We start from the raw sequence: 561,764 nt of genomic DNA on the forward strand, positions 1-561,764 counted from the left end.
AAGTACAAAAGTTTTGACAGTTTGCTGCTTTCGTTTTTTGTGGTAATTTGCATATACTCTAGAATGTTACGAAGAGTGATCAGATGGATTGCTAAATCCCTCCTTGCCATGCAAAGGAACTTAATCCCAAAAAAAAAAAAAAAAAAATTCCACTTTATTTCAGCCCTGCAACAAAAGGACTTGTTAAGATCAGTTCAGTGATCCTTGAAATTTTGAAAACATTGAAATTTTGGGTCCATGGCAACCTTAGCCCAATTTGGGTCCACCTTAGTCCAATTGAGAAAATTCTCAAGAGGCGGGTTGGCAAACAAAAACCCACAAATTCTGACAAACTCCAAGCACTGATTACAAAGAATGGGATGTTGATTGACAGCATGCCAGGGCAAATTGAAAAACTAGACTAGCTAGTTATTGTAATGGCTTGGTAGGTTAGGATAAGAGTTTAGCGTTGTGTGTGATTCTATGCTGCTCTTGTCTGTCAATATTCCTTTTTTTAGTAACTGCTATTTGTGCATGAGAAAGATAATTATAATAGATGAACAAATAAAAAACAGCGTCGGTGTTGGTCATGTTTGTGACTGATTCTTCTGAGGAAATTTTAATTTGGTGTACGATGGAGCAATAAGTGGAGATCGCAGAATATTATGGAGTCATGGTGTCTAGTCACACCAGGACGCTTAAGGAGTCTTAAGACGGTTGTAGCTGGACTGTTAGAAAAGGGGGTTCTGGTACCCAAGCCAGCTATGTCAGGTTCTTTGGGAACCTTGTCTTCTTCCTCCGCCAGTTTTTGGAAAAGGAGGTGCAAAAGTAAAAGCTGTTGTTGCAGTGCATACTGAGGGGTAAAGCGCAGGTTTAATCTGCCCTTACGGTGGAAGAGGGGTTAGATTATGACACTGTTAAAATTTCCATCTTGCATGCATATGAGCATAGAGACAACACTTTCAAAATTACAGCAAATTGAACAGCAAACTAATGTGGAATTTGCTCGGGAAAGACTTTAATTGGTGGTGTGCGGATAAATTCATGTTGTCACCTCCTCAGCCCGATGTGCCTTCGTTTAACCCAAACAGGATCTGGAGGTGTTCGAGACCAACCTCTGTCGGTGAGTGCTTTTATTGCCATGAGGTAGGTCACCTCATTGCTGTCTGCCTGGTTTTAAGATGGAAGACCTGGTTGCCAAAACAGTTGTCACCTGAAGGTGTAGGGTTCATCCAGACTGGAAGCTCTTATCAGGGTCCAGCTGATTTATTGTATGAACCATTTGTGTTGGAAGGAACTGTTTCTCTTCCAGGCCAGCCAGTTGAAAGCATTCCAGTGACAATTTTGGAAGGAAATCGGGAGGATAAAAGTGATGTGTCCTCTGAAGTCGGATTAATCACTTCAGCAAGAGCGTGCACTTTAACACCAGCTAAATCAATCCCCAAAATGAACGTAACCTCCTTCACTGGCAGTTTAAGACAAACCGCCACTCGCACTAACCCAGAAACTAATTCACTCTGTAGGTGAATGTAATGAAGTGGCACTAATGATTCTCAGATCAATGCATGTAACCAACACATCTACACCACATTACGTATCCCGTAAAATTGTAACTGGAATAACATCTCTTGCACCATCAGGCTGAACACAGGGCCCCCCAGTCTACTGCTGTCTTTTTTTTCAGCTCAATATAATAAATACTGTAGAGGGTTGTGGTCTATAAACACTAAAACCAGAAGTACACTAGAGCCAACATATACTTCAAAATACTGTAATGGCAACAACAAAGCTAACGTCTCGTTCTCAATTGTGCTATAATGTAGTTGGTGTTTTTAATCCTTTTTTTTTTTTTTTTAAATAGCACACAATTGGGTGCACCTGGAGACTCATCTGTCACCAATTTGCATAACAGCAGGGCAGTTATAAGGTGCTTCTGAGCAGCCATTCGGCGCTGCGACATTTTATGTGGACCATGCAACATTTTGAGTTTAGTTGTTTTCAATTCTGGAAATTGCCACACGCCTGCAGGTTTGTTTTTGTTCTCCCCCTTTTTCCCGTTATTGGCCCTCGCGCCTGCTGGTGTTAAAGTGCACGCTCTTGCTGAAGTGATTAATCCGACTTCAGAGGACACGTTTTTCCTGCCTGTGTAGTAATCGGACACAGGCAAAACGAATGTCTGACCGGGTTGATTTGTCTGACTCGTTTCTAAATTCTGATAATTTGTTGGACACTATGGATGCAAAGTCGGCGCTTAACCGGGTGTTTTGTTGTCTGTTGATAAAATTGAGATTTCCTTCGAACAGCCGTACGGCTGTTGTTGATAAAGGTGACATTTCCGCATCTTCCACCACATATTTTTGGGATAACGATGTTTTAATGTGTGAATGGACACCGATGAATTTGATGATGTGGGGTGGAATTCTGTGTATCAGGTGCAGAATCCAAGTAAGCTGTGCTTGCAGGTGTTAAGTATGGCTCATGACCATGATTTTGTGTCATTTAGGTTTAACAAAAACGTACAACTGTGTTCTACTTCTTTTGGCCTGGGCTGAAATCTGACGTGGTGCATTACTGATACCAGTGTCAAATTGATAGAAAGCCAAATCAAACCAATCCCCCTGCACCACTAATTCCAGTTATGAGCGAACCATTTGGCAATCTTATTTTGCATTGTGTTGGGCCATTACCCCAAACTGTGGTCATAAATATTTGCTAACAATGTGGTATGAAGCGACGCATTATCCTGAGGCACTTTAAGGTTGTTAAAAACGAAAGCGATCATCAAAGAACTGATGCACTTTTTTTCTACTTTTGAGCTACCAAACGTAGTGCAAACAGATTAAGGGTCTAATTTTCTCTCTGGTCTTTTTAAGCAAGTGTTGGAGCAGTTCGTTATTAAACGTGTGGCGTCAAGTGCATATCATCCAGAATCTCAGGGAGCTCTGGAGTGATTCCACCAGACACTGAAAGTCTGTCACATTAACATGTTAAAACAATATGTAGCTCACAAGAATGCTGTGTATCTACAATTGGGGTTGTGTCAGTGAGTTCTGTTTCGGCAAATTTGAACTTATATTGCCTGTGGGAAGAGGACTAATTCAGTCTACGTGATGTGCCTGTGACCGGTGCCCTGTTTTACTGACCCTGGACACATACTTGGACACACAACCACAGGGCTCCTTCTGGCTGGCTCCCTGACATCATCCCGCATGGTGGCCTCATTCCCTCCAACCTACAGGGCCGAACCCTCTGGCGGTCATTTACTGCACCCCAGCCCCTTACTAGCCCCTTCTACTGCACGCCCCTGATGCCAGTGTGGGGCTTTTGCGGACCATCAGCTCAGCCCCTTTGTTTGTTGGATCCCAGCTGGATCCTCATGCCATCCAGGGTGCTCTGTGGCACACCTCCCCTCTGGAGGCAGACCCAGGTCCATGCCTGGCCCTCCCTGCTTACCGGCTACCAGAGGACCCAGCACCGTTGCTTATCCACCCACCCTCTCCTCAGGAGGAACCCTCAACCCGATTCTGCATGGTCTTCCTCTGCCTTTTTGCTATGCGCTTCTTTTGGGGGCCGCGAGCTGACGGGGGAGTAAAGCGCAGAGGTGGGACATTCTGGAAACAATGATTTATTAATATAAGGAAACAAAAACCAAAACTGCGCGAGGGCCAATAACAGGGGAAAAAGGGGGAGAACAAAAACAAACCTGCAGGCTAAAACAACTAAACTCATACGTTGCACTGTTCACATAAAATGTCGCAGCGCTGAATGGCTGCTCAGAAGCACCCTTATAACTGCCCTGCTGTTATGCAAATTTGTGCCAGGTGAGTCTCCAGGTGCACCCAATTGTGTGCTATTAAAAAAAAAAAAGTTTTAAAAACACCAACTACATTATAGCACAATTGAGAAAGAGATGTTAACTTTGTTGTTGCCATTAAAGTATTTTGAAGTATATGTTGGCTCTAGTGTACTTCCGGTTTTAGTGTTTGTAGACCACAACCCTCTACAGTATTTATTATATTGAGATGAAAAAAAGACTGTGTCAGCAGTGTGAACGGCAGTAGACTGGGGGGCCCCTGTGTTCAGCCTGGTGCAAGAGATGTTATTCTTGATCTTGACTGACTAAGGTTTCTCATTCAGAAAGTCAATGACCCAGTTGTTCATTGTACACCACCAAAATCCTACAAGGGGCATGTAAGCATTAGAAATTGACCATTGCAGTCGATTGTTGTGACCAAGTATAACCCTTCATGGAAATAACCCTTCATAGCAGTGATGGCAGTAACCTCTTTGACACTGCAAAGAAATTCAAGAATGGCAAAGAGGATTTCTTGTAGAGGCTCTGCAACTGCTGCAGAACAACCACAAATGTGTTATTCACCATTGTTGCATGTACAAAGCATTTGGGGTTATAGGTCAGGTTGGCGATTTGGCTTATAAGTGAGCATTTTCACAAAAAAAGACGCCATGCCACCCACAAAACGTTCTCGTGTGGATGGGACCTGAAATTAATGCTTTAATCAGACGCATATTTCCTGATGGGCTTGATTCTCAGCAATCACATATATTTAGCCTTCTGACACAGATTATGATATCCAAGTTATATGTATTGACAGCTTTATACTTATAATTCACAGGGACCTGCCTTAATAGTTACGTGTAGTATATTAATGTTGTATACATTTACATATGCATACCAAATAAATATTTCATTCTGATTTGTATTTATATTTTCCCTCCACAAAAGTGAGGCAATCATAGTCATGGGAGTATATTTTTTACTACATTTTATGGTCTCATTTTGAGAAAATGTGTCTGAGTGATCTCATCCTTTTTACCCTAGGCAAGGCGAATGTGAGGTTAGCCCTTTAATCTGGTAAAAGCTAATTATAGCAGCAGACTCTGCCATCCTCTCTCTTTCTCCTCTCTCTCTCCCTCCCTTTTCTCCACTGTACCAGAACCAAAATGGGGTTTCCTCATTTTCAAATACTGCATTTTACAGCACTGAATATACAATGACACTTCACTTTGTGAGACGGAAACAAAGCGTTTTAGATGAGCGTTTAGATACACTGCACATAAAGTAATAGATTCATTGCTAAGCTAAATATGCAAATCCCCATGCCATCTAATGCTTGGAAATAACAACAGGAGTTAAGTAGAATGGAGTAAGTGAATATTGTACTCAAAGCAATGCACACAAAGCAATGAGTAACATAATGCAGGTATTGTTTATGGATTATCCAGTTTAACAGGAGCCATGTCACAGAGAAAACAACTATTGTACTAAACATTAAATTCTGATCTCTGAGCAGATATAACAGAACTGTGGCCAATGAACAATAGCTTAAAATACAGATGGTTTTAGTCAAAATACAGATGGTTTTAGTCAAAAATTCTGATTTATTTTTGCCTCAGCCATCTTTGTGTAAAGTATTTACTATTGTGGACCTGTAATTAACAGTTTTGTCATTAGTTTGTGTAACTGATTTTAACAAGATGTGTTTTATAGTGTAATAAGGCTTTCATCTGTGATTTCATTTGTGAAATCTGAAACTAGGTCGTACGAATCCATTTTTAATACACCAAAACAGCAATGGATGTCTTTTTCAGAAACCCTTGTGGCTGAATACCATTATGTGTTTTATGCCAAATGCTGTGGTTCAACTGATGGATAAAAAGACATAGAATGACAGATCTTAAGTGTTTATGAAAATTGTTTTATATTGAGAAAAACCTGCCCCACATCATCAAAGAACCAGCACTATAATTTACAGCTGGAACAAAGTTCTAATTTCCTTTTATTGTGAAACTAATCTTGATAATTACAGGATATGAGTTCTACCTAAACATTGTTAATGTTCAATTACACAGCTTCAGGAAAATGGTATTCCAGTTTCAGTGTAATGTGTTGGCAAAATGTTTGATTTATGGAAGTATCACCTCACAAATCACAGGGGTTGAAGGATATTCTACTGACAGCATTGTACTAGATACAAAGACCTTGAAATTTGGTAACAAAATCTCAATTCAAGTTTGAAACGTGCAGTAACATTATAACCCAAGTCGAAAAGAAATGTACTTCAGTTGTATTTTTTTGCCTTATACTTATTGAACTTTTAGCATGCTGTAGAAGTGCAAACTTAAATGTGCTATTTTGGAACAGCTATTAGTATATTAAGTGCATTTTAAGAAATTCTTAAGCACAACTTAATTTAAAATTAAATACACTACCTTGTGTTAAAATGGAACAACTAATAGTATCTTTATTGCACTAAAATGTAGCCTTTATCATATTTCACTTTAAATACATTTAAAATGACATAAAAAGAAACACATTAGCTCAACTTTAGTATATTTAAGTGTATTTTATAGTGTCTCAAAATATTGCTACAATACACAATTTGTTCACAATCAATCATGTTTTTATCAGCACTTAATGGCAAACTAAATGTTTTAAATAGCATGTTTTAAGTACGTTGATAACTAAACAGAAAAACCTTTAGACTGTTTAAAATGTTCTTAAACTCTTACTTTAGTGTATTCTTTAACAACTGCTAACAAACACAATCAAAATAATCTTACACACTTTCATTGTGACTCTACTGACTAAAGAACAACCACAAATGACAAAAGTGAAAAGTAGGCAAGGCCCATTAGTTGGAAAGTAATGGGCAAACAAAAATATAGATATTTTCAAAAATATATCAAGTTTTTCTTGCTTTCATTGGCGAAATCAAACAATTTCAAACAACTTATTTATTTGTGAGGTAGTAACATGTAACATGCCTAACATGCATGTAAACACTGGTGCACACTGGTCTGGCACACACACACGTGTGTGTGTGTGTGTGTATGTGTGTGTTTGAGGGAAAACAAAACACAATCACAATCTAACCTACATCTTCTTTGAAACAAAATTTTAATTGTTGCACTTTCGTCTTATGACAGCTCTCACTTCAGACACACTTGTTCCTGGGAACTCAGATGTTACTGTATTTGTAGGGAAAAATAAAACACATTTGTATGCCACTTACTTAGACAGAAGCATAGGCAAATGTATTGTTTTAAATTAATGCATTATTTTAACTCACTAGTCAGTTTACACACTCACAATCCTTGAACGTCGGTCATGACAAAGACGTAAAATCCATAGATAATAATGAAATATATGATATATTCAATACATACCAACAAGAGCATTCAACTTTTCAGAATCTAAGGGATCCTTTTCAGTTCCATTGCCTGTAAGGCTTGAGGAAGCTAAAATGTTGCGACCAAAGAGTAGAACAGCTAAATCCTGAGCAAAAAGGGACATCCTTGTTCTGTTCAATCTTTTAAAACATTTTAAAAGTAAAAAAAAGACATCAGCCATAGATATGACAATTTTCTAATTACCAAATACATATATCATGTAATCTAAATTTAACATACACAAATATATAGAACGTTTCTTTTCATTACAGATACCTTTTAATGCATCCATCACTTCCTGGTGCCTGTCTATGTTTTCTAGTGCCTGATTCACTGGGCCACACTCCGTTTCCTGTTGCCTAAAGCAGGGGTCCTGTATAAATTAAAGTTACTTTTTTTTTTTTTTTTACTTTTTGTTACACAAAACAAGAATTTATTGTATTTTCTGTTGCAGAATTCACAGAAACCAGTTCATTTTACCATCACTACAATGCACAAATGGCTAGTGACTGTTGGAATGTTAAATGTTGTCCTATAGGAACATAAAATCCTTTCTTCACAGAACAGGATACACAACAGCTAAATACAATGACAGCCTAACCAAAATTCCAAAACAACAAAATCCAGTTACAGCAATAAACAAGCTGATCATTTCACTGTTTTTTTTTTTTTCAAGCACCTATTTTCATCAGCATTTCAATGAATTAGGCACCCAACATCTCCAAGTGGTATCATGCATTCCAGACAGAGACCTCTCCTTGCTGAAGATGGGTCAGGACACACCTCACCACTAGAGATTACAACAAGTGCACCTCAAAATGTAGTTTGACATGGTTTCACCTATCTTAGTATTAGCTCAGATGAAATCCCCACCAAGCAAATCTGGAAACGCTCCTTTTACCTTCTATAAGGGTACTTTGCCCGAATCAAATAAAACCAATGTGGTCAAGTCACCATCACCAATCTTCACTGGTTTGGTGTGTACCTTCCAATCCTACTCGCTAGCTTCACTTTCACATACTTTAGAAGATTTTTGTCTCTCTCACATAAATTCTGCAGTCCCCATCATTGACATGAATGACAAGGAGTCAACGAAGGACTCTGTAAATGGAATGTAATGCAGGTGGTGTCTAACCTCTAACCTGAAGTTCTCTCTCTACACCATGGAATTCCTCCAGTCATCTACTTCTCTTGCTTTGTTTGAAAGAGTCCATGTTCTACAACTGTCACCCCGCATCCACTCTGTACCTATTCAATATATGCTTATGCAGCTACATGCTATGTGCATGTCTCATGGACTCAACTGCTTCCCTGTTAACATTAATTTCACAACATTACGTTTAGTCATTTAGCAAACACTTTTATCCAAAGGAGGACAGACAGCCCATCACTTCTTTAAAATGCTCTCCGACCCATATTCCTACAGATGTTCCAATTTAGAACCTAGTTTTTACACTTAATGTTTCACCATACATACAAATTAGTCCATATCAACTAAAACCATTCACATCACATTTGTTGGTAATTGATTTTAAATTACACTGAAAGTGTCTGTGCCAACAGAATCATGTTTTCTCTTCCTTAGGTACTATAATTAAAATAATAAATACAATTTTCATAGATATAGCTGTGAACTGCAAAATTAATCTCTTATTTGAAAATGTATATAAGATTTTATCTACATTTTTGAATGTGAAATAGATATTTTAGATATTTAGACATGTCAATAGTTCTGTCTTTATAATTGCATGACAACAAGCTAAATGCATATTCAGCCCCAAATCCATCCACTGGCCCACCAATTTCATTGTATGAATTTTCTGCACACAGTGCTGGGGAACATTGAAAGTACGGGTGAGCAACCTCTGATGTATTTTATTTAACCTTTGGTCCAACATCATGTAAGTTGCTTTGGACCAAACTGTCTACAAAAAAACAAATGTGGTGTCATCCAGCATCACTACCTTTTAAAAACAACAGGTAGGCCTGTTTGTTTCAAATTACCCCCAAAAACTGTATTATTTCCTGTTCCTTGTCAGCCTCTACTTTGTTCTTGGCCTTCACTTTCTCCCACAAATGCTTTCTGTGCAAACTTTGTTGCTGATACACAAGTTCTGAACTAGCAATTTTGACTATGCAAATATTTTGTGTTGTATATAGAATATACTTACAGCTGTTCCAGAAGCTTGGGGTGAATCAAAAAGGTCTAAATTGGTGTCTACATCATCTTCCTCACTTTGTGAGAGGGTGGATGTCCTTGGCCTTTTACTCAGCAGAGAAGACTTAAGCTGCGAAATAACCCTGTCGTTTGCAGCCTTCATCATTTTTGGTTTCTGAAACAAAGACCACAATAAGTAAAATTAAGATATGTACAAACAATATTTCACAAAATTCTTCATATATTTTATATTATTAGCACACAATGTATTGAACTTTCCATAGAAACGGATTTGTGTGCAATTTTCGTACACTCTTTTTTTCCCAATATTAACTCATGTCTTTCAAAACTCACGTTCGTTCCAAAGGCTTGTGCTGTATCTATGTCAGTCTCATCATCGCCTGAAGAAATTATGTGACGACCTGTCACGTGTTTTTTCTTTTTCTGTAGATGGGAGAAAACATATGTAATTGACAATACATAAAGTATCCCACTGATATTTTCCGGTGAAAATCCCCTTAATTCTTTCAAGATAAGAAAAGTATCTGTTATTTAGCATTGTATTTAATACTGATTGATAATTAATCTGGGATGTGTAGATGTCTAGTACTGTGGTGTCCACAACTACATGTTGTAACAGTTTTTATTCAATGTCATATGTCAAAAAAGCAATATCAACCTTCGGTTTGTTTTCATCTTGTGTCACTGTACACTCTGCTGACTTTCTCCTCACAGCTGCTGCGTTGCGGCTGCTGTGCCAAATGTTTTCATTTCTGAGGAAAGCTGTTTTTTTCTCTACAACTTCCTTAAAGTTCTCTGCAAACAAAATGACGAAAATTGTGGACGGGAAGAATGTCATTGTGGATATTTGAACTAAAGATTGTAACTACAAAGAATTTCTAACCTTTACGACTCCCACTCTTACTCCTAAAACATTAGTTAAATAGGATACATATTTTCAAAACAAGACAATGTAAGGATTACTTTGGATCTACAACAATGACCAAAAAGCACACAAGGAGCCATTACTACGACGGCGTTTTAGTGCCACCTTAAAAAAAATCTAAAATTACGAGATTAAACTCGTAATATTTCGAGATTAAACTCGTAATATTTCGAGAATAAAGTCGAAAGCTTACGAGAATAGTCGAAATATTAGATCCGCCACATCCATAGTTTCTCGCAATTCTGTGATTTTTCTCGAAATATTTCCACTTTATTCTCGTAATATTTCGACTTCAGGGTTGCCAACTTTTCCAAAAACCATGGAGTGAGATTTTGAGAGGTACGGACGGACGGACGGACAGGGGGGAGTAGATACCTTTGAGTGAGATGTGCGATATTGGGGTGTGTGTGGCCGATGTCGGGAGCCATGAGCGGCGACGGACGTGTGGGGGTGGGGGTGGAGATAGAACCTTTCTCGCTTTACGTTTTACACGCTTATCATCTAAACTTATCATCTTTGAACCCGGTGCTTTCAGCGAATCATTTTTTTACACGAGTGAAAAAAAACTTAAAACACAGAAAAATGTCAGATTTCGCGTGAGATTTCTTTCTTGAGCGTGAGAGCGTGAGATTGAGGCTGAATGCGTGACTGTCACGCCAAATGCGTGAGAGTTGGCAACCCTGCGACTTTTTTTCTTGTAAGCTTTCTTGTAGTTTCGAGTTTATTCACGAAATATTAAGAATTTTATCTCGTAATCGTCGTTCAACACAGATTGGCTAAAGAGCGGCTAATCTAAACTGAACGACCGACCCCTATACCCCCCCCCCCCCCCCCCCCCCCCCCAACACACACACACACACACACACAGACAGATGGTATTGCATTGGCTATAATGAACTTACCTCCAAGAAAGAGTATTTTTGCCGCCATTCTCTTAACTAGTCTGCTGCGACTAGGCAAACACACTTCAACATAGCCATCTTCACTATCAAGTTGCTGCCGAGAGGTTATCCAATATTCTTCCCGCCTGTGTTCGCATCTTATTATGTTCGTGCTGTCCACTCTCACCAACTTTGTATCGGGGAAATAAAACAGCCCAAATTTGGGAAATACCATTATTTTTTTAGCTTCCTCTCAACAATAGCACACTACACCTATGCTACACACATCAAGAACAGCTCAGAAGCTTGACATTTTAGCATCACCGGAAGATTTTGAATTTGAATATTGCGAAGCTCAACTCTGATTGGTTAAACTGCATTACACTCCGTTGGCGATCTCTGAAGAAGAAACTGACCTGAATAATTATTTGCATTTAAGGTAGGTATTTTTGGTATTTTTAAGTAAATACACTCGGTAGTAGAATATTGTGGCATGAACGATGCATTAACTATATCAGTTATTTATGTTATAATTACAACTAAATTAATCTGCAAAATCCCTTTGTTTTAAATTATTAGCCTATAGGCCTGACAAGTTGATTCTGGCAGATTACCATAACGAAGTGCAATTTTCTCTTTGTCTATGGCTGAACATTACCGAAGATCTCTGAGCATAGTGTGATAAATATTTCGTATAATGGGCAAGCTAATCTGGAGCATTAACAGTTAGCTAACAAGGTAGTGCAAATATGATGACATGCTGTCAAGTAAAGTTTTACATTGCATTGCGAAGATCATAATTACACGAAATAAGGCTTTTTTTTTTCTTGCTGTTAGGCCTGTGCATAGCAGGCAGCACTTGGTAACTTGCAAGTGACCAAATGAAAAAATACAAATCCTATCTACAGGCATCTGAAAACAACATTCCAAGAACCACAGATTACAGGCGAATGAGACTTGCTAGAGATAAAGAGGTAACACTGAATTTCCTCATTTTGTGTTAAGTTCTCATTGGTGACACTCTCCACAGATTGTCAATTTGCCAGAAATCCTATCAGTTTCCTTCTGATGCGGTTATTCTTGTCATCCTGCAACATCTCAGACACCTATGTAATATCCTTATCTCAATCTCTTTGCAGAACTATGGCACAGTAGTTTATAAAGACTTTGTTTCTACCAGCATGGTAGAAACAAAGTGCATACCGGAAAGTGCATACCGGAAAAGGAAAATACAGGTAAAATAAATATTCTGTTACATGGTTATATGCTGTATAGGGTGTAAAGTGGTCGTTGTGGTCATGTGTGTACACAAAATTCAGCTCTATAAAGATTTCCCATTATTGAGCTAAATACAGTCAGTGTCATAAACTACAGTCTAAAACTAAGTCAGGACAATAAGTACACTACATTTAATGCTGCCAAGTATACACAGCAACGTGTGTACCAAGTATTGACATGATGTGCACACCCCTTAGTGTGTGAATTGTTTTCTAAGGAGATCCTTTTAAAAACACCTTGACATAATTTCATATTCTGCTAAGTTCCCTGTTCACTCCAGTGATGATGAGGACACCAGTGTACAAAATTTCCAGTGCCCAGGACCTGCTAAAAGACCCAGAATTAAAAGACAAATGCAAGCAGTGTCTTTCTGGGTATGCAATTTATTATTTATATCAGTTTATATCTGCCATTTGTCACAACACTAAATAATTACTCAAAATAAATATTTAGTCTGTTGCAGATTAACTAAACAGTGATTTCAGGGCACTGCCTCACCTGACAGAGTCACTTGTAACTACTGAGGAAGGTTACAGTGAAGCAACGAGGAACCAGTTACAGGTCATTTTAAAATGGTTTGGAACACATATTCTTGAAAGTTGTTGTTTAAAACACTCATAAGAATTTATTACACAGATATACGATATATTCCATAGATTTACAAAGACCAAAAGGACACCAGAGTACACCAGGAGCATACTGCTAATTTGCAACCAGCACCTGATGTACCTCAACCACCTCAAAGTCCAAACTGTAATCCATTACAGGTACTTTGTGTAATGCAAAACATACACAATGTGGCATTATAAAGGATATGTACACTATATCTTCAGTCATGTTCACGGATATCTAACTTAATGTAAAAGCACTGTAATTATAATCATTTTGGCTCAGGATGTATAAACTGAACACTGCATACTTTGAACAATTTAGTTACACTTTTTAGTTATAAATTTAGTATAGCTGGATATTAAATGCTGACTCTAATTACTGATTTGTTCTCCGAAGGGGATGAGCTCCTCTACCCAGGGGCACCTCTCTCCAAAGGACAGAGTCTGCTTCTTTTGATGGCGTACATTTTGAGACACAACCTGACAGGGATAGCTCTTGAACATCTCAAAATGTTCAATGAACATTTCCCAGGATCAATGCCTGCAACTTTTTACCTGTTCCATAAGGCCTATGGACAGTATGAAGCACATTTTTACTGTTCTGGATGCACAAGCTACATAGGTAATGGTACTGGTCAGACACAATGTACAATATGTCACATGTCATTTGATGCAGACACTAATTTGAGAAATGGGTCATATTCTCGTTTTGAATTTATCCTCCCAAATTAAGGACATTCTTGAAAATCCCCAGACAGATTTGGCAAGGAATATATCACCCAGTGGTGTTTTTAATGATATACATTCAGGAATGCAGTATGAGAAGCTAATCAGGAGTGGTGAAACTGGTTAAGATGACATAAGTCTTTTGTGGAACTGTGATGGTATCCCTGTTTTCAAGAGTTCCAAGTGTCAGCTATGGCCCATTCATTGTCAGATTATTGAACTGAACCCAAAAGATCGGAAAAGTAATGTTTGCATACCATGTATTTGGTGTGGTGAGGTGAAACCCAACATGACAACTCTGTTAACTCCATTTGTTGATCAGCTACAAGAATTGGAGGAAAATGGAATAAAATGGATAGACACACAGAACCAACAGCATTCATCTAAAGTGCATGCCCTGATCTGTAGTTTAGATTCTGTGGCTCGTGCTCAAATTCGTAACACAAAACAGTTCAACGGAGAATATGGCTGTGACTTTTGCTACCATAAAGGTGGTCCATAATCACATATAAGTCCTGAACCTCCTCTCAGATCAGAATCTGAACATTTTGACCCTGCAACTCCTCAGCCACCTGTAATGGGAGTGAAAGGTCCCTCTCCTCTAATGAAGCTTTCAAAGTTTCAGATGGTAAATGGATTTGTGCCAGAATACCAGCACAGCATTTGCCTTGGAGTAACACGGCAGCTAACGACATTATGGCTAGATTCGAGAAATAATGCAAAGCCATGGTATATCGGCACTAAATCTGAAATGATTGATAAGCAGCTGCTAGCCATCAAGCCTCCAGTAGAGTTAACTAGAGTCCCACTTTCAGTAAAGGAACGGAAATATTGGAAAGCCTCAGAATGGAGATCTTTTATTTTGTTCTATGCTTTATTTGTGCTTTCTGGTATTCTTTCAAAGAAGTATTTGAACCATCTTTTCCTCCTTGTTTTTGGTGTCTATACCCTGCTTCAGGAAAACATCCAAATAGTTGATATTGATTATTAAAGGAGTTTGGTCTTTTATCAAACTACTGAGGTGCCTGACACGAGACGTGGCCTGGCTGACGCGCTTGATGTAATTATGCTATACTCTGTTGGTTCTGTTATATGCTACACAATTAAATGAACCTCGATGTCTAATACAAAAATGTCAATTTATTCTAAAGCACTTTGCAGATATGCAGTTGGAGTTGGAGGTACAGCAAACAGTCGGCGTAGCATTCGTGCAAGCGGTCAAAAAACCCTTTGTCCTTCCGGGTCAAACACCTACCAACAACATAGTTTGTGCTACCTTTATACCTGAATACGTGCATGCGCCACCCTGTGTTCCACCTAGGATATTACAACCATTAACCATGCAACATTTGGCGGCTACATTGATAATGCAGAGAAGGCATTGAAAAAAATTGTTATGGAGTTTGAGAAGTTGTACGAACGAGAAAACATGACTTTCAATGTGCACTTGATGACACACATTTCAGCAAGTGTCAGAAACTGGGCTCCCCTGTGGGCCACATCCACATTTTCATTTGAAAGTTTTAATGGCACCCTACTGAAATTCTTTAATGGAACCACATATGTTCAAGATCAGATTGTCAAGAGATTCCTCAAATGGAGAGACCTTTCAAACAAAGCAAACAAACACATGAACAATGCCAAAGACACTGTGAAGGAACTATTCTATGATACGCAAAACAACAAGCAAAAGACAGCTAAATCATCACACCTCTCAGATAATGTTAGGGTATTTGGTAATTCTAATCCAGTGAATGTTCCAGTACGTCACATGCTTGCTATTGAGGAACTTTTTGGTGTCAGGGTAGAGCAGTACCTATATTATGATCGTTTTCTCGTTGACAGTGTTCTCTATCATTCAGAAACTTATACAAGACTTCAGAAAAGAAACAACTCAGTTGTAGAATTAGCTGATGGCACAATTTGCAAGATCCTGAGAATCGTGGCATTTTACACTGCAGGTTGTAATACACAACAGAGTTGTGTTTTGGTCAAGGAGCTTTACAGGTCTAGAAGTCAAATGCATAGGGATGCAGACCTTAAGATTTCTTCTAGGTTTGTGAATGAAGTGACTGAGTCCAACACTATTTATGCAGTGCATCCACAGGCTTTGAAAAGGAAATGAGTCATGATTCATGTCAAACAGAAGGTGTATGCATTGCCCTGCCAAATAATATTGAAAGGGACTGATGTACATAATTGCAACTGCATTGATAAAATGCAAGCAAGTAGAGGGATTATTGAAAATGTTTAACCTTGTGTAACCTCATATTACATATCAGCTTTATAATTGAATGTATGTTGCAATTACGTGTCTTTTTGCTTAGTATCCTTTTGAAATTCTTTTCAAAGTATACCATTGTAACTGCACTGTACTATGTTGAGAATAAATACACTGTAAAGTAGCCAGAAATGTAGTGTTTTTCTATGGAAAGCATACAGGAAAATATTCAAATGATGCTTTGACTTTGTTACATTAGGTAGTATACGGAAGAAGTGCTGAATAAATATGTTACCTTAAGTAAATGCACAGAAATGATAAAAGTATGCCTAAAAAGTTAGCCTATAACATATTTATTGCAGGACACTGAAAAATATACTTTTGTAAAATGAAATGAAGTACAACTTCAAAAAAAGTGTTGAATAAATGGGTTTCAATAAATATGCTGAAATGTAACTGAAAGTATGCTTACATTTTAGCATATTTTTAAAAGACAGAACAAAATATATTTTAATTACACTGTACTGACAGTGTACTTTCTAATACCATACTTAAGTACAGTAAAGGTAGGTACTGAAAAAATACAATGTATTGCAAATGTATTATTTGGATTTCTAACACCTTTTTAGTGCATTTAAGAACACTTCTTTTCGACCTGGGAACAGTTGTGAAATTATTGGATAAATGGTTTATTGGATAAATTGATTATTTTAAAGTGTAGTTGTTCAACTTGTTCTGTGGCACTTGTGTTATGCATTGATTGACTAGTGGGAATCAATTTGCTTTCTTTGTTTACATGTTTCTCTGCCCAAAGTAAAGTGAAAGAAGCAATACAAGATTAGTCTGTTAGAAACTTAAACGGGGAAGTTGTGATTATGTAGTTCAAATGTGGGTGGCTGGGAGTGCCAGTCTCTGGTGATAGGGAGTCGAATAGAAAACACTAAAGCTCTTGAGTTAACTTTGTGTAATGTTGACATCAGCATGAAATAAATAAATAAATTGAACTGACCAAATATTTTGCCTTTTGTTTCCCTTTCAAGTAATTTAATTACATTACAATACCTACTTAGACAAGGTGAGAATCAAATGAATAAGGTGAGGTTCATAGTGCGACTTTTACTATGTCACATTTGGGATATTTGTGAAGGAATTGTGTAGATGTTTTCTAGCCCTTTGTACTTATCATAAAAAAGGATGCCAATAATAGTACACAATACAGTCACACTGCATTGAGAATACTCAGACTGTTTCACTTTCCCATATGTTGTTATGCTTTAGGGTTTGTTGAATTCAGATCATTATATTCAGTTAATTGAATGCAAACTTAAAAAATTCAATATGGAAATCAAAATTTTCAGTTAGTATCAAAACCCTTTCTTGAAACATTCTGTTGGTCAGTTTCACTTGGCACTTGCAGTGATTAAGCTCTGGTCAGTCATGTCAGATTGGAAGTATTTCTGCTTTTTATTTCTGCTTGGGCCCATAAAATAAAGTGTGCAGTTAGGGCTCTCATGTCCAAATTCCAGTCAAATTTTGTCTTGTCTGTCTGCTTAAGGTTAAAGATAAACATTAAGCAGAACTTGTGGTGATGCTGGCTGGGAGATGTGCAGTCTTGGTGTCCTCCATATGTAATTCAGGTAACAGTCATTAAAAAAAGTTTAAAAAAAAAATTGGGCAGTGGTGGCCTAGTGGTTAAGGAAGCGATCCTGTAAACAGAAGGTTGCCAGTTCGAATCCCGATCCGCCAAGGTGCCACTGAGGTCCACTGAGCAAAGTACCGTCCCCACACACTGCTGCCAGGGCGCCTGTCATGGCTTCCCAATGCTCACTAAGGGTGATAGGTTGAAAGCAGAGGACACATTTTGTGGTGTGCACCATGTGCTGTGCTGCAGTGTTTCACAATGACAATCACTTCACTTTCACTTTTCATTCATCCTTATTGGACCCATTCAGAATGGTGATGAATCTGCATACCAACAGGAAGACTCACCTGGAGCTATAAGTGCTCAATTCTGTACCGATGACTGTAGAAATATACACTGCAGCTATTGCGTATGTCCCATGCTCCTCAATCACATCCATTGGAACAGACTGCAAACGACTGTAAGAACATAAAAGAACATAGATGCACCCATGCCTTCCATCCAGGAATCTCTCACATCCTGGTCACAGACATTTTGAATTCTTATTCTGATTAGAAACCAAGGTGGCGCAACGGCCACACCGGGTCCTGACCATAGTGTGACTATATTTGTGATTGGTGTTGTGTTATGACCATCAGAATGAACACACTACATCGTCTACAGCTTCTCAACCTTGGAAATCACCATCTAACTAAGCCGCTGCAGCATCCTTTGGGCTCCAAGCAAGCAGGCCGCAGCTGACCTGCTTACGCGCCGACAGAAATTTCTGATCATCGGCTAAGACGAGAGACTGTGGCCTATGTGTCTACACCACTGACAGCTGGAGCAGGAATGCTGTGATTGTTGGAGCTCGTAGAGGTTTTAGCAGTCAGGTGCTGACCGTTCTGCGTCCATTGGGGTACTGACAATAAACCAATGTTGAATCTTAAACATTAGAGTTGTAGTCAAGACCACCAAGACCAAGACATTGCAGAGACCTGAGGGTATCAAGACACTGCTGAACCTTGAGGGTACCAAGATCGAAACCAAGACCGGAAAAAGACAAGGGCTAAAATCAGTATCACATCAACTGTAGAGGAAAAAGGCATTGCTATGAAGGGCCATTATTCGTTAAATCAAATTAGTGTTATCTTTTCATTTATATTGTCCTTTTGTCTCTCATTTAAAAATCTCCCAGATTTGTCATAGCTACCAAGTCTGATGGAAAGTAATATTCTTAGCAATCTTCTCCTATAACTATTTTATCAGACCTTGTCAAGGGAAAGAGATGGGATGTACCAGAAAGGTTAAGTCACTTATACCAGGAACAGAGAAAAATTTTCAGAGACACTCATGAATACATTTTGGCAGATCAGGATTCAAACCTGCAACCTTCTGATTACGGGGCTGCTTCTTTAACCACCAGGCCACCATTGCCCCTGTGTGCACAAGTTATAATTTCACCTCATGATGTTTTAAGTTTTAATTTAAATGGAATGCCATACAAATTAAGTAAAGTGAAGTGATTGTCACATGTGATACACAGCAGCACAGCACACGGTGCACACAGTGAAATTTGTCCTCTGCATTTAACCATCACCCTGAGTGAGCAGTGGGCAGCCATGACAGGCGCCCGGGGAGCAGTGTGTGGGGACGGTGCTTTGCTCAGTGGCACCTCAGTGGCACCTTGGCGGATCGGGATTCGAACCAGCAACCTTCTGATTACGGGGCCGCTTCCTTAACCGCTAGGCCACCACTGCCCCCACCACTGTTATTGCTGCTCTTGCACGTAGACCGTGTACTTATTTAAAGTGGCTAGGTGAACCCACAATCACCCCCAAATATTACAACAAAACCAAAAACAAACACATACAATCGGGAGAATATATACACAACAGGCGTACACTAATAGGGAAGGGCTTACAATAACAACACAGCACAGACCAAAAACACATACTCTACCACTGCTTCTAGCAACACTACTCTCTCTGCAAATCTCCAAACTCTCAATTCACTGACATTTTCTGAAATGTATCTTGCCAACCTCGCTATGATGTGATGTGTATGATGTGTGTGGACTGTGAAGAGTTGGCAGTGTCCCTTGAGAAAAAGTATTCAATTTATCATTTTTTAAATAGACACATCTGACTGGTTGCATTTGAATTGAGGCGCGTAATAAAAACTATACTATTCTGTGAGGATGCTCTGTTTCTCCCAATCCCATCAAGGCCAGTCTCAAGTACCTAGTAACTAGTCTCAAGGACTAATAAACATGCAGGGAACATTTAAACTGACAAGTTTTACAGTTTGTAACTCAGAAGCTTGTTTGTGATGCCAAGGTGGGGGCATTGCTAGCCCCTTCTGGGTCCGTTGGGACAAGCAGGCCCTCTTCCTGCCTGCCCAAGCTGAATCCTCATGCCTACCAGGGGGTTCTATGGCACACCGCCCCTCTGGAGATGGACCCAGGCCCATGCCTGGCCCGCCCTCCTCACCGGCTACCGGAGGACCCAGCTCCGTTGCTTCACCACCTACCCATTGCCCTTAGGAGGAACCCCCAACCCAAACTGCACCCCCCAAAAAAATGATTTGGGGGAGCACCCCCCCGACTGGACTTAGGGGTACCTTGGGGCTCGTCCACCTTGTTCTGGACCAGTGCAGTCAGGTTAGGAACTCCCTCCCTGGGGTTCGGCTCCGCTGCTGGGTCGCCATCTGGTGGGCATAAAGAGGGGAAGTGGGGGCGACAAACGGACACAAATGCCATGCACACACAGACAGAGACAAACAGAAGAGAGGGTCGTCTGGCTCCCTCTCTGGGCTCTCCAGGACCTCCTCAGGGGGCAGAGCCAGGATCTCGGGAGGCGCAACCTTCTCACCGCCCCTCCAGAGCTGGACCTTCTTGCACCGGATCCTAAATGCCGCTGGATGTGGTTGAGGAGTTTGATTCCTGGCTCAGGCTCTGGCCGATCAGGCTCAGGCTCTGGATCTCCCCTCAATCTCTGCAGGAAGTCCAAAAACTCATTCTGTCTGTCTCTCCCCGCTGCCAGAGGGCTGCGCCCCAGCCCCATGCTGACCCAGTCAGACATGCGAGAATGGTGGTTATGAAAGGGAGGGAAGAGCAGCAAAGTACACACCACAGGATGTTATAAAAGACTGGCATGTACCCACTGAAGGGTCCCAGGACCATGAGTATGTCCCACACGGGGCTGGGAGCGTCAGTGGAGATGGTGGTGGGTGTGTGGTGTAGAGGGGGGTTGATGTTCTCTACAGCAGGCGGGGCGCTGGTGCTGCACTGCCGTTCAGCTGGGGAACATCCGGGCAGAGGGAAGGCGGGTCGGCGACCGGAGCTGGAGAGGCGGATTCCCCGCAAGGTAGTCCCGACAGCGCAGTTGGTGACCTCGCATGGCACTCTTCCTCCAGCTGTCCTCACACTGCTGGGAGGGGCGTGGGTCTCCACGGACCTTGTGACGATCCAGGACGGGCACGCTGGGTGGAGCCCATTTTGAGTATTCGTCACTCTCGTCATCGTTCGTGTCTCCCTCGTCTTCCTCATATCCCCGGAAGTCACGTGGGTCATCACGGACGTCGCGACAATCTCGGATGCGCGCGATGAGCAGAGCCATCCCGGCCCCAACCGGCAAACGAAAATCTACGTCATTGTCGCTTTCGTCATCCGCGTCATTCTCATCCACTCCTTCCACTCCGGGTTTCGCGGATTCTGCAGGGGTCGACGTCATCACGCGGCGCCACGCACCATGGCTCATCGGGGAGAAAGCACTCCACCAGAATGGGTGGCACATGTCTCCGCTGACGTCCACTTTCACCGCGCCCGACTGCGTCTTTCCTTCTATGCCGCTTTCCTCTGCGCTTTTGTGAGGAGCGGCGGCATTCTGTCACGCCGGCGAGCTGATGGGGGAGGCAGGACAATAAAAGAACACAAATAAACAACGGCGCGATGGCCAAAAAGGGAAATAAAGGGGGACAATGTAAAGAAAGCCGCAGGCATGTAGTGATTGCCCGAACTCAAAATACATAAACATACATCATTGCCAGGTCAAGTTCACGAAAATGCCGCCGCTCCCGAAGGGGCGGAAATCCCCGGCTTTTAAATGCTGTCTGGATTGGGCACAGGTGATGAGTCCAGGTGCCGTCAATCCTGAAAGCTTGTGTCTACCACAGCTGAATAAGCCGAGATATCATGTACTCGGGGTGGTTGTAGCCTAGTGGGTAACACACTCACCTATGAACCAGAAGACCCAGGTTCAAATCCCACTTAATACCATTGTGTCCGTGAGCAAGACACTTAACCCTAAGTTGCTCCAGGGGGACTGTCCCTGTAACTACTGATTGTAAGTCGCTCTGGTTAAGGGCGTCTGATAAATGCTGTAAATGTAAAATGTAAATGTACTGCCACTTGAACTTCAGTCTTATGCTAGGGGTGTTGAAATTAATCGTATAATCCATGCATCGCGATGCAGACATGCATCGATAATGCATCAATGCAGTGCAAAAAATAATCAATCATATCATAATGACGTTTCTTAGTGATTTCCTGGTTGTGGTATAAAAATTTCTGGTTAAAAAGTAGTGACTGTGGCGGACTGATCTGAGTATAGCGCTGCTCCGGGTTGCAGTTTCACTGTGCAATGCGGCGTGGCACCCGTTGGCCGTAACCATTTTTTATGAGACAAAATGAATCCAAGCGGGCGAGTTTTCTACTACTTTGAAACACACACTCAGTATTTCTGTTTACTGTTTATACAGTACAGGCCAAAAGTTTGGACACACATCATTCAATGTGTTTTCTTTATTTCCATGACCATTTACATTGGTATATTCTCACTGAAGGCATCAAAACTATGAATGAACACATGTGGAGTTATGTAGACCTGGCCTCCACAGTCACCGGACCTGAAACCAATCAAGAAGGTTCGGGGTGAGCTGGACTGCAGAGTGAAGGCAATAAGTGCTAAACACCTCTGGGAAAACCATTTCAGGTGACTACCTCTTGAAGCTCATCGAGAGAATACCAAGAATGTGCAAAGCATTAATCAGAGCAAAGGGTGGCTATTTTGAAGAATATAAAAAATATATATATAAAAACCTAGAATATAAAACCTTTTTTTCCCATTTTTTGTTAAATACATAATTCCACGTGTGTTCTTGCATAGTTTTGAGGCCTTCAGTGAGAATCTACAAATGTAAATGGTCATGAAATTAAAGAAAACACATTGAATGAGAAGGTGTGTCCAAACTTTTGGCCTGTACTGTATTTGAATAAATGTTTTGACATGCAACTGTTCAGGCAACTGCCTGAATTAATAATAAAAATAATGTTAATAGAAGGTTATTAGACATTAAAATAAATAATTGTTCTATAAATCAGGTCCATAGTTACATCTATAAATACATCAATAAGTGCAATAAGTGCTAAACACCTCTGGGAAAACCATTTCAGGTGACTACCTCTTGAAGCTCATCGAGAGAATACCAAGAATTTCTTGGTATTCTTGGTATATGGGGCAGTGGTGGCCTAGCGGTTAAGGAAGCGGCCCCGTAATCAGAAGGTTGCCGGTTCGAATCCCGATCCGCCAAGGTACCACTGAGGTGCCACTGAGCAAAGCACCGTCCCCACACACTGCTCCCCGGGCGCCGGTCATGGCTGCCCACTGCTCACTCAGGGTGATGGGTTAAATGGACAAATTTCACTGTGTGCACCGTGTGCTGTGCTGCTGTGTATCACATGTGACAATCACTTCACTTTTTTTTTTTTTTTATCAAATTGTTTACAATTACAAATGTTATTTAATTTGGAATCTTTGTATTCTCTTTTAATGTAATTTAAATGATGATAAAACTGGCATTTACTTATTCACTTTTGATTTGTATTACAGTAGAACAATATCAGTTTAATTCTTTACCTTCTGTCACTACATTGAAATTATACATTTGTTTTGAAAAGAGAACAATACAAACCTTTTTCTGCTCAATGCATTAAATCAGGTCTTGTACACTACACAGGTGTACGAGACCTTAACTCTTGTATTTGAAAACATCATGTGACCAAAAGTTATGGCATGCATCGTGATCCATTGATATTGAGGCACTGATAATCGCACTGATAAAATGAGGGGGTAAAATGGTTGTAAATTATAAGAGTTTTGGAATTATTAATCGTACATTGTATGAAGGGTAAAATTATCGTACAAATACAGTAATTATCATATGTCTGGCACATTGCCCAGCTGAGGAATTTGACACCGGCTACTAACAGCCAATGTTTAGCTAAGGAGATGGTGAGTGGGGATCAGCACACTGTACACCTGTACTTATATTTAGTGTTCCCTCATTTGAAAGTAGCATAATTACAATATTGCTGTGACAATAAGCAGCATAATTTCAATATTGCAGCATCAGCAATATTTCAGTTGTATTCACCACAACTGAATACAGTCCAGTCTCTCTGCCTTGCCTCATAATGTAGTCTTTCCTGGATTTAGCGAATCTGATGAAAGTATACGACTCTGTCCTGTTCTATTCCTGCAAATCAATTGGATCTTTAAGAAGATATTATGTGGTGGTTGTAAATGTCATAGTATGCTGTTAAGATGCATTTTTTTCTTTGGTACTGTACCAATACTCTTCTTGAATATATGCAGTTGTCTTATTCTAAATAAGTCATACAGCGCTATCCAATTCCTACACCTGTCATACCGGACTGGCCGTCAAGTGGCATGTGACGGAAATGCAGGTGCTCGAGAGCGTCGTATCAGGTCGGTCGCTCGCTTTTTGTCTCTCTCTCTTTTTCTGTAGCGAGCTCGCGCAAGCTTCCGTTCTCCCCGCCTGCAGCGCGCGGCAGTTTTACAGCAGGTCGGTCTGTCGGCGTCTTTTCAGTTTTCTTCAGCTTTCCTCTCTTTGCTGCCTTCTCTGTCGACATAGGAAAGAGAGCAGGTATCGTCCACCGCAACTCCGACTGTTGTCTTTTTTTATTTCGTATTTTATCTTCAGTCCGGAGATATTGGACTTTTTTTTGTTGGAGAGCTCGGCATGAACGGTACTGACCGGGCTGTCTGATGTCTTCTCTCTTACAGCTCTGTGTGTGGAATAAGAAATCACTCCTGTTTCCGACTGGAGAGAGAAAGATAGGACTCCTCTGGATTTCCGCTGGGTGTCTTTTCTGGACACCTTGGTAAGCAGAGATTTCCTCATAATAATGACAAGGTTAATGTGCATAAAGTGACCTTAGGTGCGCGGCTGATGATCTGTTTTTTGTCTGTTGAATTTCAGTATTCCGAGGCTTTGTGACCAGCTACCAGGATCTATAGTAAGTACGACTCTTTTTGGAGTTGGGCTGATGAGTGGAGATGATGTGTCAGATTTCCGATGAGCAGAGTGAATTCATTCTGTTGAAAACCCAACAGAACTGGACCATAAATCAGTTCTGAGTACGGTACAATGTGTGTGTGCAGAAAAATTGTCAGAAAATGGTGACATTTGATATATGAACTTCTAGAAACAGCTTGAAGTCTGCCTGTGTTTTTCAATGATCGGGGTAATTTAGGTAAATTCACATGTCATGTGAGAAGGTAACAGTACAGGGAGGGTATGTTTTTAAGAAGATGGTGTCTTGACACACCAACAGAGTGTTTGAATGCACACTGGAGCAGGTGGGTGGATGCTTGCAGATTTGTTTTTGGAGAAATTTTCTTGAACTCTCACTGCTTTCACTAATTTTGCTTGTGAATGATTTTATGTCTACCTAGTATAGAAACTTATGTATGAGAACATGAATTTCCAACTGTCCAGAGTTCAGAACCTTCCCCGCACTGTCTGGCAAAGCTGGGCATATCTTGGAATATTTGTGTCCAATCCAACCATGTTTCCCAATTTCTTTAGATTAAATCAGGGCAGTTCTCTGTCGAAGTGGGGCCAACATTAATTAATGAAAATGATGGGTGACAGCTGTTGGACATTTAGGCCTACTTGTTTTCATTTTCACATAAATCCTTTGGATGATTGATGAATGGCATTTAAACAGAATACACAGTGAGAACAGCTAATTTTTTTTTTTGTTATTTGGATCAACAGAATGTGAAGGAAAAGCAACACTGAAGTCAGATCTCTATCTGTAGTCTTTCACACATATCTTGGGGAGGATGGAGATAATATTTCATATTAAACCCTAACTATGAAATTACTGCTTTGAAATTACTGTTTTGGTTTGATCAGAGATCTTGCACATTTTTTGCCAACTTGAAGGGAGTGTCATGAGAATATGTGAATACCATTAGTTAAGTTTTTCACATGGGGAAAGGCTGTTTTGGAAATGAACTATATATAGGTCCAAGAGGACTAATGCAATAGAGCGAAGTTGTGAATTGCTGTTAAAATTTCTTTCTTGTTTCAAGGATCAACCAAATTAAAACCTTACTGTAATTACAGCATTGTAAGATATAATATTTAGCTCCAGAAATATATAAATATCTAAATATTTTTTATGATTATGGGGGATAAACTATTCCATATCTTTTCATTCAAATCTTTTGTTCAAAGTTGTAAATCATCACCATCCCAGAAACACCATGTCATTGCTATCCTGTGATCTTGACCTTGTCAGCTGTGACTAGATTTCATTGGGTTTACTGCGAAGACGGCTGATGTTCTTTCTTATGCATGTTTATCTGAAGTTGCAGTTTTCATTTGGCAAGTTAAAAATGATGTTAAAAACAATGTTAAAAAATACATAAGTGAAAAGGTTCAATTTTGTGCTTTCAAAAAATTATGGAATTAACAACCAGAGTGGCTTGGTCTGCCGAACAGGACATTTGTTCAACATGGATGCCATTTATAGGACAGTTTTGTGATCCTGAGGGGGATTTTTGAACTCTTCTGTCAGTTTATGTGGCTTATACCCAAGCATTTCCTAGCAATTTAAGAGTTTGCCTATTTTGCAAATTGCCACATCCAACAATTTCTGTCCTGTCGATGTTGGGAGTGGTACTGTTAAGTCAATGTGTCTGTTCCACATAAGTTGTTACAGGCATACTTTTAGTAACAGATAGTGATAGAGCAAAATTAGGTGAGTTTGGTGAGGACAGGAAGAGATATTGGACTTCTTCTTGAAAACAGTGCTCCTCTCTCTCGTATTTTCTGTTTCATTCCTCCTCTTTTTCTGCATTGCATTGGATGCAGCACTGAATCGTATAAAAATAAAATACTTGCATAGTATTTTTGGGCACTCTGTTCCAAATGTGTGGTGTGTTCCTTCTCCCTTAATTATCCCTCTCAGACGATATCTCAGCTCGGCTGGTGTCTCCAAAGTGACCTCATTACTTTTACCTGCCCCTTTTCTTCCCGTGAGAGATGGAAGCTCCTTGTAATTGTGGTTTATGAAATACTTTTAGGTGACACAATTGGGACGTAGTTGAGTGATAGCCCAGGACTGTCACAACAGAGGCTCACAAATCGGCATCACAATTTAATTATTGACAGCTTCATATAAACGTGCCATGTGTGGGTTAATTGACTCTGCTTGAGCGATATGAATGTACCAGATTCTTAAGACATTGCCATCTGTGACTCATAGTTGCATTATGCATAAATGACGTCACTTAATATGTGGCAACATTTAGATCAGCATCGGCACAATACCACTTTTTTGTCTAAAAATAAGAGCACTGGAGAAAAAGGGAACTTCTGTAATGATTTATTTGCCTGCAGTGCCTTTTCATTCTGTATGGTGAGCCTTGATTACTGCACAAACCTCATTATAACGGCAGTGTTGTACCTCTACAACACTCCCAAGGGCAGTTTTATAATGAGGAGATAGTGACAGGTAATTAGATACACCTGGACACAGTTGGGAAATTTGGATTCAGCCCTAAATAAAATGTTTCTCTCTGCTAGCATGATAGGAAGTCTACCACATGCCAAAAGAAATGCTTATTTATTTACCTGCATCTCATTTAAGGGGTGCTGCTTCCAATTTATGTGTGTGTGACGTCCAGTGGGTGCGAGACTGGTGGTATTATTTTCTGACAAAATACTGAGCATTTTTGCATCACTTCCCAATCTGTCATCGACCTGCACTCCCACAAACTCCTGCATATTATCTATTGTCTAATTAAAATATATAAATTCCATAACACTGGCAGTTGTCTATACTTACTTTGAGGAATCAAAATTTTGGTCAATTTTAGAATTTTAAGACTACAGAACACCCTCAAATTCTAAAATTGACCTAGATTGTGATCTAAATTGTGATCTAATTGACCTAAATTTTGTATCTAGATACAATAAACAGACCTGTGTATGTATCTCATAGCTTTTTTTTGGTATGACAGATGCACTTATCAATTTGATGTATGCATCTACTCATTGCACCTCCTACACGCTCGCATATTGCAGACGTTTACTGTTCACACGTTTACCCATCCCCATCTCTATTGCTTTACAGGATAAAACGTATTACCTGCATGTCTGCCTAAAGGTTTAATTTGTCTTCAGCACAGCAGCACCTGTATGTTGTGTTGTTTAGCGACTGCTTCTGCAAATTCTGGGTGACACCACTGCCATTAGGGTGTGTATTCAACTTGACCAATGAGAACCTGAGCTCCTTTCATTATTTAATTAAACCTCAGGTGCTTTATGACTCCTCAGTGGCATATAACAGATAAAATTTAAAAGACCCTGGAATTGATTTGGCTGTAGAGATCAGGGAGAAATGTAGTCGATCTGATATACAGCTGATCTGTGGTCTGTGGCCTGTGGCCTTTCACAGCTGAAGCTGAGCATTGTTTTTGGGCAGAAATGTTTTTGTAAACTACATAATAGAGTTTGATGGCAATTGCTTATGGAACAAATTGACATTTTATATGACACAATTTTGAATTATTTTCGTATACTAGACTCCTCAACCAATATAATTAATCTTTTTATTTTTAATTAAAATAAATGTTTTTTTAGAATTCCATTTTGTAAAATCATTTTTTTTTTACATTTAAAGGAATCTGTGTGTGAAATCTTGTCTTTTGCAAACAATAAAAAAAGACCACCACATACTGGCCTCAAGGGGTAATTAATATATCAATATTAGGTGTGTGTATTGGCAAGGATCTCACAGTACAATAAGTATCACAATACACAGTTAACGATACAATTATATCGTGATATATTGTCTTAATGTTCATATTGCAATATGTTTCAGTTCAGTGTAAAAACAGAGCTGAAGTACAAGATTTTATGACATAACAGTAATTCAAAGTACCCAGCTGTGCAGCACCATCTACAGCAGTGGAGGTTGAAGTCGCACACTGAATCTCATCTCAGCTGACCAAAAACACTCAACAGCACCACCCCATGGAGTAAATTTGTATACAAAAATATTGAAAATTGATGTCCATGTATCGATACAATATCACCCCTAAATAACATCAAACCAAAAGTAATGTTATGTCAGCACTGTCAACCAGAAGTAGAGAGCCCATTTTGCAGTGACGTAATTGTGTTTTTACAATACTATTGTAAAAAGGTTAGTGAATTAATTATTTAATTGCACGACTGCTTTCCATGGTTCAACTGGTAAATATATATATATTTTTTATGCTGTTTGATACAGCTGCTTCCTGTTGTTTGACAAGATATCAGGCACAGAAATTGTTTACAGATACAGTTCCTTCTTACATTGTTTCCCACGTTTTCAAGGATGTATCAGGACTGGGTTTCTCAGCACACATATGTTTCATCTGAGTCTAACTGACAAGCCTTTTTTCTTCAGCTGTTTCCTCATTACATCATTTCACTGGGAGGCAAGTGGCTACTGAGTGCAGCCTGCTATCCAGGCTCAGCCAAGTGTGCTGAAATATCCACCTCAGCTCACGCTCCAGGCCAGATTCTTCTCCTCTGCTGTTGGATATTGTTTTTTCCCCAAGAAAACCAGCACTTGTCTTGTGTGGTGGAAAGGGGCTAAGAACAATGTCTTAAAAAAGTAGAGAAGGAGTCTGCCGCTTCTGGCCAAATCTAACAACAAAATATGAGCAAGAGAGAAAGAAAAAAATAGCACTAATTAGTGCTATATGCTGATGTGGTACCGAGTTGCTTCAGTGTGCTGTATGTGACCTTATTTCTTGTCTAAAAATCTGGTGGTGCATCCTTTGTCTCCACACAGTGCACTTTTTATAGTATCAGAAAAATGCAATACATAATCTGCGGGGATATGTGAGGGAGGAATGCAGTGAGAACAACGAAATAAAGAAATAGAACAGGAAATCGGAAAAAGGGACAGGCCCACTCTCTGAAGTCTGATGACAGTACCTCAACTCTTGTGAACAAGAGAAATCAATTAGACGCAAGGATGTATCTCAAGGCGAGCTCACATGGGAGAACAGCAAGTAGCTTTGCCCTCCCCTATAGAGGGGAAAGAAAAAAACAGTAGAGGCAGGAGCTTGGCTCTCCAAACTCTGAGATGTGCCATCTGTCCACCTTCTCTCCTCAGTCTCTCTCCTCGGCTTCCTCACCTCTAAACCACGGCATTCAGTTTCCGCACCTCAGAAAACACTTCTAATTAAACCCCCAAGCTTCTTCCTGTTCTGGCGCTGATGCAGCTGTGCATGATCTCTCTGTCTATTTCTGTGTAGCTTTTGACCTGACTATGTTCTCCATCACAACATCACAACTGACAAATATTTAGAAGGTTGAGGAACACAGTATTTGTAAGTTTTTTAATTAATAGGGATACTTTGCTGAAGTGAGACTGCACTAACAAAGGGCTGGAAAGTGCTACCAAAAAGAAGCAGGATAGCTGAAACTATAAAGAGAGAAAGAAAAACATAATGTACCAGAAAAGTCTTGAATCTGCAAAAAAAAAAACTAGCTCTTCTATGAGGGATCCTCTGATGGACAGAGAGGATCTCCATTTTTCAGTCGATTCAGCTACATCTAATTTGGCACTTAATAGCCATACATTATATATTTTCAGCAGACCTCTCTTAATTGAATGCGAAATTTGAGAGTTATCTGCTAATGAAGTTTAATGTATATTTCATTACAAAGGTCCCAGTTCAGAGCAGGAGTACAGTGCTGCACTCTCTGGTTCCTGTGCCCATGGCCTGAGGCAGCAAGGCAGTTAGCTGGTGCTGACTACAGTAAAGGGTGAGCGGGTGTGATGATACTCGACCCAAGATATTATTAACTACTTAGCCAAACACTGATGAAGACGCTCTCTTGAGATCTGATGTAAGGAGAATAAAGAAGACTGCGGTTTACCAACTCAAGGACCCCTATTTCAATATTGTTCTGTACTGAGTAGCTCAGACTTTAGTTCAAGTTTGAACATTTGACACACAGAGAGAGAGAGCTAGAGACAGAGATATTTTCTCAACTGAGAAAAATATTTCAAAGAACTGTGTGCCTGTTTTTTATTCACATGTGTTTATTTGTACACAGCAATATTAAGTGAAAGTGAAGTTAATTTCCTGCCCGATATGCAAACATCATGAATGAATACCAGTCAGAGCCCCCCACACAATCATCTGCAAGGAGGCCTTAAGCAGTCCTCGGTTTCCTGAGCATTCTGCCTTCTTAAGACCACATACAAAAAGCACCAGGAGAACCACCGAAGTGGATTGCATCAGCCTCAATGTTCTACCCTCTTGCCATGCAGACTGTAGTATTTGTGAATGTGTGTGCATGTTGGTAGATTTCTGCTGCTGAGCGCAAGTGGATTTATTATTTTATACCTTTCCGTGTGACACAGCTCGTCCTCCTCCACTTCCTCCTGTCTGTCTCTTCCTCACACTGCTGCTCATTTTTTATATTTATCCTCCTTGTTTCAGTTTCCACTGTGTGTCTTTCAGCTGTATGACAGGGATCTGTCAAATCCTGCAGTCACCTTTTTAATTATGCTCTGCAGAACACCTACCCAGCTCTAGGAGCACATAGACAGAAATATGAAATGTTGTGGTGAAAGTCCAACATTGATTGCTGTTTTTGGAGATTTGTAATTATTGTATTTCACATTAGCAGAATTTTATGCATTTCTAAATGTGATTGTAAAATATGGCACAAAAGAGAGCAGGCCCACAGTCATCTGTCAGTAGGTGTATTTTTAGAACACCAAAAAAACTGTGGTGTGAAAAACTCTGCATGTGTGCACTAAAGTCCAAACAAGAGGCTTCAAGGCTCACATTGTTTTAAGCAGAGGAATATGGAGTGTGAAGAAAAGGACCATAAAAAGCAGTTTGTGTTCCCTGCTGGATCAACCGAACAGAAATGGGGATGCTGCTGAAAACGTGACCAGAGGACATGCTCGAGGTGATGTCTTAATTGTTGATACATGGTTTAAAATAAATAAATAAAACAACGCACAAAGACACAGGGCCGTTGGGCTTCTCGCTTCTCTGTGACAGGTACCTGTGTTTCAAATGTGCTCAGTACATACTTAATCATTTGACATGATTTTTTTTAATCCTCCATCCTACCAAGCAAAAAATGCATTAGAAATAACATTAGTGTCTGTTAGGCCTGAGCTGAAAAATCAATGTAAGGTGAAAATTTAATTTGTCCATAAAGCCTTTAAGCAAAGTGCTATTTTAAAAACAGATCTCTTATTATCCCAGAAGCTTGAAGTGATGTGGGGAGAAATTGATTCAGGTTTGTTTTCTATGGAGAAGTGAGGGAAAGGAAAGAGAAACATTTGAGGCTGTGCAGGCTAATGCAGCACTCCTTTGATTGCTTAATTCTATTATAGCACACTTCCTTATCAGATAATAAGGAAGGTTAGAGTCTTTCTTTACACTGATCAATCTTTCCATCTGAGTAGAGCTTCTGTGAGAGGGAGATGGTCCAGCTAATGGCTGAAAGAGAAAAGCGATGGCATCCGGTGCAGAGATCGAGCAAGTGAAAAGAAGAAACGAGAAAGCTATTGAGCTGATAAGTGAATGAATGTGATATCATCACATTTAAGGTGTTTAGAGTTAGAGATAAGGTCTGATTGATGCATAGAATGAGTTTCATTTGATGGAATGTCTACCGTTCATCAGTTTTCATGTTAATAAACCTAAATAATCCAGGAAGTGATTGTGATAATTAAACCGGGAAGGGTGGGGGGGTGAGTTGGGGTTGTTGAGACCCTATAAATCTCACATACTTTGTTTCTCAGAAGATTTTTGGTCCTGAGAGCATAATAGTTTATGTCAACTGACTCTAAAAGGTAGGATAATGCAATTGCATGCAACCAGATGCTTTGCCCTGAGGACCTGCCATTTAAAAGCACCTTGATTTGTATATTCATATATTGCTCTACAGGATTTACTAATTTGAACCAACCTTTAGGACAACATAATGGTCTGAAGATGCTCATCAGTAATATTTATACTAGTCTTTTGTAGTTGTAGTTGTAGTTGCTGTTCTGTAGCATTTTAATTTGTGTGCAGTGATCATTAAGAATTTTTACATTTCCTTGTGTCCTTTGCAACAATTGTGTGCCAGTACCAAAGCAGAATGAGGAGATCACAAGAGAACTGGGTAATTAAGTAGTAGAAATAAGGGAAACATTTCCAAAATAAGTAATGAACCTTTTCTGCATCCAAGTCACAGCAGACTATTTCCATGCCAAAGTGGTTTAAATGGATTAAGTTTGTGTATCATTGTGATTACACAGTGCTTGCATGGATTGGAGGGAGATGAATTGTGTTGTATGGTAGTGCAGCTAACTGTTTGATGGCCATTTCCTGCTAAAAGATGAAAACACATACAGGAAAAAGAGACTTAAATGGAAATTGTACTTACTGGGTTTGCACCCCAATCCTGTTAATGTCAATTGATGCAAGCAACTTATTCCTGGCAGCCTTTTTATTTGGCTTATCTCACAATTTCTCCTCAAACAGAGCTTATAGTGTAGGTTAGGGCTGCATGATATTGGGAAAATATGCAATATTGTCATGATCCGGGCCGGCAGGGGTGACTCCGGGTCCGGAGTTCGGACCGGAGTTTCATGTTAGTCTTGTGCAATGTTCCCTGATCGTGTTCACCTGTGCATAGTTATATAATTGTATAAAGCTATCCTGTTCGCGGTCAGGTCATTGCGTGGTGATGTTCCCCTGTCTCGTCTACTATGCATTAAACCCCTGTCCTGTGACGTTGTGCGTATGCGTCCTCCTTCCTGGCCATGTCCAGCCCATCATGACAAATATTGTTGTTGAATATTGTGATAACGATATTTATTGCAATATAACATTTCTCTAGAGAAATGCTTTTTAAATTATTATTATTATTATTATTAGATATTTAAAAAAAATGATCATTCTAAAATAAACATGTAATATATAGTCATCTGATCTAATTAAATCTAATTCAGGCTAAAAAGAAACAATATGTCAAGGAAGTTGCAAATATTTAGACATTATGCTAAAACATTATGAATGATTTAGCAGATATTCTGATTTCTGGTTTGCTGTTACCATAGACCTGCCAACACAATATGAATTGCTTTCAAAGAGTGAATTGCATCAAGAGTGTCTTAAAACAAGAGCATCTTTTAAACAAAATATTTCCTTGCCTTGCCTGTTTTTTTATATATATATATATAAAAATATTATTAAACAAAAATTAAATAAGATAATACTATTAAACAAGGTGTACAGGCCTCAAATAAATTGGTATGTAGTGGAAACACTAACATATTGTCAACATTCGCATAAATAAAATTTAATATTAACATGGCCCGGTCTAGCCAATAGCATTATATCACCTTCTTGGGAGGCAGGTATAAAGATAGTAAGGGCCAATATGATTGGCACATAAATTAATTCTGTGTCCAATCGCGATAACAATGATTTTCCGATATATCGTGCAGCCCTAGTGTAGGTGGTCTCAAAATTGTAGATTTTTGCTATTTAGACCATTGCAAGCCTACAGTGTCTCACATTTTGATAGTGGAGTGATCTAACTGATCTGTGCTGTAGCTGAATTTCGAGAGGGTTGTCTATTCAGGTTTTTGACTGTCTTTTTTTTTTTTTTTTTTTTTTTTTACATTTAGCACCCTGTTTATGGGGAATAAGTTTCTTTAATGTGAATTAAAAAAATTATCCACAATTTTGTCTGAGATAAGGAAATGAACTTTGTCATTCAGCTGCGGCTGTTTGAAATGACCATATAGGCAGATATGTATGAGGATGAAATGAACTCTCTCTTCCACCCTCTGTATCTCTCTCTCTCTCTGTCTCTCTCTCACACACACAGACACACACACACACCTTAAACAAAGAGGATGATTCTGTAAATATGTCTAGAGAACTTGACTGTGATTCTCCAGAGATCCCATTAAAGGCACATCCACTGCAGGGGTTAAACAGTGTGACCTTTCATACCTCATGACTATCTCCATTTACTCCACCTTTTCTCTGGAAAGGTACTTTTTATTCTGTCATTAATAACTCATGCAGTCTTATTCTTCAGAACATTTACTGATTATGGTGCCCAGATTTGTCTGCCCTGACATTTGCTAAACTTCATTAAAAACAAGTTTAGCAAATGTCAGTAACTCAGGGTTGAAATGTCCATAGTTTGCAAATAAATGAACCCTGAAAACATGAAAACTTTTGACCATTAACCATCATAGTGATCTTTTTTCACTTTAGGAGTTATGGAAGATTTTAAGCACAAATATTAAAATATGGCAATTTACAATGCAATATTCAATCAGAGCATGCAATTGTCAATTCCGTTAATGAAAAAACATAATGGTATTTTAATGAGTCAGACATTGTCTGAAATGTGTGGATTATGTGTATGTTTATGTATAAATGCCCTGTGAATTTGTTCTTATAAGAATCTAGATCTAGTTCCTAGCAGCTGTAAGCTACATTAACTCATCATATTTGCACACACCTTTCAATGTAGCAATCAATTAATAAATTCATGATTTTTTCATACAAACATATTTAGCAGTGGTTCTGTGCTCTGTGGTTCAAAAAGAGTCTCTCATTTGTGGCTCACTTTGTGGATTACAGAGTGGGCAGTAAGTACTGAAACATTTTTATTGTTCTCTGTTCTGTGAACATTTGTCTACCAAACAAAAGAAGCAAATATTGTCATCATACTTGGATTTTTTATCCATACCGCTATGGTTTGATGACAAGGTGTCTTCTCACACCTTGTGCTGTTTTAATTGAGTGAAAATGTTGAATGTAGCTTATTTTTAGACAATACCATTATTTTATTTTACCATCTGGAAATATCTTAAATGGATCAAGTAGAGGGGTGGTAAGTCTGGCAATCAAAAGTACTGTACTTTTTCCACTTGGGGCACATGGGAGCAGACAGATTTTTTTAAAGAGGCACTTGTTTTCCATCAACAGGATTGTTTTTTTTATCAGCAGTTCCGATTACAGAGGAACAAGATGAGGTAGTGTATTGGTATTCTGCTGTAAGATGCAGTACAATCTCATTGGAGAACCTCAGCAGAGACACACCGATGTCCAACTTTAACATGTGTACTGACAAATTGCCCAAATGATTCATTGATACTGATACAGCACCAGCCCATCTCTTCCCTATCCTGAGCCTCCCAACCCATTTTACTTTTTCACCTCCTCACAACCTCCCTGGACCATCCTTCATTTCACTCCATTATGCTACACCTCCCTCTTCTGCTTGAACACATGACAAACAGCATATCCAAATGCAGAACGCAACATTAAAACTCCAATCTGCCCCTGCAAGACGATGAATATTTGATAAAGTGTCCCTGGAGGTTTATAAACATATTTTCAATGGAGAGTGAGAATGAGACATAGACAGAGGGGGAAAACAGGCACAATATGTTTCCACACATCTGCTATGTTCTGACATCAGCATGGGCATGGACATATGGGGCCGCATCAGAATCTCGTGGTTGTAAACAACTCACCTCCTAAAATGGTCTCAGCCACTGTGTCCAGCCAGAGCTTCCCTTTATTACCATACTGCCTAGATTGCTGACATAAATATGGAGTGTACCAGATCTTGTGGTGCCATTAGCCACTCTTTTACTGCAAGGGGCAGACATCTCTGTCTCTCTGTGTGCATACACACACACACACACACACACACACACAACGATTTGATTTTGCTTATGTGAAGAACATCTGACAATGCTGGGGTTTGGGAACAGTTTTTTGTTTCAACTTGAGTGATGCAGGGCTAGTTTGTGTTGTGTGAGAAATGTACAGATGATCTATACATCCATGTTTTCCATATATTCTTTTCCCCTTTGTTTCCAAAGAGCAGCTGGTGCTGATGCAGCTTAATTGACAAAAACAGGACTACGGCGGGACAATCTCTCATACCACTGAAGTAATGAACTGCTGTAAAATGAAGCGGCACTCTAGTAACTGACATTTATTTAGTGGAGGAATGTTTTCCTGTTTTAAGTTTATATTCAGCAGCACAAAACACAACACACAATGAAACATCCTGTTTCCTGTAGGAGCATTTCAGGTTTCACTTGGCTGAAACCTACCTGGTAAGTTATACTCTCAGGATTTAATGCATATAGGGCAAACATGGCTTGCAAGCAATTTGCTTAGCTGTGCTATTAGAAAATGTAGAGAAAATTGAGTAAAATACATACCAGGTGGATTATTTGTCATATACCCTCCTCTTTCTTCAAGTGTTATTAAAATATGAAGCGTGCTCAGCAGGACCCCCTGGGACTCTGGAGCTTGGACAATAATTTATGCAGGAAAAGAAATCTATTAGAAACACAACTGGCAGGTGATCAATGCAGCCACTGATTCCTTGTGACAAGACAAAGCTGTAATGCAGTCATTAGCTGTGCAGACCACACTGAAAAAATGGTGGCATCATGTTCCTTCTCCTGGTGCTGCCATTTCTCTTCTCATGGGTTAGTAACGTCTTGTGATTTGGATTTATTTTGTGCTTTATCAGTAACAGATATTATGGACGGAGAAATGGTATATATACACACATATATACACACACACACACACACATATATATATATATATATATATATATATATGTGTGTGTGTGTGTGCACGCGTGTGTCACGTGACCACGAAAATGAGCTCAACACCTGTCGTCGCCTCTCTGTCATTGTTTGGCAATCACCTGTACCTCCAGGCTACGTTCTACAAAACCCACTCATTTTGTCCTAATTCTGCCTCCTTTGTCTTTTTGTGTGTTTCATTGTGCAAGTGTGGTTGTGGCTTTGACCGGTTATCGCTTGTAGAACAAACAGGTAGTGATTCACTTGCCCTTTCCACGTCGCTACCACTTTTTTTGTCTCGAACTACACATAATCTTTCATCTGTCCTTTCCTTATTTGTGACGTGATATTTTTGTTTTTAATTTTGTCTTTAAACAGCTTGTAGTGTAACACATTCTCCTATAAAGACAAAACCCCACTACTGTTGTGTCTCTGAGCAAGACAAAGCAAGAGTTACTCCAGGGGGACAGTCCCTGTAAATACTGATAGTAAATTGCTCTGGAAAAGGGCATCTGCTAAATGCATGCAGGTCTAATTTGTGCTGGCCTTTCCTATATATGTACTACCCACTGCTGAAGTTGTGAAAAGCTCTCAGGTCATCTCCTACATCATCACCATATGCTTGTTTTGTCTAATTACCCTCATGTGTTTACCTTTACATGTAAGTAGGAACCATATTTTTGTTTTATGGGATTAATGAACAAATACAATTTTTTTTATGAGCACCAATTGCCAAGATACTCCATGCATTGTGCCAGCTGAATGTTAGTCTTTTTATACCTCAATATCCACTTTAAATCAGTCTCAGGATGTGCTGCTTCAGAGGGTTTTTTTTTCTCTTTGATGTGCCATCCCGGGGAATTTACAGACATTGGAGGAGAGGCAAATGTATTCTGTGAGCATCCAGCATGTTACCAGCTATCTGCCTCTGGTGTAATGGGCTGCTTTCTCAAATGCTCCTGATGCACCATAATCGTTAACTTGTCTCTTGGCAATATTAATAGGATCTAACTGCATTGCATAGACACCTGGATATCCACTTCTTTTCTCAATGTGAAACGGATGATGGGTAGAGGGAGGTGAGGGTAAATACATATATATGAATTGCTGATAACACACAAACTACATATCCCACAATGCAGTGCTTCAGTTGCCTTGCTGAACACAATCCCATAATTTTTGGCCTGGTGCATGGTGTTGCAATTACAAAACATCAGACTTACAGCCATCAGACTTACAGGATTGAATGGGAGAAAGACCCAGTCTTACTGGGTGGTTAAAGCCTGTAACTAGCCCTAACAGTAATTTGGCTGTTGGCTGTTGCAACATGCAAATGATCATCTGGGCTGTTCTGTGTAGGGACTCAACCTGCACTCCACACAGGTGGAGGCATTGTTCTGCCTAGAGGTTTTGTAGGCAAAAGTGAAGTGATTGTCATTGTGAAACACAGCACAACACAGTGCACACAACGAAATGTGTCCTATGCTTTTAACCAATCACACTTGGTGAGCAGTAGGCAGCCATGAAAGGTGTGGGGACAGTGCTTTGCTCAGTGGCACCTCAGTGGCTTGGATTTGAACTGGCAACCTTCTGATTACGAGAAGGCCACCCGCAAGGCCACCACTAACCCCAAACGTTTTGTAGGCAAAAGTTTCATTATACACTAAAATATACACAATCTATGATAGTATGTGTTATTGAAGCAGATGCTCTGAGCAACGTCAGATTTGAAATTGTGTGTTCATGTTCATTTTTTTCAAACTCTCTTTTTTTTGCTGTTTTACACTGGCCGTCTAAATTAATCATATATCAATTTTGAAAAAAAAAATAAAAAATCAATACTACAGATTTTCTGTCAAACCTTATTGTGTGTGTTTGATTACTTCAGGACATGGAATTTGCCCTTATTATCAGAGAGGTGTGTGTGTCTACGCATCATATAGATAGACCTCATATCACTTGAAGGTTGACGATTACAATAAGACAATACATGCAGTCCTAGCAGTTAGTTCAGACTGAAACAGGTGATTTATGCACTGCAGTGTGCAATAAGTTAAGGAGACTGCTGGGCTCAGGTGGGCAGTCAATGGAATTTGATGGTGTGTTTGAAACACTGAAAGATGAAAGTGGAAGCATTTTGGGGGTTCTTACCAAGGAACATGTAAGAAAAATTAACCATACTTATTGAGACTAAGATTAGTGGCTGCACCAGTAAAAAAAAATAACATACCGCAGAATAATAAGATAAATCTTGTACAATCATTATTGGAACAGGCATTATGGTCTTTCTGGAATTGCTGGCCCAGGCCTCAGTCAGCATTGTAAAAGATACAAAAAGGTCAGCTCTGTGCTATTAGCCATTGTGCAATAAATAAACATATATAAATAAAATAGTCCTGGTACTTAGCGATCTAATGAGACAGCTGTGGCCATCAGTAATCGATGTGCTCGGGAGAGCGTAATCACTAAAGGTTCCTCAACACCGCCTAATTGGATGTCAGTCATTTATGCGAGTGTGAGAAGGAAGTGTTAGCCATCTGGTCATTACCATTGATTTTCTGAGGAGGCCTTCGCAAATGGTTGTAATTTTGCTCTCGCTGTCATTGTCACTACGGCCGAGAGACTGCTTCGTGGCGTGAAACATGGCTACCATCGATCTAGGCATACGGATGGGAAACTGAAGGATGCTCCTGTTGATGCCATAATCCCAGGTAAGTTATGGAGCGAGGAGCCACCAATTAAGGAGTGGGCGGTGCTCACACATCCATTTTAGAGCCCAGCTCTCTGGAGCAAGGATGTTTTTTAGAACCATTAATTGTTTTCTGGTGTGCCAAAATTTCCAAAGGAAACACACTGCTAAAAAAAAGGGAACACAAAAATAAGAAATCATAGATCTGATGAATTAAATATTCTTATTAAATACTTTTTTTCTTTACATAGTTGAATGTGCTGACAATAAAATCAAACAAAAATTGTCAATTGAAATCATATTTATCAAGCCATGGAGGTCTGGATTTGGAGTCACACTCAAAATTAAAGTGAAAAAACACACTGGCTGATGTCCATAAAACAAGTAAAAATGAGGCTCAGTAGTGTGCATGCATAGTGTGTGTCTGGTCTCCACATGCCTATATGACCTCACTCCAACCCATGGGCAGCTCCTGATTAGGTGGCAGACGGTCTTCTAGACCTGGGCTAAAGTTTTTGTCTTTTTATGTGGAGAATGGGGGGGGTCACTGAAGCCATGATTAATTTCCACATAACTCTGAAGATGAAGGCTGTAGATGAATCAGGGTCTTTTTTGGGTTAAATTGCATTTTTTAATATTGAGTTTGTCTACCTCCAAAATTATGCAGTGTATCAAGCCCAAGCAATGGGTCATACCCCATTTCAGCTCATGGTGGATACTCTCTTGTGCATGGGTATATGCGGTTCACCACTCAAACCCCATGTTTTAGAGGCCTGGAGCTGTGCCAGGGCGCTGTGTTTTTGGCAGGTGTGCTCAGTACATCGTGGTCTCTGTGGTCTCTTTTTTTCATCAGCCTTTTTAATATGTGGAGAAAACTAGAACAAATATCACATTTTATCACAGTGTCCAAGGTCCTTCAATGAAAATAATAATTCCAGCCACTGTGGTTTGTAAACTGTATGTTTTGAATATTTTTTTCCACTGATCTATTCATTTATTTACTTATTTACTTGGGGTGGGGTGCAACAGTTTCAGCAGGGTATCCAGTGTCATTACTGGCTGAACTTCTCAGCTTCCACTGCAAGAAAACGTTCAGAATATTATTTTGTTATTTTGCTGTGGGCGCTCATATTGTGTGGTTTATATTGCTTAGACTGTTTCTTTTATATATATATATATATATATATATATATATATATATATATATATATATATATATATATATATTATAAATAAATAAAATAAACAGAGAGAGAGAGAGAGAGGTGGGTTTTATATACATTGGTAGAGCAGTCCCACAGCCCATACAAAAACACCACCCAACATATACACACACACACACACACACACACACATATATTTATAATGTGTGTGTGTGTGTGTGTGTGTGTATATGTTGGGTGGTGTTTTTGTATGGGCTGTGGGACTGCTCTACCAATGTTAATGCTGTCATTCAAGACACTCCCCATCACAATCTGGCAATCAAAGTACTGCTTCACAGTGTCATGACTTAATTAGACATATCTTCTTACATTTAATTACAGTGAGAGTCCGGCACCTCAGCAGAGCTGCTCCTTTCCTCTTCTCTGTCCTGCCCGGTTGACTCCCATAGCCCCTTATTCTCAGCTGTATGGTTGAGAAACTGCTTTACCCCAAAGGGAGTACAGTTAAGACCTGAAGTTTCAGCTCGGCTCTGCACCATCTGCGCTCCTCTGCAAGCTGCCATCGTCTCTTCCAACTGTTACTTGGCCTTCCTCCATTCTCTCATGTTGTCCTGGGCGGATGCCTGGTCGTTAGTGTGTGCCAGCATGTGAAGTGAGCGTCATGTGTCAGCGCATTTCTCTCGACTCATGCAGCACCAGTATACCACTGCTCATCTTTCACCAGCAGATGACAACAGGCTTATGGCATCTGTGGAGCTTCATGGGTGACTGTTCACGACAGGATACACGCACATCCTTCTTAATGATCACTGCTTAACTAAAATTATGCAAACAGCGACTGACCCCACATTATTTATGGAGTTTTTTTAAAGGCTGCTTCTGCAAGACGAGACATAATTTTATAAAATAATTTTATGTAATTGAAAAAGAATTGGTGGATGCAATTTTGGGTTAAGTGTCTTGGGATTTAAGCGGGATTTGAACCTGGGTTTTCTGGTTCATAGGCAAGTGTGTTACCCACTAGGCTACCACTCTGACATCCATTGTACATAGTTCACCCCTACACCAGAAGAAATAGGTAATTGTGATGCAATACTGTATAACAGTCAGGAATATCTTTACTTAACAAAGTATCTGAACGTATCTGCACTAATGATGGACCTGAATGTTTTTTAATCAGATATCTGCACTTTGACTGTCAGGATTGACTGCACCTGGACACATCACCTGTGCCCAATCCTCCACCCCTGTGCCCAATCCTCCACCCTCCACCCCTTGTGCAGCGGTGACATTTTAGTGAACTTGACCTGGCAACTGTTCTTTGTAGTTTTGAGTTCTGGCAATCGCCACATGCCTGTGGGCTAGTTTTTGGTTTCTCCTTGTTATTTCCCGTTTCTATTTTATAATAAATACTTGGTTATATTATATCCCGCCTCTGTGCTTCCTTCCCCCGTCAGCTCGCCGTCGTGACATTGACAGACAGTGATGGTGTGGTGTGGGCTAGATGCCGATATCTCAGTGATGATTCACTGTAGTCTTTTATTTATTCAGTTTTTATATTCTCCGTCTCCTGTCCAGCACACAATTAAAAGCTTGCTACTGCGTGCTGACACAGGGCACAGAGAGATACGGTCCAGAGGGACACCACTCATATCTCATTACCCATCAGGACATGCTGGGACTCCAAATAGGGGCAGGTTAAGGAAACAGCCCTCGTAATCAGAAGGTTGCCGTAGAAGGTACCACTGAGGTGCCACTGAGCAAAGCACCGTCCCCACACACTGCTCCCGGGCGCCTGTCATGGCTGCCCACTGCTCACCAAGGGTGATGGGACAAATTTCACTGTGTGCACCATGTGCTGTGTATCACATGTGACAATCACTTTACAAATATGAATTTTTTAGGAAAAGCTGGAAATTGCGTGATATGTTCTGCACTGTGACACAGACACTGGAATGTATCCTGTCACAGAAGTATCAATAGAGTCTGAATTTGCATGTGCTGTCCAGTATGCTGGAGACACAGGCCGGGAGCAATGTATACTTGTCATCAGCTCTGTATGCTTGAACTGTGCTGTAAGGTATCTTTGTTTTCAAGCAAAAGGCCTGCATGTTTCTGCACTTGTAGCTTCCCACAATTGTCCACAATTAAACAGATTTTTATCAATTGCTTTTCATCCGGGCAAGTGTCCAAGGAATTCTGGGGAGTTTGGGGTCAGGTGTTCTGACAATGAGGGTGGGATTGTACATTGTCTCACCAGTTGACCCCTAGCATAGCTTTGTGTCTTTTAGTCTGACATCATCTGACCAGCACACACACACACACACACACACACACACACACACACACACACACACACACAATTATCATTTAAAGCCAGGGATAATATATGCTGTGAATTGATCGTGCTAAGAATGCACTAGGATAATCCTTTGTTGTGTTATTAAAAGCCTTGTTTCCACTATTCATTTAAATGTTAAATCAGGGTTAGAGCTATGAAAGCACAAAGTAAGATCAGAAAAATAACTTGTTCCTCTTCATTACTAATAAATCCCCCTACCCTACCTACAGATTAGACAAGTGCATGTGACAGCAAGCTGTGCTTGGAGATTGACTTGAACATGGAAATGCAGGAAGTGCAAAAATATGTATGTGTCTGCTTTTTCCTCACTCTCCCAAGCTTGGCTTTGGTGATGTTTTTATATATTAAACTGTACGTATTCCAGTCAGCAATGATAAAAATATGATGGGGATTTTCAGATTTCAAGTTCTAGGAATATGAAATGGATTGTGTCAACCTGTTTTCCCTTCAATGTTGATGCTAAGCAGTTTCATTCTAGAGAGAGGGAGAGAGTGATTATGCCTAATGCTGTGATCTGTCATCTAATTCTGAACAATATGCATTTAATTGAAAGTACCCTGGCTAGCAGCTACCATGAATCCTGGTATGAAGACAGAGATTTAAATAGTCACATTGCTCTATGCACATAAATAAATATATTATTTATAATATGCTGCAAATTATGCTGTGTAATATGTTGAATAAAGGCCTATAAGACACATTTCACAAAATAATAAAACAAGTAGTTATGTGTAACGCACACATTATGGTCTTGCACAGCGGGTGTGGGCTTCTAAGTGAGAATGAAAAAATATTTTTAACACCTCAAGATTGTTCTCTAGTTCTACAGATTAACATTTCTCCCTCATTATCACCAATGAGCATGCACCTCACACTTTATAGCGTGAAAGATTTCATTAGAGTAGCTTCTTAATTATATAGGTGTTGAAATTTAATTAATGAGAAGGAGGACTGTCTTTATTATTCTGGCACAATTAAGACTAGCAGGATAAAAGTGAAAACATGAGGCATCTGATATTTTTTCCTGCCATCTTCTCCCCTACAAGCAATTAAACCTCCACTTTACTATCCATCATGTTGACTGTTGGGTGAAATCTTGAAAGCCTGCTTTTCTTCTTGCAGACCCACACTGCAGTGTCTCTTTTTGTGATGGTTACAGACAGAAATTTGCTGATTTGCTTTTTTTGTTTTGTGAACATATATGGCTCCACTTTCATGTAATAAAACACATTAATGTGCTTATAATGATTTGGTCTTTATCCAAAGCTCAGTGTAAACCCAGCTTCAAGCCTGCATGGTGTTCTCCCACTGATGCTCTGCACAGTCTGCATGCTTTAAACATTTGCTGTGGCAGGTTTCACACGCATTCCTGTCTCCTGCCCACACAAACCATGTCCCAGCCCCTTGCTATTATACAATCTGTGCGATGATCTCAGAGACAGAGAGTCTGCAGAAGTAAAGCAGTGCCAACAAGCTTCCTTTTAATGTTGGAATGTCCAAGTCCCTGTGTGTATGACTGGTGCAGATGTTTTTGTCACTCTATTGTCACAGTTGAGAGGCAGAGCAAACAATAGCTCATGAGTTCTCAAGAGTTAAAAAATTAACCAAATATCATTGTGAAGCACAGCAAGCACAGTGAAATATGACCTCTGTATTTAATCTATCACCTTAGTGAGCAGTGGGTAGCCATGAAAGGTACCTGGAAAGCAGTGTGTGGGGACAGTACTTTGCTCACTTACACCTCAGTGGCACATTGGTGGCTTGGAATTCGAACCAGCAACCTTCTGATTATGGGCCCGCCTCCTAACCCGCTAGGCAACCACTGCGGGTCATGTGTGATTGAGAGTGTTTATGAAAGTGAACGTGAGTGCCCCAACACAGCATAATACCGTCACATTAAAGCAGTTATCATCTTACCTGTAGTTGTTAGATTCTATTGCATTCTAGAATCTGTTCATTTCTGTTACTCCAACTGGAAGCATCCAGCATGTAGCTTCCACCATGTCACACGGAATTCTCACATGCCATGCATTTATTGACTATAAATTTGATTCAGTGCAAATTGCACAGCATACATTACGTAGAGCCGTTATTTTTTAGGTTATGCTGGCAGATGATAAAGGGGATGCTGGCAGATTTGGACACAGTAGTCAGAAGCTTGTCAGACGCAGCGCATATGAACAGCACTGAGGCAGTTATCTTTGTCTCATGACATGACTTCCTTGTCATTTCTATGATGCATGCACAATGTATGTATGCATGTGTGTGCGCATGTATCTCTTGTACCACATCCATACAATGATCTCATAGTCAACTGATTGTAATGTAGTGAAGCTAAATTAACATACCTTATTCATCAGCCAACCTTTTTTTAAAATCACAATCAGTATTTTCTGTGAGAAACTGTCTCTCCGAGCAGTTAGCTTTGACATTTCTGCCGTACCACCATGCATTTTCTAAACAGTACAGTCAATAATACATATAGTAGCTATTTACAATAGCATATTATTTGTATCTGCATATAGCATATCATACAATAGCATATTATTTGTAGCTCTCCTGGTGCTCTGTGGAAAGGGACCTGTTTGCAGTGGGATATGAGTCAGTCTGCTATGGCTTGTAACCACCTGGCCTGCCTTGTTAGGCACTTCCACCCTCCGGAGGTTTATGTTGCAGTGTCTCTAAGATCAGCCAGACCAGTTTTTGGAGAGGTTGAGTTGAGCAGATCCAGATGTAGGGTTGTCAATCACACCTCATCGTAGATACATGTTGCAACAAGATGGACTTTTTAAAATGGTGTTGTCCACAAAGATATTTTCTGATTGTAACTTTCCAGTTGCTGCTGGGTTGCTTCTTGGTTTTGGTATCCTTGAGGAACTGTTGAACTAATTTTTTTCTAATCTTTGGGTCATTGTCTTTTTGGAACCATGTTTAAGAGTGGGATTTAGGTTTCTAGGGTTGAAGACCCTTCACAAAACATGATGGCCCTGAAGCCCACCACAATGAAGAGCCCTCACAACTGTATTCACTGAAACATTGACCCCAGAAGTGCCCAGCAACAATCATCTTGGCAGATGTCCAGGGCTCCTTGCTGATATCTCTGACTATTTTTCTCTCCAGAGTTTTCTTACAGAATTTGTCTTTGTTCTTTGCAATTATGCAATGTGAGACTGAGATGGGTCCAGGTGATGTGAAATTGGAACTTGTGAGGATGCTGGAGTTTCTGAAGGGACTGGAAGAGCAAATGCATGCAGGTCCAGATGTCATAGAGAGGGAAACTTTTTTGAAACTAGTAATCTGTTGAAACCAACAAGAGAGTGGCAATGTGGCAGTATCGGAGGAAGCTGTTAAGGGAGTGCCAGTGCAGCGAGTGTCACTGAGTGTGAGAACTGTTCCACTCTCTTATCCCACCTCTCACTGGACTGTTGTAGCTTCTCCTTGTTAGCCTGGAACATGACTCACAGTTCTTCCAGTTTGCTCTAAAGCTAGGTGATTCTCCGGGGATGTGTGGTTGAAGAGCTGCAATGCGGCAGGTGGTGGAGATCCTAGAACAGGCACTGGGAGTCAGTGGTGTCCGTTTATCGCCACAACTAGTCATTCTTAGTTTTAAGCTTTTCTTCTACCTCCAGACTTCATTACTTTCTGTCCTCCAGTTCCCAGAATTCTTCCAAGGGCTAATTGCACCCCCAGCTAACTTTATGATATTTATCGTCAGAGACTGGAAAGCAGAACAGCTCCATGATTGAGTATTGGGGACTGCACTGGCAAAGAGGATGAACCATCGTCATTTCCTCCCAGAGCTTGGTGTATCACCAAATCAGTAGGGAGATTGGACTCAACCTTTCTTTCTGTCACATCTGAGGGTAGGCACAAGGCACAAAACACATCATGGTGATATTTGAGAAACAAACATGAAGGATACAGGCATGGGAGCCTAAAAACACAGCTTTCAGGCAAGATCTAATCTGAATGGGAACAGTAAAGTGACTTATATACAGGGCTATGCACGTAAAATTAGGAAGAAGAGAGAGAGATGAAAAACTGGGATTGAAATAATAAAACATATTACAGTGTAATGGGATAAACATGAAGATTGTAATTAGGGCAGAGAGCCAAAACAGAGAAATGGCGCCACCTGGTGGGATAGATGTGCCATGATGCAACACTGGTCATTACAACACTGGTCATTAAAACAATGTTTTCTCAACCATCATTGTTTTTGTAATATCATTGTAAGATCATTGCTTTTGTAATATTTATAAAATGTCCTGCACAATAGCAGACCAGTAAGTGTATAGCAGTGCTTGTTTGTGTGTCTGTGTAACATTCTGTGGTGAGCCTTTTTTATCTGTTAGTTATGCATCTGTGTGTTGTGTTTGTGACGTGTCTGAGGATTAAGGGCTGTTTTTGTTTGCAGTTTATTATGTTTCTTGTGTCGGTGACTCCTCTCTGAACATGCCTTAATTGAGAGCCGTAGCCCAGGGGTGACTGGTGTTCCCTGCTGCTCGCTAATAGAGTGTTGCTCACTGAGGTGACAGGGGCCTGTTAGAACCTGCCCACTCAGACATCAACCATGCCGCTATGGAGACCATGATCTCTATTACACACATACACGTTACAGGAAAAAAAAAAATGCTATAGTCTGACATTGCAATGCTTATAATAAACATTATTATATATTTATATCATAAAGTATCAAATTTGTTGAGTTACTGTGCACACAAAAACTTTGGATTGGTCTTTTAATATTTTAGATATTAACATTTTAAACTCTTAACGTGGGAGATGGCATACATAATAATGGATTAATTGTTTCAAGCATTGCCATGTTCAGAACACACAGTTGTGTTCTAAGTGCTCAATATAGCCGTTTTTTGGCAGCCGTTTTAATTTCAGTCTTTGTGTCAAGCTATCATTTTAATCTTTATTAGTCATGTCCATCCACATTTTAGTCTAATCAATATTTTATTTTGTATTTTAGTCATATTTTAGAGTCATATTTTAATCAAAATTATCCATGACTATTTTAGTCTAACTTTAGTATCTCAGTCTAATTTTAGTCAATGGATATTATATTTTAATCCTTTCTTTAGTAATGCAATTATGTTTAACCCAGTCAATTTTGTTCAAGCACATAGTAGAACAAACAAAAACAACATTTTGTAGAATTTAACGTCTCTGGTTACCTAGCAGGAATCAAATAAGGGTTGCCAATGTCTGGCACTTGAAGGTGACAGGCACTTAGATTGCCCCTCTTCTTGAAAGCATGTTCTCCTAATGATTTTGTATGAAAAACAGCCTTTAATTATTTTGTTCTTAAATGCATCAAATTGGAACTGAAACATTTAAAAATGTGGCTGAAATGATGAGAACAGAAATTCACTTTTAAAAATGTAAAATCTTCACAGCACCAACTCAAAAAAAACAAAAAAAGTAATGAAAAACCAAAAAAATTTTAATTTTAAAGTTAATTTTTTACTGTATTTTGCACATTTCCCAAAATGAATAAACTGAAAATTAATCTAATTATTGATAAAGCACCTAATTAATTAATTTAGATATCAGTTTATATCATTCATTCTCATTTCTGTAATTTTGTATATTTTTATGATGTGAATCATTTGACTGAAAAGGTGGTCAGTCTCAGCCAGACACCATCAAGACTCCTTCCTTCGTCTGCTCTCGATCAGCCAGCCTGGCAGTCTGCACAGATGACCTGGTAAAAGATTTACGCTGGATGCCATTCTTGATGCAACCTTTCACATTTTCCCAAGCTTTTGTCCAGCTCAAGTAGACTTTCATGTGCATCATGGCTGGGATCATTTGAATAAGTATTTTGTTTCCTAATGAGACATGCACATTGGTTATCTTATCAGAGCTGTATTCCATTTCTGTGTGTGGGAAGCATATGTGGGAGTAATGTGAGAGGGAACTTTATGAAGTTAGTATTAGTATTTTATTTTTAGTTAGTATTTTTGTTCTTAACCAAAAAAAATGAGTTGAATAAGCAGTCTAAGAGGATTCTCTCTTTCTGTCAGAACCAATTTCCATCTTCTGGTGGTCTCATTGTAGCTCAGTATCAGAATATCATCTCAGAGTAGGGAATATATTACTGTAGGAGCCAGACTTTTTTTGGCATGCTCTATTTCTGTGTTCTGGGGCAGAGTTCCCTGTTCCTTGTGCATGTTCCTAATGCCTTGATTGTGTTCACCTGTTGTCATGTCATGTTAAGCCTGTGTATTTTTGGTATTTTACAGGCCCATGTAGCCTCTTTGACACACACAACCAGATAAAATACAATGTCAATGTGCCATGTTGTGATAAAAACCCCCAGTTCGTGAGTCAAGCAATTACATCCTTTCTTCTTTGTGTTGACAGATCACTGATCCAAATTACCAAAAGAAATTTGCACTGCAACAATGGCAGGAATCTGTCAATTATGGTTGAAATATGATGGTTTGGTGCTTTACTGGTAGCTGTGGTATCCATTTTAAAAAGTTATGGATGGATGGAATTAAAGGATACACTAAGTAGTTTTTAGCATGGGTGACTAAACGGTACTATGCTTTTATGTATAAATGTATTTAAAAAGTAATAAATTACACAAAATAAAAAAATGCATTACACAGTGGTGGCCTAGTGGTCTTTGAACCCATCGGACATTTAACCGATGGGTTCAAATCCCAAGCCACCAAGGTGCCAGTACTGTTTAGCAAGTTACCATCCACACACACTGCTCCCTCAGTGCCTTTCATGGTTGCTTACTAGGGGGCCCACTAAGGGTGATGGGTTAAATGCAGAGGACACATATTGTTCACATGCAGTTCACACTATTCTCACATGCAGTTCACACTATTCACACTATTGTTCACACTATTCTCACATGCAGTGAAATAAAGAACCCTTTTGATGTTTACTTTTAAAACGTGTCCGGATTAAAGTCGTGCAACTTTATTGATGTAGTGTCCAGTCTACTGTAGTAATTTTGAGTTTGTGTTAAAGGTTCCGTGACATGAAAATTTGCTTTTATATAGGTCTTAGTGGTCCCCAAATACTGTATTGAAGGGGTTAGTCTCTTATTTTTGCTCATGAATAATATTTATGAATTAATGTAAAATATTTTGAAACCGGCAAAGATACCAAAAGACCCAATTAAACCCAGTACATTTTGTTTGAATTTGGAACAGAACAAAAGTATATCATCATGTCACGCTGGTTTGAAATGGCGAGGCAGTAGATCTGGAACGATAGTCTAACCAGTCAAATTTTGGACTAGAATAATAAACGCGTTCTGAAAACGTTTTGGGGGAATATTGCGCGACCTGTAAACCACACCGAGTCATATATCTGACCTTGCTGAAAGAAAAGCCCCATGACCTGACATAATCATCCTCAACTTGTGCACAAGCACCTCCGCTTCTGATGCAGTGTCAAATGTGTGTCGTCTTCCTCCAACCTCCAATTCTTTGAACAGCTCATAGTAGGCCATCAAATCACAAGGACAAAGTCCTATTTCATGATGTGGATGGCATTTCATTGGCCTGGGCTAGTTGTATCCACATCGACACTGCTAGCATCACAGCTTACTATTTGTACCGAGGAAGCATTTGTGCAGAGGAAGCACCCGGCGTAGCAAATTTTAATTTTCACAACATTTTAGTTATTGTTTCAGGTCATGTGCAGACATGGCTATTCATTAATTTAAGTCCGTCTGACTGTACATTTCAGAATCTTATATGGGAGAGCTCTGTCATGTGTCCAACTAGCACAACCTCCATAACCAGAAACTGTCACGTCTCCGTGTATAGGGGTCGGAGACAGTGACAAAACAGTGACAGGGTGGTGTTGGACTGCACTAGATCTAGCCCACAGAGAAATATCACAAAGAAAGGTTTACCGTTCAGTATGGTTTTCCCTCTTGCTGGTACCCCGGGATTCTCCTTTGAACGTTTGCGCAGCTCACACAGCCAACCTTTTCTGTAGGCGGGGCCACAATGCTGGAAAGACACATTCTGCATGTGATAGTCCTGCAGACAAACAGAAGACAGACAAGACAGGCTTATTGTATGCCATATATTATATGCCCTAAATCAATGAAGTATCTTGAGGTTCAGTATTTGGAAAGAGGCATTCATGTTTTATTAAGTTGTATTACTGAGTTTTGAAACCAAAAAAAACTAAATATATTATTATCTTCTCATCATCTGGAGCTGGGTAGGCTACTGTTTTTCATTTCTGGCTGCAAATAATCAAATTAAAATATAGTTTTGTAGAAAAATATTATTAATTCCCAAAAAGGCACAAGGTCCAAAATGAAAATTAATTCACTCACATCTTTACTGGGAAAAGCTGGGAAACAATATTTGGGTCAGTGGTTTGATGTTCTCGATGCACTGCTGGCACTTTTCTTATACATTCACACATATTTCTGGACAGACATTACTGACTAAATAGATAAGCACTAATTCAAACAACATAAAATCCCCTCAGTGTGTAAACGCTTATTCAGTGTGTCTTACACCACTACAGAAACACAACTGCTATTTTTAATTCAACTTTTACCATCTTCATCTATGCAATTAACACTAGGAAACTAATGGCCCTTCTCTCGACTAGGATAATCAATAGCCAACACTCTCGCACATGAACCTTGGCCACTGGAGGACTTACCTTGCTGGAATTGACAATGGGAGGCAATTAGGAGCAGTCAGTGGGTTGTGTATTGTGGTCACATACAGAGCCAACACAATGCACACCAACCTCCAGGGTACAGCTTTTGTGCCACACATTATTTTACTGATTTCATAAACTGCACAAGGCTCCATCAAGATTGCAAGATTGTGAATAAAAGAGAAATCTGTACCAAATAACTAACCCCTTCCCTGCCCTACTTATGGTGAGAGAAACTGACATCAATAATTTTTATGCACCCAAAAAACAAATACACCCTTTATGCACTGATGAATGTCATTCATTTTGGCAATGCCATGATTCTCAGGAATTAATTATCAATACGACAAATGAGACAGTGCCAATACAGCAGCTGTAACAACAACAATGGTAACAATTCAACTCGACTAACTCAACTCTAATTGGTCTGCTCAGTGAAATGTGGAATATCAGTAATAATTTTTATAAAAGAAAAAAATATTGCTAAATGGGGAATCTTTGCTGGCTGCTTCATGTTTTATGGTTTCTATTTATGCAATCACTGTGGGTAAGTAGAGAATTTGGCTGGGGCCGTCAGGGGCCGTGACTGCTGGGTGTTGCTGCTTTATTCATATAAACATTGCCTCTGATAATGTATTTTCAAATGGATACGCAGCAGTAGTTCCAGGCACAGACACTAGTCTTCATGCTGACCTCGCATACTAAGTTCTGCCACACTACTTCAGGGGCTTCTGCTGTGAGCTTGCTTCACTTTGTAACAAGCCTACATGCGTTTCATCTCCTGAACGGGGGAAAGGGATCATCCGTTCATCAGCCCCTTTGCCACTTTCTCTGTTTCTTTCCTTGTCATCTTTAATGAAAATGTGGGGAGGGCGTTAAGGTTGACTTGTCCCTTAACTGTTATGGAGTATCAAATCCTATTATGGAGACTGCAATAAGGCAGTATTTCGCCGTTTGTTGATAAAACATTTGTGACAGTTAGCGGTGTATGGTTCAATCCACAATATGCAGGCACAGGCTGACAGACACTTACAAGAGAACCTAAACAGATATTAGGGGACAGAGTTTGAATCATGGGGCAGACCCCTACCCCCTGTTGTGTAGGATGAATCTGTGCCCTTTTTGTGACCCTGCTGAACTTTCTCTATGCCCAAAATTGTCTGCAACAACCATACCGTTAAAAATCTAGTTCTTCTCATTCAGACTTATTCATCAACATTTTAATCAAACAATTCTAAAGAGAAAGATACCAAACATGACCTACTTAGTGTTTCAACATAGCATGGAATATCTTTTACACTAATACACTTCAATAGAACATGGTGGTATATTAATAAAGTCTGAGGTATCAATGCTGATGAGGGTGGAATGATTTGGGGTATTTTTAGAGTTCTTTGCATGTCCTGTTTATCAATCTTTTATCGATCGGTCCAGAAGTGAGCTCTGCTCGTTCTAATATATAACACATCCCTCTTTATCTGTCTGTCTCACTGGTTAGTTTTCAGTGCAGGGATAAACTGATCAGCTCACAATCTAAACACTTAGATTGGAAATAATGACTAAAAAAAGGTAAGCCTTTTTCAAAGAAACTGCTGTAAAATTGCAACAGTGCAGGTTTTATTTTCCTGATAATTGACAGCTGAATTCCTTCCTGATTATGATTTTGCTCCCTGTGCCTCTGGCATGCAATTATGATGAACTGCCAACTTCGAATATAATACTTAGTTTAAACAGGAAGGATCGTTAAGGCATTAAAAATCTGATAGAAACGCACTGGGTTTTCTTAATACCGTTTTGCAGACATCTAAGGAATGTTCCTTTTTGATATGTCCAATTCCCACAATGGCCTACAAAGCCAAACATGGAGTAGTACCATCCCATCACAGCCCTTATTACACCTCGCACTGCACCTCGTATACTCCTAGACTCTTCTCAGTCTTGGCCACTTGGTGGTGGAATGAACTACCCCTTGAGGTCAGAACAGCTCAGTCACTGAGTATTTTCAAATGGCAGCTCAAGACCTTCCTCTTTAGAGAATATTTAGATAAACTTGTAATGTTCTTATTGTCTAACTTATGTACAGAATCTACAACAAGAGTGAATGAATAAAAAGATTGTATTCATAGTTGAAGGTCCTAATGAACTAGAACTGATCACTTCATCGATGGTAACTTGAAATCACGTTGTAAGTCGCTCTGGATAAGGGCCTCTGCCAAATGCCTTAATTATAAGTCATTTATTCATGTCACTCAGTGCACTAATTTTGAAGTGGGTGGATGGGTGTGTGACTTCCAGAAAATGAATCTAGTTTTTAGATGGCTCTGCACTTTTTGAATTATGCAGTTTAAAAGTTCACACTAATTAGCTTTATAGGTCTGTTTTATTTATGTGTTTATTAATTCATTTTTTTCATAGTTACAACAATTTTTTTTACCAACCATAGTTTTGATTCAATAATCAATAATACAAACAGTAATTTAAAGTATATTGATCTGTATTTTATATAAATAGTTTTTAAAACGGGTATATTGTTTTGTATTCTGGTGAAAAATTATGAAGCTATAAATGCAAAAACCCATACAAACACACAACAGCAGCAAATTCTGAAATCAGCACCTCACAGCCAGTCATAACTTTTCAGCTTTAATTTAGTGCAATTCAGACACATAGAGGCAGTCAGGTCCTTGAACTGTCAAAGGCCACTTGGATTGGCTGTCTTTTATGTTGTTTGTAGGCTGAACTCAAACTGCAGGATGGAGTGTACACAGGTTTGCAGGCAACTCTGTCATAGCAGCCAAGGCTGGATGCGCAAGATGTGACACTTACTCAAGCTTTAAACCTCCAGGAACAGGAAGTCTTCCTGAGTTTATTGCTAGATATTAGCACATCTGTACACCTTAATGTCAGGCTAAGGTACTAGAAAAACAAGCATTTAAAAAGTTAAATATTTAGAAGAAAGAATTGAACTAATAATTTTTAGCTAAGAATATAAATGTAAAAAATAAATTAAATGCCTTTCTTTTTCTAATTCACAAGGCATTTCCAGATGTTCTGTATTATCATTATATTATCTGACACTTTCAATATATTAACATTAACATTATTTTGGTGAATTTTAAGGTCATTCATTATGGCAAATGGATGCAGGCTGATATGTAGTTTGAGGGAGGAATTATCTTCATTACGTTTGGCTGTAAATCATGACAGAACAAAAGAGCACTATTGACTTTAAATTAATAGCATTTCCTTAATTCTGCATTAAGTTTCTACATTGTACCTGAGTGATCAATGTACCAGGCATCATTTCTCACAGACATGATGAAGAACGACTGAGGAGACAGTCACCCAGAAACACAAGGAGACAGGGCCATCAGGCAGCATAAGGCGGCAGGGACCATCTTTAGTGGTGCACACTCTTTGTTGAATAATTTTACATAGACGCCAGCCTTATTATTAGGATATTATATTCTAATTTAAGTTATCGACCATAGGCCATGACTATTTTGCCCTATGATATGAATAGATGAAAATCAAATGTGATCAATTAAAGATAATTTGATCTGTAACAAACTATAACACTTAAACATCTAGCAAAAAGGTTATTTAGCAGAATACAAAAAAGTCAATTCTGCATATTTTAATCTCAGAAGAGGGAAGCAGTTTTGTATGCTGCATTCACTCTGGTATCAGCAGTTCTATATTGCTGATTTTGCACTGTGCACATAGTGCAATGCTTCTGTCTTAAGATGTGTATATATATACAAATATACAAAATCCACCTTCCACCTTTCACCCTGTCCTCATACACCTACAACATACAAGGTCATCTATAGGAGTTACGACTTATTACCTATTTACACTGATGCACTCTGATGAAATCATAGCACCCAATGTCTGACAAAGGATAATATATTGCTCTAAACAAGGATAAAGGAGGAGAGAGAATATGACAAATTGGCATTATGAGTGTCTTGGGACTGTTAAATCTGACATATTTGTATTATAATTTTTTATTGTTTGGGTTAGTATCCTGAATTCTGCTAATAGTTAAGTCATATTCACCAATATGTCTTTCATGTTCTTTATGTTCTTTCACATGTTTAGCCTTACTGTCAGTTATTTTAGTGAATGATAAATGTACTGTGTCTGAATTTCACAAGATGGTATTGATGCAATATGTATCTTTCAGTCTTCAGTACATCCAGAGACATAATTCATTGTCAAAGTATTATAATTCTAGAGCTCATATTGGATTCCTGGGCTCCACCCACCTCAAAGGCAACATTTCTTTTTTACCCTTTCCAACAAAAAAGGCCACAGAAAACGGAACAAAGCAGACCCTATTTTTTTTAAGCTGAAAATGGCCTTGTGAGTTTATGAATGAAAGCTAATTGCATTTTATAATCAAGTTATGGTCACCATGCTTTTGTATACCACTTGTTTGCCATCTCCTGCTATTGATTATCAAGAGGAAATTATGTGAGGTATTAGCTATTAGCTCATTTTAACAGCATTTTTCTGCATTCCAGATGGCGCAAATTATCATGCATTTTCAACAATTTAACAATGCATGGCCTGAATAATTTTCTCCAGTTCTGGCTAATGACAGTGCAGATAGTTGCTAAGCATCTACTGTCACTCTGCATCTTAGGTTATGTATGATGCTGCAGTCTGTCTTTTCTAACATTGCCGGAGCCCTATGAGGCTTATTAGGAGGCAGTGGTGGTAGATAAAGGAAGGGTTAATGTGTAATGTGCATGTGCAAATCAACAAACCCTCACTCAACAGAGGTGGAGACCTCAGACACAACCTATCTCCAACCTACTTAGTTGCCCTTTCATCCATCCCCAGAAAAAAACAGGCCCAATTCACACGTTCACCAGGTTGGACACATTTAACGACCCGCTTAATGGGGGTAGGAGAAGCTGCTAGGGCAGGGCTGTCACATCTAAAAAAACTGTCCATGACATAAAATTCCAGACTGAGCTTTTAAGATGCATCCATGGCCTACAGATGTGATGATCAGCTGTGACAGAAGAGAAACAATGGGTAATTCCTAACAAACAACAAATTGTTTGTCAGTGCTGTCAATTTAAACATAATGAAATGCAGACTGCTCACAGAAGCTGCTGCATGTAAGCAACATGAAGAGGATGTGATTGATATTTAATTAGAGACTGTAAAAACTGGATGAAGAGGTAGCAGACTGATGCAAAGACAAGTCACCGGCAGCTGTGCATCTGGAGATCTTGGCAGGTGCATCTCACTAGGGAATGCATGGCTCTGTTCTCTGCAGTAGAACTGCCCCAATTTTCCTTCTCTCTTTCACCCTCTTTCTTTCTTTCTTTCTTTCTTTCTTTTCTCCATGCGCCACATCGTCTGAAACACATACCCTACCTTCATTCAACTGAAACCATTACACATCTTTTGTTTTGCCTTTTCGTCAATTACTTGCTGACAGCGGATAGACAAGCATACAAAAATGCCATCCCCTGCTCTAACTTGCTGTTGCCACAATACAGGCAGCCAATGACGAGCAGACATACCAGAGTAAAAACTGTATTAGTCCTTCCCACGCATTGCCTCCATTTCCCCCACTCTTGCAAAGCTGCTACTAAATGCTTTTGGGTCTCAATTTCAGACTCCTTCTCCTCCTCTGCAATCTGGCTTCAATAAGAGCGTCACAGTGCCCATCCCTGTTCTCCAAGCACTTGCCAATGGCTTGTTAAGGCTGCATTGCTTTAATTAAGAAAAGGATAGACACTCAAAACAGTTCATTAGCAATCTTTTTTCCTTTTTTCCTCTCCCATTCTATCATTATTTCAGATTTAATGCTGTAATTTTTGTTTTAAACTGTTGGTTCCTGCTGATCCTGTGTTTTCAAATAATTTTTGCATATGCCTTGTATCTTTTGACACACACGGATGTGAGTTTAAGCCAAACTCCCACAACAAATGTGCAGATAATTTATCATAATTTATCACCACCCAATGGCAACTGGTTCTTGCATCTCAGTGATCTCATATATCATATGTGACTTTTCTAGGACTCTACTAAGAAGGGCATGGTCCTTACAGCTGATTTAAGTGAAATGTAAAGACATGTCAACACATTTCCAGAAATAGGATTTTTTTATATTGTGTAAAGAAACAGTGGATAATAAGACATTTCTCAGCATCAACAATGCTGCCTGTGCCAGACCTGTAACCCAAACAGTATGAAAAAGCAGTCTTTTTGTAAACATGAAGCAGAGTGGTAACAGTCTAAGCTTGGATCAGGCTCCAGAAACACAGGAGTCTTTAAAAGCATTCCAGCATTGCATCTGTCATAGTGACATGTGAACTGTTTCTATGAAGAAAACCTGAGATCCCTGCTGCTCTGCCTTTTCTCATGCATTGGCTCCAACTCTACTTTTTTTGTCAGAGGTCAGTTTGTGTGTGTGTGTATATAGGTGAGGAAAGGAAGCAAAGAGAATGCATCACCGCAGTCACAGACGCATAGTCAGTGGGGGGATGTGTGTATCCTGCAGGTTGTTGTAGCAGAAAAGATGGCGCTGTCACAGGTATGGCAGACTAAGACCAGTTAGATTAAGGATGTAGCATGAAAAAGCTCCCCATGTGCACATAAAACAGCCTTACCTGCAACGATGAAACCCCCCCCCCAATTGTGCCATGCAGAATCGTAAGTGTCATGTCGGCGAGCTGACGGGGGAAAGAAGCGCAGAGGTGGGACATAATGAAAACAATGATTTATTAAACAATAAAGAAACAGGGCATGATGGCCAAAACAGGGAAATAATGGGGGAACTTAAACTAGCCTGCAGACCTGTGGCTGTGTTGCCAGAACTCAAAACACATCAAACAGTTGCCAGGTCCACAAAGAAGGTCAGGTTCACAAAGAATGTCGCAGCTGCTTCACAGGGCCTCTCTCGCTGCATGTCCCTGCAGACGGTGACACCAGCTTCTCTTCCTGCACCACGCAGGGAGGTGGTCCCGGACCCTCCGGCGACCATTCACCACACCACAGGCTGGTGCCTTCTGGGCACGTGCTGCCCCACCCACTGCACGTCCCTGGTGCCAGTGTGGGGGCTTCGCCAGACCATCCATATGACCCCTTTTGTGTCTGTTGGGACGAGCAGGCCCTCTTCCTGCCTGTCCCAGCTGGATCCTCATGTCTTCCAGGGGGCTCAGTTGTGTTCCACCCCTCTTGGTCTGAGAGGGTGGGAAGAGCAGCAAAGTACACAACACAGGATGTTAGGAGGGCTGGCATGTACTTGCTGCTCTGGAGAAGGGTCCAGGAATCATGGGTATTTCCCACTTGGGGCTGGGGGCGTAGCTGGAGATGGTGGTTGGTGTGTGGCATGGAGGGTGGTGGACGTCCTTTGTAGCAGGTGGGGGCGCTGATGCTGTGCTGGAATTCTGCTGGGGAAAGTCTGGGCAGAGGGAAGATGTGTCCGCGACCAGAGCTGGAGAGGCGGATTCCCTGGAACGCAGTCTCGGCAGCGTGATTGCTGGCTGGCGACTTCCCGTCACCCTCTTCCACCAGCTTACCCCCTGTGTCGCTGTCTTCCACCTTGCTGTCCGTCTCTCCCCCGTCTTCATCACCCCCCAGAAGTCACGTGGGTCGTCACGGACTCTGCAACGATTGCGGACACGCGCAATGGGCGGATCCATCCTGGCCCCGACCACCCACCAATCCACGTCATCCTCGCTGTTGTCATCATCCGTGTCCTCCCACCGGCACTCCCATGGATCGTCCACCCTGCTGATATTCAGGATACAGGGCGTGATTAGCTCCCACGGGCAGCACTCTAGCCATTCCGGCTGGAGCCAGCCCACATCTCCTTCCGGGTTTTGCGAATTACACGGGGATCAGTGTAACACCTCGCCACGTATCAGCCCCCGTAGCGCCGGGAAGAAACCACTCTACCAGTACGTGGGGCTCGTATTACGGTCTTGTCACGTCTCATCGTGGAACTGCCCGACCCCAAGGGCGATCATCCAGCGATCCCCGCTAGCACCCGCACTCACCCTGACTGGCTGAATTTGTCTCTGTTGTTGTCCTCCTGTGCCTTTCCTCTTTGCGCTTCTGATAAATGCTGTAAATGTAATAAGGGCTGCGACATTCTATCACGTCAGCAAGCTGATGGGGAAAGGAAGCACAGAGGCACTGGTGAGTCCCCAGGTGCTGTCAACCCTGACATTAAGAATAAACCATAACACAAATGACAGTAATTAGATGAGTCTCTACAAAGTTGCATAAACAGTCACATGAACCTCCACATACATAAATTTAAAAATACTCAAATTGTTCAAATATTATTTTTATGCATTGTCTTCTGAACAGAAAAGCCTTGTGAAAAGTTTAGATAAATTTAATCAGCAAACACTGGACTAAAGCAAACAAACCAAAAACATTACAGTTATTATAAGTGGGTATTATAAGTGGGTATTATAATAGTACAGGAACACATTTACATTTACAGCATTTATCAGACGCCCTTATCCAGAGCGACTTACAATCAGTTGTTACAGGGACAGTCCCCCTGGAGCAATTTAGAGTTAAGTGTCTTGCTCAGGGACACAATGGTAGTAAGTGGCATTTTAACTGGGTCTTCTAGTAACTGATAGTAACTGGGTCTTCTGGTTCATAGGCGAGTGTGTTACCCACTAGGCTTCTACCACCCATGTTGAAACACCTGCTGAAATAGGGCCTCTGCTACTCATAAAGCTCAGGGCAGAGACCTAAATGGAATTAACCAACATCCCTTTGATAAGCGGTCCACCACCAGAAGAATGGTAGTGTAACCTTTTGAAACTGGCAGATTTGAGACAAAGTTCACCACAATGTGAGACCATGGTGTTGGTAATGGCATTACTTTCCCAGTGGGTAATTCTCGTGAACTCTTTGTTATAGCTCACACTGAGCAGGAGGAGACCATGCTCCTCACATCCCTCTTTAAAGAGAGCCATCCATATTTTTGTGCTACCACCTCCCCCTGTACCCTGGCCCTCCTGACCGATCTCCTCATTAAGATCCCATGTGACGGGGGCGACAATCATTGAGGGGGGCAGAATGGGCTCAGGCTCTCCACTAGCGGAATACCAACGTCATATTATTGGGCCAATATTTGGCTACCAAATATAAAGGGGTGAAAAAAAGCGGAGTTCAATGAGCCTGCTAGATATACTCAAGATTCTTGTGGTTAGTAAGCATCTCGAAAGGATATCAAGCTCCCTCCAGCAGGTGACGCCATTCCCCCAGTGCAGTCCTTACTGCCAAAAATTCCCTGATACACACATCGTAATTTTTCTTGGACTCGTTTTCAGCTTCTCAAAGCTCCCATGACACTGCGCCACCTATCCCCACCTTTGAATCCTTAACCTCCACCACATATGACTTGGTGGGATCAGGCAAAATGGGTGCAGTCATGAACCTATGTTTTAAGGTGCTAAAAGGGATAGTGTACCGTCTCCTCATCACCACGCCTCCACAGTGCTCTAGCTCACTCCAACACTGGTCCTGTGAGTTGCTGAATGACTGTGCTTATCTTTTGCCCACATACCCAACAGGTAAACCGAGCAACCACAGACAAGGAGGTGCCGACAAACCAACTGAAGCTGATTACTCACAGTTGGGGGCAGAGCAGTCACACTGGGCAGAGCGAGCAGCCTACTCACTGCTGTGGCAAGCTGAGTGATCTGGGAGTGCTGTTCCAACATGTCTGATAGGGCGGTGGTGAGCTTTTCCATCTCTGTGGTGAGAGGTGAGGAGTTTTTCAATCGTTGTAGGCGGTGCAGGTGGAAGTGTAATTCCTTTGGGATCCATCTTGAAAGGAGAGTCTTTCTGTCACAAATGGGCTGGAGTGAAGGAGGACAGACACAGAATGAGATCAGAATCTAGATGGCCAACCCATCTCTTCCCCCCCTCCTGTTAGAATGTGTCTACAAGCAAAGCTCACCTATGACCAATCGATAAAATTATTGACAAAACAGCAAAAAAAAAAAAAGATTGAAAAAACAGACCTTACAGTTCAGCAAGGTCACAAAAGGGCACAGACCAATCTCGCACAACAGGGGGTGAAGAGCTGCCCCAGGATTCAAATCTTGTCTCTAAACCTTTTCCTATTGGTCTGCGCCATTACCAAGGCTGGGACCATTACTGAGGATAAAAAGCGCTGACCTTCCAAGTTGTCTTTGTCTTTCACGTGCCAGTCTTTTGCCTGGTCTTTTGCCTGTCTTTCACTCGGTCTCCTAACACTCAACCTGCCTGGTCTCTCGCCTGCATTTTCTTGACCCGACTCCGCTCAGAATTCATTCTCAATGTCCGTGGCTTGGCTCAACTTCGACTTGACTTGTCACATACCGTACGACTTTGTAGCCTATCATCCAGCAACCACCAGCAAAAGGCCTGAGCAAAAAGCATCCGCGACCCACTACAACTCAGTGCAAGAATGCTGCCAGCTGATGTCACAGTCTGTTACTAAAAGTGGGGTAGCCACTCATTGCATCTCGCCTGTCAGCTAAACAAGGGTCTGCGTCACAAAGCGCAAAGTTATCTGCAACACCATTCTGCTCGTACAAGTAACCTGATATCTAGTGAAATGAGATCTACCATCTTATCATTATACTGGTATCATGATTAGGCGTGAATGTGTGAATGAATGAAACCTTGTCATATATGTTTCTATACTCCTATGTTTCATGTGGTTTGTTGTAGCAATAGATTTGTCTGTCTAAAACCCACAAAAGACATTTCTGAAGGGTGTATTGAGTTTTCCTGTGTTAAAATATTATGTCACAACACCTAAAGATCTCACCAGCTCTATATTAGTGAAGTGAAGTGATTGTCATTGTGAAACACTGCAGCACAGCACACAGTGCACACAACAAAATGTGTCCCTTTAACCCATCAGCCATGACAGGCGTCCAGGGAGCAGTGTGTGGGGATGGTGCTTTGCTCAGTGGCACCTTGGCACTTCCTTAACTGCTAGGCCATCACTGCCCCAAGATCTTTTGTTAGTAATCATGAATAATTCTTAGAAGCCTACTTTACTCCCATCTTACTAAGGTCAGTATATTATTAAATTTACCACAAGATTTTCTCAACGGACGAGGTGTGAAATACATGGAATAATACAATAATAACTGAAATCACATGCTTATGAATTAAATCATAACCACGCATTTCGGCATAATTTACCCTACAGTGTGACTAGGATCTAGAGGATGGACACGAGGGAAATCACAGTAACCTTCCAATAGTACACGGATAGCACACACCTCGGTCTTGACGTGTCCCTTGACATTAATTTTTTTTGGTTTTATATAGGTCCTAGTGGTCCCCTAATGTATCTGAAGTCTCTTTCCAAAATTCAGCCTTGGTGCAGAATAACAGCCACTTTGTCCCACAATGAGACATGCCGTTTTTGTGTCTGTACAAGGCAGCCTATAGAAGTGAGGGTGCATTAATGGAAATTACCTCATCAACACCCTTCACCAACCACAATGTTTGGCGCAGACAGGGAGAAAAGCTAAAATTAACCCGCTGGATCTTCAGAGGCTCACATGACAGAACTGAAAAAAATACATGTGTTCTTATTTTTTCCATCCAGTTATCAAGCAACTGCAATGATTCACATGTTTGCAAGCCATGATGGCCAGTGGAGCTACATGGGGCAGTGGTGGCCTAGTGGTTAAGGAAGAGGCCCCGTAATCAGAAGGTTGCCGGTTCGAATCCCGAGCCGCCAAGGTGCCACTGAGGTGTCACTGAGCAAAAGCACCGTCCCCACACACTGCTCCCCGGGCGCTTGTCATGGCTGCCCACTGCTCACTCAGGGTGATGGGTTAAATGCAGAGGACAAATTTCACTGTGTGTCAGGCGTGACGGCCCCGGTCCCTCGGCCTGGCTCCCCGGCGTGGTCCCGCATAGCGGCCCCGGACTCCCGTACCTGCACACAATAATCAGGGCCGATCCATCTGGGTACGTGTGGGCCCTGTCTCCACACGTCCCCTCAGACACGTCTTGTGTCACCCCCTGCACCGCGCAGGGAGATTGTCCCAGAGCCTCCGCCGACTGTTCCATGCACCCCAGGCTGGTGCCTTCTGGGACTATGCAGCCCCTCTCGCTGGACGGCCCTGGTGCCAAGGGGGGGGCATTGCCAGACCATCCGGCTAGCCCCTTCTGCGTCCGTTGGGACAAGCAGGCCCTCTTCCTGCCTGTCCCAGCTGGGTCCTCATGCCTACCAGGGGGCTCTATGGCGCTCCACCCTTCTGGAGGCGGACACAGACCCATGTCTGGCCCACCCTCCTCACCGGCTACCGGAGGACCCTGCTCAATCGCTTCCCCACCTACCCTCCCCTCAGGAGGAGTCCCCAACCCGAACTGCACCCCCCCAAAAAATTCTTTGGGGGAGCACCCCCCCCCCCCCCCCCCCCCCCCCCCCCCGGCTGGACCAGCACATTCGGGTCAGGAACCTCCTCCCTGGGGTTCGGCTCCACGGCTGGGTCGCCATCTGGTGGACACAAAGAGGGGAAGTGGGGGCGACATACGGACACAGATGCCACGCACACACACACAGACAGAGTCAGACAGAATAGAGGGTTGTCTGGCTCCCTCTCTGGGCTCTCCGGGACCTCCTCAGGGGGCACAGCCAGGATCTCGGGAGGTGCGACCTTCTCGTCGCCCGCCAGTGCTTGGTCTTCTTGCCCCGGATCCTGACTGGTACTGGATGTGGTGGAGGGGCAGAGTTCGATCCCTGGCTCAGGCTCTTGCCGATCAAACTCTGCCCTCAGTCTCTGCTGGAAGTCCCGAAAACTCCTGTCGGTCTCTCCCTGCTGCCAGAGGGCTGTGCTCCAGCCCCATGCTGATCCAGTCAGACACGTGAGGATGGTAGTGATCTCATCCGTGTCTGCTGCCCCACTGAAGGGTCCTGGGACCATTTGGCTGTCCCACACGAGGCTTGGCACATCGCTGGAGATGGTGGTGGGCGTGTGGCGTGGGGGGTGGTGGACGTCTTCTCCAGCATGCGGGGGCGCTGTTGATGCGCTGCCGTTCAGCTGGGGAACGTCCGAGCAGAGGGAAGGCGGGTCGGCGACTGGAGCTGGGAGGGCATCTTCCCTGTGAGGCAGTTCCGGCAGTGCAGTTGCTGGCTGGCGACCTCCTGTCGCCCTGTTCCACCAGCTTACCCCCGCATCGCTGTCCTCCTCCTCACTGTTGTCGCACCTCTGGGACTGACGTGGGTTTCCACGGACCTCGCAACGATCATGGACGGGCACGATGGGCGGAGCCATCCCGGCACCGACTGCCCAATCAGCGTCATCCTCGTCATAGTCCGTGTCAACCTCATACCCTCGGAAGTCACGTGGATCTTCACGGATGTCGCGACAATCTCGGACGCGCACGCTGGGCAGAGCCATCCCGGCCCCGACTGCCCAACGAAAATCCACGTCATTGTCGCTCTCATCATCCGTGTCCTCCCACCTGTGACTCCGAGGGTCGTCCACCCTGCGGACATCCTGGACCCAGGGTGCGATCAACTCCCAGGGACAGTACTCTGGCCATTCGGGCTGGAGCCTGCCATCCTCCTCGCTGGAGGGACGTCGCCGTTGTCGCTTCTCACCCCCCTGGAAGTGAGGTGGGTCCCCACGGACCTTGCGACGATCGCAGACTGGCGCGATGGGCGGAGCCCAACTCTCGTCTCCCATGCTCTCGTCGTCGTCCGTGTCGTCCCAGTCCACGGGGAGCCTTGCCAGCAGAGCGCAGAGTTCCTGGCTCGACATGGCGAAGATCAGGGGGGTCGCATCTTCTGCGCTCGCTGCCCACGTCACTTCCTCGCTGCTGCCGATGCCAACGTCCTCGCTCCGCCTACTCACCCGCCGACGTTGTCGCTTCCGGGTTTCCCGGGGGTGACATCACGCGGCGCCGCGTACCACGGCTTCTCTGGGAGAAATCGCTCCACCAGAACGGGTGTCGCATCTCTCCCCTAGCGTCCACGTTCGCCGCGCCGGGCTGCGTCCTTCGCGGCGTTTCTTCTCCTCTGTTTTTTACCTTTGCGCTTTTGGGTAGGTCTCCGGCATTCTGTCACGACTACGGACTTACGGGGGAAGGAAGCGCAGAGGTCTGACATACTGGGAACGGGGTTTTATTATACAATAAACAATAAACACAAATAAAGACTGGCGCGGTGGCCGAAAAAGATTTAACTTAAATGAAAAACTAAAACTAACCCATAGGCGTGTGGCGATTGCCAGAACTCAAATTACAAACACTGTTACCAACTGAAGTTCACGAAAATGCCGGAGACCTAGAAGGGGCGGAAACATCCGGCATTTATGGGGCGTCAGGATTGGAGTCAGGTGTGGAGCCCAGCTGCAGGCAATCATGACAACACTGAGCTTTTTATCAAATTGCAAACATGTTTATATCTGCAGGCATGCATGTATGTGTGTTGCCATATCACAGGACTGTGACTCTTAATGGAGCTGTGTCCAGAGAGTCTTGGATAAAGAAATGAAATACTCTGAGTGTGGTTACAAATCACAACACAAACACAAGATGAGTTTGATGTCTTAGATGTCTCAATTAAATTTTGAATAATTTCATACTGGTTCTTCCCAAGTGCAAATCTATAAGATAACCTTTTGAGACATCTTTTCAAAACAAATGCCTTTGTCAATCCAAAAAGATTTGGTATCAAACACATGAATGTCATCTTCTTAATTGGGCTGTGAAATTATTCACTGTGGGCTGTCTTCATCCTGATACTAAGCAGCTATTTAATAGCAGGAGCATTGACTGAAAATTAACTGTGTGGCAGTCACACAGAACGAGATTTGTTTGGGCTGTGTTGATTGCCACCTTTAAATACAGTCATAAAAAAACATGGATTATTAAAAAAAAAGTTCCCTGATATTACTAACAATGTATAAGAAGAATATAAGAACCAGTGTAATATTTATTACCCCAAAAATGTAGACAATAACAGGGAGAGCCCCAAATAACAAAAAATGAAAATGCCAGCAGCAGGTGTTTCCACAGCTTGACAACAACATCATGAGGCTACTGAAGGGCATGAGACATTGCTATGTGTCACGCCTACGGACTTACTGGGAAAGGAAGCGCAGAGGTTTGACATGCTGGGAATGGGTTTTATTAACAAATAAACAATAAAAATAATAAACAGCGACGCGGTGGCCAAAACGGGAACTAAAGGGGAATAAACTTAAACAAACCCGCAGGCATGTGGCGATTGCCAGAACTCACAACATAACACATAGAGTCTAGTTCGTGTAGAGTCCACGAAAATGTCGTCCCTTTCGAAGGGGCGGAAATCTAGGGTATATAAGCGCTGTCAGGATTGGCCACCGGTGATTAGCACAGCTGCAGTCAATCCTGACATTATGAGACAATGCGTTCCACTTTTCCGCAAGTGCTACACACAGTTCTGCCAGGTCACGTGAGGTATGATCATTCAGTCTCTGCTTCAAGTGGTCCCAGACATGCTCTATGGGGTTCAGGTCAGGGGACATTTGGCCATACCATATGACGCACTCCAACTTCTTGAAGTCAACGTGGTGGAACATTATCATCCATGAACAGAAATTTGGGGGAGTGCTGATGGAATTGGGGGATGATGGGTTCTATGATGTCTCCATGCTGACCTCAGTGCATCACTCACCTTGCCTTTGCAAGGTGACCCGACACTGCTGCATTGTCAAGGTCACATTGTCTTGTGCCCACTGTAAACGTTCACGGCAGTGTCTTGGTGTCAGTAGAGTTACCTGCAACGATTGTCTGGCATTCTAGCCCTGCTCATCATTGCGGTCTGTCACTCGTTGAGCTCCACTCCTGGGTCTGTCATCATTGCGGTCTGTCACTCATTGAGCTCCACACCTGTGTCTGTCATGAACTCTGCCAGTAGTTCTGTGTCTTGATGCAAGTCTGCTGATGACACTTTGAGACACACCAAGTTCAAAAGCAACATCTGACTGCCTACCATTGACCTGATGCATGCCATGGCCAGGTGACCCTGCTCGTCTGTTAAGTGACGTTGTGTGTTCATGGCTGTTTGAATGATGAACTTGGAATGACTTACTGACAATACCAGCTTTTAAACCCACAGAATTTTGAAATTGATGCCACATTGAGAAAGTTTGTCTCTTTGTATTGGCCTCAATATAATGCAGACTTAGACCATTACATGGAAAACACAAAATGAGGTGTGTCTTTTACCCCAATAAATTTGCCTCCCTAAATGTCTGAAGTGAAACAAACACCGTATGTATGATATCCACTAAGTCTCTTACAATATAATATTATAATATAATATTATTGTGAGTAGTGTGTGTGTATATATACAAACCAGATTCCTAAAAACTGAATGCAATGATGTGGAGATAGCAAATGTCAATATTTTATTTGTTATAGAATGTAGATGACAGATCAAAGATTAATTCAGAGTAATTGTATCATTTTAAAGGAAAAATATGATGATTCAAAATTTCACGGTGTCAACAAATCCCAAAAACGTTGGGACAAGTAGCAATAAGAGGCTGCAAAAAGTACATTTGAGCATAATGAAGAGCTGGAAGACCATTTAAAGAGCTTCTCAGAGTGGCAGTGTCTCTCAGAAGCCAAGGATCACCAATTCCCACAATGTTGCACAGAAAGCTATTGGAACTTATCAGAAAGGTGTTACCCAGCGAGACTTTGTATCTATCATCATCAACTGTGCATAACATCATCCGAAGATTCAGAGAATCTGGAAGGGTCAAGGCCGTAAAACCATACTGGATGCCAGAGATATCTGGGACCTTAAACGACACTACACCACAACCAGGAATGCTACTGTAAAGGTAAATCACAGAAGGGTCTCAGGAATACTTCCAGAAACCATTGTCAGTGAACACAATCCACCGTGCCATCCGCCATTGCCAGCTGAAACTGTACAATGCAAAGAAGAAGACATTTCTAAGCAAGATCCACAAGCTCAGGCGTTTTCACTGGGCCAGGGATCATTTAAAATGGAGTGTGGCAAAATGGAAGACTGTTCTGTGGTCAGACGAGTCACAATTCGAAGTTCTTTTTGGAAATCTGGGACGTCATGTAATCCAGACCAAAGAGGACAAGGACAACCCAAGTTATCAACGCTCAGTTCAGAAGCCTGCATCTCTGATGGTATGGGGTTGCATGAGTGTGTCTGGCATGGGCAGCTTGCATGTCTGGAAAGGCACCATCAATGCAGAAAAATATATTCAGGTTTTAGAACAACATATGCTCCCATCCAGACGTCATTTCTTTTAGGGAAGACCCTGCATTTTTCAACAAGATAATGCCAGACCACATTCTGCATCAATCACAACATCATGGCTGCGTAGGAAAAGGATCCGAGTACTGAAATGGCCAGTCTGCAGTCCAGATCTTTCACCTATAGAGAACATTTGCCGCATCATAAAGAGGAAAGTGCGACAAAGAAGGCCCAAGATGACTGAACAGTTAGAGGCCTGTATTAGACAATTTTTTCTAAACTTGAGAAACTGGTCTCCCTAGACGTCTGTTGAGTGTTGTAAGAAGAAGGGGAGATGCCACACAGTGGGGAAAATTGCCTTGTCCCATTGGGATTTGTTGACACCATGAAATTCAGAATCAACATATTTTCCCTTAAAATGATACATTTTCTCAGTTTAAACTTTCAGTGGTTTATGTTCTATTCTGAATAAAATATTAGAAGTTGGCACCTCCACATCATTGCATTCAGTTTTTATTCACAATTTGTATAGTGTCCCAACTTTTTTGGAATCCGGTTTGTACATTATTATTGTTTATATTCAGATTCATGCATATATTGTTTCCTTTTTGCTTAAAAATTCACTTTATGCAAGTTTGTTTAACAGGGTAGGCCCTTCTTCTTGTCCAATATTGAGGCAGCCTTTGCCTGAAAGGTTTCGGAGTCTAGTCACAGTGACAAGTGTGGCTGCTCCAAATAGACTGCACAGAGTCCTTCCATTAAAACCTTTTAAAACCAAGATCATAGATCCATTGAAAATAGATTATTCATTTGTCTGGTTTAATCATTATACATGTAATGATGCATATATAATATATATGTATGAATACTTATAATATTTTTACAGCTGGACTCTAATACTAGTAATGCGCACATGCATTTACACAGTCCCAGCATATATTAGTAGATTTATTATTTTTCAATTAATAGGAGAGCCATGACTTTTCTCTTCTCATTGTGCGTGTCTAGATTTCAAAACACTTGCAACTTTTGCTTGAAAAAGCAGTGTCTACCCATTGATAGCCATTGATAAAACTCAGCGAATGTCATTAGCTATGATGCCTTCGCTGTTTAGACCATATAGGTGTATGGTTGGTGAAAAGTTAAGTGGCTTTATTGCGACTGGTTTTCCAGTGCTATGAAAGAGCTTAATGTCAAGGGGATACATTACTCTTCTCTCTTGAAAGCTGAACACGATTCATGCAGGACTGGCCATTGATTGATTACATAAATGTAGATTAATGTTTTTTAATTTTTACAGCATTTATCAGACACCCTTATCCAGAGCGAGAATTTTAATATCTCACTTTGCACAGGGGACTTAAATTAACTGCCATCTGTTTTACAAGTGTAATTTGGTTCTTAATATAATTAACTGGGTTAAAGGGAAAGCAACTTGGCTTTCTTCTGGGTTAAATTAAATTGGGTTAATTAAGCACGTTCAATGGAAATAATACATAAATACAACCTTTAAGCTCAATCATACATACCTATACAAGCGTGTAAACTCATTTTAAGAATGGATAGATGTGTAAACAGTAATGTTTTCATACAACACTCTAATCACACTTTACATTAATTTCTTCTGGGATAGCTCCTGATAGTACAGAATCTTTGTACTGGACACCTATTCAGGCATTTTGCATTTTATATAAAATTTTGCATAATTAAAGTAAATTGGTTTTCTGACCATTCAGTGTGGCAAAAAAAATCTCTGGCAAATAAATACTGGCTTTGCAGCTTAAGAATAACTTAAGCCATCTTTCAATATACTAACATTGCCATATTTTAAAACATATATTTTTAGGGCTATTTAAAGCGGTGTGTGATTTGGACATTTGGTTCCACGTCTCCTCTGACATTCGCGTCACACCACAGCCCCGAGACAAATTTAGAGAAATTGAACATTTACATTTACAGCATTTACCAGACGCCCTTATCCAGAGCGACTTACAATCAGTAGTTACAGGTAACAGGGACAGTCACCCTGGAGCAACTCAGGGCTAAGTGTTTTGCTCAAGGACACAATGGTAGTAAGTGGGATTTGAACCTGGGTCTTCTGGTTCATAGGCGAGTGTGTTACCCACTAGGCTACTAACCCTGCACATTGTTTATCTATACTTATCGACCTATATACATTCATACGTATATTCATATTCAGTATATATATTTATAAACAGAATAAACATATTCTACAACTTGTACAAATAACACTCACACACATTCTTACACATTGTTGTTGTTTTTTGAGCAATGCATGTGACTTGTAGGGGGCGCTTGAAGCTGTCATCACCAACAAAAGCTTTTGTATGAAGTATTTAATACATTTCAGAAAGCATATTTGTTACTTTTTCTTTGTGGCATTCCATGTTATTAAACATCATTTGTGTACATCTACAGTTTGGTTTCTTTGCATGGATTGGTTGTTACCAATATCTGGTAAATATCACCTTTTGAAACATACTTACTGAGGAAATTAGTGACGTTCAGCCCTTTTTTTACCTGCTGTAAATGCACATACAATGTAATACTGATCATTTATGTGCCTTAGATTATTGTGTGCTTACAATTATGCATTCATCTACATGCTTATTAAACCTCCACGTGGCACGCAGGAGTAGCAGTTGTGTGTGGAATCATCCTCGTCCCCCTAGTCAGTCCTGGAGAAAGTCACCACCAGATGAGCCTTAATCAGGGACTAGGAGAATAAGAGACCAAAAGAACACCCCCATGGTGACAGGGTCCCCATGTGGAAGTACACAGAGGCCCCATCAAACAGTAGGATTTGTGGGCCCCATTGGAAACCAATTAATGTAGACTTTGACTGTGAAAGGCCGGGGGCATATCACATATGAGAAAAAATTCTGCCAGAAGTCTGTAATATTGGGGTTTGAATTTGAAATGACTGTAATAATAAAATACAGAAATTAATAACACTTTCATTACCAATGACATAACAAAATATTTTCAATGACTGGACTGCTTTCAGTTTTCAGTCTAGCTTTTCTAAGAAAATACATAAATAATTAAACTCACAGCTGATATCTTTCATTGCACACAATGCTTGTGAGAACTGTCAGCGCCTAGTTTGTAGCCCACATAACCAGTTGCTGTCTTTTTTTAGTAACAAATTTTTACTTTATTAACCCTTTTTTCTACTTTTCCCACATACTTTCTTTACGCTTACGCTTTAGTAATCCTTCCTTCTTCACAGTGTGATGGATACTTGTGCATGCTGAGACTGGGTTCTAAGCTCATTCAAACATACTTCTCTGATGGTACAAGCAAAAAATTCCAGACTTTTAGGCCCTATACGGCTATAATAACAAGTGAATGATGAATCAATGCATACAATTTCATCCATAATATTTTATTTTATCATCTGGTATTTTATTAAATTTTGCGTTCGACAAATAACGTTAATGTCATGATCCGGTCCGGCAGGGGTTACTCTGGGTCCGGAGTTTGGACCTGAGTTTCATGTAGTCTTGTGTTATTATGTTTCCTGATTGTTATCACCTGTGTAATTGTATAAAGCCAACATCAAAATGTTTACCAGACTGTTGTATGTGTTCCGTTTCTTATGACGGTGGTAAAACTGTCTGAGGTGCCTCCCCGCATCCTGGCGAACCTCCCGGAGAACTGAAACTCCGTGGAGTACCGCAGATCATGGGTCGACCCGGTACGGACAGCCAGTTCCAGCTCCAGCCAGTCACGTTCCTCCCGATTGTGCTCATGCTGAAACTCGCAAACACACTTGTTTTCCCGTGCTTCCTGTTTTTAAATCCAGATCCCGCTGTATTTACAATTGCCTTAATTGAATTTCTTTCTCCATTTCCTCTTTCTTAAACACTCAACTGTCCCGGTCGCTGCTTTGAATTGGAGTATACATTCCTGTAAGGAATACTTGCGGATTATAAACTCGTCTCGGTGTCACTCGAGGCCGAGGTGTGACATGAGACAGGATCATCCGACGACGCAGCAAAACCACGTTTCTCAACTAGACCCGTTTTCATAGCACGAAACAAGGTCTCTTCCAGCTTCCTATTGTCGCTGGAAAAAGCAATGGAGAAATAGGCCGCAATCTGGAGCAACTGTTTTTTAGTACAGTGTGACAATGGAGCCTCCGACGGCTACCTTCCATACCAAATTACAGTACACAGCTCACCCATCTAGTCACACAAAGCACAAGCTTCACACTACCTCACACCCCCAAAACATCCAGTTCTTACTTATCTAACAAAACCCTCTTACTCACCTAGTCTTCAAAGCTTACCAGTTGCAGGCAACTTTAAACGCACAACATCAGCCCTGCGTACTTCAGACAGACCTACTCCCGGTGTCACTTCAAAAACAGTTCACGAAGGAAGGTCTGCAAGCAAACCAGCTGCAGCACTCTACCGTCTGGAGTTTGGGCTACCGGACCGCCAGACAACATTGTGTCCCTTAGCAAGACACTTAACCCTAAGTTGCTCCAGGGGGGTACTGTCCCCCCTACTGATTGTAAGTCGCTCTGGATAAGGGCGTCTGATAAATGTTGTAAATTTAAATGTAAATGATTTTTCAAATCAGAAACATATCTACTGAGAAACATATTTACTGAGGAAATTGGTGATGATCAGCACTTATTTTACTGGAGCACTTGTTTTCCTAGAGTTTTGGGCTACCACTTTACATAAACTGTCACTCTGGCGAGCTGACAGGGGAAGGAAGCGCAGAGGCAGGACATAAGGGAAACAATGATTTATTAATAATAATAAATACAAATAAACAAGAGCAGCACGATGGCTGAAAACAGGAATAAAAGGGAGAACATAAACGAGCCTGCAGGCGTGTGGCGGTTGCCAGAAGTCAAAAGGATTGTCAGGTACATAATCACAGAAGTTCACCCCAGAGTCCACTAAAATGTCGCTGCTGCAGAAGGGGTTAGGAGTTACCACATTTAAATGCGGTCAGAGTTGGCTTCAGCTGTAGCAATCACCTGGAGCCAATCCTGACATCAACAAACACCACCATGGGGGCAGAAACAGACCGCCAGCCAACACCAAAAAATTAAGAGTTGCGCCGACCCTGGGAAGAGCCCCCATTTGTCATGGCCCCGTCTAAGGTTTGAGAAACCTGACAACAAAGGAGAGGGATGAGTGAGGCTGGAATACACAAGTACCAGGCCAAAGTGAAATATTGTGCTTTTATTTACAGTAAGAAGTGTTCAACCAACCAAAACCTAGAGTGCTGTAAATAACAACAACCAACAGGAAGAACAACCATAAAAGGGGCATTGGTGGCCTAGCGGTTAAAGAATGCCTAGCGTAATCAGAAGGTTGCTGGTTCGAATCCCGGTCTGCCAAGGTACCATTGAGGTGCAACTGAGTAAAGCACTGTCTCCATACACTGCTCCCTGGGCACCTGTCATGGCTGGCCACTGCTTACTAAGGGTGATGGGTTAAAAGCAGAGGAGACATATCGTTGTGTGTATCACAATGGCAATCACTTTCACTTAAAAGGAGAGACTATACAGTTTACTCAACTAACACTGACCACGAGAAGATGACGTCACCCCAGGGAAACTCCGCGAAACCCGGAAGCGACAACGTCGGCGGGTGAGTGGGCGGAGCGAGGACGTTGGCGTCGGCAGCAGCGAGGAAGTGACGTGGGCAGCGAGCGCAGAAGATGCGACCCCCACGATCTTCGGCATGTCGAGCCAAGAACTCTGCGCTCTGCTGGCAAGGCTCCCCATGGACTGGGACGACACGGACGACGACGAGAGCACGGGAGACGAGAGTTGGGCTCCGCCCATCGCGCCAGTCTGCGATCGTCGCAAGGTCCATGGGGAACCACGTCACTTCCAGGGGGGTGAGAAGCGGCAACAACGCCGGCATCCCTCCAGCGAGGAGGTGGGCAACCTCCAGCCCGAATGGCCAGAGTACTGCCCATGGGAGCTTATCGCGCCATGGGTCCAGGATGTCCGCAGGGTGGACGACCCTCGGAGTCACGGGTGGGAGGACACGGATGACGAAAGCAATGATGACGTGGATTTTCGGTGGGCGGTCGTTGCCGGGATGGCTCCGCCCAGCGTGCGCGTCCGAGATCATCGCGGCGTCCGTGATGACCCATGTGACTTCCGGGGGTACGAGGTTGACACGGACGACGACCAGGATGACGCCGTTTGGGCAGTCGGTGCCGGGATGGCTCCGCCCATCGCGCCCATCCAGGATCGTCACGAGGTCCGTGGAGACCCACGTCCCTCCCAGCAGTGTGAGGAAAGCTGGTGGAAGAGGGCGACGGGAGGTCGCCAGCCAGCAACTGCGCTGCCGGGACTGCCTCGCAGGGAATCCTCCATTCCTGCTCCAGTCGCCGACCCGCCTTCCCTCTGCCCGGACGTTCCCCAGCGAAATGGCAGCGCAGCACCAGCGCCCACACCTGCTGGAGAAGACGTCCACCCCCCTCCACACCACACGCCCATCTCCAGCGACGTGCTCAGCCCGTGTGGGACAGCCGAATGGTCCCAGGACCCTTCAGTGGGGCAGCAGACACAGATGAGATCACTACCATCCTCACGTGTCTGACTGGATCAGCATGGGGCTGGAGCACAGCCATCTGGCAGCAGGGAGAGACTGACAGGAGTTTTCGGGACTTCCAGCAGAGACTGAGGGCGGAGTTTGATCAGCCAGGGATCAAACTCTGCCCCTCCACCACATCCAGTACCAGTCAGGATCCGGGGCAAGAAGACCAAGCACTGGTGGGCGACGAGAAGGTCGCACCTCCCGAGATCCTGGCTGTGCCCCCTGAGGAGGTCCCGGAGAGCCCAGAGAGGGTGCCAGACGACCCTCTCTTCTGTCTGTCTCTGTCTGTTTGTGTGTGCGTGGCATATGTGTCCGTATGTCGCCCCCACTTCCCCTCTTTGTGTCCACCAGATGGCAACCCAGCCACGGAGCCAAACCCCAGGGAGGAGGTTCCTGACCCGAATGTGCTGGTCCAAGGCGAGGTGGACAAGCCCCTAGGTACCCCTAAGTCCAGCCGGGGGGGGTGCTCCCCCAAAGAATTTTTTGGGGGGGTGCAGTTTGGGTTGGGGACTCCTCCTGAGGAGAGGGTAGGTGGGGAAGCGATTGAGCTGGGTCCTCCGGTAGCCGGTGAGGAGGGTGGGCCAGGCATGGGTCTGTGTCCGCCTCCAGAGGGGTGGAGCGCCATAGAGCCCCCTGGTAGGCATGAGGACCCAGCTGGGACAGGCAGGAAGAGGGCCTGCTTGTCCCAACGGACGCAGAAGGGGCTAGCCGGATGGTCTGGCACCAGGGCCGTGCAGTGAGAGGGGATGCATAGTCCCAGAAGGCACCAGCCTGGGGTGCCTGGAATAGTCGCCGGAGGCTCTGGAACAATCTCCCTGCGCGGTGCAGGGGGTGACACAAGACGTGTCAGAGGGGACGTGTGGAGACAGGGCCCACACGTACCCAGATGGATCGGCCCTGATTATTGTGTGCAGGTACGGGAGTCCGGGGCCGCCAGGCGGGACCACGTAGGGGAGCCAGGCCGAGGGTCCGGGGCCGCCACGCCTGACCACGCCGGGGAGCCAGCCCGAGGGACCGGGGCCGCCACGCCTGACCACGCCGGGGAGCCAGCCCGAGGAACCGGGTCCGCCACGCCTGACCACGCCGGGGAGCCAGCCCAAGGGACCGGGGCCGCCACGTCTGACCACGCCGGGGAGCCAGCCCGATGGACCGGGTCCTCCAAGGGGAGGATACAGCAGGGCAGGAGCCCTGTGGTTGCCGCCGTCCGCCCCGCCGCCTCCACTGATGGTACTGTTGGGGCTCCGAGGACGTAGCCCTTGGAGGGGGGGCTCTGTCAGGATTGCCTGCAGCTGGGCTCCACACCTGACTCCAATCCTGACGCCCCATAAATGCCGGATGTTTCCGCCCCTTCTAGGGCTCCGGCATTTTCGTGAACTTCAGTTGGTAACAGTGTATGTGTTTTGAGTTCTGGCAATCGCCACACGCCTACGGGTTAGTTTGTGTTTTTTATTTAAGTTAAATCGTTTTCGGCCACCGCGCCAGTCTTTATTTGAGTTTATTGTTTGTTTATTAATAAAACCCCTTCCCAACATGTCAAACCTCTGCGCTTCCTTCCCCCGTAAGTCCGTAGTCGTGACAAACATCATCATTAAGGCTAGGGTCGCTGGAACATGTCCTCAGGAAATTAGAGAATTCGACTCTTAGTACTTAGATTAGAGCAGAACAAAACCCAATCTATTTTTTATTAGAATAAAATAACTCTTGTGTAAGAACTTATGTGACGACCACTTCAATTACAAATCTATACATAATGCCTCTGTTTATGGACCTACCCTGCTTATCGTTATTTTTTTCCAAATAAGATGTTCATCTTTCATATTAAAGTATTTTCATAGTGACATGCCTTTTCTTAAGCCAAATGTTGACAGGCTGGTTTTATCACCAAAATCTGAAAGCCTTGTTCACTTACTGTTTGTTTATGATAGAAAGTGCAATAAAAGCCAAGGAGAAAAAAATGTGTTTTAAGGGACCTCTTAAAAGCAGGAAGGGAGTTGGCCTGCTTGATGTCCAAGAGCATTTCGTTCCATAATTTTGGAGCAGTGACTGAAAAGGTCCTGTCACCCCTAAGTTTCCTCTTTGTCTTAGGGACAACTAACAATGAATGATCTGCCACCCTGAGTGAACGTGGAGGAGTGTACAACTGAAGCTGTCAAATACTGTGGGGCAAGGCCATGAAGACATGAAGACGAACTAACGTCGGGAGCCAACGTATTGATGCTAGAACTGAAATAATGTGCTTGTGTTTTTTTGTACCAGTTAAATGCCAAGCAGCAGCACTTTAGACCGGCTGAAGTTGATCAAGTGACGCTTGGGTTAAACCCAACATAAAGTGTGTTGCAATAGTCCAGACGAGTCCTAATAAAAGCATGGATTAAAAGTGATGCCGGAGAGAAAAGTGGCTTGACTCTGGACAGTTGTCTTAAGTGAAAAAAGTTGGTTTTGACCACTGAGCTAAGTCAATTTTAACTCTATCACCTCTGTCTTTTTTTTCATTAAAATGTAAAACATTTAAATGACATCTTTGCAACACACTCCAGTAATGAATCTGTTGAATATGCATTTTCTTGTTTTAGTAACATATTGATTTGACTCGGTGTAGAAATGGAACGCAATGCTGTATTTTTGAAGAATTGAACTAAGAGGAAGTAAGTACAAGCTTGAGAATAGAATCTTAAGGCACTCTACATATGAGAGGCGTGGAGGAGACTCAGTGGCGCCCAAACAGAAAAAAATTCACTCAGTTTGGTACGACCTAAACCACTCTAAAACACTACCCTGAATGCCCACCAGTTGCGCAAATGAGACAGGAGCACCTTATGGTTCACTGTGTCAAAGGCAGCTGTTAGGTTCAAGAGTACCAAAACACTGTGGCCAGAATCTGTGACTAAAAGAATGTCATTTAAAACTATTATAAATGCATATTCAGTGCTGTTATTGATTTTGAACCCAGATTGAAACCCTTCAAGAATGGTAGTAAACTATTTTCTCCAAGACTTTTAAGAGGAAAGGGTGCTTAGAGATTGGCCTAAAATTTGAAAGTACAGAGTCAAGGCTAGGCTTTTTAATAAGTGGTGTATGATTGTGGTTTCATGCATGTGTATGTGGATGGTTTTACATATGTATATGCATGGTAATTCTGAATAAAATCCTTAATTGCCCCTCATGACTGTAAAGTTGACTTCCAGAGACATCCCTCAAAACTACTTCCCCTTACCAAGTCAGTCAGACTCCTTTTTCAGAAAGAACGAGCAGAGGATGTACTTCCTGAGGCAACTGAGGAAATGCATTCTTCCACAGGAGCTGCTGATCCAGTTCTACACCGAGTCTATCCTGTGCTCCTCCATCACTGAGAAGAGACGATCAAAATGATCATTTGTGACCCCCTGCCCTCCAATTTGATAGTGTAACTATCAAATACCAGGAAAAAGGCAGGGGAAATATTCACAGATCCCTCACGCACTGGACACAGACTTTTTGACCTATAGCCCTCTGGCAGACAATATAGAAGTCAGCAGACCAGGACAAGCCTACACAAGAACAGTTTCTTTCCCCTCACCATCACCCTCCTAAACAGCTGAACTGTCAGACTGTTAAACACCTACAGCATTACAACTGCACTTTATGTACACTGGCAAAATTTCTTATATGTGTTTACTCAAATTCTTGGCCAATAAACATGATTCTGATTCTGATAGTTAAACTATTGCTGCCCTTCTGAGGAGTAGTAGAATCTCATTTACTTCTAACTTTAAACTGCACTTCCATTCTCATGACATTCAGAACTGCATTGCACAAAAAGAAACACAGACACATTCTTTGCATCTCTGACCACTGACAGGCATTGTGTGGATATCCAAACACCACAGCACCCAAGTATACCTTTGATATGATTTCCCAGCGCGTGGAGCCTCTCTCGCTGGGGAAATATAAGTTGAGCGTCTATTACATTACAGTTTCCAAGCTGCACATTAGGAGGATAATCAGATTCCTGGCAATGTGTGGCAGGGATGGGGGATGAAATGGGAGAGCAAGTCAGTTGGTTTGTGGGTGGGGTGAGCAAAGCAATTTACTCTGTGGTGTTAGGAACAGGAAAACGGCTACCTCGGGAGTTCAGTGGTTGAAAAAAGGAAAGAAATAAGGAGAGCGAGAGGCCAAAGACATTTTATATAGTGAGATACACAGTCAAATGGAGCTTTCTGGAGAAAGCATTAAAACTGTAGTTTGACCTAGTTCATGACGTACATTTTTAAATGCGTAATTGAAGTTTTAATAGTTAAGAACCTTTGTTAAAAGTTAAGAACATTTAGTGCTGATGTATTTAGGGGAGTAATGTCTGAACACAATGTATTTGTCACAGTGTTCACCTTGTGTGTCATCAACTGAAGTAAGCATAATTAAAGCAATGCTGGTGGTATGAATGTTTCTGCTCTGTTTAATTTAGTTCTAAATCATTACACGTAAGCAGCTCTGTGTGTTTCAGTGACAGTCTTTTTTATTAACACTGTTTTTATGTTGTCTCTAAAATAATTCAGAGGGCTTTCCAATGAAGTGATGAGTCAGTAAGGACGATGTAGTGCACATCATGCTGGGCTGAGTAGAAATGGCCCCATGCTGTTCATTCAATTAAAACACACGATTGCAGTGGGAGTTGATACCCAGTCAGTTTTGCAGGTACTTATACTTATACAGTTTTACAAGTCACCTCAGCACCTTGCTGCCAGCCAGATCTGTGTACAAACAATTGCAACAAAACAAAACAATTAAACAAAAGAGCGTCTCTGAATCCTGTGTGTAGGGCTTACTACAGCGGGAACAACAACAAACACATGAATGTTTACTTTTTAAATAAATAAAGAATATTTTTAGAATAGTCAGAATACCATATAAAACAACAAATGAATGGATACATATATGAATAAACTTTTAAAATGAATAAAAATAAATGAATAAAAATACATAACAAATTATATTAGGCAAGAATGGAACTAAGTTCTTTGGGGCAGTGGTGGCCTAGCAGTTTAGGAATCAGAATCAGAAGGTTGCCGGTTCAAATCCTGGTCCAGAACTGCATTGCACAGACTGCTACACACTGTGACAACACAATTTCTTTCAACACTCATAACCCTTTATCTTTAAACGGTTTTGAAAAAAAGGGGAAATTCTACATCGTTTGTAATCTGTATTCCATTGTGAATTAAATATTAGTTCACTAGTTTTGTAAGGGTTTTTTTTTTTTTTTTTTTCAAAAGAATATCCCACCTTTTCTGGAAATCGTTTTTGTGCGTTACCCACCATTGTACAAGTTACTTCCTTAAGCTACTCTAATCAATGCACTGACTGCACTGTAGAGGTTCTGCAGGGAAAGTGATGGTGATGTTGCTGTGCTTCTACAGCACTGAGCCTAAAATGACTGGGCTGGGCAAAGAGAGTTGGCACAATAACAGCTGAGTAAGTGACAACCCCTACTGAAAATAAGATTACACTAGCCTGCCACTGCGGGACATTGGTATAGAAGCACTGTGGCATTTCCTTTAAAAATATTTTTTGCACTTTAGAATGTTTTTTCCACGTATCCAAAAAGCAATAATGGTCAGTTAACTCTATCCCAGACCCATCGATTAAACATTCATCAGGGACACAACCATTAGATGTACTGCTTCATGTGCTGTCTCACAAAAGCAGCATTCACTTTTTTTGGAAATAGACTCCTGATTATCTGGCGAAGAGAAAAAGAGAATGAGAGAAATAGAAAGAAAGAAGGAGAGAGGGAGAGAGATGTCCGGCATCATTGCCAAGTTGATCTCATGCCAGGGTATTCCTCTGGTGCCTGTGGATGGGATGCTCTGCCAGTTTCCTGATTACCATGATCTCAGTGTGCATGAGAATTACACAGCCACCTGGAGTGACTGGAACACCTGGAGTGCGTATCACCAGCACTTGGCCAGAGTAAAGATTCTGTCCTTCCCTCCTCCATCAGCAATGCCCAGCAGAGAACCATGATGTTTCAGAGAAATCCTGTAGAGGTGGACATGATTACTGAACTGGTGAATGGTCGAAGTCTGAGCGAAGTGGGGTATTGTATTAAAAACACAGTCCAAAAATTACATTCAAATCTGTTACTACAACAAATTGCATTGTACAGTGTATACAGATATACAGATGTACAACTACCTCAGACCTGTTTGAAATTTGTCACCTGTCGTGAGGTTTGTCCTCACTGCCCATGTGCAAGCATGGTGGCACGACATTTTTTCATGCAATTTTTTTCATACAATTTGAGCTGAGTGTTTACCCCATGTCAGGAAACAACCAGGAAAAACCGCACAGTGTGTGCTCAGTTTTACTGGCTTACTCAGTGTCAGTATTATAATGATATGGTGCTATGGTCTCTCTCTCTCTCTATTTCTCTGTTTGTAACTGTCACACACACATACATTCACATATACAGTGCAACTCTGCATCTGCTGGGAATGCGATTTTCTTATCAGGAGCAATAGGGGCTGTCCTCACATGTTGGGAGATAGAAGGAGAGAGGGGGAGAGAGGGATGACTGTGATAACGTCATGCATTATTAAGCAGAGAGACAGAATTAATAGCATTTGTTAAATAACCAGTGAATTGTAGAGAAAAATTAAAGATGGTGTGCAAGAGAGACACTGCAAACGTGCATACATACACTCTGAAGGGAAACCAACCACTGTCATTTAGAATCAGAATCAGAATCGTATTTATTGGCCAAGTAAGTGAAAGCATATACAAGGAATTTAATTCCGCTAGATGGTGTCTCTCAAGTACAGTGTAGAAGAAAAACAAAAAACCAACAACAATGTGCAAGGATGTGTTATTGTACAAGTTGTGGAATTTGTTTATACTGTTTATAAATAAATATATCTACTGAGTATAAATATATGTAAGAATGTACATATGTCTATAAGTGTATAGGGAGGAAAACAATGTGCAATACAATAAATAGGCAAAAATCTAAATCCTATATACAGAGTGTACATAAAGTTCAGTGTGCAATTTTGGGTGTTTCACATTGAGACAGTTTTAGCTGTTTAGGAGGGAGAAGGCGAGGGGAAAAAACTGTTCCTGTGTCGGCTGGTCCTGGACTGCAGGCTTCTATAACATCTGCCAGAGGGCAGTAGGTCAAAAAGTCTGTAACCAGGGTGTGAGGGGTCTGAGATGATTTTCCCTGCCCTTTTCCTGGATCTTGAGAGATAGAGATGGAGGGCAGGGGGGGCAACGGTGATCCTTTCTGCTGTCCGTACAGTCAGTTGCAGTCTGATCCTGTCTCTTTTAGTGGCTGCTCCATACCAGGCGGTGATGGAGGAGCACAGGACAGACTCAATGACTGCAGTGTAGAACTGGATCAGCAGCTCCTGTGGAAGACTGTACTTCCCCAGTTGCCTCAGGAAGTACATCCTCTGCTGGGTCTTTTTGAGGATGGAGGAGATGTTGGTCTCCCACTTCAGGTCCTGGGAAATGGTGGGGCCCAGGAACTTCAAGGTCTCTTCAATAGACACCGGGCTGTCTGATATGGTGAGAGGGAGCAATGTTGAGGGATGTCTCCTGAAGTCCACTGTCATCTCCACAGTCTTGAGCGTGTTCAGCTCCAAGTTGTGTTGACTGCACCAGAGTACCAGCCATTCAATTCCTGTCGGTATGCAGACTCATCACCATCCTGGATGAGCCCAATGACAGTGGTGTCGTGTGCAAATTTCAGGAGCTTTACAGTTGGTGTGAACAGGGAGAAGAGCAGTGGGGAGAGGGCACATCTTTGAGGGGCACCAGTACTGAGGGACCGTGTTCCAGAAGTGATCTCACCCAACCTCACTTGCTGCTTCCTGTCTGTCAGGAAGCTGGAGATCCACTGGCAGGTAGTAGGTGACATGCTGAGCTGGGAGTGTTTGGAGGTGAGGAGTTCAGGCACAATGGTGTTGAACGCCGAGTCCACAAACAGGATCCTGGCGTAGGTTCCTGGGCGGTCGAGATGTTGCAGGATGTAATGCAGCCCCGTATTCACTACATCATCCACCGACCTGCAGGGGGTCCAGCTGGTGTCCCCATCCAGCTGAGAGTTCTTCAGATGGGCTAAAACCAGGCGTTCATAGGCTTTCATGACCACAGACGTCAAGTCGACAGGTCTATAGTCATTCAGACCAGTGATGGTAGGTTTTTTTGGGGACAGCAATAATGGTGGAGCGTTTGAAGCAGGTGGGAACTTCACACATCGCCAGGGATCTGTTAAAGATGTGGGTGAAGATGGGAGCCAGGATTTGAGACAGGAGGGGGAGACACTGTCTGGATCCGCGGCTTTCTTGGTTTTCTGTTTCTGGAACAGCCGACGCACATCTTCAACATGTATTCTAAGTTTCAGGGGGGAGGGTAGGGGGGAGAAGAAGAATAAAAAGAGAATCAGGAAATTTCCTTTCCAGGGTGGTGATCTTGTGCACAACGCATCGTTTGCGTTGGCCTGAGGAGGAATGTGGACTCCAACCAGAACAAAGGAAGAAAACTCCCGCGGTGAATAGAATGGTTTGCAGTATATGAAATAAGTTTCCAGGTTTGGGCTGCAGAATTTCTCTAACACTGTGACATCAGTAAACCAACCTTTGTTAATGTAGAAACGTTAACTGGAGAAAGTGATGTGATCTGAGAAACACGCAAAAAAAAAAAAAAAGGGAAAGTAGGAGAGAGCACGGTACCGAGGCTGCCATCCGTGGCACCATCTTGGTTAAATTCAAAAGGGAAAAGAGAAGCAGATGACCTACAAAGACTTCCCTGCTCTCTCTGTCTGTCCTCATCTTTCTCTATCTTGATGTGTTCTGTACCCCATGCTCTCCTATACATTTATTACTTTGCCACACTGCTCTTCTCACAAGGAAATCCAGTGGAAAAGCGTCCTGATTGGTTGACTTGTTTCATCCATGACATCATACTTGGCTGTCAGGGTCGTTCTGTCACAGTGGCCCCCACCAACGGTAAAGTCCAGCGATGCGCCATCTTACCGTAGTCTGAATCTGAATTATGACGTCAGCAACCGGGAGCTGATGGCCATCAGACAGGCACTGGAGGAATGGAGACATTGGTTCAAGGGTGCGGCACACTTTCTCATACTGCTGGACCACAAGAACCTACCTGCAAGAGGCTCGCTGATGTAACACACTCTTCACGTGCTTCTTCTTCACCCTTAGGATGTAGGACAAGCCCAGAAAGCATAACTCACTCCTGACTGCATCATTGGCTCCACTAACCTTTGGCCACAAATCCTTTGGTGAGGCCATTACGACTCCCTAGTGGGTCATCCAAGGCACCAGAGAACCCAGGAGGTCTCCAACATGCCATTTAGTGGCCAGGCCTTCCCAGTGATGTCACTGAGTACGTCCCAGCTTACCCCACCTGTCCCACCCACAAGACTGACATGCAACCCCTGCTACCCCTGCCCTGGCGACCCTGGTCCCATGTCTCTCTCAATTTTGTCACTGGACTGTCCTGGTCCAATGGCCAAACAACATTCCTAGTGTTCCTGGACTGATTAACTAGTGCCCTATGAAATTTGTTTCAATTTTTTTTGTTAAATTCTGTTTGTTCCTTTTAAATTCTTCTGAATTCCATGTTTGCCATTATAAAAATATTTATTAATGTAAAAACTATGTGATTATGAAGTGGATGGGGAAAAAATAACCTGCAATATGATAATTCACATTTAATCACTGTTCAACAAAATGCTTAGGCATTTACTATTTTCTTTTGTAAACCATTTATGTTCATTTCATGCAAAGAACTATTTCACAATATTACACATTCTTCCAGTTGTAAAATAAAAGTGCTTGACCTCAGCATAATAAATGTATAAAATAAATAAATTGATATACATTTTGTATGGAATACAAGAAAAGTTGTGCCCACTTGCATAATGCACTGGAATCATGATGGTTTTGAATCAGCTGATTTGTTTGCATGACCAGGAGTTTGCTGGTATGTCCCATAATCAGCACTGCTTCAAAGCTACAAGGCTATCTCCATTGAAGGTGTCTACCAGACACCAATCCGTGATACCTGATGGTCTTAATTAACCCTACTGTGCTTTGAAACTTGTGGTTGACCCAGGCACCTTGATGCTGCTCAGTTATTATATTCTTAATATCAAAATTCTTAAAATAAAGGCAGCAAAAAATTTAACTACAAGTCAGTCATATATCTGTGAAATCAAACTGTCCACTTAGGAAGCAACACCAATTGACAATCAATTTCACATCCTGTTGTGTAAATGGAATAGACAACAAGTGGAAATTATTGGCAATTAGCAAGACATCCCCAATAAAGGAGTGGTTCTGCAGGTGGTGAACACAGACCACTCAGTTTCTGGATGATCTTTTTGTCACTTTTGAATTCACTCTGGTGGTGGCAATCCACAGTCTACAATCCACACTGCTCAGGTAGTGCAGCTCATTCAGGATGGCACATCAATGCGAGTTGAGTGAGTGAGCAGTGGGCAGCCATGACCGGCGCCCGGGGAGCAGTGTGTGGGGACGGTGCTTTGCTCAGTGGCACCTCAGTGGTACCTTGGCGGGTCGGGATTCGAACCGGCAACCTTCAGATTACGGGGCCGCTTCCTTAACCGCTAGGCCACCACTGCCCCAAAGTGAAGTGATTGTCATTGTGATACACAGCAGCACAGCACAGGAGCATGTGACTCCATGAGGGTGGTATGAGGGCCCGACATCCACAGGTTACAGCCCATGATACTTTACTCCAGGTCTGGCAGAAGATCCCTCAGGAGACCATCTGACCATGTTTTAATCTGTTTTTGCTATATGCACATACATTTTCAGATAGTTTCTCCCATTGAGGCACTCCACCATGCTCCTTGCAGCTCATTAGCATTTAAACATATTTACAAAAATAGAATCAAATAATATTGAAAGGATGAGAATGTGAAAGCAATAGTGTACATTGCTCTATTAGTGCTGTTTCATAAGTGTACATTAATAAACCGGAAGCACGGGAAATGCGCAGGAGGTCCGTGCTAGGCTAATGGCTAATCCTAGCCGGCTCGCCTGTCTGTCCTACGATCCAACCTCTGTGCAATGGACAATAAACTGGACTACATCAAACTTCATCGGACTACCCAGTGGGACTATAGAGACTGCTGAATCTTTGTTTTTACTGAGACGTGGCTCAACGACAGAATTCCGGACGCCGCCATTCAGCTGTACAGGGTTACTGTGTTTTGTGCTGACAGGAATGCAGCACTGTGCGGTAAGATCCACAGTGGTGGCTTGTATGTTTACATCAGCACAGAATGGTGCAAGAACTCTGTGCTAGTCTCTTGCCTCTAGCATCTCCCCCTCCTCAGCATCCACCCCCTCACCTGGTAGACGCTTTCTCTCCTACACAGTTTGTCAGCTCCTGGACGTCCGCCGCCGTTAGAACCAGATGGAGTACCTTGTGGGCTCGGAGCATTCCTGGGTCTAAGATGTGACATCCTTGATCCCTCCTTGGTGAAGGAGTTCCACGACACTCATCCAAACTATCCTGGCCTTTCCTGTGCCTACAGGCTGCAGTGTGTTTCAAATTGAGCTCAACTTTGTTCCCCCCTTGGTGCAGTTGGTTTCGTCTGGTGTGAACAATGTAATCACACTCGGGTGTGCAACAAAGCCACACAAAGACCCACAAAAAGAGGTAGTCTTGATTCAAATCAAATCGCGAACTCTGGTGCAATGGCAGATCTGCTTCCTGCATTTACTTTTGTTGTCCCTATCAACAGAGAGAAAGATTTTAAATTATTTGAAGCAACACATTTTGGTTTGGTTGGATTTTTTCCTGTGTGAAAAGGAACCAAACCAAGAGGAAAATTATACAATTTTCAAAACTCAATGACTAATGAAAAAAAGTGAAGTGATTATCATTGTGAAACACAGCAGCACAGCACACACAGTGAAATGTGTCCTCTGCATTTAACCCATCACCCTTAGTGAGCAGTGGGCAGTCACACAAATGGGAGCACACCAGCCACACACCAGGGGAGCAGTGTGTGGTGATGGTGCTTTACTCAGTGGCACTTCAGTGGCACCTTGGCGGATTGGGATTCAAACCGGCAACCTTCTGATTACCGGGACACTTTGTTAACTGCTAGGCTACCACTGCCCTAATGTAATGTGGACCAAAGCAGATGTACTAAGGTGTGAAAGCACATAAAGAATGGCTGTAGTGGTCTTCTAAGTGTGTCTCAAAACAGTGGTAGTACAATAAGTTACCAATGTATTTCACATAAAGCTTATTTAACCTGTTCAGCCATGGGCCCTTTTTTGAACGGATATATTCAAAACATTTGGATGCAATACATTCTCTTAGGAGTCTAATTGTACTGCACTTGTCCTCTGAGGTCTGACTAGGTTTGCTTCTGTAGCCTTAGCCTTTATGATGAGTCAGAAATGATGTGAATGTTTCCTGTTTTCTATTTAAATTTCTTGCCATTGCCTAAAAATACATACATAGAGTGCTATGGTTAAGCAAATACAGTCACATTCTTTTGTGGTTCCTCAGTGGAGAATATACAATTTGAGATTAATGCTAGCAAGAACACATAATCTGCAATAAATTATGCTGAACAATCCATTAACAGCCTTGGCTTGTGACTTGCTCTGCATTTGTGTCCTTGTTTTGCAGTTACTTGTTTGTGGTTGTGGTCAATTACAATACATGTTCATACATTTGATTGTAAATTAGTCACACCAGAGCAAAGATATAAGTAAATTCAGATTTATATGACACTTGTTCATGTTCTCAATATAACAGCAGTTCTCAATATGACATCGAATTGTCTAAATGTGTCAAAAATAGCATGTCTTCTACAGGAGGAAAACATGAAAGAATTACCTTGCACTTGTCCAAGGGTGCAAACTGTACACATCCTCTCTGTTAAACTGTTTAAACCGCAGGTGGTTGTCGAACAGAAATGGTTTTGGGGGTGAAGACATCTGTCATGATCCGGACCGGCAGGGGTTATTCTGGGTCCATAGTTTGGACCGGAGTTTCATGTTGGTCTTGCACAATGTTTCCTGATTGTTATCACCTGTGTATAATTGTATAAATCTACCCTGTTTGTGTGTGTTCGCTGTCGGGTCATTGTCTGGTGATGGTTCCACTGTCGTGTGTACTATGTATTAAACCCCTGTCTCGTGACGTTGTGCATATGCATCCTCCTTCCTCAACAAGTTCGGACACCGTGACATCAAATATGAAGTTCTTTTTTTGTCCTCAGGTGCACATATTCAGAAGGTTGAGAAGCACTGGCAGATATTAATGCATCTTGTACAAACTTTAAATACTCTGTTCTTAACTTCTATTTGGCACAATGTCTGAGATACTTTCATTTTTCAATTCCTGGTGACAGCTTTACCCTGCGATTAGTTAACTTTGCAGTACATAGTAATCTGTTTACATCTTCTTGTTTTCGCCTCTCATTCCCCCTTTTTTTCCTCCTTGCTCACAGATGTGACCAAGTTTCAAGAAAGGTAAGAAGCATGCTATAGTGTACTGATTTACTAATTAGCACTGGAATGGGTTGGGGGGCTATCGAGGGAAGATGTCTATGGAGGAATGCTTATATCTGACAGTTTTCAAGTTTTCCCAGATACAAAAAAACCGAATGCAGAAATTAGCCATTTTTGTTTACCTTAATTTTTTTAACCAGTGTCAGATGGCCCATATTTATCAAGTTTCATTGCTAGTGTATGCAGCTGCAAGAAAAACTGTTATGAGTTTAACTGTATGATACCTACAGGATGACTGGCCAGTCAGGTGACACCTGATGGTCTTAATTTACCCTACTGTGCTTTGAAACATGTGGAGGACCCAGGCACCTTGATGCTGCTCAGTTATTATAGTCTTAATATCAAAATTCTTAAATCAAACTGTCCACTTAGGAAACAAAACCTATTGACAATCAATTTCACATCCTGTTGTGTAAATGGAATAGACAACAAATGGAAATTATGGGCAATTTGCAATACATCCCCAATAAAGGAGCATATGACTCCATGAGGGTGGTATGAGGGCCCGACGTCCACAGGTTACAGCCCATGATACTTTACTCCAGGTCTGGCAGAAGATCCCTCAGGAGACCATCTAACCATGTTTTAATCTGTTTTAGCTATATGCACATACATTTTCAGATACATGCACAACTGGAAATAGTTTCTCCCATTGAGGCACTCCACCATGCTCCTTGCAGCTCATTAGCATTTAAACATATTTACAGAAATAGAATCAAACACGCACACCCACCCTCCCCCCTGGAACTCAGAATACACGTTGAAGATGTGCGTCGGCTGTTCCAGAAACAGAAGACCAGGAAAGCCGCAGGTCCAGACAGTGTCTCCCCCTCCTGTCTCAAAGCCTGTGCTGAACAGCTGGCTCCCATCTTCACCCACATCTTCAACAGATCCCTGGAGCTGTGTGAAGTTCCAACCTGCTTCAAACACTCCACCATTATTCCGGTCCCCAAGAAACCCACCATCACTGGTCTGAATGACTACAGACCTGTCGCCTTGACGTCTGTGGTCATGAAATCCTTTGAACGCCTGGTTTTAGCCCATCTAAAGGACATCACGGGACACCAGCTGGACCCCCTGCAGTTTGCCTACCGGGCAAACAGGTCGGTGGATGATGTAGTGAATATGGGGCTGCATTACATCCTGCAACATCTTGACCGCCCGGGAACCTATGCTAGGATCCTGTTTGTGGACTTCAGCTCAGCGTTCAACACCATTATGCCTGAACTCCTCACCTCCAAACTCTCCCAGCTCAGCGTGTCACCTGGTACCTGCCAGTGGATCACCAGCTTCCTGACAGACAGGAAGCAGCAAGTGAGGCTGGGGGAGATCACTTCAGGAACACGGTCCTTCAGTACTGGTGCCCCTCAAGGATGTGTCCTCTCCCCACTGCTCTTCTCCCTGTACACCAACGACTGCACCTCCAGAAACTCAACTGTGAAACTCCTGAAGTTTGCAGACGACACCACTGTCATTGGGCTCATCCAGGATGGTGATGAGTCTGCATACCGACAGGAAGTTGAGCGTCTGGTACTTTGGTGCAGTCAACACCACCAGAAGACCCGGGTTCAAGTCCCGCTTACTACCATTTTGTCGCTGAGCAAGACACTTAACCCTAAGTTAAGTGACTTACAACCCTAAGTTGTAAGTCGCTCTGGATAAGGGCGTCTGATAAATGCTGTAAATGTAAATGTAAATGTCAACACAACCTGGAGCTGAACACGCTCAAGACTGTGGAGATGACGGTGGACTTCAGGAGACATCCCTCAACATTGCTCCCCCTCACCATATCAGACAACCCGGTGTCTATTGTGGAGACCTTCAAGTTCCTGGGCACCACCATTTCCCAGGACCTGAAGTGGGACATCTCCTCCATCTTCAAAAAGACCCAGCAGAGGATGTACTTCCTGAGGCAACTGGGGAAGTACAGTCTTCCACAGGAGCTGCTGATCCAGTTCTACACTGCGGTCATTCAGTCTGTCCTGTGCTCCTGTGGATGACTGCAGAGCTATGTGAACTGCTTAAAGGTCGAGACGCTTTCAGGAAGTGTGACAAAATAGCCCAAATATCAGTGAGGGCAAAATTTTCTTGTGCCATTAGAGCAACAAAGCATGCACATGGGCAGAGAATCCATAGCCACTTCCAGGCCATCACAAACTACAGGACTAAGACCTCTGCCTGACACAGTGACCCCTCCCTACCAGATGTGCTGAATGTTTTGTATGTCAAATTGTGCGTAGAAGTCAATGTATGAAATTCAACCCTCCTTCCAGTGATCAGGTGCTGTGTCTAACCACGGCAGATGTGAGGAAAACTTTTCAGACACTCTTCAGAACACTCAGGGACTTTCCACTCTGGACTGACACACACACACAAAAACTCTGTTATATTGAGTAATATTATCTATCTGTAATATTAACTGTTAATGCACCATTCCATTTTGCACAGCAGTATTTGGACTATTTTATTTTGCACCTTTATTATTCATTTCACTAGTTTAGTGCTGTCAGTATTTGCTTTTGTTAAATGCCTGTTTCCCCCTTTGCACTTTATGTAGCCCAGATTGTCTGTGTCGCACACATGCCCTTTATGTAACTTTGTTTTTAGCAGTGTTCATAGCACCGGGTTACGGAGAAACTTTGTTTAGTTTCAATATGTACTTTCTAACACGCTGAAATGACAATAAAGCTCAACATAATTTTTTTTCTGACAATGAATGAGCAGTGCACTGAAACTCATTCCAATATACCTGCACATCATTTGGACTGGCACTGTGGGTAGAGCTGGTAAGGGGCACCTAATTTATCTAGCAGGTCACATTTGCTATTTTGGAAAAAAATATAAAGTCAGAAAGTGGCGATGACCTTGGGCTAATTAGCTTCTCTGTGGTGATTTTTGGTGATTCATCCAAATAAGTCATTCTCTAGGCTTGATTTCGCCATTAAAAAAGGGAAGTGATTATCTTTGTGATACACTGCAGCACACCACACACAATGAAATGTGTCTTCTGCTTTTTACCCCTTACCCTTAGTGAGCAGTGGGCATCCATGACATGCGCCCAGGGAGCAGTGTGTTGGGACAATTCTTTGCTCACTGGTACCTTGGCGGTTCAGGATTTGAACCCACAACCAGCTTTTCTTACCTTGGCCATGTCTCTGAGTATTGCACACCTTGTGCTTTTGGGCACTCTAGTGATGTTGCAGCTCTGAAATATGGCCAAACTAGTGACAAGTGGCATCTTGGCAGCTACACGCTTGACTTTTCTCAGTTCATGGGCAGTTATTTTGCGCCTTGGTTTTTCCACACGCTTCTTGCGACCCTGTTGACTGTTTTGAATAAAACGCTTGATTGTTCGATGATCACGCTTCAGAAGCTTTGCCATTTTAAGAGTGCTGCATCGCTCTGCAAGATATCTCACTATTTTTTACTTTTCTGAGCCTGTCAGGTCCTTCTTTTGACCCATTTTGCCAAAGGAAAGGAAGTTGCCTAATAATTATGCACACCTGATATAGGGTGTTGATGTCATTAGACCACACCCCTTCTCATTACAGAGATGCACATCTACCCACCATTCTGCCTCTTTGCCACTGACGTCATCCTCTGTTCAAGTTGGAATAAGACAACATGCATGTGGACAAAATACTCATTTGCCTAATAATTCTGCACTCCCTGTACTGGTAAATTGTTTTGTAATGGCAGGGGTGGAAAACCTAGGCACAAGTCAGAATCAGAATCTCGTTTATTGGCCAAGTACTGAAAGTGAAGTGATTGAATGTGAGTAAACACCTACAAGGAATTTTATTCCAGTTGATGGTGTCTCTCAAGAACAATAGTATAAAAACAACAACAATCTGCAATACATTAAAATCTTATATACATAAATATACATAAATTACTGATTACTGAGATAACATGTGTACATAAATTGCCATTGTAATATGGTAACATTTCGGTTGTTTAGGAGGGTGATTGCGAGGGGGAAAAAACTGCTCTTGTGTCATCTGGTCCTGGTGTACAGTTTGCCAGACTGCAGCAGATCTGAAAGTCTGTGTCCAGGGTCTGAGGGTACTGTGATATACTTCAACTTCCTGTGAAGCCCCTTTACCTCCAGCGAAGACATGCAGGGAGAGGGCCAGCAGTCACCTTAATTGCCACATGCCTTAGGGTTTGTTCATGTTTGTCTATGTTCCTTTTGGCTGTTCGCGCTGGTGTTTCTTTGTGTTATAATAAATCCCTTTTGTCAGTATGACGTCCCACTTCTACGCCCCACTCCTGCTCCAACGCAGAGATGTGACAGTTGTGAATACTTTCCAGATGCACTGTATCTGTCAAGTCTTAAAGTATACTCTCAGGATTTTATCAGAAAGACAGATGTTTAATATTGGCGGTTCTAAAAACCCTGGCACTTCACTTTTTATTTATTTTTCTTATTTTGTTTTTAGTGGGGAATTTCATTACTTCATAATTTTTATTATGATATCATTTATTTATTTATATTCATTTAACTAGTTATTTATTTTACTGTTATCCTTTATTCATTTCAAATTACTGTTGACCTTTATTCAACAATATTTCTTAACCAGCATATAACCAGCTATTTAATAATTTTCCATATATGAGTGTCACATTAATCATATCTGTTTCTACCGGAACTTTTCTAGCAGACAGGTGACACTGAAGGTTGCTCGTAGATACAACTGAATGCTTAAACATAATGGAAAGTTCCACTCTCTCTGTACTAATACTGCCATGTAACATCTACTGTATAAAAGGAACAGACTGCCTGTTCCTCTTCAGACAAACCTATACAGCTGTGCTGACTTGTTTCCAATGAGTCAATGAGATATTTCCCAGTAAGAAGAATATTTCTCATTTGCAAGGTGCTTGGTTTATGTTATTCAAAATTTCTAGTTCACCTTCACTCTTGAGTCCACATAAAAACATCAGACTCTGATCCTATCCTGCTTAGATGTTTGACTGTGCATTGTGGTAAACAGGTTAACCATTTCTTAAGTTTTTCTTCTTCTGATTAGTTTTACATTTTATTTGTTAAAACTCCCTGTGTTTTCTAAGACATTATATGGTGAATATGCTATTAATTGCAGTAGGAGATTTAGGAGGGTGATTGCGAGGGGGAAAAAACTGCTCTTGTGTTGTCTGGTCCTTGTCTGCAGTTTGAAATGGACAGGTATGTGGTATTTCCCTAAAATCCTTTTTAGTCTTTCAGACCAGCCATGTAGGGAATGACCAGGTTATACCGTTGGCCCTGGGATTCGAGTTGTTCTGTAGTCCTTTTCTTGAGGGAGGATACTGCCTTGTTAAAGACCCACTTGGGATATCTACAGGTTTTAAGGGCTGTCTTCAGATTCCTTTCTTCCCTGTGTCTATTCAAGGCAGGACTAAGGTGAAACAAACCTGGAGGATAAATTTGTGGTCACACGACAACTTCCCTCAGATTGACAAAGTTCTGTGGATGCAATGAAACGTCACTACATTAAAGTAAGAAAGTCCAATTGCCATGACTCAACTTTCAGACTGTTTCTTTGAAGCATTTCCATGCCAAACACATAAAAAAGTGGGACTTTTTGTCATCAGACATTAAACATATTTTCTCTCTCCCTTATATTTTATGGATCTTATTACATTAGTTGTCATATTTTTGATAAATTATGATCAATCAAATATGTTTAGAAGGTAGTACAAGTTGGTAGCCATGGTGTACAATCAGTCTTTACTGCTTTAGTAAAGACAATGTCCACACACTCTGTCCCCTCATTGGTTTAAGCCTTATCTGACTCAAGTATGTACAGTATGCTTTACTTTGACTTTTGTATTATTGTTTTGTTTCATTTTGATTTGCATGAGTCATGATAAATGTCAGAGAATAGTAGCAAGGAAGTTTTATGAGTAGTACTTGAAACAAAGCTACTAATGGGGCTAATCCAGGATGATCCATCAAGGTAAAACTGAATATGTCCAAAAACATGCTGATGCTGATGTTATAAAGTTTTAAATGGGGCAGCAAGGTAGTTGAGATTAAGATTAAATCCTGTTTGTAGTGCATGGCACCTTTCGATCTGGCCTCTACAGGTTGTCAGGAAATACTCAAATCATGACTGCTTTTGAGTAAATGCAGTGACAGCAGAGGATTGTGGTGAAGCACTCAGGCTGGGTTCATCTGAGTTAAACTTTGTATATGGCTTCAGCATGAGAAGAAATGTCTCTAAATTTATCTAAAAGATGTCTTGCTTTTGACCATGTATTATTTGGACTCTTAAGTCAGATTTCATAATAAGAAGAGTCTGCATCCTTATTTACTCATCTTGTTAGAATCGTTTTCTTATACACTCATAGTGATAGATGTCTGGAAACAGTTCCAGCCAAATTCAAAATCTTCAGTATAGAAACAGCTGGCCTTACAACATTAAATTCAGGAATATTGATGGATAATTAATTAATTTTGTTTTGCATATTACAGACAATAAAATGAAACAGAAATAATACTGAACAATGTTTAACATTAACTATTTACATAAAATGAAGATAATAACATATATACATGTAGCACACATGTAGCATTCCAAAACTTCTCTCTGGGTTACACCCTCTCCTTTCTAAAAAAAAATTGTATGCCCTCATACAACACTAAGGTACTAAGCAGTGCTATCTTTAATGTTGGCCAATAACAATACCACTACAGTGGTCAGAGGCTGATCTCTAGATCTACCTGGCACATCATAGGTAAGTCTAACTACAGGCTTCATATCTGGTGTTCCCCAAATCCCTATGAGAATCAGGGCTCTGTTCTGGTTCGGATTCCGATTCAGGATTAATGTTATGCTCTAAAACTACACCAGTCTTCTTTTCAGTCCTTCGGCAATCTTCCAGCTCACTCTCAGATATAGTAGTCCCGTCAACCTGACAGGTATCTTGAATCAAGGGAGAGTCATCTTCAGCTTCCATATCTTCCAGTGTTTCAGTAGCATTCCTTGTCACGGATGGCATGATGAGTTAAGTCAGAAGAAATCTTGATATTCATGAGGCTCGGTTCTCATTTCTTTCCTGTTTCTATGAGCCTTTCCTTTGGTCCTAGGTCTGGAAAGTGGATTATCAACTAGGCTGGTTGATGGTATTCTCACCAGCTGGGAAGAAGATGATCCCTGTGGATTGTTTTGATACAATGTGTTCCATCTTCTCGCTTGATCTGAAACACTGGTACATTAGGCATCTTTCCTATGACAACATATTGCACAGGAAACCACCTACTCTCTAGATTGTGTTTACCTCTCAGTCCTAAGTTCTGAAGTAATACCCTGTCCCCGATCTCTATGGACTGGAAACTGACTTGTTGATCATACAGTCTCTTGTTTCTCTGATGTCTTTTATTAGCAAGCATATAAACTATTAGTTTATATGCTTGCTTCAAGTCTTCCTTCAGCTTTGAGACATACTGCAAAACACAGGCATCCCTCACACCATCCAGTGTCAACAGGAAGTATGGCCTCTCTGCCGAACATTAGGTGATAGGGTTAAAACCTTGTGGCATCACTTGTACTGTTGTAAGCATGAACTAAATAGCCCACATACTGTCTCCAAGTGCATTTCTTCTCATGTCCATAAATTCCAATGATCTCATCCACCATGTGTGTTGGGAAGGCATAGAAGTCAGGAATACATTCAGGGGACGCTCCCAATTGGCACACCCAACAGGATGGTGGTGTCAGGGGACTCGGGGACACAGACCTGCTGACCCACAATGTGGTACAGTTACCAATTCTCCTGTCTCTGTCATATTCCTAGACAACAGGTCAGCATCTATGTTGTGATGCTGAACGTCAAACTCATAGGTCCAACCATACTGAGCTTTGCAGTAGACAACATGTAAGTAAAGGGGGGGTTATCCATACGTACAGTGAATTTTAGCCCCTACAAATATTCATGGAACTTGTCAACTAAAGCCGATTTAAGAGACAATAACTCCAGTTGATGTACAGTGTAGTTTCATTCATAAGGGCTCAATTTACAGCTTGCAAATGAAACTGGTCTTAAACCCTCTAGATGCTCTTGGCATAGCACATACCAAGATCTTTTATACTAGCATCTACATGCGTAGGGCTTTTCAGGGTCTTCAAAGGCCAGAACAGTGGCATGAGTTGTGCAGTGAATAATCTGATCAAAGACATCTGTGCATGACTGATCCCATCTTTCCCCAAAAGGTTCCGCTACTTTCCAATAGACTTTCTCTGCACCTTACGCAACTCGTCTAATCTTTTGCATGGGCGCATAACCCTTTGTGAGCTCAGTCAGAGGTCTCACAAATGCGGCATAATTGACAATGAACCTACGATAACTGCAAAATCCAAGAAAACATTGTAAAGTCTTGAGATTGGTTGGTTTTGGCCATCTAGTCACTGCCTCAATCTTTGCTGGAGCAGGAGCGACACCTTCTGCCGACACAATATGTCCAAGGTACTTCATCTTTGGTAGGCAAATTTCCTGTCCAATGGAAGTCTTCAGCTTGACTCTCCATGCAGTTGCTGGCTCGCTTTTACCACCAAATAAGGTTAACTGGCAACAGAGTCACTCAGACTCCATAGGGATAAGCCAGAGACAGGCTGAATTGGAATATCAGACAAGTGTTCTTTGTACCAGGTCTCAAAGATGATTGTCACCTAGGAACCACTGTCTAATAAAGCAGTGCACTAGATGGCCACACAAGCCATCTGGTAAGAGATAAAGTGATAAAGTGAAGTGATTGTCACTTGTGATACACAGCAGCACAGCACACGGTGCACACAGTGAAATTTGTCCTCTGCATTTAACCCATCACCCTGAGTGAGCAGTGGGCAGGCATGACAGGTGCTCAGGGAGCAGTGTGTGGGGACGGTGCTTTGCTCATTGGCACCTCAGTGGCACCTCAGCAGATTTGGATTTGAACCAGCAACCTTCTGATTACAGGGGCCGCTTCCAGTAGGCCAGCAGTATGGGGCAGAGCAGCCCTAATCATTTTGATTGCACTGTTAACAGTATTTGCGGCAACATCTAATGATGGTGAATTGTTCTTGTAGATCAATGCCTGAATCATTTTTTTGATAACTTTTGATTACCTAGTTTTCTGCATTTCGACAATTGCCAGCAAAATGTCCATTCTCTCCACATCGGTAACAGAAACGCTCTTCTGACATTTTGATTGATTTCCGTGGAGATCTGGCAACAGATTTGACAGCCTTCGTGGCTACAACAATTCAGTCAAATTCATTGCGACTTTATGTTGAAGACGCTTCAGCTGCTTGCTTAAGGCTCTACACTCACTGTCAGGACAACGCCCACTAGGCAGCACATTTGATGGAGGTTTCATAGCGCTGTCTGGACCAACAGAAGCTGTCTGGGACACTGCGGTAGTGAGTAGTGACTTCAGATCTATTTCTGACTTTAGATTTTGAAATTCAGTCTGTTTTACCTCCATGTTGTGTGCAACAGAGCTTCTTCCACCCGTATCTCTTTTAACAGTTGGAGAAAAGTTGGAGGTGCTACTTTTCTCTCTCTAAAACGAAGATTAACCAGCATCAGATCAGAAACTATAGAAACTTGCAGTATCTGATCCAGCCTTGCTCAAACACAGTTTGGGGGAAGCCCACCTCTCTGTACAAGCCTATCTAGCAGCTGTTCCAGACGTCTAAGGAAGTTAGAGAGTTTTTCACCCGGTTGTTGTTGTAAACAAAAAGCAACATAAAGGTCTTCCCCTGACTCTGCAGTACCAAAAGCATGTTCCAACGCTTCTTCCGGGCTTATCTCTGGATAACTTGTGTGTGCTTCTTTCCAGTGCTGGACTCCTCAAACCTTCCATCAATCTTCGCCTTTTCTCCTTAAGAGAGCAGTCACACTCCTCCACCATTAGCCGTGCTTGTTCCAGCCAGTGGTCAAACTGCTATTCACCAGCTGGAGTTGGCAGTGTTTCGTAGACGATAATAGTTTCAAAATTCACTGGCAGGTTTTGAGGCATTTGAGGCCTTATCCAGCAAAATGCCCACAACTTTTAGAATGGCTTCTGTTGAGCCAAGGAGACCCTCTTTTCCAGTGTTTTCAGATCCATTGTCCATTGTCTTACATTCAGTTTGTAAGAGTCCCGACTGAGTTGATAAAACACTGAAAAACTGCCATTCAGTTATTCAACAATAAAGTGAAAGTTTACACTTCTAGTTGCTATCCAATTTGGACCGGTATCTATCTATCTATCTATCTATCTAACAGCTAAATTATAATGATATTTCCTTCTGATGCAGCCTGGTCTATTGTCATCAGGCTAAAGGTAAGGTAGCGCAAACTTTAGCCACTGGAAGCTCAAGGTCAAGGTCTATATTGTCAAGATTAAATTAAATAACATTCGTAATTGTGAACAATTTTATGTACCCATAGACCTGATTTATAGAACAATCATTTATATTAATGTCTAAAACCTTTCTATTAACTTCTTCGTATTGTCAATTGAGGTAAAACTCGCAAGAAGAACTCCCACCGTTAGTAAGTTTACAAGCATATTTATGCCACTGTGGGTAACGAAGGGTTGGAAAGCAGAATACGCCAGCTTCATCATATGCGCTTGGACAAGGGCACCAGAATCTGTCTTGTGTAAGGCATAACACACTTGTTTGGAAAACATCATAGCCTTGTACTTCACCAAGGTTTAAAGTGAGATACAGTTGTTTTCTGACTGTTCCATGACAAAAGGTGAAACATGTGGAGTGTCCAGGCCTACACATTCTTCCCTCTCGTCAATGGAGAAAATTTTAAAGCCGCTTTCTGACCAAAGGCATGTATGCGTGTTTTTCTAAACTCCTGGTAAGACGATAATGTTGTGTTGTAGATCTCTGTACATTCAGAGAAAGATCAACTTTCCCTCTATTCCCTCTTTGTGTGTGTTTCAAAGTGGCAGAAAGAAAACTCGCCTGCTTTGATTCTATTTGTCGTGCGGAAATACGTTACGGCCACCGGCGTGTAGCATGAAACTCCGAACCGGAGTGGCCGTGTACTCTGTAGATCCGGCCGACACAGTCACTACCGGCACAACTTTTTAACAAGAATTTTTAAACCAACTCCAGAAAATCACCAAGCAACGTCATTATGATGTAATCAATTATGTTCTGCACTGCATCAATGTAACATCATTTACACAATTAATTACAACACCCCTAGTAGCGACAGGACTTACCTGGGTGACTCTGACCATGATACTCGGTGGAGGGGGAGCGTAATGTGGAGGGGGTGGAGCCGGTGCGAACGTGACAGCTGGTGTCTCAAACCCAACAGTATAAAACAACAATATAAAATATAGTCTACATTTTTTATATACAGAAGATTACAGAAATAATACCAGCATACATAAAGTGAAGTTGCAATGGTCTAGGTGTTTAGCAGTGTGACCATTCAGCTGTTTAGGAAGGTGATGGTGAGAGGAAAGAAACTGCCCCTGTCTCAGCTGGTCCCTAGTTTGCAGGCTTCTCGTCTGCCAGGGGGCAGTGGGTCAAAAAGTCTATGTCCAGGTGATGGATCTTTGGTTATTTTCCTGTCCTTGCACTGATTTTTGAGAGGGACAGATCCAGGATGGAGGACAGAGAGGCACCAGTGATCTTTTCTGCTGTCTGTACAGTTAGTTGCAAGCTTTTCCTGTCCTATTTAGTGGCTGCTCCATACCAGAATGTGATGGAGGATCACAGGACAGACTCAATGACTGCAGTGTAGGATCCTGTGGATGTGGATGACTGTACATAATCAATTGTCTCATCCCATTAAAATGTGTCAATATTAAAAAGCATCATGCTGACTGTCACATCCTCAGTCTGTGTGCCCTGCTCACCTTCTCCTGCATACTGAACTTTAATCATTAGCAACACGAAAACGTGTTCACTCCGATGCAGCAGCGTTACAGGGTGGGGGACCGTGAGCTGCTGGCAGTCAAGTGGGCACTCGAGGAGTGGCGAAACTGGCTGCAAAGCTGTGACACCCCCTTTCTGGACCGATCACCAAAACCTCATCACTATCAAAGCGGCTAAACAACTCAATCCTTGTCAGGCGATGTGGGTCCTTTACTTCGAACATTTTAACTGATCTTACCGTCCCAGTTCCAGAAATCAAAAAGCCGACGCACTGTCCCGACAGCACGCTCCAGATTCCCTATCGTCCGACCTCAAGCCCATTCTCCCACCTCCCTGCATCCTCTGTGGTGGTCCACGCCTGCAACGTCTGTGCCCGGGCCAAAACTCCCAACACTCCTGCTGTTGGTCCCCAGTGTCCTCTTCCCATTCCTCATTGTCCCTGGACCCACCTCGCCTTCAACTTCATCACCGATCTCCCAGAAACCAATTAAATGACCACCATCCTGACCATAGTGGATGGCTTCTCCAAGGCGGTCCACTTGGTCGCCCTGCCCGGCCTACCATCCTCTGCCACAACTGCTGACCTTGTGCTTCAACACGGCATCCGCCTCCATGGGTTCCCCCTGGACAATGTCTCCGATCGGATACCTGCAGGTCTCCTCCGCCACCGGACATAGTCCATTCAAACTGTCCCCTCGATCCTCAGCCGACAGTCTTCAGCTCCCTCCTACTATCCGTGTCCATCCTGAATTCCATGTCAGCAATCTGAAGCCATTCGTCTGATCATCGGTTCATCCTCTGCCATCCGCCGCTGCGTATCTTTGAAGGGGGACCGGCTTACACGTTTGGGGCCTGTTTTGGGCCACCTTTGTTTTACTGTGTATATCTTGTGTTTTTCTGTTTGCAAAGTTTTGCACTGTAGAACTGTTTAGTGAGGACCTCATTATGAAAATAGATTTTTGATATTTATGGAGCAATTACTAATCCATTGATCAGTGATACAACCCTGAGCAAGGTACCATCCCCACACGCTGCTCCCTGGGTGCCTGTCATGGCTGCCCACTGCTCACCAAGGGTGATGGGTTAAAAGAAGAGGACACATTCCATTGTGTGCACTGTGTGCTGTGCTGCAGTGTTTCACAATGACAGGTGCCCACATTACTTTCAGCTCAGAATCAGGATGCTAACAGGCACTGCAAAATGGTCAGTCAGCGAAAAGATTAATTTTATATAAATACACAGTTAACCTGACCATTACATTCGAAACTTTTTTCTTTTTGACAACAAATGAATGTGCTGCAATAAGGAATAAGGAATACTGCCTAATCAGTGGCATGCTTAATACAACAATCAATACACTATTGATCGACCAGAAATTAATTAATTCATTAGCATTCTGTATCATTTGTTTGAACAGAATGTTTTTGCAGTTGACTGAACACAATTATACCCTTATGAATGTGCACAGTGTTATTTTCTCATTCTGCAGGCTCATTTCTCACTAAACCCGGGGTGTCTAAAGATCTTTGGGGCTCAGAGGGTACAGATACGCTTGTTGCACACATCATTGACAGCCAAGGCTCCCTTCTGCTGGGCAGAGAGGCACCACATACAGTCCAGCCCCTTTATCTGCTTCACTTTCATTGCATGACTACTTACCTCATAGTGGACACCTCACTTCTGAGACCGAGCCAATTGCAGCCATTAGGCTTGAATTTCAATTATTTGAATTTTTTTTTAATATTCCTCTCTGCAAATGCTGAAGCCTCAGTGTGCTTTTGTTTTATGAGTTTAGAGGTACATATGGAATGCAAATGTATGAGGAAGAGGGCACATTCTCAAACATCTTAAAATGTATCTCTTTTGCTCTCCATTCTCCAATCGATGTCTACTCCTTCCGGGCTCCCCATCTCTTCCCTGATTTTGACCTCTGGTTCTGGGGTACAGGAGGTCTGTTATCTTCAGTGTCATAAGCCATGGAGTGAGAAACAGGATAATCTGGCTTGATATAATAGGGCAACTTATTGCTGAATCAAGCTAACACATATAATGGTGGCATCAAACTGTGTATGTTTCCTGCAAGTTACTGTGAACATTTGATAGCTGCTATGTCTGTGAAAACTCATAAAGTGTACTAAGCCTGTATAGGGTAAGGCCGTTGGCTAAATGCTATAAATGTAGTGGGTAGTATACCAGGCTCTGCTGCATTTTTGTGTAGTCAGGTGTAATTAAAAGTGCTAAATGAGTTGCAATTTTATCCAACAAAGTAAATTAATAAGAACTCCATATTGAAAACTAAACTGAACTACCTGGTGGGCAAGGATATTCACAGATATGCACAGAAAGTATTCAGATTGTTTTGTTTAGTAGAAGCTGTAGAGCAGAAAACGCACATTACTCACATTACTGGAGACTAACTTTTAAAGGTTTTCAATCAGCATGCAACTAAAATATGTTTGTCTTTTTTGTTTTAATAAAGTTTATTCCACACTTTCACATCACCCCACAATCTTAATGTTATCATGCTTTAAAATTAGAATGTGTTAGCATGAATATATGCCATGTGTGATGGGAACCAATTTGCAACCTCTGTTGTGGATTTCACAGTTTTTCTTTCCTCTTCTCACATCATCCTCCCCTGTTGCTGCAATATTGCAAACTGAAGAGAGTTTAAAAAAATAAGTGTTGATATCCCCACTTTGGAAAGAGTGTAAAGCCATTATTTTTCTGCTCTTCTCATCTCAATGTAATATCAGGCTATGGCATCATGCTTCATGAAGTTAAATGCTTCAATCATTAAAATATTTAATGTCTCTCTACTTTTAGGAAAGGAAAATTGAAAATGCTTTGTCTTTTCAGATCTAATGATTTATTATCATGTTTTATTATTGTTATTTATTATCATTCTGAGATGTTTTCTCTATTGCTATTTTTTAAATAAGATGGTTTGCTTCTGGAAGCCAGAGATATTCAAGCGCACTGACTTCACAAACTTTAGCTATAAGCCAAGATTTAATGAGCATTGTAGGAAATGAAATATACACTACTTACTCTTTTGCTATAAACTGTTATTTTTTCTGGGCCTTTGTGTCATGACGGCTAGCTGACGGGGGAGGGAAGCGCAGAGGCGGGACATTATGGCAAACAAGGATTTATTAATAATAATAAATAAACACACGGCTCGGTGGCCGAAAAACAGTGAAACAAAGTGGAGAAGTTCATGACCGAGTCCACAAAAATGTCACCGCTGCCGAAGGGGTACCTTGGGGCTTTTCCACCTCATCTTGGACCAGTGCAGTCGGGTCAGGAACTTCCTTCATGGGGTTCAACTCCGCTGCTGGGTCGCCATCTGATGGACAAAGAGGGGAAGTGGGGACGACATACACACACAGAGACAGACAGAATAGAGGGACATCTGGTTCCCTCTCTGGGCTCTCCGGAACCTCCTCAGGGGGCACAGCCAGGATCACCTTCTCGCCACCCGCCAGTTCTGGGTCTTCTTGCCCCAGATCCTGACTGGTACTGGATGTGGTGATGGGGCAGAATTCGATCCCTAGCTCAGGCTCTATCCGATCAAACTCCGCACTCAGTCTCCCCAGTAAGTCCCGAAAACTTATTTGGTTCATCTCTCCTTGCTGCCAAAGGGCTGCGCCCAAGCCCCATGCTGACCCAGTTAGAGGATGGTGGTGATCTTCTCCGGGTCTGCTGCTCCGTTGAAGGGTCCTGGGTCAAGAGGTATTTCCACACGGGGCTGGACGCGTAGCTGAAGATGGTGGTGGGTGTGTGGCGTGGTGGATGGTACCATCCCGGCACCGGCCACCCAACCGGCGTCATCCTCGTCCTTGTCGTAGTCCATGTTGACCTCATAACCCCGGAAGACACGTGGGTCTTCACAGACTTGACGACGATCTTGGCTGTCCGGAAAGTATTCAAACCCCCTTAAACTTAAATATATACACTGCAACCCATATTGACAGAAAAAAACAGAATTGTTGACAATTTTGCAGGTCTGAATGCTTTCAGTACCCACTGTACAGTAGGGTAGAGTTCACAAATGAGTTGAAGTTGAAGTGCAATATTGTGAGCATGTTCTTGTTTTCTGAGCGTTGTGAGAATATTGCCACTACTGCTGGACACTCTCTGCACGATCCAGTCCTCTGTGGTTTGGTGGAGCAATCCACAGAGGCTACCAAAAAATAAACTAGCACACATATCTGGTCATCCTACTTAATAAAATGATCATGATCTTCACCATTTAAGATAAGATAAACCTTTATTGGTCCCACAAGTAAAATTGCATTTTAGGACCAATGCAAACAGGCTATGTTTGAAATTCATTTTTATGAGAATAACAGAGAAGCAAACATAATGCTTATTATAGACAAATAGGAAGTGAAGTGCAATTTTAGCATTGTCTGATCATTTTAATGCATGCACTAGTGTTTTTCAAATAAAACACTATAAAATCTTAATTCTGGCAGCCTGAATGTCTTCTACAACGTTTTATTCTAAAAATTCTTATTTTACGCCACTGTTTTAGAAAACACGCCTTTAAGTGTTTTTTGGCAGCTTTAGCACTATTTAAACCCCTCCGCTTCCTGGTTTCTGGTTGGCTGATGGCCTCTGTGACACATACACACATACTTCTTAGAATCCTGTAGACTCTTGAATGGCAGATGCACTTTCTTTAGAGTATTGGGAGTAGCTCTACCATTTTCAGAGGGTACTTCATTTTCATCATGTGTTTTGTTTTGAATGTTTTTTTTTTTTTTAATTACCAGGGAGCAAACGGAGGAGCATTGTCATTGCATAATCAGTCAGGCCTTTTTCATTCATGCTCTTTCAGAAGGATTTTGCTAAATGTGTCACAGGGGGAATTCGATGACGTACTTGCAGACATACTTTGGGCGTGGGGATAAGCCGTCGTACCGGTAGAGGACGCTGGGCGAGCGGGGCAGGAGGACCGGAGGCGCCTGGCCGGCGAGGAATGAGGAAGCAATGGACGCGCTGCAACGCAGCGGGGAGTCAGTTCGGGATCTTTGGGAAGGACCGGGGCAGAGGAGAACCGGAAGACGGCGGGTTTCAGGATGGTCCGGGATCTTGGACTGGACGGGAGTAGGTCTTGGGCGGCATGACGGTAGGGGAGCTTGGAATCCCGTCTTAACCGATGGGTCAGGTAGGTTCAAGGTCAGGGGCAGGTAGAGGTTGTAGCCAGGAAGTTCCGGTCGGGGTTCCTTTCGTGGTTTCCAGGGGATCAGGCAATTCTCGAAGTCGTGGGCAGGCGAAGGTCGTATTACAGGAAGGTACAATTATCTTAGGTCGGGGTGAGAGAGCTAGCATCTCTGGCGAGTATACTCATACAAAGAGCGGGCGTGTCTCCTTGGGGTTACCTCACTTTTATACTTGCCACCGCCCGCTTCCATTTCCTCTTCCGGGTCGTCGTCTCCCAGGCTGGTGAGGTGCCCTCTAGCGGGCTGGAGGCGCGTTGGCCATGACAAAATGCCATCCGATTACCTGTTCCATGTATATAACTTTGGAAGTTATATTAAAACTAAATTATTTCAACTGATACTATTTTTAGTATTTGTTATTAGACCTTTTATCCATACATTCATTGGCAAAAACACATGATTCAGAAAACACAATAATTAAAAAATTCCTTGTGGTTATCCAACTCAATACAACTCAACTCAATGTGCAATACAACTCAACTCAATACAACTCAATGTGCAATACAACTCAACTTTTTTGTGTGCTGCTATGTGTTATTTTCAGAACCATGAACTTAGCTATCATTCATTCAGTGCAACAGAGCATGACCTGAACCCCACTAAATGGGCGTGTTGTGGAACAAAGGCATCATTTGGTCAGTGGAGTGAAGACAAATAGAGGAATCATGTGTTTAATGTGTCTTTTTAGTGGACTGAATGATTGAAGGACAATTGAAGCTTCTGTAATTATGCCAAAAAAACACAAAGCATGTGAAATATTTCAAATGAATGTTGTTCAATCAGGTATCTGGAACAATACATCCTTGTGTTTGCTTGGTAATACACCACAGGTGTGTACATGAGAATATTCTTACCAAATACAGAGGCCCTATTTGTCACGTGGCTCCAGTCATGTCACAGAAGTGGGTGATCTGACCTGGTGTTTGGCACTCAGTCTTTGTTGCCTGCAACACGATGATGATGACTCATATCCCCCAACTAATTTAGAATTGTAAGCCTGAACTTCTCCTCTTTATCTTCATTGGCTCAGATAAACACAGTGTCAACACTGGTGGTATTGAAAGTAAAAAGTGAAAACTCACCCACCTCTTTGGGCCTGACTGCAATTGGGTTCTTGCGACATACAACACTTTCTCATCTCTGTTCTCCCAGCATGACAGTATTTATGTAAGTATTTTTGTTTTCTGTGTGTCTATGCTCCTGCCAGTCACCCTTGCTAACAATAGATGCCCTAAGGATGCTTCTCAAACCATGCTTTTTAGATTCCAAAGGGCTGTTGTGTCAGGAGCAACCATTTGTCAGCAGTGGAAAGCCATGAAAGGCACCAAGGGGGCAGTGTGTGGGGACGGTACTTTTCTCAAGGAAACTTCAGTGGCACCTTAATAGTTCAGGATTTGAATTTGCAGTCTTTTGATTTTCACATCCGCTTCCTTACCTGCTAGGGCACCATGTACTGCCTTTGAAAGTAGATAAATATTGTGATATCTGTGTAACGCACAGCCTTTCTTAAATATCGTGGGTAATGTGTCAGCCATTGAAGCATCTTATTTGGAAAGTGTATTATTGTTCTTACATTTTTTTTTATTGAGCACAATGATGACCACTCTATCCTTCTTTTTCCTACCGGCATTCCAATTATTATTTCTCTAACTCCCTTTCTTTTGTACACTCTCTGAATTGTGTAATACAGCTTTATTCTTATTCAATCCCATTGGTTTCTGTTATTTAAACATGTCTCTTGAGACATGCTGATACAGGTGATGCCACTATTGTTGCTCATACATTTACAAGAGATCTTCTTGTAATGCTATTTTTAAGTGTCCCCATATCATTGCCAATTCTTTATTCTGTTAGGTAACATTTTTTCTTTTTTTTTTTCTCTTGCTCTTGGTTCTTTAGTTTCAATTTTCAGGTATTCTTTCTTACTTCCCTTTTCTCTTTATTTTGTCTTTTGCTTGGTGTTTCTTTACGCTGCCAACTCAGCAAAACCTCCTTGCAGGGACTTGAAGGAACGTATGCACACTCTGTTTTGTGGAGTTTTGTTGCTTTTTGGTTGATTGTGGGCTGAAATAATTTGCAAGACTGCGCTATTTTTTTTTTAATCCAAAAGTGTGTTGTCTAAGCATGGCTATTTAGAACTTGTTCATCCCCTCTTACATCTGATAATTGAGGCCTTCAATGACTAATGTCTTTTACCGTAAAAAAGTTGCAACAGTGTGCAAAGTGGGAAATAAGATGATGAAACCCATCAGAAACATGTAACTGCTTAGAGTGATAATTTCATTATTTTCCCTCAGAATCTCAACACAGACTTTTCTTTAGAAGCATTACATTTTGTCATCAGGTTCTGTCTTAAAGACTACAGCTTCTGTATATGCTCTTCAGACAGGAAGTTAATTAAATCCACAAGCTTGTCCAGCTGCGAGAGGGTAGGACCAGGTGTGCTGGCATTCCGCTCTGCCTTCTGTTTGAGTGGAAAGTGGGTTAGAGGAAGACCAAAGGTTTTTCTGAGTCAACAGCACAGACTAGTGGCAGCTCTAGGGAACAGAACCAGTCCAAATGTCACATACCCAGTGTGTGTGGACGGTGCGGACGGTGGTTTGCTCAGTGGCACCTCGGCAGATCGGGATTTGAACCTTCTGATTACGGGGCCGCTTCCTTAATCGCTAGGCCACCACTGCCCCAGGGAAGTCACCATTGAGATGCTGGGGATTGAACCCAGGACCTCATACATGCAAAGTACATCCCCCATTAATAACATGCAACAACTGAAAAATAATCAGGATAAGTGTAGTGATATTTTTTTTTTTTTGCTTGGTCTTTCATTTCATATTATTGAACATTTTATTCCTTTTAGTCTTTTAAGTGCAGTCTTGTGTCAGCAGGCAGCTTGTCCATTACAACTTACCTGACACACTAAATACTTGAGCATTATACACAAATTAATTATTGTCTGGATCTGGTGCCGAAGGGGCTACGCTGAGTCTAGGGTTTAGACCAAAGTTTCATGTTTGTCTTGTGTAAGTTTCCTGATTGTTCTCACCTCTGTACGATTGTACAAGGCTGCCCTGTTTGTGGCTTTTCTCAGTCGTATCTTTGTTTGGTGATCTTTTCCCTGTCGTGTCCGCCCCGGAAATGAGAACGTAAATGGCATCGAAGTAAATTAAATGTATTCCGAATAGCTTGTAAGGAGAGCCTACTTAACTATAAGAAGGCTCTTAGCACGGCTCGATCAACGTATCTCTCCTCGTTAATAGACAAAAACAAAAACAATCCCGGATTCCTGTTTAAAACTATAGCCAAACTAACCAGGAATAAGACAGAAACGGATACTACCACTCAATATCATCATAATAGCGATGAATTTATGAATTTCTTTACTAAAATAGTCACGAATAGAGATAAGATTAAAAGCACAAGAAATAGCTCTGCCGATATTTCTAAACTGCTAAACTAAACTATTTCTAAATGAAACGAACCAGAGGGTCACCACAGCCACCAACTACAGCTTCAGGGATCTTCAAATGGACCAGTAACATCATAATGAACATGTAATGTAGACCATGACACTGGACTACACTCTGGACTTCTCTTTTTTTTTTTTTTTTTTTTTCTTTCTTTCTTATTGTACAAATCATCACCAGCCCCCATAGGCTCACTCTACCCTGGAAGGGGGTCCCTCTCTGTATCACTCCTTGTGTGCAGAATGGTCAAGTGTGGGGGGTGTCAACTGTAGGGCCTGTCAAAGCCCATTGAGACATACTGTATGTGATTTTGGGCTATATAAGAAATAAATGTTGCTGTTGTTGTTGTTCTACTAATACCTTTTCCTTTTACGTTGTAACTGCCTGAGACAGTTCTCTCCAGTTTTAACAACAGCAGTTCACAAGTCATATCACTGGGGTGATGGGTAATTTCCAGCTTGGTAGGAATGTATTAGTATGGTTTGAGAATGGAGGGTAGGAGTGGGTATCTCACCAGTCTCTCTCATCACACAAATAGTCACCAGACACAGCCTGGTATTTGAGATATACAGTATGTTATTTTGGGCTAAATAATAAATAAAGGTTGTTATTCAGTGACACCATTATCTAAATGCACTTTGTGAAGAAAATAAGATGTTGAAAGTAATGTTCTGCCAAAGTTACCACCTACCTAAATATTGCACACCCCCTTGTGGAAGAAGTATTCCCTGGTTCCTATTTCAGCAGGATTGCAACCCAGTCACACCTAAGGATGTTCAAGAATGCTTTGAGAAATATGATAGTTGAAGGTGAGTATTTTCCAAATTCCCAGTCCTTACAAAACAGGATTTAAAGGAACTACCTGTCGTGATGCCAAATACTGCCTAAATGTATGGCTGTATGTACGGCTATACACTTTGCTAATACTTTTGCAGTTCTAGTCAGTGCTAATTTATCTTGATAATGTCTCAGTAGGAAATGAGTATTGGATCTCAACAAGAAAGTCAGAGGAATGTTTGTTTGCATCAGGAAGGGAGCTGCAAGTCACATGGACATTACAAGGCAGGCGTGTGGCACAAAGCCAGCTGTTTCAATAAGGGTGTGGGGGAGACGCAGTCTTCCGCTCATTTTAACAGGCTTGTTTGAACAGACTGATGCTAGCTAGCTTCAGTTTTTGACAGAATGGTGTCAGCTAAATATGTGATGCTCAGTTCACTGTGGTGGATGGCTGGCACCGAGCAAACACAACACACCTGCTGGTGCTGCTTGAGCTGCCTTCTTCAAATCCACTACTTAATATAATAACATCCCCACTTCCCCACACAGTGCATTGGCTTTTTGTAGCAGAGGGAATATGATTTGTTTTAAGGTTTAGAAGTGGTACAAAGGTAAATAATTGTGTTACTGTCATGTGTAAAATGTGTGTATCTAATCATTATTTCAGTTATTTAGTAGGTAATGCATAAAATGCACAAAATGTTTGATTAATCAGCTTCATATTGGTCATCTGTATTTTAGGTAATAGAGATATATGCCAAGATTACATAAAAAAATAATAATTGTGTAATAAGTGTCAAATATGTGCAAATAGTGTCAAACACTGGGATACAATAGCCCTGAGGTACCGGCTCAGATCATAAATACAAAATGGTGCATAGCAAGTGGCAATAAAAGCTGATTCAATTCTGCAAGAAAAGGGATAGTTATCAACTGTGCCATGCCTAAGAACTAATGAGACAAAGTTTTCTAATATCAAACAAAAATAAGATTTTCAAATGTAGAATAAGAGGTTGAAATTTCTTGCATTTCACTCTTTCATTTTTCCTTCTCATTTTTTCAGTTTCACCACTGACTTTTCTGTCACTCTGCCCCATTTTACATGAATGCTGCCTGAGAAGTTGGTTGGACTTCTGGCATAGTTCTCTTGTGTGGGTGGGGCTTTGGCTCATTTGGCAGCAGGTATTTGAGTGTGAGCTCCGTTCATAGTCATGGTAAGTTCTTTTCAAAAAGCCTGCTCTTGTGGCATGGGTCTTAATTTATCTCATATTTTAGCCTTACTTGGCATGTGAATGCTTTGTGTGTTGCTAAATCATATTTGCCAATTAAGGCTAAAATATAAGGCACTCTGAAAAGAGCTGAACTTCCCATCATTACTCTATGACTGTCAGATGTGTGTGCACAGCAGTAACAGCCATAAAACAAGGCTGAGTGAAACTGAAAAAAAATTGAGCGTCTCATGAGCGAAAATTAAAAAAAGAGTAAGCTTTAAGCAAAAGATGTAAGAAAAATCATTTATTGTCAAAATATAAACCTATAAACCAGAAGACCCAGGTTAAAATCCCACTTAGTTCCATTGTGTCCCTGAGCAAGACACTTAACCCTAAGTTGCTCCAAGGGGGACTGTCCCTGTAACTACTGATTGTAAGTTGCTCTGGATAAGAGCGTCTGATAAATGCTGTAAATGAAATTCTATGAAATTTTGTTTGATATTATGAAAGTGTTTTCAAAATGTTGGCACAAATCTGATTCCATAACTAACCCATATCTCTCAGCAACTTCTTTCTGGATTCTAAGGCTGACTACTTAAATTACTGGAATCTTAATTGCACTGGACAGGGGTCCATTAGCACAGCTTCTTGGGTGGCTGCATCTATTTGTCTGTAAGTCATTAAACTAATTAAACAAGCAAATTAATCAGTATTCTCAGAGAATGGTGTGAGTGCTTTCTGTGGGCTAACATAATGAAAGCAGTCTTTTTAAAAATCTGTGTGAAAAAAAAACCAAATAAGTTTTAGATTCATAATCAGTGCTTAAGGAAAAATACAAACAAGGCATTTTTTTTTAATTCAACAATATTTTTATTGATTTTAAACAGGGATATAACAGGGTAAACATGTAATATTTCAATATACTGTACATTTTATAACCCCTTATAAACCCTATAGCACCCACCCCTCCCTGACTCCAAGCCAGCTTTACATGCATAAGAAAGACTAGATACCAGGCATTTAAAAAAAGAAAGACAGACTATGGAGCTGGGGGAAAAAAAAAAAAAGCGAAAAGAAAACAGACAAACAATTAAATAAGAAGGGAATCAAAGTATATATGTATATGAAAAAAGGAAGGGCCCCCACACCTGTTGAAATTTCAAGTCCGAATAACGGATTGAGTAGTGAATCTTCTCCAGGGACAAACAGAACATAATATCTCTGAGCCACTAGGTGTGAGTGGGTGACGTGGAATCCTTCCACTTGAGTAAAAAGAACGCCTGGCCAGGAGTGTCATATATAACATATTTATCACCTTATTTATGTAACTCATAACATATTTATCACCTTATTTATGTAACTTATCACATCATAAACAAATTACTGCCTTTGACCAAAAGGCATCACACTCCCCGCTTGGGACATTTTGCATCAAAGAACATTCATTCAGTCTGTGCAAGCAAAACGATAATCTCCGAAACTGGTCTGAGAAACACTTTAACAGTTCCATCTTGTACAGTCCGCACTTCCACTTTGCGGACCTTCCTGTCGCTGCTGGGGAATGTTTTTACTACCTGTCGCATTGGCCATTCGTTCCTGCTGACTTGGGAGTCCTTTAGCAGGACTACATCTCCTTCTTTGACATTAGGCCTAGTTTCAGTCCATTTTGCACGGCTTTGTAAGGTCGACAAATATTCCCCTTTCCACCTTTTCCAAAAGGTATCAGCAAGGTGTTGAATATGTTTCCACTGTTTTCCAAACAACTGCCCCGACGAAAAGCTCCCAGACGGAGCAGAAACAGCACTCATCTTCTGCGTTAGTAACATTGCTGGTGTAAGTACTGCAGGACTGTCAGGGTCAGTGGATATGGGGACAAGAGGCCTAATAATAATTGCCATGACCTCGGCCATAAAGGTTCTTAACACTTCGTGACTGAGACGTGTTTGTTCAGTTTGTGACATCATTGCGTCTAGAATGCGCCTGGCGACCCCTATGAGGTGCTCCCACGAGCCATGTGAGATGCGTGAGGGGGGTTGAACGTCCAAACACATCCTCTCTCCTGCAGGTACTTTCCTACTGCTGTGTTTTCTGAGTCTAGACCCATTTCCTTACAAGCTCCAACAAAATTAGTGCCTCTGTCTGAGCGCAGACGCTTGGCTGGGCCCCGAATAGAGAAGAATCTTCTTAATGCATAGATAAAAAAGTTCGATATTCACAGCCCTTGTTGACATGCATGTCAATAACACCGCCCAGCATTTGCTCTGGGCACAACCACCTCTTGTACGACGTGTTACAACTGTCCATGGCCCAAACACATCTAAGCCTACAGTGGTAAAGGGTGGTTCAGGAGTGACTCGGTCTGCAGGCAAGTCTGCCATTTTCTGGACCTGCAGTTGGTCTCGCAACTTGCGACATGTGACACACTTATGGATGACAGAGGATACAAAATGCTTGCCTCCAACTATCCAGTATCCAGCACCACGGACAGCTCCTTCTGTTATGTGTCTCCCTTGATGGGCCACTTGTTCATGGAATTGACGTACAAGTAGTGTGGCGATGTGGCTGGTAGATGGGATAATTTCGCTCTGGGATAAAGTCGCTCTGGATATGGGCGTCTGATAAATGCTGTAAATGTAAATGTAATGGATAATCATAGGGTCACTTGACCCTTCTGCACACAAGGAAAAACTCCACACAAAAAAACTCTAGGAGAGAGAAAAAAAAGAAAGGAAGAAACCTTGGGAAGGAGTGATACAGAGAGGGACCCCCTTCCAGGGTAGAGTGAGCCTGCAAATGGTGTCAGTGCAGGGTTGGGGATGATATAATAATAAGTCCTACAGTTGTAGGGTTGGAGAAGTCCAGGATGTAGTCAGTGTCATGGTCTAGATTACGTGTCCATAATGATTTTACTGGTCCATTTGAAGATCCCTATAGCTGTAGTTGTAACGGTGGTGGTGGCTGTGGTGACCCTCTGGTTTGTTTAATGGTATGTCCTTGTTAAGCAGTTGTCAAGAACCAGGATTTATTTGCTGGTCTCTTCACTGGGGTCTGCCAGTAGTCTGGGTGCTTGATTCCGTGTCTCGGAGAAAAACAAACAGAAGCAGCGGCAGATGGTGGCACTGTACGACCGATACTGAAATATGTGGTTATAGTAGTATATGGGTGCTACAGTGGCCCGGTACCGTAACTAGGACAGCCTAACTAGGGTGAATTTAACTTTGTGTCTAACAGGGGGACTCTGTGATAAACTGGGCTTTATAATTGACACTGCGTCAAAATGAAGTGAAATGAGGGTCTAGGACTTTAGCAAAAAGCCAGAGAAAACAGATCATAGCTGTGGCTCTGATGTTGTAGTTTTCAACACTTTTATTTCTGGACGTACCTCTTTGTCTTTTTCAGGTTCAATGAGAAGCACTTGGTTGAGGGAAGTTCCATCACATTCTGCAATTGAATCAAACACGACCCGTATTTGTTCTGGCTTCTGTGGGTGGTATACACCAAACGTGGGCAGATACCAATGTTCTTTATTTCAGCAAGCTCAGCTTGATCATTATCCAACATTTTTTGCAAGAATCGGATGTAATGATATTTCATTTTTGGCTTCTTTTCTAAAGTCTTTTGAAGAGAGCGGAGGCGTTTTAAGGCTTTCTCTCTGTTGTCTGGGAGCCTTCTTCTCGGAGAGTGGAAGGGTAAAGGTGCAACCCAGCTGTTCTCTTGGTTTTGATAAACTTCATGGTCCATTATTGTCAGGAATGCTTTGTCGTCAATAGACATAGCTTGTTTGTCATCACATTCAGATCCAACAAACACAGAGTGTCCTAAACTGTCTGTGTCACAGATAGTGTCTATAGTGACCCCATAATTCTCTTTGACATGAATGGTGTTTGGCCAAGGTTCAAAGTAAGATGCACGGCCATTATCTAAGGTGTGCGTTTTGTAGACGTTGACCTCTGACTGACTGTGCGCTTTTCCTAAGCACATCTCCCCCACAATAACCCAACCCAGGTCTAGCCTTTAAGCGTAAGGTGCATTATTGTGTCCATTTATTTGCTCACGTACCTTATGGACCCTGAGGATGTCCCTTCCCAGGAGTAAAAGGATTGGAGCATGCTGGTCGACCGGTGGGATGTTGTCTGGTATTTCTGTTCTATCGTCCGGAACAGAGTCACATTCGATTATAGGAGGTAACTGGATGCTGACTTTTCCATCCATGGACTCGAGGAAGAAGTTTACGGCTCTCCTGCCTGATGTCTGTGCTTTGCCAGAGCAAGTCTTTAAGGTGTATGGAGTGGGTCTAGCTTCAATTTCAAAAAGGCAAAAAAAAACTCAGTGACCCATTGGACTGTTCATCAATTACAGCGTACATTTTTATAGCTCTCTCTTTTTGGCCTGCAGGATATGCTTTGACTAAACTGATCTTAGAACATGAGCGTGGGCTATCGCCTTGGCCACATACATCTGTGCACTTTGACATGACTGAAGGTGAGTTCTCAGTTCACTGTCCTTGTTGTCTGGTGTAGTGCTCTTTGGAGCAGGAGTAGGACCAGGATGCATTGCTGATAAGTGTTTAAGGCTGTCACACTCGATACACTTAACCACTGCCTTACAGTTTTTGCAATATGTTGGACAGACCCACAGCATCTGTAGCAAATGTGATGCTCTTTTAGATAGGCCTGTCTTTCTTCAATATGTTTGTCTCTGAAAAGCTTACACTGTGTGCTTTTTTTATGTGGATCGGGCACTGTCGATCCAGTTCCTCCATCTTCTTTGGACTAGGACTATTTTGGTGAGGCTCTGCTGTAATGTCTGTTTTGTGTGCTGACACAGTAGGCTTGCGACTATAGGTTCTCAGTTTTTCTGTGTGAGAAGGGACATGGCTGTTAGAATTGGACATAGCAAAGCTTGGTTCGTTCCTTGTTTTCGCTTGCCGCTGGACAAATTGCATGAATGCTGAGAAAGGAGGAAATGACACATTATGAGTCTCTTTGTACTGTGTTTCTACAGTTGCCCACCTTTCCTGTAGGTTGAAAGGAAATTAGGTTGAAAGACAGTAATTACAAATTACTGCCTTTGACCAAAAGGCATCACATAGTGTCTGGGACTTTAACAAAAAGCCAGAGAAAACAGATAGGTTTTGAGATTGGATTTAAACACTGAGACTGTGTCTGAGTCCCGGACACTGACCGGCAAGCCGTCTGCTCCCAGCTGTGACCTTCTGTACTCTTGGTACCAGTAGTGACCCTACATCCATTGATCGAAGGGGGCATGGTGGGTTGTTAGAGTCAATCCTACATTTGATGGGTAACCAGAGCAGTGATTGTAAGACTGGGGTGATGTGGTCAGATTTCTTAGTTCTAGTTAGAACTCTGGCTGCAGCATTCTGTACTAGCTGGAGTTTACTCATGCACCCACTAGAGCATCCAGACAGTAATGCGTTGCAGTAACCTAAACTTGATGTAAGAAATACATGGACCAACTTTTCTGCATCATGCATTGAATTGATATTTCTTATTTTTGCAATATTTCTCAGGTGAAAGAATGCTATCCTAGTGACATTAGCTACATGCAAATTGAATAAGAGACCTGCATCAATGATGACACCTAGATCCTTTACTTCAATACTTGGTGAAATAGAAAGGCTATCCAGGGTTATGATGTAGTCAGCCAGCTTATGTCTGGCTGCTTCAGTACGAGAGCTTCTGTCTTGTCAGGGTTTAACAGGAGAAAGTTGGTGAGCATCCACTGTCTAATGTCCTTCAGACAATTCTCTATTTTGTTCAGCTGCTGCCTCTGATCTGGCATTGCTGACAGATACAGCTGTGTGTCGTCAGCATAGCAATGAAAGCTAATACCGTGTTTGCGTCAGCTAAAGGTAACATGTATAGGGAAAATAGTAACGGACCTAGAACAGAACCTTGTGGAACACCAGACTCTACTTTACTATGTGAAGATGAATCACCATTGATGTCCACAAACTGATATCTGATATATTGGTCAGATATGATCTGAACCATCCAAGGGCTGTTCCCTTAATCCCAATAACATTCTCTAACCTGGAGAATAGCGTGATTGATATTGTCAAACGCTGCACTCAGATCAAGCAGGACAAGCAGCGAGATATGTCCCTGATCAGAGGCCAACAGCAGGTCATTAACCACTTTAACCAGCGCTCTCTCAGTGCTATGATGAGGTCTAAATCCTGATTGATATTCTTTGTGGATATTGTTGCTGTCTAGGTATGCGCTCAGCTAAGATTTTTGAAATAAACGGAAGGTTGGATATCGGTCTATAATTTGAAAGCTGACTGCGATCAAGATCAGGCTTTTTAATCAGGGGTCTAATGACTGCTACCTTGAACGAACTTGGTATGTGGCCGGTGCTAAGCGACGAGTTAACAATTTTGAGGATAGAATTTATAATATCGGATGATACTTGTTTAAGGAACCTTGTTGGAAGCGGATCCAAAGCGCAAGTACATTGATTTGACGACGAGATTAATTTAATTAGTTCATGGTCTTTAATAAGGTTAAGGTGTTTTATTTAGTGGTCAGGTTTTTGAAGATTATTTTCCATAGAAATATCGGCAGAGCTGACAATGAGTTTATCAGCGTTGCTAAATCTGGGAGGGTATTAATAAACCACTGTGCCGTACTTGATGTAATTGTCTGTCTCTATAAAAGACAGGAATGCTGTTCTTAGCGAGTCTTCTAATTTATCACATGTTAAAGTCGGCAACAATTAGGGCTTAATCCACAGATACAACTAAATTGGAGATAAAATCTGTAAATTCACAAAGAAACTCAGAGTAAGGTAAATGATCTGTAATAATTTCATTAACAATGAGCGTTTTAGGTGTAAGAGATCTAACATTTAATAATCCTATTCTTATATCGGAGGTGCTGGTGGTACATTCAGAGTAGGACTGCAACTAACGATTATTTTAATAATCGATTAACCTGTCGATTCTTTTTTTTTATTAATAGTAGAATCGGATAAAGTACAAAAAACAAGAAAAGCATACATTTCCAACTCTTTATTGAAAAACAGAACAAAAATCTTTAGAAAGTGCACAAACATGTTGCTCCTTGAACTGACATAATAATAATAAAATAAAATTAAAATGGACTAACACAAAAAACATACACATGTATGGTTTACATCTGCCAAATATAGACTGCCACCTGAGCTGCCAGAATGATAAATAATTTATAAAAAAATAAAGAACAATACAAATCAGAAAATTTAACAGGATTTGTTTGAATGTTAGAACTTGTTCTCTACACTACATTGCAGATGCACACTCGCAGACGCACACACTCACAAACTCTCACACTGACACACACACACACACACTGAAAAAATGCTTTTCTAACTTAGTAGTTTTGTCCTGTTTTCAGTCCAAATATCTAAAAAAATCTTAAATCAAGATACATTTACTAGACACATGAAAAAGCATAAGAAATTGTCTTGTTTTCTGAAAAAACATCTCAAAATTAAGTGATTGTTTGCTTAAAATTATCTGCCAATGGGGTGAGAAAACTAATCTTAATGAGATATAATCTCAAACAGAAGTTTTAAGCATCACTTAATTTTCTCATGCCATTTTACTTGATTTAAGATTTTTTAGATATTTGGACTGGAAACGAGACAAAATTACTAAAAAAGCTTATTTTTTTGCAGTGTAGCTATACATGACAACAGATTGAAAAATGAATTTTCTAAAAAAGGCTAGTGAATGTCTTTAGTCTTGTAATGCAAAGTAACTATAGCACCCCTGCTTTACTACTGTTATTAACGAGCTAACGCTAACTTGTCATGCTGGTCAAGTTGGATGACGGGTAAACATTTACAGTTACTTAGTACTTATATCACAACAGATCATCAAAAGTGCACCTTTTTCAAACATTTCAGCATATTTTCAATTGTGTTAGTACAATACACATAATCACAAAATAAGTGTTTCATCTAAATAAATGTTTCGTTCACAGTTACTGCCTTTCATAATGTTATCACTATAAAACTTTTGATTTGCATCTCTTATTATTCAGTTGAATACATTTGTCTGTCATTTAATTCAACTGATCTTAATGTTTAATCAATGAATCATTCATTATGTCCATGGATTTTCAACTTGGCTGATTGTTGTCTGGTCATTTGTAAGTTACACATTGCTGCAAGAGCTTTCAATCTAGAAAAACTAATAGCTAATTGTTTCCCCCTGATGATCACAATTAGTTACCATATAAGTAGAACTGTGTTTGAGACTTTGTATTGTTCAAATATGGAGCAGAATAGACTCGTAGGGAGAGGAAATCTTCATCGAAGAGGTGGTGGTGCTCCTCGACAGAGAGGTGGGCACAGAGAAAGAGGTGGTGGTACTCCTCAACAGAGAGGTGGGCACAGACAAAGAGAAAGAGGTGGTGGTGCTCCTCGACAGAGAGGTGGTCTTCAGAGAAATGTAGGCAGAAGACAACGCACCATCATCTCTAAAGAAGTCCGGGTCATCATTGTTGACCATGTGGTTAACAGTGGCTTTACCATGGCTGAGGCTGCCAGGTTGGTAATTTACAAAGGTCAACTGTCAGCTCTATCATCAGAACTTTTCTTCTAAAATATAGTACTCTATAGTATAGATGAACAACATGTAATTGTCAGTTTACAGTAATGTAATTTGTAATACTTTAATATTAACAGTATATTATTGTCCTCAGAATTAACAAGAGAACCTGGTAGTGGTCGTCCACGTGTTTTGACTGACCAGCAGGAGTTGGCTTTGGTGGAAATGATCAGGGCAAGGAATGACATACGGCTATCTGAAATCAAACAGGCTATTGAGAACAGCAATGACACCTTTGCTAATGTGCCATCAATTAGCCTTCCAACGATTGTACGGCTTTTTAAGAAGCACCAGGTTTCCATGAAACAAATTTACTTGGTTCCTTTTGAGAGGAACAATGTCCGGGTGAAACAACTGCATTCAGAATATATTCAGGTACAACACTAAACTGGCGTGTAATTACTGCAACTATTAGTTGTAAAAAAAAAAACAACTAAATTGTCATTTTAAAGGGTGATGGAGTTGGACGCTGCTGTGAATCACCACAAGTATATTTTTGTTGAGGCCGGTTTCAATCTGGCAAAAACTAGACGCAGAGGACGTAACCTTATTGGACAAAGGGCTACCATCCAAGTCCCTGGACAACGTGGGGGAAACATCTCAATGTGTGTAGCTATATCTGAAGATGGTGTGGTAGGCTGTACACCAGTTCTAGGGTCATACAACACTGAACACCTAATAGTTTTTTTTTAAATGAACTGGAGCAGGCCTGTCAGGGAGAAGACATTGTCTATGTTGTTGTGTAGAACAATGTCAGCTTCCACCATGCACAGCTGGTTCAGGAATGGTTTCAAACACATCCTCGCTTCATGACCCTCTATCTTCCACCATATTCCCCTTTCCTCAACCAAATTGAGGAATTATTCTATACATGGAGGTGGATGGTGTATGATCACCGTCCCCATGAGCATGTCTCCCTTCTTCAAGCCATGTGTGAAGCTTGTGGTGATATAACTGCTGAGCAATGTCAAGCCTGGATTCGTCATGCCAGGAGATTTTTCCCACAGTGCCTGAACAACGAAGACATCCACTGTGATGTTGATGAAAATTTATGGCCCAATGTTAATGACCGGCTTGCTTAATTGTGTAAAAGTGATAAAAATAAAAATATATTTTGCTTATGTAAATGACTTGTTTTTTCTTCTCCCTTTTTCATGTGTGTGTGTGTATGTGTGTGTATATATATGTCTGAATGTAATGTGTAATATTTGCTGTGTCAAGTTTTACAGTTGTTACAGTTGTTACACTCATTCATCACCAAGGACAATTTGAAAGGCGCTGAATGTTAAAGTTAGAGTAGCGATTTTTGACAAAATCGGTCTGGTCCTCAGATATGATTTGAGGGTAGAACATTCTCTAATCTACGAGCCAAGACTTTAGCAAGGATTTTAACATCCACATTGAGATTCAGATAAAACCAAAGCTAGTTGTAGTGCAAGGTATCAGGAGAATGATTAAAAAAACTCTTTTACCAGATTGCAATGATGAGATAGCTGAAATGATTTCCTCTTGTGATATGGACCCTTGTAATCATAATCTAAAATCAGGGAACAGTTTTGGGATATCTAGTTGAGTCAAGAAATTCTCAACTGAACTATGGTCCTTTGGGAACTCAGAAGTATATAATCGAGAATAACATTTCCTGAAAGCATCATTGATTAGAGTGGTCGGTAGTAATGGTACCATCCTCCATTCGAATTTTTGTGATGTGTTGCTGTGCTCTAAATCCTCTTAACTGACTAGCTAAAGGTTTCCCAGATTTGTCACCATGAATGTAAAATTGGCTCCTATTCTTTAATAATTGACCGTCGATTACATGTGTTGAGAAGTTCAAACCTACTTTGCAATTCTACATGTTTTTTATACAGATCGGGGTTTTTAAATAGAGCATACTGCTGATCAATTTCTTTAATTTGGTTGGTCAGGTTATTCTGATAGAAGTAAAGTGTTATGTTTAATTACTTGGGATGCTCTGAAGGCCTACCTCAGGGGACAGATAATTTCATACACTGCAAATATAAAAAGGAAGGCATAGGAAGAGCCATATGTCAGAAATACCAAAGCTGCATAGATAGGACTGAAGTAGCATTGTGGATTTACTCAGGGGTACAGGATTGGGAGATGACCTGTCAAGTGATGGATCTAAACAGCAATTAAACTCTCCCCCTAATATGAGAGAGTATGAGCTTAGAGCTGGTAGAGCAGAGAAAACTGTTCAAAGAAGGAGAGAACAAGGCAATTTTTGTTTTTTAGTAGCAGTCATGAGCAGGAAATTGAATGGTTTTGAAACGACAGTCAGTTTTTTTTCTGTTGGGTACTTTGACCTGTGAATGCAGTAAATGAAAACTATGTCCATCGCATTTTCTTGGCACCATTATGCAAACATGAGAGAATTAGCAATTAATAAACACAAATAAACAAAACTAAACCTGGTTTTATTTGTATAATACATTTCCTAATATTTACTGTGTACAGCTTGAAATCTTGCAGTCAGGTCTAAGCCTCATACACTTGCTGTATCTAATGAAATAACTCATGACTCCAGTTTGAACAGAAAGTGATTCCATTCTGTCTCTTTTTAAATCTGTAGGGAAATTCTGAGGAGTTTGACTCTTTCATTCATCCTGTCTGAGGCAGCCAACCACACAGCACTGCTTGAACTGGTAAGACCATAAGACACATCCTCTGTGATATTAATGACAAAATATTTTCACAAATATTTAAATGTCAAATGGGAGTAAGAGAAAGATGCTGCCAGTTCCGTTTAGTCTGTAACATTAAATATTACTGGAGCAGATGTAAGTGAAAGCGAAGTGATTGTCATACAGGGAGTGCAGAATTATTAGGCAAATGAGTATTTTGTCCACATCATCCTCTTCATGCATGTTGTCTTACTCCAAGCTGTATAGGCTCGAAAGCCTACTACCAATTAAGCATATTAGGTGATGTGCATCTCTGTAATGAGAAGGGGTGTGGTCTAATGACATCAACACCCTATATCAGGTGTGCATAATTATTAGGCAACTTCCTTTCCTTTGGCAAAATGGGTCAAAAGAAGGACTTGACAGGCTCAGAAAAGTCAAAAATAGTGAGATATCTTGCAGAGGGATGCAGCACTCTTAAAATTGCAAAGCTTCTGAAGCGTGATCATCGAACAATCAAGCGTTTCATTCAAAATAGTCAACAGGGTCGCAAGAAGCGGGTGGAAAAACCAAGGCGCAAAATAGTCAAAAAAAAAAAGTCAAGCGTGCAGCTGCCAAGATGCCACTTGCCACCAGTTTGGCCATATTTCAGAGCTGCAACATCACTGGAGTGCCCAAAAGCACAAGGTGTGCAATACTCAGAGACATGGCCAAGGTAAGAAAGGCTGAAAGACGACCACCACTGAACAAGACACACAAGCTGAAACGTCAAGACTGGGCCAAGAAATATCTCAAGACTGATTTTTCTAAGGTTTTATGGACTGATGAAATGAGAGTGAGTCTTGATGGGCCCGTGGCTGGATTGGTAAAGGGCAGAGAGCTATAGTGTGACTCAGACGCCAGCAAGGTGGAGGTGGAGTACTGGTTTGGGCTGGTATCATCAAAGATGAGCTTGTGGGGCCTTTTCGGGTTGAGGATGGAGTCAAGCTCACTGCCAGTTTCTGGAAGACACCTTCTTCAAGCAGTGGTACAGGAAGAAGTCTGCATCCTTCAAGAAAAACATGATTTTCATGCAGGACAATGCTCCATCACACGCGTCCAAGTACTCCACAGCGAGGCTGGCAAGAAAGGGTATAAAAGAAGAAAAACTAATGACATGGCCTCCTTGTTCACCTGATCTGAACCCCATTGAGAACCTGTGGTCCATCATCAAATGTGAGATTTACAAGGAGGGAAAACAGTACACCTCTCTGAACAGTGTCTGGGAGGCTGTGGTTGCTGCTGCACACAATGTTGATGGTGAACAGATCAAAACGCTGACAGAATCCATGGATGGCAGGCTTTTGAGTGTCCTTGCAAAGAAAGGTGGCTATATTGGTTGCTGATTTGTTTTTGTTTTGCTTTTGAAAGTCAGAAATGTATATTTGTGAATGTGGAGATGTTTGTTATAATCGTTTCACTGGTAAAAATAAATAATTGAAATGGGTATATATTTGTTTTTTGCTAAGTTGTCTAATAATTATGCACAGTAATAGTCACCTGCACACACAGATATCCCCCTAAAATAGCTAAAAATAAAAACAAACTAAAAACTACTTCCAAAAACATTCAGCTTTGATATTAATGAGTTTTTTGGGTTCATTGAGAACATGGTTGTTCAATAATAAAATTATTCCTCAAAAATACAACTTGCCTAATAATTCTGCACTCCCTGTACACAGCACAGCACACGGTGCACACAACAAAATGTGTCCTCTGCTTTTAACCTATCACACTGGTGGGCAGTGGGCTCAGTGGCACCTTGGCAGATCAGGATTTGAACTGGCAACCTTCTGGTCTGCTTTCTTAACAGCTAGGCCACCACTGCCTCAGCGTGGGCCATGTAGGTGGCCCAACTGAACACATCAGATATCTCTGGCTGCAAAAAAAAAAAAAATACTTCTGTTTCTCTAAGGGGAGTCTTTTAAAAATGAGGCCAAAAGCCAATGCATTTTAGCAGACCTAGCTAAATTGAGAGGTTTACAGAAACTGCATTGGCTGGCCAAGTGTTTAGTGATAGAGTTCTGCATAGTAAACTTGATAAATGTCATAAATAAATAAATAAATCACTTAAAATTGAAGATTTTGGTCATACAGGTGCAAAACTGAAAAAAAAGTGATAAGGTGGTGAGGTTGGTGACATGGATGGGGGGATTCAAGAGAGAGATTCAAGAGAGATGGGGAGGGCAAAATAGACACAGAAACACAGACTAGGGATAAGTCACGGGTTCTCCTACGGGGCTTAATTATCCATGCAGGAGCTCTGGCTGATACTGTTATTAGCTTCCACCCTGGGTGGATCAGTCCCACGACCATGCGGTCTGTGTTGGCCATCCACAACACTGATGCCAACTGTTGACAGATGATCGCACTCCCTGGGGCTGATGATACCCAGTGGTTGTCTGTCTCACTGCTGAAGTGGTAAGGTGGCTGAGTACCCATCGTGCATTGTGACAATACACATATATAAATTATTGAAAAACATTTTGGGTCAACAATGTACAACAGGTACAGTACAGTACACCTTCATGGTTGTGAGTTTGAATCCCAGTTCCAAATTTGTGTGTGTGTGTAGTAAGCATGCACGCTCTGGGTTCTGGGTTTTTTTCTGGCAACTGTAGTGACCCTATCTTTTATTTGATATGTAGATTTTTTAGAGGTGGGCATAGATTAATTTTCTTTATCTAGATTAATCTCACTGTAATCTTGGAATTAATCTAGATTAATCTAGAGTAAAATTAATCTGGATTAATATAGAGTAAACAAAGATTAATCTAGATTAAAATGGCTCATTTGAATTCTGTCGAAGGCATTCAGAATATGTGTGCTACCCAAATAATGACTAAAATTAAGTCTTTGAGAAAGCATTTCTCAAGCCAGGTGGCGCATTAGACCACGGGCTCATCTCCTGTTTCCAAAATGCATCACAAACTGCTTGAGAAAGCTATTCTACTATGATAATTGGTGATGAAAATAAATTATGTTCAATAAGATGTACTTGTGTTTACCAACTGTTTATTCAGTTAAATAGCTGCATCCATGTTACTACGTCACATTTGATGTGGTAATTTCACAGTTCGAAGACTCGTTCTCGCCCCCTACAGTGCAATTCGGCTAGGTATACATCCGCGCTAAAATATCAAGGTGAAAGTCATCATAGTGTAGCGGTTCTTCTTCTGCGTTGTGTAACTTTTTGATTTCGTTTCTTGAACCACAAATGATGAGCTGACACCCAAGAGATTATCTGTGCAAAGTGTATTCTGTACAAAAAGCAAGGTCGCATCAGAACATCGTGTCACACATCCCGTCTTTCTGCACCTCTCTCTCTCACAACTCACGCCATGTGTCCAAGAGAACTGAACATTAACATAAAGCCTTCACAATTTACAATACTGCATACCTGTACAAAAAGCAAGGTCGCGTCAGAACATTGCGTCACCCATCGCGTGTTTCTGAACCTCTCTCTACAATATACAGTATTAAAAGAACATAAAAAAAATTCACAAAATAACACATGCAAAATATTCCTAATATGTACATAAATTAAAATGAAAGAAATAACTTTTTTGCACACAAACCCCACGCACCTCTCACAGCTCACGCCATGTGTCCAAGAGACCTGAAACGGGTCAGAAAAACAAAATAAAAGTCTTTAGGAAATAAGAAAATAAAAGACACAAGAAAGAAGAAATATACTTATAAATCTACTGTAACCATTTAACTCTGGCACAATAGCTTGCGTAGTATAGACCCAGCTTCCAACCCAACTTTGTGAATAGATTAACGGTGATAAATGTCAGAGGAGAACCACGCAGACGAACTTAGCCAGTCGTGGTGAGTACGGGCACCAGTGAGGAGCACTGGAGGATTGCCTGTGGGGTTGGGCAGTTCTGCGGCGAGATGTGCGAGGACCGTAATACTACCCTCACGTACTGGTAGAGTGGTTTCTTTCCGGTGATTGGGGGGGTCGAGCCATGGCGAGGAGCACCACGGTATGACTCTGATCCCTGGGTGATCCGCAAAACCCGGAAGCAGCAACAGAAGCGTTCCTTAAGCGGGGAGATGGGCCAGCTCCTATATAGTCAGCTTTCATTACATATATTCAAGGTTCTTTCAATATATTCAGACTTTCATTCTTTATATTCAGACTTTTATTCCATATATTCCAGTTTCATTCCATATAACAACAACAACATTTATTTCTTATATAGCCCAAAATCACATACAGTATGTCTCAATGGGCTTTGACAAGCCCTACAGTTGACACCCCCCACACTTGACCCTTCTGCACACAAAAAAACTCTAGGAGAGAGAAAAAAGAAAGGAAGAAACGTTGGGAAGGAGTGATACAGAGAGGGACCCCCTTCCAGGGTAGAGTGAGCCTACAAATGGTGTCAGTGCAGGGTTAGTGATGATTTGTCCAATAAGAAAGAAAGAAAAAAAAAAAAAGTCCTACAGTTGTAGGCTGATGTTACTGGTCCATTTGAAGATCCCTGAAGCTGTAGTTGATACGGTGGTGGTGGCTGTGGTGACCCTCTGGTTTGTTTCATGCTGAGTCATCGTTTAGCAGTTGTCGGGAACCAGGTCTCTTCACTTGAGTCTGCCGGTGGTCTGTGTGCTTGATTTCGTGTCTCAGAGAAAACAAACAAGCAGCGGCAGATGGTGGCACTGTACGACCGATACTGAAATATGTGGTAATAATAGTATATTGGTGCTACAGTGGCCCAGTACCCTAACTAGGACAGCCTAGCTAGGGTGAATTTAACACTGTCTGTGTCTAACAGGGGGACTGTGATAAACTGGACTTTATAATTGACACTGTGTCAAAATGAAGTGAAATGAGTGTCTGGGACTAACAAAATGCCAGAAAAAACAGATAGGCTTTCAGATTGGATTTAAACACTGAGACTGTGTCTGAGTCCCGGACACTGACTGGCAAGCCATTCCACAACAAAATGAGAAGGATCTGCTCCCAGCTGTGACCTTCTGTACTTTTGGTACCAGTAGTGACCCCACACCCATTGATCGAAGGGAGTGTGGCGGGTCGTAAACTAAAAGTTTAAATCAAGCTGTACATAGACATTTGGTCACTTGGTCGAGTTCTGAAGTTGACTATCAGCGTTGATAAATCGGGTAGGGTATTAATAAACCTCTGTGCCGTACTTGATGTAATTGTCCATTTATCTCTACAATGAGGGGAGTTGAGTTTATTGTGTCTGAGACATATTTTGAAAGCGATGAGGAAATGATCTGAGATCATTTTCAGATTGTGGAAGAATAACTATATCTTCTATAATTAAACCGAAGGTCAGTACGAGATCGAGCGTGTGACCACCTTAATGAGTAGGTCCTGTTATATGTTGGTTAACTCCAACTGAGTCTAGTATAGACAGGAATGCTGTTCTTAGTGAGTTTTCTAATTTATCACAGTGGATGTTAAAGTCGCCGACAATTAGGGCTTTATCCACAGATACAAGTAAGTTGGAGACAAAATCTGTAAATTCACTAAGAAACTCTGAGTTAGGTACAGGGGGTCTATAAATGATTATATTATCAATGGAATTAACTTAACTACATGAGTTATGTTGGTACGTAGAATCTCAAAAGAGTTAAATCCATGTCCGGGTTTATGAATAATACCAAGGTTATCATTATAAATTACTGTGACGCCACCTCCTCTTCCAGTTAAGCGAGGTTGGTGTACATAGCTGTATCCAGGAGGACTAAACTCATTTAATGCTACAAATTCTTTTTCATACAAATTCAAGTTTCGGTCAGGCACAGTACATCAAACCCCTGATCTGTAATAATTTCATTAACAATGAGCGTTTTAGGTGTGAGAGATCTAAAATGTAATAATCTTCTTATTATTATTTCTCATTCTTATTTCGGAGGTGCTGGTGGTAAGTTCAGAGGGAATGATAGTAATGGGAAATAAGTTTCTGAAACAGACACCACGTCCAGCCTGGGGAACAGACACAGTGTCAGCATATTTATATTATTAATGTTTCTTTTAGAATCTCTTGTTTTAATAGAGCGAGGTAAAGACACAGTGTCAATAGTGTACACGCTGGGTGGCGACTGTACGCAAATGGCAGACGCTTGGTTTAGCCAGTCTGTCTGCTGCCTGGTCTCTGCTCTGGCGAGTCAGTTTTGTTTTTTGGTTCTGAGACTATGAGCCAGATTTTTAGACAACTGAGTAGCGCCCGGCCAGTTGGGGTGGATGCCATCTCGCCCAAAAAGACCAGGCTTCATCCAAAATGTTGGCAAGTTATTAATAAAGCCCACTTTATTTTTTGGACACCACTCCAACAACCATCGAGGAGGCTGCTAAAGGTCTCGTCGCTACGGCGAAAATGCGGTAATGGGCCAGAGCAGATTACTTTATCCGACATCGTTTTAGCCATCGTTTGGCAGGGTCGCCACGGAAGCTCGCTTGCGTCATTTACGTCAAGCAGTCACCCAACTGCTCTGCTGTCCGGAGGGCGCTACTGGTACCGCCGCCGGGGTCTAGACTAGAAAAGAGTCGATTAAGACTTCTGTTTCCCTAATTAAATATACATTTCGAATGCGCTCCTCTAGCTCGGCTATTTTCTCCGTCATTTTGACTAGTCTCCTACACTTTCCACAGGTGAAATCCTCACAACTGTCGGAGTTTCTTCAAGTTGTACATTTCACATACTGCACATGGGATTAGCGAGGGAGCCATAATTTATGTTTTTTTTTTTTTTGTGGTGAATTTAGGTATTTAATTCTGAAGGAATTCAGGAAGTCCTTGGAAGTAGTCCAGTTTCCTGTCATTATATATATTATTTATTTCCAGTTTGGTTTGCCATTATATACACACACACACACACACACACACACACACACGCATATATATGTGACGTCATGCAGTAACACTGCTAATAATTGTACCAACATTCTGCACAGGACTACTGATGAAGAGATTTATTCAATATTTCCACATCAGGCGAGCTTCCCACCGCCATTCTTACGCACAGCCTCCGTCTATTAATACGGAAACGGAGGTAAGTAAACAGGGAGGAATTACAGGGGCAAACTAACTTTAGCATTTAGCGATATACCAGCTTTAGTGACATACCAGCGCTGCCCGATCCCAGCGTTCCATGCAATGTTTAGATTCAGGCTTCACACAAAGTTTATTCTGTTCGATTTTATACTCATCATTGCCTGTGCGAGGATCTCCTGTGCCGTTTTGATGCCCGACCAGCCATTTCACCAGCCACACCGCGTTCATCATACTCAACTCACCATAGAGCAGAATCAGCGACAGGGACGATCGTTTTTTTTTAATATCTCTCTCTCTCTCTCTCTCTCCACTTTGTGTCCTGGACCCAACCATTTGTGAGAAAAACAATTCATTGATTATATTTAAAAAAACATTAAACCAGGAAGGCAGCAGGACCAGACGGCATCTCGGAGAGAATCCTCAGAGCCTGCGCAGATGAGCTAGCACCTGTATTCACAGAGATATTCAACCTCTCTCTATCTCAGTCGGTGATCCCCACATGCTTCAAGGAGTCCACAGACAACGCCATCTCACATCTCCTCCACACTGCATCCACCCACCTGGACACTCTGAAGGGAAATTATGCTAAAATACTTCAGCATTTAACACAATAATCCCTTCCACACTCACCACCAAGCTGGAGCACCTGGGACTCAGCTCATCTCTCTGTCAGTGGATCTCCAACTTCCTAACCGGGAGACCACAGGCAGTAAGGATGGGCGAACATGTCTCAGCCTCCATCACTCTCAACACTGGAGCCTCCCAGGGCTGTGTTTTGAGCCCACTGATGTACTCCCTGTACACATACAACTGTACAGCCACTACAAACTCCACCACCATCATCAAGTTTGGAGCCCAGTGGAGAGAGTGGACAGCTTCCGATACCTCGGTGTTAACATCATGGTCCTGTCACATCAACACTATGGTGAAAAAGGCCTGGCAGCGTCTCTACCATCTCAGACGCCTGAGAGACTTTAGACTGCCCTACAAGGTGCTCAGGAACTTCTACTCCTGCACCATAGAGAGCATCCTGATGGGAAACATCTCAACCTGGTTCGGGAACAGCACAGTGGTTCAATCAGCCGAACGCATCATCTGTACCAAGCTTCAATCCATCTACAGCAAATGGTGCTGGACCAGGGCCAGGAAGATAGTGAAAGACCTCAGCCACCCCAACAATGGACTCTTCTTTCTGCTGCGATCAGGGAAGCGCTTTCACTCCCTGAAGTCCAACACAGAGAGAATGAGGAGGAGCTTCTTCCCGCAAGCTATTCGAGCAACACCACTACATAGAACTCCAATACACTCCAGCACTTTCACTCTCAACCACTCTGGACCCATTGCACAAAATCTCTGCTCTGTTGACTCTTTGCACAATATCTGTGCTCTTTTTACTCTTTGCTCAAAATCTCTCTTTTTGTGTGTGTATATATATATATATACACACACACACACACACACATTGACTTTCACTCATTTGCACACATTCACCCTACCTGTTACACATATTTTATGTTAAAGACATAAAAGTGTAATATTTGGTTATGCTTGCAATATTGGTTTTCATTGTATATTCATTACAATACTGTGGTCTGTAGCAGTTGCAAAAAGCATTTCACTGCATATGTGTATGACTATGTATGTGAAAAAAAAATTTGAATTTGAATAGGTGACATCCCCCACCAACTTGCGTACCACTCTTTGAGAAACACCAATAAAATACACCAATAACATTAAAAGATAATGTGGGAAGATAATACATTTTAATGAGATCAAGTTATAAAACTATGAAATTATGAAAAAAGTGTTAGCTGCAGACTCAGTATCTTGTATTTGTATCCTGTCATGCAAGAGCAAAAATAAACTGTCTTTATCCTAAAACTCTGTCTATTATCCTGTTCCAAAATACGCCTGCAAACACCAGATTTTAATTACGGGAGTGAACAAAACAGTCAGCTTCTGGGTTATGTGTTATGTAAGGGTAGGTCTATTCTATTAAATTGTTTGGATGGTGATAGTATTGAAATTGCATCTGTGCTCATTAAAGAAAAGACCTTTCATTTTGTCTGACTCATCCTGTGTCTGGCTCTCTTCTGATTTGATCAGGCGTCCTGATATGTGTCTCTCTGGCAACATGTTGGCATCCTCATGAACAATGAAGTAAATCTTCAGCTCTAGGTGAGTACAAAAAGGCATACAATATTCACACTATAGACACTAACAAGCACTCATTGTATATTTTGTTTTGCTTCTACGTTGTCTTTGGAGTCATAAGTGTGTGTCTTTGTGGCGCTGGTGGTGTGTGTGTTGAAAGAGGTGGCTCATGAAAACAATTTCTTGAAAACAGAAGAAATTGAAAACAAGAAGCAACTTCTTTTCTCCTCTCCAAATATCCATTTGTTTTATTGTTCTCTTTTCCATTTCAAGCTCCATTTCAAGCGGAATTAGTCCATCGATTCTTCATGTAAAGCAGATATTGATGTCACTCCATCCTGGATGAATGTCCAATGCGGCTTAATTGACTTAAGTCTGATAGTAATTAAGTAAATTAAATATTCTCTATTTACCACTGTCTACAACAAATCAGACATGCAATTCAGATGTCTATTACTTTAATTATCACCTACATTTCATACAGTGCTGTGGTTCTATTATGCTTTAATTTTTTTTACTCTATGCATTGACTTTCTAATGCTCATGAGAATAACATAGCAACATTGTTTTCAGTTTAGGAAGTTAATGTTTTAGTTGAACTTATCTTCCTTTTTTTACATTGAGCAGAATCGGTCTTCTATCATATTTAATAAAAGGTTAATATGTTAATATAACTTCTTGCTAGACAAGAGGCCTGTCACGTCGGCGTGCTGACGGGTAAAGGAAGCACAGAGTCAGGACACTAGAAACAAGGATTTACTATTAAACACAAATAAACGCAACACGATGGCCGAAAACAGTGAAACAAAAGGGAGAACACAAACTAGCCTGCAGGCGTGTGTCGATTGACAGACGTTCCTCCTGTAAGTCGCTTTGGATAAAAGCGTCTGCAAAATAAAGTAAAGTAACTCAAAACTCAAACATAAAGTTGCCAGGTCACATCAAGTTCACATCAAGTTCAAAAATGAGTTCACCAAAATGCCATCACTCCAGAGGGGCGGAGTCACAGGCTTTTAAAAGCTGTCCGGATTGGCTACAGCTGGCAACATCACCTGGAGCCAATCCTGACAAGGCCCTGCTGTAATAATGTTCCTTTAAGGCCTTTTTTCCACTTCCATGTGTCAGATAACATAAATAAAATGGTTACTGAGAAAAAATGTGGGGTTAACAGGCTGTAGTTGAATGAGAAGGTTGTGGTAGTGCTATAAAAAATGCTTCAGCCATTTGTGAATGATGATGACAATCCTGATGATTCATTTAGTGAAAAGTTTCAGCGTAGTCTTTTTTTGTAGTACTTTTCCCAAAATCTCATTATCACTTTGCAGTGTTACAGATCCACCTCTAGATAAACTTGTGAGGATCTATTAGCTTCAGTGGGATGTGAGACAAATGTAATAATAATAATTTAAATGTTTTCTAGGTAGCGTAAGTCATGATCTTTGTCCTCAACTCATTTTACTGTTACTTTCGAATGAAAGCAAAGCACAACTAGTAGATCTATAAACCTGAACTCAATACCTATAATAGGAAATGTTTCAAAGAATAAATGTTTGTTTGTTGAAATAATCAATGTTTACATAGGATATACTTATGTTTATGCATTGGCTTTTGACACAGTTACATTGGGTGCACTAGGTGGTAGTAGCCTAGTGGGTAACACACTCGCCTATGAACCAGAAGACCCGGGTTCGAATCCCCCTTACTACCATTGTGTCCCTGAGCAAGACACTTAACCCTAAGTTGCTCCAGGGAGACTGTCCCTGTAACTACTGGTTGTAAGTTGCTCTGGATAAGGGCGTCTGATAAATGCTGTAAATGTAAATGAAGAGTATGTTCCCAGGTAGAGTGGTCTTCTATAGTCCCCTATCCATAGGTTTAATATCAAAACAACTCATGGCACATCTGCCAACATGGCAGTGATATCATCTCACAATTGGCTTGGCACCACCTTCAACAAATGCACATGCATCAACCTTACTTTTGCAGTTTTCTTAAAATGAGTTGGCATATTGTTGATGAATGTGCATGGTATGGAGTGTGAAGCAAATATATTGATCTGTTGCCATGGCAACGTCTGGTCTCTGTTTTGTCTCTGTATTCATGTGAAATGATAATGCTCCTTTGCAGTTTAGATTTTCCTTCCCCTAATGTGTGATTCAGAAACAAGTCAATCAACAAATGAGTGCCGCTTTCTTGCGTCCTTGCCATCTTTTTATAGTGGAGGTCTTCTTCATGGATTGCTGGGGTACGAGATTGCCCTGGGGTCATCCACGCTGGGGGGAAAGTTGAGATCATGACAGAATCAGTTGCATGCATTTTCAATGCAATAAAAGATTCTCATAGCAATATATTTATTTGTTTAACAGTTTTTGTTTGTCTTAGGGCAATGCCCATACCACATGACCACAAAGCTACAGCACCGGCTTCTGCCATTGTGTCACAGAACAAGATACAATTGCTTCAGAGCGATAGTCCTTGTAACCACTGAATGTAAATGAATCTGGATCAGAACCTCTGTGCCACATCATGTAATGTAAGATGACATAGGAACTAAATTCACTGTGTAAAAGAAAAAAAAATTCATTTTATTTTTCTTCAGTTGTGTAATTCTAACACAAAATATAAAGCTCTGCAGTACCTTCAATCCTCTTTGATGTGAAACTGACTAAATCCTATTAAAGCCAAATTCCATCAAGCATTTTCCATTTAAGAGGCTTAGTATGACATGTAAAGCAGAATAGGTGTTCAGAGGAGATGCAAGATAAAGGTGCAGCCTGCAGTGTTAATGGTATCCAGTAGATGGCAATGTTGTGTCAAAGGTGCTCATTTCTTATGACAATAAACCTCATTAGATTTTTTTCATGCATGAATAAATTACCACAAATCTGTACTGATCATTATTAAGGAAATGGCCTGAAGTAACGATAGTTAATCAAATAGTAAATTAGTGTTTTGCACCATTAAACATAATCTGACATAATGCTTTGCTTTGCTGTTGTCTTGCCTTTCAGATATTATAATGCTATTTTTTTAATAATAAACAAATATTGATATAAAGGAACAAAGGCATCATGCCATGACACCCCCCCCCCCCCCCCCCCCCACACACACACACACACACACATCCACCCTCTGCCACATTCTCCTTGTCTCAATATTTTTACCGAGGTGATTGAAAAAACTGTTTAAAAGCTGTACCTGACTATGAACAACCTGAGCAAGCCACTCCCAAATAGAATATAGGGATGATGTACATTTAATCTAAATGACTGCTTTAATCATGGGTTATCAAGCGTGAATATATGTTCATTATGCGCTGCTTTTAATTTGGCTGTTTTTATAATGTATACAGTTTTTACAGTTATCACAGATGTAGTTTGTACATCTTGTAGTTTGGTCACCAGATGGCAGTCTGGTCACATATGACTTCATCGTCTCTTCCCCAATGCTGCACGCACACACACAAACACACATGCACACACACACACACACACACACACACACACACATAAACATTAAATCTACATAGTCTGATTTGTCTTCGGTGATGCAGGGTGGGTTCGAGGAGTGCTTCTTTAGTCCTCTTCTTCATCTTCCTCCTTTCTTCCTAGACTGCCATAAGAAGTAACATTCTAAATATTCTGGAGATAATAAACAGTGTCTATTTATACAACAAAAGCTGGGCAAAATTAATTCTTCTTCCCGAGAAGCTTGTTTCCTGTGTTCGGAAGACTTTTTTTCCCCTTCTTTCCTTTCTTATCATGTTTCTAGTCGGGTGCTGTCTCCTCTCACCATCTGTGTGCTCACTGGCCCGTGGCTCCTTCAGCGCATTATCAGAATTTCAGCCCAAAGCCAGAAACACTCTGTTGCAAACCATGCTTATCACACAGCCAGTTTCTGCCATTATAGCCTGTTATATAGCTTTCAGAAACTATTCTTTCTTCTTACTACTTGCTTAATACTTTAAATCATTATTTTTAATAAAAATGTATACAGTGTTATGTCATAAGGTTCTTTCAGAATAAACACTATTAATGTCTATATAGTGAATATAGACACAAATTGTATGGCATCTTTATATTTACATTTACATTGTATTTGATTTTCAGGTCAACTTCAGCACCCAATCTTATTATTTATATAATATATTTCAGGCTTAAACTTATGATTAAGCATGAGTTTATTCATTAATGTTCTCTTTTGTCCAAAAATGGTGCGTTATGTCACAAATTCTAGATATAGAGCAGCCTGTGTTTGTGTAGTCTAACAGAGCAGAGCTTGCTGTTAAATTTGTGGAAAATAGATTTCTTAGTCCTGTTATTAGTTTGCACTGCAGACATAGAAAGACGCTGTGTAATCTACACTAATTTTAAAATGAAATGAAAGTGATTGTCATCTTGAAGCATGGTAAGCTGAGCACACAGTTTACACAATGAAATGTATTTTCTGCATTTAACCCGTCACCCTTGTTGAGCTGCCATGAAAAGTTTGTGGTGTGACTTTGCTCAGTGGCACCTTAATGGCTTGAGAACCGTCAACCTTCCGATTGCAGGTCCGCTTCCTTACCCGCTAGACCACCACTTCAGCAAGAATAGTCACAAAATATGAAATGAAAACAGATGTAAACATTTGTAATAGAAGTAACAGTGGTCTAAAGTGTACATGCGGTTGATGTTTAAAGAATTATATAATTTAAAAATACATTTGCTTTGAATCTGCTTTGGAGTGCTTATCATTTTTAATTATATTGAGTCCCTCCTCAGAGGCTTTAAGGCTATATCCATATGGCTCTGTTGCTTCGTGCAGTAGGAAGCAGATTTATCTGATAACTGCATATCTGTCTGTGCATAAACACATCACATTTAAATATAGCTTGAAATGATGGCACCTATATCTATCAGTTTATCTATATTTTTATTTCAGGTCACTGGCTTCCCAATGGCCCATTAAGTTAATCTATTACATAATAGCAAAACATGTTTTCTTTGACATTATAACATCAGATTTCAACCCAAAGGAATAGCAATTTAACAATTTTGTTTCAATTAGATGTGAAATATTAATTGAATTTGAATAAAATAATGCCAATTATTTCAATGTGTGTACATGCTCACATAGCCTTTTGCATATTTTTTGCATAACCAATAAAAATATCAATAAAACTAACAATAAAAGTAATAATATTAACAATGACAATGAAACTGATCGAAATTCCTCTATAAATGAGGAAATTACATATATCATGTTATGCATTGTGCTTTAAAATTATCATTAATATTATCTTCAAAGAACATTTTAGATATAATACACATTTATATTTCATTATATCAAATGGTTAATGCACCATTATAACATCTAATGTACAATTTTGTTCTGTGATCATTGTGTGAAAGAATACAGAATGTGTCACAATTGCTGCACCTGGAGATGCACCTGGCACCAATCTGCAGGGCAGTTATAAGGCGCCATTGAGCAGCCCATCAGTGCTGTGACATTTTATGTGGACTGTGCAACATATGATTAGTGTTTTTTTCAGTTCTGGCAATCGCCACAGGCCTGCTGGTGGTTTTCCCCTTTTGTTTCAACTGTTTTTGGCCCTCGCGCCGTTTTCCTTTGTTTGTGATATTATTAATAAAATCCCATTCCCAGAATGTCCCGTCTCTGCACTTCCTTCCCCTGTCAGCTCGCAGACGTGACAGAATGTGTATTTTTATATTTTCAACAGTAGTAGTGGGAATGGTGCCTGTGCAACAAATACATTGTGGGAATACAGCAGTGATGATTTTGACAAACCCTCACTGGGGAGTTATTTGTAACTGGATGGGAAGAATAAGATCAGACAGAAGACACATAATGTAGAAGGATGCCTTTCTAGCACAAGTACCATATAAAATATTGATGAAAGTGAAAGCATGGTGTACCTCAGTGGCACCTTGATGGTTTGGGATTTGAACCTGCAACCTTCTGGTTACAAGTCTGCCTCTTTAGATGGAAGGCCACCACTGCCGCTGTGTTCCTGGCTAATTCTCTGATTCAGAAGCAGTTCTGAATTTATAAATTTTGTGAACTAATTTATTTAACCATATTTATTTACCTTCATGCCATATTTTAAAATTCAATGTGAACTGTATAGTACTTCTAAATAACATTAACAACATTTGTTTCTTATATAGCAAATAATCACATACAGTATGTCTTAATGGGCCCTACGGTTGACACCCCCCCACACATGACCCTACTGCACACAAGGAAAAAGGAATAAAGAAAGAAAGGAAGAAGCCTCGAGAAGGAGTGATGCAGAGAGGGACCCTCTTCCAGGGGGTTGGTAATGATTTATCCAGGAAAGAAAATGTCCATTCAAAATTGTCCATTAAAAATTTGTCCATGCTACTGGTCCATATTAAGATCCCTGGAACTACAGCTGTTACGGTGTTGGTGGCTGTGGTGACCTTCTGGTACATTTAATGCTGGGCCATCTTGTCAGAAGCTCATTACTAGTAACCAGGATCTAGAGTAACTCAAAGAGAGACAGATTAGACTGGGATTGCAGGGACCGTGTGGTTATGCCTGTGCAACAATGGCCCTGGTGGACTATCTAGGACAGCCTAGGTCCTAGATAGTCCTAGATGAGCATCATAGTATTTGTGAGTTTTGGAATTCTTGGCCAAAAAGATGTATAGCTTGGACTTAAATATTGACACTGTATCTGAGTTCCAAACATTAAGCAGTAAGGCTGTCCCAAAGCAGTAAGAGGCTTCCAAAAAATAGAGCATTGCAGTAGTCTATTCTTAACATTACAAATGCATGTACTAGTTTTTCTGCATCATGCCTGGTGAGTGTTGATCATAGTTTTTGAAATATTGCAGATGTAAAAGAATGCCGTCTTACAGATGTTAAGTATTCCTGAAAGAATAATCACTGTTTATTGTGATTCCCAGGTTTTTGGTGGCTGTACATATGCTGGTGGGACTCACATCAATGTTGACTGAGAGGTTGGATAGTAGTTTCTTCTGCCAGCTCATTATTTCTTTTTTGAGTTTAGCATGAGGAAATTGCTGTTCATCCAGTTTTAATGTCTTCAGTTCTCAATTTATTGTATTTCAATTTGTTCTCTGCGTCTGGTTGAGATGTACAGCCGTGTGTCATCTGCATAACAAAAAATACTATTACACTGGTACACTTTCCAGAAAGCTCTTGAGGAAATTCACACCACTGCAGAAGAAGCTGAGATACTTAAGCAGCTCTGATAGAACAACTACTTGTTTATCATGTGTAAGGTCTCTGGGACAGAGTGCGGCTGGTCATCTTATCTTGCTTACTGAGGTAAGCCACTGCCATGGCAGACAGTGCCGACACAGGAGAGCCTTAAGAGATTAGACAGACATCTCTGCCTGCTTACCACCGGAATAGCAGCATTTTAAACCCTTTAAGACCTGTATAATCTTAACAGATTATGTGGTGGCTCAGACAGTCCCAGCAGTGATGATTGGAGGAGATCCTGAGCTCACTTTGTTGGGATTGATGCGTCTTACAGGCTCACCTTCAGTAGAGCATGGAGCTCACTGCAAGATATTTACTGTGATGTGTTGGAAAGCTAGCTGCAGCATGTAACAAAGATTCATTAGTCGTACATGTTCCTCTGAGGTGGAGTATTGACAAAATTTTAGAAGTTCACCAGTGTTCTTCTTTTCACAGAGTTTACACTTAGATCAGTTAGACGGTTGCTTCAGTCAGAAGTAGTTTTCGTTCTTTCCTTTTCTGCATTGAATACTGGAACAGTTAAATGACTCCTCAAGAACTTCCAAATTCACCCAATAGACAGTGTTCTTCTCTTTACATGTCTTTACATATTATATTTGAAATCATACATGATATTTGCTGACTTTTTTTATTTAATGTACATTTAGTGGAATATAATTTTTTTTTTTTCATCCGTGACTTGAAACAATTGTTTTGCATTGATAACATTCCTTCAGTTCTAATAATGCAAACTCATGCAAACTCACTCTAAAAACTGCTGGGTTAAATAACCCAATTTGGGTTATTTTGATAACCCAGTGCTGGGTCAAAAAGGTAACCCAACAAGCATGCTGGGTTGGGATTTTTAACCCAACTCTTAGTTAAAAATGACTACGCTGCTGGGTTGAATGCAACCCAAAATGGGTTAGAAATTTTATCTAGAAATTTGTGATTAAAATTACTAAAATAAAAACAATTCTACAGCAATACATACTTCAGTAATGGAATTTTATTAATGACAAAACATAAAAAATTTAATTTAAGACATTTTTCTCATCTCCATCTCAGCATTAAGACAATTCTTATGAAAATATATCAAACTGTATCACAGAAACACTGTGAATGAAGTCAGTAACAATGAATCACAATTTGACATCTAAAAACTTTTCATTACATTTACATCATGCATAAACATCAATAGATACTAAGATTGTCACAGCCAATACACCTCCAGCCCACCAGAGAGCACCAGACCAGACAGAGAGACGGCGACCCGGAAGCGGAAACGAGAGCGGGCAGCGTAGAGTATAAAAGTCAGGTAACCCCAAGGAGACGCTGCCCGCTCTTTGAGTTGAATCTATTTCCCAGATACGCTAGCCTTGTTTTCCCACGCCCAGCTGACTAGAATCCATGACCACGACCTTTGCCTGTCCCTGACCACGAGCCTTGCCTGCCCCCTTTATTACGACGATCTCCTGACGGATTCTACCTTGACACCACGACCTTCGCCTGCCACTGACACTGAGTTTGCCTGACCCTTGTGAGAAGACGATCTCCCCGCTACCCCCCACGAAGCCCTAGTTCCCTCCACGCCGCGCTGCGGCGCGTCCACGATTACACTCCCGTCCCAACTTACCTCCGGCCTCCCTCTCCCCGTCCAAACGCCCCCGGTCCTCCTCCCCAGCGCGTCCTATGCCTGCTCCCCGTGCGACGACTTGTCCCCTTGCTCCCAGCATGCCTGCAAATGCGTCCCCGAACTCCAGCAGTGACAAAGATATAAGAGTCTGTAAGAAACTGTAAGAATCTGTAAGAAACACACAACAAAGCAGGCATTAAGAACATCCAACTTAAGAACAACTATACAGTAAGGATCAGATTTGCTTAAAAAAAAACTTGCAACTTTTCTAAAATGTGCCCTCTGTAAAAAAAGAAAAAAAAAAAAATATATATACACACACACACACACACACACACATATGTATATATAATTCAATACTATAATATAATTCAATACTAGAAACATCTAGCACAAGAAGAATCAGACAAAATGAACAACTGAAAGCCTATTTGCTATAATCAGTGCAAAGTAATTGTGCAACAATCCAGACACAGGCGTGAAGAGCTGTGCTATAAGAATAATTGTGTCTTACCCTGCTAGCTCATTCTTCAGCTTACGAAACTTTGGAGGTAGCTCACTTCGACCTAAATTTAGCATTACCTGCTGAATGAAGGTAAAAGTGGTTTTCAAGCACTTCGTGTACTGCAGGTGAAGTGCATAGGTAAAGCCAAACAAGAGGCACATTACTTGAGGTAGGTTGGTGAGGGCTACAGTCAGCTGTATATAATTATTTAATATTATATTTTTTATAATTCAATGTTATTTTATTTTAGGCACAGTAAACAAGCTATTTTGTGTGTGTTTATATATAGGCGTCTTTCATGTTGTGACATTAGGTGGTATATTGCACAATTTGATATTTGAATGGTACAAATGGAGAAAGGGTTTACTCACTGAACTTCTCTTGAAGAACATAGACGAGTCATCTCCAAGAATGATTAGAAGTCCTCTCAGGACAAGGCATCTAATGGCTGTTGGCTCTGTGCTCTGCAAAGTAGTATAAAACACACTTGAATGTAGAACAAAGCCAATATATCTTATATCAGTTTATTTGTCCATATAGAGAAATACCACAAGGTAAGGTGGGAGAACAAGTTCATGAATTGAACTTACCATCAATACCATTACAAAAAGTAAAGAGAAATATCAACCCACCGTTGTGTGTTGTAGCAGGTCAGCTAATTGCTTTCCTATCCGACCTGTCTTCCTCTTGAAACTTCCATCAAACTTGGACACAACCCATCAAGAACACCAAAGAACTCTTCTTTAAGATTTCTACCAACAATCGTGTTAAAATAAGCCCAGTTTTGTAAAACAAATAAGAAAAAAAAACATTAAAGGACACATTCACAAACCTGCTTTCAATGAAAAGCGCTGGCCAGTGTTGGATCATCTGGTTGATGTCAGGCTCATCCTTTACAACCTTTTTTCGTCTAAGATCACATGTGATTCCTGATGCATGTTTTAGCCTGTAATGTTTAAAAACTGTGCTCTTCTCGCAGATATCAGAGCAGTACTTGCATTTCCAAAACATTTTAGTGGCTTTAAACAAAACTAGTAGTGCAAAAAAAAAAAAAAAAAACTGGCATATGTTGAAAGTGGGTATTTACTTTTTCAAACCTACATTGAAATAATTTGAATTCTACAAAACTGTATGTAGGGATGTATAGAGCTACTCTAAAAAGTGAAGTGATTGTCACATGTGATACACGGTGCACACAGTGAAATTTGTCCTCTGCATTTATCCCATCACCCTGAGTGAGCAGTGGGCAGCCATGACAGGCGCCCGGGGAGCAGTGTGTGGGGACGGTGCTTTGCTCAGTGGCACCTCAGTGGCACCTCGGCAGATCGGGATTCGAACCGGCAACCTTCTGTTTACGGGGCCGCTTCCTTACCCTCTAGGCCACCACTAGGCACTAGGCAACACAGTGCTGCAAGTATCAAATGCTCACTGTACACTTAAGACCTCATAATTTAGACACATTCAAATTCACGTTTCATATTACAAATGTTCCAGCAGTTTCTAATTAGTAGTATTTGAATAGAGAAAACTACCCACCTTGTTCATCCACAAATTGGTTTCCCCGTTACAGCAAGCAAAACTCCTTTAAAACGGTCCAAACTTGAGAAAAACAAATGTAGACAGAAAGGTATATTTCTAAAATACAACATTAAACCCAAAACCCCCTTTCACAGCGTATATGCAAAATAAAGCTTACCGATCTCCGGTTGAGTGAATACACACACAAATTGGTGGCTCCAATGCAGGTGCAAGATATTTCAGCAGTGTTAGCATAGCAAGTGTTAGTTAGCAAGATATGAAGCAGTGAAGCTTGCAGAAAACTTCAAAATTTCTCCTCTCTCCTTCCCCCCTGCAGCTTTTGCCTCAGAATTTTTTTCAGCCCGTCTCCTACCCCCGCGGCTTTCTCTCAGAATTTTTTTTTTTCGCCTTTCAGAAACTTATTTTTTCGCCCCTCAGAAACTAAAGATGGTGCAAAGACAATGGCGGCTTCTCTCGCTGCTGTCCCAGGTAGTTGACGTGACGTGCGTGCTCTCTTTCAGGTCCGAGTTCCCAACCCAGCACCGCTGGGTTATAGATCAGGACAGATTTTCAACCCAAATTGGGTTAAATCAACCCAACAACAGTCTCAACCCAGCATTTGGGTTGAAAAAAAAACAACCCAGCGTTTTTTAGTGTAGGGCTTCATCAAAGGAATTTTGATCATAGTCCTTGACCTCATCAAACTTGTACTTGTAGTACTGTGGTGTTTTTAGCTCTGTAATTACATTGATACATATATACACACACGCACACACACACATTAGGACATATTTTGCGTGTTCATCCCCATGACTATCTTAAGGTTAGTTATTATAATAAAATGTCAGGAATTAATTCAATATGCAATTGCAGTAAGAATCTAATATATTTTTAACAGAATTATTCTACATTAAATGAATGCACCTCACAAAAGCTATATTTGGGTAAAAATTTGCCTTGTTTAAAGTCATCAGCATGCAGCAATGCTATCAGTACCATAGAAGCAATAGATTATAAACTTTAATCTCTTTTCCCATGCCGGGTTGTCATCCGGAGACTGAGGGACTCCTCCAGCTTGAGGGATGTGATAAAGACATTTTAGCGATTCTGACCATGATGTCGATGCACAGTTCATAAACTCTCACCTTCCCTGCCTTGACCTCTCATAAATCCAGACTGCCTACCCCCCTCTCCTTCCTTCTCTTCCTTCTCTTTCTCCTTGTACTCCCATTTCAATATGGATGCAAATAGCAGTGTTTTTTGTGACTTTTTATGGTTATTGCCACATCCTGTAGTCTCTAAATGTGCTGATGTTACAGAGTTAATTAATTCAGAGGTAACCCTTCAGTTGGGCTCCTGGTCAGTTGCCCTCTACCAGTCACTTGTGTAAGGAGTAATGCCTGATAAATGCCTTGTTTCATTTTCCTCTTGGCAGAGCACAGTTAAAAAGAGGGACCATGATTGCCTTCAGCTGATATAAGGATAGCTCAATATGCATGATTGCCTCTTAAGCTTTGACGCTATGTAATGAAGTATAGATAAGTATACCTTTTGTGCCACTTTTCTTTTCCTATTTTTCGTGTTTTGTGACTTCTCTTTGAGAAGCTCTGTCAGACGTTCACTGGACACTAACACTGTAATTTGATAATTAGGGAGTGTATGCTTTATTATTAGTGATTCCTCAATGCATGCTGATAACTGATTTTAAATGTACTGGGCTGTATTTTAATTTGAATGTTGATCAGGGTGAATCTAAAATGGATGATAAAGAGGTTGCAACAAGGGGGCGGGTACCAGTCTACATTATTTGTGCCCAGTGCCTTCATGCTGCTGTACAAGCTAAAAGAGAATGATCGCCTTATAAGTTAGTTCAGAGTACATCAACTGCAAATAATGCCCACATACACATACACACACGTTATTATTATTATTATTATTCAACACTATCTGCATATTATGAATGAAATGGCAGGAAGTTTATTTTGTTAGAACAACCCAAAGCACATTGATTGGTTCAATAAGCAGCTAATCATTTACAAGAATTTTAGTCCACGCTTGCTTCGGCATAATGACATATGCTAATTTAGCCAGGAAGAGCCTGAGTACATATTACCAGGCACAATAAATAAATATTCATTTTTTGAATGTCTTGCAGCTCTAATTAGTTTTTGTGCCTTAAAAGAATGTAATTATGATTGTTTTCATTATAAGTCACAGAACTCTATTAATAATAATGCTAAGTAACTAAATGGTGCAGATTTAGGTTGTTGTCCATCTGTCATCTTTTTTTAATAATAAATTGCATGTGACACATTACACAGCATTTCAGAATTTCCTACAGCTCTATGTTTAATTTGACATTAATCTGCATTTGGACTGCTGGTATTGTTGTTTTAAGTAACCCTTTTTATGTAAGAAACATTGTTTTTATTGTTCTTATTATTTCAGACTTCCTGAAATTGGAAATGCAGGAATGGATCTTTGGAGAAGGTGAGGAAATGTTTAATAAATGCATAGTATTATGCAAAAAGGTTTCCTATAGGTAGAAAGGAGCACACAAAGAACAAAAAAAGAGGATGTACAAATTTAGATGTATTTGAAATCTGCTATTTTTCAACATAATGCTGCTTGATGAGAATTTAAAAGAAAAAAGCTAACATGACAGTGAACTATCAAAGATTACAGATACAAGCTTGATACATATTGTGTGAAGTACATTTTGAACTAATTTAAAACCTTTCTTTGCTAAATGGCTATGTCTTCTGTCCATTAATATTACCAGAAGATCTGAGAATGCACAGAGTAATCATTTGTTCAAAATGCAGAAGACAGTGTAGCATGAAATGCAGGCATTAATTTCATTTCAGTTTTGTGTGTGTGGGAGCGAGAGCACACAAGAAAGAAAATATTACGCCCATCCACTGGGTGTGTGTGTGTGTGTGTGTGTGTGTGTGTGTGTGCTCCTCTACAAAGCCGAGGCAGAATGAGAAATGACCAACCAACAGCAGCCCTGTGAGACTTGTCACAAAATGGCGGCTCATTTTGGCAGATCAATGCACTCTTGCTCAGTTCACTGCTGCACAGTGATACCCTCCCTTCTCGTGGCTATGAGAAAAGTGGTAGCAGAGCATGTAATGATATTTGCCACGGTCTTTCTCTGATGGAGCCACGTTCAAGGGAGATTGGATGCTTTGCATAATCTCAAAGGACAGAAGATAGTGCCAGCGTCTTTATGAAAGTACTGTCACCAGCGGATATGAGAATATTTCAGCGATTTGGGCATCTCCAATATAAATTATATTAAGTAAAATCTGTTTCAATCACTGTAAAATATGTGCTGCCTGTTCTGTTGCACAGTTTACCATGGTTTTGCAAAATGTGCAATACTATGTGCCCTGTGGCACTGTTCTATTGTTACTTTCAGCAATGACATATAACAATATTAATCTGTCATTATTATTATTATTATTATTATTATTATTATTATTATTATTATTTAAGATTGAATGATCTTTTCTAGGGATTAGTACTGTTTGAAAGAACATTGTATTTAAATTGTGCTTCAGGATATTTTTTAATGATTATATATAGTACAGGCCAAAAGTTTGGACACACCTTCTCATTCAATGTGTTTTCTTTATTTTCATGACCATTTACATTGGTAGATTCTTACTGAAGGCATCAAAACTATGAATGAAACTATGAGAAACGTGAAATAACTGTAATCATGTTTTATACTCTGGTTTCGTCAAAATAGCCAGCCACTGCTCTGATTACTGCTTTGCACACTCTTGCCATTCTTTTGCAATATAATGTAATAGATCAGTTGTCCTGTCCCCACAAAGCAGCCACAAAGCATGTTTCCATCCTTCACAGTGGGAATGGGGTTCTTGGGATGTAACTAAAGTTCTATTTTGGTCACATCTGACAACATGACATTCTCCCAGTTCTTCTCTAGATCATCCAGATGGTCTCTGGCAAACTTTAGACAGGCCTGACATGAAAACTTTTAAAGTGCAGTAGGCGTCGTCCATGACGACGTAGTGTTTTACTACTTGTATCCTTTGTTACTGTGGTCCCAGCTCTCTTTAAGTCATTAACTCCGTAGTTCTGTCTTATTTTTCATATGTACCCCACAAGGTGCCCCAGGTCGAGGCAGTTTGTCAAGTGATCTTGTATTTGTTCCTTCTTTTAATAATTGCTCAGTTGATCTCTTCCCACTAAGCTGCTTGCAGATTGAAGATTGTACACCTGCACAAGACTGGAATGAGCCAATCTTGTCCCTGGTGTCCTTATACAGCTCTTTGGTCTTGGCCACGGTGGAGGTTTGAGTCTGAGTGTTTGAAGGTGTGGACAGGTGTATTTTATACAGGTTAGTTCAAACAGGTGCCATTAATACAGCTAACGAGTGATGGATAGAAGAGCTTCTTAAGCAAGAATTATCAGGTCTGTGAGGGCCGGAATTATTGATTGTTTGTAGATACTAAATCCTTTTTTGGCGGCGGCATAGAAATTCTCGTTTCAAAGTAGTGCCGGTAGCGACTGTGGTGGCCTGATCTGAGTACAGTGCTGCTCCGAGTAAGAGTTACATGCTGTGTGCCTCGGCACTCCGTGGCCTTGTTCTAGCAACACAGTGAACATTGAAATTTGTTGAACTTTGATCACTGCACGCTGTGACAAATTTTCGTTTTACCCATTGGATCAAAGTAGGCCACTTCGAAAAACACATATGAACCGGGAATGTAGGAAAGGCTAATCCTAACAGTCTCTGTGTGTCCAGAGATCTACAACAAGAAACTATCGTCTTACCGGGTGTTTAGAAAAGCATGCATCTTTTTCCATTGAGCCCTGTGACGAGAGCAGCGCTGCCAGTTCGGCCTGAAAGCTGATTTTAGATTTTCTTCAGTAAGCAGAAAAAAATAGTTTGTGTTCAGTCCGTGCTCACCTGATGCCATGGATGTCTGAACCAGGCATTTTTCTTGTGTTTGTGACTTAGGTTGTAACCGGTTTTATTTGTGTAGTTGAAGAAAATCTGGTGAAACATGAAGAGAAGTGTGTGCATTCTCTGTATATATGACTGTTACAAGATGAACGTTTTTTGCTCATTGTAGCAAATCAAAGGATCCATTCAGGTGTACAAGACCTTGTATTTTTGAAAAAATCAGTGACAATGTAGAAAGGTTGTGGGATGCATCATAATACATCGATATTGAGGCATTGAAAATTGTCAAAATGAATCCTGAGACCAGTGAAGATTCACACCTCTAGTACCTATGATTACAATTACAAACCTATGATTACAATTGCAGATCTTTTTAAGGGGACAACTTTGGTGGCTGCCACAATCGGTTACTGCCAACTACTTTTTTGCTTATCTTGTTTATAATAATTTTATATGTTAATTTCATGTCATATTTAAAGTATTTAATGTGTTTGTACATTTTTGTACATATTTTAAGTTTGTACATTTAAATTGAGTCAGCACAGCTATTCAGTATGTTTTTCTTTTTATGTGTGCATTTTTATATTTTAATTTTGATAAATATATCTTCGTTTACATAGATCTTTGAACAGGATCCAGGAAGCTCTTCCTTTATTTCTTATGCAGATTCTAAAACATGTGTAGAGGCACTTGTTAGTGATCAAGCCTACAAATCATTGTCTTTGCCACAAAGTAGGAAAAACACAGCCAGTGGGACAAAGTTGCTGTGCAAAAGTGTCATTTTCAATTCTCACAACTCTTGTACTCATTCTCTGACATAGACTTTTACTTACTTTACTTTACTTTATTTAGCAGACGCTTTTATCCAAAGCGACTTACAATATGAAGACACCAGCAATTCTCGTTCGATTTCTATAGAATATCGAGTTTACAAACTAAGAGCCCTGATAAGGCTTAGACTTGTCAGTGAAGAGCATGGAGATTGTTGGGTGCTAGACTAAGAAAAATTATAATGTATTTATACATTTTGTATTTGTTTGTGCAATGTGTATGCATGTGCGTGTGTAAGTGTTAGATTTGTCTGTAATATTTTTGGAATAAGAGGGTTTTCACCTTCTTCTTAAAAGTGGTGATAGTCTCGGCTAGTCGTGTGGAGGAGGGCAGGTTGTTCCACCAGCCAGGGACAACAACGGAGAACAGACATGATTGGAATCGGAGACCCCATGAAGAAGGAATTTTTAGTCTCCTTTCGTTTGCCGATCTGAGAGACCAGGATGGGGAATATTTTTTGAGGTTTCTGTACACATTTAATGTCCATTTTACTCATTATTCACCTTTTAGTCAAATGGTTTGGTTGCACATTTAAAACCATGTGTCTTCAATGTGGCCCCTGTTAAATGCTGGCATAGGCAGATATGTAGAAAAAATTAATCAATCTTGATTAAAGAATGGATGCGGGAAAGGAGCAGGGTAAAGGGAGTCTGTCTCTTTCTTTAATGACTCGGGCAGGAGTGATTGTGAGGAGCAAGTATGAGTGTGCAGATGCGTGTATAAGAGAGAGAGACAGGTGCAGAGATTGAATATGTGCAGCTGAGGCAGATGTAAGATGCATTTTCTAAGAATATAATATGACCATGCGTTCACTTAGGAAGAAATATCGAAGAGCTAGTTCCCATCTTTTCAGGGCAGGAAACTTTGTCAGAATTTCTTCTGAAATGGGAAAGAAATGCAGAGAAATAAATGGGAGGGAGAAAATAGTGGGAAAATAGAAGGAATAAATGAATGACATTAACTACAGCTTTAACCAACTTGGCTATAAGGATGTCTGGGATGATGGTATTAAAAACTGAGCTAAAATCGATGAAGAGCATCCTTACTGAAGTCCTAGGATTCTCTAGGTGATGCAGAGCAGAGTGGAAGGCAATGGAAATTGCATTCTCAGGGGACCTGTTTGACTTATAGGCAAACTGGTTGGGGTCAAAGCTGGGGGGAGGCAGTCCTTTATGTGCTTGAGGAACAGCTTCTAAAAGCACTTTGTAACCACGGGTGTCAGGTCAATGGGTCTGTAGTCCCTAAGGCCACTGATGGTGGTGTACTTGGGGACTTGGACTATTGTTGCAGTTTTCAGGCAGCGAGGGACAGTGGCTTGTGACAATGAGAGGTTGAAAAGTCTGGTGAACACAGGAGACAGCTAGTCAGAACAGACTTTGAGCACACTCCCAGGTATTCCGTCAGGGCCAGCAGCTTTCCTCTGATTTACTGCTCTGAACACATTGCGAACCTGGTGTTTTTGGAGGGTGAGTGTTTGTGGAGGCTACGGGCAGGGTGCTTTGCATGGTACGGGTGTCTACATTTATCTCAAAACAAGCAAAGAAGTGATTTAGTTCCTCTGCTAATGAGATGTCCATGTTTTCCGTATTTGTCCCACTGCCTTTGTGATTAGTGATGTGTTTCAGGCCTTCCCATACTTTTCTGGGGTTGTTTTCTGAGAGGTAATCCAATAACTGATTTGAATAGTCTCGTTTTGCTTCTCTGATGCCTTTTTTGAGGTCTGCTCTTGCTTTGCTGGTCACCTGATTTGCATGCAGAGTTACGTGTCTTTAACAGCACCTGAACCTTACTCGTCATCCAGGGTTTACGGTTGGGGTACACCCAACTTTTCCGTGGTGACAGTGTCCATGCAGTGCGTGATGTAACCCAATACTGCAGCTGTGTGAGTCTCTAGGTTGCCATGTTTGAAGACACTCCATTCTGTGAGGGCAAAACAGTCCTGCAGCTGAGACAGAGCATCATCAGATAAGGAGTTAATGGTTCATGTGATGGGCTTTGTCCTTTTCCTCAGTGGTGTGTATGCCGGGACAGCAAGCAGAGAGAGGTGATCAGACATACCCAGGTGGGGGAGGGGAACAGACCTGTAGGCTTTTTTGATATTTGTATAAACATGGTCCAAAGTGTTGTTCCCTCTTGTGGGGCATTTCATATGTTGAACAAATTTAGGCAACACAGTTCTTAAGCATGCTTTGTTGAAGTCCCCTGCGATGATGTGTACTCCCTCTGGATATGTCTGTTGCTGTTCAGAAATTGAGTCATGCAGGTATGCAAAGGCTGAGCTAACAATAGCATCCAGAGGTATGTAGATAGCAGTTATTAGCACTACAGGCAGTTATCTGGGCAAGTAGAATGGCTCTGTCTCGGGAGCAGACTGTTTTGAAGATATTAGTGTTAGTGCACCAGTTGTTATGTGTGTAGATGTACATACCTCCACCTCTGCTTTTTCCAGCTGTTGCTTTTCTGTCGCTACGGTGCATTGTGTGGCCTGCTAGCTGCATCGAGGCATCTGGAATTTCCTCTCGTAGCCACGTCTCCGTGACGACCAAGGCACAGCAATCGGTGTCCGGCGAGTAGTAGGTTCAGTTTGACGATTTTGATGACGACAGACCGTGCGTCGGTCAGGAAGATGCTGGGACATGGCTGATTCTTTAGCGTGGCTAGCAGACCTGACCGGCAGCCCCGCTTTTGTTTACGTTCTTTCTGCCACCTGCGTCGCTTGGCTGAGCCGATAACAATTCATGGAGTACCCAATGATCTTCTATCTCCGGGGGGATGTTGTTGAACCTCTGATAATCACTGGTAACGGGGATGACTGTTATATTCGATGTTATATTCGATGTTGTATAATTACAGATAGCTATAGTTTAGTTTGGCTTTGCAGTAGTTTGTAAAATAACACACTAATATAGCAAAAAAACACAAAAAAGAGCACCTAAGTGGAGAGCCTTGAGTCGCTGCATCTGTGCGTGCCGCCATCTTGGATCATTTTTTAATACAGCTAAATATAAAAGGTTTATGAGAATTTAAGAGCTGGGGAATGCTGTCATCAATATTTATGGTGCATTTGACTGGTATGCTTTCTATAGACTCTGTTAGAAGCCTAGTGGGTAACACATTCACCTATGGACCAGAAGAAGTTCAAACCCCACTTACTACCATTGTGTCCCTGAGCAAGACAATTAAAGCTAAGCAGCTCCAGGAGGACTGTACCTATAATTACTGACTGTAAGTTGCTCTGGATAAATTCTTATAAATGCTGTAAATGTAAACATATATTTTTCACAGAACTTGGGACATGTGTGTGCATGTGTGTGTGTGTGTGTGTGTGTGTGTGTGTGTGTGTTTATATAGTATCATTAAAATTATATCCCATATATACTAATTTTATTACATTTCTTTCCATTCTTAATGAACTGAAAGCATTATGTTATACATTAAAGCTTCAATGCATCCATATTAACTATATTCAAGTAGTTTCAGCTGCAAGAAACAGGTTAGAAATATATCATCTTGCATCTTGATATTTGTGTCTTGCAGCTGGAAGGTCTGTAATGTGTGTTTGCATATAGCTATTTTCTGTGAGTCCAAGCTATTATGCTCTTCAAGCACTTACGTTTTATCTCCTTCCAAGTCACTGACCATACCATAAGCAGTTCTGTGCTTTTTCAATTCTCCTCTTCTGTGCTCACTGTCTGAAATGTTTGCATTAGTCATAATTCAAAGAGCCAAGGTCCATTAATCAGTGACTGCAGCTTTCACTGGTGGGATTGCTCTAATTCATCATATCAGATATACTTTCGTATATTCGTGTAGTCCTGGTAATTCTCTGTATTTGTGAGCAGTGGTTCCTGAAGGAGAATATGCCCATTAATTTGACTGGTCAGTGTGTGAGCAGCCTGATACACAGTCTTTGTGTCAGTGGTTTGAATACTCCTCTAATGCTGTTCTCCTATCATACTGATTGTATGATAGGAGAACAGCATTGTTGTCTTTGAAGCAGAATAGCCAGAATTGCCTAGCACAGAATGTAAATGTTATTGTGTGCTTAGGAAACACTACAGGCTTCTTGTATTAGTGATACAATCATTTTCAACTTTCAACAAAGCTATTATGTTCTTCATTTGTAACCATCAATATGGTTTCATAACTGAAAACAAATTAATTGAGTCTGTAATTTACACTGATTCCACTTCCAGACTGCCCTGCACTAACAAGATAAAGAGTCTTCAGTAATTATTGATGCATTAATGGCTGCTGGAACAATGGCAGGACAATGGCATGGCGAGGCAGGTGAATTGAGATGATGACTTGATGATGAAGAAGGACTCATTCGCATGACGTCACAAAACAGGGGTTTAATCTATGATGAACAGGACAGGGGAGACATCCGGTAACAGCTGAACAGGTAACATGTAACAATGACCCAACGGTGAACAGACACGGGCAGCTTTATACGATCAGACACAGGTGAACACGATTAGGAAACAATCGTGTTATATTTGCAGGGGAATTACTAAAACCGAGGTTGAACAGAATATTTGACTAATCATAGCTCTGAAAAATAATACATTTTTCATTTAATGGAAAACAGTTGCACTTTCAGGCTTGAACAACATCCCCCAAAAGGAGATGCACTTTCAAATCTGCAATAAAATTTCAAATCTACTCGTTCTCAACTCCTTCAAAGTTGGCTGTTAAAGATTCACAAAGTGAATGCAATTAGTGTTTCATGAATGCAAAAACAAGTGTCAGAAATGACACTATTTTTCAGCAAGATTATTTTTCTGTGCTTCTCATTGAGGCATCCCCATTTGTAAGCACATCTGTGTCATTCTCTGCTTTAGTACTTAATGTAATTTCATGGCTGAGTGGCAGCAACAGAGGATGAAGACATAACAGCAGAGATGGACAGTGTGTGATGTCCATCTCAGGGTGGTAGTGGCCTAGTGGGTTAGACAGTGGGTTAGGTTCAAATCCCACTTACTACCATTGTGTCCCTGAGCAAGACACTTAACCCTAAATTGCTCCAGGGGGGACTGTCCCTGTAACTACTGATTGTAAGTCGCTCTGGATAAGAGCGTCTGATAAATGCTGTAAATGTAAATGTAAATGTAAATGTAATGCCCAAACACAGTGACATGTAATTCGCATCATGCAAGTTACAACACCAAGTGTTAGTTTCAGGTACAACACATTTTTAACAACAGGTCAACTTTGTTGCCCTTCTAAAGCAAAACTTGATAAGAATTATTGCTAAAATTGTAAAATGATTGTAAATCAATAAAGCTCTGTGTGGGAATGTACCTGGCTCAATGGTATCTCAGTGGAACCTTGGCGGTTCAGCATAATCAACCTTCCGATTATGATTCACTTCGTTACCCAGAATAAGTGGCAAATAAAAAACTGCACATTTTGTCAAGATCTTTTGTCAAGATCTAATGGTCACACAATTCTTGTTTCTATAATATTGTGTTTATTTTTAACCTTTTAAATACATTAAAGTAACCTTACTTTAACTTAATTAATGTTTGGAACATTTTGAAACATATGATGTCTTGCTGTTAGCTATTTAGAAAGCAATGTGCTAATTCATTTTGTTTTTTAACTGTAAATATTTATAGTTATTAAGCTACTGATTACTTCTTTGTGACTTGTCATGCTCTCTAAAGGTGGCTTTGGGTAAAAACACACCATTTTTTATTCAGGTTTACGCAGGTGCTTTTGAATCTTTTGAATCTGACATTTCATCAATAAATGGTTGTCTAATAGCTATTGAGGTATCCATTTCACATTTAAATGTATGATAGTAAGCAGTGACAAACAGAATTTTTGTTATGGACAATTAAAATGCATTCTGGGCGATTTAGATAATTTTGGAAACCCACATAGTGCCATCACTTGAAAGCTTAGTGATGGCAGGTTAAATGCCCATAATCACTGACTGTATGGCACTAGCATATATTTTTCCTCCTACTTGTATTTTTGACAAATGACTTTAGACAAAATAATTAAGACATTCACATTAGGGCCCTTGAAGGTGGTAGGGGATGCAAAGGAATCTAGATATTCATTTAACAATGTAAATGCAAATGTATCCTCAGTGACAGCATTGTGACTGACAATCACAATGACAATCACTTCAGTTTCACTTCATATGAAAAAACATTCATATTACCTTTGCAATGGTAGTGACTGAAGCAGAAACTTCATTGACACTGTCTCGGTTTGCTGACATTGCTCTGAATGATCTAATTTTGACTTGTTCTCTGCTGACTTCTGGAAACAAAAACAAAAGTCTGTTTTTTTATCCTTTTTCTGAGAGTCTGGTAGAAATCACATGAACTAAGAAAAAGCTGACAACTCTTGGCAGCATGCCCACAATATGCTTGTCAAAATATGTAAATAACAACAATTATATGAAATTGTGCATCCTAAAAGTAATCCATCACATGCTTGCAATAAAAAAAGAACGTACCAACAAACACACAATGAAAGCGTACACCAATTTTATCGAGCTATGTTTTGTCTACTGAATGTGTTCTACAAGAAACTGACATAAAGGCTAATTTCCCTTCTACACTGTGACAAATATACATTTCCTCTGCCTTTTGTAGCAGCAATTTCAATTCTTTTTTTTTTTTTTACAATCGATTGCCTTCAGAGGTAATTGGTCTTTTTGCCCATTTTGTTAAACAAGCTGTTAATCAGCAGAAAAGCAGGTCTGTCAGAGGCCATTATTACTGCTTCAGCTGTGGCATTGCAAAAACAGACATGTGATGGTTCTTCTGGTTTAAGGTGGCTAAAGCATTTTGCAAGATCACCAAGTTGAATGCCACCAGAAAGCATAAAGTACTGTAATTTTCTTTTGTAATGGGCTAAATGTGATAACCATTCACATTTAGAAATGAAAGGCCATCCCAGACTGCTATTTAAAGCTCTAAAATGCTGGAGCAATCACTTAAAAAGTGAGCTGTCAAAACACATATGGTTAGATGTCTGAACTAGTCCTGGTTTTATGTTGCATTCAGAGACATGCTGCTTTTCAAAATGGGTTCATAGTTCATAGCTTATTTGTGTAGTACACCTATGCTTTTGTCATAAGCAGAGTATTTTGTTTTGCGTCTTTCCCTCTTGGCATAATTATGTTAGAGCCATATTTGATGGCTAAATGGTGTCCCAGATATCTAAAGAAAAAGGTTCTCTAACCCATAATTAGCAACTACCTTAGCAACCACTGACATACAATGTGAATGACATTAAATCTTGAATGTGACTTATACACCTGATTTTACAGCATTTGGCGCAATTATAATTATATTTATATCATTTACATTTACGGCAATTATCAGGCGGCGTTATTCAGAGCGACTTAAAATCTGTAGTTACAGGAACAGTCCCCCTGGAGCAATTTAGGGCTAAACGTCTTGCTCAGGGACACAATGGTAGTAAGTGGGATTTGAACCTTGGTCTTCTGGTTTATAGGCGAGTGTGTGACCCACTAGGCTACTACCACCCCATATACTGGTTATTATCAGTGCAGATTTATTTTAATTGCAGAGGAAGAATTATTATTTGTTAGCATTAAAATATTGACTGGTAAAATAAATTAAATACTTTACTATTATTATGCATTTGAGTAAATGCTGTCCATTTTAGACATTCAGTTTGCAGATCTGGAAAAGCAAAACAGCTTTACTCTTAAAATCCTCTGAGCATGTGAACAATCTTAGTTTGTTTGATAGATAAATATTAGAGGTGGGCATAAATTAATCTAGATTAATCTCACTGTAATCTTGTTATTAATCTAGATTAATCTAGTGTAATCTAAATTAATCTATATTAATCTAGATTAATCTAGATTAATATGGCTCATTTGAATTCTGCCGAAGGCATTCAGAATATGTGTGCTTCCCAAATAATGACTAAAAGTAAGTCTTTGAGAACGAGTTTCTCAAGCCAGGTGGCGCATTAGACCAGGGGCTCATCTCCTGTTTCCAAAATGCATCACAAACTGCTTGAGAAAGCTGTTCTACTATGATAATTGGTGATGAAAATAAATTATGTTCAATAAGATGTACTTGTGTTTACCAACTGTTTATTCAGTTAAATAGCTGCATCCATGTTACCACGTCATGTTTGATGTGGTAATTTCACAGTTCGAAGACTTGTTCTCACCCCCTACAGTGCAATTCGGCTAGGTATACATCCGCGCTAAAATATCAAGGTGAAAGTCATCATAGTGTAGCGGTTCTTCTTCTGCATTGTGTAACTTTTTGATTTAGTTTCTTGAACCGCAAATGATGAGCTGACACCCAAGAGATTTTCTGTGCAAAGTGTATTATGTACAAAAAGCAAGGTCGCATCAGAACATTGCGTCAGAACATTGCGTCACACATCGCGTCTTTCTGCACCTCTCTCTACAATACACAGTATTAAAAGAACATAAAAAAAATATTCACAAAATAACACACATGCAAAATATTCTTAATATGTACATAAATTAAAATGAAAGAAATAACTTTTTTGCACACAAACCCCACGCACCTCTCACAACTCACGCCATGTGTCCAAGAGACCTGAACCGGGTCTCAAACACAAAATAAAAGTCTTTAGAAAATAAGAAAATAAAAGACATTTGTGTAGTACACCTCTGCTTTTGTCATAAGCAGAGCATTTTGTTTTGCTTCTTTCCCTCTTGGCATAATTATGTTAGAGCCATATTTGATGGCTAAATGGTGCCCCAGAGTGTGTTTCCCACTAGGCTACTACCTAGTTACTTGTTTATTTACTTTACTTAGCAGAGGCTTTTATCCTAATCGACTTAGAAAATGTTTGGCTAATTTAATTGCTCTAGTGCTGTGGATGCAGGTTGCAACTTTACATAGGGGTATGATTCATGCTTTTTGTTTACATCCTGGATAAGCGTTGTAGGATCTGTGGAGTGTTAAGTACCTTGGGGTGAGCTAGTAGTTGTAAGTAAACTTGGCAGGTGCAAACCATTGTGCCCCAAAGCAAGACACTTAAGCCTCTCCTGCTCCACTGGAACTTCACAGTTGCTAGACACTAAGGAATGTAAGTGTTAGGATGTGGGGCATGCAGATTAGTTTGACAGAACACTTGCACAATCACATCCCTTCCACAAATGGGCACCACTTCCAGGTTTTCAGGTCAGCAAGCTGGGTCATATAGAAGATGTATGAGAAGCGAATTGGGGGCTGGCTGGTCGTTAAAGAAGGGAGTGCTCTTTTCCAGTTGGAACCCTGACATTCATCTAGATTTCACACCTGTTGATGTTTGACGCACACATTCAGGTTAGGATTCTTCAGTAATTCGCTCTGGACAAAGGTGCCAAAATTTTTTTAAAATACAGCAAAAAGAATAAAGGCAATTTACTGTGCTTAAGCACTACCTATACCAAAAAGAAGTCACAAAAGGTGTCTAAAGGTTTCAGGTTTGTTTTGTAGACATTATTTTATTGCAGTCTTACTGTAAACATCTCTGCAGAGACATGTTTTGAGACATAGCAGAGGCTAATATAATGCATACAACATGCAAAATTGAGGAGCATATGGGCATGATGCCCTCAGACCCAGCCTGCTGCTAATTGCTCTCCTGGGTTCCATGAATGTATGCTTAACCCCATGGATTGCTAACAGTTACAGCACATCAAGGATTACTACATAAATGATGACACCTGATCTTCTGTCCTGAAATTGCCCAGTAGTGGCGCAGCTGGCGTGTGCAGAACAAGGCTGTAATCATTCATCTACAATTTAACAAGGAGACTTTGCTGAAGGGCCACTACAGAAACACTGTCTTTGTTAGCTTATTGTCCATATCACATAGTTATACATGGCGTAATTTTTAATTATTGCTAATAAACAATGCTGTTTGCATGAGATTATTGCACACTCATTGTCCTCTGGTTGTTCTCACAAGTGAGTAAATGCTAAATGGACAGATGTTCGAGCTGAATTCATTGGCATGTTTAATTAACAGCACTTGGAATGATTGTTATTTAATTTCTTTGATTAATTGTTTGTGCATCCCTGATTATGCTTTAGTAGTTTAGAAGATGATGCATGAACAGACAAAAATGAAGAGATAACAATTGTTGTTTTTGGATATTATTTTAAGTAGCATATCAAAATCATGTGGATTTTTTTTATACCACCTTCCTATGTATCATTGGTATCAGCTTGGTGTCATTGGTATCAGTAATGAACATGACATTCATTATTTAAAAGCAGCATTTGAAAAGACATGCATGGACAAAATGCGTGTGAGAATATAATGTGGACATGGCTCATTTTGAAAACAGGGATAATGTGACTGCAAACTACACAAACGTTTTGTTGCCCTAGAAAGGTCATATTAATTTAGTCTCAATTTAAAAAAAGAAAATTTAAACACAAAAGGCAATTTACTTTTTGCTATTGGTTTATCAAGGGAAGCTAATGGGGAATGTGAGAATTGTACAATATTTATTTATATTTAAAAGTCATTTTCAGGTATGAAACATTTACTCTTGGCCTGGTGCCACTGAGGTCCCCTTCAGCAAGGTACTGTTCCCACACTCTGCTTACTGGGTGCATTTCAAGACTGCCCACTGCTCACAAATGGTTATGGGTTAAATGTAGAGGACATATTTTGTTGTGTGCACCATGTACTGTGCTGTATATCATAATGACAAAAACAATCAATTGTTCACTTACATTTTGCATTAATTTAGTGTTACTAAAAAGTTCTCTGATTTTGACTCTTGATGTCCACAATGTCTACAGGCCTTCATGCTGTCATTGAAACATACAGCCATTTTCCTTGACATACTATTCCAACAAGGTTGCCTCTGAATAATACCCCTAAGATAAAAACTGTCAGAAGAATGTGACAGGGGTCCACCAATGGACTTCAAACACTGTAAGAATTTCAGCACTTTCAGTTGTGATTGTGAATGATCACAACCCTTCATGTTGGATTCAAAGCTTTCAAATCTTAGAGAGACAGTTTCATGAAAAGCAGATGACGCAAAATCAAGCTTCAGATGAATTGGCCTCAGAGAAAATATGGTATTACACTGCAAACACTGGGGCTCATTGACAAGCATAAGTCTTGCAGCAGCTTGTTTTGTCATACTTTATTCAGTTTCAGTCAGGCAGAATACAGGTCTAGACGACAGCTTTGGCTTTTCAATAGTCCTCAATTGTGCTGTAGACGTTTTCTTTCTCTCGCTCTCTCTTTTTGACATTGGCTACTGCTGATCCCCTAAAACGACATCACCACAGCTGTTTTTGTAGTGTGACAGTGTCCTTGTGTTGACAGTTCAGAGACAGGGATAGGCACAGGCTGGCAGTTTATCCCATGACATTTATCAGCAGCATTGTTTGCATATGGTGCAGACAGTGTGAATGTGGGCTGGTGGCTAGTCATACATACTGGCCTCAGCATATCACTGACAGCATTATTAATTGTGCCTCTCTGGTGGCCATTTCCATTTGCAAATCAAACTACAGCAACATTTTAAAATAAAGTAAAGTAGATTCTTTGCACGTCCAGTGCTGTCCCAACATCACCATATTGACATGCCCTACACATCTATGCTGGGGGTAGTGGAGCAGACAGAGCTGAATGCACACTTTCAGGCCTTTGTCCATCCATCCATCCATTCAATGTTCCCCACCCTCACAGCCTTTATGAATAGGAATGTTGAGATGGCTGGTTTGACAGACTGGCAAAGGGGTGTGTTCTATTCTGCCCAGGTCTCAAACTACCAGAGGAATGGCATTGTCTTGGGAGCAGTGTGTGGGGACAGGTATATTAATCTCAGTGGAATCTTTTGGCGGAATCTTATGAACCTGCCACTTTTTGTTTCCCAGTCAAAACTGTTTAACGTTGATATCTTTTGCATCTCCATAGCACATACAAAGCATTCAATATACTGTGGCAGGACGCCCGGCGGCGGGGTCAAAAGAGAGGCCCAAAATGGATCAAAAAAGTTTGTCTCTCTGGCACCACTGTCTCTCTCCAGTCTCTTGGCTTAATGAATCCCCAGGCCTAATACAAGGTTACCCCACCTGTCGCTCCACCTCCTGGATCAAACCAACACACCACAAAAATAAATTAAACATTTATTTAAAACAACAGAAAACACAAACACAAAAAAACACACCCCGTAATAATTCTAAATGCTAAAAGTTCAATGAAACAATTGATGTAATTTAGGTCTGGCAGGTAAAATATTTTAAAAGGTCAAATACAGCGGGGTGTAAAAAGACCCAACAAAAACACAAGAACACTGCAAACTCTCTGTCGCTTGTTGCGTTGTTGTAAGTCATTCTTTCCAAGCCTAATCTTTGTTCCTGTCGATTTTTTCCTGTGACTATTCTTCTGGATTCTCTCTATCTGTTCCTGTTTGCCCCCAATGATATTTTACCTACCCCTTCTACGATTCTGTTGCCAGTGCCTCGCCCTCTGGAAACTGACCATTTCTGTCTGACATCTCTAAAATATGCTGTCTTCCAGTATGCCTATGCTACAGTAAATACAGCTGCATCTTCCCCTGCTTAGCCATCCCACGACTCCCGCAAGTGCACCACTGACCCTCTAACCTTATACATCAAAATCTCTATATCATTTTTTTTTCATGCTAACATGCACCCAAACAAGTGCTTGAAGATGCAAAATAGCCCCACAGCATGAAGTTCCCACTGTCACGTAACACCGAAGCGAGTGTTGCACCCCATTATTTAATGAGCTGAACACCTGCTGTTGCTGCTCAGTCTTTGTTTGGATATCTACTGGATCACTCAGCTACAATCTTCAGCTCAAAGTAAGATAGAATTTTACCCTCTCACCTTGTCCTGATTCTGCCTTTCTTGTCTTTCCTTGCGTTTATTCGTGTGAGTGTCTGACGCAGGGGCCTTTGCAAGTTGCCCAGCCTGGCACCTTTTGAGTGCTGGAAAAGGGTGGATGGGAATGGTGAAGGTCTTCTAACGTTCTGTTTCTTTAACAGAGAAAACCACCATCTTGGTGGACTCTGGGGAGGTGGAGAATTTCACATACACATACACATTCACATTTGGGACAGCACATGTGCACACCAACTACACATTTCCCTGGAACCCCTGTAATACCCGGTCTCCATCACCTCTATCGCCAGCCAATAGGTTCAGGTCCCATCATTCACCAGACCACACCCCTGACACTTTGGATTTACACTAATGTAAAAAACATCCCCTTCCTCATCACCCCGATCATCTCTTCTCCCCTGGTTCTGGGCTTCCCGTGGTTTGCCACTCATGAACCCCATCTCTCCTGGTTCTTGGGTTTAGTGCTGGAGTGAGACCCCCTCTGCCACCGTCAATGTCTCCAGCCACAAACGTCATCAGCACCACCCACTCCCACACCTTTTTCAGCCGAGTCATATGGGAGTTCCATCCTGTTATCACAACCTCCTCGCCAACCTCCTCGACCTGAAATCAGCATACAATCTGATCTTCATCCGAGAGGGCAACAAGTGGAAAACAGCATTTAGTAAACTTGAACTTGACCATTTATAACTCCAATGATCATTCTAAAAGCCTGGTAATCCCCTTTGGACTCTGTAATGCACCCGCTGTTTTCTAGCAATTAATGAACAACATGCTACAAGACATCCTGGGATGATGGGTTTTGACAACATCTTTGTCAGCCTTGTCTCTACCGTCCCACATCCAACATGTAAGGGCGGTCCTCAAACGTCTTTTGGCCCACCGACTTTACTGTAAAATGCGCTTTCCACCAGCGCTCCACCACATTTCTGGGTTTCACTGTCTTTTCCCAAGGCATGGTCATGGACCCCAAGACGCTGAACGCAGTGGCGTCGTGGCCCCCTACCGCCATTCGAGCAGGACTGACCCACATCATCCTAGGGCTGGAGAGATAGTACACTGGAGGTCAAGCTGACCTGTACCCTCAGTTGCCATCAAAATCCGCATTAGTGTTCTTGGAACCTGGCCCATATAACAAAGTAAACTGAATTTGGCAAAGAAATACAGGATGCTCCATCAGCCTGTTCACCTCCCTGAGGTAGGCCAGATTCTTGTGGTCAGTCCATATCAGACAAAAAGTGTTCCACCAGCCTCCAGCCAGTGACACCACTTTTCCAAAACAGACTTCATAGCCTGCAGCTCCCAGTTACTGATGTCACAATTCCACTCTGCAGGAGGATGGCAGGCAGTTGTAAAGCAGCATCCGAGAGCATCAAACGTGGCCTGGACAGTCCATCTCAGGTGGGTATGTTTTCCCTCAAAAAGACTGTTTTTTTTGACTGGGGGCCGCCACCTGGATGTAATCTTGCATGAACCGCGGATAGAAGTTGGTGAAGCCCAGAAACCATTGCAACTCCTTGAGGCTCCCTGGTGGTGGCGAGTTGACCAATCCCAGAAACAAGGTGTGGGTTGTGTGAAAGGTGAACTTCTCCTCTGCACCAACCTGGTTTAACATCATTGTCTGTGTCTATGAAGGAACAGCCTTTTAGTGTGTCTACTAGTGTGCAATGAGTGATTCGTCATCTATGTGCAAAGTCTGATTTTTAATAGCAGTGATCCAGTTTTCTGAAATACAACATTTATTGTGTTTACCAGAGAAAATTAACAGCTTTGCTGACTCAGCATCCACCCCCATATATATCCATGAGGGTCCATGAAGGGTCCCTGGTGTATTTCATTCAAGGCTGACTGGTTCATAGCACAAAACAATTTCAATTAAAAAATTGCCAGATAGCTGCAGAGCATTGCTCCTTTCCATCAAAGATAAGTCAATCAATCCATCTTCTACTAAATCTCATGCCTGCAGTGACATCACTTTTTTGCTTTCCAGGCATGATGCCTTGTGTTATTTGTTCTGGCCTCTCTCCTTTGAGCTTCTTTAACAACTAGCATATACATACACTCTAGGTTTATTCACAGAAAAAGTAAATGTCAGTTCAGTTAGAAAAACATTCTTCAGCCGTCTTGTGACCTTGCATATCTTGTGCCTTTTCAGCTGAAGAAATGCATTCTGCCTCTCACTTCTGTTCAAGTGCTGCAAATGTAGACCAGTTTGTCCTTCAATCAATTATTTGGAACACTAACCTGGTTCTCTCTCTGTCAGTATCAGCAGACAAATTTCCCCTTATTGTGCCCTGTACGGTGCAGGACTTTGTCTGATCAAAGGGCAAACTCACACGCACACTTCACTGAGTTTGCAGGCAGATATCCCTTGGCTGTCCTCTACTGCTGTATTTCTCTTGAACACTAGCGTACTGCTACAATGGAAATAGCATGTTTTTACAAATGATTTGGCCACATTGTTTCTAACTGTGAACTCTATTTTTTGTTTAGCATCTCAACTCATTAAAGAAATAATTTGCTATATGTGGATCAGTTGATTTCTGTAGTCCGTGAGTGCCCCTCACTGGTAAGCAAGCATTTAAACATGCAAGTTAAGCAAAATGCTGAAGCAAGCAGAAGCTTCTGAAGCTAAGCACTTCTGTTCAATCAGAGGCTCCAAGGACTCATTTCACTGTTAGCATCAAATCATTAAACCCTTTCCGGATGCCTGCTCTCAAAGTTGTTGGGTACTGGTACCGGGACTTGATAAAAGGGAAGTCCTCATTTGCTTTAAAAACTAAATTGCCCACATTATTCTTCAGTCGGGTGTAATTATTTTGGAACTGACAAGACATCCACTGTAAGCCTCGTAGCCATCTTGCTCGCCAACATATTAAGTGAAATTACAGTTCATAATTGCGTGATCAATAGGGGTGTCTCTGGCATGCATCATTGTCAAAGGAAGAAACCATGGTGAGCAAAAACTCATGGTGGACACTGTGGCACTGCATGACTGCAAGCCAAGAGCATGTTGCTTTCATAATTTTTTTGACTCACAAAATAAGTCAGTGATTAGCACAGGGAGCATATCATTTACATTTACGGCATTTGGCAGACGCCCTTATCCAGAGCGACTTACAACGTGCTTTTAAGTTACCATTGATGAAGAGATCAATTCTGGTTCAGTTGGACCCCCAACTATGAATGCAATCTTTTATTCACTCTGTTGATGTAGATTCATTTTATATCATTATATCATTTATTATATCATTTTAAGGAATATAATTGGACTATATTAAACTCAGGACAAGCATCCATTTTACTATTCTCAAATCCATGTGAAGTACATGTGTCACGACTACGGACTTACGGGGGAAGGAAGCGCAGAGGTCTGACATGTTGGGAAGGGGTTTTATTCATATATATAAACAAATACAAATAAACAATGGCGCGGTGGCCAAAAACGGGAAATAAAAGGGAAAAAACACAAACTAACCCGTAGGCGTGTGGCGATTGCCAGAACTCAAAACACATGAAACAAAACTAGGTCAAGTTCGTGCAGCGAGTTCACGAAAATGCCAGCGACCCCGAACGGGCAGAAACTTCCGGCATTTATGGGGCATCAGGATTGGCTTCCGGTGTGGAGCCCAGCTGCAGGCAATCCTGACAGAGCCCCCCCTCCAAGGGCTACGTCCTCGGAGCCCCAACAGTACCATCAGTGGAGGCGGCGGGGCGGACGGCGGCAACCACAGGGCTCCTGCCCTGCTGTATCCTCCCCTTGGTGGACCCGGTCCCTCGGGCTGGCTCCCCGGCGTGGTCAGGCGTGGCGGCCCCGGTCCCTCGGGCTGGCCCCCCGGCGTGGTCAGGCGTGGCGGCCCCGGTCCCTCGGGCTGGCCCCCCGGCGTGGTCAGGCGTGGCGGCCCCGGTCCCTCGGGCTGGCCCCCCGGCGTGGTCAGGCGTGGCGGCCCCGGTCCCTCGGGCTGGCCCCCCGGCGTGGTCAGGCGTGGCGGCCCCGGTCCCTCGGGCTGGCCCCCCGGCGTGGTCAGGCGTGGCGGCCCCGGTCCCTCGGGCTGGCCCCCCGGCGTGGTCCCGCGTGGCGGCCCCGGACCCTCGGCCTGGCTCCCCGGCGTGGTCCCGCATGGCGGCCCCGGACTCTCGTACCTGCACACAATAATCAGGGCCGATCCATCTGGGTATGTGTGGGCCCTGTCTCCACACATCCCCTCTGACACTTCTTGTGTCACCCCCTGCACCGCGCAGGGAGATTGTCCCAGAGCCTCTGGCGACTGTTCCAGGCACCCCAGGCTGGTACCTTCTGGGACTATGCAGCCCCTCTCGCTGCACGGCCCTGGTGCCAAGGGGGGGGCATTGCCAGACCATCCGGCTAGCCCCTTCTGCGTCCGTTGGGACAAGCAGGCCCTCTTCCTGCCTGTCCCAGCTGGGTCCCCATGCCTACCCGGGGGCTCTATGGCGCTCCACCCCTCTGGAGGTAGACGCAGGCCCATGCCTGGCCTGCCCTCCTCACTGGCTACCGGAGGACCCAGCTCCATCGCTTCCCCACCTCCCCTCCCCTCAGGAGGAGTCCCCAACCCGAACTGCACCCCCCCAAAAAATTCTTTGGGGGAGCACCCCCCCCGGCTGGACTTAGGGGTACCTTGGGGCTTGTCCACCTCGCCTTGGACCAGCACATTCGGGTCAGGAACCTCCTCCCTGGGGTTCGGCTCCGCGGCTGGGTCGCCATCTGGTGGACACAAAGAGGGGAAGTGGGGGCGACATACGGACACATATGCCACGCACACACACACAGACAGAGACAGACAGAAGAGAGGGTTGTCTAGTTCCCTCTCTGAGCACTCCGGGACCTCCTCAGGGGGCACAGCCAGGATCTCGGGAGGCGCAACCTTCTCGTCGCCCGCCAGTGCTTGGTCTTCTTGCCCCGGATCCTGACTGGCGCTGGATGTGGTGGAGGGGCAGAGTTCGATCCCTGGCTCAGGCTCTGGCCGATCAAACTCCGCCCTCAGTCTCTGCTGGAAGTCCCGAAAACTGCGGTCTGTCTCTCCCTGCTGCCAGAGGGCTGCGCTCCAGCCCCATGCTGACCCAAGCAGACACGAGAGGATGGTGGTGGTCTTATCAGTGTCTGCTGCCCCACTGAAGGGTCCCGGGACAATTGGGCTGTCCCACACGGGGCTGGGCACGGCGCTGGAGATGGTGGTAGGTGTGTGGTGTGGAGGGGGGTGGACGTCTTCTCCAGCAGGTGTGGGCGCTGGTGCTGCGCTGCCATTTCGCTGGGGAACGTCCGGGCAGAGGGAAGGCGGGTCGGCGACTGGAGCAGGAATGGAGGATTCCCTGCGAGGCAGTCCCGGCAGCGCAGTTGCTGGCTGGCGACCTCCCGTCGCCCTGTTCCACCAGCTTTCCTCCCACTGCTGGGAGGGACGTGGGTTTCCACGGACCTCGTGACGATCCTGGATGGGCGCGATGGGCGGAGCCATCCCGGCACCGACTGCCCAAACGGCGTCATCCTGGTCGTCGTCCGTGTCCACCTCGTACCCCCGGAAGTCACATGGGTCATCACGGACGCCGCGATGATCTCGGACGCGCACGCTGGGCGGAGCCATCCCGGCAACGACCGCCCACCGAAAATCCACGTCATCATCGCTTTCGTCATCCGTGTCCTCCCACCGGTGACTCCAAGGGTCGTCCACCCTGCGGACATCCTGGACCCATGGCGCGATAAGCTCCCATGGGCAGTACTCTGGCCATTCGGGCTGGAGGCTGCCCACCTCCTCGCTGGAGGAACGCCGCCGTTGTTGCCGCTTCTCACCCCCCTGGAAGTGACGTGGGTCCCCACGGACCTTGCGACGATCGCAGACTGGCGCGATGGGCGGAGCCCAACTCTCGTCTCCTGTGCTCTCGTCGTCGTCCGTGTCGTCCCAGTCCACGGGGAGCCTGGCCAGCAGAGCGCAGAGTTCTTGGCTCGACATGGCGAAGATCGTGGGGGTCGCATCTTCTGCGCTCGCTGCCCACGTCACTTCCTCGCTGCTGCCGACGCCAACGTCCTCGCTCCGCCCACTCACCCGCCGACGTTGTCGCTTCCGGGTTTCGCGGAGTTTCCCGGGGGTGACGTCATCACGCGGCGCCGCGTACCACGGCTTCTCGGGGAGAAAACGCTCGACCAGAACAGGCGGCGCGTCTCTCCCCTGGCGTCCACGTTCGCCGCGCCGGGCTGCGTCTTTCGCGGCGTTTCTTCTCCTCTGCTTTCCACCTCTGCGCTTTTGGGGGGGTCGCTGGCATTCTGTCACGACTACGGACTTACGGGGGAAGGAAGCGCAGAGGTCTGACATGTTGGGAAGGGGTTTTATTCATATATATAAACAAATACAAATAAACAATGGCGCGGTGGCCAAAAACGGGAAATAAAAGGGAAAAAACACAAACTAACCCGTAGGCGTGTGGCGATTGCCAGAACTCAAAACACATGAAACAAAACTAGGTCAAGTTCGTGCAGCGAGTTCACGAAAATGCCAGCGACCCCGAACGGGCAGAAACTTCCGGCATTTATGGGGCATCAGGATTGGCTTCCGGTGTGGAGCCCAGCTGCAGGCAATCCTGACAACATGTCATATTTTTGTAATGCCCTTGATCAGAAGTCTTCAGGGCTATGATTTAGCTATAAACTATAGCCGTAAGCTATAGCACAGCATTGTTATTAAAATAATTGCCTATTTTTATGTTTCATTAGAGAAAGTTTTGGTACTGGAGTCTGTGAGTGAAGGACAAGACACATAGTCTCACTCACACATGGGCTTAGTGACAATGGTCAAGAGAATTGAAAATTGTACACTAGAGTCAATGCTGACAGAGCCTGTTACTGCATGTGCAACAGTGTTTTTGCTGTGTCAAAACATTTAGAAATGGTCAGTCACATTCAGACAGAAATTGACAGTTTTTGACAACCTAACTATGCTGTCCTTTGTACAAATTAATAAATAAAGCAGTAATAGTTCTGTTCTTAATTTAAGCAAATTGTTCTCTCCAAAAATGACAAACAGAATGCATTAGTAGTAGTAGTAGTAGTAGTAGTACCTTTTAAATACTAATCCCTTTGTGCACTGGGTCAATAATCAATATTTCCGCTACTACCATTTAAATGCAATTATCTTCATTTTCATCATTTCATCATCTAACAATTATTTGTGCACATGGTGAAAGACAAAACTTTGGCCCACAAATTTGAACTTTTTATTTGTTCTCATAAAGATGTAATTTCAGGGCAGTTAATGCAAGAGTAAAAAAAGTAAAATGCAAGAAAAAGTTTCTCAAAGCAATACAAGAAATTATAATTGTATTGTAAAAAATACAATTGTATTCTGGTTCAATACACTGTTGATAAACTACATTAGAAATGTGAAGCCTTTATGTTTGATATTTAAGTCTCTAATTGCAGTTTTATGAAGGAATGGCAATACTGTCTCCCAACTTCTCCTTCACAATTATTTCACACCAATAACATTACCCTTGTTGGACAAAGCAGACATTCCTTGGCTTGTCCTTGCTCTGTAGGTGATTTTTTCAGGGCTATTCAAACACAAATGTTTTTCACTCAGATGTGCAATACTACTCACCTAGATGTCATTGAATGTTTGTTTTACCCCCCTGCACATGCTGCCGCTGCTACCCCCTCTCACTTGTACCCATGACATAATCATTATGTCACTTAGCACTATCTTGGGCATTTCACTGGATATAGTAATATCATTATTGTGATTGAGCCTTAAGCTATTTTTGATATTTGCTCGATTGTACTATTTATTTTGTAAATATAATTTATTCCTCCTGTTTCTCCTTCTGCATTGAGCATGTTGTTGACAAAAGAATTTCCCTCGGGATAAAAAAAAGTTCTTCTTATCTTATCTTAGTATCTGTCTTTTCAGCAAACTTATATATGCCTTCCACAAGGTTAGAGTATCAGGTTTTAGACACAATTTTTTTATGTCTGGTGTGATGACATACAAATATTTTTACACCTCTGATGAAAGTTCAGCTGCCCTCCAGTGAGTTCTCTTGGTGTGGAAGAAGAACTCTGTAGGCTGTGAATCCGCTTCCAATCCACTACCAATCCACCATCATAGTGTTCCTCCCTGAAATAAGTAGACAGAATCAAACTATGCAAATGCTGTTCTAAAATTACATTTACATACATATTACATCCAGATCAATGTACTTTTTTTGCTAATACATTTGTAAAGTCACAGCTGAGCATGAGCATGTGACCAGCAGGTAGCTAGCATTTAAATGCTACCCACTAGCCTAGCATTTAAATAGCCAGCAAAACACATGGATAAGTGCAGCTCAGATTATCAATGCTAACTAATTTTCCAGAATAAAGGCTATTTTCTAGCACCCTTACCATTTACAATGAATAATTACAAATAAATAATGTTCACAAAAGCACTTACTTTCATGTTATGGGCAGAATCGCGTTGCTCAAATACAGCGTGTATCTCATAATCCGTATTGCAAAATGTCCTGCTATCCACATTGGTGCCAGAACATCTGTTAAAAAAAGCAGACAATGCCTCCACGCATGAGTGAAATGTGGATCATTGGTGAACTGTACCAAGCACAGGATTGGAGAAGAGAGCTGTCAAACATGTGGGTCTAGGACACAACGAGCAAAAATCTACTGTTTAGGCACAGGCTCCTATCACCAGTAGTCAGTGCACAAAGGGGTTAACAATGCCACACCTTGGCACATATCTCTCTCTTGCTCTCTCACTCACACTCACACACAGACACAAGGCAAGGGGACAACAAATTTAATATGGGATTATGTAAAACTGTAAAACATGCTAATATAATCTTTATAAAATCAGACCTCTGCACCTTATCACGTTTGAATGATGAATTTACCCTCAGGTTGTCCTTAGTTGTGCTCCAGAAAATGTTTGTGTGTATAAAAGCATGCCATGTTTAAAGGAGGTTTTACCCTGCTGAAAGTGTGTCAACAAAATTATTCTAATTAGCAGTAATTAAAAATGACCAGACCCATTTGGGTAGCAGACCAGAGCAGACTGAATGGAAAGCACTTACCAAAAGTTTTTGTGTTTTGCATTTCAATTGGCTTCTGCATTGGTTTATGTGGAGACCAGCATGAAAAAGATGTTTAATATTGCCACAAGAATGTGACAATAAAATAAAGCTTTAATTATAGTTATAGTGACTTACCTACTAAACCTTACCTTACCTACTAGTAGGTTACCTCTCAACCTACTAAATCAATTGGCCAGTACAGATTTTCACACAGATATTTTCTTATTGTGGTGAGAGCTGATTACTTTAGAAAATTAAAACCCTCAAATGCTTCTCTAATTGCCAGCATTCAACAATGTACCTGAATATATTTCTTGATTTGTCTCCTTATCCTGCATGTCGGCACACACCCACCCTCACAAGGCATATAATTGATTCTATATTTATTTAATTTTTATTTGTCTATTCTTTCCTTCCTTCTTTTTTTCAGCCATAACTGATGTTCATTTGTTTTATTTCAGGCATTCTTTTTTCTTTTTGTTTCCTTTACCTCATTTTTTTCTTTTTTCACTAGTACCTTTTACTTTCTGTGAATGACGCTGTCATGAAATAAATACCCTGCTGCTGTCAGCTAGTCTATCTGGCTGCCCACTGGATGGATCAGAACATAGATATGTATAACATAGATTTCACCTTATCGTTAAACAGCAGAAAAAGAAAAAACATTAGTTCAGATCTTGGCCTCACAGGAAAACCAAGTTGTCCCCTGTGGTTTTATTTATTCAGCTAAATCTGACTGGTGCATGAAGAGAATGAAAAAAGGCTGAGGAAAGAGGGGAAAAAAACAAAATGCTCAATATGGTTTCAACTGCCACTCTATCCTACTTTTTACTTGTCAGAGCCTTCACTATGGATGGGTTAATTTTAAATCTTTTCAATGGATAGTGCCAAGATTCAATACAGTAAAATTGCATCCAGTCACACCATAAGCGCATTGAAAATGTTTATTTTTTGTGGTCAGCAGAAGACAGCAATTTTGCTGAAATAATCTAGAAGAATACTGACTGGATTTATTAAGAAAAAACTGATTGTGGTTGCCTTTTTTCCGTAAAGGTCTCAGGAAAGAAAATGTGCCATTGACTTTCACACCTTCAACCTCAAGGTAAGTCCTGTCCTGTCTTCATTGTGGGTTTATGTCTGAGGCTTTTGGTGTTTTTCAGACAGAGGAACACAACAATCCAGACCTCTGTGTGGTCCAGCAGTTGGGTTAATGAAGTAGTAATTGAGGGGCTAGGTCAGATCCCACAAGGGATTGTGTAAGGTTTTTTTTTTCTCAATAATAAAGCATTAGTGCCATTTTACCAGAAGGAAATCTTTAGCTCTTTTCCTTTGTTATACTTTTTAGGCATACATCTAGGCTATGTCTAATATGCCATATTTTAATATTTAATATTTATTGTGTGTAGTAATATAGTTCACTTTTAATTTATTTTTAATATCTAAATGAATTAATGATGCACAGCCCTTTTTTGTTTGAAAATGCACATTGAACTAATTTCAGCAGAAACCATTACAACTAATTCATGCACATTTCGAAAACTAGCTCATTAAATAGTTCCTGCAACATTCTACTTTAGAACAGATCTTTAATGTGAATGATGGGCTGTTTCCAGATGTGCCATTGTTTTAAATAGAACTAGAAAACAGAAAATTAAGAAGTGAGAGAGACAAGAAGTTAGTACAAAATGAACTAATGTTCTTACACCAATCATTGCTTCCAATAGTTTGTGCTGTCAGTGTTGGGGAGATTACTTTGGAAGTTTAATTCGTTTTTTTGATTACTTTTATAAATTAACTGTTTATCATTTTGTAACCTGGCAGTGCTTACACTCTAAAAACTGCTGGGTTAAAAACAACCCAATTTGGGTTATTTTGGTAACCCAGCGCTGGGTCAAAAAGGGACCAACAAGTTGGGTTACACGTTTAACCCAGCATGCTGGGTTGTGATTATTAACCCAACTATTAGTTAAAAATGACTACGCTGCTGGGTTGAATGGAACCCAAAATGGGTCAGAAATGTAATATAGAAACTTGTGATTAAAATTACTAAAATAAAAACAATTATACAGCAATACATATTTCATGTAAAAAATGTGTCCATATGAATTTAAGACTTTTTTTTCCATCTTCACCTTAACATTAAGACAATTTTTATGAAAATGTATCAAACTGTAGTCACAGTGTTTCTGGAATAAAGTAAGTAACAATGAATCAGATTGAAGCCAAATTAACTTTAGAAAAACACAATTTGACATGTAAATGTAATGAAAAAAAGTTTTCTTATCATGCATAAACTAAGATCTAAGAGTCATCTGTAAGAAACACACAACAAAGCAGGCATTAAGAACATCTATGCAGTAAGGATCAGATTTGGTCAAAATAAACTTGCAACTTGCTCTCTACAATGTGCTCTCTGTAAAAAAAATAATAATACAATACTAGACACATCAAGCACAAGAAGAATCAGATACAAAATGAACAACTGCAAGCCTATTTGCTCTAATCACTGCAAGGTAATTGTACAACAATCAGTCATGAAGAGCTGTGCTACAAGCATAATTGTGTCTTACCCTGCTAGCTCATTCTTCAGCTTCTGAACCTTTGGAGGTAGCTCACTTCTACCTTAATTTCACATTGCCTGCTGAATGAAGGTAAACGTGTTTTCAAGCACTTTGGGTGCTGCAGGTGAAGTGCGTAGGTTAAGCCAAACAAGAGGCACATTGCTTGAGGTTGGTTGGTGAGTGCTTCCCTTGCCCTCTCGGTTGATGCCCAGTCTTGAGGGGTTGAGTTATGGTAATGCTGGGCTTGCTGAACTGTTGTCCTCATAATAGAGGATTCCCACTGGGATGTCCATGGAGTCTCCATAGACTCTACATAGTGCAAGAAACAAGACAAAAAGAGAATATTCAGGTTAACAGCAATTTGTCTACAATCTACTGTATAGAATTATCTAATATTATAGATTTTGTAATTCAATGTGATTTTATTTTAGGCACTGTAAACAATCTATTTTGTGTGTTTATATATAGGCGTCTTTCATATTGTGACAGTAGGTGGTATATTACACAATTTGATATTTGAATGGTACAAATGGAGAAAGGGTTTACTCACTGAACTGCTCTTGAAGAACATAGATGCATCATCTCCAAGAATTATTGGAAGTCCTCTCAGGACAAGGCATCTATTGGCTGTTGGCTCTGTGCTCTGCAAAGTGGTATAAAACACACTTGAATGTAGAACAAAGGAAATAAATCTTATTTCAGTTTATTTGTCCATATAGAGAAATACCACAAGAGAACAGTTTATGTATTGAACTAACCATCAATACCATTATGAGAAGAAAAGAGAAATACCAACCCACCGTTGTGTTGTAGTAGGTGAGCTAATTGCTTTCCTATCCGACCTGTCTTCCTCTTGAAATTTTCATCAAAATTGGACACAACCCATCAAGAACACCAAAGAACTCTTCTTTAAAATTTCTACCAACAATCCTGTTAAACTCCAGGTAAACCTGAAAAAATATTAAATATGCTCAGTTTTGATATTCAGGCAGAGTTATTTATAACACAAATAAACCTCTCTGAACATCATGTATGTAAAACAAATAAGAAAAAAAAAACATTAAAGGACACATCCACAAACCTGGTTTTCAGTGAAAAGCACTGGCCAGCGTGATGTCAGGCTCATCCTTTACAACCTCCTCTCATCTAAGAACAAACATGATTCCTGATGCAAGCAAGGAAAGGGCTTAGTTTCTTCTTGCATAAGTTCCATGTTTTAGCCTGTAACGTTAAAAAAACTCTCGCAGATAGTACTTGCATTTTCAAAGCATTTTAAAGTGGCTTTAAACAAAACTAGTAGTACAAAAAAAAAAAAAAAACTGGCATATGTTGAAAGTGGGTGTTTACTTTTTCAAACCTACATTGAAATAATTTGAATTCTACAAAACTGTATGTAGAGAAGTAGGTATACTTCTAAAATACAACATTAAACCCCAAAACCCCCTTTCACATTGTATATGCTAAATAAAGCTTACCGATCTCCGTGTGAGTGAGTACACACAAATTGGTGGCTCCAATGCAGTCGCAAGATATTAAGCATTGTTAGCATAGCAAGTGTTAGTTAGCAAGATATTAAGCAGTGAAGCTTGCAGAAAACTTCAAAGTTTCTCCTCTGTCCTCTGCAGCTTTTGCCTCAGAATTTTTTTTTCAACTCCGCGGCTTTCGCTCATAAAATAATTTTTTCGCCCTTCAGAATTTTTTTTTTTTCGCCCCTCAGAAACTAAAGACGGTGCAAAGACAATGGCGGCTCCTCTCGCTGATGTCCCAGGTAGTTGACGTGACGTGCGTGCTCTCTTTCAGGTCTGCGTTCCCAACCCAGCACCGCTGGGTTACAGATCAAGACCGATTTTCAACCCAAATTTCAACCCAACAGCAGCCTCAACCCAGCATTTGGGTTGAAAAAACAACCCAGCGTTTTTTAGAGTGTACCTTTATATAGTTCTCTGTCAAAGCACACCTGGTAGGTCTGTAACATACAGGCCTGCCTGTAGCATCTCCTGCCCACTGCCTTTCTTGCGGTGTCGTGGTAAGAGGATATGGTTTAATTAAATCTTAAAATCACTGCTACCTGGCTCTGAAACCAAGATGGAGGAGAGGTACCAACAATGCTTAGTTGGTAATGTGACAATGCATCACAGTGCGCATAGGTCACAGTTAAACAAAAAGTATCTTTTTTTCTTTATCTATATCTCTAATCTCTACATGATAATCATTTTATAATTATTTGGAGTGTGTTTCTTTATTTTTCTCTTTCTTATGTTTCTTTACTTTATAATGACAGAGGCTCATCTGTTATTGTGGATCTGCATTTGACTTGCAGTCAAGTTCGCAGCATATTTACTGAGGTTGGGATACCAGTAGTTTCCAGAACTCTCCATTCATGCCAGCTGTTGCCCTGGGTTTCATTTCAATGTAATTTTGCAGTGTAATAATCTAATTCTCAACAGCAAAGGTATTAAAGTGGAATAGTCCCATTACTTTAGAAACAATGCAATCCACATCAATAGTGGCACCAAATGGAAAACACAGTCAGAAAATCACTTGTCAAGTTGTGTCAAGATGTTCAAGTTTCAAAAGTTCTGAGGAAAATTCAGCAGGTCACAGCATTGCAACCTACTAAACAGCAGATGTAGTTGGTTTTAAATGTGTTCACAGAACTGACCATGTTGATTATATGCTTGCCCTTACCCTGCAGATCCAAACTAAGCTTGTGCAACTCCATGAAAGTGTCAAATGTTTTCACCTCTGGTGTGTTCTTTTAGTTATAAAATGGTCAGTAGCTCTTCTTTGGCCTTCAAAAACTATTCTGAGAAAAGGCTGTGCCATATCAGATCAGTCAACTCATCAAAACTGGAGAGAAACACTCACGTGCCATTTTCTTGCATCAGAGTGTATCTGTGCTCCAAGATAACTGCATGTCCGTCCATTATCTATGTTATTTTCATACTCTACAAATGCTCATTTAACATCTTAAATCCTTGAAAAATGTCATGTTATTAGCAAGAACATGACTCGTATCGGCTTGGTAAAAATGGACTGCTGTGCTGGTAACTGACTGTTCAGCTCTCACACTTTTCTTCTGTGTTTGGGTTTTTTAGCAGCAGGCATCTTGGGTCTCGCAGCTTTTGTGCATCAGTTTTAAATGCCTTGCAAGATATATGGACTGAATTTCAGGAAAGAAAAAAAACAATCCTCTTCCCAAATTATATATTTTTGCTATTTTGGTTTTGCATATTACATTTTTGGCCATACATAATTAGTTGCACACTGAAAAACGGGTGCACAGTCAACTTCACGGCATGATACAGTGCGTGAACAGTCCAGCTCCAACATCTGAACATATCGGCAAGCCACGCATTTATTTGTAATCTTATGATCTATAACTATGTCAGTGTAATGTATTCCAACTGCTTTTAGTGTCACATATTTATTCAACAATCAGCAAAGACTGCTATATAAATTTTATTAAAATGAAATCGAAGATAAACTACCACTTGCATAAGTAAATAACCAAATGTATATCCTTTTTTGTTCCCTATGGAGCACATAACATTTTTTTTTTCATGAGAATAGGTAAGACAGTTAGGGACAGATGTATTAAGATTCATTCATAGGACTAACAATGCAGGTATAATGGAGTAATGCAGAAAGACAGGATACTTTGTAAAGAACTATGAAAAAAGGCCAATTCTAGGGCACACGTTGTGGGGGCACCACTTCCCCTGAACATATCAATCTCTCTGTCTTAACTTTGTTAAGAGACATAAACATATGACAGACGACAGGTTCTACATTTTTTTATTAGTCCTGATGATTGTTTAGTATTGCTATGTCTGTCATTCTGTTCATCTCTTCCTCCATGGCTTGTTTGGATCAATCTTTTCCCTCAGAGCCCCATTGGCTGCTTATCCACATGTTGATTGATGACCTCTGTGCAAACCATTTGTTGTACACAGTTATCAGCATGTGTATGTGTGTGTGTGTGTATGTGCATATACAGGCTTACTGAAAAACTGACGCAAATGCTTCTTTGGTCCCAAGTCCTTCAGGCCCTAAACCACACGGCCAAGTGCATGAAGCAACAGGCTGACCACCAATGTCGACCCGACCTCCTTTACCACCACAGAGACAGGGTTTGGGTTTCCAACCGGGGACTGCCTATGTTGTCTTACCTCAACAAGGCCTTCTATTCCCCCCTAGTCCTCCATTTTATATTTCTACTTGAGTAAAAGTACAAAAGTTTTTGCTTTCAAATATTATTTAATTAACAAATTAAAAGTACTGTGATTTATTGTGGCTCTTATGTCTAATTTTAATTTACTTGTTAGATCAATTAATTTTAGGTAATATTTTGATATTTTATATGTTTTTTGTGAAATACTATTGATTTCTTTGCCACTAATAACTATAAATATTTTGACATTTATTAGATGCCCTTAACCAGAACAACTTAAAATAAGTAGTGACATTTACTTTCACTTACTCATGCTGTGTCAGGCAGTGCCACCTCGCCCTCTGCGCCTCTCTACTATGGAGCTCCCCAGGGTTCAATTCTGGCACCTGTTAATTTTGCACTGTACCTCCTCTCTCCTGGCCTAATGGCATACAATTTGCAGATGACTGTCGGATTTACTTGCCACTAGTTTCTCCAGCCCCCTTATAGCCCTCTTGGACTGTCCCAGTTATGTCAGGTGTTGGTTGGCCCACAACTTTTAATGTCTTAATCAGAATCAGAATCAGAATCTTATTTATTGGCCAAGTAAGTGCAAGCAGATACAAGGAATTTGATTCTGTTCCTGTGTCGGCTGGTCCTGGTCTGCAGGCTTCTATAACGTCTGCCAGAGCCTGTGACCAGGGTATGAGGGGTCTGAGTTGATTTTCCCTGCCCTTTTCCTGGATCTGGAGAGGTACAAGTCTTGGATGGAGGGCAGGGGGGCAACGGTGATCCTTTCTGCTGACCGTACAGTCCGCTGCAGTCTGATCCTGTCCCTTTTAGTGGTCTCTCCATACCAGGCGGTGATGAAGGAGCATAAGACACTCAATGACCGCAGTGTAGAATTGGATCAGCAGCTCCTGTGGAAGGCTCCTGTTGCCTCAGGAAGTACATCCTCTGCTGGGTCTTTTTGAGGATGGAGGAGATGTTGGTCTCCCACTTCAGGTCCTGGGATATGGTGGTGCCCAGGAACTTGAAGGTTTCCACAATAGACACCAGGCTGTCTGATATGGTGAGGGGGAGCAATGTTGAGGGATGTCTCCTGAAGTCCACTGTCATCTCCACAGTCTTGAGCGTGTTCAGCTCCAGGTTGTGTTGACTGCACAAGAGTACCAGCCACTCAACTTCCTGTCTGTATGCAGACTCATCATACCGACAGGAAGTTGAGCGGCTGGTACTCTGGTGCAGTCAACACAACCTGGAGCTGAACACGCTCAAGACTGAAGTGATTATCTCACCTCCAGCACACTATGGATTGTGAGTACACAAGCAAGTGAACGCTGTTTTATTATTCCACAAAGCTCGTCCTATTGTCCTTATACACTAGATCACTTGGAGATAACGTAGCCTCACATGGTTTCTCCTACTACTGCTAAGGGGTGTAATTGTGCAAATTACAAATAATAAAGAAACTTATTTAACTACTTTATTAGGGGGCAGTGGTGGCCTAGTGGTTAAGGAAGCAGCCCCGTAATCAGAAGGTTGCCGGTTCAAATCCCGCTTTCATTTCCGCTTCCGGGTCGTTGTCTCCCTGGCTGGTCTGCCGCTCTCTGGTGGGTTGGAGGTGTGTTGGCCATGACACAGGCATAGCACAATAGATTTTACAGCAATTAACAGTTTCTCATTTTTTAACACAGGTAGATTACTAATGGAGTCACATGCAAATTTTGTATTTAAAATGTTATAAGAAAAGCACAAATTGAAGCAAAGGAGAGAGAGAGAGACCTCCAGAGAAGGAGCTTACACCTTAGAGAAGCAGCAGGGAGAAGAACAGATAAGCCCAGAAGTTAGGGGAGAAGCACCCGAAGCAGCTGAGGTGGAGAGAGCCCCAATGGAGGAGAGAGTAGCAATGAAGAGAACCTCCATTATACTTGGCATTTGACAGGCAAAAAGGTTGACTCAGACCAATCAGAGTGTCCTTTGATGTTTGTGCTTTGTCCAGAGAGAACCCCCGGCAGGAATACAGTGGTTATTTACTCCGAACAAGACTTTACTGTAATGGCACCTTAAACCATTTTCTGACCTTTTAGCACAAAAAGTCATTAATCTGAAATGAAAGATTAGTTGCAAAAGCCCTAGGCCGCTAGAAACAGTTTTCTGGTAGATGGTGGCTAACATACTTAAAACTGCACAAATAATAATCTACTAAAAACCTTATCTCCCAGAACTGAGAATATGAGCAAACTTTGTCAGAACAACCCCTGTTTTCCCCAATTTTAAACTGTATGGTATCTTCTTTACAACATCAGACAAATCAGGTCGTTTCTCACCACAAATGCTACTTAATTACATGTCCAGTTTCTGGTCTTCTCTAAACCTGACTATTACCAATCTCTACTAGCTGGACAACACTATACAACTAATTCTAACTATAACTCTATAGTTCTATAACTGTAATTCCAACTATAATTCTGAATTATAACTATACTCTACACTAAACAATTATATGCTTTTTCACACTGTGAAAGCTTCGCAGTCTCGTCCCTCTGTGTACTTGTAGTGAGATGACAAAAAAGTGGACTTTGACTTTGACTACAACCTCTTCAACTGATCCAGAATTCAGCTGCAACACTTGTCTACCAAGTTCCAAAATGCTCACATTAATTGTCTTGGAATCGATCTGGCAGTGGGTCACTTTTTGTTCTCTAGAGGCATCAAGAACTTCACCCTCTCTCTTTTAACCCTCCACTTATCACAAGAAGAGCAATACTGAGTCCTTAAACCATAATCGAGCAATGAATAAAGATGTTATTTATGGGACTAAATGCATTTAACTTCTCCATTACTAAATAAATAAAGTTCACTTACATTTACATTTGTCATTTAGCAGATTCCCTTATTTAAAACGACTTACAATCAATAGTTACAGGGACAATACCTATAAAGCAATTCAGTGCTAAGTGTTTTGTTCAGGAACATACATTGTTAGTAAGTGGGGGTTTTAACCTGTGTCTTTGTTGCCTTTTGGTTCATAGGCAATTGTGTTACCCATCAGGCTTCTCCCACCCACATCACCAATGTCTATTCTATTGATTGCACTTTATTATTAATGCATTGTTTAATATAGCTTGTGATGGTCTGTATCTTAGCTGGTAATTTCTATTGAACAGCAGTTGTTGATTTAAGCCTTGCTACAGCAGGCTTACAGCAGGTAGGTTGTCCCACTTAAAAATATGGGATAGATCTGTATTTGTCATAAGACTTTAACTGTGAGAAATCCGCAAAGTCACATTTTTTTTTAAGGATTTATTTGTAAATGATGCAGAAAATAAGTATTTGGTCAATAGCAAAAGTTCACCTCAATACTTTGTAATGTAACCTTGTGTCAGAGTCCAATCCGGAAGGTGCTACTTCGTCTGTACTTGCTCTCGCTTCCGGAGCGAAGGTCAATGGATGAGTATTTCTGTCCCCTGTCGTGTGTTCCATATAATAAATCCCCTGTCTTGTGATGTCACGCATATGTGTCCTCCTTCCTCGCCATGTCTACATCGTCCTCAAGATCATTTGTACCCCATGCGTTGAGATCATGAATGGAGCCACAGGTCAAGGGAGATTGTCAGTGATCTTGCATTGATCTGTCACCAAGCTGCTTGCCTGTTGTAGGTTTGCTAGTCCCAGTGTTGTGTAGGTGTACAATCTTGTCCCTGCTGTCCTTAGACCGCACTCTGGTCTTGGCCTAGCAGGTATAGAAACGGACATGTAATCTGAAGGTTGCTGGTTTTGAATTCTGAACCGCCACGGAACAACTGAGGTGCGACCTGGGCGACTTTCATGACTGCCCACTGCTCACTAAGGGTGATGGGTTAAAAGCAGTGTGTGCTGTGGTGTGTTTCACAATGACAATCACTTCACTTTCACTTCACTTTGTTTGAAGGTGTCGGCATGTGTCTTTTATACAGATAATGAGTTCAAACAGTTGCCATTAGTACAGGTATTGAGTGAAGGATACAATTATTTTTTTAAAGAAGTAACAGGTTTGTGAGCACCAGTAAATAATAGTTGTATATAGTTATTTTCTGCACCATATACAAATACATTTGTTAAAAGTCATGCTATGTGATTTCCTGGCTATTTGGCTTACTTTTTGTCTCTCACAGTTAAATGATGAAAATTACAGACCTGCCTCATCTTTTTAGATGGAACAACAACAATGCTGCCAAATACTTTTTTACCTGACTGTATGAAGATCGCACTGATGTACATTGATCTGGTAAATGCAGTGAATGTAAATGTATTTTTCAGCATTTCAGTATTTTTCAGTCTCAAAAGCACATGAATTTTTGTTCTGCCCAAAGCAATGCAAGCCTTGGATTAAAGTTCACACTACCAGTTCACACAACCATTAAGTGATCTTGCTGAAGCTCTAATTTGAGCTCACAGTCTATTTAAACATTCAGTACACAGGGTGGAGGATGAGCATGAATGTGGAAATCAGCACCGCCTTGCTGTATAGGCTGATTGTTTCATTAGACATTGACATCCCTTTCAGAGGCACAGTGTTCTGCTAAATCTGAGAGCTGTGGCATCTCAAACATGAGCGGGAGGCAAGGGGCGTGTACTTATGACAGCTGTACCATAACCCAGCATTGTGCATGATACCAGAGGGCTATAATTGCTCTATTCACAGTGAAACGTCCTTTAACTTTTTTACTTGTGACTATTTATCATGGGTGTTTTAGAAAACTGACTTTTAGTATGCAAGCAGTCTCCTGCAAGAAGAGCCTGTATTCAGGACACACTTTTTTATGTATTCATTTGAAGGTATTCATACTTTTTAAAAACTCAGAGTTTAAGTTTTCAATTTAAATTTAAAATGCAATCAGTGTGATAGCAACACATGGAACTGCAATCAATCTTCCTTCATTTTACCTGAGTGAGCTAGTTATGCTTAAACATGGGTTAAAGGATAATGTTAAATAGCATCACTGGCACCCTAAGTGAAGCACAAAATAAATGATTTTAGACCTTGGTATTTCTATTTCTAAAGAAAACTACTGATTGGAACTACTTAAACAATAAAAAAGCATACTTAGATACATGAGAAAAATGGAATAACTGTTTTAGTAATGCAATACATATTGTGAAATAGAAGAAAATTCATGCTATGCCTGATTCCTATGCAACAAATACTTATGCATTGATTTAACAAATCCATAGCATGCACTAAATTGGAAAATGTTAAAATAATAAATATTAAAATAAAATGTAGCCCATAACTTGTGAGAGCAGTAGAAATGTCAGTTGAGTTTGTTGTTATTGACATGGCAGATAAGCAATACCTCTAACACTGCACAAATGTAGTGCGAAGAGTGCATAATGCACAGAGATTTATTTTTCTCTTTTTTTCACTGCTCCTGTGCCATTCTCAGGGCAAAGAGACAGACTTATTTTTGTTCTAAATCAGGATTTTTTTAGGTCACATACTACCTTTTTTCCTTTTATCCTTATACTGTAATTACCATATGAGTTGAATCATTTATGATAATTATATCTATAGAGGCCTTCACCAAATCTCATAATAGGATTCTCTGGCTTTCAGTCTGTCTCCCTACTCAGACTGGTTTGTCACATTTCCTCAAAAATCTCAGAAAGTAATTATCTTATATTATAAAATAAACTTGTATTTCTTTCTGGAAATGCAAACAGAAAGCCATCTTAATTTTGTTTTCCATTACGTTTAATGTTTTTGTTTGATAATCTCTGGAAATCTGATTACATTCCTCATTCCTAAATTCATATTCATATCCATTGTTTTCTTCCAGTATAGACCATGGAGAAGATACCTAACATTTAAATAGTTTTTCTGACTAGGAAAATGGGATTTAAAGTGGATGAACACTGTGCAAAACAAACACATATATTTTCGCATGAGTGAGGAGAGTGGGGCATAGCCGATGTCAGCTGTAGCAGCAGCAGCCTCACATTTGCCTTTGTCCTCATGGTGGCTGTGAACAAGATGAATAGTCCCCTCCATGTAATGAATAAAGCACACTGTAATTTCAAGTGACATCTTTGAGCACTTTGCCTTAGAGGAAAGTAATCATGGGTCATTTATCTGTGCTTGTCTTGAAGGGGCAATTATGACACTTTCATTGGCAGCCAGCCCACTTCTCTTACATGTAGTTAAGGTGGGCTTTGTGTGGTTGTGAGGTATATTTTTATTATTTAAGTCAGTGCTCCACCAGTCATTTGCTCAGACAACATTCAAAAACATTCCCCATTCAATGTATTAGAATGTATACATCTATATGTATACATTCTAATACATCTGTACAATTACGATTTTTATTATTTAGCTGAAATGCAAAGGTCTGTGACTTTTTTCTATGAAAACTGAGCATGCCAAAATGTTTAGAATTCTTTAAAGACAAGTTTAAATTTCTCTCCCACACCACAAGATTTGCAATCTCTGATCTTTAAGTAACTGCAACTTCATAATGCTGGCATTTTCTGTTTGAGCTGAGAGGTCAATAATCCTTGCACTCTTTCATCCAAATATAAATGAAGATGACAGTTTGGCTCTCACTCAGTTGCAGAATAACTCAGATTAAATCTTTTGGTGATTGCTTAATTAAAGATTTGTCTGTCTAATGGCTTTGCAAAGGGAGATGAATTAAATGTCTAAAAGCCTCGGGATCTATGTTTAGTTGATTTGTCAATCAATGGGGCACATAAAGCTTGAGTCCAAGGTGTTCTCCTACTTGTTTAGGAAAATGTTTGCATATCGATGTGATCTGTTTGTCAGTGGCTCAATGTCTACTGAGCCCAGCAGTCATTTCTCCATGCCACCAAGCATTGATCAGTGGCTCACTTCCAGTTTGCTTACTCTGTTTATGGATCTTTTATGGAGATGTAAGAGAGAAAAACAGGAAACATACAGAAGCCCTGCTATATTGTAATTGGATTTATAATTGCTCCTCCTTGAACCGTCACCTTATCGTGATGGAGGATTTTGAGAGCCTAATGATCCTGAGAGCTATGTTGTCTGGGGCACTTGGTGCCCCTGGTATGGTCTCCTATGACAAATTGGTCTTGGGTAAAGGGTGAGACAAAGAACGGTTCAGAAGACCTTTCATAGAAGGAAAAACAAAGAGGAAGTGTACCCAACCCGGACGGTTACCGGGGTCCCACCCTGGAGCCAGGCCTGGGCTCAGGGACTGTGAGCGAACTGTGAGCATGGAATCTGGCTATTGGGACATGGAAAATCAACTCTCTGGTGGGGAAGATGCTGGAGCTTGTGGAAGAGGTTGAGCAGTACCGGCTAGATATAGTCGGTCTCACCTCGACACATAGCATTGGCAATGGAACTCAAGTCCTTGAGAGAGGTTGGACACTCTCCTTTGCTGGAGTTGCTCCGGGTGAGAAGCGGAGGGCTGGGATTGGCTTTTTGTTAGCCCAAAACTCTCAGTTTGTTAGGGTTTACCTCGGGGGACGAGAGGGTAGCTTCCCTGCACCTTCGGATCCGGTAATGGGTCCTGACTGTTGTTTGCACTTATGCGCCAAATAACAGCTCAGAGTACCCACCCTTTTTGGAGTCCCTGGGATGAGTGCTAGATAGTGCTTCGACTGGGGAATCAATTATACTGCTGGGGGACTTCAACGCTCACGTGGGCAATGACAGCATGACTTGGAGGGGCGTGATTGGGATGAATTGCCCGCCAGATCTGAACTTGAGTGGTGTTTCGTTATTGGATTTCTGTGCAAGCTGCAGTTTGGCCATAAAGAACACCATGTTCGAACATAAGGATGCCCAGCGATGCACTTGTTACCAGGGCAGCCTAGGTTGCAGGTCAATGGTTCACTTTGTAGTCATATCATCTGACCTGCGACCATATGTTTTGGACACTCAGGTGAAGAGAGGAGCAGAGCTATCAACTGATCACCACCTGGTGGTGAGATGGATCAGGTGGCAGGGGAAGGTGCCACGAAGACCTGGCAGACCCAAACGTATAGTGAGGGTCTGCTGGGAATGCCTGGCAGAAGAACCTGTCAAGATGGTCTTCAAATCCCACCTCCAGTAGAGCTTTGATCACGTCCCGAGAGCAATGGGGGACATGGAGTCCGAATGGACCTTGTTCCACTCTGCAATTGTTGAGGCTAGCTGTGGTCGCAAGGTGGCCGGTACCCGTGTCATGGTGGAAACCCTTATACCTGCTGGTGGCCGTCGACTGGGGCTATAGTTGGTAAAGATTTGAATTTGAACTTTAGTTTTGCATTTCTCGTTTATAAATATGTCTTTTTTATGTTTCTTGGGAGCTCATTATTATATAGACCTAAAATAGAATGCATTAATTCTGAGCTCAGTGAACTTATATAATGGCATTTAAATCCTGACCAGTTCTTTTTAGTGTCTTTCCATAGATCTTTACAATTGTTATTACTCTTTATGCAGGACAAAAAGGGACTTCATAGAGTAATTCAGGTGGCAGAATGCTTATTCTTGTTATTTCTGGCATTTCATTTACACAGAAATCTCTGGTGGCCTGCTGAAATCAGGTAAACATTTTAGGAGTATTGTGGCCATCATAAAGAGGCTTAGGAGGAGGGGGGAATGTCTTAAGGAATATCTCTTATTATAAAGGAACACAGCAATTATTTAGCTACAGGAAGAATTTCAAGATATATAGTGTATAAAATAGAATAAAAAGGGAACCAGGAGAGTAAAAAATTAAGGAAAGCTAGAAATACAAGCATATTTCCAAAGAGTGTGGTGGCATTTTGTGCTCAAGAATCCAAATCGATAAGGGATAAAATCCCCTTTTGAGTATCTCAATCCTGGACATGACACTTTGGAGTTTTTGCTATGCTGGGGCAAGAGTGGGCAATGTTCCCTTAAACAAATGTCCTGCCCCCTTAAATCAAACTTTTAGAAGTTGAGTGTAAAAATAGTTTAACCACATCACACATCGTACACTGTACATGATGTACATTCACTGATTCATCCCCCCAGACCACAATTGAATTGGTCATAACCTGTTTGAAATTTTTTGCGCATCATGAAGTTTGTCTTCACTGCGCATGTGCAAACTCATAAATGAAGTTCAAGTAGCAGCACATGGAATCTCGGCTCCTTCAGCTGTGGCAGACACAAGCGAACCTTTTTAATGGGGTCTCGCCTTATCAGGACTGGAACAACAGGGAGCAAAAAAGTTATTTATAGTGGTACATTTAATTTACCACCTTTTCATAATGCATGCATCTTTTTTTTAACTTTGCCTTTTTATTTTTGTTAATATTTGTTATATTTGGGTTATATTTGGGTTTGTATATATTTGATAAAGGCCATCCAATTAAGGTAAATGTTATTAGTTATAATCTGATGAGGAATTTTTTGTTTTATATTTTAGTTTTCCCCCTGATGGATCGCCACCTTATTGTGGTCAGGGGTTTTGTGCCTCAGTGACCCTATGCTCAGTCTTCTGGTGGGACACCCAAGTTGGACAGGTCTTACGGTAGAGGCCTGACAAAGTGCAATCAACTTACATGACAAAAAAGTTATCCAGAGCACCCCACATCACCCATTTCCTGCCTCCGTTGTGACTGTGTGCCCCCTTCAGATTTCTGACTGCCTATCTATAACCAACTCTGGTCCTACATCTCTTGGAGCAGATATGGAGGAGGTGATTTGCAGCATTGTTCCACCACACGGATCACCATCTGCAGGGCTTTGCGATCCAGGACACAGCCGTTACCAAACCATGATGTGAGGTTCTGTGTCAGGATGCTCTTCACATGATGCTTGAAGACTAGCCTGAACTTTCTAAGCTGTCTGATGCAGCCACTGCTTTGCCCTTTTGGTCTGAAACCTGGATGTGCTCAGACCAAGTCAGGTTGTCTGAGATGTGGACACAGATACTTGGAGCTGCTCACAGGGCTGAGGGCTGGTAGTAGCCTAGTGGGTAACACACTCGCCTATGAACCAGAAGACCCAGGTTCAAATCCCACTTACTACCATCGTGTCCCTGAGCAAGACACTTAACCCTAAGTTGCTCCAGGGGGACTGTCCCTGTAACTACTGATTGTAAGTCACTCTGGATAAGGGCGTCTGATAAATGCCTTAAATGTAAAATGTAAATGCTCACTCTCTCAACTGAAGTCCCACTGATGTTGATGAGCTTGTAGAACCATTTCTGTCTCCTGAAGAATTTCGCCTTCAGTACTTTAGTTTTGCTGACGTTCAGCAGGAGGCGGTTTTCCTGACCCTATATATTGAGGTTCTCTAACTGTTTCATGTAGGTGGTCTTGTCGTTGTTTGAAATTAACCCCATCACCCCTGTGTCATCAGCAAACTGAGCCTCACAGTCATAGGGGTAGAGGGAGTACAGCAAAGGACTAAGTATGCACCCTTGTGATGCTACTCTATTGAGGGTGATGCTGCTGGAAATATAGTCACCAACTCTCACCACCTGTGGTCTGCCAATGAGGAAGTCCAATACAATCAAAAATTAAGTTGACTTTCCCACAAAGTACAGGACATTTTGTGAAATATTTTCATCTGCATGATAAACTTGCCCCAACAGAGTGTTGTCTAATGGTAATGAGAGTGTTATCTGCTCTTGAATTTGTACATTAGCATTTTACAATTCTTCAATATGTATTTATAAAAAAATAAGTTAAACATGTATTATTCTTGGTGTTAATTATTCTATTGTCCACAGCAGAGAGTAAAGTTCAGTTAATTGACAGTACATGGGGTGGGTTTATAAGGGATTTGTCATTGACAAGGGAAAGCAATGTAATGAAAGTGTGTTAATCACTGACCCATTCCTTAGGGAAAACCTTCTCTTACAACCAACTCTTGCTTACTTTTTCAGTTGGTGTAACCACTGATTCATGTATGTAATGTTTATTATTAATAATAATAATAATTCTTATTATGTTCATTTAGGATGACCACTGTACTCTTTAAATGAAAAAAAAAAACATTTGTTTCAGGTTTAGCAACTAAGTGGTGAACCAGTGTGGCAAAGGTTTCAGAATTCTTATCATCCCTTGTGGCATTTTTGTCACATTGTTGGCAGAAAAAAATGAAATATTAACTGGAAATATAGCTGTGAGAGATAGAAAATAAATTACTTCACTGGCAAGGAAAGAAGATTGTGAGATTTATCAAGATGGAAATACGCTGCCCCTGCCTTGAAAAATTTAGGCGAGATCAAAAGTGCCTCCAAGCAAGGAGCGATTGTTTATGCAAAGGCTGTTCACTCTTCCATCTGTGTTTGATTGATAAATTGATATCATAATGTTGATTTAGATTATATTACCAGTTTGTCACTGTGAGATACATTTAACTTGAGGGTGTCTTGGTTTGAAATGACTAATAGTTCAGCTGGTCTAAAGGACCCAACCCAGGAAAATCATCATGTATTTTACTGTGAAAGTAGTCTATACGCAATGGAAACTGTAAAATCATTACAGCCTTTGAATACAAAACCTGATGCGATTTCCCAGCTGAATTGTAAATGTCGGAGTGTGGAGCATTATAATTGCAATAGATAAGGGTATGCAGACTGGAGACCAAGGCAAAACTGTTTGGACTGGGCATGCCATTTGTCTAAAACCAATTTTACACATTCAGCTAAAGTAATACTAGGGAAATTGTGAGTCAATATTGATTGATCTGGAACCCTGGCAATTACCTCGTTGTGTGCAGAGGAGCATGTTAAGGTCACTATTATCTTGGCTAATTTTATGGGTCAGCACACTGGCTTTTACTGGAATGTATTAGCACAACAGTTTGTGCCCCACTTGATTGGATTTATATAGAGGCTTAAGCTTTGCATAGATGTCTGACACTTGAAAAGGTATTGTAGTATTCGTTTTATATACTGAATCATGTTTATGTGATTATGTGTAATTTCATTAACCTATTCTGGGAAGGACAACTTATATCTTCAACTGGATATTTAATTCACATGAATAAATAATTACTTTAAAAAAATTATTTATTATTTGAATTTGCTATTGATTGACATTATCTTTATTAAAATGAACCACTGTCCTGTACAAAGAATGTTTACATACTTGTATTATGCGACAGTTTGGCCAATGGTAGATGTAGATGGGCATTGTTTATATGTTCAAATTCATTCACGCTGTGAAAAATCATTACAAAGGTCGTCTTGCTTTGAGGACTGTAGTCAAATGGATCTGATAGGATGGCAAATGGCCTAGCATTTATAGAGCAGAAATCCATGATGCTGCTGTCCCAGATCTACTCTTTCACTACTCAGACTATGGAATATTTTTCTCTGGATTGTCACATCCTGTTATGTCTATTTTATAATGTATATTTTATGATGGTAACCATATGAAGTCTTGAAGAGAATCAAAGAAAATAAAGTTTTATAAAGTTTGTAGAAACTTAACAAATATTCTTTGTGAAAGGACTAAAATTGGATTCTAAAGGCACTACATGCATTTTCAGAAAATATTTTTTTTTACCAATGCTGTACCTAATAATTTTTCTCTACCTCTATATGTTTACCTCTATAATTTTGCATGACTTGCACTACACCCACACACATACCAAAATAAAAAAAACTTATTTTGTCTTCATTATCAACTAGAAAAACCTTATTAAATACTAGACATATTACAGCTGATACATTTATAAAAGTTCTACCTGCTTTTCACTGCAAATATAGGCAGCCCCCTCTGTCTAAGAAGCTCAGTTTTGATCTAAATGTGAGTATGCTGTCCATAAGCAGACATTGAATGATTAGCATAATCTTGCAACTGACATAATTTGCATTTTAATAGGCTATAATTACCACTCTGGCAAAATAAATTGCAGTTTGAGTGAATGGCTGAAATGCCCTATATGTGCAATAACCTGCAGAGACAACCTAGAGGAGTACACTAGAGGTTTGTGGCTTTATAAACCTGTACTGAGCACCCACTTCCAGAGCACCTACAGCCATTTTCTGTACTCCAGTTCATATGGTTTTGTGCATAGTAGAGTCTTTAGTCTTGTGGGAGTTATGGCTTTTTGACTGCAACACTTCCAAGAAGACCACTTCTGTGGACAGTAGATGTATCTGGGTCCCACTGGTTTCTGTCATTTCTAAGGTGATGGCATCACTGAAATTCTTATAATTTCAATGGAAAACAAGCATTATGTGTTTTTCATTTACTGCACTTTCCTTGGCTGACCACTGCTTCTAATATCCTTTACAACGCTGCTTATTCCTTTATGGTTCTTCAAAAGAGCCTGAAAAGCATCTTTTTGTGGGAAAGAGCTTGGTGATTCAGTATAACTACCTTGTGTCTTATCACTTTGCTCAGTCTTACTATAATAAATGACCTGTGTCATGAACTGTTTTCCTCAATGTCAGCCTGTCTGTCCTCACCTGTAACCCTTCTCTGCTCCCATCATCATAATTACCTGTCTGCCCCAATAAGCCCCTGTAATACTACCATTTTATATAAGGACGTGCTTTTGATCACTTCTGAGCCAATGGTGTCTAGCCATCGTTCTGTGAATTCTGTGACTGGCACGATCAGGAACACACTCTCAAACCTTTATCTGAATAAATCTGTTTTGTTGAGCACTTGCACATGGGTCGTTCACTCTTCTCGCATAACAGAAGAATTAGCAATTTCCAGCAAGTGTTTTCCTGAGCGAGCTGCCATGGAACATCAGTGAACACTAGAAGACTGACTGGTCTCTCTTGTGTGAAGCACTGGTGCAGAATCAACACAGCATGGCACATTTGGCAGACCAGATTGCAACACAGCGCAGTATATCACCTCCCCTCCCCACATGTCTACTAGCAGCCGCCACCCACGCACCCCACAAAATACGCTTTCTGGTGTTGAGAGGTGAGAGGAGACACTGCGCCAGTGCAGTGGAGTTATGGATTCCGTCTGGCTGTAAAGAAACAATGTGCATACTCTCTGGGGCAATAAGCTCTACCAGGCTATTAGGAAGAGGCACATGCATTCCCCACTGCTGTCAGGCCTTGAGCCAGATTTCCAGGCTCACTTTACCATCCCATCCAACTCCTTAATTGGCCCAACTCAGACGATGAGGAGGAGGGAGAGAAGTAGCAATCAGAGGGCTTGTGGGTGCTGGAAGAGGAAGTTGAGTTGGAACATCAGTTGTACCTTGGCGGGCCGGTATTCGGACCGGCAACCTTCCGATTACGGGGAGCTAAGGGTGCACTAAGTGTGATTGGTTACAAGCAGAGGACACATTTTGTTGTGTGCACCGTGTGCTGTGCTGCAGTGTATCACAATGACAATCACTTCACTTTATCTTCACAATAATGAACAATCGTTGTTTTCAGTTTTTTTGAGAGTATCATGATCCGGTTCGGAAGGGGTTATTCCGGAGTTTAATGTTCATCCTGTGTAATGTTTCCTGATCTTGTTCACCTGTGTCTGATCGTATATAGGGTGGTAGTAGCCTAGTGGGTAACACACTCGCCTATGAACCAGAAGACCCAGGTTCAAATCCCACTTACTACCACTGTGTCCCTGAGCAAGACACTAACCCTAAGTTGCTCCAGGGGGGACTGTCCCTGTAACTACTGATTGTAAGTCACTCTGGATAAGGGCGTCTGATAAATGCTGTAAATGTAAATGTAATATAGCTGCCCTGTTCGTGTCTGTTCACCGTCAGGTCATTGTTACTTTTTCGTTGTTTTATGTTAAGTGTTACTGGATGTTTTCCCTGACCTGTTCAACATGCATTAAACCCCTATTTCATGACGTTGTGTGTATGTGTCCTTCCTTGTCATGTCCAGTCATCATTCCAGATCATTTACCTCGCAATGCCAAACTAGCGTGACAGAAAGTTGCTTTGAGATTCCTATAGTGTCACTTTTTAGAGGAAAGAGAAGTAAAACTTACAATTGGTAACCTTAAATACCTTTTTTTTTAAGATTGGACATACCTGTCTATTCAACCAATTTAGTGTTTTAAAGAATCATTATTGAGCAGTTACATGCATTCAAATCAGCTAAATTTCAAGAGCACCCACATTTTAGCACAGGTTGTTTTTCACATAATTAAATACTGCTTCCCTAGATCTGTCTCGGTGTGTCAGACAATGAATATAGTTGGTCATTTTATTTGGGTGACTTGTTGATCACTGGTGCTACTATTTTTGTTAGCTTGTATCCCCAGCTTGATAGAAGTAACAGATTGCTTTTGAAGTTGCCAACAAATGTCTAACCTGAAAGTGAAGAAAGACATGACCTTATAAGCAGGAGTGACAAGAACATAATACTCCCATCTCCTAATCTCCCACTGGGGGAATTATCAGATCAGGCCTGGCTTGTTTATGTGCTCACCAACTATAGAGTTGATCTGTCAAGTTTATCTTACTCTGTTTGGCACTGAGGCAGCGTTGGTCCCCTTTTGTCAGGCTGTGCCACAAGATAAGAGTCAAGTCTAAACACAAGAAATTATCTTCTCTTTTTAACATGGGGGACATTCTTTATCTGGGCTGAGAAATGGACCCCACAAAATGCTCCACTAACCTGTCAGATCCCACTGATTTGCCCAAATGTGGGAATGACTTGGCCTCTTTTTTTCTGGGATTTAAATGTGAGCTAAGCACGGGCTGCTTATTGTTTTGAAAGATGATAACATGATGAGACAAACCTGAATGGTGGATCACAGGGTTGTTATTACATCATCAACAATAACAACAAAATGTGGAAGAATATGCCTAGCATAAATTTATTTTTTAAGTAAAATAATTCCTATTTCCTCTCAGCTCAGTTACATTTTTCTCTTTGTTCTGACTCTCTCAAGCTCCATCTCTCTCTTTCTGTCTCTCTCTCTCTCTCTCTCTCTCTCTCTCTCTCTCTCACACACACACACACACACACACACACACACACACAATTTATCACAACTGCCAACATGATTAATTTACCTGGCCAACATTTTATCCAGACAGAAAATGTGTCTGTGAGGTCTGAGTATTCCTTAGATGTTATGCCAAGGGTTTCTGAGGGAAATAAACAAAACTCCATTAGCCCAGTATTGCCAATTCATGTGCTCATTTTACAATTTTAATGGACCTCTCCCAATTTTCTTTTATTCCAAAAAAATTAAGGGCCATATTATAACTTGCTTGATACACACTGTTGTGCAACTGTATTGAGAGAATGAATAAATTCATTTATAGTTTAAAAAGATCACTTATTCATGTTTGGTTTTTGGGTGTAACCTATAAACCGTGGACTGTAAATATTATTGCTCACCTCAACAAGGACATGTTGCTATACACAAGCAGAGCACCTACGCTATAAGAAGATTTTAAAATCAGGCATCATCAGAATTAATGAACACAACACACTATTTCTGGGTCAGTCCTGCAGTCATCTTCTGATGCCTCAATAAAACTATTCATCAAAGTATATGCCTGATATCATCTCAGATTGGGGCAGTGGTGGCCTAGCAGTTAAGGAAGTGGCTCCGTAATCAGAAGGATGCCAGTTCAAATCCCAAGATGCCACTGTGCAAAGTACTGTCCCCACATACTGATGGGTGATGGGTTAAATGCGGAGGACACATTTTGTTGTGTGCACCGTCCTGCAGTGTATCACACTGACAATCACTTCACTTTCATCTTCACAATCACTTCCCATGTATATTAAGCACTAATAGCTTTGGACAGAAAAATTACAACAAAGGCAGTTGCCAGAGGCCACACCACACAGGTGTTGTCTGTATTTCACACAAATACATGGACTCAAACCCTCATTGACTCAAATCAATTCTCGTCCATATTTTGTTGACTTATACTGTACCTTGACTGATTCATCACAGGGATTCACCTGTGACTAATAATGGATCAATTAGGTCTCAGGTGTGTGTAAAAGGATCCCCATCCCACTGGACCTTCACATCAACAGCAACTACACCTCTGCAAATACCCTGAGACTAAAGTATTGATTAGAGGCTGAAGACCAGATCCACTCAATGTGTCTTAGCATGAAGTACAGAGGATAAGAAAAAGATTTGATGAGACTGGAGACGTTTTTGACAAGCCCAGGTCAGGCAGACCCCTCAAGACAACTGCTCGATAGGACCGCCCATTTTCCACTGCTGCAGAGCTCCACGAGACCTGGTCACCTGAAGTCCCTGTCTCAACCAGAACAGTTTTTTGGATTCTGTCTCGAAATGGCCTCCATGGTTGAATCAGTGCCCAGAAGCCAGCACTAAACAAAAGACAATTGAAAAACTGTGTGGCATTTGCCAAGGACTACAGCCAGCTAAAAGGATGGACACTGGATTTTTCAGATTAATCTTCTGTTGAATTACACCGCAGTCGCCTCAAATATTGCAGGAGACCTACTGGAGCCTGCATGGATCCAAGATTCACCCAGAAAACAGTGAAGTTTGGTGGCGGAAAAAAATTATGGTCTGGGGCAATATCCAGTATGGTGGTGTCGGAGAGATCTGCAGGGTGGAAGGCAACATCAATAGTCTGAAATACCAAGAAATCTTAGCTAGCTTTTATATTCCCAACCATAAAAGAGGCCAAATTCTTATAGTAATTTAGATCTCACAGCACCACTACTTATTTATTGCAAATACAAAAATATGTCAGTAAATTTTGTTCAATTTCTGTAGAGGCGAAAAAACTTTTGTCTTGCCAAAATTTGACATTTCTGTCTTGATTAAATGATAAATCTTTTTTCAGTGAAACTAATTCATTCCAATGCATTAAACATAATTTGGTAGGGTTTTAGCTTTTCATATGAGCCATTTCTAACACCAATTGTCAGGTTAAAAGTCAGGTTAATAGCAGGTGTTTTTACAAAATAGACTTTTTGAAGGGACTGTATATCATAAAATAACTTTAAAACAGATTTTATCAGATGCATTATTAGTGATTAATTATACTGGTATTATTGCTGTTGATTATGATGATGTTGTGAATGGATGCAGTGATTAACCACTGGTAGTGTTTTGCCATGTTTTATTGCAATATGATTCTCTTTGCATCACTCTTTACATAATGCTTGTGTAAAACCAAGGTAAGCAGCTAGGTATTTGCCTTTGAACTGCAAAGCAATGCAGGCATGAAAATCTTTCTATTAAATGCATGTGTGATGCCATCTGTGCCACAGATGTTTACTGTGTGGAGTGAACACAAATCATTTGACTTTTTTGGACTCATGTGTTTATTCTTCCATGTTGGAAAACCAAAAAAACGTTCACAATTCAGTAGAGCATTTTTGGACAACTGTTTGTTGTTTGGCCCTGAGCTCGGGTATACTATCCTGTCAGCCATTCAGAACACCTGTCTGGATTTTGACAGTGAACAATGCAGAGGGCCTATGAGGTCTTTCTACTACTACTGCTGGAAACAATCATTGATGAGATGCCATTGAATGGTCCTCAAGGTTTCTTATCACCCCCCCCCTTCTTTTTTTTGCAGCTAATGACTGTTCATTCTCTGTTCAGCCTCAGTAGAAAACTACATTTTCTGTAGTAAAATGCTTTGTGTTAACTTGAGTACCAAATTTTATATAGTTAATAATTGTATATAAAACATTAATATCTGGTACAGATAATGGCATTTTAATTCTGTCTCCTGTTAACCCATTTGTTATTTATTTTAACAATTCATTAGGTTAAGGAAACATGAAAAGAAATAAACAGAAAAGGGATAGCGTTTGACCAACAATGTAAAAACAATTAATTGGTCCAGTTCTCCCCCGTACACCCTCTCTTTATCTGATGGCAATCGGCCCATCTAATTAATTTACTTTGGGGATAGGCAAAGTGCCATGAGTGAGAAAATCAAGTACAATGTGTCCAAGGCATTTGAAATGTCACTAAAATAAAAGATGTGGGAGAGGTTCTAATTCAGAAGCCCAGCCTGAAATATCACTGTGGGCTATCTGTATCCTTGCTTCTGCAGCACTCTGTAAATCATAAAGCTTGACAACAGCCTTAGGAGTCCTGCAGTATGTTCAAGTGTACCATTGTCAAAGGCCTCTTTGTATTGCTTTTCTTCTTACTTTCCCCTTATTTTGCTCTGAAGTAGGTCCAAACACAAGTTGCTGGGAAATTTAGATCCTGTAAACTACAGTGTCAGATCTGCATATCAGTAATAAACCTTTTTTTTTTTTTTGACTATCTGGGGAAATGTTGTTTCCATTTTTTTGTTGGAGATGAGACATTTGCAACATCAAGAACACAAAAACTAGAAGCAGACTAACTAAACACCCAAGATGGATCTGTGGAGACTTTGTTGTGCATATCTCTATTTAATGATATTATAATTCATTTCCCAGGCAAAGAAAACATCATTACCCAAAGCAGTCATTCGAAACATGCAATTCTGCAGCATAGTCTTTTTTCCTTGGTGTAATATTAATTGTACAAAAAGGTGTCTATGTTTAACACATATAGATAAAAATCTTTTAAAACATTTATTAAAATTGTTGGACTATTGAAAAAAAATGTTTTTTACTATAATATGTATCATGAGCTATTAATGAATTGTGGTTGCCTGAGGGACAGGTAAAACCTCAGAACTTTTCCTCTATTTTGTGAGAGTGATTCCAACAGTACATAAGTGACTTCAATGACTTTTAACCACTTAATTATTTCTTGTTTTATTTAGTATGAGAGGGCATTAACTATCCACCACTTGTTCAGTATGTTCCACTTTTGCAGTTCTTACCAATTAAGACATGACCTTCACTAGAGCTCTGAAGGTATGATGTGGTTATTGGCACCAAGCAATAAGAAACATACTTTAAATCCTTTAAGTTTCATCCATGGATCAGACAAAAAAAATCCCACATATGCTTGATTAGATTAAGAAATGGAAAAATACGGGAGCCTTGTCAACACCTGAATATTCCTTTATCACTGTGCGGATTGTCAATAGGGCAATGTGCCCTGCTGCAACACCTCAATTATACTGTTCCCATGAAATGGCATAATTGATCAACAAAAATATTTCATTACTATCGTAGGCATCAAAGTAGAATTAACATGACTGGAGCAATTGTTTCCCAAGTGCAGTAGATTTTCTACTGGGTCTGACAAGATAAGTCAGCTCTCTCTCCCCATGTGAAAATTAGTGAGCCTTGTTTGCTCCTGACCCTGTTAAAAAGTTCATTGCTTTTCCTTCCCTAGACAACTTTTAGTAGGTCCTAACAACTGCAGAGTTGCCGTTTTGGAAATAGTATGACCCAACTATTTAACTCTCTATTTGGCTATAGTACAATTTGCTCTAATCATTAATGCTTGTTAATTTTTTCTCCTTCCAACACATAAACGTGGGCACTTCCACAGTGGAGAGAGGCGCTGGGGCTGACGATTGCTGAGTGTACCGTGGTTGAGGTGTTTGGGTTTGGCGTCTTCGGAAGCAGGTCGGTACCAGAGAGATCAGCCCAAAGGGGCAGATGACTAATCATTAACATCAAGATAATTAGGGCAATCCAAAAGGCACTGTCGAAAAGAAAAAGGTACAGGTCACAGGCAAAAAACAATGCAAAAGCAGGGCAAAAAGGCAAAAGGGAGGCTTAGCAGCAAAAAGGGTGAACCACATTGAAGAAATTGGCTGCTGATCTTTTATATCAGACACAGACCCTGGCTTAGTCTACTTCCTGATAAGTGTCCATGTGCTTTCTGTGAGCAGGGCAGTGGTGTGGGGGTGACCATGCGTTGTGATACTCCTAGATTAGCGTGGGGTCAAGAATGTTATGTTGGAGAACCCATAACCATTATGCAGGGCTGTAGCCCTTTCAAATAAAGAAGTAATTGAAGCCCCTGATCCTGTCAAGAGACATCTAGGAGACCATGTCTAATCGTGTAGCTGAGGGCACCATCCACCGGGCTGGGGTGCCCGGGGTGCCAACAGCAGAGGACAGGTGAGAACTTCATGGAGGAGGGACACGTGAAAGATAGTTCAGTGGCAAAATGTTTGGTTTTCTAAACTCTCGGTAAGACAATAATGCTGTGTTATAGATCTCTGGACACTCAGAGAGTGTCCATTCCTCGTTTTGTGTGTCTATTTCGAAGGGGCAGATTGAACATTACCACACTTTGATTCTATTGGTTGGACAAAAGTGCATCATGGCGTGCAGCAGTCAAAGTTCAACCAATTTCAACTTTCACCATGGTGCACATACAAGACTGCTGAGTGGTGCCCTCCACAGCACAAAACACTTGGAGCGGTGCTGTACTCAGATTAGGCAGCCACAGTCAATATCAGCACTACTTTTTACTGAGAACTTTTGCATTGGCACCAGAAAATCACCAAGCAACATCATTATGATATAAGTGATTATGTTCTGCACTTAATTGATGCAGAATTGTCCATGTCTGCATCACAATGCATCGATTAATTTCAACACCCATACTGTACTGTAGTGTTGTAGTCAAGACTGCCTAAATCAAGACCAAAACATTCTCAAGAGCTGAGGGTATAAAGACCAAGACACTGACGAGACTTTAGGGTACCAAAACAGAGACCAAGACACTCTAAGGCGAGACACCAAGACACCAAGACCAAGATTGGAAACAGACAAGGGCTAGAATTGACATCACATTGCTCATAGCAATTGTGGAGAAAAAAAAGGCATTGCTGTAAAGTGCCATTACTTGTTAAATCAAATTTATGTTAATTATATTGACCATGTCAATTATATTGACCATTTAAATTCTCCCAGATTTAACATAATTACTAGGCCTGATTGAAAATAATATTCTCAGCAATCATTATAACCATTTTATCAGACCTCATCAAGGGAAAAAGATCTTCATATTATACCAGGAACAGAGACCTTGGGTAAGCTATGAATATGGCTTTGTAATGATTCCTTGTTTTGAATTGACAATGGATATGTGGCTCTCAAATATACACTCTTAAATACATTTTTTTCAAGCAAATTCATCAAAATTAGTAAGCTAGTTCACTGATCTACATTTACATTTAAGGCATTTGGCAGACTCCCTTATTCAGAGTGACTTACAACGTGCTTTCAAGTTACCATCCATGAAATGAACAGTTCTGGTTCATTAGGACCCCCAACAATGAATACAATATTTTTATTCACTCTTGTTGGAGATTCTGTACATAAGTTAGACAAGGAGAAAGTTACTAGTTAATCTAAATATTCTCTAAAAAGGAAGGTCTTGAGCTGCCGTTTGAAAGTGCTCAGTGACTGAGCTGTTCAGACCTCGAGGGGAAGTTCATTCCACCACCGAGGGGCCAAGACGGAGAAGAGTCTAGATGAATGTCTTCTTTTTACCTTCAGAGATGGTGGGAACAGGTGAGCAGTACTGGAGGCTCAGAGTATATGAGGTGCAGTGCGAGGTGTTATAAGGGCTGTGAGGTAGGATGGTGCTTCTCCATGTTTGGCTTTGTAGGCCAGCATCAGTATTTTGAATCTGATGCGTGCAGCTACTGCGAGCCAGTGGAGGGAACGTAGCAGAGGGGTGGTGTGGGGGAATTTGGGAAGGATAAAGATCAGTCATATGAGTTGTAGAGGTCGGATAGACCAGCTAGAAGGGAGTTACAGTAATCCAGTCGTGAGATTACTAAGGACTGAACTAGTAGCTGGGTGGCCTGTGTTGACAAATAAGGATGGATTCGTATGATATTGTAGAGAAGGAATCTACATGAGCGAGAAAGATTGCTGATGTGAGTCGAGAAGGAAGGTTGGTTGTCTATTGTTACTCAAAGGTTGTGGGCTGTTGTAGAAGGAGAAAGCTGTGAGTTGTCCATGTAAATAGCAAAATCCTGATGTGGTGAAGAATCTGCTGGAATGAATATTAGTTCAGTTTTGGTGGGATTGAGTTTGAGGTGATGGGCTGCCATTCAAGATGAGATGTCAGTTAGACATGCAGAGATTTTGGAAGCAGAATGTAGATCAGAAGGAGGAAAAGAGAAGATGAGTTGTGTGTCGTCGGCATAGCAGTGGTAGGATAATCCATGTGAGGAAATGACCTCTTCAAGTGATCTCGTGTAGAGGGAGAAAATGAGAGGACCTAGCACTGAACCTTGAGGGACACCAGTGGAGACGCCATGTGAGGTAGATCTACAGTTTGTTACTTAACAAAGGGTAGAGTACCATGAACTGTACCATGAACTGAAAAAAAGTTTTTTAAAATAATTTTCGCACAAGATGGTAAATGTTGATGATGATCCAGCTGTTGGTATACAGCTAGTCGCGGTTTTTATACCACAAGGACGTAGCTCACTTACCGCACAAGTGTACCTAGCAAAAGGGCAGTAAAAAAATGTGCGTCAAAGAAAACATGAGAAATATTTTGCCGACTGCCATGATGCTGCCCTGGGCAACGGCCCATGTCATTTTGCTAATATATTATGTGTTCTGTAAAGCCAAAGTTAGTTATTGTTGTCGTTGCATACATTTTCGGACATTTCTTTGCCGACTTTGCTATGGTGCGTTGGGCATGATGTGTGTGTATTGTAAAGCATTCTTTTATTGTGGGCAGTCTAAGGCACACCTGTGCAATATTCATATTGTCTAATCAGCATCTTGAAATACCATACCTGTCAGGTGGGATGGATTATCTTGGCAAAGGAGAAGTGCTCAGTAACACAGATTTAGACAGAATTGTGAATAATATTTGAGAGTAATGGCTCTGTAGAAAATGTTTCAGAGTTCATATGGGAGCAAAAACAAAAGTGTTGCGTTTAGTTTGTTCAGTGTCGATATTAAATAATTTAAAAAGCAATTATTAACAAACACTTCAATCAGGCTATTGTATTGTATTGGCGGTCATAAACAAGTTTTTGACATGTTTCTGTCAATTATTTAAACGGATGATCTTTGTTTAGACATGACTCCAAAATATCATACTGATCATACTCTCCTTGGACTTACTCTCCCATTGTTAAAAAAAAACAAAACAAGAGAATGTATGCACATATTTGTGCCTGTAAGCATCAGCATATGTTGATTTAAAAAAAATCCTGAATAAATTCTTGTCATGGTTGCTGCTCCACCGCCACACCCCCAGGGGGCGACATCCTGAACGTAATTCGTCAGACTGGTTCAAGCCGTCGTCTTTTTTAAATGATGACTGTTTCAATAGATGCTCAATCTGGCAGAATAGAATGCTTGGCAGAAGCAGGAGTGCCCGTTCAGGGGGTGAAGTACCATGCAAGTTCACAAAGAAGCTGAGCAAATGGATTTAGGGTTTATTCTTTTTTTAAATGCACAGCAGAAGCAGTGGGTCTTACCTCATCCTTCTCTCTGTGAAGATGTGGTCTCCAGCAAAAAAAGTTCAGTATTTTATTACAAAGGCTCATTACACATACGACTGATATGAAAATATTCCATACTTAATAGAATTAACATTAGCAAAAATAAATAGTTTTGCGCCCTGTTAGTAAAGTTCTGCTCAATAATAAGATCCTAATAAGGGCTGCCAATAAAATATTTTACACTTTCAATGAACACCTTTTTGTGGGTAAGGTTTAATTCATGTTGGCTAAATTACTCTATGATGTAAAGAAGTCCTTGTTCATCACTATGGTCATTAATTAATTAATTAATTAATTAATTATTGTTCACTGCCTCGTTTTGCCCAAGTTCCCTGATTTACGTACTAAGTTTAAATCTCATATAATACATTATCATTTTCCTTGATCTTGTTCTCTGATTCATGCAGCCAGTTGTGGAGCTTTAAGTTGAGGAGCTTCAGTTTCAATAAATTAAACACACAGAAAAAAAAAAATATTTTTTCAGGTTTTCATTTTTGATAAAAATAAATTTGACAGATATGTTTGCAATGTGCAGATAACAGACTAGAATGGAACATTCTAAAAAAAAAGGGGGGGGGAAGCACAAAAGCCCCCCAGGCAGGGGCCTCATGCTGGCACATATGTCAAAGGGGAAAAAAAGGAAGAAAGAAGAAGTGAGAGAGAAAGACATCGAGAGTGAGTAGCTGTCAGATGGCTTTGAAACCACCAGCTGAGCTGATAGCTTCCGAGAGCCCATCCCAGTTCATTGCCTTTATATGTGGCCTGAAAGTGACATTACAGAAATTAGCATTCCAAGACTAATTAGAATTCAGTGCCTCTGCACTCTGCTTGTTCTGGAAAAGAGGCAGAAGAGAGTCTGTTCAGTCTGAGCACTGTCATCAGGTTCCTCAATGCATGTGGATAACACATCTTTTTGAATTAATGAGAATAATTTCCAGTAGCATTTGTGCTTTAACATTTATAGTAAAGTGAAGTGATTGTCTTTGTGAACCACTGCAGCACTACACACGGTGTACATAACGCAATGCGTACTCTTCTTTTAAGCCATTTCCCTTGATGTGCTGTGAGCAACCATGACAGGCGCCTGTGGTGCAGTGTGTAGGGATGTTACTTTGCTCAGTTGCATCTTGCTGATTTGGGATTCCAACTGGCAACCTTCCGATTACGGGTCCATTTCCTTACCCATAAGGCCAACCACTGCCCCATTTGTGAATGCTTTAGAATGTTCAATATTTCTTCATCTTCAGCTGTTTACACAGACGCTGAAACTAGACAAAAATAACTTAGACAAACAAGACAAACAGTATGCAAAGTTTCTGTAATACAACTGCAAAAAAAAGTTGTATTTTCATATGCATTATCTGTGAAGGTTCTCAGTCATATCACATTGTACAATTTAGCCGGCACTGTTGAGAGTGGATGACTGAGATTTTGTGTTTTATTGGAATAACTCTATTGAGCACAGAACTGTCATTAATGAATATAAACCATACATAGCTGCCCTTATGCTCCAGCTGTGATGGTATTCTGTGAGTATACCAAACTGGAGAGGGACTAGTGTGTCGGGTATGACGTTTTGAATGTGTCTTGACAAAAAAAGTCAGTAGTAAAAAAGAATGGATATGGTTGGGGACGATAACATGGGGTCGAGTGATCAATATAATCCTGGCTCCAAATGATTCATGAACCATTCCTTCACAGTTAGAGTTTAATGAATACTGTCAGAATTATCTTGAAATTTGACTGTCATCAAGCAAAAAATCATTCAGTTTTCTTATTTTATTGTCGCATAATGTTGACAAACCCAGACCTGACAAACAACAACAACAACATTTATTTCTTATATAGCCCAAAATCACATACAGTATGTCTCAATGGGCTTTGACAGGCCCTACAGTTGACACCCCCCACACTTGACCCTTCTGCACACAAGGAAAAACTCCACACAAAAAAACTCTAGGAGAGAGAAAAAAAGAAAGGAAGAAACCTTGGGAAGGAGTGATACAGAGAGGGACCCCCTTCCAGGGTAGAGTGAGCCTGCAAATGGTGTCAGTGCAGGGTTCGATATGATATAATGAGTCCTACAGTTGTAGGGTTGGAGAAGTCCAGGATGTATTCAGTGTCATGGTCTAGATTACGTGTCCATAATGATGTTACTGGTCCATTTGAAGATCCCTGAAGCTGTAGTTGTAATGGTGGTGGTGGCTGTGGTGACCCTCTGGTTTGTTTTATGTTTTGTCCTTGTAAAGCAGTTGTCAGGAACCAGGATGTATCTGCTTGTCTCTTCACTGGGGTCTGCCAGTAGTCTGGGTGCTTGATTCCGTGTCTCGGAGAAAAACAAACAGAAGCAGCGGCAGACGGTTGCACTGTACGACCGATACTGAAATCTGTGGTTATAATGGTATATTGGTGCTACAGTGGCCCGGTACCCTAACTAGGACAGCCTAACTGGTGAATTTAACTTTGTCTGTGTCTAACAGGGGGACTCTGTGATAAACTGGACTTTAAAATTGACACTGCGTCAGAATCAAGTGAAATGAGGGTCTAGGACTTTAGCAAAAAGCCAGAGAAAACAGATAGGTTTTGAGATTGGATTTAAACACTGAGTCTGTGTCTGAATCCCGGACACTGACAGGCAAGCTGTTCCACAACTGCGGAGCTCTATAGGAGAAGGATCTGCTCCCAGCTGTGACCTTCTGCACCTTTGGTACCAGTAGTGACCCCGCACCCATTGATCGAAGGGGGCGTGGCGGTTCGTAAGGAACCAAAAGTTCACTCAGGTACTGTGGGGCGAGACCATTTAGAGCTTTATAGGTTAAAAGTAGGATTTTGTAGTCAATCCTAAATTTGATGGGTAACCAGTGCAGTGATTGTAGGACTGGGGTGATGTGGTCAAATTTCCTGGTTCTGGTTAGAACTCTGGCTGCAGCATTCTGTACTAGCTGGAGTTTACTCATGCACCTACTAGAGCATCCAGACAATAATGCATTGCAGTAATCTAACCTTGATGTAATAAATGCATGGACCAACTTTTCTGCATCATGCATTGAAATTATATTTCTTATTTTCGCAATATTTCTAAGGTGAAAGAATGCTATTCTAGTGACATTATCTACGTGCGAACTGAATGAGAGACCTGCATCAATGATGACACCTAGATCCTTCACTTCAGTACTCGGTGAGATAGAAAGGCTATCCAGGGTTATTGTGTAGTCAGCCAGTTTATGCCTGGCTGCTTGAGGCCCGATTACAAGCGCTTCTGTCTTGTCAGGGTTTAGCAGGAGAAAGTTGGTGAGCATCCACTGTCTAATGTCCTTCAGACAATTCTCTATTTTGTTCAGCTGCTGCTTCTGATCTGGCATTGCTGACAGATACAGCTGTGTGTCGTCAGCGTAGCAATGAAAGCTAATACCGTGTTTGCGGATGACGTTGCCTAAAGGTAACATGTATAGAGAAAAAAGTAACGGACCTAGGACAGAGCCTTGTGGAACACCAAACTCTACTTTACTATGTGAAAACGAAACACCATTGATGTCCACAAACTGATATCGGTTGGTCAAATATGATCTGAACCATTCAAGGGCTGTTCCCTTAATCCCGATAACATTCTCTAACCTGGCAAGTAGAATAGCGTGATCAATAGTGTCAAACGCTGCACTCAGATCAAGCAGGACAAGCAGCGAGATGCGTCCCTGATCAGAGGCCACCAGCGCTGTCTCAGTGCTATGATGAGGTCTAAATCCTGATTGATATACTTTGTGGATATTGTTACAGTCTAGATATGTGCTCAGCTGCTGGGCTACAACTTTTTCTATGATTTTTGATATTAACGGAAGGTTGGATATCGGTCTATAATTTGAAAGCTGACTGCGATCAAGATCCGGCTTTTTAATCAGGGGTCTAATGACTGCTACCTTGAACGAACTTGGTACGTGGCCGGTGCTAAGCGACGAGTTAACAATTTTGAGGATAGAATTTATAACATTGGGTGCTATTTGCTTAAGGAGCCTTGTTGGAATCGGATCCAAAGCGCAGGTACATTGATTTGATGATGAGATTAATTTGATTAATTCATGCTCTTTAATAGGGTTGAATCGTTCTAATCGGTGGTCTATTAGAAGATTATTTTCCATGGAAATATCGGCGGAGCTATTTGTTGTGCTTTTAATCTTCTCATTAAACTGAAGCTACCCCAACATAATACTGTCTCCACAAACCTGTACAGTATAAACAGCAAATAAATGTTGCATTGTTCTATGTACTTCAATTTGTTGCGCCAATCACAAGAAAAATCTGGACTCATCAGAGTTTGCGCACAGTGATAGCAAAATACCTGTTTAGTCTAAGCTTGTTTGACCTCTGCACAGTGTAACACATTGTGTCCCAACATAAAGTATCAATGCATGCTCTAAATCCAAGACGTAGATGAGTATAGCTTGACTATAGCATTGTCATTATCTTACCGTAATATTTTGAGGAATGCAGTATGCCAGAGAAACAATTAACATTGCAGTTTTACTGTCAAATTCAGTTAAAGTTTAAAGGGCCATTTTAATTGTGAGATACCCAAGCCATAAAAGGGGGTTGTGACGTGTTTCCTAAATGAGGGAATAGAGGGTAAATTAAACTGCCACAGTAAAAGCCCAATTTCAGATGTCATTCAGGACATAACATTGGAAATAGTACACCCACACAACAAGTCTAAGCCTCCAACCCAGCATGGAAATTAGCTAAAAAAAATGCATATTTGGCTGACCAGATGTAAGCAAATGCTTACATGGGCCTTCACTTGTAATTTCAAAATGTCTAATACTGCTCTGCAAGCGATGTGTCAAGCAGATTAGCTGTTCTCTCATTACATATGTTTCTGCATTTTTTTCTCTCCTTCTCTTTTACTTTCTCTTTCTTCAAGCCTTGAACCACATGCCTGTGAAGTTATATTGGGCCATGCTAACCCAATCCACATGATGAGCCACTGAAGTGGAACTTTCTTGGGAATAATTAATGCAATAAACCGACAAAAGAATTGTAACTTGAGGTAATCAAGTGTTAAGGAACATCTGAGGCAAAACAAGCTGGGTTGAAGCATATGCTCTTCTGGTGCGAGAGCACTGCTCAGGATTTACTGGGTGGAAAGAAGCAGAACTATTTATAGGGCTTCAAAATCAACGTGAGAGGTTTCTCCTATAGTAGTTTTTACTGGTTTAATTTTACTGGTTTGATGTTAAATTAACTGCTTAACATAACATTCTTATTTTTTCTTTTAATTTCTTCTATTTAAATTTATCAAATTTTTGTAACATTTGAATAAACGGTAAACTAGTTGCATAAGCCAATATTTTTTTGCCAATATGCTGCTTGCCACAGGTCTCAAAATAGTTAAGAGGATGATGTACACCATGGTGTAACATCTTTTTTTAAAAACAGGTTGATTAAACATGATCTAATTTGGTAGATATATAGTAGCTTGTGGTAAATTTTGTATTATAAAATACATAAAAAAGGGCTTGCTTTATATCAAATATAGTGAATAATGTGGTGGTCAAAATATTAGCTCCATCTGAATATTTGCTCACCATGCCATAGGGGGGGTTGCTCACCAAAAGAAGGGGGGGGGGTTGTAGTAAGGTGGAAGTTTACACTGCCATCTTCAAGCAATTCGTAGTGTCTAGAACTGCAACTGGAGACAAATTCTATAAGAAACAAACCTGGCCATGGACATAAGCACAAGATTTCGATAACTCTAGAAGGAAATAAGTCAGATGTGTCAGCAAGGAGCTATCTTAAGCAGTGGTGGCATAGCGGTTAAGGAACCTGTAATCAGAAGGTTGCCGGTTTGAATCACGATCCGCCAAGGTGCCATAAGGTGCTACTGATAAAAGCTCCGACCCCACACACTGCTCCCCAGACACCTGTCATGGCTGCCCACTGCTCACCAAGGGTGATGGATTAAAAGCAGAGGACACATTTCGTTGTGTGCACCGTGTGCTGTGTGTCGCAATGACAATCACTTCACTTTCATTTTCATCTGGACATCTGATTATTGCTGACCTGGCCTCTTCAGGATTTACTCTCTCAAGGAATACAGTTGAGTGTTCTTCCTTGTGGTGTGCTTAAGGGCCATTGTCCCAGAAGAATCTCTTTACTCAAAGAGTGGCACATCAGAGCCCAACTGAGGTTTGCTCGTGAACATTTGAAAAGTCTGTGCTTTGGTCTGATGAGACATTTACAGTTTCTCAGAATGTTTTGAGGTAATGCACTGTAGATTATGAGATGTAGATTATGACAAAGCCTTTGCCATTTGATTTTGAGAAACAGTGTTTCTTTTTTTCTTTCTTTTTACTCTTTCACAGGCTGGAGAGACTCTACCTCTCTAATACATCGCTTTTATACCTAATACAGTTACAGACCTGAGATCAATGATGTTAATTAGTGGATAAAGGTGAACAAAGTTTGAACATGTGTCATGGCTTCTATGTCCTGTTTTTAATAATATACTGTATTATGTGATTCAATTAACTTTAGTTTAAGGAACGTCCCAACTTTTCTGGAATTTCTGTTTCTGGACATTTCAATATGGTGAGGGGTGGCAGGGGATGTTAAGGCTAAGAGGTGCTGGAATTCAGATTTGTAAGCAGGTTCATCTATACACTCTTGGATGTAGTGGGTGACCCCTCCCCATCACATAATCAAGAGTCCATCGTACCCGGGCGTAATTACCCGCACTTAAAAGTCCTCCCACTCCTCTATTCTAATGGGGCTCACAGCAGCAGCAGCCGCCTGTTTGAATAAGGGTATTTATTCATGAAATTAAGGTGCAATTAAATTGGTCTGGCACAGACGGTGATTATGTTCATTTGCATAGAGTGTTGGAATTGTTTATTATTATTATTTTTCAGGATGTGCTGAAACTCCCCTGCTGCTACCAATCGGCAGTGCTTGTCTGTGTACCATTGTCTCCATACCACTCATCGCCATCGCCTGAGAGAGCTTCAAAATGGAAAACAGCATACAAAAGCTTTCAGACTAAAAAGCAGCTCACTCAATCTCCCCAGATTTCATTTGAATAATTTCAACACATGTTACTGTACAGAGATGGAAAGAATACATTCTTACAGTTTTTTACAATCACTTTTGCACTAATAACAGAACCTTCATGTCATTTTTCAAAATTCTAGACACAAAACTCATTCTTAACACAGGCTGTAAACCTGGCATATTGCATTCATATCTTTAGAGAAGCCTTGCTTTTGCAGAAGCATGGTTTCTAAAAATCTAATTTATTATGAAATATCATAGGAACATTACTTTAGATCACCCATACACAAGATACCCATAGCTTCATTGTGTATTTGTTAGTACAATCATTAAATATAGGTGTACAAAATATGTGATTCAGGTTTCATTATTTTATTGAAGACTAGAGAGAATAGTACAGACACAGTGGCATTATTGAAATCCTACAATGTGGAATTCACTGATCAAATCAAATCACAACATAAGATTTGTAGATTACTTAAAAAAACAAAAATAACAGAAAACAATACTGTATACTGTAAACGGAAGTGTTCATCACTGCACTATGGATCTATGTTTCCATCAACCTGGTCTTGTGGATTTGGCCACAGGTTCTCATCTACATCACAATGGATGTTTTCATTCGCCAAACATCTGGGAAAGAATCTTCTGGCATGGCGAATCCAGGCCTGACACTGATCTGCTGTGATGTCATTGCAAGCATCATCCATGGCCTGGAGAAGAGTGACTTGTTCGTGAGGGTGCCATAGACCTTCCACCTCCATGTGGAGAAAAACTCCTCAATTGGGTTAAGGAAAGTATAGAGGTATGTGCAGGGCGAGAAACTGTGGATGGGCCTGAAACCATGCTTGGACCATTCAAGAACAATGAAACTGAACATTATTCCACACTTTTACATGTATCACACCATCAGCTCTATAGACCTGATTTAGCTCATCAAGGAAAGCTATGATGAGAGCTGCATTATATGACCCAACACAAGGTCTGCGTCCAACCACTCCATCTTCTGATATAGCTGCACACATGGTTATATTGTCTCCACGTTGTCCAGGAACTTCAACGGTTGCCCACTGGCCAATTAAATTCCAACCTCTCCTCCATGTCTTAGCTAGGTTGAAACCTGCCTTATCCAAAAACAAGAATTTATGATGGTTTTCATCAGCGTCAAGCTCCATCACCCTCTAAAATACAAAAACAATCACTGATTATTGATATTTTTTCTCCCCATAAAACAGGCAAATTCATACCTGAACATACTCAGACCTCAGTTGCTTCACTCAATCTGTATTTCTTTGAAAAGGCACATGATATAGTTGTTTTAGCACCCGTGCAATAGTGGGCAAACTTATGGCATTCACATTGCTGAATAAGTCATCATTGTCCAAGATGTGCTGCTGGATTTCTCTAAGGCGAATATCAATTCTGTAATATCATGTAAAAAAGTGTAAAAATCTTGCATACAGTAATGTTGAATATGAAAATGTGTTCTGTAAAAGTGGTACATGGGACCATAGACACTATATCTGGTAAAGAAAGAAAGTCCACCTGGGGTCATATTCTGTGCTAATTGGTATCAAATGATAGTTCCTGAAACTGTCATAATCTAAACATACACTATTATTAATCATTTTTCAAAAAAGCTATGCTTCAAGAGTAATGCAACAGTTACTTATCATTTTAAGCAGTTGTATCAATTGATAGTTGGATCTTTATAATGAAATGAATAGACACCAAACTCAGATGTGATGTGTAATTTGCATTTTGAAATAGTAATACTTTGGTGTTAAGTTGTGTCATTTTGAACCAGTGATTTTAGTTCAATGAACAAATGATCTTTGGCTTATATGTATTGTATCCAAGCATTTGAAAAAAAGAGTTAAGTGTTTTGAAAAATGTGCATTTTGATCATTGGTTGTGATTTATGTGTCTAAAGTTTTGAAAAATAAAATGAAGGTTCTGTTATTAGTGCAAAAGTGATTGTAAAAAACTGTAATAACTTGCTACAGCACTGATGTCTGATGTTTATTTAGGAATCTGATAGACTTGTAAACTTAACAGGATAAGGAGAATTAAGTTTTTCTGGTAAAGGTTTACCTCATTCATATGTATGCGTTTTGGCTATGACATAACATCATAATGTTTTTTTAATTATGCTTTTCTGGATACAAATGGGGTCCCAGTTTAGGGCTCACAAGTGAAGGGACCCTAATTTGTCACTGGCTCTCCATATGTAAGAGTGTGTGTGTGTGTGTGTGTGTATATATATATATATATATATATATTTGTCACGACTACGGACTTACGGGGGAAGGAAGCGCAGAGGTCTGACATGTTGGGAAGGGGATTTTATTAACAAATAAACAATAAAGAAATACAAATAAACAATGGCGCGGTGGCCGAAAACGATTTAACTTAAATACAGACAAACTGAAACTAACCCGTAGGCGTGTGGCGATTGCCAGAACTCAAATTACGAACAGTGTTACCAACTAAAGTTCACGAAAATGCCAGCGACCCCGAACGGGCGGAAACTTCCGGCATCTATGGGGCGTCAGGATTGGGTTCCGGTGTGGAGCCCAGCTGCAGGCAATCCTGACAATATTATGGCAAGCCAAACAGGAAATAAATAATATATATATATATTAACAGGGAACTGAATATATGGAATGAAATTCTGAATATATGTAAAATATATTTATATATATATATATATATATATATATAAATATATTCATAATATATTTTCTATATATATATAGAAAATAGCCACAATGTGTTTTCTGAGATATATGATCTAGCCATCCTGGCAGGGTTCCCTGCCCCCTCCTTTCCCCCATGAACATAAAGTGTCTGCAGGACGCCTCATTTTTTGGTGACGGCGTGGCATGGCTGCTCCAGCTGTCAAATCACAGCTGTTGTGCTTCCTCTCGAGTGAGCAGGGTTAGCTATGCCCTGCAGTCAGAGAAGGCTGCTGACTCTGGCAGGCCCTCTATAAGCACTACACATGCGCACCGTGAACAAATGCTAACTGTAAACACACATTTAAAAACTGAGATGTGCACATATATGCACACACAAAACCACTTACACATTGCACATGCACATGCCTTTTTTTCTACATAGACAGATTAAATGGGGGGGACTAATACTTTTATATACCTTTACAAACTAATACCTTTTGCTCACAAAATTCTAAAGGATTGTACATTTAACAGAGAAGGATAAAACCCATGCTCAGTTTAAAGCTGTGTCTATTTTCACATTCATTATCTCCATTTCATAACACAAATCTCTGATGTCTTGCTTTGTGAAGAGAGGAAATTTGACTTACAACTTTAATGAAGTTCACTAGTATTAGCCTCTGTTCATGTGATGATGGAGCCATTATAATTATTTGTCACAGTCATTAATCACATAGAGAAATAGAAAGAGAGGGGTGAGCTGGATGGGTAGAGGGTGAGCGAGAGATGGAGACGGAGAAAAAGGAGTGCAGGCAGCAGATGAGGATAATGGCTATGACGAGCCATACTGCTGCTGAGTGCTTAGCAAACACTGCTGGAATGGAGCAGGCAGCCACTCATAAGTAAATAGGCTCTGCGTCTATGGTAATTAGCTAGCGCTCCAGCGAGATAATGAGTGCTTGCAGTCTGCCATAACGGTTGCATGCCTAGCAAATAGCAGCGACAAAAAGTAGAGTGGAATGGTCCCGCCCTTCCTCCATAATCACGTGAATTCACAAAAATCTTTGCATGTATCATGAAATATGAACATCCATCTTCAGCCATGCCCTGTTCCTCAATTATGATGGTCTGTTCATTTGTTCATGTTTTTTATTTATTTAAAGTTGTCCCTATTAAACAGCTTACTGGTGGCATTGATTGCATATGAGAGCAGTCTGTTTGATGAATGACTACTTGCTAAATCAAATTTTGGAGATGGCTGGGCTAAGTGGTGCTCCAATGTATGTCATTATGGTTTTGAGAGGGAAATTAATAAGGTGATTAAGTATGAGGTTGTTACAGTGTCAAGACAGTTTGGGTTCTTCCAAAACAACTGACACCTTGTCTCCCAGAACCGAGAAAGTGTCTGATATTACATGTTCAGCCTGTTCTGTACCTTGGTTGCAGAATGAATTATTACTCTCTACACATTATTGACATTGCTGTCATGCTGCAATCTTTTGCTATGATGTAAAAACATGTGTTGTAGACTGTAACAGAGAATGAGTGTTTTGTCTGTTATAAATCTCAACATGTCCATAATGTATGTTGTAATGCATGTTGCAATGGAGATATCACCATACAGCTGTGGTATTGAGTCAAATAAATTGTATCTGGGTAATGTACTGTATGGGCAAAACCACATAGTCACAGTTGCTTTTCTCCAGTTATCAAAATATATTTTTACAAGTTCCAAAATATAGAATTATATATAATTAATTTAATGAATACATTCATGCATTTTATTGGCTATGCTGTCTGAGCTGTTTTTTTAAATCTCAACAGCTCAGAACCAAATTGTTTTCATACCACAAGGAGTCACCCACATTCAGTTTTGATGTCTCATTACAAATGTTAGTCTTTTAAGAAATTCTTAAACCTTTTTGCTGGGACATTTCCAAACATTCAACTGATAACCTATGCCTAAAATGAAAATAAACTGTGTGACTGGATGACTGAATGTACACCTAGCTCTACAAAACTCAAAGGGAAAAAAGCAGCATCTCTGAGCTGGACCAATATCATAGCCAGACTATGGGGTAACTTCATTATATAAACATAATTGTAGTACAATTTTATATATTTAAAGTCATTAAAATATCATTGCTCGACTGTATATTTTTCTCTCTTTATAATTGGAAGGCTGTATATAGCCTCACAGAGGGGAATTCAATGTTTTTGGATGTATGCATTATCCCTGAGGAAAACAACAGCACTTTTCAGGCAGTACTAGTGTGTACAAGCAAGGTGAACTGGCATTGTTCATATATTAATTTATTCCTTTGGGCTAGGCTCCTACCTTTCAGCGAAGCTAAGTGGGGTAATGGAGTGTGGCATGCTGTTCTAAAGGGCACCTGAACTTAAAAATTCCAGAGCTGCCACAAACACATGCAGCTCTTGCATTGGCCATCAGCAAAAAGTGACCTGCTGACCTTGTCACTAGCCAGCATGTGCCAATGACCCATTTAACACTGACTGACCTGACTGTTGCTGCAATGCAATGCTGCAAAAGGAACTTAGACCTACATTGCATAAATACAAATTCATATTTTAATTCTGAAATGGATATATTTTTACATTTACACTGTTGTCACTTTGAATGCGTGAATATTCAAGTGATTTGTAAATTATTGCAGTGATTAATATGTTTCAGCTGGTATCATGTTATTTCATCTAAAGTGACGCAGTGAATACTTTCTACATCCATTCAACGATCATATCAGACTACAACTAGAACTATGTTCATGGAATGTTTCAGTGTCACATTACTGGTGTTCATCAAGCAAATTAAACAACTAATGACATCACGAAAATAACTGCTGTTCAGTTAAGTTTATAAAATAAAATACAAATTTTCCGAAAAGTTATATTCCGGTATTATGTAACATTGTTTTTTATTCTTTATGTTTTTGGCTGCTGTCTGATCTTTCTCTCAGCTCTTAGCTCATGCTGAAATAGGCTGATGTCCCTGGATCTGTCAATGGACTCACACTTGGTAAAATGGTATTGATGAACACATCCACAATTTCGCATCTCTCAGGGCTGATGTTGAATATACAGCATTTTTAAGCTATCTCTGGTTCCCTCGACCATGTCAATGCAACATCTGTTTCCTCTTGGCGCACTCAGGCAGCTAAAAATTAGTTAAAAGGCAATTAATCGATTTCCTGTATAATCTATATCCTTGAAAAAGTGCACAGCCCACATAAAAAATAAATGTCTTTGCAAAAAAAAAGTCATGTAAAACAGCTCGATTAAACCATTTAAATAAATAAATCTTCAATTATGTAACTATGTGTGATGTTTCATGTGAGAACAGGGTCTCAGTAACCATTCTGTCAGGTTCAAGGTAATTATTGACCCAGGTAAATAATGTCCTTTAATGGGAGATAAACCACTTGCTGTAAGTGCATATTTAGGTTGTGACATTCTGCATTCACTGTTGTTAAGCAATGAAATCTGTTCTTTAGGATCTCCTTGCATTTGCAGACAGACTTGTCCAGGGCATAGCAAAATCAATTCCACCTCTCAGAGAAGGTGTGGTAGCAAAGTTGGTACCTGTGGTACATTGATTTTGCAAGCCATCTTACCTCAGGCCCAGGGAGATTTGTGAATAAAGGTCTTAAAGAGTTTGGAAAGTGCCTAGTTAGGATTATACAAAAAAGGAAGATCAGCTCCTTTTGGATATAAATATGGCAGGCAAATGCCTGTCAGCCATCCTGCAAACCAGCAGACACACACATTTTAAATACTGTAATGCAAACCAGGCATTTATTTTTTCCCACATAGCAGTTAACTATTATCTTGGTATATTAATTAGAGACTGACAGACAGCTGTGTTCTTTGTCTTATTTCTTTGTCGCATAACAAAAATCCTCTATGTGTTCTCTATTCTGTTTCTCTAATGTGCTCAATTGTGTATTTTCACAAAAGCACACCCATTTCTTCTTCTGTAAAGCCATGCTATGAATAGTCTGACATGGTTGTCAATTTTGCTCTAAAATATAAGAATATTATATTCAGAAAAACCTTCAGAAATGTATTCCAATGTGGGCATCACTGGCGGGCAGCACAGTAAGCACAAAATTAACACTCATAAACATGTACTAATTCATACATATCACATATTATCTTAATGTGGAGGCACATAAAAACCCAAACTACCTAAAGAAATCCACAATTTGACAGCAACATATATAAATGAACATCACTAAAAAACAAAATATAAATTCTAAATTAATCGGCAGCCCCATACCCAGTGTAAAAACACTCCCCTGCCGAGAGCCCCCCAACAGGACAGAGACATTACCGTAATATAGCCACTCATAAAATGCAGAAAGTGCCAGGTCCCACTGTGGCTCACTTCGAAAAAGACCTGATTCAAGCACGGGTTTGATACAAAATTATGTAGATAGAGTTAATTTGTTCCATTGATTCTTGGAAATTCTCGTCCTCCTCCGCTTATCCGGGTCTGGGTCGCGGGGGCCTGTCCGCCTCTTGATCTCCTGCTCCCTTCTTCCCTCACTCGTGAACAATACCCTGAGATACTTAAACTCCTCCACTTGAGGCAGGACCTCTCCTGACACAGAGTTGGCAAGCTACCCTTTTACGGTCTAGAACCATGGTCTCAGATTTGGAGGTGGATCCTCATCCCAGAGAAGAGATTCTCCTGCCAACAAACTTGACACCCTCTGCACCACGGCTGCGATTAGACATTCTGTCCATATTGGTTATGAACAGAACTGGTGACAAGGGGCAGCCCTGGCAGAGTCCAACCCTCACCAGGAAGAGGTCCAACTTACTGTCGGCTATGCGGACCAAGCTCACGCTCCTCTGGTACAGGGGCTCAGTGGCACCTTAACAAAAGGTCATCCACCCCATACTCATCCACCCCCGGGGCTCCGTCACTGTCTAGCTGTTTGAGTACCTCAGCAACTTCTGCCCCTGGGATTGGACAGTCCATACCCAGGCATCCCAGCTCTGGTTCCTCCTTGGAATGCGTGTTGGTGGGATTGAGGAGCTCCTTAAATTATTCCTTCCACCACCTGAATATAGCCCCAGTCGGCGTCAGCAGCTCCCCATCACCACTGTAAACAGTGTGAGTAAGTTGCTGCCTTCCTCTCCTGAGGCGTCGGATGGTTTGCCAGAACCTCTTTGGTAGTCTTTCTCCATGGCCTCACCGAACTCCTCCCATGCCCAAGATTTTGCCTTGGCGACTGCCACTGCTGCACCCCGCTTGGCTGTCCGTTACCCGTCTGCTGCTTCTGAAGATCCACAGACCAGCCATGCCCTGTAGGCCTCCTTCTTCAGCCTGACTGCTCCCCTAATCTCAGCTAGCAACAGCTGCCTCAAAAATTGCAGAGTAGACTCAATGTCCCCCACTGTTCTTGGGTCACAGTCAAAGCTCTGCCAGAGGTGGGAATTGAAGACCAACTTGACAGGTTCTTCTGCCAGACGTTACCAAAAAACCAGAGCCAACGCTATGTGTCGAGGTGAGTCCTACTATATCTAGCCGGCACCGCTCAACCTCTTCCACAATCTCCAGCTCCTTCCCTGCCTGAGAGGTGACATTCCATGTCCCAATAGCCAGTTTCCTTGTCCAGGGATCGGACCGCCAAAGCCGCCTCGGTCTGCCACCCAATCCACATTGCACCGGACGCTTCATGTTCCTGTTGCGGGTGGTGGATCCAAAGTTGGATGAGCCAATTAATCCGCTTTGGGCTGGGCCCGGCCGTGCCCCATGGGCGAAAGCCCGGCCACCAGGCGCTCACTTTCCCTTTCCCTAAGACCAATTTGTCATGGGAGACCCTATCAGAGGCACCAAGTGCCCCAGACAACATAGCTCCTAGGATCATTAAGGCTCTCAAATTCCTCCACCATGATAAGGTGATGGTTCGAGGAGGAGTCTTGGAAATTCTATTTAGTTTATTTTTATTCAACTGTTATATATTTCATTTTCAATTTCTAATCAATAAATACTGTTCTTGTTCTGTCAATCTCTTTTGCATGTTTTTTTTAAACATATAATAATATTCCCCATATACAGATGTTAAATGTTAAGCAGCACAAAGGGGGAAGGGCAGGGGAAAAAACAGGATCATACCGTGTGAGAGAGATCACCATAAGTGCCAAGGATTTATCCAGTAAGAAAACACCATTAGTGCAATGTGAAACAACGTGTGGTTGCCAGATGACTTCTTCACTGGTCTGAGACATCTGCTGTTTGGCAGGTTGTGGATGACTTTTTTTCTTTATTTTCATGACCATTTACATTGGTAGATGTAAGGTGTAGGTGCTAGTAAGATGTAGGTGGTAGTAGCCTAGTGGGTAACACACTCGCCTATGAACCAGAAGACCCGGGTTCGAATCCCACTTACTACCACTGTGTCCCTGAGCAAGACACTTAACCCTAAATTGCTCCAGGGAGACTGTCCCTGTAATACTGATTGTAAGTCGCTCTGGATAAGGGCGTCTGATAAATGCTGTAAATGTAAATGTAAAATGGTAGATTCTCACTGAAGGCATCAAAACTATGAATGAGCATTTAACAAAAAAGGTGAAAAGGTGTTTTATATTCTAGTTTCTTCAAAATAACCACCCTTTGCTCTGATTACTGCTTTGCACACTCTTAGCTTCAATGAGCTTCAAGAGGTAGTCACCTGAAACGGTTTTCTGCGGTCCAGCTCACCCCAAACCATCTCAATTGGGTTCAGGTCTGGTGACTGTGGAGGCCAGGTCGCCACGTTTGGTTAAGTACATAACTCCACATGTGTTCATTCATAGATTCTCACTGAAGGCATCAAAACTACCAATGTAAATGGTCATGAAAATAAAGAAAACACATTGAACGAGAAGGTGTGTCCAACCTTGTGGCCTGTACTGTATTAAGCAGATTTTATGGCAGTTCTGCCCAGAGCATATGAATGGTTGGAGGAACAATAACAGTGCAGATATTTTTTGTAGTCCATGGTTGATTAGCCTTTGTCTATTAGACAGACAAGATGTTAGACTAACTGAGACCTACAATAGACTAATTGAGACCTACAATTATTTCTGGATGTTGCTCTCTTTGCATTGGGGAATCACAATGAGGGGCACTTGTAGTCAGGGATGGTCAATGCTCTCAATATTCACAGCATTGTTCTTGGTGATGGTCAGTCCTTGTCCTCAGTCATGATTCAACATTTCATCTCTATTCCTTGTTAAAATGCCAGGGTCAGGACACTGTCAGTTCTCCCACTCTGAGCACTAATGGTATGGTGATGAACATTGAACGTTGATCAGGAATTGGTTAATGGAGGCATCATTTTGTTTTAGGAGAGTAGTGGCCCAAACTAGCACATGACCAGTCATGCATCACTTCTTTTTGGCACTACCTGTCACATCGGCGAGCTGATGGGGAAGTGAGCATAAAGGAACAAGGATTTTTGAACAAAAACCAGGCACGATGGCCGAAAACATGGAAAACAAGCGGAGAACTTAAACTAGCCTGCAGGCTTGTGCTGATTGCCAGGGTACGGGCCCTGTCTCCCATTGTCCCCTTTGACGTGTCTTGCATCATTCCTTGCCCCACGCAGTGAGGCGGTCCTGAAACCCTCCGGCGACTGTTCTCACTGCACGTACCTGCTGGCAGTGCAACCAGCTTCTCTCCCTGCACCATGAAGGAGGCTCCCAGACCCTCTGGTGACCTTTCACCGCACCCCTGGGCTGTGCATTCTGGGTACATGCAGCCCCTCTCACTGCATGTCCCTGCAGGCAGTGAGACCAGCTCCATCACTTCCCCACCCACCCTCCCCTCAGGAGGAGCCCCCAACCCGAACTCCACCCCCCCCCCCCCACACACACACACACACACATTGCAGTAGAAATGTGCTAAAAAAAATAAAATCTTGAATGATCCTGATTGGCAATCATTGAAACATTTGGTGAAATTAAATCATAAAAAAATCAACAGCTTAAGACTAAGAAAACCCCAAAATAATTCACTTTGCTAGGGAGCATAAAAATTTGACGGTCAAATTTTGAAATGTCATGTGGTCTGAAGAGTCCAGACTAGAGTGATGGGTGCTGCAGCGTAGGAAGAGTGGACTAGTACACACTTTTGGTGTACTAGCTGACTTTTTGGACTAACTAATTACATAAAATGGTGTACAAGTCAACCTTTGTATATGACTAGTTCGCTAGTGAATTGCTGATACTGATACTCACGTTACGTAGTTATATTAGATTAAAATACTAGTTCAACTAGGTGTACAGATCTCAACTAGTAAAATGTTTTGTTGAAGTAGTAAAACAAAAATGCCAGTTATTGCTTTCGTTATACCCTGGTGCAACGAAAAGGACAACATGTTGGACAAATATCACACTAGTTGCGCACAGTTGCAAACTAGCTTTACAAATTCTGGAAATAAATTCAAAATTGTCTAATAAATGGAAAATTGTGCCAAGTGTCTGACTAGTGAAACAAAATGCATTCCTCTAGTCAACTAGTGAGGACAATATTGTCACTAGTTCACAAGTTGTATGTAACTAGTTACCAAGTTAGCTATAAAGCACTTCCACTAATAAAACTGACTTGTTATCTAGCTAATACATTTGTATCTCACTAGTGAACAAGTAAGAGCAGTGTCAATAATGGCTATTTTGAACATCACTAGTACTACTAGAAAGGTCAAAACACTCAAACTAGTGGCTATTTGGCTTTCACTAGTTAACATGTTCTGTGAAACCTGTGAAACCTACTAGTGCCACTTTATGTTCAGCATGTTGTGGACTGCATTCAAATGAAGCAGGTGGGACAAAGATTTTTATTGGTCAGTGCTCTGGTGAGCACTGCTCTGGACAGAAAAATCACAAAAACATTTCAGCCTAGCAGTACACAAAACCGTAGTATATATTTATTCTATTATTTCTATTTTTTTATCGGATGAAAACCCATACTCATGATTGTTTAAAGAAGAAAAGTTTAAAGTCTAAAATGAAATATATACAAAACATGTTTGCTATAGAAAACACTGGGTGTCAACAGGCAGCTCAGTTTTCACTACGTACATGCTTTGGTGCCTCAAAAGTGCGGCTCGGCAAGCTCCTGAAAACTATGTTGTGGGATCATCCACAGAACAACACTTTCACAGCTAAAGCAATCGCAAACCCTAGGGCGTGGGGAGTGAATGCTGCCTTTGGGTGTGTGCCGGGCGCGGTTTTGCTTGTGTCATCACAACATTCTGTTTCAGTTTTTTGGACAAAAATGCATTTTTGGACATTTTCAGCTGAACTTTTTCAATGCATACCTTCCTACCTTCATGCATTATTTGAGTGAACATTAACTTTCTCTCTGTTATTTTGCAGTGGCTGTAAAACCAAGAATTACATAGTTAATGTTTTCTCACAGCAAAGGTCCTTTTCTGTGTCTTACCCACCCACTAATTTGCATTTGGGGCAACTAGTACTACTAGTGGACATGTTGTGCCCCACTAGTACTATTAGTGGCCATTTTTGGAATACACTAATAGCAGTAATGCATGTTTTTGGAGTGCACTAGTAGCAATAGTAAACATGTTGGCCTCACTGGTACTAAAATTAAGGTGAAATAATGCCTTAACTAGTTAACTATTGAGAATTTTGGTTTTGTCTAGTACTACTAGTAAGATATTTGTAATTTAGTAGTAATACTAGTGGACTAGTGGTGCACTAGTGAATCAGTAAAACCTTTGCCATTACTAGTTCAGTCCAACTGACAAGTTGAGAAAAGGATGCTGAGGATGTAATGTGCTGAGATGGAAGAGTAAAAGAGTAAAACTTAGTAGAAGATTAATGGATGTGACAACACCTAACAGACAAAAGTAGGAGCAGAACGATTAAATTATTTCTCTACATGATTTATATTTTGTGCACACATTCTGTCAGATGTTTCCTGTCTGGTGTGGTCCTATATTAAACCTGCCTTTTGGTGTAAGGCACAATCTGATTGCAGATTCATACACTCATTTGAATCAATACCATGTTCATGTTCAGCAGCATCATCTAATGATGAGTATCATCTAATGTTACCCAAATGTTTTTTGTAAGAGATTTTGTATTGTGCAATGTGTGATGTTGTTCCAAACATCTTTGTTTGTGCTTATAAGCTTCCTCAAATACTTTTGTTGGGTTCTGGGGAGCCAAACAATCACTTCCAATCACTTCTTCTTTATGCTGAACATAGGTCTGTATATTTGTGGTTGATGCTGTCCAACTCTGTTTGCAGAAGTGTATCCCCAAACATTCAACAAACCTCCAACATGCTTCATTGTAGCATGCAGATAGGGAAATAAACTTGATGTGTTTTTCATCACCTGTTTCTTTGGCCAACCACCTGTGTCTACGTTCCTGAAAGTTGCTTATTTTTAGGTGTTCATATACAGCACAGATTTATGTGTCTGAAGCAGATATTCATTAACTTTCAAATAAACCACTTACCTGTCCTTGGTACTTCCCTGTGAACCTACTTAGAGATTTATTGTCCTTATTCATCTATCCATAGAAACAAACCAAAGATTTTTATTTTATTCTCAGTGAATGAAAATTTCTCTCTTTCCCTCTCTTTCTCTGTCTGTCTCCTTCTCATTTTTTAGTCTAATAGAAGATTTCCAAAATGTCCCAAACCACACTATTCTTCTGACCACAGTTTAACTGGTTGAGATCCCAGATAGCAGCCCTTAAGCTATCCAATTAATCTAAATCAGTGCCCAGATACTGTACACAACAGGGAAACATGTTTTCAGAACCAATTTTAAATTCAAATGAAATTCTAATTCAAATTTTATTTGTCACATACATAGTCATACATGGTATGATATGCAGTGAAATGCTTTAGTGACTGCTACAGACCACAGTATTGCAAATATTGCAAGTATACAATGAACCAATATGCAAATATTGCAAACATAACCAAATATTACACTTTTATTCCTTTAACATTCAAAACGTAAAATATGTCTTACAGGTAGGGTGAAGGTGTGCAAATGAGTAAAGTCAAAGTATAAAGTGAAAAGTAAAAAAGAGTAAAAGAGTAAAAAGTTTGTGCAAGATGCTCAGGTTACAATGATAGATTTGCAAATTTATCTTTGACAAAAAGGTTATGTACTCTTTGAAAGTGAGCTCCATCTCTTTTTCTGTGGGTATTTCTGAGTGCAGAACAAACAATGGAATGGCATTGTCAATTGAGCTGAACATGCAGGGTATTGTATTTTGGTTAGCATTTTTATCATCTTTAAAAGTCAGTACACCGAGTAGTTATTTTTTGCTGGTGAAAAGTATGTCAAAAAGTGGAATTGTCTAATCTAATATGTATTTGTTGGCAGTGTTTGCAATTTTTTAAGTAGGACATCAGAATGCTTGGATAATCTATCTCCATATTTGGTTACCATTACAACATTATCAAATAATTTCTCAAACATATTATCACACAGATGTACACAATTGGACATCGATTTAGTTTCTGAGCTGAAATACTCCAACATGTAAACTTGCTTTAGGGGTATGACATCTGGTCTTTGTAACCAGAGAAAAGAAGTAAACCTCAATCTGTTGTGTGTGTTTTTCTATGCTTGCCCATCCCAGGAACAGAATATATGCACTTTCATAAACTTGCTGAGGTGGAAAATAGATTGGGTGCTGTAAAAATAATGTGTCCGTTACAAAAGAGAGGTACTGAGCTCAGGCCTGAGCGCCCCTGACCCAGAACTTCAGCCCTATGATAAGCTTTTAGTTGCCCTACATACTTCCATAATCAATAGTGCTTCAGCCTGCATCAGCAGGGTGAAGAAGAAAAAGTTAAACGTGCATCTATTTCTGATTTACTGCTAGCTTATCTCAGATATTATGACAGAGAGGCAGAATTGATGATAGAATGGACAAACCTATTTGATAACATGCACATTAATATCATCATTTATGATGTCTCAAAATATTGTGGTTATTATGTTGCCATCTAAGTGCTTACAAAAACAATGAAACACATTTAAAACATGAAATGTATTTATTTATTTTTTTTACGTTAAATGTTTTTGCATGGAAAAATAATATACTCATAGAAAGCTTCAGGTTGGTCTGTTAGTATTGACCCTATGTCAGAAAAACTAAACAAAAGGATAGCAAAAATATTGCAAAATGTAAAACCAAGCCAATCAGACTGTTGGTTTGACTTGATCCAGTATCTTATCAAAGTTTCTAAAGTAGAGAAGTGTTTGGGGCAGGGTTCAATATCCAGTAAATCAATCAGTCCAAAGGGGCGTGGAAAGCCTGGTCATGAGGTCAGCAGCCAGAAATCAATCCACCAGAAGAGGGTAATTCAAAATGAAAATACTGGGGACAGACAGGGTTATACACAGTAAAGCAGCACAGAAAACGGCAGTAACATTGACACAATAATTTATTTACTGTTCTTTGGCGCGGAGGGGTTCATTTAATAAAACATGGCACAATGGCCTGAAACAAACAAACAGTAAACTGAACAGCAGCAAAACCTCAACATTGCAGGACAATGGATGGAGGGAGAAAACTAACATATTAAGGGTTGTAATCACCTACACCAAATTAACAGATGATTAGAACCTTTGTGTGACTGGCACAAAGGTTTTATGGACTGATGAAATGAGAGTGAGTCTTGATGGGCCAGATGGATGGGCCCGTGGCTGGATTGGTAAAGGGCAGAGAGCTCCAGTACGACTCAGACGCCAACAAGGTGGAGGTTGAGTACTGGTTTGGGCTGGTATCATCAAAGATGAGCTTGTGGGGCCTTTTTGGGTTGAGGATGGAGTCAAGCTCAACTCCCAGTCCTACTGCCAGTTTCTGGAAGACACCTTCTTCAAGCAGTGGTACAGGAAGAAGTCTGCATCCTTCAAGAAAAACGTGATTTTCATGCAGGACAATGCTCCATCACACGCGTCCAAGTACTCCACAGCGTGGCTGGCAAGAAAGGGTATAAAAGAAGAAAAACTAATGACATGGCCTCCTTGTTCACCTGATCTGAACCCCATTGAGAACCTGTGGTCCATCATCAAATGTGAGATTTGCAAGGAGGGAAAAACGTACACCTCTCTGAACAGTGTCTGGGAGGCTGTGGTTGCTGCTGCACGCAATGTTGATGGTGAACAGATCAAAACACTGACAGAATCCATGGATGGATTGCAAGTGTCCTTGCAAAGAAAGGTGGCTATATTGGTCGCTGATTTGTTTTTGAATGTCAGAAATGTATATTTGTGAATGTGGAGATGTTATATTGGTTTCACTGGTAAAAAGAAATAATTGAAATGGGTATATATTTGTTAAGTTGCCTAATAATTATGCACAGTAATAGTCACCTGCACACACAGTTATCCCCCTAAAATAGCTAAAAAATAAAAACAAACTAAAAACTACTTCCAAATACATTCAGCTTTGATATTAATTAGTTTTTTTTGGGTTCATTGAGAACATGGTTGTTGTTCAATAATAAAATTATTCATCAAAAATACAACTTGCCTAATAATTCTGCACTCCCTGTATTGGAAAAATCATATTTTTTATTAGTAAGCAAGCTTACAAAATCAGCAGTTAATCAAATCATTATTTTCCCCACTGTTGTTTTACAATATAAATTGCCCCAATAATAAAAAAATTGTGCTTTAGAACACATACTTGACGTAAAAGAGCAGATGGTCAATCTGTTGTAGTATGTTGCCCAGTTGTTGCCATTGTGACATATAAGGGATCTGGCAGTCACTTGTCGGTTTCAATATAGGGTGTGGGGGAGCTAATTTGGAGTGAATTTTCATGTACAATCTGCATGCTGCAGATATTTCTTCCGACAAAGACATATGGAGAAGCAAACTGCAGCACAGCAGGCGACAGAAACCTGCGCCTGGCACTTCTACCCATTACAACACACACACAAACACACAACTGCCAGAACATGGGGAATAGCCAATCAACTCACTCTGCCATGCTAAACCTGCAGGAAATGAGCTCTGCCAGTCAGAGAGCGTGTCGTGTGCAGTTCTGCAGCAGCTGAATAAAGAAGCCAGTGTGTGAGAGCTTTAAAGGTTCTTTTTTTACTGTTAGGAACTACACAGTGTATTGTAATCTTTTTTCTTGTTTGTTTATTCATAAATGCTTTAGGCTGGGAACAAATTGGATTCAGGATCTGGATTTTATGAATTATTTTAGTAATCAGACCTGCACACATAACTATACCTATAAATCTATACTCTGTGCTCAACTGGACTGAGATCTGAAATTTAGACTCCAAGTAATCACCTCAAACTCACTGTTGTGTTTTGCAAACCATACTTGAAAAATGTATGCATGGTGTCCGGGTGCATTACTTTACAGAAAGAGGGCACTACCACCAGGGGATAGTGTTTCCTTAAGGGGTCACCTGAATGCAGAATGTAAGGTTTCCCAGCAAAATATGTCCCATAGTTGAAGAACATAGTGGATCCTGGTAACTTATTCAGGTAATTGAGTCACACACTCATGATTCATCACAAATGTGCTTCCATAATCCCGCAGCCTAGCAGCCAAAGGCAAAAATCCTAGGGAAGACAGAGAGGACATGTCGCCCCCCTGACATAAATGTGTCCCCCCCAAAACAATATATTCATGTTTTTTGAACGCACAACACAAGTTGTGCTACTTAAAAACACACAGTTTGAGAGTTGTAACAAGTGAAAGGTTTACACCCCCCAACCTAATCCTGGTTAAGTCCAGCGATCTGTTTCTCCGATGGGAGGTGCTTATGTTGCTGCTCGCACCCAGAGTGCGCTGCGAGGTGCACAACAGAGCAGAGCAGCATGTATATAGTTTAATGCATTCATTCATGTTTTTAATGCATTAAAACTAACTATTGATCACTACACTTGTTCAACAAGGAGCTACAGTTAAAGGTACAGTTCAGCTCCTTTGTGTGAAGTCTGGCATGTTTTACATAGACAACATATATTGTTAGCTTAAGACCATGATGTGTTTATATTAACGCTGGGTTAAGAAAGAAAGACAGACAGATATGTATATATAGAGAGAACAGACAGAAAGAGAGAGGATAGACAGTTGACACACTGCCAATATATTCTGTTAGGTCGTCTATGGTGTAGCTAACAGACACCTTCCACTCTTAGTATTACTACACATAGTATTAATGGTAGAGTGTCCAAAAACCTGTAGGCAGGTAGCATGTAAAGAACAACAGATATGCCCAGATATTCCTGGGGCAGTGGTGGCCTAACGGTTAAGGAAGCGGCCCCGTAGTCATAAGGTTGCTGGTTCAAATCCGGCAAGGTGCCACTGAGGTCCCCACACACTTCTCCCCGGGTACATATCATGGCTGCCCACTGCTCACTCAGGGTGATGGTTTAAATGCAGAGGACAAATTTCACTGTGTGCACCGTGTGCTGTGCTGCTGTGTATCACAACTGACAATCACCTCACTCCACTATTTAATATTATGTGAGATATTTAAGAAAGAGTCAGCAGCACGTGAAAAAACTTAATGTCCCCTTCAGAATTTTTTGCTGGCTAATGCCCCCCCAGCAAAGATAGCAATCCATGTTTACCTGGTGGTTTTGAACTTCTTCCATTTATGAATAATGGTGGCCACTGTGCTCATTGGAACCTTCAAACAAGCAGATTTTTTCTGTAAAAATGTTTCCCCAGATTTGTGCCATGAGACAATCCTATCTCGGAGGTCTACAGACAATTTATTTAACTTCATGCTTTGTTTGTGACATGAACTGTCATTTGTGGGACCTTATACAGACAGGTGTGTGACTGTCCAATCAACTTTTTTTTCACAGGTAGACTCCACTAAAGCTGCACAAACATCTCAAGGAAGACCAGGGGAAACAGGAGACATTTTAGCTCAATTTTGAGCTTCATGGCAAAGGCTGTGAATAATTATGTACATGTAAACTTTTTTATCACATTGTCAATATGGGGTGCTGTGTGTAGAATTATGAGGAAAAATGCATTTAATCCATCTTGGAATAAGGCCGTACCATAGCAAAATGTGGAAAACATGAATACTTTCAGATTTCATTGAATACTGCTAATTTCTGAGTAGACATTTTCCTTTACTGTGTGAACAGTGGGCAAGGCTCTGCCATGAAGCCTACTGGCCATGCCGGAGTGCTGAGTGCCAGACTGACAGCCAGTTGTCTGTGCAGGAAGCTGCTGAAGGCTTTTTAAATTGCCCCCAGGCTGATGGGCACCTGTCAGCAAGGGCATGCCTGGAGGAGATTTCAGGAAACTGAAAGAATGTGACAGCAAGAGAGAGAAAGCTGAGCTGATCTCATGGACCACCAAATCACACCAGAGGATAAGGCCATAGCAAAGATGTCTAAACCTGAAAACGTTCCAACTACTCACCCACCCCTATATCCCCCTTGCTTCAAAAATGCATGAAGCTTGAGAGCTCCAGTCCGAAGAACTTATTGACATTCTTTGGAATAAATGGAGTGAAAATGGCAGAGGGTATGAGATTGTTGCTGCCACTGGGCTCCTCGGTTCTACCTGAGTATGTTTACATATACCTCAATTATATGAGTGCACACTAGCACACACACGGGCAATATCGTGTGTGAGCACTGAATGTGTGTGTGTCTGTGTGTGAATTTCATTCCATATATTCAGACTTGACACAACACAAAGATTCCCCAAAAAGGATGCATGGCATGGCATGGGTTTCTGATTTCCTTCAATCCAGCACATAAGAGGAAAAACGTAAGGAATCGTTTTCGGAATCAAGCTCAATATCATTCCAGTATTAAATATGCGCACAAAAAGTAAGTCTTCTACTGTGTGTGTAAGTGAAGTGATTGTCACATGTGATACACAGCAGCACAGCACACTGTGATTTTTGTCCTCTGCATTTATCCAATCACCCTGAGTGAGCAGTGGGCAGCCATGACAGGCACCCGGGGAGCAGTGAGTAGGGACGGTGCTTGCTCAGTGGCACCTCAGTGGCCTAATTACGTTCTGATTACGGGGCCGCTTTCTTAACCGCTAGGCCACCACACCCCCTGTGTGTGTGTGTGTGTGTGTGTGTGTGTGTGTGTGTGTGTGTGTGTGTGTGTGTGTATATATATATATATATATATATATATATATAGGAATGTTTACATGGAACCCAGCTCAAAACCGTTGGCCAAGCCATTCCTCGAACATGGACTTACTATAAAATATCCTATTTAAATGCAGGAAATATCTGTACACTAATGGGAAATGCCTTTCTGGAGTTTTATTGCACAGACAGAAAATTAAAGTTCGTTCATTTACCCATTCATATTTAATCATGATATGTAGTTTAATGGTATGGTCTTTACCTTCAACTTAATATCAGGTTCAAACTTTATACAAGTAGGTTGGTGTAACAGGAAAGTTTGTGTGTCCTGATGCAAACTCTGGATTAGAGCTGACAGAGGAGATGCAACAAATCAATAAACAGTTATCAGCAGCATGCAAGGAAAGCTGTATTGTTGGATATCGAGAGACTCCATGAGGAGTCTTTCTGTGGATGCGGTTGTAAGAGTCACCTTGTCGTTGGTGCAGTTCAGGCTGGCTTCGTATCTTTCCGTGTCTGCTCGAGCATGGAGCGGGGATCCTTGGATCCCTTAGAGTTGTTTGGATAGGTCTGCCCTGGTGAGAATGTCTTTGGATCAAGGTCCCTAATATCTCTTTTTAGTTTAGTTTATGACCAAAGAATTACAATAATGTCATGACCAAACAATTGGCATGCAGGTTGAACAGTTGACTCTAAGGTTCATTCAAGATGATTACAAGATGTGATAACATTTGTAAATAAGACAAAAAATAATTTTGGTAGTGGGTATAGCTTGTCTGTTAAGAAAATGTAAGCATTGCAGAAATATGTTGACTTACTGCGTTTGTGTGAAAAGAACACGAAATTTGTGAATGGTATGACCAATTCACCAGACTGATTCTATGCACATTGAATTAAGCATTTACAAAATTGGACCAATGTTTGTTGTAATAAATCTGTAATAAACCTGAAATGTAAGTGTTGTAACAGCATATCCAAAAATATTCTAACCCTATATCTACTGTACTTGTAAATGTCATTATATATACATTTAAATAATTGCATTGCTTTTATACTGAGGCAGTTAATTGTTTACATTTCCACTTGTTTTCTTTGTCTCCTAATATGATATTGCAGCAGAATTACCATCAATCTCCCTCTCACACAGATGCAAACACACTTGGACTGCAACAGATGCATTTCTTGGCAACTGTCAAATTACCTCCCAATTTGATTACATTTGTGAGCTGCAGACTATCTGCTGCCTCCAAAGTGTACACTCAGCACAGTGGGGCACCATCACTGTACAGCTGTTAGCCTGTAATATAAGACCATTATTAATATCATTATATATAAATTTAACGTGAAAGCTGTTTATTTACTTTGTTTCCCCAAACAAAACTTTTGTACATTAATTGTGTAATGTGAATGCAATGGCCATTCATTGCCATCACCCATATCTGCAACCAGTCAATGCTTTTAAGCATCCTGTGGCTTCCTGTATTCCAGCTCTGTGTGACTGCTCCTTTCAACTATCATCAATAAGAGGTCACAACAGGACTGATAAGAGTAACACCTATAGAGATGGTTTAGACACCCCACCACCACTCTACCAACTCCCACCTGCTAGGAGCCCATCGTCTTGTGCCTCTTCTGCAACCTCTGTTAGCCTCAGCAATGCCTCATAGGAACAATGACCTTTCAAAGGCCACATTCATTAGTCCATCAAAGCCGAAGTCACAAATTAGCAAGTGAAAGTGTATCCCCTACTGCGTTTCTGACAGCACATTTCTCCACTGTGTTTGGCCTGTCAAATCACATGCATGTATGAGAGTGTTGTTTGACAAAGAAACAAACTTTTAAAAGAAAAGCAACAAAAAAAAAATTGCAAAAAACATTTGAACTTTAGGTCTGCGCTACCTCAGTATGTATAGTCAGTACCTTATATTTAACTGCTTTGTGACTGCATATTTTTGATCTAGACACATTTACACACATATCCATATAATTAACTAATAGGCAGTGTAAACATTTAAATACAATAATTCAGACTTTATTTAGACTGAAAGTTTAGTCTCAAGTGAATATATGTGCAATTATAAAATCTTGTGTTTTTTGCACATTTAAAAACCCCAAAACTTAGTATAGTATATTTTATCTTAATTTACATGCAATCAAATAATACATTTGACTACAGCATTTTCTTTTTTGCAGTACACAGTTTGCAGCACACACTTTTAAAAATCATGTTTACTGTGTCTGCAGGCTTCTTTGACGATAAGTCTTTGCATACATTTCTTGCAATATGAGAGACTGCACCTCATTTTCAAATTAACAGGGATGCCAGCAGCATGTGCTGATAATCTATAGAGGAGCTAATCCTGTTCTTTCTTTCCCTGAAAGTGAATTAATCCATGAGGCCTGGCGTTCACACACAATCACTGGCAAAGTGGTGCCGACAATCTCTGACCTTTCAGCTGCCTCCTCCCATTTAATTAAAGTGAAAATCCACGCCTGCCCCCTTGACTTTGCTGCTCATTGTTCTGTGAACTTTTGCCAGTGAAATGGAAGGAGAGATAGCCCTAACCCAACTAAGATTGAATATCTCCCATGGAGACCAAAGAAAAAAAAGGTCCTTTAATAACATTTTGGCACATTATTTACATTTGTGTAATTCAGATGGTATTCAGGCAGGCTTTACAACAAATTCTGCAAATCGTATTTACCTGTGTGTTATCTGAAGTGGATGTGGGTTCTTTTTCAGCAAATTAACCACCAAGACCATCGCTAAAGTTTTTAAGGTAAGTTTGACATAATTGCCTTTTGGAAAAGTTGCTCTGTTCATCAATCTATTTATTTTTTATTTATTTACTTTTGATTGTGATCATGTGGTCTGCACCATAAAAGACATCAGGGTGATCAAATAGACCTTTTTGTTTTTTGTTTTTCCAATGTCTCTCGATGTTGCTAGCACTCAAGATCCCTGTGACAGGTAATGGACTCGTATAAAATTAGATACAAGCTGCAGCAACACCTTTTCTTGTTCGTGTTAAGTCATCGCGGCAGTGAAAAACGGCATACAAGCAGTTCATCAACAAACAGGGAGGAGAGTATTGCTGTTGTGGCCAGATTTTCCATTGCAAAGGCTGTGTGCTGACAATGCACTGGTGCAGGCTGAAAAGAAAGCACTGTTTGACAAAGAAAGAGAGAGTGAAATGGAAGGCTGCAGTGTCTTTTCCATACTGTTTAATTATCATGGTGAGGGAGCTTTAGCAGTCTCAGAGTTCTGACCAGCCAATAAGAACTTCCTCTCAGCCGCGTCTGACAGTGATAAATGGCTGTCTCCTTCTCCCATCATCCCTGTTAGCAAGAGCAAGGCATGCTGGGAAATGCAGCACAAATTGAAATGGGGCTCTCAGGCGATTCATTAATAACAAGGATTCAGTATGTGACACGTTATACATGCCTTTTGTGTGCGCCTGCATCTGGTGGGGGTCTGTGTCATATAATGAGCTCACTTGTCTCCAGGTTTAAATCTGGAAGCCTGTCAAGTGACTTTTTCAGGTGCTAAAAAGCAAATAGGGCACCACCTCTGTGGAAGTCAAAGAGCTGCTTTTGATGTGCTTGTTTGTGGCTTGTTGTGGATCATCAGAAGAGAACTTCTTAGGCTGAAAAAGGAAGATGAAAAAAGGTGTTTGGGTGTTGTGCATTAGTAGGCATTATCTGTACCAACTTTGACATCATCCATGTAATTGAGAAGTAATTTTGAATGTAAATAATGTAGACAAAGACTGCAGTTGTCATGGCAGAGGACTGGAAATCCAGGCACAAGAGTATAGTGTAAATCAGAGACTTATTAAACTAAACTAGGACAGGGCTGAGGTCCCCAAAACAAACTAACAGGTCAGACAGACCTAGAGGAAACACCGGCTGGTTGGCAGAGCCAGATGGGGATGTACAAAGTCTGCAGAGCTTAACGTGTAACTTAATTGATGTAATAGCAAACACAGGTCAGGTTGGCATGAGAATCTGCAGAGAAATTATCAGAGGTGAGTGTTTATATATGGAGGAGCATTGTATATCAGTAGACTGATCAGGGCAAACAGTTGGAGATGATGACTGGATTATTGGATCAAATTCAAAATACAGGTGAAATTTAATGAGACAGGTGGGCTTAGGGCATGACAGTTAAAGAAGAAAGAATCACACATTCCTCTGATTTTGTCCCTTTTCAAAAACAGAGTGCATAAACTGCCATTTTATCACAAACTACGCACAGGCTAAGTACTCACTCAAGCACTTTCTGCCATTTTTGACATTGTAGCTCCATCATTGCATTTCCAAAAGCGCTGGCCACAAACAAAATCACCCGCTGCAGCTGAATTAAACCAGATTTTTTGCCTAGCCACAGTGTTGAAATACAACATGCAATTTTATATTGAATGCAATATAACCAAGTCCCTGCTTCTACATTTAAGATGTTCAGTTCCACTTAGCTGTTCAGAAAGGACAGGAAAAGGTAATCTCCCTGATTTGACCAATGGTCAGTTCCCCCGGAAACCATTTCCACATTATGCATCAGTTACTGGTCTAAGTATAGTATAAACAGAAATGAAAATACCACAGATAAGGTATTATTCTCATGCTGTTCTTTTGCTTCTGCTTCTGTCAGTTTTAATCAGAGAGTTCTAATACAGTATTGCAAATGGAAAGTCATGATTCATGTATTAGTTGGCTCTTTGGAAGCACTAGTAGGCCATTTTTTGTTTAGAAATTGGCATAATTAGTCTGAATTTCGACACACTAGTGGTCATTGGAGCTTAACTGGTCCTGCCAAAAGTCTTGTTTGCTCATTATGGTGTCACATTCAGTCTTACTACTAGTACTGTTGAAAGCCAAAGTACTTCACTAGTTTTACTGGTGAAAGTAAAGTGATTGTCATTGTGAAACACTGCAGCGCAGCCCATGGTGCACACAACAAAATATGTCCTCTGTTTTTAATCCATCACCATTGGTGAGCAGTGGCACCTAGGGAGTGTGTGGGGATGCTCAGTGGCACCTTGGCAGATTGGGAGTCGAACCAGCATCCTTCTAATTATGGGTCAGTTTCCTTACCCACTCTGTCAACCACTGCTGGTGGTGAAGCCAAAAATGATGGGCCTTAAAACTACGCTTTACATGATGAATGTTTTTGCGTTTTTGCTGGAGAGCCAACAGCAAGATTTCATTTGTGTCTTACCCAACCACTACTTTGCATTTAGGGAAACTAGTACTACTAGTGGACATTTTGTACCTCACTAATAACACAAGTTTACACTTTTGGAGCCCACTAGTAGCACTAGTGGACATTTTTGGAGGCCACTAGTAATGCTAGTAAATATTTGGCTTCACTAGTACTGCTAGTAACATGGTATAACATTTAAATTGAAGCAACTCTGTGGTGCCCCAATAAAGTTTAATATAGGTCATTGTAGTTCTCCTCTGCTCTGCACATGTAACAGACAGTCATCATCGACAACAACATTTATTTCCAAAATCACATACAGTATGTCTCAATGGTGTTTGACAGGCCCTAACTTTGACCCTTTCTACACACAAGAATAAACTCAAAAAAATGTACTGTAAAAGTTCACAGATTTATATTCTTTTACATTTACAGCACTTATTAGACACCCTTATCCAGAGCGACTTACAATCAGTAGTTACAAGGACAATCTCCAGACCCAATATTATATGCAGTTTCCAAAACAAACTGCACTTGGCCAAAGCTCCTGAAAATAATGCAGTTTTATCTTACAGTTTTTCTAATTGAATTGCCAGAAGATGTGCTTATACCAGCATCTCATTTGATGCTTTCTGCTTTCATACATTTCAATCCAGCTCCATCTAGTAATTTTTTATAAAATTCTACACAATCATTAAAATGGGCTCAATGTTTAGCATACTGTATATCATTAACATTATATACAAGTTTGCCTAAACAACAGCAAAAAGGAAGTCTCTTGTCTTATGTCATAATTCTCATGCATCAGTCATCGGTCATGCATGGTTATGAAATCTTTTTTACACCTTTTTACACCTTCAGCTGTCTGCAGTGTGTTTCTAGTTTATAATTCATGCTCCATTGTTCAAAACAGCATGGATGCCTGCATCCTATTGATTTTTATTTATGGGCTTATGAACAAATTGTGCACAAATCAGAGCAATTATTTCCAAGTGTGCATTGACATCAATAGCTCCCAGCTTTACTGACTTCATTGGGGCCTTTCTGGGTCACCAATTTATGTTTTAAATACGGTGATCTTCTTAAAAATTAGGCCTGAATAGATCACCCCACTTGCTGCAGGATGGAGAGTCCTGCCTGACAGAGACGGACAAAGAACATTTGTCTTTTTACCAGTGGATTTTATATATTTAATGTACCTCACAATGCACAAACGTTTTAATTTTCAATTCACTTAGTACAAAGTCACACAAAGACACGCACAAACACAACCACAGTGCAATAAAAGTGTGTTTATTTACAGTGCAGGCAAGTGAAGCAAGACAACAAACCAAACTAAAAGGTCAGTGCTAAACAACCACCAATAGGAGGAATACTACACACACAAAAGTGAGATTATGTACAAAAGGAGAGAACACACAATGAATAGGCAAGACTAACTATTACAATACAGAACAACACTCCAAATCTCTCCAAAAAGTCTCCACAACCACAACAATGAAACCATCTCCTCTCTCCTCCTTGGGCCATTGGCCGCCATCTGTGTGAAGGGGGCATCCTTAAATACAACCTTTAGACCTCACATGGTAGCATGAGCACAGTCACTTATCACCAAGTTTGTCCTCTCAATCACACACAGAGCAGAGAACATTGGACTAGGGATGTAACATTGTCAAAAGCATATTTCCTTTTGTCATTTTAGTATGGGGCAGTGGTGGCCTAGTGGTTAAAGAAGTGGCCCCAGTAATCAGAAAGTTGCCAGATTGAATCCCGATCTTCCAAGGTGCCACTGAGGTGCCACTGAGCAAAGCACCATCCCCACATACTTCTTCACGGGCGTCTGTCATGGCTGCCCACTGCTCACCAAGGGTGATGGGTCAAAAGCAGTGTGATGCACCATGCTGTGATGAATTGAATCATAATGACATTCACTTCACTTTCACTTTTCTTTAGATTATGAATTATTTGTACTCTTAAACTGAAAAACTACAGGGTTACAGTGTACACACTACAGTTTTGAGGATTACACAAATACTGGTTTCCAAAAAGTTTGCGCTTTCAGTGTCATTTGTTTCTGTGGTTTATTGAAGTGTAATTACAAGCATTTTATAACTTTCAAAGGCTTTTATTGACTATTACATGAAGATTATCGAAAGAATCAAAATTTGTAGTGTTGCCGCTTTTTTCAAGACCTGTGCAACTGGCATGCTGTCAATCAACTTCTGGGCCAAATCCTGACTGATTGCAACCCATTTCTTCATAATTAGTGCTTGGAGTTTGTCAGAATTTGTGTGGCAGGTCCTTTTGCAGAACATCAGTCTGTCCAACATGTTTTTCTTAGAGAGAAGTTGCTTCTGTGCTGCCCTTGTTGTCACCAGGCCATTCTCCAAAAGTCTTCGTCTCACTGTGCACTCACACCTGCTTGCTGCCATTCCTGAGCAAGCTCTGCACTGGTGGCACCCCGATCTCGCAGCTGAATCATCATTAGGAGTCGATCCTCGTGCTTGCTGGACCTCTCTCGAACCTCTCTCCTTGAAATTTGTTATAATTCGATAAATGGTTGATTCAGGTGCAATCTTAATAGCAGCAATATCCTTGCCTGTGAAACTTTTTCTGCTATGATGCAGAATGATGACTGCACATGTTTTCTTGCAGATTAGCAAAGGAAGAACAATGATTTCAAGGATCACTCTCCCTTTAAACTATCCAGTCTGCTATTATAACTCAATCAATGACAGAATGATCTCTGGCCTTGTGCTTGTCAACACTCTCACCTGTGTTAACGAGATGATCACTGAAATGATCTCAGCAGGTCCTTTTCTGGCAGGGCTGAAATGCAGTTCAAATGTTTGTTTTTTTTAGATTAAGTTACTTTTCATGGCAAGGAGGGATTTAGCAATCCATCTAGTCACTCTTCATAACATTCTGTAGTGTATGCAAATTGACATAATACAAATTGAAGTAGCGAACTGTGAAAACCAGTATTTGTGTCATTCTCAAAAATTTTGCCCACGACTATACATGGATGTATTTCATCATAGACAGGTAGCAGTTCATGGTCTTTTCTGTTTCTAGCCCAAAATCTAGCTCTAGTTTTACATTTTAACACTGTGAAATGATTGTGACACTTTCAAAAACACAGGCAGTGTTTCTTTCGCCTCTGTCAACAGTATTGACTAGCCTTCGATTTGGAAAGTGAGTGATTCTTTTCTATTTGGACAATTAATCCTCTGAGGGTTTGGAGCTTGTGTCTACAGCTGGACACAGTTTCTTATCACAGAGGCAGGATCAGGAAAAAGCTTGAGACCTCAGCCTACAGCCCACTGTGTTGGGCTTCGTCCTTTTAATCTGTTTGTTGGCTACCAGATTTGCTAGGGTCAAGTGTGATAACAGGATTAGGGTGAGTGATTGGGCTTCAACTCGAAAGCATGAGGTAGAGAGGGACAGAGAGGAAAGAGAAATGACAGAGCGAGAAAGAGAGATATCTTTGTGTCTGTTGGACAAATTGATAGTGAACCTCAGAGTAAGATGGAATGAGGAACAAGATTTCAAACCCATCTGAGCAGGTACATATAGCCACTCAAATTCAAACTCTAATACACATGTTTGCACATCTTTCTGAAGTACAAAATATATAAATTGAAAATTCACATATGCATATATGTATCTGAGTCCTTCCTCAACACACATACATACAAATTGCAACAGCAATTAACATGTATGTACAAACAGTACCACTTTAAGCAAATATCTGAGTAAATTAATATAACACCCCACTCTGTCCATAAACCAATATGAGTGAATGAATATTCATCAGTTGGGTTTTCTCTGGCATGAACTGCTCATTTAACACCCAAACACACTTTGCTAATTCCCCCATCAGCTAATACTGAAGCTAATAACAGCAAACGTCAGCTAAAGCAAACACTGCTTAAGCAGCTTCCCAGCAGCACACACTGCTGCTCATTACTGAAGACAAATCAGACACTATTATGAGAGATATTTACACTACAGGAATGAATAGGTGTTTGGATGAATATATGGCTTCACTGGGGATATTAAAATAAATGTTATCTTATAAATATTTGTTATCTTATTGTTACGAGCCGGTCTAGGGGTTCCGGCCCATAAGAAAAGAAATGACTAAAACGAAAACCTATTAAGACAAATTAAGTATTTTATTAACAAATAAGTATATAAATAAAGAATAAACTAATTACAACAAATAAAGACAAACAAAACAAGAAAACAGAGAAAAACAAAAAACACGTCACCTCCTAGGGGAAGTGCAGCGGAAACCCGTAAGTGATGCAAAAGGGAAATGGTAGGGAGGCGGGCAGTGTGGATGGCACGGCAAGCACAGCCCCAAAAAAAAGAGTCCCTTTTATTCTGTCTGTCCACAGCAGGAGCAGGTGGGCTCAATTTGCAATCACCAGGCACCTGCAAACACAACACAAAACACAGAAGAGAAACACACCAAAATACCAGGATGTAACACCTTTTGTGAACCTACCTGACTTGTGAAACAAATACATAAAAATAGACATGTTGAGGAATTTTAGGGCATATTCAGAAGATGCCTCTTTTGTGAGCACATTATTTTCAAACAGCCACATAACAAGTTCGATATGATATACAGTTTAAGGCTTATTTTTTGATTGACAACCCTAATTATTACAGTTATCAGTAATAGGTTAAATCAATTTTCCTCTTTACAAATACATTTTTAACACCACAATGATGTTTATGTACTGTAAAATAACATCACTAACCAAGAACAAAGAACAAAGGTTACTGATAAAAATTTGTTCAGACTACCCCAGATTAGTGCTATTTTTGTTGATCACTAGACTGGATGTTTTTCCTTGACTATGTCCTAACCTTCTTTAAATGACTTCATGGACAGAGAAATAGAGGGTGGTGTGAAAAATTGTGACAAATATTCCAACCAAGTAAAAGGCATCAGCAAGGACAACCAATAGCTGTAGGCTTGGAAGATCAAGTAATTGCCATTGATCATGTAGTAAATCATGGTCTGTCGATGAAATAAGCTAGACTGAGTGCTCAGCAGTGGGATCTATTGTGAGAATATTTGGACAGACCTGCAGTTAATGATGCTGCTGCAGCATCAGTGAGTAGAGTAAAGTCTTGGAAATGTTTGTTTTTGCTTTTATATCTTAAAAGCCAAATGGAAAAGCCAAATTCCTCCTATGGTTAAGATAAAAAGACTATTGTTGAGGCTATCAACAATAATATTGTCAGAAATTGTCATAATGCACGCATTCACTGTTGCAATTTATCAATATTACATTTATTTCCTTCCTCAGTTGCATAAATGTGCACTCCAGCACATCATAAAGAATCTCACTGGGGTTAAGGTCCATATGTGAAAATCATATCTCATGTTACCGGAACCACTCTTTCACAATTTGGACCTGATGAATCCTGGCATACCCATGCAAAAATTAAAATTGCCAGGTAGTCAGCTGACCTCATTTACTGTGTATACAACATTTCTGAACTGCAGTTACCCTAGATCATTGCAGTGTCCCCACAGACTTGTGTATTAGGAACTACTCATGATGACTGACCCTCTTATTACCATGATAGGCCCATCACTCAGAAACAGGATAATTCAGGAATCATCAGACCACATGACCTTCTTCCATTGCTCGTACTCGTATTGTCACTGTTGAACACAGCCATGAGTTCAGCTGTAAATTGAAAATATTTTTTAAAATAAATTAAAAATATACAAATTCTGACACAATTCATGATGGTGATGATGGTTCCCCACTATCCTTCAGTTTATTTTATACTTCATTTGACTGTTTTTAACCATTATTTTAGTAGTTTCTTTGATTGATTAATTGCAATAATTTGACCCTTCTGAAGCAGATTAATATATTTTCCATAACCACAGGATGTGTGTTCCAACAAGCTGCTCATGACATCGGTTATGGTTAAATATCCTGTTTCCAGCTGAATCATAACAATTCATACATAAATGATCTAATGGCAGGCATTAATCTATTTGATTTGTTATTATTGTAGAATTCTATGAATTACACACTTTTGTCATAAATTATTTTGAGGATTGCCAGACTGCTGTTTTAAATTCATGGTCTGTAAAAAGATGTTCGAAAAGTTCTGAAACTGGAACTCCGTATAATTGAAAATGAATAACCAACTGTGCAATTGTGAACAGCATGTCGACATTACAATGATGAGCCGAAGTTAAGAGGTCAGATGGGGCTGTTTGACTGAAGATACCCTCATGGCAGTGGCACGTTATGCCCAGACAATCATTGCCAGCAGCCTTCCAAGTGGGAGGAAGTGACATGGAGCTAATGCTCTGTCACACAGAGTTGTCAGCAGATTAGCCAGTGGATTACACCACAGCCATGGGATATGCAGAGAAACACCAACAGAGGAGTGGCTAGGAGGAAGAAAATATGCTGTGATGAAGGACATCATGAATTAAAGAAACGGAAATCCCATATGTATATGATTAATTTATTATATTACATAATACAATTAGGTATAATAGAATAAAAATTAATATTAGGCAGGCAGTAGCTGATTAATGGTACATATCTTAAATATTTTTAGCCTAAGTCTTTCAAAGAGGCTAATAATTGTTGGATTAAACAACCCCTATGCCCCAATCCCCCACCACCACACACACACACAAACTTCCATATATGTTTTTATTGTATTGTATGCTGTGTTATTTGCATACAAGTTCAAGTTCAGTATATAACAACTCCTTTTTTTACATCATTTGACAAATAAAAAAAATGCATCACAACGCAATGATTGTGGTAATGATTGATTGACTTGCTAAAGTCATTTTGCAAATTCCATTTCAGGTAATCAATCTTCGGTTTGCTTTGCCAGAATGAATTCAAACATTTCTGTTTTTTAAGAGCAGGGTCTATAATTCGTAATGTTCACTGCACATACCAGTTATATTCACGATGCAAAAGTGCCTATATAAAGACACTGGGATGAAACACAAAGACCATAAACTTTTTAAGCATTAAGAAGCATCACATATTTTCTGGTCCTTCTCTGAAGTTAAGACACTGTTCATAAATGATAATTCATGGCCTTCACTTACATTATGAACTGCTATGCCTTTTCCTCATCTATTTATTATTGTTATATTAAAAAGACAAGAAATTCAGCTAATAAAGGTAATAAATCACCGTAGGCCATAGACTGTTATTGACATCACCCACTCTCTCATGTGTGACAATTTAATTGCTTTTCTGTCCTTGTGTACCCCAAACCACAATCTAAACAACTGAGAACAACCTGGTTGATGAATCCAATATGATAGTAGGAACTTTTGTGCTCACTACCTTTCTTTGTGAAAGACTATGTCTTCTGACAAATAGGACTAAGATAAAGACCAAAACTGCCTGTAACAAATAAGGAAAAATGACAGAAATAGAAAATAAAAATGGCAGTTTTGTCAGTTATTTAGCACATAAACCTTTCAGTTTCAATTAAAATATCACATGCATGTGTGCTTTTTCTCTGAGATGAACAGGGTAAGTTGTCACCTGCACCTGCAGCCTAAAAATTATAATTAATATATGGAAAATGCATGGATATATGGTGATTTAAAATATACACACACATTTTATTTTTTTTTAGGTGATGTATGAAGTTAATAGCTGGGATTACGCATGCTTGTCATGTTGGCAAGTTGACTCAATTTGAAAAAAATCCAATGCCCTAATTTTGACACCCTTGACACCTCTTAGCCTTTTTTCAGCATTTTGAGCCATATCTTTTTTGTTGAATTGGAAAACATGGCCCAGCCTCTGCACACCATGTGCATCAGTGAGCCTTGGTCGCCCATGACCTTGTAGTCAGATCACTGGTTTTCCATCCTTGGGACTTTTGTTAGGTTCAGACAACTGCAGACTGGGAACATTAGTACTGCAGTCTTGAAGAAGCATTTTCCAGTAATTCACAAATAATGAATCTGAAAACACTCCATAAATATTGATGTATGTTGCTGATCAAGTTCTCTATGTTTGTTCTTTACTGAGGAAACTGCATACATTTATAGTAAACAGATATGATCAAAGTGACATACGTATCCCAAGCTATGGATACAGTGAAAGGTGGTAGTAGCCTAGCATGTAACACACATGCCTGCGAACCAGAAGACCCAGGTTCAAATCTCACTTACTAATATTGTGTCCCTGAGCAAGACACTTAAACCTAAGTTGCTCCAGGGGGACTGTCCCCGTATTTCCTGATTGTAAGTCGCTCTGGATAAGAGCGTCAGATAAATGCTGTAAATGTAAATGTAAGTCACCCTGGTGCAACTCAGGGTTAAGTGTCTTGCTAATGTACAAAATGGTAATAAGTGGGGTTTTAAATTGTGACTTTGTGGTCTTCTGGTTTATAGGCGAGTGTGTAAAGTAAAGTAAATTGATTGTCACGGCACCCCTGTCACAGCAGCACAGCACACAGTGCACATAGTGAAATTTGTCCTCTGCATTTAACCCATCACTCAATGGCACCGCAGTAGCACCTTGGTGAATCGGGATTCAAACTGGTAACCTTCTGATTACGGGGCCGTTTCCTTAACCACTAGGCCAACACTGCCCCGGTTACCCACTAAACTATTTCCACTCTTTACTTGAGGTCAAGCTGTAACACTGGATATTGCTAATAACCCTTGTTTACAACAACAACATTTATTTCTTATGTAGCCCAAAATCACATACAGTATGTGTCAATGGGCTTTGTCAGGCCCTGCAGTTGACATTCCCCACACTTTGATATAATTTTTTTATTATTTTAATGTGCTTTTAAAGTAACTCAGGAATCACTACTATTTAAAGGGACAGTTGTCACAACGGCAAGCTGATGGGGGAGGGAAGCGCAGAGTCAAGACATACTGGGAAAGGGATTTTATTACAAACAATAAAAGAACTGAAACAAAGCCAGGCTCGATGGTTGTAAACAGTGCAAAAAGGGTAAAACACAAACTTACCCGCAGGTGTGTGGCGATTGCCAAAACTCACAACTCAAACACATAAGGTGCCAGGTCAAGTTCACCTACATAATCTGATAAATCATTGTGAAATCAGTACTTAATAAATAATTCATACAATCAATTAAAATATTTCCTTAAAGTTTGATTTCACAATTTAGGTAAACAAGCATGGATCAACCTGCCTTACATGCTTTCTCTTTCAAAGCATATAGTCAATTTCCATCTCCCTGAAGGCCTGGGCCAGTCATAGATGGACACTGCAATGTGTGAAATTGATGAAGATATGGCTGGGATGGGTGCCATTGCCTCAGAGCAGAACAACAGGTTGACTGTGGTGGCCTTTTGTGAACACTCAGCTGTAAAATGGAAGCTGGAGCCGACTATGCGCCTCTGATCAATCGGCCACGCTGTAGGGAGGTTTCTGGGAAAATTCATGTGTTGGGCTCGTGAAGCAGAGGCGTGTCAATGAGAGCACACAGAGAATGAGGGAGGTTCAGTATCTAATTTTCACACAGCAGACATTTGACTAGCCTTGTTGTGCCTTAAAATGAGAGTCAATTTTAACAACTAGTTACTCAGCATTTATGACGAAGTGAATATGCATGGCATGAATACCATAATACCCTTTCTACCATCACAACAAATTACATAGATTTGTGTTGATACAGATTGGGCCATGCTGCATGAGCTCCACTACAGCCCTTCCCGTCAATCACTTCACATTATTTTACTTTTCTTTACACCTTCTTTTTTCTAGTATTCCAATATAATCACTCCATCATCTGTGGGCCTATTTGGTGAGTTAGTTTGATGGCCTGTCAGTGGTTTCTCTCTCCTTGAGTGCTCAGACCAGGCATATTCTCGTCGATGTGCCAGTTGGCGCTTCTCCTTTGCTCAGGACGGCTGTTCTGCGTGGCCGGTCCGTCAAGACAAGGACAGGCTGTGTCGCAAGCTGACAGTGCCCATCACTCTTCCATGCTACGCTACTCATTAGTTTTAATAGACTTTCACATCGTCAGGTGACAGGCCACTGTGCGTGCCTCAAGCTCTCAGAGTACAGAAAGCTATGCAAATATAAACTGTAAATAATAATACAATGTATATACACTATTTATACAAAGATAATAATATAAATAGTTTAATTTGAGCAAATGAGGATAGGAATGTCGATCTCACAGAAGGCTCTATCATGCCAAGACTTGCATTTCTAGCTGTAAAGAGAGAATGGCTGAATTTTTGCCAGCTGCTCCCCGTGGCTGAGACCTCATCTGTCATCTTTTTTCTTCCTGCTCTGGTCTCCATAATACTGTAGTTACACAAAAACACCTCGCTGTGCTTTAGATAAGTGAGGGGTCTTAAGCTTCTATTCTTTTTGCAATATTTATTTAGGTTGTTTTGATACGATAACATCTCTTTCACTATCAGGCATGAACGTTTTAATTGTTGTTGTTGCTTGTTTGACTAATCTCAGTTGCATTAGAGAAAAACTGTTAAATAAACCATTCAGTCACATCCAATAATAGCCTCATTATAAGAAAAACTGTACTCATGCAGTTGAGTCTTTGTTTTCTTGAAATATTTGTTACCCACCATAATTAGCATTTAGGAAAGCAATTTCCCAACATTTTTGAAACTCCTACTGCCTCATTGTTTATGACAAGGCAGTTGCTTGGGAATGCTAAGTAGCTGGAGAAACATAACGAATAGAAAAGGTTGAATCCAAATGCCTGCCTTTTGTAAGTCACTTGTGCTAAAGAACAATACATGTTTCCAGAAGCTTTCACTGTGTGTATGATTCGCATTACTGCCTTGTCATCAGTTGTTCAGAAAATTATGTTTCAAATTCCCTGTTTTAGCAAAATATACAGTGACCCATTCATCATACTTGACACATTTCCAGAACAAAGACATTGGATATTGTTCAGCAGATTGCCTACAATTATGATAAGGTGTTAGGTGTTTTGCCTATTATATGACCTTGTGGTTGAAAAGTAATGTCTTCCCACTTTGTCTCAACATGTCAGATCATTATCCAGAGGCATGCATATTTTAATTTACAATGACCGCCAGAGTGATACTGAGCACTTTTCTATGAGTGCTGGCATGGCCGGCCAAAGCCGTTGAGGACATATCCCCCTTTCTCACATACACTCTGTTCTTGTCACCCACTGAGAGGAGAGCAGGCATTCAGTGATGTAATGGACGGCTTTGTCTCACAATGCACAAACACAGAGTAATGGTGCATTTTAGGGTAATCTATAAACACACTGCATTGCGCACACAAGGTTACAGGTAGACCAAAAGCCAAAAACACAGAAAAGCATGGAGTCAACGTGCTTGCACTTTAGCTCCTTGAGCATCCTCACAACAAAGGTTAATGCCTTTTTAGATAAAGAATTTATTTAGTATTTTCAGACAATTGTGTAGTTTTAGTTTAATGTTGTCTTAAAATAATACAACAATAATTTCTTTTTGTATAACTTGAAATCACAGGCAGACATTTATTTAGAGCAGTGGTGACCTAGTGGTTAACCTAATCAGAGGTTAATTCAAAGAAGGACCACCTTCCAGGGTAGCAAGTGCGTGCAATGAGAATCACTGCAGAAATCCATTATTTCTAAGATGATGCTCAGAGTCCAGAGTCCATTTTTGGGTTGGTGGGACCTGGGTTCTTGATAGGGCCAGGAGTCCATGTTCACACCTGTACGTCTCTGGTGGTCTTATCATTGGACTCTGGACAACTAGGATAGCTTATCTAAGGTGAATTTTTCACTGTCTATGCTTGACAGGGTGACTGTGTTTTAAAATGAACTTAATAATTGATACCATGTCTGGGATTTTGACAGAAGGCCAGAGTTATTAGCAATCTGCAGTCATAATTTTTATTTCTCTAGTGAGGCTCGATCTCAGTTAATACATTTACATTAACATTTACAGCATTTGGCAGACGCCCTTATCCAGAGCGACTTACAACGTGCTTTCAAGTTACCATCGATGAAGAGATCAATTCCGGTTCACTAAGACCCCAACTATGAATACATCTATTTTATTCACTCTGTTGTAGATTCTGTGCACAAAGTTCGACAACAAGAAAATTACAATTTAATCTAAATATTAATACAGAATACAGCTCATGCTGCAACAAATAATGACTGAAGATTAAAGTCAATAGATGACTGAGATCATATGATTTTTCATCTGTTATATGAAGTAAAAAGGGCATAGTCAGCTTCCCTTTTGACTGAACAATTGTCAGGTTTTAAAGCTAATTATGGGCTATGTTGGCATGCAGTGATTTTTGTGATGCCATGCGTCCTGCACCACATTTCCTTCCATATAGTAGGCACATTTAATTAAAAGATTTGAACATGGTAGGATTCCAGATAAAACTTTTGATGATTTAGGGGGCTTTCTGAATATGGACCGTGAACATAGGCTTCACCTTGTGCTACACACATGTAAGAAACTGAGATGTGCTTAAAGTAAAATGGCCCCACATGATGCAGGAGAAGGTTTTATGGACTGACTGAATGTAAATGCTACAGAAACACTGAATGTGTTATACAACTGAATAATTAAACTGAAACAAAATGTACTGCAATATATATATATACATCTTTCTTTTCAATTGTGTTTACTCCTCCATGTAGTCTGTTGAGCTATTTAGTTTTAGAAATAAATGATGAGGCTAAGTGTATTTTTTCCCTGAATCCAATCAGCTCAGGGCAAGGTTTTTGAGAGTAGTTTATCCTTACTGAGATAATAACTAGGTCTGCAATGGAGAGGTCTGGAAAAATCTATACATTGATTTTCAGCTTAATGGGTGTCAAATACCAAGTGTGCTTATGAAAATGCTTTGTGGGAGTACCAAAAAACCTTTAGGCAGGAGCATTTAAAAAGTATGTTTGTTTTTTCATTGAAATGCATGAATAGTCCTAACTGATGGTTAACTGTAACGTTAGACTAGCTGCAGTAACATTATCACTACAACTTTTAAGTCTTTAATGATTAGGAGATTTGTTTCATTGTACACCCTTTCTTAAACAACAGTAGGTTTGAAACAGGCAGGGCTAATGTGAGAAAAAAAAATATAATAATTACAGCAAGCTCTCAGGAGAATTTGTCTGGTAGTCCATCTCATTGACAGATGAGACTTTATCGACTCCTGTGTATAATCCTATGGCAAAGTTCACATCTGATGGATAATAAGTGTTTATGATAGATACAGCCCTTCAGACCATTTATCAACAACTGCTGCTGTAATACTCTATACCTGTGCCATGAATGCAAGGTCAGTGTCTTAATGCAAGTGTAAATCTTATAACCTTTCAATAACACTGAACAGAATCTTATTTAATGTAATCACTGAGCTGTGGCACTGAATATATTGGTATGTGCTGACTGTCGAAGAGTAGGATGTGTAAAATAGTCAGCAGGGCAAAATAAATATTTTTGCTTAATTGTTGTCATGGTTTAATTAATTAAATATTAATTTAATATGTATTTCACTTATTTTCACCCCAAACAATGTTCTTAGTTCCCACACTTAGTGCCTGATTTTTAATCTTCCTTCAAATGGTCCCATTATGGGCTGTCACAGTGTATCTAGTTGTCTACTTGTCCACAAATTTGACATTGCAAAGGTGTTATGCCAGATGCACTTCATTACATAACCCTTACCATTTTCCAGGGCTTGGGACATCAAGAAACAATGGGCTGGTTTATACGTATTATTCTCGTATGCTACTTTCTTAACAGTGAATAGTTGCATATGTGTGTAATGAGGAATGCTGTATGTTAGCTAACATGAGATCTGATACACTTTTCCTTTTCACACAATTTTGCCATTGTTTCCAGTTCTATTACCTTGCACCCTGCAGCTAAAGGCTGTTCATCTGTCATTTTGGCCTCATGCCACCAGAGCACCTTTTTGCAAGAGGTTTTTGTTTCTGTTCACCTTTCCCTCTGGGATTTCTTTCTTCCTTCATATTGAGTTAGGAACGGTGTATTTCTCAGCACATATATGAAACAGAGAGAAACAGGCTCTGTAATTTTTACCTCCAGCACTGACTGAGATTTATCATTTATTTGACGATTCGCCAGACCTTTTCTTTGGTGTCTAGTGCCGCTATCGCTTTTGTACAGTGTCCTAAATTCGTGTACGAATCAAGGTGAAAGTAAAAGTTTCTGCCCATCTAATTTCTTTTTCTTCCGCCGAAGTCCTGACATTCCTTCAGTGGTCGGAGAAAGTAAATTCTGCTATGTGACGTCACCCTCCCATCCTTCTCTGTTCCTGTGGCAGAGACGCGCGGCGCAGTCTGCTGTAGACTGGTGACCGAGAGCCCTTCTCCGTCGTGCGGTCCACTGAAACCCACGACAACTGTACCGCGCACTAAGACTGCACGCGCCAAAGGCGTACAACCCACAGGACGCAGCGACGGTATCGAAACGATGAAGACATAACGCTCTCCAACGGGAGTACACCTCGCATTTGCTTTCCAGTACCTGTTCTCTTCTTTCGGACTGAGCAACATTCAGCTCCCAGAATGGGCTCTCCAGCTTAGCGAGGAGAGTAGGTGGATGTATACCCTGGATGTATTGGGAGCGAGCGGCGCGTCGGCAGCTGGACGGTCCGAGTTTGCGAGCTGTGAGTGAGCATGGTGTTATAAGAGGTAAGAGGTGTGTTCCCCCCATGGACTGTTCCGCTAGTAGTTTCTGTTGATCTGACGTGTACGCTGTGAGCGCTGGCACGACCGCATCGTCTAAGTTCAGCTGCTGGATTTTCTTTATTTAGGCCTAGCACTGGGAAATAAACATAGGCGCATTATTATCAATAATGAACAAAACATTTTCGTATTGAATAAATGTTTCATGTACAATTGCGCCGTTTGTAGCGCCGTCTATTTTTAGCAAATTTCAATTTAACGCTCACCTTATATTTCTATTTAGCATTTTTTTAGCATTAAATATCTCGTTCACTATCGAGAAATCGCCTACAGCAGCAGTTTTTTATGTACGATACTAAAGTTTTAAATGCTTGCACTGCCCTCTGTAGCCTGTGCATGTTGTATATGAATATCTTAATATGCATGTGAGTCGTTTTTAAAGAGGATATAGGCTGTAGGCTAAAATATGCAGCAGGCTAATTTGTTCTGGCACTGTAAAATGTGGCAGTCTTTAGTTTAGTTATTTAAGTACCGTCTCTGATTAGATCGTTCGGTACAGATTTAAACAATGCATGCACTGTGGGTTGGTGTTTGTACCTAACAAGACAAATCTCAAAATGTACTGCCTTTGGAATGTGAATAGTATTTTATATTTTAGATAGTTTCACAATGGACATGGCCTGTGGTGTGATGATGAAATGTTCAGTAGATTTTATACTGGAATTCTCTGAGCTGCAGGGATATACTAAAACCAATAACAGGAGGTCAAACCTAGTGAAGTGTTGAAAACAACCTCTAATTGCTGTATAAGTGTGTCCAGTCACCAGTTTACTGACACTCAGCATTTCCAGATCACTGACCTCAAGGAGCCACCGTTGCCCAGCTTTGTAATTTTTTTTATACCTTAAACAAACAATCAGCCTTCCTTCCCTGAATGACACAGTACAATTACAACCAAAGCTGCACTGTAGCTATTGCTGCACTTTAGTCAACTTAAAATAAAAATATGGTGTTCATCCCTCTGCTTGTTTAAATTAGTCAACTTAAAATTTGATGGAAGCTAGGTAAATTTTTCAGAATTCAGCCATAAGTGCGAGATTGTGGAAAGCATATGAAGCGTTACTAATTTCATGTTCACCACATTGTGACTCATGCCTCAAACAAAGAGTCAATTTTGTGACTTTAATTGCCCTTCTTTCTGTGTCACATTTTGCTTCACCTAATCCGCATGTTATATTCCGCATGTTCTGCTATGTCTGAGACCCCCCCCAGACATATGCCTTAACATCTGACATTTTTTCTCTGATTTCTTAAATGACAATTTGTCCATTTTTATTTGATTATTTATTCATCTTTCCATCCATCCATCTGTCAATTTAACCGACCACCAATCACTTTGTCATGCTGTATCCTGCACTGTTTTTGTATTTGTCTATGAAGGCAAAACTATGAATGTGTGTAAATGAATGTGTGTAAAAGCTATTTCACAAAAAATACCTTCTATCTTTAAGAAATTTTGTAAATGTTTGTCAAAAACACACAAGCAGCCATGTTTTCATGTGTAAGGACATGACACATGAAAAAGTAGTTTTATTTTGCAGAGCCATGTAATAATGCAAATGTGACTGTCTCTACGTCTGCTTGTGCTTTGGCTTTTGTCATTTACTCCATTTGCCTTCTGTTCTGAACTTCAGCTTTGCAGAATCAATGAGGACTAAGAGACTTCCCGGTCTCTTTGATCTGTTTAATAATAATGATGGTAATAATAATAATAATAATAGTACATTTTAGAATACACTGGGTGGTAGATGGAAATGGATGGGCTGTCATCCATCAGAAAAAGGAGCCTCTCTCACTGCAGCTGTTACTCACTTGCCGATTGGGTTTCAATTGCTATGGGGAGTGCCAAATGCCTGTGGCCAGTTGTGCATGGAAAGGGGGAGGTGTAAAGTGTGTGGGATGTTAGGCAGGGGGTCAGCAGCATTGGCACAGGTTTGGAATTCTTCCCCCTGACCTCCATCTGGCGACCTCCATTTAGTTTTTAGAGGAGCCAATTTTGGCTGTAATCCGGCACAGTAACAATTAATATGTATTCATTGTATTGTAGCAGCTAAACATTGCTTCCTCCTCACCATATTATAGCAGCTTATCAATTAAAGATGGCCGTCTATTCTTTAGTATCTATCGACTCATTGGCATTACTGAAATAAAGCATTTCAGAAACTACTTAGCATTTTATTTGTACCTCATACACATCCTTTTTATGATATGTAGAAATGCTGGAGAATGTATTTAGTTTTCATGCATGAGATTATGAATGAGGAAGTATAAAGCTAAATTAATGTAGCTTGTTCTATGCTGTGCATTCATGTCACACCACTTACACATCAAATTATTTCACAATTGCAGTCAGGCTTTCAGAATTTCAATTAATGTATGACAGTTCTTAAATTTGTGTCTGTGCTAGTGTTAGAGTGAGAGAGAGAGCAAGAGACAAAACGATGGTGAGATACAATGAAAGACTGCATAAAATAGAATAAAAATGCTATTTAAAAACAAAATGCTATTTAAATGCTATTTAAAAAAAAAAAGTTTTTTTAAATATATTTTTTCTCTTTTGCACTATGAAATGGAAAAATATCGGTTATCACCAACAGCATCAATAAACATGATGTTATGATAAGAAAAACTGAAAATTGACGCTTTCTTCCAAATAAGTCTTCTGAAGAACAATAACGGCACTACCTGCTCTTAGAGACTGTAAGCCACCTGGGATAAGTATTATGCCTGGAACTCCACTCTAGCTACATTATAGGAAAAATGGTAAGCGGGCAGAGTGTGGAAAATAACCCTGCACTTGACCTGTAGTTGAACAAAAAAGAAAACTGACTCTGTTGTAGCATACATTCCCATAGTGGCACATGCTAACATATCGCCTTGTGATTACAGATAATTTCATTGGTCTGTGTTGGAAGCAATGTGAAGCACATAATATGTAGCACAAAGGTGAAAATATTAAATGACATACCTTGTCACGACTACGGACTTACAGGGGAAGGAAGCGCAGAGGTCTGACATACTGGGAAGGGGTTTTTATTATAACAATAAACTCAAAGAAACAATGGCGCGGTGGCCGAAAACAGTTTAACGTAAATAAAGAACTGAAACAAACCCGTAGGCGTGTGGCGATTGCCAGAACTCAAATCACAAACATACACACGGTTGCCAAATGAAGTTCCCGAAAATGCCGGAGACCTAGAAGGGGCGGAAACATCCTGCATTTAAGCGCTGTCAGGATTGGCCACCGGTGTTGAGCACAGCTGCAGTCAATCCTGACAGAGCCCCCCCTCCAAGGGCTACGTCCTCGGAGCCCCAGCAGTACCATCAGTGGAGGTGGCGGGGCGGACGGTGGCAACCACAGGGCTCCTGCCCTGCTGTATCCTCCCCTTGGAGGACCCGGTCCCTCGGGCTGGCTTCCCGGCGTGGTCAGGCGTGGCGGCCCGGTCCCTCGGGCTGGCTCCCCGGCGTGGTCAGGTGTGGCGGCCCGGTCCCTCTGCCTGGCTCCCCGGCGTGGTCCCGCTTGGCGGCCCCGGACCCTCGGCCTGGCTCCCCGGCGTGGTCCCGCATGGCGGCCCCGGACCCTCAGCCTGGCTCCCCGGCGTGGTCCCGCTTGGCGGCCCCGGACCCTCGGCCTGGCTCCCCGGCGTGGTCCCGCTTGGCGGCACCCGGACCCTCGGCCTGGCTCCCCGGCGTGGTCCCGCATGGCGGCCCCGGACCCTCGGCCTGGCTCCCCGGCGTGGTCCCGCATGGCGGCCCCGGACTCTCGGCCTGGCTCCCCGGCGTGGTCCCGCATGGCGGCCCCGGACTCTCGGCCTGGCTCCCCGGCGTGGTCCCGCATGGCGGCCCCGGACCCTCGGCCTGGCTCCCCGGCGTGGTCCTGCATGGCGACCCCGGACCCTCGGCCTGGCTCCCCGGCGTGGTCCCGCATGGCAGCCCCGAACCCTCGTACCTGCACACAATAATCAGGGCCGATCCATCTGGGTACGTGTGGGCCCTGTCTCCACATGTCCCCTCTGACACGTCTTGTGTCACCCCCTGCACCGCGCAGGGAGATTGTCCCAGAGCCTCCGGCGACTGTTCCAGGCACCCCAGGCTGGTGCCTTCTGGGACTATGCAGCCCCTCTCGCTGCACGGCCCTGGTGCCAAGGGGGGGGCATTGCCAGACCATCCGGCTAGCCCCTTCTGCGTCCGTTGGGACAAGCAGGCCCTCTTCCTGCCTGTCCCAACTGGGTCCTCATGCCTACCCGGGGGCTCTATGGCGCTCCACCCCTCTGGAGGCGGACACAGACCCATGCCTGGCCCACCCTCCTCACCGGCTACCGGAGGACCCAGCTCAATCGCTTCCCCACCTACCCTCCCCTCAGGAGGAGTCCCCAACCCGAACTGCACCCCCCCAAAAAATTCTTTGGGGGAGCACCCCCCCCCGGCTGGACTTAGGGGTACCTTGGGGCTTGTCCACCTCGCCTTGGACCAGCACATTCGGGTCAGGAACCTCCTCCCTGGGGTTCAGCTCCGCGGCTGGGTCGCCATCTGGTGGACACAAAGAGGGGAAGTGGGGGCGACATACGGACACATATACCACGCACACACACACAGACAGAGACAGACAGAAGAGAGGGTCATCTGGCTCCCTTTCTGGGCTCTCCGGGACCTCCTCAGGGGGCACAGCCAGGATCTCGGGAGGTGCGACCTTCTCGTCGCCCACCAGTGCTTGGTCTTCTTGCCCCGGATCCTGACTGGTGCTGGATGTGGTAGAAGGGCAGAGTTCGATCCCTGGCTCAGGCTCTGGCCGATCAAACTCCGCCCTCAGTCTCTGCTGGAAGTCCCGAAAACTCCTCTCTGTCTCTCTCTGCTGCCAGAGGACTGCGCTCCAGCCCCATGCTGATCCAGTCAGACACGTGAGGATGGTGGTGATCTCATCTGTGTCTGCTGCCCCACTGAAGGGTCCTGGGACCATTGGGCTGTCCCACACGGGGCTGGGCACATCGCTGGAGATGGTGGTGGGCGTGGGGGGTGGTGGACGTCTTCTCCAGCATGCGGTGGCGCTGTTCAGCTGGGGAACGTCCGGGCAGAGGGAAGGCGGGTCGGCGACTGGGGCTGGGAAGGCATCTTTCCTGTGAGGCAGTTCCGGCAGTGCAGTTGCTGGCTGGCGACCTCCTGTCGCCCTGTTCCACCAGCTTACCCCCGCATCGCTGTCCTCCTCCTCACTGTTGTCGCACCTCTGGGACTGACGTGGGTCTCCACGGACCTCGCAACGATCATGGACGGGCACGATGGGCGGAGCCATACCGGCACCGACTGCCCATTTGCCGTCATCCTCGTCGTAGTCCGTGTCGACCTCGTACCCTCGGAAGTCACGTGGATCTTCATGGATGTCGCGACAATCTCGGACGCGCGCGCTGGGTGGAGCCATCCCGGCCCCGACTGCCCAACGAAAATCCACGTCATTGTCGCTCACGTCATCCGTGTCCTCCCACCAGTGACTCCGAGGGTCGTCCACCCTGCGGACATCCTGGACCCAGGGTGCGATCAACTCCCATGGGCAGTACTCTGGCCATTCGGGCTGGAGCCTGGCCACCTACTCGCTGGAGGGACGCCGCCGTTGTCGCTTCTCACCCCCCTGGAAGTGACGTGGGTCCCCACTGACCTTGCGACGATCGCAGACTGGCGTGATGGGCGGAGCCCAACTCTCGTCTCCCATGCTCTCGTCGTTGTCCGTGTCGTCCCAGTCCACGGGGAGCCTTGCCAGCAGAGCGCAGAGTTCTTGGCTCGACATGGCGATGATCGTGGGGGTCGCATCCTCTGCGCTCGCTGCCCACGTCACTTCCTCACTGCTGCCGACGCCAACGTCCTCGCTCCGCCCACTCACCCGCCGACGTTCCGGGTTTCGCGGAGTTTCCCGGGGGTGACGTCATCACGCGGCGTACCACGGCTTCTCAGGGAGAAAACGCTCCACCAGAACGGGCGCCGCGTCTCTCCCCTGGCGTCCGCGTTCACCGCGCCAGGCTGCGTCCTTCGCGGTGCATTTTCTCCTCTGCTTTTTACCTCTGCGCTTTTGGGGAGGTCTCTGGCATTCTGTCATGACTACGGACTTACAGGGGAAGGAAGCGCAGAGGTCTGACATACTGGGAAGGGGTTTTTATTATAACAATAAACTCAAAGAAACAATGGCGCGGTGACCGAAAACAGTTTAACGCAAATAAAGAACTGAAACAAACCCGTAGGCGTGTGGCGATTGCCAGAACTCAAATCACAAACATACACACGGTTGCCAAAAAGTTCACGAAAATGCCGGAGACCTAGAAGGGGCGGAAACATCCTGCATTTAAGCGCTGTCAGGATTGGCCACCGGTGTTGAGCACAGCTGCAGTCAATCCTGACATACCTACAGGGATAAGTCTTTCTCGCTTTCTCTCCCTCTTTAAAAACACACACGTTAATTGGTTAATTTGTGTAATTAATTTATTAATATGCAATGCATAAAAATGTTGTGGTGGTACCCACACAGATGCAATATTCATTCTAGCCAGACACAATCTCTTCATAAAGATGGAGACAGACGGGGCCATTTCATTTTTTTTTTCAGACATACAGGAAGTGGAAATCTCTTTTTTTCACACCTATTTACTTCAAATAAATTTCTCAATTATAATTAAGTACAAATAAAATTCCAAAAAAATACGAAGTAAGAACACTTAGTATTTCATTGTGACTGAATAAAAAAATGATAGGTGAGAGTGCTATAACCATCACAAAGAGAAACCAGAGAAGTGTAAACCTGTCTTCTCATGTATATTATATAAGACATATTTCAGACAACTTTCATGTTCTTGCATCATGCTACGAGATAACACATATAATCATTGTTTATTTTAAGTGGAGAAGAAAAAATATATATCAGAAACCTATGGCCAGTCCATAAATTGCAATTGTCAAATAGCAATTTATCGGAGTCAGAGATGGAAAATTTGTGGAAAAATAGTGGAAAATTTAGTAAAGCTCACACACCTGACAAAATACAAAAATGCAAGGGATTTATACCAACCTTTTTTAGCTATGCATGCAGGCACAAATGTAAAATCCCAACCAAATATGAAAGTTGCAGCCTGGATTGCACCAAGGAACATTCCATTAATGTTTGGACATCCTGCTTTTGTAGACATCATTAGTAGACAGATTTGCTTGGAACAGAGAAAAGTTTGGAAATTTGTAAAATATTGAAATATTGTCCACACACATATGTAGCGAAACTGGACTTTTAATCTACAGCTCAGATGCAGTCATTTTTTATACTCTGCCTTAATGTTTTTGTGATAGATGGGTTACAAATCACCTTGCTGGCTGTGGAAACTGCTGCTTGAGCTCTCTGGTCTCCTGGAAGCAGAGCAGGACTTTTGGTCTGTATGTGACCCAGATGAGGTGTAGAGAGGAAAGGGGATGCCAGAGAACAAATGCAGTAATAAAGCACTGAACCCATGCTCCCACTGGTGATCAAAATTGGGATTTAACATGCTGCAGGCCTACAGGGACAGAGAAAGAGAGTAGGGTGGCTTTATTCTTTCTCCGGCTAAATGTGGGTGGGGGGCCGGGGTTGACACTTGCACTACAGAGGGAGAAGGACATACCTGGATTACAGTGCATCAGGCCAACAAAAGGGCCAAAAGTCACAATGCGGAGACCCAATACCAGAAAACATAACAACAGTAGCATGTGGGTCTCAGACATCCCAGTAACGGACCATCACGATAGCACAGGAAGATGACCCTTTGTTTATATTTAGGGCTGTTATACTCAGCTATCTTATTGACAGCTGGCATAAATATGGAGAGGAAATGCTGAAGTTGAAGGAGCTGCATTAAATCATAGCTTCATGTTATTGGTACTTTTTGTGGCCTGTTAAGTAATGCACATTTGTTGATATTGAATATTTGTTGATAATCAAAATTGTCATCTTTATTATCATCATCAAATATAAAAGTAGCATATACTAGTAGCTATACTAATTTGAGTAAAACATGAATGTTTTTTGACACAGATGAAAAAGTTGTGTTGATGTCTTAAAGCTGGGTAGAAATCTGAGCAACGTTACATTTTTCTTAATGATTTTCTAGATTAACATATTTTACAAAAGCAACTTACATGTGACAAAATGTTTAGTTTTGTAGTAAGTAAATGGTAGTGTAAATCTATAATTACATATACATTTTATATTATAATATAATAATTATGTAATATACGTATAATCCCCAAAACACTGTAGTAACTATAAATAACTATAGTGACATTTAAGTCAGACATCGGTGATGTTTTCAAACAGCTCTAAAGGCTTATGCTGAACACTTTCTTATCATTCACTTGTTTTAATTAGGGGTGATGAAATCAGGATGCAAACATGTATGATCACCAAGCATCATCATAATATAATTGATTATGTTCTGCACTGTGTCCATGATTATGGCTTATATACAGTGCAGAAAATATATTATGATGATACTTGGTGATTTTCTGCCAGCAGCTTGAGGAGGGGTAGTGCAAGTGTCAACCCCGGTCCCCCACCCACATTCAGCCGGAGAAAGAGTAAAGCCACCCTACTCACTTTCTCTGCTGGTAGTGACCAGTGATGCGAATAACAGAAGTTACAATAACAGTGTTAAAGGGGGGAGGGGGGGTAATTTAACGAATGCTCGTTTTCGTTACAACAGAGTTAATAACCTGTGGCACATGTGGCTGTTTTTATCTGATCAGCCACAGGAGCATTGAGTTAAATCAAAGTTCTCCTGGGACTCCAGCTGACATTTGCCTGAAAAAGCCATGTTTAACCTTTACAGATTAAAGCGGCGGACATTCACCTGCCTTCTTGTTTCTCTCTGCATTCGGGTTTTCATTTCCATCTATATGAGGTTGCTGTCAGTTGCTGGGGGAACAGAGCAGCAGCTGTGGCACAAGGTTCTCCTCCACCTCCCTCGGTTCTGGAGCCCAGCTCTCCCGGAAAGTCTGTTGGCACCCAACCGTTCTGGTCATCGGGCTTGGTGTTGCAATGGGGAGTGCACTGCGACCATCATTGTCTTCAACCAAAACCATCCAACTCCATCATCACTGCACCATCTCGTCCACATCCAGCCCTTGATACTGTCCCCATCTGTTTTCCTGTTCTGGCCGCCTCCGTCAGTCTGTCCAAAGCTGCACAGTTCATCACAGGGGCATTGGTGGCCTAGCGGTTAAGGATGTGGCTGCGTAATCAGGTTTCCGGTTCAAATCCTGACCTGCGAAGGTGCCACTGAATTAAACCATCGTCCCCACACACTGCTATCCAGGCACCTGTCATGACTGCCCTTCTCACCAAGGGTGATGGGTTAAAAGCAGAGGACACATTTCTCTGTGTGCACCATGTGTTTTGCTGTGTATCACAATGACAATAACTGTTGTTTGTCTTCACGGGTTCCCCCAGGACATAGTCTCCGACTTGGGGCCCCAGTTCATCTCAGCTGTTTTGGAGGCATTCTACAGTCTTATTGTATCCACCATGAAGTCTTTCCTCTGGCTACCACCACAAATCAAATGAAGCTCCTTTCATCGTCAGTTCTTCAAAACTAGTGGCATTTATTTTCCTTACAATGCTGTAGCACAGTTACTAAATTATTTTGAAAGTGGTAACATAACTGATTACTTTTGTAGGGGACATGCAGGCTGGTTGAATTTGATCATAAGCATGCATGACATTCTGACCAGAGGGATCTTCCTCAAACAAATATTAAGGGACCCAAGGATCAGAAGCCATGTTTGGTAAGATTCTGTGTGATATTAAATGCTGACAATTTTTTGAGTGTGTGTGTGTGTGCGTGTGTGTGTGTGTGTGTGTGTGTGTGTGTGTGTGTGTGTGTGTGTGTGTGAAAGAAAATAGCCATATGGTTGATGCAGGATAACTTTGCTAAGGAATTTTTATTACTCAGTTTAAGTAATGGGGACCCTGGTATCCCTCCCCCAGAAACTGGGCCATGCCAAAAAAGATTCAAACTGCCAAAACATCTCACCATTGGTTCAGCACAAGCCCAGAGGTGCTGCTCAGTACTGGAAGATATAAACTGACTGTTTTCACCTTTCTAAACTTTTCGACCTTCAAACTTCTCATGACTGCACATGACTGCCTTTGCTCAGACTTCGCAGTCTGAAGTTCACAGCAACTTTGGCTTGACTCCTCACGCACAACTACATAGCCTATCACCTACCACAGGCCGTGGTACTCACCAACCAATAGTGAATGACCCAAGCACAAACAGAGATGCACCAACAGCCACAACCCATTGCAAAGCAGCAAGACGACAGACCTCACAGATAGAGCCCTCATGTATCACGCTAAGTCTCTCGATATCCAACGATATCTCTTTCCTTGCACGCTGCTTTCTAATTCATTGCATCTCCTCTGTCAGCCAGAGTTTGCATCAGGGCTTGTCAAGTTTCCTGATACATTATCCTGCTTCTATAAAATTTTAATCTGATATTTAGTTATCATGATTATGTGAGAATGTGAGTACGAATGAAACAGTGTTGAAATAATAGATTCATGCTTTCTTGCATTTGTAAAAAGATCGTGGGGAGAGAACAGAGTGTAGAAAAACTCTTTCTCTACACCCAAAAGCACTGTATTCATGTTACCTGGCAGAAAGAGGCATGGCACAATAGAGGTTAAAAAATGTATTAATTCTAATTTATTAACACTGGTAAATAATTATTGCAGTTACATGTGAATATTGTATGTTAAAAGGTACCAATGTTACAGAGAAAACAAAAATAAGAAGGAGTAAGGGGGGGGGGGGGGGGGGGGGGGAGAGAGAAAAAGCCATGAAAAAAATGAGAGAAGAGAAAAAGACTCCTGGAAAAACCCCTGGAAGACAAAGAGAGTGGGCGGTCCCGACGGCCGATACCTCACACTCGGGGGAGGCAAATGTTGCACTGCCGTCCGACAAAAGACATGTAAAATGGAGGTGTTGAATCTTCATGCACAACAAAGGCACAGGAATGTCACATTTCTTCTTACAGACGGCCAAAAGCATGGTCCTGCGACGCCCCATCTTACACATTTAAATGCATCAGAAAAGATCTGCTCTTAATTAAGATGTTTTAGTAGTAATAGTGATGTCACGCTGACGGGGAAAGGAAGCACAGAGTCAGGACATTCTAGGAAATGGATTTTATTAATAAACAGGAATAAACAGGGAAAACACAAACTTGCCCGCAGGCATTGCCAGAACTCAAAACTACACAAAGTTGCCAGGTGAAGTTCACATCAAGTTCACAAAATGTCGCCGCTGCAGAGGGGCGGAGTCACAGGCTTTTAACAGCTCTCCGGGCACAGGTGATGTGTCCAGCTGCCGTCAATCCTGACAGAGCCCCCCCTCCAAGGGCTACGTCCTCGGAGCCCCAGGAGTAGAATCAGTGGAGGTGGTGGGGCCCACGGCGGCAACCACAGGGCTCCTGCCCTGCTGTGTCCTCCCCTTGGAGGACCCGGACCCTCTGTCTGGCTCCCCGATGTTTTCCGGCATGGCGGCACCGGCCCCTCAGGCCGACCCTTCCGGGTACATGTGGGCCCTGTCTCCGCACGTCCCGTTTGACGCCTCTTGCATCGTTCCCTGCCCCGTGCAGTGAGGTGGTCCCGGAGCCTCTGGCAACCACATAAGGCACCCCTGTCTGGTGCCTTCTGGGCACATGCAGCCCCTCTCGCTGCACGTCCTTGCTGGCAGTGCGACCAGCCTCTCTCCCTGCACCGCACAGGGAGGTAGTCCCAGAACCTTCTGTCTGTCCCTCTTCCTGCCTGTTCCTCTGGAGACAGCCTCAGGCCCATGTGTGGCCTGCCCTCTTTACCAGCTACTGGAGGACCCAGCTTCGTGATGGGTGTGTGGCGTGGAGGGTGGTGGACGGAGAGTGAGGGCGCTGGTGCTGCGCTGCCGTTTAGCTGGGGAACGTCCAGGCAGAGGGAAGGCGGGTCAGCGACCGGAGCTGGCGAGGCGGAATCCCTGCGAGGCAGTCCCGGCAGCGCAGTTGCTGACTGGCGACCTCCCGTCGCCCTCTTCCACCAATTTACCCCCACGTCGCCATCTTCCTCCTTGCTGTCCTCACACTGCTGGGAGTGACGTGGGTCTCCATGGACATCGCGATGGTCCTCGCGACCATCACGTGGTGCTGTGCACCATGGCTCGACCTCCGTATTGCCGGGAAGAAACCGCTCTACCAGTACACATGGGTCGTATGCCGGTCCCAGTGCATCTCGCCGTGGATCTTCCCGACCCCACAGGCGTCCCTCCAGTGCTCCCTGCTGGCGCCCGCTTTTCAAATGCCTGGCTGCGTTTGTCTCCACAGTTCTCCTCTGCCTTTTTCCTCTGCGCTTTAGGTGGGAGCGGCGACATTCTGTCATGACGGCGAGCTGACTGGGAGGGGAAACGCAGAGTTGGGACATTCTGAGAAAGGGATTTTATTAATATACAGAAACAAAAACAGGGAATAAAGGGGAAACAGGGAATAAAGGGGAAAACACAAACTTGCCTGCAGGCCGATTGCCAGAACTCAAAACTACACAAAGTTGCCAGGTCAAGTTCACATCAAGTTCCCTGCAGAGGGGCGTCAATCCTGACAAGTGAATAATTCTGGGAATGCCCCCGTTATTCTTCTTTATATTTTAATTATATTTTAATATTTTGTTTTAAATATTTTAATGTTTGACATTTAATTCCATGTTTGAGGATCGTCTTAGCCAAACAATTTATTCAACACGGCCGTTTGAGCTGGATTCCACATAATTAAAATCAAATTGTGAGACCAGCGAAGGTTCACACATCTAATGTTAATGAACATCTCTTGAAGCAGCTTTTGTTGATGACAAAAATGGACAAAACAGATTCACCAAACATGCTTATTTCTGGCATAAAAATACTAAATATGCTTTTAAATTGGATTCTTTGAAATGGTCTTTCGTCTTTTCGTCTCCATGACCACCACAGAGTATGTGTTTTCAAATGTTTAACTTGTAGTGTAATACAAATATAGTTACATCATACTGTATTTAACTATAAATCATTGTACTAGTTAAGTTCAGGGCCACATCATGGCCTCATACTACCAAGATTGTGAAATTGAATCTTGGCTCAGACCTTGTCTGTGTGTTTACATGCCCTCCCCGTGTTGGCACAGGTTTCCTCTGGGTTTTCTGATTTCTGCCATCCTAAGGCATGTACAGTAGATGAATTAGTGACTCTGAATTATCAATATTTGTGAACATATGAGTGAATGGTTTGTGTGTCCCTCACTTGTTCTCAGTGTCCTGGTAAAAGAAAGTGTGTGCGTGGGTGAGTGAAAGAGAGGGAGAGTTACAATTTCAATAACATTAAATTTTAAAAAGGTAAAAACTTGAGCACATTTACTGGAAAAGCAATATAACAGTAAAATGCAATAAGAATCAATCGAAAGAACTCTCTTCTCTTTTTGTGTGTGTTTTACTTGGTTAACTTACCCATCCTGACCAATGGGTGACCACACCCAAATTATTTCTAGGTCACAAAACCTATTTACCAAAACCTATTTCAACATATGATTGGTTGCCATATTCTAATACTGTGCAAACCCAGTATCATAAAATATCAAATTTTTAGGTTTGTATGAACTAGTACATTTGTATGAACTAGTACATTTCTACTTTTTTGAGAGATAACAAGATAACTGTTCCAACAGTATCTGATTTGTATGCCTTTTTCAATAATTCCATCAGATAAAGACTTCTTTGCTTTTCCATTGGGCATCAAATGACGGATTACACCCAGATAATTAATTAGGTTCCATCTTACTATATCTTTCAAAATTTTCTGTAGAATAATTGCTTTCAAATTTTCGGGTATACTAATTCCTGTATATATAAGAACCACTATATTACTATCTCCATTACAGGTAATTCTCATTGAACTTGTACTTATTTACTTTCTATGTGCAGTTTTTAATCAAACCTCAGAGATCAAGAAGCCATTTTAAAATCAAAAGGTCATTTTAAAATGTTGTGGATAGTGTAACATCAAATCAGACCAAGTGCCAGACAGGATCCCCATTATCCATTTGTGAATGTGCTGCCACAATGAATACCATTATTCCATCAGCAAAGAAATCTATTGGGGAAAGTGAGTGGGACTTGTAGGGAATCAGGAATTAAGACTGTTTCAAGAGTTGTGATTATGTTGGGAAATTGGTGTACTCATTAACTGAATGGTGCAGATGCTCCTGTTCAATCAAGGCATATTATTTTAAACGGCTCTCATTATTTCGTTCTTATATCAATAATGGCTGTCCACTTGTAAATTCTGGGATATATCTCTTGTGATTTCCTCTTGAGAATATGATAATAATTGTACTCAGGACCCATTAAAATGGGATATGACATAGACAGACCTTGCATAATAACAGTTTAATTTCTCTGTAGACAAAACAGTGCATGATACAAGGCTCCACAGGGATTTTTTTGTGCAGCTATTTGTTTTGGAGATGGTGGTGAAACTGTGGTGAACTGTTTGTTTCATTAACTGTCATAGTCATGTGTGATGTGGCCATAGTTTAGGATACAGTAACCAGTAAAATGCATTTTAAAGCTTTAAGTGTAACCTGAAAATGGCATGATTTTCAGACAGATTTTGTTGAAGCTCAGTAGAAAGTGGTCTCACTCTGTCTTTAGCTCTTTTTATTTTTGCAGTCAATTGCAGCCATTTCATTTTTCAATGTGCACTGATCTCATTGTCTTTAGGTCTTCACCAGGGAAGAACCAAAAGGCTAACGATGAGACTGGATGCAAAACAAAAAAACAAAATATTCTATTTATTTTGGTATAAATTTAACAGGCACTTACATGATTATGACATTCATTTTACCACTAGCTTTACTTGTATATGATAAGGTCCTCTTTTGTTAGTCAGTGAGCCATTTTTTTTCTATAAGCCTGTGTGGAGTTCTGATGGATTCTACTTGATTGGACTGAAATCTCAGCATTAAGGACAAACAGTGTTTTTAAAAACGATTGACTTCACTTCCTGCCACCTGCCACGTGGCTGACCTCTCTCAGTGCACTTGTGATTTGCACCAATGGTATGCTGACAACATGACAGCTTTGCTTTGTACCACAGCAGGTTATCGCCCGGTCTGAGATTGTCTTCACCAGTGAGTCCTTTCAAGCTTATGCATGGCACCCTAAGCAGAGGAAACACAAGCCTATTAAGTTCTATATTTTGCAATATGGGTTTGTTTTCAAGGCCAGTTCCTTTAGATTACCCCCCACCCCCTTTTGCAAATTCAATAAATTTATGAAGTCAGTATTGAAAATTCTTGCTTGTGCATAATGTTTGTTTCCTTAAATACATTTAACTAGGGCTGAAATGATTATTCGAATAATTCAAATAATCCGATTACAAAAAATGTTTGAGGAAAACTCTTTGCCTCGAGGCTTAGTTAAATTCACCAAAGTCATATACGTGTTTCCTGATAAGTTACATCTCAAAACTTCAAGTAACTTCAAGGAAAACCTCCAGCTTACGCCTAAAGGTCGAGGATCTTAACCATACCGCATCAGGACTCTTTTGCAGAAACAAGGACCAATGCAAGTAAAGTTCATAACTATTTAGATGCATGTTTAAGCTTAAAACCCTTTTTAAGGTGAACCTTGATTCTCTGACGATTCTCATTAGGCTGTGGTTAATTGATGTGTAATACTGCCATTCTCTTTTCATCCCTTTCCTTTATCCTGTGTGTATATGTTTGTTTAATTGTTGTATGTTAGCTATAGCATTGTTTATTAAATTCTTTAAATTCACAATCATTTGTTTCTGTGTGCTGCTCACAATCTGGAGTCACTGAACGTTGAACTTTTAAGCTACATGCTAAATTACTGCTAGCACTGCAGAGTGGAAAAGTTGTTTTCCTTGGCCAGGGAATAACCTTTTCTTGAATTGATAAATAATTATATTATCTGCTCGGTGGACGGACAGATCAATTAATTGTAACATTAATTCTGTTACAGTTTATCCTAAAATTGAATCTAAATTTTGATTATTAATTATAACCAGTTATAATTCATTATAAATATTTCCCTTTGAGCGAATTCGTTACAATGATAAAACAGTATTTATACTTATATCAGGATATTGGGACCACAGCATTGACACCCTGAAACTCTGGACCAGCGCACAGAAAGAACCGTGACAAATATTATTTTAAAAATACTGCTAAACACATAATATTCTGTACTACAGTGTCAAAATCTGTCAAAATCAGAAATCCGTCCAGATTGGTGTTAGTTTTCTGGATTATTACAGTAAACAAACTACTGTATTTCAGAGTCAAGCTGAAGAGTTGTAATTATATTGGGAAATTGGTGTACTTATTAACTGTCAGTGTGTGCAGATGCTCCTGCTCAATCAAGTCATATTATTTTTAATGGCTCTCATTATTTCATGCTTTCATACAGACAGGCTGAAGCCAGGGCAGGATCAAATATTCAGAGAATATTGTCCAGAGAAACATGGGATCAGGGGCAATAGGGACATGTGTGAGGTAACTGGAGCCCCTGGGGCAGTTGGTTATCGGCATTATGTGCTACACAGATGGGGCAGACAGCCACATACTCGGCTACCTTGCCTGGCAGACCTGGCGGCCAGAAGGTTGGTTGATTAGCTCTAGAGTCCCTGTTTATTCAGGTTGGCCAGATAAAGAGCCGTTGTGGCCCCATTGCAGGACCTAGGGGTGTAAGTCTGTGGGGACTTCATCTGTACCATTGGCCATGGTGTTCCGGGAACCAGGGCGATAGGAGGGGGTAAAGCGGAAGTGCTTGATGAAAAGGACTCATCTCGCCTGGCCTATTCCAGTAGGGCTGCACGATTTGGGGAAAAAGACATATTGCGATTATTGAGATCAATAAAAATCAATGAAAAGTCGCATACTAATAGTGAAATGTTTAATTTCAAAGTGAAACATACAAACTACTTATAACAACCTGAAATGCCCAGTTCTTTCAAAATACAATATTCTACAAAATTAAATATATCACAAAAAACTATTTTACATTACTGTCGAACGACAAACCCTGGTAAGGCTAAACAACTGTTTTGATTATATTTGGCCATTATAAAATCCCGTTCTTACGTTTAACCAAAACATTGTTTGGAGGCTGACCTGAACACAGGGATGCATAGCTTTGCTAGCTTAGCTAAGGTTAAGATTTGTAAACTGAGATGAATTTCTTTAGGAAACCTTCAAAGTTTGAGAAAAGTTAACTAAACAGCTAAGAACAGTCTAAATAGTTAATGCCTACGTTTACTAATCATTTAAATCACATCTTTTTGCGTTCATGTAATTGCACAGACTGACGTCACGATTACGATTAGATTAATCGTGCAGCACTATATTCCAGGTTCTTATGGTCTGTGAGGTGGATGCTCAGCCCCTTCCAACCAATGACACCTGTCCTCCAAGAACAGTTCGATATATTCCCGATGTCATAGTTATGTTCTGCCATGGTTAGATTATGCGAGAAGAATGCGCAAGTTTCTTGTCTGTGCTTGTCCTTTGGGACAAACAGCCCCAACGCTTAGGCTGGAGGCATCTACCAACCGCTAGGCCCACTGCCCCTTGTTTTGTGGGGGATGTTGACTCAGTGTCAGCTACTGGACTCAAAACCACAAGTCCGTCACGTTAACCATTAGGCCAACACCAAATTAACACTACACATTGTAACCAGTTTGACTTTCATGTTACCAAACATGCAGACATGTGTAACATTAATTCTGCAATTTTTTTCCTTTCAATCATTTCTGCCAAGGACAGTGCACAACTGTTTACAAGTGATCTGCATGAAATTGGGATGATTTTGTACATCATGCAACGTGGTGGAGTCATATGGAGTTTTCCTCACTGCTCCCCCATGCTTTGTTTAATTAGAGCCTCAGTCCTACGAATGCCAGGCTCCAGGTTGTCCCACGCTTCCTCTTCTGCTTGTGCACCCTGGATACACTGCATCTCAACAGCTGCTATTTTAGGAGGTGCATACTTCCCTTCACTCGATTTTTTTGTCCAAGCCCTAGTTAGGTCCAAGTGCTTCTAGCAAAGGAATGTATCCAAAAATAACTGCCCCATTCGTGGCTTTTATGTGAACCCCTTGAGCAGTTTAGATGCTTCTGTTTTTTTCTGTGCTGTATCAGGAGTGGCTGGTGTTGAATATTGCAGCAGACACAGGTTTCCCAAAACACAAACTTTACTCTTATAGAACCATTCTTGCAGTATACACATTTGTAATATACAGTCAGGTCCATAAATATTGCGACATCGACACAATGTTAACATTTTTGGCTCTATACACCACCAGAATGGAAATCAAATGAAACGAACAAGATGTGCTTTAACTGCAGACTGTCAGCTTTTATTTGAGGGTATTTACAGGTGAACGGTGTAGGAATTGTGCCTCCCACTTGTTAAGGGAGCAAAAGTAATGGGACAGAATAAGAACCATAAATCAAACTTATACATTTCAATACTTGGTTGCAAATCCTTTGAAGTCAATTACAACCTGAAGTCTGGAACACATAGACATCACCAGACGTTGGGTTTCAACCCTGGCCTCTACTGCAACAGTCTTCAGTTCCTGCTTGTTCCTGGGGCATTTTCCCTTCCCTTCAGCAAGTGAAATGCATGCTCAATCGGATTCAGATCAGGTGATTGACTTGTCTATTGCAAAACAGTCCACTTTTTTCCCTTCAAAAACTCTTTGGTTGCTTTTGCAGTATGCTTTGGGTCATTGTCCATCTGCACTGTGAAGCGCTGTCCAATGAGTTCTGAGGCATTTGGCTGAATGTGAGCAGATAATATTGCCCAAAACACTTCAGAATTTATTGTGCTGCTTGTGTCAGCAGTCACATCATCAATAAATACAAGAGAACCAGTTCCACTGGCAGCCATACATGCCCACACCATGACATTTCCAGCACCGTGCTTCACTGATGAGGTGGTATGCTTAGGATCATGATCATGGTCTCATCTGTCCATAGGATGTTGTTCCAGAACTGTAAAGGCTTTTTTAGATGTTGTTTGGCAAACTCTAATTTGGCCCTCCTGTTTTTGAGGGTCACCAATGGTTTACATCTTGTGGTGAACCCTCTGTATTCACACTGGTGGAATCTTCTCTTGATTGTTGACTTTGACACAGATACACCTACCTCCTGAAGAGTGTTCTTGCTATGGCCAACTGTTGTGAAGGGTGTTTTCTTCACCAGGGAAAGGATTCTTCGGTCATCCACCACAGTTGTTTTCCATGGTCTTCCGGGTCTTTTAGTGTTGCTGAGCTCACTGGTGCGTTCCTTCTTTTTGAGAATGTTACAAACTGTTGTTTTGGCCACGCCTAATGCTTTTGCTATCTCTCTGATACGTTTCTTTTGTTTTTTCAGCCTAATGATGGCTTGCTTCACTGATATTGACAGCTCTTTGGATCTCATCTTGACAGTTGACAGCAACAGATTCCAAATGCAAATAGCACACTTGAAATGAACTCTGGACCTTTTATCTGCTCATTGTAATTGGGATAATGAGGGAATAACACACACCTGGCCATGGAACAGCTGAGAAGCCAATTGTCCCAATTGAAGCCAATTGAATATTACCTTTGGTCACTTAACAAGTGGGAGGCACATATGCAAAGTGTTGTAATTCCTACACTGTTCACCTGGTTTGGATGTAAATATAAAAGCTGATAGTCTGCAGTTAAAGCACATAGTTTCATTTAATATCCATTGTGGTGGTGTATAGAGCCAAAAATGTTAACATTCTGATGATGTCGTAATATTTATGGACCTGACTGTATTGCATCTGATCAAGATCATAGTGCCATCTGCCATTCTGTCACATGAATAATACAAAACTTTTCCATCTCCATATAATAAAGAACTACTATCCAGTTTGGACTAACACTAGAGGGGGTTCAACAGTATGAACATTGCATAACCTAAATATTACCATAAAACCATAAAAACAAATTTTTCTTCCTTTGTTTATTTATTTTAGAAGTAGGGGGTAGGGGGTAGACTACCCCTGACTTTGAGCCTATTCAAGGGATCCTTCTGCCCTTATATCAGAATAGGCTCACTGTCAGGATTGCCTGCAGCTGGGCTCCACACCTGACTCCAATCCTGACGCCCCATAAATGCCGGATGTTTCCGCCCCTTCTAGATCTCCGGCATTTTCGTGAACTTCATTTGGCAACCGTGTGTATGTTTGTGATTTGAGTTCTGGCAATCGCCACACATCTACGGGTTTGTTTCAGTTCTTTATTTACGTTAAACTGTTTTCGGCCACCGCGCCATTGTTTCTTTGAGTTTATTGTTTGTTTATTAATAAAAACCCCTTGCCAGCATGTCAGACCTCTGCGCTTCCTTCCCCCGTAAGCCCGTAGTCGTGACACTCACCAAGGCAAATAATGCTGTTCAATAAATCAGTGAAACTGCATATAGTTCTACAGCGTCCGACAATCCAGAGCTTTAGTTCTTCGGACCGGGTAATGCCATCTGACTTCAGTGGTTGTGGAGTGTTTGTCTCATTCTGATTTGGTGTTCCTTGCTCTGGTCCTGTTGGGCAAAATAACTTATCAGTCCCAGGAGTGACCTTAACTGGCTCACATTGGAGCTGGAGCCTCCATTTTAGCTTGCACTTTCTCAGGTGACTTATTCAAGCCATCTGCATCAATTATGTGACGCAGATACTCCAGTGACTCTCATTTCTCTTTTTCCATATATAGGCCAAAGTTATTTAGGCATCCCAGGACTGTGTCCAAGGTCTCTAGGGTGTTCAGTGTTGGTGCATACTGTGACTAGAATGTTATCCAAATAGTAGGTATTGTGTATAATTCACGTTTCTGGCCTCTGCAGCCCACTACATGTGTTTCCGGTTGAGGCTGAAAGCATCAAAACTATGAATGAACACATGTGGAGTTATGTACTTAACAAAAACAGGTGAAATGACTGAAAACATGTTTTATATTCTAGTTTCTTCAAAATACCCACCCTTTGCTCTGATTTCTGGTTTACATTTACAGCATTTATCAGATGCCCTTATTCAGAGCAACTTACAATCAGTAGTTACAGGGACAGCCCCCCTGGAGTAACTTAGGGTTAAGTGTCTTGCTCAGGGACATGGTAGTAAGTGGAATTTGAACCTGGGTCTTCTGGTTCATATGCGAGTGTGTTACCCACTAGGCTACTACCACCCTGGATTTGCACATTCTTGCCATTCTCTTGATGACCTTCAAGAGGTAGTCACCTGAAATGGTGGCCAGGTCTTTTGCCGCAGCACTCCCTCACTCACTTTCTTAGTCAAATAACCCTTACATAGCCTGGAGTTGTGTTTAGGGTCATTGTCCTGTTGAAAAATAAATGATCGTCCAACTATACACAAATTGGATGGGATGGGATGGCATGTCCCTGCAGTATGCTGGTTCAGTGTGCCTTCAATTTTGAATAAATCCCCAACAGTGTCACCAGCAAATCACCCCCACACCATCACACCTCCTCCTCCATGCTTCACAGTGAGAACCAGGCATGTGGAATCCACCCGTTCACCTTTTCTGCATCTCACAAAAGACACAGCGGTTATAACCAAAGATCTCAAATTTGTACTCATCAGACCAAAGCACAGATTTCCAATGGTCTAATGTTTATTTCTTATGTTCCTTGGCCCAAACAAATATCTTCTGCTTGTTACCTCTCCTTAGCAGTGGTTTCCTGGCAGCTATTTGAAGGCCTGATTTGCCTCTTAACATTTGTTCTAGAGATGGGTCTGCTGCTAGAACTCTGTGTGGCATTTATCTGGTCTTTACATTGGTAGATTCTGCTGCTTATCACTTGAAGCTGCTTATCACTTGAGATTTCTGAGGCTGGTGACTCGGACAAACTTCTCTGCAGAGGTTAATCTTGGTCTTCCTTTCCTGGGTCTGTCCTCATGTGTGCCAGTTTTGTTGTAACGCTTGATAGTTTTTGCGACTCCACTTGAGGACACAATTAAAGTTTTTGCAATTTTCTGACCTTCATTTCTTAAAGTAATGATGGCCCCTTGTTTTTCTTTAGTTAGCTGATTGGTTCTTGCCATAAAATTCATTTTAACAGTTGTCCAATAGGGCTGTCGGCTGTGTAGTAACCTGCCTAACACAACGGATGGTCCCAACCCCATTGATAAAGCAAGAAATGACACTAATTAACCCTGATAAGGCAGACCTGTGAAGTGAAAACCATTTCAGGTGACTACCTCTTGAAACTCATCGAGAGAATGCCAAGAGTGTGCAAAGCAGTGTGCAAAGGGTGGCTATTAGAAACTGGAATATAAAACATATTTTTTAGTTATTTCACATTTTTTTAGATACATAACTCCACATAATGTAAATGGTCATGAAAAAAAAACACATTGAATGAGAAGATGTCCAAACTTTTGGCCTGTACTGTATGTGACAATGACTTACAGTCAATAACTCATATCAGAAAAAGAAAAAGGACTAGAGCAAGCAAGTCAAGTGAAAGTGAAGTGATTGTCATTGTGATACACTGCAAAGCACACGGTGCGCACAATGAAATATGTCCTTGGCTTTTAACCCATCACTCTTGGTGAGCAGTGGGCAGTCATGAAATTCCCCCGGGGAGCAGTGTGTGGGGACGGTGCTTTGGTCAGTACCACCTTGGCAGTTTGGGATTTGAACGGCAACCTTTGGATTATGGGTCTGTTTCTTTACTTGCTTTGCCAGCAAATCAGCTCATTCGAAATGTGATTTTATTATCAGGGTTCCAGTTCATTGTGCAAGTGGGCACAACATTTTTTGTGTTCCAAGTCTCCCCAATGTTTATTTATTTTGATGTTTTTTATGTTTAGGTTAAAGGTGAAGCACTTTTATTTTACAAAAGGAAGAATATTGTAAATAATATTGTGTAATATTGGGAATAGTTTTGAATTATTATTTATTTACATGTAAATTGTTTACAAATTCAAAGAGTAAATACCAAAGCACTTTGAACAATGATTAAATGTCATTTGTCATATTGCACATTATGCAACCACTCCCTTCCAAACAGTGTTGGATGATTTCCTTTGACAATATATAATGAAGAAAAACACACTTATTCTTCAATTGGACTTTAACATCAATGACCCCTAGTGGTCACAAAGATTCTACAGTGTAGGTTCTCAGAGCGCTTTGACAAACCAGAGGTATTCTGGAAATCCATTATCTCTAGTTATTAGAGAATAAGAATAATAATTATTATTAATTATTTTGTCACAATCAAAACAGACATGTTTGAAGAAAAGCCAACATGGAATATGAAAAGAACCTCCTACCAACAGTGAAGTATGGTGGTGGAAATATGAAAGTCTAGGCCTGCTTTTCTGCTTTTGGACTGTAAAGGAAATTAAAAGCAAGCACTGTATTTAAAAACACTTAATCTGATGTTACCTGGCATGAAAGCGGCATAACACAATAGAGGTTACAAGAATGAACAGTTTCTAATTTATTAACACTAGTAGATTACTATTTCAGTTACATGTAAATATTGTATGTAAAAGGTACCAAAGTTACAAAATAAAAGAAAGGAGAAAGGGATAGAGAAAGAGAGAGGAAAACCAGGAGCCAAGCTGCAGACTGGCTGCTTGGCCCCCTGAGAAACAGGCAGAGCAAGCAAGACTTAGAAACTGGGGGGAAAATCCCTCAGCTCCCAACGGAAGAGCAAAGTGCCCAGCCCACAAGAGAAAATTATTTTATACATTTGGTTCCCAAAAAGTTCCCACAGACCAATCAGGATCTTTCCTTTGATGTCTCTGTCTTGTTTCCTTCTCGTCGTGAGACCTCAAGCAAATGGCTGGCTTTTCACTTCTCTTGCCTAGAGGAGGCCACTTGACAAAGAGACAGGCATGGGACCTGTGCGCAAGACAAAAGCACAGAATTCCATGGACCTGGGACTTCCCATCTTACAGGACCTGGACAAGTCCATATTATCAGGAATTGAATTTTTCGGCATATCAACAAATTCTCCCGCCATCAGTCATGGAGTTGAAGCTGGGACTAAAATTGGATTATGCAACAAGACAAGGATCCAAATTATTCCAGCATAGCTACAAAGGAGTTTCTTTGGAGAAAGAAGACATTTGCATGTACAGCATTTATCAGACGCCCTTATCCGACTTACAACCAGTAGTTACAGGGACAGTCTCCCTGGAGCAATTTGGTGTTAATTGAGATTTGAACAGGGTCTTCTGGTTCATAGGCAAGTGTGTTACCTTCTAAGGTACTACCACCTTTCCCACCAACCCACCAGTCTGGAGGGTTCACAGACCTTCATGTATATGGTTATATTAACATCATACAAGCAACATATAATAAAATCACTACTTATTCATTTTCTAATTAATTAAACGTAATTATATGAATTTGTTTATTGTTTTAATATTCAAGCAGTTAAACATTATTTTGTAGATAATGTGGGAAATACTTTGTAATATTATAAAGATAAACCATTGCATTCATACCACCAGTTTGTTTGTTTACTGTTTTTGTTCTCTTTTTTAAACATTTAAACCCAGAATAAAACTTCACAGGTCTGACACATCCACATATAGATTCAAAATGCACATATTAAAGGATTACAATTTAACACACTCTCATACAATGGAGATAGCTTTAAACATGTCTAAACCTTGTGTTTACCAAGAATCGTGTTTGCTAATAATAATTTCAGAAACAGCACTTGTATGAAATGAATTACTGAAACATTAGGAATGTGAAAGTCCATGTTTGTATGCAGAACAGAATTCACTGTGCAGTAATAAAGCAGATAATATCTCCAGCAATTTGAGAATAATATCTCCATCTAAAATGAGAAAGAGAGTGGCAAGAGAAAATACACTGTCAATGAGCCAGTTAGTCCAAGCCTCTGCACAGTGTGCTGGTGTGACTGCTCACTCCTTTGTTTAAATCTCTCTCTCTTTTTCTGTGTGTGTGTTTACATGATTATTATTCTTCTCACACAAGTGTATGGAATAGACCAAGAAAGAGCTGGATGGCCACAGTTCTGCATGTGTACACATAGATTTGTTTTTTTATCATATAGTGTATGCAATGATTTTGAAGCTAGAATGTAGTTTTTACACTGTGAACATGTTTATTTTGTCCATCTCTCAGGGATCACATATGAATATCATCTGTAATATACTGTATCTTACTATTAGATATCGTACTGTTTCCCTAACCCAACTGTCTCCATACCACAGTTTGATCCCAGCAGCTGGCTGTTTTATATCACATGGAATGTGCTTCTCTTAGTACCACATACTTTTCTCACTGTTTCTCTGTGCACTTTTGACTTTCTGTGTAAGGCTTCAGAGAGAACCACCACTGGAATGTGTGGTGGGATAAGAGGCCAGCCAGCAGCCTGCATCATTTTAATAACCCCCAACCAAACCGCTCCTTCAAAACCCTCCACCAGTGGTCCAACCCACGTCGCCTTCTAGTCTGCAGCGGTCGCACTCACTAGCAAACAAAAAGCCTGAGGTAACTTGATCCACCAGGCTCATATCATACAATTTGAACTTGTTTGATTCACACAAATATACAAAGCACAAATATACAAAATATGATTTAGGAATGATTTGAATTGTTTCCAAACATCCTTTCAACAACATTCCAGTATGATTTTGCAAGCATGTTGAACATAGCTGATTTTACTTTGGTTATATACAGTTAATTAAAAAGCTTTACCAACCAAGGGAAAGTTGCCTTCCGTGGACTCCCAGTTAATCTTTCTCACAGGTGCTATCTATTAGCCAACTCCTTCACAGTGAATAATTAGAGCTTTGACTTTAAAAGAGTTATTATCCAGGGGGAAATAGAACCTTTCCAGGTCACTTCACTTTGTTTGTCACAGTAAAACATTTTTTATTTCAGAATGAAGCTGTTGTTAAATCCAGAAGAGTCCTCTTGACTGCTTTTTATTGAGCACAGCATGATTTGGCCGAGCAGTTTAATAACTGCTGCAGTGTGCTGCCTAAGTGGAAAAGGCTGGAGATGGTCGAGCCCCAGGGGATTTTTTTGACCGTGTTTGGCCACCCATTTGACTCCAGACCCACCTAACGAAGGGAACATGTTATTTCCTTCTGCTGCTATCTGGCTGCCTTCAGGCAGCAACAGCAGACATAACTCTAGACACAAATAGATGGTAAGATGCTAGATGGTGTGTAGGACAGAGTTTATATTGTGCTCTAACAAATACACAAACTCACATTCACTAGGAACTATTTTATGTCACCACTTAAGATGTGGAAATGGTTTCAGGCTATAATACCTGACTTTCAGGCTATAATACCTGACTTTACGATTACTCAACTCACAGAACTCAATAAGATAGTAAACAAACCAAATTACAGAGAAGTTTGTTGAATGTTATCTGTAAGGAAATAATCAAAGTTAAATATTTCTTATAATATTGTTGTCTGGAAACTACAACAGGCTCATTACGCGATCTGTCAGCAGTGCAATTATACAAAGCATGCGTGTATACAAATCTATACAAAAATCTGCACCACAGATTCCATCTTCTGCAATGGCAGTTTTGTGAGCTGAAGAGGAAGAGGCACATTCATCACATTTAATACAATCAGCCTCTTTTTTTTGTGTTTTTGAAGACTTAATGTGGTAGTAGAATGTACAGTACAGGCCAAAAGTTTGGACACACCTTCTCATTCAAAGAGTTTTCTTTATTTTCATGACCATTTACATTGGTAGATTCTCACTGAAGGCATAAAAAATATGAATGAACACATGTGAAGTTATGTACTTAACAAAGAGTGGAGTCCTGACCTTCACAGTCACCGGACCTGAGCCCAATTGCGATGGTTTGGGATGAGCTGACCGCAGAGTGAAGGCAAATGGGCCAACAAGTGCTAAACACCTCTGGGAAATCCTTCAAGACTGGTGGAAAACTGGTGTTGAATTTACATATCAGCGTTGTGTTAGTCTCTAATATGAAGGTGTTTTGAGATGTCTAACTTATGTTTAATTAGTTATTATTTTATCAAACACTGCTTTCCTGCTGTTGTTGAAAACGTTAATAAGCTTTTTGTCTTGGTATTTACTATTTTGTCAGCAGTCATGCAACAACTGTTCTAATCTGAAAACATTTGTGTTCCTTGTTGCAAACAATTCCCTAACTGTGCTAAACAGAAAGAATGTAATCATTGAATGCATTACTGTCACAGCCTTTGGTCCACTGCCCTGCCCATGGTGCTGACCACTCTGATGCGCACGAGGAAGAAGGCCACTTCCCCTATAAACATCCGGCACATCTTGGGACCTCACTTGCTCTACAGTGTGATTCATACATCTGTCGTTGCTCGCCTTTGATTGGATAAATCTCACCTTACGCTGACTTTTGCATTGTTTGACTACTCTTCCAGATTTTCCCTCGTCTGTCTCCTGTTTGCCCTTGATATTCACGAATACTTGTCTGACTACCGATGCCGCCTATGCCCAAACCCTGCCTAATTAGGATCCCACTCTTGACAATCTACGCCTGTCAATCATTCTTTCAGCACCCTTAACCCCACAGAAAAAACTGTACCTTCCCTCTCACCAGGTGCTTCCAATGCTGCCGTATGGTCTCCTACTCTGCTTCATCCCTCTGCTCTCCTGCCTTCCATTTCTCCCCTTCTCCCAGTAATTTTTGCCTCTCCAAGCTCCATGCCCCCTGTCACTCCAGCCCCTGAAGACATGTCTGCTAATGCACTTTGAGGCCCATCCCGTTATGAAAGTGAAAGTGAAGTGATTGTCACACGTGATACACAGCAGCACAGCACACAGTGCATTTAACCCATCACCCTGAGTGAGCAGTGGGCAGCCATGACAAGCGCCTGGGGAGCAGTGTGTGGGGACGGTGCTTTGCTCAGTGGCACCTTGGCAGATCGGGATTCGAACCAGCAACCTTCTGATTACGGGGCCGCTTCCTTAACCACTAGGCCACCACTGCCCTATGTGGTGGCCTAGTGGTTACCTATAATTACCTATGTAAATGTAGTAGTAGATATGTAGCAAATATCTAAAAAATCTTAAATCAAGATACATTTACTAGACACATGAAATAGCATAAAAAATGGTCTTGTTTTCTGATAAAACATCTCAAAATTAAGTGATTGTTTAAAACAAGTAAAATTATCTGCCAATGGGGTAGGAAAACTAATCTTAATGAGAAGTTTTAAGCATCACTTAATTTTCTCATGGCATTTTTCTTGTCTAGTAATCTTGATTTAAGATTTTTTAGATATTTGGACTGGAAACAAGACAAAATTACTAGGTACGAAAAGTTTTTTTGCAGTGTAGCTATACATGATAACAGATTGAAAAATGAATGGTCCAAAATAGGCTAGTGAATAAAAACATGTCTTTAGTATTTTAATGCAAAGTAGCACCCCTGCTTTGCTACTGTTATTAACGTGCTAAGGCTAACTTGTCATGCCTGTCAAGCTGGATGACGGGAAACATTTACATTTACAACATTTATCAGACGCCATTATCCAGAGCGACAATCAGTTGTTACAGGGACAGTCCCCCTGGAGCAACTTAGGGTTAAGTGTCTTGCTCAGGGACACAATAGGCGAGTCGTCCACGCGGAGACGCAGATAACAATCCGAACGCTGTTTCATCCCCCCTCCACACCTGTAGGTGGCGCTGTAAGTCCCCGTCTAGTTCTCACCAGCACCAGGGACATTACGTTCCTCACTTCAAAACGGAACAAAAGTAGGATTCTGTAGCGACTTACCCTGCTGCTGAACTCCCTTCTTCCTCCTCAAACATGCATTTCAGGTGCTGGATCATGCCGTGGTGCTCCCTTGCCGTGCCATGTCGCTTTTGCATATTCTAAATGTGTTTGTGTGGGGTTCTCTAGGTTCACTCCGCTCCGCGCTCAAATAAAGTTTTTTTTTTTTTTAATAATCAAACGTCTCCGCGTCGCGCGACATAACGAATCGATTAGGAAATTCGTTGCCAACTCTTTTAGTAATCAATTTTTATCGATTCAATCGATTCGTTGTTGCAGCCCTACACAATACTAAGAACAAATTGATTTTTTGTGACCATCTGTGTTTGTTTGATGTGGCATACACAAGCTGGCAACATTCCACTATGCTTCGTATTTGGGTCATATGAACCTCATACATATGAACCTAATCCATTGTAGCTGCTGTTGTGCATGCACATCTCAGTTGTGTTGTTCTGTCTAAATTGTTTATTTAAAATATGTTTAAAATATCTTTTTTTTTTTCGTTTACCCTGAGATTGCTTCCTGCTTGCCAGCATGCCATTTTATCTGTGTGAAAATATTTCAAGTATTTCATAAGTCATTGTCTTTTTGCTAAGTGCAAAATGGTTTGTCAGATGACTTTAAAAACCTTGCTTGCTTGCTGCTCAGATTGGGGACAGGTAATGCAGACAGGGAAGCAGTGTGTAGGGACAGTACCTTCCTCAAGGGTACCTCCGTCGCACCTTCATTCAGGAAATTAACATACTACCTTCTGATTATGAGTCTGATTCCTTGCCCTCCAGGCCTGCCACTGCCAAATCAAACTATTGTAGATCTTGTGGATTAGTAAAAGTTAACTGAGTGCACATTATAGTTACATAAGATGCACAAGTTATGTCAAAGCAAATATCACTTGCTCAATCTGTTAGCAGATATATATAAAAGCTCTCAGCACATAGATGACATGATACTTTTGCAGTAGTATTAGCATTTAGTCGGTATTAGCTTAGACATGCACTCATCTCACAGCCCCTGGCTGAAGCCTACAAGGGAAGCTTTCCCGGTCTCATTGCCTCTGGCTGTGGTCTGAGTGACACCTCAATCAGGCAACACTAAATGGCTGGCAACTCAACGATGCCCCCTGGTCCTTGGAGATAGCGCTCAATTGACATTTCCATAGCAGGTCCAGAATTGGCCAGGAGCCTTGGTGAGACGGAATGAGACAGACAGTGATAAATGAGATGGGGAGAGGGAGGCCATGTGTTCAAAAGATAGGAGGAGAGTAGGGAAGAGTGAAAGACATGGTATGTGGTGTGGAGTGGTGAGGTGTCTTTCCAGGAGCAGCACATAGATTACAGAAATTGGTCAGATTGTTGCTTCCTGGAATAAGGATTCCAGGGCTTGGTACTTTTTTTAGTTGGTATATTCTAAATGTGTTTGTGTGGGGTTCTCTATGTTCTTAGGTTCTCACTTACAAAATCATCCATCTTTGGTGAATTGGATGCTACCAAAAATATTCTTATTTTTTATCTGAATGCTTTGTAAGAAGCATGTGCACTGGGTATTTGCTTTTGCAAAACTATTGTATATTCATTCAAATGAGTAAAAGCTTTACTTTAAGCTTTCCCCTTTGTGTGAAAAATATCCTATAAATCTCAGCATAAGATGGGCGTGATTACCGGTCCTGGAGCACTGAGTGCAAGGCACATCCGTTCCCAACCTCCATATACATGCGTCCCCTCCTTTAAAGGATTGCCATCACCCGTGTTTCCAGGTTCGGTCCAGTGGGTCGGTGGGCTTGCATGGCCGTGGTTTGCCCTGAGAATACCTGCCATGTGGCCACAGGGCAGACCAGGTGCAGTCTGCACCAGTGGATTTAGTAGGTCAAAGTCACGGTCTTTGGTTGGAGGCAGTATGATTTGATTCACAATCTGCATTATCACCTTTAACATACAGGTATATTGATGCAGGCACAAGTGATAATTATGTTGTCTTCACTGATACAGACAACACATTTTATGTTTATGTCTCTTTGCTCACTGAAGTTTTGCTATTCCTTTGTTCCTCATAGCAATTATTAAAAGTAATGCTTTGACAGCTGGTGATAATAGCATTATTAACACTATATCATTTTTGGCAACGTGGGTGAAAGGACTCATCAGAAAATCCATTAATATGATCACACTCTCTTTCAACCAGTAAGAAACAGATTCAAGAATAAGACTTGTTGTGCTAATCTGCTATTTGTGATTTGTTGTTCAGTCCTGTAGACATACTGAAAATATATCTACATTCATACAAATACACACATATTTTATATATATACATACACTAACACACACCCACCATTACAACTACAACAATATTTAACAACATTTAATTCTTATATATTCCAAAATCACATACAGTATGTCTCAATGGGCTTTGACAGGCCCATACAGTTTACACCTCCCACACTTGACCCTTCTAAACGTCCTTTTCCCCAACAATTACCTAACCCCAGTGTTCTCTGGATAGATGGAATAATATAATCATGCCATCATTTCACCAGTCTTTTGCTTCAGTGCAACCCATTTAAGGGGTAGTCTTATTATGTACCTTAACCACCACTTCCAACGACTTTTTCTAACTACTGGGCTTCGATTTACTTTTAGTGAAACCCTAATGAGGTCCTTGCATGTGCATGATGTAGTAAGCAGACTGTCGTAATCATGCATTCAGTTACTGTATGCATTTAATATGAGGGTCCAAAACTGTCCCATAAAGTTACTAATTATTTGGCAGGGTGTGAGGGACTCATTGTGACTTATCTGTCAGTATGACTTGTGTGGTGTGTAATGTATAATCAGTTTTTAAAAGTCCTTTACTCACACCACCTCCTCTCACCTCTTTGCTGTCATTATTGAATGATATAGATCAGGGAAGTGAAAGATGTGATGCGCTTGTTTATTCTTTTCACTTTTCCTCCCCTTTCTAATTAACATTGATTGTTGGAAGGCTTTGTTAATAATGCAGGATGTTATCATATTTTGAATTGCACAGTCATGAATAGATAAAAATAACAAAAAAAGAGAGAGACAATGTAATATTTGTTGTAATTGCAGTTATAAATCAGTATAGAACTGGGGTCAGTGTCACTTGGCATCCTCTTCAACTACATTGACATGGAACCAGCTTCTACCAGTACACAATCAAGTGTATTTTGTTGGGCAAAATGTAATACTTTGGACTGCAAACCTCTGCAGAGTTGTCAGATCAGCACAGCATCTTTAACTGATACAGTTAGCTGAACTGCCAGCTAAGTGTGAGGACCTCTACAGGTGGTATTGTGTATAAAATGAATTCCTTTAATTAATTTAAAATATATGACATGTCACAATAAATGCAGATATGTTTTGTTTACTGTACTCAAACATACCCGTTTTTCAGGGAGCTGAAGAGCAGCAACCTATGATAGTTTTTTTTTTTTTTTTTTTTGCTTGAGACAGCATGGGGCAGTGGTGGCCTAGCGGTTAATGAAGCATCTCCATAATCATAAGGTTACCTGTTTGAATCCCGATCCACCAAGGTGCCACTGATATGCCACTGAGCAAAGCACCGCTCCTATGGCGCCTGTCATCGCTGCCCACTGCTCACTAAGGGTAATGGTTTAAAAGCAGATTACACATTTCTTTGTGTGCACTGTGTACTGTGCTGCAATGTGTCACAATGACAATAACTTCACTTTCATAATTAACTTTATGTAACTAATTGGCTAGCATTTTTGTGTTCATTGTATTTGCAGAGAAATTTGTGTAAATGTATTTTATTGGCTGGTGCTTGGTTCAGCAGAGATAGCTCTTATTTCAAGATTTCCATTTAGAGTAATTTTAATGGTTATATACATATAACAGTAAACTTGCAATTTGAAATTAGAACAAATAAATATAAGTTACGTGCACCATTTTCAGTGCTTCATCAGATGCTCGCTGAGGTTCAAAGCAAACATTGCTGTGACATAAATAGCAGCATGATTGCACCCCATTATGTATGACATCGCTCTTCAGGAGCCAACACATTGCCAGCCCTGATATCCGTTCTCCGCCCAACTCATGCCCACTGCCACAGAAGGACACAAGCTGCCTCTCCCAGCCCTCTGTTCCCAACCTCACTCCACCCTGTTTCCTGCTATCATTAGTTTCTATTATCTCTATCATGCACTGCTTTTTATGCTGTATAATAATTAGTGCCATTTCAAAGCCAAAGCTGGACAGCAATTCAGAGTGTTGCTGTTTGTTGGGATACATATCCTTTAAATAGCAATGGAAGGTCTACACTGGAGGAACACTGTTCAGTCTATTTATCTTCTCTCCTGCTTTCCCATGCTGCTTACAAAATGTGCAGATGGTTTTGTTTGTCTGTATCAGCATGTGGAAGGGCAGAGAAGTGGAGGAGAGAGTAGAGGGTGTATGCTGGATATAGACAGGCTCTTAATAGAACATGATTATGGAAATTTGCTATGTATTAATTAAAAAACAGGATATCAGCCAAATAAATGCAAGCATAAGAAGGCCAATAAAAAAGCACAGGGCTTAATAGTGTTACTTCAATGCTTTATTCTTTTAACATGGTAAAGCCCAGCACTGATTAAACTCCTTGTGTGTGCATATTTTTGAATTGCATGTTGTCCTTCCAAATGAGGGAGGAGGCGCTAGTGTAGCAAGCTGGCAGTTAAATGTGCAAAAGTGTTGCTCATAACCAGACATGTTCATTTTGTGTATGTGTGTGTTTAGGATAGATAGTCATCTGTGACAGATGGAGTGTGACAGCACATCCATCTAACTGCCTGCTTACAGCAGAGGGGATGAATGAAAAGGGGAAAACTAGGAGTCAATGAGGAGTGATATGTGATTGTAAAATTAAGTGTAAATAAGCAGGAGACAGTCATGGTTTTTACACTTTGCTTCTCTGATCATGATCAGTTTACCTGTACCCATATACAGTATGTTACTCTTAAGAATAATGAGAGTTGAGGGACTGTGTGTGTGTTACATCATAGTCTGTCTTCACCTCTGGGTCAGCTTGTCTAGAGCTGATACTAATGCTAACATAAGCAACCATGTTTGAGCAGCAGGTATGAGCAGATGGCTAAACCTGCAAGAACGCTGCTGAGCTTATCTGCTTTTTTGGCTGCTGAAATTAATTACAGTCACAGACATCTGTGATTTTAGCATTAACATTTTGTTCAAAGATGTAACAATGGAACAGAGTGGGTTTATTTTTAATAGGGGGATTTTTAAGTGCCATAAACAGTGGTGCACTTGTGCATCCATTAGCATAGTGCTGCTGGTGCTTGCACCTTGACAGTTATGTTGTGCAACAGAAAATGCCCCCAGACCAGTGAATCAGGGTACCATGCAGACAGTTCCTTTCTCTCTTCTGCTGTCCACACACAATGAGCCCAGTCAACCATTCTGTTGTAATGAAAATAAGTAGAAGCCAGAGAGAAAGATAGAGCAGGCCAGAGAATCAGGGGGTGGGATTATTCTGACATTACCAAAGAAGGGCTTTAGTGAGATCACTGACTCTTAGCCCTGTAGGAAGAATGTAGAAAATTCATGCCAGCAAGGGAATTAAACTCTTACTGCTGATACTCTCTCACACAAATACACACAATCATACACACTGTTTTACATATTAATAATTAAGAATTTATAATATTGCAAGTGTGACTCAGCCGAGTTTTGGTATGTTAAAAAAAGGACCTGTTTTTATTATATAAGATGTCTATAAACATACCCGTTGGCTATATAAGATGTCTATATAAGAGGTCAGTGACAAACCTCCTCAATCCCCAACAGCCATGGGCAGGTCTCATCAGTACACTTGCACTATTTTCAATCCATCTAGTTTAGGGAATGCTAACTGCGAGATATAATTTTGTTTTAACATTCTCAATTCTTCAAATAAGCACAATAATTACACAGATTATGAGACACCGGTGTAAGTGTATGGTGTGGGTGAAAATCTCATTAGACAGCACTTTCATCTTGCAGCTGCACATCATGTTCGCATTGTCAGCGAACATACCTGAAAGATAGTGACCCTTTCCCCGTGATGCTGTGGAAGCAGGGCCTGCCCTGTCTGTGTGTGGGAATCTCTGCAATGTGCAGGGATAGATAAAAGAAATGCCAAGCCAAACAGCTTTGTTTCATTCATGCCCTATGCTTTCTCTCCCTCTCCCTTCCTCTCTCACCCTCTGCTACTCCAGGCTGTGAATATCCTGCGTTGGAGAAATCAGACCTAACTGACTCACAGTATCCTGTGAGGCAGTGCCACTGAGGCTGCCAAGGCATGCTGGTGCCAAGCTGTCACGTGATGCACTCAGCTTGGCCGGCGCTGCTTGTCATGGCAACGCTTCTGCTCCTCACTGATGCTGAATGTAAGTTGCTGGTCACCTTCTACTTATTTTCATTACAACAGAATGGTTGACTGGGCTCATGTGTGAAATCCCATCTCTTTTTTCTTTGTGCTTTATTTTTCTTTTTTTCTCTCCACTCTCAAACATACATGCAGCATTCGCTTGTCCACTGTAACATAAACAGCTGATGTAACTGGCCACTCACAGACTCTCTGCCTTTTTTTTTTGTGAGGGAGAGCTGAGGGAATCCTCAGTCCATGATAATGTCACGTTTGTAGCTTACTCCGAAGTCAGTTGTCAGCTTTTAGAGATCATTGTGTATTTACATCTTAACTTAACACATATTTTTTTGTGTTGGATGCTGTTGATGATTAATATATGTATGTATGTATGTATGTTTTTATATGTATGTATGTATATATATATATATATATATATATATACACACACACACACACACATAATTTTGTCACTGACAAAACATTCAAGTGACTGTGTAAAGATCTTGTGACAACAACTATTTCCTTTTCAACTGCTGTGTTTTCCATAGCTGATCAAAGTGAACTTTGTCATCTCACCGTATACTAGTACACATAAATACTACATTACGAAGCTTCGGATATTAAAAGTATGCGAACAAATAAAGAAAACATTGAAAATAAGTTTACAAATGGAAATTTAAAATAACGCACAACACAACAACAGTAGATAGAGAGAAACCAAATGGACAAGTACCAGTAATATGGTAGTAATATGATGGTGCTTCACATTACTACTCTCAACAGAATTATGACTTAAATTAAATTAATTTAAGTTAAATTAAACTGAACAAACTTATATCATCTCTCTCCATCATGACAAAAGGCAAACAACAAAATTCTCAACATGTTGAAATCAGCTTTCAAACATGGGTGGTAGGAATATTTTAATGTGCAAGGCACTATTTGTTTAAGATGCAGGATGTGGTGATTGTTGCTCAAAACATGATCTCATGGTATTTAAATCTCATAAAGTAACACAATCTTTTTTAAATATCAGACAATAATGAAAACAATAAATAAATTAAATACCTAATGCTAATAACATGCAGCATTAAAAGGTTTGTTTGTTTTAAATGCCGCCTCTTGAGGGAAGTGCTTTGTTTTATTTTTGCCATGCGTTTTTGATCACTCAGAATTTCATCATTATTTTATTCTGTTCCATATTACAGCATGTTATGTAATCATTGACTAGAAAGTCAACCAATTTTTCAATTATACAAATGATTGTTTTGGGGACAGTCAGCATCCTATATAGAAGTACTTCTTCTATATAAGTACTTCTTCTATATAGGATGCTATATAGCATATATTAGTGCATTACACTTAACCTGACCTATTTATGCCTTGCACGGTCAGATTTAATATGTGCTCATACAGTCAAATGTGTCTACAATACATGCATGGCATTTTCAGTACCAGTAATGTCTAACATAAGATGCCTCTTACAAATAATGTCCTGTCTTTCTCTCATTCAAATACATGCATAGACAAAAAACATTTGTTTGGATAGCATTTATAACCATTTTATCATCTCAAGACTGTCAGTGAGTCAGGACATTGCTATGGAATAATGACCAACAGTCAGCTTCCCTCTGTCTGCAGCTGTCTGCAGCTTAGCATTCACAAATCAGTCAAGTCTATATTATTGTGTTTTTTTTGAGTGACATATTTAGGTCTGAGATCACACTGATTCAGTAGGTTATGCTGAAGGATGAGAATGAAGAAATGGATAGATGGATGGATGGATGGATGGATGGATGGAAGAGTGAGAGAAGGTTGACATTGAAAATTGCTGACTCTCCTTCTGAACACAAGGCTCTTCATCCATATGAGAAATGGGAGAGACAAATAGCCTTTAGAATAAACAAATATACCATTGCATTAAAATCTTGTATACAGGTGCATCCAAAATAGAATATTGTAGGAAAAGGTCATTCAAAATAATTTCATTACAGGTAGGCATTTAGCAATACACTATGCACTGGCTAAGAATAATTATGAATTATGGTTGATCTCTGGTTGAGATCAACTTTAAAATGCAAAATATATTTTTACAATTTAAACAAAATTCATAATCTACCTTTACTGCTGCATTGGCGTGGTATGAAATGGGCTAGTCCATGGAATGGGATGCATCTTATCTCCAAAGCGTTAACAGCATGCAAAGTCTGCAAAATCCTACAATCATGGATAAAAGTCTACAATCATGGACTGTACCACAAAGATTCTATTAGCAACCCATATCAATATGTTTGTTTATGTTTTCGGAGCTACCCACCCCTTTGCTGCTTTCCTGTGTTTTGTTCATTTTACATTTTAAGCATTTATCAGATGCCCTCATTCAGAGCAATTTACAGTCAGTAGTTACAGGGACAGTCCCCCTGGAGTAACTTCAGGTTCAGTGACTTGGTCAGGGACACAATGGTAGAAAGAGGGATATGAACTTGAGTCTTCTGCTTTATTAACGAGTGTATTTACCCACTAGGCTACAACCAGCCCATCTGTGTTCATAGTCTCCATCCTCAACTTTCTAGGTCAGATTGCTTAATTTGCGTTACAATTTGATTCCTGAAAACGCCTGAAAGAGAGCACAATTTTTCCTGGCAAGTTTAGGGTGAGACAGGAATTAAAACTCCCTGACAATTCCAAATAAGAGCAGCAATTTTCACCTGCACTGGATTAAGAGGCATGGGCCTCTCCCCTGTGGCAGTGCATCTTATTAGCCAGCTTTTACTCATAACAAATTGTCAGGCCCAATACACCTCCAGCCCACCAGAGAGTGCCAGACCAGCCGCTGAGAAAGCAACCCGGAAACGGAAGTGAGAGCGGGCAGCACCAAGTAGAAAAACCATGTGACCTTGAGGAGACGCTCTTTGATGAATTTATTCCCAGGGACACCAGTCTTATTTACCCATGTCTGACTGATTAGAATCCATGATCGCGACCTTTGCCTGTCCCTGACCTAGAACTTTGCCTGCCCCTCTTGTGACTACGATCTCCGAACGGATTCTACATTGTGACCACGACCTTCGCCTGCTATTGACCTTGAGTTTGCCTGCCCCCTTTTGCTAAGATGATCTCCCATGCTACCCCACCTTTCTGCCATCCCAGACGCCCTCCCATCTAGCCTCCTTCCTTTGCCTCCTTCCCCGCTAACCCCCACGGAGCCAGAGTTCCCTACACTCCCGTTACAACTCACCTCTGGCCTCCCTATCACTGGCCAAGTGCCTCCAGCCCTCCTCTCCAGCTCTTCCAGTGTCCTCTCCCTGTACGACGACTTGTCCCCTCGCTCCAAGCCTGCCTGCAAATGCATCCCCAGTGACAGTAAGAGCGGGCCATCTCCTGACGCAGCAGACATGGCAACCATGCAAGAGACGCTGTGCCAGCTAACCGAGTTCCTGCAGCTGCAGCACGTTTCAATCCAGGATCACCAAGACACGCAGCTCCAGCAGCAACGCGCACTTCTCCAGATCAGCTCCGCTCTCGCTGATCTTGCGGCTGATGTCCACTCGCTGCAGTCCCAGCCCAGCTGTCCTGGTCCTGCAGTCTCCACTCCAGATTCACGTATGTCCACCCTGGTTGTCACGGATTTATCACACTGTGCCTGCTGATTCTCCGCCTCCAAGCCGCCCACCTGCCTAATGAAGAAACATTATCACTTGGCTGACGGGACACGCGCTGGAGTGGGTCACACCACTAGTGGAACAACGCGACTCGATCTGTCTGTCTCTGCCCGGCTTCCTGGACTGCCTCCAGATTGTGTTTCAGGGCAAGACCGGGCGGCGCACGGTGTCACTGCAGCTCATGTCGTTACGCCAGGGAAATCAGAGCATGAGCGATTACGCAACTGAATTCCGAACCCTGGCAAACGACAGTGAGTGGATGTACGTCAACGTCGCCGCCATATTGCGATAGGCTCTGCTGTGGCGTGAAGCATATACATGTCTATGGAGAGAAGTTCGATTTCTATAGAAATCGAACGAGAATTGCTGGTGTCTTCCTCTTGTAAGTCGCTTTGGATAAACACGTCTGCTAAATAAAGTAAAGTAAAGTAAAGTAAAAATGCCTCACTCTTGTGCTGCTTGGGCCTGTACAAACTGCTGTACGCTCCAAACCAGATCCCGGGGGATTACATTTCATAGGTAAGGCTGGAAAATTGTTTTGAATATATTTGGCCATTATAAAATCCCATTTTATAAGTCTTAACCTTAGCTAAGCTAGGCTTAGCTAGCGAAGCTATGCATTCCTGTGTTCAAGTTAGCCTCCAAACAACGTTTTGGCTAAACGTAGGCATTAACTATTTAGACTGTTCTTAGCTGTTTGGTTAACCTTTCTCAAACTTTGAAGGTTTCCTACAGAAATTCACCTCAGTTTACAAATCTTAACCTTAGCTAAGCTAGCAAAGCTATGCATTCCTGTGTCAGTCAGCCTCCAGCCTCCAAACAACATTTTGGTTAAACGTAATAACTATAATACGGGATTTTATAATGGCCAAATATAATCAAAACAGTTGTTTAGCCTTACCAGGGTTTGTCGTTCGACAGTAATGTAAAGAGTTTTTTGTGATTATTTAATTTTGTAGAATATTGTATTTTGAAAGCACTGGGCATTTCAATTTGTTGTAAGTAGTTTGTATGTTTCACTTTGAAATTAAACATTTTACTATTAGTAATTTGTATGCGACTTTTCATTGATATACAAGCAAGTGCCCTTTATCATATTGCAATCGCATATCGCAATATTGATCTCAATAATTGCAATATGTCTTTTTCCCCAAATCGTGCAGCCCTAGGAGGCACTGAAAGACTAGATGGTGAATCGTGATTAGGGCGACACTCTGGACAGTATAATCGTGCTGGCCACGTCCTTATACAGACATCTCGTCGAGCGCGGCCAAGAACGGCACTGACACGCCCCTTTCCACTGTGCCCCCACAGTGCGCCTGCCTAATGCCCTTAGGGCTCCGCCCCCCCTCGTATCCGACAAACCCATGCAAATGAGCTGAGCCCGACCCCCGCTCACTCCCCAGGAACGAAGGCGACGAGAAGAGCAGCGACTCTGCTATTACTGTGGACACCCGATCCACCTTAGTGCCATCTGTCCCAATTGTCAAATCAAACCACAACCATCTGGAAACCCCCCACGCTTGCCTGAGGTTTGGAGCCCCCTGGTGAGCACCAAGGCCCATCCCATAGCCACCACCCGCTGCTCACTTCCCATCACCATCTGTTGGAGGAAACCCAGAGCCGGCCAACATCACGGGCGAGCGCTGGTGGACTGCGGGGCGGCCATGAACTTGATTGACGTCGACCTGGTCATCCGACTCCAGCTCCCCATCTTATGGTGTGATCCTCCACGTGCGGTTATGGGACTGGATGGCAGCCTGTTGGGCTCAGGGCAAGTACTTTTCCAAACCAAACCCCTACTCGTCTGCCAAAATGCCCAATGCCTCAACCCACGGCAAGCATGATGGGCTCTTCTGTTCACTCGGCTCGAGTTCACTGTGTCCTATATCCCCGGCACAAAAAACGCGATGGCGGATGCCCTGTCCTGCCGATACATCCCGGAGACTGAGGACAATCCATCCTCTCCCATACTCTCGGACCATGGCCCCCAGTTCATCGGCAGGTTCTATCGTCACTTCTGTTGGTCTGTTTGTTGTTGGGGTACTACCCCCAATCCAATGGCCAGACAGAGAGGGTCTACCCTCTGTCTGGCCATGAAGGCATACCTCCACTGTTACTGCTCGGCCCGACCCACCTCCTGTTCCCAACACTTCCTCTTGGCAGAGTGGAACCACCACTGTTCCTTGGCCATGGAGCGTTCTGGCCTACACAGTTCATTGCCTTCTGGATGTATATCGGCAGGGCCGCGGCCTGGAATATCTGGTGTACTGGGAAGGATATGGGCCGGCGGACCGTTCCTGGGTTCTCCTGCGGCATATCCTGGATCCTGCCTTGCTCCTAGACTTCCACAATCGCCACCCTGATCTGCTGGGCCCGTCCAATTTTATAATTAAATCCACCATTGCTCTTTGAGCTTGATGCTTTCCATCCTCTTCAGTCATTGGCTGACAATGATTAGCTTTTAATGGCTTTTTAATTGTTCTGCTAATTTGACAGGACTACTACATCACACTTTACAATATGAATATTTTCAAAATGAAAAAAAGACTTTCTTCTTTATAGACAAACATCTAAATTTCTTATAGTCTGACTTACCATACCATACGAACTTTATTTATAAAGCACTTTAACATACAGTCCTGGGACCCAAAGTGCTGTACAGAGAATTGAGCTTAACACATAAAAACACATAAAACAATTTAAAACGAAATCACATAAAACTATTTAAAATTGACATGTGAGTGATATAGAAAGGGCAAGTCATTCCACAGTCTTGGGGCTGCAGCAGCAAAAGTAATGTCCCCTCTATGCTTGTACTTAGTTTTTGCCAAACTAAGGAGCAACTGACCAGTTAACCTTAGAAGCATGGAGGGTGTTGTAATAGGTCTGAGAGATAGGGGGAGGAAGACCATTTAGATGTACATTTACAGAATGTGTCAGACGACATTATCCAAAGCGTCTTACAATCAGTAGTTATAGGGACAGTCCCTATAGTGTCTTGCTCAGGGAGACAATGGTAGTAAATGGGATTTGAACCTGGGTCTTCTGGTTCAACTACCACCCTTATAGCTTACATAGCAAATAAAATACTTTTAATTTTAAATGAATCCTAAGATGAACAGGTAACCAATGAAATGTGGATAAAAATGGTAAAATGTCATCATGCTTTTGTGTGCCAGTTAAAAGATGCGCAGCAGCTTGAATCTTAAATATTTGATTTAGCAGTGGTTTAAATGAAAATGAGACCTGAATCTGACCTTGTGGTAGCTGTTTCTACATTATCTTGATTAAATTGATAAATGTAATAATAATAGTAATTGTAATTATGTTAATTTATGTAATACAAGGAGTTTGACAGTAGTCATTAATTTGTACTGCTAAACAGTGTCCAGTTTAAAAAGTTAATATTTAAGAATATTCATTAATCATTTTTAAAATTCATAAAAATGTATTAGTTACATTACTCTCATATAGTAACACTACTATTTGTAATTAAATGGAGTATATTTCCAAAGTAATCTTCCCAACACTGATCTTGAAAATGAATGATGCTTGAAATTAATAAAAAAAAAAAACAATATTAGTGTTACTTTATTTAAATCATTTGGTCGTTCAGTTATATTTACATTTTTGCTATTTAACAGATGCCCTTATCCAGAGCTACTTTCCATCAGTAGTTACAGTCCCAATGAGAGCAACTCAGAGATAAATGTCTTGCTCAGGGACACAATGGTAGTAAATGTGTGTCACGTTGGCTAGACATGGCAAAGGAGGACGCATACACACTACGTCAGGGTTTAATACATAATACACACGACAAGGGAACATCACCAGACAATGACCTGACGGCGAACAGACACAAACAGAATAGTTCTATACAATGATACACATGTGATAACAATCAGGGAACATTACACAGGACGAACATGAAACTCCGGTCCGAACTCCGGATCCGGAGTAACCCCTGCCAGACCGGCTCATGACAGTGTGTTTCCCACTAGGATATAACTGCAACTAAATTCGAGATTCAATCTTAATGTATTTCCATTTGCTTACAACAATGTTACCAGAGATTATCTGTATTTTCTGAACTACCACAGCGACTTCACAAACACAGAACAGACATCCTTGTGTACAGAGCAATCAAGGAGAGTGAAATGTTATTACAGAGAATTTCCACAGGCACAGACACTTAAATCTCTGTTTCACGTCTGCTCTCACTGATATAAATTATTGTAAAATAGTGTCATATTTGCATAGAGCTTCCAGGCTGCTTTGAAATTAGCATTTTTACAACAGTTCAAATTAAATCCCCCTGCTTAATTTGCCTGCATGGTAATTTGATTTAAATTGAGTCCATTCCACCACCACTAAGCCCCCCACCCCCCACCCCCACCCCACAACCTCCCACTGCTGTCATGCACAGATACACACAGCCTCATCTCGCAATTCACACTTTCGTGCCACTGTGCATGCATAATAATTTAGTCAAACCCATGTTCACACCTACACATACAGTGTAAGATGTACACATGCTATGATGAATGAAATGGCTATGTGTTAATTTACTGGTTAATATACTCTAGTCAGGCAAGTATTTGTCAAACTAAAATCACACTACTGACAACACTCAAGTTCCAGAGTGCTGGAGCCTCGCTGCTACCCCACTTCCCAATTGTGGATCGCGTTACTGCTCTCGCTGCCGACTGGCCCTGCAGCGGCATGGTTGAACGTCCCTACCTCCGCGTCGATGAACTGTCCAACCTTCGTGGCAGAATTAAAAACTACGTTCTGGCATCCGGACGGCGTGGAGGACATTGCATCGCAGCTGTATCATCTGCGTCAGGGGTCCTCATCCATCAGCCAATTTACCGCAAGATTCTGTACCCTGGTTGCCAAGACTGGAGTGGGGAGTGCATTGTCATTGCCACTGTCTTCTGCCACAGCCCTCTCCATCCTCCACATCGACATCAGAACCACCACGTCCCACGATACCATTCCTGCCTGTTACCACAATCTAGCCACCATCTTCAGCCCGTCCAAAGCTGCCCAGCTGCCACCTCATCTGCCAGGCAACCTGCTACCAGTAACCATACCACCTTGACGACATCTCTACTCCATCTCTAGAGCAGAGCAATTGGCCATGGAGCAGTTTGTGCCAGAGGTGCTCCAGAACAGCACCATCCACCCATCCACCTCACCGGCCGTGGCAGGGATCTTTGTTGCGAAGAAGGATGGTGGACTGAGGCCCTGTGTCGACTATCACGGCCTCAACAAAATCACTGTTAAAAATCGAAAACTATTGCCACTCACCAACACCACCCTCGATGCCCTCTCGATGCCCGCAGGTTAGGGTGGTAGTAGCCTAGTGGGTAACACACTCGCCTATGAACCAGAAGACCTAGGTTCAAATCCCACTTACTACCATTGTGTCCCTGAGCAAGACACTTAACCCTAAGTTGCTCCAGGAAGACTCCCTATAACTACTGATTGTAAGTCGCTCTGGATAAGGGCGTCTCATAAATGCCGTAAATGTAAGTGGAAGACTGCATTCATCACACCCACCGGTCACTTTGAATCCTTAGTCATCCCCTTTGGACTGTGTAATGCACCCGCCGTCTTTCAGCAGTTCATCATTACATTCTGGGAGGGTGGGTGTATGCCTACCTGGACGATGTCCTCATCTACTCATCTACCCTGGAAACCCACATCCAACACGTAAAACCCACATCCAACATGTGGGTGAGCCAATACAGCTCACCCACTGGCTGTATTGTAAGCTGGGAAAATGCTCCTTCCACCAGTGCTCCACCACTTTATCATCTCGCCCCAGGGTGTGGCCATGGATCCCAAGAAGCTGGAAGCAGTGGCATCATGGCCCCTACCCACGATGCTGAAACAACTGCAACGGTTTCTTGGGTTTGCAAATTTATATCGTTGCTTCATCCGTGACTACAGTGCAGTCGCAGCCCCACTCACTGCTCACACCCTTTTCACTGACCACAGATGCCATCCATGCCCTAAAGTCCCTGTGCCGTTATTTCACCACAGCCCCTGTCCTCCAACATCCCGACCCTTCACTTCCGCTTGTCGTGGAAGTGGATGCGTGCTGGCATGGCCTAGACCAGAAACTGGACTCGTGTTGCTTCTTCTCACAGAAGTTCACTCACAGCAGCGTTACGGGGTGGGGGACCCTGAGCTGTTATCGGTCAAGTGGGCGCTCAAGGAGTGGTGACACTGGCTGCAAGGCTGTGACACCCCCTTTCTGGTCTGGACTGACCATCAATACTTCATCACAATCAAGTCCACTGAACACACTCAATCCCCGTCAGGCAAGGCGGGCCATTTTCTTTGAACAGTTCAATTTCCACCGGTCCTACCATCCTGGTGCCCGTAATCAAAAAGCCGACGCCCTGTCCCGACTCCTCATCATCTGAACCTGAACCCATCCTTTCGTCCCACCGCATTCTAGGCCCTCTCTGGTGGCCCCTGGAGACTAAGATCCGGGCTGCCCAGACGTCCGACCCTGGGCCATCCAACTTCCCACCAGGGTGCCTGTACGTCCCCAACACCTGCCAGTCCGATGTTCTACATTGGGGTCACTCCTCTGTTCTCTCGCTCCATCCAGGACACCAACAGACCCTCTCATTAATTCGCTGGACATTCTGGTGGCTATCGTTACGACGAGATGTACAGGCCTATGTGGATGCCTGCGACATCTGTGCATGAGCCAATGCTCCGAACACTCCAGCTGTTGGTCCCCTGCGCCCTCTTCCTATTCCTTATCATCCCTTGATCCATCTCGCCTTGGACTTCATCACCGGTCTTCCCAAAGCCAATGGAATGACCACCAGCTTCTACAAGGCCTGCCCGGCCTACCACCCTCTGCCACAGCTGCTGACCTTGTGCTCCAACACGTTGTCTGCCTTCACGGTTTGCCCCAGGACAATTAGTCTCAGCTATGTGGAAGGCCTTCTGCCGCTTCAACTCGATTCGGCTCCTTCCTCACCTCAAACCTGTTAGACTTATTCTGATAATCTCCTCTCTTCTCTACTCTTCCCTCTCATTCTGCCTCGTCCCAAATTCAACCTATAATGCGTCTCACACTGGCTCTTGTTTGTATAGTAACCAGAGGAATCTTACCTGCCTCCTTACGTCCCACCGCACCGGGTTTTCTCGTTTTTTCCCACATGCACTCACGTTCTGGTCCCTTGCCGGGACCGTGACAGTAAGTAGCTTTCCTCATTCTATTTCTGTCACTTTCTGTCAGTATCAATCCCAGTTAGTCACTAGATTATGCTCTCCATGTAGTACATTCCAAAACACAATTAAAATGTAAAAATGTGTCAATTGCACCTCTAAAAACTATTCTTGATTTATCATGAGACAAATACCACCATTTTTATAACATATTTGTGATCGTGGACTATGATTCTTTCTGTACTCCAGCAGTGTTTTGTGAAGCTTGTGCTCAGTTGAGGATAATAAATGTTTAGCTTCTGGCTGTAAAGCTATTCATAAGTGCACTTCAAGAGGCAACTTGATAATGGCAAAATTATTTTGCCACTATGTACAGCATTTTATTGAAATTGAAGGCATCTGGTAAAAGAACAGAAAAACAAAAAAGAAAACCAAGAGTAAAAAAGAAAGAAAGAAATGCACAAACACAAAACAAATGGGCAATAGAAGGTCATTTTTATTCTGGCCCTGACAACAGTGATTATTCATCCTCCAGTGATTACACTGTTGGAAAGAATTGCACAACAAGATTCTAATGGAATTCCTTTTCCACTTTTCCCATAAAATGTAAGTAAGCTTGCAGTTTTCACAGAAAATACCTGGCAAATTTTGATGCAAGAATCAAACCGATGGTCATAAACACAGTGCCAGTTGTTTTGAGTCTACTTGTTTTTATTGCTGGCATGGCATGGCCTGGTGACATATGTTAAAGCAGATCAGTTCTAATGCTATTAGAATGTGAATGATGTTTTGGGTGTCACTTGAAATAAGGAGAATGATTTTGCAAGTGAATGTGAAGGTCATTGTAAAGCACAGCACACAGTGCACACAGCAAAATGTGTTCTCCTTTTTTGTCTTCCAGGGGGGGCAACATTATGTTAAAAACATATACAACTTTACACATAGTTGTTGCCCAACTAAGGAAGGAAAGAAATAAATAAATACATATATAACACAGAGAGATAGTAAATATACAGTGTTATTGTGTGTGTGCGTGTGTGTGTGTGTGTACGTACATAAAACATGGAGTGCCCCTCATAGTCGGGGTGAGAGGCCGCAGCAGTGCCCCATAAGAACCAGACAACAGGCTCAGGAGACCAGGGACATCCATTGTCCTTCAAGTACACTGAACACCAAGGTCCACACTTTCTGCCGCCAACTGTACTTCTGCCCCTGCCGAAAAAGGAAAAAAAAGGAAAGTCTGCAGCAAAGCCCCTAACATCAAAAGGACAGAAGTTTCAGGGAACCTGATGGGGCAGATTGCTAATCCCGACAGAGCCCCCGCGGCCTCAGGCAATCAAAAACCGGCTCCTATGCACCCAGACCCCATGCCGGAGGTGGGCCACAAGGAAGAGAGGTGTAAAAAGGGTGCAGTTCCCCCTCCTCCCCCACTCGTTTATGATTGATGGTATGTTGGGTGCATGTTTTACTATGCGGTCTACTGAGTGAGGATGATTGTGGAAACTGTAGTGCTTTTACACTGGGGACAAATCCCCATCTCCACACTTCTCTCCAAGAACCCTCAATGTATAAAGTGCAATTAAAATGGAGTGTTCGGTGGTAGTGAAGTAGTGGGAGGGATTGCCTCCGCAGCACCCTCCAACAGCCTCAAGGTGTTACCCTGGCACCCCAGGCCCCACATATATACTCCATCAAAACCTGCAAAGAACATGCCCCAAAGAACATGCCAGCTTACCTGTATGCATGACATACTGTATATTGAGTGCGGGGGGAGAGGTCAGGACTATAAGATTTGACAGCAGAGTACTGCCCCCCTCTAGAAGGGAGCCAACTGATCTGCTGGCCTTAGTAGACACCCCAATGCCACACCCGGCGTTGAATCCAAGCCACAGGCAACAACACCCCTGTCGTCATGTTCATGGCACACCCCCACGTCATGTTCATGGCACACTTTCACTCACTCGCCACATGGTGCCCAACTCCACAAGGTAAACTCCTACCCGTCAGTGCAGCACCAGACCTCCCTTAACCCCAGACCCCAAAGCATCCCACCAGAACATAACAATCCCAAACCTCCAGACCCAAAAAAGGCCACCATGTTGTGGAGTGAATTCATAGGCAGAAATGATTCCTGTTAAACACCTTTGGTGTTTATTTCTGTGGGAAAAAATACAAAGACAAAAAGTACAAACACAAAGCATGAAGTTGACTGCAGCTTTCTTCAACTGGATTGTTCTTATAAGATATGTCACCAACAGAAACTGGCAGCATATGGGGTGTTTGCTCTGTCCATTTGATTTAACTGCAGTATTTCAGTGGAACATTAAACATATTTATCAAACAAATGGTGAAAGCCATTCGATTAGAGTTCTGTTGTCTCTTCTTTTTTGTAATATATTTTTGTTTTGCAATAAACTCACTCACTCACTTTCCATAACCATTTAATTTTATCAGGCGTTCAGCAAATCATATAGAAAGGACAGTTACTATAGACCAGAAGTTTTGTGCTTGGTGACTGCTCATTTTCTGCGTGAGCTTGCCCCAACTGAAATTATTGAAATTAATTTCCAGCTCTACCCTGTGTTCCCTGACTTGAAGCCCCTCTGGTCCTCCTACTAAAATATTTCCTTTTTTGGTTCTTAGCATTCATCAAACATTTTATTTTAATTTGTTGTTTAGAGCCATCTTAGTCCATGACTATCTTCAAAGCCATCCAGCGCTCTTTTCTGACACAACCAGTTGTAATCCTTTTTGCCTTTTTCTGCTGTTCTCGTTGTTGTCTTAATAAGGTGTGGCTGTAATTACAGTAATTTTACAGTAACCATTCCAGTCATCAGTCAATATGACAACCTGGTGTGTGAAATGAGGTGTGTCACAGACAGAGGTGTCAAAAGTATACACATTCTTTACTCAAGTACTTGTATAGAACTATACCTTTGCTTAAAAAAATAGTACTGACTGAACTTTTTTTCTCAAGTTAAAGCAAAAAGAACAAGCTCTAAAGCATGCTTAAAGTATGAAAGTATCTTTGTGAAGGACAAAACCACCATCTTTAGTGCAAGCAGAGAAAAATGAAATGAAATACATTCAAAAAATAAAAATAAAAATACATTCACAAAATGATTGAACATGCAAGGATTGTGAAACATGAACATAATAACCAAAGGAAAAAAAGAGAATTATTATCTCCGATCCTGTATGTATTGCAAAAATTTACATAATTCAAGTTGAATGGGGAAAAAAAGTAAATAATTATCTCTTTCTCTTAATAATGTGAATCTAATCTGTATCCTCTGAGTCGCATCCAGGTCCACCAGCTCAAATAGGTTGGTAGAACTAGCTTCAGCTGAATAACATAAGAAAAGATATCTTCAAGAAACCCCTTTGTGTTTGATCACTGCCATAACAGGCACCCAGGGAGCAGTGTGTGGGGACTGTGTTTTGCTCAGTGGCACCTCAGTGGCACCTTGGCGGATCGGGATTCAAACCAGCAACCTTCTGATTACGGGTCCGCTTCCTTAACCGCTAGGTTAAGGAAGCGCCCCATGTGGCCACCAGTGCCCCTAGTCATGATAGCTTAGACACCATTCTCCTCGCCATTACATCACCTTCAACTCTAGCAATTTGCTTATAAAAAACAAGCGGAGATTTACTCTGCTCTATCCGGGATGGAAAAAACTCAGTCCTTAGTATCAGCGAGTGCTCAGTAAAACACACTCTATCTTTCAATCCAACAATTTTGATACTTCAGTAAATTTAAAGGCAAATACTTTTGTAGAAATTCAAATGGAGGACTTTTACTGAAGTAAAATTTTAACTTGGGTAATTTTACTCAAGGACGTGGTTTGTGTATTTTGTTTACCAATGGTCACAGTATGTATTACCATTACCATGGTGAATGGTCCGGCAACAAGAAAAACACTGTTTTATTTGTTATGGCTGTGTTACTAATATCATTGAAGCAGTTGGTAGTAATCTAGTGGGTAACAAGCCTAGTTTGTCACACTATGACCCAGAAGACCTAAAAGTCACGAGTTTAAACCCCACTTACTACTATGATGTCTATGAGAAAGACAATCAAACATAAGTTGCTCCAGGGGGTCTGTCCCTGTTGCTCTGGATAAGGGCATCTGTTATATGCCATAAATTTAATGAATGAAAGAAAGGTCCCTCAGTCATGGAAATGCCATTTTCTAATAATTTTGGTGTCTCTTCTCCGTAAAATCTTTTGAATTGTAATTGGTTGAGCACATGACTTACCTTCTTTCTGTCTACATGAAGATCTTGGTGCCACTAAGATGTCAGCCTCCCCTGTTGTGTGGAATAATGAGGTGCCATGTTGAGGTGTGCTTTTTTTCCAAACTGTCCGTTGGTATTTTTTTTAAAACTGAGATCTCCACACTGACCTCTTCATGGGGACACTAGGGTTGGGAAATTTAAATTTACAACTAATTTAAGTTGTAACAAATCCAGTCAATATAATTAAGTTTGTATGTCTTCAAGAAACCCCTTTGTGTTTGATCACTGCTGATCAATGGTAGAAGGATGTTATATAGTATATAGGGGGCAGTGGTGACCTAGCGGTTAAGGAAATGTCCCCATAATCAGAAGGTTGCCAGTTCGAATCCCGATCCACCCGAGGTGCCACTGAGGTGTCACTCACCAAAGCACCGTCCCCACACACTGCTCCCTGGGCGCCTGTCATGGCTGACCACTGTTCACTCAGGGTGATGGGTTAAATGCAGAGGACAAATTTCACTGTGTGCACCGTGTGCTGTGCTGCTGTGTATCACATGTGACAATCACTTCACTTTAATTAATTAGTTATTTTTAACTGGTTGGCTAGAAATTGACCCAATGTTCAAAAACAAAGTCTTTGTGCTAAAAATGTAGTTTTTCTATTGTTGATTTCATTAAAAGTGAAAGTGAAGTCATTGTGAAGCAAAGGACACGAGGCACACAACAAAATGTGTCTTTTGCATTTAACCAATCACCCTTAGTGAGCAGTGGGCAGTCAATAAAGGTGCCCCGGGAGTATTGTGTGGGGATGGGTTTTAAGCCAGCAATCTTATGCTTCCTTACATGCTAGGCCACTACTGCTCCTGTTTCATGATGAACAAGGAAGGCATAAAGTGTTTCCTTCAGCCTTGACAATGTAGACGTTTAGTAGAGAAGTAGAGTAGTAGAGAAATTATTTTATTCTGTTTACTCAGTTCTACTCTGTATTTCACTCTCCTCAAACTAGGCTCTTATACCAAGCTCATTGTAGCAATGCCACCAAGCATGAGTCATCAGCCCTGCTGACAGCCCTTCTTTCTGAATTTGCATGGGGCTAAAGCGATTAAATAGAAAGGGTGGCATTTGGTGGGGATAACATGGTCATATGCTTCCAGTTTTTCACAGGTCAACTGCTTTTGCAACACGTGAGACATTCAGCATATTAGGAGAATGGTATGGTAAACGAGCAAATACCCTGCATTTTGTAATGCTTTGTTATTAAATAAATGAACCTTGCATAATGGGTGTTTTGTGCTACGGGAAAAGTGGGCTGAACACTTAGAAGAAAAGTGCACAGAAGCAGAGGGTGGAGATTTGCTGTAGTATGAACTCCATTATGTGTGACAGGCACTGAAATATTGATGGAAGCACAGCCCCTGTGCCATACTGTATTAAAAATCTACTGTGAATTAATGTCCTGATCCAGTAATTAACAGTTATCCCATGCATATCCCTTTTCAAGTAATCACTAATTGCAAAAAGAATTGCAGTTTCTTTTATGGCAAGATTACCAGTGAGGATGCAATGCAAATCACTGAACATTTCAAATTACGTAAGCTGTGACTGCTGCCTCTTTCTATTTTTTTGACATCACACAAAAAATACACAATGCTGTATATTCATATATTATTTCAGCAAATTACAGAACCAAAGCCTTATTTTCCTGCAAAAATAAGGCAAAAATTTTAACAGCAAATGTGCCGTCACTTCAAACCACTAAATATTTCCCTTTTTATTTCAGTAATTTTTCCATCTTTTTTTTCAACACCAATAATTTATTTCAGTAAATCATTATTTTGAGCAGCCTGGCATGCAGGGGTTTAAAATGAATTGCCTGACTGTAATTCTGCAAAATAACAAAACCTCTCTCTTACTCACACACTCAAATACTAAGATTGAAAAATTAAAATCTCCATCTTTTCTTTGATGCAAGTCTCTCTTCTACGCTTTAGGCAGGAACATTAAAGTTTGCCATCCTTATTCACCCGGGCTGTCAGGGCTGTGCAGGAATATGACATTCTCCAGGGCTCTGCACATCATGGTGTCCTGCTTTTATGTATCATCACAGGGTAGTAGCCCTGCATTGCCCTGCAAGTGAGGGCTATTTCTGTTATTTGCACTTTTCTCTAGTGCTGAAAAAGTCCACTGTTAATCAGCCAATTAATTATTTTTTCAGTGAAGTATTTTACTTTTATGTCTGCAATGTTGTACTTTGTAATAATAATGATAAAGTCACTGATATTTAAAGGGACCCAACATAGCTTAAGGATACTAGATTAAGTTAGTTAGTATGTGGAGTGATTGATTGTCATTGTAAAGTAAAAAAGTAAAGTGTGAAGTGATTGTCACTTGTGATACACAGCAGCACAGCACATGGTGCACACAGTGAAATGTGTCCTCTGCTTTTAACCCAACACCCTTTGTGTGCAGTGGGCAGCCATGACAGGTGCCCGGGGAGCAGTGCTATGTGGGGATAGTGCTTTGCTCAGTGGCACCTTAGTGGGACCTTGGCAGATCAGGATTCGAACCGGCAACCTTCTGATTACGGGAACGCTTCCTTACTCGCATGTCTTCATGCAAATTATGTGAATATTTATGAGAATCCAGAATATTCACCCAAATACCTAAATACCAAATACCAATTACTATTTGACTACATTAGTCCAGACCCCAAAATATTTTTCGTCCTAGTGAAGAAATGGCTCACAGGTTACTCCTTTAAAAGCTGTGTGAAGAAGATTGTCAAAAATCTTTACTTTCCTGTAAAACATAAAGGAAATGTCTGACTCTGAGCCAAAACCAAGATAAAATGCTAGTTTTCAACCACTTTCTCTAAATTCCATTCAACTTGTCATGAGCAGAAATGGGCAGTTTAAGATATTTAAGTGTTTTGAGTGGTTTTCACAAAGTAAATGTGTGATTTCCTACATACAGTTGAACAAAATATGCAGTATAGAAGCAGTTCACAAATACTGAGACTACTTTACATTAATCTTTCTTAATGCCCCACAAGCGTGAATTCTGTAGTGATCTCACTGATGGAGTCGTGGGCCTATGTCATAAATTGGTGGACATGACAGACATTAAACAGTGCTGTATAACTACCCCACAAAGACAGAGAGTTTTGACACTGCATACATCAACAAGCTTTTTACTTTACATTTTAAAGATCTATTTATTAATTTATTTAGTCCTTCTTCCTTTCCTCTTTTACCTTCCATGTGGAAGAAATGTACACTGAATTCATATTAAATATATACAGAAATAAATATACATATGAATGCCTTTTAAACTTTTTTTTTTTTTTTTCAAATAATTCCTGCCTTTTAAAAATTCTTTCTGCCATAATGGGTGACCTTAAGCTTTTCAATAGAGTGTTTCTCAAATTCCCAAATGGTATTAGTAGAGACTTTGAAGTCTCATTGATGGTTGAGATGATATTTCGATGAATTTCTATAAAAGTGGTGGTGGCCAAGCAGGAAGTGGCCCCATTATCAGAAGGTTGCCGGTTCGAATACGCCAAGGTGCCATTGAGGTGCCACAGAGCAAAACACCATCCCCACACACTGCTCTTCGGGTGCCTGTCATGGCTGCCCACTGCTCACTAAGGGTGATTGGTTAAAAGCAGAGGACACATTTGGTTGTGTGCACTGTGTGCTGTGCTGTGTATGACAGCCACTTCACTTTCACCTTAAAATGCTGCTCTAGTATCCATTTCTGGTTAGAATCTTTTGCGAACTCAAGTGACCAATGAAACAAGTGAATAAATAGATTTTGATGTATTTTTCTGCTTTTGTATTCACTGGTTAACATTATCATGGTGCTAGTATTTTTTGATGTTGTTTTTTCTTCTGTTAACATTGTAATCAAAGTGAACAACAGTACTCAGTTAGTGGCTAGTAGTAACATTACTCAATTAGTAGCACTTTTCACAGCTTTATTCAGTACAATGTTCCTGTATAATATGCCAGGTCTATGTATAAAAGTGAACTTGTCTTCTTACTCACCTCTGCCTTCACCTTTGTTTATCTGTCATTTAACATAGAAACATTTGCAAATGTTGGAACAGACACCATTCAAATGTGAATGCACACACAATGCCACACACATTCAGACAACAGATGAAGGGCTCTGCAGGGTAGCAGGCGATGAAGTGGCTCAGTCTATTATTGCAGCTGTGAGGGCTCTAATGGTCCACTGCAGTGATTGATAAAAGGGGAACAGTTGTTCCACACAGGCACATATGGACTTACACCTCTTGGCCACAAGTGAGCCACAGGGGAGGAAACTGGGTTAGATCACTGCTGCCAGTCTATTGCCTGCTTAAGCTTTCTTCTGACCAATAGGGCGGAGTTCATCTCTATCGAACATGTAGGACTTGTAGTGGTTGAAATGTTTTTTTTTCAGATCACTTCAAACAGAGCCATAGTTGAAGTTGACCAAAGCTGCTACATATGTTAAAAAATATGTTATAAATAGAAATAGGTGTATCTTCATCCTGTTAATCTCTCCTGGAGATTCCTGCTAATACAAACTCTACAGTCAGCCACAACTTTAAAATGTGAACTGAATAATCCTGATTACCAATGTGATGTTATGATAATCAATATGTGGCCTAGCGGTTAAGGAAGCGGCCCTGTAATCAGAAGGTTGCCAGTTCGAATCCCGATCCGCCAAGGCTGCACCTTATGTGCCACTGAGCAAAGCATCGTCCCCACACACTGCTCCCCGGGCGCCTGTCATGGCTGCCCACTGCTCACTCAGGGTGATGGAATAAATGCAGAGGACAAAAATACTACATTTCGTTGCCCTGTACTTTTACATGTGTAATGACAATAAAGTTGAATCTAATCTAATCTAAAAAAACTCTCTCTCTCTGAACACTCAAAAGCACTGTAAAAAGCACCACTCCAACTTCATGTTACCTGGCAGAAAGAGGCATGGCACAATAGAGGTTAAAAGGATGAGCAGTTTCTAATTTATTAACACCAGTAGATTATTATTGTAGTTACATGTAAATATTGTATGTAAATAGGTACCAATGTTACAGAGAAAACCAAAATGAAAGACAGGAGGAAAAGAGCATAGCCTGAACCAAGCTTCAGAGACATCACCTGATCCAGGAGAAAAATGGGAGGAGAGAAAAGACTCAAAAGCCGGAAGTCTTCTGATGGAAAAGCAGCTGAAAATGAAAGAAAAAGTCCCGCTACCACACATGAACAATCCTTTATACACCTGACCTACAGGAAGCTGTCACAGACCAATCAGAACCTGATGTTTCTGACATCACACCCCCGGTGCCTCCCGTCTGACAAAGAGAGCAGGTGGTCGGACAGCCGTGGCCTCACACCTTTGGCTCGGGGGAGGGCTGCCAAATGTTGCAATGCCGTTTGACAGACATGTAAAAACTGAGGTGTTGAATCTCCAACAAAAGTGCAGAAATGTCATGGCTCCACGACGTCCCATCATACAGAACATACATTATTTGTAATTATTTGTGTTATGAGTCGATAGTGACGAGGCATGATAAGTAGCAAGAGAGCACGCACACACACACACACACACACTGATAGGTTACATTTCAAAACACGCCTTCCCCATACATAAGGTATTAATAATAAATGCAACAGTTGGACAAGAATGCCCTGTCCTTTGGCCACTTTATTAGGACGCTCTGTCCTTCGGCCACTTTATTAGGGATGCCCTGTCCTTCGGCCACTAACATGCTACGCCTTCAACTAACATGCAAATTTCTCCAAATTCTCCAAATGTCACCTAATTTCAGGGTGGTAACACACTCGCCAATGAACCAGAAGATCTAGGTTCAAATCCCATTTACTACCATTGTGTCCCTGAGCAAGACACTTAATCCTAAATTGCTCCAGGGGGGCTGTCCCTGTAACTACTGATTGTAATTCGCTCTGGATAAGGGCATCTGATAAATGCCTTAAATGTAAATGTTAATGTAATGTAACATGACGCATCTTGGCCATGCCCTGTTAGCATTTTTTATTTTAGCATTCTAGCATTATCATGCTAACATGCTAATTTTTAAACACGCTCCAAACATCACCAAATTTAATGTGACATATTTTGGACATGGCCTTTTAGCATGCTAGCATTAGCATGCTAACATGCTCATTTTTAGACATGCTCTAAACGACACTAAATTTACCATGATGCATTAATAACACTGCCTGATTTCACAGCTGAGACCAACTCAGGAGGTTATGCCTGCGCTCCTACTAAAAACGCCCGGACAGGCCCATCAATTTCCTCTGGAAGTTTGGTTTCTAGTTTCTTTACCTTTATACTATTTATTTTTTCGTTATTCTCAGATAGGCTATAACAGGGTATAACAATAAAACATGTAAAATAAGGACATGTACATCATGAATGTTTCACAGAAAGATTGATTAAATGGACTTAATTCTGGAGCCAGTAACCCAAAAGTTTTAAGCTTTGATCTAATAAAAGTGTTCAGTTTGAATAACACATTTTGTGAGGACTAACAGCCATTTGCTTGCTTAGTTTAAGAGGATTTTCATGTTGTTAAAAAACGCAAAAGTATGATTTATCTGATTAATCGATTAATCAATAATAATAAAAAAACAAAACAAAGAACACTCGATTCCAAATTTTGATAGTTGTAGCCCTACATGCGAAGGCCCCCCATTGTTACTCGTGATGCTCTGGATAAAGGTGTCTTATAAATGCTGTAAATGTAAACAGAGTGACGCCAGAGAACAGAATTAAGTTACGTTAATATTGCCAATGTTTACTAAATTAATTGCATGTTTGAGTAATGTTAGTAGTGTATTGTGCAACGTGTACTTGAGCTCTCCGTACTTCGTTGATGTGAGCTAACGGTGTTTCTGTTTGATTTCTGTTAATACCTAGTGGCTAAACAGTTTTGAGCCAACATTAGTTAAAAATACCATATACTGCTGGCATTATTGGTAAGGATGGCTAACTTATAACTAACAGAACACCGCTATCTAGCCACAAATATCGGCTTACAGCCAGTTTGCATCATCAAAGTGGCGAGCTGCTCGCTGTGGTACCTAACAGATCTTTTATACAAGATCTCGGGCTGTAAAACCAAGTGCTATTCCTTAAGAACTGTGAAACAGTAATTTTATTGAACAAGCTCGGACATCCATACTGTGAACTCCAGAGTGTATTGTTTTGCACTAAAACGGTCCATGAAAGGGGGGAGGAAGTCCATAAGGACTCAGTTAACGCCGGGAGCCCCTGAACTGTGTGACCGGTCTCCTTGACCCCACGGTATCTTTCATAGGCCGTTTAGGTCTGAATTCGCTGGTACTCCCCGCCTCCGGAATACGGACGAGACGGCGGCATCAGGGGAAGTCCATACACGAAACCTTGGAACACCACCAGACATGGGATTATGGGGCAGGCATCCTCGACCATCCGGAAAACCCATCGGGCGCGCCAGGACTCTGTGGAATATGAAGCCAACTCTGGCCAGGGACAAGGGGGCTGGCGGCGTCCTCCCGACGAGTCGCGGCTCCTTGGATTTCAGTGGGGCGGCGTCGGCTGCGTCCAAATATGGTCGGGTCATTTTGTCACAATGGTTGGACATGGCAAGGAAGCATACGCATGACGTCACATGACGGGTTTAATACACAGCTGACAAGACAATGTTTAAGCAGAAGATGTTTGGCTTTGCATACCTTTGTATAATAAAGTAATCTATTTAATCTTTAGGGGCAATTAGTGATTTTATGTATTTTTTATCATGCAAAATGTTATGTCCTTTAGGCCATAGAATGGCTTGGGGTGCTCTGTGTTGTGCGTGTTTCTCTTTTAGGCTGTCTGCTGGGTGGAGACCAATTCTCTCGTCAACTGGCAGGCAATCAACGCACAGGACAGAGAACTACTTAAGGACCATTCCAGCCACCATTCGGGGCTCATTGTTGTGGAGCCGGAGGAGGAGGAAGTGAGAGTTTGGAGTTGGAGTTTTGGATTGTGTTAGAGTTACAGATAAGCCTTTGTTGTGTGTTAGTGATTAGTGTGGTTAGTTGTGGCTTTGTTGTGTATTTGTATTGTCTCTCCTTTCAGGGTGTGTTGTCCTCCTGTGAATTGTTGTGTAGTTGTTGTATATAGCACTTTAGGTTTGGTTGGTTGGTCACTAATCACTGTAAATAAAAGAAATAAATATTTCACTTGGGCCTGATATCTGTGTATTTCCACCGCACACATTCCCATTGTTTGTTGTCATGTTTCCTGAACCCTAGACAGGGACGTGACAAAAAGAAAATTAATTGTTAGATAAATCATCTAATTAGTCATCATCTAATTATTCGATAAAATAATTGCCTGAATAATCATTTTAAAAATAATCGCTTACCCCCAGCCCTACATAACAGGGGTTTAATACATAGCTGACAAGACAAGGGAACATCACCAGACAATGACCCGACGGCGAACAGACACAACAGGGCAGCTTTATACACTCATATAATTATACAACAGGTTAACACGATCAGAGAACATTGCATATGACCAAAATGAAACTCCGGTCCGAACTCCGGACCCGGAGTAACCCCTGCCGGACCGGATCATGACACATGGTGATCTCATCTCTATTCGCCTTGTTTCATCTTCCATTTATGTTTAAAAAGACTTTAATATTCGTTGTGTGATTATGTATCCTGATTTATTTTCACCTGTGTATGATTCTATATAGATGCCCTGTTCGTTTCTGTTCGCCGTAGGGTCGTTGTTACTTGTCTCACCTGTCCTGTTTACCATGTATTAAACCCCTGTTTGGTGACGTTGTGCATATGCATTCTTCTTCCTCGCCACATCTACTGCCTCGCTACGTCAAACCAGCATGAAATTTTGCATATTGACGCCACCTAATCAAGATTATTTGTACCAACAAAAAAAAGACTAAAAATCTTTTTTTGGAGAGAGTGAACCTCAAATTAAGCCTTCTGTAACAATTGTCTTTAAATTAATTAAAATTTCATTTTTTAATTATTAATTTATTTTAATTTGTACATAGTTTGCATGCTCTCCATGTGTTGCCACAGGTGTTCTTTGGGTTTTCCAGTTTCCTCCCACTATTCAAAGGCATTACCACTAGGTGAATTATTGATTCTGAACTGTCCAAAAGTGTGAATGTGTGAGATAAAGGTGCTCCCTACAGTGGGCTGGCAGTCTCCTTTTGATGTGCTTTGGCAGCCGTGACCTTAAATAGAATTCAGCAGTTATGTCAGGATCCGGTCCGAAATGGGGGTTACTCCGGTCCGGATCAGGATCCGGACCGGAGTTTAATTGTTGTCATGTGTAATGTTCCCTAATCGTTTTCACCTGTGTCAAATGTATAAAGCTGCCCTGTTCGTTTCTGTCCGCTGTCAGGTCTTTAAAGTTATGTTCCATGTTCACCAGTGTCTACGTCTCGGATGTCTCCCCTGTCTTGTGATTCACAATTAAACCCCGGTTTCGTGATGTCAGGTGAAAGCGTCCTTCATTCTTCGTTCCTCGTCACTCTTCGTCCTCCTCTCTGTGCACCCGCCGCGTCATGCCCGCATGGACGTGACAAGTTATGTTTTTCTTTTTTTTTCACATCTTGATTACAGATTAAAAAATTCTGTTGAATTTGCCATTCTATTAGTGAAAATAAAAGTAAAATATCAACCAGTTTCTGAGTCCTTCTTTTGTGGATGCAGTGCTCAGCCTGCATGGAGTACATCATGCATGTCCTTATCATATTCTTGCCTTAGGTGGTAGAATGCTTTTTATATGCAGGCACATTGACAATATAGGGTCCTATTTGTGTTATCCAGTCAACACCATTTACATTTTCAGCATTTATCAGACACCTTTATCCATAGCGATTTACAATAGATACTGGGAATGTCCCCCTGGGTTGCTCAGGGACACAACGGTTTGAACCTATGACTTTGTGGTCTTCTGGTTCAGAGGCGAGTGTTTTACCCAATTTTGAGTATGGTTAATGGACAAAAAAAGTAGTAGCCCCACCCTGCATTTATTTTTTGTCCATTAACCATACTCAAAATTGTAAAGATATTATTAACTGTTAGTAAATGTACTGTTATAGAAAATCTTTTTAACTACACCAGAGAATTATGGAATGTGAAAGTTATACCTCTCTTGTGTGTGTTATTTGATAAGTTGATCAAAGATAAAATGATCTTTTACATTAAAAAATATCTTTTTACAATTAACCATTGTTTTCCAATCTCTTCCTCCTTTCCCCTCCCCCTCCATGTGTATCATGTTCTCTTTTTCACCAGCTCCACCAAAGTTCTTAAGAACCCCCAATGACCAAACAGGTGTCCAAGGAGGGGTGGCATCTTTCATCTGTCAAGCCACTGGGGACCCCAGACCTAAAATAGTGTGGAATAAGAAGGGGAAGAGAGTCAGCAACCAGAGATTTGAGGTATTAGGTCTATTGTTCTGATGTAAAAGTGCCTACAGTGTGAATGTTTGTCTTTTCATGCTTTTTGCTGCCCCACACATTTTTGAATCTATGCATATAAGTAGCCTCAATCACTTCTATTGCATTTTCAACCTGCATGATTTAACAAGAGAGAAATACATTGAAGTCTGGTCATATCACTATCAATACCATGATGACCATGAAACGTAATTCAAACACAAAAATGTAAGCCATATTCATCATTAATAAGGTATTACATTCTTGTGTTCAAAGCAAGTGCTCATTGGCCCAAGCATTCTGGCTTTGGTCATTTTCTCTCTCTCTGCAGTTGTTCTCATCCCCATGTCCCCATAATTTGAATGACAATGTTTTGTGATAATCTTTTTTTTGCCAACCTCCCATATCTTGCACATCATTGGAGAACACTGATAAGATTTACATGAATTTCTGCACAATGCAAAGTTATTGTGCCTATTTTAGGAGTTCATAGCTTCCCGTTTGTCACTAGCTCAGCAGAGACATATCTGTGTACACCACTCCTCACTGCAGCAGCAATCTAATCTTATCAGAGTTCATTGCACTGGGGCAGCTGAATGTGCTGAATGCTAAAGCTACTGATAAGCTTCACAGCAACTCACACTGCCGTCTCATGCCTCACAAGGAGCATGCTCTCTTTCCAGTTTCACCTATCACATTTCCTTACAATGCCTGCGCCCCTCTCTACTTGAATTTGGAAGAATTTGTTTGTCTCATCACATGCTCTTGAGAACTTTTATTATGCACCCATTTAGCTTGTAGTTACAGTGATGGTAAAGCACTAACATGCTATGACAATGTTTTGCATGCATGTAAAAAGTGCTTGACTTAAAAGGAAAGTATTCTGTATGTATCTACTATGTGTGTGTGCTTATGTGTGTGTTCCTGAGAAACTGAAGCTATAATTGTCCCGTTGTTGGAATGAAACCTATACTTAAAAGTGAACTATTTTCCCGAGCATTCTGTAAAAACAGTGAGTATATCTATAGCATGTAAAATAGTTGTACAAGCTACAAAAAAAACTGTTTGTTAACATTCTGTCCATCTGTTGAAAAAATTTGTTCATGTGTTTTTTGCCATTATTATCATAGTAAAAAATCTGTTTGTAACCATTTTGTTTCGTCAATATGGTCAGTGTGACACATACATATGTTTATGTTCACTTTAAGAATGGGCTTAACATCTGCGAAAAAAGAATAATTTGGCAGCTCCTGTTTTATGGCTGATGCAACCCTCCCCATATAACCAGGCTTTAACCAGCAAGAACAAATGCACTATGATGTTTGTCATCAGTGGCTGGGTTAATAATGAAAATACTAATAATATGAAGAATTTGAAATCTTATCTGCTGCCATTTGATCTTAGTTGCTTTTGGTTCAAAAGACTCCCATTCCTAAAGTTAGGTGGCAACCAGGTTCTCTTTCCCATAATAACACAGTCTGTTGAAATTCAGAATTGGATTTAAATAGAAAACTATTACCAGGGGTGTAGTGGAGGCTAATCACACGTAAACAGTGTGTATGGACCTTTAAATTACCTTACACATTTTACTCATTTTTTTTCAACTTTAACTTGTCATTTTTGTAGCAAAGGAAATTTATCAAGTACATTCCTTAAGTACACTGGAACTGCTATACACACACACGCGCACACACACAGTGTATTCACACCCATCACTTTTTACACATGTTATACTCCTATTTTAGCTACTACACCACTGACAAAAACAGCTATGACTAAAATCCAACTGGATGTACCGTACCATTTGCACAATAATTTCCCTGGCTTTATTGCTGCAGTGAACATAAAAGCTCTGCCTTCTTAGATGGAGGGCTTTTATGGGAAGGACCTGGTACTAGCTTCCTGTGCGGTACACATGTCTTTGTTTTTACCATGGTACATGAGCAATTGTGAGCAAAAAAACTCCCTTAACATATCTTGTCTCTTGCACATGCAGGTGATAGAGTTTGATGATGGTTCAGGTTCAGTGTTGAGAATTCAGCCTTTACGTACTCCCCGGGATGAAGCTATATATGAATGCGTGGCCTCCAACAGTGTGGGAGAGACGAGTGCTACCACACGACTCACTGTTTTACGTGGTAGGTGCTCAACTAAAAAAATAATAAACAGTCTTGTTCTTTCAGTCAGCCTGACAGGTAAAGTAAGTTTTTTGTCATTCTCTCTGACTCTCTTTCATTGTTTTGTTGGGACTGTTTTTTCCATGGTTCATTTGACTGTAATGGCAGGGCTCAGTGCCATCTAGAGTAAATTACGTCTCTGACTTTGGCTGTGATTCTCCCTGTCAATCTCATTGACATTGCTATTGAATAAGGCAATTTTATTCTAGATTTGCAAAAAAAAATTGCAACACATTCACAGCATGAATTTCTGCAACACACATTAAATGAAAGTACAAAAGAAATAAACATCCCACTGTAGATACGCTTGGCTTTTATGATTTTACCCCAGAATTACACACACACCTACATAAAGATGACTCACATCATGTGGCTGATATGGCTGAATTCCAGAGAAGTCTGATATCTGCTGAATGCATTAAATGTCATTTACTGAAATATTAAATTGCAGTCAAATGCAGTGGTGAAAGACTGCAAAGAGTTTGCATTATAAGTCATCTGGGTACACGCTGATTACACAGCACAATGCACAAGCTTCAGTTGTGCCCAAGACTGCATGTAGGAAATAGAAAAGGCCAACCTTATCTCTAAAACATTCAAATAAAAACAATTTTACAGCCTCAAATGGTTGACAAAACCTCAGCAACCTCCAGCTATTTTCCTAAAAACAGAACCCTGCAAACATCACTGTATACAAGCTCACACAGTGGCTGCTCTGATTGTGGCAGCTTCAATTTGCATGTTTATTATTCACTCAGTCCACTTTTTTTCAGTGCTGTCTCTTAACATTTTTTGCATCTGTTAGTCTTGTTTGTTTGTTTTTTGTTCCTGCTGATGGTAAAGCAGAAGAAAGAGTATTATATAAGAGTACATATTATATTATATTATATTATATTATATTATATTATATTATATTATATTATATTATATTATATTATCCTCGTCTTCCTCTGCTTATACGGGTCCGGGTCGCAGGGGCAGCACCCCAAGTAGGGAATCCCAGACAGCCCTCTCCCCAGCAACCTCCACCAGCTCCTCCTGCCAGCAAGACATGCCCGAAACACTTCCCCAGGGAGGTGTCCAGGAGGCATCCTGACAAGATGCCCGAACCACCTCGACTGGCTCCTCTCGATGTGGAGGAGCAGCAGTTCTACTCTCAGTCCCTCCCAGATGTCCGAGCTTGTAGGAAACTTATTTCGGCCGCTTGTATCCACGATCTCGTTCTTTCGGTCATTACCCAAAGCTCATGACCATAAATGAGGATTGGGACATAGATCGACTGGTAAATCAGGATCCTTGCTTTCTGGCTCAGCTCCTTCTTCACCACATGAAAGAGTTTGCACTGCAGACGCTGCCCCAATCCACCTGTCGATCTCATGCTCCCTTCATGCACCAGACCCTTCATGCATTTCAATGCATGATGCAGAAAAGTTGGTCCATGCATTTATTACATCAAGGTTAGATTACTGCAATGCATTATTGTCTGGATGCTCTAGTAGGTGCATGAGTAAACTCCAGCTAGTACAGAATGCTGCAGCCAGAGTTCTAACCAGAACCAGGAAATTTGACCACATCACCCCAGTCTTACAATCACTGCACTGGTTACCCATCAAATTTAGGATTGACTACAAAATCTTACTTTTAACCTATAAAGCTCTAAATGAACTTTTGGTTCTTTACGAACCGCCACGCCCCCTTCGATCAATGGGTGCGGGGTCACTACTGGTACCAAAGGTGCAGAAGGTCACAGCTGGGAGCAGATCCTTCTCCTATAGAGCTCCGCAGTTGTGGAACAGCTTGCCTGTCAGTGTCTGGGATTCAGACACAGTCTCAGTGTTTAAATCCAATCTCAAAACCTATCTGTTTTCTCTGGCTTTTTGCTAAAGTCCTAGACCCTCATTTGACTTCTTTTTGACGCAGTGTCAATTATAAAGTCCAGTTTATCACAGAGTCCCCCTGTTAGACACAGACAAAGTTAAATTCACCAGTTAGGCTGTCCTAGTTAGGGTACCGGGCCACTGTAGCACCAATACATCACTATAACCACATATTTCAGTATCGGTCGTACAGTGCAACCGTCTGCCGCTGCTTCTGTTTGTTTTTCTCCGAGACACGGAATCAAGCGCCCAGACTACTGGCAGACCCCAGTGATCAGACCAGCAAATAAATCCTGGTTCCTGACAACTGCTTTACAAGGACAAAACATGAAACAAACCAGAGGGTCACCACAGCCACCACCGTTACAACTACAGCTTCAGGGATCTTCAAATGGACCAGTAATATCATTATGGACACGTAATCTAGACCATGACACTGAATACATCCTGGACTTCTCCAACCCTAGGACTTATCATTATATCATATCCAACCCTGTACTGACACCATTTGCAGGCTCACTCTACCCTGGAAGGGGGTCCCTCTCTGTATCAGGGGGTTCCTCTCTTTTTTTCTCTCTCCTAGAGTTTTTTTGTCTGGAGTTTTTCCTTGTGTGCAGAAGGGTCAAGTGTGGGGGGGTGTCAACTGTAGGGCCTGTCAAAGCCCATTGAGACATACTGTATGTGATTTTGGGCTATATAAGAAATAAATGTTGTTGTTGTTGTTCTTTCCTCACTAATGAACAAAACCCCAAGATACTTAAACTCCTCCACTTGAGGCAGGACCTCTCTCCCGACTCGGTGTTGGCTCATCCCAGCCGCTTCACACTTGGCTGTGAACCTACCCAGCAAGAGCTGAAGGTCAGAACCTGATGCAGCTAGGAGGACCACATCATCTGCAAAAAGCAGAGAAGAGATTGTCCTGCCACCAAACTCGACACCCTCCACACCACAGCTGCGCCTAGAAATTCTGTCCATATAGGTTATGAACAGAACCGGTGACAAAGGGCAGCCCTGGCTGAGTCCAAACCTCACTGGGAACAGGTCTGATTTACTGCCGACTATGCGGACCTAGCTCACGCTCACGTCCAACTATAGCCCCAGTCGACGTCAGCAGCTCCCCATCCCCACTGTAAACAGTGTGAGCGAGTTGCCTCCTTCCTCTCCTGAGGCGTCGGATGGTTTGCCAGAACCTCTTTGGAGCCCATTGGTAGTCTTTCTCCATGGCCTCACAAACTCCTCCCACACCCGAGATTTTGCCTTGGCGACTGCAACTACTGCACCCCGCTTGGCCGTCCGGTACCTGTCTGCTGCTTCTGGAGACCCACAGGCCAGCCTCCTTCTTCTGTATGCCTCATTCTTCAGCCTGACGGCTCCCCTAAACTCTGGTGTCCAACAATGGGTAAGGACCCATTCCCCAACATGAAGGCACGGTGAAGCTAAAGGTCTTGGGGCTAACAAAAAGCTAACCCCTCCAGGTCTCACCCGGAGCAACTCCAACAAGGGAGAGTGTCCAACCTCTCTCAAGGACTTGAGTTCCAGAGCCAATGCTATGTGTCGAGGTGAGACCGACTATATCTAGCCGGTATTGCTCAACCTCTTCCACAAGCTCCAGCCCCTTTCCCTGCCAGAGAGGTGATGTTCTTGTCCGGGGATCGGACCACCAAAGCTCCCGCCTCGGTCTGCCACCCGATCCACATTGCACCAGACCCTTCATGTTCCTCCTGCGGGTGGAGGGTCCACAGTTGGATGAGCCCATGTATCCGCTTCGGGCTGGGCCCGGCCGGGCCCTATGGGTGAAAGCCTGGCCACCAGGCGCTCGCTCATGGGCCCCAAACCCAGGCCTGGCTCCAGGGTGGGCTCTTTGTTCTTCCTTCTATGAAAGGTCTTCTGAACCATTCTTTGTCTCACCCTTTACCTAAGACCAATTTGTCATAGGGGACCCTACCAGGTGCACTAATTGCCCCAAACAACATAGCTCCTGGTTGAAAGTTGCTCTGGAAAACGGCGTCTGATAAATGCTGTAAATGTAGCTCCTAGGATCATTAGGGCTCTCAAACTTCTCCACCACGATAAGATGATGGTTCAAGGAGAATTATATTATATTATATTATATTTGTACTTATTTTACGATTTTTTTTTTGTGAGAGATTTTTGACATCTGTCCCAATAGATTATCAAAATTATCAAACATAAATAATTATGCATAGAATGGGATGATCATTTGCTGGAAGAGGTTGGAAAATAAGTTCACTCAGCCAATGGCCTGTGGAGGAGATGGCAAACATCTGTTCTTCATTGAATTCACAAGAGGAGATAATGGATAATTCCATGAAAGATGAGTACAATGTTGTAATTGCAATGCCACAAGACATAATATCAGCAGTGAGGGGTGGTGGGGTCCAAGAGATTAGCATTCGGATGGGCCTGGAATTATGTGAAATGCCATTAGTGGTGAATTTCCAGGCTTACAGATTTAATTTGCATTAAAGGTGATAGAAGTATAATGATCTTCTCACTCGATCTGCTTGTCTAATATACACTGCTCAACAAATAAGGGAAACTCATGGGGCAGTGGTGGCCTAGCGGTAAAGGAAGCTGGCTGCCCAGGGGTGATGGGTTAAATGCAGAGGACAATTACTTCACTTTACCGTAAATAAGACATCCTAGATCTGAATGGATGAAATTTTCTTATTAAATATTTTGCTTTTTTGATAGTTGAATGTCCTGACAACAAAATCACACAAAAACAATGTTTATAGCGTTCAGGCTCCACGTCAGATTTCCGTCGTACCAACATGGCTGCAAAATAAATAATATCAGTTCCCTCACCCCCCAGTGACCTAATACTGGATCTGAGAGGCACAACTCAAACCCAACCACACCAACAATAGGCCCACAAGCCAATAAGCCATTCAGAAGTAGGAAAGGGGTGGGCCTTGGAGCTAAAATAATATATTATATAGTAATATAAGACGTCCCGGCAAACATGTTATTAGAGTGGGAGTTCTCCTTGTTTTAAAATTTTGTCTGATATTACTGAACAATGAATAGCATAGTCAGGAGGGAAGAGTAAGTTCCTACATTTTTTTTTTTTCAATCTGTCAGTAATCCACCAGTTAAAGCGTGCTACACGCTTCCATGTTCACAAGTATAGCGCCGCACAATCACAACGTCAGATTGTGCGATTACATGAATGCAAAATGATGCAAGTTAAATGGGTACATGGACTGAAGCAGCAATATATTATGTCATTTTCTCGAAGTTTACCAACTTTACAAACTGGAGTTGGGGAATGCAGAGTAAAGTGAAATATGATTTTGACAATTTCAGTTAGGTTGATCTTGCACAGTGAATGCTCGGTCAGCAATTCAAACATTATAGTAACTATACTTTTTGTATGATTCGCAGCTTGTAAATTTGTTTCAGTAATTGGTTAAAGTTTTTGCATGTTGTAAATAAATGTATTTTTATGAAATGTTAGTTTGATTTGAAAAATCATGGCCACTGTCATCAGGTGATGACGATCGCACCTTTTTTCTTAACATTTAGAGCATTTAAGACACTGTCATGATCCGGACCAGCAGGGGTTACTCCGGATCCGGAGTAGGGACCGGAGTTTTATGTTCGTCTCGTGTAATGTTCCCTGATTGTGTTCACCTGGTGTATATTTATATAATTTTATAAAACTATCCTGTTCGTGTCTGTTCGCCGTCGGGTCATTGTGCGTGTTTATGTTCCCTTTCCACGTGAAGTTTGTATTAAAACCCCTGCCGTGTGAAATCGTGCGAATGCGTCCTCCTTCATTGCCATGTCCAGCCCACCCGTGACAGAATGACCCGACAATGTGGACGCAGCTGATCTACGCTCCGCTGAGATCCAGGGAGCCATGGTCGGTCGGGAGGACGTCTGCCCCACAGATCCATGTTCAAGGTTCCATGTATGGACGTCCCCCGATGCCGCCGTCTCGTCCGGATTCCAGCGACGCACCTCCGGTAATTGCCAGTTCCCCGCCATGATCCACGTCATGTTTTTAAAGTTTCCCCAAGCGTGACAGACTCTCGGCGGCCTCGATGTCCATGTTCCCCCTGGCTATTCCGGAGGTGGGGAGTACCGACGAATCCGTGCGACCAGACCTCGATGGCCTACGAAAGCTACCGTGGGGTCGAGGAGACCAGTCGCGCAGTTCAGGTGCTCCCGGCGTTAACCGAGACGAGGGAGGCGACAAACTTTCTAGCGGGGTGTGCCGGAGACTGACCGGAGTGATGGGCGCTACGGACGGCGGACAGGATGCCGGTCCCCCACGGACAAGCCGTGCTTTGGACCGGGCCTGATGCCGCCGGTGCAGGACAACCGCCGCTCGTCCTTATGGACTTCCTCCCCCCTTGGACCGTTTTGTGAGGCACTTCAATGACGTAGTGCCTTTGAGGGGGGAGTACTGTCATGATCCGGACCGGCAGGGGTTACTCCGGATCTGGAGTCCGGAACGGAGTTTCATGTTCGTCTCGTGTAATGTTCCCTGATAATGTTCACCTGGTGTATATTTATATAATTGTATAAAACTATCTTGTTCGTGTCTGTTTGCCGTCGGGTCATTGTGCATGTTTATGTTCCCTTGTCTCGTGAAGTTTGTATTAAACCCCTGTCGTGTGAAATCGTGTGAATGCGTCCTCCTTCATCGCCATGTCTAGCCCACCCGTGACAGACACATATAAAGGGACCAGCTGGGACCAGCTCCTTTTTTTCTGTGTCAGGTGGTGAGCCAAATAAATACAGAGAATTTATTCTTGCAGTGGGGCTTATTACTTTTCACATGGTTTATCTGAACACCACACCTCAGTTCTTACTCATTCACCGTTCAAAGTCACACCCACCCCATACAACAGTGCTGCTTTCTTAAAGCACCCTGCACATAAAAAAAGTGAAGTGATTGTCACTTGTGATACATAGTAGCACAGCACACAGTGAAATTTGTCCTCTGCATTTAACCCATCACCCTGAGTGAGCAGTGGGCAGCCATGACAGGCGCCCAGGGAGGAGTGTGTGGGGACGGTGCTTTGCTCAGTGGCACCTCAGTGGCACCTTGGTGGATCGGGGTTAGAACCAGAAACCTTCTGATTACAGGGCCACTTCCTCAACCGCTAGGCCACCACTGCCCCTACATTTTACAAGTCGATGTGGATGAGCTGCACTACCTGAGCCACTTGTGTGGGTTATAGACTCATGCTTCCACTGTCACTCCCACTGTCACCAAAACATAAACCAGAAAGCATAGGAACTGTCTTTGGTCACCACCTGCAGAACCATTCCTTTAATGGGGATGTTTTGCTAATTGCCTATAATTTCCACCGCTTGACTTGTTATGGATCCTTGACAATGTTGCACCCTTCCATTCCAGAGGGCTTTCTCATGTCTGACTGACTGGTAGAAGAAGCAGGTTTATAAACCCTGTGAAACCTGTGGGTTGTTTTTCTCCCTGGCTTTCATGTATGTTAATGAGACCACCTGAGCCAGAGTGTGAACGACTTTGAAACCGCCTGGGTACAGTTGAAAAAACTGCACTGTAAATGGGTCATAGATTATGTCTAAGGCCACTTCAATTTAATAAGGGTCATTCAATCTTGCAGTAAATTGCTTCTCTCACACCTCATTTGAACCAGTCATCTTGCCGGTCCAGAAGTCTAACTTCATTGTCTTCAAACAAGTGGCTTTTGTCTTTTAGATGTAAGTAGACTGCTGAGTCCTGTCCTGTTGCGCTGGATTTTCTGTGTTGAGCCATGCGTTTATTGAGCTGCTGTTTGGTTTCTTCTATGTGCAGATCTGTACATTCCTCACTGCATTGGACTGCATATACTACATTACTATGTTTGTGTCCAGCTGTTTTGTCCTTGGGGTGGACCAGTTTTTGTCTCAGAGTGTTGCCTATGTCATCGCATGAGTTCAGAAACGCACTCGCAGACATGCTTGGAGTGGGGGGACAAGTCGTTGCACGGGGAGTGGGCACTGGAAGAGCTGGGGAGGATGACTGGCGCCGCTTGGCCTGAGGGAGGGAGGCAGAAGGTGAGTGGGAACAGGAGTGGTGCAGAGGACATTCCACAGTGCAGCAGAACTCTGGCTCTGTGTGGAGCAGCAGGGAAGGAGGCGAAAGGATGAGGCTGGGGTGGTAGTAGGCTGGTAGAAGCCTAATGGGGAACACACTTGCCTGTGAACCAGAAGGCCCAGGTTCAAATCCCACTTACTACCATTGTGTCCATGAGCACTTAATCCTAAATTGCTCCAGGGGGATTGTCCCTGTAACTACTGATTGGAAGTCACACTGGATAAGGGCGTCTGATAAATGCTATAAATGTACAAACCAGATTGCAAAAAAGTTTGTGAATAAAAACTGAATGAAATGATGTAGAAATGGCAAATGTCAATATTTTATTTGTAATAGAATGTAGATGACAGATCAAACATTTAACCCGAGTTAATGTATCATTTTAAAGGACAAATATGTTGATTCACGTCAACAAATCCCAAAAAAGTTGGGACAAGTAGCAATAAGTAAATTTGAGCATAACGAAGAGCTGGAAGACCAATTAACACTAATTAGGTCAATTTGCAACATGATTGGGTATAAAAAGAGCTTCTCAGAGTGGCAATGTCTCTCAGAAGCCAAGATGGGTAGAGGATCACCAATTCCCACAATGTTGCGCAGAAAGATAGTGGAGCAATATCAGAAGGTGTTACCCAGCGAAAAATTGCAAAGACTTCATCTATCATCATCAAGTGTGCATAACATCATCCGAAGATTCAGAGAATCTGAAACAATCTCCGTGCGTAAGGGTCAAGGCAGTAAAACCATACTGGATACTCGTGATCTCTGGGCCCTTAAATGACACTGCACCACAACCAGGAATGCTACAGTAAAGGAAATCACAGAAAGGACTCAGGAATACTTCCAGAAACCAATGTCAATGAACACAATCCACCGTGCCATCCGCCATTGGCAGCTGAAACTGTACAGTGGAAAGAAGAAGCCATTTCTAAGCAAGATCCACAAGCTCAGGCATTTTCACTGGGCCAGGGATAATTTGAAATGGAGTGTGGCAAAATGGAAGACTGTTCTGTGGTCAGACGAGTCACAATTCGAAGTTCTTTTTGGAAATCTGTGACGCCATGTCATCCGGACCAAAGAGGACAAGGACAACCCAAGTTGTTATCAACGCTCAGTTCCGAAGCCTGCATCTCTGATGGTATGGGGTTGCATGAGTGCGTGTGGCATGAGCAGCTTGCATGTCTGGAAAGGTACCATCAATGCAGAAAAATATATTCAGGTCCTAGAACAACATATACTCCCATCCAGACGTCATCTCTTTCAGGGAAGACCCTGCATTTTTCAACAAGATAATGCCAGACCACATTCTGCATCAATCACAACATCATGGCTGCATAGGAGAAGGATCCAGGTACTGAAATGGCCAGTCTGCAGTCCAGATCTTTGACCTATAGAGAACATTTGATGCATCATAAAGAGGAAGGTATGACAAAGAAGGCCCAAGATGATTGAACAGTTAGAGGCCTGCATTAGACAAGAATGGGAGAGCATTCCTATTTCTAAACTTGAGAAACTGGTCTCCTTGGTCCCCAGACATCTTGTAAGAAGACGTGTAGTTAGAAGAAGGGGAGATGCCACACAGTGGTAAAAAAATGGCCTTGTCCCATTCAGTTTTTATTCACGATTTGTATAGTGTCCAAACTTTTTTGGAATCCGGTTTGTAAATATAAATTGTGTTGGGATAGTACTGCTCTCATGTTAGTAGTCTGTGACCCCTGGCCAGAAGGGGGAGTAGACTCACTATTAGAAATTAGAAGACTCACTAAGAACAGCATTCCTGTCTATACTAGACTCAGTTGGAGTTAACCAACATATAACAGGACCTACTCATGAAGGTAGTCACACGCTCGATCTCGTACTGACCTTCAGTTTAAATATAGAAGATATAATTATTCTTCCACAATCTGAAATGATCTCAGATCATTTCCTCATCGCTTTTAAAATATGTCTCAGGCACAATAACTCAACCCCCCTCGTTATACAGACTAACGGACAGTTACATCAAGTACAGCACAGAGGTTTATTAATACCCTACCAGATTTATCAATGCTGATAAACGCACCGTCAGACCCCACAGAACTCGACCAAGCGACTAAATGTCTAGAATTTGCACTGCGTAGTACGTTAGATAAAGTCGCTCCCCTCAAAAGGAAGATAGTAAGAGATAAAAACTTAATTCCTTGGTATAATGATCACATGCGCTCGCTTAAGAAGACCACCTGGAAGTTAGAACGTAAATGGCGTCGAAGTAAAGTAAACGTATTCAGAATAGCATGGAAGGAGAGCCTACTTAACTATAACAACAACAACAACATTTATTTCTTATATAGCCCAAAATCACATACAGTATGTCTCAATGGGCTTTGACAGGCCCTAAAGTTGACACCCCCCACACTTGACCCTTCTGCAAGGAAAAACTCCACACAAAAAAACTCTAGGAGAGAGAAAAAAAAGAAAGGAAGAAACCTTGGGAAGGAGTGATACAGAGAGGGACCCCCTTCCAGGGTAGAGTGAGCCTGCAAATGGTGTTAGTGCAGGGTTGGGGATGATATAATAATAAGTTCTACAGTTGTAGGGTTGGAGAAGTCCAGAATGTAGTCAGTGTCATGGTCTAGATTATGTGTCCATAATGATGTTACTGGTCCATTTGAAGATCCCTGAAGCTGTAGTTGTAACGGTGGTGGTGGCTGTGGTGACCCTCTGGTTTGTTTCATGGTATGTCCTTGTTAAGCAGTTGTCAGGAACCAGGATCTATTTGCTGGTCTCTTCACTGAGGTCTGCCAGTAGTCTGGGTGCTTGATTCCGTGTCTCGGAGAAAAACAAACAGAAGCAGCGGCAGACGGTTGCACTGTACGACCGATACTGAAATATGTGGTTATAGTGGTGTATTGGTGCTACAGTGGCCCGGTACCCTAACTAGGACAGCCTAACTAGGGTGAATTTAACTTTGTCTGTGTCTAACAGGGGGACTCTGTGATAAACTGGACTTTATAATTGACACTGCGTCAAAAAGAAGTGAAATGAGGGTCTAGGACTTTAGCAAAAAGCCAGAGAAAACAGATAGGTTTTGAGATTGGATTTAAACACTGAGACTGTGTCTGAGTCCCGGACACTGACAGGCAAGCTGTTCCACAACTGCGGAGCTCTATAGGAGAAGGATCTGCTCCCAGCTGTGACCTTCTGCACCTTTGGTACCAGTAGTGACCCCGCACCCATTGATCGAAGGGGCGTGGCGGTTCGTAAAGAACCAAAAGTTCACTCAGGTACTGCGGGGCGAGACCATTTAGAGCTTTATAGGTTAAAAGTAGGATTTTGTAGTCAATCCTAAATTTGATGGGTAACCAGTGCAGTGATTGTAAGACTGTGGTGATGTGGTCAAATTTCCTGGTTCTAGATAGAACGCTGGCTGCAGCATTCTGTACTAGCTGGAGTTTACTCATGCACCTACTAGAGCATCCAGACAATAATGCATTGCAGTAATCTAACCTTGATGTAATAAATGCATGGACTATAAGAAGGCCCTTAGCGCGGCTCGATCAACGTATCTATCGTATCTCGTTAATAGACAAAAACAAAAACAGTCCCGGATTACTGTTTATAATCCCGGATTCCTATAGCCAAACTAACCAGGAATAAGACAGAAATGGATACTACCACTCAATATCATCATAGTAGCGACGATTTTATGAATTTCTTTAATACTAAAATAGTCACGAATAGAGATAAGATTAAAAGCACGACAAATAGCTCCGCCGATATTTTTATGGAAAATAATCTTCAAATAGCAGAACACCGTGCTTGTACTTGTGCTTTGGATCCGCTTCCAACAAGGTTCCTTAAACAAGTAGCACCCAATTTTATTAATTCTATCCTCAAAATTGTTAACTTGTTGCTTAGCACGTAGCAATTTCATTCAAGGTAGCAGTCATTAGACCCCTGATTAAAAAGCCTGATCTTGATCGCAGTCAGCTTTCAAATTATAGACCGATATCCAACCTTCCGTTTATTTCAAAAATCTTAGAAAAAGTCATAGCCCAGCAGCTGAGCGCATACCTAGACAGTAACAATATCCACAAAGTATATCAATCGGGATTTAGACCTCATCATATCACTGAGACAGCGCTGGTTAAAGTGGTTAATGACCTGCTGTTGGCCTCTGATCAGGGACGCATCTTGCTGCTTGTCCTGCTTGATCTGAATGCAGCGTTTGACACAATCGATCACGCTATTCTCCTTGCCAGGTTAGAGAATGATATTGGGATTAAGGGAACAGCCCTTGGATGGTTCAGATCATATCTGGCCAACCAATATCAGTTTGTGGACATCAATGGTGATTCGTCTTCACATAGTAAAGTAGAGATTGGTGTTCCACAAGGTTCTGTCCTAGGTCCGTTACTCCTTTCCCTATACATGTTACCTTTAGGTGACGTCATCTGCAAACACGGTATTAGCTTTCATTACTATGCTGACTTGGGCCTCAAGCAGCCAGGCATAAGTTGGCGGACTACACCATAATCCTGGATAGCCTTTCTATTTCACCAAGTATTGAAGTAAAGGATCTAGGTGTCATCATTGATGCAGGTCTCTGATTCATTTCGCATGTAGATAATGTCTCTAGGATAGCATTGTTTCACCTTAGAAATATTGTGAAAATAAGAAATATCATTTCAATGCATGATGCAGAAAAGTTGGTCCATGCATTTATTACATGCAATGCATTACTGTCTGGATGCTCTAGTAGGTGCATGAGTAAACACCAGCTAGTACAGAATGCTGCAGCCAGGGTTCTAACTAGAATTAGGAAATTTGACCACATCACCCCAGTCTTACCATCACTGCACTGGTTACCCATCAAATTTAGGAGACTACAAAATCCTACTTTTGACCTATAAAGCTCTAAATGGTCTTGCCCCACAATACCTGAGTGAACTTTTAGTTCTTTATGACCCGCCACACCCCTTTCGATTAATGGGTGCGGGGTCACTACTGGTACCAAAAGTACAGAAGGTCACAGCTGGGAGCAGAGCCTTCTCCTATAGAGCTCCGCAGTTGTGGAACGGCTTGCCTGTCAATGTCCGGGACTCAGACACAGTCTCAGTGTTTAAATCCTATTGGAAACCTATCTGTTTTCTCTGGCTTTTTGTTAAAGTCCTAGACACTCATTTCACTTCACTTTGACAGAGTGTCAATTATAAAGTCCAGTTTATCACAAAGTCCCCCTGTTAAACACAGACAGTGTTAAATTCACCCTAGTTATACCAATATACCACTATTACCACATTTTTCAGTATCGGTCGTACAGTGCCACTGTCTGCCGCTGCTTCTGTTTGTTTTCTTCGAGACACGTAATCAAGTGCCCAGATTACTGGCAGACTCCAGTGAAGAGACCAGCAGATAAATCCTGGTTCCTGACAACTGCTAAATTAGGACATAGCATGAAACGAACCAGAGGGTCACCACCACCATAACAACTACAGCTTCAGGGATCTTCAAGAGGACCAGTAACACCGTAATGGACATGCCATGTAGACCATGACACTGGACTACATTCTAAGCTTCTCCAACCCTACAACTGTAGGACTTATTATTGTTTTTTCGTTCTTTCTTTCCTATTGTACAAATCATCGCAAACCCTGCACTGACACCATTTGCAGGCTCACTCTACCCTGGAAGGGGGTCCCCTCTCTCTATCACTTCTTCCCAAGGTTTCTTCCTTTCTTTTTTTTTCTCTCTCCTTGAGTTTTTTTTGTGTGGAGTTTTTCCTTGTGTGCAGAAGGGTCAATATAAGAAATAAATATTGTTGTTGTTATTGACATGACCAATAATACTGGAGATAGAGGAGGAGAAGAAGACGGCATTGCGTCACAAAGCCCTGACAACCGCTGGAATTACCATTGTAAACAGGGGGTGTGGCGAGACCAGCGAGGGTGGAAGTGCGTGGAGGTGGAGTGGAAGCTGCTGCAGCCCCAGCGGGAGCGGGAGCTGAAGGGCTGAAACTGCTGGAATGATACTGCAGCAAGTGAACTTGTGCAGAAAGGTCAGCGAGAGCGGACCTAACCTGGAGAAGCAAGTTGGGAGGGGAACTCTGGCTTTATTTGGAGCAGCGGGTAAGGAGGCAAGGGAATGAGGTTGGGTTGGACCGGGGTAGAGGAGAACAGGAAGAGGATGGTCAGGGAGCTTGATTCGGATGGGGGTATCTTTGGTCGCACAGGCGGGCGCTGTTGCTTGGCAATGGGTGGCAGGAAGGTGGGGCAGCATACAGGTATCGTGGTTTAAAAAAGGGGCAGGCATACTCAAGTTTGAGGGCAGGCAATGGTTTTGGTCAAAAGGCAGGATCAAAAGGGGCTACAAAGAAGGCTAGTGCCTCTGAGAATATAATTCGCCAAAGAGCGGGCAGCGTCCCCCTTGGCCACCAGACTTTTATTCTGGAAGCTAACCCCCCCTCACTTTCGCTTCCGCGTCGCTGCCTCCCCGGCTGATCTTGCTCCCTCTGGTGGGCAGGAGGTGTTACTTTGGCCGTGACAGCTTGGTTTGAAATGAACGAGGATGTTGTATTTGTTGAAATCCTCCTGAGTTTTTCAGATACCTCTGCAACACATGGAATGACAACACTTTTACGTTTTTTCTCTTCCCTGTCAGCTCTTATTTGATCTTCTCCTGGATTTCAGAAATGCTCAGTTAGAATATCCACATGTTCTGAGTGACTCCTTGATATGCTTGTGTTTTTTCTCCTTTTCCTCTGTTCACCCTCTGCCTGGTGGTGTAGGGTTCTGATAACTCCCAGTTTGTGTTCCAGAGGGTGGTGGGAATCAAGTACTGATCTGTATGTGTGGGATTCCACCAATTACCACCTTCAGGTTTCCACAGGGTTTATAAACCTGTGTCAGTCAGACTTGAGAAAGCCCTCTAGAATGAAAGGGGTGAAATGTCATCAAGGATCCATAACAAGTCCAGTTGCCTGTGAAATAACCTTTTTTGAGATAACCTTGACCTGGATGACTGAGAACCTAACAGATATTCCACCCCTTGTTCATTCCATTTGCACAACAGGATGTGAAATTGATTGTCAATCTATGTTGCTTCCTAAGTGGACAGTTTGATTTCACAAAAGTGTGACAGACTTATTACAATGTTTAAATATTCCCTTTATTTTTTTACCTTACGTTTTACCTTATCATACCATATCTTTACTGTCTTTTATTGTCTTTTAAAAATATATATTTTTATTCTTTGTGTTGTCTCCAGAATGCAGATGTTATTACTGCTAAACATGGAGTCAAATAAAGTCAAATGTAAAGAAAGCTAAAATGGCAGTGCCTTTAGCTCCAGAACAGAAAATTGAATAAATGAATGCATTAAAGAATTAACAAGCAATAGAAGGTGAACAAGCAAACAGCCAAACAGTGGTGAGAGCAAAGTAAAATATACCATGGAGCATTCATTCAGAGCTCTGCACATGGCTGTGTTTTGCCAATATCGAGAGCCCAATGCACAGAGCAGTCACCGTAGTGCTGTGGCATCTTTTTAGAGAGCAATAGGTCTTTTGGAAAACCTGCTGACTTAACTCTCTGCTCGTGGGAGTTCTATGGAAAATGGAGGGAAAGGAAAAATTATATGAAAGAATTAAGCCCCTGAGACAGCACATAAAATTTAGTGTGAGCTCCTTTATGTCCTTTGTGCTTTCTCTGTGTCAATGTCTTTTTATAATGGACCTATAATGAATGTTTTGGCAATTCAAGATCAGTGGCCATCAGAAAAATGAATGAAAAGACATTAACTGCTGTAATCTAAAAGATAGAAAGGAATGAGTGATCTGTTCAGGAATGAGTGTTTCTGCAAACACATTATTATTTAAGCAGGAGAAAGGAGGAACCTGTTTCTGTGTTTATCTAAATATTGATTGGGTAATGATAAATGTAAAGGTTCACAAATGGGTTTGAAGTTTGCCCTTTCTGTAGAGGGGATTAAACCCATGCTGTAATGAATTTAGAGTGCGATGTGGTTATGCTGTTCATTCTGTAGCCCTGATTGTCTGAGTGTGATTTGAGGCATGATACCTATGACCAGTGATATCTATGACCTATGATACCTATGACCAGTGACCTTTTGTCTTACATTGTGTAAAATAGAAGTTGAATTGCGAAATAGAAGAAAACATAATAGGCCACTAGTTCTTCATCTATGCACTGGCATGAAAAATATTGCTTCCAATTTACTCTTAGCATGAACCACTGGGGTTCGCCCAGGGCACCAAACGGACTAGGACCTCCGTTGGTGCTCACTGCTCACCAATTGTGATGGGTTAAATGCAGGGGGACATTTCGATGTGTGCACTGAGTGCTGTTCTTGTTGTTCTCCACAATGACAATCACTTCACTGAAGTGCTGTAACTTTGCAATCTACGTAGAATCAAGGAACATAATTAATTAACTGCGGGTAGTATTGAAGGGGTGAGTCACTATTAGCCAGGAGCAGCCTTGATGTCTTGTGGTAGGCAAGTGAGAGGTGTATTAGTCTGAGCAGGTGAGTCTTCAAGGATGCATTCAGGGATGTGTACACCGTATGCTGTGCTGCTGTGTATCACAAGTGACAATCACTTAACTTTAAAGCATTTTAGTTTTAATCTTTACTCTGTAACTGTTATTTGAGTTTTCACTTAATATTCACATTCTGCTACATAGTGACTACCAAGTGATGTCTGTGTCCTATGTTCTTTCTAAACATAAATATTTGCTTGCATTTTTAGCATGCTTTTAGCATGCTTTTTTACTAGCCTTGTTCTCCTTTTATTGAATTGTATTTATTTCATGAATATCTATGCACAGCCAAAATCACATAATTTTATGTTGTACTGCTGTAACTATTCATGTGACAAATAAAAAGCTTGCATCTGGAATCTAATGTTGCTCTTCAGAAGTTGATTAGTTATGGAAATTTTATCAACATTTGAAGCTGAAACTAGTTTTTAATAGATGGTGGTTGTGGTGAAAGTGAAACTGAAGTGATTACTTGAGTTTGCTTATTCAACAAGTTCAATTGTGATACACTGCAGCACATCACATGGTGCACACAACAAAATGTGTCCTCTGTGTTTAACCCATCACCCTTTGTAAGCAGTGGGCAGCCATGAAATGTGCCCAGAGAGCAGTGTGTGAGGACAGTGCTTTGCTCAGTGGCACTTCAGTGGCACCTTGGCAGCCTCGGGATTCAAACCAGCAACCTTCTGATTACGGGGCCGCTTCCTTAACCCAAGGCCACCACTGCCCCATTTATGCAGTCTTTATTATGCAATATTTTCTTATTTAAACCTACATATTCAACAAGTTCAAATACTTTTTTTCAATGATCTAACAGCTGTTAATATCAGCTGTAAAAGACATTCTGTGTTATTGTGTTGGTTTTCCCTTACGAATAATCCTCATAGCCAAAGCTTCATCCTCACCCCCAGGTACCTCAATCATTTATCACAGCAAACTCCAGGTGAGCACTAGTTTGAGGTGTTTTGCTTTCACACCCAGAAAATATTTTTTCTTTAAATAACAGTCAAAATTTTACTGATGCAATCTGCCTGGTCCAACCAGATGAAAATACCCTTGCATGACCAGAAACACTGTTAAATCGCTGTTAAACAGAGGAGTCCTCCTTGTGTCTAAGTGTTGAGCTATACAATTATAGATGGGATTGGGTGATGTTCCCTTACCTGGGAGATTGTGCTTGTTGTTAATTGTCATGGCCAATGGGGGTGACAGGTGGTATGTATCAGTATTTCTTATTAATGAAGTAGAATAATTATTGTGAGAAGAGTTCCCAACCTGCAAGTTACTTTATTTCTTTATGAAACATAAAGAATAATATTTATTAGAAAGTGTCACAGCCACTGCCCCGACCACAGAAGAGGAACGGCCGTCCGCTGCAACTGCAGGGTACGCGTGGCGATCTGCTGTGACCACAGGGGGCATGCAGTCATCTGCGGGGACACCGACCTGGAAGCAGATGTGGGCAGGGTCGGCTGGCACTAAACATCAGGCCGCCATCTTGTCTTATCCCTTTGTTACGACTCAGTGATTACTGATCCTTCTTCATGCCAACTGCCTTTGCCTGACCATTCTTACAAATTTGCCCTTGCCTGCTTCTCATTCTGACACTGATGTGTTTGATTTCATGCCCTCGGATTCATCCGCACTTGCTGTTGCCAAGGTACCCCTAAACACACTCATTTCAATTCCTTTAAAACCACGTCACGGTAAACCCTGACTTTTTTGCTGCACAGTGTGAAACCTCCACCATTGGCAAGCGGGGCCCTCAACTGCTTTCTACTCCCGATCATCCACGCTCCCGATCCCCTTCCCTCTCAGCCTGCCTTCATCACTCCCATCACCCACATCCAGCGACTCCCAGCCCTCTTGCTCTGAATGAAGGATGCCTGTTAGGCATTCATCTGTGAAGGAGGTTTTTGGGAAATAAAGCACTGAATAATTAATTGACTCTGAAACATACTCCCATAATCTTCTGCATTAGCAGAGAGTGTTTTTAATACCAAATACGAATCATTCAATTAATTATAAAATCTCAAAGGGGATTATAAAGGAAATTATGGGAGTCTTCAGCCTAGACCAATGATGCCATTATTTCTCAAAGACAGAACAGTAAAACATTGGAGAGAGAAGCGCTCTCTCATTTTCTTTTTCTAGCAATTGGATTTTCTGTCTTAGCAAAGTTCACATGCATACAGTGCAACTGGAAGTATTCACAGTGCATCACTTATTCCATATTTTGATATGTTACAAAATATGTACACAATTCTCACAATTCTACTCACAACACCCAATAATGTCAACGTGAAGAAAAATGTTTTGCAAATTTATTAAAAATAAAAAACTAAGAAAGCACATGTACGTAAGTATTTACAGCCTTTGCCATGTCTATATAAGGTCCCACAACTAACACTTAATGTCAGAGCACAAACCGAGCATGAAGTCAAAGGAATTGTATAGCTCTGAGACAGGGTTGTCTCGAGGTACAAATCTGGGGAAGTTACAGAAAAATGTCTGCTGCATTTGAAGGTTCCAATGAGCACTGTGGTTTCTATCATCTGTACGTTCAAAACCACCAGAACTGAATCTGACCGGCCACCTAAAATGGGTGACAAGGGCCTTAGTCAGGGAGGTGACTGTGAATACAAGATGCACTGTATTTGTAATAGAATTCTTAGCTTTCTTGTCATAGCTAGTGCATCAGGTCAGACTCAATTTCAGAACTAAATGTTTTTTTTAAACTATAGCTTGACGCATACTGCCTTCCTTCCGATGTCACTATAAAATGGTAAGGTTTGATTAAATCATTATAATTAACTTATAATCATTGCTGCCTCTCCTCTGTCTTGGTTTCAAAAACTGCTTCAATTCCTTGTTTCTATTGGTTGGGCAACAATGCATCACAGTATTCAAACTTCAATAAAAATTTTCTTTTGGCCTCAGTATGTGCAGAAGCTCTATATACCAATAACTTTACATTTATTTGGAGTTTTTTTTCCTTTTCTGTCTTCTACACCACTTTTAATAAACATATCAGTTTTACTATATTAAGATTGTAATAATGAATCTCAATAATAATTATAAATTAATTACACCTTTGACGTGCCACTGAGCAAAGCACTGTCCTCACACACTGCTCTCTGGGCACTTTTCATGGATGCCCACTACTTACTAAGGGTGATGGGTTAAACACAAATAATGTTCTTTGGACAGATGAGTCTAAAATTGAATTATTTGGACACGAGAACAGAAGACATGCTTGAAGAACATGTGTAACCATCTGCAATAAAAATGAAGCTGAAGTGCAACTGGATACTGCAACATGACAATGACCCAAAACATACCAGCAAATCCACCAAGGACTAGCTAAAAACTAAGTGGAGAGTCCTGGAATGGCCAAGTCAGAGCCCTGATCATAAGCCCATTGAGATGCTGTGGGGTGACTTGAAACGGGCTGTACATGCAAGAAAACCCTCAAACATCTCTCAACTGAAAAAATTCTGCGTTGAGGAGTGGGGCAAACTTTCTTCTGATCAATGTTAGAAACAGGTAAAAGGCTACCAAAGGCATCTCACCGAAGTTATATCATTTACAGCATTTATCAGACGGCCTTATCCAGAGCGACTTACAGTCAGTAGTTACAGGGACAGTGTCGTCGTCGTCCCCCCCCCCCCCCCCCCCCCCCCCCCCCCCCCCCCCCCCCCCCGGAGCGACTTAGGGATAAGCGTCTTGCTCAGGGACACAATGGTAGTAAGTGGGGTTTGAAATTGGGTCTTCTGGGTCTTCATAGGCGAGCGTGTTCATAGGCGGGTCTTCATAGGCGAGCATAGGCTACTACCACCCACTGTGGAGGCAACACTAGTTATTAGGGCGTAGGGTGTCTTAACCTTGTCCTCCATTAAAATACACATTTTTGTTTATATCTTTTTTTTTATGTGTAAATGTTTTTACATTTTTGTTGTTTAATTGTAATTAAGTCCCATTCTTTTCCAGACATACATAAAAAATTATTGGACATTGATATGTGAACATTTCCTAATTAAGAGCTGATTATTTAATGTGGTGTCCTAATTTTCTCACATGACTGTAATTTTGCTGGTTCAATCAGACATACAAAACAAACAAATCCAAAGCATTCAGATTCTCCGTCAGGAAAGTTTGATACTCACCTACTCTTTCTTTATAACTTTGCAATTGATCTGATTCATAAGGTCAGGATAAGAGGATAGTCCTTAAAGCAAGATTTTGTCTGAAGATGGTTTCTGCTCTATGATGTGTGTGTCTGGGCCTGAATATTACTCCTTTTGTGTATTTTTGAGTGAAGAGGAAGCAGAGAGAAGAAGATATTTCTTTTTGTTTGTTTGAATTTTCAAAAATGGTACCTGTATGGGCATGTCAGCATGTGATGATCTCCAATGTGGTGTGCATTTTTTGCAGAGGATCAGCTGCCACCAGGCTTCCCCACCATAGACATGGGCCCTCAGCTGAAGGTGGTGGAGCGTACACGCACGGCCACCATGCTCTGCGCCGCTAGTGGCAACCCTGACCCTGATATCTCCTGGTTCAAAGACTTCCTGCCCGTCAATACCACCAACAACAATGGGCGCATCAAACAACTTCGCTCAGGTATTGTGTACCATCTTCTCTCGAGCTAAGCCTGGGAGCCATCTGTCTTCTGCCCTTCTCCTTCCCTTCCTTCCTTGTGCGTTTCTTTTGTTTCTTTTTCCATACCCTCTCTACTTTTTATGTTGCTTTTTGTAGGCAGTACTGTGGCTTTACTCTTCTCTTCTATGTGTTTGACTGCTTAGCTATGTGTCTTATCATTGCCGTTCCAGTTTTTCCTGCATTATCTGCCTAATTTGTCCCCCACTGCTCACTACTGTGACTGTACTTTGTGTAGGATTTGTCTTTTTTCTGTTTCACTGCAGTATTTGATAGAGAGCCATTATTGTTTTGATTTGTTTAATATTCCTTTCATAAAATAAATAAATATCTAATAATACACATTTGACTGCACATTGGACCTCCCTTATAACATACTAAACAAATTTTTCCAGAGAAAAAAATATAGATTAAAGACAAAATTGCAATTACATTAAATGTATTTAGCAGAATTCAGTTTCAATTCTTATCTTCATGCAGTCAATATTTAAACCTAACCAGTTTTTATGTTGTTGTTGTGCATTTGTTCTCTCTTTGAAATAGTTAATGCAAATTTTTCCATAGAGGAATGTCCTTGTCACACATCCACTTTTTACTCTTTCTGACTCTTCCCTTGCCTCCGTGTTATACACAGTCGCTGCTAAAGCCCCCACTTACCTGAAATTAGTTTTTCTTCTTTTCAATTGTCTGTGTTAATTACAAGTAGAATATTTGTCAAGTCTGGTTATTCTGTAGAAGAAGTGTTCTGAAATACAGTCTGCTCAAATGAACAGTGCTGTGTCTGACAACCTGTCTTCCCAAAGCTCACAGCTTTTTCTTTTCTTTTGACCTGTCCTGCGTCCTGTTAACCTACCTTTTCCTTGTTGTCAGCAGAAGTGTGTAAATTAACCCTCTTTCTGATTCAATGTGCGAAAATAATGCTCCTGTACATTATTATCCTGTAGTCTTATAAGCATTAACAAACTCTGTAACAAACCTAAGGAATATAATCATATTTTTATGCTGTCTTTCTTCTCTCCGTATTTTTAATCTCCAGAATCCTTTGGTAAGTGCTTAGTTCTGAAGCACACTTCACCCCCCACTAATTTCCATGTCTTAAAGCACTATTATTAAAATGCATGGCATGCATTTTACTAACAGGTAGTGTAGTTTCCAGATATAGTACAAACACACACAACCAAGCACACATCAGCACTGGTTCTCAGGACAACTATTGAGAAGGCACAGTCTCACCATCTCCTTACCTTACCATCATACCCACATTTAGAGAGATACCACACACCTCAGTTCTGTCACAAATGTCCCTACCTGCCTTCTCACTGACTCACTTGTCCAATCACTCACTCCTAGATGTAAGCTGTTACAGCCAATCAGTGATCATATTCTTCAGGGGAGCATAAGCTTCCTGCTAAGCCAGGTCAGACTAAAGGGTGAGGCTCAGCCTTTCTGTCTAATGATTCAAACTCCCTGAGCCGATTCCCCTAATCTAAGTGGTCACCGAAACCATGCTAAAAGAATGAAGCCAGTTCCCTTGTGCTGAAACAATGTACAATTTTATCTTTGACCTGCCAACTGCTACCTAAGCTGTTTTATTGCAGTAGAATAAATCAAGTTCTCCCTCCCTCTATCTATCTATTTATCTATCTTTTCTTTTTCTCTCATTCTGTCTCTCACCCTCTCTCTTTCACTCTCCTGTAGTATATTTACATACTCTTGTTAAATCTAATTTGATTCTTCTTCCAAAGCGCCCAGCCTCTTTCTTCTCGTACTAATGCTTCTTCTTTCTAATCTTATTTGCATTCATATTATCCACCCAGGTGGTACACCAATAAGAGGTAAGAGTGCTGAACTGATGTTCACAGAATGAAAAAAAAATCATTCCTGCTGTCCTGCCATTCACCACCTCCATCTTTGTCCTGTTTCCCAACCCTAAATCCACAACTATAGCAACTTTTCCCTTTATCTTTTTGTATTGTTTTGTTCCTTCCATCTGTCTCATTCATATGCTTTCTTTGTTCATGAGTTTCTGTTGGTTTGATGATATTCATTATTATTTTAAAATTTTTATTATGACATAGTTGTGATATGCTCACTGCAACACAATGATGCATATCCAACAATATATTTTCTTTTTCTTAAACAATTTTTTTTTTTCTTTTTGGCCATAGCGAATCATGTGTCCCTCTTTTTGTCCAACTTAAACAACAAACATTTTTCCCCCCTTAGCTGTTGTTGGTCAGCCCTGTCATGAACCCAGGTGGTGAGGATTCACGCAGGCAGGCAGAAGACAACCTGGCCTCTCTTCTGCCTTTTTTTTTTACCGCCAAAAAACGTCTTTCTGTCTTTGCCAAGTTTTACCTCCTATTTTCTGTTTACTTTTCTCTACCTATAACCTTCTACAAAAAAGCCCAAACAACTACTTTTTTGATAAAGTTCCTACGGTGCTTTTTTCTTCTTCCACCTGTTTTTTACTTCTTGTTTTTTATTAAGTTGAGGGCTGCTTTACTTTTTTGACATTTTTCTTATTTTTGTTCTTCAGGGTTGGGGGAAAGCTTACGGTTGTGGCTGGCAGAGAACCTGAGGGGCCCGTTTTGTCATTTTTGCTGATCAACTTGGGATTTGGATCTTGATTTATGCTTAAATCATTTCCCCCTGGGTCATGTGACACCACACTGCTGATCCCATTGGTGGATTTTTATGGGTGTCTCTTGTAGCTCTTGCAAGAAATGGCAGTGGTTGGTTGACTTCTTGTTGGCTGAGGCAATTTTGAATTTTGAACTCTAATACAATTGCATTTTATTTTTCAGCTAAGGGTTGTCAAAGGTTGTAAGTTGTACTGACGTACACTTCTTATTCTTTGAAAAGATTTGCATGTCAATCATTTTGTAACAGAAGGTTATACACTGGTGTCAGTAATGATCATGGCTAAAAACGACATTTTTCAATTGTTCAAGCAGCATTTTTTTCAGAGACGCTGCATTTTTTTAATAACCAGTCAGAAATATTTATTCATCAACTAGTAAAGATGTGAAATTTAAACAGCTTGAAATACCAGTTCCAAGATTATTTTTTAATTCTTTCCCCCTTTTGATGCTGCTTTATATACTGTTAACCTCTTTTGTTTGATCCATGCTTCTCTGAAGCAGTTTCATTCATTTCCATACAGACAAGTCCAGTTGAAATGTTGTATATTGCAGGGCTAGCTCTCATTTCTAAAAGAAAAGCTAAATTTTGCTTTCAGAATCACTATATTCATATAACATGAATGTTACACTGTTTCAGCCTTAAAGTTTTACAAACCCTGCAACATGTACTTGTTTTCCATCAATGTGATGTGCTATGTAATTGAATTGTCTTCCTTTCTTCTTAAATGTCTAATGCAGTGTTTTTCATTTTGTTCACTGGGCCTGACTAGAAAAGCCAATAAGCTCAAGGAATCTTGGAAAAATAAATGGCCTTTTTTGGCTTTTAGGAAAGCATGCTTCCCTACTTTCTACTTTTGAAATGAACCCTATTCAGGAATTGGTCATCTTTTTTGCTTATGTTATTACTGGAGAAATTACTTCAAATTGAATTCCTCAGTGAAACAGGCCTAAAGAATGAAATATTGCATTAGATATTTCAGGGCCAATGCTTGTCTCTTTAGTGAAAACCTTACTGTGCTTTTGTGTCTCATTGGTAATATTTATCCATAATGTTATCCAGTGATAGGATCTTTTATGCTAATCAGGTAGAAGGCTTACTTTAGGAGGTGCAAGCTTAGAAGGCAGAACAGTGCAATATTGGCCCTTGTAATTCATTTAATGCCGCTCAGTTAAAAGTGCTGTTATTGTATTGTGTCAGCCATGCTGGCAGCCCCTAACACATGGTACTGCTCCATGCTTTTATTTCCTCACAGGAGCTCTCCAGATTGAACAGAGTGAAGAGTCAGACCAGGGGAAATATGAATGTGTCGCAACCAACACAGATGGCACTCGATACTCTGCTCCAGCTAATCTATATGTCAGAGGTAGGATAAAAAAGGATACCGATTAGTACTGGTATAATATACTTGGGTCAAAGTATCAAAAATGTTCATATTTTTTAAATATCTGAAAAATTAAATAACAAATGTATTTTGAACTCAAAGTTACTGGTCCATTTCGGGTGATTTGTAAGTATGCTGTTTGTTGTACATACCCTTGTAGACTTGATTTGAACCTTACATGTTGTTTTTATTGTTTGTATTGTTTTATTTGTTTTATTTTTATTTTTTGCTTTGTGTATTAGTCTAATTTCTATAACCTGGTTGCCTGGAGTGTTATACTAACAACCTTTTACCCTTCAGCTGGGGGAAGGGGACTGCATTCTCAAAAACCCTCCCACCTTGCTTCCCTGAATTGTTGTCTGACTCTTTATTTCACTTTTTTCCTTTCCTATCAATGGATTGAACAAATATACATATACAATACCTGTAACAATTTTTAGAACACACAAATTTTTTCATTTGTATTGAAATTCAATCAGTTCAATGTCTCATTAAAAAAGAAATCTTGGAATCCATTTATAAACCAAAATATACTCGAAACTTTGACTCAAAGTTGCCTTAACCACTGCTTGTAACAGCGGAGCACACTGGAGGCATTCATTTTACTATGGCGATCAAATCTGTTGCTCATGTTCTCTTGTCTGTTGCTTTGAGCATTGATCAAGAGAAGGGAGATGCCAGCTGTCATATTATGTTGCCGATTGACCTCTGGTGAGGGAAACAAATCCTTTTGTCTGCTAGTGTTTTTTTTTACCACTTACGGGGTATGGGGGGTACCATCCCCACATAATATGCCTGGGTTCCTTTCAAAACACAAACTAGCCCGCAGGTGATTGCCAGAACTCAAAACACTATTTAACACAGTTGCGAGGTCCAAAAAGAGTTCACGAAAATGTCGGAGTCCCCGAAGGGTGGAACCCCGGCGCCTCTTGTCCTCCTGTCTGGATTGGCCACAGGCAATGTCTTCCGGCTGACGCCAATCCTGACAGAACTTCCCCTCCAAGGGCTACGTCCTCGGAGAAAAGACGAGGCGGCCTTGGTCCCTCAGGCTGGCTCTCCGCTCGCTGCACGTCCCTGGTGGCAGTGTGGGGGCTACGCCAGACTATCCGGCTAGCCCCTTCTGCATCTGTTGTGATAAGCAGGCCCTTCCTGCCTGTCCCAGCTGGGTCCTCATGCCTTCCAGGACGCTCTATGGTGCTCCGCCCCTCTGGAGGTGGACCCAGACCCATGCCTGGCCCGCCCTCTTTACCGGCTAACGGAAGACCCAGCACCGCTTCCCCACCCACTCTCCCCTGAGGAGGAGCCACCAACCCAAACTGCACCCACCAAAAAAGAAAACTTTGGGGGAGCACTCCCCCCTGGCTAGAATTACTTTGGGGCTCGTCCACCTCGTCTCTGACTGGCGCAGTCGGCACAGTGCCCCCTTCTATTTTCAATATACACTCGCTCACTTGGTCACATCATCCAATCACATGGCTTCTCTTATCACTCTTACGCTGATGACACCCAGCTCTATTTGTCTTTCCCACCAGAAGATACCACTATTGCGACAAAAATCTTGGCCTGTCTCTCGGTCATATCAGCATAGATGTCTGAGCGACACCTCCAACTGAACCCATCCAAAACTGAGATTCTGATCTTTCCAGGCAACAACTCCCCTCAGCAAAACCTCTCAATTCAAATTGGCTGGCTACTGTTAACACCCATGGAGTTTAAATTGACGACAAACTTAGTCTGAACCATAACATTGTTGCGATCTCCAGATCCTGCAGGTTCACTCTCTACTACATTTGCAAGATAAAGCCTTTTCTTTCACAACAGGCTACACAGCTCCTCGTCCAGGAAATGGTCATCTCTAAACTCGACTATTGTAACTCTCTCCTGGCTGGAGCCTCTACAGTCACCATAAAACCACCCCAGATGTTCCAAAATGTGGCAGCCTGCCTCATCTTCAATCAGCCAAAATACACCCATGTGACGCCTCTTCTCACCTCTCACCACTGGCTACTCCCATTGAGTTCAAATCCTTGATTCTTGCCTACAGGGCTGTAAATGGACGTGCACCCTCTTATATCAATACACTACTAGCTAGCTACACTCCTGCATGCCCTCTCAGATCTGCAAATGAAAAGAGACTGAAAAGTCCCTCACGGGGTCTCCAATCCCAATCAACTCTATTCTCCTTTGTTGTCCCTGGCTGGTAGAACAACTTGCCCTGCTTCATTCAACTAGCCGAGACTACTACCACCTTTTAGAAGCAGTTGAAAAGTACTTCAGACGAATTTAACACTTACACGTGCACATGTACACACACTGCTCTTAGTTTGTAAACTCAAATCTATAGAAATCGAACGAGAATTGCTGGTGTCTTCCTCTTGTAAATCGCTTTGGATAAAAGAGTCTGATAAGTAAAGTAAAGTAAAGCCAGGAGCTTCCTCACTGGGGTTCGGCTCCGCTGCTGGGTCGCCATCTGGTGGACATAAAGAGGGGAAATGGGGGCAACATACGGACACAAAACATACGCTCACACACAGACAGAGACAAACAAAAGAGAGGGTTATCTGGTTTCCTCTCTGGGGCTCTTTGGGACCTCCTTAGGGGCACAACCAGGATCACAGGAGGCGCGACCCTCCCGCTGCCTGCCAGTGCTGGGTCTTCTTGCATAGGATCCTGATTGGCGCTGCATGTGGTGGTGGGGCAGGGTTTGATCCCTGGGTCGATCTCTGTCCGATCAAACTTCGCCCTCAGTCTCTCCAGGAAGTCCCAATAACCCATCCTGTCTGTCTCTCCCTGCTGCCCAAGGGCTGCGCCCCAGTCCCATGCTGACCCAGTCAGACGCGTGAGGATGGTGGTGATCTTCTCCACATCTGAGTGGGAGGGAAGTGCAGCAAAGTACATGTAACAGGATGTTATAAAGGACTGACATGTACGTTACTGCTCCACTGAAGGGTCCTGGGACCATGGGTATGTCCCACATGGGGCTGGGCGCATCCCAGCACGGAACACCCAACTCGCGTCATCGTCGCTCTTGTCATCTTTCATGTCTTCCCAGTCCACGGGAAGCCTTGCCAACAGAGCACAGAGTGGCTCGACATGATGAAGATCGTGGAGATCGTCGTTGTCACATCCTCTGCGCTCACTGCACATGATACTTCCTCACTGCCGCTGACACCATCGTCCTCGCTCCGACCACTCACCCACCGACCACTCACCCAACGACGTTGCCACTTCTGGGTTTTGCAGACTCTCCAGGGGTCGACGTCATCATTATTTATAATAGAAATAAACACACCGCGATGGCCAAAAATAAAGGGGATCAACAGAAACTAGCCTGCCGGCGTGTGCCGATTGGCAGAACTCAAAACACTTTAAACAGAACAGTTACAAAGTCCAGTTCACAAAACGAGTTAACGAAAATGCCGCCGCTCCAGAGGGGCGGATCCATAGGCTTTTTTTGGCCCCAGGTGATGTTTCCAGCTGATGCCAATCCTGACATTAGTCATGCATGCAAAAATATATTGAATTGCATCATAAAGCATGTAGAAAGGGTTTACTGAAAGTTGTATTAGAAAAAAGATCATTTAATTAGCTATACAGTACAAAAACTGATACTGCTTTAGGTAGAAAATAAATACCATTTTAATGATAAATGCAATTTAGGCTTGACAACCACATAATGTACACAATTTTTTTTTTAAATGTATTTTAGGACAATCTATTAATGAATATATTAAATTACTATATTAAGACATCTGGTACATGTCTTATATACTAGTATATAACCTACCCAAAAAGTTTAATTGAATGTTGATAAGTTGTTTATTTTAAAATATATAAAATAGTGTCAAATTTTGTTAGGGAAATGCTTTTATAACATCCATCATCAATGCCATCAATACCATCATATTTAAAGTCCAATGCCTTTGAAAAAAATATTATTGAGACAATAATATTAATACAACTTTACATATACGGCATTTATCAGACACCCTTTTCCAGAGCACATACAATACTTACAGGGACATTCCCCCCTTAGTAAATGGGATTTGAATCTTCTGGTTGATAGGCCTAGTGTGTTACCCACTAGGTGACTACCACCCAACTTAATTATGTTTCATAACATATTTTAATATTATATAGTTACATGTACAAAAACATTTCCATTCAAGATAGATTTAGTATTCAAAAATGTGGAATGAAAACATTTTATGACAATTTCAGATGAAATAGGATAAGACTTAAGTTTTGATTTGTTCATTCTAGTTTTTGTTATTTTATTACTGAGTGAGGAAACAGTACTCAGAGATTCTCAGTTTTGAGTATGGCCAAACAGCACATGCTAATCCAATGTCATAGCAAAAGGCATTTAAAAAGCGATGTTATCTAGTAGTTTGAACACCTTGAACCTGGGCTTTTTACTCTCTCTGTGTTTCCCTTGTTTTCTTCTTCCTCATTTCATTGTGTTCTGCATCAATTCCCTACATCCCTCAGAGCTGCGAGAAGGTTGGTGTGTTTTAACTTTTTTTACCTCACAAAAAAGGCAGACTATATAAATCTTGACAGATCACAGTTCATCAAAAATACAAATAAATGTAGGTGTCCGTTTGGTGTTCTATTAGCGATAGCCTTATTTGTATGTCTTCCTTATATGTTTGTTGTTCAGTAGAAAACCCCTTCCTCTTGCCTTTTCTATGATGTTTGACTGTTCAAAATGTATGCATGTTGGGATTAAATCTGCATTTTGTTATGGGTTGGGGCTGCATGGTGACTTTTGTTGAATACTTGGCTTTCTCGTCAGTGTTCCTGCTTGGTTACTCAAAACACCACAGAGCACCGAGGCTGTTATCCTCATCTTCAGTCAACATGACTAACAAATGGTGAATGCTTTTTGGACCCTCTTGAGCTTTAACTTGAGCATTTTCTTGTTGCACAGTACCTCAAGTCTCTCACAAATGTGTGACTATGAGGTTTTTAAACCTTTTAAACTAGGAATTTAATAGGATATTAATTCAATAATGTAAGACATTAAATAATGTTAGGGTTTCTCAGAGGCAGATGTTTTCCCAGTAAGAAAAACAAAGACATTAATGCAGCTTTTTAGCTGCATTGTGTTAACAGGAAAAGAGACAAAAACCCAGTGTTAATGTGAGCAAATGTGAGCAGTGTAATTAAATTAAATGCAACAGGAGTGTTTCACTATGCTTCACTATGAATTGCACAAAGGTTAATCCAGAATAAAAAGTCTATGTCATGAATCTCCAGAATGCATGTTTTCCAAAAATACACTGTGGCTGTCCACGGCTGTAGTCCAATGAACATCCACACAGAGTACTAGAAGCAGTAACACTGACTCCATTCTTTTCAGTTTGTTTATGCCTTCCTTGAATGTTCTAGTTGAATGCCTTCATTTTACTTAACAAATAGTTTGATTCTTGCAGTTCTAACCCTCCTCTCCAAGCTAGTCTTACCAGATACTTGCCTATATTCACTTTTTGGGTTTGGATTACTGATCCTTCCTTTTCCGCCTTTCTCATTCTCTCTCAGTCTTGCCCTTATATTGCCATGTAGTACATTCCCCATAGTGTGTTTAGAGAGCTCCTTTTTATTTCCTGTAACTAAACAATATGCTTTTCCTTACAATATATCTATATCCGTGCTTTTCCTTTTTTGATATCTTCCTCCCGAGTAGCTGTTCTCACTATAACAGTTCCCAAAGACAGCTCACTATAACAGTTCCCAAAGATACTTGCCTTATATGTTTGCTGTGCATGTCTGAACAGTCGCACAATAATTCCTAGTGTTTCACACCACTATATGTGTATCTTTGGCTTCTTAAGCAATTGACTGTTTTCAGCTTTTCTTTGTCCATTTATTTTATTTTGACTATTTTGACTACTAAGTGACAGACTGTGATAGTTGTACTCCAACCCATGTTGCTGTAGTTGATTGTGTCCGCCTTCTGCCATGCTGTTTAAATCATATATTTGCAGCAATGTGAAAACATTGCCTCACAACTGGAAGTATGCAGCATTGAAGTTGTAACAAATTTACAACTCCAATATGTTGCCAAGACTCCAGTTAAACCCCTCTCTGTATTCTCTATGGCTGGTATATTTTTTGCATGGTGTTTGTGCTTGTTTCATAGCAAGCCTATTTTTGAAGTCTTCCTAGGTACAACCTTTTGTATGTGTTTTTGGAACTGTCATAAATCTTATGATCAGAGTGTTTTTCTTCAACCTCTGATGGAGATTCATAGATGCAGACTATGGCTTTATATACTAGTTCTAACAATGGCTTGTGCTTTTTTGCAGTGCGCCGGGTACCACCACGGTTTTCCATCCCCCCTACAGACAGTGAGATTATGCCAGGGGGCAGTGTGAACATCACATGTGTTGCAGTGGGCTCACCCATGCCCTATGTTAAGTGGATGCTGGGATCTGAAGACCTAACTCCTGAAGATGACATGCCCATTGGCCGTAATGTACTTGAGCTTACTGATGTACGCCAGTCAGCTAACTACACATGTGTGGCCATGTCAACACTGGGAGTCATTGAAGCCATGGCCCAAATCACAGTCAAAGGTTTGTCTTTAGTCTTTTGGCCCATGTGAATGCATTTTTCCTAATATATTATCTTCTGCTTCTCCTTTTGGCTTCTCCTTTTAGGGATAGCCACAGCCATTGGTTGGGTGCATAATTGATTTGGCCTCATTTTTTACATCAGAATCCCTTCTTGACACAACCCTCCCCAGACAGAAGGCTTGAGAACTTAATACACATAAATTAAACAGACGAGAGACAAGGGGTCACTTCACTAGCCTGAGGACATTGCAGGTTCCCTTCCATAGACAAACAACTGGGTTTTCTGTTTCCCTTGTGGGGTCATATGGGGTCATATTTGCTGTACAATGCTAGTGGGTTTGTGGATGCCTTTTCTGTGGGCAGGATCGCAGCTATCTCCTTCACACAGATGGGCACAAGATAGCCCCGATTGACATCGGTTTCTGGACTGGGTCGTGGTTGATTTTTGATGCCCGTTGCTTCTTGCCTGTATGCTCACCATGTACTTTCAGGGAAATGTGAAATGCCATGGTCGGCGCTAAGTAAGAGCCATGAGCGCTCACACATTGCACATCTGTCATCACAGCATTTATCAGACGTCCTTATCCAGAGCCACTTACAATCAGTAGTTAAAGGGACAGTCCCCCTGGAGCAACTTAGGGTTAAGTGTCTTTCTCAGGGACACGATGGTAGTAAGTGGGATTTGAACCTCGAACTTCTGGTTTATAGGCGAGTGTGTTAAGCACTAGGCTACTACTACCCCACCCTAAATTATCATAAATCATTTCCTGGCTGCTGAGGCCCAGCCAGTACTTTTTCAGTTGGCAAAGGCCATAAACAGTTTACAGTTCTGTCTTTCTCATCTTTACCCTCTTGCTGGTGTGCAGTCCTTAGATGTTGGCCATCATGGGCTGAGCTGTCATCATCAGCGACGTGTCATCTAAACCCCCTCACCTCCTCCTGGTCCGCTTTTCCCACAGCTGGAACATTACCTTCTCCAGACTCGTGTCCCACCTTGTCTGTGACAACATTATCTACTCCAGTGACAATTTTGCTTGCAAATGATTCAAAAGCCTCTTTTACGCTGCAACATGAGGCAGTGTTGTGTTGGATGAAATTACAACAGAATATTCCAAATATCTAATTAGAATAGAAAGGAATGAGCAAGTAGGATAATGTACAACTTTCAGTCCAGGCTGTGGCCAAGGAAGGTTGGAGTCTGTAATCACCACACACACACTCACCACTTTGCTTAATAATCCAGATAATCAGAAGAGCATCCATCAGAATTTTCTCCGATATCTGTCAATAGGCATCAAGTAATTTACCCACATTCTTTTTACATATTTCTCTTCTCTGTTGAAGCATGAATAGTTACAATCAATGAAAGGTTAAAAGACAAGAGAATGAAAGGATGAAGGGGAAGGGTTAAATTATTGTTGTATTAGTTAATTTCGTGGAATTTGTAAAATCAAACTTCACCAAACTGCATCTTCTTACAGTGGGAGAGATGAATCCACAAGGATTGGTGTGGAGATTGAAGCTTTAAAATAAATAAGCTTTTTTTAAAAAAGCTTTATTTAAAATGATTGGAGTAGGCGTGGCTGAGCTATTCTGCTCAAACATTGGTACTTCTTTGACCTTTTCCACCACTACCTGCATTCCAAATATTGTTAATGCCTGAACCAAGAAACAGTGGAGATTTTTTATCTTTTTATATTTCATTCTAATTCAGTGGGTCTCAGAAATCCATGTCTCAAATATGATATTTGCCCTGCATTTTTTTGTGAGACATGTATTCCACCCAAAAACAATCACAGATTCATCCTGGCCACCCCTGGGCTTCTCCCCTTCACATGGTAGCAAGTTCACAGACATACATGTGAAAGTGGAGATTTTTAGGTATTTGTTTAATGAGTAAGAGAAATTCTATGAATGTCTGTAGAATATAGGACTCATTTTCCTGAGGTGTCAGAGCACTTGTCAGAGGTGTTTGAACGATAGTAGAAAGACCTAGGGTGGTCCTAAGAGGAACGCTATGGAAACAGCTAAAGGTGCAAAAATTGCAAAAAAAAAAAAAGGGTCCTAAACCTTGGCATTTATGTGACTCCAGAGGTTTTTGAAACCATTAAAAGCTGTGAGTAATTGAGGTTCCAAAACAGAACAGATGCACAAAAAATCGATGGTGGAAGCCTTTGTCATCTTTTTCTCTGAGGAGCTGTTGAGGCATTTATTTCTATCACAGTAGTCCAAATACGCGAAGTGCTAATAAAGAAATGGAAGCCTGTGCCAGGACTTCAGTATCAATATCATGGGAGAAAACAGCATTTGCAGCAATGCAATGCTGTCATGTTCTAGCTTTTTCTCCCTCTTTTGCACAATCAATTTTAATTGACATAAATGACAAAGTCTATCATAAAAATAAATCTTAACAAATAAAAATAAATATATCATATTTACAGCATTCCCAAGTCTTGAAGAATATGTTTGTGGACAAACCTAAGGTGTTTTATTTATTTTATTTTCCTCAGCTCTCCCCAAGACTCCAGGCACTCCAGTAGTAACAGAGCGCACGGCTACAAGCATTACTCTCACCTGGGACTCTGGAAACCCAGATCCAGTCACCTACTACATCATTCAACACAAAGCCAAATATTCAGAAGATGGCTACAAGGAGATAGATGGTGTAGCCACTACCCGCTACAGTGTGGGAGGCCTCAGCCCATACTCAGAGTATGAATTTCGTGTGGTAGCTGTCAACAACATTGGTCGTGGGCCAGCCAGTGAACACACTGAAGCCAGGACAGCTGAGCAGGCACCCAGCACAGCACCAAGGCAGGTCAGAGGTCGCATGTTGAGTGCCACAACTGCCATAATCCACTGGGATGAACCTGAGGAGGCCAATGGACAGATCATGGGCTATCGTGTCTACTACACCACAGACCCCGCTCAGCATGTCAACCAGTGGGAGAAGCAAATTGTACGATCCTCTAACTTCCTCACCATCCAAGGCCTGACACCTAACAAAACCTACTACATCAAAGTGCTTGCCTATACCTCTGTGGGAGATGGGCCTCTGTCTTCAGATCTGCAGATCATTGCTAAGACAGGAGGTGTGTTTGTGTGTAGTTCTGAGGTGAACATTCATAAAGTGACAATCAGTTTGTCATATTTTGTTTCTAGACACAAATTCCTCAACCTTTCTCTGTACAGTTATCTATCACACACATTTTCTGCCTTTCTATCTGTCACTCACTTATTCTCTCACTCAATCTTTTCTCTGCTGAGTCTTTTCATCTTTGTCCACAGCTCTAAGTGGTTGTAATCTCTAGTAAATGTCCTTATTTTCAGTTCCATCTCAACCAACTGACTTCAAGGGGGAGGCCAAATCTGAAACAAGTATACTACTATCTTGGACAGCTCCTGCACAAAGTGGTCAGGACAATCAAATTACTGGCTATGAACTTCTCTACAAAAAGGGAGATGAAAAAGAGGAGGTAACATGATTAGTTATCTTTCTGTATTTAAATAGTAAAAAAAACAGTCAACTGGTCAACTGATGTATCAGACATCTTTATACCCTGAGCATTCACTGAGCCTCATAACTATGATCCAGCTTCTTAGTGACAGTAACCTAAACAAAATAATTGGAAAAGTGTTCTAGGAAGGACTTTTGATTTCTGATCTTCAAGAACTTAAAATTTAACACTCAAGAACATCAAATTTAACTTCCCTCTTTGTGGTCTCAGAAGCGGATCAGTTTTGAGCCTACCACCACCTACCTTCTCAAAGAACTGAAGCCATTCAGTACCTACTCCTTCCAGCTGGCTGCTCGCAGCAAGCATGGCATTGGTGCCTACACCAATGAGATCTCCGCTGAGACACCCCAAACACGTAGGTCTCCTTCTATCTTTTTGATTTTATCAGTAGTGATCTATATGAGACAGCACTTTCATAGTAACAGACTTATATATATACAGGAGGTCAATTGACAAGGTCATGTTATTTACTTCTACACTGATTTGGGATTTAGGGTAGGTCAGTAATTGAATAATTAATTCAGGTTTCTAAATAATATGACTTTCTTCTTCTGGATCTGCAAAATTATATTATTTAAAATATAAAATATAAATATATTTGCAAAAATAGAAAAATTCCTTGTCTCTTGACACCTTGTGTCAGTCACCCGTGATGTTCTTTGCATGTTTGCGATGGAGCTTTTGGAATTGAAAGACTACATCAGATCTGCAAAACTCAAAGTGGTTTACTGGCACAGCATAAAAATAATAAAACAAGAACAGACAAAACTAGCATGGAAGCTCAAACGCAAACATATACAATGAAAATGACCACAGACCACAGATTTATTGACCTAAAAAAATGTAATAAGAGTTGTTCAACAAAATAGGTTTTGTCTTTTGACAAAAAGATACATATTTGAAATATACATATTTCAAATTTGTGGTCTGTAAAGTATGTTGGAAAGGTAAGTATCAAATGGCAAGATCTCAAGTCGTTGAGGGGAGAAATGCCACATGCTGGCTGAAAAGACATATATGATTGTAGAGAAATACAGAAATAACCATTGCATGTGAAAGTATTTAGAGAATTAAGTCTTGGTTCCTTGGAGCAATCTCTGTCAGGCTTTTACCACAAACCAACAGGCTTCGGAAAGGTTGGTGGGCAATACAACATTTTCAGTTTTGATAGAGTTGAAACATCAACCTTTATGTTTTTGGATTGATGGTAACTGCTTGGATATAGACATTTGAATTCTGTTAAACACCTTGATTAATACTTAAGATATTTCATTTATAATACCCTGAAGTACATTTTACAATATGTCTATACTTTTATTGTTAAAAAAAAAAAAATTTTTAGAAAAGGTAGGTTTTATATTATGATTCATTCGTACATACATTCCATTTATATATCTTTAGTTTGTATTTATTCTGCTTTGACCTTATTCATCATAATTTTTGAAGTTCCATTTACTTTTAGTAACATATTTTGTCCTTGTTAAGTCTTCATTTTATATCCATTTATTTTACCCTTTTTTCTTTTTTTTAATACCACCACCCAACCACAAAAAAAACACTTCTTCAACGTACCTGTGAATCTCATCTTGAAACACGCCAACTCAAAACCTAAAACAACCCAAAACAAAATGTCTAATTCAAAAAAATTATACCCCTACTGCTTCACCCCAAAAAAACTTCAATCAGAGCCTTCAGCTCCACCCCAGGAAGTCAAATGTTCTAGTACCAGTTCTACCAACATTCTGGTAAGTTGGCAGCCACCCCCTGTGGAGCATCAGAATGGGATCATTACCAAGTACACAGTCCAGTATTCTGCTACTGACGGTGAGGACAGCATTATGCGACAGATCTCTGATATCCCTGCTGAAAGCACACAGTACACCTTGGAAACCCTGGAAAAATGGACGGAGTACCGGGTGACTGTGACCGCCCACACAGATGTTGGACCAGGGCCTGAAAGCTTGCCACAGCTCATCCGTACCGAGGAAGATGGTATGTCTCGCCAACTGCCTTGCCTAATGCAAACTTGTCCCTTCCCCTTGTCAAACAAGGCAAACCACATTCTACCCTTTCACTGTTCAGTACAAATCTCTTTCACTCTCCAGCATTTGCAATTTTTTTCACACACGTCTTACAGAGCATCCAGCACTTTTGAATCCACTAACCAGGACCCCTACTAATAATCAGTTGACTTTTTAATTTTAGTCTACATTTTGTGCTTTTTCTCATCTTAGCTGTCAGTTTCACCTGCAATATTCTGCAATACGTAGGTCTTAAACTTCCAGCTTTCCCACAGTACCAACATTTTTTTTCTTGCTTGTTTCCCTTTTTCTGTATTCTTTTTCTTATTTTTAAATATTTTTATTTTTGGATTTTTCTAAACAATTCGAACTTAAAGCCAGTTGTTTATCAGTTTTGATCACTTTTTCCAGTGTCTCATAGCCAAAAATCTTCCATGGTGCTTCAATTGTTTGAAGCACTGTCTTTGGCTCCTTTTGTCTAACAGTTACGTTTTTATTCCATGGTTTTAACCCACTACTACCATTTTTTATGTCTTGAAGCTGTTGACAGTACTTGTTGCACATATCCTTTTGTATTTTTAAATACACCACAGCATCTTGCTTTTGGGAGTTGCCCAGACCAGAGTAGCGAGGATCCTCTAAAATTTTGACATTTTTTCTTGGTTCCTCCAGTTCCCAGTGGCCCACCTCGCAAAGTCGAGGTGGAGACTGTCAACTCCACATCAGTAAAAGTGATGTGGCGCTCACCAGTGTTCAACAGGCAACACGGGCAGATCCGTGGATACCAGGTGCACTATGTCAGGATGGTTAATGGGGAGCCTACAGGACAGCCAGTCATCAAGGACATCCTGATTGATGATGGTCAGGTAGATACCATATTTTCCTCTGTTCATGTGATTTTTTGCACCTACCTGGAATAGAGTGCTAGCAGTTTCTCATTAAACTGGAATATCAACTGTATTGCCCAAGCTAGTAATACAAATAAGAAAATAAATGTTGATGGCCATTGTTGTATGATACACACAGAACACGGTGCACTCAATGAAATGTGTCTACTGCATTTAATCTATCACTCTTATAAAGCAGTGGGCAGCCATGAAAGGCATTAGGGGAGCAGTGTGTGGGAACGATACCTAGCTGAAGTGAACCTCAGTAGCACCATGACTGATCAGGTTTTGAACCCACAACCCTTCGGTTAACCCATTCCGCTTCCTTTCCTGCTAGGCCACCACTGCCCCCTGGATAGTGAAAATTAATTACATTTAATTAATTTGTTGCGTTATGTAAATATATATATTAGGTGCACTAGTGTAGGTGCACTTGAATTATTTTAATGTATAAAATAAAATCTAAGTGACATGAGATTGGTGCCATAAAATATGTCTTTCTACTTTTGTCATGTCTTTCACAATTTTTTTGTCTACCCTCTGTTGACCAATCAGTGGGAATATGATGATTCAGCTGAGCATGTGAGTACATATAAATTGATATAAATAGTTAGATTCTCAGGTTGTGTGCCTTGTAATAAAACTGATATTTAAGGGTTATTTTGCAGGGTTAGGGTTATCTTGAACAAGATTTTGAATTCTATCTCTAAATTGTAATCTGCTAATAGGAAAAGCAAAAATATTCAACCTTTAAAGATTTCCTATTATTAAATATTTTATGCTTTTACATAGATCCTAGTGGTCCCCTAATATTATACGTTAGAATATCTGATGTCTTTTTCTGTAATTCAGCAGTCACTGCAGGACCATAGACAGGCTAGGGGAACTATAATTAATGTTAAATAAGCTCACAAAGTGAAATATTAATAATAGGGGACCTTTAAAGACAAAGAATGTTGGGTACAGTCCAAATAAATAGGTCAAATGACAAAAATATTTCCTTCTGTTTCCCACTAGGAAATGATCCTATCAGACCTGCTGTCTGAAACCACCTATTCTATTACTGTGGCAGCCTACACAACAAAGGGTGATGGAGCCCGAAGCAGGCCCAAACTGGTATCCACCATGGGTGCAGGTAAACTGTGTTTGCACCTTACCATCCCCTGCACATGCAACACACGCAGCTCTGTAAAATGTCACAAACTGAAAGATCACATTAAAAGCTTCTATTCCACCCAAGGTCATTAGGAGTGAGTTGCATTAAAACCCCACTCAACAGCCCCCTCACTGCTTTATGTAAGAGAAAAGAAACTTTGACTTTTTAGTAGAAAAGGCTCGAGACATGCATGACTGAGCATTTTGAATATTATCTGGCACAATCCACAATCTGGCTTGGTCAGAGAACCACACTTGATAGCAGGGCAAATCCTATTCATAGTGAACTGTATCAAAATAACTTTTCTTCAGGGTGTGTATGTTTTTGCTTTTCTCCACTCATGAACATCTAAATTCAGATGTCTTTGAATTGAAACATTATAGGTTGCAAATGTTTGAATTATCTGAAGTTGAAGTTTTTATTAAGTCTTTTTTTTATTTGAGCTTTATTGTCATTTCAGCTATATACATGTTAGACATGTATACATGTTTACTATATATATGGAACCTGGTGCTACATGTAATATTTTACAAAAATTGTAAAATTTTACAAACAGATAATGTTATTCAGTGTGTGTCAGACCAGAGTGGAAAGTTCCAGGAACTTATTGCCTGTCTCATGGCCTGTGGAAAGAAGTGATTGAACAGTCTGACCCAAATGCTTTAGTACTTTTTTCCGGATGGGAGGAGGGTGAAGAGTACATGTGAAGCATGTGTAGAGTCTTTCACAATTGCGGTGGCTTTACTGATGCAGCGTGTCTGGTAAATGTCTGTTATGGAGGAAAGAGAGACTCCGATGATCTTCTCAGCTGTCCTGTTCCCAAACCGGACAGTGATGCAGCTGGTTAGAATGCTCTCAATGGTCCCTCTATAGAAGGTGGTGAGGATGGGTGATGGGAGATGGGCTTTCCTCAGCCTCCGCAGGAAGTAGAGACGCTGCTGGGCTTTCTTGGCGGTTGAGCTGGTGTCAAGATTCCAGGAAAGGTTCTCCTCTAGATGAACACAGAGGAACTAAGTGTTCTTGATGAACTCCACACAAGATGTTCAGTGGAGAGTGGTCCCTCCGTTGTCTTCTGAACAATCATCTCCTTCATTTTGTCCACATTTAGGAATAGATTGTTGATTTTCCGTCAGTCGTTGCACCTCCTCTCTGTATGCTGACTCATCTTTCTTGCTGATCAGACCCACCACGATGGTGTCATAGGTGAGCTTGATGTGGTTGAAGCTGTGCATTGCTGCAGAGTCGTGGGTCAGCAGGGTGAACCGCATTGGACAGAGCTCCAGTGCTGCAGATGCTGTTCCCGATTCAGACAGACTGAGATCTCTCAGGAAGTCCAAGTCTAACATCCAGTTGTAAATGGAGGTGTTCAGGCCAAGCAGGCTCTGCTTTGCGACCAGGTGCTGAGAAATAATGGTATTGAATGCAGAACTGAAGTCTATGAACAGCATTCGTGTAAATGTGTTCTTATTGTCCAGGTGGGTGAGGGTCAGATGTAGGGTGGTGGCAATGGCATTGTCCGTGGAGCAGTTTGGACAATAGGCAAATTGCAGTGGGTTCAGGGTATGTTTATATGTTTCATGACCAGCCTCTTAAGTGCAACGGGACGGTAGTCATTGAGACACAACACTGAAGACTTCTTTGGCATTGGCACAATGGTGGTGGTCTTCAGACACGTTCATGGTGCTCAGTGCGATGTTGAAGATGTCAGTAAGAACATCTGCCAGCTGTCTGCATGTTCTCTGAGCTCTCTTCCAGGGATGCTGTCTAGTTCTGCAGTTTTTCATGAGTTAACTCTGCAAATAGTTTTCTTTACGTTCGCTGTGGTTAGACACAGCGCCTGATCACTGGAAAGAGGGTTGGACGTTCTGGACTGTGTCACGTTGTTCTGTATGTTGAATTGTGCATAGTCATGTAGCACCTCTGGTAGTGAGTGGGACAGGCAGTTACAGGCAGAGATTTTGGTCTTGTAGTTTGTGATAGCCTGGATGCCCTGCCGCATGCAGGGCACTGCTGACTGTGAATTTTCTGTCCATGTGTACACTTTTGCTAATGTCTCGAGACAGTTTCGGGCACCTTGTCACCCTTCCTGAAGTTGGTGTCTCGAGCTTTGAGCAGTTCACGTACATCTGCAGTCATCGACAGCTTCTGGTTAGGACTTGTTGTGATGGATTTGAAGACTGTAACATTTGCAGTGCATTTGCTGTCGTAGCGTTTCACTGATGTCGTGTTTATGGTGTTGTCCCCGTTGGTTGCAGCATTCCTAAACATTTGCCAGTCAGTGCATTCAAAACAGTCTTGAAAAGTAGAAATGGCTTCTGCCGTCCTGGTTCTCACCTGCTTCAGAACCGGTTTGAAGTATGCTTTTAGCATAAATTAGCATAACAGTGATGTGGTCTGATTGGTCGAGATGGGGGCGGGGCTCCGCCCAGTATGCACTGATGACGTTAGTGTATACAAGATCCAGTGTGTTATCCTCTCTCATTGCGAAGTCCACATGTTGATGGAATTTAGGGAGAACTGATTTGAGGTTTGCATGGTTGAAATCTTCGACGTCAATGAACTGTCTGTCAGGGTGTACATTCTGCAGATTGCTAATAGCTCCGTACAGCACAGGGATCCGCTGACGGGGGAAGGAATCTCAGAGATGGGACATACTTGCATTAATAATAACGACAAAGAGAAATGGCACGTCTGCATGCTGCATTCCGGTTTTATGGAGTACCACTCTATTAAATCCAATTGGTGCCATCAGAACTCCATAATCAGGCACAAGCTGTGACAGCCCCATGGCCCCAGTGTGTCACACCCTACAAATATTTCAGAAAGTAAATATCCACACAAAGATTATTCATGTCCTGAACCAGAAAGAGTAGAGTTTAGAGATAAAGCGGGTAAATGACACATTGGCAGAATCAGCTACCGGGTGGTAGTAGCCTAGTGGGTAACACACTCGCCTATGAACCAGAAGACCCAGGTTCAAATCCCACTTACTACCATTGTGTCCCTGAGCAAGACACTTAACCCTAAGTTGCTCCAGGGAGACTGTCCCTGTAACTACTGATTGTAAGTCTCTCTGGATAAGGGCGCCTGATAAATGCTGTAAATGTAAATGTAAATGTACCAGGTCTTGTGGCATATGACTGTAGACTGATGTGTGCCACACAGTCCAGAACGTACATTGATATAACATACGCCATTCCTTACATCCTTCTGGAAATTACAGATCCATTGTGAATCTTTACAAAATATTCTTAATACTTTAATAATGATAGTATTTTTGCATGACTTTAAATCCTGCCAAATAATAATAAATGTAGTATTGACAGTAGATTTCTTGTACTTAAATCACTTTTGTTGCATTGTTTCCCCCTTAGTTCCTGACAAGCCAAAGCTTATGGTGAGCCCTACAAACATGGGCACAGCGCTGCTGCAGTGGCACCCTCCACCCAACACACATGGTCTACTCTTGGGCTACCGGCTTCGTTTTGGCCGCAAGGATGTGGAGCCACTCACAGTCATTGAGTTCCCTGAAAGGGAGAACCACTATACCACCAAAGAGATCCACAAGGGTGCCTATTACACCTTCCGCCTATCAGCCCGTAATAAGGTGGGCTTTGGTGAGGAAACAGTGAAAGAAATCACAACTCCAGAGGATGCCCCCAGTGGGTTTCCCCAATCCATTGTAGCTGAATCAGCCACCACTACCACCATACTGGTGAGCTGGCACCCTGTACTACTGTCAGAGAGAAATGGGGCTATTATAAAATATGCGATTCAGTACAAGGACATTAACAGCCCCCGCAGCCCCTCTGAACTTTTCATCGCTGCCCCAGAGTCAGCGGTCACGCTGGATGGCCTCAAGTCTGATACCACTTACGATATCAAAATGTGTGCCTTCACCAGCAAGGGCCCAGGCCCTTATAGCCCCAGTGTCCAGTTGAGGACACAGCCTTTGGATCAAGGTAGGAAACCTTTGCTCCACCCAGTTCCTCTCGAAACAAAAAGAAAACCCAACCTGTTTTCATTCCTCAATTTTTTGTTATTGACTGCTGCAGAGAACAAATGGTAGTATTTATATATAAAGCTTAGCAAAAGGGGAGTCTAGAACGTCTGAGTCAAATTAATCATGGGAGTATCCAGTGCAATACAGTCAGACAAAAGGTAAGCTTACAGTGCTGGGATAGTCTTCTATAGTCACAATCATGCCATTGTGAGAGCTGGCCTTGGAAAAATACAGGTAAGCAGTAGCAGTTATACCACGCCACTATTTTGGCGAGGTGGATGAAGTTTGGTTAAAGTTGTCTAAATCACACACCTCCTTTTTCTTAGCAGTGTTTGCAAAAAATTTTCATGTGAAAGCTGCCATGAAGACTTCAGTGCTGCTGACATGGGAGATTCCTGATAATTACAATCCAGCACAGCCCTTCACGGTGAGAAAATGCTCACATTTCAGGCCCTGTAATACCCCTGTAATAGTTATTTATTCCATAACTGTACTAAAATAGCAACAACATCATGAGAGTACTGGGCTGAAAGATAAATCTGTTTTCTTCTGCCTGTGGGTCACAGATCCTTTATGACAATGGTCAAAGTGTTGAGGTGGATGGGAAACTGACACAGAAGCTCATCACAAACCTTCAGCCAGAGACACAATATTCTTTCCTGCTCACCAACCGGGGAAACAGTGCTGGGGGCCTACAGCATCGTGTGTCTACCATGACAGCTCCCGATATCCTGCGTACCAAACCCTACCTTATTAGCAAGACCAACTTAGATGGCATGGTTACAGTGGAACTGCCTTCAGTCCGAACCACGGAGAAAGTCAGGTGTGTGTTCTATGTCTAGATCTAGAGTTGGCAACAAAAGTACAAATTCGGAATTGGTCCAACTCAAATATTACAGTAAAAAAGAAAGCCAAAATCAAAGTATCCAAACAGCAAAAATATTCAACAATTCCTCATTAACATTTGCATTTACAATTACATTTACGCTATTTATCAGACACCCTTATTAACAAACATAAATATATCAGTTATCTTTACTGACAACTAAGATCACTGACTGCTGATGTAAGAAATTAAATAAAGTGTCCTGCCCCACAGAGTACTGCAGAAAACTGTTCAGTTTGAGCAATGTAATGTATGGAATACATAGGCAAAAAGCATATACACTGCATCCAGAAAGATTTCACATCTTTTTTCACATCTTGCATGTTGCAGCCTTTGTCCAAAATTGATTAATTTTTTTTTTTCCAGAATCCTACACACAACTCCCCATAATTACGTAAAAAAGATTTACTTGAGGCTTTGTCAAATTTATTACAAATTACAACTGAGAAGGCACATGGAAGCCTTCGAATTCACAGCCTTTACCATGAGCTCAGGTGCATCCATTTTTCTCCTGATAATCCTTGAGATGTTTCTGCAGCTTAATTGGAGTCCACCAGTGGAAGAAACTGTTGACTGGACATGGTTTTGAAAGGCACACACCTGTCTATATAATATTCCACATTTGACAGTTGAGGCAGTGGTGGACCAGTAATTTGAAGGTTGTCGGTTCGAATCCCGATCTGCCAATGTGCCACTGAGCAAAGCACCATCCCCACACACTGCTCCCCGGGCACCTTTCATGGCTGCCCACTGCTCCCTATGAGTGAAGGGTTAAAAGCAGAGGATACATTTATTTGTCTGCACCGTTTGCTGTGCTTCACAGTGTATCACAATGACAATCACTTCACTTTCATGTCAGAGGTCCCAATGAGCACAGTGGCCTCCATCATCCTTAAGTGGAAGAAGGTCAAAACCACCAGGACTCTTCCTAGAGCTGACTGGCCACCTAAACTGAGTAATCTGGGGAGAAGGACCTTAGTCAAGGAGGTGACCAAGAACCCAATGTCAGAGGAGAACCTTCTAGAAGGACAACCATCTCTGCAACAATCCACCATTCAGGCCATCTTCAACATCTCACTGGCCAGATGGAAAACACGTCTTAAAGGTCCCCTATTATTTTTTTTTTTTTGCTGTTATATATGTCTTAGTGGTCCCCTAATCCTGTATTTGAAGTCTATCTCTGAAATTCAGCCATGGTGCAAAATTATTGCTACTTTAACCAGTCACACAATGAGATTTCCCCAGGAATGAGCCTTTTCGGTGTGTGTGTGCATAAAATTCAAATGAGGATGAGAGTAACCAATCGAAGTGCACCGGGCATTCATGGAAATTACCTGCAGAAAATTAATTAACCCACTGGTTCTTCAGCACCTCGTATGATTGAATGTTTGTGCTAATTTTCATATCCAATCATCGAGCAATTGGAATGTTTCACACATTTGGAAGCCATAATGGTCAGTGGAGTTACTTTTTTAGGGGAGGGGTGAGAAATTCTCGGGGTGGACAAGAAGAAATGGGTGGAAAAACCTTTCCCCTTATGAGAACATAAGTTGAGACATTGCAGATCCGACTGTCTGAGCTGCCACTCTCTGAACGGTGAAGCAGAATGACCAAAGCACTGTTTACACCTATCACCATTTCTAGTCTGGAGTTTGCCAAAAGCTACCTGAAGGACTCTTAGAACTTGAAAAACAAAATTCTCTGGTCTTTGGTATAAATTCCACGCAAATCACATTTGGAGGAAAGCAGGCACCGCTCATTACCATGCCAATACCATCTCTACAGTGAAGCATGGTGGTGGCAGCATCATGCTGTGGAGATTTTTTTTCAACTTCAGGAACTAGTCAGGATAGAGGGAAAGATAACTGCACTGTACTGAGAGATCCTGCATCCAGAGTGCTCTTGAACTCAGACTTGAACTCATCTTTTAGCTGGACAACAATCCTAAGCACACAACCAAGATATCAGGAGGAATGGCTTCATGAAAACTTGAGTGGCCCAGGAAAAGCCCAGACCTGTATCTGATTGAACATCTCTGGAGAGATCTTAAAATGGTTGTGCACCGAAGCTTCCAATCCAACCTGATGGAGCTTGAGACTTGCTGAAAAGAGGAATGGGCGTAACCAGCCAAGAATAGATGTGCCAAGCTTGTGGCATCATATTCAAAAAGATTTGAGGCTGTAATTCCTGCCAAAGGTGCATCTGCAAAGTATTGAGCAAAGGCTGTGAATACTTATATACATGTGATTTCTCAGTTTTTTGTTTTTTATAAATTTGCCAAAACCTTAAGTAAACTTTTTTCATGTTGTCATTATGGTATGTTGTGTGTAAAATTCTGAGGAAAATGCATTTAATCAATTTTGGAATAAGGCTGTAACATAGTAAAATATGGAAAAACTGATGCACCATGAATACTTTTTAAATTCACTGTATAGACTATTCTACATTCTACAGCATGCTTTCATGCTACAGGCTGTAAAAGTTTAGGGTACAGGCACTCAGCATTGAAAAACTGATGCTAATTATCTGGGCAACATTCTCTAACAGCAGTCAAATTAATTGTCATTTGTGTCAAACAAATTGTGAATTTGTTAAAACATTAAAACAAAATATGACTTACTTTGTGCTTGAAGTGATGCTCAGAGCATCATTGTTTTCATAACAAGTAGTAGAATAATGGGAATAATTACTGGATATCTTTTCTGTGTTACTGTGTTACTTTTTGCCCAGATACAATACTGCTATTTTATGATTGGATCTATGATTATTGAGGGATAATGAGGGATCTATGATTATTTTTTCCTACCATTTTCTTGGTTTTTGAGAGGGACTGCTCCTGGATGGAGGGCAGTGGGGCACAGATAAATTTCTGCCATCCATACCGTCCATTGCAGTCTGTTTCTGTACTGTTTAGGGGCTATACCAGACTCTGATGGAGAAGGACAGGACAGACTGTATTGTAAAATTGGATCAGCAGCTCATGTGGAAGACTGTACCTCCTCGGTTGCCTCAGGAAGTACACTCTCTGTTGAATCTTTCTGAGGACGGAGGAGATTTTGGTCTTCCTCTTCATTGTGGTACCCAGGAACTTCAAGGTCTCTACAAAAGACACTGGGCTGTCTGATATGCTGTGGGGGAGCAGTCTTAAGAGATGTCTCCTGAAGTCCATTCTTATCTCTACTGTCTTAAGCATTTTTAGCTCCTTCAGCACAACCAATGGTTGAGATGGAGAGGAGCTTACAACCATTCCCTGCACCGACAAGCGGCCAGCTCAAACTTGCTAGGGACAACTTATCATCCAAGAACACCACTTACCTAAACATTGTTTGGGAAATGCTGGAAAAGCAAGGATGATCCATGGAAGCACCACCTCACAACTTACAGGACTTTATCAATCTGTTTATCTTGTCTTCAGTGTCAGTGCATTGATAGGTCAGGACTATTTTTGCAGCAAAATAGACGCCTTTTTTTGCATATCTTTTAAAATGTATTTGTGTGTGTGTGTGTGTGTGTGTGTGTGTGTGTGTGCACAGGGGATACTATATTGTTGTTGTACCCCTAAAGAAACAGCGTCCTGGGAAGTTTGTGAAGCCCTGGGACAGCCCAGATGAGATGAATCTGGAAGAGGTTTGTAATATACACTATATGCTATAATTACAAATCATTGATATAAAAAACAAGTCAATATGTTAACATAGATATGGCATGTAATTTCAAGACTCTCGCGTTTACAGAAATATGTAATTGTTGGTGGCCACATTTAGGACCGGAAAATTAAGATCTTTATTTTACTTGACACATTCCTTTATTTGCTCACTAATCTGCTGAAAGTAGTGAAATAGGTTTTGTGGGATTTCTTGAATCCAGAAAAAGGCTTGTATTTAGTATGCAGATTTTGGCTATTTTTAAGAAACTACAATATAAAACATGTTTTCAGTATATGCCTCAACTGTACAAAACTCCACATGTTTCATTCATAATGTTGATGCCTTCAGTGAGAATCGACCAATGTAAATGGTCATGAAAATAAAGAAAACACATTGAATGAGAAGGTGTGTCCAAACTTTTGGCCTGTACTGTAGGTATAATGTCATAAATATGAATTTAAAGGTAATCCAATTGCTCAGTATATATGAAAAACCATATTAGTATTCCACCCATAATTTTACTCTTGGTAGTAAAGCAGACTAGTAACTAGTTTTTGGCTTTTCCTCAAAGCTAATACAACTAACCTAAATACAACACTTTACTATGTTCTATAATATACAACACATATCTGGTGTTATGTGTATTTTAACTTTTTATTTCCTGAACCATAATTATTCCAGAGCCTTGTTAGCCAGTACAGTTACACTGGAAATCTTGGCATTATCCTCAATGTGAAAATCTAAATACATTTATATGGCAAGCAACTGACAGCCTTTGCTGGACTGAAACTTTGACCCTAGCTTTTTCAGATAAATAAGTTGCATCTTCAACATAAAGTGATTTCTGTGCTTTCACATAGCTGTCATTTTGATTAGGATGTTTTTTTTTTTGTATGGTTTTTTTGTCTGTATTTGTATGGTTTATGTAAAAACCTATGGGCTTCTGAAGAAAAATAATCATAGAGTCTCATAGAGGACATACAGAAAATTTTTATTTTGTGCTCAGGATCATTGTGAGGATGTATTGTCTCATCCTCAGCCCAATTTTCTTAATGTATTTATTTATAATTTTTTTGGTTGACAGAACAGACAAACAAACCAGCCCACACCACCCACAACAAATTCAATCAACAAGGATATCCAAGGGTATATAAAGCAGTTACCAGTCTTGCCATGTCTGGCATTCCACTATTCTACTTTCTATGTAAAAGTGGCTAACTGTACAGTAAATTTAATGAAATATTCGATCCCAAAGCAGTCCGCCGGACCAGGGCACTTTACAATTTGTAATGATCTAATGTAATCTATTATTTCATCTACAGCTTTGGAATGTTTAAATGTTTAACCACACATCTATATCCTCTTTGGCTCAGAGCTTTACACTTTATTGTAATATTTTCTTAAGCAATCGTTTATTAAGATGGGCTGAGTTATAAATCCCCCTGACTGATCTTTGATTTTGCCTGTTGAGCCAAAAGTGTGTGGGGTTTATTCCCAAGTTCATAATATTTTAGTTTGAGTCACGGGAGCTGGCCCTTGACACTAGAACTCCCAGGTTTTTCTGAACCCCTCAGCCCTACCAGAGGTAGACCAAATGGCCCCTTGATTTGAAACTAAGAACTCAATCACTGACAATTGACTCCCATTCATTTGTAAATGTGTGGCCCATTGGAATGTGTCACTCCCCATCCCCCCATTACCTGTGAGGCCTGCATTTGCATGATTGAATATTAATAATCAAGATATTATGATATTTTGATAGGACCATTGTAGCTAACAAAAAAGTAATCTATGTTTTATGCACATTGGAGAAAAAAGAATATTCTCTGCCAATAGGATGCAGAATTCTCCAAACATCTACCAGATTCACAGTGCTAATTAGATTTTTTTTAGGACAACTGCAGAACTAGTGGGGTTGATCGTCTTCTGTGATGTTCTATCCAGATATGGATCAAGATTAATATTGTAATCGCTCACTATTACCAGATGTGTTTAAGAGATGTCAGGCAGTTTATCGAATGTCTTATGGAAGAAAGATGAATCATCAAAATGTGGACCATGGACCACGGACCTTTCAAATGAAAGAAATGTAGCTACCCACTTACAATAAGAAATCTAAAACCCAGGTTGGACACTCATTTTTTAATAACAATGGTAACCCCCCGAGTTTTACTGGAACACATGAATCCCGTCCACCAAGCTGCATCACAGTTGACAACTGTCAACAGGTCTAATATGCATCTCTTAAAAAACACAATATCAGATTAAAAGGGGTTTTTCATCTGATGTGAGAACACTTTAGTGCGCTTAATTGAGTTCCCAAGGCTGTGGACCTTCCAACTCAACTAAATTAAACCCCACAGATGAAGCACCTTGACGTCTATGTGCCGGAGAAAAGTAAAAATTGCTTTATAGCAGCAGTGACGTTATGATTTTCCCAAAGCAAGAAATAAAGTAAACAAAAAGGGAAAATACATACACACTTAATCCATACTCATTCCCACCCCACTTCCCCTTCCCCAGTAACAAGAAAAATGAAAAACTTACTCAGAGCTGTACTCAAAACATGTAACAAAGGGTTATGAATATAGTGCAGTTTCAGGCTGTTATGAATTACCAGAAACCATGAACCAATTTACATATTGTAAAAATATATAACTTACTCAGAGCAAAGATTTGATTATATAACTAAGTATTGAGTGTATTTGAAATAAATACAAAACATTAATTTTCATTAGAGGAGTGATCTGGAAAGTGAAAGTGAAGTGATTGTCATTGTCATTGTGAAACACTGCAGCACAGCACATGGTAACACAACAAAATGTTTCCTCTGCTTTTAACCCATCACCCTGAGCCTTGACAGGTGCCCAGGGAGCAGTGTGTGGGGACGGTACTTTGCTCAGTGGCACCTTGGCAGTTCGGGATTCGAATCGGCAACCTTCTGATTACTGGGTTGCTTCCTTAACCGCTAGACCACCACTGCCCCGTCTGGTGTGCATGTATAACAAGAAAAACTTGGGGAAGTGGTGGCCTAGCTGGGGGAGTGGTGCCACTGAGCCTTGTATTTCTATTTGGCCTCTGCAACACGCTTGCCTATAAAACTTCATAGTTTGTCCTGGTGGATATAGTCAAATATAACATTAGCAACAATATAATAATGTTTAGAGAAAATTTTTAAAAGAATGCCATAAAAATATTTGCAAACATGACCCCTCCCAGGCTTCGTACAAACTACCATAAACTACTGTGGTCTAAAAAATATTGCAGAAATGCACTCAACATAAAATAACAGCAACATGTGGTAATTTTATAAAAATGACAGCATTATTAGCTTTTAACAAGTAAATTAATTTACATGAACATAGCCATCTGAAGTACATGTTGAGACTTGATGTTGTCACTCAAAACTTGATGTGGACTTGGAAAAAATGACTTGTGAACATCTCTGTCATGAACACTGTGCTGTAAATTATCATGTGTTATATTGGTATGTTTTTATCTGCTTTTGTGTTTTAGTATGTGTGTGTGTCATCCATTTTATTCACTTAGTATTTTCTGTATTCTCTCAGCTTTTAAAAGAGATTAACAGAACAAGCCACGGACTTCGGTTCCGCCGGCAAGTGGAACCCAAGCCTTACATTGCTGCTTATTTCAAAGACCTTCCCACAGAATTCACACTGGGAGACAACAACATCTATGGTGACTTTGAGAACAAGCAGCTCCAAAATGGACAGGAGTTCATTTTCTTTGTGTTAGCTGTTCTTGAAGTATCAGAAAATGTGAGTTTTCCCACTTCATTGTCATCTCCCTGGCTCTCTTTAAACATTAATACAGCTGTTGAAGAAAGATGGACAGAATGGTAGACTGTGGTAGAGCATAAAAAAAATAATTTTTGTAATTATCTGCTAAAACATTTAATGGCCCGTACAGCAAAGTCTATGTTAAGTGTTTTTCTAGGCTCTTGTGTTTTGAAGGATTATTAACTGATCCATATCATTATTTCTACCCAGATTATGTATGCCACCAGTCCATATTCTGATTCCATGGTGTCAGCTGATATTGACCCACAGCCCATGATTGAAGAAGAAGAGGGACTCATCTGGGTGGTGGGACCTGTCCTTGCTGTAGTCTTTATCATCTGCATTGTCATTACCATACTCCTCTACAAAAGGTAAGGACACTAAGGACAACTTCAATGTCAATAGCCTAAATTCATGGTCAGATTTGTCATATTTGTGTGTATCACTTCAGGTAACTTGATGTAATTATACTGTTCAACTTAAAAAAAACACAATTAACTGAGTATGTGATAATCATTGTGATAAACTAGAGCACAGCACATGGTGCACACAATGAAATGTGTCCTCTGCATTTAACCCATCACCCTTAGTGAGCAGTGGGCAGCAGTGGAGGTGGTACCTTGCTCAAGGATAACTCAGTGGCACGTTGGCTTTTCGGGACTTGAACCCACAAGCTTCCGGTTACTGCTTCATTACCTGCTAGGCCACCACTGCCCCACCATGTCTCAGGAACTATAGGGTCTATCTGTATAATTTTGGAGCCACTGTGTGCTTAGAACCTTAAGTGAAGCGGATTTAGTTTTTTTGTAACCTTGGCCAGATCTTTGCCTTGCCACAATTCTGTCTCTTAGCTCTTGAGGCAGTTTGTTTGATGTCGTGATTCTTATTTGCTCTGACATGCATTGTGAGCTTTAAGGTCTTATATAGACACACACACACACACACACACACACACACACACACACACTCTTTCACCTCCCTCAGCCAAGCTACCGTCCCATGGTGCTTTAAGCCCACCACCATCAGACCTGTCTCAAAGAAGTCCACAGTTTCAGAGCTTAATGACAACTGCCCAATAGCAGCCCAATAAGTGTTTAACCAGCTAGTCCTGAACCACATCAAGAATCATCTGCCCCCATACCGTGCACATCAAGAATCAGCTGCTCCATATACCGTGCAAACTGGTCAACAGATTACACAATCTCACTCTCACTCCACCTGGAACTGTCAAACTTGGATAACACCATGTGAAAATCCTGTTTATCGACTCAGCATTTAACACGATCATCGCCCAGCAGCTGATCGGTAAACTGGACCTACTCAAACTGAATACCTCCACCTGCAACTGTATCCTAAACATCCATACTGGAAAACCCGAGACTTCTTCAGACCAGCATGAGCACACACAATCAAGAGAAACATGGGTTGCTGCAACAGAGGTTGATCCTGATAACAACCCTGACAATCCTGTTGATGCAACAGATGGACAAGCTGTTCGAAATGCAATATGTTAAAAAAATTCCAGTAAATAATTTTCAAAGGAATACATATGAAAATTATTTTATGAACTCTTTATGAATATGCAACTGAATATTCAAAATAGCAATATTTAATATTTGGTTTTGAAAGACAATCCATTAATGTTTGCCATTACCCACCTTTAACTGCTGTTCCAATATTTGACTTTCTATTTGGGATTTTTGCATTTTTCCATTTCCAGATCAGATTCTTTGTTTGTTTCTCAAGGTTTTTTTTCCACATTGTATACAACTGTGTTACAGGGAGCTATTAGAAAAACAAAAATGTTACATCTACACAGTATTGCTTTGTGAAAATTGTACCACCATGATATAAAATACGCACTTGTAGCTGAAGACATTTTAATTTAATGAATGATTGTTTTTTCCAATTTTCAATAACTGTAGTCAAATACTGAAGCACTCTACATCTTCCCTAACTGTGACAGCTGATAAGTGTCTTCTTCGCGTAGTGAATATTATCTCTTACTTCTATACATAAATAAGGAAAGTCATAGTAAGCTAAGATAAGATAATTAGTCCCACCAGTGGGAAATTTATAAATCTCATATGACGAGAACAGTATATAAGTGAAGTGATTGTCACATGTGATACACAGCACACGATGCACACAGTGAAATTTGTCCTCTGCATTTAACCCATCACCCTGAGTGAGCAGTGGGCAGCCATGACAGGCGCCCGGGGAGCAGTTTGTGGGGACGGTGCTTTGCTCAGTGGCACCTCAGTGGCACCTTGGCAGATCAGGAATCGAACCAGCAACCTTCTGATTACAGGGCCTGTACTGCCCACTGCCCCTTTTTTTTTTTTTTAAATATAAGTATGTCCCATTTCATGGATGTCTGGTGGGTCCACAGATTACTCCATCATTAACTGCAAGACAATGAGGTTTACAAACCATTTCTAAACAGAAATGTGACCTGCAAATTTCGAATATAACTTTTACAACAGTGGGCAAATATCACAGTCTTTCAAAAGTATGTAATGAAGTAATGAGATTATCAAATTATACTCATCTATAACTTTAAATACATTATGATAGGTTTGAATATGACTGGTGTGATGAAAAGTTTAAAAGAGTTAACACTGGATAAGATTCAAGATTTATTTTTTTGTCACATGCATAGATATATTTGTACAACATACAGTGAAAGGCATCCTGAACCACTCTGTTTTAAACTGTGCATAGTTAAAAGTAATAGTTAAAGAATGAAATAAAATAGAATAAATGAGAAAATAAAATAGAATAATGGAGAACAAGGCTAGTAAAATGTAGTAAAAAAAGTAGGCAAGCTATAACGCAGGCAAGATATTTATGTTCAATGAGAACATAAGACACAGACATCATGGGCAGTGGCTATGCATTCTGCTAAAGTGCATTGTGCATAGATTGTGTAATGACCAGTGTAACAGTAAAAAGGTGGCATGACCTTATGACCATCATTACAGGCTGTTGTCAGGGTGTGTTTTGTCCTTAATAAACTTGATGAACCTGGTCCTTCATCCTCTACCAAACAATGAAGTAAGGGTCTGTGTCAGGATGCTTTTCACAGTGCCCATGTAAGAAAGTCTTTAGGATGTCTGGAGACACCCTTAACTTCTTCATCTATCTCAGGTTGGTACTGGCACTGTTTTGCCCTTTTGGTCTGAACCTGGATATGTTCATACCATGTCAGGCCTTCTGAGATGTTCACCCCGTCCACTGGAGTCTCACTGATATTGAGGGGCTTGTAGTCCAGTTGCTGTCTCCTGTGGAAGTCAACCACCAGCTACTTGGTCTTGTTGACATTCAGCTGGAGGTGGTTTTCACTACACCATGATGTGAGGTTCCTGGATTGAGGGTGCTGGAAATGCAGACCTCAATTTTCACCACCTGTGGTCTGCCACTGAGGAAGTCCAAAACCCATTGGCACAATTGGCTGTTGAGTCCTAAATCCTTCAACAGTCTACTGGGAACTATAGTGTTGAATACTAAACTGTGGTCAGCAATCAGCAATCTTGCATAGTTCCCCTGCTTCTTGTGTGGAGTGCAGGACGTAGGAGATGGCGTTCTCTGTAGACCTGTTGGGGCGATAGATGAAATGCAGACGGGCCTATGTTTTGGGGATGGATGAGGTGATGATGGGCTTGACGAGTCTCTCAAACAAATTCATGACTGCCGATGTCAGTTTAATGGGCCGTTAGTCATTTAAAGCATTCTGAACACTCTCGAGCAGGTTTGCCTCCAGGTCTCCCAGTTCCTGCAATCATCCCCATAGCATGATGCTGCCTCCAAGGGGATTGTACTGGCCTTGTGATGAGCGGTACCTGGTTTCTTCCAAATGTGATGCCTGGCGTTCACAGCAAATAGTTCAGTCTTTGTCTCATCAGACCAGAGAATTATGTTTCTCTTGAACTGAAAGTCCTTAGGTGCCTTTTGGCTAACTCCAAGCCGGCTGCCATGTGCCTTTTAATAAGGAGCCTGGCCACTCTACATACATCCCTGATTGGTGGATTGCTGCAGAAATGGTTGTCCTCTGTCCACAGAGGACCTCTGGAGCCCTGACAGAGTGATCATCGGGCTCTTGATCACCTTCCTGACTAAGGCCCTTCTCCCCTGATTGCTCAGTTTAGGTGGCTGGCCAGCTCTATAAAGAGTCCTTGTGGTTTTGAACTTCTTCCACTTACGGATGATGCAGGCTACTGTGCTCATTGGGACCTTCACAGCAGCAAAACATTTTCTGTAACCTTCCCCAGATTTGTGCCTTGAGACAATCCTGTCTTAGAGGTCTACAGATAATTATTTTATGCTTGGCTTGTTCTCTGACATGAACTGTCAACTGTGGGACCTTATAGAGGCAGATGTGTGCCTTTTTGAAATGTTCAGTGAACTGTTTTTTTCCACAGGTAGACTCCAATTAAGCTGCAGAGACATCTGAAGGATTATCAGAGGAAACAGGATGAACCTGAACTCAATTTTGAGCTTCATGGCAAAGGCTCTGAATACTTATCAACTAATACATTTTAATAAATTTGCCCAAACCTCAAGTAAACTTTTTTCACAGAATCATTACTGGGTAGAATTCTGAGGGGAGAAAAAAAATCAATATGGAATAATGTGTCACGACGGCGAGCTGACAGGGGAAGGAAGCGCAGAGGCAGGACATACTGGGGAACAATGATTTATTAATAAATACAAATAAACATGACGCGATGGCTGAAAACGGGGAATAAAGGGGAAAACACAAACTTGCCCGCAGGCATGTGGCGATTGCCAGAACTGAAAAGACAAACAACCGTTGCAAGGTCAAGTTCACACGAGAGTCCATGAAAATACCGTCCCTGCAGAGGGGTGGAGTCAGAGGCTTTTAACAGCAGTCAGAATTGACCCTAGCTGGCAACCTCACCTGGAGCCAATCCTGACATAATGTTGAAAAAGTGATGCACTGTGAATACTTTCTGGATGCACTGTACATCAATCAGCATCATTCTTATCAATATTTACGTAATAACAAATTTTCTGCCATGCTTGTTCCCATTCAGCATATGCCATCATTATTAATTCAAGTTACACTGGTGAAAAAGTGGAAGCTTGAGATTTGTTTTGTGTTACCATGGTGAATCAATTTCTGTGAATGCCAATGATAGGGTCTTTTTATGTGCTTGTGCACGCACAACACTCAGGGTTCATTTGAACTAATAGTTATCACCGTTTGACAACCCAGAGTTTATTAACCCCCCATTAACCCCAACTTGTGTTTTGCTGTAGCACAAACAAAAAGGATTATTTATTACAGTGAAGATAATCATATAACAATCACTCATGGGGCAGGTGGTAGCCTAGTAGCTAATGAAGTGGATGCATAATTGAACCACTTCCCAGCAGCGGAACAATGACTAGGCATGCTTATGAAGCTATTAAACAAAAATCACTCACTCACTATCCTTAACTGCTTAGTCCTTTTACATAAGGTCATGGTTCCTGTAGCCTATTCTGGGTTCCAACTCACACCCTTGGAGGTGTCACTAACCACTGCACCAACTGATTTGTCAGTTTTGGCATCTTCATTTTTTTTTCACATTTTAACTGAATATACATGAACACATCCAAAAATGTGATTACTCTGGTATCTCTTTGCTCTGCTGCTTTTGTTAATGATTAAGTGCTTCATAGTGAAAATAGAGCCTGTTGTCTGTCAGTTTATTAGACATGCATCCAAACAACACTATAATCACAATCAGTGGGAACACATACAAGGAATGTTTCCTGCCTGTGTCTCTCAAGCACAACAATATACAACAACAACAATATGCAATATAGGAACATTGGGGTGGGTGAATCTTCGGCTGCTCCTATTAGGGGTCACGAGAGCAGGCCAACCAGCTTGGTTTGGCTAGATACGACTGAAGGAAAAAACACTAAACACCTAATATAAAATAAACACCTGAAGAAGGCAACAGGAAAAAACTGGAAAAGCACAAAAAACGTATAAACGTGTTTTCTGAATGTGTCTGTGGGTTGTAGGTTTGTTGCAGCTGTTGCTTTAGAGTGCTAGATCTCATTGGTAGAGGGAATAACGGTTTTGAATAAATCCACCAAAAGCAAACATCACACCATCTGTAGATGTCTTACAACATGAAAAAGATCCAAAACACATTCTACAATTGAACACCTCAAGTGTATGCAATGACCCTCCAATGAGATCTTGCCAAAGCTTTTTGCAAGAATTAAATAAGATTTAAGAAAGAAATGAAACAACATTAGCTAGCTTCAAAAATGGCAAAGACAGTATTATTATTATTATTATTGACAATAATAATATGACTCAGAGAGACAACAAAATGGTTTCGGCGCAACAGTATCTTGCAGTTGCCTCTCCGGTTCCACAATGGTGCTTTTTTGTACTTTTCTGTTTTTCAACGCACTGGAAAAGACACGTGGTGAAAGCGATGTCTATTTCTACAATCAGAAAAATCTCTTCCAGTGTTGTTATCCTGCTGACCTGTAGGATGAGTTACGAGAACATATAGGTGGTGGTAGCCTAGTAAGACACTCGCCTGTGAACCAGGAGACCCAGGTTCAAATCCCACTTACTACCATTGTGTCCCTGAGCAAGACACTTAACCTTAAGTTGCTCCAGGGAGACTGTCCCTGTAACTACTGATGGTAAGTAGTTACAGGGATAAGGGCGTCGCTCTGGATAAGGGCGTCTGATAAATGCTGTAAATAAGAACAACTACACATACTTGGACTGCTGCGGCGAGCAGGCCTCCCAGGCCCCGTTCTCACCTGATGCCTGTGCCATGACAAACTGGAAAATGTATGGGGGTCCGTGCTAGGCTAATGGCTAATGTCTGTTCCCTGGACAATAAACTGGAATACATCACACTTCAGCAGACCACCCAGCATGAATATAGAGACTGCTGTGTCTTTGTTTTTATGGAGATGTGGCTCAGTGCCAGAATTCATTTACAGCATTATACTGATGCTGCCATTCAGCTGGACTGTGTTACTGCGTTTTGTGCTGTGTGGAGTTCAATGCGTTACATCAACACAGAATTGAGCCATATCCCTGTGCAGTTATGAATTAATTACGCAAATTAATTCATAAGCACATGATTTCATTCATTTGTTAATAATTCCACGTGTTTACCACCCCGTACCCCTCGAGAGTCCCATGGTAAATTTTAATAATATATTGATCTTAGTAATGTTCGAATAAAGAGGGCGTCCCCAGAATTATTCACAATTACTAACAAACAATCCACACATTCAAACCTAATCATGGTACCAGTATAATGATAAGATGGTAGATCTCATTTAACTAGATATAATGTATAATGATAGTATAATGATAAGATGGTAGATCTCATTTAACTAGATATCAGTTTAAAACCTGTAGGAGCAGAATGGTGCCAGCGGCTTGGTGTGTGTGTTTGTGTGAGTGCTCCTACTCTCAGGCAGGCTGTGACATCAGCTGGCAGTGTGATATGGCATCATGAGCGGTTATAATGCTTCTTGCTCGAACCTTTCGCCAGTGGTTGCTGGATGCCACGCCTGGTGGTCTATACTAGGCTACGAAGTTGTATGGTGCGTGATGAGACGAGCCGAAGTTGAGCCGCGGATTTGACCAGCGAAAGACGAGCAGGCGAAAGACAAAGAAACTTGAAGGGTCAGTGCTTTTAGACTCACTGCTCTGGTGATGCCGTGGACCAATAAGTTAAGTTTCAGGGACATATTTGAATCCTGAGGAAGACCTCCACCTCCTGTTGTGCGGGATGGGTCTGTGTCCTTTTTGTGACCTTGTTGAACTTTCTTTATACACAAAGTTGTCTGTAAACACCTTACCATCAAAAATCTATTTCTGTTCATTCAGACACATTAATCAACAGTTTTATTAAACAAATTATGAAAAGAAAGATAGCAAACATGACCTACTTAGTGTTTCAACATATCATAAATGAAAGTGAAAGTGAAGTGATTGTCATTGTGAAACACAGCAGCACAGCACACGGTGCACACAACGAAATGTGTCCTCTGCTTTTAACCCATCACCCATGGTGGGCAGTGGGCAGCCATGACAAACACCCAGGGAGCAGTGTGTGGGTACGGTTTTTGTTCAGTGACACCTCAGTGGCACCTTGGCGGATTGGAATTCGAACCAGCAACCTTCTGATTATGGGACCACTTCCTTAACCACTAGACCACCACTGCCACTGTAAAAGATAAAATAATACACTTCAATAGACCATTATGGTAAATGAGTAAAGTCTCAGGTATTAATGCTGATGAGGGTGGAATGATTTTGGGTCTTTTTAGAGTCCTTTGGAATCCTGTATATCCTGTTTATCAATCTCTTATCGATCGATCCATATGTGAGTTCTGCTTATAAGCACATTCTAACAGGAGGGGGCGAAGAGAAGAGGAACCCACCTCTCAGCATGGTGCCGCGGTATCTGGTCCTTCATAGTTATCATAGCGGCCTGTGGATAGCTAACTATCCATAGGAGAATTGAGAATGAGAATTGTTAATAAATTGGGGAGGTACGTTCGACCATCTCTACGTTTTGACCTCTGATTCTGGGGTGCAGGAGGTCTGTTATCTCCAGTGTCATAAATCAAGGAGTGTGAAAGAGGATAATCTGACTTGAGATAAAAGTTCTACTATTAGTGTTAATCAAGCTAAACATATGATTGTGGCATCCAACCTGTGTATGTTCCCTACACTGTGAGATGCAAATCTTTTTATGTAACATGTTTTCAGTTGTTTAACATTTTTTGTTAAGTACATAACTCCACATGTGTTCATTCATAGTTTTGACACCTTCAGTGAGAATCTACCATAAAGTGAAGTGATTGTCACATGTGATACACAGCAGCACAGCACACGGTGCACACAGTGAAATTTGTCCTCTGCATTTAACCCATCACCCTGAGTGAGCAGTGGGCAGCCATGACAGGCGCCCGGGGAGCAGTGCGTGGGGACGGTGCTTTGCTCAGTGGCACCTCAGTGGGATCTTGGCAGATCGGGATTCGGCAACGATCTGATTACAGGGCCGCTTCCTTAACCGTTAGGCCACCACTGTCCCAATGTAATGTAAATGGTCATGAAAATAAAAAAAAAACACATTGAATGAGAAGGTGTGTTCAAACTTTTGACCTGTACTTTATGTTGCTGAAATGGCAATAAAGCTTAACTTCAAGCACACTTGAACACATGGGTTTTGAGCAGAGATGGGAAGTAACAAAGTACAAATACTTCATTGGTGTACCTAACTAGAATCTTATTGCATCTATACATTACTACGCTCTTTGTTTTCGTGCCATCTTTTGACTTTAACTTTGAGTATTTTAATATAAGTATCCATAATTTCTACTCTCTACATTTTCAAGTCATGGTCATTACTCTTGCATTTAAATTCCATGAAAATCCATGGAATACAAACTCTCTGCAAAGTTTTTCCCTCCTACCCTTGCCATCAAACATCCTCATAGTCAAGTGACTGAAACATAGCTACTGGAATTTGAATTGTATTTATGCATCCAAGACAATGAATGTAAATCGAGAACATACGCGGAAAAAAAAAATTAAGTTGGCACAAGAACAAACTCCACTCTGAGTCAGAGTTGACTTGTTTTCACAAGACTAATCTGTTTTTTTTTTACCTTAGGAAGTTTTGGCAAAAGCTATCAATAAATACATGTTTTTAAATAAATGGCTGTTTTGAATGTATTGGAGCTTCTACAGGCTCTTGCTAGGGATCCCGAACAGAAGTGCATTACAGTAGTCTAGCCTGGAGGGGAAAATCCAGCATAGTTTAAAGATGTTCTGGAGGTGATATAAAGAGGTCTTGCAGAGGTGGTGGATGTGAGATTCAAAGGTAAGTTTGCGGTCCGTTTTCACACTAAGAGTGGTTACTGCTGATGCAAGAGAAATATTGGAACCAGAATATTGGAACCTGCTCTCTTCGACTTCCGAATCCCATCTGTGAACCAGGGTGTGAGCGGGAGAAGGAAGCAGTTCTGGTTTTAACAAGGGTGTGGTGGTTTAGGAGGCTGAGATAATAATAATAATAATAATAATAAAGTGAAGTGATTGTCACATGTGATACACAGCAGCACAGCACACGGTGCACACAGTGAAAGTTGTCCTCTGCATTTAACCCATCACCCTGAGTGAGCAGTGGGCAGCCATGACCGGCGCCCGGGGAGCAGTGTGTGGGGACGGTGCTTTGCTCAGTGGCACCTCAGTGGTACCTTGGCGGATCGGGATTCGAACCGGCAACCTTCTGATTACGGGGTCGCTTCCTTAACCACTAGGCCACCACTGCCCCTTGGCTGGTACTGAGATGGCTGTTGTAGTAGTCCACTGCTTCGTCGGCTGATGAGAATTGTGTGGAAAGATGCCAAAATATGCTGCCAAGTATTCTTGATTTATGTTTCTGAGGTTTTGAAAACAGATATTGCATTAGGCTTGGAGAGACTGGAAGGGACAGGCAGTTACATAAAAATTACTTTGTGGTCAAAGACACCTAGGTCATACACCTGCAGGTTGATGAGAGGAGCATAGTTTGTGAGGACGAGGCCCAATGTGTGCCCCCTGAAGTGTAGGAGGGGGTGTCAACATAGATCGCCTAAAATAATATCAGCTGAGGATGTGCAAAAAGTTGTGAGGAGACATCTTGTGGATGAAAAGTGAGTTTGGTTTGGTCAGTAACTGAGGAGCAACAGCGAAGAGGAGGGGGATATACATTGAATATAAGGCATTCTAATGAAAAAAACTTCAGGTAGTGTTAACTGAGGTAACTTCAGATCACTGCGGTAGATGGCTGCCAGGCCGCCACAAAACAACCTGTACTTCGGGCTTTCTGGAGGTAGCTATATCCTGGGGGACTACTGTCATTCAGAGAGAAAAAGGTCTCTGTTATGCACATAAATCCAGTATGTGGTCCTATATGAGGGCAGATTTGTTAGATTAGTAGCTGCGGTGTTAATGCAGTCCCAGGGATCTCCAAGTGGAGTTTTTGCTAACAGCAACTGGTTAAAAATAAATAAGTAATTGTTATAGAGTATTTGCAGAGTCTGGAGAGTGGTTATGGAAGATGGGGTAGGGGGAATCGGAGGGTTAAGTAGAGACGGCAATATTGTTGTGAGGTTTTTTAGGGTTGTGGGCTGAGCCTTCCAGTTTTGCTCTGTAGAAAGAAGTTTGAGCACAGGTGAGGTTTGTGGAGAATTTGAATAGAAGATTTTGATAATGCAATAGGTCTGAGTCAAGATGTGATTTACTGAACCGCCACTACTGTGGCAAGCAAGAATTCTACCACTGAAGCACCATTTAATTTGTAGGATGACTGCTGTGCCACTTGTTCAAATATTGTTTTCATTCTGATTAATGCCAAGTCAGTCAATTAGCATTGTAAATAAACCATATGAATTGTTGAATTTGCTGTTGGACGGTAACAGGTCTGTCACATTTCTGACTGTAGGGGCACTCTGGATCTATGTGCCAGGCTAGAGCTTTGTGGTGCCTGCTGCCCTCATGTTCCCTCAGGATTTCTGAGGTAATGAAACTCGAGAGGAGGAGATTGGCAGATTGACCAGCAGTGGGGAGATGCAGAGCCTTTCAGGAGCAGTTCGGTTTTGTATGGAGACACACTGTAGAGTGGGGATGGGAGCTCTGTCACATTTCTGAATGTGGTGGCACTCCTTTGCTGGGCCGCCATTTTGTGGTGTCCATTCCAAATTGTATTCACCTGATGTTTTCGGTGTTTAAGTAGTCCTTTTGTATCTAGTCCTTGCTGGGTCATTGTATATTTCCATTTATTCACCTGATGTTGTATGTTTTCCCGTATTCTGTGTTGTAAATCCCCTTGTCTAAGTGAAGACATGCATATGCATCCTGTGTTCCTGTCTACCATGCCTGTTTGTTGTTTCCAGTGGCAAGGCCATTCACTGTAACAATGGGATCCTGCTGTGTGACTAACTAATTCCATAAATGAATAATTCACATAGACAGAATTAATTTAATTACAATTTTGTTACAAATGTAATAATACTGAGCCATACAGCGGAGTTAGTGTTTTGGCTTCACACCTATGAGGTTGTAACTTTTAATGTGGGCCCTGGAGTTTGTGTGCTCTTCCCATGTTGTCACGGGTGTCCTCTGGGTTTTCCTGATTCCTCACAGGCATGCGTACTTGGTGTATTGGTGATCCTAAATTAAGCCATGTATGAATCTATGCATAAGTAGCCTTTGTGTGTCCTAAGGTGGGCTGGGGTAATGCCTTCATGGATGGATCCCTGCCCTGGCTTCTGCAGCTGGATTCCTTTTCATGGTTATGTTATGTTGTGAACATGTGCCTTATGAAGTGTTTATGAGGATTTTTTGGATATGCTGAACACTTTATATGTGTGAGAACTGTTACCAATTTTCTCCAGTACACATGCATGGTTTTCTAAACTTCCAGTAGGATGATAATACTGTATTGTACCACAATTTTTTACATATTGTTGCATATCCCTTTTCCTTGTAATGGCTATTGCAGCCAGGTTGATATTTACTGGGCTTAACGGATGGTCGTAAGGCGTACTGACGCTGCTGGAAAGGGACCACAAGACAAGCACCCAAGCACCCGACCAGTTACCCATCACCCTTGGTGAGCAGTGGGAAGCCATAAAAGGCACCTTGGGAGCACTGTGTGGCACCTCAGCGTTTCAGGATTCAAATCAGCAACCTTCCGATTACTGGTCCGCTTCCTTACCCGCTAGGCCATCCACTGCCCCAAGTTTGATGTCAGGGCCAGCAACTCGTCACAAAAAACACACTAAAACATCTGCTTCTTTGGAACTTTTTATACTAGGCAGCCACTGTGTGCTGATTTGCTGACGTTAATGTCACTCCCACAAGTTTCCATTCCAATATTTTGTCATTGTAAGTACTTTGCTCTGTCCCCCAGCCACATTCTCATCAACTTAAACGTGTCAAGTCTGTAGTCAAAACTGTGAAGAAGGACCTATGAAAGCAGGAGCTGCTGGACTGTTTTGACTGTTTTCAAAGCTGCACCTGATAGCCTGAATGATCTGAAGGACACTGTGATCATACATCATACATTTTCACAATTTTTGTGAAAATGTGTCTGTGCCAACCATGCCTTAAAACCATGACATTCTGCACATAGAACAACAATAAACCATGGTTCACTCTCAAACTACAACTCCTCTGCCAGGCCAAGGAGGCCTACAGAGTGGTGACAGGGCCATATACAATGCAAACCAGGAACATACTGACCAGGGAGATCAAAGTGGCTAAAAGCAGCTACTTTAAAAAGCTGAAAGCACGTTTTTTTATGACCCTGGTCAGTGTAGAGAGGTTTTCAAGATATCAGCAGTTACAGATGATCCCCACCCCCTGCTGAAGAAAGCAAAGACCTGGGGGATGAACCTGAAGTGGGAGACCATCTCCTTCATCCTCATTGAGTCTTTTCTGTGCTCCTCCATCACAGTCTGGTATGGAGCAGCCACTCAACAGGACAGGATCAAACTGCAACAGACTATACAGATAGCTGAAAGGATCATCTGTGAGTCCCTGCCCTCCATCCAGGACCTGTTCATCTCAAGAACCAGGAAAATGGCATGGAAGATCATCACAGATCTCTCACACCCTGGACACAGACTTTTTGACAGACTCTGGCAGACTATATAGAAGCCCAAAGATCAGGGCCATCCAATAAACGTGTTTCTGATTCCTGCTTGTTCTTGTTCTTCCTGGTTATTCTACCTTCAGTTTTTCCTTCAGCAAGTGAAATGCATGCTCAAGGGGCAGAGGTTGATTTGGCCATTGCATAATATTCCATACCTTTATCTTTAAAAAATTCTGTTCTGAAGCATTTGGCTGACCAGATTATGTTCAAAATTCAACTCACTGCTTTTGTTGGCAGTCACATAGTTATAAAGTTACAGTTACAAGTTAGTATTCTTTAAAGTGGAAGATTTTAAGGTCTGTGCTGTTCTGACCTTAGGGAAAGTTCAGGGATGCAGGGTGGTGGCGATGGCATTGTCCATTGAGCGGTTCAGACAATAGGCAAATTGCAGTGGGTCCATATGTTTCATGACCAGTCTCTCAAGGACTTCATCATGATGGGTATAAGTTTTAACAGAATGGTAGTCATTAAGAAATTACATTGAAGACACTTCTTAGGCACCAGCATGATGGTGCTGGTCTTGAGACATTTTGGAACAACGGGCGGTGCTTAGTGAGATCTTAAAGACATCTGCCAGCTGGTCTGCACATTCTCTGAGCACTATTCCTGGAATGTTATCTCATCCAGCAGCCTTTTGTAAGTTAACTCTGCAAAGACACAGTTTCTTCAGTTTTCCCTGATTGTCTTTTCCGGCGCACTGAAAGACAGAAAAGTGTAAAAAAAGAGCACCATTGTGGAACCAGAGAGGCTGTTGCAATCCATTATCATGCTGCCATCTTGGTTCTTCACATCGGATGGCACTGAGAGGTAGAGATGCTAGAAGGGAGTTACAATAATCCACTTGTGAATAATCCACTGAATCAGTATCTGGGTGATCCGTCTGATATTGCAGGGAAGGAATGTACATTAGCGGGAAAAATTGGTGATGTGAGTCGAGAAGGAAAGCCTTTGTAACCTGAGTGTGGATAAATTAATGGCTTCTTTCATTAATAATGGCTGAAAAGGTGCAGAGGGAATTTGACCCAATGATTGCTTTTACTGTGTACCTCAATCATTCAGAAAAATATTGCTGTTGTATTTAGACAAATCCATCACGTCTCATTGTTCAAAATAAACTATTGCTGTGCCTTTCCTAAAGGATTTTTCTGAAATGTGTAGTATTTTGTCCCATTTTTTTTTAAATTACAGGCTAAACCAGATTGTAACAACAATCCCTGATCTCACAAATGCCTTTTTAGAATAAACAGGAATTAATAACATTTCACAAAATCTGGTTGAACATCTTCTAAAAGGAATGGAAGCTGTTGTAGCTGCAATGGGGGACAATATTAACCCTCTGCTTTGTCTTTGTTCTATGCTTTCAAATGGACCAGCAAACCAGACAGGTAAGATAAAAAAAAACAATAACAAGCAACAATTTCCTTCTGTCTCTCACATAAATAGGCTAGTGGGGCAAGATAATTAATAAGAGGCTGTCCTCATTTTCCTTATCTTGCCATTTCCGCTGAATATGCATTAATATACTGCCTGTCAAATACCCCAGAAGACCCCCTAAATTATCTGTTGCATATAGGTAAAGCATGGGAGTGGAGTGGAGTTATTGGAGTGGATCGGTATAAAATAAATTTTATGTTGAATACAAAACAGTGGATTGACCTTGTTTGGTATTATTCAGTCTGATATTAAATGTGTTTTTGAACATGTGTGTGTCAAATATTATTTGAGTTAAATGGTTGATGCACAATAACTAGGAATTGTTTTTACTCCATGTAAGGTAAGGGGTGACTCCGTAGCCAAAAAGGATTTAAATTGCCAAATCATATCACCATTGGTTCAGCAGAAGCCCAGAGCTGGTGACTGACACACAAGTTATTTGTCTTGTGTGGGTCTTTTGTTTCCCATCCCAGTCTTTTGCGGGTTTTCTGTCTTTCATCCCTCTGAACTTGAGCTTCAAGCCACTCCTGGATTCACTGTTCAACCCGCCTCCGCTATTACTTCAGAGTCTGTGGCTCGACTTATCATGCAACGCACAACTTCTTAGCCAATTGACTGCCATGGGATGCGATACACAGCAGCCACCCAACAGCCACCCAACATTTATTTCTTATATAGCCCATAACCACATACAGTATGTCTCTATGGGCTTTCACAGACCCATTTTGACAAGGACAAGGAAGAACTCCACACAACAAAAAAAGAAAGGAAGAAACCTTGGCAAGTAGTGATACAGAAAATGACCCCCTTCCAGGGTAGAGTGAGCCTGCAATTGGTGTCAGTGCAGGGTTTGTGATGATTTGTCCAAGACAACCCAAGCTGAATACGTAAACATGTGAAGCAAGCTAAACGTGCCAACAGCTGCAGCTAGGCAATGCTGATGACCACCCTACGGTTGGGGGCAGTGGTGGCCTAGTGTGTAAGGAAAAGTGCCAAGGTGCCACTGAGGTGCCATTGAGCAATGTACCATCCCCACTAGGGATGTTGAAAATAATCGATGCATCACAATGCAGATGTAGACAATTCTGCATTGGTGAAGTGTAGAAAGTAATCGATTATATTATTATGATGTTGCTTGGTAATTTTGTGGCAGCGGCATAAAAATTCTCATTAAACAGTAGTGCTGGTGGTTACTGTGACTCTCTGATATGAGTACAGCGCCGCTTCAGGTAGATGATTTGTGCTGCGTGGCACTCGCCGGCCTTGTGCTCGATCAAAGTTGAAATTTGTAGAACTTTGACCTCTGTGCACCCTGACGTATTTTCATGCAACCAATAGAATCAAAGCAGGCAAGGGTTTGTTCTGCCCCTTCAAAACACACACACACAAAGCAGGAATGGAGGAAAATTTAATTTTAACAATCTCTTGAGTGTCCAGGGATCTACAACACAACATTATTGTCTTACCAGGAGTTTAGAAAACAATGCCACTGAAATCCGCGATGAGCACGGTGCTTCAGTTTGGCCTGAGAGCAGCTTTAGATTTTCTCCAATTAGAAGAAAACTGGTATCAGTCCACGTTCACCTGATGCCACGGATGTTTTCCTGGCGTTTGTCATGACCATAGGTGAGGATTGGGACGTAGATCGACTGGTAAATTGAGAGGCTTGCTTACTGGCTCGGCTCCCTCTTCAACCACGACAGATCGGTCTGTCAAGTGGCAAGCCACTCTTTTCCTGTCAAGAACTTTTTTACTGGCTATCATATGTTAAACTAAACAGCACTTCTGTAGCTTGTGACTTATCCCATGAATCACAACATTGTAGTCATTTTAGTTGCATATATTGGTATTGCATAAACATTATTTTACTGAAGTGTTGCACAGTTTTGACACCCGTTACACACTGAAATATTTGGTGCAATAGTTTTGTCTGAATGCTTATAGAGTTCACAAAGGTTTATTGTAGAAGTTCACAAGTGAAACTAGCTTCACATGGCAAGTTTTCAAACTGCTTGTATGGCTTTTGTCATAACTTTATATTGAAGTGCCCAGTAGTAAGGAGCGTGAAACACTACATATATGTCACATTTAATCATAGTTCTGACCCATGTTATGGGGATAAAGTATCAAAATATCCCGTGCATCACATAGAAAATCATCCAGTTGTTACCTATCTGGCCCAACATCGTTTTCACTGCAAATTTCACCTTGGAACTTTGCTCATATGCACATTTGGTTTATAGTAAATGGCCATTTTGGGCCACTGAAAACTGACTTGTAAAATAAGATGTGTAGAAAGAGTGGTAATAATTGATTTGTTCTTCATTGCTGAACATGACTTGACTTTGTGTTTTACTTTCATTCATACACTCATCCATGTCCTCTCTGAGCTCTGTGGGCAATTTACAGAGGAGCCGCACTGGCCCAGATCGCTTTCATGTCAAGTCTGAAGTCTCAAATGACTGAAATGACATTTTCTCATCAGATGCCATCCAAGCTAATACTGCATTGCTGCATGTTTTAGATTAAAATCATTATTATACACACCAGTACCTCAGTGGGCTATGGCCATGTATAATTTATTTGCTTACTATCTAAAATATGGATGATAAAGCTAATAATATTGTCTTTGGTTGAATAACATACAGGTATGCTATTATTCGCTTGTTTGCTGTCTAGGTGAAGACTTTATAGCCAAATTCGATAACAAATGGCACAGGTGAACTTACCATTTACATCAGTGGCTGCATCACTTTGCATGTATTATCAGGAAGTGACAATAAGTCTGCCTGTGGTTGCCCATAACGCTGGGCAACACAATTGAAAAACTGAAATGAATGAAATAAATGTTACAGAGTTTTATGTCATTTGATGATGGAAGAAAGTACTGTTATCCCCTCAGGGCTTGCCTTAGCAAGGCAACGTGTCGTTATGTGCTCTCATGAGAGTAGGGGTTGGCGCTCTGAATATTCTTGTCTATTTGCTTGTGCCTTCTGTACGATTGCATAAATAATTCCTTGAAATGAGTTATTACTCACAAGTCACAACATTCAAGTCTGAGTCAAATCTCAAGTCATCTAAGTCTAAAATGAACTCACAAGTTTTTGTTTGTGCAACTTAAGTGCGACTCGAGTCTGAGTTGTCCCCATCTCTGTGCTGCAATGTTTCCCAATGATAATCACATCACTTTCACTTTATGTAAGAAATTAGTGGACGATAAACTTGCCCTCACAAATCTGTCCATCACGAGGCACCATGTGAGCTATCTTGTTAAACAGAGATAAAAAAGTCAGTTTGAGAAGCTAAAGTAAGCAATATATAAAAAAATTTATAATATATAAAAGTAAGTTTTCTATGTTGTATTTAGATTCTATCATTTTTAATAGCAAATTGTCTAAAATAAACTTTAGTGTTGTAGTATCCTTAAGTCAATGGCTAATTATCAATTCCTAGTTTATTTTGGAGTTCTATAATAGGTGGGCTGAAAGGGGATGAGTTAAAAGCAGGGATGGATTACTGAACAGGCCCCAGGTTCTCAAGATGCTACTGTATATAAAGTCTTATACTGGCTTTGTTATTGTCATTGTGATATACTGTAGTGTAGCATAAATGCATCCTTTGCATTTAACCCATCACCCTTAGTGAGCAGTGGGCACCTCAAGGTCCAGGTACTGCAGATTTTCAGCAGGTGTGAAGAGTCTGTCTGTTCTACTAACTGAATTTAGATTTCTGGAATATCCTGGACTGTTTTGGTGCATTTTCTGAAGTATTCCTTTGTATTATATATATATATATGCATTTTAACTTATACAGCGTTAAATGAAAATATTCAATTTTGGTGTAAGTATCATTTATTTTAAAAATCTGAACAATTAAATGTACTATACAATATTTCATTTTAGTTTAAGTATGTGTGTGTATTAACTAATATGATTTTTTTTTATTTCTTATTTCTTTTTTTTTTTACCTTGATTTCTCAGGAAAAGAGCTGAATCTGAAGCCAGAAAGGGCAGCTTGCTAAATAGCAAAGAGATGCCTTCACATCATCCCACAGATCCTGTGGAATTAAGACGACTTAACTTCCAGACTCCAGGTGAGGATAATGTCTATTTTACAACTATAATAAATTTTTCTTTAAAACCATTGGGCGGTACAGTGGCACAATTGACACCATTACAGTTCAATAATGGTTCACCCTGACAGTGGCTATTTATGCAGTGTGATTAATGGATTACAGCACAATACATGTACAAGTCTCTATACCATATGGGACCTTACATATGGACATTCCCAGACACATTGTGGTAATTTGATTGAAATCACTGTTCCATGTTTTCACCATTTGTGGATAATGGCTTTCCCTGTGTCCCAAATATTTAAAAATTGCTTTATACCCTAGAGGTTTCTAGAGGAACAGAACAGCAGCACCTAGGTCTGTAACTGTGCCACAGGCTCTGCCCCACTTGGATTAATGCAAAAAACATGCAAACATCGGTGTTCCTCCTTTTAGGTTGATTGGCAGGGAAAGGGGATGGGGGAAAAATTGGATCATTTGCCATTCACTCAGTGAATGGCACATTACGTTTTTTTGTCTTTTAATATTATGTTTAGTGGTTAGAGAAAACTTTCTTATACATTCTTTTATATATCTCTCTGTTTCTCTGACCACTTGCACTTATGCACTTCTGAGCTATCATCCTTTTCAGTTTCTGGGAAAAGAATTCTGCATCCTCCATTACAATGCTACTTCTATGCCTGGAGAGGTGGCATATTAGACCTCTCCCTCAGACTCTTCTTTGTCTGTGATAGTCCTCTACCCATGTCAGCCCATTACCCTCCCTCCTGAGGCAAACTGATCTTGAGTGTACTTAATATTTGTGTGGTACAGCATGGTGAATGGTAGTTTCATTGTCACTGTTGCTGAAATGGATCTTGAGTGGTTGGCAATAGAGGCACTTGGCCACTTTTTCTTAGTTTTTTTCCATTAGCTAATGCCCACTTTTATCTGTGCTGAGGATAAAAGACCGTCAGTCATCAGCAACACAGAGATGTATGTTCTCTCCCTACAAGAGTAGAGGGTGTGGAGTAAGAAAGACCTAGCCATTCTGAAAACAGCTATTTGCTGTAGGCATTTATTTCTTAGTTCCATGCCTTCTGATTGTCCTGGGCTGTTGTGAATACAATCCTTTTTTATGGAACACTCAGTCACATAATCCTATATCAATGCTAAGAAAGAGTGGGTAGGAATTTGATACCAAGACTGATTAATAATACCAATACTTTTCAATTATCTTACATATATGCATGTATGTGTAATGTATATAATTAAATTAATAATCTGTGTTAATTTGCGTTAGCATGCCTTCCTGTATTCTGTATTTGTTCTTTACTACCAAAAGCTAAACATTTGAAGTGAAAGTGAAATTATTGCCATTGTGAAATACTGCAGCACAGCACATGGTGTGAAATGTGTCCTCTGCTTTTAACCCATCTCCATTGGTGAGCAGTGGGCAGCCATGACAGGCGCCCGGGGAGCAGTGTGTGGGGACAGGGCTTTGCTTAGTGACACCTCAGTGGCCTGAAGCCAGACTGGTTGGGATTTAGGAGGGTCTTCTGGTTTTGTAGGCAAGTGAGTTACCCACTAGGCTAGTACCACCCTAAGGATCCATGAAACTAAGCATTAGCAAATGATCAGCAATCATCTATATTTTCTTTACATCTATTTGAGTGTCTCTTCTTAACCTCCAGCATTTCTAACCCTCATCATTTTGTGTCTTTAACCAACAGGCATGACCAGTCACCCTCCAATACCTATTATGGACCTGGCTGATCATTTGGAACGTCTGAAAGCCAATGATAACCTAAAGTTATCTCAGGAATATGAGGTATGAATGACTGCATTTTAAAAAAGAGCTAGTATTTTTTTGTTTAATGTTCAAATAATTGGTTATTTGCATGCACACATTGCCAATGTAGTTTTTAAAAGCTGGAGAACATCACGTTAGATGACCAAAGTTAGATACAAAGTACTGCATGAGGCCAGACTGTCTTACTGTCAAATAACTAATTCATTATCGATGCTTAAGTAAAAGTGGTTTTCCTGAGAAATGAAATTAATTTTAAATTGAAATTGTATTAGTACTAATTTAAATTGTAATTTAATTTGTATTTGTGCAAAAATGTGAGATGTAAGCGTACCATCCCAACCACATGTCTTGACTAGGGGTGTCAAACTCTAAGTTAAATCACAACTCAATCACAAAAAGTGGCAAAATTAAACATGATCAAGAGGCATTTAGATGAATGGCATTTGGCAGACACTCTTTTCCAGAGTTACTTAACAAAATTCTTACACACACACACACACACACACAAATAACTTTGAGAGAAAAGGAGAAAAAAATGTCCATCATAAAAATCCCTCATTCGGTTCACTCAGATCCAATCTGTAAATACCTTTAGTGTATTAAGAAAACACAAACTCAAAACAAGATGGTGCCTGGAAAATTCTCTACCTAGAACACACATGCTGGTGATGATGAGTCTGGTAGACAATCTTCTTTGTGGATCAGAGCAAGGAAGAGAAGACTATGCTGTAAGACACAGGGTTTTAACAATGGTAAAAGTGAGAATGTGTGTCAGGGGAAGGGTTTGTGGCATGTAATGAGTTAATGATTAGTAGACTGGGGATGGTGCTCGGATGCAAGTTTGTGTGATGTGTGATGCAGCAAGGACACATTGCGTTGCTGTCACGGTCCCAGTGTGGGACCAGAACATGAGTGTGTGTTGGACAAAACGAGAAACCCCGGTGTGATTGGACGCAGGTAAGCTTCCTCCACTTTGCCACTTTGCATTTTAGGTTGAATTGGGGAAGGGACAGGATAAGAGGGAAGAGTTGAGAGGTGAGGAGATGAACAGGACAAGTCTTACGGGTTGAGAAGGAGCTGAGTTGAGTTGACGAATGCCAATCACTGACTGTGCGGCTGGCAGTGGCCATCTTGCCTATTTAGAGGAGTCACGTTACCTCATATCTGTGTTGCTCCCGGTCACATGGATGGAATCCACGACCGGAAACCGTAGCAGACCTCAAAAGGGCTGTGACCTATGGCAGAGGAAACCTGCAGGTTATGGGCCAGCTCCGCCCAAAGGAGGTAACCTGGCCAGGTGCGCTGATGGTCACAGGTATCGTCCCAGATGTTGGTTGGTTCTCTCCTCCTGGAGACGAAAGTGGAGACGAAAGGGATTCAGTGAGGATTTGATGCAGTCTGACAAAGTTATGGTCTATGAAGTTCCCGCCGCCCGGAGTCCACAAAGGCAGTGATGGAAACTGTGTGCTGGTTCAACTCCAGGACGGTGGAGGAGGTCTCAGCAGCAGATTTGAGCTGGAAATGCTTTTTTTATTTGTATACATATGGATATGCATATGCATTTTAAACAAATTTTTTAACAGATCCTCCACCTTATGGAAATAAAATTATACATGTTACAGTTATACACATCATGCTTTACCAAAAAGCAGAAATAATAGACGTAGCCCTTGGAGGGGGTGCTCTGTCAGGATTGACTGCAGCTGTGCTTATCACCAGTGGCCAATCCTGACGGCGCATAAAGGCCGGACTTTTCCGCCCCTTCAGAAGGGACGGCATTTTCGTGGACGTTAGTGCACTATGTGAATGTGTATTTTCAGTTCTGGCAATCGCCACACGCCTGCGGGTTTGTTTAAGTTCTTCATATAAGTTAAATCGTTTTTGGCCACCGAGCCGCGTTTGTTTATTTGTGTTTATTGTTCATTATATATATAATAAAACCCCCTTCCCAGCATGTCAGACCTCTGCGCTTCCTTCCCCCGTAAGTCCGTAGTCGTGACAAGGGATGCATCGGTACTACAGATTCTTTCCAGTTCTGGCCTTCGGTCCAGTCTCAGGTCCTACACATTTAACTACAAGTACCATAAATCACCAAATTCAACTACCAAATTCAGTCATTCCCTGACACATGCTTACAAATCATGTTCAATTTATACTTAAATCTACATTAAGATAAGTCTGTAACAAAATGTGTAAAAAAAATTAGACTTTCTTTTGGCATGGTAGTTTTCTCTATCATTATATTTTGTTGAAGCCAGATGCTTGGAATTTTTTTATGTTGTGAGCTGTGCCAAGTTTCAGTATATAGACGTGGCCAAAAACAATTATGCAAATACTGGTTTTCACAAAGTTTGCTGCTTCTGTTTTTATTATGAGAATGTTATGAAGAGTGATCAGATGAATTGCAAGGTCTCTCTTTGCCATGGAAATGAACGTAATATAAAATAAAATAAATGCATTGCATTGCATTGCATTGCATAAAAGGGGCTTCATAGACAAGGATATTGCTGCTACTGAGATTGATTAAAATGGTCGATTTAGGTGCAATCATCAAAAACTTCAAGGAGAGAGGTTCAAATGTTGTGAAGAATGATTCAGGGTGCCCAAGAATTTCCACAATGATTCAGCTGCGGGATCGGGATGCCAGTTCTCACCAAGAAAGACATCAACGACAGACTGATATTCTGCAAAAAGTACAGGGATTGGACTGCTTTGGATAGAAGTAAAGTCATAAAGTCAAAGCTCCTTTCCAATTGTTTGGGGCATCTAGAAAAATGATTGTCTAGAGTGCAAACAGTAAAGCATTCTAAAGCAGAACATTCATGTGTGGGGCTGCTCCTTATCCAAGGGAGTGGGCTCACTCACAATTTAACTGGGAACATAGCCATGAATAAAGAATTGTTCCAAAACTTTCATTCATAAACAGTTTGGTGAAGTTCAATGCCTTTTCCATTGTAAGATGGGAAATCCCAGGTCCATGGCACTTTGTGCTTTTGTCTTGCATGAAGGTCTCCCGCCTGTATCTTTGTCAAGTTGTGACACCGCCCAAACCAAAGCAGTCAAAAGTGTCACAATAAGATGTAAAAATGTATAAACCCCCAGTTTTCTGGACCTTTCTCTCCTTGTTTCTCCTGGGCCAGGCTGCTGAAGCCTGGTTCATGGCCTTTTTCTCTCTCTTCCTGTATCCCTTTCTCCTTTCTTTTATTTGGGGTTTTTCTGTAACATTCTGTAACATAACATTTCTGTAACAGACACAACGCTGAAGACTTCTGTGGCACGGGCATGATGTTGTTGGCCTTGAGACACATTGTATCAACGGCGGTGCTCAGTGAATGGTTGAAGATGTGAATTGTTGAAGATGTGAATTGTTAAAGACGATGAGAACATCTGTCAGCTGACCTGTACATCCTCTGAGCACTCTTCCAGGGATGTTATCTGGTCCAGCAGCCTTTCGTGAGTTAACTCTACAAACAGTTTTCCTCATGTCCACCGTGGTTATACACAACACCTGATCACTGGAAGGAGGTTTGGATTTGAGTTGAGACAGTTTGGCCCTTGCTGAGCTTAGGGCCACCTTCCTGAAGCTCACCCTTCCTGAAGGCAGAGCCTCGAGCTTTGAGCAGCTCACGTACCTCTGCAGTCATCCACAGCTTCTTGTTTGATCATGTGTTGATGGACTTGAAGACTGTAATGTCATCAGTGCATTTGCTAATGTAGCTGTTTACTGATGTCGTGCACTCCTCCAAGTTGATGTTGTTGTCGTCGTCATTGGTTGCAGCCTCCCTAACCATTTGCCAGTCAGTGCACTCAAAAGAGTCTTAAAGAGCAGAAATGACTCCTGCTGTCCTCCTTATTGTCCAGGGTTCAGTCGTTGAATAATAGGATGGACTGGATAGTCGGCTAGGATTAGCCTAGTACGGACCCCTGCCCATTTCCCGCACTTCCCGTTTTTTACACATCGCTTGCGGTGGCATTTCCTTCGGGCACAGGCATCAGGTGACACCAGGACCTGGAGGCCTGCTCTCTACAGCAGTCCAAGCACTCACAGTTGTTCTCGTAAGTCAGCCTGTAGGTCAGCACTATGACAAAGGTGGAAGAGGTTTTTTTTTTTGCGATGGTAGACATGGGAAAAAAAAAAAGTCACCACCTGCACAAAGCAAATAGGTAAGAGCCTCCCATACTGAACGTATGATTATGTTCAGATGACAACAACTGATGCAATGAGTAGCTTCAAATTACTGACATGTATAAATCAAACAAAACATATAAGTGTTGCCTGATTCCATCCGCAAGACAAGGAGCAACACAGAAACAAGGTGACGCAACTCCTATAAATAGTCAAAGACTCAACTGATCCTCGTCCTGCACCTCGACCGCTCTATTTTTTGTTCCGCCTCCTTTTTCTGCCCTTTTCTTGTATTGTCTTCACATGAACGTCAACATTCGTTGATATTGCGGCTGACGCTGGTTTCACGTTCGTTATGGAAATCTCCTTGCACCTCTCTGCATTGAGGTTGTCATTTTTACCTACATGCGCTCATTTCCCTGTTCCGCCTTATTGTCGTGACACCAAGGAGATTAAATTATTAAAATATGGTCAAAACTATTAAAAACAGGAAGGATAGGAGATAGTGGATTAGAAAAAAATCTAGAATGATTGTGATTGGCGATCACTGGTGAATTGGGATTAAACAGCTGTCACTATTTAAGAAAACTTTACAATATTGACTGTATTTCGTGACAGTGAAGTGATTGTCTTTGTGAAACACAGCAGCACAGCACACGGTGCACAGAAAAAATGTGTCTTCTGCTGTTAACCCATCACCCTTGGTGAGCAGTGGGCAGCCATGAAAGGTACCCAGGGAGCAGTGTGTAGGGACGATGCTTTGCTCAGTGGCACCTCAATGGCACCTTGGTGGATTGGGATTCAAACCGGCAACCTTCCACTTCCTTAACCACTGCCCCCATTTCACAAAAAAGGAGCTTTGCTGAGATAATCCATCCCTCCTCACAGGTGTGGCATATCAAAGTGCTGATTAAACAGTGGCCTGTGGAATGTCCATTCCTCAATAGCTGTGCAAAGTTGCTGAATATCGACAGGAACTTTGTGTATTCAAAATGCAGTTGAAAACCCACGTATTTCAGACGAATCTAACACTTACACACGCACATGCACACACACTGCACAAAATGTAAAAAAAATACAAATTTTCCTCGTCTAGTACTTAACAATTTCCGAGCATGTTATTTTTCTGACAAGTTAGGCCTTATCAGGGCTCTTAGTTTTGTAAACTCAAAATCTATAGAAATCCAACGAGAATTGCTGGTGTCTTCCTCTTGTAAGTCGCTTTGAATAAAAGCGTCTGCAAAGTAAAGTAAAGTAAAATGCCATCAATAAACTGCACCTGTGTTCGTTGTCCATAACAAACACCTGCCCATACCATAACCCCACCGCCACCATGGGCCACTCAATCCACAACGTTGACATCAGCAAACCACTCACGCACATGATGGCACACACATTGTCTGCCATCTGTCTTCAACAGTGAAAACTGGGACTCATCCGTGAACATAAGGCTTTTCCAACGTGGCAGACGTCATCAAATTGCCCACTCAAATCGCTCTGGTAGACATGCCTGCAGTCAGCATGGCAACTGCACCTGCAGTGAAATTGTGCCCTTTTATTGTTGGCAGTATACGGCACAATATTTATGTTGTCTAATCAACACCTTGATATAACACACTGGGATGGATTATCTTGGCCAAGGAAAAGTGCTCTCTTAAAACAGATGAACAGATCGGTTTTATTTGAGAGTAATGGGTCTTTTGTGTAATTAGAAAGTGTTTTAGATCTCTGAGTTCAGCTCATGAAAAATGAAAACAAAAAAACAAATGTGTTGCATTTATATTTTGGTTCAGTGTACATACAATGTATACAGTATACAATGTATAAGATATTTACTGGCAGGCCATTAATAATACACATCAAAATTTGTATTGTCACTACCCCAAAGAAGGGGAGGCACAGGTGCTTTAACATAGGAATCTGTTTGGGGAAAAAAGGAGTAAGGAAACAGGGAAAGGAAAGGTTCAATCATACGGAGAACACATGCACAATCAGACCACGGAAATGCATGCCCACACACTACACTCACCCAAAAGTTTGATATACCTGTGGGTCCGTTCAGGGTCTGCCCGGCGGCCCTGCCAGCCCACTCACCATACACAATAATGACATAACACGTGGCCGTGGCCCATTAGGGGTCTGCCCTACGGCCATGCCAGACCACTTTCCACACACATGACATACGCATTTCCATTTCCTATTTAAACCTGGTAATGCAAGCGGCCACATTTGTGGGTGTGCAGAGCAAGCTGTAACTGCTGCAGAGGCTCAGGTCTTTTGGAGTACAGGGGCCACTTCTGAAGACTTTTTATGACACTGTAGTGGCATCAGCCATCATTTACGGTGTAGAGTGCTGGGGCAACAGCATCTCTTCTGGGGACAGGAAGAGACTGAACAGGCTGATCCGGAGGGCCAGCTCTGTTCTAGGATGCCCTCTGGACCCAGTGGAGGTGGTGAGTGACAGGAGAATGGTGGCTAAGCTGTCCTCCCTGTTAGACAACATCTCCCACCCCATGTAGGAAACTCTGAAAGCACTGAGCAGCTCATTCAGTGGCATGCTGCTGCACTCATGATGTGGGAAGGAGAGGTTCAGGTCTTTTCTTCCAGCCGCTCTCAGACTCTGCAACAAAGACCTCACAGTTGGACACACACAGACAAACAAACACTCACTGGCACGCAAACACACACATCATATAGTTACCAATTGTACAGGTGTACCCATTGTACATGTGTAGACACCAATTGTACATTGTGTAGATAAATACATATACATATTTCTTTTTTGCTGCTCTAACCTTTGTTCTATCCACTTTCTGCTGTGACAAATGCAATTTTCCACTTGTGGGACTAATAAAGGTTTATCTTATCTTATCTTATCTTCACATTCATAAAGTAAACTTGTGAAGACTTGCCTGCCTCTGTTGTGTCACTCTGCGCTGGGGTTTTTAGTCCTCACTGACACACGCTCTCTCTTCTCTCTGTTTCTCTGTGACAACCACGACATAGTCACACTCACTCTCATACCATACACAATGATGGACAGAACCACAATACCGGACCCGGAACACTGGTGCAGGTACTTCTGTAGAGGGAAACCATGGGTAGAAAATCAGGAAGGGGCCAGGCCTGCACTCAGTGCCCTGGGACCGGAAATCACACCCAGCTCATGCAGGACACAAGGGAGGATCGTTACATGTATAGTTATTTTTGCCAACCTGTTATATTATAGTTTCACTCAGTTAAAATTTGCATTATTCTAGTTAGAATTATCCATGATCATGTTTTAGTCTAGTTTAAGTCAATGAAAACTTTTGACCTCAAGAATGGAGGTGTTTCATTAATAACTTTATTATTAGTGTTTTGTTTTTATTAATTGAGAGATGATTATTCAAAGTGATGCTTGGAGCGCTTATGGATGGGATCAATGAAAGTTTCAGAAGATTTCACTGTAAGAGAGCAACATGAACAATTCCACAATGCCTTTTCAGTGGTGGATGTGTTGCATTTTGCCTTGATACACTGATGCCATTTTCTGATTGGCTGGTGAGTGACAGGCTAGGACTCAGGGGTAAAGCACGTTTCTTACTGTGCCTCCAGATGGGAGATACAGGAAACAGAAACCATGATATAATAAGGTCTTGTCTTGTGAATGAAAATTAAGCGAAATTTTAGTGTAGTTTGTATTTTGAACACCATGTATAGTTTCTTTATTATTCATCAACAATATTACATGATATATTCCGTTATAGCTATCATCACATGACAAATTGACAAAGATATTTTGTCATAACTTTTACATGTATAAATAGTTACAAGTTATTATGTAATTATATCACAGGATGGATGTGGCCTGCAAGAGTTGAATTTGAATTTTGTTTTGCTAATTGCACATTGCAAACTGAACAACAGTACTGCACTTTGCACTTTTAATTGAAGTATTACACCCTGCATTTTAACCTCTAACTACTCACTGTTCTATTATTATTATCATCATACTATCATATCACTACTAATATTAATACTATCATTATTATCATAGTATATCATAGTACTATAAATATATCCATACACTGATATATTTGATATATTATCATATTGTTCTACTTATCTGCCTGGTTTATCTAGTTTTTCTCGACATGCACTATATTAGTGGTCGGTGAACAATGTCCTTGTTATGTTTTGTGTGTTATTCAATTTGCAAGGTCTCTTTGCAATCATGAATCCCAAAGCTTCAGAATCTTGTCTCTGTGTACTCGTATATGGTGAGATAACAATAAAGTTGACTTTGACTTACTCAAAGTGATGCTTGAAGTGATGCTCCGACTGCCTATGGATGGGGTTAACAAATTTTGGGGATATTTTGTTATAAGTAACAGATTAACGTGAATAATTCCAGGATGCAGAATGTCAATTTTTTTACATCAAGATTGTTACATCAAGTAAAGAATTAGCTTCGACATTTTTTCAAATGTATATGTGCTATTGTAACCATACGGGGGTTTGAAAATGGCAAACAGCATTTGAAGCATTTTGAACAATGGTTATGTGGAGGCAGAATGACACAATTGAAAATGAGTACATTGGTCCCAGGAATTGTGACAAGGGGCTGTGCACCTGAGAAGGGGAACCTTAGAGTTAAAGGGAGATTAAAGTAAGGAAATGTATAGTAAAAAAAAAAAAAAAAAAAAAAAAAAAAAAAAATATATATATATATATATATATATATATATATATATATATATATATATAGATATATATATATATATATATATATATATATATATATATATATATATATATATATATATATATATATATTCTATCCATGTGACCTGTCTTATACAATTAATAATAGTGTTTTGACCAAGAGGGGAACATTGGTATAACATAGGTAGATAATGTTATTTACATAAAACAGAATAAGAATACAAGACATTTTTGTGACATTGTGCTGAAACAGATAATGAATCATAGCTACCTCACTGGAAACCATAAAGTGGCACCATTGCACAAGAGTTCTACTGGCATCTACCAAATCCAGATTCTCTTGTAGAATGTTCTTATTTTTCCAGAATCTGGTGGGAATGTTGTCAAATATGGCCCATATATAATTACTCGAGGTCACCAAACTCTTTACTTCTTAGATCCTAAACAGACCTATTTAGAACACCTGCTATCTTTTAAAAAATTAAAATATTGGACATAAATGACCAGGTGCATATTCTGTTTGCAAGCTAAGAAAAAATTATAATATAATGTACTTATTGTTTATTCTATATCAACATTTTCATCTTGCAGTCTATTGATCCAGGGCAGCAGTTCACATGGGAACACTCCAATTTGGAAGTGAACAAACCGAAGAACAGATATGCCAACGTGATTGCCTATGATCACTATAGAGTGCTTCTGTCTGCCATTGACGGTAAGTTCAGTGATTTTTTTTCTTTCATTCTGCACACTTTACTCCAGTTGCCTTCTTAACCATAGTATTCAACCATCATCCAAAAACTCAGCAATTGAGCAAACAAGTAATATAAAACAATAAATGTGTTGCACTGACAGGATTCAAACCAGACAAGTTGCAACTATATAGCAGAATTTCATGTTACAAAATTCCTGTTGCTGATCCGGCTTAAGATATATTGGCACACACTGCAGTCAGCTTTGGGAACAAATAAATTGATAAGAATGACAATAATGGAGTTGGAGTTGTGATAATCAAAAGTGGCCCAATGCTAAGTTAATGGGAAATATTTATCAGAAAAATATTTAAACTAAGAAATAGTTGTGATAGTTAATAACCTCTCATGAAATAATATTAAATGGTGGTGTCACATTTTCTGGTTCTCCAGTTGCATGTTTCACAGATCAGAGTTTTGTGATTCCCTGATTACCTTGTTTTCATCTGTTGAAATGAATATAAATGTAGCCTTTCTGTGTATTTCCCTTGCTCTGATAACATACCTGTTTATGTCGATGCCCTTCTTAATATATTAAAATCCTTGTGAGTGTTTGTGAGTGGAGTGTCTGCATCCCTTTTCCTTACCACTCAGAGAGGGACCCCCTCCAGGTTAGAGTGAGCATGCATTAGATGTCAGAGCAAGGTTGGTCATTTGGTCAAGAAAACAAAACTTTGTATTGGCAAGGATGGTATCAAAATAATCCAAAATTGTGCATTGGAAAAATGACTCCATGAACTGGTCCAGTGTAATGGTCCACGGTGAATGTCAATTCTGATGATATTGGTCCATGTAAAAAGAGCGTGTGGTGGGGTGAGAGAGCAGAGAGTAAAAAACTCCTTCTCCCTCCACACAAAAGCACTGTCCTGCGATGCCCAATCTTACATCCATTTGAAGATCGACAGCGTCTAAGAGTTGCTCAGGAGGAGAAAGAATAAACACAGGTGGCTGAGACTGCTTGGCTATGATAGAATGCCTGGGTACATATTGAGTACAACAATACTGTCAATGGTCTTATCTAGAACTGCCTATATGAGATGATTGTCATAATGTAAGTGGGTTTTACTGTTATGAAATACTAAGCTAGCCTTGATTAAAATATAAGATTTTGTTAATTGTTGCTATCAAAAAGAACCTGGAGCCTTGTGAGTGTTGTTCTTGTGTAAGGCAGTAGTAAGGAAACAAGTCATCCAAGAAATAAAGGACCAATTCAAACAGAATTTTATAAGTGTCACATGATTCCATCCATCCGTGACCGGGAGTAGCACAGAGATGAGGTAACTCCCATAAATTGGCAAGATGGCCACTGCCAGCTGCTCAGTCATTGATTGCCATTCGTCAACTCGGCTCCTTCTCCACCTTAACTAAGTAAGATTTATCCTGTTCATCTCCTCACCTCTTAACTCTTCCCTCTCATCCTGTCCCTTCCCCAATTAAACCTAGAACGCAAACAACAACATCTGTGTGGGGTTGCGGCTCACGCCGGCTCTCATTCGTAGATTAAACCGGACAAAGCTGACCTGCCTCTTTGCATCCAGTCAAACCAGGGTTTCTCGTTTCTTCCAACATGTGCTCACGTTCTGGTCCCGTGCTGGTACTTTGACAATAAGTAATTGAAAATTTTACAGATAGACTGTGAGATCTTTTCTGGTCGGATTTTGAACTTGTTGTTTGCTGAGAGATGATCCTGAACATCCACTAAGTAGAGCATCACAGTAGTCAATTACAGTAGTCTTAACATTACAAATGCATTTACCAGTTTTTATACATCATGCATAGTAAGATGAAAGAAAGCAGTCTTACTGTCAAAGCGGTACCGAAGCGGCGAAGAGGCATGATGACTAGAATGAGCAGCTGGGTGCCAAATGAGGACTCTGACCCAATGGATGTCAGTCTGTTTACCACCCTATGTTGTCCTGCCTCTCCTCTGCCCCCCACTGTTCTTGGGGCACATTAGCGGCAGTGGTGGCCTATTGGGTAAGGAAACGGACCCGTAATCTGAATATTGCCAGTTTGAATTTCGAACCAGTAAGGTGCCACTGAAGTGCCACTGAGCAAAGCAGCAACCCCACACACTGCTACCCAAGCACATTTCATGCCTGCCCACTGCTCACCAAGGGTGATGGATTAAAATGAGAGGACACATTTTGTTCTGTGCACCATGTGCTGTGCTTGCTGTGTTTCACAATGACAGTCATTTAACTTTCACTTTCACATCATGCCTCAAGGTCACTTTCCATATTTTTTTGGTTTTCTGGTCCCATGTTTGCCTGACCAGAGTTTTGTGTCCACATGATCTTGTGATTCCCTGATTATCTGGATTGTCACCTTCATTCATCATTGTGTGAGTGGTGCATTTGCATCTATTTTTTTTCTACCACATGTTTCTTAAAGGTGAAGAAGTTTAATTGGATTAATATGCATGCATTACGTACACTGGGTACGGAAATGTTTTACTCTTTGTTATATTGCAATATATACATTGTTATCTTGATTTGCTAAAATTATTTAAGTTCATTTCTAATGTACACACAGCACCCCATATTGACAGAAAAATACAGAATTGTTGACACTTTTGCAGAATTAACAAAGAAAAACTGAAATATCACATTGTCCTAAGTATTCAGACCCTGTGACACTCATATATTTAATTCAGGTGTTGTCCATTTATTCTGATCATCCTTGAGATGAATCTACACCTTCATTTGAGTCCAGCTGTGCTTGATTATACTAATTAGACTTGATTAGGACAACCACACACCTGTCTATAAAGGACCGGGTGGTAGTAGCCTAGAGGGTAACCCACTCGCCTATGAACCAGAAGATCCGGGTTCGAATCCCACTAACTACCATTGTGTCCCTGAGCAAGACACTTAACCCTAAGTGGCTCCAGGGACACTGTCCCTGTAACTACTGATTGTAAGTCGCTCTGGATAAGGGCGTCTGATAAATGCTGTAAATGTAAATGTAGGACCTTTGTCACGCTGGCGAGCTGACGGGGGAAGGAAGAGGGTCATCTGGCTTCCTCTCTGAGCTCTCCAAGACCTCCTCAGGGGGCACGGCCAGGATCTCGGGAGGTGCGACCTTCTCGCTGCCCTCCAGTGCTGGGCTTTCTTGGTGAAGGGGCAGAGTCCGATCCCTGGCTCAGGCTCTGGTCGATCAAACTCCCCTCTCAGTCTCTGTAGGAAGTCCCTGTCTCTCCCTGCTGCCAGAGGGCTGTGCCCCAGCCCCATGCTGACCCAGTCAGACGCGTGAGGATGGTGGTGATCTTCTCCGCGTCTGAAAGGGAGGGAAGAGCAGCAAAGTACACACCACAGGATGTTATAAAAGACTGGCGTGTACTTGCTGCTCCACTGAATGGTCCCGGGACCCTTCAGATGTCCCACACGGGGCTGGGCGCATCGGTGAAGTTGGTGGTGAGGGGGTGGACATTCTCTACAGCAGGCAGGGGCGCTGGTGCTGTGCTGCCATTCAGCTGGGGAACATCCGGGCAGAGGAAAGGCGGGTCGGCGACCGGAGCTGGAGAGGCGGATTCCCTGCAAGGCATTTCACGTCTTCGTCACCCTCGTCATCGTCTGTGTCTCCCTCGTCTTCCTCATACCCCCTGAAATCACGTGGGTCATCACAGACGTCGCGACCATCTCGAACGCTATAAAAAAACCTGAAGGTTTTTTTTACTTTACTGCTATAAAAAAACCTGAAGGACTCCAAGATTGAGATTCTCTGGTCTGAAGAGACCAAGAAAGAATGATAGCTTAATTCTAAGCGTATGTGTGGAGAAAACCAGGCATTGCTCATCACCTGTCCAATAGGGTTGCAACAGTGAAGCATGGTGGTGGCAGCATCATACTTTTGGGTGTTGAGCAACTGCAGGAACAGAACAACTGGTTGCAACTGAGGGAAAGATGAATGCGGCAAAGTATAGGAATAACACCTTCTCCCGAGTGCTCAGGACCTCAGACGAAAAAAAGGATTACCTTCCAACAAGGCAATGATTAAGCACACAGCTAAAATAACAAAGGAGTGGCTTCACAACAACTCCGTGACTGTTCTTGAATGGTCCAGCCAGAGCCCTGGCTTAAATCCAATTGAGCATCTCTGGAGAGACCTAAAAATGGCTGTTCACCAATTGAGCATCTCTGGAGAGACCTAAAAATGGCTGTTCACCAACCTTCCAACCTGCCAGAACTGGAGAGGATCTGCAAGGAGGAATGGCAGAGGATCCTTAAATCCAGGTGTGAAAAACTTTCATCTTTCCCAAAAAGACTGATAGCTGTATTGGATCAAAAGGGTGCTTCAACTAAATACTGAGCAAAGGGTGTGAATACTTACGACCAGGTGATATTTCAGTTTTTCTTTGTTAATAAATCTGCAAAAATGTCAACAGCTCTGTGTTTTTCTGTATGGGATGCTGTGTGTATATTAATGAGGAAAAAAATTACTTTTGAAGGATTTTAGCAAATGGCTCCAATATAACAGAGTGAAAAGGGGGACCTGAATATTTTCTGTGCTCATTGTATGTAAAGAGAGAAATTAAAAAAATAGTGGATTAGGGTGGTGTCACATGATTCTATCATGTGACTGGGAGCAAAACGGAAACGAGGTAACGTGACTCCTATAAATTGGCTAGAGAGCAGCTGCCAGCTCGGTCATTGAATGACACACGTCATTAGACTCGGCTCTGAAACACTCACTCAAAGTAAGATCATAACTGTCCTCTCTGTATCCTGAATCCTGAACTCCTTCCTGTCGTCTTGTTCTGTCCTGTCTTGTGCCTTAAAACGCGAACGACAACATCAGTGTGGTGTTGCGGCTCGCGCCGTCCACGTTCGCAGATTAACGCAGAGGAACTTACCTGCCTCTGTGTGTCCCGCCGCACCGAGGTTTCTTGTCTCCTCCTACACGTCTCTCTTGTTCTGATCCCGGTTCGTGTGACAGGTGGAGGTATATGTAGTATGGTTACTTTTATTAGTAGAAACTGAAATTAAATAGAAGACGTGTCACGTCCGAGAGCTGATGGGGAAAGGATCCTGACAGCATGAAATTGTGTATTAGATTAATACATTTCTCTGCTTTCTGTAGGGACGCAAAAGCTGTCTTTTCTCATCAAACACGTTTTTTTTATATTTCTGCATTTTTTCCCAAGTATTGAACTTTAAATAAACATTTGTTCATAGGCCATAGCCCTGATAGACAAGGGAACATAATGTTTTTGTTCTTTGTGCAGTCTTTTCAGTCCTGTTTCCTCCAAAACCAACTGGACTATTTGGAACAACCTTTTTTTGAGAACCATAACCTTGATGACTGTGAACCTTCAGAGATACTCCTCCAAAAACATTTTGCGCATAACATAATACAAAATATATATTTTGTTGAAACAAACAATGAGCATAAGATTAATACAGGATTAATAAAATGCATAAGAGGATTAATCAACATCATTAAATCAAGACTTTTTTTTATTATGTGTTAAGAATGTCAGGATTTTATTAAATGTCTATTTATTGTGTTCTGAAATTGAAAGTGAAGTGATTGTTATTGTGATACACTTCAGCACAGCACACGGTGCACACAACAAAATGTGTCCTCTGCTTTTAACTCATCACCCTTAGTGAGCAGTGGACAGCCATGAAAGGCGCCCGGGGAGCAGTGTTTGGGGACATTACTTTGCTCAGTGGCACCTCAGTGGCACCTTGACGGATCGGGATTTGAACCGGCAACCTTCTGATTTCCTTAACGGCTAGGCCACCACTGTCCCAAAAGACAAATTTTTTTCATGTCTTCCTTTGTCATCTGCTGTGAGACCACAGAGAATCCACAGACACGATCACAGTGGAAAATCTGCCCAACATGAGTGGTGGAATTGACCTGATCGATGTAAATCCAGAAAAAACTAAAAATTTAATATATTTATATGGTCACATAGTTCTGCATGTTGTTCTTGATTTCTGAACATTGAAAGTGAAGTGATTGTCACATCTGATACACAGCAGCACAGCACACGGTGCACACAGTGAAATTTGTCCTCTGCATTTATCCCATCACCCTGAGTGAGCAGTGGGGAGCCATGACAGGCGCCCGGGGAGCAGTGTTAGTGTATGAGAGCAATTACCAACTAACTGGCATTTATGAGGTGCAATACAAACCTGTCAGGATCCAGTCTGGAAGGTGATACTCGGACCGGAGTTTCGTAACATTTGTCCTATGTTATTATGATTCCTGATTGTTTTCACCTGTGTGCCTGTAAAAGGCTACCCTTGCTCATTGCAAGTGTCTGCCAAACTATGTAATCCATGACTGCAACAGTACATTTTGACAGTAAAGGAGTTGATGTTTCACTGATATTTTTTGAAGAAGTATTTTTTGGCAGTTTTACACTCTGTCATTAGGGCTACTTGTTTATATCCACATTATTACTAGATTCTTTCCATTTTATTTTGAGTAGTTCCATGTAGGCAAGTATTCTAACCCGGCAATTTTTTTTACTTGCTGGAAAAATCTTTGTTTTGTGATATTTCATTTTCTATTCAGTTTAAATTAATGTGACTTAATTGTCTCGATTCCCTGTCCATCATAGCTGTACAGCTTGGCTGAGGCCAGAGGTGGGGTGTCGGAAAGGGGGTGTTTTTTAAATTTTCTCATAAACAGTTTTTGCTTCTCTCACTTTTTATATAATTAAACCTGTGAGAAAAGGAGAGGGAAAGGAGAAGGAAAGCTGGAGTGTGGGCGTCTGAGAGACGTGAGGTACATGCAGATGAGACTTATCTCCAGCATGCATGTGTGCACAAGGCTCCTGCCTGCCAGTTCCGAAGCATTGAGTAGCTGTCAGCCTCCTCCTCAGTGGACTGGAAAAGACCATGCTTCTTTCAACTAAAGGGAGCCCACAAGCAAGAGAATATTTGAGGCTTTCGATCTAACCTTATCATTCTGTGTGTAAGTCAGTAAATGAAATGAGTTTTCAGTAAGTGAAAAAAAGGTTTGACTTCTTTTGAAATCTTTGTGTCTTATAAATATTTTACATAAACACATTTAAATATTTATACTAAAAGATTAATTCTTATTCATTCTAAATCTATGTTATTTCTATTATTATATATTTGATTCCAATTATTAATTCTTGATTAGTTATTGATTAATTCTAAAATTCTGATTAATCAGTGTTTCTAAGATGGCTGAATGAGAGCTCAGATTGCTTGTTTCTATATAGGAAAAGGTGTATTTAAATTACAGTTACTTATTTAAAGATTCATGATTATAATTTTAGTTACATCTTAATTCTGCATACAAATCCTTGCCGATATGTGTAATAATAATTAAATTACCAGGCAGAAACTTTTTGTGTTGGAGCTGGATTGTTCACGTCCACTGGACTGTCCTGCCACTTAAAGCAAATCACTAAACAGTCAAATCAACATTTGCATCTGAGCCCTGCCCAAGCCCAACAAGTACAGCTTTTAAAAAGCCCGAACTCATTTACAGCCCAACATTACTGCGGCAATGGATGTTGGCCAACCGGACTTCACCAGCATGCTTCGTGCATGCGTCGAGCACTAGACTAAGAGGAAAAGGAAATGTGTGGGGAAATAACCAGTTTGGATGTGCAAATTTGAATGTTGAATATTGAGATGTGTGGTACACAGTTTAGTGTAGTCGCTGCATTCTAGATAGCCATTGGTTGTTTTGTACTGGTGCAAGCAAAACAAATTTGCCAGAGACAAGTCCCTGAGTGAACATTGGTTATTTCTGATTTGCCATGCTCCCTGCAATTGAAGGGTGTGGGCTCCCTGGTGGTACACAGTCTCAGTCTTTAAATCTAAACTGTTCACTATGGCCTTCTGTTAATGCTGCTGATGTTAAAATCCCAGACACAGTGTCGATTATCAAGTCATTCACTTAATCATAAGCATAGACATGTAGTTCTTTCAATATATACAGGTTGGATTTGAGATAATAAAATTAAATGGGTCAGTTTTAGCTTTGATTCTATAAAAAAAAAAACATTTTTGAACATGCCATTAGATCATTAAAGGGTCTTGCAATCTTTGAAAAGTCCTTGATAAATCTCCTGTAATTTTCTGCTAGGCCAAGAAAGGATTTAAGATCTTTGATATTAGTTGGTCTGAGCCTAGTTGGGGATGCAGAAATCTTGTCATGGTCAGTTTGTTTCCTAGTGTCCTAGATACTTCACCAAACAACATTTCTCAGGTGATAGTTTGAGCCCAAACTCTTTCAGCCTGTTCATCCACCTCACATAAGCCTCTCTTCATGCTCTTCAATGGTCTCAGAGAATTCTATAAGATCATTTAGGAACACAATAACTTCCTTTAGGTTCAGGGAGCTCATGCATAAGTGGGTAGCCTAGCGGTTAAGGAAGGGACCACATAATCAGAAGGTTGCCGGTTCGAATCCCGGTCCGCCAAGGTGCCTTCTCTACAATATCAGACGAATCCGCCCTTATCTGTCAACCTAGGCCACCCAACTACTGGTTCAGTCCTTAGTAATCTCAAGACTGGACTATTGTAACTCCCTTCTAGCTGGTCTTCCACTATGTACCATCCGACCTCTACAACTAATACAAAATGCAGCAGCACGACTAATCTTCAACCTTCCCAAATTCTCCCACACCACCCCTCTGCTACGCTCCCTCCACTGGCTCCCAGTAGCTGCACGCATCAGGTTCAAAATACTGATGCTGGCCTACAAAGCCAAACATAGAGTAGCCCCATCCTACCTCACAGCCCTTATTACACCTCGCGCTGCACCTCGCATACTCCGAGCCTCCAGTACTGCTCGTCTGGTCCCTCCATCTCTGAAGGTAAAAGGAAAACATTCATCTAGACTCTTCTCTGTCTTGGCCCCTCGGTGGTGGAATGAACTTCCCCTCGATGTCAGAAGAGCTCAGTCACTGAGCACCTTCAAACGACAGCTCAAGACCTTCCTCTTTAAAGAATATTTAGATTAAATTGTAATTTTCTTGTTGTCGAACTTGTGTACAGAATCTACAACAGAGTGAATAAAATAGATGTATTCATAGTTGGGGTCCTAGTGAACCGGAATTGATCTCTTCATTGATGGTAACTTAAGCACGTTGTAAGTCGCTCTGGATAAGGGCATCTGCCAAATGCCGTAAATGTAAATGTGCCACTGAGGTACCACTGAGCAATGCACTGTCCCCACACACTGCTTCCCAGGCGCCTGTCATGGCTGCCCACTGCTCACCAAGGGTGATTGGTTAAATGCACAGAAGCAATTTTCTTTCGGGATTAATAAAATATAACAAAACAAACAAAAATAAATAAAATAACTCTCTGGAACATGCTCGTAGCATTAGTTACTTCTTGAGGCATCCTGTTAAATTCCCATGGGAGTGATGAATGCTGTTAGGTTTGTCCTCCTCTTCCATTTCCACCTGGTAGAAGTCCATTACAGAGAATCATCTGCATCCAGTGAGGGCTGCGAAAGTCTCCTCGATGTTTGGCACAGCGTATGCATCTTTGATGGTCTGTGTATTCAATTTCTCCTAATCAAAGATTAATTTTGCCACTCTTCTTTTTCACTATTACAACAGGCGATGCAAATGGAGTTATTTTATGATGTTCACATTATACAGCGCTTTCAAATGAAGACGGATAGCTTTGTAATCATATGGGTGAACGGGTCTCATTCCCTGTTTGAATGGATCTTGTGCTCAATTGCTGTTGTATGTCAAGGTCATCCCTTGCAAAAACCTCAGGGATTGAATTCAGTTTCATTGTTATCCAGTTTTTCCACTCTATAGACAAGGCAAATCACCAAAATTAAAAGTAATATGTTTTTTGGAGATATGGCGTCTCTGTCTCAAAAATGTCTTCTTCTCTTCCTCCATTCTCAACTGTAACAAGAATTCAGCAAAATCAAGAGGCTCATCTGTTCTTAACTCGAACTGTATGACAAGGTTCTGGTCCCAGCAGCCATGCTTGAACTGTTTCATCAGGTGATGTTTTACATCTGATGGACATACACCCTCGCCTTTTACAGCAGTGTTCGGCAGGGCTTGCAATATCTGAAAGTAATTAGAGGCCTTCAACTGGGCCATAAGCAGAGTCCAGCAGCCTTATGTAATGTCTGGGGTGAAACATGAAACATTAGCTGGACATGAAGCTGCCATTTTTCAAGGTCAACCTCACCTGGAGGCTTGGGTATTTTGCCAGACAAGCAAGTCTCTTTGACTGATTCATAGAACTAGGTGCCTTGTTCTTTATTCCATTCTCAATGACACCTCTAGTGGATTCAGCAAATCTTTACCCAGGTCATGAGCTGGAGTGGTGATACCTCTCTCTTTACCTGCCGATTGTCACGTCCATGCGGGCATGACGCGGCGGGTGAACGGAGAGGAGGACGAAGAGTGACGAGGAATGACGAGGAATGAAGGACGCTTTCACCTGACATCACGAAACAGGGGTTTTAATGGTGAATCACAGGACAGGGGAGACATCCGAGACGTAGACACTGGTGAACATGGAACATAACGTTAAAGACCTGACAGCGGACAGAAACGAACAGGGCAGCTTTATACAATTAACACAGGTGAAAACGATTAGGGAACATTACATAGGACAACAATGAAACTCCGGTCCGGATCCTGGACCGGAGTAACCCCATTTCGGACCGGATCATGACACCGATTTCCATTTTGTCTTTGCGATACTAATAGGTTTCGAGGGAAGGGGGTCAGTTTTAAGTCAGACTTATTTCTGAACCCATGGAACAGAAGAGTCGTGCTCTGGTCAGAGTCGTTTCTACTGCTGTCATATGAATCACTGGAGCCTAGGATTGGCTGTGTAACAGTCATGTCACTTATATTCTTTATGTACAAAGGCAAATGAGGTTCAATTAGAGGTTCTGTATAACTGAGGTTCAGTTATACAGAGGACCCCCTTCCAGAAAAGAGCCATAAAAAAGAGCAATAAAGTAAAAAGTCTGTGCTTTTTACTTTAATGCTTTTTTTATGGCTCTTTTCTTTAAACATTGTCTTTCACTCATTTGCACTCCTTCACCCTACCAGTTACACATATTTTATCTTAAAGACGTAAAAGTGTAATATTTGGTTATGAATTTGAATTTGAGGATAGAGTGGACAGTGCAGAGCAGGCTCTAATCCAGTGTCATGGTGTATACTACGCATCCACTATGATGCCACTGGTCCTTTAGTTGTTACGGTGGTGGTGGCTGTGGTGACCCTCTGGTTCGCTTCGTGCTAAGTTGTTGTTTAGCAGTTGCCACGAACCAGGTCTCTTCACTGGCAGTGAATCTGTGCTCTTGATTCCGTGTCTCGGAGAGAACAAACAGAAGCAGTGGCAGATGGTGGCATTGTACGACTGATATTGAAATATGTGGTTATAGTGGTATACTTGTGCAACAGTGGCCCTAAAAAAATGCAAATAGGACAGCCTAACTAAGGTCAATTTAACAATGTCTTTGTTTGACTAGGTGACTGTGTAATTAAGTGGACTTAGTAATTGACACTGTATCTCGGACTTTAACAGAAGGCCTGTCTGAGTCCCGAATACTGACCAGCAAGCCATTCCACAACTGCGAAGCTCTAAATGAGAAGGATCTGCTCCTAGCTGTGACCTTCTATAATTTGGGTACCAGTAGTGACCCCGCAACTGAGACCTGCATCGATAAGGACACCTACATCCTTTACTTCTGTACTTGGTGAGATAGAAAGGCTATCCAGAGTTAGTAGTCAGAAAGCATACATCTGGCTGCTTGAGGCCCAAGTACAAGAGCTTCTGTCTTATCAGGGTTTAACAGAAGAAAGTTGGTTTACATCCACTGTCTAATGTCCTTCAGACAATTCTCTTTTCTGTTCAGCTGCCGTCTCTCGTCTGGCATTGCTGATAATTACAACTGTGTGCCGTCAGCATAGCAATGAAAGCTAATACCGTGTTTACCTAAAGGTAATATGTTTAAGGAAAATAGCAACGGATCTAGGACAGAACCTTGTGAAACACCAAAATCTACTTTACTATGTGAAGACGAATCACCATTGATGTCCACAAACTGTTACCGATCAGTCAGATATGATCTGAACCATACGAGGACTATAGCAGATTACTTTATCTTGAAGAACTGAAGAATTTCTATAAAATTATCTTTAGTTATTTTTCGACTGGCGTAGCCGGATTGACATCATTAGTGTTGACGTGAATACTGGAATATCTCCGGTTATTTTTCGCCATCGTTTTTGGACTCAGCGGATGCCTCCTTGAGGCTGGAGAAGCATTTCTGAACGTGAACCGGTGAATGGCAGCCTGGTTGTGAGGGTGGCGAGTCGCCCAGTAGCTTGCTTGCGTGATTTACGCCGAGCCGTCACTCAACTGCCCTGCTGTCCAGAGGGTGCTACTGGTACCGCTGCCAGGGGAAGGGACACTGACCTAAATTTCAGGTGCGTTCCTCTAGCTTGGCTATTTTCTCAGTCATTTCGGCTAGTCTTCCAGACTTACCATTTATGGCATTTATCAGAAATTAAATACACTTATCCAGAGTGACTTACAATGAGTAGTTACAGGGACAGTCCCCCTGGAGCAACTAGGGTTAAGTGTCTTGCTCAGGGGCACAATGGTAGTAAGTGGGATTTGAACCTGGGTCTTCTGGTTCATAGGTGAGTGTGTTACCCACTAGGCTACTACCAGCCTGTCACAAGAATTTAAATGAAATTAAAATCCTCACTACTGACCCAGTTTGACAAACTGTACATTTCACTACAGGTTATCTAAAAAAAAAAAACATTTATTGAATATGCAAGAATTATGAAACAAAAACTTAAAAAATATATATCTCTCTTATATCCCTCTTTGTGCAGTATATACACAGTGTTGGTAATCCTGTGAATCGTATCTGTATCCTCTGAGTCGCATCGGGGTCCACCTGTTCAGGCCTGTTGGTAGAACTAGCTTCAGCCGAATGCACGGATGTCCAGAATCACTGGCTTGCCATCACATCAATTTTAAGTGAAGCAGGAATTAGCTTATAAAAAAAACTATCTGCACAAAACAGCACAGACTTTTTCATTAGTGCTATACAATGGTTCTTCATCAGTACATCTCTATATGAACAAAATGACATCTGAACAATTATGTAATACTGGCTCACAAGTGACTTAAAACAAAGTCAACAATGACATAAAACCAGCGCGACTACGGATTCCAGGGCCCACAGACCCAAAAATGGACTCATGACTCATCATTGGCATGGACAATCTGAGAAATTATGGTCTTCTTATATGCAAAATTCTTGTTATCCCAGTTTTAACAAAACACTGCAGTGATGCCCATTGTAAGCTGTTGCTACCCTGGAAGGGGTCCTTATCTGAATTACTCCTACCCAAGTTTTCTCAAATTTTTTTCCCCATGTGAGTTTTCTACATTTCAGTTTGTTTTCTGAAATAGAAGTATAGTTACAAAAAAGCATTATGTGGTGGTAGTAGCCAAGTGGATAACATACCTGTCGATGAACCAGAAGAGCACAAAACAACCAGAAGTGTTGTGGATTTTATAAAATTTACATTTACAGCATTTATCAGACGGCCTTATCCAGAGCGACTTACAATCAGTAGTTACGGAGACAGTCCCCCTGGAGCAACTTAGGGTTAAGTGTCTTGCTCAGGGACACAATGGTAGTAAGTGGGATTTGAACCTGGGTCTTCTGGTTCATAGGCAAGTGTGTTACTCACTAGGCTACTACCACCTCGTTTTATTACTTTAGAACTGTATGACCTTACAGTAAAGGCACGGCGTCTGATATTGTGGTGGCTGTCATTATATTATCTTTATAACAACAAATATATTATCAATTATAATTATGTTAATTTGTTTATTGAAAAGAGTTTGGCAGTCAGTGTTTACTACTGCTGAAATGTAAACACTATCAGGTTATAGAATTTCAAAGTGTTTAACAGTTAAGTATATTCATTCATAATTTGTAAAAGTAATTAAATGTAGTTAATTGCATTAATTCCATGTAGTAATATAAATAATTACACTAATATTTCATTTTAAATAGGCTAACTGTAATTGTAACAAATCTCCTTTATTTCCAAAGTAATCTGGCCAACATTGTGCAATGCTGAATCAGGCATGGTTTTATTTTCACACGTGTCAAAACAGTTGCAAACACAAAAACAAGTATTAGTACCCCAAAACTTACACATACAAAAAGTCAGACTCTAGAGTCTGGCGCGAGGATCGACACTGTTGTATGCAATCTGTTCTTTTGTGCTTCACTGGGTGAGCGGGGCAGTTAGGCCCGAGGTGTGACAAATCAAGATGTAGGATACTCGTGTGCTTATTGGAGTAAACATATTAATAACAATCTGTCTTATATTTAAACACATTTCTAGTAGGTCTCTGCAATTCCACCTAATTTCAATGTCTTATATGAAATGAAGATTGCTGTCTGACTATGAATAAAGTAATGTGGGTGTTGTAATTTTCATTTATTTTTAATGATTGTATGAATTTATTTCTATATGAAATATTATCAAAATTCAAACATCAAATTCACACTGTTTGCCAAAAATAGGCATGGCTCTCAAAACCTGAAACACTTTGCACTGAAGATTGAAAACAACTTTGAGCACAAACAGCCTCCATACCACAAGAACCGAAATACAGCCCATTTAGTCCAAGTCCCATCTGAGTCTCTGTGCTGTGGAGGCATTTATCTAAATCTAAGTCTGCAGAAGTGTAGAATGATGTAGAATTTTTTATATGAATGTCATGATATAATTTTCATGATTTTCTTCTTCAATCCTGCTTCAGGTATCCCAGGAAGTGATTACATTAATGGTAATTACATTGATGGGTATCGCAAGCAAAATGCCTACATTGCCACCCAAGGTCCTTTGCCTGAGACGTTTGGCGACTTCTGGAGGATGATTTGGGAGCAACGCAGTTCCAATATTGTCATGATGACTAAACTTGAGGAAAGATCCAGAGTAAGTCTAACAAACTGGCTAGTCCACAAATCTGTGAGAGAATTTTTGTTTTCCACTGAAACAATTGTTCTTACTGCGGTTTTCCTAAAATATATAAGATTCAGAGACCATTTAGAAACTGCACAAATGCTACACAATGCAGTTTAAAGCATCATCCAGGTAAACAACTAAGCAAAATAAAAGCATTTGTTTACATTTTGTGAAAACATTGGTAGTTAATATAATTGTGTACCTCTGTATGCCTGTGATGTATGTTTCCAAAAATCCTAGTCTTCAGTATTTCTAAAGTCTTTCGAAGGTTTACAATTTTATAATTGTTCTTTTTCTTTTGGCTATAAAAACTGCTTTTTCTATATTTGGTTCACTGGATGATCTTAAAAGTCCCCTATCCTGAAAATTTCATTTTGTGAAATTATTTAACATTAATACCAGTTCCCCTTTCCTGTCTATGGTCCTGCAGTGGCTAGAAAGGAAGATAGGTGTAAAGAGTGCTTTGGTCATTCTGCTTCACAGTTCAGAGAGTGGAATATTTCCACTTATGATATCATAGGGGGAAAGGTTAACTCCAGTTTCTCATGCTTTTTCTTCCCTGAGAACTAACCACCCCTATCCTAAAACATTATCTCAACTGACAGTCAAGGCTTTCAAATGTGCGCAGGACGTTGCAGTGCTTGATGATTGGATGTAAAACTGAGCACAAATGTATTTTTGAAGACTCTGAAGGAACTCTGAAGTTATTTAAATTTTTTCTTGAAATATGCAGACAAGACTTTCTGTCTGCACCAAACATTGTGGTTGGTGAATGGTGTTGATGACATCATTTTAACTTATATAGGTCAATGTTCTTTGTCCCGACTCTCTCTACCTCCTTAGCATTTAAAGCTACACATACCGAAACGTCCTGAGACGAATGATTTTGAATGATTTTGGTTAATCAAGTGCCAATGTTTTTTATAATATCATCTTTTTTTTTTAAGGTCAAATGTGATCAGTACTGGCCTACCAGAGGCACAGAGACATATGGACTCATTCAGGTGACCCTGGTGGATACAGTGGAACTTGCTACGTACTGTGTTCGGACCTTTTCCCTTTATAAAGTGAGTTAGTTTAAGAAAAAAAAAAACTGCTCTGCAGTGGTATGTAGTTTTTTTGTTAAGAGATTTAAGAATTTGTTGTTCACATTGACTTTTTCACACAGAATGGATCCAGTGAGAAGAGAGAGGTGAGGCAGTTCCAGTTCACTGCCTGGCCCGACCATGGGGTCCCAGAACACCCCACTCCATTCCTGTCCTTTCTACGTAGAGTTAAAGCTTGCAATCCACCTGATGCAGGCCCCATGATAGTCCACTGCAGGTAAGATGGCTTCAGATGCCTCCTATTGCATAATACATACTGTAACCAAGTTTCATCACTAATATGGCACGAAAATGCTATTTGATTGAAAATGAAAATTTGACTGTTCATGTAGTCTGCTAATAAAATCTATCACAATATAATTAACGGTCTAATGGAAGTATACAGCTATTTTTGTTACAAGCAATTCATTCCAGAATGTCTCCCTTAGTGTCACTCTTTTGTTATTATTATAAGGAAATCATATTATATTTCAGCTAAGTACAAAAGAATGAGAGATAGACTTTGAAGCAGTTTATTTAGCAAACCTTAAAACATAACTACTTAGATAATTGTCTCTCTAAAAGTGGGAGACTGTCATGGTGAATTCATAAAATTATTAAGCCTGTTAGAATTGTGTACATCATATTGCGTACATTCTGCATCAGCTACTGAAAACAAATAAGTTTCTATTAAAACTGGTCATTTGCATCAGCAGTCATTCTCTGATGTTTTGTCTAAGATACTATATTCCTTTCAAACTGGTAAAGCCTTGGCATAAAACCGAATTTATAACCAAATTGAAATGAGCTTTATTGTCATTTCAGCTACATACATGCTAGACAGTACATATTTAAGCAATTACATTAAATAACATTTAAGCAAAGTTACGTACTGACATAAAGTTAAAAAAAAAAGTGCAAATACCACTGTGCAATATAGAATAATGCAGTAATAGATATTTTTTTCCTAAACATAAGAGGTAGTGTGTGTGCATGTGTCAGTCCAAAGAGGAAAGTCCCTGAGTGTTTAGGTGTCAGATGAAGCTGGGATGAAGCTGTCTGGGAGTGACGGCCCAAAAGCTTTGGTACCATTTTCCAGATGGTAAGAGGGTGAAGAGTGCATGTGAGGGATGTGTGGAGTCCTTCACAATCTTTCCGGATGCAGAGTGTTTGGTAACTGTCTGTTATGGAGGGAAGAGAGACTCCCGTGATCTTCTCAGTTGTCCTCACTATCCGCTGTACGTCTGATGCGGTGCAGTTCCCAAACCAGCTGGTCAGAATACTCTCAATAGTCCCTTCATAGAAGGTGGTGAGGATGGGTGGTGGGAGATGGGCTTACCTCTACACACAAGATCCATTTATGTTCAGTCAAAAGTAGTCCCTAGGTTCTCTTCTGACGTCAACAATCATCTCTTTTGTTTTGTCCACATTCAGAAACAGAATATTTACTTTACACCAGCCTGTCAGTCGTTGAACCTCCTCTCTGCATACTGACTCATCGTTTCTGCTGATGAGACCCACCACAATCGTGTCATTAGCGAACTTGTGGTTGGAGCTGTGCATCGCTGCACAGTCGTGGCTCAAAAGGGTGCAGTAGAAGCTCCCAATCCTATCTCCCAGGTCTATCAGTTAGGAAGTCCTTGCTGTTCTTAAGACCACTTTGTTATTCTTCCTGAAAGTGTAATCTCGAGCTTTGAACAGTTCACGTGAAAATGAAAACTGAGATGAATTTCCATGGTAAAAAAGGGTCTGCATCTCAGTCACAAATTTCACCAGCAATAAACAGTAGCTAGAGACTAGCAGAGAGTTCTTACACCATTCTGTGTTGATACAGACACATAAGCAACTGCTGAGAGTTACAACACAGTGCTGCATTTCTGTCAGTCAAATGCTTCCTCACTAGGAAAAAAACTCACTGAAAAAGTAAGAAACCAAGGCTTAGCAAGAGGAACCCATCCTCTTCTGTTTAGCAGCAGATTAATATTGAGGTAGTAAATTAGAGGTGACTATCAGGAGTGATCAGCAGATGGCTTGTAAGTATCATGCCACATGAGCGAATGAGGGATGAGACGCAAATGCTCAACATCTCTAATTTTTAGGGGAGGTTTAATAAAAAGAAAAAGCATGATGGCTAGAACTCAAAATACAAACTGAAATGAAAACATGCAGCATAACCAGCAGAACCAAAATATTACCACACTTTCAATTATTAACAAAGCTAATATTATTTTGTGGACACCACTCAGTCACCCTACTTTATAGCAATGAAAGGGATGGTACCAGAGCATATTACTGAACTTGCAAGCTCACAGACCTCTTCAATGTTATTTTTAATAGTGGCTTAATAGTGACTTCTGTAAATCTCTTTCATACTACAATGTCAAAAAGTCGTAGCAGTTTTTGGATGCCCTGTCTGTTCCAAACAGCATGTCCTGGGGGGTCTGCATGTGAAGAGAAATAAAGTCTACTTTGACAAATAGCAGAATCCCCATTCAGTCCACACATTTGAAGCAGTGTACTTCAACAAAGCATTGAAAATCAAATTAAATTTGTATGGAAAAAGGCACCAAAACATTTTTTTGTAAATGACAGAAAGAGTCCATGTAATTGGAAAAATTATTAGAATTCTCCTGTCCAAGTAGCTCAACAAGAATGATGAAATTGCTATGATTTGAATGACAGGGCTTTAGTTCTTCCTGCTTAATCATTATTTTTACATCAGATAAGAGAAATGTAGCTATTCCTACTGCTTATTTTATCCTGCCTTGTCGTCAAATAACTTACAGATCGTCATTTCATTATGTTCTGTCACAGCTGCTGGGTGATTATACATTGCCACTCCAAACAATGGCTGTTAAAGAATTAGAAATTGCATTTGACACATAATTAACTACAGTGCACATCCCCCAGGGCCTTGACTAATTAGTGCAACACCTTTAGTAGACAGTAGACAAAGCCTAAGATGCCCAGCACATACTCACCATAAAAACACACACTGCAGGCAGATTCCAAATCTAAAAAAAATGTAATGTTGAGTCAATAGTTTTATTCAGATCTTTTTATCTTTTTATTGTGGCAAGGACCTTACGCACAACTTGTGAAAAAAAACATTTCTATTAGCATAATTTGAGCATGACCATTTTTGTTACCACATTCAGGATAAATTAGTTATTTTTTTATAGAATGTTTTTTATATAAATCTGAATATATGGAATGAAATCTGACGTCACCAAGCCATTGGCGCCATTTTGTGAATGTTAGTTCACTAAACAGGTTAATTGTGCCTCACCATGAGTGAGACTGCAGCAAACCTAGTGGCAGCAATTTTAAGCAACAACGACATAATAAACACTCTGGCTAATGCTTGCAGTAACACTGCTAATAATTCTACCACCGGAGATACTCTCACGTATATATATACACACACACACACACACACACACACACACATACATATATATATACACACATACACACTTACCTTTTATATTTTATATATATATATAATGGCAAGCCAAACAGGAAATAAATAATATATATATTGACAGGGAATTGAATATATGGAATGAAATTCTGAATATATGGAATGAAGTTCTGAATATATGGAATGAAGTCTGAATATATGGAATGAAACCCGAATATATGGAATGAAAGTCTGAATATATGGAATGAAAGTCTGAATATATGGAATGGAATTCTGAATATATGGAATGAAAGTCTGAATATATGGAATGAAGTCTGAATATATGGAATGAAAGTCTGAATATATGGAATGAAACTTGAATATATGGAATGAAAGTCTGAATATATGGAATGAAAGTCTGAATATATGGAATGGAATTCTGAATATATGAAATTAAATCTGAATATATGGAATGAAAGTCTGAATATATGGAATGAAAGTCTGAATATATGGAATGAAGTCTGAATATATGGAATGAAATTCTGAATATATGGAATGAAATCTGACGTCACTAAGCCGTTGGCGCCATTTTGAGAATGTTAGTTCGCTAAACAGGTGAATAGTGTCTCACAACGAGTGATTCTGCACCAAACCCAGTGGTAGCAGTTTTAAGCAGCGACGACATAATAAACGCTCTGGCTAATGCTTGCAGTAACACTGCTAACAATTCTACAAGCATAGAGATTTATTTTATGTTTCACCGTGGAAGACCTAATGCAGCGACAGTAGCTGCTTATTCATCAAGCACCCGCACTGACCGAAACAGGCGAGCTTCCCACCACCATTCCTACCTACAACCTCCGTAAACAGGGAGGAATTACAGGGCAAACTAACTTCAGCATTTTAAATCCGATATACCAGCGCTGCCCGATCCCAGCGCGCCTTGCAACGTTTAGATTTAGGCTGCACACACAAAGTTTATTATATTCTATTCTATACATTAATGTAATCTGCACTTTTTAAAGTTAGCAGAACATTTGTGTCTTTAATTAAACACGCTAAACCGCGCTGTAATTTGTATAAAATCGTCCCTGTGGCTGATTGTGCTTTATAGTGAGTTGAGTTTATGATGAACCCGATGTAGCTGGTGAAATTCCGCTGGTGCAGATTTTACACGTTAAAACGGCGCCGGAGATACTCGCACAGGCAGCGACGAGTATAAAACAGAATAAACTTTGTGTGTGCAGCCTGAATGTAAACGTTGCAAGGCGCGCTGGGATCGGGCAGCGCTGGTATATCGGATTTAAAATGCTGAAGTTAGTTTGCCCTGTAATTCCTCCCTGTTCACTTCCTTTTCTGTATTAAAAGACGGAGGTTTGTGTAGGAATGGCGGTGGGAAGCTCGCCTGATGTGGAACTGTTGAAAAATCTCTTCATAAGTTGTCCTATACTGAATGTTGGTAGAATTATTAGCGGTGTTACTGCATGACGTCAGATTTCATTCCAAATATTCAGATTTCATTCCATATATTCAGACTTCATTCCATATATTCAGATTTCATTCCATATATTCAGACTTTCATTCCATATATTCAGACTTCATTCCATATATTCAGACTTTCATTCCATATATTCGGGTTTCATTCCATATATTCGGGTTTCATTCCATATATTCAGACTTCATTCCATATATTCAGACTTCATTCCATATATTCAGACTTTCATTCCATATATTCGGGTTTCATTCCATTTACGGCACCCCTGGCTAATGCCTTCTGGGCACATGTAGCCCCTCTCGCTGCACATTCCTGGTGCCAAGGTGGGGGATTTGCCAGACCATCCGGCTAGCCCTTCTGCGTTCGTTGGGACAAGCAGGCCCTCTTCCTGCCTGTCCCAGCTGGGTCCTCATGCCTTCCAGGGGGCTCTATGGTGCTCTTCCCCTCTGGAGGCGGCCGTAGGCCCATGCCAGGCCTGCCCTCTTTACCGGCTACCGGAAGACCCAGCTCCGTCGCTTAGACCACCCACCCTCCCCTCAGGAGGAGCCCCCAACCTGAACTGCACCCCCCCTCCAAAAAAAAAAATCCCCCACCCCCCACCTGACTGGCGGTGTGGTCCTGGCAGAGGGAAGGCAGGTCACCAACATATATAAACATACATACATACATACATACATCATTGCATATCTTGACACTGCAAGCAGAGTAGAATGTAAAATGAAAATCATTAATCACTATTTGGTATTACAGTAAGATGTTACACAAGTCATCTTAGATGTGCTTTCATTTTTATTTAACATATTTGAAATAATAAAATGTACATCCCTGTCCCTCCCCCAGCTCCACATTGTGTGAACTTTAACAGAGTTGTAATAATCAGAGCTAGCTTCCTCTGCCCTCACAGAGTGAACACTAATTGTGCAGCAGTAATTTAAGTCAGTTGTACCTTGGAAAAGAATGATTACCTGAGCCTGAGATGGAGGTTAAATTGGAGAATAAATGAGTGAAGTTCATTGGTTCATTCAGGGAGCACAGGTGGGTTCCAACAGGGAGAATTGATTGCCCTTGAGTATATGGGTGTTCTTCAGTGGAAAAAAATTCTTGAAGAATTAGAGAGTCTGTAAACTGTCAACATGAAATCTTCCTTATAGCATGCAAATCCTTTTGTTGCTTTTACATAACAAGATTTTGTTTTTGTTCTCCATAGTGCTGGGGTTGGCCGGACAGGCTGTTTCATTGTGATCGACGCCATGCTAGAAAGGATAAAGCATGAGAAGACAGTAGATATCTATGGCCATGTAACCCTAATGCGTGCCCAGCGCAATTACATGGTCCAGACAGAAGACCAGTATGTCTTCATTCATGATGCTCTTCTAGAAGCTGTCACCTGTGGAATCACTGAGGTCCCTGCCCGGAACCTCTATGCTTACATCCAGAAACTCACGCAAGTTGAATCCAGTGAGAATGTTACTGGAATGGAGTTGGAGTTTAAGGTAAACTAGGTTAATGCTAACAAAACCAAGTGTAACCAGTTAAAATGTTTATTTGTGTGCACACCCTTAAACTACTACTTTGGTGAAGCACGTTTTGATTTAACGACAGCATTTTTTCTTCTTTGGACACATCTGTCCAAACAGGACCTAAACATATTGGGCAGAATTCCAAAATAAATGTTTGGAGCAAAACAATTTGAATGACTAAAAGAATTCCATACCCACAGTGAAGCATTGTGGTGGCAGTATAATTATTTATGGTTGTTTTCCTTCACCTGGAACAGGGGTAGTCAAGGTAGTAGAAATTAGCTCCAATTACCAGATATTTTAGCTCAAAAATTTTTAGCAGAAATCTGCTAAAAAACAGAAGAGGAATTTCCAAATAAAAAATGGCTTCACTACAGTTTTACCCTTTTACAAATAGAGTTTTAGAATGACTTAGCCAGAGCCCAGACCTAAACTCATTAGAAAATCTTTGGGGTGGCCTGTGCATAAGCAGTGTCTTCACAATCTCATAGATTTAGTATGCTTTTGAAAAAATACTGAATGCTCTAATTAAATCAAAAGGCATTTCAACAAAGGATTAGATTAAGGGTGTACATATCTATGCAGCCATTTTATTGAACATAGTTTTTTCACAACATATTTGTTTTTCTTATTCATTAGCACAATGGTATTAATACTTTCGTGGTTATATGTCTGTACCACGTTTCAACTAAAATTAAACATGCTGGTAGAAATACTGCTCGTAACAGATTAACGTGACTCAGTGATGTCACAGAAAGGGGTGGCCCCAGCCTGTTTGGTTCCCTCAGCAAGCACCAACCCGACCCCCCAGAAACCCACCCGAAAAATTTCATGGCCCCGCCAATCACAGTCTTTATATAAAGTATTGAATCAGTAGCGCCGATACAAACTTGAATTTTACTTGGAATCGGATAGAAAAGAAAATCAGTGTTACACATCCCTAGTCTTTACAATAAAAGATGTATGGGATATATATACATGCCCTGCCCAGCAGAACTGAACCAGACCAAATGGTGGGTGCACTAAGAGTTCCCTGAGGTGGAGGTAGCCATTGCTGAGAAAATCACACCCAGGCATTAAAATGCACAAACGTGTGCTGTGAAGCCCAAATGTCTGCTGCACAGAAGTCTCCCACAGACCCCAAGAGGTGACACAGCTCTTTTAGAGCATGCCCTATCACCCTCTGGTGGGACGAATACCCTGACATTATAAGACAAGGCCTCCACAATTAAAAGTGACAGATGCTGCTTGGACAGAGGCTGGCCTCATTTAGACAAACACCTGCTCACACAAATAAATTCTTGAGTGTTGCACACATAGGCCTGCACTGCCATCACTGGGCAGAGCAGATCAAGGCACCTCCATTGATAAGGGTGGGGAAGACGGGGAGTATAGCTGAAAGCTCAAAGTACTGAAGGATGTTGACATAACCTTACGCACATAGGACAGATTTGCAATGTAATGTTACAGCCAATGGAAAAATGCATGTGCTGTGGTTGTCCAGAGAGAGCCTGGAGGTTGTCCACTCACCTGACCAATGCCAGCAGCAATGTGATTTTATAGGAAACTGCCTATGAAGGCAGTGAAGGCACACACAGTGTCCAAAAAGACAGTGAACAGCGATAGGGCTTAACCATTGTATACCCTTCAGAAATCATATGATGACACCCAATCAATACCAATATGACAAGCTGAAATAGCTGCCAAATAAACCTTTATAGTTAAAATTAGCAATCCTGCTACAGCAGGTGACAGTTCTCACACCGCACAAGAGAGACAGTTGTGTCTGCTGGGTTCCAACTGATCCATTCTGCTCATTCCCCATGCTAGGTGAAGAAGAAATATTTCTCTCACCCTGGTGTGTGCTTAGGGGCGATTTACCATTATACCATTACCATCGCCATTATAGGCTTCATTACAGGGAGGCTGACCAGGACCACCACAACCATGCCAACCAGATCCAGGATGTGCAAAAACATATTTTTCAATTATTTTTTTTTTTTTTGCCCCATCTACTGCCTGTAGACATGGTTAAAGGTGTCTTCAGCTAGGCATGTAGAGGTGTGTTTTTCCCATACTTATTACCAAGTGAATCGACTGAAAGGAAACTTGCCATTTTTACAGGGGGTGTACACTTTTGTGAAGGTCCTTTATCTCATGGCCTTTGCGGTTCAGTCTTCCTTGACCTGAGAGTCAAGTGATGCCTCTGTGGCCAATTTAAGTCAATATCTTAAAAGGGATAGATTTGAGGGTTGAAGATCCCTTGTCTAAGGTGGCTACAGGTTCAATTATTCATAAACGTGCAACCTGTTTTATAAATGAGGGAAGTGAAACAACAAAATTATAAAATTGCCTTGTGATTGTGTCATTCTTTCCCTTGCCCTCCTACCATTGTGTCAGTTAAAGTGAATGTGTCAGTTCAAGGACAGTTCAAGACATTGGTATAATTTCACTTAGCAGCAATCTGCAGATCTACAATCAGGTTCTGGCTACCTTTAAATAGTGCTACTATTACTATTACTATAGATCTACCAGCGCTTACAATAATCTTGGGGTTGAATTTTGTTGTCATATTGTTCAACCACAAATAATTCCATGTTTCTAATATGTTTTTTTTCTGAAAGCGTTTAGCAAACACAAAAGCCCATACATCCCGATTCATCAGTGCCAATCTGCCATGCAACAAGTTTAAGAACCGGCTTGTAAACATAATGCCATACGAATCAACAAGAGTGTGTCTGCAGCCAATACGTGGTGTGGAGGGCTCTGACTACATCAACGGCAGTTTCATTGATGGGTACAGGTGAGCCCTGCACAATAATACTTATTAAGGCCATCATTTTTTTCCAATGTCATTATTATAAGTCAATTCGATCAATTAAATACGGAGACCTCTGCATCTTTTGCACAGACAACAGAAGGCTTACATTGCAACACAAGGTCCACTGGCTGAGACCACTGAAGACTTCTGGAGGATGCTTTGGGAGCACAACTCCACCATTGTAGTCATGCTTACCAAACTCAGAGAAATGGGAAGGGTATGTTCCTGGATATAAGTACTGGTTCAGATTATTAATGAGTTCTTGTTTTTTATTTTACCTCATGGCCTCTATGAAACAAATGACCAGAAAGTCACAGGTTCAAACCCCACTTACTACCTTTGGGTCACTGAGCAGGACACAGTAATGCCCAGGGGCTGTCCCTATAACTGAGTGTAAATTCTGCTCCATGCAAAAAACGTATATAAATGTATGTTTTTGCACTTGTGTTTGTCAAGTGTAAATTGGGAAGCTTCAAAGGGACAGAGCATTTGCCAAACAGGTCTCCCCAAACACTAAAGTACACTTCTGAAAGTGCCTCTGACATCAATAAGTAGGTGTACCCCTTTATTGAAATAGAATTCTCTGGTAGCAGCGCCCTCCTTTAGCAGGATAATACAGCCTTCTTCAATGCAAAATGTGGTCCATAGTGGTTTTGCAGAATATGTCAAACAGCTCAAAGATTTAGCCTGCAATGACTACATTATCTGATATGTAGTCATTTTGTTGGTGCTAAACACCTTCTAGTGGAATCAATTCGTGATTGTTTGCATGGGCCCAAATTTTGATATGCTGCGCATAACATCATCTAAGACAAGAACAATGGCACATGTTTGAGTGATTCAAAATAGGTTTGAGCATAGCCAATGTGTTTAGTGCTATTCCACGTGCTAGACCCTATGTGTTCATGATAGCTAGAGGTGTGAACCTTCACTGGTCTCATGATTCTATTTGACACTGCCTTGATTATCGATGTATCACACTGCATCCCATAAAATTTCTAGACTACATCACATAATGTTTTCAAATACAAGAGTTAAGGTCTTGTTCACCGTGTGGACGCTTTCATGCTTGCCCCGCACGAAAAATGCGTGGTTCTCCTGGTTAAACGATAACGTTGTGTGGTTGACACGAAAATGCGTCATGGCGCACAGCAGTCAAAGTTCAACAAATTGCAACTTTGACTGTGGTGCGAGCACAAGGCCACCAAGTGGCGCGCTACTACTACCCGGAGCAGTGCTGTACACAGGTCAGGCAACCACAGTCAGTACTGGCGCTACTTTGAGTGAATTTTTATGCCTTCGCCAGAAAATCAGCAACATCAGTATGATATAATGTATTATGTTCTGCAATGAATCAATGCATAATCATCCATGCTGGTTATAAAAATAATTTCAATACCCCAATGACTGCAGCAAAATATATAAAAAAATGTATTAAGAATGAAATGAAAGAATGAAATTCTTTAACAACCAATAGTAGTGCACTGAACCAAACATCACATGATGTTTGGGTTGTTTTTGGTAAAATTGATTATTTGGGTGGAGAAAAATGTTGTTTCTACATTAAATAAATTATTAATTAATTACTTAATTCATTTTGAATACACATATAATACAGACATAGTAGAGCACAGTTCAACAAATGCATTTAATTTGTAACTGTTTGTGTAATCTTGCTCTTACTACGTTTAGGAAAAATGTCATCAGTACTGGCCAGCTGAAAGATCAGCGCGATACCAGTACTTTGTTGTCGACCCAATGGCAGAGTACAATATGCCCCAGTATATATTGAGGGAGTTCAAAGTTACTGATGCAAGGGTAAGTATCCAAAAAAAAAAAAAACTAATCTTTCATTTTCTTTAAAAGGTTGGGGTTTGTTGGGGAGTCACGTGGCAAGGTGCCTGGGAATGGCCATGCTTGAGAGGAGCTCCGAATCCCCCACTGATAATACACTGCTCACAATAATTTAGGGATATTGTGAGAGACTTAGTGGACATCATACATACGGTTTTTGTTTCACTTCAGACATTTTTGGGATAGGGAGGCAATTGTATTGGGGTGAGAGACACACCTCATTTTGGGTTTTCCATGTAATGGTCTCGTTGTGTACATTGGGGCCAATACCAAGAGACAACCTTTCTCAATATGGCATCAATTTCAACATTCTGTGGGTATAAAAAAGCTGCTATTGTCAGTAAGTCATTCCAAGTTCATCATTGAAATAGCCATGAACACACACGCAGCGTCACCTGGCCATGGTGGGTCTTCAAGTTGGTGGCAGGCAGTCAGATGTTGTTCGTGAACTCAAAGTGTCATCAGCAGACTTGCATCAAGACACGTAACTACTGGCAGAAATCATGACAGACCCAGGAGTGGAGCCTCACGAGTGACAGATGGCAATGATGACAAGTACCTAAGGACCTATGCACTCAGACATTGTTATGTCTGAGAAAACTGCCACACAGCTGCAGGCATGCGAGAGGTACTAGGGTTTTCAGACATACCATTCACATCCGACTCCACCGCTTTTGCTTGAATGTCAAGCGACCGTTGCAGGTGACTCCACTAACACCAAGACACCGCCGTGAACATTTGCAGTGGGCACAAGACAATGTGACCTGGAAATGCAGCAGTGGTCTACCGTCAGGTGTTGGGTCACATTGCGCAGAAATGATTGTCATCAGCGTTGCTGGAGAAGGCGAGGTGAGCAATACTCTGAGATCAAAATGGTCCCCAGGGTTTGCTTTGGTGGAGGAGGTGCAGCAGTCTGGGCATGCATCACCAGTCAGCGCAAAACAGATTTGGTTATTATACATGTCTCAGTTACTGCATGTTATTACCTCAGAGACATCATAGAACCCATCATCATCCCCCAATTCTACCAGCACACCCCCAACTTTCTGTTCATGGATGATAATGCTCCACCACATCGTTGCAGAATTGTCACAGCTCGACTTCAGGAAGTTGGAGTGTCTCATATGGTATGGCCATCAATGTCCCGTGACATGAACCCTATAGAGCACGTCTGGGACCAGGTGAAGCAGAGTCTGAATGATCCTACCCAACCCCCATGTGACCTGGCAGCACTGTGTGTAGCACTTGTGGAATGCATTGCCTCAGAACAACATCATGAGGCTAGTGAGGAGCATGTCATTGCAGCAAATGGTGGAAACACCCGCTACTGACAATGTCAATTTCTGTTATTTGGGGGTAATTTTTGGGGTAATAAATATTAAACTAATGAAAATAACAATATCCCTAACTTATTTTGAGTACAGCATATTGAAAATTAAACTTTGAAACATCTCATATTAATGTAAATAGGCACTGGTGAATTCCAGTTAAACTCAAAAGATTTAAAGTAAATCTGTGATGAAATATGACATCTAGTCAGAAAAAGTGAAACGTGCAGACATGCCTGTCAACTGTTGCAATCAGAAAAGCTAACCCTGCTAGTCTTGCTAACCAATAAGAAGATCGGAAAAGTGATATAAATGGCCAGTTTGCTGAGATTGCCAAGATTGGTGTGACACTGAATGGGATTGCAGTTAACGTGGCGCTCATGAAATCCGACACAACAGAACTCTGTAGCTGAAATCCAAACAAGTGTAAGCTTCTTTTCTTGTTGAATTAATGTTCTGGGTTAGGGGATGGGCTTTTATTATGAAAGGCGGTACACCTGAAAGCTTGTTGCGTGCGGGCAGCGCGGGAGGGTTCCGAATAAGCTTGGCTACGGCTTTTGTGTTGCTGACGACTCTGTGCCGTTTTATTCTATACTCACACTCTATAGGCACTTTTCAGGATGCACTGTTACACTCGGCTAACAGAGGCCAAAAGTTGTATCTCCCAACGTGGGTGACCAAGTGGCTAACTTCACTAAAGATAACAGCAAGCTAATTAAATCAATCGAGCAACTCTGGACCCAAATTGATCATCAGGAGAACCAAGCTTGTTGAAAGAACCTGAGACTGGTCAGACTAAAGGAAAGAATCGAGACTGGGGCGGTTTGTTTGATTATGTGCAGAAGATATTTTCAGTTGGTTTGGGACTGACTGTAGGTAATATGAGGTTGAGCAGTGTCACCAAAGCCTGGGCCATGACTTGAATCCTAATAAACCTCCACGCATTATATTGATTAGATTTCTCAGATATACTGCTCAAGAAGAAGTGATCCAACTCCAAATGAGAGGAAGGGGATACCATGGTATGACTGCAGGTTATTGCAGCACCAGGCAAAACTTACATGGAGGGAGAATGGCAAGAATATGGAGGATGAAGGGAATGCAGAATCTTACTGTACTGCCAGAAATTAAAACATTAAAACACAGCCAATACGTTTTTTAATGCCAAAACATTAAAATCATTTTTTTTTGTAGAGGTAAATATTGGGACTACAGATTGATTAGGGGCAAATGTTTGGGATTTAGTTCCAAGAAGTTCCAAAAAAAAAAAATACAGGACCACAAGGCAACCTACTGAAACGATGAGGAAGTGTGGACCAGTGTTGAGTCCAGTTGTCTTATTTCTTGATGCAAAGAATACGGAGCAAATTTTATACGCAATATGTCATAAAATATTACTTTCTGATTAGTGTGTTGTTTTAATTATATATTTCTGAGGCACTGAAATGTCAAAATTGTCTATTATATAGCACTCTCAAGAAATAGCACAACTATCAGAAAATTATGAAAGTAGATTTAGTAGAACAAAACATTTAATCTCTATGAAATTTATAGGCTTATGAACAAAGTCCTATGACAATGGTGGAAAACACGATGAATACTTACTAGATAGCTCAAACAGCTGGAGAAAGTGTGATTAAAGCAATTTAAAAGATGACAAATTGATTACATTAATTAATGCTGTTTTCAAATTATTTTATGAGGATCTATATACATCTGAGATTGAGGCTAGTACAGAAGACTTCTTGATAAAATCATACCAAACATCTGCCATGAAGAAAGGTTCAGATTGGCTGCACCTATAAAAGAGGCAGAAGATACAAAAGCTATTACTGCTATGAAAACTGAAAAGTCTCCAGGTATAGATGGCTTCCCAGCCGAATTTTCTCATAGGTTTTACAAATATACCTGCCCCAAATGTTAACCAAAGTATATCAAGAAGCTTTCCAATATGGCACATTTACTTAAATTATCAATCAACTGATCCAGATGATTAGTTTGATAAATGTTAACTGTAAAATATTGTCACTTTTTTGTCAGCAAGATGTTGTTGAGGATTATTTATAAAGACAAAGTGGGGTAGCAATCCCACTCATTGTTCTGAAAGGCTTTGGTCTTTGTTTACTGCATTGTCAAATTTTGAAATAGATCATTTCTGTAGATGGGTTAAGACAATATACTCTGTTCTCACCAAGGGACTGTTCACCCCGTTTTTTTAACATTTCCAGGTCAACCCGACAGAGTTGAAATCTTAGCCCACTTGTTTGGAGGGGGAGAGAACACAAACTATTTCTAAATGCACATGACATTTTGGTGATGTGCCAGGAACCTACCGACTCTATAATAAATTTGTTAAATGTTATTGATTAATAAATTATCAGGTTAAAAAATTAACTAACATAATTTGGAGGTAATGGCAGTATCTCAAACTATCAGTTCACATGACACGTGGGTAGACACATGGCAGAGACACAATACTGGGTTATGATCCAGCGCAGGTGTGATTCCAGGTTGACTATATAAACAGAAACATTATCAAATGTACAACATTTAGGGTCAGTAGTTTTGGAAAAAGGACACAGAGTTTGGACACGGTGAGGCAAGACACAGGGGACTAGGTTGCAACACAGGAGACGCATACACAGGGCAGAACATGACTTCTCCAGCAAGACACACAGACTACGATCGTAGACACAGATATGACTGACAAAAGACATGGGACCTGCTGAAATAGATAACAAATATCTTTGGTTCTTAAAACTGTGTTACCTTATATTTCCCTAAACAATGGCCATCACTTTCTTATTCCTAGCATTTCATACAGAGAACTCTCTCATTTGTGTAGATTCACCTCACAAGAGTGCCCAAAGTATCTTTTATATAGCAGCTGAATCTTTAAGGGACCTCAAGCAAGCTTGCAGTAGAAGTACATGACCCTTTAATTTCTGGCTTTCAGGATGGACAGTCACGTACAGTTAGGCAATTCCAGTTTACTGACTGGCCTGAACAAGGAGTGCCAAAATCAGGAGAGGGCTTCATTGACTTCATTGGCCAAGTGCATAAAACGAAAGAACAGTTTGGCCAAGATGGGCCAATCTCTGTTCATTGCAGGTAAGGAAAATTCTTTCATCCATGCAACCCTTGAATCATGAGAAGCTCTGAATATCAGAATGTTTATTAATTGTAAAAACACAAAAGTCAGTGGTGGCCTAGTACCTAAGGAAATGCATTTGAAGCTGAAAAGTCATGGGTTCAAATACTGAACCGCCATGGGGCCACTGAGGTATATGCAGCTCATAACTGTTCATTGCTTACAAAGTGATGGTATTAAATGCAAAAGGATAATTCTGTTGTGGTTTTAAAAAAATTACAAATCTACTTAAATAAAATTTCTTGTCTGTGAGCCTTATATTGCCTTTTGGGGTATGCTTGTTTGTTGTCTGCCTGTCTGTTATTTTGTATTTCATTTCATTTAAGTGCGGGAGTTGGGAGAACTGGTGTCTTCATCACTTTAAGCATTGTCTTGGAAAGGATGAGGTATGAGGGTGTAGTTGACATTTTTCAGACAGTCAAAATGCTTCGGACACAGAGGCCAGCCATGGTGCAGACGGAGGTGAGTTTACTTTAAAAATCATTCAGCAACGTTGGCACAAATTAAGTAATAGAACTGTTCAGTTCTGTAAGAAAATTTTGTGCTTCATATTCTTGTAACATTAATTCATTTTTAATTCAGGGGCCAACAAACTTTTTACAGTATTTACTCATTTCGAAAATTTCTCTCTTTTTAACAATCTATTCTAAAAATGATGAAATGTATGTTTTTTTTATGTATGCTTGAGTAGCAAATCTTTCCAACATAACGGTCATCAGGTGTATTGATAATGAGGTGTAGTATAATATTTAATGTGTACATTTAATTAACTGTTAAATCATTAGGTCAAGTAAGGCAGATTTTTTGCTCAATATTTGTAGCAGCAGCAAAAATACCTTATAAACTAAATTGTGTGCATGTGGAATAATTTGGAATCATCATTTTCCTCTATAGGATCAGTATCAATTCTGCTATCGAGCAGGTTTGGAATACCTTGGAAGCTTTGATCACTATGCAACGTAAGGGTTTTGTTTCCAAAAGAGAAAAAAGAAGGCCATTGGAAAACCAGAGCGCCTCTCTTCTGAGCCATAATTTCCTGTTTGTGACAAGTACTTCTAACTTCTAATTCAAAACTTACGTTTTGATTGTGAAATATTAAACCTAAAAAGAAAGTAATATAAAGATTATTCCAGGTGGACCAAGAATTTCACTCTGATTCAATAATTTAACGCACAGATGCAGGAAACTTCTGCAGATGCAGACTTTTGAAACTTCTCATGGAAATATTTTTTTGTGTTTGCTTCAAGGATTCCTCTTGAAAAAAAATAAAATAAAAATTAGAAAGTAAGCTTAACGGGAACAGCATCAAGGAACATGGACCTTTTGAGAAGCAATGGTGGGACACAATAGTCTGAAACTTGATGCACATTGAAAATAGTATTGTCTGTTCCACATACAATAAGGAAACAACTTACTGAAAATTAAATAAGTTACTAATGAATTAAGAAACATGGACATTACAAAGTAATAATTATTCATTAAAAGTTTCTTGATTCTGTTAAAAGAAAAGGATGTCTACAGAAGCAAAGAATTAAAACACGTATTTAGTTTTTTAGTTTTTTATTACAGCTGACCTGTGCTTAATTTTTAACTGTGAAATTTCCTTTTTTAACAACTGATCATTTGTTTAAGTGAATTAAACAAAGTCTAAACCATCATTCTTTTCCCTTTTTTCACTCATATTTTTAAGATGTAGTAGTGTTCTGATCATCCTGGTGATAATTATTTTTTTACTTTTCAAACTGTACCACTTACCAAATGTTGTCGTTTTTAGTGAATTTTTATTTATCCACATTGTAGTACCCCTTGACCAACATAACTGGGGCTTTGTGGAATCAACAGGGGTGAGCAAAGTATGAAGTTGCTGCTATGAATTATCTAAGTTCTTCCATGTCAGATATAGGACAAAGGCAGAGGACATATTCTGTACATTCTCCATGTATAGAGAATATCTACACCATAAAAAAATTATTAAAAACAATTGTATGTTTGTGTGTACTAATATATATATATATATATATATATATATATATATATATAGAGAGAGAGAGAGAGAGAGAGAGAGAGAGGAGAGAGAGGAGAGAGAGAGAGAGAGAGGAGAGAGAGAGAGAGAGATTTGGGGGGGGGGGGGGGGGGGGTTTCATAAAATAAAATTGACATAGGTGTGGTGGGCTGCCACCATGCCCTGGGTAAGTCTGCACCCTGTGTCCAAGGATGGGCTCCCGCAGCCGCAACCCTGGTCCGCATGGTCGTGAGGTGGTTAGTGTCGTGGCCTCACACCTCCAGGGTCGTGAGTTTGAATCCGAGCTCAGCCCATGTTGGTACAGATTTGCTGACCCTAACCCTAACCCACCTTCAAAGGCATTCACACTAGATCAATTGGTAACCATAAATTGTCCATAGGTGTGAGTGTGTAAATGAATGGTATTCAGATGGTGGGTCGCCCTGCAATGGGATAGTGCCCTACTCTAACTGACTCCTTGTCCACCTTGTCCCAAGACCCTGCTTCAATAGGAACTGAGAAAATTATATATACAGCGGTGTGAAAAAGTGTTTGTCCCATCTCCGATTTCTTTCTTTTTTCCATGTTTGTCACATTTAAATGTTTCAGATCATCAAAAAATAATAAATATTAGTCAAAAACAACACAAGTAAAAACCAAAAGTATTTTTTAAGTGAAGGATTTTATTATTAAAGGAGAAAAAAATTCCTTCATGGCCCTGTGTAACAAAATGATTACTCCCCTGTTAAAACATAACTTAACAGTTATCACATGTTTAATATCACTGCACACCTGTTCTTAATTAAGAAATAAATAAGACCTGTCTGACAAAGTGATTTAGACCAAAAGATTCTCAAAACCTAGACATCATGCTGTGATCCAATTAAATTTAGGATCAAATGAGAAAGACTTGCTCACTGCTGAGCAAAAAAGAACATTATGGCTCATCTAAATTTTGATGATCCCAAGAATTGTGGTAAAATACTCGGTGGATTGATGAAACAAAAGTTGGAACTTTTGAAAGGTGTGTGTCCCATTACATCTGGTGTAAAAGTAACATTGCATTTAAGAAAAAGAACATCATACTAACAGTAAAACATGATCATGGTAGTGTGATGGTCTGGGGCTGTTTTGCTGCTTCAGGACCTGGAATACTTGCTGTGATAAATACAACCATGAATTCTGCTGTCTACCAAAATATCCTTAAAGAGAATTGCCGGCCTTCTGTTCATGACCTCAAGATGAAAGCTGGACAATAATTCAAAGCATACCAGCAAGATCACCTCTGGAGCAGTGTGTGGGGACAGTGCTTTGCTCAGTGGCACCTCAGCGGATTGGGATTCGAACCGGCAACCTTCTGATTACGGGGCCACTTCCTTAACCGCCTGGCCACCACTGCCCAGTTCATGCTCAAAAACCCTCCAATCTGGCTGAACTACATCAATTCTGCAAAGGTAATTGAGCCTAAATGTTTTCACAGCACTGTAAAATAGTTATCGTAAATGCTGGATTGCAGCTGTTGCCAATATGGGTGACACAACTAGTTATTAGGTTTAGAGGGCAATCACACAGGGCCATGTAAGTTTGGAATTTTATTTTGTTCATTAATAATAAAATTCTTCACTGAACCACATTTGGTGTTTACTTGTGTTGTCTTTGACTAATATTTGTTTTATGATCTGAAACATTTAAATGTGACTAACATAGAAAAAGTATGAAATCAGAGAGGAGGCAAACATTTTTCATACCACTATAACAGTCCCTCCAGGAAAGTGCAAAGCTGCAATCGCAACAATGAATGCAAATTCAGCCAGTCAGCCTGTTTCACTTCTGTGTTATTTAACATGCCGATGTAAGAAAGGAGTGCTGCTCATTTATCCTCTGTAATTTCTGCCAAGGAACATGCACAACAGTTTCCAAGTGTTCTGCACAAAAGTAAGGATAAACTATTTTGTACCACATGTAACGTTGTGTTGGAACACAAACAAAAGTAGTCAAATGAAAAAGCATTTTTCTACCGCAGAACACTCACAGAGATTTTTTTCTCACAAGAACTATTTTTGTTCTTGAATTAAGTCAAGGTTCTTTTTCATTTATGTTTGCTATTTTAAACCACATTTGTCAATCTCAACCACATTGTGCGAGAACACTTTATATAGATCTATTATTATGGTCCAGCTATATGAAGTGCTGATGACACACAAACTACAGATCCCATAATCCATTGTTTCAGTTGCCTTGCCGAACGCGATCTTTACACTGCATCAGAATCTGTACTACAGCCATTTCCACATCGATGGCAAATGGGTTGTGAAGCATTTTTTTTCTGTGCTTCAAAGTCACCAGCCATGCAGACTCAGTGAGTAGGGTGCTCAGTTTGTCAGCAAAGTGCACACTGCATTATGGGATTTGTGGTTTGTGTGTTATCAGTGCGTCATATCGGCAGGCCATAATAATAGATCTATATCAATTTATCTCACAGGATGTGGCCCATGGGCCACAAGTTTGACATCCCCTGTTCTATACAAATATATCCATTTCAGAAGCACCATGTTGGAAAATGTGTACCTGTGCATTTATTTAAATAAACAATATTAAATGGCATAATTGGAATGTTTTATTTATGTATTCATTTAAAACAATTATATGATTTGCAGTTATCACTTATTTCAGCAGTTTCACAGCAACGCTACCCAGAAAAAAACACTACAACTTTTCACTAAAGTTGCCGCAACTTCAGACATTTTAGATTACAAAAATCACAAAAGTTAACACGAAATCCTGGAGGGACTGATATATATACACATATACACACACACACTACCAGTTAAAAGTTTGGATGCACATTCTGATTTATGGGTTTCACGTTTTTACATAGAACAAAACTGAATACACAGGACTATGAAATATGCATGCTTAGTAACATGAGTGAATGTTAAGGAAACGTGCAGCATAAGCCTTCAGGACTTAGATGTGAAATTATGAGATCACAGCTCACAATAACAGTTCCCTGCTTTGGAATTGTGTTCTAGTTGTTTATAACATACCTGTTATTTCATAGTTCTGTGTTTTCTTTTTAGTTCTATCATGTTAAAAATAAAAGAGTAGCGATAAATGAGTATGTGTGTCCAAACCTTTGACTGGTAGTGGTATGCGTGTGCATGTGTACTGACAGTGTGTGTGTTTGTGTAGACAGAAGCGGTTAAAGATATTGAGTGAGTGTGTTTGCGTAATTTTTTCTATTAAAGTTTCCACAGTGAAATTTCTTCCATTTTTGAGGGAAATGAAGAGTTCTTTCACTGGAATGCACATCAGCAAGACAAAACATTCATATTTGATTTTGTGCATATTTTATAGATATATTATAAAAATGGATTATGTATGATTATGGATTATGTACTTATTGTGTAGTTATTCCCTCAAGCAGGAGGACAAAGTACAATGTCATTAATTCATTTTCAAATATATAATGGTATAACATTTACATTTTTGCATTTAGAGTGCCTTATATTTATGCCTATATCATGTTTGTACTCCATTATTTAAATGTATATTTAGGTTTACTATACTATATGTGACAATATATGCAAAGACATAATTGAACACTCTTTCTTCAATCATTATTTTTTGTGGCCTTAATCTGGCATATTAAAAAGTAATATAAAATACAACCCAATAAAAATGGTTGAATTTCAGTTTCTTTCCCACTGAACTGTTTAAACTTATAGATTTAGATATATAAAGCTTTAATGAATGACGTAAAACTCAGCTGAGTAAATTGAGTGTTAAAAACACCTTTTTCAGGTAGGGTTAGTAGGATGGCACAACTTCAGGGCCATGCACTAAACCAGAGACCAAACACATGTTCTTGAAATATAGTCTTCTGCTTCAGGAGTGCAGGAATGTGTGCAGTCTCTCAGCCAAAATTGGCCTCATGAGTACAGAATAAGTAGTCTATGTCATTTTGTAAATATAGATTTAATATGTGAGAGAAAGGTTGGCATTTCAATCCAGCTAGGCATTAAGTTAGCAGTGCAGATTCATAGATATTAGAAATTAAAAGACATTGCTGCCTTGTCTACTCCCTCACCTTTTGACTATGTTTATGGATGTGCATTCCAGATGCTTTATTTCCCTTCTTACTCCAAACAAATTGTTTTCTGTTGGTTGGTTAATTGTTTTTCACAGTAACATTTAAAGGTAAATGGTAAACCTAGAAATCAGCAAATGTTGTTATTTGAGTTTTTCAGAACTTTCACCTTTGTGGAAACACAGTGCACTGTTTGTACTGTTTTTTTTTTTTTTTCCTCCATTTCAGACTTTCTTTAATATGCATGGTAACCATGGGGCCCGAAGGAGGCCCAGTAGGAAGAATTGCACTTTCTATATCTTTGTACTATGCACTGCCCTCTTGATTCTAGACCCAATAATGTATTACTTGAACACATCTGTAAAAAGTCTCTTGAAAATATTCACTTTGTGTGTATGTAAATAAGTCAACAAGTGTATCGAGTTAAATAACAAAAGAAAAAATGTTTGTGGCCAAAAAAAGAGTATCCATTCTAGTGCCATGAAGAAAAAAATCCCAGCCATCTGTTCTGTGGCTTTGCCATATGAGCTTGGAGTGTCATTACAAAAACTAAGCGTTGTGTTCTCTGCTCTCTCTCTTATCTATCTCTTGTCTGGATGCATAGACTGAAATTAATTAATAAAAAAAATTACAAATGACTTGTTTTATCATAGAATTACCTCTAATTGGTTGTAAGCGTTTTACTTTATTTTCTGTTTTTGCTTTTTGTTTTTTCAGAATGAGAGAAGGGATTTTTATTCACTTGTTTGGGTTTAATTGGTGGCAAAAGAAGTATGTATGAAAAATCTGTTACTTACTGACACAAGTTCCATTTGTTATAAATGAATTAAAAATTGTAAGTGTTATGTGTCCTCACTCTTTTCTTCCTGCTCACACTGACATTGGGAGACAGATGAGGCCATTTAATTCCAGAGCCAAGGGGAAAATTATTGCACTATGCCAAAAAATTGCACTATGGTGAAGGTAACAACTGCTTTTACACATAGTATAGATCATTGTTATGCATTTAGTACACTGACAAACCAAAGAAAATAAATGGCTTGAAGTCTGCTGCACTTATATTATGAAACAATATGTGTCTGGAATCATAAAGCAGCTAAAAGAGATTCTATCTGAGGATTCAATTAAGATGAATGTTAGATTGGGCTAAGCTTGCGTTTGAGTAAAATTGACTAGGTAGAAACACATTTGAACAAATGTCGATTCTTTCATTAAAAACAAAAAACTCACTTCTCACTCACATTTACATTTACAGCATTTATCAGACGCCCTTATCCAGAACGACTTACAATCAGTATTTACAGGGGACAGTACAGGGGAGCAACTTAGGGTTAAGTGTCTTGCTCAGGGTCACAATGGTAGTAAGTGGGACTTGAAGTCCATGTGAACTTGCAATGAGCTCACCCGGCACACAGTTGCAAGGTCTGTGCGGTGGATACATACTTGCGGGAAACTCTGGTGGTCGAAGGGCAAGGTATAGGAAAAACCAGGATGTGACTAGCAGTGCCCATTGACTCCTGGTTGCACAATGATTGTGGACTGTTCATAACCATTGCCAACTCAGAAAAGGAAACGAAAGGAAACAAATTATGCTGACATAATTCCTCATATCGCAAAAGTGAAAAATATATGCATGTTGTGTAATTACATAATTGTAAAACATGTAGAGATGCAAAGACATTTATCAGACGCCCTGTGGTGGCCTAGTGGTTAAGGAAGCGGCCCTGTAATCAGAAGGTAGCAGTTCGATTCCTGATTCGCCAAGGTGCCACTGAGGTGCCACTGAGCAAAGCACTGTCCCCACACACTGCTCCCGAGGTGCATCTCATGGCTACCCACTGCTCACTCAGGGTGATGGGTTAAATGAGGAGGACAAATTTCACTGTGTGCACCGTGTGCTGTGCTGCTGTGTATCACAATCACTTCACTTTCATTTTTATAGTAACTTACTTCAACAGTATTGTTTGACAGAGGCAACATTCATATTAAAACAACTTCACAGAAACACAAGTTCCTATATCATGGTCTGTTGGCACAAGTTTTGTACAGTTATTTAATATTTCTAAAGCTTCTATAAAATAACTTTCAGGTCACTGCTTATTTTGTAGGAATTCAGACTTTTTTTTATCTGTACGTAAGTACATTTTCTATGGAATAGTGGTGAAAGCAAGGAGCAGATTTTTGGGGAGCTCGTTTTTCCTGAGAATGCCCAGGAACCCAAACACAGGGACCCTCTCACTGATGACGAGAAGCTGGGTGTCACTTTTATTTTCCCTGTTGTCAACAAGCTCAGTGTTAAGGTTCAGGTTGCTGGCTCTTCTCCACTCTGACAGCCATTAAAATATTCTGCCAGCTATAGGTATATTTAGCCAGGCGGGATGTAAAAACACAATCTCAGAGAGTCAGAGAACACATCTATGTGCGCCACCATCATGTAAATGAGTCTAAATGAGTCACTCCATCATTAGGTGTGTGTCTTAGGTTTTTAGAGAGTTACATGAATTTATAGTAAATTATTTTAAACAACTTGTTCACACAAAAAAATAACACGCACAGGATAATATTTTCCTGTTCATGGTAATTTAGGGGCTCCGTACACTATTCATTGTTAAGTCACTAACTGTAGATCAGTGAACCAGCACTGTCTTACTAATATTAGTTAGTTGATAGTGATGGTGGCGCTCACCTTTTCTTCTCCAGACAGTCATTTTTCCAGATGACCCAAACATTTGGAAAGGAGCTTCATCAGAGAAAATTACTTTACCCCAGTCCTCATAGATACAATCCCAAATACAATTTTGCAGAATATCTGTCTGTTCTTGATGTTTTTATTGGTTTCTTTTCTGTCTATCTTGACACCAGGCCATCCTCCAAAAGTCTTCACCTCAATGTGCGTGCAGATGCAGTCACACCCCTCTGCCATTCCTGAGCTTGCTCTGCACTTTTGGCACCCCGATCATGCAGCTGAAAATGAAGACAGAGATTTCTTGGGCACCCTGCAGCCTACTTCACAACACTTGAACCTCTATCATTGAAGTTTTTGATGATCTGATAAATGGTTGATTTAAGTCTTAGTAGCAGAAATTTCCTCTGAAGCCCTTTTTATGGAACGCAATGATGACTGCACATAACTTGCAGGTAACCATGGTTAACAGAGGAAGAACAATGAGTTCAAGCATCACCCTCCTTTTAAAGCGTCAATCAGCATAACAGAATAACCTCCCCCCCCCACACACACACACACACACACTTGACCATTCAGCGGACAAGGAAAAACTCGAGACCAAAAAAACTCTAGGAGAGCGAAAAAAAAGAAAGGAAGCCTTGGAAAGGAGTGATACAGAGAGGGACCCCCTCCTGCAGTGGTGTCAGTGCAGGGTTTGTGATTGTCCAATTCAAAAATAAGTCCTACTGTTGTAGAGGTGGAGAAGTCCAGAGTGTAGTCCAGTGTCATGGCGTACATTATCTCCAGCCTTTTTTTTTTTTTTTTTTTGGGGGGGGTACCTAAAATGAAAATGTTCATTTTCATGGCAAATGGGAGCTTTGCAATTGATCTGATCACTGTTCATAACAGTCTGGATAATATGCAAATTGCCATAATAAAAAAAAGCAGCAAACTTTGTGAAAACCAGTATTTGTGAAATTCTCAAACTTTTGGCCCAATTAACAAAAGAAAATTGGGTGTTTTGTGTAACCCAGTTTGGGTGTAACTGTTATAAGGTTTTGCCTTGCATTTCTTTACATCAGTTTACAGTTTGGCATAGTAGTCATCCTTACAATACAATATGCCTGTGTAGCATCACCAATAAATGTTGTACGTGCATAGTTTGAGGCTGTTTGTTATCAGGCTGTTTGAATTCAGTGCACGACATAATAAAATAAATAAATAAGATGATTATATAATAGCTGCATAGAATTCTCTTTCAATCTGTCAGTATTGAGAGAGAAACCGTGCCCCCTATCAGTACTAATTGGTATCAGCTGCTTTAGTCCTAATTGATGGCCTATAAAGGCTTCTCATTACCCAGCAGGCACACAGGAAAGGACTTCATGATGGGTAAAAGCAAAGAACTCTCCCAAGATCTTCGTAACCTTATCGTTAAAAAAAAAAAAAAAAAAAAAAAAAAAAAAAAAAAAAGCATTCTGATGGGAATGGTTATAGGCACATTTCCAGAATGCTGACTGTTCCTGTGGGGGCCATTATCTGGAAATGGAAAGAGCATCAGTTCACCATAAACCGGCCATAACCAGGTTCTCCATGTAAGATCCCTTTCTGAGGAGTCCAAAGAATAATCAGGAGAGTTCTCCAAGAGCCAAGAACCACTCGGGCAGAACTTCAGTAAGACCTTGCATCAGCATGTACTGTTGTTTCAAAGAAAACTATAAGCAATGCACTAAACCGCCATGGCATCCATGCACGCTCACCACGCAAGACTCCATTGCTGAACAAAAAGCATACTGAGGCTCTGTTAACGTTTGCATAATCGCATTTGGAGAAGCCTGTGGATTACTGGGAGACTATAGTATGGTCAGATGAAAGCAAAATTGAACTTTTTTGGCTGTCATTCTACACACCACGTTTGGCGAAGAAATGGCACTGCCCACCACCCCAAGAACACCATACCAGCAATCTATGGAGAGAACTGAAGGTCAAAGTTCATAAAAGAGGCCCAAGGAACCTTCAAGCAATGCAGACGTCTGGTCACTCCATACAAGACGTGTCGTGAAGCTGTAATCACCAACAAAGGTTTTTCTGCAAAGTATTAAATAAAGTGTTTAATACTTATTCCCTGTGTCATTTCAATTTTTATTATGACTCAACTTGTATACTTTAATGTTCTGATATCTTTGTATGACTTCAACATCTGGTGGAAATTGTCAATAGCTCACTTAAAAATCCCCTTACTGATAAAAATGCTGATGTGTTAAATATTCATTTTCCCCACTGTATGAATGTATTGTGAAATATATATTTCATGATTATTATTTTTACCCAACAACACATTATTGAAGAGGCCCTTTGTTTCATTTCACGAGTTTCTATTCCAAAAAGGTCCCTTTTTTCCTTTTTTCTTTTTTTTTTTTTTAGTTTATCTTAGTAACCTACTAGTCCCTCATAACCCACCACACTCCCTTTGTTTTGTGGAAGAAGGCTTGCTGGCTGTCCCTATTTTGGGGAAAAGGTTGTTTGAAGGGATAATGATATTAGCATATTTTTTAGAAAGCTTTAAATGACCTTCGATATTAGCCCTATATTTCATGGAAGAACACGGGAATTTAAACTATCGATTTTGTGTACCACAAAAACCACAAATGCCGCGAGCTCTGATCTCTTGCACTACGAGAAGGAAAGGTTTTCCGACTTGACGGCAGTCAATCTATTCTACGACCCTTTTGCTACGTCACGACAACCGCAGGCTTCTGATATAGACACGTGATTTTCAGTCGCGGGAATGTGTCGTCAGCATCACGCGACGAGAGAACGGTGACCGACATATAACAAGACTGTATGCTTTAAGTACTTTGGAAACATGTTCACTAAAAGTTCTACGAGTGAGAGCAAGAAGCGTCAATGTTCAGTTGGAGAGGAACGGGTTGTGGACAATAAGCGCAGAAGCACTGATTCTCACGCAGAGGTCGTATTGTCTTATGTTATTATAAAGCCTCTTACGATTTAATTGCATTAGGCACGTCCCATAAAGTGTTAATATTAAGTATTGTATTTTTCTGTTCAATGTCAGCCTGACAGTGACAAACCCACTTACATTGAAGAGGGAGGTTTGGACCTCAGCCTGTCATTTCAACCGATCAGTGCCTATTTTGCAAACAGAAAAGAAATGCTTCGTCAGTGTTTCAGTGTGCTGGGGGAGAATAATATCAGAAAGATGCTTCCTGAAGAGTTGAAGGTATGTGCAGTTATTTGGTAATAGGGTACATTTTGTGTCAGATGATGTTATTATGTGTGGATAGTGGTTGGTGGATGGAGCAAGAAATGATATCCCAGATGTGCTCAATTGGTTTCAGGTCAGAGGTAAGGGGCGGGCCAGTCCGTAGAATCAATGCCTTTGTCTTGTAGGAACTGCTGACACACTCCAGCCAAATAAGGTCTAGCTTTATCTTGCATTAGGAGAAACCCAGGGCTAACCGCACAAGCATGCAGCCTCACAAGAGCACTGAGGATATCATCCCAGTACCTAATGGCTCAGCCCCCACCTGTGGACGTTAAGTCTTCATACCACCCTAATGGAGTTTGAGTTTTTGTTTCTGACCGTTTGAGCAGACACATGCAAAATGACTGGAGGTCCTAGCAGTGCTCCTCCTGTTCCTCCTTGCACAAAGGCTGAGGTAGCGGTCCTGCTGCTGGGTTGTTGCCCTCCTACGACCTGACCTGTCTTCTGGTAGCGCCTCCTGCTCTAAGCAGACAGTTTGATTTCACAAAAGTGTGATTAATTGGAGTTGTTTAAGTGTTGGAGTGTTTAAGTGTTCCCTTTTTTTGAGCAGAAATCCCAAAATCCCTAATTTGAGCAGAAATCCCAAATCCCTAATTTTTCATAAATTGAGTTTTTAGTAATTGTAATTGTTAGGTAGGTTAGGTGAGGTAATTGTTGAAGAGCGACTGATGATGTGCTATTGTTTACCAACTATAAAGCTTATTTTTATCATGTGTTCATGAAGGTCTGTACTACAGAAGAAATTAAGAAACTCTGTTGGGCGCAACTGGAGCAGATCTCCGAGAAAACTCTCATGCAGATATTTGAGGGTAAGCATCTAATTACAAATTCAAATTTAAAAATTGTATTTCCATTAGGCAGTGCTATAACTTATTGTATTTGTTATTTAGCATTTGCTTTCAGGTATAAATTAATCATGCAGACTGTTAGCCTGGTAGACAGGATATCTCCCTTATGCTCAGATAAAACTGTCACTCCGATCTAACTTTGAAATTGTGAAACATTTTCCATCACTTTTTGCAAGTTAGGAATTGGAATTTTGAGCTGGGAAAACCTAATTATATGGATTTCAACGTATGCAAAAAAATTAAACAAATTTTAAAATGTCAGAAGATTATACACATCAGACATAAAATAAGTATGATTTAAATGAAAATAATAAGAATTTGTTTATATTGATTTTGACTAATTCCTCCCTTTTAAAAGTGGAATCTGTTTCAAATAATCAGTTAAATTTAACAACTAAATTACAATAAAATTCACGAATGAAGAAGGAAGAGATCAATTTCCGACATGTATTAGATATTTTTACATGCATATTATTTGATTACTTAATGGTACTTTACTCTACCTAATGGTACAATTTACAGGTCACCAAACCTGGTCCTGGAGGGAACTGTCCCGCACATTTTTGTGTTTACCTTCATTTAGCACACCTAATTCTATTTCTGTGCTCATTATCACCCAGTTCTTGAGATGAATGATGTGTGTTGGAACTTGGAAAGATCTAAGTTGTGCAGAACTGGTGCCTTACACAAATAGGTTTGGTGACCCCTGGTGAACATGATCTTTACAGGAAAACCGGATATTAAACATTACCGCTAGTGATGGTAAGATGAAGCCTCATGAGGCATCACACCACTTGAGCCAAATGGTTCGAGAAAGGGTTAATTTTTCTCGAATCTTCATGTGCACACAACACCACCTACTGGCCAGGTGTATAATAACAAACATGTATGCTCATAGGATGGAAAACAAATGTGATGACATATTGTGTAATTGCATAAAACAAAATAAGTGTCACCATATTAGTTTTATGCTCTAAAGGTATTATACCCTATTCTTTATTATTTTTAAGACTACATTTTGAGTTTTATAATTTTATAGTTTATATTTATTGAGATAATTCTCACCTCTGTCCTTTACAAAAAGGAAGAGATCTGACAGAAGATGAAGACAACAAAAAGAAAGATGAGAGCCAGTGAGTGATTGTGTTCTTTGTACTTAAAAATAATTTTGTTAATAGTCTACACTAGTCTAAAAATGATGCACATAATTGGATTTTGATCCTTAGGCAAGACCATGCTGTAAACACTACCGCTTCAGTTAAAGAAAACTGTGACATGGAAGATCTCAAACAGGGTATGTTTTAGTGTATTTTTTTTTCTCCACACTTGAAATATATACAAAAAATTATAACAGATATGCAGGGATTTTGTGGTTACTGAATGGTCAGTCAAAACTGATGTTTTTAATACAAGATTTGCTTTGTGTCTTTAAGGCAGCTCTGGAGAGGAAAGTGACATTCTAAGTATCACTGCTGATCTGGTTGACAGTGACATTGAGGTTCATAAAGATGATAAGGCAGTGGTATCCACGGGTCCCACAGCATCACAACCAGAATTACATTGGGACATTGACCGCAGTGTCTGTGAGATCTTGACACTAGATGTCAATGCCCAGGCAGTGCTCCCACAGAGACCTGACTACACTGAGAAACTAGAAACTACTTCCCACTCAGATCAGCTTGTGCCAAGAGTTGTTGTGCAGCCATCCGCACAGCAACTGGAACTACTCGAGCTGGAGATGAGGGCGAGGGCCATCAAAGCCCTCATGAACGCCAATGACTGCAAAAAACAATACAGTTTTTAAATCATTTTCATGAAACTTATTGGGGGGTGCAAATGGGGAGGTTCTGCATAACAAATTGGTTAACTCTGTTAAAGACTTGTTGAACAATTGTGAATAATTGAAAAATCCAGTTTAATTGTGTACCCCCTCTCTTTTGTAGTGAAGTGTTAAGGTACATGATTCTCAATGAAACCTGTTACATTTGAGTGTCAATGCCAAATGTACTATTTAAAAAATGACAGTTTTTGTTGCTTTCTCAAAAATGTCCATGTTGTTTTCTATATTTCAGATATTAAACACTTTTTTTTTTTGTTGTTGTTTCTCAGCTTGTATCATATTTTGTATCACAGCTTAATGGCAAACCTATTTAAATTTAAATTCCAACCTCCATGAAATGTACATAACTTTTTTTAGGGAATTGGAAGTATTTGTAAAATGTCTAGTTTAATATTTTTACTTCTAAACTTGGACCAGAAAACACAATTGTCCCAGTATTCAACTTCAAACAAAAAATGCATTAAAAGCCTTCAAATAAAAAGTTATTTTTGATGCTAAAGGTTTTAAAACCCTATTAATCAATTTTTACGGAAAAAATGAGTTTTTTTATTTGGGCCTGTCAGCATGACAGACCACTTACTATTGTGCTGGGACCAGCAAAAAAGGACATGTCTTACGTTCAAGGCTGCCACTCAAAAACCGTGAAACGTACAGAAACTCCGCACAATATGACATATTGTTTATTTTGGTAGGTCGTACGGCCCGCCCACAAATCGGGTTCAAAGTGTAAAAAGTACCGTTTACTATCGTGCTGGGAACACGTTTTTGGCTCCCAGTGACCAGCCGTAAAAGCTAGAGACACGGGAGTCGAGGCAAGGCCAAAGGCCTCGCCGAGACACACAATCTGACATATTGGATCAACACCATTCACCAACTAAAATGTTTTGCGCAGACAGGAAGTTATACATCCAATCAATGAGTAACTGCAATGCTTCGCACATTTGCAAGCTATGACAGTCGGTGGAGCTACTTTTTTAGGGGAGGGGTGCTAAATTCTCTGGGCGGACAAAGCATGACAAACAGGAGGTAACCTTTCCCCCTATGTTGTCATAAGGGGAACTGTTACCCTCTAAATTCCAGATCTGACCACCTGAGCTGCCACTCACTAAATGTTGAAGCAGAAAAACCAAAGCACGCTTTACACCTATCGCCATTTCTAGCCACTGTAAAACCACAGACAGTCTAGGGGAACTAGTATTATTGTTAAATAATGACACAGAGTGAAATTTTCATGTCAGAGGATGTTTAAAACACCCTGGCCATTTTACAAGTCATATGTGTGACATCACAATGACAACCCAGTGGGAATGGATATGGAGTTGGGTGGCGGAGAACTTCACTTTCATATTTGCCAGGAACCACAGCTGACAAATGTCACAGATGAGGTCAGAAAGACTTAACGTCACCACAGAGCACTCACAGATCAGATAACGTACATCTACAAAAAGGCAGAGACCATAAAACAGAAACATTACTGGAAAAATTGTGTTTTCATGATGTAAGCTGTGAGGTTCACAACAAGTAAGTGGACTGCAAGTGCTTCAACACACAGCACTATGGAAGCCAAATAAGCATTTATTCCATATCCTTGATATCAGATATCACATTTTTGGCAGCACTAGTTGGCCATTTTGTTGCGCTAGTGCACCAAACTCTCTTACTTGTCAGGTGTTTCCAGCAGCTAGTGGCACTTTTGTACTAGTTCAAACAAGAGTTGCACTATTGAGGCTAAAAATTAAGGAAAAATCAGTGTGTTCTAAACACTTATTACATCCCTGGATGTATGCTCCCATGTGTTCTGGCTGTGTTTTTGTGTCCTGTATCTTTTAAGTTGACTTCGTGGGAGGAGTTAAAGCATACCAGCTCCACCTACCCTCTGCCCATTGGTCATCTCCACCTATATAAAGAGACTTTGGATGGAGTTCGCCAGCAGGCCAACATAAAACTGAACAGGGCCAATGGGCCAAAGTAAAACACAACAGTGTACAACAGTGTTCTCCAATCCTGATGCTTAAAAAAATCTTAAAGGAATAGGCAAATACTGCTGAAAGAATAATTAAGTCATTTGAGTTGAGATCATACAAGATACACAGAAGGGGATCAGATTTTTCATTTTGGCTAAGTTATTTAATGTGTGTGGATGAACTTTAATGAAGGAATACCATAAGGTAACTCATGCGTGAACCATAGGACGTGCATGGTGCCATTCAATAAAAATATTAAATATTATCCTATACATAACAGGCATACTGAATATCACAGCTGGCTGTACATTGTGAGCTGAAGGCATCATTTTGTTGTTTCCAAGCTTTAGATACTGAAAAACAAGTTGTGATTTATTCTAATTTCTAAATTATGCTAACTTGTGACCAAGGTTAGTACAGCAGGTGGATAACAAACTTGCGAATCCACCTTTATCTAAAGAAGTGGTGGAGTAGGCCAAAGAGGTTACAAGTAACCAACAGGTCAAAAGTAGAAATCTGAGCATGCAACCTTGTCCTTCACAGCTTCTCTTTTGCCTGGATGGCATTTCCGGTGCAGGCTCTACAGCTTCTGTGGCTTTTGTTACCTCTTTTAAGTCTTGAATATGTTCTTCATATTTTGTGGCAAATGCAATAACAGATGGTCTTCTTGAAGTTGTACTGTCATGACACTGTTGATCATTCTATTCGGCCAAATGTTGGTGACACAGTGTACTGGGCATGAGGCATGCAGAAATGTTATTACTTTCAGCGGGCAGATTTGCTGAACTTTCTGATCTGTCATTGTCCGTGCTCCTTCTGTATGGCTTAGACTCTATAACAAAGACCTCACAGCTGACCACACATACACAGACAAACACACACACTTGGGCACATTCTGTAAAATTGTTAACTGTTTAAATTGTAAATTTGTACATATATACAGATACATATTTATCTTATTTTTGTGCTGCTATTACCTCTGTTTTTTGCTGCTTTACCTTCTGCTTCTATCCACTTTCTGCCGTGACAAGTGCAATTTCCCACTTGTGGGACTAATAAAGGTTGATCTTATCTTATCTTAAGGTGACTTACGTTGTATTTCATTTTTAGCATAGACCCTTCTTGTTTTTTTTATGTAACCAATTTGCCACACACTGTTTCAATTACATATGGACCTGAGAAATCTGTCTCAATTCTCCCTCCTTTTTCTCCACACTTTCTCATATTCAGTAGGAGAACCTCATCACCGACACTATACGTGCGCATTCACTGTAGCACTTAGAAGCAGTTTTTGGCAGGTAGCAAAAAAGGGTGCGGTTTTTGCCTGCGTCTTCACAACATTCTGTTTTGGTCAAGTCTTTCGGGGCCAACATTTCGGGGGAAGCCTGGTCTTTTTGGGCGAGATGGCATCCACCCCAACTGGCGAGTGTCACTCAGTTGTCTTAAGATTCAAAAAACAAAACTGACTCGCCAGAGCCAAGAACAGGCAGCAGACAGACTGGCTAAACCGAGCGTCTGCCATTTGCGTAGAGCCGCCACCCAGCGTGTACACTATTAACACTGTGTCTTTACCTCGCTCTAACAAGAGATTCTAAAAGAAACATTCATAAAAAAGCTCATAAATATGCTGACACTGTGTCTGTTCCCCGGGCTGGATGGGGTGTCCGTTTCAGCATCATTCCTACTAAACGTACCACCAGCACCTCCGATATAAGAATAGGATTATTAAATGTTAGATCTCTTACACCTAAAATGCTCATTGTTAATGTAATTATTACAGATCAGGGGTTTGATGTACTGTGCCTGACAGAAACTTGGTTAAAACAAAATGAATTTGTAGCATTAAATGAGTCTAGTCCTATGTACACCAACCTCGCTTAACTGGAAGAGGTAGTAGCAGTAATTTATAATGATAACCTCGGTATTACACATAAACCCGGACATGGATTTAACTCTTTTGATACTCTCTATACCAACATAACCCATGTAGTCTCACAAAATAAAAATCATAAGTTAATTCCATTGATTATTATTTATAGACCCCCTGGACCTTACTCCGAATTTCTTAGTGAATTTACAGATTTTGTTTCCAACTTGGTTGTATCTGTGGATAAAGCCCTAATTGTCGGCGACTTCAATGTCCACTGTGATAAATTAGAAGACTCGCTAAGAACAGAATTCCTGTCTATACTAGACTCAGTTGGAGTCAACCAAAATATAACAAGACCTACTCATGAAGGTGGTCACATGCTAGATCTTGTACTGACCTTCGGTTTAAATATAAAAGACATAGTTATTCATCCGCAATCTGAAATTATCTCAGAAAATTTCCTCATCCTTTTTTAAATATTTCTCAGATGCAAAAACTCAGCTCCCCTCATTATAGAGACTAATGGACAATTACATCAAGTACGGCACAGAGGTTTATTAACACCCTACCAGATTTATCAACACTGATACTCACCGACAGACCACGCTGAACTCGACCAAGCGACCAAATGTCTAGAATTAACACTGCGTACTATGTTAGATAATGTCGCTCCCCTCAAAAGGTAGATAGTAAGAGATAAAAACTTAATTCCTTGGTATAATGATCACATGCCCTCACTTAAGAAGAACGGTTTGGAAATTAGAACGTAAATGGCATCGAAGTAAATTAAATGTATTCTGAATACCATAGAAGGAGAGCCTACTTAACTATAAGAAGGTTCTTAGCGCAGCTCGATCGACTTAATCGTCTCTCCTCGTTAATAGACAAAAACAAAAGTAATCCCAGATTCCTGTTTAACACTATAGCCAAAATAACCAGGAATAAGACAGAAACGGATAATACCACTCAATATCATCATAGTAGCAACGATTTTATGAATTTATTTAATACTAAAATAGTTATGAATAGAGATAAGATTAAAAGCACAACAAACAGCCCTGTCGATATTTCTATGGAAAATAATCTTCAAACAGCTGACCACCGATTAGAATGCTTCAACCTTATTAAAGAGCATGAACTAATTAAACTAATCTAGTCGTCAAAGCAATGTACTTGCACTTTGGATCCACTTCCTACAAGGTTCCTTAAACAAGTATCACCCGGGTGGTAGTAGTCTAGTAGTCAACACACTCACCTATAAACCAGACAACCCAGGTTCAAACCCCACTTAACTACCATTGTGTCCCTGAGCAAGACACTTAACCCTAAGTTGCTCCAGGGGGGACTGTCCCTGTAACTACTGATTGTAAGTCGCTCTGGATAAGGGCGTCTGATAAATGCTGTAAATGTATTTAAATGTATTTTGTTACGTCCCTGGATGTAGGCTCCCACGTGTTCTGTGTAGTTTGCTGTGTTTTTGTGTCCTGTCTGTTAGGTTTACTTCATGGGAGGAGTTGAAGCCTGCCAGCTCCACCTACCCATCTGCCTATTGGTCACCTCCACCTATATAAAGAGACTTCAGATGGTGTTTGTGAGGTCCCCAGGGTCTGCTAGGCCCTTACTCTTTCGGGAGCTCCACAGGGTCCACGGAGATCTACAAGGAGATCTACAAGAAGCTCCGTTGGGTATCTCATTCGTGTTTCTTGTTGCTTTGTGTGATAGACCCTTTGTTGTTTGCCTTGACCATCCCTTCCTTTAGGCTGTTTTAATGTTGGTTAGCTGTGTTGCGTCTGCTGTTTTATTGTACCTGTTAGCTCACTGTGAATAAAAGCTTTTGTTAGTACGTGTTGTTTGGTCCTGTACGTAACAATTTATGTATTTATGACGACACACAGCTGAACAGAATAAAGAATTTTCTGAAGGACATTAGACAGTGGATGCTCACCAAATTTCTTCTGTTAAATAAGATGGAAGCTCTAGTAATTGGGTTTCCAGCTGCCAGACATAAGCTGGCTGACTACATCATAACCCTTGATAGCCTTTCTATTTCACCATGTATTGAAGTAAAGGATCTAGTCGTCATCATTTATGCAGGTCTCTCATTCGATTCGCATGTAGATCATGTCACTAGGATAGCATTCTTTCACCTTAGAAATATTGCAAGAAATATCATTTGGTCCTTGCATTTATTACATCAAGGTTAGATTACTGCAATGGCATTACTGTCTGGATGCTCTAGTAGGTGCATGAGTAAACTCCAGCTAGTTCAGAATGCTGCAGCCAGAGTTCTAACTAGAACGAGGAATTTTGACTTACAATCACTGCACTGGTTACCCATCAAATTTAGGATTGACTACAAAATCCTACTATTGACACTACAGCTTCAGGGATATTCAAATGGACCAGTAACATCATAATGGACACGTAATGTAGACCATGACACTGGACTACGCTATGGACTTCTCCAACCCTACAACTGTAGGACTTTTTTTTTCTTATTGGACAAATCACAAACCCTGCACTGACACCATTTGCAGGCTCACTCTGCCCTGGAAGGGGGTCCCTCTCTGTATCACTCCTTCCCAAGGTTTCTTCCTTTCTTTTTTCCTAGAGTTGTTTTGTCTGTGGAGTTTTTCCTTGTGTGCAGAAGGGTCAAGTGTGGGGGGTGTCAATTGTAGGGCTTGTCAAACCCATTGAGACATACTGTATGTAATTATGGGCTATATAAGAAATAAATGTTGTTGTTGTTACTAGTGAACATGTTGCGCCCCACTAGTTCTACTAGTGGACATGTTGTGCCCCACTAGTACTACTAGTGGACATTTTTTGGGGAAAAAACGTCTACTAAATAATTAAATGTCCATTAAATAATTAAATAATTTTTGACACTGATTTATATCATTTGCAGGTCAAATGCATGAACTGTGCATTACCAAACAGATACTTCTGGCCTCTTTGTGATGACATACTGTGGTCTCCATTTGAGGATCTCTTGGAACAAATTGACCCCCCTAATCCGGTCACTTCTTGACACCTTGAGATAAAGAAGGACGTATGGGCTAGGCTCCATCAGTTACTGTGAACTTTCGGTTGGTGCAGACTGAAGTTTACAACACAGTTGTGTAATTACTTAGATTAACAACTATGAATTAAAGTGTTTTAAATACTCATGTGGGTTTCTTCTATTTATAGATGTTTTATTGTAAATTAATACATACTTTGTCTTGCATTTCACAGATGTGTTTATGTTCTGTATAGATTTCATCTAAATTATCAAATACTCACTCAGCTTCAAACAATACTATTTTAGAAATGAGGTTTGGTTCACACGACAACTTGTGTTAAAACAGATAACATGCATGCTGACTCATAAAATTGGTGACAAAGTGGTGAGTGATCCTTGGGCAATCAACCCTGTTCTAAAGCATTCAACCCTGTTATGAGATTATTTATAACAAAAAGGTTAAAATATTTGAACAACATAAAGCTTTCACAGATTATAAAGTAGAAAATCAGGGTTTTTGTGCCAGTGGTAGCTCATACTCCTATTGTAAAACAATAGCTAATTTACATAATGGCTGGGATGGGGTGGAGTTAAAATGTGACGTGTGTCAGACGGATATGCAAAAATTTTATTTTTTCTGTTTAGGTGGGAGAAAATACTTTTATATCGTACTGACATTTCAGGCACTGTTTGACATTATCACAAATGGCACTGTTTCTGTAGAATCACCCTTTAGAGTTAAAGCATCGGCAGCATTCAGAAGTGACCAAAACATCACCCAGAAAGCATAGGAACTGAAAAGTGGTCTGTGGTTATATAATTTATAAAATTATATTTTATATAGTATAATTTCCACCTGTTGTCTAGGCTATTTACACAACAGCATGTGAAATTGACTCTCACTTCAATCAGTGTCACTTCCTAAGAGGGCAGTTTGATTTCTCAGAAGTTTGATTGACTTGGAGTTACATTGTGTTGTTTAAGTTTTGATCGGTATATGATTTGTATGTGAATTATATTAAAAAATAAGTGCAGGGGGCACTGTTGAGCGTGCTATGGAGTTATACGGATTAGTGTTGAGCTCCACTGGGCGTGTTTTGAATAGTACCATTTAGGCATATTTTATAGGTGAACTGTCGTTTGTGCTTTGGTCTGAAAGGAATCTGAACATATATAATCCAGAGAAATGGCTGGTAAATCATCCAGAGGAAGACAAACTACCCTTCCGACTATGATTCAAATTCAAATTTTATTTGTCACATACATACAGGGAGTGCAGAATTATTAGGCAAATTAGTATTTTGTCCACATCATCCTCTTCATGCATGTTGTCTTACTCCAAGCTGAATAGGCTCGAAAGCCTACTACCAATTAAGCATATTAGGTGATGTGCATCTCTGTAATGAGAAGGGGTGTGGTCTAATGACATCAACACCCTATATCAGGTGTGCATAATTATTAGGCAACTTCCTTTCCTTTGGCAAAATGGGTCAAAAGAAGGACTTGACAGGCTCAGAAAAGTCAAAAATAGTGAGGGATGCAGCACTCTCAAAATTGCAAAGCTTCTGAAGCGTGATCATCAAACAATCTAGCGTTTCATTCAAAATAGTCAACAGGGTCGCAAGAAGCATGTGGAAAAACCAAGGCACAAAATAACTGCCCATGAACTGAGAAAAGTCAAGCGTGCAGCTGCCAAGATGCCACTTGCCACCAGTTTGGCCATATTTCAGAGCTGCAGAATCACTGGAGTGCCCAAAAGCACAAGGTGTGCAATACTCAGAAACATGGCCAAGGTAAGAAAGGCTGAAAGACGACCACCACTGAACAAGACACACAAGCTGAAACGTCAAGACTGGGTCAAGAAATATCTCAAGACTGATTTTTCTAAGGTTTTATGGACTGATGAAATGAGAGTGAGTCTTGATGGGCCCGTGGCTGGATTGGTAAAGGGCAGACAGCTCCAGTCCGACTCAGACGCCAGCAAGGTGGAGGTGGAGTACTGGTTTGGGCTGGTATCATCAAAGATGAGCTTGTGGGGCCTTTTCAGGTTGAGGATGGAGTCAAGCTCAACTCCCAGTCCTACTGCCAGTTTCTGGAAAAACATGATTTTCATGCAGGACAATGCTCCATCACACGCGTCCAAGTACTCCACAGCGTGGCTGGCAAGAAAGGGTATAAAAGAAGAAAAACTAATGACATGGCCTCCTTGTTCACCTGATCTGAACCCCATTGAGAACCTGTTGTCCATCATCAAATGTGAGATTTACAAGGAGGGAAAACAGTACACCTCTCTGAACAGTGTCTGGGAGGCTGTGGTTGCTGCTGCATGCAATGTTGATGGTGAACAGATCAAAACACTGACAGAATCCATGGATGGCAGGCTTTTGAGTGTCCTTGCAAAGAAAGGTGGCTATATTGGTCGCTGATTTGTTTTTGTTTTGTTTTTCAATGTCAGAAATGTATATTTGTGAATGTGGAGATGTTATATTGGTTTAACTGGTAAAAATAAATAATTTAAATGGGTATATATGGGTTTTTTGTTAAGTTGCCTAATAATTATGCACAGTAATAGTCACCTGCACACACAGATATCCCCCTAAAATAAAAATAAAAACAAACTAAAAACTACTTCCAAAAACATTCAGCTTTGATATTAATGAGTTTTTTGGGTTCATTGAGAACATGGTTGTTGTTCAATAATAAAATTATTCCTCAAAATAAAAACTTGCCTAATAATTCTGCACTCCCTGTAGTCATACACGGTATGATATGCAGTGAAATGCTTTTTGCGACCGCTACAGACCACAGTATTGCAAATGTTGCAAGTATACAATGAACCAATATGCAAATATTGCAAACATAACCAAATATTACACTTTTATGTCTTTAACATAAAATATGTGTAACTGGTAGGGTGAAGGTGTGCAAATGAGTGAAAGACAATGTTTAAAGAAAAGAGCCATAAAAAGAGCAGTAAAGTAAAAAGCGCAGAGTGATTTTGTGCAAAGTGATTGTGTGCAAAGAGTCCGGAGTGATTGAAGGTGAAAGTGCTGGAGTTCTATGTACTGTTGTTGTTGAGAGCTTGGACAGCCTGCGGGAAGAAGCTCCTCCTCATTCTCTCTGTGTTGGACTTCAGGGAGCGAAAGAGCTTCCCTGATCGCAACAGAGAGAAGAATCCATTTTTGGGGTGGATGAGGTCCTTCACTATCTTCCTGGCCCTGGTGCAGCACCGTTTGCTGTAGATAGATTGAAGGTCAGGGAGCTTGGTACGGATAATTCATTTGGCTGATCAAACCACCCTCCGTAGAGCTCGCCTGTCCTTCATGGTGCTGTTCCCGAACCAGGTTGAGATATTTTCCATCAGGATGCTCTCTATGGTGCAGGAGTAGAAGTTCCTGAGCAACTTGGAGGGCAGTCTGAAGTCTCTCAGGCGTCTGAGGTGGTAGAGACGCTACCCGGCCTTTTTCACCATGGTGTTGATGTAACAGGACCAAAACAGGTCCTGCGTTATGTTAACACCGAGGTAACGGAAGCTGTCCACTCTCTCCACTGGGCTCCTGTTGATGACAGGGGTCTGGTAGGTCCTCTCCTGCTTTGTACTCTGACCTCGGGTTTGGCTGTTCAGGGCCGCGCGGTCTGTGCAGTTTTGGAGAGTGAGTTGGCCTCTATTAAATCGAACATTAAGAGTGGTCAGGTCCGAGCTGAAGAAATACATTGAGAATATTACTACAGAGTTGTCTGGACTGAGCGTTAAAGTAAACAATATGTAAGAAAGCCCCTCGACATGCACTGACGATATTACACGTCTGTAGAAAGAAGTAGGTTCCCTTTAGAATCCATACCAGTCCTCATGGAACAATTACGGTCACATAGTTTAATTTCAGGCTATAAAAGCCCCATTTTGCAGGTTAATCAGTTATGTCACTGGATCTTAGTTCCTTTCTGTTTAAGCAGGTTGTGGAATTTACCTATCTGGGAATTAATGTCCCCCATTCTTATAAGGACATTTATGCACACAATTTTAAAACTCTACTTTGGCTAGAAGAGTGAATTCCATTAAGATGGTAGTCCTTGATCTAACATTCCTTTTTTCAATAAGGTTGTAGTTTGAACTACATTTTGTTTGTTGGTTCTTTGTAAATCGAATACCCAGATGTGAGAATTCATTTTTGACCTGAATATTGAAGAGAGCAGAATTATTTTCTTTCAATGACATTAGCTCACATTTGTTAAGGCCAGAAGCCTTTAAAAACTCAACGATTGTTTTAACAGCAATGGGTATTTGTGTCTTGTCAATTAGAAAGAGGGTTGTATTGTCTACCAATTGAGTGATAACCAATTCCCTATCCATAATGGAGATCCTTTTCAATGCACTGAATTAAATATGATAGGCTAGAAGTTGAGCAACTAGTAAAAACAGATATGGGAATGCAGGGCAGCTTGTCAAATTCCCCGAAAGGATTTTAAACTTGGAGAGGTGCCTTTAAATAGTTTGACCAACCTACTATTCCTCATTTATAATGTTCTAACAGCAGCAGAGAAATAAAGAAGAATAAACTCATGTTCAACAGTATCAAATGCCTTATAAATGTTTAAAAACAAGATAAAGGCATTCACTTTTATAAGCCTGGGATAGTCCACAATATTCAAGACTAATTACATTGTCACATCCGCGCCGGCTCCGCCCCCCACGACATGCTCCCCCTGCCCTGAGTATTATGGTCTGCATCTACAGTCGTGTCACTTGTAGCCATAGATATATACACTAGATGTCACGTTGAATGGGGCCATCTTGGGACAGGGTAGCGCTCCTTGTAAGTGAATGAATCAGGGCCAAGGTTGATTACCAAATTAAAGAACCATAAACTGGCAAATTTGTGAAGTGATCGCCACCCCCACCGTATTTACCACCGAGCCATGAATAAATTGATAGAGATGCGATTTTTGAAAATTTTATGTTCAACATAAAATCTGCATGTAGATATTTTTTCATTCGAAATAAACCTAAACTACACTCCTACTACATGCAGAGCAATGCAAATAGAAACACCACAAAAAGGCCAACAATGTTCACTGAAAGACCCTGGAAGTCTTTATGATAAGCCCTGTAGCGTCACCGCTACATGTTTGTGTTGATGGTAGCTGATTGGTCCATTTAATAAATCGACTCCCAAGTGATACATGAAGCACTGGATAATCATCAAATAAAACGAAACAAAATAATCATTTGTGTCCATTTTTTATTAAAGATGTTTCGTAAACACAGTTCGTGACGGGGGCTAAATGTCGGGGGAAAGGAATCAAGCAAGTCGGCATGATGTGAGAGACATGGAAGGCCAAACGGCCCATAATTCGCCTGCATTTTAACGCATGGTTTTACACTAAAACACGCTTCCCATGAAAAAAGCGCCACTTTGGACGGCGTTTACAATGGCGTTCTACTGACAAAAAATCTCTGCCCATAGGGCCGTTCCAAAAACAGAGGCATTTTGTATAGATTTGTTGTGATCTGCAATGTTTATTGCAGTTCATGTGTTTTATATCTATAACATGTACCCACGGTTAGCCCTGGTAAGTCCAAATCCTGTAGTGCGCGCTTGCCATTACCTCTCTTGCACATTGGTGTAACGAGAGTCAAGTGCGGCTAATTGTGTCTCATCCGCACCCTACCCTGCATTGCAAATGCACATAAAAGGTGCGGAAACATCTTCTTACTCATATATTGAGCTCTATAGAAACAAACATGATGGTAGAATGTGCACATATTTACGCAAATTTTGAGTGGCAATACATTAACAGCATTTATCAGATGCCCTTATCCAGAGCAACTTACAATCAGTAGTTACAGGGACAGTCCCCCTGGAGCAACTTAGGGTTAAGTGTCTTGCTCAGGGACACAATGGTAGTAAGTGGGTAACACACAGGTGAGTGTACGAATGTACAGCCACTACTAACTCCACCACCATCATCAAGTTTGCTGACGACACTGTCGTGGTGGGCCTGATCTCTGACAACGACGAGACGGCCTACCAGGAGGAGGTTGGAAATCTGGTGAACTGGTGCCAGAGGAACAATCTCATCAGCAAGACAAAGGAGTTAATAGTGGACTTCAGTACAAAGCAGGAGAGGACCTACCAGACCCCTGTCATCAACAGGAGCCCAGTGGAGAGAGTGGACAGCTTCCGTTACCTCGGTGTTAACATCACGCAGGATCTGTCATGGTCCTGTCACATCAACACCGTGGTGAAAAAGGCCCGGCAGCGTCTTTACCACCTCAGACGCCTGAGAGACTTCAGACTGCCCTCAAAGGTGCTCAGGAACTTCTACTCCTGCACCATAGAGAGCATCCTGACGAGAAATATCTCAACCTGGTTCGGGAACAGCACCATGAAAGACAGGCGAGCACTACAGAGGGTGGTTCGATCAGCCGAACGAATCATCCGTACCAAGCTCCCTGACCTTCAATCTATCTACAGCAAACGGTGCTGCACCAGGGCCAGGAAGATAGTGAAGGACCTCACCCACCCCAACAATGGACTCTTCTCTCTGCTGTGATCAGGGCAGCGCTTTCGCTCCCTGAAGTCGAACACAGAGAGAATGAGGAGGAGCTTCTTCCCGCAGGCTGTCCAAGCTCTCAACAACAGTACGTAGAACTCATGCACTTTCACCTCCAATCACTCCGGACTCTTTTGCACAAAACCACTTTGCACAAAATGACTCTGCGCTTTTTACCTTACTGCTCTTTTTTTTTTTTTTTATGGCTCTTTTTCTCTTTTCTTTAAACATTGTAAAAAAAAATGTAGCTCATTTGCACACCTTCACCCTACCAGTTACACATATTTTATGTTAAAGATGTAAAAGTGTAATATTTGGTTATGTTTGCAATATTTGCATATTGGTTCATTGTTTACTTGCAACATTTGCAATACTGTGGTCTGTAGCAGTCGCAAAAAACATTTCACTGCACATCATACCGTGTATGACTGTGTATGTGACAAATAGAATTTGAATTTGTGTTACCCACTAGGCTACTACCACACAGCTACTACCACCAGCATTAATATATATATAAAAATTTATTGTGCTACTGAGAAATACACTGTAGATTTCATTTCGCTTTTTCAGTCCCATAATCCCCATAATCAGAAGGCTGCCGGTTTGAATTTCCATCCACCAAGGTGCCACTGAGGTGCCACTGAGCAAAGCACTGTCCCCACAGACTGCTTCCCGGGCATCTGTCATGGCTGCCCACTGCTCACTAAGGGTTAAAAGCAGAGGACACATTTCTTTGTGTGCACCTAGTGCTGTGCTGTGTATCACAATGACTATCACTTCACTTTCAATAAGTAAAACATTGAAAACAATTCTAATTAAATCTTAACTAAACTACACACTGTGACTAAACTACTATGCACTGCACCTTTTGAAATGTAAATGGGTTAATTAATTGTGGCCGTGATCATCCTGAACATTTAGACATGGTGTGAAACAATTAGTCTGATCATTTTGAAATCAGCACTTTCAGCATCCGTCACTTAATATGTACAGACGGCATCCTCGCACTTCCAGGTAGAGACAAATGCTGAAAATGCTGATATCATAATTCATTTTCTCAAACAAGTCGCCATATTAAGTATAAACAAATTATGAGAGCTAATAAGTGGACATGTAGTAGTTTGGTTGTGGAACTATCTCAGTTAAGGTTGTGTTGCTGTGTCTAAGTTGACATTAAGAGATGGATCCTGAAAGTGCTGATTTCAAAATTATTATATTCATAAATGCCACAGTAGAAGTCTCCATATGAGACGTATGAGAGCTGATGAGCGGACCTATAGTGGTATGATTCTAGCCTTATGTCATTTTAAGGAAATCATGAGGTTGAAATTTGACTTACTGCATATGTAAACAGGCTAATTAAAACATTACATTAAATTAATAATATATTTTTATTTTATTTAAAGTGCTGTAGTCTCTGATTCAATTCAGTACAGTTTTTTTTATTTCAGGTCCAACCAACGCTGAACACAAGGTTTCTATGGAATCAGATTTCTGCCAAAATTTTGAAACAAAACCTTCCTAATATCAATTGTAAATACGGATAGATGTCTTTTGTTACATTGGGCCCTAGGAAGCTACCTGACAGGGAGTTTAGAGCCCAAAAGCTATCCATATAAACAGGATTAAGGCGTTGGTCTCTATAAACATATTATTCATTGAATACTTTAAAACATGTTTAAACAACTAAGTAATAAATTTTCTTTTAAATTCAATTAGTTATGAAATGTATTAGTTGTCACATGTGACACACCACAGCACAGCACCCAGTGCACACAGTAAAATGCAAACTTGCGATTACGGGTCTCTTGCCTTAAAAGCTAGGCCAACACTGCCCCAACTCCTGCCCTAGTTATGATATTGCCTGTTAAATATACTGTCGTAATTCTTTAACCCTCTAAATTCGCATCTGTTTCTCAGTTGAGTGTCAACATCAGAAGATCCACATATCTTATGGTGGCCATGGTGAGCAGACAAAGTTGAACTCAAAGTGAATGATCCAAACCCAATGAAAAGCTAATAAATCAGCGCTGTCTAAAAAATAAATAATTGCTTCCCAAGACAAATCTTTCATTGTCGGCAGAATAGTTTCTCTTTTTCTGTATACCAAACATAGCAATGCCATCAGAAGACCTAAAAACAGAGAAAGTACAAGGTGTGAGAACATAGAGGTTTTAAAAGTAAAAATAACTAAAGAATTATTGGTGTCACATTTCTTAAACGTTATTATTTTGGTTTAAAGGGCCACTTTCAGGTTGTGGTTTTTGCAAATGCAATAAAAACTTATTCTGCAGTACAGATCACAGCAAAGCACAAGATAAAATGACATTTCTGGTGAAAACAATGTACACATGCTACTTTGTATAACACAGTGGGGACAAACTCTGTATGTTTAAGCATATTTTTAGTCTTTAAAGTATTGATGCCACTATTGATTATTCCTTGGGACACTTGGTCAATAACAATGCTGTACCTAATTCAAAATAAAAACAAATTGTATTAAATAGTACACCTATTTATATGATACAGGCGCATTAAAACAAGGACTAGCAGACTGATCAGCAGTTTCTACTCTGTTGCTATGAGGTCACCCCCCATTCAATTCTACAACCTTACAGTATTTAAGTGATTGGTTCATGTAGGTTAGCTGTTTTTAATCTGTTGTCTCAGTAATTTGTATGATCAGTCATGAAATGTTTTGTTCTCCTTTATTTAATAGTATGTGAGGGATCAGATAACTGTCAATGTTTTGTTTTGGAATTTTTCTCTGCCTTTGACAAATGTTCCACAATTTACATGTCTTATGTGAACTACACAGAAAATTTACTTTATTGAAAAATGGACATCGTTCATTTAATTAAAGATGTCCTAATTCCTTTGCATTATTTCAAACCATAGATATGAGGTTAGGTTAGCTTGGTTTTTAAAGTAACAACTGATTTTATTAACTCAACCAAACATGATTTGGCATTGAATTCAAATTAAACATGTTTGTATTACATAATCAAATTATTTCATTCTTAGCATTGATGCGAGAAAAAGTCAAATCCATGTGATAAATGTTTCTGAATAATAAACAGAAATAAAGAGCACAATGGCAGGAAACATAGAAACGGCAAATTAAGGGTAATCAAAACGAATGTAACAGAACTTTAAAGATGGCCATGGCCAAGTCTCGAGCACACAATCTTAATAGATGGCTCCTGGGGTGAAGGTGGACACATCCAATGACCAGAAGTTGTACCCCAGCACCTTTTTTTCCAAACGGCTTTTGGCAGCTGAGCAACATTAAGATGTGGGAAACCGTTAACTGCTGGCTGCTAGCAGAACATACTCTAGAAGAATAGACACACTGGCTGGAAGCGGCGGAACATCCATTCCTGGTCCCACCTGCGCGGCCCACAAACCAGAGACCTGAGGGCCTGCACTCACCCTGCCCCCATCGCCCCTGGTCGCTTGTATCCTCACCATAGTGCACATGTTCACCAAGCCCACTTCATTGCTCTCCCCGGTCTCCTGACTGCAGCTCAAACCACAACCTATGTGCTTCAGGAAGTGGTACAACACTATGGACCTCCAATTGATCTCCTGTTAAATTGGGGGCCCCAGTTCATTGCCTGGTTCTGGCGGTACCTTTGAAAGCAGCTGGGGTGACGACCATGAGTCAAATGGACACATGGAAGGCATTAACCAGGAAATTGAAAAGTACCTACACTGCTACTGTTCATCCTTCCACCGGGTCCACTTACCTACTTCTTACTTGCCAGGAACCAACACATTTCAACAGCTTCTGGTCTCTCCCCCTTTGAGGTCTCCACAGGACACCACCCAGTCTGGGTCCCTACTGAGGTGATGAAAGGTCCTGTTCCGGCTGTCAACCTCATGCTCCACCAGCTCCACAACACCTGGGCCTATGGTTGCACGGCAGAATCACTGAGACAACAAGTCAACTGCCGCCGTTGTCCAGCTCGGATGCTCTTGGATGCCAAGAAGCTCAGGCCCCGCTATGTTGGTCCCTTTCAGGTGGTCTGCTGCATCAACCCGGTGGCCTATTATGTGATGGTCTGTTTTTAAAATCGATACTGTAGTGGGAAAGAACGTTTTTTGGTTTTTGTGATGGGTATAATGCAATAAGTGACATAAGTGACCATGGCACTCCCTGTAGAGCAGCTGTACAAGGTGTATTTGAAAAAGCAAGTTTAAAAAGCAGACCTTGAAATGGACCAGATGAGGCTGCAAAAACAGTCCAACTAGAAATACAATAACTGGAACATCTCTTTAATGGCTATACTGCCACATTTGGAGTGTATAATTGTGCACTTGCAAGTACTAAAGAAAAATTTGCATATTGTCTTTATTTGACAATATAGATTGGTCTGTTAGAAATGATAATGGCATATTGCATCTCTATGACAAAGATTTCTCCAATGTCAATGGGTTTGTCAAGGAACGGGCACACCATGTCTGAACACCTGAGGTTTGAAGGTTGAGTTAATGTGGAGAAACTCCTGTTAACGAGAGTAAAACCTGCTAGCTTCACTGAGTTTGTTGCGACAGTAACTGACTCCAAGTTTTCACTAAACCTGCTTTCTGAAACAGGGCCCAGATCCACCCCATTTCCCAAAGCATCACAATATTAAACTAAACCATGTAAATGTAGGTAACATGTGGGCAGTAGATAAAATAAAAATCATAATGCTGTGATTTGGAAAAAATACTACTTGGTGGTTAGTCGGTGTGCTGCATCCAAAAAGAATGCCTAGGAGCAATGAACCATTTCAATGCAATACATAAATCTAATGCTAATGACATGGAAACAATGAGTTGATATTCTCTTCCAAAGGGTCAGGAGCATGTTCATAGAACAGCCCTAAACCCAAACACCTGTAAGTAGCGCTGCTTCAAAATCTAACCGGAAACACTGGTTATGTAAGTAATGGTGATGTAATGTCGTTGTTGACATATGTCAGTACCCAATCGGTACCACTTGCCTGATTGGTTATGCGCATGCGCACTCCAAAGTCCGACATGTAGTTGCCAATGGGTACCCACGAACTGACTGAAACACTTTACGGCAGACAACGTGTATCAGGATGTCCACGTATAAAATAATCTTTTACATGATTATGTGTGTGTGAGTGAGATGTATATACAGTGAGTACGGAAAGTATTCATACCCCCTTATATGTTTCACTCTTTGTTGTAGCCACATGCTAAAATCATTTCATTTTTTTTCTCATTAATGTACACACAGCACCCCAAATTGATAGAGAAAGAAAAAAAAAACACAGAATTCATTACATTTTTACAGATTTATTAACTGAAATAATCACATTTACATTTACATTTAAGGCATTTGGCAGACGCCCTTATCCAGAGCGACTTACAATGTGCTTTCAAGTTACCATCGATGAAGAGATCAATTCTGGTTCACTAGGACCCCCAACTATGAATACAATCTTTTTATTCACTCTGTTGTAGATTCTGCACACAAGTTCGACAATAAGAAAGTTACAAGTTTATCTAAATATTCTTTAAAGAAGAAGGTCTTCAGCTGTCGTTTGAAAATACTCAGTGACTGAGCTGTTCTGACCTCAAGGGGAAGTTCATTCCACCACTGAGGGGCCAAGATGGAGAAGAGTCTAGATGAATGTTTTCCTTTTACCGTTAGCGATGGAGGGACCAGGCGAGCAGTACTGCAGGCTCGGAGAATACGAGGTGTAATAAGGGCTATGAGGTAGGATGGGGCTACTCACATGTTTGGCTTTGTAGGCCAGCATCAGTATTTTGAATCTGATGCATGCAGCTACTGGGAGCCAGTGGAGGGAGCATAGCAGAGGGGTGGTGTGAGAGAATTTGGGAAGGTTGAAGATTAGTCATGCTGCTGCATTTTGTATTAGTTGTAGAGGTCAGATGGTGCATAGTGGTAGACCAGCTAGAAGGGTTGCAGTAGTCCAGTTTTGAGATTACTAAGGACTGAACCACTAGTTGGGTGGCCTGGGTTGACAGATAAGGGTGGATTCGTCTGATATTGTAGAGAAGGAATCTACATGAGCGGGAAAGGTTGCTGATGTGAGTCGAGAAGGAGAGTTGGTTGTCTATTGTTACTCCAAGGTTGCGGGCTGTTGTAGAAAGAGAGAGCTGTGAGTTGTCAAGGTAAATAGCAATAGCTATAGCATGTGGTGAAGAATCTGCTGGAATCAATATTAGTTCAGTTTTGGTGGAATTGAGTTGGAGGTGATGGGCTGCCATCCAAGACAAGATGTCGGTTAGACATGCAGAGATTTTGGAAGCAGCATGTAGATCAGAGGGAGGAAAGGAGAAGAGGAGTTGTGTGTCATCGGCATAGCAGTGGTAGGATAATCCATGTGAGGAAATGACCTCACCAAGTGATCTTGTGTAGAGGGAGAAAAGGAGAGGACCTAGCACCGAGCCTTAAGGGACACCCTGCGTGAGGTAGAGGTGGATCCTAATACACATGCCGCTGTATTTACTGTGTGTGTGTATATATTATATATACACACACATTTTTTAATAAGAATAGTGATGAAAAGTGAAGTGATGAAAGCGAGTGTCATTGTGATACATAGCACAGCACATGGTGCACACAACGAAATATGACTTCTGCTTTAGGTAGTAGTACCCCCTCTTCAATGGAGTCTGCCAGTAGTCTGTATAATAGCTTTGTAATGTGACTAACCAGAATAATCCAAGGTTTTAGTATATTTTTTATTGCTACATGGTACCAGTAGGTGCAGTAGATTCTCAGACAAAAAACAAGACCCAGCATTCATGATATGCACACTTCATATGCATATGAAGGCTGTGCAATTGGGTAATTAGTTGAAAGGGGTGTGTTAAAAAAATAGCTCTCTAACCTGTCAAGGAGAATAGTGTGATCAATAGTCAAATGTTGCACTCAGGTCAAGCAGCAAGATACGGCCCTGATCAGAGGCAAACAGCAGGTCATTAACCACTTTAACCAGCACTGTCTCAGTGCTATGATGAGGTCTAAATCCCGATTGATATACTTTGTGGATATTGTTGCTGTCAAAGTCAAAGTCAGCTTTATTGTCAATTCTGCCACATGTACAGGACATGCAGAGAACTGAAATTACTCTCAGACCCATACAAGTAACATTAAATACAAAACAGTAACATTGAATACAAAGGTATAAATACAATTTAAAAAAAAAAAACACAATATACAATTTTAAAAACACCATATACAAATAAGGGCACATGGTGGAGAGTGCAAAACCATGTAGTGCAACAGAGGTAAATTTAAAGTGACAAAGTGACAAGTGAGGTAGTTGGCAGACCAAAGCTGCACAGAGTGACTGGTGCATGGTCAGTTTGTGTGTGTTAGGGTTCAGAAAGTTTGTGGAGCAGAAGAGGATCATGCTGAGTGTTTCCTCTCCTGAAGTCAACAACAATCTCTTTCGTCTTCTCCACATTCAGGGAGAGATTGTTGTCTCCGCACCACTTGGCCAGGCGGCTCACCTCGCTTCTGTAGTTAGACTCATCCCTGTTATTAATGAGTCCCACCACAGTTGTGTCATCCGCAAACTTGATGAAGAGGTTGGAGCAGTGTGACTGAGTGCAGTCATGGGTCAGCAGAGTGAAGGGGGATCAGCACACATCCCTGAGGAGCCCCCGTGTTAAGGACGATGGTGCTGGATGTGCTACTGCCAACCCGTACTGCTTGTGGTCTTCCTGTGAGGAAGTCCAACAGCCAGTTACACAGTGAGGTGTTGAGCCCCAGCTGGATCGGTTTTTGTGTGAGTTGTTGTGGGATTATTGTGTTAAATGCTGAGCTGAAGTCTATGAACAGCATTCGGACATATGAGTCTTTTTTGTCCAGATGTGTGAGTGCTGAGTGGAGTGCAGTGGAGATGGCATCATCGGTTGAGCGGTTGGGCCGATATGCAAACTGGAAGGGGTCCAGTGAGGGGGGAAGGGCAGACTTAATGTGCTTCATGACTAGCCGTTCAAAGCACTTCATGAGGATGGGGGTAAGTGCAATTGGACGGTAGTCATTAAAGCAGGAAGGAGATGACTTTTTTGGCACCGGAATGATTGTGGTTTCTTTGAAGCAGGTGGGGACGACAGTCTGGGAGAGTGAGATGTTAAAGATGTCTGTGAAGACATCAGTGAGTTCCACTGCATGGTCCTTCAGTACACAACCAGGAATGTTGTCAGGGCCTGGAGCTTTGCGAGGGATCTCCTCACACTGTCCGGGGACAGAGTCAACACCTGGTCACACCTGGTGTGGTCTTCTGTGCTGTGGTGCTGTTTTTCCCTTCAAAGCGAGCGAAAAAGGTGTTCAGCTCGTTCAGCAGGGAGATGGTGCTATCACAGGTCTGTGGAGGGGGCTTGTAATCCGTGATGGTTTGTATGCCCCGCCACTGTCTCCGTGTGTCTCTGCTGTCTTTGAAGCGACAAGATATTCCTCTGGAGTACTGTCTCTTAGCCTCTCTGATGCCACAGGAAAGGTTGGTCCTGGCCGTCTTCAGGCTCGCCTCGTCTCCAACTCTGAAGGCAGCGTTCCGAGCTTTCAGCAGCCTGTAGACCTCCCCTGTCATCCATGGCTTTTGGTTGGCACGGACAGTGATGGTTTTGGTGACTGTTACATCCTCAGTGCATTTGTTAATGTAGGCTGTAACAGTCTCTGTGTACTCCTGGAGGTCAATGGTGTTGTTGTAAGTGGCAGCCTGTTTGAACATATTCCAGTCTGTGGTGTTAAAGCAGTCCTGTAACACCTCTGAAGACCCTTCTGGCCACACTTTTATCTGCTTACGAACCGGTTTGTTGACTTTTACCAGCGGTCTGTAAGAGGGCATTAGCATGACAGAGATGTGATCAGAGGCGCCGAGGTGGGGGAGGGGAAAAGCTTTGTAGGCTCCTCTCTGGGTGGTGTAAACAAGGTCCAGTGTGTTATTTCCCCATGTTGGAAAGTCAATGTGTTGCTGTATTTTTGGAAACACGCTCTTTAAGTCTGCATGATTGAAATCCCCCGCCACAATGAGAAAAGCATCAGGGTGGGCTGTTTGCTGCTCACTGATGTGCTGGTATAGTTCATGTAGTGCCTCGCTCCTGTTGTTGTTGGAGGTGGGAGGGATGTACACCGCACACAGAAGTACAGCTGCATATTCCCTCGGTAGGTAGAACGGTCGGCACTTCATAACCATAACTTCCAGCACTGGTGAGCAGTATTTACAGACAACAACAGCATCGCGGCACCAAGCGTCACTGATATAAACACAAAGTCCGCCACCGCGGGTCTTACCCCCCGTGACGACGACCTTGTCGGCACGATAGCATGTCAGCTGGTCGAGCTGAATGGCGCGGTCCGGGACACTGTCGCTGAGCCATGTTTCCCCATGAACACAAAAACACAACAGTCCTTTACGTTCCTTTGGGATGAACGTAGTAGTCGGATGTAGTCCAGTTTGTTTTCCAATGAGCGAACGTTGGCCAGAACGATGGAAGGGATAGCAGGTTTGTATGGGCTAGCCGCTAGCCTAGCTCGGATACCTCCACGCTTACCCCTCTTCTGCTTCCTCTCACACCGCTTGAGGCGCCTCCATTGTGGGCGAGGTGCAGGAGTGGGGGTCGGTGATTGAGTAGGCCTCCGGAGCAGACCCAGTCCATTCAGCTCTTCAGTGTCCACAGAGTTCAACTTAAAAACTTTGTTTCTTCCGACGTCGAGCAAAAATGTTCGGCTATACGAACGCTTGAGGGCAGATAAACGCGACCAAGACGTACAAAAACACTGCGACTTACAGGACGAAAAACACGAAAACGCTGTTTGGTCGGGAGAGAGAGAAGCCGCTGCGTGTGCACGCGCCGCCATCTTGCAAATAAGGTACGCACTCAGCTGCTGGGAAGAACAAAGGCAAATTGAAGAAAGAAAAAGTGAAAACACATGTAAGAAAACCAAAGGGTGAATAGAAATATTGTCCAACCTGGACTAAGTGCAAGTTTGTGGAGCTCTTGACCAGTGTCCAGTCTACTACAGACCCGCTGATCAATTCAATGTTGGAGGAAAACCTTCACAAACTCAATCACGAATGGGTCCTTGGCCTGACGATCCCCTTCTGCTAGCAGATCTTGATTGTCAATTTGCTCATCTGAAGAAAAGATGGCTCTTTAATTAGACTGGTGAAATTCCCTTGCAGTCTACAGCCAGAAGGAGATCTTTCACAATGGTGGGCTCCTCCTTCAACAAAGTAAATGATGTTAACATTAGGGCTGCAACAACGAATTGATTGAATCGATAAAAATAGATTACTAAAAGAGTTGGCAACTAATTTCCTAATCGATTCGTTATGTCGCGCGACGCGGAGACGTTTGATTATTAAAAAAAAAAAAAAAAAAAGCGGAGTGAACACACTCTCTCTCTCGCGCACAGATGCTAGCTGATTTTGCCGCCTCATGGACAGCGCGGAGCAAAAATAAAAAAAAAACGAGCAGACGTAGAGGACAGATACATGGCGGAGGCAGAGAAATCTGCGTGAAAATATGCAAAAGCGACATGGCACGGCACCACAGCACCTGAAACGCTTGTTTGATGAGGAGGAAGGGAGTTCAGCAGCAAGGTAAGTCACTACAGAATCCTACTTTTGTTACGTTTTGAAGTGAGGAACGTAATGTCCCAGGTGCTGGTGTTTAACTCGCCGCGGAGGAGAACTAGACGGGGACTTACAGTGCCACCTACAGGTGCGGAGGAGCAATTAAACAGCGTTCGGACTGTTCTCTGCGTCTCCGTGTGAACGACTCGCCTATTGTGTCCCTGAGCAAGACACTTAACCCTAAGTTGCTCCAGGGGGACTGTCCCTGTAACTACTGATTGTAAGTCGCTCTGGATAAGGGCGTCTGATAAATGCTGCAAATGTAAATGTTTACCCGTCATCCAGCTTGACAGGTATGACAAGTTAGTGTTAGCTCGTTAATAACAGTAGTAAAGCAGGGATGCTATAGTTACTTTGCATTAAAAGACTAAAGACATGTTTTTATTACCTAGTCATTTTGTCTCGTTTCCAGTCCAAATATCTAAAAAATCTTAAATCAAGATTACTAGACAAGAAAAATGGCATGAGAAAATTAAGTGATGCTTAAAACTTCTGTTTGAGATTATATCACATTAAGATTAGTTTTCTTACCCCATTGGCAGATAATGTTGCTTGTTTTAAACAAACAATCACAATTTTGAGATGTTTTATCAGAAAACAAGACATAATTTCTTATGCTATTTCATGTGTCTAGTAAATGTAACTTGATTTAAGATTTTTTAGAGATTTGGACTGAAATCAGAAAAGTGTGTGTCAGTGTGAGAGTTTGTGAGTGTGTGCATCTGCAGTGTAGTGTAGAGAACAAGTTCTGACATTCAAACAAATCCTGTTAAATTTTCTGATTTGTATTCTTTATTTTTTTATAAATTATTTATCGTTCTGGCAGCTCAGGTGGCACTTTATTTAAAACAAAAAATCTATATTTGGCAGATGTAAAGCATGTGTTAGTCAATTTTATTTTATTATTATTATAACAGCTCAAGGAGCAACATGTTTGTGCACTTTCTAAAGATTTTCGTTCTGTTTTTGAATAAAGGGTTGGAAATGAATGCTTTTTTTGTTTGGGTTTTTTTTTTTATTCGATTCTGCGATTAATAAAAAAAAAAATTATCGACAGATTAATCGATTATTAAAATAATCGTTAGTTGCAGCCCTAGTTGACAACCATAAGATCAACAGTTGGTATGACACTACCCTGCATGAGCAACAACAACAGTGGAAGACAAGCTAGTTGATACATGAAGTGACAAAATGCTGGATGGACACTGGCCATACCTTGGTTGGGTTGCCTGGTGAATGTCTGCGAGGCAGTCTTAAGTGTCTCTACTGCTCCAGCCATCAGTGCCTTTGCATCCTCTGACCAAAATGTAAAGCAAAGCCTTTGTAATACATGTTGTGTTGTCATAAAGCAGAGCAATGTTTTAACTTTTTACTAAGTTCACCTACCCTTCAATGGAGTACCGCTCCATGTGATGAATGCACCACCACTCACAAAAAGATGGAATATCACTCTGTAACATAAATAAAATGCTGGTGAAATGCAATGCAAATTTTGTTTACCAAAGTTTCATAAATACATCTTACATCAGCAAAGTTAAATAGAGAACCAGTGTAGATGCAGAGTACATCTACACTGTGTCATTGTGAAAAACAATGATAACAACTTAAGACCGAAAAAAAAAAAAATTAAGAGCCAACGGCAAGTGCTGACAAATAATCATCAAATTGATGATACACAATCATAGAAGATTTAATGTATGTAATTTTCTGCTAAACAGAACAGTTAAAATACATTAACATTACAGTTTTGGGCAGTCAAATCCTCAGCTTTTGCAAAATCTTTGCCTTACCAAGCATGATGCATTAACATCTTGAACTACTTGAACTCACCGGTAAACAGATCACACCCATTTTCCAATTGGGAACCACATATAAATCAACAATGTGACGTCCTTTCCCTAGTTATTATAAATCAGTCTTTTAAGATGAATAGATCCACAATTACTTAATTAAATTAAATTGTGTCAAGTATGACTGACATACATATCTGTAGGCTGATTCTGCAATGATTTTGAAACAAGCATTCCCAATCTACATACACCAAAAGTGCATAAATGATTACAAAATCTTCATCCCTGTATTTCAAAATCTTCTCCAACAGGACAGGCATTCGTTGCCTCAGGGATGGTAAAATGTTTAAATATGTTAAAAAAAAAAAAAAAAAACTTGCTTTGCAGTGTTGATGCCATATACAGAAGCATCATCAGATGCCATATGATTGTCATGTGATACACTGCAGCACAGCACACGATGCACACAACTTTTAACCAATCACCTTTAGTGAGCAGCCACGACAGGTTTCCAAGGAGCAGTGAGCTTTGAAATTAATGCGATTGACCCTTTACTTGAAGACTTGAGTTTGCAGAGGCTCTGCAATGACCCATTTGGTGTAAAGGTTGGTCATAGTTAGAATGTACTTTTTTTTCCCCTAATGGTCTCCTTTAGAGGGCCAATAAGGTCCATTCCTACCACCTTCCATACCTCATTAACCTGTAAAAAATATTATATTACCACATTAAAAAGAAAGAGTCCTCACAGTACATAGAAATTGTGGCTTAGATAGTAGGCTACACCTTGATTGGACGGAGAGTTGATGTCTTAGTTGACAATGACCTAAACATATTTAAAAAAAAAAAAAAGGAAAATCCCATAAGGTGTCAAATCTGAAGCTGTATAAAAGGTAAGCTGTGCAATGTTTTAGATATTCCTAAATGAAATCATGTTTACCCAGTCTGTTGTTGCCAGTCAGTGCCAGGTTTGTTGTAGCATTCTTGAATCACTGCCTGCTTTTGCTCATCTGTCAGGACAACCGGTCTCATGTACTGCCTGCTGGGGCCACTATAAAGGAACTGATTGTCTGTTGGATCGACAGAGAAGACAAGGTTGTTTCAATGAATTCCCATAGCCTAACAAAGCTTACACAATATATATATGTTGCTTTGTCTTAAGTTCATATCTTAGGTTCCAGCTATTTGGTCTACTATTACATAGCGTTAACTCCACCAGCGATATCTGCTTAATATTGCTCACCTTTCAGGAAATAGTTTGCTCCCAACCGGTGGACTTTCTTCCGCAAATCTAAGTTTTTTTTTCCGGCTCTCACTAAAATAGCTAAGGGCTGAATATAACACAGACATTCTCGCTGGTTTCGCCCTTAATAGACGAACACTTGGATCCGACTGTGCCGTAAAGCCGCATATGAAAGTATTTTACGACCTTTGGACGGATCGGGCAGCAACCTGACGCAAAAAACGTAATTTCCGCTTTGAAGCCCTCTCCACACTACTTTACGGCTGCTGCAAATTTTACGTTTTTTTTCTTTTTTATTAAATCTTTAAAGAACAATTTAAACATTCAGACATTAATAACATAAAGAAACATTTATAAGAAATTACCTTTTCACTGGATTCAAACAGGATACCCATTAGATCATGTATGCACGCCATTTCCGCGTGCTCCTGTATTCTTATTAACCTCGAAACCTCTTGATTTTACAATTTGAAGTGTTACTGCATTATGAAAAGTAAGTCAATAGTTTACTCATATTATATATATATATATATATACACACACACACACAGTCAATAGAGTTATGTACTTGTGGAGTTAATGCCAAGAGTGTAAAAAATGAAAAATTTGCAGCAGCCGTAGAGCAGTGTGGAGACCCGATTCAAAGCGGAAACGATTTTGCGCATGCGCAGTCCATCGATTTTTCTGTACAAATTGGGTAGCGACAGCCAGCATTTTTTCATCGAAAAATTATAGCGTACACAGGATTTCTTGGAGCTTCTCTATGATTTTTTGCAGCACGAGCACAAAAATGTAATCCGTCGTTGTTATTTATGACTTGCTTGGGGTTATAGGTCAGTTTGGAGGTTAGCCTAATACGTCAGCGTTTGTTTACAAAAACTCGACTCAGAAATAGTCTTTATAAATATTGTGTTTAAATTCGTAGCCAGTGGTGTCTATATAAAGCTTTTTGCCGTGGCGTTGCCAGTCATAAACAATTTGAGTACTGAATAGCTTTGACGCATGCTCCGCTCATTTAATTAAAGGAAGGTTTCGTCAGCATGAGCAGCAGAAGAAAGCGCTCAACACCAGTTCGGGTTGATGAAGAGGTCAAAAGAAAGCTGGAATGGAATATGCAAGATCGCAAGAAAGATTTACCTGAACGAAGCGGTTTCAGTCCGTTTTTTTCTTCCAGTTTCTCTGGAGGAGAGGCGAGGTCCGCTGCCCAATGTAATGGTAATGTGCCTTGTTGTTCCAGTTCTCTATCGCTTTCCAGGAAATCCTCTCCCATCCCTTTTTATGAGGAAACTGGTCGTTCCAACGATTTATTACGTTCTAAAGTCGCAAAAGAGTCAGGAAACTCATCTCACTCTACAATTGATAAATCTTTTGCTCTGAGTGTTTTACCCACATCAGATTTCGGTCAGGATTGGAAGGCACTGATTGGAGAATTTGTTCTCCATTGTTCAACCCCACTGAATGTTGAGAACAAAACCATTTTTCTCAGTAGAACTTGTAATAAAATTTTCTTGGGTCCACTATACTCTGGAGAGGAGTATCCTGTTGAATGCTCGTTTTCCAATTTGGAATGGGACGACATAGAGTGGCTGCAGAAGAGGAGGATCCTCCAACTTTACCACAAGTTCAGTGATGGGTCTATTAAAGTGTGTACTGTTTACCAAAAAATGCTGCAATATTGTTTAACCAATCTGGATGACATATATATGGCTCTGCATTCTGCCTTGCTTCTGTAGCTTCAGGTTTACCTACTAGAAGCAGGATTAGGAAGGCCAGAATTCCCCAGTGAGACAAATGGACGGATTAAGAAAGCCAATCAGCTAATGCAAAAAATAATGAGTCTCTTCTATAACTTCACCATTCCAGGTAGGTACTGCATATAAGCGTGTGTGTTGTTTTCAGTTTCTTTCCAGTACTGCTTTTCACTGCTGAATATTTTAGCAGAATAGTTCTGGACAACTCCAGCATACTTTTACAGTTATGGGTGATGTTTTGTGTGTCAAGCAAAATGTCCATTTTGGAATGCTGTGTTTGTTGTTATGATATATGCCTGTGCTTTGCCCTTGTGCTCTGCAGAGGTGATGGAGAATTATCTGGGTGATGGTGACATAGACCTGGAGAGGCAGAACGTAGAGGAGTTATATGACTTTGTTCGGGACTTTCATCAGCAGGAGGCCCAGGACTGCATACCTGATATTCAGCATGAGAACCTCATACCAATTTTGAGGCCCTACCAGTACCAAGCCGTCAATTGGATGCTGCATAGAGAGAAATACAAGTCTCCTTTGACTCAAGGTAGTGGAGGGCATGTGGGCGCAGCAGAGTTTAAAAATATGCACAAAGATATTATTTGAAAAGAATATTTAAGACTGTTTTTGATTTCTTGTGTATTCAGTAGTTAATTGGCTGATGCGAAAATTGCCATAGGAAATATTTTTGCCACCCTAAAGGGGTCATCGTCTTCTTCCTCCGCTTATCCGGGTCCGGGTCGCGGGAACAGCATCCCAAGTAGGGAATCCCAGACAGCCCTCTCCCCAGCCACCTCCACCAGCTCCTCCGGCAGAACCCCAAGGCGTTCCTAGACCAGACTGGAGATATAATTTTTCCAGCGTGTCCTGGGCCGACCCGGTGGCTTCCTGCCGGCAGGACATGCTCAAACCACCTCAACTGGCTCCTCTCGATGTGGAGGAGCAGCAGTTCTCCTTGGCCAAAAACATTTAATTTTAAAGTACATTTATTTTCATCATCTGACGTATTATTTAAATTAAATGTAAAGGTGCCATCACATGTCTGTTAGAAATAAAAATACTGTGATTTTATTTTCTATATTTTTTCATATCAACCAGGGATAGTTTCTATGTAACAAATTAAAATTGCAAGCATTGATTGGGACTTTGTTCTGTCACATACATTGGTCTACATACTGTGATGCGTATTGCAGTATTTTTCTCTTTGCATAAAAAAAAGAAGTAAATGAGAAGGTGGAGTGGACATTTAAATGAAGTTGGCACCAGGAACAAATCAATACTTTGGTTCCTTTAGTGTTTAAGACATTTGAATGTCATTTCTATTCTTTTTGCGCCATGAGCGAAGTCAATCTTCAAATCTGTAGTTCAAATGTTCACCACAAGATGCTGCTATAACCTATGCTTCAATATGGCACAAACAAAGATGATTGTTTATTACAGTGAAAATAATCATATTACTCTCTTAAAATACAAAAATGTGTAAATAGTTACTAATAAATAGTTTATAATAAATGAAAGGATAATAATATGAAGACCTTATGAAAACAAAAAGGTCCTCCATCCCTAATAATCTTTGAGGTTATAATGAAAATATGTAAAGGCAGCGTTGTTGAGCAATTTTGCCACATCCATTTTTATAAATTGTAGCACAAAGCTGAATGCACAGCAATATAAAATAACACTTGTGATGTTAAAATATATAACACTGACTAAACACTAGTCAGTTGTTATATTCATGATGTTTAAAACCAAAAATTACGAGCCTATTTCTCAAACCACGAAGATCAGTTTTTTATAGAACTCTTCTTGCTACCTGCACATGCAGCGCCTGGGGAGAAACTTGCCAATTAATCTTGTCCTCCTAATCATGCACTTCTCTACGCCTATTACATCTCATCAGCAACTGCAGTCATTTAAACATGTTTACAATATTCTCATCAAAAAATCATAACGCATCCAAACATCAATTTGAATCTGAGAATATGAAAATAAAGTCCTCAAAGTGTAGTTTATAGTATTATTCTCAGTCATAAAAAAAATCACTCCTCACACTGATACTGACCACAAATGCATTCCACCATAAACTATGCTGTAATTGAATCTTTTGTTCATAATAATTTGTTCATGATAATTACAACATTGAACAAAGCAGTTATGAAGATTAAAAAAAGTGACTAAATAAAACTGATTTACCAAACAAATTTGTCCCCATAATGTCACAGAGTAGCTGTGTCCAAATGTGACTTTTTAATCATTAACAATTAAGTTTATTGTTACTGTATTTACATTTACAGCACTTACATGTCATATTCAGAGTGCCTTATAATCAAGTGGGGTGGTTTGAACATCTGTCTTTATGGTCACCTCCTTCATAGGCAAGCATGTTGGGCTTTCATCACTTAATTGTATTGTAATGTGACACTTTTTTTTTTCTTTCCCCAGCTGAACCATGTGTTCATCTCCTCTGGCGTCGAGTGGTGACTTTATGCGGGAAGAAGCTGTACTTTAACATCTATACTGGCTGGTGAGACATTGTCCAGAAACAACCCACTGCCAAATACGGAGCTCACACAGTTGGACTCTTAAACTGACTGAGCTTGTGATTTTGATTTATTTCAGTTTAACAAAACAGTTATTTTCAAGTCTTGATTCATTTAGTACAAACGCTGTTTAATTGTGTAAGATTAGTTTTAAATTCTTTGAGAATACAATGGCAATCCAAACATTGTAGAGAATTGAGTTATTTTGTCATGGACAACAAATCAGTGTAATATACAGATGGTTTTAAAAAAACACATTCATATTTTTTAAATGTATTTTTGATTTTCTTAAATCCACAGTGCTCAAATTATCCATACTGTTGTGCATACACACACATATTTATACACCTTAATTAATGTTAGGGTTAATGTGTAATGTGTGTAGCATCTCAACCTGATGCTTTATTTCTAGCTGGGTATCATTACATTTACATTTACGGCATTTGGCAGACGCCCTTATCCAGAGCGACTTACAACGTGCTTTCAAGTTACCATCGATGAAGAGATCAATTCCGGTTCACTAGGACCCCAACTATGAATACATCTATTTTATTCACTCTGTTGTAGATTCTGTACACAAAGTTCGACAACACGAAAATTACAATTTAATCTAAATATTCTTTAAAGAGAAAGGTCTTGAGCTGTCGTTTGAAGGTGCTCAGTGACTGAGCTGTTCTGACCTCGAGGGGAAGTTCATTCCACCACCGAGGGGCCAAGATGGAGAAGAGTCTAGATTAATGTTTTCCTTTTACCTTCAGAGATGGAGGGACCAGGCGAGCAGTACTGGAGGCTCGGAGTAAACGAGGTGCAGTGCGAGGTGTAATAAGTATCACTACAGAATATGTAAAGTTAATTAATCAAAGTTAGTGGCTTCCTTGCAGACATCTGAATTTTCAGTGGGGCTGAGGTCAGGCCTTTGGAAAGGCTTCATACGTTCCGCAACCAAATTGTTTAGATGACTTTATTACCAAGCTGTGTTGAATTGAATCTGGCGTGTTTTTTTCTTTGTGATTCTAAATGCAATTAAAACATCCTGAAGTCTTCTCCAAATTCAATTTACACCTGATCAGCATGTGTACAATGTATGTTTAATCTCAATTGTATACTGAGTTGTTTGTTTGTTTCAAAATGTATCGGAAACTATAGTGAAAATGTTTTTCTCTCTTTAGAAAATAGTATCTTACTTTGTCAAGTCAAGGGGTTGAATGTAGGACTGAACAATTTTAAGAAAAAGTCTTTTCAATATTCATTCTATTGAAAGTAAAGTGATGTGTCATTGTGAAACACAGCACAGCACATGGTGTACACAATGAAATGTGTCCTCTGCTTTTAATCTATCACAGTGGGCAACCAAAGGCGCCCAGATAGCGGTGTGTAGGGCCGGTGCTTTGCTCAGTCACACCTCAGTTGTACCTTGGCGGTTCGGGATTCTTACTTACTATGTTTATTAAAAACTGTAGCATAATCGTACATTACTGCACTTTAACCAGCATACCCAGAGTTGATTGCTTTTAGTGAAGTGAAGTGATTGTCACATGTGATACACAGCAGCACAGCACATGGTGCACACAGTGAAATTTGTCCTCTGCATATAACCCATCACCCTGAGTGAACAGTGGGCAGCCATGACAGGCGCCCGGGGAACAGTGTGTGGGGACGGTGCTTTGCTCAGTGGCACCTCAGTGGCACCTTGGCGGATCGGGGTTCGAACCGGCAACCTACTGATAATGGGGCCGCTTCCTTAACCACTAGGCCACCCCTGCCCCACGTGGGCATGGCTTTAACATGGGACACAACTAATTGCTGAGCATGATTGTGAGTGGCACATTTTTTACCATCATTGTGGCAAGCCTGTGGCAAGATAGTGCCTGAACTTTGCTTTCTCTGCTGCACGCTTCCTTGGATGTAATGATTCGTGGTTCAGATCTTTTCACTAACTCTCTTAAATCTCTGCCTCACTGATGGTCTCCAGTGAACCCAGCATGTCTGCACATGCATCTTCTCGCATCAAACCTGGCATTAACAGATTGACTCTAGGGTTGCAAAATAATCACAGTCATTATGATTGATAATATATCTGTGAGAATATATATGTTCGATTTCAATTTTTTTTATGTGCCCATGACTTCATCTACAATTCGATAATTTCTGGTTATTTCTGTGCCTTAATGCTTTAGTACTCACTCATTCCTTTCACATTTGCTTATTGCAGTGTTGTTCAAGAATTTCCCATGGCAGAGCTGGACTGTCCAGGGGGCATCTTGGCAGATGAAATGGGCCTGGGGAAAACAGTGGAGGTGCTTGTGCTAATACTACTGCATAAACGCCAAGACCTTCATCTTGAGTCACTAACCCTGCCAGAGGTGAGCCTCCAGTTTAGTGTCTGTCTGCTTCTGTAGTTTTACAGTTGATAGGTTAGAATTTGGGAAGAAACGCAATTTGCTTGTGTAATTTTTATTTATTTATTTTTGGTTTGCTTTTCAGGGAAGAGCAGTGAACTACTTTGTGCCCTCAATAGAGTCAGAAAGAGAGAGTAAATCCAAGAGTAAAGCCACACCAAAAGAAAAGATATCTTATCCAGGTGAGACTGGAGTGCTATTCAGTACTATTCAAATGGAAATTTCTGGTTTCAAACTATAAAGCGATTAGAAAATGTCACAGCAATGAGAGATTTTTAAACATGAGCAAAATGTGTAATGGAATGATGTGAGCAAAAACTTCGACCAGCACATGCCTGAGTAAATTGCAATGAAAGTGCCTTTCTTGCTGCAGGGTTCTGCACAAAAAGGAGGTGTGATCCTACCACATATATAATGCAACTTTACCTAATTATTTCAATAAACAAGCTGTAAAGTAAGTCTATTTTCACATTCTATTTTAATTTCATATATACTATGAAAACAAGCAATATTCACGGTCAAAAAACTCCTGGAAAGCATAGAGCATCCAATTTTTTCCCATCATATCACCTTCCTCACAGCATTTAACTAATTGTTAGTTTAATTAAATAGCTAAAATCAGCCTATATTCACTCCTCTTATGAACCTTATGAATGAGTGGTGTATAGTTATGCTGTTAAAAAGTAGTATGCCTACTTTTTAACCCTGCACCAAGAACATCACTTCCCTGCATCCCTCAGTGCGGTTTCAGACCCAGTGTTTTTACAGGTTTTTATGAGGCTATTTAAAACATTTTTATAACACTTTTATATGTTTTTTTAATTGATTTATTTTTTTAAATATGAATATTAATCCCTGAACCCAAATGCGTAGAGCTGCTTCTATTAATTGTTCTACACGTCACATATCCTTGTAACGGACAGAATATCAACTAAAAGCACAGAATAAAAAAATATAAAATATAAAACAAAACTATGCTGAAAAAGCACATACTAAAAGGAACAGACACATACTACAGGTCTACAGATTTTTGCTATAAAAACCAGCCTGTCAACATTTTCTGGTTTAAGAGATTACCCTATGACGTCACTATGATTTTTTAAAATATTTAATAAGAAAGATGAACATTTACGGGTTTATTTGAAAAAATGTGTGTGTGTGTGTGTATATTAGTGGTGGGCCGTTATCGGCGTTAATGTGCTGTGTTAACGTGAGACTCTTATCAGGCGATAAAAAAAATATCGCTGTTAATCTATTCACAAAGTTGGGTTGGGAGCTGGGTCTATACTACGCAAGCTATTGTGCCGGAGTTAAATGGTTACACTAGATTTATAAGTATATTTCTTCCTTCTTGTGTCTTATTTTCTTATTTTCTAAAGACTTTAATTTTGTTTTTGAGACACGGTTCAGGTCTCTTGGACACATGGCGTGAGTTGTGAGAGGTGCGTGGGGTTTGTGTGCAAAAAGTTATTTCTTTCACTTTAATTTATGTACATATTAGGAATATTTTGCATGTGTGTTATTTTGTGAATATTTTATTTATGTTCTTTTAATACTGTATATTGTGGAGAGAGAAAGACGCGATGCAGAAAGACGCGATGTGTGACGCAATGTTCTGACGTGACCTGCTTTTTGTACAGGAATGCAGTGTTGTAAATTGTAAATGCTTTATGTTAATGTCCAGTTCTCTTGGACACATGGCGTGAGTTGTGAGAGAGAGAGAGAGAGGTGCAGAAAGACGCGATGTTCTGACGCGACCTTGCTTTTTGTACAGAATACACTTGAAAAGTCTGAATATATGGAATGAAACCTGAATATATGGAATGAAACTTGAATATATGGAATGAAACCTGAATATATGGAATGAAACCTGAATATATGGAATGAAACCTGAATATGGAATGAAAGTCTGAATATATGGAATGAAAGTCTGAGTATATGGAATGAAGTCTGAATATATGGAATGAAAGTCTGAGTATATGGAATGAAACTTGAATATATGGAGTGAAAGTCTGAATATATGGAATGAAATCTGACGTCGCCAAGTCATTGGCGCCATTTTGAGAATGTTAGTTTGCTAAACAGGTGAATTGTGCTTCACCACGAGTGATTCTGCACTAAACCCAGTGGCAGCTGTTTTAAGCAGTGACGACGTAGTTTCACCGTGGAAGACCTAATGCAGCGACAGTAGCTGCTTATTCATCAAGCATCCGCACTGACCGAAACAGGCGAGCTTCCCGCCACCATTCCTACCTACAACCTCTGTCTTTTAATACGGAAATGGAGGTAAGTAAACAGGGAGGAATTACAGGGCAAACTAACTTCAGCATTTTAAATCCGATATAACAGCGCTGACCGATCCCAGCGCACCATGCAACGTTTAGATTCAGGCTGCACACACAAAGTTTATTCTATTCCATTTTATACATGAATGTAATCTGCACTTTTTAAAGTTAGCAGAACCTTGTGTCTTAAATTAAACACTATAAACGGCGCTGTAATTTGTATAAAATCGTCCCTGTGGCTGATTCTGCTCTATAGAGAGTTGAGTTTATGATGAACCCGGTGTAGCTGGTGAAATGTCGCTGGTACAGATTTTACACGGTCGGGCTTTAAAACGGCACCGGAGACACTCGCACGGGCAGCGATGAGTATAAAATAGAAGAGAATAAGCGTTGTGTTCAGCCTGAATCTAAACGTTGCATGGCGCGCTGGGATCGGTCAGCGCTGGTATATCGTATTCAAAATGCTGAAGTTAGTTTGCCCTGTAATTCCTCCCTGTTTACTTACCTCCGTTTCCGTATTAAAAGACAGAGGTTTATGTAGGATTGGCGGTGGGAAGCTCGCCTGATATGGAAATATTGAAAAATCTCTTCATCAGTAGTCCTATGCTGAATGTTGGTAGAATTATTAGCGGTGTTACTGCATGACGTCATATTTCATTCCATATATTCAGACTTTCATTCCATATATTCAGTTCCCTGTCAATATATATATTATTTATTTCCTGTTTGCCTAGCCATTATATATATGTGTGTGTGTGTGTGTGTGTGTGTGTGTGTGTGTGAGAGAGAGACAGAGCAGGTCCATACACAGCGGCATTGTAATTCGATTTGTCAAAAACTATAGACTATGAGCTGCAATATATACAGGTGTCAGTACAGAAGCAGCCTCTTTCCTCTGTGATTGGAGTTGCTGTAACCCACCAACAGCCTGCTAGTATAAAAAGATCTACACACAATGAACTAACTAGACAATATATACAGGTGTCAGAACAGAAGCTGTGACTTTCCTATTGGGTGGGTCTGGGAAGACTGATGCTGTGGTCCGTAACATGAATAGGGGTGTCGAAATTAATCGTATAATCGATTAAACACGATGCAGACTGCAGGATGAGATTGCATTGATGCAGTGCAGAACATAATCGATTACATCTTAATGATGTTGCTTGGTGATTTTCTGGCTGTGATATAAAAATAGTGACTGTGGCTGTCTCAATCATTTGTTGGACTTTGACAGCTGGGCTATGACGTATTTTCACGTGACCAATAGAATCCAAGCAGGCGAGTGCTCTTTTTGCCACTTCAAAATACACACAAAGCGAGGAAGTTGAATTGGAATGGAGGAAAAGCTGGTCTTTCTCTGAGTCATTGGAGTTTTACTGGGAGTTTAGAAAAACATGCATATTTTTGCTGTGAGCCCCACGGCCAGCAGGTATTTGAGTGGCAGCTCCGTTCCACAGAAGTGATTGGAAGTTTGGCTCTTTTCAGAGTTCCAGCTCTTGTGGCATACGTAGCCTCATATTTTTCTTCTTACATGTCAAATATGAATGTTTTTTCTGTTGATATCATATTTGTGAAGTAAGGCTAAAATATGAGGCACTCTGAAAAGAGGCAAACTTCCCATCACAACTCTGAACCCTATCACTGCAAGATGCATGGGCACAGCAGTAACAGCCATTTGTGATCATATATGGAATGATTTTTGTGCACATTATCAACTGCACGATTAACCAATTGTAAGTATTGATTAAATACGCTGATTATGATGTGATCCATATGTGATCGCTAATAGCTGATGCTGCTCTGCATGTTCTTGAAGTCCATGTATCTTGCACTCTATCTTGATAGAGTTCTGGGAAACGGAGATGTCACACAAATACCTGCTGGCCAATGAGGCAAAGCCCTGCCAACACGAGAGAACTGTGCCACCATATTCTCAGGCAATGTAAACATAAAACGGGGTGGAGTGACTAAAAAGTCAGCAGCAAACCTGTAAAAGAGCGAGACATAAGCAAAAACTTATGTTGTTAAATCCCAGTCTCGGATTTTACATTTCAGTGTTTTATTTTGTTTGATATTAGATGTATTGATATTAAAATTTTGGCACAAATCTGATTCCACATTTTTCTGCCATTTGTGGGGTCAAGAGAGGGTGGACTGAACACAGACCATTTTTCTGCTCATTGTAGCAAATGAAAGTGTCCACACAGGTGTACAAGACCTTGACTCTTGTATTTTGAAAACATCATGTTACTAATTAAAAAATTAATAGAATGCATCGATATTGACAGTCTCAGAGACTGTTGTATTTAAGGATTTTAGAAAGAAAAGTTAGAAATTACACAGGTTGGTAGTTGGCATTCTAACATATAGTGCACATATTAACCAGACTACATAAAGTGCAAACATGCGACACAATCAGTGCAAGAATAACATTTAAGGCAACCAAACATGTCGACAGCAATGAAGACAGACTGTAGTTGTAGATCATTTGAGTAAATGATAATGGACTAGAGGCTGCTTAATCTCCATTGTATGTATGAGTGTGAGTTTGATTTATGTATGTCTACATGCCACAACAAGCAGAAGTTAAGTTTGGACATGTGTGGTGATAATATAATATAAAAAAGAAAAAGTGTGATCCTTGACACACACATAACCACCTGACTGGACAAATCAACAGTGCTTAACCAGTGAAATGGATAATGATGTTGCCAAGTAAAAATATTTCAAATACTGCTGTGCCAAATGGAACAGTGCAATAATTTTACAGATATTTCTAAAGATAAAAGAGGATGTGTGTGTGTGTTTGTGGCAGTCCAAATTAGAAAGACCCTGAATGTTCAGTTTTCTGATTGCCTATGGTAAGAAATTGTGAGAGCCCAAATGCTTTGGTACCTTTTTCTGGATGATAAGAGGGTGAAGAGTGAAGAGGCTACACAGTCATGGCCAAAAGTGTTAAGAAAGACACAGAGACTTGTTTTCACTATGTTTGCTGCTTCAATGTTTTTAGATCTTTTTGTCAGTTGTTTCTGTGGTATATTGAAGTGTAATTAAAAGTATTTTGTAAGTTTCAAAGGCTTTCATTGACAATTACATCCAGTTTAGTGTTGGCCATTTTTTTTAAAAAAACTTCTTATATTCGCCCTGACATGCTGTCAATTAACATCTGGGTCAAATCCTAACTGATTTCAACCCATTCCTTTTTAATCAGTGCTTGGAGGTTATCAGAATTTTTTTGTCTGTCCACTCACCTCTTGACAATTGACTTAGTGAATTATTAATTATGGTCTGGGGAGTTTCCTGGCCATGGACCCAACATTTCAATGTTTTATTCCGGGGGCCAAAAAATATATATTTTCCAGATTGCCCAAACTATTTGAGCAATTCATCAGAGAAAATGATTTTCACCCCATCCAATCCCTGTACTTTTTGCAGATAATCAGTCTCCAAAAGTCCTCCAAAAGTCTGTGATGTGCATGGAGATGCACTCACTAATGGGTGTTGCCATTCTTCAGCAGACCTGTGCTACACTGGTGGCACCCCAATACCGCAGCTGAATCATCTCTAGGAGATGGTCTTTCTTGGAGGACTTCAAGGACTTCTGGACTTTCTTGGGCAACACTTGAACCTCTCTCCTTGATGGTTAAAAGGTTGATTTAGGTGCAGTCTTAGAAGCAGTGAAAGTGAAGTGATTGTCACATGTGATACACAGCAGCACAGCACACGGTGCACACAGTGAAATTTGTCCTCTGTATTTAACCTATCACCCTGAGTGAGCAGTGGGAAGCCATGACAGGCGCCCAGGGAGCAGTGTGTGGGGACGGTGCTTTGCTCCTTGGCACCTCAGTGGCACCTTGGCGGATCGTGATTCAAACCGGCAACCTTCTGATTACAGGGCCACTTCCTTAACCACTAGGCCACCACTGCCCCAAAGCAGCAATATACTTGGCTGTGAAGCCCCTTTTTATGCAACACAATGATGACTGCATATGCCTGTAGACTAACCTTTTGCACGGGTGGACCAGCATAAAAGTTAGATGCACCAAATTTTCGATGGTATCGCATTTAACAGCTGCTCTTCATGCGCACCTGCAAGAAAGTGTCCCTTATTTGGGGTTGAGAAAGTTGGCAACCCTTTTCTCCTGGCAACTGGAGAGAAAGCACCATGAAAAGTAAGATAACTATCTAAAAGATTGTTGACTAGCTCCTTCAGGGGGAGATTTTTTTTTTGCAAACAGCTAGCTAACAACTATGGAACCCCTTAAGTATCATGGAATGGAAAAAAAATTATATATCTACTCTGCACACGTCATTATCCTGTGTGCACAAGTTATTGTGTACCACTGTCTGTTCGCTCAGGTTTAGGACAGTTATGTAATATTTCTAAAGCTTCTATAAATTAGCCCCCAATAACTCTTGGGTCACTGCTTGATTTGTAGGAATTCAGAAAAATTCTTTTTCATGAAAACCCTAGATACACCCATTAATACACACAACAAAAATGTTTTAATGTGTCATGAATCAATTTGTCAAATATAATTAGATCCCTTTGAGAAGTACTGTCTCCTGTGAAGTCTCCGTTTGTCTCTGAAGTAACTTGTATGCTAACCCCTCAGAATCCAACTCTGCTAATATGATTCTAACTTCTTAAATGGCTTTAAGGCCATTTCCTCTGCACTCTGTGAACATCCATCTATAACCGTGCATTTTCCACAGACCTTATTATAGGTTTTTGGATGAAGTCAATATCTTTCAGTATAGAATATGCAAGATTTTATGGAATTTCATTCTATGACATTCTAAAATGACAACAAATTGGATTTTATTTTTTTATTATTGAGTCCTCTCCATAATAAAGTGTCTTTAGATGTAAGTGAATTTAGAGCAAAATGTTTTGAAATAATACATTTTTTTCAGTACATCGTACTTTAGGGGCTCTGTATATTAGTGAACCAGCACTGTCTTTCTAATGTTAATTTGACTAATTCACTAGAAGAAAATTAATTTAGTAGTGTTAGTGAACATTTGGTCAGATCATTGAGTAGTTGATGATCATGTGCGACCTCTAGAACCCTGTAGATTTTCATATGCAGCGTGTCTGTTAAATGTCCATTATAGAGTGAAGATACTCCGATGATCTTCTCAGCTGTCCTCGCTATCCGTTGAGGGCTCTTGTTGTCCGATGCCATGCACTTCCAAAAAGGAAGTAAAGATGCTACTGGGCTCTCCTCAGTTAATCATGAGACACAAGCAGTTCCTTTTAACAGGCATTTATTGCTTCTTCAGTATGCCGTGAGATCAAACACAGTCAAAATTCTAAACACAAAATCCATGCATTATTACAGTGATAGATAAGCTGCTTTTTGCTAACACACACCCACTTCCGGTAATTTTTCAAGCATACTAAGCAGTTTCTCATACCTAATTGGCCATGTTATCTCAAGAGGAGAAAATAAGAAACCTCTCTTCATAAAATGTCTTCATTACACTTCGACGTTGATATTAATCTTTCAGCAGAGCACACACATTCTTATAAACGGTTCCCCCAGGAAATACAATACGGGTAACTTGTTCCATAGCAAAAACAAATTAACATTGTACCAAAAATGCAAATCATACATTAACTTAATTACATCACACAAAAAACACCAAATTGCTAATTCTGATGACAGCTACAGGCTTTCTTGGCTAAAGAGCTGGTGTTGAGAGCCCAGGAGACATTCTCCTCTAGATGAACATCAAGGCATTTTTTGTGTTCTTGATTATTCAGTGGAGAGTAGTCCCTCTGTTCTCTTTGGAGGTCAACTTTAATTTAATCTCTTGAATTTTTTCCACATTCAGATACATATTGTTGACTTTACACCAGCCCATCATGCGCCTCCTCTGTGTATGCTGATGGTGACTCATCGTTCTTGCTGAGTCATGTTCATGTCATTAGTCAACTTGATAATGTGGTTGGAGCTGTGCATTACTGCATAGTCATAAGTCAGCGAGGTTAACAGCTTTGGTCTGTGCACACAGCCCAGAGGAGCTCCAGTGCTCTGTGAATTGGTGCTGGAGTTGCTGTTCCAGATCCAGGCAGACTGAGGTCTCTCAGACAGGAAGTCTAAGATACATTTTGTTACGTCCTGGTCTAGGTCAGGAACGTAAACAATCAAGAAAGAGTGAGGGAAACGCCACAAAAGTTTTAACCATTTTATTTAATCAATCGAAAGAAGTACAATTCAGGTTTTGACAACCTGTAACGCTAAAAGATTGTCAAAACTGTAACGCTAAAAAACAACGCATAATACGTTGGTTCAAGTTCTTCACATGGGATAAAAAGGATTGTGATCAGCAAAAACTAGGACAGGGAGTGTCGTTGATTCAATATACACCTCAACGTGCTGCAGTGCTAAAATCAGTGCGAGAGCTTCTTTCTCTATTGTACTATACAGTCCCTGACAAAAGTATTGTTGCTTATCTATTTTGTAGAAACACCTGTTATTAACCTGACTTTTAATTAATCAATTTGTGTTAGAAATAGCTCATATGAAAAACTAAAACCCTACTAAAATATATGTAAGTTTTGTTGCCTATACAATTTACTGCAAATACAAAAATATGTCAGCAAATTAGTGGCAAGTAGTAGTGCTGTGGGATCCAAATTTAATAACTTGTATGACTTCCATGAGCTTGAAGGACTGCACTCCAAGGTTATTATAGTTAACGAAAACGAACGAAAAAACTAAAACTAGAATTGACTGAAATAAAAATAACAGTGCAAGTTTCAAAAAAAAAGAAAACTAACTGAAACTGTTTTGTGTGTATACAAAACAAACTTAAACGAACTAATATTATAGCAAGAACGTCCTTCGTTTTCGTATTTGTAATAAGCCTTTTGGGTTGAATTAAAATCTATTTACTTCACGTTGCCAGTTTTAAGCCAGGTGTTTGTCCAGTATGGCAACACGTAGTCTGTGATGTCACGTGTCCATAGTCTGTCCGTGACGCTGCCGGCTAGCGTGATGGCTGCAGCGAAAGTCGGAAGAAAGTGGCAGAGTCCTATTTGGGATTTCTTTGATTATGACAGTGTCAAAAATAAAAGTAAGTGCCTTGTTGTATAAGCAGGTGATACAATATGTGGAGTACTTCTCAAGGGGACAAACCCCACAAATCTGAAAGTTCATTTGAAAAGCTCACACAAAAAGGCGAACCAAGAGAACCTGGACAAGCTAGCCTTTCACCCGCCCTCCCCCGAAAGAGAAGCGACAGCCAGGTGAGGTAACATGGGAAAGGAACGTGATATGACAGCATCCATAATGGACTGCTTCCACCGCCGACCAAGTAGCTGCTGGCTAGTAAATACGCAGGAACACCACAAACGAGAAGAAGCATCGGTAAATATGTTTATTAATACTGGAATGTCTACATGACTGTGTGACTCGATTGCCTTCAAAAAGTTCACCGCTTCACTCGAACCAAAATTCAAAACACCCGGAGCTGCAAGAGTCAATAACCTCATCGGAGCTAAGATGCATAAGGCTTAGCAGAAGATATAATAAAAGAGGCGAGGATGGTGAGCCTGTGTGTAGATGGTTGGAGCAAGAGAGGATTAACAGCATCTTTCATGGGTGTGTCAGCTTGTTTTTACCATCCGCCCGGAGGCCAAGTTCACCATGCTTTGCTAAACCTACACCCCCATGTGATGGAGCACCCACATAACGGGGAGGCCATTGCCCGCTGCATTGATGAGACATTAGATGAATGGGGAATTGGAGAAGACAAAGTGCTGCTTATTGTGACAGATAACGGATAATGGCTCCAACATTGTCAAGGCTGTGCGTCTACTTGGGGATAGAAGCCGGGAGGAAAGTGGGGAGTCAGCTGATAGCTCACAGCCTCAACCAGGAGGTGCTGGAGACAACCAGGATGAATTGTGGCTCCAGTCAGAGTCTGAGGAGTTGGACATGGAGGACAAGGAGTGTGGAGAGCTTGGTGAGTGTGATTATTAGCACAATGTGAGTCAGCAGATTCGTTGGACTGAAGCGTTGCATAAAATTAAATTTAATCTAAAAAAATATTAGCATTTTTAAAAACATTTTAAAATATAAAATGTATGTTTATTTGCAACAGTTATAGCATCTTTAGCATTCCAAACGACTAAATAATGACACACACATGCTCTGAACACTCAAGTCTTCACTAGGGATAAGGGTAATCACTAGGCCTGCATGATTAATACAGAAATCATAATTGTTGGTTATTCAACTTGATATTGTAATTGCAATTATTATTGTTGATTAATAGATTTTATGTTTTATAACTTTCTGTGCAGCAGCTTCATGGTACATTCTCAACATCCAAAACTAAATGATATAATGTAAATAACAAATAATTATGGGAATTGTGTTGTTAGTAAAAAATCCAAAAAGAATAACTTCAATTTATCAATTTTACAATCGCTGATTTACCAATGTGTTTAGTGCTTAAACATACTGCCGAAACGCACAGATATGAGCACAAAGGGACAGCTGTAATTGAGGATTTTGGTGATTATGTAATTATTTCACCCGTAATTGTAATCCCGATAGTTTTACGATTAATTGTGCAGCCCTAGTAATCACTTGTGATTTGGAAAATGACCGTCCATAGTACTATACATGACATACGAATCGTTACACCCCTAGTGATTATTTTGACAGATACATTTGTTCATATTATTAGATTTTTTTATTTTGGATATGTGTATTTTCCATTTTATGCTTACGTAACAAATTGTTTGTTTTCTTATCCTTCTTTGCAAAGAACTTGACCTGCCAGATGATGGGGAGAACAAGTTCCAGAGAATGCCATGCTTCACCCACACCCTTCAACTCACATTGAAAGATGCCATGAAGCACCCAAATGCTGATTCACTCATAACAAGAGCACGACTGTGAGGAAATCATCATCATCATTTGATATGCTGAGAAGACTGCTGGAGATCAGAGCTGAACTAAACCAAGTACTTGAGGAGTTGAGCATAGACACACTTCTCACAAGCAACTGGACTAAGCTTGAGAAATTGGTCAAGCTACTTGAGCCCTTTGCCATTCACACAGACCAGCTTCAGAATGACAGCCAGTCACTCTCACAAGTAGTGCCATGCCTGCTCAACCTCGAGGCACACCTGCTGACCACTACTGCTGGAAAGCAGTTAGCACAAGTACAGCTGAAGTCTTTGTGAGATCATTTTTCTGTCATTCTTAGCCCTGATTCCCCAAAGTTTGATGCTACACCAGCAGCAGCCTGCCTAATGGATCCAAGTGTTTCACTGGTTCTTCAAACACCAGACACAGTGCCACTGAGGAGGGCAGCTCAGTCTTTTGTGCAACACCTGGCTGCTGCTCCGAATAACCTAGCTACTGCTTCTCAGGATGATGTTGCCACTGCAAGGGTCAATCAATCTCCAGCAAGTTCCCCTCCTACTGTCCTACAGAAATACCGCTTTCTTGCATCCAGGAAGTAGGTCAACGTGTCACTGACAAATCAGCCTGATGTGACCAATAGTTTGGTGACTGAAATAAATAAGTATGTTGATGATGTCAAACACGGTATCTTTAATGAGACACCACTACAAGAACGGCTGTCTATTCAAAACTTGCCCCTGTGGCATTGGACCTTGTAAGTGCCCCTGCCTCACAAGCCTTTGTGGAGCGCATCTTCTCTGTGTGTGGACTGTTTTCATCTGGCCTTAGAAACAGATCAACCACATCTCTTGAGCAGCGTGTTTTCCTCAAGATCGAATCATCTGGCGAATTTGCCCTTTTTGCTGTTCTCTGGCAAATGCCAAATATGCTGCATGGTGTTTGGCTCCATGTCTACTGATGTACTGGCCTATCTAACGTTTTTTTAGACTGAAATGTGCTTGTGGGTGAAGTGGAAAGCAGGCAAACAAAAAGAAAGGCAACAGGCAACGAATGCTGTGAAGGAAGTGAGTGCAGCAAAAAGGACTCCACCCAAAATTCTAAAATAAAAATTGGTCAGATAAAAAAAAAATAATTGCAGCCCATAGTTTGTCTGCTATTGGTGGTGGTGAGGGCACATTGAATATGACACATCTGGAAACCCAGATGGCTTCAATACTGGGGGAAACAGGTTTGTGTTGGGTGCTTTGCTCAGTGGCACGTCAATATCACCGGGATTCGAACTGGCACTCTTCTGATTAACGGGGCCACTTCCTTAACCATTAGGCCACCACTGCCCGCATGTGTAGGAAGATACATACACATTTTTAGGTCCTGTTTTGTTCATACGCACCAGTTATAAATGAGACCCCAGGTAAATACTCCTCTTCCAAATGAATAGGAAGCTGCTGAAAATCTTTTGCAAACAGCAGCATGCACAATATGGGGGCCTTGCATGATTTTCTGTTGAGAATAAAAAAAATTGTTCAATAATATTTTAATTGTTATGTTACAAAAACATCCACACCTATTTTTTTATTTAATCTTAACAAGGCAAAGGCAAAATCTGAGTCTTGAGATTGTAATGGCATGTTAGCAGAGTGTGTTGGTATAAATTGTATGTGCATACGTGTAGACATGCCAATGTCTACATATTAGATGCTGCCTGCAAATGCGTAAAATCACAGAATGCGTAAAAGTGGCACATTTCCCATGTCCTCTGTTTCATGTGTAATTTATATGGAAACGTTCAAATTACCTTGACATTTTATCATAAAATGCATGAAACACACATCAACACAGAAATACATACTGTGCTTTGAAATAAACAAAGAACGGAATTTTTTTTCCTGGCAGAGTAGTCAAAGGGGGGAGAGCTGTCGACACGAGGTTCCAAAATTGTGCTTGTTTTTTTTCCTTTTCCCCTTTTTTATTTTTCCACAATAAATGTAAATATTTACAGGTGAGAAAATAGGTATTTCACAAGGAATCAACATTAATGAGAAGAAATATCTACAAGGAAATGCTACATATGAAAATAGTACAAACCCATACATCAAACGCTACCAATGATCATAGCCCCCTTACGCCTTTTTGCACCCTGTTAATTATTAGGTACATGTGGTTGTGACACCCACCAGCATCAGGCAGCTATGATGGAACAATGTGTACTTTTTGAGCGGCTTCTCTATTCGGCTAACTCTGTGACAAAAAGGTGGAACCGGGATTTAGTTTTACGCGTCTATAGATTCAAACGTAGTGTGATGCGAGTTCACAGCTTGAAAGAAGTGATTGTTATTGTGATACACTGCAGCACAACACACGGTGCACATAACAAATTGTATCCTCTGCTTTTAACTCTTCACCCTTAGTGAGCAGTGGGCAGCCATGACAGACGACTGTGGGGCAGTTTGTGGGGATGGTTCTTTGCTCAGTGGCACCTCAGTGGCATCTTGGTGGATCAGGATTAGAACCGGCAACCTTCTGATTATGGGAAGGCTTTCTTAACCGCTAGGCCACCACTGCCCTTGGAAAGATATTTATTATAAAATAGCAGTCAGATTAAAATATTGGCCAGAACCAAAACAAACCTATTTTTGTTTACGCAGCTGCTGCCTACAGTGCTGTACAAGATTCTAAAAGAGGAGAGATTCCCATTTCATTGTCATTTCAACTGACATGATATTTAGATTCTACATTAAAGGGGAGACTGTTGCCATGGTTTTGAATCCCCAAATCGAATCAATTTTTGAACCAAATAGACATATAACATGGAGAAGGAAAAAGAAGAGAAAAGAGATTTTTTGACAGTGAGAAACCTTACATGAATTCCTAGGGTGGTAGTAGCCTAGTGGGTAACACACTCGCCTATGAACCACAAGACCCAGGTTCGAATCCCACCTACTACCATTGTGTCCCTGAGCAAGACACTTAACCCTAAAATTGCTCCAGGGAGACTGTCCCTGTAACTACTGATTGTAAGTCGCTCTGGATAAGGGCGTCTGATAAATGCTGTAAATGTAAATGTAAATGTAAAAAAAGATTGATCACCCAATTTCAATGGAACTTACCTTACCTGCTAACCTTTACAAAGATGGTTTATTATTTAAATAATGGGATGCTTAACACCACTACCATTTACCACATACATTTGTTGTGTATTTGTTCATGCATGTTGCTGTTGAAAAAACAATGTTAAAGTAAAGCAGCAAGCAAATCCCACTTACTACCATTGTGTCCGTGAGCAAGACACTAAACCCTAATTTGCTCCAGGGAGAACAGTCCCTGTAACTACTGATTGTAAGTCGCTCTAGATAAGGGAATCTGATAAATGCTGCAAATGTAAATGTAACAGCTGTAAGAAGGTGTCTGGAAGAAGACAGCACCCTCACAGCCAGAAGCAACCTCAACCCAGACCAAATCTGCCTGCTCCTGGACTTGTGCTTGTGCACCACTTATTTCACATACAAGGGCGACTTCAACAGACAGAGACATGGCTGTGCCATTTATTCTCCAGTGTGATGTATTGTTACCAACCTGTACATGGAAGAAGTGGAGGAGAAAGCACTCAACTCCTTCCCAGGGACAACCCCAACCCACTGGTTCAGATATGTGGATGACACCTGGGTGAAGATCAAGAGCCAGGAGGTACAGGCCTTCACAGATCACATTAAGTCTGTGTACACAAACATACAATTCACCAGAGAGGACTCCAAAAATAACCGTCTGGCTTTCCTGGACTGCGGTTATCGTTGGGACTGATAGAAAGCTAGATATAGAAATGTACACCCACACTGATCAGTATCTATTGTTTGACTCACATCACCCACTACAACACAAACAAGGAGTAATCAGAACTCTGTACCATAGAGCAGAGAACATTCCCACCACTACAGATGCCAGAAATAAGGAAGACAGCCATCTGAAGACAGCCCTTAAAACCTGTGGATATCCCAAGTGGGCTTTTAACAAGGCAGGATCCTCCTTCAGGAAAAGGACCACAGAACAACCTGATTCCCAGGGCCAACGGAAGTACCTGGTCATTCCATACATGGCTGGTGTGTCTGAAAGACTGAAAGGTTGGCCACACTTAACAACCCACTTAATGGGGGCAGGAGGAGCTGCCAGGTGTGGGGCTGTCATAGCTACCCACCGTCCTCCCCTGCTTATGTTTCACTTAATGAGCCTATTCAAGGTGAGGTGAAACCAACCTGGAGGCTAAATTTGTGATCACAAGCCAACTTCCCTCAGATTGACTGTGGAAGTTCTGTGGATGCAGAATGAAACATAGCTACCTTAAAGAAAGAAGTCAAGTTGCCATGACTCAACTTTCAGACAATTTCACCTGGATGACTGAGAATCTTCACAAACATGTCTAACAGTAGACGTGTTTTACTGTAAAGATCTTTTAATGACTGTTGCTGGCAAGCTTTGTAGACAGTTGTATAGAGAAGTGCATGATTTGGAGGACTGTTGGTGAGAGTAAACAGTGGAGCTCATTGCTTTATTGTTTGTATTGGAGAAAGGATGGGAATGATCGGAATGGGGGAGTTGCCAGGGGCATGCTCTGTTTGTGCATGAGTATTAGTTCGGGTGATGGGCTGGTGGGTAGTAAAATAGCCACTGCCCATATGACTTAAAAGTGATAGGGGCATTTTGTTTGCTTATTTCATGCTGACTGCTGCTGGATTATTATCATGTTATAACTGTACACCTCATAGAAATTATAGTCACATTTCAATATTGCGAGATCTCATGGTGCAGTATCTTGTCACCCCTAATTACTAATATTTAAAATATTCAACTAGATTGTGTTGAGTGGATCTGTGAGAATTATTTCTATTTATTTATTTATTTATTTTCACAGCTGTTCGTGTAATGCTTCTAACTGCCATTAGAGAGGTGATGGATGTGAAAGGTGCATCAGTCAAAGCTATTTTTGCATACCTGCGCACCATATACAACTATGATCCTATGAAGAACCGGAACCACATTAAAAAGACTCTGGCCAAGCTCATTAGTGAGGAGAATGTGGTTCAGGTCAAAGGCCATGGGCTAACTGGTTCGTTGAGGCTTGGAAAAAGCTACAAAGATAAAAAGAAAGATTCAGCTTTGCACAAATATGTAAGTATATTGATAAACCCAAGTATATTCCTACACCATTATTGTGGCTGATTCATGATCGCTGTTTCGTACCGCTGGTAAGTTACTTGAGGATTTCAGTTAAACTCAGTCCAATGTTGACAGTGATTCTGATTTTTTGCCAGAGTAAATGCAAATTGAATGCTTCCTCTGTGTTTTATGTTTAACAGAATTCAAGTGGAGATACTTCCACGGCCACCTCACCCAGGTCTCCAAGTGTAAGCAATGAGAAGAAAATTACTGACTGTTCCTGTCCAGTGCAATGCACCAAAGAGCAACCAATAAAGAAGAATGAACATGACAAAAATATGACCATCAACATTGTCAAGCAATGCAAGTTTAACAAAATTAAAGAAGAGATGCTCCTAACTACTGGGAAACCAGCACTCCTCACAAACAAATATCTGCATTTCCCTTTAAAATCTCTGGATTACCGCTTTGAGTGCATCTGTGGTGAGAGCGGGCTTCTGGATAACAAGGTGAGTACGGAAGGCTGAGATGTCTTAATATCACATCTAAGACTCATTGTATTGGTACTGGCTGCTTGATAATTCGTGGGCATTTGGCTTGATTTCACAAGCTTTAATGTCCTTGTTAAGAAAAAGGAATAATACAAAAAAATTATAGTCAACAAAAATCGAATAGTATGTAGATGTAGTAACCCACATCTGTTCCTGGCTTTCCTTTTTAAAGGTCAAATGACATGACATGTTTTGCTTGCTTTTATACAGTACAGGCCAAAAGTTTGGACACACCTTCTCATTCAATGTGTTTTCTTTAATTTCATGACCATTTACATTGGTAGATTCTCACTGAAGGCCTCAAAACTATGAATGAACACATGTGGAGTTATGTACTTAAGTACAAAAAAAGGTGAAATAACACCAGAGGGACAAATAACTTATATTCTATTTTTTTAAAAACTTTTCTCTGATATCTGCACACTGTTGTAATTCTCTCGATGAGCTTCAAGAACTAGTGTTGTGGAAGTTATTTCCATCACCGAGCGTCTCTGGAGTCACAAACAGTTAAATTAATTTAGTCAGGCTTTATTTACATTTGCGCATGGGAAGACTCGCTATACGAATCCCCAAAGGTCTGAACACACTGACGTGTATATATAGTCAGTGAAGCACTGATGTTTATCTTTGTGCCTGTTGGTGCCAGCTCAGAACACAATCTCACACATTCCTCAGAAATAAAACTGTCAGACCCAAAGATTTACAAATCTGTTCTCCATGGCTCTGGATGAGAAACATTTAAGAAAAACTTTTCTTTCACATTAAACACTTTGCTTTCAATTTTCCCTCACAGTAGTCACCTGAAATGGTTTTCCAACAGTCTTGAAGGAGTTCCCATAGGTGTTTAGCCCTTGTTGGCCCCTTTGCCTTCACTCTGCGGCCCAGCTCACCACAAACCAACTCGATTGGGTTCAGGTCCGGAGGCTGTGGAGACCAGGTCATCTGCTGCAGCACTCCATCATTCTCCTTCTTGGTCAAATAGCCCTTACACTGCCTGGAGGTGTCATTGGGGTCATTGTCCTATTGAAAAATAAAAGATCATCCAACTAAACACAAACCGGATGGGATGGCATGTCCCTGCAGGATTTTGTGGTATCCATGCTGGTTCAGTGTGCCTTCAATTTTGAATAACTCCCCAACAGTGTCACCAGCAAAACACCCCCAAACCATCACACATCCTCCTCCATGCTTCACAGTGGGAACCAGGCATGTGGAATCCATCCTTTCACCTTTTCTGCATCTCACAAAGACACGGCGGTTGGAACCAAATATGTCTAATGTCCATTCCTTGTGTTTCTTGTCCCAAACAAATCTCTTCTGCTTGTTGCCTGTCCTTAGCAGTGGTTCCCTGGCAGCTATTTGACCATGAAGGCCTGATTCACACAATCTCCTCTTAACAATTTTCTAGAGATGGGTCTGCTGCTAGAACTCTGTGTGGCATTTATCTGGTCTCTGATCTGAGCTGCTGATAACTTGCGATTTCTGAGGCTGGTGACTCGGATTAACTTCTCTTCAGAGGTTACTCTTGGTCTTCCTTTCCTGGGTCAGTCCTCATGTGTGCCAGTTTCATTGTAGCGTTTGATGGTTTTTGCGACTCCACTTGGGGACACAATTAAAGTTTTTGCAATTTTCCGGACTGACTGACCTTCGTTTCTTAAAGTAATAATGGCCACTCGTTGTTCTTTAGTTATCTGATTGGTTCTTGCCATAATATGAATTTTAACAGTTGTCCAATAGGGCTGTCGGCTGTGTAGTAACCTGACCTCTGCACAACACAACCGATGGTCCCAACCCCATTGATAAAGCAAGAAATTCCACTAATTAACCTTGATAAGGCACACCTGTGATATGAAAACCATTCCAGGTGACTACCTCTTGAAGCTCATTGAGAGAATGTCAAGAGTGTGCAAAGCAGTAATCAGAGCAAAGGGTGGCTATTTTGAAGAAACTAGAATATAAAACATGTTTTCAGTTATTTCACCTTTTTTTTTTGTTAAGTACATAACTCCACATGTGCTCATTCATAGTTTTGATGCCTTCAGTGAAAATCAACCAATGTGAAAATCATGAAAATAAAGAAAACACATAACACTAACACACACTCACAAAAGAGAAAAAAATACTCTAGCACTTAAAAATCCCTAGCATGTTCTATTCTTGACAAGTTAGGCCTTATCAGGGCTCTTAGATTTGTAACTCAAAATCTATGGAAACTGAATGAGAATTGCTGGTGTGTTCCTCTTGTAAGTCGCTTTGGATAAAAGCATCTGCCAACTAGAGTAAAGTAATGGGTCTCCTAATACTGTATCTGAAGTCTTTTTTCAAAATTCAGTCTTGCTGCGGAATTACAGTAATTTTGAGCCAGTCCCACAATGAAATTTGAAAAAAAATTAAATGAAATAAAAAAAAACGATAAATTCACCCCCCCTGGTTCTTCAGAGTATTGCGGAACAAAAATACTTTGTGCTAATTTTTACATCCAATTACCAAGCAACTGCATGTCTGCAAGCCATGCCAGTCGGTGAAGCTACTTTTTTAGGGGAGGGATGTTTTTTTCTCTGTGCGGGCAAATCATGAGAAATGGGAGGTAACCTTTCCTTCTTATGACAACATAAGGGGCTAAATTCCAGATTATGCCACCTGAGCTGCCGCTTTCTAAAGGGTGAAGCAGAATGACCAAAGCACTCTTTTTATACGTATTGTCCTTTCTAGCTACTGCAGGACCATAGACAGGCTAGGGGAACTCTTATTAATGTTAAATAATCTCACAAAGTGAAATATTCGTGTCATGGGACCTTTAATATTTTAATCAGTCATTATGTAGTGGTTATTCATGTTCGGATGGCCTGTTATTTGTTCAAATAATTACTGCTGGACAAAAGTTTTAAAACAATCTGAGGAGCAAATATACAGCTTATGTTAAGTTACGTCACGCTATTACATTAATATTTGTCTGTCAGAAAATGTTAAAACATCATTCATGTTCATTTAGATCTGTGTCCTCAATTATCTTAACCATTTATTCCATTTGCCTCCTGATAGTGTTGATTTATTGTTTTGTGTAATTAAAAAAAGTTTATCAGACTCATTGTTTTTTCTTGTCATATAGTGACATTCATTTAGAAAGCATTGCTGCAAGAAACGAATGATAATTTTGGAGCTCTGCCATCGAAAAGTGTGGAGTGTAGTTGCAAGGAGCTGCACAGGAATCATTTGGTTTAGAAGCAGTGTGGTAGAAGTTTAGGCATGAGATTTATTTATTTATTTTAATTTGTTTGAGATTGGCTGGCTGAAAATACCATTTGTTTTGCAGCAGTAAATTATCAGAATTCCAATGATTATCAAGAATTTTCTTACCCCTGATTGTTAGGCTCAGGTGCAGTGTCTGAACTGTCAACTGTGGCAACACGCCAAGTGTATGAACTACAAACAAGAGGATGTGGCAGTCACCCCATTCTACTGTCCACACTGCCTGGTTGCCATGACGCTTGTGCCTACTGGTGCCACCCTCATCATCTCTCCCAGCTCCATAAGCCGCCAATGGGAAGAGGAAATCATCCATCATGTTCGTTCAGCTTCTCTTAGGGTGCTGGTGAGAGACTACATGAAGTACCATTGTCTGCATAATTAGGACCACCAGAGACCAATGGTGCATAGCCCTATTGTTCCTTCAAGAATTATTATTATTATTATTATTATTATTATTATTATTATTATTATTAGGGCTTGAGGACCCTGTCCAGTGAACATAAGGGGCCACAGACTCTTGGACCTTGGCACCTATCACATCACGACTTGTGGTGTTCACATATTGGCATGTGCATCTCCTCAAGACAAGATATGCTCAAAGATATGCTTTTTTTATTTGAAACAAGGATCCTAGGTTTGTCAGATATTGTCCAAATAAATAGAAAGGTTTTGAAATTACACTGAATATTTCTGTAATTTTTCAACCTGACAACCCAATATTTAGTCTCACTTGAATATGTATAATATGTGTAATTCAGTTGCCCTGTGCTTAATTATGAAAATCCATTCTGGATGCGGTTGACTGTGAGCACAAGCTCATTTATTGCTGCTTGAAGTTTTAATTAGAAATGTTATTTGATTTGTAAAATTAAAAAGTCAATATAGTACTTATCTTAAAATATGTGATTGAGTGTATATATATATATATATATATATAATTGATTGATTGTTTATCTATTTTCTCATAGCCTGACAGCATCTCAATTAGGGCTGCAACTAACGATTATTTTAATAATCAATTAATCTGTTAATTCTTTTTTTTATTAATCGTAGAATCGGATAAAAAAACAGAAAAGCATTCATTTCCAACCCAAAAACAGAACCAACATCTTTAGAAAGTGCACAAACATGTTGCTCCTTGAGCTGTTATAATAATAATAAAATAAAATAAAAATGGACTAACACAAAAAACATACACATGTATGCTACATCTGCCAAATATAGTTTTTTTTTTAAAAATAAAGTACCACCTGAGCTTCCAGAACGATAAATCATTTATAAAAAAATAAAGAACAATTCAAATCAGAAAATTTAACAGGATTTGTTTGAATGTCAGAACTTGTTCTCTACACTACACTGCAGATGCACACACTCGCAGACGCACACACTCACACTCACAAACTCTCACATACACACACACACACACTCTATCTCTCTCTCAAGCTCATTTGAAGCTTGAAGCTTATTCATTAAATTATTACCATCAATGTAGTAAGTGCAAGGTTCATTTATACACCACATTTAAACACATCTTAAGATGACCAAGTGCTATAAAATAACTTTAAAATTAAATTAAAAAGTACAACACACACAAATGTATGTGTCAATAATAACTTATATGGGACAAAGCACAGAATATACACTGCAAAAAAAATGCTTTTCTAAACTTTTCCTGTTTTCAGTCCAAATATCTAAAAAATCTTAAATCAAGATACATTCAATAGACACATGAAATAGCATAAGAAATTGTATTGTTTTCTGAAAAAACATCTCAAAATTAAGTGATTGTTTGTTTAAAACAAGCAAAATTATCTGCCAATGGGGTAAGAAAACTAATCTTAATGAGATATAATCTCAAACAGAAGTTTTAAGCATCACTTAATTTTCTCATGGAATTTTTCTTGTCTTGTAATCTTGATTTTAAAATTTTTTAGATATTTGGACTGGAAACGAGACAAAATTACTAGGTAAGAAAAGCTTTTTTTGCAGTGTATCTATACATGACAACAGATTGAAAAATGAATGGTCCAAAAACGGCTAGTGAATAAAAACATGTCTTTAGTCTTTTAATGCAAAGTAACTGTACCACCCCTGCTTTACTATTAACGTGCTAACGCTAACTTGTCATGCTTGTCAAGCTGGATAACAAGTAAATACCAGCACCAGGGACATTACGTTCCTCACTTCAAAACGGAACAAAAGTAGGATTCTGTAGTGACTTACCCTGCTGCTGAACTCCCTTCCTCCTCATCAAACACGCGTTTCAGGTGCAGGATCATTGCCGTGGTGCTCCCGTGCCGTGCCATGTCGCTTTTGCATACTTTCGCGCAGATTTCTCTGCCTCCGTCATGTATCTGTCCTCTACCTCCGATCGTTTTTGTTTTTGTTTTTTTGTGCCAGCGCTGTCTATGAGGCGGCAAACTCTGCTTGCATCTGTGCATGAGAGAGACCGAGTGTGTTCACTCTGCTCCGCGCTCAAATAAAGGTTTTTTTTTTTTTTTTTTTTTTATAATCAAATGTCTCCGCGTCGCGTGACACAACGAATCGATTAGGAAATTCGTTGCCAACTCTTTTAGTAATCGATTTTTATCGATTCAATCGATTCGTTGTTGCAGCCCTAATCTCAATGCATGAAGCACAGCTTACCAGGCTCTTACCATCAATAACAGTAGTACTTTGTTGCAGTGATTGATATACTGTGATTGTTCCATCTATAGACAGGTATGTGGTTGTGCTCTTGTGGTTTATCATACCTGGTTATGTAGACCACAGTGTATTTTTGAGCTGCAGAAAACAAACAGGAAGTCTGTGTATAGCATCAGGATTAGTTTACAGCAAACCTGTAATACCATGTTTCTTCTTCTCAGGTTTATCAAGGTGTAAAGCACCATGGTTTCATTCAGCCACATGTTCTTGCTGAGCAGGATGTAGTCATTACAACCTATGATGTGTTGCGCACTGAACTGAACTACGTAGACATCCCCCACAGCAACAGCGAGGATGGACGGCGCTTTCGCAACCAAAAACGTTACATGGCTGTTCCCAGCCCCCTGGTGGCTGTGGAGTGGTGGCGTATTTGTCTGGATGAGGCACAGATGGTGGAGTGTACCACTGCCAAGGCAACACATCCTTTTATTATACAGAATTTTAATGAATGTATATTTTATCATGCTGAATTTGAAATGCGAGTTTATATGAAGTACCAGCACAAAATTAATCTACTATTAAATTCAAAGTTAATTGATGCCCATGGTGCACACAACAAAATGTGTGATTTGCATTTAGCCCATCATTTAGCTCAAGAAAGCTGATATACCCTTTAAGCTCACTGTACTATGAAGTGAATTCTTACAAGCTAATACCTTAGGTCCTATTCCAGATATCCAAAATGCTTTCTCAAATGCTGATGCATTACTGACGTACTCCTATAATAGGCAAGCTTCACTTTGACTTTTGTAGGTGGAAATTATGCCTTTTTTATCATTTTTTTAAACATGTCACTGATTGCTATTACTATTACTTTGGAAAGTGGTAGTACTGCATAGGTAGAAAATAAGGAAAACGTCTCACTCCATTTAAAAAATACGACAATTACTCTCAATTGAATTAGTCATCTACTATTGTTATTGCCAAGATCCAAAGAAATTCAGGAACAAATGACAAATGTATCTGAGTGATATCAGTCGGGAAAAGGTTATAAAGCCATTTCTAAAGCTTTTGGACTGCAGTGATCTACAGTGAGAGCCATTATCCACAAATGGCGAAAGCATGGAGAAGTGTTTAACCTTACCAAGAGTGGACAATCAACCGAAATTACCCCAAGAACACAGCCACGACTCATCCAAAAGGTCCAAAAAGACCCCCTCCACAAAAACATCCAAAGAACTTCAGGCCTCACTCAAATTACTTCACCTTAAGAAATAAAACTGGCTTGCGTTTGAGCGAGCCAAGACAAAAACCACTGGTGAGCAATTATAACATTAAGGCTTGTCTCAATTTTGCCAGAAAACATCTTGATGATCCCCATGCATGTTCTATTCTTGACAAGTTAGGCCTGTGCTCTTGAGACAAAACCTAAACTTTTTGAACGGTATGTGTCCAAGTAAATCCCTGGATTTATCGCAGCAACACCACATTTCATAAAAATAACATTTATTTTATAGCTCATAATCACATACAGTATGTCTCAATGGGCTTTAACAGACCCTAGAGTTGACACTCTCCACCCTTGACACAAGGAAAAACTCCACAGAAAAAACTCTAGTAGAGAGAAAATAGAGTGATACAGAGAGGGATCCCTTCCCCTTAAATGGAACCGAAATCCGGAAGAAGGCCATCAGTTTTTATGACCTAAAGCTGAAACAAACTTTTGTTCTGCAGCAGGACAATGATCCAAAACAGACCAGCAAGTCCACCTCTGATTGGCTGAAGGATTTTGGAGTGACCTAGTAAAAGACCTGACCTGAATCCTATTGACATGCTGTGGCATGACCTTAGAAATGCAGTTCAAAAATCCCCCTGTAATCCCCCTGTAAAATATTTATTGCAAGTTATAGCAAACCTAAACTTAATAACTGGGCCATTCTTATTAGCTGAAATAACTTTGTCACACAGGGACATGCAGGTTTGGAACTTTTTTCTCTCTTAATAATAAAATCCTTCACTTAACCGCATTTTGTGTTTGCTTGTGTTGTTATTTATTTAATATTATTTGTGACTAACGTGAGAAGAAAAAAAGAGAGAGGGGAAAAACAACTGTATGTGTGTATATGATTAGAGCTTGCTTTGTTTTTTCAGGCAGCAGAAATGGCATTGCATCTTACAGCTGTAAACCGCTGGTGTGTGAGTGGCACACCAGTGCAAAGGGGTCTAGAAGGTCGGCATCCTAAAATCTTTCCCTTACGACACACTATTTGATCTCATGATTTATTAATCTCATTTTGCTTTGTCAATTATAGATCTGTATGGCCTGGTGTTATTCTTGAAAACTGACCCTTTCTGGATCAAGCACTGGTGGGATCAACTATTGTATCGACCTTTTCTGCGCAGAGACAAAGATCCCCTCTACAACCTTATGGGAAAACTGCTGTGGCGATCTGCCAAAAAAGATGTCATTGATCAGGTACACATATTCATTGAATTTTCATGAAAACTATATTTTTGTCTGGTTTGCAATTAGGATACTGTAAATTCTAAACTCTTATTGTACCTATAAGTAGAACAAGCATTACATTATGATCGTTTACATTACAGACGCTTTTTGTCCTGGTGCAATCCGGGGAATGGGTCTTGCTCAGGGTCACAAGGGATGTGAGCGTGTGACTTTGTGGTCAACTGATTCATAGGCGAGTGTGCCCACAGGTCTTTGACAAATCCATGGATCAGACCATAGGATCAGACCATAGACCAGGACATCCCACTGATGATCAAACCATTCTTAAACCATTTAGTGTTTTAGTGTTGGGGGATTGGTGCGTGCTCACTCACAATGCCTGGCTGTATGCAGTTTTGTTGAACCACCTAGACAGCTGGGACAACATCTACGTTCACCAGGCATTTGAAAAGTAAGCATCATTAAAAGTAAGATGACTACAAGATCGTTGACTAGCTCTGCCTTTCTCGTTGTCACACTATAATAAAAAACTAAATCCTAAATCTGAAAAAGAATATTGTGTATGCACATGTAGTATAGTGTTTTCAGGGGATATTTCTTTATTTGCAAGCGACTAGCTCACTACTATGTAGCCCCATAAGTATCATGAAATGTGTTTGCACAATTTATTATCCTATGAGCACAGGTTTGGGACAGTTATTAAATTTTTCTAAACCTTCTACAAAATAGCCATAAATAACTCTCAGGTAACTGGTTGTTTTGTAGGAATTCAGGAAAAAACATTTTTCATGAAAAGCCATCAAAGCGGTGGGAGAGGTCCTCTTCACGGTGTGTACCATGCTAAGAAACCTGGCAAACAAAGAGTTGTTTTTGATTGCTCAGCCAAATTTCGTGGCACATCTTTAAATGACACACTATTGTCAGGTCCTGACCTAATTAGTTCACTGGTGGGAGTTCTCTGCCATTTCAGAAAGGAGGCTGTGGCCATTATCTGTGATATCAAAAGAATGTTTCATCAATTCTTTCTTACACCTGAGAATCGCAGCTATTTAAGGTTACTATGGTGGGAGCATGGAGATCTTGATTGTGAACCTAAAGATTATCAGATGGCAGTACATCTTTTTGGTGCTACTTCTTCTCAAGGATGTGCCAATTTTGATTTAATGTATTTGGCACAGCAATACAAGGCGCTCTACCCCTCTACCTTTGTGACAAAAAGTTTATGGGCTAGTTAGTGTTCCTTCAATCCAAGAAGCCTCTGAGCTGATCGATGAAGCGCAGCAGTTGTGTAAAGAAGGAGGCTTAAGGCTCCATAAATTTAATTCAAATAAGAGAGAGAGTTCTTGAGCTACTAGTGTTGAACGCCTCGACCGCAATCAAGATTCAGCCTCAGTAGAACATGTGCTGGGCATTCAGTGGCTAATCAAAAGCGATAAATTTAGCTTTGCTGTAAACTTGAAAAACAAACCTGATACTTGTCGTGGAATTCTTTCAGTCATAGACTCCTTGTATGATCCGTTGGGGTTTGTCGCCCCATTGATTTTGAGTGGAAAATGTGTTCTTGAGGAGCTGTGTCGCAGGGGCATGGGACGAGCTACTTCCTGAGGACTTGCGTCTACATTTGGAGGAATGGAAGATCGGTCTTGAAGGGCGTAGAGAAGTTTTAATCCCTAGATGCTACTATCCATCGCACTTCGGCAAGAATGTTAGCGTCAAATTACACAATTTTTCAGATGCTAGTATCGTGGGATATGGTGCCTGTTCCTACATGCGATACAAGAATGACCACAACAAAGTCGTCCTGTCGAAGAACAGCGTATGGCTGAACTCCCTAAAGAGCGTGTGGAGGAATCTGGTCCCTTTTACAAATTGCGGAATTAATTGCTTTGGACCATTTCTCATTAAAAGAAGTCGCAACGAGCGATACGGTTTGACATTTACCTGTCTTTACTCCCGAGCTGTACATATAGAGATGTTATAAGATTTATCTACTGATTAGTTCATTAATGCTCTTAGATGCTTCATCAGTCTAAGAGGAGCTGTGAGGCAGGAATTTCGTCGGCGCCAAGAATGAGTTAAAGGAAGCACTTAAACAGCGTGACTTTCAGGCTTTAGAGAGGTTTTTGACAACAGTGTGAGTTCACGTTTAATGCTCCATCAGCAAGCCATGCTGGGGGCGTTTGGGAGTGTCAAATATGCACCATTAGAAATTGCTATTGTCAACAACCGCCCACTGACAATAGATGGGATAAATGACCCTAATTCTATTGAGCCTTTAACACCCAATCATCTAATTCTAATGAAATCAAAGGTTGCTCTTCCACCTCCTGGGAAATTTGTGAAAGAGGATGCTTGCATTCCTTGGTGAGCGCAGCGAGGTATGTTATTTATAATTCTGCTTTGTGTAAAATTTATAGTTATGTGTATGTTTCTGTGTATTTGAATGTAGTTTTCACTGTGCTGTAAAGAGACAAAGACTGGATGGGTTCTCAAGAACTTTGAATAAAGCAAAAATAAACGAAGCATCAGTCGAGACTCACTTTTGGATCCAAGGGTTGCTACACACCCATTAATACAGATGTCAAAAGGTTTTAACTTGTCATATGAATCAGTGTGCCAAATATAATTTGGTTCCTTTGAGAAGTACTGTCTCCTGTGAAGTCTCCGCTTGTATGCTGACCCCACAGAATCCAACTCAGCTAATATGATTCTAACTTCTTTTTTTGCTTTAAGGCCAATTTCTCTGCACTTTGTGATCAGACCTTGTTATTTTTTTTGGATGTTGTTATTGTTTTTGGAAGTCAATATCACAACCTAAGTCAATGTCTATGTCCTGAAAAATAACAGGCTGAACCTGTTTTTTTCAGTATGCACAGAAATTGAGTTAATTTAAATAACTTTTTTTCAAGTTCAAGGTACATATTCACATTTTACTCCGTCCCTGGAGTAAGAGGCATAATATTAACAATGCAGTGTCAATTATAATGTCACGCCGCAGTCTTGTTTAGGAAAAATGACAGATGGCAGGGTGACAAGGGGAAAACAGTTTATTTAAAACAAAAAAAAACAAAAATACGTCAGGGAAAAAAGGTCAAAAGTCCAATGAACAAAACCACGGCGCCTTGCGCTGAACCGAGGGAAGGGGCGGAGTCCCACTCGACCCTCGGGCTGGTGCGGCGCTCGTCGGCGGGGTCCTCCTCACGAGCGCTCCTGCACAAACGGCCAGGCAGGATCGTGAGACTCCACAGGGGTCTGGGGCGTTTGTACACACAACCACGCTTGACAGACACAAAGGGGATCAGAATCCGGTAGTCGCGTTGGAGAATCGCTCTGTAGACTCTGGATCACACAGGTCTTTTATAATGAGGCGGATTAGACTAGACCAGCCGCACCTGACGCTCGTTAGCCCGTGAGTATCACTAGCCGTGCCGAAGGAGCCTGGAGAGGGAATGTGTTGAGGAACCCACGACCCAGGACTGTGATAAGGGACACGCCCCATGCACACTAGGGAATTGGGACTTACCCGGGCACCCGCGGCTACACGACATGACACGCAGACACGGACACACAGTCTAATACTCTGGGGAGGGTGAGCGTGTTGGGGGGGGCGGAGCCGGCACGGACGTGACAGTACCCCCCTCTCCAGGCACGCTTCCGACCCGGAAGCGACGCCCTCTCACGGATCCTGGGCGTGGGCGCGAGGACTGTGCTGAACCGGGAGGTCGGCCCCTCGGGCTGGGTGGCCGGGCCGGGCTCGATGGAATTCTTCCACCAATCCCGGATCCAACACATCCCCGGCCGGTACCCAACTCCGCTCCTCCGGACCATAACCTTCCCAATCCACCAAGTACTGCAAGACCCCTCCCCGCCTCCGAGAATTGAGGAGCCTCCGGACCTTCTGGGCAGGGGTACCATCCACCTCTACTGCCGCTGGGGGAGTCACGTCCGCGTTGTCCGAGTGCAAGGGTCCCCATCCCAGGGACACAGAGGAGGCTGGCGCCCAAGCAGGCACTGGAAAGGAGTCAGGCCCGTGGCAGAGTGACGCAGGGAGTTCTGGGCGTATTCTGCCCACACGAGGTACTCTGCCCAATCGTGTTGGTTGTACTGACAGTACGCCCTTAAAAACCTGCTTAACTCCTGCACCATCCTCTCTGCCTGTCCGTTGGACTGTGGGTGATACCCCGAGGTGAGGCTCACCGCAACCCCCAGCCTCCTAAAGAATGCCTTCCACACCCGGGAGGTGAATTGGGGGCCTCGGTCAGAGAGGATGTCCTCCGGGATGCCATAGACCCGAAAGAGGTGTTGGAAAAGGGCCTTGGCCACCTGGAGGGCAGAAGGGAGGGATCGAAATGGTATAAATTTACACCCCTTCGAGAATCGATCCACGACCACCAGAACCGTAGTGTAGCCTTTCGAAACCGGCAGATCCGTCACGAAATCCACTGCTATGTGGGACCACGGTCTTTCCGGTACGGGAAGAGGCACTAATTTCCCGGTGGGTAGGCTACGTGGACTCTTTGTGGTGGCACAAACAGTACAGGAGGAGACACTGGTCTGCACATCTTTCTGTAACGAGGGCCACCAATACTTCCTGGCCACCACTTCTCTCGTTCTGCGAATGCCCGGATGGCCAGTAGCTGGTGTCGTATGGGCCCATTCTATCACCCTCCCACGAAAGCGCTCCGGTACATATGTTCGCTCTGGAGGACATCCAGGAGGAGCCGGGTGATTCCGGGTCTCCTGAATGATCTCCTCGTCAAGGTCCCACATGACCGGGGCAACAATCATGGAAGGGGGCAGAATGGGGGCAGGTTCTTTAGGGACCTCGCCGGGAGAGTGTGTCCGCTCTCCTGTTTAGCTTCCCGGGCCGGTAGGTAATTTTAAATGAGAAGCGGGAGAAAAACAAAGTCCACCGAGCCTGACGAGAGTTCATGCATTTCGCCTGCTGGATGTATTCCAGGTTCCGGTGATCAGTAATAACTTCGAAGGGATGTTGCGCTCCCTCAAGCAGGTGGCGCCACTCCCCCAACGCTGCCCGTACGACCAACAGTTCCCGGTTTCCCACATCATAGTTAATTTCGGCCTCCGTCAATCTTCGTGAATAGAAGGCGCACGGGTGAAGCTTCCCGGGGTTACCATGATACTGTGACAGTACCGCCCCCAATCCCACCTCCGAGGCATCCACCTCCACGACGAACGGCTTCGACGGGTCGGGAATTTGTAGAACCGGTGCTGTGACGAACCGCTCCTTCAGGGCGCAGAATGCCTCTTTTGCAGCACCGGTCCACTGTAGCGTCTTTGGATGCCCCCGGAGGAGGGATGTGAGCGGCGCTGCCACAGTACTGTAATTTCTGATAAATCGACGATAGTAATTGGCAAACCCCAGAAAGCGCTGCAGCCCTTTGATAGACGTGGGCTCCGACCACTCAGTCACCGCCGTTACCTTAGGTTCCTCCATAGCGATTCCCGCTGAGCTTATGTGATACCCCAGAAATGTCACCTCCTTCATGAAGAAGGAGCACTTCTCAGCCTTCACATACAACTGATGCGTAAGCAAGCGGGAGAGGACCGCCCTCATATGCTGGAGGTGTTCCTTCCGGGTTTTGGAGAACACCAAGATGTCATCAATATACACTACTACAAACCTATCCAGCATGTCTCGGAGGACGTCGTTCACGAACCCCTGGAAAACGGCCGGAGCATTCGCAAGTCCGTAGGGCATCACCCTATACTCGTAATGCCCCGACGTGGTGCTGAATGCCGTTTTCCATTCGTCTCCCGCTCGAACACGCACCAGATTGTAGGCACTCCGGAGGTCGAGCTTCGTGAAGAAGGTCGCCCCCCGGAGCCGCTTGATGGTAACGGGGATCAGTGGAAGAGGGTATGAATACATCCTCGTGATCTCATTAAGCCCTCGGTAGTCAATGCATGGGCGCAGACCCCCATCCTTCTTCTTCACAAAAAAGAAACTGGCGGAGGCGGGAGAGTGTGAACGCCTAATATAACCCTCGGCAACATATTCCTCCAACATATGACAAGTAGACACAACAGACCGTGCGATGAAATTACCCGCTGATCCAACATATTCCTCCAACATATGACAAGTAGACACAACAGACCGTGCGATGAAATTACCCGCTGATCCGGAGTCTACAAGAGCAGGGAGAGAAACACAAGGATGGTCAGGAACACACACAGACACTTGTATAAGAAATTGTCCATTGTTATTGGGGGAGAGAACCTTTCTTGTTGTGGGCAGCTGTCCCTCCACTGGCCGTGGCGACCTGCATCGCCTCCGGGGATGGTGAACGCCTGTCACCCCTCGTCTTTCGCCTTTCTCCAGAGGGCCCCGCCCCAATCCAGAGCCGGTCCGGATAGTCTTTGCAGTATGGTACTAATCTTTTGTTGGTCCGTGAGCCCGGTGACATCCGCAAAGTATAAATAACACCCCAGTAAAAAGTTCTTACACTCTGCGGGGTCACCGGAGTATCGCTCTGGAAGACTAGCGACCCGGCGAAGGGGGGGCTCTGGAACCCGAGGGCCTTCTCCTGGAAGGTGGGGGGTGGGAGCTAAGGGGGGGGGCCGCTCCGCTGGGGGGCTGGCCCAGCAGCTGCTGGACTGCTGTGGTGAGCGCCGCGATCTGATCCCGCTGTGCCACCACTTCTGCCAGGGAGTGGGTTAGCCTACCCAACTGGTGGTGATGTGCGGCCACCACTTCCTCCAGGGTGGTGGGGGAGTGATCCGGGGGCAGGGGCACTGATGAGCCATCCATCATGAGAGAGAGAGCGATTCTTCTGTCACGCCGGAGTCTTGTTTGGGAAAAAATGACGGATGGCAGGGTGACAAGGGGAAAACAGTTTATTTACAACAAAAAAAAACAAAAATACGTCAGGGAAAAAAGGTCAAAAGTCCAATGAACAAAACCACGGCGCCTTGCGCTGAACCGAGGGAAGGGGCGGAGTCCCACTCGACCCTCGGGCTGGTGCGGCGCTCGTCGGCGGGGTCCTCCTCACGAGCGCTCCTGCACAAACGGCCAGGCAGGATCGTGAGACAACCACGCTTGACAGACACAAAGGGGATCAGACTCCGGTAGTCGCGTTGGAGAATCGCTCTGTAGACTCTTCTTCTTCTTCTTCTGGTGTTTTATGGCGGTTGGCAACCAGCTTAATGGTGCATTACCGCCACCGACTGGACTGGAGTGTGGATCGGGATGTATGCATTCATTAATTCATTAATGTTGGGTAATGAAGGGAAAGGCCATAAGGACTACAAAACTATTTATTATATACTATATATTATATAACAACCCATTTTACATAATATTAATAATACCCATATACAATTATTCAATTAATGCATTGACCAAATGCATTATTAATATTCTATATTATTTTACTTAATCCACATTCTTGGATAAACTTAATATCATCATATATCTTATTAGCCATATTCCCCAATAAACCGGATAATGACATGTCATGATGATTTGCCTTTTTTATTGACTGGAAAAGACGATATCTCTCATTGTTGTATTTGGTACATTGAAGTAGAACATGTTCAACTGTTTCTTGTTGATTACAATGTCTACATTCCCCAGTTGGGTGCTTGCCAATTCTATATAATGTGCTGTTAAGTCCAGTGTGTCCAATTCTAAGGCGTGTAATAATATTTTCTTCCCTTCGATATCTACTCCCTATTCTCCCGGCATCTACTGATTTTTGTATCTTGTATAAGTGTCTGCCTACTTCATGGTCATCCCAATACATCTGCCAAACGGATTGTGTGTATTTCCTGATGTATACTCTCGCTTCGGCTTTACTTAACGGAATACTTAGTTCTATTTCCTTTATTCTTATTGATTGTTTAGTCAGAGTATCCACCTTCTCATTTCCCTCCACTCCAGTATGAGCAGGAACCCATATGAATTGTGTGGATATGCCCTTAACTTTCAGATCGTCCATTTTGCAGAATATTTTATAGACAATATCCATAGCTGATGACCTGCCGGATTTTATACTTTCTAGTGCTGAGAAACTGTCCGGTGCAATGACACTATTATTTATTTCCATTTCTTCTATCCAATTTAGGGCCAATAATATTGCCAGTAACTCTGTAGTGTATACTGAGAGATGATTGGTTACTCTTTTCTTAATACAAAACTCACATATTGGGACATACACTGCTACACCTGCACATCCTGTTTCCGGTTCTTTGGATCCATCTGTAAATACAATCTGTGACTGTGGGTAATGATCCTCAAAATATTTCTGCACTATATACCATATTGGAATGTTATTAGAATTATTTTTTAGTTCCTTCTGAATTCTGAGATCTACTACTGGCAAAGGAAATAACCATGGAGGAATGGGAGAAAGTGGGACTGTATTACTATACTGCAATTGATGTAGTCCTACGATTCTTGCTTTTGCATCGCCTATCCACCCAAAACTTGTGTAATTTGTTTCATTGTGTTCCCAGCACTCTTTTAATATACTTTTAACAGGATGTTTTTCATTTTGTCCTTGGAGACTGACCCAATATGCCATCATTAATTTTATCCTTCTGATCCTTAACGGCATTTCTCCCATTTCCACTTGCATTGCTGACACCGGGGATGATTTAAATGCCCCACTGCATATTCTCAGTGCCTGAGCTTGCAATACATCTAATTCCCTGAGGTTTGATTCTGCTGCTGACATGTAAGCTATACATCCATAGTCAAGAACAGTGCCCAATATATGCTTTGTAGAGATGTTCTACTTGCTCCCCATTCTTGCCCTGATAGACACCGAAGCATATTGATGACCTTCTTACATTTGTCCTTAATTTTATTCAAATGCACCTTCCATGTCAATTTTTCATCAAACCAAACCCCAAGGAACCTAATAACTTTTACTTGCTCCAGTTGTTGTCTGTACAAGGATACAAGGTACAGATACAGATGTCGCCTAGAGAAACAAATAACCTGTTTTTGCAATAGATAATTTAAATCCCCATTTATTAGTCCACTTTTCCACTTCATCAATTGCAGCTTGCATTTTATTATTGACATACGGAATATTCCAACCTCTAATCCACAAAGCCCCATCATCAGCATATAAAGATTTCCCTATGTTTTGTTCAACCTGAGTGAATATATCATTAATCATTATATTGAATAATAATGGACTACACACACTTCCTTGTGGAGTACCATTCTCTACTGTATATATCCTGGAATATTCTTCACCTTCCCTCACTTGTATCTTCCTATTAAGTAAAAAGTCCAAAACCCAATTATATGTTCTACCATTAATTCCCATAGTTTTTAATTTTATCAATAGTCCTTCCTTCCAGAGCATATCATATGCCTTCTCCACATCAAAGAAGACTGCGATTACTACTTCTTTGTTGGTCTGTGCTTTCCTTATATCTGACTCAAGACATAATGCAGAATCCATAGTATTTCGACCCTTACGAAACCCACTCTGATATGGAGATAAAAGATACCTGCTTTCCAGGAAGTACGTAATTCTTTCTGTAATTATACGTTCCATGATTTTGCATAAATGCGAAGTCAAGGCAATTGGTCTGTAACTACAAGGATCTGTTGGGTCTTTCCCTGGTTTAAGAATAGGTATTATTATTGCTTGTTTCCAGATTGAAGGCAGATGTCCAGTGACCCAAATTTGGTTAAACAAGATTAAGATTATTTCTAACGTGTTCTCTGTCATGTGTGCCAGCATTTTGTAACATACCCCATCCTTCCCTGGAGTAGTTTGTCGAGCATTGATTATTGCTCTTTTTAACTCAAACATGTTAAGCGGCAAATCTAAGGGGTTTTCTGACACATCGTCTTTTTGTAAAGTATTAGGGTATTCCATTAAGGTTCTATTCCTACTCTGTCTGGCCTCTACTGAAAGATTATCAGAGCTATGGACTCTCAAAAATGTCTGAACTAAAAGTTCTGCTTTTTCCTGATTGCTAACAGCCGTTTTATCTCAATTGCTCATCACTGGTAACTCATAATTTTTCCTGATCCCCCCCATTCTCCTGATCATGCCCCAAACATCTGATAATTGTACTTCTCTCCCTATGCTGCAGCAATATTGTCTCCAATATGTACGTTTTTGTGTTTTAATTGTTTTCCTAACTTTTGCTTGAGCCCTTTTATACAGAATCAAAGCCTCCAGAGTATGATGTTTTTTGAGTTTCCTAAACACTTTATTTCTTGCTTTTATAACTTCTTTGCACTCATTATTCCACCAGGGTACACTCTTGGCACGTCTAACCCCTCTGCTTTTAGGTATTATTTCGTCAGCTGACTGAATAATCACATTAACTATTTTTTCATTAAGTTCTCCTCTCGAAGGGTCACAAATCTTTTTTCACAAATTTCTTTAAAAACGTCCTAATTTACATTCTCTAGTTTCCATCTGGGAATTCCGTTTCCTTTTTTCAAAACATATTTCTGTACCTACTTTAATCATTATCGGGTAATGGTCACTCCCTACAGTGTTATCTTTTAATACACCCCAAGTGCTAATCCCTATTGAACTAGATACAAATGTTAGGTCAAGTACCGCTTCTGTATTATGTATATTATTATATCGCGTTCCTTCTCCATTATTAATACATTTTTATCATCAATAAATTCTTCAATAAGTAGGCCGTTTGCATCAGTATTCTTACTCCCCCATAATGAGTTATGCGAGTTAAAATCCCCAGACCATATTACGCTATTTTACGCATCTATATATTTCTTAAACTCTTGACCATTTGCTATTAGGCTTCTAGCATTCCACTGTAGTATAGATAACACCATTATGATGATCCAGCCCATGTCTGAGAGGATTGGGTTTCTTCATTAAGGGTATCTCTGACTGTTTCCCAGGGCAACTCTTTTACGTTTAGATACTTCTCCGCTGATTTGACAATTATTTTGATCCTTTCATTTCGGCTTTTCGTCTGTGCAGAACAATTTATTATTTCCGCCATAAACAATACAAAATCATTCTTCTTCACTATCAGGGTCTCTTCTTTCAATTTATCACATCCTTGACATTTTCCCATTTCTTTTTGAACACTTTCATTTTGTTTTGCCATTTTTACATCCCCTGAAACCTTCTTTGCCGCCTCTGCATAGCTGATTCCCTGAGTCACCTTAATTCTTTGTACTTCAGCCTGCCTCTTGCTAACTTCACAGCCACGATATGCTGTGCTATGCTGCCCTCCACAATTACAGCATTTCAGTTTGGCACCCTCTTCACATTTACCATACTCATGTTCTCCACTACATTTACCACATCTCTGTTTTCCCTTGCACACCGCTGCTACATGTCCAAACCTCTGACATTTAAAACATCTAAGTGGTGGAGGTATGTATAACCTCACATTGTAACACATGTATCCAATGTATATCTTTACTGGTGTAAAAAAGGCCATGAAGACCATGTGGCGTGGAGATGCTGGGGAATAGAGTGTGTAGAAAAAACTCTTTCTCCCTCCACACAAAGCACTGTATTCAACCACTCCAATTTGATGTTACCTGGCAGAAAGAGGCATGGCACAACAGAGGTTAAAAATGAACAGTTTCTAATTTATTAACACCGGTAAATAATTATTGTAGTTACATGTGAATATTGAATGTAAAAAGGTACCAAGGTTACAGAGAAAGTAAACATGAGAAGAAAGAGTAAAGAGGGAGAAGAGAAAGAGAAGGGAAGATAAAAGTCCCAGAAGCCTTCCGGCTTCTGAGGGAAAACCCCCCTGAGCAAGATAGCTCAGAGGTCCTTTTCCACATGTGCGCAGGCTTTTATACCCCTGGCCTACAGGAAGTTTTCACTGGCCTACAGGAAGTTGTCACTGGCCTACAGGAAGTTGTCACTGGCCAATCAGAACCTGTTGTTTCTGATGTCACGCCCCCGGTGCCTCCCATTTGGTGAAGACAAAGAGGGTGGGCGGTCCTGACGGCTGATACTTCGCACGTTGATGTCGGACAAAAGACATGTAAAAACCGGGGTGTCGAATCTTCACCCACAACCGTCGACACAGGAATGTTACACTTCCCCCTGCAGACATCTGTTATGCAAGACAAAGCAGGCTCCCGCGATGTCCATTCTTACAGACGGCCGGTTGATCCCCTGGGGCACTCGAGTATTCAGGGTCCATGGGGATCACAATTGGGTCATGATTGTGTATCTGCTTGCTTCCTGGTCAGTCGGGAATTCAAATGTAGCCGATAGTTGTGGTTCTGTGTCCTTTGTGATCCTCAGGCGTCTGAGGTCACCCTTGTAGGGAAACCTGTCTTCTTGGCATAGATCAAACACAGCAGCATACATAGAATATTCAACTTGATCCAGGGCTTTTCACACTTGGTTGGGTTCTTTGTCTGGAGTGTGATGAGGTTTGCATACAGATTGTGCATGTAGAAAAACAGTGTTCATCGTACATCAAAACCAAACCAGAAAAACAAATGACAACAATGATCAGATAATGTAATGCAAAAAACATGTAAATATAGTGGGAGGCTTAAAATGATATCAGGGAATTCATAACTCCGCAGATTTGCACTGACTAACTGAGTCTAATCAACAACAGTGGCCGGAAAAATAAATACAAATAAATAAATAAAAAAGTCCCGCTTGTTGCCATGTGATTGGAGAATTACACCTTTATTAGGGAATTCATAACTCTGCGAATTTGCATCGGCTTAACGAAGTTCAATCAACAACAGTGGCCGGAAAAATAAACACAAATAAAATCCCGCTTGTTGCCATGTGATTAGAGAATTACACCTTTATCACTAAAAGCTATTATTTGAGATTATGGCATTGTTGAGGTGTTCAGAGAGAGAAACAGTTTCACATAAATTTAAATTCTGATCCTAAACATGTTGATCATACTGAACATGAATTTAAAATAAAAACAATTAAGTTTAACAGTGCAATTTCCAATCCCTGATCAGTTATTATCAAATTGTTCACCGTGGGACATGGTTTATGATGTTCAATGTAATACCAGTAATCTAAAATGTCACAAATCCTGGTTATTACTGGTTACAGTTTGATTTGTGGGTTCATCTATTGTGCCAGCCATATCTACATGCCACATTGTAAGTGATACAGTAATTAGTCTATGTTCATTTTATACCTTGTCGGAGTGGATCTGGATTTAGAAATGCCTCGGTTTCTACGGTCCCGGGCTTTTAGGATATGTAGATCCTTTTTATTTAAATTAAATCACATAGATTCTATTCCTCCCTATGCAGTAAAATTCAGATAAAAGAGACTTACGGTCACAGATCCACATCCGAGCAAAGGTATCACGTCGGGATCACCATTTGTAAAAAAGGCCATGAAGACCATGTGGCGTGGAGATGCTGGGGAATAGAGTGTGTAGAAAAAACTCTTTCTCCCTCCACACAAAGCACTGTATTCAACCACTCCAATTTGATGTTACCTGGCAGAAAGAGGCATGGCACAACAGAGGTTAAAAATGAACAGTTTCTAATTTATTAACACCGGTAAATAATTATTGTAGTTACATGTGAATATTGAATGTAAAAAGGTACCAAGGTTACAGAGAAAGTAAACATGAGAAGAAAGAGTAAAGAGGGAGAAGAGAAAGAGAAGGGAAGATAAAAGTCCCAGAAGCCTTCCGGCTTCTGAGGGAAAACCCCCCTGAGCAAGATAGCTCAGAGGTCCTTTTCCACATGTGCGCAGGCTTTTATACCCCTGGCCTACAGGAAGTTTTCACTGGCCTACAGGAAGTTGTCACTGGCCTACAGGAAGTTGTCACTGGCCAATCAGAACCTGTTGTTTCTGATGTCACGCCCCCGGTGCCTCCCATTTGGTGAAGACAAAGAGGGTGGGCGGTCCTTACGGCTGATACTTCGCACGTTGATGTCGGACAAAAGACATGTAAAAACCGGGGTGTCGAATCTTCACCCACAACCGTCGACACAGGAATGTTACACTTCCCCCTGCAGACATCTGTTATGCAAGACAAAGCAGGCTCCCGCGATGTCCATTCTTACACTGGGAGAACTCCCCCCTCAAAGGTGATCATAATCGAGGTACTATCATTTAAACTTCCAGTCCTGTTTGTTTTTAGCCGTTTAATTTCTTTTACATTTGTATTTGTTATGTTTCGTTTCACATCTTCTACCGATATATTCACCGGGATTCCTGTTACAACTCCTTTTATAAAGTTCCTGCTGTTGGCCTTAGTACATTCCACTCTCTTTCCATTTATCCTGCTCATTTTGATTGCTTTCTCTTGCTGTTTTGAGTCTCTACAAATAATCAACAACAGTCCGTTTCTAAGTATTTTAGCACTCTGTACTTCACCTATTTCTTTATTTAATGCTTTTGTCAACAGTATTGGATTCATACCTTCAAACAAGTCTCCATCATGCATAAGTTTTGCAAACACTTTATATTCCTCTTTCGTTTCTTCTACAGTTGATCCCCTGTCAGAGTTACTTTCATCCGGAATTGGAATTGGGACTTACCCGGGCACCCGCGGCTACACGACATGACACGGACACACAGTCTAATACTCTGGGGAGGGTGAGCGTGTTGGGGGGGGCGGAGCCGGCACGGACGTGACATATAAAGTCCAGTTTATCACAGAGTCCCCCTGTTAGACACAGACAAAGTTAAATTCACCCTAGTTAGGCTGTCCTAGTTTGGGTACTGGGCCACTGTAGCACCAATATACCACTATAACCACATACTTCAGTATCGGCCGTACATTGCAACCGTCTGCCGCTATTTGTTTTTCTCCGAGACACGGAATCAAGCACCCAGACTACTGGCAGACCCCAGTGAAGAGACCAGCAAATAAATCCTGGTTCCTGACAACTGCTTAACAAGGACATACCATGAAACAAACCAGAGGGTCACCACAGCCATCACCACCGTTACAACTACAGCTATAGGGATCTTCAAATGGACCAGTAACATCATTATGGACACGTAATCTAGACCATGACACTGACTACATCCTGGACTTCTCCAACCCTACAACCCTACTAGACTGTAGAGTGAGCCTGCAAATGGTGTCAGTGCAGGGTTGCACTGACACCATTTGCAGGCTCACTCTACCCTGGAAGGGGGTCCCTCTCTGTATCACTCCTTCCCAAGGTTTCTTCCTTTCTTTTTTCTCTCTCCTAGAGTTTTTTTTTTGGGGGAGTTTTTCCTTGTGTGCAGAAGGGTCAAGTGTGGGGGGTGTCAACTGTAGGGCCTGTCAAAGCCCATTGAGACATACTGTATGTGATTTTGGGCTATATAAGAAATAAATGTTGTTGTTGTTGTTGATTAAATGTTTATTGGAGAGGATTGCTGAGAATACGATTTTCCATCAGTCCTTGTAAAAGATAACATGAATTTGAGTAATGACACTTGACAGCAATTACTTTTTTCTTCTACAGTTGATCTGAATAATGTGATGTCGATGTTAGCCTTAGTCTATTTTTGGTCTTAGTCTTGGTACCCTAAAGTCTTGGCAGTGTCTTGGTCTTTATACACTCCGGTCTTGGCAATGTTTCTGATTAGGCGGTCTTGACTACAACAGTAGTAAATGGATGAGTCCATGTACTTCACTTACTGTGAAAAGACATGCCACCAGGATATAACACCTTGTGGGTTTGTAGATACAGTCTCTAGTCAGGGTTGATTTATAAAGTACAGTCAAGTTCAAGACACTTTCTGAGGATATTTTTGCTCCAGTAGTAGGTTCCAGAACTCCATTCATTACAGGTGTTGCCCTGGATTTAATTCTTATGGTTCTGGTGGTTCTCTAGCTGAGCATATTCTGTACGTATGGAAAGTTTCCTGAAATCTTTTATTTCAGGCAGCAACTCTGTGCATATACTAAAAGTGTACCCCTTCTTAGCCATCTAACAGCAGCAGGCCCGTGTGTTCTGTGCTGGTCTCCTCCATGTAATTACTGAATAACTTTCTCTGTAGACTTCTGGCCCAAACAGAACACACAGTATCACTTCTTTAATGTTTAACATTTTGTCACACAATACAGCCACTAGTGCAGCCCACCATTGCTGGAACACAGTTCAGTATTTGGACATCTTTTATTAATTATTCATATTCTCCTTCTTGTCCATATAAAATATAATATCAACTTGCTGATTACACCTAGCTCTACATTTCCTCCTAACCCAATTTTCCCCTTCTACCTTTCTCTTTATTAAACAGTAATAAAATAGTAATTAATTGTAATTAACAGTAATTAATTGTTGGTACAGCCTCCACTTTAGCCAAATCTCACAGTTTTCCCATTAATTCTCCCATTCATCCTTCCCCTGAGGTAATTGTTATTTATTTTCTGTAAGATGAACTTGGATTTAGAAAGGCACATTTCAATACATAATTAGGTATTATAATAAGAATTATTATTAAAAAAATGTTCAGCAGCTCTCTTTGGTACACAAAGCGGTGCCACATTCAGCAGATAAGATAGATACACTCACATGTGTAAATGTCCTTGACATCCTCTGCCATTTCCACACATCAGTGTGTCCGATATAACTGCAATAGTATCCATGAAAACATACTGATGTAAGGAAAACCAGCGTTTACTCAAATGTGCACATGCTTGTGTTTTCTGCTACTTGTCATCTGCTGAGTCTGGCCCTTTTAATTTGTTGCTTTTTGCCCGTTCGTGCCTTGAAAGCCTGCTGCAGACACTGGTCTAATTCCATGATCTGCAGGATTTTTTCCTTGTGTTGATTTAGTCCTGTTGCGGGTGAGAAGAATTTCTGATCCATGGGATCCTATTGAAAGCGTAGCACTCTGCGTGAGATGTTATGAATGTGGCCTACCACTTGGGTCTTTCCCATGACAAATCCTATGTGACACTCTTTTTTGGACTAGTTACAGCTGCAAAAGCTATGTTTTAATCGTCTTCTGGAAGTGGAATATTCCAATCATACTGTTCAACAGAAAGCTCTCTCATTATGTTTCTTTCTCCTACTGAAACTTGTGCCATAATCCCCAAAGGGATCATACAAACTGTTTTTGTTTTCATTAACAAAATGTATGACAAAATATCTTTGTCATGAACCGTTTTAACGTTATTAAGATACATAAATGCTGTTCATATGACTATAACTATAACAAAATATATTTATTGACTAATAAAAACTAAACTAAATATGATTTATAAAATAAAAAGTACACAAATGTCTCCTCATTTTTGTTGATGAAAATATGAGACGTTATTTTCACTTATGTTTCACAAGTCGCCCATTCGGTCGCACAGATGACGTCACTTACTCAATTCCTGTTTGCGCATTAATTCGATTTTAGGATATTTGCGGTGGTTTACCACAAGCTAGGGAGAAAACTATAAAGTGACCTTTGGACTTTGGACTCTGGAAAGTGGAAAAGAAAATAGAATATGTGAAGAACATGAAACAAATTAGGCCATCTTCCGTGTTTGGAATGGATGTAGTGTATTCTTGAGACTATATGATAGTAATAAGATACCTTTTATTATTTAAAATTTGCTTGAATAAAAGAAAATGTTGTTTTATATTTTACTAGGCACTACATTGACTGGGTTAAATCGAATTGCATAAAAAGAGACTAAATACAGTTTTCATTAACTAAATCTAGTCTAAAATGACATCAGTATTTGTTGGCTATAACTAGGCTAAATTAGCCATTGATAATTATGACTAAAATGACTTTTAATTGACTGAAACTTAGAAACACTAGACTAAAATGACAGCTAGATGCAAAGACAAGACTAAACTAAAATTAAATTAGCTAAAAACAACTACACTCACTGTGTTGAGGATGCCTCTTTTAGATGAGTGTTTTTTTCTGGGGACACAATCCCTCATATGGCTCACTTGGACCAGATCTGTAGATACCAGAACTCAGAACCACCTAGGAGCCAACACAGAGAATAGTCTAGATGAATGCTTTCCTGGTATCTTGAGAGATGGTGGTACCAGTTGACCAGTTCTGGAGGATTGGAGATATAGTGGTTCAGAGCGAGGAGTGATGAGAGATCTGAGGATTTGCATGCAAGCATCAGTATTTTGATCCTGATGAGGGCAGCTATAGAAAGCCAGTGGAGGGAATTCAGCATGGGAGGGGTGTAGTAGAATTTGGGCAGCTCTGTTGTAGGATGTCCTCTGGACCCAGTGGAGGTGGTGAATGACAGGAGAATGGTGGCAAAGCTATCACCCCTGCTGGACAACATCTTCCATCCCATGCAGGAGACCCTGACAGGACTGAGCAGCTCCTTCAGTGGCAGGCTGCGGCATCCACGATGTGGGACAGAGAGATTCAGAATGTCTTTACTGCCAACCGCTGTCAGGCTCTACAACAGCTGACCACACAAACACACACATCCAGTACACCATCTCCATTTCTCTTAAGTGCAACATTGTCACGTCCATGCGGGCATGACGCGGCGGGTGTACGGAGAGGAGGACGAAGAGTGACGAGAAGACGTGGAATGAAGGACGCTTTCACCTGACATCACGAAACCGGGGGTTTAATTTGTGAAGCACAAGACAGGGGAGACATCCGAGACGTAGACACTGGTGAACACGGAACATAACTTCAAAGACCTGACAGCGGACAGAAACGAACAGGGCAGCTTTATACATTTGACACAGGTGACAACGATTAGGGAACATTACACATGACAACAATGAAACTCCGGTCCGGATCCTGGACCGGAGTAACCCCCATTTCGGACCGGATCCTGACAGAATCCCCCCTTTTATGGCACGACACCTGGCGGGCCAGACAAAGCAGTCCCTGAAGGAGGGGGGAAAAGTCCATACACAGAATCTGAAGGGTTTGACTGGACAAGCGAAATCGAGTGGAATCGATTCGAGGAGAGAAAGGATGAGATGAACGGAGAGGAATGATAAATGACTGAATGAATGAATGGTCCGGTATTCCAGATGGACGAGCGGCGGTTCTCCAGCGCAGACGGCTCCGGGCCAGTTTGGTACCGGCACCTCGTCCGCCGTCCGCATGAGTCCGCCACTCCCTGTCAGTCTCCGGCTCGCCCCGCTGAATGGCCGCTCCTCACCTTCAACGCCGCCAGACACGGGACTGAGAGGCAGGGGTCGGGACGGAACATAACTTCAAAGACCTGACAGCGGACAGAAACGAACAGGGCAGCTTTATACATTTGGCACAGGTGACAACGATTAGGGAACATTACACATGACAACAATGAAACTCCGGTCCGGATCCTGGACCGGAGTAACCCCCATTTCAGACCAGATCCTGACAAACATGTGTATATCTGCCCCCTCTGTACATCTCACAAATATATCTTTTATGTATATACTGACTTTTTTATTTTTACAACTCTCATTCACTGTTTTATTTTGCTATTCTAGGACTACTTATTTGCTTATTTGTACAGGGAACTTTTATATTATACAGTCAACTGAACTATTGTCTTTTGCTGCTCTTATCTTTTCTAACAGGGTTGGTTACCAAAGTGTCACATCTAGATTGTGACACTTTGTGGTGCACTGTATCTTAGCTCAAAGTTCTAGCTGTGTTCAGATCTGCAGTCAAAAGAGGTTTTCAAAAATTATGCTTTGCAAATGGCATGCAACTGCAGTTGTGGAGGGTCAGTGGAAGAACTCAGTTGGAACCTGTAAGTGTACCACTCCAAAGGTGTTGAGCCCCAATTACTGTGTAAGCGGCAAAACCTGAGAGCCAGGTTTTGAAAGTGAAAGTGAAGTGATTGTCATTGTGATAAACAGCACAACAAAATGTGTCCTCTGCTTTTATCCCATCACCCTTGGTCAGCCATGAAAGGTGCCCAGGGAGTAGGGAGTGGATGGTGCTTTGCTCAGTGGCACCTCAGTGGCACCTTGGCGGATAGGGATTCGAACCGGCAACCCCCTGGTTATGGGGCTGCTTTCTTACAATATATGTACTGAGAGGGGAGGTACGAGCATGCAGCAGTCAATAGGCTTGGGCGGTTAGCGTAATTGCTCAAACAAAGCAACCAGTGTGGGAACATGCATAGGCCTTCTTCTATTTTCATTACTGTTGTATTACTAATCATATAAATACATTTTAAAAGTTGTTATTATTATTATTAGTTGTTATTGTTATTATTCCTTCGATTTCCTTTTTGTTAGAAGTAATGAGATTTGTTAATCACTCTTGAAAGTGAAAGTGAAGTGAAGTGATTGTCATTGTGATACACAGCAAGCACAGCACATGGTGCACACAACGAAATGTGTCCTCTGCATTTAACCCATCACCCTTAGTAAGCAGTGGGCAGCCATGACAGTCACCCAGGGAGCAGTGTGTGGGGACAGTGCTTTGCACAGTGGCACCACAGTGGCACCTTCCTGCCCCTGTTTAAGCCACTCTTTAACCTTAATGCTTTGTTACATCAAGAGCTTACATTTGCAGGTTAGCGAGATTGGGTGGTGCGGCGTCCACCAATGAACAGACCACCATCAGCTGATTCACTGGTCAACCATGACAGGTCGGCATATATTATAGAGATTTTTTTTATACAAGACAGCAGTGTAACGAATTTGCTCAAAAGGAAATATCTATAATTAATTATAACTGGTTATAATTAATAATAAACGTTTAGATTAGATTTTGGGATAAACTGTAGCAGAATTAATGTTACAATTACTTGATCTGTCCGTCCACGGAGCAGATAATATAATTATTTATCAATTCTGGGAACGATTATCCCCCCTTTTGCCAGGAAAGGTAGCTTTCCCACTCTGCGTGTTAGCAGTAATTTAGCATGTAGCTTAAAGGGTCAACGTTCAGTGACTCCAGATGTGGGCAGCACACAGAAACAAACGATTGTGAATTTAAAGAATTTAATAAACACGGCTATAACTAACATACAACAATTAGACAAACATATACATACAGGGTAAAGGAAAGTAAGGAAAAGAGAATGGCAGTATTACACATCAATTAACCACAGCCTAATGAGAATCGTCAGAGAATAAAAGTTCACCTTAAAAAGGGGTTTAAACGTGCATCTAAATAGTTATAGACGTTACTTGCATTGGTCCTTGTTTCATGCAAAAGAGTCCTGATGCGATAGGGTCACGATCCTCGACCTTTAGGGCCTGAGCTGGAGGTCTTCCTTGAAGTTACTTGAAGATAAACTTGCCAAAGAGTAAGCCCAAGAAGTGAGCTTAACAAAGTGTTGAAAAGACGTGTCTCAGGAGGAAGAAAGATTTTCTGAGCGATGCGTGCCTGTGTGAAGCGCTTTTTGATGCTTTCCTGGCACGTTGCAGTTACAATTTCTACCTTATAGAAATTGTATGATGCATTTTGTGATCACATAGTATGCATCACTGTTTCAGTAATAAAGAGAAGTTCCTTCTGACACCTTTAGGAGGTAGGAAAGTTGAAATCCACTAGAGATACACAAGTATAGGTAATTAGAGTTTACCTAATGCAAAATAGAAAGTTGTAACTAGTATAATTCATACAAGGGAACGTACACACAACGTATGCGTATACGGGATCCACTTATAATCACATATTCCTAGCACAAGATACAGAGAATGTGTTTAAGTGTGTGCGTGATTGTGTATTGCAAGGGTGGAGCCCGACAGGAGGTCTCTGGAATGCTTTGAAGCTTGGAGCCCCGATCTGTTTAGCATCCTTGTGACAGTGGTGGAAGGATAAGTGCAGGCTGAGGGTCCAGGTTTGTAATTTATATGTAAATGTCAGAGGTCAAAAGGGGGGTCTTTGAAGATCGGCTATCTGTGATCCTACGCAGACGCTACAGCAGTTTCACACTAACAAATGCAAACGTTCAGAAGGGACTGCGTAAACAAAATCTGTGACTACGGTGAGTCAGGTCCTCTCTTCTTCACTGTCGGGTGAAGCACAGAGCCTTTAAGTACTGTGGCTGCGGCAGTCATGTGTCACAGCTCTGCTCATAACATCCCTTGCGGTGAGCAGAGGGACGGACGGGGTGTTACTTCTAGGGCTGCAACTAACGATTATTTTAATAATCGATTAATCTGTCGATTTTTTTTTTTTTTTATCGTAGAATCGGATAAAAACAAACAAACAAGAAAAGCATTCATTTCCAATCCTTTATTCAAAAACAGAACCAAAATCTTTAGGAAGTGCACAAACATGTTGCTCCTTGAGCTGTTATAATAATTATTTTGTAAAATAAAGTGCCACCTGAGCTGCCAGAACGATAAATAATTTATAAAAAAATAAAGAACAATACAAATCAGAAAATTTAACAGGATTTGTTTGAATGTCAGAACTTGTTCTCTACACTACACTGCGGATGCACACACTCGCAGACGCACACACTCACAATCTCTCACACTGACACACACACACTGCAAAAAATATGTTTCTAACTTAGTAGTTTTGTCCTAATTTCAGTCCAAATCTCTAAAAAATCTTAAATCAAGATACATTTGAAATAGCATAAGAAATTATGTCTTGTTTTCTGATAAAACATCTCAAAATTAAGTGATTGTTTGTTTAAAACAAGCAAAATTATCTGCCAATGGGGTAAGAAAACTAATCTTAATGAGATAAGCATCACTTAATTTTCTCATGCCATTTTTCTTGTCTAGTAATCTTGATTTAAGATTTTTTAGATATTTGGACTGGAAACGAGACAAAATTACTAGGTAAGAAAAGTGTAGTTTTTTTTTTTGCAGTGTAGTTATACATGACAACAGATTGAAAAATGAATGGTCCAAAAAAGGCTAGTGAATAAAAACATGTCTTTAGTCCTTTAATGCAAAGTAACTATAGCATCCCTGCTTTACTACTGTTATTAACGAGCTAACACTAACTTGTCATGCCTGTCAAGCTGGATGACGGGTAAACATTTACATTTACAGCATTTATCAGACGCCCTTATCCAGAGCGACTTACAATCAGTAGTTACAGGGACAGTCCCCCTGGAGCAACTTAGGGTTAAGTGTCTTGCTCAGGGACACAATAGGCAAGTCGTCCACACGGAGACGCAGAGAACGCTGTTTCATTGCTCCTCCACACCTGTAGGTGGTGCTGTAAGTCCCCGTCTAGTTCTCCTCCGCGGCGAGTTAAACACCAGCACCAGGGACATTACGTTCCTCTCTTCAAAACGGAACAAAAGTAGGATTCTGTAGCGACTTACCCTGCTGCTGAACTCCATCGATTCAATCGATTCTTTGTTGCAGCCCTAGTTACTTCCCAAATCTCTGATGGCGCAGTATTTTCCTGAAGAAATCAGAGCTCATGAAAACTTTTAATATGACTGGCTTTAGTCTGAATTGTGAGGCCTTTGTTATAGCTAACAGACTTTTCATTTTAATCTGAATATTCCACTGCAAATGAGACTTTTCGTAAGTGGTATTAGCCAAGTGGGTAACACACTTCCCTAAGACCCAGGTTAAAATGCACTTACAACAATCATGTCCCTGAGCAAGACACTTAACCCCTGAGTCCCTGTAAAGGTGTCTGATAAATGCCATAAAAAATTCAAGGCCAGCCCATTTTCCACTGCAGCAGAGCTCCACGAAACCTGGTCACCTGAAGTCCCTGTGTCAACCAGAACAGTTTGTCGGATTCTGTCTCGAAATGGTCTCCATGGTCGAACCAGTGCCCAGAAGCCAGCACTAAACAAAAGACATAAAAGAAACTGTCTGGCATTTGCCAAGGCCCACAGCCTGCTAAAAGGAAAAGTGGCCGAAGGTGGATTGTTCAGATTAATCTTCTGTTGAATTACACCACAGTCGCCACAAATATTGCAGGAGACCTACTGGGGCCCGCATGGATCCAAGATTCACCCAGAAAAGAGGAAAAATCATGGCTTGGGGTTACATCCAGTATGGGGGTGTGCGAGAGATCTGCAGGGTGGAAGGCAACATCAGTAGTCTGAAATACCAAGAAATCTTAGCTACCTTTTATATTCCCAACCATAAAAGAGGCCAAATTCTGCAGCAGGATGGTGCTCCATCACATACGTCCATCGCCACGTCAAAGTTCCTCAATGCAAAGAAGATCAAGATGCTTTAGAATTGGCCAGCCCAGTCACCAGACATGAACATCATTCAGCATGTGTGGGGTAGGATGAAAGAGGAAGCATGGAAGATGAAACCAAAGAATATTGATGAACTCTGGGAGGCATGCAAGACTGCTTTTTTTTTTTTTTTGCTGTTCCTGATTACTTCATCAATAAATAGTATAAATCCTTGCAAAACCGCATGGATGCAGTCCTTCAAGCTCATGGAAGTCATACAAGATATTTAATTTAGATCTCACAGCACCACTAAAAACATATTTTTGTATTTGCAGTAAATTTGGTCAATTTCTGTATAAGCAACAAAACTTTTGTCTTGCCAAAATTTGACCTTTCTGATTAAATGATAAATATTTTTTCAGTTAAACTAATTCATTTCAATGCATTAAACATCATTTGGTAGGGTTTTCGTTTTTCATATGAGCTATTTCTAACACCAATTGATTCATTAAAAGTCCGGGACTGTAGGTGGGAGAGGGTTGCATGAAGGGCAGACAAGATTGCATCATCTGTGGAGCGGTTTAGCCAGTAGGCGAACTGAAGTGGGTCCAAATTCTATGGAAGCTGGGTCTTCTTATGCCTCAGTACCAGCCTCTCAAAATACTATGTAATGATGGGTGCTATGGACCGGTAATCATTGAGGCAGGACACAGTTGAATTCTTTGGCACTGAGATGATCTTGGTGGTTTTGCATTTGTTAGTGCAAAGGGGTTTACAAATAATTATTCTTGTTTTTTTTAGGGAGTTAACTGTTGTTCAGGTGCAGAGAGGTCAGCTCAGTAGTTTTGGTTTTCTCACCCCCAGATCCAGGTTCCTCCTCAGATGGAGGAAATCCATTGGTTGACCTTTTCTGCTGTAGAAGGTCATTTCTACAACCGCCAACATGAGGTATGCTCCCAGGATGCTCTTCTGAAGTTGCGTAAGATCTCTGATTGGTCTCTGCGAGTTGGGAGTTTGGACCGGCGCACTGTGCATTGCATTCTTTATCCACTGCTGCGCCTGCGTCAGGCCTGCTGTCACCCTCAAGCTGTTAGGGGGGAATTTCTTCCATTTCAGACAAGGTAAGTCAAATTCCTATCTGTATTGATGTTGTATGTGTGATGGATATAAAAAGTGTATATAAAAAGTATACACACGCCCCTGTTATTATGCCAGTTTTTTATTTTTCTGTTCTTCCCATATCCCATATCGTCCTAATCTGTCTACCTGCCTTTGTAGCACCATGACAATGGAAGAGCTCTTGAAGTCCTTACAGAAGAAATGTCGACTGGAGTGTGAAGAAGCTCATCGATTGTTGGTGTGCGCCCAGAATGGCCTGGCTGGAATTCATATTATTAAAGGTACAAACACTACAGCAGGCATGTGCATTTTTTGAAACAATGTATGGTCAGTACATGCTTAAGCTATACAAACAAATTGGCTGCAAAAGCAGATAGCTCATGATTTATACTCGGATGCAACCTTTCTACTCATACTACACAAACAGCGTCCAAGCCATAAGCTGAGGTGCCATGCTTGTACTTCAGTTTGAGAACAGTCACTGTTCTCAAAAAGCAAAACAGGATCAAACATGGTCAGATGATTTGAGAACAGTCACTTTTTAATTGTGACCGTTAGGACTTGTTTGTTTTAGTTCACATTTGGTTTGGTAATTTTTTTTTTCCGTTTTCATCTGTCTGTATAATGAATGCATGGGTTTTCTTGTTATTCATAAGCATATTGTTTTCATGATGTAACTACACTACATTTTCAAAAATGGCAAATGCATGTAATATAATATAAAATCTGGTTAACATAAAGTTCTTTATTTGAAGCTCAAGAAAGGTAAATTAATGAAAATGTGTTGGAGCTTAGAATGCTTAATTGAGCTAAAATTAAAACAAGATAAATTAAATAAAAAGAAAATCTAAATTAAAAGGGCAAGTTTTTTAAGTGTCAGAAGGACCGAGCATCCCTAATAAAGTGGCGATGCTGCTGTATGAGCCCCTTGTAGGGCCCCCTTTGCTGGCAATGACACTGTAGGAGTACCACTTAAAAGGGGCCCCATTTTACAAATGCTACCAATGCTAAAATAAGCATTCAATGCATTTCAATGGGCAAATGACCCTGTTTGAGCGTTAATAGCTCGCCACACCCAGTCCGATCGCTTATAAAAGTAATAGCACACCTCATACAATAAAGTACAAATTTTTGATATATAGCACGCCGGTGTGCGTTTCTTCGGTACAAGTCCCGAAAAAAGTCTGAAATAACAGAATTGTGCGTGATCCATAAATCAGACAGAGGCAAACCATATGTCAAAACGTCAGTCTTGGCGAGACACCATCAAAAACGTCTTTGTATGTCAAACCATCTGGACACAAAATTTTGGACTAGGATAATAAACGCGTTCCAAAAACGCTTTTAGGGGAATTGCGCAGAGACTGTAAATCCGACCGAGCCAAGCCATATGTCAATCCGTGCAGAACCAAAGGCTGCACAACCTGACGTGTGTGTGCACTGAACCGTGTCATCACAAATTTTAAGAAACCAATTTTTTTCACACTTTTAATAGTTTGGTCACAAATTGTGGACGTCCGGTAGTCCCCAATGAAGTAACCAATATGTCATTTTGTGCGTTTCATGGTCTTAGCGTGGCAGCCACAAAAGCAAGATATGGTCTTTTTTGCTTTTTTCCTAAACTTCTTCCTCTGCACAATAGTAAACCATACTTTTTAAATTTTGAACCTGATTTGTGGGTGGCCCGTACGACCTACCAAAACAAACAATATGCAGAAGGACTGACCTCTCCGTTGTTTTTGTGCTTTTCACGGTCTTAGCGATGCAACCTTGAATGTAACACATGTCCTTTTTTACCTTTTTCCCAGTTTTCCGGGTTTTCCAAACCCCCGTTGGCGGCACCAACACGTCCCATATGCTAGATCGTCGGACTTCATTGCTTGATTTTTGGGTCGCTAGCTTCAATGGTTACCCTCAGGGAGCCAAAAACAAATTCCCAGCACAATAGTAAATGGTCTGTCATACTGACAGACCCAACTAGAAAAGGGAAGTTGGTGCACAAATGTCGATTTTGGCTTGGAAAGCAATGAAAAGACAATAGAATGGAAGAATAAAGGGGAAGAATGAAATCAATGCTGAATTAGTTAGTTTCGTGGAATTGGTAAAATTGTAAGAAAAAAGGAAGAAGAGGAAGAGTGGAGTCAGAATAGGGAGTGATGCTTGGAGCATGTTGAAAAATGTTTTGTAAAATACATTGGGGCTGAATTAGATTATGGAAGGGTGAATGGAGGAGAGGGGGGTTAGAGGAGAGAGGTTAAATGTGGTCAGGCTGCTATAGCAGTGACCAATGTTACGTCCCTGGTCTAGGGTCAGGGACATAGCAAATGGGAAAAAGCAGCAGAAATTCCATAACGACGCGATTGCACTTATGGCTAACCCGAAGGGGGAGGAGTCCAATCATGTGCTGATGAGGAGCCACCCTGCAACATTACAGAGAGGGACAGACACACAAACAGAACATACACATACTCCGCCATGGGACGTCACACCCCCACCACCAAAAATCAACACCTAAAAAACTAAAACAGGTAGTGCAGTGGACCCAATGTATACCTCGAAGTGTTGTAATGCTAAAATCAATGCTAATGCCTCGTTTTCGATGGTGCTGTAGTTCACCTGATGTTTCATGAACTTTTTAAGAAGCAGATGGGATGATCAACTCCATCCGCATCTTCTTGTAACAGCACAGTCCCAGCTCCAACAGCACTGGCATCCACCTCCAGTTTGAAAGGGCACTGGAAGTCAGGAGCAGCAAGAACAGGGGTACTGCAAAGAAGGTTTTTCACAGATACAAAAGCATTCTGGCATTCATCGTTCCAACTAAACTGTACACTGCCCCACAGCAGTTCAGTCAATGGGACTGAATCCCAAGGACTCCTGAACAGTTTCACGAATGGCAAATAATAATAGTTGTGGAGACCCTCATCCCATTCTTTAGCTGAAGCAATAAGTATGGAGCATGGACTTCAGAGTTTGGTGAAAACGCTCAAATGCTTGCGACTGAGGATGGTAAGCACTTGATACCAGATGGTTTATTTTTAATTGTTCCAAAGCTTGATTAAAGAGGCGAGACAGGAAATTCGAACCTTGGTCCGTTTGGAGTCCAAAAAAAGTTCAAAAAAGGAAAAAAAACTTGACTAAGGCACTCACTATATTCTCAGCCTTTAGTGAGTGTAAAGGAAATGCTTCCAGAAAATGGAATATTTAAAACCTGTTTTGGTATGAGGAAGTGGACCAACACAATCTAAAATTATTTTACAAAAGGGTTCAGTTAGGACAGGCACAGGACAGAGTGGCGCGGGCAGAATTGACTGGTTCAGTTTACCAGCCAATTGACAAAAATGACACGATCGACAATATTGAGCAACATCGGAGTTCAACCCAGGCCAGAAGAAATGGCGCAAAATCCGGTTATATGTTTTTGTTACTCCTAAGTGTCCAGACATCACGTTGTCATGCCCTAAACACAGTACCTGAGACCAAAACTTAAGAGGAACCACCACTACGTCATCAGCAGTTGGAGGAGTCTACTTCCTCCTCAAGATCCCTTTATCTCAGAAAAAAGCTACTGATTTTTCAGTTATGTTGGCCTTCTCAACAACAGACTAACGACACTGCATTTTCTTTGCTCCTGGGACATAAGCGTTTTACTTACAGGCAGCGACATTGTCTCATCACACTGGACAGTAACAGCGCACATCCACAGCGCTCCATCCACCACTCCGCCGTCTGAAGGTGCTGCGCAGGAGACCAGAGGGTCAGAAACAGCCATAAACGTATCACACAAATCAGCTGTACTCTGCTGGCATGCCAGTGCTCGTGTGACTGCACAAGCAGGGAAAACAGACTCAGAACCCAGCACCACAGGAGATTGCTGACCCAAGTATTCTAACTAACTTTTCAAGATGATTTAATTGAATGTTATGTTGTAGTCTATGGTGTCAAAAGCTGTACTAAAGATGAAAAAGGTGTTTTAATAACAAATTGTTTGTGAAAACTGTAAAACATTTGATAACATTTTGATTAGTGCCTATTGTTCCATGTCTTGTCTTTCATTGCCAAGCAACATTGCTTATTCCTGTGCACCTTTACCTTAGGATTCTTAGATATCGTCACAAAAATATTATGTGTTTTTATCTGTCTGTCTGTCCTCTAAACCTTTAGGGGAGTTTGTAGAAGCTACAGAGATGTACAGAGAGGTACTTTACTCATCAGAAGACCATAAATACAGAATTAAAACTGATTCCTTACAGGTATGCCTACCTTCTATACCCTGCTATACTGTGTTCAGAGGCAGTGTTTGTCATTCATAACATCTACATTTTTACCCCAGTGTTTTCTTTGTTACTTTTCTCTATATACAGAGACTTCATGCTACTCATAATTTAATGGAGCTGCTGAATTCAAAGTACCCTGGGATACCTCCAACACTCAGGGACGACAAGCTAAAAGAGGAGGTTAGCGGAGTCTTCTTTCTTTATTACATACTTTTTATTCATTTATATATTTAGCTATTTTTATATCCAGTCATGTTTATTCCTTACATGATTATGTTTCTTATTATGTCAGATGGAAAACAGCCAAAAACATGGGACCACTTTTTGGCAAGCTCTCACATCCACAATATTTATCGTAGACACCTGTATCTCAATATACCGCATCTCCATGACTCCACTGTTTATTCACTTTTTTCCCAAGTGGCCACGCCCCAAGACGTAATATTTGTCACTTCTTTTTTCCCTTTCACCTTGATTCAACATTTCAACATATTGACATGAAACGTGTTACACACCTTCATCTAAGGCCATCTTAAGTTTCTCTTTCACTTTTTCACCCCACCCCTCTTTATCACTCTTTAATAACTCTATCCTTCAATTCTCCCCCATGCATTTTACAGAGCAACAGTGGTCACACTTTCTGCCTTCCAACCACCACATATTTCACCCATTCATCTAATATAAACAATTAAACCACAAATAACCTCTCACCCCACTAATGCAAATTATTTAGCATTTATCAGACTCCCTTATCCGAAGCAACTTAGTTAGTTACAGGGACAGTCACCCTGGAGCAACTTAGGTTTAAGTTTCTTGCTCAGGGAAACAATGGTAGTAGCCTAGTGGGTAACACACTCGCCTATGAACCAGAAGACCCAGGTTCAAATCCCACCCGGTGCTACAAAAGTCATCAAATTTAATGTGATCCATCATGGCCACGCTACGTTAGCATTTTTGAAGACTAGCTCCATCTTTCTTTGGGAGGTGGAGGGTACATTTGTAATGTGATGCTTTCATCTACAGGCACTAAAATATTATTGTATTGGGTAAAATCAGTAAAATTGAAAGTGATGTGCTGGTGAAATGGGAGAATCCTCCAAAGACACAGGGGGATGAGGGGAAAGAGGTTAAATGTGGGTGAATTGGTTAAAATTGGTGAATTCTTGAAATGTTTGGTGAAAGGTAGAAAGTGCTGTCATTGTTGCTCTGTAAAATGCATTGGTGTGAATGGGAGGATGGAGAGAAAATAGAGGAGTGAAGGAGAGGGGGGTGAGGGGAAAGAAGTTAAATGTGGTTAAATTATGTAAACTTGGTGAATAGGTGAAATACTTGGTGGTTAGAATTCTAAAACAGTTGTCATTGCTGCTCTGCAAAATGCATGAGAGTGATTGGGAGGATGGAGAGAAAAAAGGACGAGAGGGGATGAGGGGATAGAGGTTAAATATGGTTGAATTGGTTAAGATTGCTGAATATTTGAAATGTGTGGTAGTTGAAAGTGTTGTCATTGTTGCTCTGTAAAATGCAATGTAGTGAATTGGAGGATGGAGAGAAAATAGACGTGGAGGAGAGGGGGATGAGCGGACAGAGTTAAATGTGGTTGAATTGGTTAAACTTGGTGAATAGTTGAAATGTGTGGTGGTTGAAAGGCGTTGTCATTGTTGCTTTGTAAAATGCATGGGAGTGAATGGGAAGATGGAGGGATAAATAAAAATTGATTAAGGTGTGGGGGTTAAAGAATGAAAGGGAAAATTATGTTGACTTCAGATGAAGGCGTGTTTCATTCCAATATATTGAAATGTGAGGAACCTAGGACAGGTTAAATTTCCCATTATAAGTGAATGGGGAAACAAGAGGGGATGAAAAGGAGGAGTGTGGGCATGGCCACTTGGCAAAAAAGTTAATGAACTGAAGATGCCTATTGTGCCTTAGTTGTTATGTAGTTTTGCAATGGTTTGCAATGGTTGCAAAGGATGGAAGAATCCTAGACAAGGAGTAGCTCAGAAAGGAACCTCCTTCCAGGGAAGCAAGAATGGACATTAATGCAGTCTTACTGTTAACACTGGGTTAACTAAAGTAATGCGTATAGGGAGTCCATTTTTAATGCAGAGCCTAAGAAAGTGCGAAGGCCCTATTGTACCCGTAAGGATTAATATTAGGGCCAGAGAAATGAAGGTCCAAAGACTTATTGTTTCTGCAAAGATTGTTATCATTATTCTCCTTCTTGAAGAGTTTGCATTTTTAGGTGAGCTGCTATCAAACTGTCATGTGTCAATGTGTATTTTTCAATTGTTCCTTGACAATCGCTGATATTCTCTCGTGTTGGTGTATAACTGTGCTCTGATATACATTGCATCCAGAAAGTATTCACAGCACATCAATTTTACTTTTACTTTACTTTATTTTTTGCAGACGCTTTTATCCTATATATATATATGTGTGTGTGTGTGTGTGTGTATGTATGTATATATACATATGTATGTATGTATGTGTGTGTGTGTGTGTGTGTGTGTGTGTGTATATATATATATATATATATATATATATAATTATTTTCTGCAGTGTGTACGCATGTGCGTGTGTAAGTGTTAGATTTGTCTGAAATACTTTTTGAATAAGAGGGTTTCAACAAAGGAGAACAGAGTTGATTGGAATCGGAGACCCTGTGAAGAGGGAATTTTCAGTCTCATTTCATTTGCAGATCTGAGAGACCGTACAGGAGTGTAGCTAGGTAGTATTGTATTGATATAGGAGGGTGCAGTTCTATTTACATCCCTGTAGGTGAGCATCAAGGATTTGAACTCAATGTGAGCAGCTACCGGGAGCCAGTAGAGAGAGGTTACAGCCTTATTCCAAAATGTATAGCCCTCTTTGTGCACTAGGACAATAATCATTTTTTCTACCATTTTTAACTATTCCTATTTAAATGCAGTTATCTTAATTTTTATTCATCTAAGAATTCTTTGTTCACATGGTAAAATACAACACTTGGGCCTGCATATCTATAGATTTTAACCTTTTATTTATTCTCATAAAGATAAAGTAAAGTAAAAATCTCATTTCAGGGCAGTTAATGCAAGCAAATTGCAAGAAAAAGTAGAAAACACCTTTAGTTTTTTCACTTTTTCACAAAGCAATACAATTGTATTCTTAAAAAAATAATATAATTTACTGGTTCAATACACTGTTGACAAACATTAGAAACTTGAAGCCATTATGCTGGAAATTTAGGTCACTAATTGCAGTTTTTTGAAGGGATGGCAATAGGCATAGCCAAGCGTCCCCTATAACTTCCTATAATCCATCTTGGCCTTCCTGAATGTGGTGTTTCTAGCTGCTGGACCTACCTTGTCATCCAGTGCTTGTGGTTAGGGTATACCTGGTTACTTTTCTCCACTGTGACAGTGTCCATGCAAGTCTTGTTGTAGCAAAATAGCACAATGTAGCAGAATGTAGCACTGTCAGTGTAGAGTTCCAGGTCAGGATGTTCAAAAATGTCCCAGTTTGTCCTGTCAAAGCAGTCCTGCAGCTGAAGAGAGGCATCTTCAGGCCAGGTTGTGGTGGAGTGATAGTTGGAGCAGATGCGGAGGAATGTGGAGGAGCAGATGCGGAGGAATCAACATGTGGTCAGACTGGGCCAGGTGTGGGAGCTGTAGCCTAGCTTGATGTTCGCTTGATGACCTTATCTAGCGTGTTCACTCCTCTGGTAGTACACTTAACGTGCTGATGGAATTTGGGGAGCACTTTCATTTGGAAAGAACTGGCTTGAGTTTGGCCAGGCGCCTCAGATGAAAAAAGTATGAAAAGATTAATCATTTAAAGTATGAAGTATGAAGCGAGGTCCATACAGGGGTCACCATTACCAAAAAGCATACCTTCCATCTTATTATCATTTAGGTCCAGGAAATTTAAGGCCATCTACCTCTTGACATCAATCAGACAGTCAAGAAGAGGTTGGATAGAGCACCCCTAGATGGATGTGTGCCTTTCCAAACCTGTCCAATCAACTGTTTTTTTCCACATATGTACTCCAACTAAGCTGTAGAAACATCCCAAAAATGATCAAGGGAAACAGGATGCACCTGAGCTCAGTTTTGAGCTTCATGGCAAAGGTTGTGAATACTTATGTACATGTGCTTTCTCAGTTTTTTTATTTTTAATAAATTTGCCACATTATCATTGTGGTGTTGTGTGTAGAAAAAAATACTTTTGGAATAACATGTAACATTACAGAATATGGAAAAAGTGATGCACTGTGAATAGAATGGAATAAAATGCCTTTTATTGTAAGCATGTACAATGAGATTAAAATCAACTCCTTCACTGCAGACATATATGTAGAAAATAATTCAAGAAAAATACAAGCTGTCAGAAATTCCACAAACTTGCACATTATTTCACATGGGATTATTGTACATTGTTACACAAAAGTATTTCACTGGAATGAACATGTACAGTGAGTAATGGATGTTGGACAGGCAACAATTATATTGCACTTGCAGATATTCCACAATATTTTCAATGCCAATTAAATATTAATATTGCACAGCTGGACGATAGAAGTCTGGGGGAATGGGGGTTAGAGTGGTTGAGGCTTTTGGGGAAAAAATGTTCTTGAATCTGTTTAATGTTATTATCAACATTATGGTGTTGAAGGCTGAGCCATAAAGAGCATCTGGATGTAGCTCTGCTCCTTGATGTGCTGGAGAACCAGGCTCTCAAAGCACTTGATGATTACCGGAATGAGGGCCACAGAATACTTTCCAGAGGCACTGTATATATACAATGGCTGAATTATTAAAACAGTAAATATTGATCAATTCATTGTAAGTTATTTAAAATCGATTGACAGTAAAATAAGCAGTACATGAAAAGATTTCTAATTTGATGTGTACATGAGTAATGTGGCTGTATTTGTGAATGAACATCAGTGTTTCTATATTTGTGTGCATTCCAGGCTGAGCAGATACGGCAGCACTACATGACCAAGTCGAACTCTAAGGTGTTGGAAGCCCATCAGGCACTTCAGCCGATTGTACAGAACATAAAAGAGCTAAAACGCAAAGTAACTCCAGCAACCATGATATTTACAAAATTCACAATTATTTAGTTTATGAGTGCTACTAACTTACGGAACTACCGTTTACTGCAGTGACAAGTTGTAGTGACTTGTTTTTTGTCTGACCTCTCCTTGTGGGCGAAGATTAACATGCACTCACCCTGGTGGCTGGATATCACACAGAAAGCTATCCAGCACTCAGTGGATGATGATCTGGTGCTGCGTGTCAAGAATGAGCTCACCGGCAACTACAAAGATCAGACCAACAAGCTGTCAATGGCAGTCAAGTAATACAAAGCTCTGTTGTGTTGTATTAAATCATTTTAGACACTTATGGCAGAGGAACACTACAGGCCAGAAATTAGCCAATTTTTTTAGTTTTATTTTACACTTCCTAAAAAAATAAAAGGAACACTTAAACAACAATGTAACTCCAAGTAACTCACACATCTGTGAAATCAAACTGTCCTCTTAGGAAGTAACACTGACTGACACTCAATTTTACTTGCTGTTGTGTATATGGAATAGAAAACGGGTAGAAATTATAGGCAATTAGCATGACATTCCCAATAGAGGTGTGATTCTGCAGGTGATGACCACTTCTCAGTTCCTATGCTTTCTGGCTGATGTTTTGAATGCTGGTAGAGCTTTCACTCTAGTGTGTTGTTTAAGTGCTCCCTTCATCATTTTTAGCAGTGTATAACTCTTACACTCCATGTTGTTACATTACACTTCAAAATCAGTCAGTTATTTTTTTTTTTGTCTTTTCTTGTAATAAAGAAAACATTGTTGAAAGGTCTGGCCTGTAGTGTCATCTTGTGCTGAAAAGCATCTAACATCTTTGTAGTCTCAAACATTGCACTCTCCTTTTTTGGGAATTCAGATTAATGTACTAGATTTACTAATAGCACATATTCAACATAAATGAATAGCATATTATAGTAGTTTTATAAAAATAGTATTAAACTTAAAAGCTGCTTCCTGTTTAATACAATGTTGAGGGGTGAGTGATATGGGCATAGAAATGACATTTTGCCAACTTGACTTTTTTAATCAAACATTATGTGTTGGTTTTTATATATATATAACATGTTTAATATCTTTTGTATTTTCCATGTTAATTAATCTTTAGAATGGTAGATAAATGCCATTAATGTAAAGGCTATGACTAAATGACTTATGACTAAAACATATTTTCTGAGCAAACTTTATTTAATTTCTTTTTCCAGATTTTTTACTTTGATGTTTACGTTTTGGCAGATTCCAAGATATTCGTGGTCTGCAATTCATGCTCTGCACACAGATGGAAGATCTGATAAAATCCCAGAAAGCTGTACAAGATGCTGTGAAGAAGCTGGAAGGTCCACCCTCACATGAGACCATTGAACAGACCACCATCTGCCACTTACGGCCAGTTCGAATGCCACTGAACAAGTATGAATTTAATTTACATTTACATTTAAGGCATTTGGCAGACGCCCTTATCCAGAGCGACTTAAATCTACGTAAATCTAACTACAGGTTATACACAGAAACTTGCTCAGGGACACTTGCTCAGTGGGATTTGAACCTGGGTCTTCTGGTTCATATGCGAGTGTGTTACCCACTAAGCTACTACCACCCTGTTTGCTGCTTCATTTTTTATTTTGGCAATTGATGAATTACAAAGTCCCCCTTTGCCACGAAAATGAACTTAATCCCAATAAACCCATTTCCACTGCATTTCAGCCCTGCCACAAAAGGACCTGCTGAGATCATTTCAGTGATTTAATCTTTAAGGCTGGAGATTATTCTTTCATGCTTATTGAGTTAGAATAACAGACTTGATGCTTTAAAAGGAGGGTGCTTGAAATCATTATTCACCCTCTGTTAACCATGGTTACCTGCAAGGAATGATGTGCATGCAGTCATCATTGCGTTGCATAAAAAGGGCTTCACAGGCAAGGATATTGCTGCCACTAAGCTTGCACCTAAATCAATAATTTATTGGGTCATCAAAGACTTCAAGGAGAGCGGTTCAAGAGTTGTGAAGAGGCTTCAGGGTGCCCAAGAAAATCCAGCAAGTGCCAGAATAGTCTCCTAAAGATGATTAAGCTGCAGTATCAGGATGCCACTAATGCAGAGCTTGCTCAGGAATGGCAGTAGGTGAGGTGCTGCACACACAGTGAGATTTTTGGAGGAAGGCCTAGTGTGGGTGAAGAACAATCCCTTTTCCAGCATGATGGAGCACCATGCCATAAGGCCAAAATGATAAATAAGTTGATCAAGGGACAGAACATTGAAATTTTATGAGTGCCATCAGTCAGGATTTGGTACAGAAGTTGACTGACAGTATTCCAGGGCCGAATTGCTGAGATCTTAAAAAAGGGCCAACGCTGCAAACTTTTTTTTTTGCATAATTGTAATTGTCAATAAAGACATTTTGCCCAGGGAGCAGTGTGGGGGGGTGCTTTGCTCAGTGGCACCTCAGTGGCACCTTGGCGGATTGGGCCAGTATAGGCCATCCAGGGGGTGCCTCAAATGGAGGAAGAAAAAACTGGCCACTGACGCGTTTTTACGTGATTTTGTTGTAAGAAAACAACAAAATGCCTTTTATACATCGCTTAGCGGTAAAATGCCATTAAAGTGCAGTTCTGAACATGCTTTCAGCCCTTCAACGGATGGTGGCTGCATCCCACCACCTCTCCGTAATGATACAGCGCTCTGTGGGCACCACCAAAAATCTTGCCTAGGGCTTCAAATGTGGTGGTAGTAGCCTAGTGTGTAACACACTTGCATATGAACCAGAAGACCACAAAGTCACAGATTCAAACCCAGGTTTACTACCATTTTGGTCCCTAAGTAAGACTGCTATCCCATAATTTGCTAAATGCTATAAATGTAAATCACAGTATTACACATTTATTAATGGAGTGTTCTCCTGATCATTTACTTGTTTGCCTCTCTTATGATTTAGCTGTGCATTTTGCAAAGCCGATGCACTTTTCAGTGACTATGAATCCAAGCTGTTCTCCCACACGTAAGTGATGTATTACTTTTTGTTTTGTTTAAAAAAAATTCTATTAAACTGTACAACACTCTCATTCTATAACTATTGATAAAAGTGCAGTTTATGGTTAAAAGTGTAGCATGCCCAACAGTATATGAAATCATTTGGACTTCATACAAAGGAATTTTAAGTACTAGTCTTTTGCACTGATTCACTCCAAGGGGACTGAAATCTGGAATGGTAATATACACTTCTCAAAAAAAAAAGGAAACACAAATATCCTAGATCTGAATGAATTAAATATTCATTCATGAAATATGAATGTGACAACAGAATTACACAAAAATGATTGATGGAAATCAAATTTTCAATCCATGGAGGTTTGGATTTGAGCCACACAATTTAAATGGAAAAGCACACTACAGGCACACTACAATGCCTTAGTCTTGCAGGAACTGCTGACACACTCCAGCCACATGAGGTCTAGAATTGTCTTGCATTAGGAGGAACCCAGGGCCAACCGCACCATCATCTTATGGCTCTCAAGGGGTCTGAAGATCTCATCTCAGTACTTAATGGCTACCTTTGGTGAGCACATGGGGGGCAGTGTGGAAAGGCAACCCCACACCATTACTGACACACTGCCAAACCGATCATGCTGGAGGATGTTGCAGGCAGCAGAACTTCTCCACGGCATCTCCAGACTCTGTCATGTCTGTCACATGTGCTCAGTGTGAACCTGCTTTCATTTGTGAAGAGTGGCTAATTTGCGAATCTTGCTGTTCTCTGCCAAATGTGCTGCTCTGTGCGGCTCCTGTTCCTCTTGCGCAGAGGTAGCAGTCCTGCTGCTGGGTTGTTGCCTCCTATGGCCTCCTCCACGTCTCCTGGTAGTGCCTCCATGCTCTGGACACTACGTTGACAGACAGAACAAATCTTCTGGCCACAGCTTGCATTGATGTGCCATTCTGGATGAACTGCACTACTTGAGCCACTTGGGTTGTTATGCTGTCCTCACTACAGTGTGTAACTGAAGCTATACAGCTAGTTAAACTCTTCCCGCAAATAATGGCTTGAGTCGTCGTAAGTTTTCTTTACGCCGTTTACTGTGACTCTTCATTTATTTACAGAGACAGAGTGAAAACTATAACACAAGAAAACATAAATTAACCATCCTGTATGTGTTTAACCATCATAAATAAATTGTCTTTGTAACATACATTTACATTTCTTTTCTTAAACAAATAATGCCTTTAACATTAACCTAACACTTTAACTTATGAAATTATGTACTCACGACATTGCATCTGTGGTGATTACAGTGTGAATTACATGCGATGGACCCAGATTACACACAAATGAATTCTAGTGTGGTCTTGACGAATTATAAGGAAACAGGATATGACCCATAACAACTTCCTGTACAAAATAAAAGCACTCGCTAAAAGTCTCTAACTCTGAACCTTTCAAAATAAAGTTGCACTCAAATGATGCCTTAGAAGGCAGCACAGTTGTAGACTCTCAAGCTACCACTTGAGTGAAAGCACCGGCAACATTTAAAAGTGGTCTGTGGTCACCATCTGCAGGACCATTCCTTTATTGGGGATGTCATGCTAATTGCCTATAATTTCCATCTGTTGTCTTTCATTTGCACAACAGTATGTAAAATTTATTGTCAATTGGTGTTGCTTCCTAAGTGGACAGTTTGGCTTCACAAGAAGTGTGATTAACTTGGAGTTACATTGTGTTGTTTAAGTGTTCCCTTTATTTTTTTGAGCAGTGTTTATATAAAAACAAGCTTAATGTGTAGTGTCATTTATTATTTTGTCATTAAATATTTAGTCTCACACCCATCAGTTTATGTTGAACTGATGATGCTAGTATTTTTAAAATTCTGTAAGACAATAGTTGTTCAGCTTGATGTGCTAGCCATTAATGTATTGAATGTTGGTTTTTGCAGTCAAAGTCAACTTTGTCATCTCATCATATACACCAAGAGACGAGATTGCGACGCTTTGGGGATTCATAATGTGCAAAAAAAATGTGCAAATGAAATAACAACAACAACAACATTTCTTATATAGCCCAAAAACACATACAGTATGTCTCAATGGGCTTTGACAGGCCCTACAGTTGACACCCCCCACACTTGACCCTTCTGCACACAAGGAAAAACTCCACACACAAAAAAAAAGAAACCTTGGGAAGGAGTGATACAGAGAGGGACCCCCTTCCAGGGTAGAGTGAGCCTGCAAATGGTGTCAGTGCAGGGTTGGGGATGATATAATAATAAATCCTACAGTTGTAGGGTTGGAGAAGTCCAGGATGTAGTCAGTGTCATGGTCTAGATTACGTGTCCATAATGATGTTACTGGTCCATTTGAAGATCCCTGAAGCTGTAGTTGTAACGGTGGTGGTGGCTGTGGTGACCCTCTGGTTTGTTTCATGGTATGTCCTTGTTTAGCAGTTGTCAGGAACCAGGATTTATTTGCTGGTCTCTTCACTGGGGCCTGCCAGTAGTCTGGGTGATTGATTTCATGTCTCGGAGAAAAACAAACAGAAGCAGCGGCAGACGGTTGCACTGTACGACTGATACTGAAATATGTGGTTATAGTGGTATATTGGAGCTACAGTGGCCCGGTACCCTAACTAGGACAGCCTAACTAGGGTCTGTGTCTAACAGGGGGACTCTGTGATAAACTGGACTTTATAATTGACACTGCCTCAAAAAGAAGTGAAATGAGGGTCTAGGATTTTAACAAAAAGCCAGAGAAAACAGATAGGTTTTGAGATTGGATTTAAACATTTACATTACATTTACAGCATTTATCAGATGCCCTTATCCAGAGCGACTTACAATCAGTAGTTACAGGGACAGTCTCCCTGGAGCAACTTAGGGTTAAGTGTCTTGCTCAGGGACACAATGGTAGTAAGCGGGATTCGAACCCGGGTCTTCTGGTTCATAGGCGAGTGTCTTACCCACTAGGCTACTACCACCCTAAACACTGAGACTGTGTCTGAGTCCTGGACACTGATAGGCAAGCCGTTCCACAACTGCGGAGCTCTATATGAGAAGTCCTGCTGGATAACAACGTTTATTTCTTATATAGCCCAAAATCACATACAGTATGTATCAATGGGCTTTGACAGGGCCCTACAGTTGACACCCCCCAAGATCACACTGTTGTGTAATCGGGGCGAAGACACAGGAACATTTCCTAGATGTAACCCATCCTCCTCGGGAGAATATGAATCCAGCAGGGGCATAGAAACCACAGATAACACAGCAGCTCCTTTTCCCGGTGGATCTACATTGTTCTGTGTTGCATCACTGTCTCTGATCACGTATTTCTTGAGCATGTTCACATGACATACACGCATTTTACATTTTTGGTCAGGAGTGCGAATAACGTAATCAGTGTCACTTAACTGGGACTCCACCACATAAGGACCTGAGAATTTTGCTTGGAGAGCAGACCCCATTAGTGGTAATAAAACCAGAACCCTATCACCCAGCTGAAAAGATTGAGAGACTGCTTTCTGATCATATCGTGTTTTCATAGACCCTTGTGCATGTTGTAAGGAAGCTTGGGCGGTAGCACAAGCATTATGAAGCCCTTCCCGAAAGGAACTGACATGATCCAGCACATTAGTCTCTGTAAATGGTTCAGCTACCCAGGCTTCTTTAAGCAGCTTGAGAGGACCACGCACGGTGTGACCGAATACAAGGTCAGCAGGACTGAATCCCAAGGAATCCTGAACAGCTTCACAAATGGCAAATAACAATAGTGGGAGACCCTCATCCCATTCTTTAGCCGAAGCTAAGCAATAAGTACGGAGCATGGACTTCAGAGTTTGGTGAAAACGTTCTAATGCTCCTTGTGACTGAAGATGGTAAGCACTTGATACCAGATGCTTTATTTGTAATTCTTCCAAAACTTGTTTAAAGAGGCAAGACAGGAAGTTCGAACCTTGGTCTGTTTGGACCAATTTTGGAAGTCCAAAAGTAGAAAAGAACTTCACTTAGGCCCACACTATATTCTTAGCCTTTAGTGAGCATAGCGGAACTGCTTCCGGGAAACGTGTGGCACTACACATTATTGTCAGCAAGTATTTAAAACCTGTTTTGGTACGAGGAAGTGGACCAACACAATCTAAAATTATCTTAGAAAATGGTTCGGTTAGGACAGAGTGGTGCGGGCGGAATTGACTGGTTCGATTTGCCAGCCAACTGACAAACGTGACATGATCGACAATATTGAGCAACATCGGATTTCAACCCAGGCCAAAAGAAATGGCGCAAAATCTGGTTATGTTTTTGTTACTCCTAAGTGTCCAGACATCACATTGTCATGTCCTAAACACAGTACCTGAGACCGAAACTTAAGAGGAACCACCACTGAATTCCAACCGACGTCATCAGCAGTTGGAGGATTCCACTTCCTCATCAAGATCCCTTTATCCCAGAAAAAGGCTACCGAATTTTCAGTTATGTTGGCCTTCTCAACAACAGCTGAACAACACTGTGTTAAAGTAGTCTTTTCGCTGCTCCTGGGATAAGCGTTTTACTTACAGGCAGCGACATTGTCTCATCACCCTGGACAGTAACAGCGCGCGTCCGCTCCCTCCACCACTCCGCTGTCTGATGGGTCAGAAACAGCCATAAACGTATCATACAAACCATCTGTACTCTGCCAGCACGCCTGCGCTCGGGTGACTGCACAAGCAGGAAAAACTGACTCGGAATCTGGCATCACTGAAGAGGGTGGAACCGGAAGAGGAAGAACTTTCCCTCCAGCTAAATCGTTCCCAAGAATAAAATCGATTCCCTGCATAGGCAGTTCGGGTCGCACTGCGACTTTGCACGAACCTGAAAATAAAGCACAGTGCAGGTTTACAATGTGCAATGGCACTTTAACGATGCCTAATTCAATACAGTACATAAGAGCCAAAAAACGTGTCATCAGAAAAGGGCCAGATATTCGCTAAAACAAAAGACTGTGCATCATCGGTGTCTCGTAAAATGCGCACTGACACTGCACTGCTGTTTCCAGCAGCTGCAGAAACTGTACTAGCAAGCACAAAAGGTTCATAAACAGGATCAACAATAGTGGGGACACTCACAGCAGACTGAACAAACCCGTACTCACCTTTATAGGTTTTGGGCATTTAGCGATGAGGTGGCCGGTCTCGTGACAATAAAAACATGTGGGACCATCACTACATGAAATGGGCAAAGATCGAAATACGTTCCAATGCCGTCGGAAACTCACATCCCGATCTGGTTTTCGTGAGACTGAAAAAAACACAACTTTATGAGTAAGCACGAATTCATCTGCGGAGATGGCTGCCTGCACCAGCGTTGGCAGTTTCTGGTCGTTCAGATGAGTGGCAACAGCTTCCAGGACGCAGTTTTTAAATTCCTCCAAAAGGATTAATTCAAGAAACCGTTCCCATGTACTGACTTTTCTGGAAACACACCACCGGTTAAACAAAGCTTCTTTCTCTCTGGCAAACTCCACATAAGTAATTTGCTCACCTTTCCTAGACTTCCGGAACAAGTTCATACGCATTCAGAATTGAAGTCTTTACCACATCATAGTCAGAGCTCTGCTGCACAGAAAGGGAAGTGTAAAATTCCTGAGCCTTCCACAGTAGCAGCGTCCAAACAACTTTAGACCACTGTAAAGTTGTTGCTACCCGTTCAAAATGACTAAAATATTTTTCCACCTTGTTCTCAGAAAATGGAGGCACCAGTCTAATATGCTGGCCAACGTCAAAAGCAGGGGTTTTGCGACTCGATTTGAGGAGGTGACAGGACAGACTTGGAAGCCAATTCAAGTTTGAGATGGTGTTCGTGATCACGTTTTTTCCAACTCCAATTGCTTAAGTTGCAACTGGCGTTCGTGATCACGTTCTTCCAGTTCTAATTGCTTGAGTTGTAGCTGATGCGCCAGTTCCTTCTAACCAGCCCACAAGCTTCTCAGTCAGCCCACAGTTTTGCTGCTACAAGCTTCTCTTGCAGTGACATTTCCTTTAACCGAATTTCACTACAAAAAACTCTCGCCGGACTCTTCCAAGCCCTCAGCAGAGAGTGGACTAACGGATTTACCACAGTACCCCCTTTTCCACCAACCAGATTTTTAATGCTTTTACTACTAAGTCTTTCAACTTTCTATTGGCGCTGGCAATGGGAATGCCATAGAAGTCAGTTACACCCTATAGCTGCTCCTTGACTCTCCTAGCATCTTGTCGGAAGGGAATTCAACAAAACCCTCAAAACCTGTAGCCATAGTGACCAGTAATTCTAACCCCACAGCAAAAGATAAATTGAAATACACGGTGAACTCGCCAATACATAAAAAAAAAAAAAAACACTACACAGACCCAACTACATTGGCACACTGGGTTGTGTACCAGTCATTCTGCTCCTGTGGGATTCTAGGAACTCCAGCTCCTAATCTACCTAACCTATCAGCTACCTGAGATCTAGCTAGTCTTCGGGGAAGTTACCAGTTTTAGGCACCTTTAAGCGCAAGCTCGCAACATTTCCAGTCTCTGACTGAGACAGAAATGCTCAACGCGTACCTTCCCCTGGATTTTTCCCCAAAAACAACAAACCAAAACAACAAACAAACATAACAAACAGTGCCCGTTGGAAGGACAAGGCAGAATCCAGCTGGACAGCTGTACCTAATCAGAGTTCACAAGAAAACCCACATAAACATAAAAAAAAAATTCAAACTCACCCAGATGAGAACGGCAAGGTCCACAGCCTACACGATATCCTACCCATGAGATAGGAAGTCCCGGACGAGCCCCCAAAATTTGTTACGTCCCCGGTCTAGGGTTAAGGACATAACAAATGGGACATAGGATCAGAAACTCCAAAACGACGCGACAACACTTAAGGCAAATTTTTTATTACAATCAAGGACATTTAAACAACAAAACACACACAAAACATGTCTAAGTTAGTCTTGTCTTCTGGTCACAATTCTTCACTTCATAGCACTTCCTTCTTGCTTCACACCAACACTCTTTTCACTTCACCAACAACTCTCCTCACACCACATCCTTGTCCCAAAGCAGCTGCTATTTTGAGTCCTCTTCCCTATTACAGCCCACCAATCATGGCAGGAAGTGGGAGGAGTCCAATCATGGGCTGATGAGGTGCCACCCTGCAACATTACAGAGAGAGAGACAGAAAGAGAAAGAGACACACACACAAACAGAACACAACCATAGTCTGCCATGGGACGTCACAGTGCTTAACAGGGTGACTGTGTGATAGTGGACTATAATTTAAAAGCTCACTGCAAATAAGATCAGGCTTTTTAATCAGGGGTCTAATGACTGCTACCTTGAACGAACTTAGTACGTGGTCAGTGCAAAGCAACAAGTTAATAATTTTAAGGATAGGATTTATAATGTTGGGTGCTACTTGTTTAAGGAAACTTATAGGAAGCGGATCCAATGCACAAGTACATTGATTTGACGACAAGATTAGTTTAATTAATTCATGCTCTTTAAGAAGGTTGAAGCGTTCTAATCGGTGGTCTGCTATTTGAAGATTATTTTCCCTAGTAATATCAACAGAGCTGTTTATTGTGCTTTTAATCTTATCTCTATTCATAACTATTTAATTGTTAATTAAATTTATAAAATCATCGCTACTATGATGATATTGAGTGGTATTTATCCGTTTCTCTCTTATTCCTGGTTATCTTGGCTATAGTGTTAAACAGGAATCTGGGATTATTCTTGTTCTTGTCTATTAAAGTGAGATACTTCAATATGACTAGACTAGCCAATGACTAGAGACGGTGGTTTGTGGGACTCGGCGGATGCCTCGCCGAGGCGGGTGAACCAGGGACTGGCGGCCTGCTGGTGGAACTCAGTTGCGTGATTTACGCTGAGCTGTCACCCAACTGCCCTGCTGTCTGGAGGACGCTACTGGTACCGGCACCGGGGTAGAGACACTTACCGGCTCAACTGGGCTGGTGCGCGTCAATGACTAAAAATGAGTATTAAAACTTCTGATTCCCTAATTTATATAATTTCGGATGTGCACTTCTAGTTTGGCTATTTTCTCTGTCATTTCAGCTAGTCTCCTACACTTTCCGCAGGTAAAATCCTCACTACTGACACTTACACCCCACACTGTTTCCAGTTTGGTGTGTAGTTTGTAAACAGTGAATTGAACCTAGAAATGTAACATTTAGAATCAAATTTTAATTTCAAGTGGTGCTTTGTGTAAAAAAATAATTACTTTTCATGCATTTACTTCCTTGAAATTACATGCAATAAAGCAGCACACACTGGGGTGGTTTAATTGCTCACAGACTGGATCATAACAATCCCAACATCCCCCAGCTGACAGTTTATTCCAGGTGCCTTTTGAATTTTCCTGAAAACATCTCTTGTTGCAGGGTGTGTAGATGAAGATGTATACGGCTGAATACATACAGTTAAACATGCACATCTGTTTTATCATTTACAGCATTTATCAGATCTAAAACAGATATCATTCATCTGTTTTATCACAGGATGGGTCTTTACTTTACAGATGGGTTAATGGCAATTTTTATGAAAACAAATTTGGTTGCAGGGTTAAAGGGCAGTCAGCGATCTTTGAGGAGATGATTGAAGATGAAGATATACTTGTAGATGAACATCTGCCTACCACTAGTCGAGGCCTATGGGCTCCCAGTGAAATTGAGCGAGCACTCAAATCCATTATGACCTTTGCCAAGGCCCGGCGCCTGGACCCTGACCTGGTAGAAGAGGGGAACACCTTCATGGAACTCTTCGAATTCTGGAAGAAAGAGTACAAGGTTATACCATTTATATTTAGTATCAAGCCCAGGAGCATTGCCAAACACTTAACTGTTGCCTCTGCAGGTGTTGCATGAGAAATGGATGACCCTTCGAGATCATGTGTCTGCTATAGATGAGTTGGGAATGGCTACAGAAACACTACGTGTGCGTCTGCCTGATGAGCCAAAATCTAAAGTTTTGCACATCATAGAACCACATGAGGTGGGTTTGTGTAGGTTGAGATTCAGTTTTTTTTTTTGGGATTCAGTCTTTGGCTTTCATCAATTTTTATTGCCAGGAATATACATATAGGATTGTTTTGCTAGTATATATTATAAATAGAATTAAATATTAAATACATACCTTTGTTTATTCTGGATATCTGCAATGTATTTCTGAATATCTGAAATTAAAAGCCCAATGAAATGGCAAATGTGACAATGTTGCGGATGTCATATACAACTGTTTTTCTTTAACATAATCTCTGATGACTATTTGAAATGAATCCTTCAGACTTTGCCTTATAAATAGCGGTTTTGAAATACTATGAAAGTGAAATACTATGAAGGTACTGGTATAAAATGTCTGTTCTTCTCTAGGTGGAACAGAACAGGGTGAAACTGATGAATGACCAGGCAGTGGCCAAATCTCAGCTGCAGAAGAAACTTGGGCAGCTGCTCTACCTCACAAACCTGGAGATGGTCTCTAAACACATCAAAAACTGTCTTATGTTGTTATTATTTTTGTCTAGTTCAATTGTTTCTTGGCGATTTCGTCTCAACATTCTGCCAATTGCATAAGAAAGGGCATATAGAGGACTATATTTAATTTGCAGGATCCTTTAAAATATGACTTTTTGCATAATTTATGATGGTTTGCAATGAAACCTCTAAGAGAAGAGAAGATGGAACAGTGGAAGGGAATCAGAATCTTCTTGTTACATGTTAGAGGGCAAAAGACCTTCAAATTTTGAACAATGACAATAACATTAGTGTTACTCTTATCATAGCTTAGGGTGAGGGTGAGACTATGTATTCTCAGTTTACAATCAGGAACAGCTCCCCATACCCAGACCTCTGTGGTGTTGACGTGATCAATTTCAGTGGTGGGATTATGTACAGGATTATATTTTAGAGCTAACAGAAAAAGGAGAGATAATTTTATGTGGGTCTGCTCTGCTACACTGACCCAAAATTTTACCCAACTCTGGCAGCAACTGTATAGAAACAGACTACCGTGCCTCTTTTCTTGTAAAAGAGTTTTGTGCTTTATTGTGGGCATATACTCTACAGAGTGTGATGGCATATACTGAAGATCAGAATACCTTTGGTGATCCAAATGCTGCCAATAGGATTATTATTGGATTATTTATTGTTGATTTATTTTGTCTTCATGTCTTTAGACTCTAATAAAAATGTATTTTGCAAATAAGGTATACTGCTGCGCCCATTCTGCAGACCAGTTTTCTAAGATCATGCAACATAAGTTTCCTCATCAAAAAACAGTTTCCTGAGCCTATGTTAGATGTTAGCTGTCCTTCAGAATGTCCATGACATATCAGGACACAATTGGATTCTGACATCTGTTTTTTCCAGTCTTTATTGAATGCAGAAAATAAACAGATAACTCACCTAATTCTTCATAATTGTTTTACTCATCGCAGAACAATTCAACTGGGAGGCTGAATCCAGAACCCTGTCCCATATGTACACGACCTCTTGGGCAGGAGGTAAGAATCCAATACACTAGACATGAGATATGACAGAAGTTGATTGATTTGGTGTGTGTTCTCTAGCCTTGAAATGGCATTTTTAGTTTAATTTAACTTGAATGGAATTAAAACTGCATTAGTGGTCCTGATTAAATGTCTTGATGTTTTGAAGGCACCTTACAATACCTGTGTATGTTCAAACGTGTGTGGTTGTCTAATTATGTCTTACAGTGGGCAGTGCTGATCTGCGGTCATTGTTTCTGCAATGAGTGTGTCTCCATCATGGTGGAGCAGTACAGTGTTGGAATGCGCAAATGTGCCATCAAATGTGCCATCTGCAGGCGCACTATCTCCCACACTGAGATCTCCTACGTTTATACCAATCAGGCTACCAAGAAGGGCCAAGATATCGCTGTAAAGGTGGGCCAGGGGAAGTAAAGAGCTTGAGCACCTCACCTCAGACTTTTTATATTATTACTAAACCTGTGAAACTCCATTCAAACGCAGCGACAAACTGCATCAAAAATACGCATTGCATCCTGAGGGCGTTCGTTCTGAATGTCCATGTGGACGAGTCCAAATTCCTACCAGGAGTGGTGCTGTACTCAGATCAGGCAGCAAAAAAGTCAATACTTTCTAACTAGAATTTTTTTGCCGTGGCCAGAAAATCAACAAGCAACATCATTATGATATAATCAATTGTGTTCTGCACTGCATCGATGCAGAATCGTCCACATCAGAATCATCCAGGCATCGATTATGAGATAAATTTCAACACCTTTAATGAAGACTATGAACCCACCCTCACCCCCAAACATCCACATATAACAATGATCTCCTAACACCTCAGGCATTTCCTTGATCTTATTCCAACATAAGATAAACTTATGTTTTTGTGGGGGTACACTGTTTAGCGTCATAGACCATAGTTTTCAGACAGTAATATTTGCCACCATTGCCAAAAACACATTTATCTATGAATGGCATGTCATTTTTAATTTATTATTGTCATCATTTTAGGGAAGCCATTCCACCAAGGTTGAGGCCGTTGTCCGTACTCTGAAGAGGATCCAGATGAATGATCCAGGAGCAAAATCTCTGGTTTTTTCTACGGTGCTTAGCTCTGTTTAAAATACATCACGCCATTTCTCCTCTTTTGTGATCATAGTAGATCTTCATTGTTAATTGGACTCCTGTTATTTGTTTCAGTGGCAGGGTGTCCTGGATATAATTGCCAAAGCCCTTATTGACAACAGTATGGAGTTCTCCATGATCAACGGCATTCACAAATTTCAAGTTGGTGGAAAAATGCAATATAAATACCTGTAAAGAATGTTCAGATTTATCTCTGTTTTGTGCTGTTTGGCCCTCTAGCCTTTTTAAAAACAATTAACTCCACTGTAAGAATACAGTGGACTGATGTACGGAGTAATCTAGGAGTAGGAGTACACTGATCATATTTGTCTCTTCTTTAGGACAACTTGTCTTCATTTAAATATAAAGAAAATGTGAACATTCTGCTATTGCCTCTGCATACTGGCTCAAATGGACTTAACATCATTGAGGCTACACATGTGCTGCTAGTGGAGCCTATCCTAAACCCTGCCCATGAACTTCAGGCAATAGGCAGGGTGCACCGCATTGGCCAGACGAGGTAAGTCCAAGGTTTATGTCTTGCAAGAGCTGTCTTAAAGATTTTTGTTTCTGTCAGATATTAATGAATTTTATAATCATTACAACTCATGTTGAAACATGAGTGTCCTACATTATATACAATACACTACTTGTGTCCTCTTGCAATTTGTAGAAATAGACATGTCCACACAATTTAAAGAATATTTCATCCTCTTCTCCTCTAGACCAACCTTTGTGCACAGATTCCTCATAAAATCGACTATTGAAGAACGTATGCAGGCCATGCTAAGAACCGCAGAGAAGAGGTCAGTGATAATAATGAAGTAATGTACAATATAAACATTAATTTTTGCTTGTAAGAGTTTAGATCAAGTGAGCTCTTTAATTTTACAAAGGTATGTAGATGTCTATGAATTAATCACATGGAGTGTTGGAAAAATTACAAGTTACCCTATTTAAATGTAATAGTAGTGTAACTATTTCAATTACTATATATAAATAATGTGATTAATTACATTTGATTCTTAATTCATGATTTCACAAAATAATTATTTACTGTCAACCATTTGTAACTGTTAACCATGTTTACCTAACAATACTACTAAACGTTGACTACTGTCAAACTCTTTTGAATAACATCAGTATAATTGATCAATTTAAAAACTCCACTAGAAAAGGAAAAGTCCAAGTGTAGAGTATATGTCCATGTTTGGAGGTACTGGACAGCGCAGACTAGTTTTTCTCCAGTGTCATATGTACATTGTATGTCCATTATAATGCTACTGATCTTTTTGAATGTCCCTCAAGATTTAGAAATTATGCTGGTGGTGGCTGTGGTGACAGGAACATGTAACCTCATTGTCTGTGTTCCACTGGTTCATAGGCAGGTGTGTTAACCACTAGGCTAGTTCCACCACATAATGCATTTTAATGTAACTATAAATGAATATTCAGTCAATCCATTTTTATTTATAAAGCACTTTTTTCACAAAGTGCCTAACAAAAGAACTGTGCTCAAGGCCCAAGAAACATATGGGAAACCCATCCTCATCTGGTCAGCACTGGATAACCCTGAGATGTTTAATGAAATTTTATCACGGAAATGTGGCATATAATTTTTTTTGCAGCGCAGTTATGTATTATGACGTAATATTGAGGTATGTCTATGGTCATGGTTATCTCTAAACTCGACTATTCTAACTCTCTCCTGGCTGAAGCCTCTGCAGTCACCATAAAACCACTTCAGATGGTCCAAAATGTGTCAGCCCGCCTCATCTTCAATCAGCCAGAATACACCCATGTCACACCTCTTCTCACCTCTCTCCACTGGCTCCTGGTAGCTGCTGGCATTGAGTGAAATTTTTATTTATTTTTTTTAAATAAAAAAAAAATATATATATATATATATATATTAGTCGTGGGCCGTTATCGGCGTTAAACGCTGCGTTAACGTGAGACTCTTATCGCGTGATTAAAACGTGCTGCGTTAACGTGAGACTTTTATCGGGCGATTAAAAAAAATATCGCCGTTAATCTATTCACAAAGTTGGGTTGGGAGCTGAGTCTATACTACACAAGCTATTGTGCCGGAGTTAAATGGTTACACTAGATTTATAAGTATATTTCTTCTTTCTTGTGTCTTTTAGTTTCTTATTTCCTAAATACTTTTATTTTGTTTTTGAGACCCGGTTCAGGTCTCTTGGACACATGGCGTGAGCTGTGAGAGGTGCGTGGGGTTTGTGTGCAAAAAAATATTTCTTTCACTTTAATTTATGTACATATTAGGAATATTTTGCATGTGTGTTATTTTGTGAATATTTTTTTATGTTCTTTTAATACTGTATATTGTAGAGAGAGGTGCAGAAAGACGCGGTGTGTGATGTGATGTTCTGACGCGACCTTGCTTTTTGTACAGAAAACACTTTGCACAGAAAATCTCTTGGGTGTCAGCTCATCATTTGTGGTTCAAGAAACGAAATCAAAAAGTTACACAACGCAGAAGAAGAACTGCTACACTATGATGACTTTCACCTTGATATTTTAGCGTGGATGTATACCTAGCCGAATTGCACTGTAGGGGGCGAGAACGAGTTTTCGAACTGTGAAATTACCACATCAAACGTGATGTGGTAACATGGATGCAGCTATTTAACTGAATAAACAGTTGGTAAACACAAGTACATCTTATTGAACCTAATTTATTTTCATCACCAATTATCATAGTAGAACAGCTTTCTATAGCAGTTTGTGATGCATTTTGGAAACAGGAGATGAGCCCCTGGTCTAATGCACCACCTGCCTTGAGAAACCCGTTCTCAGAGACTTACTTTTAGTCATTATTTGGGTAGCACACATATTCTGAATGCCTTCGGCAGAATTCAAATGAGCCCTTTTAATCTAGATTAATCTAGATTCATGTATATTACAGTGAGATTAATTTAGATTACAGTGAGATGAATCTAGATTAATTCCAAGATTACAGTGAGATTAATCTAGATTAAGAAAATTAATCTATGCCCACCCTTAATCTACACACACACACACACACACAGCACACACACACACACACACACACACACATTCATCTAGCACTTAACAATTCCATAGCATGTTCTTTTCAGGGCTCTTAGTTTTGTAACTCAAAATCTATAGAAACCGAATGAGAATTTAAATTTACCATCCACATCATATTGGTTGGTGAGGGATAAAGAAAAGAGAAGGGTGCGTTAGTGATAAAATAGCTGAAAAGACACCTTTAAGTGAACAATGAAAAACATTTGAGGCTCTGTAGACAAATGCAGCAGCAGTGACTTTGCGTACACGAGGGAAAGGCATTGTCCCTCTGCTAAACATCGATGAGTTTATGGATGTAGCAGTGAGCTTTGTTAGCATGCTTAGCAATGAAATCTTCCTGAAGGTGACGTCACACTCTTCCTGAATCAGAAACCATTGGTCGACAGATCGAGCCGTGCAGCATTGAATGGCCAGACTGCTCCTTATAACGTTGGTCTCACAACTGAGCCTATAAAGAGCCACCGGGGTCAAGCTCCATCAGTTTGGATGGAAAAGATCAGTGCACAGCCATTTTAAGGTCTCTCCAGAGATTTTCAATTGGATTCAAGTCTGAGCTCTGGCTGGGACACTCACAAAGTAACTCCTTTGATATCTTGTCTGTGTGCTTAGGGTCGTTGTCCTGCTAAAATATTATCCATCGCCCCAGTCTGAGTTCAAGAGAGCTCTGGTGCATGTTTAATCCAGGATATCTCTGTACATTGCTGCAGTCATCTTTTGTTCTATCCAGGGTATTAGCCTGGTGATGAGCGGTGCCTAGTTTCCTGCAAACGCATTCAGACCAAAGAGTTCAATCTGTGACCAGACAATTTCTCGTTGTCTGAGAGTCCTTCAGATGCCTTTTGGCAAACTCCAACCTCCAGGCAAACTCCACGTCTAGAGTGCTGACAGAGTGACCATCGGGTTCTTGGACACCTCCACGACTAAGGTCTGATTGGTCAGTTTAGGTAGCCAGCCAGCTCTAGGAACAGTCCTGTTGGTTTTGAACTTCTTACACTTACAGATGATGGTCATCTGTGGTCATTGGGACCTTCAAAGTAGCAGACATTTTTCTGTAATCTTCCCCAGATTTGGACCTCAAGACAAGATGCAGAAACATCTCAAGGATGATCAGAGGAAACAGGATGTACCTGAGCTAAATTTTGAGCTTATGTATGTATGTTCAATCTTTCTTGCACACATAAAAAAAACATGTGCAACGCTCACCATGCTAAGCTCTCACAATGTGCAGAATTGCTTTTGATCAAATTTTTGTTTCGGAACTCCACTTACTTTCCCACACTTTTCTGGGATCCCTCCATCCTCATTGACTCCCATTCATTTTGCCTCAGTTTTTTTGTATGTTCTGATCACACAAGGTTTGCCCAAAGCATGTCTTCTTAGTCTACTTATGTCTACATATACTTGTTTTAATGTTCTTTCTTACTGTTTCAATGTTATTCAGTTGAACTGTTCATAAAACAGTTATGTATGTATATTATGTACTGTAACAGTATGAAAGGTGCTATATAAATAAATCATATATAAAATAAATGTAATTGTGTTGTTAACCTTTGTATTGTCCTATCTTCTGGTATCTGACCCATGACATATTTGAGGTTTAAAAAATAAATTATATTCACTATTGATCCCCTGCCTTAATTATGGCATGGGCCAATAAGTGGATTTTTAGGAGACAAATTTGAATCTTGAGGCAGACAATCAACAATTCTAAGCATACCGAAGGATACCAAATTTGACCCGCATAGTGTTTTAACATAGCATAAAACTTTACACTAATTACACTTCAATAGAACATGGTGGAATATTATATAAAGTCTGAGGTATTAATGCTGATGAGTGTGGAATTCCTTTGGAATCCTGTATGTGCTGTTTATCAATCTTTTATTGATCGGTTTATATAGGGAGCACTTTCTAACAGAAGGGGGGAAAGAGAGGAGGAACCCCCCTCTCAGCATGGTGTCATAGTGATCATAGGGGCCTGTGATATTTGAACGTGGTGGTCTTTCACTTAGTTACACAGGAATGGGAGATGTGACTCCTGAGAGTTGTTAATAAATTGTACGTTCAACCATCTGGATTTTGACCTCTGGTGCTGGGGTGCAGGAGGTCTGTTATCTCCAGTGTCATAAACCAAGGAGTGTGAGACACGATGATCTGGCTTGAGATAATAGTGTATCTTAATGCTGAATCAAGCTGCACATATAATGGTGGCATCCAACCCGTGTATGTTCCCTACAATACATACGATGTTTGTTTCACCTCAGACATTTTTGGGATAGGGAGGCAATTGTATTGGGGTGATACACACCTCATTTTGTGTTTTCCATGTAATGGTCTCATTGTGTACAGGTGTGCCTTATATTGGGGCCAATACCAAGAGACAACCTTTCTCAATGTGGCATCAATTTCATTCTGTGGGTATAAAAAAAGTTGCTATTGTCAGTAATTCAAACAGCCACGAACACACAATGTCACTTAACGGACAAGCAGTATCAGCTGGCCATGTCTTCGGGCATGAATGTCTGGGCAGGCATCACAAAACAGATTTGGTTATTTTACATGGCTCAGTCACTGCACGTTCTTACCACATAGACATTATAGAACCCATCATCACTCCCAACTTTCTGTTCATGTATGGGACCAGTTGAAGCAGAGACTGAGTGATCGTACCCTACCCCCACGTGACCTGGCTGAACTGCATGTAGAACTTGTGGAAGAGTGAAATGCATTGCCTCAGAACAACATCATGGGGCTAATGAGGAGCATGAGCTGTCATTTCGGCAAATGGTGGAAACACCCGGTACTAATATTGTCAATTTTTGTTATTTGGGGATGTCCCTGTTATTGTATTAAAATGTTATATATATTAGTTATATCAGACTAATGAAAATGGTGTTTATTCCAATACATTATTAGTACTATCAAAGGGAACTTTTACTTATTTCATAAAAATTCTAAGAAAATAGGAAAAGCAAGTAAATACCAATATCCCTAACTTATTGTGTATCACTTAAAAATTAAGTGAGAATGTTTATCAACATTTGATATGAACACAAAATCTAGAAAACCACCTCCGCAACCCTGTCATATTAGACAATGACTAACAAATTTCTGGTTTCTAGTTACCTTTAGTATTGTACTATTTATGTGAAGTCTATGTACTGCTGTACAGTACTTCCATAGAATCAGTGATCTCCAAGAAGCTTGTAGAATACCCCTATACTGTCATTTGTATTGCTGCATGTTTCTGATGAACTATGTGTGTTTAGGTGTTTGTATAATGTGATCTTCCAAGCAGATTAGTGAAGGTGTCCCTGACATTTACAGTGTTTTCTCTGGTGTGACAGTTATTTCTTTACAGTAATATACTCGATCACAGGTCTAAGCAGTTTAAGGTGTAGACAGTGGTTAAGAGATCAATTGTTGTCTTAAAAATGATCATGGCAGTAAATATCAGTTTATGAAAATCTGTGTTATAACAGTCTTTTTTTTTCTCCCCATCTCATAGCCACACCATTGCCACCATGACACACTTGGAAGCCTCCTTATTCACTGTAGCTGATCTGGCAGAGTTGTTCACAGGTGATGGTGAGGCCCTGGACTGAACCCAAGGATGGAGATGTTGTACTGGTGTCATCACATGAGCAGGCCCAGACAATTGCAGTGTTACATTATGAAAAGGACTAACCAGAGAAATTCTGTCTTCATCAAATGTATTATTGTTCAGTACATTGGTGTTGATTATTCTGTCATTCAGATGAAAAGTTCTTCATTTAAATACTTTTAACACTGGCTATATTAGGTCTTAGTTGATTTTTTGTGTGTTGTGCAGTGTGAAACACAAATGTTTTTGGGGGGATTTGTACTTGAAAGGGTTTGAGATGTATCTTGTAACCATTGTTTTGGGGTTGGAATGAGGGGTGTTCATAGAGTCTCACAAAATTGAGTACACCATTCACATTTTTGTAAATATTTGATGTTTCCTTGGGACAACACTGTATCATATCTTCAACGTTAAGTAGTTCATATACAACTTGTGAAACCGTGTAAATTTGCCAGCCCCTCAAACACACAGCCATTAGTGTCTAAATTGCTGGCAACAAAAATGAGTACACTCCTAAATGAAAATGTCCAAATTAAAGGAAGGAAGGAAGTAAAATGATTGTTAAACACTGGAGCACAGCACACAGTACACACTAAATTTGTCCATCACCCTTTGAAAGCAGTGAGCGGCCATGAAAGGGAGCAGTCTGTTGGGATGGTACTTTGCTCACTGGCACCTCAGTGGAACCATGGCAGTTGTGGATTTGAACCGGCAACCTTCTGATTACTGATCCGTTTCCTCCAGTGTCATGCAGTGTGCAGTCTGAGCATTGACAGGCTGACCCCACACCCCATCAATCTCTGCAGCAATATTAGCAGCACTCATATGTCTACTTTCAAAAGATAACCTCTAGGTATGACACTGAGAACATTCTCTGAACTGAACGTGAGTCCTGTTCTGTATGAAACCTGTACTGTTAAACTACTGTATAGTTTTGCTCACCGTACTGCTGTTCAGTTTCCTGCAGATGGGTTGAGGTGAGCTAGGCCTTATAGACGTATGGAAATTATATTAATTTGATCTTAGGCTTGCATTGAATGAATCCTTTACTGCGATAAGAAGTTGTTCCTTACGATATGTAGTGTATAGTGTGTTTTCCGGTTTATGTATTTACACTAAGGCATATATATAATGATACTACTAATAATATTTTATAAACAGTACATATTCATAATCATATATGCTATTCCTGGCTCTAACACAGCCCACCTATTGAGATAATACAGCCATAACAAGAAAGGTCAGTAGATGGCAATTATAGTACTCCAAAGTAAACTTATAACTTGATTAATAGCCATTGACTAAAAGACAGTACAGCACAAAACTTTATTCAAAACAATTTGCTATTAATAATAGAATAAAAATACCAAAAAAAACAAAACCCTGATGAGATGTTGTGTGTAACAAAACAACTCACACGCTGCATTCAGATCAACAGACATGCGAGGGCGGGTATATCCTCCACTAATTTCTGACATAAAGTGATGAGTGGATGAGCGATGAAGGACTAATTTTTTATTAGACATGGGATTGGTCAAATTTTGTGTTAACACTTAATTACACTAATTTTCAACATGAGTTTGCTGAAAGGTGGTGCAACTGCTGGATCTGTATTTGTTTGGCCAAGTTTGAAGGCCCACCCCCCATCTCTGATTGCACCTCTTAGATATTTTCAGATCACTGGGCGAACCTGCTTTTTATGAATTATTTTCACAGCCACATTAGTATGCCAGTAAGCTTAACCTTCTGAAATTCTGAGATTTTATTTGCTTTAATATTGCTTTTATTGAATTGTTTTCAATTAATATCATCGGATTTGTGTTTTAAGGATACTAATTGAATTCCCATATTACGCAGGTTGTAATTCATTAATATTATTTACCTGAGTAAAGGAAATGACAGTATGTTATGAATTGGAACAATTCTTAACCATAATGGTTTAAGTATGCTGCTGTAGGGTTTTAAATTCTATTTAAATAACCCTGTAGCACAGTCAATGTGAGTTGAAACTATTAATTTGAAAATGAGTTGTCTGCCACATACTGTGTGTAATAATTTGTTGGTGTGATTGTCATTGTGAAACACTATGGTCGAGGATCAATAAAAAAAGACTATCAATAAATTTAAGCAACTGGAAACCATTGTAGACAATTGTTTATTGCAATACGCAACAAGACAACAGCAAGCCAGTCGACGGATCCACCCCGCAGCACATCAGGGCTATTGTTCTTATACATTTTTCTTATGTTTGGTCACACATAATCAAAACATCAAGAAGACCCATGTGAAGTAAGCTAAGGGAAGGACCTGCTTCATGGACAGGCATTTCTCTTCTGTGTGGGTGTCTTAGGCATACAAGAATACATTTCAATAACTTCAGAGTACAAATAAGTGTTATGCATATATGCATAGTGCTATAGTGTTAAATATGTCTCCAACAAATATATTATTTATCAGTGCCCCTTCACGCTTACAGAAAGTTTGTGAGTTTAGTGAATGTAATTGCACATCAAAATTCTTTTCTTGGCTGCAGATGCCCAGCCAGTATCTTTTGAGTTGGCAAAGGCCATAAACAGTCTACAATTAAGCATTGTACACCCAGCTGTGACAGTTGGGCCCTCTTCAGGGCACTCCGAATCTCCCCATAAGTTTCCTGATCTCATTGATAGGGCACATAAAGTTCAGACTGTATGTAACGGAAAATGTATATAAATGTAAATATGCTCTTATGATCTAGTTTAAACATCGCTCTTAATGGTAGAAAACTGAGCCTGTGTGCTGGCTGAGGAATTTGGGAAAACCTTGAGCCGAGTTTATATGAATTATCAGTACAGCCTGCGAAGAGACTGGAGGCTCCTGACATACACACACACACACTGCTGCATAAAATAATGCTCTGTAATAATGTAAAGTTACATTATGTCCTGTACTTCAGTTACAGAGCAAGAAGACCTGATGCTGAATATAATAAATGTGTTTGCACAAGATTAGGCAGGCATTAAAATTTCTGATTCATTCCTGAAAATGTTTTTTAAACTTGATTGTCCACACCCCCTGAACTGTACAAAAAAATGTATTCTTGAAATTCAAATTTTATTTGTCACATACACATTCATACACGTATGATATGCAGTGAAACGTTTTATTGACTGCTATATCGACCTCAATATTGCAAATATTGCAAGTATACAATGAACCAATATGCAAATATTTCAAACATAAAAGTGTAATATTTGGTTAACATAAAGGATAAAGTATGTGTAACAGGTAGGGTGAAGGTGTGCATATGAGTGAAGTCAAAGTAAAAAGTAAAAAAACTGTGCAAAAGTAAAAGTTAAAAGTTTGTGCAAGGATTCTGGGGGGAGTCCAGAAGTGAAAAAAACAGTTGGCTGAGATGTCCTTCCCAGAACTCACATGGCCATTGTCACCAGTGGGAAGGCCTTTGTCCATGGCAATAACAACATTTCATTATTTTGTTTTTTAGGGTACCATTCTCTCTCCACGGCACCCCCGGACTGTGGATGATATGCACAGTGTGTTTTTAACGTAAAATCCAACCCACTTATCTGATTCAATGCTTCGTTGACTAAATGCGTCCCGCTGTCGCTGGAATTGATGAGGGGAATGCCCCACCTCGGAATTTTTTCTGTGATCAAGGCTTTTGCCACCGCCCCACTGTTGGCATGTTTTGCTGGGAAGATCTCCACCCATTTAGAAAACATATCAACGATCACTAGACAGTACCGTTTTCCTCCCGAGGGGTGAGTTCAATGAAATCCATCATGAGGTGATCAAAGGGTTGTTGAGGTGGTTTGGATGCAGCCTGTGTCATGGGGAAAGGCTTACCTACGTTGGAAGTGGCGCAAATGAGACATTTCTTGCAAAAGGACTCCACAAAGGACATATGTACTGAACCCTTTGGTGAACCATACAGCAGTCATTTGAAATAATATCCCCCTTTGGTCCCACCCATGTGTACATTTAGCAAAGAAGGGAACTAAGTGTCTGGGCGGGCAGGCAGGGCCTCTCCCAGAGAGATCCAAGTCCATCAGAGAATCGCACAGGGTGGAGTTGTAGATGGTAGGAGATTCTGTGTAGCGCTGACAGAGCCAGGTGAAAGTATAAGGCCCATTAGGCCTCAGTTATGCAACTTAGCCTTCTGTGACTTATTTATTGCTGCTGCACCACTTTGTCTTCTTTGTCCTATGTTCTGTCTGCGTGGAAGGGGTTTTCAAGAATTTCATTGTGCTCTGTACGCTGTACTTTGTATATATGACAAACTTCAACTAAAGTTGAAAGCGAACCAGTACTGGCTGTCTGGATGCACTGGAACAGAGAAGAAGGCATTAGACAGATCAACAACAGTAAAGTACGATGCATCAGTCGGAGTTTGTGAAAGTATGGTATTTGGATTTTTTTAAGTAAAGTGATTGTGATACATAGCAGCACAATGTGTCCTCTGCATTTAACCCATAACCATTAGTGAGCAGTGGGCAGCCATGACAGGGGGGTGTGAAGGGACGGTGCTTTAATCAGTAGCACTTCAGTGGCACCTTGGCGGATCGGGATTTGATTACGGGGCCACTTCCTTAACCACTAGGCCACCACTGCCAGGCACTACAGCGGCATTGACTGCTTTCAAATCTTGAACATTCTACGGGTTTTCCTGGACCCTTAATTTTCCTCACTGGAAATAAGGGGGTTCTGACCTAACTATCAGCCCAGCCTGGAGGAGATATTGAAAACCGGTGTTATACAGTCAATGGCTTTCTGTTTCAGGGGGTTCTGCTTAAGGCATGGACAAAAATCAGATCGCGGGGTCAAGCGGACAGGTTTGCAGCGGCGGATCAGTCCTACATCATATTTGGACGTGGCCCAGAGGTCAGTTGGAATGGACCTGGGGTGGGCCTGTTGGCAATCTTCCACTGGTAAGCATAGGACACCGTAGAGGAACTGCAGCGTAGGAATATTAGGTCTCGGCCCAGGAAATTTATAGGGCACAGTTGAGACAACAGAAAACAATGTCTGAAAGGGGTGGTGCTCTCGGCTTGCACACCAGAGGCACAGTGAAATCCTCCTGCTGATAAGCAAGGATGTAATAGGATGACCCCCCAATGCTGGAGGTGGGGCATTGTGTTTCAACACAGAGTTTGGGGCCCTCGAATCTACCATAAAGGAGACTAAAGTGGACTGTATCATCATTTTAAACGTATGGAATGCTTTGATGGTATTATGAGAGAGGTGAGTTTTGTGTGTGTTTTTAAAGTGTTCAGAGGCATGTGCAGCGGCTGTGCATCATGTTGGAACTCTGGGTTTGTGCTACAGAGCCCGTTGCAAGGGCCCACAGTCAGAACATGAGTGGACCCTGCAGTCAGGGGTGTTGTGACATGTTGTGTGTCAATGTCAATGTTCTGTTGGAGTCAGTGTTGTGTTCGGCAGCTGTGTGCGGTGCCGATTCAGGAGAGTGCAAGTGTAATTGCGTATGTGGAACAGAGTGTTCTAGAGGTTGGAGTGTACACATGTACGTGATGGAACCTCACTACCATCTTTAATTGTTTGAAACACATTGTTCGGACTATCTGCTGCTGGAGTCCTCTCCCCCTCCCTCTCTCAATCTTGGGTCTGTGGTTGTTGATGTTCTTGCTGCCACTGGGGGGACAGAAGTTCAATCCCAGCCAAATGGTGCAGAGGATTCTGTGCTGACTTAGTTTTATTTATTTTATTTTTTTAAAGGACGCAATTTCTGTTTTCGTTTTTATTTTTTTTAAGTACATGAAGAAATGATGCTTTGTCACCCTAAATTATAAAAAAAAAATACGCAGTGGGATTTCACTTAGAAATAACAATAACAGTTATACTCTATGTTGGCCCTGGGTTCCTTCTAATGCAGGACAATGCTAGACCTCATGAGGCGGGAGTGTGTCAGCAGTTCCCCAGACCTGAATCCAATTGAGCACATTTAGGCCTCCATCCACCAATGCCACGTTGTACACCACAGACTGTCCAGGAGTTGGTGGATGCTTTAGTCCAC

The 561,764-nt window shown here is 40.9% G+C and overlaps 3 protein-coding genes across 42 annotated transcripts; all 3 read left to right on the top strand.

Moving 5' to 3' along the window:
• Positions 1-24,368: 24,368 nt before the first annotated feature.
• On the top strand, positions 24,369-427,933 carry LOC114786615 (receptor-type tyrosine-protein phosphatase delta). 38 transcript variants are annotated; one of them, XM_028973883.1, is made up of 46 exons: positions 24,373-24,560; positions 24,701-24,798; positions 24,897-24,933; positions 89,832-89,853; positions 123,656-123,728; positions 132,886-132,957; positions 146,280-146,321; positions 172,599-172,647; positions 175,824-175,874; positions 232,124-232,160; positions 284,408-284,578; positions 309,992-310,140; positions 312,131-312,272; positions 333,257-333,445; positions 334,518-334,526; positions 335,299-335,316; positions 337,380-337,490; positions 342,000-342,011; positions 343,820-344,089; positions 346,600-347,181; positions 347,420-347,565; positions 347,818-347,962; positions 349,294-349,599; positions 350,301-350,494; positions 351,071-351,097; positions 351,533-351,650; positions 355,046-355,633; positions 356,001-356,101; positions 356,241-356,497; positions 360,094-360,187; positions 363,777-363,986; positions 364,218-364,378; positions 379,096-379,107; positions 383,137-383,249; positions 384,944-385,041; positions 394,448-394,571; positions 409,413-409,588; positions 410,566-410,685; positions 410,787-410,941; positions 416,809-417,094; positions 419,746-419,924; positions 420,033-420,159; positions 421,635-421,760; positions 426,081-426,235; positions 426,602-426,737; positions 427,170-427,933. In XM_028973883.1, exons 11-46 carry the CDS (start codon positions 284,491-284,493, stop codon positions 427,236-427,238), a joined length of 5,793 nt encoding a protein of 1,930 aa, XP_028829716.1. In that variant the 5' UTR covers positions 24,373-24,560; positions 24,701-24,798; positions 24,897-24,933; positions 89,832-89,853; positions 123,656-123,728; positions 132,886-132,957; positions 146,280-146,321; positions 172,599-172,647; positions 175,824-175,874; positions 232,124-232,160; positions 284,408-284,490; the 3' UTR covers positions 427,239-427,933. The 38 variants fall into 38 exon arrangements, 37 of the variants coding, with proteins under 37 accessions (XP_028829716.1, XP_028829697.1, XP_028829872.1 ...); XM_028973864.1 differs by lacking the exon at positions 175,824-175,874 and adding an exon at positions 232,331-232,351; XM_028974039.1 differs by lacking the exon at positions 175,824-175,874 and having other exon boundaries at positions 349,294-349,352; positions 349,455-349,599.
• A 9,553-nt stretch (positions 427,934-437,486) lies between these two features.
• caap1 (caspase activity and apoptosis inhibitor 1) lies at positions 437,487-441,270 on the top strand. The gene is made up of 6 exons (XM_028986960.1): positions 437,487-438,003; positions 438,109-438,273; positions 439,043-439,127; positions 440,251-440,299; positions 440,393-440,460; positions 440,600-441,270. Exons 1-6 carry the CDS (start codon positions 437,899-437,901, stop codon positions 440,968-440,970), a joined length of 843 nt encoding a protein of 280 aa, XP_028842793.1. The 5' UTR covers positions 437,487-437,898; the 3' UTR covers positions 440,971-441,270.
• A 27,406-nt stretch (positions 441,271-468,676) lies between these two features.
• shprh (SNF2 histone linker PHD RING helicase) lies at positions 468,677-557,871 on the top strand. 3 transcript variants are annotated; one of them, XM_028982163.1, is made up of 31 exons: positions 468,677-468,855; positions 469,089-469,706; positions 469,797-469,926; positions 470,137-470,355; positions 472,251-472,332; positions 474,561-474,711; positions 474,833-474,929; positions 490,827-491,083; positions 491,272-491,580; positions 494,993-495,214; positions 497,739-497,990; positions 499,669-499,747; positions 499,830-499,993; positions 524,816-525,072; positions 525,230-525,351; positions 529,235-529,323; positions 529,435-529,527; positions 534,302-534,409; positions 534,548-534,690; positions 535,664-535,837; positions 537,360-537,422; positions 546,001-546,226; positions 546,294-546,431; positions 546,809-546,910; positions 547,873-547,938; positions 548,152-548,340; positions 548,941-549,033; positions 549,130-549,216; positions 549,396-549,574; positions 549,780-549,860; positions 555,638-557,871. In XM_028982163.1, the coding sequence occupies exons 2-31, from the start codon at positions 469,104-469,106 to the stop codon at positions 555,732-555,734; spliced, it is 4,872 nt and encodes a 1,623-aa protein (XP_028837996.1). In that variant the 5' UTR covers positions 468,677-468,855; positions 469,089-469,103; the 3' UTR covers positions 555,735-557,871. The 3 variants fall into 3 exon arrangements, with proteins under 3 accessions (XP_028837996.1, XP_028837995.1, XP_028837997.1); XM_028982162.1 differs by having other exon boundaries at positions 468,677-469,706; XM_028982164.1 differs by lacking the exon at positions 468,677-468,855 and having other exon boundaries at positions 469,580-469,684.
• Positions 557,872-561,764: the final 3,893 nt, after the last annotated feature.

Source organism: Denticeps clupeoides, chromosome 1, assembly GCF_900700375.1.
Source record: "Denticeps clupeoides chromosome 1, fDenClu1.1, whole genome shotgun sequence".
In the NCBI taxonomy this organism is placed as follows: domain Eukaryota; kingdom Metazoa; phylum Chordata; class Actinopteri; order Clupeiformes; family Denticipitidae; genus Denticeps; species Denticeps clupeoides.

Coding starts and splice junctions, on each gene's coding strand:
- LOC114786615 (XM_028973883.1), top strand. CDS start 284,491: ATGCTGGTGCCAAGCTGTCACGTGATGCACTCAGCTTGGCCGGCGCTG. Junction 344,090..346,599: donor GGCCCAAATCACAGTCAAAG/GTTTGTCTTTAG, acceptor TATTTTCCTCAG/CTCTCCCCAAGACTCCAGGC. Junction 410,942..416,808: donor CCCATGATAGTCCACTGCAG/GTAAGATGGCTT, acceptor TGTTCTCCATAG/TGCTGGGGTTGGCCGGACAG.
- shprh (XM_028982162.1), top strand. CDS start 469,104: ATGAGCAGCAGAAGAAAGCGCTCAACACCAGTTCGGGTTGATGAAGAG. Junction 470,356..472,250: donor CAAGTCTCCTTTGACTCAAG/GTAGTGGAGGGC, acceptor TTCTTTCCCCAG/CTGAACCATGTGTTCATCTC. Junction 529,324..529,434: donor TTAAAACTGATTCCTTACAG/GTATGCCTACCT, acceptor CTCTATATACAG/AGACTTCATGCTACTCATAA.
- caap1 (XM_028986960.1), top strand. CDS start 437,899: ATGTTCACTAAAAGTTCTACGAGTGAGAGCAAGAAGCGTCAATGTTCA. Junction 438,274..439,042: donor TGCTTCCTGAAGAGTTGAAG/GTATGTGCAGTT, acceptor GTGTTCATGAAG/GTCTGTACTACAGAAGAAAT. Junction 440,461..440,599: donor CATGGAAGATCTCAAACAGG/GTATGTTTTAGT, acceptor TGTGTCTTTAAG/GCAGCTCTGGAGAGGAAAGT.